General features: G+C 40.2%; 2 protein-coding genes, 1 long non-coding RNA gene and 1 other non-coding gene across 29 annotated transcripts; 2 read left to right on the top strand and 2 right to left on the bottom strand.

Annotated features, from left to right (window-relative positions):
- Positions 1-77,066: 77,066 nt before the first annotated feature.
- On the top strand, positions 77,067-168,691 carry TAX1BP1 (Tax1 binding protein 1). 25 transcript variants are annotated; one of them, XM_054495730.2, is made up of 18 exons: positions 77,067-78,452; positions 85,336-85,504; positions 94,814-94,916; positions 104,548-104,735; positions 108,365-108,523; positions 124,127-124,275; positions 124,363-124,453; positions 126,423-126,608; positions 130,986-131,210; positions 131,983-132,129; positions 133,243-133,366; positions 135,037-135,140; positions 138,909-139,034; positions 142,376-142,447; positions 155,761-155,806; positions 156,302-156,450; positions 167,171-167,253; positions 168,063-168,691. In XM_054495730.2, exons 2-18 carry the CDS (start codon positions 85,343-85,345, stop codon positions 168,262-168,264), a joined length of 2,316 nt encoding a protein of 771 aa, XP_054351705.1. In that variant the 5' UTR covers positions 77,067-78,452; positions 85,336-85,342; the 3' UTR covers positions 168,265-168,691. The 25 variants fall into 25 exon arrangements, with proteins under 25 accessions (XP_054351705.1, XP_054351715.1, XP_054351693.1 ...); XM_054495718.2 differs by having other exon boundaries at positions 78,247-78,452; positions 155,761-155,932; XM_054495720.2 differs by having other exon boundaries at positions 78,273-78,452; positions 131,007-131,210; positions 155,761-155,932.
- A 1,312-nt stretch (positions 168,692-170,003) lies between these two features.
- Positions 170,004-524,663, bottom strand: JAZF1 (JAZF zinc finger 1). 2 transcript variants are annotated; one of them, XM_054495752.2, is made up of 5 exons: positions 524,308-524,663; positions 329,285-329,357; positions 234,911-235,107; positions 180,102-180,271; positions 170,004-172,396 (listed from the first exon to the last, which is right to left on the bottom strand). In XM_054495752.2, exons 1-5 carry the CDS (start codon positions 524,420-524,422, stop codon positions 172,220-172,222), a joined length of 732 nt encoding a protein of 243 aa, XP_054351727.1. In that variant the 5' UTR covers positions 524,423-524,663; the 3' UTR covers positions 170,004-172,219. The 2 variants fall into 2 exon arrangements, with proteins under 2 accessions (XP_054351727.1, XP_054351728.1); XM_054495753.2 differs by lacking the exon at positions 524,308-524,663 and adding an exon at positions 408,642-408,799.
- On the top strand, positions 301,605-398,624 carry LOC134739851 (uncharacterized). Its single transcript, XR_010126896.1, has 3 exons — positions 301,605-301,662; positions 394,368-394,467; positions 398,515-398,624. It is a non-coding gene; the product is annotated as an uncharacterized LOC134739851 (long non-coding RNA).
- LOC129041906 (U6 spliceosomal RNA) lies at positions 461,573-461,679 on the bottom strand. The gene has a single exon (XR_008504012.1). It is a non-coding gene; the product is annotated as a U6 spliceosomal RNA (small nuclear RNA).
- Positions 524,664-554,149: the final 29,486 nt, after the last annotated feature.

The raw sequence follows: 554,149 nt of genomic DNA, 5'->3' as shown, positions 1-554,149 counted from the left end.
TATAAAGTTCAGAAAGTAGTAGTATATGTATGTGTATTAGAAAGACCTTTTTTTCTTTTTGGAGACGGAGTCTCTCTGTCACCCAGGCTGGAGTGCAGTGGTGCGATCTCGGCTCACTGCAATCTCCGCCTCCCGGGTTCAAGTGATTCTCCTGTTTCAGCCTCCGGAGTAGGTGAGGTGGGACTACAGGCCTGAGCGCGCCACCACACCCGGCTAATTTTTTTGGCACTTTGAGTAGAGGCGGGGTGTCGCCATTTTGCCCAGGCTGGTCTCAAACTCCTGGGGTGAAGTGATCCGCCCACCTCGGCCTCCCAAAGTGCTGGTGATTACAGGCGTGAGCCACTGCGCGGTGCAGAGAGACAGACATTTATTCATTCTTCTGTCAGTGCTTGGTGTACATATTCGAGTCTGTAAACCCCTTGGGGGTAATTGCAGGCCTTCTCCACTGACTCCACCAAAGGGTTGGAAGCCATGACCACACCAAAGCAAGACTATATAGCCTTTGGAGAATGGCAATACAGCAGGAAAGAGAGTGTGTATGGAGTAGCTAGGGAAATGCGAACCCCAATCTAAGTAGCACAATCAACAAAATTTGACTTTGACCTTTTTTTTTTCACTCAGTAACCCATGGAGTTGAAAGCAAAGGAACTGGATCATTTCCATCTGGGCTCTTTCATGTTTCCGGGCATGCTGGCAACGTTTCCAAAAACTTGGACAGAGTGCAAGGTCCCTATCTGTAACTGGGAGGAAGATAATTCCCTTCTTTGACCATTTCTCCACCCCAACCCTCTACCCAACATTAAATGAAAGGAAGGAAGGAAAGGGAGGGAGGGAGAAAAACTCATTTCAGCAATTAGACCTTCTCCTAGATTTGGGTCCCCACCCCTACTAGGGGTTAATTAGTTTCTGGAGCATTTCCCACCTGTGCCTCTCTTCCTGGTTTCGTCAGGTTTTAGCTGGAATAGATCTCCTGCAGGTAACAAATGTGGGTCTACAGGTTTCTTTTTCTTTTTCTTCCTCCAGCCCTACAGGTTTCTATAATTAATTCCTGAACTGCAATTGGCCTTTCAACTGTGTCTCCTCCAAGAAGCCCTGCATTGTCTTCTCCACAATATCTCCTCCAAGAAGCCCTACATTGATTCATAAACTAAGGAATTTTCATAAGTTTCTATGATTTTAAAAAGGCGTTATGAATTTTTAAGTAATTCTTACTGTTTGAAGGTGCTTGCAGATATTATTGTACTGGCAAATGCAGTTACTGCCTATGGCTGGCTAGCTTTCTTCATTTGATTGTCCTCCTGATGCCCTTGTTTGAAAGGCACTGCAACTCCTCCCTGAGTCTTTGCCACGCATTTTTGTTTGAAATTGTTTCAATGCCTTATAGTGGCCCCTGACTTCTGCTTCCAGGAAGATGGAGTAGATAGGTTTCTCCCTATTCTTCTAAGTACAATAAAAACTCAACATTATATATAAGATAAACATAGGGAGACTTTGAAAGGTGGAGAGAAGTCACACTGGCTAGGGTCCAGAGAGCAACACGGTGGGAAGTTCCTTGGGTTTTCCTGTAGCCTTAGATATCCCAAACTGGGTGCTGGAGAAGCCAAAACCAGAAACCCCAAAATGCCAAGAAGCATAGATAGACAAAAAGTGCCCCAATAAAAGCCTGCTCTTTCTAGCCAAGCGATGAAAAAGGAGCAGCCTAGCAAGAAAGAAAACATTTAGAAGATAATCACTCTACTGTAGACAAACAATACACACATACATACACACACTGACCTCACCCCATAAAGCAGAGGCTGAGTAGGGAGCCTAGACTTCCACACTCTCCAGGTTGTGATGAGACACCCCAGCATCCTAACACCCCAATCACTCTACTCCTCAACCCCTCTAAGGTGATGTCAGAGGAAACCAAAGAGAGGGATGGGACTTTCATCTTCAACTGGGCAGTAACAAGTAATCCTCCACACACATCCTTCCTTACTCTCGGTGTCACTGGAAACCACGGGGCGACCCTGTATTTCCACTCCTACCTTACAGTGATGAGGTACCCCTCCCTTTCCCTGCTTAGATGGTGTAATTGGAGGTGTATTGGAGAGTCAGAGCTTTCATCACTGCCCAAGAGTAAGGATGTCACCTCTTTCCCTCCATGGTGTCACTGGAGGCTACATGGGGGCAGTAAGGAGCCATTCCAAGCCCTCTCAACTAGGGAAGTATCAGGGGACAACTAGTGGGGAGCTGAAACTCCCACCATTGCCCAGCAGTAACAAGGAACCACCCACCCTTGGTGTCAACAGAGGTGGAATAAGGAACCTAGACTTCTACTACCAGTTGCCATTTACAAGTTGATGCCCCCTGCCAGAGCAGTGTCAAGAAAAACTAGTTAAAATAAAAGGTTTAAATAATATCCAAAATATCATAATACCCAAATGTCCAGATTTCAACAAAAAATCACTCATTATACCAGATTTCAATTAAAAAATGACTCATGATACCAAAACCCAGGAAGATCTCAAGCTGAATAAAAAAGACAATAGATGCCAACACTGAGATGACAAGTTAAAATTATCTAACAAAGATTTGAAAGCATCCATCAGAAAATATTTCAAGAAGCAATTAAAACATGCTTGAGGCCAGGCATGGTGGCTCACGCCTGTAATCTTAGCACTTTGGGAGGCTGAGGTTGGCAGATCACTTGAGGTGAGGAGTTCAAGATCAGCCTGGCCAACATGGTAAAACCCCATCTCTTCCAAAAAAATACAAAAATTACCCAGGTGTGGTGGTGGGCACCTGTAATCCCAGCAACTCAGGAGGCTGAGGCAGGAGAATCACTTGAACCCAGGAGGCGGAGGTTGCAGTGAGCTATCACGCCACTGCACTCCAGCCTGGATGACAGAGTGAGACTCCTTCTCAAAAAGTAAAATAAAATAATAAAACATGCTTGAATTAAATAAAAAGAAATCTCAGCAAAGAAACAACATATAAAGAAATAAATGGAAATTTTAGAACTGAAAAAATGCAAGAAATACAATTTTTTAACTCAACTGCAGAATAAAGAAAAGAATCACTGAGCTAGAAGATAGGACAGTAGAAACTATCTAATCTAAACAGAGAGAAACTAGACTGGGATTTAAAAAGCCACGAAGCGCCGGGCGCGGTGGCTCAAGCCTGCAATCCCAGCACTTTGGGAGGCCAAGGCGGGCAGATCACGTGGTCAGGAGATCGAGACCATCCTGGCTAACACGGTGAAACCCGGTCTCTACTAAAAATACAAAAAAATTAGCCAGGTGTGATGGCGGGCGCCTGTAGTCCCAGCTACTCAGGAGGCTGAGGCAGGAGAATGGCGTGAACCCAGGAGGCAGAGCTTGCAGTGAGCCGAGATCGCACCACTGCACTCCAGCCTGGGCGACAGAGGGAGACTCCGTCTCAAAAAAAAAAAAAAAGCCACGAAGCTCAGGGGCGTGTGTTGTGACTGTAACAAAAGATCTAACATTCAGCTGGGTGTGGTGGCCCACGCCTGTAATCCCACTTTGGGAGGCCCAGGCAGGTGGATCACCTGAGGTCGGGAGTTCAAGACCAGCCTGGCCAACATGGTGAAACCTTGTGTCTACCTAAAATACAAAAATCAGCTGGGCATGGTGGTGGGCGCCTGTAATCCCAGCTACTCAGGAGGCTGAGGCAGGAGAATCGACTGAACCTGGGAGGAGGAGGTTGCAGTGAGCCGAGATCGCGTTATTGCACTCCAGCCTGGGCAACAAGAGTGAAACTCCGTCTCAAAAAAAAAATCTAACATTCCTGTCATCAGAATCTCAGAATCTGGGAAGAAGAGGAATAAGACTTTCCCAACAATACCCACACTATCTAATCAGTTTTACGCCTATTCCTAAGATATCATTGTCTCTGTACTCACCTCCGTGACAATGCAGTACTCTTTCCCTTTCCCAGAGCACTCTGAGTTCCTCAGGTTCTCTGTTTTTCTTCTTTCCTTCCTTTCTTCTTTTCCACACATTCTAATACCGCTTCTACACTCCCCACTTGTTAGGACTCAACTCAAAATGACTTTCCTCAAGAAGTCTTTTTCTGAATAATATATAAGCAGTCATAAAAACAATCCAGTTTGATTAAGAAACTATATCTAACGTCACTTTCAAAAACTATCAGCATCAGGTTTGGTTGGATAAAACAAAGTCCAAATGATAACAATTTGGTTTTTCTTTTCATAAAAGTAGTGTGGATGTAGGCAGAACCAGGGCCAGTTTGACAGCTCTGAGTTGTCAAAAATCCAAGCTTCTCATTTTGTCTTACTGTCTAAAATGATTTTCTAACCTCATAATCACTTCATGATGAAAGATAGCTGCTAGTGGTCCAACCATCTTGTCTGAGTTCCAGGCAAGCGGAAAGAAAAGGAGGGAAAAGTAAAGGAAAGAGGTGTGTCAGCAAACTGTTCTCATTTTCAGAAGCCTCCCTATAAGTCCCACCCCACAATTGTCCTTCCCACTGGCCAGAACTTAGTCACTTAGCCATAAGATTTGGATGGCATGACAAGTCTTTGTTCTAGGCAGTTTCAAAAATTTTGGAACACAAAACAGCGGTAAGATAATTGAGTTGTGTTCTAAGATGAGAGCAAATCTAAGTACATATTATTGCATTTATTTAAATGGATTAAAGTTGGAGACATCAGTATGAACTCATGCTTAACTTAATATAGGTACAGATGGTTGCATATAGAAATATTTATCAATGTGTATATAGACACAAGTTAGTATACACATGTCTCTTTGCTCTGTCATCTGAGGGGGCCTAGAAGCAATTATAATCCAGTAGCAACAATTGTGTGTTTTCCAGTTCTATGTGTCTACCTTTGACTGTGGTCAAAGGATCTTGTAAGTGGATTGCAAGATCCTTGTAAATATGGATTACAAAAGGTTATTGAATAAATTTAATTACCATGCAATAAATATTTGTTGATTTTGCCAATTATTATTATCATACAACCTAATTTATATTCAGAGTTATTTTACTTACTATGTGGCCTTCAACATGCAAATTCAATATGAACATATAATCAAATGAATTAACTATATTCTTTTGTTTCTGTTTCATAAAACATATCCAAACATGCTCAATACTATTGAGCAATGCACTACATCTTTTGTTATCTTTTTTCTTTTCTTTTCTTTTTCTGAGACGGAGTTTCACTCTTGTTGCCCAGGATGGAGTGCAATGGCGTGATCCTGGCTCACTGCAACCTCTGCCTCCCGGGTTCAAGTGATTCCCCTGCCTCAGCCTCCCAAGTAGCTGGGATTACAGGTATGCGCCACCACACTGGCTAATTTTATATTTTTTTAGTAGAGATGGGGTTTCACCATGTTTGTGAGGCTGGTCTCGAACTCCTGACTTCGAGTGATCCACCTGCCTCGGCCTCCCACAGTGGTGGGATTACAGGCGTGAGCCACCGCACCCAGCATACTTTCTAATATGGCATGATAGTAAGGAGCCTGAGACTTACCTCTTTTGATGATGTCTATGGTGTAAAGGTGTTACAAATTCCCATAAATCACTGTTCCATCTTGATAATTTTGTTCCTCAATCATGGACCTGAATTTTTATGACCTCTCAGTATGGGAAGATTCAAAATCATCCTACTTTTTTGCTAGTTATATAACTAGCAAAAAAAAATTAACTAGCATATGAATTAATAATATTAGAAAGGGATGTGTACAAGTGATAAAACTTCTTTTTTTTTTTTTTGAGATGGAGTTTCGCTTTTGTTGCCCCTGGAGTGCAATGGCATGATCTTGGCTCACTGCAACCTCCGCCTCCCAGGTTCAAGTGGTTCTCCTGCCTCAGCCTCCCGAGTAGCTGGAATTACAGGCACCTGCCACCACGTCCAGCTAATTTTTTGTATTTTTAGTAGAGATGAGGTTTCACCATGTTGGCCAGGCTGGTGTTGAATTCCTGACCTCCGGTGATCCACCTGCCTCCACCTCCCAAAGTGTTGGGATTACAGGTGTGAGCCACCACGCCTGGCCAAAACTATTTTAATTCTAATAAAGACCACATATTAAATCAGTCTTTATGTCACAAGTTGTCTTAGTTCCTTTTGTGCTGCTGTAACAGAATACCACAAACTGGGTAATTTGTAAAAACAGAAATTTATTTCTCACAGTTCTGGGGTCTGGGAAGTCCAAGATTAAGGTGGCATCTTCTGTAGGCCTGCTGGCTGTGTCCTCACATGGCAGAAGAGTGAAAGAGGGCAAATGTACTCCCACAAGTCCTTTTTATAGTGGCAGAGCCCTCAGGACCTAAACACCTCCCAGAAGGCCCCACCTCCCAACACTGTTGCATGGGGGATTAAGTTTCCAGCTATCAATTTTGGGGAATACATTCAGACCATCGCACAAATTATTTTAAAATTTTAATTTGCTTAAAGAAATAAAAAGAGGGTGTTGGTCTGCATTACTGAAAAGTCTGTAGTAGAGAGACTTGTTCCACTCTACCTGCCGTGGTCTTGGCTTCATCTTCAAGCATCATGCACTGTCCTAGTTGCTCCCCTGGCAGTGGCCAGTGGCTATGGCTGCTTACATTCTCATACTGAACCATCCTGGGGTGGATATGAACTTTCTTACGGAAGACAGAGGAAACTTTTGTCCTCACAGAAACTGATTAGATTCTTGCTTACCTCTGAATCAATTACTATTGCCACAACAATGGAATAATACAAAGCTCTGGTATCAGGGCTCACAGTAGAGCTAAGTTGAGGTCATTCTCACTCAAACTATGGCTTGAGCATGGGAGATGAGGGAAAAATATGTTCTGGGTTTTTTAACCCACAAGAGGATGAAGGGCTACAGGATAACAACAGTGGGTGTCGACCTCAGACAGTGACTGAGCAAATTAATACATAGACGTGACTTTCAACAGGGTTTTAGACTGGCAGCTCCAGGTAAAATCTCATCTTCAAAATGTGCTTCAGTGCTTTTAAAAATTGGAATCACAATCTGTCATGGGATTAGACTGAAATAATAAAAGAAAAAGAAAAATTGGAATCAGATACCTTTGGAGAAGTCAGGCAGTCTCCCATGTTGACATCGTATGTTCATGTAACCTACTGGCCCCTTTGTGATTGAGGAAGCAGTGGATCAACTTTGTTCAATATCCCATATACCAATTATAACAAAAAAAAGCTGAAGTATATGGTTTTGCTGTTGTTTATTTGATTTTGTTCAAGAGTTTAATTACCTGAGACTCATGACATAATTCTGGTAGTCTTGGATCACTCTGATATTTCCTAGTCAGATTACTTCCACATCTGGCCCAAGATGGTTCAGTTCATCTTCCAATCCACTTCCAATTCATCTTCACAGATCACAAAGCAATGGCTTGCCATCCTAAGTGCACATTAGAACTTTTTCAAAATGTGAAAGTCGAGTCCCCATCCAAAAGTAATTTCTAAGGTGAGTCATCCACCATTTGATTTTTTTTTTTTTTTTCATATGGAGCTTTGCTCTTGTTGCCCAGGCTGGAGTGCAATGGCACAATCTCGGCTCACTGCCACCTCCGCCTCCCAGGTTTAAGCAATTCTCCTGCCTCAGCCTCCCGAGTGGCTGGGATTACAGGCATGTGCCACCATGCCCAGCTAATTTTGTATTTTTAGTAGAGATGGGGTTTCACCATGTTGGTCAGGCTGGTCTCGAACTCTGACCTCGGGTGATCCACCCACCTCAGCCTCACAAAGCACTGGGATTACAGGCGGCGTGAGCCACTACACCCGGCTGAATTTATTTTTAATTTCCTCAAGTTCTGCTTTACAGTGATCATTGAGAGCCACTTCCATAAAAGGTAAAACTATCTAAGACATAAGAGATGCTCAGGAATAAATCATGCTGGCAGTGATAGCAAGCATAGAAAGAAAGAGGCAGGTATGAGAGATATCTGGGGTGCAAAATTAATATTATCAGTTACTTCCGGGGGTTGAAGGAGACTTGAAGGAGAATGGATAATCTAGGTAGATTCCCAGGCTTTTGGGTGAGTGGATAGATGAAAGTGCCATCTCCCAAGACAGGGAACTGTGTAACACTGAGTCGGAAGTGGACATTATTCAAGGGCAGTTGGCCATATGGAGAGTGTGAGTTTGAGATATATATCTGGGAGTCGTGGGCTAATAGATGATACTTAAATCATCAATATAGATAGGGTCATCCAAACATTTATAAAATGAGAAGGGAACATGGTTTCTGATAAAACCCCTGGGAACACCCCTAAGGAGGTGGGAAAGGGTGTAGAAAAATAAGTTTATGAAGATGGAGAAGGAGGGGCCGTTGAGGAGGAAAACAAGAATGATGTCATAGAAGTTGAAGCAGCAGCAAAGCTCAAGGAAGGAATATGTCACAGTGCTGGTTATTATAATCAGTGATTGGTAAGATAAGTACACAAAAGTCTGTATAGGCTTTTACAGCTAAGAGTTATTGTTGACTTTAATAAGGGAGAGCAGGTTCAGTGAAATGGTGAGGCCAGTCACAATAGGTCAAGGGAAGAATGAGAAATGGAGAAATAAAGACAATGAATCTTGCCCACTTTTTCAAGAAACATGGCCTGTGAAGGAAAGGAGAAATCAGAAGACAGCAAATTTAATGAAGGTTTTTATTTGTTTGTTTTCATTTTAAAGAGGAAAGAGATGTGAGTATGTTTAAATGCTAAGGGGGAAAAGTGAGTAGAGGGCTGGGCAGGGTGGCTCCCACCTGTAATCCCAGTATTTTGGGAGGCTGAGGTGAGAGGACTGCTTGAGCCCAGGAGTTCAAGACATGCCTGGGCAACCTAGCGAGACACTGCCTCTACAAAAAATAAAAGAAATTAGCCAGGTGTGGTCGTGCCTGTGGTCCCGACTACTCAGGAGGCTGAGGTGGGAGGACTGCTTGAGCCCAGGAGGTTGAGGCTGCAGTGAGCCATGATCACACCACTTCACTCCAGCCTGGGTGACAGAATGAATCCCTGTCTCAAAAACAAAAAACAAACTTCCCCATTTAGTTTATACATGTGGCAAAGTAGTTAGCTGAATTGTGTTTATGTTCTAGTGTTTTGTGGAAGGTAGAACTCACAAGTGATGAAATTGGAGGTTTCTAAGCAGTGTTAAAGGAGGGCTTGGTTCCTTCCATTTATAGTAAAATGCAACAGGAGAGAAAATAATTGAAGATGAAATTGTCAAGCAAAAAGGAACCAGAAGTCAAAGCAATGTTTAGCAAGTCACAAAAGAGTAAGTGCATTTATATGGTACTCAAAACAGGCAGAACAAAAAGTATTTCATTTTTTGAATACATATACATACAAATAGTAAATCTATGGTGATTTATTATTATTATTATTATTATTATTATTATTATTTTGAGATGGAGTTTTGCTCTTTTTGCTCAGGCTGGAGTGCAGCGGCATGGTCTTGGCTCACTGCAATCTCTGCCTCCCAGGTTCCAGTGATTCTCTTGCTTCAGCCTCCCAAGTAGCTGGGATTACAGGCACCCGCCACTACGCCCAGCTAATTTTTGTATTTTTAGTAGAGGTGGGATTTCTCCATGTTCGCCAGGCTGATTTCGAACTCCTGACCTTAGGTGATCCACCCGCCTCAGCCTCCCAAAGTGCTGGGATTACAGGTATGAGACACCGTGCCCAGTCTAAAACTATTATTTTAAGCAAGAGAATAATTAACACAGGTTTCAGTTAGAGGTTACCTCTGATTGGGAGGAAGGGGAGGCAGGTTTATTATTATTCTTTACATAATAGTAAGGTCAGGAAAATTTCACAGGGATTATTCCATGAGTCTAGATCAATGATTCAGAGAAATCAACATGTTTTGTATATTCTTAGTCACAGGGCATGACACTGAGCAGAACATTTCCAGCCTGCCTTGCAGCTAGATTTGGTTATATAACTAAATCTGGGCCAATAAGATATGAGCAGAAGTGATCTGTCAGACTTCCACATCTTTCCTTAAAGCCAGAGTCCCTTGCCCTCAACATTTTTTTTCCGTTCCCACAGACTAGAATATAAACATGGAGAGAGCCAGTTTCAACCATAAGGATGAAGACAATACCTAGAGAGGTGGTAAAGCAAGGAGACAGAAGAAACTTGGGTATCCGAATGAAACTCAGGCCTCTGCTCTAATGAAGTAAGACCCTCAGGCCAGCCCTGGACCTCTTACTCTAGACTTACAAGAGAGAAAGAAACTTCATTTTATTTAAGTCAATATATTTTGGAGTCTCTTTATTATAGCAGCTTAGCTTGCACCTTTACTAATAAAGACACTGCCATGTATTTTTTTTGTAAATGTCAGTAGATAGGCATGACTTTAAAAATGGAATAGTGTGCACAATAGCAAAGACTTGGAACCAACCCACATGTCCATCAATGATAGACTGGATTAAGAAAATGTGGCACATATAGGCTGGGCGTGGTGGCTCACACCTGTAATCCCAGCACTTTGGGAGGCCAAGGCAGGCAGATCACAAGGTCAGGAGATGGAGACCATCCTGGCTAACATGGTGAAACCCTGTCTCTACTAAAAATACAAAAAATTAGCTGAGTGTGGTGGCGGGCACCTGTAGTCCTAGCTACTCAGGAGGCTGAGGCAGGAGAATAGCCCGAACCTGGGAGGCAGAGCTTGCAGTGAGCCGAGATCGCACCACTGCACTCCAGCCTGGGCAACAGAGTGAGATTCCATCTCAAAAAAAAAAAAGAAAAGAAAATGTGGCACATATACACCATGGAATACTACTCAGCCATAAAAAAGGATGAGTTCATGTCCTTTGCAGGGACATGGATGAAGCTGGAAACTGTCATTCTGAGCAAACTATCACAAGGACAGAAAACCAAACACCGCATGTTCTCACTCATAGGTGGGAATTGAACAATGAGATCACTTGGACACAGGGTGGGGAACATCACACACTGGAGCCTGTAGGAGGGTGGGGGGCTGGGGGAGGGATAGCATTAGGAGAAATACCTAATGTAAATGATGAGTTGATGGGTGCAGCAAACAAACATAGCACATGTATACCTATGTATCAAACCTGCATGTTGTGCACATGTACCCTAGAACTTAAAGTATGATTAAAAAATAATAATAATAAAGTAGCAAAAAAAAAAAGGAATAGTGTGCATGTGCCATGGTATACAAGAAGACCAACTGCTTCCGCATCCTGGAAATGTCATTTTCTCAGTGCCTGGGAGTAATCAGGCCCTGAGAGACTGGGACAAGTTGTCTGAAAAGCACAAGAGACCAAAATAGGTACCAGAATGCAAATGTATTAATTTACTAGGAGAAATAAAACAGCAATACCCCTGTGGACATAGCATATTCCCTCTCCTGTAATGAAGCGACATAGGAAGCTAAGCCATATTCAGAAGTCAAGCCATATTCAGAAGTCATTTCCGTGATTTGCTAGAAATGTTTGAAGTTCAGGTGGTCAACCCAGGCTCTCCCTGGTTGATCTACATTGGAATTAGATGGTTCCTTCATGAGTATGAGAGAAACAGATAAATCAAATGTTTAGTGAATGTCCTGTTACTTTTGTGACCATATTAAGAGGAAGTACTCAAAATCAATGCCTAACTCTCCTATATTTATCTTCGCATTGGAAATGGTGTTGCAAGGCCAGGCACAGTTGTCTCAGGTCTGTAATTCCAGCATTTTGGGAGGCTGAGGTGGGAGAATCACTTGAGGCCTGGAGTTCAAGACCCGCCTGAGCAAGATAGTGAGACCATGATTCTACAAAAGAAAGAAAAAATAAATGGTTTCGCAACTGGAACCAGGAATAGGTCAAATTTAGGTGGCATAGTTTCCTTTTGCTTGGACAGTGGACACTACTGGTGTTTGCCTTTGTGACTTTTCTTTTTTTGAGACATGATCTTGCTCCGTGGTCCAGGCTGGAGTACATTGGCGTGTTCTTAACTCACTGCAGCCTCAACCTCCTAGACTCAAGCAACTCTCCCATCTCAGCCTTCTGAGTAGCTGGGACTATAGACATGTGCCACTAGACCCTGCTAATTAAAAAAAAAAAAAAAAAAATTGGTAGAAACTGTGCAGGCGGGGGAGGGGGGGCCTCACTACTCAAATTCCTCACTCAAGCTCAAGCAATCCCCCCACCTCAGCCTCCTGAACCACTGGGATTACAATCACAAGTCACTGTGCCCAGCCCCAACTGTGACTTTTCTTATTCCAAGGGCTGATCCAAAGAGTATTGCTTGCCTTTCAGGAGATTTTCACTTGTTGGGGGGAAAAGATCTCCCTAGATTAGTACTTTCTGGGAAGTACTATCTTTGTTCTGAAGATATGCTATTTGTTATTTTTTGGAGACAAAACATCTTTTCTTTTAGGACATGACAGCAGTAGCAGACTGTTAGATCTTTTTCATGCCAGTCTTGGGTAAATTGAAAAGTTGGCAGCACTTCATCACATGCTACAATTTTTTTTCTAACTTGATCATAAAACTCAAAGTCCTGGAACTACAGTTCTGTCCTGCCACAGTTGAACAATGACTTGTTTTGATTGATACATTCTTAAAATGTGATAATAACTTCAAACTGGTTTCATTAAAATTTTCTGGGCCTTTGGCCGGGCGCGGTGTCTCACGCCTGTAATCCCAGCACTCTGGGAGGCCGAGGCGGGCAGATCTCGAAGTCAGGAGATCGAGACCATCCTGGCTAACACGGTGAAACCCCATCTCTACTAAAAATACAAAAAATTAGCCAGGCGTAGTGGCAGGCGCCTGTAGTCCCGTTTACACGGGAGGCTGAGGCAGGAGAATGGCATAAACGCAGGAGGTGGAGCTGGCCATGAGCCGAGATCACGCCACTGTACTCCAGCCTAGCAGACAGAGCGAGACTCGGTCTCAAAAAAAAAAATTTCTGGGCCTTCGAGCTATCCTTCATGTGATTCCTTTTAGTTAGTTTTATAACTAAAAATTTAGGGGCATTTTGTTTTATCACATTTGCAAGTTATCAATTCATATCACTATAGCTCTCAATTATTTACAACATCCTATAGATTTACTTTCTAAGAGCACAGGAATCATGTTATGATAATATAGCAATGATCTCTACCACTTATTGAGCATACTGTATATGCTAGGCACTATGTAAGTCCTTTACTTGGATTAATTCAGGTCATCCTTTCAGCAACCCTTTGAAGCAATTATAATTATTATTTGCATTTGAAGAGAAGACAATTAGGAAATGAAGAGGTTGTTAACTTGTCCAAGATTACACAGCTATAAATAGGACTAGAACTCAAAAAAAGGCATCTGATTCCAAAGGCCATGCTCATAACCACTATATATTCTGTCTTTCAAAAAATCAGGGGCTGCATCCCCATTGGGAATTTGAACTCTGGTTTTCCATGAGAAAACAAAACTAGTGAGGCCTTGCAGGGCTTTTTTTTTTTGAATATTTAATACACAAAAAATATTCAGTGCTAAACCTAATCTATCCCATCCATATACAAACAAACTTTCATTTTGTAGGGTAGAATAATGAAAATATTTCTCAATAATTTTTTTTTTTTTTTTACTCTTTCTATTTGTAAACTTTTTGTCCCTAAAAAGATTCCTAACTACAGCTTTATCAAGAACAGTATACTTTAAAAAAGAAGTGGCCAGATGCAGTGGCTCACATCTGTCATCCCAACACTTTGGGAGGCTGGGGAGGGCAGATTGCTTGAGCACAGGAGTTCGAGACCAGCCTGGGCAACAAGGTGAAACCCCATCTCCACTAAAAATACTCAGGAAGCTAAGCTGGGAGGATCGCTTGAGCCTGGGAGGCAGAAGTTGCAGTGCGCTGAGATTGTACCACTGCACTCCATCTTGGGCAACAGAGACACTGTCCCTCCCCACAGAAGAAAAGAAGTCTATTCTTTCTTGCAGGTCCTTGTTTTGTTTTGTTTTGCTTTGCTTTGCTTTGTTTTTCCAACACACTTTCTGATTTTAACCTACTCAGCCAATGTGACAGAAATAATACCAGCCCTTGTCTCTCTATTCCCTTTTCTGGGATATGGTCTTGGGTTCTGTTTAAGGAGGGTCCTGTCTCTGATTTGCACGTCTTTCTGCCATACTGAATCCTTCAAACCTTCCTTGGTCTTCCTGCACTGATCTCTCCTGAGTGTACCCTATGTAACTTGTCCTAACAGGGGTCTTTTGGGAAGTCTACAACATATGCCAATTTTCCACATATTATTAGCCTCGGCTTTAGTGCTTTGGATCTCCCAACCGTATTATGCAATGCTTGATGTATTCAGGGATTCCCATTCTGAACTCTAAGAAAAATAATCAAACCAAAAATTACCTTCAAGACTTCCTCCAGTGGTTTCCGTATATTAACTGATATGTCAAGGGCCCCCAAAACCATCCCCAGATTTGGTTATTTGCTAGAAGGACTCAGGAGTCAGCATATGGTCACACTCGTGGCTATGATTTATTACAGCAAAAGGGTACAAAGAAAAATCAGCAAAGGCAAAAGCACATGGAGCAAAGTCTAGAGGAAACCAAGCTCAAGCTTTTGATAATTCTTTCCCAATGAAGTCACACAAGACATGCCTTAGTAACTCCTTAGTAATGAGTCATGATGACATGTGGGAAGTGTTTTCTACCAGAGAAGCTCATTATACACTCTGCACCCAGGGTTTTCACTGGTGGTTAAATCACATAGGCATCCTCTGCCTACCACCAAATTCCAGACTCCCAGAAATAAAGCAGGTATTCAGCATAAACTCACATTGTTTGTACAGTTTAGGTATAGTAAACCACTTTTATCAGTTAGCATAGTAGAAACCTTTCCCAAATTCAAGTTCGCAGATGTCAGCCAAGGGCAAATCTGGTAAGGAGCCAGGCCTGCTATGTTAACTGTTTTTGTTTTTTTAAATATCTAAGGAAATACAAATAGAGGAGCTCTGGTAGAACAGATCTAAGGCAAATCTCTTGAGGGAGAGCCAAGGGTCTGAGGCTGGAGTCACCAGACATAACTGTCAAGTCCAAAGGTCTGCAGCTTGACAGTGAATGGGAAAGAAAGCCAAAATGGGAAACCGAGCAGGAAGCTGATTGAAGTACAGCCCACTGAATGTTTTGGTCAGAATTGATTGGTCCCAAATGCTGCTAGGTGCCCAAAGTTACCCCTCCAGGTGCATAGGTGAATCAAGCAACTTAAAGATACAGAGTCAAGATTGGCAAACACTCTCCAGATGCCACCCCCCCAACCCACCATTGACATGGCAAAGATTCCTCAGGGAAGAAAGGCTGTGACTGGTTACTGAGGTGAGTGTTTGTATTAGAAGGCCAGTGTTCTGAGTTTTCCATTTGTTTTTCCATTTGCTTTTCCCATTTGTTTCCAGCCAAAGTCTAATAGCTCTACAGTGTCTGACATGACCCATTCTTTCAATGATGCATTTGTGGCAGATGCTGAATTATGTGTATAGTATCCCACAACATATAGCCAACTATTCTTGGAGAAAAGCCCTGCCTCACTTTGAACCAGGCTGCAGTGTCCCATGCTCCTTGGGAAGAATGAGAGGCTATGTCAGGAATACTGTGGCCTGCACACAGTGACCTTAGGGCGTCATTATCCACTCACTTCCTCTGCAGCCAGTACTAATAGGCCCTGAGAGGCTCATCAAAGAGTTAGATCTCTAAGGAGGCTAAAGCCTTGGGCATCTCTCTCAGGAAATAAAACAGTTTTTCCAAGCCCAATTCAGATGTTTGAATACTGGCTATAAATATTAGTTTCCTAGCAATTGATTAACAACATTTTTTATGACTCTCTAAACTAATAGACTTATTTGGTCCCTGGATCTTGCCTCTCACACACCTCTGGTGCTGAAAGTCCTGGACTGACATGGATATGGTATGTTGATCTCCAGGCAAACTGGAGAAATTCAATTCTGAATGCCTTGCTTGTAGAGAGCACCTCCTCAGACCCAATATCTATTCATAGATTTTGGATTTTACAGCCTCTGGCCACACATTCACTAGCCTAACTCTTCCACTGACTATTCTCTGGAGTAGCACTGTGCAAAAGAAACATAATTTGAGCCATTTAAATTTTCTAGTAGCCACATTTCAGAATAGTATAGAGAAATAAGTGAAATTAATTTTAATAATATATTTTATTTAACCTGATACTAAAAATAGTATTTCTTCATATAATCAATATTTAAAAATGATTAACAATATATTTTACACTTTTTTAGACTAAATCTTTTAATTCCAGGTTCTATTTTATGCTTGGAGTACATCTCAATTCGTACCAGCTACCTTTCAAGTGCTCAGTAGCCACCTGCGGCCAGTGGCTACCATACGAGACTTTGAAGTTCTAGAGAAAGGCGAGGTGGTCACTCAGAATCCAGCAGTCAGGAAGTCTGCGACCCTGTAATGCACCCTACACATTAGCATTCAATGCTATTGTCCTAAGAAAATACCTGTAGACGTGCCCTGCTACATGCTTAGTAGTTTCATACAGACTGATGCCAGATGAGCTTAATTACTAGGGTAGAAGAGCAGCTCCTCACCATAAAGTTCACCTTCAACTCCTAAAGACCCCGCCTCAAAAAGATCTATTGCCAGGCATGGTGGCTCACACCTGTAACCCCAGCACTTAAGGAGGCTGAGGCAGGTGGATCGCCTGAGGCCAGGAGTTCAAGACCAGCTTGAGCAACACGGTGAGACCCCATTTCTATTTAAAAACAAAAATACAAAAATTAGCTGAATGTGGTGGCACAGGCCTGTAATCCCAGCTACTGGGGGTTGGAGGTGGGGGATGCTGAGGTGGGAGGATCGCTTGTGCCCAGGAGGTCAAGGCTGCAGTGAGCCGTGATTTCACCACTGTACTCCAACCTGGGTGACAGAGCAAGACCCTGTCTCAAAAATAGAAAAAAAGACTTAGCACTCCTACTAAGTTCAGAATGAAGCCCTTAGCAGATATGTGCCCCTATAAATTAAGGCCAGGGGCTTAATTCTTCCACTGGTTAATGTTAGGTTTTAAGGTGCTTTGAGACCAAGAAGTCAGAAAATTACCCCCATTCCAGATCTTTCACTCAAAAACCTCTGCTATATAGTCCTATAACCTCAAAAGAACTGGCAAAAACTCATACAGTGCCACCAAACAAAATTTCTATATCTGTCCAAGCTTACAGGGCTCTGAGCATACCCTGAGAGTCAGCCATGTGAACTAGGAGTAAGGAAGGCCTCCCATGCAAGTACAGCCAGTTACATGTCCCAGCAAACAAGGCCTGGGTCCAGGTCTTTCTGCTGTGCCAGGATGCAGTCTGAGAGGTCCACTGGGGCCCTTTCAAGGAAACTAATTTGACTCATTAGGGACTCTAATGGTCCCATGTGTAACATAACTTCTTTCATTAGTCAGGCAAGTGCAAATGGTACTCCTGGCCAAAAAATAAATGGGTGATTCCCAAAATGCTATTATTCTTTTTTCTGCCCCCTAAGCCTACTAGGGTACAATGTCATCCAATTTAATCATAAACTTTCCTGTTTATCTGGGTTCATCTCAGGGACGATGGGGCTATTAATGAAGATAGTTTTATTTATCACTTGTGCCTGACTACACTTGACACTGGACACTCAACCATGCACCTGCAAAATGTGATAGAACAGTATAGACCACTGAGTAGATTCCTATCATACATGTAGAACCCTTTAGAGGACCTACACTTGTGACTCGCCTTGTAAGACATCACTTCCAGGCCCAAATGTACTTCCCGTTACCCCTAAACTCACTGCTAAGAATTCATCAACCACGTGCTAGAATACTTCAAATTTAGGGCATCTTCTTAATAGGGTAATTGCCCTTAATAGGCCAAACTTCACACTATGAAATTTTTAAAAATAACTTCATTCAGCCAATATTTAAAATACATACTACAATTATGTGTTTCAATCCATCTTAGATTATTTGGGCTGCTGTAACCAAACATCAGCCAACAACAGAGGAATGAATAAAGAAATCATGGAGGCTGGGTGCAGTGGCTCATGCCTGTAATCCCAGCATTTTGGGAGGCCGAGGTGGGCGGATCATCTGAGGTCAGGAATTCAAGACCAGCCTGGCCAACATGGTAAAACCCCATCTCTACTAAAATTACAAAAATTAGCCGGGCGTGGTGGTAGGCGCTTGTAATCTCAGCTACTTGGGAGGCTGAGGCGGGAGAATTGCTTGACCCCAGGAGGCAGAGGTTGCAGTGAGCCAAGATCGCATCACTGCACTGCAGCCTGAGTGACAGAGCAAGACTCTGTCTCAAAAAAAAAAAGAAAAAAGAAAGTGTGGTACATTTGTATATACACATAAACATATATAAATATTTACATATATGTGTAAAAATACAAATATATTTACACATATATAAATATTTACATATATTTGTAAAAATACAAATATATTTACACATATATAAATATTTACATATATGTGTAAAAATGCAAATATATTTACACATATATAAATATTTACATATATGTGTAAAAATGCAAATATATTTACACATATATAAATATTTACTTATATGTGTAAAAATGCAAATATATTTACATATATATGTACCACAATGTATGTGTGTGTGTGTGTGTGTGTAAAATGGATATTTATTCCGCCTTAAAAAGGGAGATCTTGGTCAGGCACAGTGGCTAACACCTGTGATCCCAGTGCTTTGGGAGGCCAAGACGAGAGAATCATTTGAGGCCAGGAATTCAAGATAACAGTGAGCCATGATCATGCCACTGCACTCCAGCCTGGGTAACAGAACAAGACCCTGTCTCTTTTAAAAAAAAAAAAAAAAAAAAAAAGGCAGGTGCAGTGGTTCACGCCTGTAATTCTAGCACTTTGGGAGGCCCAGGCAGGCAGATCACCTGAAGTCAGGAGTTTGAGACCAGCCCGGCCAGCATGGTGAAACTCCATCTCTACCAAAAAAAAAAAAAAAGGCCAGGGTGGTGGCTCATGCCTGTAATCCCAGCATTTTGTGAGGCTGAGATGAGACGATCACAAGGTCAGGAGTTCGAGACCAGCCTGGCTAACATGGTGAAACCCCATCTCTACTAAAAATACAAAAATTAGCTGGGCATGGTAGTGGGCATCTGTAATCCCAGCTACTCGGGAGGCTGAGGTTGGAAAATTGCTTGAACCAGGGAGGTGGAGGTTGCAGTGAGCCAAGATTGCACCACTTGAGTGCACCACTGGAGTGCACCACTGCACTCCAGCCAGGACGACAGAACAAGAGTCCATCTCAGGGAGGGGAAAAAAATACAAAAAAGTAGCCAGTCATGGTGACAGGAGCCTGTAGTACCAGCTACTTGGGAGGCTGAGGCAGAAGAATCACTTGAATCCGGTAAGTGAAGGTTGTGGTGAGCCGAGATTGTACCACTGCACTCCAGCCTGGGTGACAGAGCAAGACTCTGTCTCCAAAAACAAAGGGCTCCTGTGATTTCCCACAACATGGATGAATCTGGAGAACATTATGCTAAGTGAAATCAGCCAGACACAGACAGAAAAGTATTACATTATCTTACTTATAAGTTGAACCTAAAAAAAAAGAGTGAAATATGCAGAGATAGAGAATAAAACAGTGGTTACCAGGGTTAGGGGGGTGGAAGGAAGAAATGGGGAGATGTAGGTTAGAAGTCACAAAGTAGCAGGTATGTAGGATGAACAAATCTAAGGAGCTGATGTACAACACCATGGCTATAGTACGGCTAGAGTTAATAAAACTGGGCTGTATTTAGAATTCCTGCTAAATGAGTAGATTTTACCTGCTCTTACCCCCTCTATACACAAAATGAGTTACCATGTGAGATGATACATATGTTTATTTGCTCCACTCTAAAAATTATTTTTCTCTCTCTATGTATCCTGTAACATGATGTTGTGTACCTTAAGTATACACAATAACGTTTATTTTTTTTTAAAGTATCATAAATGGGGTGGCTTATAAACAACAGAAATTTATTTCTTACAGTTCTGGAGGCTGGGAAATCCAAGATCAAGGCACCAAGAGATTCAGTATCTAGTGAGGGTCCGCTTCCCGGTTCACAGATACTGTCTTCTTGTTGTGTTCTCACATGTTGAAGGGGTGAAGGATCTCTCTGAGGCCTCTTTTACAAGGGCACTAGTCCCATTCATGAGCACTCCACCCTCATGACCTAATCACCTCCCAAAGACTCCATCTCCAAATTTCACCACTGAATGTATGTTAAGAGTTAACATATGAATTTGGGGGTGACACAGACATATAGTCCACTACACACTCCAAATAATTCTCCATTATTCACTTCAATCACCACTACAACAACTCATCTAGAAGAATCCCATGCAGCCCACAACTATCAAGCCTTTTGAGACCTAAAAGACTAGACTCTGAAGTCTAAAATACGGCCAACAATAATTGTTTTATAGATGGTGTCCATGAAATGTTCAGCTTCGCTTCCATTATGAGGTTCTTTGGGAATATCTCCTTTTGCTGGGCATACAATGAAAAATAGATAAGCTGCAATGTTCACAGTTGCCATTGTTTCTCTTGATAGCATCAGTATTTACTCTATATTGGGCTAAATCTGGGAGAGACAGAATGTTCATGGTAATTTTAACATAAATTTAACATAACTTTAAAATTTTAACATAATTTTAACATAATTTCTATTAGCAAGGAAAGATTCTGTAGCTTATTTGTTAGGCTTTTTGTGGGCTTCTCTCTGTAACCTTTACATTGTTTCTTTGTAGACAATCATTAGTAAGGGAAAGTTAGACCTAATGAATCCCACTTTGGAGTTTATAATTATACCTTCATTGTGATTATAATTATTCTATATCCTCTCTAAGTCTGACATTCTTGAAGATATAGTTCTATTTCTATTCCCCCAATGATTGTATCCTAAGTAATAGGATAATCTAACAACTGATCTGTATCAAATGAGAGAACTTCCTATAAGTTGCATCTTTTTAAAAGACATATTATGATCATTATTGCCAGGCATTATTCTGTTGCAATAGAAGAAAAATTAATTCATTTTCTTTGACAATAATTTACGAACTTTTTGGAGGCAACAGTGGCAAGGCTTTTATAATAGCATTGAGGAAGATTAGAGTGGAAGTCATGGTCTTTGTTGGTTGCCTGCGAGGCACCAATTTCCTTCTCTTTCCTTTTCTAACAGTTTCCTAATTCAGGTTCCAGTATAATTCTTCTCTCGTACTTCAGGGAACACTGTTATACCTAGCTTCAGAGGAAGACTATTTTGAATGAAGGGTAATGTTGTCTCCCTTGCCACAGTGACTGGTACAAGAACCCAGGCCTAAGCTTATCTGCATATGGCATTCCTTTGACCACAGGGATTAGTTCAGAAATGACATAAGAACCAGTTTAAGCCAATGAGACATAAGAGGACACATGCAGAAACTTCTGAGAGTTTTTCTCTCTTTCTCTGGACATTAAGGAGAGCAGATGTGAAGGTAACATTTGGTCATGAGAAAAGCCAATGTGAAAAGGAATCCAGCCAGGCACGGTGACTCACGCCTATAATCCCAGCACTTTGAGAGGCCAAGGCGGGTGGGTCACTTGAGGTCAGAAGTTTGAGACCACCCTGGCCAATATGGTGAAACCCCGTCTCTACGAAAAATACAAATATTAGCCAGGCGTGGTGGCTTGCGCCTGTAGTCCCAGATACTTGGGAGGCTGAGGCAGGAGAATCGCTTGAACCAGGGAGGTGGAGGTTGCAGTGAGCCGAGATTGCACCACTGCACTCCAGCCTGGGTGACAGAGCGAGACTCCGTCTCAACAAACAAACAAACATTAGCTGGGCATGGTGGTACACACTTGTAGTTTCAGCTACTAAGAAGGCTGAGGTGGGAGGACCACCTAAGCCCAGGAGGTTGAGGCTGCAGTGAGCCGTGATTGTGCCACTGCACTCCAGTCTGGGTGGCAAAGTGAGGCCTTGTCTCAAAAAGAAAAAAGAGAAAGAAAATAAATCCAACAAACAGGAATAAATAACAGTCTTGGCAGCCTGCGCCAGGTGAAACCTAAAGCCTGCCCTACTCTGGACTTCCATTATGTAAATTCCCAGTTACATAAGCCAATGAAAACTAAGTGGAGTCTGGTTTTCTGTTACTTTCAAAAAACATTCTAAATGAAATGGTGAGTTAGTTTTAATTTTATTTCGCTTTTGGAGTATTTAGAGCCTTATTTCACACCTGTAATCCCAGCACTTTGGGAAGCTGTGGTGGGCGAATCACCTGAGGTCAAGAGTTCAAGACCAGCCTGGCCAACATGGTGAAACCCTGTCTCTACTAAAAGCACAAAAATTAGCCGGGCGTGGTGGTGGGCACCTGTAATCCCAGCTACTTAGGAGGCTGAGGCAGGAGAATCACTTGACCCTGGGAGGTAGAAGTTGCGGTGAGCCAAGATCGTGCCACTACACTCCAGGCTGGGCAATAAGAGCGAGACTCTGTCTCAAAAAAAAAAAAAAAAATTATAAGCATACGGTAAAATTCAAGCAGTGTGAAAGGGCAATCAAAGTAAATGTCCCTTTCATTTCAGGCATCACTCATCTCTCCAGAGTCAACCTCAGAACAAGTTTCATATGTGTGCGTGTGTGTGTGTGTTTCATTTCTACTCAAATACAAGACAATATACACATTGTTTTACATCTTGTTTATTGTACTTTATATATCTTTCAATCAATACATATAAATCTATCTCCCTTTTTAAAGACTGCATGATATTATATTGTATGGATGTACCACAATTCATTTAACCAATTCTAATTTTTTACCATTATAAATAGTGATGAAATGGACATCTTTAAATTTACATCTTTAGACAAAGATGTGAATAGAAATCTGAGGATAAATTCCTAGAAATGGAATAACTGATTTAAAAAACATGCATTTTACATTTTAACAGCAATCGCCAAAATTTCTTCTAAAGAGGTTCTATACATTTACATTCAAGAATAAGATAGTTTTGATAATAGAAAAAGTTCTATCCACCCTCATAGATTTCCAAAAGCCTTAGCTGTTGTCTATTTCAAAATTAGCAGACAATATGGTCATCTCCTATATGCTAGGCACTTTGCTGAGCGCTTAATATACACTAGTTTATTTAATACTCAGAACAGTCATGGAAGGCACAAAAGGATGAAGTAATATGCCCAAGGTCACACAGATAGTAAGGAACAAAGGAATTAAGTAACATACCAAGGTCACATAGCCAGGAAATGGTGAGGCTGAAACTAAACACTCATAAACTGACTTCAGAGCTCATGTGTCAGTTGCTATCCTGCCTCACTACTTTACTTTGAGTTTTATATTTATCAAAGTAATATGTATATATGGTTAAAATTTTTTCATCTTATAAAAGCAACTATAATGAGAGACAATAGTCCTCTGCTCCCCAGAAACCACAGCTTTTAATCACTATGATTTTACTTCTAGTAGAGACTTCCATACATCTAAATAATATGTTCATATTTTCATTGCTTGATTTATTTGTTGATCTCCTGCTTTAAAAGATGAGGATTTAACTCACTCTACTTACATCTACATCTCTTTCCATTTTTCCTTTTGTAGATATTTGATTGTTGTATCATTTTTTAAACTTTGTAATATTTAAGCTTTTATTTATTGTTCTCTTACTCAAAGACATTATTTCTTAATTCCGCATTATGTTTTTTTTTTTAAATGTTATTAGTGTCCCTATGCTTCCATTTACTTCTCTTCTTCAACTTTTACCTACCAATTTCTATCAGCTTTATCTTTCTTTTATATTGTCAAGAGTGGTTTATATTCTGTTCTGTGGTCATAATATAACATTTTCTGTATCTTATCTATAAATTGATTCTAAAAGTTGTATCATAATTAATAACACAATTATTATTTAGACTATAAAGGTATTGTTCAATAGAGAGCCAGGAAGCTTGCTTTTTTTCAAACTTAGATTCCATTTAGGATTGCTGTATACATGAAGGAGAATGCTTCTGACATCATAGTCAACTAGATTGTTTTTGTTTTTGTTTTTTGAGACAGAGTTTTGCTCGTCTCCCAGGCTGGAGTGCAATGGTGTGATCTCGGCTCACTGCAACCTCTGCCTCCCGGGTTCAAGTGATTCTCCTGCCTCAGCCTCTCAAATAGCTGGGACTACAGGTGTGTACCACCACACTTGGCCAGATTGTTTTTTATACTCTGCCTTATACTGTATTGTATTTCCTTTATACTCTGCCTTATACTGTATTGTATTTTCCTTGTACTCTAAATACAATATAATCCTTGTACTATAAATACAATATAATATACAATTAAGTTATACTGTATTTTAGATTGATTAATATGAGGAATACAACTTTATTTCAGCATTTTTGTTTTCCTGGAGTTTCTAATTGCCTTGCTTTTTTTTTTTCATGAAAAAAAGAACACGCTTACTTTGTCATATCCAAATATCTTCCAACATTTTATTTATTCTACTTATGACATGGGATTCTTTCCTTTCTTACTGAAGATATTCTTTTTAGTCCCCACTGAATTCTTGTTCCAATTTGGAAAGACTTATTTCTAGGCCCGCAGTACCCAAAATAAGTTATTTTTATTGAACTCCTGAGTAGTTCCACATTTTCTGTATTCTAAGTCATTTTCTTTCTGATTTCCCTCCCTCGTATTTTTTTCTTGGGTACATCAAGTAACTTCCTAAGAAAAGGAGTTTCTGAGACCTAAAGTATCTTTATCTTCTTCTCATGCTTACTTGATGGTTTGACTCCAAGTTCTCCAGCCTCAGAGTTTCTCTGAAGTGCTGCCGGTCAAATTCATTCCTACTGCCACTGAAGCCCCTCCTGATAGTATCTGGGTTATGGCTTCCTTCCTTCTGTTTAATCCATTACATGATTCTATCTCTTTTCTGACTTCCATAAATTTAAAACAAATCTCATCTGTTGGTGATTCTCATTCCATTCTCTTCATTCTTGTGATTTTATTTCCTTTCCAATTTTTGTTCCTTTATTGCCATTTTAATGGCATCCAGATCAAATACATGTGTACCGTCTGCTATCGAAAATGGAAGCTTCTCCCTTGTCCTTTTTATTTTTTAGAGTTGCAAAGATTGTGTTGTTGGTTGTCATCATGAATAAGAATCCACCTTTCTACTTTTTCAATGAGCTAGGCACTATAATGCCTGTAATTTCAGCTATGTTGGAGGCTGAGGTGGGAGGATCACTTGAACCCAAGAGTTTGTGACCAGCCTGGGAAACACAGCAAGACTCCATTTCAAAAAAGAAAAAAAAGAAGTAGCTCATGGTACGATCTAACCTCTTATATAATTATATAAAATTGAACTATATAGGTGGGAATAAAACGTTACTTTCCAAAAATAGTATGCACTTAGCATTTCAACATGGTTTTAAAGTCTCACCATGGATCTCACACAGGAGTTCATTTGTCTATTTGTCACGAAAGCGTTTAAGGAAATAACTGAATGAGAAGTCCTATTAAGAACTGGTAACAGCCTGAACTTTTTGTAGCACTGATGGAGTATGATTTAGGGTGGAGTCATACTAGTCTGGAACTAAGTGAGCGCAAGTGGAATGAAATGATGCATTATTCATATTTTGTTATTATTAGTAATTAATTACAAACATATTACCTAGAAGTAGTGGTGAGCTAGTAAACGTTTAAAAACTGACTCTTCAGGGAATAAAAGTGTGCATACATATTTATATGTGTGTATGTACGTATAAGTTTATTATAAATTTCATGACATAAAAGATACAGAGCATACAATTTACAAATAATAATAAAATATACAATACTTTTATTGTGACTTCCATGTAGCCAATGGATTTGTGAAGAATGCATTTGTTAATTTTTGCCAAACTTTTGTTTCTGTAGCCAACATATGGTTACAATTGAGCAATGATTTGACAAATGGAGTTGCATCTCAATCTGCTAACTCTTTCCCCAGTAAATCTTTTGTCATTAAATCTGACATGTGTACTTTATTTTTCATGATGCCTTTATTTAACAACCAGCTTGCAAAATTCCTGAAAATTTAATACTCAGCTCTCACAATCTGGTACAAGCCAACTCCAGCACACCATCACTTACAAACTCCACTTCTCTGACTTGAAGGACAAAATGAGGAGCCATCTATTTTTGTTATCCAAATAATACTTCTCTGACATGAAAATATCTTTCTTCTCTGTAATCCCATCTCTCTGACCATTCCCACATCCCACCATAGGAAATCCATACGCCTCAGGGACTGTACAGTCAGGTCTGCCTCTAGAAGAGAAAACCAGAAATTCGGCTCAAACTGCCACATTGGGCTAGATCTAGGCTGTTGCTGGTGTCATAGCCACATGATGGCACTATTGAAACACAGGTGTTGCAGCTGCCTCAGTACCCCCTCCATACCCAGTCCCCCCTCCATACCCAGTCCCCAGCTTGTCCTCAGTCATGCAAAGCCTACATCTTTTCTAAAAACCTCCCATCTCTGTCTCCTTTCACACCCAGTTCCTTTCAGTGCAGGAAGTTCCATAAGTGCCAAAAGCCCATGGGCATTCTGCTTGCCTAAAAGTCATATCATAGGACCTTCCTGTTGCATCTGTCCTGGCAACTTCTACCTTTTGACATCTGATTTTTAGACTCTGTCATCCATAAGTCACCAGGGCCTTCTCTGTCTCTCACTGATGCAGGCAATGCTTTGTCCGAATACCATTCCAGGGCCTGGGTTCAAGTTCTTATAATTTGTGTGTCCTTATTTATTTGTGTCTTTCTGTCTTTCATTGTTTACTTTATCTGCATGGCCTGCTCCATATGAGATCCTAATGGGAAAACTTGATTGTTTATCATTTTTCATAAGACATCCAACACAACTCAGCATTTTTATGTTTTGGTAGCCTCATTGAAGTGCTCCCACTTTCATATAAATATCCCAGGGAAAGACTCTAATTGGCCCAGCTAGGGTCCTATGCCTACTACTGGGCCAGTGTGTGGCCAGGAGGATGGAATACTGTGAATGATTAGACCTGCATCGCATGACAACTTCTATGATGGTAAGAATATAAATGAAAGCCCAGAACTGCATGGAGTGAAGGAGGAGCAATATCCTCAAAGAAGTGGGAAAGTATTACCTGAAGATGGGAGACAGAAATACTGAGAGAATAAATGCAACAAACATTCCCTACTGGTAGAGATTTTACCCTTCCTTATGGCTAGTTCTCCTTTTTGGGATGTTTTACAATTCATGGAGAAAATAGGGAATGATATGCTTTGGGAAAGAATGGTAAAATGAAAACATATTTACCATAAAGTGATGCTGAAAGAATGTCCTTTGAAGCATTCCTTTGAAATATTAGCTTATCTATTATGAAGCTTGGATTTTCACCCATATAATTGGCATTATCAAAGTGGGGGCATGATTTTGGCATGCTTTCAAACTCTCTGACATTTGGCATTACTTTAAATTCTCCCTTAATATGCTATCATTATAATTTAGGAGCTTCAGTGGAAAGTAAATCAGAATCTGCCTTATACTACTTCGGTAAAGCCAAAAAATGCAAAATAATCCCACTGCTATTTATTCTACTATTCTAGTTTTATATTTTTGTCTTATAGACTTTTTCATCTCTAAAAATTCAAAACATACAGATTAAAATAAAGAAAATAATTTAACTTTGGAATGTGAGTTCTGCCAATAGTGGGGCGTGTTCACAAAGGAGTTCCTTTTGCCCTACTGATTTTCTGGCAGGCCTGATGCTGTTTGCATGCCTCACCACCTGAAGCCTATCTTCTATCTTGCATCTTCATAGGACATGCACTTCTAAAAAGAGTTCAGGGGAGTAGGCTTCAAAATATATTCCTAGGGTATATGAAGACTTTCCAAAAGCACATGGTGATGGATAGTGCAATCACTTTCCAGATTCCTAACTTCTACATCTTGGTTTCCTGAGAGCTCTCCTCTTAAGGCCTGCCAATATCTGCCTTAACACATTCACCCTTCTTCCATCTCAGAGAAGACAGACTTATCTCTCTCCCAACTTGAATCTTACATTGGTGCATTGCTCTGGCGTATACAAATCTTGAGGATAACTCATAAGGGGATAATTTAAAATGCACTGCTTCTGAGGGGGCTTTTTCTGATTCCTCCCTAACAGAAAAAAGAAAGAAAGAGAGAGAGAGATGGAGGGAGGGAGAGAGGAAGGAAGGAAGGAAGGAAGGAAAGAAAGAAAGAAAGAAAGAAAGAAAGAAAGAAAGAAAGAAAGAAAGAAGGAAAGAAAGAAAGAAAAAGAAAGGAAGAAAGAAAGAAAGAAAGAAAAGAAAGAAAGAAAAAGAAAGAATGAAAGAAAAGAAAGAGAAAACAAGAGCAAAGAAAGTCTCAGTAAAAATTACTAAAGCCTGGCCGGGTGCGGTGGCTCATGCCTGTAATCCCAGCACTTTGGGAGGGTGAGGCAGGCGGATCATGAGGTCAGGAGATTGAGACCCTCCTGGCTAACATGGTGAAACCCCGTCTCTACTAAAAATACAAAAACTTAGCCAGGCATGGTGGCGGGTGCCTGTGGTCCCAGCTGCTTGGGAGGCTGAGGCAGGAGAATGGCGTGAACCTGGGAGGCGGAGCTTGCAGTGAGCCGAGATTGTGCCACTGCACTCCAGCCTGGGCAACAGATCAAGACTTCGTCTCAAAAAAAAAAAAAAAAAAAAAAAAAAAAAAAAAAAAAAAAATTACTAAAACCTTATTTTATCCAGGCAACAAACTCTTGGCAAATCTCCATGCCTTCTCTCTCTACCTTGTCTCTGTCTCTCTCTTGTAGAATTAAGATTCACAATGATAGGCCATTCATTTAAATTTTGAAATGATAGGCAGTAAGTCTGATTTAGCTGATTGGTTTGACGGGGAGACTGGCTTCTCCAGTAACGTATTTGTACAGTGGACTTACTCCATAAAGTGAGTGAGCTAAACCTGCAGCTCCAAGGATTTGATAAAAATAAAATTAGGCCAGCCACTGTGCCTAAGGCCTGTAATCCCAGCACTTTGGGAGGCTGAATGGGGAGGATCACTTGAGGCCAGAAATCCAGATCAGCCTGGGCAACATGGTGAGACTGCCACCCCCTCCCCCAACTCCATCTCTACAAAAAAATGAAAAATAAGCTAGGCACAGTGCTGTGTGCCTGTAGTTTTACTACTTGGGAGGCTGAGGCAGGAGGATCTCTTGAGCCCAGGAGTTTGAGGCTTCAGTAAGCTAGGATCAAGCCGCTGCACTCCAGCCTGGGCCACAGACATTAAGACCTTGTCCCAAAAAATAAAATAAAGTACATATTCAAATTATAATACACCAGGAAATACATTATTTGCAATGACTGAAACTTAAGATAAAATGTTTTTAGATATCCTTGTAAAATGTTCAAGAGACCTGTTGTTTTTCAAAATGCTTTTGAGATTAAATTTGCAAAGAATTTTGAAGGCCCTGGGTCTAAAGAACCAGAAAAATACTTTGAACAGTTTAAACTCTATTAAGAAAATATAACTATATAACTTACAGCCATAATTATTAAAAATATCCCATTGAAAAGAGAAGGATGGAAAAGAACATAACATGTTAGTAAACAGTCAGTTAATTAAGCAAACTTTTTTTTTTCTTTGTTTTCTTTTTGAGACAGAGTCTTGCTCTGTCACCTGGGCTGGAGTGCAGTGGCGTGATCTTGGCTCACTGCAACCTCTGCCTCCCAGGTTCAAGTGATTCTCCTGCCTCAGCCTCCCGAGTAGCTGAGATTACAGGAGCCCACCACCATGCCTGGCTAATTTTTTGTATTTTTAGTACAGACGGGGTTTCACTATGTTGGCCAGGCTGGTCTTGAATGCCTGACCTCATGATCCACCCACCTTGGCCTCCCAAAGTGCTGGGATTACAGGCATGAGCCACCATGCCCAGCCCTTTTTCTACTCTTGAGTCTATTCAAATGTAGAGATTTTCCTGTTGAATATAGAATTTGGCCAGAGGACATACTAGCTTTCAGTCCCACTATCTTTCAGCCTGTTTGCTTATGCTATAGGAGGGAAGTACCTGGCGTTTAAATTCTATTTTCCCAATATTTAAGCCTATTACACTTATATTTTAACCCCTACAAGAGCAAACGTTTCTGATTACAGTTCTCCTGGTGGTGGTTTTTCCCCTCTGCTAAATATTTCTTCAAAAAAGAAGAAAATAGCAATTTCCCCATAGTCTGGTAGATCCCATGACTATTTCTACCCTATGAAGAAGAAAATCGCGAAAGAACTACTAACTTTTACTTTCCCTCTTCCACCTCTGCTGCTTAGATACCTTAGGGTCACTTAACACAATTATAATGCAAAATTAATTACTAAGGTTTGATTATATTAAATTGCCAGATGGTTTCACTGACCCAGAGCCAAACTGGTTTTTCTACCAGAATTTTCCTCCCTGTTTCTAATAACTAAAAAAAAAAAAAAATTGAAACTATAATATAAAGACTGTAAATACTAAGCAGCACAATTTTCTCCACAAACAGTACCCTCTTACCCATTAATTTGCTGCCAGCAGAGAGAAAAATTTAGCAGGGACAGGGAGACCCCTGAGAGCTAGAGGGAGGGAGAAGTGACTGCAAAGAGAAAGGGAGCTGTTTGGAGATGTGCGTGTGCCAGAGACAAACTTCCTATTGCATAAGCTTGCTTCTGGCAAGGCCAGGCCTTGAGGACAAGGCTCTCTTTAATCACCACATTTAACCTGGGATGACCTTGGTTTGGGGAGACATAGTAATGTATTGATACATATTTGGAGCAGAGGGTTAATTTTTAATTTAGCTTTTCTGCACTTAATTTTTATTTTCTATCTGCCTTGTAGGCAAAGCCCTTGCAATAATAAACTAGGTGTGGCTACAGCTTTTGGCACAAAAATCGAGCTTTGAAAAAGATATTCTAGCTATAGACTTGGAAGGGTTTTTCCTTTTTTCTCTTGTTTCCATAATATTTTTGATGTAGTGGCTGATTCATCTATATTTTGCGCTTGCATCCTGTAAAGATTTTTCTGTTGACTCATTTGAGGAGTAAAAACTCCCCATTTTTTTTCAAGAATATAATCCCAAAAGAGTAATTACCTGTTCCCTGTGGTGACAGGAACATTTTCTAGTCTCATCAGCAGAGACTGCAGAGCACAGCCAATGAACAATGAATAACTGTTAATAAGGATAAAGCCATAAATAAGCAAAATTAAAGTGTGATTCATTATAAATTGTAATGGTGGACATGTTACCAAGAAGAAACAAGTTAATTACTCATGTAACGTATTTTAAAATGATAAGAAAACCATTCATTGGTACAGAACTCTTCCTCAGCTCAGATTAAATGAAGATTTAAGTGCAGTTAAGTGTATACACGTGCACTAGAGAGTAGACAGAATCTTCTTGCCAACTGCTTCATACTAATAAGGACACTGAGGTCACCGAGGAATTCACTGTGACTCTGTCTATGCAAGGGCCCCAAGTCATCAGTTTTGAGACAGTTCCTTACAAATCTGTTTTCACTATCATGTAGGAATAATCATAATTTTATAATATCAATATGGTCTACCTTATAACTTTTGCAAACAAATAGGCATCCCCCCAATTCCCCCAGTTCCTCAGCAGGTGCTGTTGAGGTAAAGCTGCTGTTTGCCTAGCCTTCTAAGGTTAATCTAATCAATATTGAATTATGTATTGACTTACTTCTTCAAGGCACCAAACCTATTTTCCATGAAGAGAATAGGAGAATGATGTACCAGAAAGCATACTGCAGACCAAAGGGCTGACTCAACGTTTTAGCATGATATAGGATGAAATACAGCACAAGAAAGTGCAGGCAAGGAGAAAACATATGGATGGGAAATATATCTTGTCTGGAAACACAAATTTAAAGCATTCCCTTCCACATACTCTGATCAAGATGGCAGAATGAGTTTACTTGGAAGCAACATCCTGCCCACAAGAAAACCACCCTCTGCCCTCCACAGCATCATAGACAGAATGTTTATTTTAATATATCTATACTTAAAAGTGATAAAGAAATAATTATTCAGTGATGCTTGTTAAAGCATGCTAAAGAAGACTTTATTCAGGAAGACTGCAATAAGTGTAAGAACCATGGCAAAGGGATTTTGCAGTGGAGGAGAGAGATTGGGCTCAACTCTGAATATAACACAGGCAAATGGGAATTTATAGCCAAGAAGCAGGGTAGGGCTCAGTGGATAAAACTTACTGAGAGGAAACATTAAGGGTAAGGGAGATTCTGGTGAAATTGACCTAACAGGATTCTTGCTGAAGACAGGCCAGGGTGATCAGACATCTCCTGCAGGATGGCAGAGTTTGAGGAACCTGATCAAGCTATTGAGGGTGATAGGATATGCAGGGTGGAGGGTTCTTGCTAAACTGACTTAGCAAGGCTCTTGCCAAAACTGGATTTTACAAGGAATAGCATAGATGGGCCTAGGAGAAGGTTCAGGAGCCTGACTAAAATTTGGTCAAGCAAAGCATCTTTGTCAAAAGACACCTCCAAGTTCCAAAATGAGAAGCTTAAAGTGGGATTTTAAATATGTCTCTATGTACACATGGAGAAATAAGAAACATGATAAATTTATATATTTTCTTTTAGAGAAGTTTGTGATATATTAAGTAAAAAATAGTAAATTGTGGATTCACGTGTATAATTCTATTTCACAGAAAACAAACTCAAAAATCAATCTGTGTTTGTGTGTGTGTGTGTGTGATGAGCAAATTATATAGGCTAGATTATATTATATAATTTGTGAAATGATCCACGTTGGTCATTTAACATGTGAGCCTTAGATGGCAGAGACAGAATTTAGACATAAAATAGTTTTTTGGCTTTTTTAAAGAGACAGGGTCTTGCTGTGTTGTCCAGGCTAGCTGGAACCGCTAGATTCAAGTAATCCTCCTATCTTAGGCTCTTAAGTAGCTGGGACAACAGGCATGTGCCAGGAAAAATTGTTTTTTTTAAATATAACTTTGTATAATCTCAGTTGTTACAACTAGCCTGTATCATTTTTATAGTTTGAAAATCCCCAAATTAAGGAAAGTGTAAAAAAAATTACGTGACTAAGTTTTACATAGTTTCTAGATTCAATAGTAAATTACATACTGATTCAGGATTCATTTGTAAATTTTCTAAACTTCATCTAATTATAAAAATATTAAATATTCATTTAAGAAATACTGAACAACACAGAAAATCACACAAATACAAAGAAAATAGGTAACACCAATAATTCCAACTCTTAGAGATAAATATGAACATTAATATTTTGGTGTAATTATTTCTGGTCTTTTTTTTCTATGTGTGCTATGTGTGTGTTTGTATATTTAAAACAAAAATTAAAAAAAAAATACTGTCTATACCCCACTGTTTTTGAAACCCAACAAAGGTTTTCCAAAAAATCAAATATCTTTCTTTTTTTTTTTGAGATGGAGTCTTGCTCTGTCGCCCAGGCTGGAGTGCAGTGGTGCAATCTCGGCTTACTGTAAGCTCCGCCTCCCAGGTTCACGCCATTCTCCTGCCTCAGCCACCCGAGTAGCTGGGACTACAGGTGCCCGCCACCACGCCCGGCTAATTTTTTGTATTTTTAGTACAGACGGGCTTTCACCGTGTTAGCCAGGATGGTCTCGATCTCCTGCCCTCGTGATCCGCCTGCCTCGGCCTCCCAAAGTGCTGGGATTACAGGCGTGAGCCACGGTGCCCAGCCTCAAACATCTTTCTTTAGCAGCAGTGTAGTGACTATACTGCACACTATAAGGACAAGAATTGTATTTGACTAAAATGAAACAGTGATTTAAACACAAAAGCAGGCAGTTTAGGGATGGTATGGTGGTTTCTTGATGTCAAGGCTGACTATGTAATTGTGGGGCCCAGTGCAAAATGAAAATGTGTGGGCCCCTGTTCAAAAATTTTAAAAATGTTTCATTAAGAGTACTGAAACATAGGCTGGGCATGGTGGCTCATGCCTGTAATCCCGGCACTTTGGGAGGCCTAGGCGGGCAGATCACCTGAGGTCAGGGGTTCAAGACCAGCCTGGCGAACATGGTGAAAGCCCATCTCTACAAAAATACAAAAATTAGCTGGGCATGATGGCAGGTACCTGTAATCCCAGCTACTCGGGAGGCTGAGGCAGCACAATCGCTTGAGCCTGGGAGGCGGAGGTTGCAGTGAGCCCAGATTGCGCCATTGCACTCCAGCCTGGGAGAAAGAGCGAGACTCTGTCTCAAAACAAACAAACAAAAAAAGAGTACTGAAATATAAAGATTTTTCTTTTCTACTGAGACCTCTCTCTTGACTTGCCCTGGTGTTTTTTTAAAATTTCCTATTGTTGTTCTAAGTAACAAAAAATACATAAAAACGTAAATTGATAGCATGAATTTTACCCTTCATATTTATATTAAGCAATGCTAGTTTTAAATGCAAATATAAGAACATTTAATGTGTGTACATGAGATCACTGAAATCACATAATTCATATTTTATAATATGTGTGTGCATTTGTACTTTGTTCTTAACCAGAAGAATGAAAATGTTGCACAAAATGAAATTAACTGCTTTTATTTCACTTCTTGATACAAGCACCTTTTACCAACACTCTCTACCTTTGACTTACTGATACATAAGGAAAGACTGAAATTAAAAGGAACTATGAGCTGTCTATCTTCCCTTTTCCTTCTATGTTATTATTTTCAGGGTAAGTTGTTGACTACTACAGGGAAGTAACATAAGTAAGAAATGACACAACAGGATTCCTTGATTGTTTATGTTCCTAGAAATGCCACTTCTTTCTGCATAGCAAGTTCTAGTTCAGATAGAAAGTGTGGCCTCTTGGGGCCATCACTACTCCAATTAATTAGTCATAGATCTAACACATTTTCCTTGTACACTCTGAGTCTCAATGAACTCCTACTCATTGTGGGACCTCTGGAATTCAGAGCTCATGGGACTACATGCAAATAGGGCAACAAGAAACAGCAGACGTGCTGATTGTGTGTAACTTCTCTTTTCACACACATGCTTCCTTGTTCTACTAGACTTTATGTAGAAAGCACAACCTCAGGCTGGGTGTGGTGACTCATGCCTGTAATCACAGCACTTTGGGAGGCCAAGCAGGCAGATCACTTGAGCTCAGGTGTTTGAGACCAGCCTGGGCAATGTGGCAAAACCCTGTGTCTACAAGAAATAAAAAAATAAAAATAAAACAAAACAAAACAAACAGATGTGGAGGCACATGCCTGTAGTCCCAGCTACTTTGGAGGCTGAGGAGAGAGGATCACTTGAGCTCAGGAGGCAGAGGCTGCAGTGAGACTGCACTGCAGCCTGGGCCATAGAGGGAAATCCAGTCTCAAAAAACAAAACCAAACCAAAAAATATAACATCAAAGATGACAGTTATTAAGAATTTCAAGGTAGCCATAATAAAGCATTGAACCACATGTGAGGCCCTTCTGAGCAGAGGTCCTTGTACGACTGCACACTCCAAATCTTCCAGGATTTGGTCTTCTTTTATCTTTTTCCTCCTTCATATGAGGGTCTCTAACCTCGAGGTCACTTCATCGTCCAAGCTGACTGTTGAAGTTCAACATCAGCAAAAGGGGTGCAAAGGAGTCTCCCCTTTGGGCTGAATCAGCTCTCTAGAGGGAGACTTCGCAGAAGCCCAGCTCTGCTTTCATCTCATTAGCCAGAACTTAGTGATGGGACTACACTTAACTCTAAGGACAGCTGGAAAATGTAGTCTTTTTGCTGGATACATGGCCACCCAGCAAGAAATAAGGCTTTTACTAAGAAATAAAGGTGAATGGATATGGGTAGGCAACTAACAGTCCCTGCCATACCAAGTGAAAAAAATATTTAAGCAAACCTTAATTTTTATTTACAAAAATCAGGTTGTATCTGATTTTTCACCGTTATCAACATTACTTGCAAACTTTTCAATTGTGTCTTGCTCTAAATTTTTAAAAAACACATCCCTAAATAACAAGTACACTTCTTTGGAGTAATTTTGTTTATTAAATCAAATTAAATAATATGTATTTAATTAAGCTTGCAACAATAACAGTTGAGTCCTTTTTAAAAAGGAGGGCAATTGAATGTTTATATTGATATTTAGTCCTGACATAAACTTGACCTTGTGGGTCAAGGAATAGATGGCTAAGATAAAGATATGTTAAATTATGATTTTCTTTCTTTCTCTTTCTTTCTTTCCTTTCTTTCCTTTCTTCTTTTTTGAGACAGTCTCCCTCTGTTGCCCAGCTGGAGTGCACTGGCACAATCTTGGCTCACTGCAACCTCTGTTTCCCCGGTTCAAGCGATTCTCATGCCTCAGCCTCCCCAGTAGCTGGGACTACAGGCACGTGCCACCACACTCAGCTAATTTTTTTGTATTTTTAGTAGAGATGGGGTTTCGCCATATTGGCCAGGCTTGTCTCAAACTCCTCACCTCAAGTGATCTGCCTGCCTTGGCCTCCCAAAGTGCTGGGATTTTGGGCGTAGGCCACCATGCCTGGCCTAAATTATGATTTTCTATTCTTGTACAGTATTGCTAATTAATGTGTGACTACATTACATAAGGCAAAAGTGATGTAAGCAGCTTCTAAAGGTTGCTGATTTTTTAAAGATCATTTATGTCAACCTAAATCAATCTACTGCCAATATCTGGATGCATTGTATCATCTTGCATTAATGTTATCTACTTGAAGCATTCCAGATGACTAAATTTAAATGAGAAATAGCTATTGTTCATTTCTGCATTAGCATTTTACATGGCGTATATATCAAGCTGTTCTTTAATTGGTGAAAACTAGTTCTCTGTTTGGTGTTAGTAACTCAAGGCTGAAATAACTTGAATTTTCTTAGCTCATTTTTATGTTTCTCACATCTTTGCCAAGCTTATCAAATTATTTCCATGTGAAATGAAAAAAGACTTTACTAGCCTCCACAACATTTTTATTTCAAGTAAGTAACTGTGAAAGAATTTACTTATTCCAACCAGTTTTTAAAATTTGTTTTTAAATTACAAGAACTTGTAGTTTATTAAACAGAACAATTTCTGCACATTTAGATTCTAATGTGAGATTTTTCTGAATGAATTTGGGCACAATTCTATTTTAAAAATGGAACCATTAAAATCTGAGTATTATGAGTAAACTATTATTTATAGAGTATAGTTCTACATATTCTGACATTTTATCTTTCACATATAAATATCTGGGTACATGCACATCTGAGCGTATAAAATTAAACTACCTGAACACCTTTAAAAAATTAGAGTAAAACGTAAAAATGTCTATAAAAAGAAATTCATTAGAGATTTCAAAATATCCGTAAGTGCTAAATAAGGTTTCCAGAAATCAGTGATTACACTGAAACGTGTCACAAGGGGAACTGTTAACAAGTGTTACTTTGCCAATGGTAGGAAGATTGCCAACCTTTAATTGGCTTTAAAGTTGGTGTTCTATCAATGGTGTATTGTAAAAGGTAATAATGCCCACATTTATTATTTAAGCCTGAAATGGGAACTCTAGATTTGACTAAAGGTGGCACTGTGCACTAGTCCTTCTAATTAAAAATATTCAAATGCCCACATTTTAAATTTGATTAAGATGCACATTATCATGTTTATCATTAACAAAAGCAAAACAAAAGATGTTTGTCTACACTTTACAATACAAAATGACCAGTCAACCTTCCCTTTTGGTTTGCTATTCATTAACTGTTTTGTTCTAAGGAAAATGCTGAAAATAGCTCTTGGTAGGTTGATAGGAAGGTACAATTTTATTGAATGAAGCCCGAATTTGGCATGCCGTCTTTCTTTGTATTCTGTAAAGGTCAGGGAGGCTCCTCATTAATAAACGCAAATAAGGGATTATCTTATCTTCCAGAATAAACAATGCTCTATCCATTGGTTTCTGGATTTCTAACCATGAATTACCATATAATGACCCAGAACCTAGGGCAGCACAAGAAAGCTCTTGAATAACACTTATGAACAAATAAATATGAGGAAAAACCAGTCAAACACTTAAGAGGGAAAATTCCAACAGAAAGTTCACTTTCAATATGTGTGAGGCTTCAGAGAGTAGGAAAAAGATCCACTGAAGATTTTTGAGGGAAATCAGCTGAATGTTGAATATCAGCATTCATCTGATTAACCTCGAAGTTTTGTCCTGCTGACTTGAATAGTTTTGTGGATTAGGGATAGTTTACAATTTTTCTGACTCTGGCACATTACATATTCATCAGACTACCATTCTATACCAGGCATGTGTCTTTTTTTTTTTTGTCTTTTTTTTTTTGAAACAGAGTCTCAATCTGTCACCCAGGCTGGAGTGCAGTGGTGCAATCTCGGCTCACTGCAACCTCTGCCTCCTGGGTTCAAACAATTCTCTGCCTCAGCCTCCCAAGTAGCTGGGATTATAGGCACCTGCCACCAGGCCCAGGTAATTTTTGTATTTTTAGTAGAGACAGGGTTTCACCATGTTGGTCAGGCTGGTCTTGCACTCCTGACCTCAGGTGATCTGCCCGCCTCAGCCTCCCAAAGTGCTGGGATTACAGGCGTGAGCCACCATGCCCCGCCGCCATATGTCTTTTAGCCCTCTCCTCTTCCTTCCACCCCATGTGACATTCACATCCTCCACGTTTTAGCTCATTGGCCGTAAGAAAGATGCAAGGCACATGGAGTGACGATAGCTACAAGACCCTTGTGGCAGACCTCGTTGGTTGCCTTCCCAAGGTCTCCTTCCTTGCTGGCAGGGCCATCTATATTCTATAACAGAGACAGAAAATACCCAGTACTCCCATTCCTAGCTTCCCTGTGACCCCAGTTCTAGTTTATGATGTGAGGTGAAGTCTGCTGAGAATTTCTGGAAAGAAGAAAAGAATAAAAGTTTCTCCCCACCCCCCATCCCCAGGCTTTCTGTTTTTAATGTGATCATGTAAAAGATGTGATGTTTGGAGCCCAGAAGGCCGTTTTGTGACAATGAGGATGAAGCTTAAGATATCGCATAAAAGCCAACTTACTGTCTGTTACCCAGGCTGTCACCTGGGGTGAGTACAGTGGCTTAGTCATAGCTCACTGCAACCTCAAACTCCTGGGCTCAAGTGATCCTCCTGCCTCAGCTTCCTGAGTAGCTAGGACTAAAGGCATGCACCAAAAAATAAGCTATCTTTTAATGCCACTTGTTAATTGATTTTTTTACTTGTATCCAAAAGCATCTTATCAATACCACTGAATCAATATAGTTTTCTAATATAAACAGACTGACCTGTGATGACTTAAGTTGCCTTTCAGACAGTGCATAGTATCTACTTGGTCATTTCTGAATCCAGTTTCTATTATGCTATAGAAAAGTAGTTATCAATCAAAGGTATATATCTAATATGTTGAGATTTAGATATAATCTACATTGAGGGCCAGGTGTGGGTGTGGTCACTCATGCCTGTAATACTAACACTTTCGGGGGCCAAGGTGGGAGGACCACTTGAGGCTAGGAGTTCAAGACCAGCCTGGGCAACATAATGAGACTCTGTTTCTATAAAAACCAAAAAAACCTAGCCAGGTATGGTGGTTCACACCTGTAGTCCCAGCTACTTGGGAGGCTGAGGTGAGAGCATCACTTGAGCCCAGGAATTCAAGGTTACAGTAAACTATGATTGCACCACTGCATTCCAGCCTGGGCAACAGAGTAAGACCCCATCTCTTGAGAAAGAGAAAACCTACATAGAATGAGGGTCTGTGAAAATTACTTATCCTACGTGACAAAATTCACTCATCCTCAACATGAACGCATTTTTTTCTCCCTAGATGCTTCTATAAACATAAGGCAGAATGCCTGTGAACATAAAAATGTCTTTTCCAGAAAAGGTGGATTTAAAAAAGTCTTTGTTAATACAATGTCTTGTGGAATGTAAAATATGAAAAGATGAAAATCATATCCACTAAGAGCTAAAAGTAATGATAATAATTTTAAAAGAAAAACAAAATTGACTTTAATATTTTGTTCATGCAACTCATTCCAATATAATCACAAACTATGAAATAAAAATCTAAGTATTTAAACCTGAGGTTTTGAGGTCATCTCAGGAACATTAGCAAATGCTAAGGAATCTTTTGCATTTATTCTCAGCTAGAAAAAATTATCAAAAAATTTACTGTATCCTGTAAGCATCACAATTATTCATTAGTCAGAAGAATAAAAATGTGGAAAGCACATTAAATATGTTTAAGAATTGGCAAATCTCTATGCTGGGATTATCACTGAATTAATGGGAGCTCAAATATCGACTAAATCACCTCATCTCATAGTCTGTCCCTTCATAGCCTATTCTGTGATATGGAAACAATATTATTGACAGTTCCTGAATGTCTCCTGTGAGCTTGGAAAATTTCCCAACATGGCTGGGTGCGGTGGCTCACACCTGTAATCCAAGTACTTTGGGAGGGCAAGGCAGGTGGATCACTTGAAGTCAGGACGCCAGCCTGACCAATATGGTGAAACCCAGTTTCTACTAAAAATACAAAAATTAGCCAAGCGTGGTGGTGGGCGCCTGTAATCCCAGCTACTCAGGAGGCAGAGGCCGGAGAATTGCTTAAACCTGGGATTCAAATGGGTTCAGTCGCGCCGCTACACTCCAGCCTCGGCGACAAAGGGAGATGTCATCTAAAAAAAAAAGAAAGAAAAGAAAGAAAGAAAGAAAATTTCATGCACACTGAAGGTTAACCCCAAGCAATTTATAACCTTATATAATTTAGGATTAGGCTAGGTGTTGGCAACAGAGACTGAAGTTATAGTAGCTTAAACATATTGTTTATTATCTCTGATAAAATAAGTCAGACATGGCAGTTTAGGGCTGATGTAAAGACTTCACAAAGTCATCAGGGACCCAAGCACTGCCACCCTTGATGCATGGCTTCTGTCCTTATTCCAGCCATCATATCTACATTCTAGCAGGAAGCAGAATGAAGGGAGTGGGAGGAAAAGGGCACAAATAGGGTAATTGCAATAAGGACATCTTTTCAGAAAAGAGAATGTGAAATGTACAGAGGGAAGAAATCTTTAGTTACTAGTGTAATTCCATCGTTGATTTCTTGGTTTTGACAAATGTCCCATGTCAAGGTAAGATATTAATATTAGGGGTAGCTTGTTGAAAGGTACAAGGGAACTTTTTTATATAGTGGTAAAACTCACCATTTTTAAGTGTTCAATTCAGTAATTCAGTGAAATCAGTGCCTTCACAGTGTTATGCACAATCACCACTGTCCAAGCCCAGAACATTTTTGTAACCCCAAAAGGGAGCCCTGTGCTCATTAAGCACTCTCCACTCTCCCTTCTCCCCAGCCCCTGGCAAACCACTAATCCATTTTCTGTCTCTGTGGATTTGCCTGTCCTAGATATTTCGTGTAAATGGAATCATACAATATGTGGGCTTTAGAGAGAGTAATCAGAAGACTGGCTTCTTTCACTTAGCATAATGTTTTCAAGGTACGGGAATTCTTTGTACTATGTCTTTTCAACTTTTCTGTAAATCTAAAATTATTTCAAAATAAAAAGTTTATTTAAAAAAACTTAGTAGGCTTATGGTCTGTTTTCTTCTAGTATGTTCCCTTTGCTAGTGTCTATAGTCAAAGATCAGGCTACATTTGTGTATGCTGAAGCCATCATCTTCATATGACAGACAGGAAGCAGGAGTGGGAGTTGCAGGACACATGGGATCATTCAGCAACTTCTGCTTACATCATGGCTGGGGAGTTGTGGTCTTTTAGCTGGGCACATTGCTGCCTGAATAAAACAGTGATCCTGTTACTTACTGAAGAAGAAGGTGAGAATGGATATTGGATAGGCAACTAGCAGTCTGCCACAGATCTCCAACAAAACTCCTCATGGCCATGAAAATTTGATGCAAGTTTGCTTGCTTGAAGCTGTTTGCTCTAGGGAGCAACAGCATGAAACTTGAAGTCTCTCTGAAACCTGGCTTTGATACTATCTTTGTTACTTACTAGCTATGTGGCCTCAGACAAGCTGATATCCAAACCCTAATTTATCTTGCATAAATGCAGAGAATAAAATATGCTCAGTACTTGTCAGAGTGCCTGGCCATCATCATCATCATCATCATCATCATCATCATCATCATCTTCGATGCCTTATCTCCCAGTCCAGGAAATTTTCTATTACAATATTTTGCCTCTTTTTCTTTTTCTTTTCTTTCTTTTTTTTTTTTTTTTTTGGCAGGGTCTCACTCTGTCTCCCAGGATGGAGTGCATAGGCACAATCTTGGCGCACTGTAACCTCCGCTTCCTGGGTTGAAGTGATTCTCCCACCTCAGCCTCCTGAGTAGCTGGGAATATAGGCGCATGCCACCACACCCAGTTAATTTTTGGTAGAGACAGGGTTTCACCATGTTGGCCAGGCTGGTCTCAAACTCCTGACCTTAAGTGACCCACCCGCCTCAGCCTCCCAAAATGCTAGGATTACAGGCATGAGTCACCATGCCCTGCCAATATTCTGCCTCTTTTAAAATTCTTTTGAGGTTTTGTTTTTTAATAATTTTTTTAAAAAATTAAAAAGTAGATAAATTTTTAAAAAATAAAAATAAAATAAAATATGCTTAGCAAGAAGATTAACTGTAATAATAAGTGGGAGCTATTTCATATTTATCTGATGAGAAGTGATTTTAAAAGATAAGATCCAGAGCTGGAGCAGGACTTGGAGGGGTTTCTCAGGAACAGCAGCCTTGATGTTGAAAACAGGAGCTAATTGGTTCTCACAGATTTCAAAATTTTCTCCAATAGGCTGCTGACTAGCAGTGCCAGCAGGTATTCTTGTTTCGTTATGGGAGACCTCAAAGGCTCTTCTGCCATAGTTCTCCATGATGGTTACTTTTATGTGTCATTTTGGCTGGGCCACGGTGCCCAAATATGTGGATTATTCAGGATGTTTCTATGAGAGTATTTTTGGATGAGATTAACTTTAAATCGGTGGACTTTGAGTAAAGCAGATTACTTTCTCTAATGTGGATGGGCCTCATCCAATCAATTGAAGAAGCCCTGACTACAACAAAAGGCTGACCTCCACCACCCCCAGAGGGAGTTCTAGTGGCAGATGGTCTTCACACTTGAACTGCAGATTTGGGGTTTACTAGTCTCCGTAATTGCTTTAGCCAATTCCTTAAAATAAATCTCTCTTTCTCTCTTTATATATGTACACACACACACACCATCTCCTGTTGGTTCTATTTATCTGGAGAACCCTGACTAATACATTCTCTGACAGAAAACCTAGGGATTAATTTCACTATAGTCTCTTTTAACCTAGATCCCTTAGTAAAACTTACCCTTTTAAGATGTGTCTTAAAACATCACTGTATCTGAGGAAAGCACAGGATAATGACCCAATTCCAACAAGATTGGTTACAATGAGCCTCTGTTCGGATGATTAAGTGGGGAGAGAATTAACTCTTAGCTGGGTATAAATGTGCATTGCCTATTCCAACCATGTTTGTGATAGACAAGGCCTTAACACATAAAGTAGGGGCTATATAAACACAGTGTTATAGTGACTATGTGTCTTACTCATACTACTTTTCCATATTGAGCTGGTGATTTCCTGGAACGCTTATTAATGTGCATATTAATTGCATTTCTAAAAGCCGTTTGCAGCTTTTAAAACACAATTTATTAGCAAATATAGTTCACAACCACAGATTCTTACTACTTTCCAACTGTGAATGCATCAATTCATCATTCCTTGATACTTTTTCATCATACATTTCAAAAGTGCATTCTCAATGTTTGGTTGGAAAAACTTCAAGTTGGCACTGAAAACAAATTATTGAGCATGAATGTGATTTTCCTATTCTAAAATATAAAATTATACATGTAATGATGACCCATTTACACAGGTAAACTAGAGTTTTATATAAGTAACTGAGAAAGAAGAGATATTTACGTTATGATTTTTCTAGTGTTGAATAAGAATTTTATGACTAGGTATGAGCCTTTTCAATATAAAGTAATAATTATTTTTCCACTAAAGATAATATGTAGCTTGTGCATTCAGATGTTTTTGATCACTTAAAGCATACAGCTTTATTTTTAGTTTTTGCATTCTAAAGAGCTGAAATAGTTTTAGGAACTCTCTCATTAATCTTCACAACATTCCTTTTGAGCTATAATGGGAATCAGTCATTATCTGTGGGTAACATAAGGATAATATAATATAGATGTATATTTATTAATATAAGTATTAATATGCTATATGCAGAATACACACATGCTCTGAGTATGTTCAGTTCTTAACATTTTTACTTAGACACAGGTTAAGTAACAGAGCCAAGCAAATGAACCTCTTTCATGAAATCTTTACCATCCATATCTCACATGCATATGAAGGTCTAAAGACATTTAGTCTTGACTGGGCACAGTGGCTCATGCCAGTAATCCCAGCACTTTGGGAGGCAGGTGGACGGATCACTTGAGGTCAAGAGTTCAAGACCAGCCTGGCCAACATGGCCAAACCCCGTCTCTACTAAAAATACAAAAATTAGCCAGGTGTGGTGGCAGGCGCCTGCAATTCCAGCTACTCGGGAGGCTGAGGCAGGAGGATCGCTTGAACCTGAAAGGCAGAGGTTGTAGTGAGCTGAGATAGTGCCACTGCATTCCAGCCTGGGTAAAAAAGCAAGACTCCCTCTCAAAAATAAATAAATACAGACATTTAGTCTTGATTACATTTGTATTAAACACATGCACAAAACAGTACTATATTTTTCCTATGTATATAATGCATGGAAATAATCTGGAAGGATGCATATTTAACTAATAACAGCAAATACCTTTGGAAAAGTAGTGCTTGCATCAGGATGGAAGTGGTGTTCTAAGAGACTTTAGTTTTATCTGTTACATATATAAACTCCTGGTCTCAAGTGATCCTTCTGCCTCAGCTCTTGAGTGACTGGGACTACAGGTGTGTGCCACCACACCCAGCTGTTTTTTTACAAGAAACTAAGTTATGTATTGTTTTAGTAATTAATTAAAAAAAAAATTTCCATCCCACCCAGCCTGAGGCAGGAGAATAGGGTCTGGAGGCAGGGAACCTAAGGCTGACTTCATACTGACTTCCCTAGAACTGAATCAAAAGGAAAATTCCAACTTTCCACACCCAAGTAACAAAAGGATCAGAGGCTACTTCCTTTGCAACACCCCCCACCTTCTGTGTTGCAGATGAAAAATGGAAAGTACCTCTGATTGGTACCCTTCTGCAACCAATCAGACATTTGCGTACGGTGTAACTTTGTAACTTCACTTCAGCCTCACTGGTTGCCTTGTGCCAGAAAATTCTGTAACCCGCGCTCTTGAGCTGCTTGCTGGAGCCTGCTCCCACTCTGTAGAGTGTACTTTTATTTTAATAAATCTATGCTTTTGTTGGTTGCTTTGTTTGTGCGTTTGTCCAGTTCTTTGTTTAAAACACCAAGAACCTGGACATCTTCTACCAGTAACAACCAGGCAGGCATAATTAAAATAATTTGTAAAATGAAACTGCTGGGCTGTTTTTCCTCTTTGCAAGATAGAATTGCAAACAGTATTTGTCATGCCTATCACCTGGGTCCCTATAATCCTATATCACCACTTTTGACCCTGGCCACCCAGTATCCGGTTTTAGAGACTCTTCTTACCACAAAGGAAAGGGCTTTGTGGAAATTTGTACATGAGGCTTCCTTGTACATATATGATGGCTGAGAAAGAATAAGTAACACACGTATCCCTTAAAGCTCTGTTTGCAGTTTTGTTATGAATAATAATCTGGGTTTAAGTAACAATTATTTATTCAGTGCCTATTTGGTATCTAGGACCAATGTAAACATTGAACATATAAACATGCATAAAAGTGTTCTTGCTTTTAAGGAAAGGTGGAAGGATTGGGCAGACATAAACAAAAGAATGAAAATATAGTGAGATGAAAGCTAATGGAAGTCTGGGCCAAGTGCTTGGGCAACACAGAGGATGAGGTAACTAGTAGTGCAGAGGATAAAGGTGAGGAATAAATCAGGGAAGACTCATAGTGATATTTAAGTTGATTCTTGAAGCAAGAGTAGGTGTGTGCTTGGCAAACAAGAAGAAAATGAGCATAACCAGGCAGAAGAATTGTTAGACTCTCTAATCAAAGATCACCAGGAGTACCTGTTGATTATCCAAAGCTGGGTTTATTATGCATACTGAGCAAGGCAGAGCACTGCTGTGATGGTGTCCCAAAAGGAAGGAGTCAGGGAAGGGTACTTGGGTAGGGGCTGCAGTTAATCATCAGGTGGTTTTAGGTGGCAGATAGTAAGTGTGGTCTTAGCAGGGATTGGTCAGAATATGTAAATGAAGTGAGCTGTTAGAAGAGTCAGTGGTCCCATCTGCACAAGATATGAGTCTGCAAAATTTCAGTTAAGTCAGTTTATCTGTGGTCTTACTTGGAAGATGTGAATCTGAAGGAGATACGGTTAATTTGATCTTAGATTGTGTGTGTGGCACATTATGGTTTGGTGCAGTTTATCTGTTTTGCGAGTCATGGTGCATTTTCCAAGTTGTATTTCTGTTTCATTTCTAGGATCCATTTGTGCACTAAATATAAGGCCATAATTTGAGTAATATGTCACATGAAAATAATGACTCAGTCTGGATGTCAGCCTCAGGGCCAGGGCAGTGATCCATCACAGACGGTTTTTTGTTTCTCATTGCCCAGCAGGTCCATGGGACGATATGGGGCAGAAGGACCAATCATAGCTCCAGTTGTATGTCGGAAGGGCAAGAACAAATCTGCGAGATTTCTAATGTTGGAGCTGGAGAAGTGACTCCAAACAGGTTGTCAAAGCAAGGAAAGCCTGAGACGAGGATCTTGAGCCAGAGTAAGAAAGAACAAACAACAGTGATTTAAGCTGAACAAGTGGGATTCCTAGTGATGTGTTTGCCTATAATACCAGGGGTCAAGAAGAATGTCAGAAAATCACACCCCAGATAAGAACTACATAGTCTCTGAAGTCTTTTCCAAATTTAAAACTTAATGGATCAAAAGGATGAAGGAAGAAAAGGGCAAGGTAGAACCGATGGACATAAGGATAAGCAAATGGTCATAAAATATATACAGTTTTGTCAAGTGAAACTTCCTATCTACTCACTGCAACATCCCCTCAATGGGTGGTCATCTGCCTTCTGCATGAGAACTTTCAAAGAGTTTATATACTACTTTATAATGTGTCCATTTTGTGTGTGTATGTGGGGGTACAGTTTTAATCATTAACTGAGGTAAAACTGGATTATCTGTCATTTCTGCTCATTATTTCTGCCTTGGGAACTATAAGGCACATATCTTACCTTCCACACAATAGAGGCCTGCAAATATTTTAAGAAAGTAACCAATATTATTATCTCCCCAATGTGTTTCTTATTCCTGACTAAAGGTCCATTAAAATAATTTCTTGGCCAGGCATGGTGCCTCAATGACTATAATCCCAGCACTTCAGGAGGCGAAGATGGGAGGATTGCTTAAGGCCAGGAGTTTGAGACCAGCTTGGTCAACATAGTGAGACACTGACTCTATCAAAAAAAAAAAAAATTCCACTTTTATTCTGATAATTTCTTGTCATGTACATATAGGAATAAATTATAAACATATATGTAAATTTTGACTTTTATGGTTTTAATATTGATAAATATTTTTAACAGTGAATAAACTTTTTATTTTAGAATAGTATTAGATTGATATAAAAGGTGCAATAATATTACAGCGAGTTCTCACATACCCAACACCCAGTTTCCCCTATTATTTATGTCATTATGGTACATTTGTTACAGCTAAAAAACTGATATTATTAACTAAAGTCCATACTTTATTTACATTGCCTTAGTTTTTACCTAATGTCTAAAAGTCCACTTTTCACATGACAGTTTTCTGGCCTTTATAGTCCTGGACAAAGCCCTCTTCAAATGCTCAGAAATAAACATGATTCTCCAGATGTAATCTTCCCAAAGAAGATCCCTGGTCAGAAACTAGAAAGTGAATGAAAATAAGGCCCTCTCCCCCTCCCCCTCCCTCTCCCTCTCCCCTTTCTTCAGTCTCCCTCTCCCTTCTTTCTTCGATCTCCCTCTGTTACCGAAGCTGGACTGTACTGCCGTGGTCTCAGCTCGCTGCAACCTCCCTGCCTCAGGCTCCTGTGATTCTCCTGCCTCGGCCTGCGGAGTGCCTGGGATTGCAGGCGTGCGCCGCCACACCTGACTGGTTTTTGTATTTTTGGCGGAGACGGGGTTTCGCCGTGTTGACCTGGCTGGTCTCCAGCTCCTGGCCTCGAGTGATCTGCCCGCCTCGGCCTCCCAAGGTGCTGGGATTGCAGACGGAGTCTCGCTCACTCAATGCTCAATGTTGCCCAGGCTGGAGTGCAGTGGCGTGATCACGGCTCGCTACAACCTCCACCTCCCAGCCGCCTGCCTTGGCCTCCCAAGGTGCTAAGATTACAGCCTCTGCCCGGCTGCCACCCCGTATAGGAAGTGAGGAGACTCTCTGCCTGGCCGCCCATCGTCTGGGATGTGAGGAGCCCCTCTGCCCGGCCGCCCCCTCTGGGAAGTGAGGAGCGCCTCTGCCCGGCCGCCCCGTCTGGGAGGTGAGGAGCGCCTCTGCCTGGCCACCCATCGTCTGGGATGTGAGGAGCCCCTCTGCCCAGCCGCCCCGTCTGGGAGGTGAGGAGCGCCTCTGCCTGGCCGCCCATCGTCTGGGAAGTGAGGAGCGCCTCTGCCCTGCCGCCCCCATCTGGGAGGTGAGGAGCGCCTCTGCCCGGCCGCCACCCCGTCTGGGAGAAAGTGAGGAGGGACTCTGCCCGGCCGCCCCGTCTGGGAGAAAGTGAGGAGCGACTCTGCCCGGCCGCCCCGTCTGGGAGGAGAAATTCTTCTGCCTTGGGATGCTGTTGATCTATGGCCTTGCCCCCAGCCCCGTGCTCTCTGAAACATGTGCTGTGTCAACTCAGGGTTAAATGGATTAAGGGCGGTGTAAGATATGCTTTGTTAAACAGATGCTTGAAGGCAGCATGCTCCTTAAGAGTCATCACTACTCCCTAATCTCAAGTACCCAGGGACACAAACACTGTGGAAGGCCGCCAGAGACCTTTGTTCATGTGTTTATCTGCTGACCTTCTCTCCACTATTATCCTATGACCCTGCCATATCCCCCTCTCTGAGAAACACCCAAGAATGATCAATAAATACTTTAAAAAAAAAAAAAAAAAAGAAAAAGAAAGTGGTTGCCTGGGCCCAGCAGTACTGAGAAGTACTTGTTACAAGAGAGCAAGAAGAAAGCTCTTTTTGAGGGGAGGGAAATGTTCCCTATCTTGATTATTGTGATAGTTACATGGTATACACTTGTCAAAACTCACGAATTGTATAGTGAAAATAGATGCAATTTATGTATTTGTATATAATAATAAAGCTGATTTACAGTTTATTATTAAAATATGTTTTACAAGGTTCAAAAAAAAAAAAGAAAAGAAGAAAGAGAGGTTGGGGCAACCCCAAGAAAGGATTTGAGGCCAGGCACGGTGGCTCTTGCCTGTAATCCCAGCACTTTGGGAGGCCGAGGCAGGCAGATCACCTGAGGTCAGGAGTTCAAGACCAGCCTGGCCAACACAGTGAAACCCCGTCTCTACTAAAAATACAAAAATTAGTTCGGCGTGGTGGTGGCACACACCTGTAATCCCAGCTACTCTGGAGGCTAAGACAGGAGAATCGCTTGAACCCAGGAGGCAGAGGTTGCAGTGAGCCGAGATGGTGCCACTGCACTCCAGCCTGGGCAACAAAGCAAGGCTCCATCTCAGAAAAGAAAAAAAAAAAGAAAGGATGTGAGATCAGCATCAAGGAGACTATGTCTTAAAAGCTGTGCACTGCTCATTGATGGATTCATTTAATCCTCCCAACCATTCAGGAGGTAGGTGCTGTCATTATCTTCATTCTTATAGAGACTCAGATAGGTTAATTAATCTCCCCAGGGTCACAGATGTGTCTGACTCAGAAGCTCATTGCATTGCCTCCCCTTGGTATATTTCAAAGAAAGGATGCCACGTCTCTCTCTCTCTTTTTTTTTTTTTTTGAGATGGAGTTTCATTCTTGTTGCCCAGGCTGGAGTGCGATGGCATGAAATCGGCTCACCGCAACTTCCGCCTCCCAGGTTCAAGCGATTCTCCTGCTTCAGCCTCCTGAGTAGCTGGGATTACAGGCGTGCGCCACCATGCCCAGCTAATTTTGTGTTTTTTAGTAGAGACGGGGTTTCTCCATGTTGGTCAGGCTGGTCTCGAACTCCTGACCTCAGGTGATCTGCCCGCTTCGGCCTCCCAAAGTGCTGGGATTACAGACATAAGCCACCGCGCCTGGCCAGTATGCCACGTCTCTTATCCATGAACCACTCATTGTTCATCCAAGATTGTAACATGAAGGGCATTTAGCCATTCTCTGCTGTGAATTCATTTATTTAACAAGTGCTTTAGCTCCTGCTATGGGGCAGAAATGACTGCACTTTGCAGAAAGGACTTTGGATAGAAACAAAGGTCAGGCTGGGGCATGTGGCCCCAGCTAGTAAATGTAAGTGTGAAATATCAACACATTAGTGTTAAAGTCAAATTTCTTGCCTTTAACCATCAGACTCCTAAACCAATAAATGCAGGGAAACTGTGTTCAATTACGATTTGGAGTTGTCAATAAAGACAGACCATAATTAAGAAACCAGTAGTACCCAGGTCCATACGTGTGCTATTTGTACTTCTATCTTCAGAGAGTAGGACATTATAAAGATTCAAGGGTAAACAGGTGACTCTTAAAGTGTATCTCAAGGTTGAGAACCACTGGTTTACTGAGTAGGTTCTACATGGGTGAGAGACTATGTAAAAGAAAGTCCTTTTTTCTTTTGATGTGTTGTCCACCTAACTGTTGATGTAAAGTAGTTGTGATATCATAAACATGTACTAATGATGTTGGCCACCATTTGCTGAGCCTGTGGTGATGTGGACCAGCCTCTGCATTAAGTGCTTGACATTCATTTTCTTATTTAACCTTCACAAAGACTCTTGTGGGAGATATCCTAATCACAATTCCACAAGGAGTGAATTGAAAATTAGAAAGATTAAGCACTTACTATTAGTAATTTCGTACTGAGCCCAGGTTTGAGCCTGGATTTGTCTGATGCTTGGCTGGCAGTGAAAAGGCTGTGGTTTACCTGGCTCAAGCATGAGCCATATGAGTCGGGGAACATGTGATGAATGACTGGCCTCGAGGAGGTTCACCACTGGGGTTGGAAAATAAAGATATCTTTAAACATGAAATAGAAATGTTTAGCTAGTTCTGATGTATTAGTCCATTCTTGCACTGCTATAAAGATTTACCTGAGACTGGGTAATTTATGAAGAGAAGAGGTGTAATTGACTCACAGTTCCACAGGCTGTACAGGAAGCTTGGTTAGGAGCCCTCAGGAAACTTACAATCATGGGCAGAAGGTGAGGGGGAAGTCAGCATGTCCTTACATATTGGAGCAGAAGAGAGAGAGCAAAAGGGGAAGTGCTGCACAATTTTTTTTTTTTGAGACAGAGTTTCCTTCTTGTCACCCAGGCTGGAGTGCAATGGCGCGATCTTGGGTCACTGCAACCTCTGCCTTCTGGGTTCAAGCGATTCTCCTGCCTCAGCCTCCCAAGTAGCTGGGATTACAGGTGCCCACCAGCACGCCTAGCTAATTTTTTGTATTTTTAATAGAGACGGGGTTTCACCATGTTGGCCAGGCTGGTCTCAAACTCCTGACCTCAGATGATCCACCCGCCTCAGCCTCCCAAACAGCTGGTATTACAGGCGTGAGCCCCCGCACCCGGCCTTGCTACACACTTTTAAACAACCAGATCCTGTGAGAACTCACTCACTATCACAAGAACAGCAAGGAGGAAATCCACCCCTATGATCGAATCACCTCCCACCAGATTCTTCCTCCAACATTAGGAACTACAATTTGACATGAGATTTGGGTGGGACACAGAGCCAAACCTTATCACCTGGGATGTAATATTGTGTCATTATACTAAAGTGAGATGCCAGGCTAGCACTGTAGGTAAAGAAGCCAAGCTTCACCTAGGGGTGGATTGATGAGTTCGATATAGCTTATTCCAACAAATCTATGATACAGTTTATTCAATCAACAGGGCAATCAGTTTAAAGGAAAAAGAAATAAACTTTACCTACCCATGAGGGTAGGAGGAATGTGAGAAAGAATGAGGAAATTAATATATATAAATGTAGAGAGAAGGAAGACAGAGCCAGGTGGTGTCTTCCCATGCTGATATCATTAATACTAGTAATAATAATGATGATGATAGCGTTTTAGTCAGTTAGTGTTGCTGCAACAAAGTGTCATTGACTGAATGGCTTAGAAACAACAGAGATTTACTTGATGCAGTTTTGGAGGTTGGAAGTCTGAGATCAGGGTGCCAGCATGGTTGGTTCTGGGATGGCCCTTTTCCAGGTTGCAGACTGCCAACTTCTCAATGGACTCTCACAAGGCAGAAAGAGGACAAGAGAGCTCTCTGAAGGCATTATAAGGGCACTAATGCCATTCATGAGGGCTCCACCCTTATGACATATTACCTCCCAAAGGTCCCTCCTCCTAATATCATCACACTAGGGGCTAGGATTTCAATATATGAATGTAGGGTGTGGAGCAGGGGGATACATTCAGTCCATTGCAGATAGGAAACTTTTTTGAGTATCTGTCATATGCAGGCACTTATGTGAATGTTTCATAACTACGAAATACGTGCTATATGGATGATAAAAAGCTCAGAGAGGTGAAGTAATTTTCATAAGGTCACTCAGGCCTATCAGACTCAAAAGCTGAGAAACAGTACTATTTCTTTATCCATGTGTGTATCACCTATTATCCAGCCAGGATGTCCTTCAAACCTCCCTCTAAGAAGGCATGAAGACTAAGAAGGATGTGGAGCGAAAGTATGTGGGTGATCTGAGATACAGTTTCACTGGATGGGATTCTCAGGAGGATGTGGACACCACCGGTGAGAGACTAGTGCTGTTTGGTTATTGTAGGAGGGGAAATCTGTGCTTTCTCAGCCTCACTGTACTTATGAACTTTGTGTTTTCTTTACGTTCTTTTGTCTTCAATCATATTCCTTTGGGAAATTCCAGCTTGCTTTACTGTGCTGAGAGTAACAGTGTTCTTTTGTTCATGTCTGAGCCAGAGAGTTTCTCTGCCAAGGGTAGAGGAAAGGATGTGATGGGATGGGGGTGGGCATGGAGTTAACAGTGGATTTGAAAGTGTGAGAAGCTTAAAAGGGCCACCCATCTGCACACACACACTCCTGGGTCCTTTTCTCCTCTATGTACCGTTGCAAGGGAGAGGGCAAAGAAAAATGGCGAACATCTTTTTACTTAACCTCGCTATGTTGTCCCCTCTTGGCTGTAGATGGTCTCTGCAAAACAGGCATCCAGTGGAGCATATGTAGGGTTCTCTGGGGACCCCTATAGGGGTCCTCCCCACTGTTTAGTTCTCTGACTAGAGAGAAGCTAGCCTGATGCTTTTTAAAATCCACCAACCCCCTCTCCTATCCCTCTTTTCCAGTCCTGCCGCCCCTTGATCTTGGGTCCTCTTGCCCCACAGGCAGCCCTCTTGGGCGGGGCACCTCCAAGATGGCTCAAGCCTATCTGTCTTCATCAGGGTCCACTCAGATCCTTGCCAAGCCCAAGAGAAATCTGACAAATTACTCATACAAAAAAATAAAACCGAAACACACAACTGTTTCCACTGACCTATTTGTGTTTTACCAGCTAAGGCTAACATGGTGCCCTCTTTGAGTGCAGCTGTCCTACTACCTCAACAAGGGAGCAGCCTGCTCCTTAACTGTCCTGTCTCCCTTCCTTGTTGTCACTCCCTGATTTCTTTTTCCTTATGCTCAAATGGGCATAAAGGATAAATCAGCAATATCAGGGCATAATTATAACTTCAGCTGGGGAATGACTCTCTCCTCACAGGCCCTTTCCAAATGTACAAATTTACCAGAGATTCTCTTACTGTCCTCCTCGTGTGGCTTGGGTTGGGAATGGAGAAGGAAGAAGCACAAAAGAAGCGTGGTGAAGAGAGGGAACTCACCACACAGCTAAAGGATTTCTTGAGAATTATGAGTGGTAAGTACAAGCACCTATTTTCCTCAGTTTTAGGATCCAATGTTCTCAGCTTTGGGGTTTTCCCAGCAAACAAGAGGCGACAGGAAAAATCTTATTTAACTTTCAGTTATATGTATATTCATGCCACAGCAAAGGTGCAGAAATATGTTTATCTCAATCATAGGGTTGATGTGAGAATCAAATGAGATAGTCAAAAGGCTAATAGCTCCAGCCTACGTTATCTCTTAAATTAGTGATAGCCATTCTAGTTCCAGGATCCCTTATTTGAAACCTGTAGGGCCGACCATATTCTAAGATTCAGAAGTTTTTGGACTTTAGAATAGTAATTCTATATGTTATAGAACTTCCAGGAGTCTGGAGCAAAGTCTTCTAATGAAATACATTCATATTTCTGCAGTGAAATGTATAAATAATAACAGTAAATGGTTTAAATAGATTTTAAATAGCCTGACATCAGTTCAGGTGATAATTTGCCACTAAATGAGTTCAGACTAGTCCAAGGTTTTGGCATTTTGAGATATGACAAATTGTCAATTTCAAGAGTTCTTTGGATTTCAAAATTTCAGATAAAACACTGTGGACTTGTATTAAGAATACAAGGTCTTTGTCCTAGGAACTAAAGCCCAACAAACCAAGTGCTAGACTGTAGCTTTCCTTGCTGACAGTTTCCATCATTGTGTCATTGACCTGGCCCTTCACAAAATAAACTGTGCTTTGTGTGACCCATTCATATTTTCCTTACCCAGCCTAAAACAATGCCCTTTCTAAGTGTATCAATTGTTCTCCCACTCTGGCAAGAGTAGTTGGCTTCTAGTAGACAAAGCCTCTTGGGTGACTATAACAGTACAGAGATTTATTAAAGGGTGCCCTGCTGATTAACAAGCATTCACACAACTCTGAAACATGCCTAAGTTATAAGTAGGGATGGTCAAACACAAGGCTGAGTTCACTGGGAATTTTGCTCCCCTTAAAGAGTATAGAGTACACTGTTTAGTCATTAACCCCTTTAAAGTGTTTCGTTCTGGCTACTGTCCATTGATTAGATATGCCATGAGCATTGGCCAAGCTCCAGGTAATCAAGGGTTCCTTCTACTTTTGAATGGCTGATTTTTTTTTTTCAGTTTAAAATAAGGTAGAATGAAAACCATAAATTTAATCCTCAGAGTCCCCAGTTCACTTGCAACTATTATTTGACTCGGGATATTTACTACCAACTAGTTGACTCATTTAAAATAATGTATGGTGGAAAGCTTCATTTTATGCTAAAAATATTTTTAATATAAACTTATTATAGCAATGAGAGATATTTTTAGCACAATTTAAAAAGTGCCCTAGAGCTTTAAATTGAAAGAGTATGTTAATAACTTCCACAGAGTTGGCATGAAATATAATTTTCAAGAAACACGTGGGATGATAAACACTCAATTCAGAATATTAGTTACCCCTGTATGGAGGGGAATGCAGTCTCTGGGAGTACACAGAGCCCTTCTTTATCAATAAGTCAATACTCTGAGAGATTTATTGATAAATTCAATATTGATAAAGTTTTGATAAGGTTTTATTTTTAAGATGGATTAAGGGTACATGAGAATTTATTATTCTTTCTTTTCTCCCTTCCCTTCCTTTCCCTGCCCTTCCCTTCCCCTTTTCCTTCCCTCTCTTCCTCCCTTTTTCCCTTTCTCTCTTTCTCTCTTTCTCTCTTTCTCTCTTTCTTTCTTTCACAGGGTCTCACTCTTGCACCCAGGCTGGAATGCAGTGGCATGATCATGGCTCATTGCAGCCTCAACCTCCCTGGCTCAGGTGATCCTCCCACCTCAGCCTCCTGAGTAGCTGGGACTACAGGCACATGCCACCACATCTGGCTATTTTTTGTATTTTTTGTAGAGATAGGGTTTCATCATGTTGCCCAGGACGGTCTCAAACTCCTGGGCTCCAGTGATCTGCCTGCCTCAACCTCTCAAAGTGCTGGGACTACAGGTGTGAGCCACTATGCCTGGCATTTATTATTCTTTATGCTTTTTTGAAAGTCTGAAATATTTCATGATAAATTAAATATAATATACATACAATTTCATGAATTCATCTAGGATAGGGTAGTGAAGCACAAAATAGACTTCTATATCATACATCTTGATAATGATGAACTATTTACTAACCAGCCATCCTTCCATGAGTTTGCTTCTCCTGTCCTCCAGTGATCAGTGTTTCTTCATCACTGGCTGTCCCCCAAGCTCAGAATTCATTTTAGGAACTAGTTATTAGACAAAGGGAAAGGCCTCTCCATACAACGTGTGTGAAAAATGATTTCATTTTAATGTGAGGTGTGACATTTTATTCTTAGAAGGTGATTGAAAGCACTCCTGGCCTCCCCTAAGGCCCACTGTGGTGAACATTTTTGCTTTCTTGCTCACTTCTTGCATTGTCTCCTCCTGGCCTCACCTTTGCATGAGGCAGAAGTCGGTCATGCTATGTGTATTTTTTGTTTTATGCTTCCTTTCTCATGGAAACTATTGAAAATAAGGCATCATTACTGCATGGGAGTGGCCCTTACCAGAATTCCAGGCTCTTTTCCATAAAAATTTATTTGTGAAAAGAGCCACAGTCCACATTAGTCAGATTTACAAAATGTGGGAACCTAATACTGGGCCTACTTGGTCTTTTCTAAGCAGAAAAATCCCCTTGAAGGCAGATATTAATGCAAACATTTTGAAAATGCTCATTTAGCACTATTTAGACAAACTTTAGTATGTTTAAGAATTTCTCATATTAAAATTGTATTCTCCTTTTATGCATTATTATAGTAATTATGTAACATTCCATTATGAGTATAGTTTAGATAAGAAAGGTCTTTGATATCATATACACATGCTACATATGTGTTATGTGTAATGCCTGCAATATGATTGTTCATAGAATCTTGGAGAATTATGTTTATTTGTCTGAAGTAAAATACACTAAATTTGAAATCCTTAAATAAACTCATGATTTTCAAAATTTGTTGCTTCATAAAAAAACGCTGAAGTTTTGTTGGAGTTGTTTACCTTCTGCCTGTGGGCAAGTCTTTGTGGAATGGGCAGCTTTAAAGCCTTCTAAATCAGTAGCTGTCTTTACTATTAACTCCTTGAAACAGGTGTGGGGAGCAGAACCAAAGTCCCAGAAGTCAAGATCTGGCAAGAGTGTCCAGAAATGACTGATATCACATTAAACAGAGCAGGGAAGGTAAGGAGGGAGAATGAGAGGCATGTGTCCTTCAAGTCCCTTTGGTTTGCTGAGTGAAGACAGGACGCTGATTTCCTCAGTTCCATGGGCAGAGGCCTGGTCAGTCTTGTGTTAATGTGCACAATGGTACGGAAAAGGATCAGTCTACAGCTGTAAGGAGCCCAGAGTAAATTCAGTACTATTGGAAATGCAATCCAAAATTATGTTTTTCAAAGGATAGGGCAGTTATATTATGTCCAGGAAAAGGAGAAGCCAGTGTTCATTTGTGGAATAACATGATGGTCTATGGTTCTTTTCTTTCTTTTTTTTGAGATGGAGTCTTGCTCTGTCACTGAGGCTAGAGTGCAGTGGTATGATCTCAGCTCACTGCAACCTCTGCTTTCGGGTTCAAGCAATTCATCTGCCTCAGCCTCCTGAGTAGCTGAGACTACAGGCGCCTGCTGCCATGCCCAGCTAATTTTTGTATTTTTGTAGAGACGGGGTTTCACCATGTTGGCCAGGCTGGTCTTGAACCCCTGACCTTAAGTGATCTGCCTTCCTCAGCCTCCCAAAGTGCTGGGATTATAGGCGTGAGCCACCGCCCCCGGCCAATGTTCTATGTTTCTAAGGGTTAAGTTAGCCACAGTACATTTGTTTCTAGGCAGTGACCTCGAGAAGAGCCTATTCTAAAATGGAAGCTTTTCTAAGACATTACTACACTGCTGACCTCAGTGTAGTAATCTGACAATTCTTTTAGTCCCTCCAAACTGGACTGGAAATAATGATAACTAAACTATATAGGGCCTTAGCATTTGCAAAGTGCTTTCTCCCATCCCTAAATGCATGAGTCAGACAGACTCTGGACAGACAATCAATTGGTGGCAGATAGAGTAACTCAATATAGCAGGTTTACTGATTTGGCTTTGATGAGGACTCTGAGCTGTATAACATGTACATTCATTCATTTAAATTATATATATATATATATATTTTTTTTTTTTTTTTTGAGATGGAATCTCACTGTCACCCAGGCAGGAGTGCAGTGGCACAATCCTGGCTCACTGCAACCTCTGCCTCCTGGGTTCGAGTGATTCTCGTACCTCAGCTGCTGAGCAGCTGGCATTACAGGCGTGCGCCACCACACCCGGCTAATTTTTGTATTTTTAGTAGAGATGGGGTTTCGCCATGTTGGCCAGGCTGGTCTGGAACTCCTGGCTTCAGGTAATCTGCCTGCCTTGGCTTCCCAAAGTGTCGGGATTACAGGCATGAGCCATTGCGCCCGGCCTATTTATTTAAATAGTATTTTTTGAGTTTCTCTTACATGCAGCACACTGTTCAAGGCAATGGAGACATTGCAGTGCAAGAAACAAATTAAGTCCCTCTCCGAATGGGGCCTATAAGTTTTACAATCGCAAAGATGACAAATATCAGTTAATGAAGAGTATTATTTAAAAAAAAGCAGGATAAAGGACTAGAAAAAAGAGTAAGTAAGTAGGATAAAGGACTAGAAAAATAAACAGGATAAGAGGGATGCTGTTTTGCGTAAGGTAGTCAGAGAAGGCCCCTCTTAAGAGGTGACATTTGAGCAGAGGCCAGAATAAATTAAGGAAGCACACTACGTGGCGACCTGGAAGAACAATATTCCTGGCAGAGGTGACAGCATGTGCATAGGCCCTAAGGCAGAAGTGTATTTGCATCATTTTTTCTTACTTTTTATTATGGAAAAATTTAAACTATACAAAAGTAGACAGAATTGTATAACGAACCCCATGTATCCGTTAATCTGCTGCTATACTGCCAACCAATTAATCACCCCCACTGGATTATTTTAAAGCAAATCAAGACATCATATAATATCATCCAAAAAAATTCAGTATGTATTCCTAAAGATAGGAGCACTTTCCTTTGACATGCCACATCACTGTCACACTTCAAAAATTGTCAATAATTCCTTAATATCATTGAATATTAACTAGCGTTCAACTTTCCCAGATTGACTCATATATATTTTTACTAGTTGGTTTGTTAAAAATCAGTATGTAAATAAGATTATCTACAACATCTGAAAAATAGCAAGGAGGATGGTGTGGCTGGAAAGAACATAGCTTGATACCAAAGATTACAGCTTCACAGAGAGGGAAAAAAAGCAGGATTGGAATCAAGATGTCCGTTAAAGGAAGTGGGAGAAGGTGATCAGTAGTTATGAGGATGCAATGAACAGGCTAGTGCTGGTTGGCAGAGGTGCACAGGCTTCTGTCAACATTTATGAGAAGTGTTGTCCTGTGGGTCCAGCTCCAGGAGGAGCAATCTAGAAGATGCTATTGCCCCATCCTTGAGATCCTTGGATCCTCTTGCCCCAGACAGGAAAGAATACTAATCTTTATATACCAGCTCCTAATTCTCACAATAGCCCTGCAAGATGATAACTGTTGTTTATAAGAGATGAAAGAGGCTCAGAGAAGTCAAGTGTCTGGTGTGGTGTGGAGAATGAATTTGACCACCAAAACTGGCCCCAAAACTGGCCTTCACTTTCTGATATTATATCCTAAATCTATTTCTTTATTGTCCCCATCATGAGGGCAAGGACTTGTCTGTTTCATGCACTGTGATATCCTTGGACCTAGAAAACTAACTGGCACTTGGAAGAAACAAAAAATATATATATATATATATTAATTTAAGGTATGAATGTACATGTTACATAATCTTGGGTCTCACTGAAAATGCTTTTGCAGGGATCAACTCAATTTCAAATCAATTTCTGCGTCTCCATGGCTCAACATGATACTTTCTACCTCTCTCTACTTCCTTTAATTTTTTCTAGATCCACAGGTCTTGGATGGCTTGGAATATGGTCAGAGTTAGGAAAGATGAAAATAGCTCAGGAATGACCCCAACTGAGATACTATTTTATACTTACTACATTAGTAAAAAGTAAAGGCTGACTATATCAAGTGTTGGTGAGGATGTGGACTAACAGGAACTCTTACATATCACTGGTAAGAATGTGAGTTGATAAAATCACTTTGGAAAAGCTTGGCATTGTCTTGTAAAATTGAACTGCATATTCTAAGACTCAACAATTCCACTCCTAGACCTTATTCCTGGAGAACTATTGTACCTCTTTACAGGAGACTTTCATGGCAGCCTCATTCATAACAGCAAACAACAACAATACTTGTAGTTCTATTCACAGTAGAATGAGTTCATAAACCATGCTGTTGTCACACAACAGAATTTTGTTGTTGTTGTTGTTTTTTTGAGATGAAGTCTCACTCTTGTCTCCCAGGCTGGAGTGCAATGGCATGATCTTGGCTCACTGCAGCCTCTGCCTCCTGGGTTCAAGTGATTCTCCTGCCTCAGCCTCCCGAGTAGCTATTACAGGCTCCCGCCACCATGCCCAGCTAATTCACACAACAGAATTTTATACAGCAGTGAAAATGAATGTGTGAGCTACAGCTACAAGCAACAATATAGATGAATCTTGAAAACATACCCTTGGGTGAACAAAATCAAGTTGCAGAAGACTATTTTAAATATGTTGTTTTTATAAAGCACAAAACAAGGAAGGTGAAACAGTGCAGAGTTTAAATATCTATATATTTATATTATATCTGTCTATTTACTAAAACCATTTTTTTAAAACATAGGAAAAACAAATGCAAACAAATCAAGATTTCAGTTACCTCTGAAAAGGCGGCAGAAAAATGAGAAGATTCTGTGAGGTAAAGGAGAGAAACATATATAGGTAGGTGAAAAAAATAGATAATGTTGTCATTCTTCTTAAGTTTGGTTGGTGTGTTAATGGCTACTTATTTTATTCTAACACTTTATTCCAAGCTCAGAAATTAACTATGTGACTTGTTTTGTAGGTATCAAATAAATAAATAAATAAAACAAGCCAGTCAGCAGGATGGAGCAGTGTGTGAGGGCATCCTGTCTGCCATCCACACAGCCATCTGCTGGCTGCTGGCAGGAGTGTGCTTTTGGCATCTGGAAGCTGTTGTTTACTGTATGGCGGGTGCCAGGAGGTGTGCTGAATCCCTTAAGTGAGAAATGAAACACTTGCTCAAACTTGGAACTCCCAAGTATACATCCAGTAATTACACACCAGGGAGCAGACTTCATTCAGGGAATGCATAATTTATTTGTGCTTAGACATTCCTTTACTGTTTGACAATGTAGTGATCACACCGAGAGGCACCAAGGATTCAAATGTGTTCTTTTATAAACATTTTTCTTCATGCTCATCACGCTGCATAAAGCTGCCAAAGATCACGCCTTAAGTTCACTGAGCTTCTTTGCCACAGACACGGAGGCACACACATTCTCAGCTACATGTGTAGAATTAATGTGTCTGATCTCACTTGGTCTCATGTGAGAAAAGTCACAAATTTCATCCATCTTTCTAGTACAGTTTCAGGACTCCTGGCAGCTCTTGCAATCTATAAATGGGGTAACTTTATTAATTCTAATTAAGTGTCAGAAATGAAAATAGAAAACATACAGAGGGACTTTTTCCTTAATAAGAAATGTTAACACCATGTGATCTTAGCTTGTGCCAAAGACAGTAGTTGTACTGGAGTCTAAGGTGTCAGACTGTTTTGAAGAGTTTTAAAAGTACGTTGAAAAGGAATTTATTCATTCTTTTTAATGATAAGTTTTAGAGAATAAAAATCTATGCTTGCTCTCCCCACAATGAAAATGAAGATTTATAAATCATCCAGAAAATATGATCAATGTAAATAAACTGGTAATCTAGATACCTTTAGTTTTTGGCTTATATTGTCAACTGAATGTCTTTATCCCATGAATCAGACAATTGCTATATCTCCATTTTACTTTCTTCAAATTAGACACAGTGTTAATAATTACTCTGGTCTACAAGATCATTTTCTTGCAAATTAAAAAAAAAACTTTGAATAAACCAACTGAAGAAGACCATGTGCATATATATAATATATAAACATATATGTGTGTATAATACATTATATATAATACATACATATTATATATGTATATAGCAATAGTACACACATACTCAAATACATATATATGGAAAAAAATTTTTTTTTTCTTTAGAGACAAAGTCTTGCACTGTTGCCCAGACTGGAGTGCAGTGGCATGATCATAGCTCACTGAAGCCTGGAACTCCTGGACTCAAGCGATTCTCCCACCTCAGCCTCCTGAATAGCTGGGACTACAGGCATGTGCACCATGCCCAGCTAATTTTTTTTTTTTTTTTAGACAGAGTCTCACTCTGTTGCCCAGGCTGGAGTTCAGTGGTGCGAATTAGTTCACTGCAGCCTCCACCTCCCGGGTTTAAGCGATTCTCCTGCCTCAGCCTCCTGAGTAGCTGGGATTACAGGCACCTGTTACCATGCCCAGCTAATTTTTGTATTATTAGTAGAGATAAGGTTTCACCATGTTGTCCAGGCTGGTCTCGAAACTCCTGACCTCAGGTGATCCACCCGTCTCGGCTTCCCAAAGTGCTGGGATCACAGGCATGAGCTACTGTGCCCAGCCTGCCCAGCTAATTTTTAATTTTTGTGTAGAGACAGGGTCTCACTATGTTGCCACGGCTAGTTTCAAACTCCTGGGATCAAAACAATCCTCCTGCTTTGGCCTTTTAAAGTGTAAGGATTACAGGCATGAGCCACAGCATCTGGTCAGGAAAAGCATTTTTAAAAAACTGCCTACTACTCTTAGAATATGTAGCAGTGGGTTTATAAAAATAGATGTATTAAAATGATATTCCATTAGATTAATTCACATGTAACTTTTTAATTTTTTTTTTTTTGAGACGGCATCTCACTCTGTCTCCCAGGCTAGAGTGCAGTGGTGTGATCTTGGCTCACTGCAACCTCTGCCTCCCGGGCTCAAGTGATTCTCCTGCTTCAGCCTCCCGAGTAGCTGGGATTATAGGCACACGCCACCATGCCCGACTAATTTTTTGCATTTTAGTAGACATGGGGTTTCACCATGTTGCCTGGGATGGTCTTGAACTCCTGAGGTCAGGCAGTCCGCCCACCTTGGCCTCCCAGAGTGCTGGGATTACAGGTGTGAGCCACTGTGCCCGGCCCACATGTAATTTTTAAAACTTACGATCATCAATAAAGAATGACACTGCACACAACATGATGTACAAGTGTCCTTTTGTAGCTTATGGGTCTGGTCACACTGCTGGGACTATTTCTTACATAGTTATTAGTATTTTCCTTTACAAGCTTTTGGTTCTTGGGCACCATGATTATACAACATCCATTCATTTATTCATTAATTTATTCAACCAATATTTATAAAATATTTGAAAATAATACTGTGAGATGCTACTCACTTTGGTGCTGGGGCCGTAATGATGGACAAAATCAAATATGACTCTTTACCTCACAGAATCTTCTGTCTAATGCTAAATATATTAATAAAATAATCACCAAAAAAGTTTTTTTTTAAATTTTTTTTTATTTTGAGATGGAGTCTCGCTCTGTTGTCCAGGCTGGAGTGCAGTGGCGTGATCTTGGCTCACTGCAACCTCTGCCTCCTGGGTTCAAGCGATCGATTCTCCTGCCTTAGTCTCCCAAGTAGCTGGGAAATACAGGTGCCCACCACCACGCCTGGCTAATTTTTTTATTTTTAGTAGAGTCGGGCTTTCACCACATTGGCGAGGCTGTTCTTGAACTCCTGACCTTGTGATCCACCTGCCTCGGCCTCCCAAAGTGCTGGGATTACAGGTGTGAGCCACCGCGCCTGGCCCCAAAAAGGTATATAATTATGAAATGTGAATAAAGAAAAGTATGTGGTGCTGAAAGATTATAATGGAAATATGCCTTAGTTTGGGAACATCTCAGAAGGCTTTCCTGAGAAAGCCATGTTTAAGGCGAAGAGGGCCTGGTATACAGAATCAGCCATGTGAATCTCATTTTCTTTAGAAATCTTTTTAATGCCTGGTGTTTTGCCAGTTACTCTCTAATTACTTTCAAAGTTGTATGATTAGTTATAATCAAATTCACAAAAACCGACTGAATACTTACTATGTGATGAGTAGTATAAGTACTAAAATAAAGTTATTCCCTTCAATGAGTTACTTAGGGAAAAAGCACAATGCGATAATACAAAATAAAACTTACGAGCAAAATAAGAGATATGCAAGCTAGAGCACAAAAGAAGGAAAGCTTTCTTCTAGTTAGAAGTAGATTCTAGAGCATTTTCACTAAGCTTGTGGCATACATCTTGGGCCTTGCAGTATAGATAGGAGTTTGAAGATACAGATGGGGGAAAGTAATTCAGTACGACGTAGGGATGGTGAAACATGAAACATATTCTAGAAACTGTGGGTCTAGTTTGAGTTCTGTAAGACGAAGTGGTGAGAGTTGCGGCTGGACAGTTAGACTGGAATCAGCCTGTGACAGTCCCTGATGGCCATGAGTTTGTATGGGCTTTTCAAAGTAGTAGATAAGCCAGCCTCAGTGGCTCACACCTGTAATCCCAGCACTTTGGGAGGCCGAGGTGGGCGAATCACTTGAGGCCAGGAGTTCCAGACCAGCCTGGTCAACATGATGGCACCCTGTCTCTACTAAAAATACAAAAATTAGCCACGTGTGGTGGCTCACACCTATAATCCCAGCTACTCGGGAGGCTGAGGCAGGAGAATCACTTGAACCCAGGAGGTGGCGGTTGCGGTGAGCCGAGATTGAGATCATGCCACTGCCCTCTAGCCAAAAAAAGAGAGGGAGGCAGGAGGGAGGAGGGAGGGGGAGGGAGGTAGAGAGAGAGAGAGAGAGAGAGAGAGAAAAGAAAGAAAGAGGATAGATAACTCCTTAGATGTGTAAAGAAGTGGATGATAGATAACTCCTTAGACATGTGCATCCAGACCTGCTCAGCTCTCCTACTCCATACTGTGGCACTAGGTCAAGAAAATGATTAACGCTAATATCCCCATCCGTTTCTGTTCCATAAGCTGGGCAGAAGTGAGGCAGATAAATTGTGTGCATTTGGAGGAACACAGAGGGACTATATCCTTGAGGTTAGGGACCTTGTCCAATTCATATTGATATGCCCATCGCCTCACATAAGCCTGGCATTTGATTAGTAATAAGTAACTGTTAGTTCCCATATTTATCTACTCAGTCACTAAGTAGAAGACAATAAAAGATCAAAACCCATACATTGCCCTTTTTTCAATTACATTTTTTATTACAAGACACTGAGCAGACATAACCAAATACAATGTATTTTATTGGACCTTGGCTTGAAAAAAAATAGATAAAAAAGGCATTCTTGGGACATTTGGTGAACTCTGAATATGGCTCATTTATAGGAAGATATTATGAAATTATTATTCATTTTCCTAGGTGTTTGCAACTTTCTCAAATGTTCAGAAAGCACACAAACATACATATAAGGCAAATATACAAAAATATTACTAATTGTTGAATCTGGATGGATGATATGCAGTTATTCATTTCACTACTCTTTTAACTTTTTTTTTTTTTTTTTGAGACGGAGTCTTGCTCTGTTGCCCAGGCTGGAGTGCAGTGGCACTATCTCTGCTCACTGCACTCTACCTCCTGGGTTCAAGAGATTCTCCTGACTCAGCCTCCCGAGTATCTGGGACTACAGGCACATGTCACCATGCCTGGCTAATTTTTGTATTTTTAGTAGAGACAAGGTTTCATCATGTTGGCCAGGCTGGTCTCGAACTCCTTACTTCAGGTGATCCGCCTGCCTCGGCCTCCCAAAGTGCTGGGATTACAGGCGTGAGACACCGTGCCTGGCCTTAACTTTTCTATATGTTTGAAATTATTCATAATAATAAGTTAGGGAGGCTTTTCATTTCAAAAATCAGTGTTTTTAGTGTCTAGTAAAGAAACAAACTCTGGCTTATCTAGGAAAACAGTTTTTACTGAACAGGTGGTGGACAGCTCACAGATCCTCTGGGAAGGCTTGAAAATCATAATATGGGGGACCAGTCCTTCGAAGAACTACTCACCTTTCCCCCACCGTCCACACAGCTGGTTCTGCTAACACTGATGCTACAATTACTGTCGTGTCTCCCTCTGGAGATCCGATAGTTTCCACTGAGCTGCTGCCTCTCCTGGGCCAGAATGAATTCTATATGCAGCTAACTGGTGGAGCCCAGGACCCGATAATAAGGGAGTATGAAAAAACACATTTCTTCCATTTTCAATATTTATAATGGAATACAAAATCTGCTTCATAAGGTGGGGGATTCCCCAAAGCAAGGTGGTTCAGATGTTGATTGGCCAAGAACAATAACAAAGGTCAACTACAGATGTATGTATGTATTATTATTATTATCATTTTTTTTTGAGACAGAGTCTCGCTCTGTCACCCAGGCTGGAGTGCAGTGGTGCAATCTCTGCTCACTGCAAGGTCCGCCTCCTGGGTTCACGCCATTCTCCTGCCTCAGCCTCCCAAGTAGCTGGGACTACAGGTGCCCGCCACCACGCCCGGCTAATTTTTTGTATTTTTAGTACAGACGGGGTTTCACCATGTCAGCCAGGATGGTCTCCATCTCCTGACCTCGTGATCCGCCTGCCATGGCCTCCCAAAGTGCTGGCGTGAGCCACCGCACCCGGCCCAGAAGTATGTATTATTGAAGATGAAAGTTATACTCCTTCTCAGAAAGATAGGAGACATATGAAAAAACAAGAGTTATACCCCTTTCCAGAAGGCATCACAATTTTATATGTATCCTTCCATATATACAGATAGATATAAATACATATAGATATATAAGATACCGGTAAAAAATATTATATATTTTATATAAACAATAATAATGGTAGTAGCTAACATTTGCTGAATAATAGCTATGTACTGGATACCATTTTGAAATATTGCTTATGTAAACTAAAACATTTACTGCTGACAACACAATCCTCTGAGATGGGTACTAACATTACTACTCTAATTTTCCTATAAGAAAACCGAAGGCTAAGTAAATATTTAAACCATCCAGTTTTCCAGAACTAGTAAGTGGTGGAGCCAGGATTATGAATTCAGATAGAGCATACATTCTTTAAACACAGCCTCTCTAATACCTATTGTTTATTATTTTCCTTATTCACTTACAATATGTGATTGTCTACTTCATTCTTTTAATGGCTACATATTATGGGCATATCACAATTAATCTAACCATTCCCCTGTTAGTCAACATTTAGTTTGTCTAATTTTTCCCTATTCAAAGTAATATGTCCTATTAAATATTTTTCTGCATATGCGTAAGTATTTCCAAGAGTCCTGGAAGTGCAGTTGCTGGTCAAATAGTACAAACACCTTAAATTTTATGTATATTGCCAAATTGTCCTCTAAAAAATTTTGTACCAATTTACATCCCATCTCTCTGAGTCTGAGGGTCTCTTTCTGTTATCAATCTCCACATTTGTATCAATTTAATGGTGAAAAGCATTTCATTGTGATTTTAATTTGTTTTCCTGATCATTAGTGTAGCTCAGCATCTTTTCACGTGTTCATTGACTGTTTATAATTTTCCTTCTATGAACTGCTTATTTATGTATTTTAATCCATTTTTCCATTGGTTAGTCTTTTTTTTAATTTGAAGCTTTATAAAAAAAATCCTTTGTCATGTTACTAATGGTTAAACTTTATCTAAACTGAGAACAAATAATTTAAAAAGCAAGAGACGTGTGTGTGTCTGTGTATGCACTTGTGTGATTAAAAAATCAATCAGCGGTGAAATCTACACAGGGCCTGTGGTCTAGTTAACAGTATGGTACTAATGTCAATTTCCTTGCTTTGATATTGTACTATAGTTATACTAAATATTACCATTGGGGCAAGCCGAGTGTATTAGTTTCCTAGGGCTGCTGTAATAAATTATCACAAACTGGATAGCTCAAAATAATAGGAATTTGTTCTCTCTTAGTTCTGCAGGCTAGAAGTCTGAAATCAAGGTATTGGCAGGTCCATGCTCTCTGGAGTCTAGAGGAGGATCGTTTCTGGCTTCTTTCCCAGTTTCTAGTGGTTTCTATCAAATCCTTGTATGCTGGTGTTCCTGTGCTTGTACATACAGTACTTCAATGTCTGCCTCTGTTGTCATGTGGTGTTCTCTGTGTACCTATGTCCAAATATCCTTCTTCTTATAAGAACACGAGCCACTGGATTGGGGCCCACCCTAATCCAGTATGACCTCATTTCAATTTGATTATATCTGAAATGGTAAGGTGACATTCATAGGTTCCTGGGATTAGGGCTCGAGTATATGTTTTTGGCGCACACAATTCAACTCAGATACTGGGTGAAGGGTACAGCGGACTCCCTTTACTTTTTTTTTTGCCACTACCTGTAAGCCTAATTATTTCAAAATAAAAACATTTAAAAAAAATCTATCTGGAAAAACATAACAAAATTATTAACAACGGTTACCTCTTTAGAAGATTTTACATTTTATTTAATACACTTTAGTCCAGCTTGGCTTTCCTTGGGAGTTATGGTATATGACTTTTGTCATTTAAAAACTAAAACAAAAAAAAATAGAAATTTGGGAGAAAAGAATGGTCTTGTCATTAAAGCACTTAGATCTTAGCCTTTTGGAAAGAAAACTTTAGTAGCAGTGTGAAGGGATGGTAAAGGGATGGTTTGATGCTAGAAGCTGAGAGACTAGATAAGAAATGTGTGCACTTATCAAGGTGAAAAGAGATAAGGACCTGAGCTGGGAGCACTGGTAGGGAATGGCAAGGAGATAAATGTGAGAAACATTCAGAATGCAACATAGACAGGATCTGGTGACTGATTGCATATAATGGAGTAAGTAAGAGCAAGGAGTTGAGACAAATTCCCAGGTTCCTGGCAAGCAAGACTGGGTCCTTGGTGTTGCCATTCATTGAGGAGATAGGCTGGTTTTTGTCCATTTGCCCCAACAGAACTATTCTCCATCCTTTACCTCACTACTTTCTGCCCCAAGAAGCTGACCTCAAGAGACCGAATCCCTGGGCTCCTTTTATCTCTGGTTTCAGGTTGGGTTTGGCCAATGAGTGGTATTAACAAGAGATCAGAGAGAGGCCACACCTTCTGTCAGAGAGCCCTTCCTCCACATCCAGGTCTCAAATGCTTCCCTGACCCAGTTGGGGGATAACAGCTTCCTCTCTGTTTCTGCTCCTTCTGCTGCTAGAGAGAAACTTTATTGGATTCTTAAAGGGTCCTATCATTAAACTCTCAGCAATGACTTACAGAGTGTGTCATCCATTTCCTGCCAGGATCTTCATTAGTATAGAAAAGGAATACAGGTGAAGGGGAGTGAAGTGAGAGAAAGATGGCAAATTCACTTTTAGAAATGCGGGGCTGGGCATGGTGGCTCATGCCTGCAATACCAGCACTTTGGGAGGCCAAGGCGAGGGGATCGTTTGAGGTTAGGAGTTCAAGACCAGCCTGGGCAACATAGCAAGACATTGTCTCTACAAAAAATGAAAAATTAGTCAGGTGTAGTGGTACATGCCTATCATCCCAGCTATTCAGGAGGCTGAGGTGGGAGGATTGCGTGAGTCCAGGAGGTCGAGGCTGCAGTGAGCCGTGATTGTGCCACTGCCTTCCAGCCTGGGTGACAAAGCAAGACTCTGTCTCTTAGAAAAAAAAAAAAAAAAAAAGGAGGCCAGGCATGTTGGCTCATGCCTGTTAATCCCAGCACTTTGGGAGGCCAAGGCCAGCGGCTCACAAGGTCAAGAGATCAAGACTATCCTGGTCAACATGGTGAAACCCTGTCTCTATTAAGAATACAAAAATTAGCTGGGCATGGTGGTGTGCACCTGTAGTCCCAGCTACTCGGGAGGCTGAGGCAGGAGAATCACTTGAACCTGGGAGGCGGAGGTTGCAGTGAGCCGAGATCGCGCCACTGCACTCCAGCCTGGCGACAGAGTGAGACTCCGTCTAAAAAAAAAAAAAAAAAAAGCCAAAAAAAAAAGCTGGGTTTAGGATGTTTGTGCGACATGTAAGTGGATATCTATTATATATAGGGTTGATGTCAGGAGGAAAGCCCGGCCTGGAGATATAGATCTGGTAGATCTGGTAGTTATTAATAAATGTATTAGTACATTTGGCAATTGAAAATATGCAATCATAATCGGAAATAATTTAAACCTGAAGGGACTGATGGCTGGACTCTGAGGAAGATTAGTACTTATGGGAGCAACTGCAAAATGAGAAGCCCACAAATGAAATTGAGAAGGCATATTCAGAGAAATAAAAGGAAGACTAGGATGCAATTGTATCCCAAAGGGGATAAGGAAAAAGTTTTAAGCAGGAAGGAGTGAACAATTCTATCATTAGAACTTCTTGGTTGAAAAGTTTGTGGAATAAGGTCTGAGAACTGAAAAGTAGGTTGGGAAATGTGGGTCACTGATGACCTTACCATGATAACTTTCAGTGGACTAGTGGGGGTTGAGCACACTTTTTTTTTTTTTTTTTTGAGATGGAGTCTGCTCTTGTCACCCAGGCTGGAATGCAGTGGCACGATCTTGGCTCACTGCAACCTCTGCCTCCCGGGTTCAAGCAATTCTCTTGCCTCGGCCTCCTAAGTAGCTGGGACTATGGGCACCTGCCACCACGCCCGGCTAATTTTTGTATTTGTAGTAGAGACAGGGTTTCACCATTTTGGCCAGGCTGGTCTCGAACTCCTGATCTCTGGTGATCTGCCTGCCTCGGCCTCCCAAAGTGCCGGGATTACAGGCGTGAGCCACCATGCCCAGCCTGAGCACATTTTATGGGATGAAGAATGCAAGATTAATTAACATGTAGCAGTATGAATTTTAGCCCACAACTCAAGCTTGTAAAGAAGTATGTTTTAATATATTCCACCAATTCAATTTCTGTTTTGAGTCTCCATTCTGGTTTTGTCAGGATTTTGAAATATTGCTCTGTACTAAGATAGGGTATGAGATATTTTGGAGACCCAGGAAGGTTAAACGGGCTGTGTGGTTTTGTCCACCTAGAAGCACCCTCCCACCCTCTCAGACCCAGAGAAATCTGTTTCTAGAGTTGAGGGGGAGGAAGATGCTGCCTGTTCTCCCTCCACCTATATACCCCTGCCCTTGGCTTCTCCTGAAGCCATTTCTCTGTGGCCTGAATCCTCTCCCCATTTGTGGGGTTTGAGAGTCTGGAAACAGAAGCCAGAAAGATTTTCCTTCTACATCCTTTCTTCAAGGCAACAAACCTATGGGTGAGGGTTGGGAAAGTGGCAAGCTATACAGGGGGAAAACACCAAGAAAAATAGGTTAATATCTAAAACATCACATCATATAGATTGGTCCTTAAGAAGTTCAGCTGGGAAGGAAAGAAAAAAAATAGGATGCTAGTTGGAAGAAGATATGGGTTAAAAGGAGCTTCTCCTGGAATGATAGCAACTGTGCTTAAAGAAGCACAAGGAAGTTTCCTTACTTAAAGAGATCCTCCCCCTATGCATGGAAACCCAGCTTGACAGACTTATTACTTTATGCTCGTAGGTCTTATTTTGAGATCCTGAGACTTGCATTAAGTTCCTCATAGGCACAGAGATTACTACTGAGAATCAGTCTCTTTTTTTTTTTTTTTCCTGGATAAGACTGCTTGGTGCCCGAGGGGTGGAGGCTGTTAAACCTGTGAAGGGTACCTGAAAAAGAGGAAAAAGTGTAGAAAAGGAAAGATTCAGGAAGGGGAATTTTGTCTACTCACAGCTTGTCTTAGAACTTGCTATATCACACTATGTAACGTCAGAAGCTGATTTTCACAATTAACTAATAAAATGTATTACAAATTACTTTCTAAAGATGCTCAGCATAAGTACTTAGTAATAATTTCATTTTTCCTTTTGTCCTCATGGCAGGATCAGCCTAGCCATGGTCTCTTGTGAGAATAAAGGCATTTCTTTCATCTATTAAACCCAATGCTAAATGGCAATAAATCATCATTCATTGAATTCTGCAGCCTAAACTATACCTTACTGAAGAAATTCTAGCCCCTATGCATCATAATTAACATCAAGTAGCAGTAGAAAATTGCAGTACAACAAAGACCTACATTTTGGCAGCAACCCTACTTGGTCGGAACGGAATGAACTCTGAGCAATTACTTCAGGGGAAGAAAGAAAAATAAACAAGACAGGCTTTACCTATGAAGCTAAACGAAGCAGTAGAATTGTTGTGTCAGCCTGGGTCCAATTAGTAGAGAAAAACCATATAGGTAATATGAACAAGGAAAGTTTAATACAAAGAATTATTAACTATAACAGGAGATCGAAGTAACAAGGCTAATAGGAGTAAAAAGAACTCTAAAAAATATAAGAATGGCTGATATAAGGAGAGGCACTACCCCTAGATCTGAGATAGAGTGTCCAAGCAAGATCACCTCTCAGGGCTGACATCTAGGCCCTGGAGAGGGCACATCTGTGGGTCCCTGAATAAAGTCCCATAGAGAAGTCTCACAGAGAAGTCCTTGTGTTGCTGAGCTGGTGAAATTTGCTGGAAATTCACCTTCTGGAACTTGCCAGAAATCTACCATCTGGAACTTGCTGGACATCCACTATCTGGAACTTGCTAGAAATCTGCCCTCTGCATCTTGCTAGAAATATGCCTTCTGGAACTTGTTGGAAATAGACGGAAGATGAGGGAGTATAATATAGACAATTCTTCCTAGAAGTGAGAAGGTTGCTTGTAAAGACAAAAGACAATAGGAGCTGGAAGGAAATAGGGAGCTGGGAAAGTTTTTAAAAATTGAAGAGACTTCAATATGTTTAAAAAGACAATGGAAAAGATCTCGTGGAGATAGGGGGCTTGAATATAAAAATGAGATCATGCAGAGTTCCTGAGAAGGTGGGAGGTGTTGGGATCTGTGAAATAAAAACATATTTGAGCCAAAAACTTTGATTTAGCCTTGGTTAAAATTAAACATTTGAAGATTATCTTAACATTTCCTTAAAATAATTTTTATTAACTTTAATTATCATTGATACACAGTGACTCACAAAATACAGGTATTTAATAAGAAACACTGGGAAGGAAGAATCTTGTTGACATAAGTACCTTAAAAATTCAAAGTACTTTGCTGGCTATTACTCTTCTCAGTAAGATGAGGAAGAGAGGTTAGAAAATATTTACATTCTAGTGACCTTTCAGTTGCACAAGGAACAAAGAACACTGTTAGGAGCCAATGGGGCAAAGGTCTTATATAAACCTCTGCAGGCTCTGTTTCTTAGTATCATAAATTATAGTTTCTCTTTTTGATGGTGCAAGAAACTTCCCAAAACACTCAATCTTAACTTCAAAGTTTCTGCTTAGTATTTCCAGACGTAAACTTTAGTGTAAAGCATGCGATGACTACAAAGTCTGTAATGCATTTGTTATAGGAAATTTTCCTTAATGGGCCAGATAGGAAGTCAAGGGAGTTTAAGGTGTTGGAAGTCATGTTAATGAAATTATAGCCTATGGACTCTAAGTTGGATACTGAGGGAAGTATTAAAAAAAGAAATGGATTGAGATGCTGATGAGTTTGAAAAATAGTTCTGCTGGGTATATTTGAATGAGCAAGTTAGAAGAATAGGAGATTGTGGTCAAAGAGTAGGAGGCTTGCTTTTCAAGATGATGAGAAGGGCCAAGGTGTGACCACAGAAATAGGTATCTGGAGTGGAGTATTTGAGATGGGGGATTCAGGAAATTAAAATGCTGGGATGTTGGCCTTTTCATTTTAATCTCATCCAAGTAGACAATGAATGGCTTAGAATGGAGAAGGAGACTGTGTACTAGGTGACACTCTTCACTGAATGAGGAACAGTGACTTGGAGATCAGCAGATGACAGCCACAGGGAGGGAAGACGGAGCATAACACAACAGTGTATATCTCAAAGGAGCAAAGGTGTGTTACAAGCACCTAGGTAGGTAATGATTGGGAAACAAGGAGCAATGAGTACATCAATAAAATCTAATAGACAGGGAAAGAGAAAATAAGCATATTTTAGAGTGTTTGGAATCCTCTCTTTCTCTGCCTATCCAAAGCCTACCATTATTCAAATCTCATTTTTAAAGCCTCTCTTTTTAGATTGAGACCATCCTGGCCAACACAGTGAAACCCCATCTCAACTAAAAATACAAAAAAACTATCTGGGTGTAGTGGCACACACCTGTAGTCACAGCTACTTGGGAGGCTGAGGCAGGAGAATCACTTGAACCCGGGAGGCAGAGGTTGCAGTGAGCCAAGATTGCGCCACTGCACTCCAGCCTGGGTGACAGAGTGAAACTCTGCCTAAAAAAAAAAAAAAGCTCTCTTTTTAAAACAAAGGTTTACAAAGGTGTTTTTCTCTTTTTAATTAAGAATCATTTATAACAAAAGGAATCTTTAATACAAATTCTAATGTAAACCATTGTTCTAAGAAAGGAGAACAACTCATTTGCCTGGCTTTTAAAACCTGTAATGTTTCTAATAAAACATGTCTATTTGAACTTTTTCAAAAATTTTCAATCCATGTTTTGCTATCTAGTTGTCCCATCTGTGCCTTTTAAATTATATTATTCTCACTATGTAAGCCTTTTTTCATCTTTTCAAATCTTATCAGTCTTTTGAAGTTTAGAGACCAATCTCTTTTACAAAGTCTAATTTCAAAATTAATTATTCTGTATATCTTTCTACTTTATTTCTCATAGTCCATTTCCTGCAGATCTGACAGTTATCTATACCATCCGGTAACATCTTGACCTGATTTTAAGCAGTTTCAGGGAAGAAACCATGCTTGATTCCTTGTTTTTCCCAGAGCACATAGTAAATGAACAAAATCCTCTTAGTAAGAAGCAACATGACAAATGGTGAATGAATGAACTTTGGAGAAAATTATTATTTTTGGTTAACAATTTTCTTCTTACCTGATTCCCTTGCCCAAGCTCTTAAATCCTGACTGGAAAGTCCTCCTCCTCCATCTCCTCATCGAAATCATACCTCACTTTGACAGTCCAGGCCTGCCTCCCCCATGAAAAGTGTACTGCTAACACAAGCCTGTACTTTCTCCCATCTCTGAATATCTGTCTTCTTATTCATTTACACTTTAGTTACCTACATTTTCATGGGCTCATTTCTTTTCTTCCCTTTGCTATCATAAGTTCCTGTAATGAAAGAACAGTGACTTTTAAATATAGTCAGCATATTTTCCCAATCAAACACAGGACAACTGCCTAGAAACTACTTGACACTGTAGTTGCTCCAGAAAAATCATGGGTTACTCACTGATTTACTTTCCAATAATTCTCTCAATATTCACCATTTTGAAATCTAAAAAGCTCTGAAAATTGGCCAGGCGCGGTGGCTCACGCCTGTAATCCCAGAAGGAGAATCGCTCGAACCTGGGAGGCAGAGGTTGCAGTGAGCCGAAATCTTGCCACTGCCCTCCAGCCTGGGTGACAGGGCAGAGGGCAGAGAGTGGTCTCAAAAAAAAAAAAAAAAAAAAAGCTCTGAAAATCAAATGTTTTTTCAACATTTGGTGGCAAAACCTGTTTGACCTGACTCATTTGTCATTAAAACTTGACCTGAACCCAAGGGCAAAGGGTCAGAACCTGACCTGAAAAATTTGACCTGAGTGAGACTATACATTTCATTTATCTTAGTGTGATATTCATAATTGTTCCGGAAAAAAAAGTTGACTGTGAGTGCTGCCCCAGATAGTGAGGAATATCACATAAAGCACACCTCTCTAAAGTCTGAAAAATTCTGAATTCTGAAATCCATCTGGCAGAAAGATTTCACTTAAAGGAAGTGAATCCATATCTCTTCTAGCCATAGTCCACTGCCATACACATAATAGGCTAACTTTAAGAAATTTAATTAAAGCCGGGTGCGGTCTCTCATGCTTGTAATCCCAGCACTTTGGGAGGCTGAGGCAGGCGGATCACCTGAGGTCAGGAGTTGGAGACCAGCCTGGCCAACATGGAGAAACCCCGTCTCTACTAAAGACATAAAAATTAGCCCAGCGTGGTGGTGTGCGCCTGTAATCCTAGCCACTGGGGAGGCTGAGGCAGGAGAATTGCTTGAATCTGGGAGGTGGAGGTTGCAGTGACCCAAGATCATGCCACTGCACTACACCCTGGGTGACAGAGCGAGATTCTGTCTCAAAAAACAAACAAACAAAAAACCCAAACCTTACCCCCCCAAAACCCAGAAATTCAATTAAATACTAAGAGGGCATCTATTTATCTTGGTGGGAAAAACGTGGTCTAAAAATTAAAGGATCATTATTAAAATGAATGAAGCAAGCTAAAATTCCAGAACAAATACCTTCCTGGGGAAAATAACGTCTAAAAATTCAAGAAATAATTAAAAATAACAAAGTAAAAATACCTGTGAAAATGTCTTTCGAGACCAGCCTGGCCAACATGGCGAAACCTCGTCTCTACTAAAAATAAAAAAATTAGCCGGGCGTGGTGGCTGTTGCCTGTAATCCCAGCTACTTGGGAGGCTGAGGCAGGAGAATCGCTTGAACCCGGGAGGCGGAGGTTGCAGTAAGCCGAGATCGCGCCATTGCACTGCAGCCTGAGCAACAAGAGCGAAACTCCGTCCCTCCCGGGGCAAAAAAAAAGTCTTTCAATTATGGTTTTTATTAAGCATACTGTTTTTCTGATTTCATTAACTGAAAATTAGTGGTAATTAAAAATTTATTACATATAAATAGGAATGTGATTTAAACATACAAAGAGTGACATCTCTGACAAATTGTGCTTATAAAATTCACTGCTATGTTTACATTTCTTAAGGGACACAGTTATTTCTACTACCAGAAGGTTGCTACCAGTAACGCGAGTGATAACTTATGTTGATTATTCACACCGTTTTCTTCATCCATAAAATATGGAGATTGGGACTAAATAATCTGTTAAGGTTCTTCTGAAATTCTATGATCACGTATAATACCCAGCACAAGACCAAGTTCAAAAATGTCAATACAGGAAACAAATCAGTCTGTAAATATTGAGAACCTATGTTATCAAAGCTAATGTCTTCTGAAATAACTGGAAGTAAAGATGAAAGTATATGAAAGATAATTTTGAATGTTCTGTATTTAGAATGTGCTTCAACATTTAATGTGATCTAATTTACATATCCTTTCTGGTGCTATTGCAAGTTTTAACAGGGTTTTACCGCAAGAGAAGACTATGATGAATTCGAATGGGACACATTTGCTTCTGTGGAGTTACGATTCAAACTGAATGTGTAATATAGGAAAGCAACATATACAACAAGCAAAAGTGATTTTAGAAATAACAGAACGCGGGACAAAATTCACACACGGAAAATGATACGGATAACAAAAGCAGGTAACTCACAGAAATGCGGCTAGAAAAGAGGCCTCTGCTGGAGCGAGAGCAAATAGAATCAGAGGGCATTAGAACTGAAAAGCTCCTAGGAGCTTTCAGTGAACAAAACTTCGTAGCCAAAAAAGCACAGGACTGGGCCAGGAGTTGAGAGACAGTCTTGGAGCTCAGGGGTTTGCAGCCCTAGCCGTGTGGTCACTCCCTTGCTTCTCTGGCTATTTCCTTATCTATAAAATCGGTGGGTTAGTTTAGGCCGACTGAGACACAGACAGGGATACGGTACTGTTCATGGACCTCTGAGCTGCCCTTTCCACATCGCTGGTGAGTTACTTAAACCTCCCGTGTGTTTCCCCATTTCGTATGTCAAAATAATAACATAAAATCAGAATGTAAATCCAGACGCATTGTTTTGCTGCGATTAAGTTGAGCGAAAATAGCAAGGACGAAGTAAGGAGAGAACCACACTACCCGCGGCATAACGCGTCCCGCGGCAGAGTGAGCTGGAGGCGTGTCGTCGCGGAGGGGCGCGGCGAACCCGCCAGGAGGCGGAAGAGACCGCCCCGTGGGCGGAAGTGACGCAAGGCCTACTGTGGGCTGTGAGGGGAGGTGTAGCCGGTCTTTGGGGGTAGGCGGTAGTGGCGGAAGAGGTTCGGCGGCTGATGGCGGATCAGGATCGGAAGCCTGTGTAACTTTCTCCCTTGATCCGGGAGTCTTTCCACTGGGTAAGGCGCCTCCCCGGTCCACCCCAGCGCCCTGTGCGGGGCGGACTCCAGCTGCATCTCTTTTAGGGCTCGTGGTACACCCTTCAGCCCCTGTACTGTAGGGGCCTGGCCGGTCTCGGGAGAGGTCTCTGTGGTGACGAGGCTTTCCTTCCCGAAGACAAACCTTCCTTTCCAGACTGCGATTGTGACGGGGGTGTGGGCAACTCGGATCAGCCGTGGAGTTTTGGAATAGCAACGGGTGGCCGCCCCACGCGGTGGGAGGCCCGCGGGACAGGCCTTCGCGATTTGGGGGAGGTGTGTGGGACGGGGGCCCTTGTGACGCTGGCGACCCCCCCGAAGGAAAAGCTTCTGGTATCCAAGGCTAAACTCTGGGGTGACTGTTTTGAGGGCAGTGTGGGTGTTACCGGCGCAGTAAGCTGAGAAAACACGTAGGTCGCGTCCGAGAAGGACGCTTGGGTTTGCCTTTGCGGAGAGAAACCCAACTGTTTTGTTTTGAGTCGCCGGTGGCGAAGTGGGCGGAGACTCCCTGCGCCGCCTACTTTTGAGGGCCGCGGGCGGAGTTGGCGGTTCTGGCTGATCGCCTGCTTCACCTGGAATCCATTCCCCACCCCGCCCGGTTCGCAAGGCGTGGACTCGTCCCGACCGACTTGCACTCCTCGCTTAGGGAATCTGTGGCTAGAGTTTAGTGTGTGCGCGCGCGCGTACCCCTTATTAGTAAAAAATAGAGCTTAGCGTGCGTCTGTGTGGGTGTGTGTACACACCTTATTGGTAAAAGTTTTGTTAGAAAACACTGGCATTTGACTTTAGACATACACAGTGTTAGGTTTCCGGTTTCACACAGTGGTTATGAATTGCTATTATGTTAGGCAAAATGATGGGAAAATAAATCTTGATTTTTCAACTGCATTCTGCTAATGTTAAAATTTCTACGAGCTGTGCACGAACAATTACTAGTTACAAGTTTGGTGCTGAATTCCAAAAGGATTTAAAGAGATCATTTGAATAGAAACTAAAAGTGGGTCGATTGTCCTCAAAGTGCTTTTCGGGTTTAGGGAAGGAGCTTAGGACAGCCTTTCTCTTTCGTTCTGTTCTTTTCAAGGGTAAACTTGAAGGATTGTTTGATGATGCCGACTTCTAATAAGGTTTTATTTATTTATTTTTCAAACTGATTGTTCAACTTCAAAGAACATTGTAGTTTTTGTTTTCTAGTCATCACTTTTTTTTTTTTTTTTTTTTTTCTTGAGACGGAGTCTTGCTCTGTCTCCCAGGCTGGAGTGCAGTGGCGCGATCGCGGCTCATTGCAACCTCCGCCTCCCAGGTTCAAGCGATTATCCTGCCTCAGCCTCCTGAGTACCTGGGATTACAGGCGCGCGGCGTCACACCCGGCTAATTTTTGTATTTTTAGTAGAGACGGGGTTTCTCCATGTTGGTCAGGCTAGTGTCGATCTCCTGACCTCTTGATCCGCCCGCCTCGGCCTCCCAAAGTGCTGGGATTACAGGCGTGAGCCACTGCGCCCAGCCCATCACGTTCTTAAATTGTAGACCGCTGTTTATAGTTCTCACTGCAGCCATGTTTGTAGAGTTAACCAGCAAATACCTTTTCCATAACAAAAGTAAAATTTTGGAATTCAAAGTTTCAGCCTTTTTAATAATGTTAAAATAATCATGAAAGATCCTAATGATGCTCCTTGTATACTTTTGGGGATTTTGTTGTATTCTTTTGGAATGGATATGTTAAATCTGGGCTTTATGCATTTCTGTCTTTTTAAAGCTTATTTTGTCCCAAATCTTTAGAAGAAGATAAAAATGTTCTCTCCCCTAATATGTATGGGCCGATATAGCATTTTAGAAACCAACTTATAAAATCTAAAAAGTAAATAAAAGTGGTGCGAGTGGACACCTGGGCGGAATGTCTTGGCACTCAGGTGTAAAGGATTCTGGAAACAGGGATGTCTGCAAGGGTGCAAATTAATAGACTGGGGCTTTTGCTGTTGCCTCCTAGAAAAATTGCTGATTACATTTTTTGGGAGCAGAGGTCTGTTGAGAGTTGTTAGTCTTTCTTTTTTTGAGCCACAGTGTGAATAATTGGAAACTATTTGAATGCTGGACATTTTTTCCTTTCATATGTTTGTGTGTCCTATCGGATTAAAGTTTGGAGATAATTCTAAAGGTTTTTTAGCTGAAGATGTGAAAAACTTTCAGTAACTCTATCAACCATTACCTGAATTACACTTCTAAGGGTACAAAGCGTTCATATTCTAAAATGCAGTGTTTCTGCTACAGTGGGTCATATGTGGAGTGTTACTAATCTGTTTCATTTCTTTATTTGCTTTGGTTTTACTATTACAGAAATTTTCAAACATACACAAAGGAGAATGAACAGTAAAATGAACCGACACTTTACTAATCTTGTTTTATTACCCCCTCTAACATTAATTTTTTTCCCCTGGAGTTTTTAAAGCAAATCTTAGACATCAAGACATTTCACTTACAGTTAGTTTAGTATCTTTATTTTTTATTTTTTATTTTTGAGACGGAGTCTCGCTGTCGCCCAGGCTGGAGTGCAATGGCGCGATCTCGGCTCACTGCAGGCTCCGCCCCCCGGGGTTCACGCCATTCTCCTGCCTCAGCCTCCCGGGTAGCTGGGACTACAGGCGCCCGCCACCTCGCCCGGCTAATTTTTTGTATTTTTAGTAGAGATGGGGTTTCACCGTGTTAGCCAGGATGGTCTCGATCTCTTGACCTCGTGATCCGCCCGCCTCGGCCTCCCAAAGTGCTGGGATTACAGGCGTCAGCCACCGCTCCCGGCCTAGTTTAGTATCTTTAACTGAAAAGGACTTTAGAAAAACACAGAATTACCATAATTATATTATCACACATAACAAAATTATCTTACTTTTGAATTCTGTTAGGACTGGCAAATTATATTTAGTATTTATCTAAATTAAAAAGCTTAATTTGGCTTCATATGTTTAGTGTACAGAAGTTCTTACTATGGTCTATTTTTCAGTAAGTTCACTAAGGCTTACATTTTTGGGCTAAAGTAAAACAAGTATTGGGAACCACTGGAAAAATACTACCACAAAAGTCAAATCTGCTTTGGGCTTGAAAAAGTTACAAGAGGAGTAAGTAAAGATAACATTGAAATGCTTCCCTGCCCCCACCCCATGTTTATTTTAGCTGTATACATAACTGAGTGCCCACTATGTATTATTTGTCTTTTTTATAGACATTAATACATTCGCAAAATAGTAAAATTGGAATTTAGACCTAAGACTTTATAATATACAGTTTACAGCATAACACGCATAAAGAAATTCTAGAGGCATTGGAACTTGGGGAAATGTAGTAGGAAACCTGGAAGAGGGCACTGCAGCCAGCATGTATAAGCATTTCTGATTTTGTTTCCCAGCCAAATGTGTCTGGCCCCTTAATTGTTGACTGGACGTTTTGTACTTATCCTTGGCTTGCCTACTTACTATACTCCTGTTTGTGGAGATGCACTTTAGAGAAGGGGAATCAGAATTTGACATGGTAAAGCTGCTTGCTTCTACTTTCCTTTTTGTGTAGGCAGTGTACTTCTCTCCAACTGAGAGGAGGTTTGTACTTTTTCTCAGGATGTTAGTGAAGCTACACTTCCCAGGCATTACCACAAGGTGATGCAGTGACTTTGCATATTATTTCTCCACTCTCTCAGTGAATTCCAACATTTTTATAAGCTTGCCTGTCTATGTCTGTTATCTGTAGGAGGAGTGAACCAGAGGAACTATGTGGGAATTAAAAATTTTATTATTTAAAATGGGTTGATTAATGACATAATTATATTTAGATTGCATTCATCCATGTAAACTTTTTAAATGATTAGTAGCTATATTGTAATTTAATAAGAAGAGTAAAAAATGACAAGGTACTGGAATGACTTTTGTAAAATATTTCTATAATTATAGCAATGAAATTTTAAAAAGATTGGAGTGTTGGAGAGAGATTAATGAAGGCCATTAATAGGATAATCACAAATTATTTTACGTTTCAGACTTGTAAACATTGTGAATACTATATTTTAAAGTGAAATACTAGTGTTTTCTATTAGAAAATGTGAAATTCAGGGGAGGGTTTAAAAATGGAATTTCTTGTTAATAGGGCTATTTAAAACAATAGAAATGATACATTTATATATACTTGTAAAAATTCAAACAATAAATTGATGTAAAATTTAAAATCCTGAAGTCTTCTTTTTACACACATCCCTTAAAAGACTATTAACTCTATAGTGTATACTTCTTGAGTTCCTTTTGATGCATTTGTAAACATATACAAATACATATATGTATACCTATGTGCTATTTTGTAGCTCCAAAACTTCAGTGAACTAAAAGTATAAGGTTGGATTGTGGATTTTTAAAAAACTGTTATAATTGAGGTTAACACAAGTTTAAACACTTTTGCCTTGTTTTATAGAAAAAAAATAGTTACAGCTTTGTTGGTTTAATTTATTTTAGGAAATGACATGTTAAATTTTAAGAAAAAAGTATTATTCTTAATCAGCTTCTGATTAAAAACATGGGACGTTTATTCTAAGCTAGTATATCTTTCTTAAAGGAAGCGTGAATATTCACTCGCTTCATAGAAAAATATTATTCTCTTAATTCAGTTTTAGTAGTTGTATCTAATAGATGTTGGTTCAGTTGATTTAGCTATAGTTTCTTTTGTTGGTATCTTATAACCACAATAGTGAGTTGGTTTTTTTTTTCTTTTTTTTTTAAAGAACTGGAATTGGTGTTTTTTTTTTTCCTTTGTGAAGCCACTGACTTGAAAAGAGATGATCATTAATGACTTCATTAGTATCATGACCTCCCTGGGAGCCCAAATTAGCTCAGACAACTCAAAGAAACAAAATAATAGAACTCTTCAGTTATTTTAGGCAGAGTTCTCCAGTGTTTGTAAATGCTACCTGTTCATTTTTCTGATGGCTTTAGGTTATCAGCTAGAGAGTATTCATAGTTAAGTCTTTCCATGAAATACGGTTGCTGGTAGCAAAGTCCCTTTATTAGTGCAGAGGTAAAGGAGGATTGCTACTGAATATACTCTTTACCTTGGAATGCTTTGCAAACCTCAGGTAGGGAGAGGCTGACAACTAGCCTGATACTCTACAGTGGTTTCCAGGTTCATGATTGACAGTCTCTTTTTGGGATATCCATTATATTCAGTAAAGCAGGACTTTGGCCATAACAGAAGCAGAGGTGACACAAGAAGAAAGTTGGTATTTTTTAAAGTGCTTATTATTACAAAACTTTAAAAATTTGCCTTAGTATTTCAAACAGGTCAGCAAAAGAAACACTTGTAAAAGCACACTGTTTTAGATCTTAGCAATAAGCCTTCTTACTAATGGCTAAAATATGAGTAGAGCCTTACTGCTGTGCTTGCTCTGTAGAAACTTCATTGATTTGTGAAGTAAATTAGATTAATTTGGTTAGCAAAAACCTTGCCCCAGTTTTCCCCATTATTACAGAGATGCCTGTTTTAATGACTCAAGCAAGTGTAGTCAGGACAGTCATAGTTTCTTATGTGTATTGTAGAATTAGTGATTGTACGGAGCCTGTGACAAACTGTACAGATTGCTTTTTTGCGTAAATCCTCATTTGTTTCTGTTTTCTCAAAAGTAGAGCACAAAATAGGGAAAACATTTGGATCTTGCAGTTTTTATAATCTACTTTCACCATTCATCTGCTATCCAGTGCTTGGTGTTTACTAAGCCAGTGAGCGTTCATGAATCTCTAAGAGATTTTCAACAGTATGTATTTTATTAACACTACACTTTTATTTTTATTTTTAAATATAAGTTTATTTTAATCAGTAAACATGTGGAAAGGGTACGTGAATACTAGAAGTCAAGGTAGGATCATTGGACCTAGGATGAAATGATAGGTTTGTTATAGGTAGAGAAGAACAAATAGGCTGAGCCATTTCAACTAGACCAGCTAAAATTTTACATGGTTTGAGAGATTTGAACAAGCTTGTACCAGAAGCCCAAGAAGACAGGCTGGGTCTGGGATCTGTGGAAATGAGTGAGAGGTAGAAGTTGTTGGATAGTGGTTCTCTTTTCTGGTTGCATACAGGATTGAGATTACTTGGGGCGATGTAGGGGCAGGGCTATGTATATTTGTATACACACTCACAGACACACATGCACACACTCCCAGGCCCCAATCCCAAAAAGTTGTTGTCATCTATTTTTTTTTTTTTAAAGGCCCCTAATGATTCTAATGTGTAACCAGGGTTGAGAAATGCTGGTCCAGGGGATTAGAAGGGCAGGAATGTAGGCACAGAGATGTTAGCATCAGATTTAGTTATAGGACCCCAAAACCTAGGGAGAGGGGAAGAGATGAATGGGATGGGCTAGGTTAGGGAGGAAAATGATGAAGCTCAAGGGTTCTACATAGGAAGGAAAAGTTAATTGACCCATAGCCAGTAAAATACTGACTTTTAACTGTTCTTGTTTCTGTTTCTTGGTGTTTGTTACTAGGAGCCAGCAGGTTTATATTGGCAGCGTGTGCAGGAAAACACCTCTGGTTCATTTGCTTTTGATTTAAATAGAAGCAGAGGGCTAGGCTTTCCAGGAGAGTTAATTTTTGGTTTTGGTTTTTTAACTTTTAAATGCCCATATAACTTTCTGAGCCAAATGGGTTTTAGTTATTTTTCCAGTTTGTCTGTATTTTTATATTTAATCATATTTTTAAGAAGTTCCAGTATTTACAAAGTATATATTTTCTTAATTATGACATGCAAATATTCATGAAACTTATATTAAATATTATGTATTTTCTAAAGGCATAAGTTTATTCTTAGTTGGTATAATTTAACTTGTATGAATTTCTTGTTTCAGATTCACAATGACATCCTTTCAAGAAGTCCCATTACAGACTTCCAACTTTGCCCATGTCATCTTTCAAAATGTGGCCAAGAGTTACCTTCCTAATGCACACCTGGAATGTCATTACACCTTAACTCCATATATTCATCCACATCCAAAAGATTGGGTTGGTATATTCAAGGTAAGAAAGCTTTCTGAATGTGTTCTCCATGTAAACACTTATAATTTTCTTTTAAAACAGATTGATAAGTAGGTTGTACTTGCCTTGTCTTAACTCTTCATTAAGACTCATTTTTGTAAACATCACCATGAAATATTTAACAGTGGGGAGTAGATAAAATGAATGTTTGGAACTCCATTTCACCAGATTTTCCTCTCCCTGATCAAAAAGTTTACCTTCACTTAAGGACTTGTGAAAATTTTTTCAGAATCTTCTTTTCCTATTTTCTCCATTCATTACAAAGAAAAAAAAGATCTTTTTCTTTGGGTTCTTATATTATTTACCATTTTTTCCAGTCATTTGAAATAAATTTTATACAGCTTGACAGCCATGTTATTATCCCTTCTACTGTCCTGCATGGCTTAAATATTGCTCAGATTGTATTACATGATTTTAAGAGTATTCTGTTTGTATTACACAGTTTTAAAGTATTCTGTTTAACATGACTGAATAGTAAACTCTTTGATGGCAGGAGTTCCAGTTCTTATGTTTTACCAGTGATTTTGTATAATACTTTCTTGAAAATAAAGGTGATCATTACAGTGGTACACCTCACTGTGCAGGACTTTTTCTGGCAATTTTAACTCTTCAAAATGTAGTGGAAAACCAAAACATAAGAATGTCCTCTGAGCAGTCAAAATAATGTCATGAATGTCCAAACAGTAAAACACATTCACTTTTCTCCTGTGTTATTCTGTAGTCTTCCTCAGAATCAGTTTGTTTTATTTTAGTTAAGATTTTTATGGGCTTGAAATTTTGATTGTCTAATCTGTATAAAGTTAAACAACAAGGAAGAAAGAAATGAATAGCTGCTAGAAATTAGGCACATTGAAAGTGTCTAGAAGTAAAAGTCCAGCCTGACGGGAAGGCAGAAAAACATTTGGACAAAACAAAGTTTTGGCATTTAATGACTTAGTTCCTTTCTTTGAATTCCTCACTTCTTGATGTTTCTGAATACAACATAATAGTTATTTGCTATTTACTTTTTGTGTCAGTTTTTTAGGCTTGTCAAATCCCAAAATGGAGAAACATTCATTGTAACAATTTTATGAAATCAGTAGTAGTTTTTAAATTTTATTTCTTATTTTTTGAGACAGGGTCTTATTCTATCATTCAGGCTGGAGTGCAGTGGTGGGATAGTGGCTTACTGCAACCTGACCTCCTGGGCTCAAGTGATCCTTTCCCCGCAGCCTTCCAAATAGCTGGAATTATAGACGCAACACCACGCCTGGCTAATTTTTAAATTTTTTGTAGAGACAGGGTCTCACTATGTTGCCTAGGCTGGTTTTAACTTCCTAGGCTTAAGTGATCCTCCTGTCCCAGCCTCCCAAAGTGCTGGGATTATAGGTGTGAGCCACTGCACCTGGCCTCAGTAGTAGTTTCGATTTTATGGAAGATACTGGTATCAAGTTAAAGATACTGATTGAGAACTGATGTTTTCTGTAGTAACAGAGCAGAGAGGAAGAAAACAGAAATGTGACTGAGGAAAAAGAAGGGCATTTCCAGCAGGAAAATGGTACAGGTTGAACATCCTAAATCTGAAAATCTGAAATCTGAAATGCTTTAAAATCCAAAACTTTGAATGCTGACATGATGTGCAAAGGAAATGCTCATTGGAACATTTTATGTTTTGGATTTGGGATGCTCAACCAGTAGGTATAATGCAAATATTCCAAAATCTGACAGATTTAGAAATCCAAAGCACTTCTGGTCTCAAGCATTTCGGATAAGGGATACTGAATCTGTATAAGCAGAGGCTCAGAGGTAGGAATGTTCATGAGAATGAGTAAGTCAGTTTAACTAGAGCATAAGCTTCAGTTAGGGAAGTTGTGGGAGATGAGATTGGAGATAAGTTTCATTCTGTCTGTGGAAGACCTTCAGTGTTAGACAGTTTATGGACTTTTTTCTAAAGGGCAGTGGGAAGTCTTTGTATATGTATAGGTTGTTTGAAAAAGTATGTTTCAGGAAGATGAATTATTACCTTTTTCCTGCAGACTACTTGTTTATTTCTTATATTTTTTCATTTTTTTAAAGCCAAAAGCCTGTGACTTTCCCTTCACATCCGAACAATCAGTTCTAACCATTTTATTGCTTACATATTTCTAAATCCTTACTATCACTAGTTCATGCCTTCCATATTTTTTACCAAGACTATTGCAATAGGTCAGCTGTTTTACCCACTTTCATTCTTGGCCTCTAACCTTTGTTTTTTAACTGCTCTATATAAGCTGTAAAATGGAAACCTGAACATGTCTTTCTGTTGTTTGAAACTCTTCATTGGTTCTTCATCATCTATAGAGTAATGCCAAGACCAAATAACCTAGAGCCATACAGGGCTCCTGTATAAGATTTTATTTCCAGCTTCAGTTTTGGTCATTCCTGCTGCTGCCTTTTTGCTTTGGCAGTGCTAAACTATACTTCTTTCATTGTGCACTTTAAGGATTGTAAGTTTTCTCTCAGCAAAAAAGAAAAGAAAATCTTCTTTTTAATTCCCTTTCCATCCTTTTTGCCAGCATAAAACTTTAAAACTCAATAGGAAGTTCAGGCATGTAGTAAAAATTTCAGGTAATACAGGAAGGCTCAAGGAAGAAAATAATCATGCTTAACACTTTTACCTACTGTTAACTATTGTTAACATATTGGTATATAGCTACATGTAATAAAATTACAAATAATTATACACATGCATAATGTGTGTATAATAAATATATACACTACTGATGCATCATAGTGTGTGTATATATTCATTGAACCAGTTTCTTACTATTGGAATTTACATTGTTGCTAAATGCTTATCATTAATACTTAATAAAGATCTCTAGCTATCTTTATTTTCTCTACTTATTTCATAAGGTAAGTTCTTGGAAGTAGAATCACCATGTTTATGGCATTGTATGTTTTTAAGCACTTTATGTGTACTGCAAATTGCCCTCTAGAGTGATTTTGATAGACACCATATTGACAAGCAGGCAGGAAGAGAGTGCCTGGGTAGCAATTGTAAGGGAGGAGGAATGAAGATGGGAAAGTAGTATGCTTGAGAAAGTGTTAAGGAATTTGATTTGCCTGGGACACCTATCAATTAAAAATTTATTATTATTTTTTTTTAGAGACGGGGTTTTGCCATGTTGCCCAGGCTGGTCTCGAACTCCTGGGCTCAAGCGATCCACCCGCCTCAGCCTAAATAAGTGCTGGGATTGCAGACGTGAACCACCGTGCCCAGCTACAAATACCAGTTTTAGAAGATTAATGGGAAAGGTTAGTTTGGATCATGTTGTAGATTGTTTTAATATTTGAGGGATAGTTTTTAAGTAAGGAGTAATAAAGTTTAGAAGTGAAGCTTAATCTTATAGTGCTGAGTAAGATAAATTGGAATTCGAAGGGAATGGAGGCAAAGAGAACGTTTAGACTATCCTAATTTTCTATGTGAGATAATGAAAGCCTAAAGTGGAGAAGGAAGTAAGTTGTGTGTAATAATCCATAAGTAGAATTCATAGGATATGTCAACAGTCAATTGAATTAGAACTGGCACTCATTCTATGGCATCTCAGTAAGGAGGAGCAAGGTCATATGTGAAAAGTTGGGGAGGGCTTGAGTATAGATAATTGGCCTTGCTACTGTGGAAGAATGTCGTAGGGAATTGGAGTGGCTTAACCAGAAGATTACTAAGCAGCAATTTTATGACTTTTTCCAGAGAGATTCAGCATCTGGAGTTGTGTCAACAGTGCCAGAAGTGGCTGTCATTCAAATTGGGTGTTGGAAAAGGGTGGGAATGGGAAGGGAAGTTAAGAGGACAAAGGATACTATGGTGGTTTTGAGTACATTATTGAGATGATTGACTGATAGTGAAGTCCAGGTTGGGTAGGGAAATGAGTGAAGCCAAACAAGGGATGTAGACCAGTTGGACGTTTTTGTTCCTTTTAGTTTTTTTACTCCCTCTGCAGTATTGATTGATTAGTTTTAATTATAACGAAAATAAACATATAACTTATGTTTATTATTTTATACATTCACCTCTTATCTGAGCATTATACTCCCTATTTTATAGATGAGGGAACTGAGGTCCAGAGAATAAAGTGACTTGTTCAAAGTTATCCATTATACGTTGGAGCTGAGATTTGAACCTTATGTAAATTGGCATTCAATAATTATTCTCTGGTTGTTTGGTTAAGTGAGAGATCTGATTATTCAAAATTAACAAGAGTTGCTAATAAGTTCAGCATGGATTTTCTTTAGTGACAGAATTGAAGTAAAATTACAGGAAAAGATTTAGAACTACACCTGATGCAGGCTGGGCACAGTGGCTTACGCCTGTAATCCCAGCACTTTGGGAGGCTGAAGTGGGCGGATCACTTGAGGTCAGGAGTTTGAGACCAGTCTGGCCAAAATGGCGAAACCCTGTCTCTACTAAAAATACAAAAATTAGCCGAGTGTGGTGGTGCATGCTGGTAGTCCCAGCTACTCAGGAGGCTGAGACATGAGTATCGCTTGAACCCAGGAGGTGGAGGTTGCAGTGAGCAGAGATTGTACCACTGCACTCCAGCCTGGGCGACAGAACGAGACTCCGTCTCAAATAAAAAAACAAAAAGAACTGCACCTGATGCCATCTCTTTATTATTAAACCAACATTAATTGCAGCAAAATATTATATGTTACATTATATTTGAGTTTTGTTCCGTTTTGTGTTTATGAATTTGATTTGGTCTTAGTTGTATAAGTACATAAGCATGAGGAATTGGTGTATGTTTAGATTTATGCTTAGTACAAATTAAATTACCTTACAGTTAAAGACCCCCAGTGGATACCTGAAATTACAGGTAGTACTGAACTCTATTTACACTCTACTTTTCTGATACAGTCATACCTATGATAAAGTTTAATTTATAAATTAGGCACAGTAAGAGTTAACAACAATAACTAAAAATAGAACAATTATAACATGAAATTGTTATATTACCTGATACCTGGCCCCCATCATTAGCAACTCTGTTGCTAATTTTGAATAATCAGATTTTTCACTTAAACAGCCAGAGTAAAAGTTATGTGAATGTGCTTTCTTTCACTCTCAAAATATCTTATTGTACTATACTTATTTTGGGGTCTTGGTTGACCTTAGGTAACTAAAACCACACAAAGTGAAACCTTAGATAAAGGATGACTACTGTAGTAACATTAAAGGTCCATGAGTTTTTGTTTTTTAAACTTTAGAGTCTTAGAATTCTCACATCTCCGAGATACTGTTCTAATTGGAATTCTCACATCTCCGAGATACTGTTCTAGTTGAGGAAACTGGAAGTGCAAAGTGGTCATGTGATATGTTCAGAGTCACATTGCTAATGCATGACATGTCCTATACTAGACAAACAAAACCTCCCTGTAAGGTACTGTTTTCACTGCATCCTGCTGTCAAGCACATCAAAAACTAAGTTGCCTGATTAGAAGGTGGATCTAAACAGTGATTTTATGCTTGAATATCCTGTTTCAAGCTTTTGTTTCTTTGTTCCTTGTTTTTCCTTTTCAAATTTTTTTCCTCCTTCTTCTGTTTTCCTGCCTTGGTCTCCCCTTCAGTCCTGTCTCATTCCACTCATTTTCTGTTTTTAAAAAAAGTCCTCTGGTTATTAAAAAAAATTACAATTATATTATAATATATATAATATATAAATATTTATAATTATACTTATTTATAATTATAAAATTAAAATGTCCTACAATCCCACTACCAAAGTATATCCCTACCTAATATCAATGGTTAGCGCTGTTAATGTTTTAAGTATTTCCTTCCAGCGTTGTTTTATTAATGGAAGGAGACTTTCAGTCTTTTTTGTTTTTTGTTTTTGTTTTTGTTTTTTGAGACAGAGTCTCGCTCCGTCGCCCAGGCTGGAGTGCAGTGGTGTGATCTCAGCTCACTGCAACCTCCACCTCCTGGGTTCACGCCATTCTCCTGCCTCAGCCTCCTGAGTAGCTGGGACTACAGGCACCTGCCACCACGCGCGGCTAATTTAAAAAAATTTTTTTTATTTTTAGTAGAGACGGGGTTTCACCGTGTTAGCCAGGATGGTCTCCATCTCTTGACCTCGTGATCCTCCCACCTCAGCCTCCCAAAGTGCTGGGATTACAGGCGTGAACCACCCCGCCTGGCCTGTCTTTTTTCTAATGCATGTATTTTGAATGTTGCTGGCATATCTCATGCCTTTTTTAATGCCTTGATTTTTTCACTTAATCACTTACAATTAGTTCTGTACCATTTTATCTCATTGAGGAATTTATTCTGTTTATGATATTTCTCTGTTGAATCAATGTTGCATACTCCCTGTGTATATCTAGGCATTTTTGCAGTCATTTTTTTCCTAAAGGAACTTTTCTAGTAACATGATTATTAGAAGCTACATTGTATACAGAAGAAGGAAAATGAATGCTCCTACCCATTGTACTCCTACCTTCCCCAGTGATGTCTGTTGTTATATGTTTCTGGATTAGAAAAATTCATAGGCTCATTTGATACTTTTTTATGGGCTTTTTTTCCTCACTTAATTATATGTCTTGGGAATCCTCCTATATCCATATGTAATCAGCTCATTTATTTTCAGTGCCTTTCCTACTCCAAGGCTTGTCTCCCTTTATTCCTCTCCAAACATCAGTCCCCTCTTCTCTGTTTATTTCTTTCTTTCTCATATGCTTTCCTCATCCTAATGTTTCTGTCGTTTTCTCAGTGTTTCTCCAGGATTTATTATCTTGATTTTTTTCTAGGTAACTTTGATGTCATTCTGGTCTTCTGTATGTTCTTTCTCAGAATTTCCTTTATGATCAAAACTTATCCAACATGTTTTTCTGAAATGTTAATCCTATTTAAAAGGAACACATTGTGGCTTTCTCCCTTCTCTGTCACCCTTGTTTAATTTCCATTTTCTCATTTATTTTGCTGTTGCAGTAGTAACAAGAATGATGCCCACTGCTGTTGTAGTTCTTCAAACTAAAGTATGTGACATACTCATTGCTTTAGTTTCTTTCTTAACATACGTACAGCCTCCAGTGGTATCTGTGACTACAATTAACTGGTTAACTAGATTCAGGTATATCTCCTAGAAGCAACGTATTTTGGCAGTTTTAGATAACTGGCTATTTTGTCCCATTGTCCGAAGTGTCGCCATGTTCTCCCTGCCATTTTTCAATGTTTGAAAATTGCTGTTATCAACTTTAAGTGTAATAATTTTCTTTACACTTGGTAATGGTGGACTAAAAGACAAGATTTCTTGCATTTCAGTGTGTCCTGTAGCATTGAGCAGCAAGTTCTAGCCCGGTGACCAGGAAAATAAAACAGAGAATCAACGTTTGGTTTGGACACATTATGGTTTATTGACCCTTCTAATTAGATTTATTATTATTGCAGTGGACTCCTACATAATTTCCTGATGTTCATCTTTTGTGTTCCTTTCAGTATTGTCCACTCTAGCATACTTTCATGCGGGAGCTTAGATATAAGACGGTTACATCCCAAAGGAGCCCATTCTTTGTATCTTTCCAGGTTGAGAGACTTCTACATTTATTTTTTATGTATGCCCAACATGCCCCTCTCTAAGTGACTTAAGAACTATTGTTTAGTTTTAGTTTTCCTTACTCAAAAGCAGTTTGAAGTGTAGTTCTATATTTCTGACTTTTTACTCAGGATTGTATCTTGCCCCCAACTTCTTGGTAGGCTCAGTTCTCAGGCTGCTAACAAGCACTTATGTGATAGGCACTATGCTAGATACAGGGATGATCTCATTTAATACGGACACAACCTTTTGAGACTGTTTTTGTTATCAGAGGAGAAAATGGAAATGAATAACTTTTCCAAAACCATACAGCTAGCAAATTATCTTTTCTGGTATTCTGACCTCACACCCTATGCTCTTAGTTATTACAAAATACTACACCTATAATAACTACCACTCATGGAGTGTTTGCCATGGATTAGGCACTTCAGATGCTGCTTTTAGGTTCATTATCTAATTTAATTCTTCCATCAACTGTGAAAGGAAAAATGGGCTCAAACAGATGAGGTAAATGACTTGTTCACTGATTCCTCAGGTTTCATATCTGTAAAGAGATGAATAGTGTCAAATGTTTTTTACCTTGACACAGAACAAAGTAAATTGCAAGATTTGTCCCAGCATGCAGATACACCAGAAGCCAAATTTTGTGGAACACTTACCCTTAATATACTCCAGTACTTTCTCTTCTATGTAATTACAAAATAAATGCCAGTCATGAACCACTAAATTGGTTTATCACTTCTTACTGAGTTGTAACCTGTAGTTTTAACCATTCCTTTGGAGGCTAAAGGTGACTAAGGTTAGTTCAGCTTCGGTATTCTGTTGTCTACAATCAGGCCAATCAGAATCATAGAACATGTATAATCTAACCTTGTGGCTGATGCATAAATTTTTGTAATATTACTAGCAAATGGATATCTAGTACCTGTTTTAAACATCTCCAGTTTTCAATATTTAACATGGTGTAGTCCATCTGGAAAATATGGATTGAGATATGTATATATTCATGTTGTGAGTAGAAAATGTGTTAGCATTAGGTGAGACATGGGTGGTCTGTTTGTGCATATATAAACATCTTGGTGCTAAAGGTCTTTTTACAAAATTTGCCAATTGGCTGCAGGTAAGACTTGCCAAAGATGAGAGATTAGTGAATTTAGTGGATTTAGGGGGAGGCAGATGTCTAAGTAAAACAAATAAAACACTTAAATTGGAGGTATAAATTAAGTTTTTTGAATTTTGATATATCTGAAAATTCTTCAGAGGTGAGTTTGTAATGCATGTCTAATGTTTTAAATATTAATTTTCTTTAGTCTATAACTCCCTCAGTTGTTGAAGCTACTAGACATTCAGTATGTGCCACCTTTGAAAATAATACTCTGTGGTCAATAAAAAATAAATAACAAGTATTTAAAAACTCACTGTGTTTAGTGAAATTACATTTTAATCAAAACACGTTTTTATATTTGATCATATGGATAGTTAGATTATCCTTGAGAGATTGGATAGCAAATTGCATTCTAATATAGTAGAAACTCTACTATTCAATTTATGTAGATTTTTATAGCATTAGGCTGTAGTTTAATTTAGAAATAATTTGACATGCTTGTTAAAATACTCATGATTTGTAAACATATTAAATGTATATTTTAACTGTAAAATACAATAAATAAACAATATGCTGTATGAGCCTAATATTAAACTATTTGCTTATAAATCTGCCTTTTTTGTTATTTCCCTTTAGGTTGGATGGAGTACTGCTCGTGATTATTACACGTTTTTATGGTCCCCTATGCCTGAACATTATGTGGAAGGATCAACAGTCAATTGTGTACTAGCATTCCAAGGTAAGGACTGAAAACTGCAGAACTCAATGAAACTAGATGTCTTATTGCCATTAAAGATGTTGTACTCCATTGTAATGATTTGTTCAGGTATCTCCAGGGTACCAAAGTTGAATTAATTAGTGTCTTTGCTTAGCAAAAGCCCTAAGAATGTAACTGTCTAGTGTAGGCCACATGATATTTTATGTAGACATTTAAAAGTTATTGGTTGTTGTCTTAACTTTCACTGAAGAGTGGGTTTCTTTTTAGATACTAATTTTTGGGGATTTTTTTTCAAGTGAGAAAACAATACAATAGTAATAACAGATATTAGAATAATGTAACAAAAAAAGGTGAGGAAAATAGTCCAGATGAAAACCACAAACATGATTAACAGAACTTACAGTTATTTGAATTCTGTCATGTGTAAGTTCGTTTATTATAAAATGATAAAGTAATATAAAATTCATTTTTGTGTTAGCTTGCCATTATTTACAAAATTTAAAAACTACTCTTATTCAGGTAATTCTGACATATGCTACAATATGGATGAACACTGAAGATGTTATGATAAGTCAAATAAGCCAATAACAAAAAGAAAAATACTGTATAATTCCACTATATGAGGTACTTAGAGTAGGGATAGACACAGAAAGTAGAATGGTGGTCCGCAGGCCATTCAGGTTCCCTCAAGGGAGGAATGGGGAGTTATTGTTTAATGAGGGTAGAGAGTTTCAGTTTTAAAAGATGAGAACAATTTTGGAGATAATAGTGGTGGTGGTTGCACAACAATATGAATGTGCTTAACATTGAACTATACACTTTAAAATGCTTGAGATAGTAAATTTTATGTGTTTTTTACCACAACTTAAAAACTTGAAAAAAAAAAAAAACACTTATTCAGAGATCTATCAAAGAATTTGCTGCAGAGTAATTTTGTATTGTAATTGTACTGACTTTAGGATTGTATTAAACTGAATTCTTACCCTTGTGTATGTCATAGATTTCTTTTGGTCTGGTGAAGTTTATGGACTCTGTCTCAGAATAATATTTTAATGTGTATAAAATAAGACATAAAATTGCAAAGAAAACCAATTATATTGAAATAATTAAAATATCACAGTAACAAATTTTTGATATATTAATACATGTGCTTCAAAATCTGTGTGTTAACAAGATGTATTTTATTGGCAGATTTAATCACTGCCATGATTTCCAAGTAAGATAACATTGAGATACCTGTAACAATTGTAATGTGGTATTAACATATAAGTAATTCCTGTTAGTGACAAAAATCACAAATACTGATAATAATCAAAGTACATGCTAAAATTTTAGTTAGATGTTAGTAAAAATAAAAATATAATGTTTTTCTCCATTAAAGTTGATGGATGACCTGAATTTTCTTTATCCTTTAACCCCAGGTTGAACATTCCCTAAAACTGCCTCTTTGCTATTGAGAACTTTATTTGCCTTTATGTTTAAAAAAAAAAAAAATTCTAGGACTTTATTGCTTTCCCCTGGGCCTGGCTATTAATAATTAAGACTTTTTCCTCTTATCTTTAAGCAATGGGCTCTGTTAAGAATGTTCTTATGTTAGCAGAAAGAAGTTTACATTGTATGAATCATTACTTTAAAAAAATGTGCTCGGGATTATGAGATGAATGATTTAAAATAAAGTTTATTGTTTCACACATTTTCACATATTTTAATGCAATTTTAAAATTTTATAAATCTTTTTTTTTTTTTTTTTGAGGTGGAGTCACACTGTGTTGCCCAGGCTGGAGTGCAATGGTGTGATCTCAGTTCACTGCAATCTCTGCCTGCTGGGTTCAAGCGATTCTTGTGCCTCAGCCTCCAGAGTAGCTGGAACTACAGGTGCTCGCCACCACGCTTGGCTGATTTTTGTATTTTTAATGGAGACGGGGTTTTGCCATGTTGGCCAGGCTGGTCTCAAATTCCTGACCTCAGGTGATTCACCCGCCTTGGCCTCCCAAAGTGGTGGGATTACAGGTGTGAGGAACCATGCCTAGCCCTAAATCTTTAAAATGAAACCCCAAATCATTTCTCCCTTATCGGATCTGGTTTACCATCTTCAGAATGTTAAAAATTAAATTTGTTTTAACAAACTAAAAGAAAAACCTCTAAAAAACCAAATTATACTAAAATATTTATTTAATGAAGATACTTTGTTAGCATGCAAATGCTTACTTCAGAAAGGAACCAAAAAACAGTTTGAATTTGGGATAAACATTTCTAGTATTATTTATTTTAGAATTTTTTTTTTTTTTTGAGATGGTGTCTTGCTCTGTCTCCCAGACTGGAGTGCAGTGGCGTGATCTCGGCTCATTGCAAGCTCCGCCTCCTTAGTTCACACCATTCTCCTGCCTCAGCCTCCCAAGTAGCTGGGACCACAGGCGCCCGCCACCATGCCTGGCTAATTTTTTTTGTATTTTTAGTAGAGATGGGGTTTCACCGTGTTAGCCAGGGTGGTCTTGATCTCCTGACCTTGTGATCTGCCTGCTTCAGCCTCCCAAAGTGTTGGGATTACAGGCGTGAGCCACCGCACCTGGCCGAAAAATTTTTACAGTGATCCCTCCCGTGAGTTTCAGTCAGTTTTCGTTATAGTCGCTAAGAGAGAGCATCAGCCTGTTTTAAGGGCAGCATAACTTGGAGCCTATGGACATAGCTTTGGTATAGTGATTTCCAAACTTAACTGTAATTTGGAATCACCTGAGTGCTTTAAGACACACAGAAATTTATGTCCCACCTCCAGATGTTGTGATTTAATTGGTCTGTGGTATGGCCTGGGTTTTAGAATTTTGAAAAGATCAACAGGTGATTCTGTTACGTAGAAGTTTGGGAACCAGTGGCATGGCAGACAGTTTTCAGCAAATAATTGTTAACATTATCTGATTGATATGGTCTTATCTAAGTTAAAATGTCCTGTTTTTTTATCAGGCAATATCTGACTTGGATTTTGGTGACATGTGCAGAGCAGCCTTCTAAAATAACTAGGCTCAGATTAATCAGCTTCAGATGGTTTAATTTTAAAAAATTAACATACTTTTTTGGAGCAGTTTTAGGTTTACAGAAAAAATTGAATGAAGAGTAGAGTTCTCTTGCAATCCCTTACACCACCCTTCCCTGCTTTCCTTAATTTTAACATCTTGTGTGCTCCATTTGTTATGATTGATGGACCAATATTAATACACTATTATTGTCTGAGTTCATAGTTTACATCAGGGTTCACTGTGTGATGTAAATTCTGTTGATTTTGATGAATGTATGAAGACATATACCTATTGTTGCAGTATCATAAAGAACAATAACTTCACTCCCCTAAAATTCTCCTGTGTCCCACCAACTCATCTCTCCTTCCCTCCTGGTAAAACCCGGCAACCAGTGATGTTTTACTGTCCCCGCAGTTTTGCCGTAAAATGTCATAGAGTTGGAATCATATGATATGTAGTCTTTTCAGATTGGCTTCTTTTACTTAGCAACATGCGGTTAAAATTCCCTCATGTCTTTTAGTGGTTTGAATAGCTCATTTCTTTTATTACTGATTAATATTCTATTGAATGGATGTATCATAGTTTATTAATCTGTTGAAGGAGATCTTGGTTGCTTCCACGTTTTGGCACTTACCAATAATGCTGCAATAAACACTCTTGTGCAAGTTTTTGTGTGGATGTAAGTTTTCATTTCATTTGAGTAAATACCAGGGAATGTAATTAATTAATTGTATAAGAGCATGTTCAGTTTTGTAGGAAGCTGCGAAACTGTCTTCCAGAGTGGCTTGTACCATTTTATATTCCTACCTGCAATGAATGATGAGAGTTCCTGTTGCTCCACATTTTCAGCAGCATTTGATGGTGTCATTGTTTTGGATTTTGGTGGTCTGTTTGTTTAAAAACTTTTTTTCACTTTATTCTGAATTTTTCATATGTTTGGTCTAAACATTAATTGGCAATGTGAGTTCATGGAACTTGCATATATAAAGAAATTTCCTTATGTTCTGTGCCAGGAAACCAGTATGCAGAGGATAAAACTTGTAGTGTAATATGGGCACTGATTTAGGTCCTCATAGATGTTTTTTGGATAAGGAAACGTTATAAGTTATATACGTAGTTTATCTTTTAGTAGCCTTTTTTAGATAATAAAATTTAGGTGTGTATTGGAACCAGTTTTGTTACATTTAAAACTTCTTTCCTGAAAGCTGTTGGTTTATTTTTAATCATTTTTATTGTGATTGGTTTCCTCTTAAAAAATAAGTTAACTGCCAGGTTAACTTATTTTTTAAGTGGTGACTCACACCTGTAATCTCAGCTGTTTGGGAGGTTGAGGCAGGAGGATGGCTTGTGACCAGGAGTTAGACACCAGTGTGGGCAACATAGTGAGACTCCATCTGTTGAAAAAAAAGTTACTCAATTTGTTATAGTGACTATTGCATTTGTTTATTAGGGACTTAGGAGTAAGTTGAAAAGTGGTTAAAACATATAGAGAGAAAAGCATCCAGTTTATTTCTGTTAATACTTTAAAAACATTTTTGGGCCAGACGTGGTGGCTCACGCTTGTAATGTTAGCATTTTGTGAGGCCAAGGAGGATGGATTGTATGAGCCCAGGAATTTGAGACCAGCCTGGGCAACTTGGCAAAACTTCATCTTTACAAAAAATACCCCCAAAATTAGTCAGGCATGGTGGTGTACACCTAAAGTCCCAGCTACTTGAGAGACTGAGGTGGGGAGGATCACTAAAGCCCAGGAGGCTGGGGTTGCGGTGAGCCGAGATTGTACCACTTCACTCCAGACTGGGTGACAGAGCGAGACCCTGTCTCAAAAATTCGTGGGCACTAAGCCTAAATGCAATATGTTTTACAAGTTTCTGAAAATTCAACAGTTCATTTTTATTTTGAATTTTGAAATTCAGAAATAAAAGCATCTCCCTGCCTAGAACTTTTTTGTTATATAAGGAAGTCAGGGAAAGCTTAGTCATTGAATATTAGAGTTATAGAAGGGCTTTCAAGCATAATGCAAATCACATTGCTCATTTTGTGGATGAGTCATGAGAATCCTGAAATGCAAAACCCAAAACATCTAACAATACCTAAGCGTGATTGTTTTCCTAAATGAACCCTTATTTATTTATTATAATCTTGTTGGATACTAAAGTCACAGTCTGTAAAATTTGACTCGAAAATTTAGTTTTCACTTTTTCCCATTTTATTTTCAGTATCCATCTGACAGGTTTTTCCAGGCAGCTTTAAATTGCAGCTCTGAATAATTATGTCTATCTCAAATAGTTTTGAACCATATTTTTTAGCAGTTTATTTTAGTGAAGTTTTTGTTTTTTAAAGAATCAGACCTTGAGGCTGGGCACGGTGGCTCACACCTGTAATCCCAGCACTTTGGGAGGCCGGGGCGGGTGGATTACCTGAGGACAGGAATTCAAGACCGGTCTTGCCAACATGGTGAAACCCCATCTCCACTAAAATACAAAAGAATTAGCTGGGCGTGGTGGTGTGCGCCTGTAATTCCAGCTACTCGGGAGGCTGAGGCAGGGGAATTGCTTGAAGCAGGGAGGTGGAGGTTGCAGTGAGCCGAGATCAGGCCACTGCACTCCAGCCTGGGTGACAGAGCGAGACTCCGTCTCAAAAAAAAAAAAAAAAAAAAGAATCAGACATTGAATACCTGGTTTGTACAGTTTCTAATGTCTTGATGCCAGAGCTGATTAATTATGCTATATATTTGTTTTCTAGTTAAGCTTTTAAATAAGCCTAGTGGCTATTTGGAAGTTGGTATGAATTAGTAAGTTTTTAGTAGATATTAGGAGGGTGGATTTTTAAAAACTTTAAAAATGTATGTTGCCGGATACATGTCTATGATATTTATTTAAACTTTGTTTTTTTTTTTTTTTAGTATTTATTGATCATTCTTGGGTGTTTCTCGGAGAGGGGGATGTGGCAGGGTCATAGGATAGTAGTGGAGAGAAGGTCAGCAGATAAACACAGGAACAAAGGTCTCTGGTTTTCCTAGGCAGAGGTCCCTGCGGGCTTCCGCAGTGTTTGTGTCCCTGGGTACTTGAGATTAGGGAGTGGTGATGACTCTTAAGGAGCATGCTGCCTTCAAGCATCTGTTTAACAAAGAACATCTTGCGCCGCCCTTAATCCATTTAACCCTGAGTTGACACAGCACATGTTTAAACTTTGTATTTTGAAGTAATTTTAGATGTAAAGAAAACTTGCAAAAGTAGTACGCAGAATTTCTGTATGCCCTTTGCCCAGCTTCCTGTCATGTGAGCATCTTACATGACCATGGTACATTTATTTAAGAAAACAATAGTTTAACAGTGGTACAGTACTATTGACTAAAGTACAAACCTTACTCAGATTTCACCAGTGTTTCCATTACTGTTCTTTTTCTGTTCTTAGATCCAGTCTCTAATCCCTCTTTGTATTTGTCATGTTGTCTTAGTCTCCTTGGTTTCTGCCTCATCTTTCATAACCTTTACTTTCTTGTAAAGTACTGTTAGCATTTTGTGGTGGTGTTTGTTTTGGTAGCTTGTCTCTCATCTTGGTTTTGCTTGATGTTTTCTCACGATTAGATTGAAGTTATGCGTTTTTGGGAAGAATGCCATAGAAACAGTACTGTACCTTTCTCAGTACATTTTATCAGGGAGTATGTGATGTCCATACATCTTATTACTGGTTATAATAATCTTGATCGTTTGTTTAAGATTGTGTCTTCTGGATTTCTCCACTGTAAATAAAGTTATTTTTTTTTTCCTTGTAATTAACGAATATTATGAGGGAGCTACTTTGAGACTGGAAATATCTTGTTTCTCCTCATATTTTCAGCCACTAATTTTAGTATCCCTCTGTGCATCTTGCCTACGATTATTGCGGTGTTTGTCTAATGAAGTTTATTACTTGTATATTTATTAGTTGATCATTACGTTAGAAAGAATTTTTTTCTTCTCCATGGAATCATTAATTTCTTCTGTGAAATAAAGTCTAATACCATATTTTTTTTGTTACTTAAATTGTTTCAGCTTTAGCCGTTGGAGCTTTTCAAGTGGGCTCTTGTATTTTTTTTGACATGCTCCACCCCTCTCTTAATTCCTTTTTGTGGACTGCTACTTTGCTTTAAAACGCCACAAGAATTTCTCTTATCTTATAGATTGTCTGCCTCTCCTCTCTGTTTCTTTTTTTTTTTTTTTGAGATGGAGTCTCGCTCTGTTGCTTAGGCTGGAGTGCAGTGGTGCAATCTCGGCTGACTGCAACCTCCGCCTCCCGGGTTCACGCCATTCTTCTGCCTTAGCCTCCCGACCAGCTGGGACTACAGGCGCCCACCACCACGCCCAGCTAATTTTTTGTATTTTTAGTAGAGACAGGGTTTCACCTTGTTAGCCAGGATGGTCTCCATCTCCTGACCTCGTGATCTGCCTGCGTCGGCCTCCCAAAGTGCTGGGATTACAGGCGTGAGCCACTGTGCCCAGCCTCTCCTCTCTGTTTCTAAGGAGAAAAGCCAGCTGTTTTTTAAAGAGTGAAATCAGGTGAAGTAGGTATAATAACTGAGGCTGAAAATTTCAAGACATGAAAGAACAGCAGGTGTAGTGGTTATAGCTTTTGGGGTAGATATTAATAAGGTAAATATATTCATCTTTGTTTATTCATTTCACAATTATTGAATGTTTCCTTTTTACAAGTCATTGTGGGGAATTCTGAATTTTTTAATATGTATGCGCACAAATATGTACATATATATGTGCCCTCAATGTGTGTGTGTGTGTGTGTGTGTGTGTGTGTGTGGTATCTATGGTGTTTTTGAGGTCTGATGTAGTTGTAAGGCATGTACATAGTAACTAGTAATGTAGTAACGTTAGGTTGACTGTGGAGGTATGTAGTTTTTACATTTGATCTTAGCCAAAAAGGCTGAGAAGTGAAAGGAGATATTTATTTTTTAATGTAAAAAGTACTATGTGAGCTTTGATGGGGAGGCAAAGATTAATTTTAAGTTATAATAATCCAGCAGAATTTAAAATGGGATAACAAATTGAAGAAAGAAGGGGGCAAATATTGAACACATTATTCTAGATACTATAAATATATTATCTATTTGTTAATATTTTGGATCTCTGAGACAGATGGCCCCTTTTTTCTTTCTAAAAAATTTTTTTTTGGGATGTAGTTTTGCTCTTCTTGCCCAGGTTAGAGTGCAGTGGCACAATCTCGGCTCATTGCAACCTCCACCTCCCAGGTTCAAGTGATTCTCCTGCCTCAGTCTCCCGAATAGCTGAAATTACAGGCATGCGCCACGACAATGTTGATCAGGCTAGTCTCAAACTCCCAACCTCAGGCGATCCACCTGCCTCAGCCTCACAAAGTGCTGGGATTACAGGTGTGAGCCACCGCCCCTGGCCTTTTTTTTTTTTTTTTTTTAAACAGATTAAGAGCCTGTGGCGGCCGGGCGCAGTGGCTCATGCCTGTAATCCCAGAACTTTGGGAGGCCGAGGCGGGCAGATCACGAGGTCAGGAGATCGATACCATCCTGGCTAACACGGTAAAACCCTGTCTCTACTAAAAATACAAAAAATTAGCCAGGCGTGGTGGCAGGCGCCTGTAGTCCCAGCTACTCAGGCGGCTGAGGCAGGAGAATGGCGTGAACCCGGGAGGTGGAGGTTGCAGTGAGCCGAGACTGCGCCACTGCACTCCAGCCTGGGTGACAGAGCGAGACTCCGTCTCAAAAAAAAAAAAAAAAAGAGCCTGCGGCTCAGGGAGGTTAAGTAAATAATAGTGGTAGAGCTGGATTTCTGAATAGATCTGTGTGGTTTGAAAGCTTTTTTTTTTTTTTTTTTTGGAGACAGGGTCTCACTTTGTCGCCCAGGCTTGAGTTCAGTGGCACCATCATGGGTCATTGCAGTCTTGACCTCCTGGGCTCAAGCGATCCTCCCGCTTCAGCCTCCCTAGTAGCTGGGACTGCAGGTACATGCCACCACACCTGGCAAATTTTTGTATTTTTTGTAGTGACAGGGTTTCACCATGTTGGCCAGGCTGGTCTCTAACTCCAGGCTCAAGTGAATCTGCCCACCTTGGCCTCCCAAAGTGCTGAGATTACAGGCATGAGCCACCGCACTGGGTCCTAAAGCTTATTTTTACCATACTGCACTAGCAGACCTCATCTTTTCTGCCTTCATATAGTTCACATGTGCAGCATATTCCTTTAGTTAATATTTCTTATTTACATGTAATGAATGTCAAATTGGAGGGAAGATTTCTCTAAATGACATATTCCCACCCCCACTCCCAGTCTTCAGTAGACTTTTATATTGGTTCTTCCCTTGCTCCTCCTCAAGCCTCTTTCCCATTGTAAAGTATGTACTTGCCTCTCCTGGATGAGTGGGTTTTGCCCTAGTGAAGATACAAGGGGAAAGGATATTCTGGGAATATAAGCTTAAACCTAAGAGAAGAAAAATTTTAACTTTGAGGAGGAAGGAAGAATCTAGTTTTGATAATTTGCGAAAGGAGGAAGGACATATCCCAGATTCTTCTCGAGAACAGTGTGCGGAATGAGACATGGCAAGTATTGTTAAATTGAAATAACATGAATTTTATAATAGGAAGTTTAATAATTTTGTTTGTTAACTTCCTCTTAGGATATTACCTTCCAAATGATGATGGAGAATTTTATCAGTTCTGTTACGTTACCCATAAGGGTGAAATTCGTGGAGCAAGTACACCTTTCCAGTTTCGAGCTTCTTCTCCGGTTGAAGAGCTGCTTACTATGGAAGATGAAGGAAATTCTGACATGTTAGTGGTGACCACAAAAGCAGGCCTTCTTGAGGTTGGTGTTCACAGTGAGATAGTGATTCACTGATAATTTTAAGAACAGAGCTCATGTTGGTTGGCATTTTAAGAATTTTAAGGTTATGTGAGAGTTGCCACAAAAATCGAATGCTTTTGGCTGGGCGCGGTGGCTCACGCCTGTAATCCCAGCACTCTGGGAGGCCGAGGCGGGCAGATCACGATGTCAGGAGATCGAGACCATCCTGGCTAACACGGTGTAACTCTGTCTCTACTAAGAATACAAAAAATTAGACGGGCGTGGTGGCGGGCACCTGTAGTCCCAGCTACTTGGGAGGCTGAAGCAGGAGAATGGTGTGAACTCGGGAGGCAGAGCTTGCCGTGAGCCGAGATCGCGCCATGGCACTCCAGCCTGGACGACAGAGTGAGATTCCATATTAAAAAAAAAAAAAAAAAAAAATAGAATGCTTTTTAACTGAAATAATAAATTTAGAGTGTCTGTTTTGAAATGCTTAAAAAATCTTTTGGCCACAATTATGCTGTTGGTTCCACTGTGGCAGGTACTTTCCCTAGGGCCTATCCTTATTTTGCGCATAGTGGATAGTACAGTAAGTACCAATTGGGAGAGTTTAGGTCTAAAGCTTTCCTTACGTTCCTTTGCCTAACTTTTTGTGGTGGCGTACGTAGTCAGTTCATTGTAGAATGTTACCGATTTGGGGATGAAGCTGCTTGGGATAATGGTGTAAATCAATAAATCTAACTGTAATTGGATGTGAACTTTGTTTCATTACCATGAACATTCTCTTTCTAAAGTGTGGCAGTGAGTCAGGGGAGCTTCCCAGTCTCTTAATTTAGATTGGACATTTTTAGAATGATTCCTGTTGTACTTCTGATGAAATGAATAAGCCTAGATTAACCCTAATTTAAAAAGAAAATTTAAAAAGCTATTTACTCTTTACTGTTTTTGTAAATAGAATATTGTGGAGTCATGATCATGGCTTTAATATAAATTTACTATGTAGATGGTCTAATAATGCCTAGTGTATTAATTTTTAGTAGTCATTGACAGAGAAAATAGTGACATTCTTTTCTCATTTTAAGATCACATTTTTCAATATCTTTATCCTATACCTAAAAAACTACAGTGTTATATTTGAGTTATTGTGATTAATTGTATATAGTGCCCTCTATTATAATAATAAGAAAAATAGCTTCTCAAATTGGTTCACTATACATTTTTGGCTAATTTATATTCATATTTCTTCTATTGCAGCTATTGCTTTTTCTTTATAGTTGGATAGATTTTTTTAACATGTAAATATTTAATGCCTTTGATTTTACTTTTATTTACCTCAAAGAACTGAGACTGGAGTAAAAAGACAAGAGGTTACAGATATAATACTTTTATTAGACAGTCAAACTAGGTTAGGAGGAACTAATGATTTTTTATTGTGAATTCTTTCATATCTTTCCTTCCCCTTTACAGAAATGCCTCTCTTATCTTAAAGAAATGTAACTTTTATTGGGTGACTAAAACATTTTGTGGTGCAACTGCCTGATGATCAAGGTTTTTAGCTTTGTATTTGAATGCCAGTCAAAGATGCTGAAACAAACCCAGATCTTAAGAGTGCAGTCAGTATTTATATTGTAGCTTTTTGAATACTTATTAGACCACCCTCATTTCAGGGCCTCCAACAGAAAAGTGATGGCATTTTGGCATTCACATCTATCTTGCACTTTTTCTTCAAAGATTGAGACATATCTCATTCTGTTTCACTCCTTCCTACTCCACAAAGGGTTATAAAGAAAATGAAAATTTCTGTTTCTTAAGTAAATATTTCTGAGATTAAATGTTTTTTTAAAAAATATTTTGGTGAGTCTTTAAAATTCTCACATTCATTAAAATCTTTATTTTATCTAAAACTGCACAAAATTAGTACAAATGTGAGACATTATCTGGGGCCCTGTTGACATTAAAAGTGATTAGTGACATAATTTTGCAATCTGTGGACCTTGATTGTATCCTAGGTTTAAAAAAAAATTGGGGGGATAGTGAGGGATATTTGGCTATGGCCTATTGGAGGATATAAAATTATTCTTAATATTCTTAGCTATAATAATAGTGGTGGTTTAAAGCCAACTGTCCTTATTAGGTGATGCTTGCTCTGAAGTATTTAGGAGTGAAGTGTCTGCAATTTCACATTAAATGGCTTAGAAGAAAAAAGGATACATAAACTTAAGTATATAAAGAGAGATAAACATGGCAAGATATTAATAATCAGTGAATTTAGGTGATGGATGTTTGGATGATCATTGTAAAATTTTAACTATGTTGTATGCTTAACATATTTCAGAATACAAAATTGAGGCAAGAAATGAGACATATACATTCTTATCTAATTTGAATTCTTCTAAAAATGTCTACTTAAGCTTCAGTGAACTCTTGAGAAAGTATATGTGAATTAAATAAATCACTGGAAAAGGCGATTCTTTTATAAAGTCTGTGTTGTGCTATGTCAAGATATATCTTTATTTTTAAGTTGCCAGAGTTTTGAGCCAGATATAATGCCAAATTAATAATGACATTAACCTTTATGGGTGATATACTTGCCTGGTTCTAATTTTCTGTTGACTCTATTGAATGCCATTTATTGCAATCTACTTCAAATCATTTTTTAAAAATAGATAAGATATAAAAAAATTCAATGATTGAATAAATAAACTTTTCCTGGCATTTTGATTTGATTTGTTGGAACAGGTAGAAGAGTCATTCAGAAAGTTTGCAGCTATTCAACTTTGATAAGAGCCATTTTAGAATTTAATCAGTTTGATTTCATAATCCCATGACCCTGGAAAACCAATTTGGGGTGTATGGAGGAAAAACATTTTACCAGTTAAATGTATAATACCACCTTTGTTAAGTCTTCCCTCTGAGTCTTCATTCTTCCTGTAAGAGAAATATTAACTTTGTTTTACTATCTTATGACCATTAATTTAGTAATCTTTTAGCATATTGAAGTTTATATTTTTCTGAACTATTAGCTGTTCCCGTAAGAATCAGGTATATTGTTAATATATTGTTACAGTCTGCATGTTTGTCCTAAAATTTGTATTTTTACTTATGAAGAGTGTTTTAATTTAGCCAAGTAGAGGCCATTTTATATATAGAAACTATAAATTTCTTGGTGTCTTAAGGAATCAGCACTTTTAATAGTAATTCCACAGATGAAGGCCTTATATACCATATAGTAAGTTTGTGATAGTTTCAAAGATTTCCTATAGGTTTGTATTCAAGAAGAGGTACAACTTTTCCTCTTGGAGTATCTGATTATTACTGTGGATAAGAAAGCCCCGTAATTAACGGGAAAATTAATATGCCTTATTTTTAGTTCTGATCTCAAAAATGATTAGCAGCCAACTTCATAGTACAGTTCTCTCATTTTGTAATATTTTCTTCTTTGCTCAACCAAAAGAAGGTTTAAGTTTATGATTGATGAATTTTTCTAACTGAGGGCTAAAAAAGGCTGATTGATATAAAGTAGGTAGAATGTAAGAGTTCTTTCTGTGAATGTCTTCACTATTTTTTTTGGAAATGGAAAACTAAATTTGTAATAACATATTTTAGGATTAAGCAAAAAACTAATTAATTTGAGTTTTTTTGCTTTATAGTTGAAAATTGAGAAAACCATGAAAGAAAAAGAAGAACTGTTAAAGTTAATTGCCGTTCTGGAAAAAGAAACAGCACAACTTCGAGAACAAGTTGGGAGAATGGAAAGAGAACTTAACCATGAGAAAGAAAGATGTGACCAATTGCAAGCAGAACAAAAGGTTAGTTGTGTCTTATGTAACTGATTGAAGTTGATAGTATATTGCCTGAAACCCACCTTTTTAAAGAGCTGAACCAATTAAATAAGTGAAAACCAGGTACTGAGAAAAGTAGCCTTTTAGATAGACATTTATACAAGAACAGGTCAGTTCCTATTAACCTTCTGCCACAGCTGCTTTTATGTTTGTAAGATGGTTAAAATACTTTTAGACTTTTGGTACCAGGCTTGTTGAGGTAGTCCCTGACAACTATTTCCAGATGTTTTACATCTAACTGTAGAATACTTGATTTTTTTTGTTGTTTAGAAATACAATTAGAAATGATAAATGCTGAATAAAGGAAAAATGGGATACATAAATTAAAATTACTTTTCAAAAAAGCATAATTTGGTGAAATAAGATGTAGTACTAGACAAAATTTTGAAATTTTTAATGGGTGAAATGCTATGTTATCCTAAGAAACAAACTAGTTAAAATTGGCAGAATTTCTTGAGCTAAGAAAAAGAGAGACAGGTACAATGCAAGCAGAAAACATTGTGGCTTCATTAGTGATAGAAATAGACTTGTAAGAAGCCAAAAACAGTGAAAAAACAGTTATCTAGTCATTGACTTGTTTATTTAATATTTTCACAAGAAAAGCAGTTTGTTCTGATGAAACTTACACAGACTGTGATCATATATATTACAGTCTCACATACAGTAGAGCTGGTTGGGCATATTTATGCCCATTTACAGTATTGAGCTATTGTTTCCTGAGGGTGGGGTCTGTTCTGTTATCCTTTTGTCTAACAAGGCCTCCAGCAATTGCTTAATAATTGCTAAATGAACCGCTAGTGCAGTGATTCTCAAACATCTGTATACTCCAGTGGAGTGGTTATATATTGCACACCTGGTCAGAGATGTTATACAAATAAGTCTTAAATTCTGAAAAGATTTTCCTTGCTTTGTTCTATTTGTTTGAGGATTGCTCTTTTGAGTTAGAGGGTAAACATAATGTCAAGTACTATGTACATTTACAAATCTCCTTATAAATGTGAAGTCTTCAATTCTGTCTTTTCTATCGTTAGCCTTTTTAGTTAAAAATATGCAAGTATTTCCCAGTTTTACTCTTGGGGAACACTTAGTGTCCTGCAGCAGACTATAGGAGTAGGATTTTCCATTTGGTTAAGGAACTACTTTTTTCATTTGAACCTTTGAAGCAGGTATACCAAGTATTAAAATATAGTAAAATCTCATAATATGTGCCCTCCATGACTGTTAGGACACTCAGCTAATTTTTTTTTTTTTTTTTTTACTCATTTGTTGTAATTCTCTTGCTGCTTTGTGTAGTTATGACTCTCTTTTTCTCCATTCTTTACATATTTTTCTCATGATTTATACCTGGATCTGGCAGTTTTCCAAAGTTTAATGTCAATCTTTTTTTTTTTTTTTTCACTGTATTACAAGCCAGAGGGATCAAGGTGAGATAGATGACTCATGAAAAAGGCCCATTTCACCATGTCCTCAGCCCATGAGATCAAGAATATCCTGAAATGTGGCCTTTGAGGTTTTGACTCTGATTACTTTGAAATCCAAGAAAGGAATGGATGATTGTGAGAACAGGAATGGCAGAATGATAGGTCTTCATTTGTGTGAAATTACATATATATATATATATATACACACACACACACACACACACATCAGGCCATTTCTCTGGTCCATTTGAGTAGTAGCTGAGATTTAGACAGTCTCAGATTCTTTGTGCTCTCCAGGTGATAAAGGGGTTAAGGACTACAGACAAGACTAAAGTGCTAGACTGAGGTCAGGGGATTAATGAAGCAAAACTTGTAGGACATTGTGGCCTTGGTGCTCAGAAGAGATCTTCAGCAGAAGTTTTTATGCCAACTCTTAAATCTTGACGACAGTCACTAATCTTGGAGGAGACTACTTCTTTGCTGCCATTCTTACATTGGGGCATATTCTCTGGGAAGCACTTGAAAGTGATTTTTTAAATGATACTCCGTATTATAGAAAAAAATTGACAAAGGACCTGGAATGGTACTTGATGCATGGGAGGTTCTCTCTAAATGTAAGTAGCTATTATTATTTTACTGTTTTTCATAATATGAACCAGAGAATCATCAAGGAAGGACTACAATATAAAGTGTCATCCAACAGGACTGGAAATTCGTAGCATTTCCCTCGGATTCTAAAAGTGTAATGCATACATAATGTAACCAATAAAACCCTCTAAGTTATAAAACTATGTGGTGACAATTGTTTGTTTCTGGGGATAAAACGTGTTTGCCAGGAGAGATACTTCCTCTTTGTTACAAGTCAATGGATTTTTAGTTTTTTTTTTTTTTTTTTTTTTTAATGAATTTGCTTCGTATTCCAAAATTAGTCTCCATTTTAATCAAGCATGCCTGCTGGGCAGCTACAACTCCAGACTTTCAAACTGGTCTGGTTGGATGGCTTATAAAATCTGTGACATTTCTTGGCATTTGTTTTAAATCTGTTCCATGGTGTGAATCCTATAGTAGTTCTAGAGGTCTTCTATTTGAGGAACTGAGTATATAAACTGTTGAATATCTGAAAGATTGTTCTGATGTATCATCTATAATTTCATTTAAAGTTTTATAATGGATTCTCCATGTAATAAGCAGAGACCTTCATTTTCTTCATAATAGGAGAAATTTATTGCATTTCCATTCTTTTATAAAATAATATGACTAGCTTATTACCCATTCCATACTTGACAAAAAATAAGTGAATTAAATATCTGTAATTGTTTATTAATAAAATTTTTCATCTTTTATCACATTGACCTTTATCACTCTAAAGTGCTCTAATAATTAAAACTAAATGAAATTCTGATAATTACAATTCTTTAACTTGGTAAATTAAAAGAATTGGATATGTTGGGATTATTACAACAGATTGGTTTAAATTATATGTTTGTTTTTAATGTTATTTTATGAAATTGGCTGCTTGAAGGAATAAACTAGGATTACAAAGTAGATTAAAACTAAAACAAGATAATATTTATAAATTGAGAAACAATAAATTACATATTGTATTTCCCCTAGATTTTTGTAGTATCTACTTCATTGTTTATGTACATCCTAGATTTAAAAAGTAACTCTATTATTAAGGATAATTTTCGATTCATTTCTGGTTCAACTGTAAGGGAAGATTTCTCCCCTCCTCTCTTGAAAAAGGCTCATTAATAAAAATAACTCATATAACACTTAATAAAAGCCAGATGGTAATTTGAGTGCTTTACATATGTTAGTTAACTTCGTCCTGTGAAGTAAGCAGTATCGTCTGCATTTTTCAGAGGTAGTGCAGAGAGGCTACTTACTTGTCCGTGATTGCACAGTTAGTAAGTGATAGAGGCTAGCAGTATGGCTCCAGTCAGTGCTTTTAACCACTGCTCTATACTTCTGAGGGCCAAAGATGTGAGCTGATCTAATTGATTATTTTTCAAAACAGCTTTATTGAGATGTCATTTGTATGTCATAAAGTTCACCAGTTTATACAATTCAATGGATTTTAATGTATGTACAAAATCATGCAACCATTACCATAGTCTAATTTTAGAACAAATTCATCCCCAAAAGAAAGCTTTTACTTGTGGTTACTCTACCATTTACCTTCTGATTGCTTCCCCCAGTCCCAGACACCCACTAATTGAAATTTCTGTGTCTATGGATTTGTGTATTTTGGACATTTCACATGAATGGAATTATATAATATGTGGCCTTTGTGACTGGCTTATTTCACTTAGCATAATGTTTTCAAGGTTCATCCATGTTGTAATATATATTATTAATTCATTCCTTTTATTGCCAAATAATCTATTGTACTGATGAGTATTTTTTAAAAACCCCATCTTTACATTTATCAAAGACTTCTGTGAAAATTAGCAGTTTGTATATTTCATTGTGTTCTTGTTTGTATTTTGGAGTGCTAGATACATACTGGAAATTGAAAGAGTTAAAACTGAGGCTCAGAGAACCAATGATTTTGAATCTTGTTTTTCAAATAGGACTAAAAAGAGCTGTGCCTCTGTTAAGTTTTTCAGTTAATTTAGTTTATAATTTTTTTGGAGCCTAAACTGTGAATTGAGTTTTTTCATATAATTGTATTTTCAACTTGAATAATAAGACGGATATGATGTACTTCAAGGCATTTTTGAACTATATTATATTTGAGAATATTAAAGTAATATTGCCAAAACAATGTAATGGAGGATGTTACAAACTGTTAAATGTATTCATACTGTTTTGATTCTTAAGTTTCACAAACTGGGTAGGAAACATCACCAGGTATTTGGGAAGTATCATAGGTATGGGAGTGAGAGAATGTGCAAGATCTCTTCTCTGGCTAGTGTGGACCTCTTAAGCTATCTTTATCTTTTTGGCTGTTTCTTCTCTAAAACGTAAAGATATTTTGTGTTGTTGTAGAGTGACAGCATATACTGCAAAGAATAACTTGTCATCAGATAGAGTTTTCCTTTTTATTCTCATTGAAATAAGGTGGTCACTTAGTTTTTCTGAGTTCAGGCTTCCTCATGGATAAGTCGTCTAGTTAACAAGTGGCAAAGTTGAGAACCTGAAAACCCAAGCTAGGTGTTTTCATTACTATATTACAATGGCTTATAATAACAGATACAAGTATAGTATGTCTCTTTATTCATCAAGTATTTGTGGAATAAATAGATAACAATGAGTTTTGGGGCTTGTGGCATTCTGACCAGCTTTAATTGTAGTCAAAAGAAGGGTCTGAAGGTGACATTTTATTTTCGATATGGGATTTTATGGTCTTGAAAAGGATTTAAAAAAACATATATTTAAAAACTATCATTCTTGGACAGGTCCTGGTTTACTATATGTGAGCTATTTACAATGTTTTCTTTTTATGCATCTTTAGTGTTTTTCTGTGGCCTTCCAGTTCTTTTAAGAAGTTTTAAAAAAGCACTATTTTGTACTTTATCATTTTATAAATATTGTGCGTATTCTGGTATTTAAAGGGATGAAAATACCAGTTTGTAACAGCTAACAAATGAATTGAAAGATTTTGTATTACTAAAACTCAGCAGTCATTTGTCTCCCTCTAGTGATCACATAACTGTGCCACATTGCCCATTTACTTATCATGTTTTGATTGAAACCAGAAAAAAGAAGTTTAATACCTTTTAAATTATGTTTCACATTTTATGGAATTTGGTTTACATTTATTTAAGATTGTCCTGATTATAATTTTAATAGAAAATCAGTAGTTCCTGCGAAGATTTTGGGAAGCCTTTAATATCTTGCTTCATTGAACCTGAGAAGCCATGGTGATACATCATTACTGCCAGGAAAAAAATAATCCAAGTAAATTAAGACATACTGTTGATTGTAAGATGCATCTCCATTTCAGAAAGGATAAATTGTGGGAAAAAATCAGCATATAGTTTTAGTACAGTAATGTAATGTCTTTGTGGATATTAGTCATTGAAATGGTTTTCTCATTTATAGAAGAAATTTTTCTTATCAGAATATACTAGGACACAATAATGGTATGGTTAGATGAAACTCATTGATAATACAATTGAAGGATCATATGTATTAAAAGTTTAAAGTTTAGAATTTTGAGTTGCGGGAACTTAAGTCAAACGGAGTTCTTTCTGATAAACGGAATTTTGTGGTGGTAGCTTTGTAATATGTCAGCTTTGCTAGGCTGAACTTATTTTCCAGAGTTCCCTTCTCTATAATTTGTTTAGGATGAGACACAAGAGAGATTCTTGCATGAGATTTGAAGGCAGAAGTGAAGCAGCAGCCATTTTTGTAGCTTATACAAGTTGTGGCTTCTCTCCTGGCTCACCTTTTTGGTATGAGGTAGTAGTAGCCAGGCTGCAATTGCCCTACCTTCTGTGGAATCCTCTTTCAATTTCTCCATCTCTTGGGTTAGGTCTGTCAGGAAGGACCCCAGCATGCTCAAGACATCTTGAGACTATCAGGGTCAGAATAAAAACCAACATGGACTTCAGTTTTCAGTCCGTTCTGGTGAGCTTCAGCTGGTGATTGTGGATCCTATTTTGTTCTTGCTCTTCCCACTTTATAATGTCTTTCTTGATTGCCTGCCTTACACAAACTAGTTCCAGCTTCTACAGTTACACAAGATCAAATCTCTTAGTGTCTCTCTCAGTCTGTCTGTTCATCTGTCTGTCTTTCTCTCTCTCCCCAGCTGTTTGCTTATCTGGTCAAGCACTAACTGATAAATTTACCATGGTACATAATTCTTAGGGAGATTTTATGCAATTTCAAATTTGAAATTCTGGTAATGTAAATTAACATTTAGGAAATTGAATTAACCATTTTCCCTTCAAAATGGTAGTGGTACCTTTTGGAGTACTTAAGTATTCTTCAGTGTATTCTAAGTAATTTTAAGGATTCTTATAAAGAACCAACCTGGTAAAATGCATAGATAAAGGTTTCTGTCTGGTATGATTTTCCTTCTGCCTGAAGGGACTTTCTTTAACATTTTTGTAGTGCAGGTCTTCTATTGATGAATTTGTTCAACTTTTGTATGTTAGGAAAAGTCTTATTTTATCTTTAGTTTTAAAAGAGATTTTTGTTGTGTATAGAATTCTAGATAGATAGTTTTTGTATTTGAGTATTTTAAAAATGTGATTCTTCTCACGTTTATTGTTTTTGATGAGAAATTGTGTCATTGGTATTTTTCTTCCTCTGTATTTAATGTGTTTTTTTCTCTTACTATTTTTAAGATTTACTCTTTATCATTGAATTTAAGCAGTTGATTATGTTGTGTCCTCTTTATTTTCTTTATTTTTTATGCTTGGGGTTCAGTGACCTTTTTGTGTCTGTATACTTACGGTTTTCATTAAATTTTGAAAATTTTAGGCCATTATTTCTTCAGCTGTTTTTTCTGTCTTTCCTCTTCTTCAGGGACTCGAGTACACATATGTTTTGTTGCTTAAAGTTGTTTCAGAGCTCACTTTTGCTTTTTTTTTTCACTTGTGCTTTTTTTTTCAGTCCCTTTTCTCTCTGTTTCATTTTAAATAGTTAAATTTTGTTTGTCTCCAAGTTCACTAATCTTTTGTTTGCAATATTTAATCTGCCATTAGTCCCATCCAGTATATATATTTTTTATCTCAGACATTGTTGTTTTCATTCCTAGAAGTTTGATTTGAGTCTTTTTCATGTCTTTCATGTTTCTATGTGTTTACTGTGTTGAATTTTCTTCTAGCTTCTTGAACATATGGAATACACATGTTTAAATGTCTGTTCATTAACTTGATCATCTGGCTCATTTCTGTATCAGTTTTGATTGATTGGCTTTTCTACTCATTATGGGTTATATTTTTCTGCCTCTCTGCATGCCTAGTAATTTTTGATTGGATGTCATATATTGTGAATTATACCTTGCTGGGTGTTGGGATTTTTTTATATTCCTAAAAATATTCTTGAGCTTTGTTCTGGGATGTGGTTTAATTACTTGGCAACAGTTTGATCTTTTTGAGCCTTGTTTTCAAGCTTTGTTTGGTGGTACCAGAGCAGCATTTAGACTGGGGTTACTCTCTCCCCACTACTGAGGAAAGACCCTTCTTTCAGTTAGAGAATACTGTAATTGTTCTCCCATGAATTATGAGTTTTTCCACTCTGACTGGTAGGAATAACCACTACTCCTGGCTCTTTTTGAGTTCCAGGCACTGTTCCCTGTAGTCCTTTTTGGGTGATTCTTTCTCCAGCCTAGGTTAATTTCCTCACATGCATACGCTGATCAGTAATCAGCTCAAGACTTGAGGGGGACTCATTGCAGATCTCTCGAGTTCTTTTTCTACATGATTCTTCTCTGGTACTCTGTCCTGAAACCTCTATTCTTCTTAGCTTTCCTAGACTCTCAGTTTCTCTCCATAACTCAGGGAGACCACTGGATTCTGCCTGAGTTTGCCTCTTTGCCCTGTGGCCTTAAAAGTCTCTTTAGACAGTAATAAGCTGGAGCAAATATAGAGGTGACCTCTGTTGTTTCCTTTCTTTCAGGGATCACTGACCTTTTATCCTGATGTCCAGTGGCTTGAGAGCTGTTCTTCATTCAGTTTTTTAGTTTTCAGGTGGTAGAGTTCATTTGGTTCTTGTTACTCTATCTTGGCACTATTTTAGTTGCATCTAATTGTGTGTTTTAGAGCCGCTATCAGGAGAAATGTTTATTTAGAGGAGCCAAGATATTCTTTCTCAAGTGATTTGAATTATCTGGTATTCTAGGTACCCAGGTTTAAAAGCCTGTATGGTTTTTCTGCACGTATTTGGCATTCTCTTCTTAGTTTTCTATTCCATGGTACTCAAAGTAGCTGGTTCAGAAACTTTGTTACTGGTCTGTGTTGGAATGAAAAATGTACACTGCAATGTATGTAAATGCATTACTTTCTTCATTGAGAAAGTATTGCTATGAAAAGCTGTTAGGTGAACCCAACAGTGTGGTTAGTGATGTAGTTGATTTATATTTTGTACAAGTGTCTTGTCTTGATATAGCCTGGTGACTGTCGGTGGTCTAGTACTGTTCGCCTAGTCACACTCTTGAGTAGCTGCTTGTACTTTATATTGCGTAGTTTAACAAACGTGGACTTTTATTTAATATGCTTTTTATTGTACTCAAGAATATAGATAGGTTCTGTAAGATTGTATCCAGGATTATTCAGTTGCAGATATAAAAGAAAGCAAGCATCCAAAAGCCAACCTATATTAACTTCAGTTACCTTGATTTTTAAAAAACGTATACAATTGGCCAGGTGCGGTGGCTCACGCCTGTAATCCCAGCACTTTGGGAGGCTGAGGCGGGCGGATCACGAGGTCAAGAGATCGAGACCATCCTGGCCAACATGGTGAAACCCCGTGTCTACTAAAAATACAAAAATTAGCTGGGTGTGGTGGCACACACCTGTAGTCCTGCTACTCGGGAGGCTGAGGCAGGAGAATTGCTTGAACCTGGGAGGTGGAGGTTGCAGTGAGCCAAGATCGCGCCACTGCATGTCAGCCTGGCGACAGAGTGAGACTCCGTTTAAAAAAAAAAAAAAAGTATACAATTTGGATTTTTTTTGTATATTTACAGAGTCATGCCACCATCACCACAATTTAATTTTAGGATTTTTTTATTATCCCGCAAAGAAATCTTGAGTCCATTAACAGTCACTCCTTACATACCCCTGTCTGCAGCCCTAGGTAACCATGAGTCTACTTTCTATGTCTCTATATTTGCCTTTTTTTTTTATATTTCCATAATGATTTTGAGGTTCATCCATAGATCAGTACTTTGTTTCTTTTTATTGCTTAATAATATTCTATATCTTGATGTAAAATTTTTTTTTAAAATATAGAGACGAGGCCTCACTATGTTTCCCAGCTGGCCTCAGACTCCTGGATTCCAGCCATCCTCTCACCCCAGCCTCTCAAGTAGCTGGGACTACAGGTGTGCACCACTGTGCTTGGCTCATATCTAGATTTTTGATTTTTGAGGCAAATATCTTGAGGCACTTTCTGACAAGTGCTTTACTGTTTTGAGATCCTCTACCATATATATTTGTTGCCCTTCAAATTGGCTGTTTTTGGATTAAGTATACTCAGTATCATAGCAGTGTTTGAACTAGCTTTGTAATTTCCTTATTTTTGGCTTTTAGTTGCTACATTTTCTCTTCAAGATTCAGATATTTAAAGTAATTTACAATAGTTGAATTTGGGTATGATCAGTGATGCATATCTTATACTTTATTACATAGCCAATTTAATTTTTTGTCTTAATGGCAGTGTATCAGATGAATTACTTGATTTAAATACTAGTCAGGGATAAATAATGAATTAGAGTGAAGACAAAGAAACCCAACAGAGTAAAGTTTTTGTTGTTCCTTTTTTTTTTTTTTTTTGAGACGGAGTCTCGCTCTGTCACAGGCTGGAGTGCTGGAAGTGCAGTGGCGCGATCTCGGCTCTCCGAGTAGCTGGGATTACAGGCGCCCGCCACCATGCCTGGCTAATTTTTTATATTTTTAGTAGAGATAGGGTTTCACCGTGGTCTCGATCTCCTGACCTCGTGATCCGCCCACCTCGGCCTCCCAAAGTGCTGGGATTACAAGCGTGAGCCACCGCGCCCAGCCAGTTTTTGTTGTTCTTAATGTAACAGTCTATGTCATAAGTCATTGAAGTCTGGGGAGGGGATCGCAGATTTGCTTTGCATGATTATTCAGGGGCCTTGTTACCTTTTATATCATTCCACTGCCCACCCTTAGATTCCTAGAGAATTTATGTCTTCGTGATAGAAACTTGGTCACTGACATATCCTGGTTTCAGCTGGATGAAAAGGGGAAAGAGATCTTAGACAAGGCATGATCAATAGTGTAAGTTATAGAGGTGGAAGTAATATATATCATTTCATTTATATTTAACCGATGATAATTTAGATGACTATAATGCATTGCAAGAGAAGCTGGGAATACAGTGTAGTTGGGCAGTGGTATGTAGTTACTGTGGTTGAAAGGAGGTCGTAATTTGGCAGACAACCAGCAGTCTCTGCCACAACACACAACACCAATATAGTAGTCTTTGAATTTAGCAGTTTGTGAATGAGATCTGGAAATTATCTTTGGAAAGTATCTTATAACTTAATCTATTTATTAGTACCATTGTTAAGAAAGATCATATCAAGAGTAGATAAAAATCAAATTACCAAAATTTCAGTACCTCAATTATTAAAATTTTCAGTTATTATTTTAGAAAACTTTTGTTTAAGGATATTGGAAAGTTGAAATCATTCTCAGTTCTTCCATTTACTAGCTGTGTAACCTTTGATAAACTACTTAACTTCTCTGTGGCTCACTTTTCTCATGTGAACGAGCCTTATAGTTGTTCCTAATTCTTAGGCCATGTGCTCATCAAATGAGAATGTATTATACATAAAGCACATAGCATTTCCTACACAGTAGCTCTCAAGATAGCTGTTATTGTTATCATAGCATTAGGTACCTGGTTTTGGACAGAGGCAGTTTAAGGCATTTAGTATCTAATACATGGAATTGCCAAAAATCAGTTTTGCATTTATGATCTCATTGAATTTGTTTTTGTTTGTTTTTGCCAATTGTCATCAAGAAAAGATACAAAAGGCTTAATTTTAATACATGGGGTGATGATTATAACTTATGTATACATAGCAATATATTTCTTTCAAGCCAATTACTTTAATTTTGTACCTGCTTTACAAAGTAATAGTTTTAAGAAATTCATAATATATTATTTCTACAATATATTTATATACTTTTAAACCCATAATTTTTGTATTGATAAGTACAGAACTGTACAATGAAGCATTTTCATAGTTTATTTCATAAGACTACATCATTGAATAGTTTCTATTCAACTTAATTAAAAGGCAATTTTAAGTAAAGTTATACTACCCTAAATTTTTGTACTTATTCCGTAACTCTTTAAAAATGTATATGAAACCTAATGTTAAAAAAAAATCACTAGTCTGTGAAATAAATTCATATTCAGGAAATAATTTAGACATTAATATATTTGTAGCCTGTCTCTCTTCCCCCTCCTCTCCACTCCAACCACAAAAATAGTGCTTGGATCTGTTATTTTCTATAAAAGTTGAATTTAAGTACATTTGTTCATAGCAGATTTTTCAGTGAATTGAAGGTAGCCCTCATCACATTTTTTACTATAGTCATGCACCACTTAACAATGGGGATATGTTCTGAGAAACGTGTCGTTAGGTGATTTCCTCTTTGTGCAAACATCATAGAGTGTACTTACACAAACCTAGATAGTATAGCCTACTGCGCACCTAGGCTATATGGTATAACCTATTGCTCCTAGGCTACAAACCTGTACAGCATGTTAGTGTACTGAATACTGTAGGCAGTTGTAACACATGGTAAATATTTGCGTATCTAAACATATCTAGACATCTTAGAAAAGGAAAGGTACAGTAAAAATATTGTATAAAATGTAAAATTTGTTATACCTGTATAGGGCATTTACCACAAATGGAGCTTGCAGGACTGACAGCGCTCTAGGTTTTTCAAGGAGTGAGTAGTGAGTGAATGTGAAGGCCCAGGGCATTGCTGTACACTACTGTAGATTTTATAAATATTGTATACTTAGACTACACTAAATTAATTAATTAATTAATTTTTTTTTTTTTTTGAGACAGAGTCTTGCTCTGTTGCCCAGGCAGGAGTACAGTGCAGTGGCGTGATCTTGGCTCACTGCAACCTCTGGCTCCTGGGTTCAGGTGATTCTTGTACCTCAGCCTCCGGAGTAACTGGGATTACAGATGCGTGCCACCACACCTGGCTGATTTTTATGTTTTTAGTAGAGACAGGGTTTCACCATTTTGGCCAGGCTCTCGTACTTCTGACCTCAGGTGATCTGCCCGCCTCGGCCTCCCAAAATGCTGGGATTACAGACATGAGCCACCGTACCTGGCCAGACTACACTAAATGTATAAAATATTTTTTTCTCCAAAAATAAATTAACCTTAGCTCACTGTAACATTTTCACTCTCTTTTTAAAAACTTTTTGATTCTTTTGAAATAACATTTAGCTCAAAACACAAACATGTACAGCTGTGCAAAAATATTCTTTCTTTGTATCCAAATTCCATAAGCTTTTTTCCATTTTAAAAACTTTTTCTTTTCTTTTCTTGTTTTATTTTATTTTTTTGAGATGGAGTCTTGCTCTGTCGCCCAGGCTGGAGTGCAGTGGCATGATCTAGACTCATTGCAACCTCCGCGTCATGTGTTCAAGCAATTCTCCTGCTTGAGTAGCCTCTCAAGTAGCTGGCACTACAGGCACACACCACCACGCCCAGCTAATTTTTTTTTTCTTTGGTATTTTTAGTAGAGATGGGATTTCACCATGTTGGCCAGCAGGTCTTGAACTACTGACCTCAGGTGCCCCACCCACCTAGGCCCCACAAAGTGCTGGGATTACAGATGTGAGCTGCCACACCCGGCCAAATATTATATTTTTGTCTGGTGGATTTGTGGAAACCAGAGAAGATGCCTTTATAGTCTGTGTAGCTGTCATCATAACTTGGTATTTTAGTTGATTTCAAAATTAGGTGTTTGAGAAAAGCCAGATTAAGTAAGATGAGTAATATTTGATTTAAAATCTGACTAGCAATTTTCATAAATAATTGTTTTGTCAATAATTTGTTATTTAAAGTGTTCAGGTGCTAGTTTACTAAATTTTACTCTGTATATGTGTGAATCTAGAATACCATACCTTTTTTCTAGATAATTGTTAGTGATACTGTATCTGGTTTCTTCATATGCTTTTGTTTATAATCAGAATTTTATTTTTTAACATGAGAAAAAATGTGCTTTGTTATTTTAAATACTTTTAAAATGTGTTTAGCCACCTGGATGAATGATTCATAACATTTTATCTGGTTATTCATATATGAGAGTTATGACTTGTGGGAATTGGTAATAGTGGCTCATGGAAACAGTGATTTTTTAGTTTAGGAGCGGGAGGAAAGTCCCTGCATGAATCTGAAGTACTCAAATCTCTTTATCTCCCTTTGCCCCAATTTTTATGATTGTTTTCATATCGGCGTACAATGTAGCAGGCTTAATTATCTGATGGAGGTTTTCTTTGTTTTAATATTAGAATTATGATGTCCTTTTGGCATGATTTACAAATGATCAAAAGTGTTTTAGAAAAATTGTCTTTTAGATTTTACCTTTTAAAGTTAATTTTTGAAAGCATGATTCCTAGTTGTTTGAAATGGCAAAGCTCTTAGCTTTTTCATGCTAAGGAGGACTGAGCCACACTGAAGATGCTTATGCTTAACTCAGACATGAAAACTACAGGCCTGAAGAATAATCCGTACTTTATCATTTTCATGTGTTTAGAAAGGAGGCTTGGATGCTGGGAAGCTATCAGGTGCCTTTATGGGCACCAGAGAAAGAGTCTAAGACGCTTGTTGTAGTCAGAGTTAATTTATAATTCACTGTAAAGTTAACTGACTGAAAGCAATTAGTTCATGATTTACATTCAGTTGCTAGTGATTTTTTTCTCTTTTCCTATGCATTTTGTAGAATGCTGTATACCCGTTATAAGGCTTCATTACTTACAGGATTGGAAAGTAATTTTGTCCTAGGGAGAAATACTTGGGTTAAATCTGTAGTGTATTTGCAGTGCCAAGAGAGCGTTGGTAAAACTAAAAATAGAAAAAATGTAAACATTATTTAGAAACCTCTCTGGCCATCTTTATAAATCAACAAGACAAATCCTGAAAATGTGCCCAATTTCACAGCAATCATTATGATTGCAGAGGAAATAAATATTATTTGTTTTTTCTCTGGTATTGTGGCATTGGAACCAAAAAAGCATTTTGTACAACAGTTTTTGGTTAGTGTTACAGATTCAGTCAGACAAACATTTTCTTTGAACAAAAATAAATCAATAGGGTGTATCTGACTTTTATAAAATAATGTAGCAATGTTCATATTCTAGTAAGATATTTAAAATGATATTCTATCAATAAGATACTTGGGTGAGTTCTTTTATGTGAATTAAAGTGAATTATAAATACTATATAATCTTTCATACTTTTAACTTGGCAGAATGGTGATTTTTTTAGTTTTTGTTGCTGGGTAGGTAAGTATTACTGTTTTGGGGAGAAATTTTTAAATTGTTCTTTAATAAAAATAATTTTATCTTAATTTACCAATTCTTTTATAGTATAGTTTTCTATAACAAAACACTTCCCTATATACACTGTTATATTTGAGTCTTATAAATTGTCCATTTAAAGTAGAATATTCCAAGTAGAAATTCAATTCAACATTCAATTTGTTGCACTTACTACCTCTTTTATATTTGTCTTAGTGTCTTTGAATATTTGTTTAGGCCTCTGAGTCACACTGGCAAGAACATTAGGAACATGGCTTTAGGCATATGTTAGTGCTTTGATGGCACTTAGTGACCTGTGCTAGAAAAAGTGGGTGTTAACCTTGATGGTGTCGTGTAAGACTTGATATGTCGTGACTAATTTTTAAAATTTTTTCCTCATTTTTCTTGCCTGCCCCCTGGTGGAGAAAAGTTAGTAAAATCAACATACAGGGTACATGAAAAGTCTGAAGGTGGGGGAAAATGTATATAAAAAAACTAATCATTGCTCATGCCTGTAGTCCCAGCACTTTTGGAGGCCGAGGCAGGAGGATTGTATGAGCCCAGGAGTTTCAGCCTGGGTGACATGGCAAAACCCTGTCTCTATTAAAAAAAAATTAGCCAGGCGTGGTGGTGGATGCCTGTAGTCCCAACTACCTGGGAGGCTGAGGTGGGAGGATCACCTGAGCTGTGATTGTGCCACCATACTGCAGCCTGAGTGATAAAGTGAGACCCCAGACAAACAAAAAACAAATTATCGATTAATTTAGTATATGAAAATTTAAATATATGTTATCATTTCAGGTTTTATAGTCTTAGCTTCTCAAATTTGGAGGGAACAAATGTGGGATTAAAATTCTAAGAATACATAGTTTTCTTAAAGATATGCAAATTTGCTTTACTGATTATGTTTCTGTGTTTCTCAAAATACCTTGTCACTTCTCAGGGTCTTACTGAAGTAACACAAAGCTTAAAAATGGAAAATGAAGAGTTTAAGAAGAGGTTCAGTGATGCTACATCCAAAGCCCACCAGCTTGAGGAAGATATTGTGTCAGTAACACATAAAGCAATTGAAAAAGAAACTGAATTAGACAGGTATTTCTCATGCTTTTAAAAAATAAATTCAATAAAAATTTTAAAACTTTAAGACATTATAATGTTACTTTATCATACCTATCTCAGTTTAAAGGACAAACTCAAGAAGGCGCAACATGAAAGAGAACAACTTGAATGTCAGTTGAAGACAGAGAAGGATGAGAAGGAACTTTATAAGGTAATTTATTTTTACCATATCTATTGCCTGTTGCTTCAAAAGAAATGATCCCGGAACTTAGGGGCTGTAGGTCAGCAATTTAGGAGCAGCTTAGCTGAGTGGTTCTGGCTCTAGCCTCTTGTGTGGTTGCAGTCAGGATGTTGGCAAGGGCTGCAGTCAGCTAAAGGCTTGATTGGGACTGGGGGGTTTGCTTTCAAGATGGCTTACTCCAGTGGCTTTTGGCAGGAGGCCCTTCAGCTCCACTTGAAGTGGTCTTTTCATAGGCTGCTTGAATATCCTCACAGCATGGCAGCTAGCTTCTCTCAGAGTGAGTGATCCAGGAGAGAGCAAGGAGGAAGTCACAGTCATGTTGTATATCACCCCTAAAAGTTAGTTTTCAGGGAATTAATTTGCTGCTGTTTTAGATACTTAACAAGTAGTGTGTAATAAGTTGAAGAGGTTTCATGGCATTAAGATACTTGTTTATCACAATTCATGTAACTATTTTTCCTTTTTAAGAACATACATATATATATATACACATTGGGGAGAACATTAATTTAGTAATGATCCCATTTTAGAGTTTGACTTTTAGAATATCTTCAGAGATGTCATTTCGTAAAAATATCCTCACTGCTAACAAATCTTGACTGCTTGAAGTTTTGATTTTTTGTTTGTTTGTTTGTTTGTTGTTTTTTTTTTTGAGATGGAGTCTCGCTCTGTTGCCCAGGCTGGAGTGCAGTGGTGTGGTCTCGGCCCACTGCAAGCTCTGCCTCTCTCTCGGGTTCATGCCATTCTCCTGCCTCAGCCTCCCGAGGACCTGGGACTACAGGTGCCCGCGACCACGTCTGGCTAATTTTTTGTATTTTTTTAGTAGAGACGAGGTTTCACCGTGTTAGCCAGGATGGTCTCGATCTCCTGACCTTGTGATCTGCCCGCCTCAGCCTCCCAAAGTGCTGGGATTACAGGCGTGAGCCACTGTGCCTGGCAGTTTTTTTTAAATTTATTTTTTTAAGCAACCCTGAAATATAGAGTAGTTAGCTTAATTGTCAATAATGTTGTGGGTGCAAATTGAGACTTATTTTTTTAAGTGGCTCATAAGCATTTCCTGAAGGCAATTCCAGATGAGGAATTTCAAGAACATTCTGAGTTAAGTCCGTTTCTTGTTAAGTCAATTTAATGAGCTGATTACGAAAATCAGGTAGTGTTTTAAAGTGATGGTGCAAGGGTGTTGGTTGCTGATGTCTTCAGAGAATCAGGAGTTAATATTCTATCCTTGTGAACAGGAATTAGTCCTTCAGCATTCTGTATATTTAAAGAGTAAAGTACAAGAAGTAAGTTAATTCATTTCTCCTCAGTACTCTTAACTAAAGCAGGATATACTTAATAGTGTACACTAGGGGTCTGTATTTATATTCCTATTCCAGTAGTTGAATTTGATTTGTATGTCTGTTAGGAGCAAATCAGCAATAGCGAAAGTCATGGGAAAATCAATATAGTTGGGTTAGTCAACAAATACATTTTTCAGCACATTGAAACTAAATGATGCCGTACTTTTCGCCTGCAGAAAATGGAATTGTTTGAGATGTTGTTTTTGAATGTACCCCTTCTAGTTTTCCAGAATCTTGTCATGCCAGATTTGAATATGCCAGATAACATAATTTGTTTCCCCAAAAGAACAACCAAATCTATTTGCATTTTTAAAGAGAACCTGAAACCATTAAATCAAAGGAAAAGACTTTAGAGATCAGGTAATGTTGTTAGGGCTTAGAATAATCTCTCTGGAAAATAAAAAAGCTTAGAAAAGCTGTGTTCTGCTCCTACATGCTTAACTAGTCATTTGGCAGAACCTGGGTCTCCTAAATCCTAGTCTAGTATGTCTTTCCTTCCTTTCGTTGTCTTTGGGTTAGGAATATAATGGTGTTTTAAACTTTGACCAACTTAGGTCATAGACTTAGAATATTCTTCACATTTTCAAACACCATTACAGGTACATTTGAAGAATACAGAAATAGAGAATACCAAGCTTATGTCGGAGGTCCAGACTTTAAAAAATTTAGATGGGAACAAAGAAAGCGTGATTACTCATTTCAAAGAAGAGATTGGCAGGCTGCAGTTATGTTTGGCTGAAAAGGAAAATCTGCAAAGGACTTTCCTGCTTACAACCTCAAGTAAAGTAAGTACTTTTGCTATGTGTATTTGAAGATTGTAAAACATACCTATGAAATGTATGCAATATGATTTTCATTTTTAATTCCCCCAACCTTTTGTTTTAAAAAAGTTCGAACTTACAAAACAGTTGGAAGAACAGAACAATGAATACTAATGTACCCTAAAATATTTTGCCATTCTTTGTTTTATCTCCCCCATTTATATGCCTTTTTTTCCTGAGCGATGTGAGTTGCAAGTATTATGATAATTTACTCTAAATACTTTAGCATGTCTCCCTTATGAACAAGTGCATTCTTCTTCATAGCCATAACACCATTATTACACCAAAGAATTTAGCATTGATTGAATAATAGTCATTCTCATAGTTAGTTCACATTCAAATTGCCCCAAATGTATTCTTATATAACCTTTAAAATTTTGTGATTCACAGTTAAAGACTACATATTATTTTGATTGTTGTATTTTGAGTCGGTTTCAGTCTAGAATAGTGTCCCTGCACTTTTTATGACATTGATATTTTTGGAGAAGACAGGCTAGTCTGAGAAAATGTTCTATAATGTGGATTTGTCTGTTGTTTCTCATGACTAGATTCAGGTGAGACATTTTTGCAAGAAAAGACATAGATGATGTTTTGTCCATCCTGTTGGAGTCATATCAAAAGTTATATAATGTCGATTTGTTCCGTTCTTGATAATGTTAGGTTTAATAATTTGTTTAAAGTTATGTCTACCTGTCTCTATATAGGTGCCATTCTTTTCTTTCCCTGTTTGTGATTATTAAGCAATCTGTGTAAACACCCTGTTCTCCAACAGCCTTTCCCCAATGGTTTTATTGTCCTTTGATGCTCCTCACCTGCATCAGCTATTATGTTGGTAATAATTAATGATAGAAAAATGGTGATTTAAAAAATTCTATTATTCCTTCTACATTTATTTGTAGGTAATCTTTTATCATGAGGACGTTCCTGTCACCCCTCCCTCTTTTTTTAATATAACTTTGGACTTACTGATTTTTTGCTGCATATTATGCGTAATCATCATTATTCTTTTTCATAACCAAATTGTTCTGAATTTAACCAGGGGAACCTTTTCAAGCCTGCTTTTTTGTCCTGATATGTTCCTATAACGCTTTGAATACTTTCTTGCTTTATGGCACAACTTTATGTTCTAACTTCAGGTTGTTCCCCGAGACCTGATATTACCATTTCTCCAAGAAACTCTGTTTTTTTTAGTAGGTAATGGTATTTTGAAACCAAGAACTGGATCCTATTGCTACTACGGGGCTGCTGCTTTGCACTTTCAGTGGGTATTTTGCATCTTTAATTTATATTGATAGCTCCAATTCAGATTTAGTACCTTAGGATTCTTCCTTCCTTTGCTCCATTCCATATTTATATCTCTCTTCTTGCAATGTGAGAACTCTTGTTTCCCAAACATCATTATTACTCATGTGTTTCCATCCAGCCGTACACACCAGTGTTTTCACAATTATTACATCAATGCCACTTCCAACAATTAATGTACTAAATAAAGCTAAGGTATTTTTACAGCTCTTTTTTCTTAGAATATGTTTCACTAAGGATGTATAGAAACACCATGTTCAAAAGTTACTTGAACTATTTTTTTGCATACCTGTTATAAATTTGTAATATAATTTCATTTGCTTGTATTTAATTTTAATGTTTGCTTTTATTCTGTTTGATTTAATTTTATTGTTTGAATATGTAAAACAGTTGCTTTGTTCAGAAGTCAAAATGATAGAAAAATTTTACTCTGAGGTCTCAATCTCTTCCTTGTTTTTTTAAACCCTTTTCTTACCTATGCCCATAAACATTTTCATAAGTTTCTAGTTTATTCTTATGTTTCTTTTTGTAAAAATAAGCTTATATATGCATGTGTACATGTACATACATACTTCTTTATCCTCTTCTTTCTTAAAAAAGGTGGCGCTACTATACATACCATTTTGCACCTTTTTCTCATGGAACGAAATAAGTTGCTAGTTACTCCATATCAGTTTGTAGAGATCTTCCTCATTTGAAAAAAATGGCCACATAATATTCCATTATATAGATTTACCTTGATTGATTCATTATTTCTTATGATGTTATTTTTAGTAATTTGCTATTAAAAATACTCAGACATAGTTAATGTAATACCTAAAATGTCAGAAGCGCATGACATTTAGAATTAATGGTTAATCCTTGTTACTTTTTAATGTAACAGATTGCCAGTGCAAACATGAGAAGTGTATTTGATTATTTGTTATTTAATAAGATGCTAAAAATTTCTCTAAGCATCTTTTTCCTATTTAAGCAAGACTTCTGTGAGGAAAAGCATAGTTATGGAAGTACCTGAGAAAAATGACTACTAGTTGCTAAAGCTTTTTAAAAGATTGTGAAAGTAGTTTGAGGTGATGGTTATAAAAAAATTTAAACAGTACGTGAGGATACAAAGTAAAATGTAACCCTCATCCCTTCTCAGATAAGTTATTATTGAATTTATGAATATACGTATATTTATATTTTAACACAAATTAGAATTTATACATTTTTTCCTTTTAAAAAAATTTATAAATGGATATCTTGCACTATGATACACATGTGGATCTTTTTCATTCATCATAACAACTGCCTAGTATTTCTTCTCTTCATTTAACAACTGTGTAGTATATGTTTTTTGATTGTTTATAGTCTTCAGCTTTTATAAGCATCCTGCAGTAAACATCCTTATAGCAATATGTAGGCACATTTGTAATCCATAGAATAAATTCTTTCAAGTGGAATTACTGGGTCAATGAGTATTTAAATTTTGATAGTTATTTTCAAATTACCTTTCAAAAAAATGTTCTATTGATTTTTTTATTCCCACCAAGAGTATATGAGATATGTATTGTTTGTAATGTCTGAACAGACTTAGATTATATAGAGGTAGTATATCATAGTTTATCATAAATTCTCATGTTGGTAGACATTTTAGGTTCTTAATGATTTTTCATTATTTTAGTATTTTATTGAATCCTTGTAAAGCTAAACCTATGTCTATACCCTTTGATAATTTTCTTGGAAACTTATGGAAATAAAATTGCTAGATCAAAAGCTGTGAGAATTTTTAAGGTGCTGATGAATGTTGTAAACATCTGATGAGAAAAGATGCCAGTTACGGTTTATATAAGCTCACCTGTTTGTGAATGTGCCAGTTTCCCTAAACCCATGCAAATATTGGAATGTTACTGTTTTTTTAATGTTTGTTAGTTTGAAAGGTGAGTGGCATTTGTTTTAACTTACTTGTTTGATTGTTGGTGAGTTGAATTTTTTACTGCATAATTGCATTTATTTCTTTAAAAAATTTTGTATGTTCATGACTTTTGACTTTTGTTTTGTTTCTCCTTATTGACTAGAAAAGTTATTTATATCAAGTATTATTATACCTTTCTTGAATATATTACATATAATTTTCTTCTAGTTCTTTTTCTTCTCCTTTGACATATAGAAGTTGGCGATCTTTTTATAGGTAGATCTATTAGTATGATGCCTCCAAAGATTTTGTCCATGGCAACATTGCGTAAAATCATCATTTACATTTCCTTCTAAGGGGCTAACAGTTTAGAAACCAATATTTGGGTTGCATTTTTTTCCTGATTTTAGATTATTTTTAGTACAGAGATTAAAAACAGGAAGTTGAATAAACTAAATTTATTGTGTTTATAATGTTTAAATGTTATAATGTTTAAACATTAATATTAAAGGAAATAATTTCACCATGGCAATTTTAGCTTTTTAAAGATACTTTTAGGTTTGTCAAGCAGTATGAATTACTTTTCATTTTCCCAATGCCTCTTCTTTACTATTTATATATCAATATTTTGTTTTTAGAACGAAGGCCTAAATCTGTTCTGTGTTTTTATAATGATATGAAATAGATTTATATTATATTGGATGTCTTTTAGGGTAGAAAGTAGGAAACATCTTTTAGCCAAAATTTTTGGTGTTACAAAGAAGCTTTTGGAATGATTTTTACTGGTAGTCATACAAAATGAGGGTCAGTATTTCTAGCTGGAGAGATTCTGGGGGATGGGATCTTTTGTTTGAGCCTCAGTTTGGGCAGGTCCTTAAGCACTGGGTATGTTGCCTGACTCGCTGTACTTTAGCTTCCTTGTGTATAAAGTAGTAGCAGTGAAACCGAGTACATAGGGTTGTTATAGCGGGAACCTAAAACAAAGTTGCTTCTTAAGTTTTTTGTAGGCATATACTCTGTAAGTCATGAGTAGAAAAACCAATATCTAAAATTTTGGCCCTGTTGAAATATGTGCGAAAATTGTTTCTGCTTCTGTTTTTTACTTGAGTGGTTGAATTACAAATATATTTATCTGCTTTCTTCAGGAAGATACTTTTTTTTTAAAGGAGCAACTTCGTAAAGCAGAGGAACAGGTTCAGGCAACTCGGCAAGAAGTTGTCTTTCTGGCTAAAGAACTTAGTGATGCTGTCAACGTACGAGACAGAACGATGGCAGACCTGCATACTGCACGCTTGGAAAACGAGAAAGTGAAAAAGCAGTTAGCTGATGCAGTGGCAGAACTTAAACTAAATGCTATGAAAAAAGATCAGGTAAAGCAAGTTAATTTTGAATTTGCATTTTGATTTAAAAAACCACTATAATCTCACAAAGTAGTAAATTGTGTTAAGATAAGACGGGTCAGATTTCTGCCTTATTTAAAATTTAAAATTTTCATTCCTTTTGTTTAGTCATTGTGACTTCTTGGCTTACAGTTAATGTGTGCTATAAGGAAAACTTCTGTGAGCAGAATTCTTAATGGTTGGTTAAAGCTGCCCTATTGATTAAATATATTGATGTCAGATATGTATTGTTTTGTTTGGAATTTCTTACTAGCTGTATAAAACAGTATTATGGTTAAGGGAGTAATAATTGCTCTTCAGGAGATGCATTATTTTTCTGTAGTTTTTTAAATGAACCTTAGTCCTAAGAATGTAAAACTGGACTTAAAAAGAGACCCTATGTTGCTCTGTAGCCAAAATCCCAAAATAGAAAAGTGGCCGGGGACAGTAGGTCACACCTATAACCTCAGCACTTTGGGGAGCTGAGGTGGGAAGATCGCTTGAGCCCAGGAGTTCAAGACCAGCCCGGGCAACATAGTGAGACCTCATCTCTACAAAAATTTACAAAAATTACCCAGGTGTGGTGGTGTGCACCTGTAGTCCCAGCTAGTCCAAAGGCTGAGACGAGGATTGCTTGAGCCAGGAGGTCAAGGCTGCAGTGAGCCATAATTGGGCCACTGTGTAAGATTGAAGTTGGGGTTACTATTAACATTAGGAGGTATCAGAGTTTTATTTTTTTCTTAGAATGTTTGTTTCTTTCTAGGACAAGACTGATACACTGGAACATGAACTAAGAAGAGAAGTTGAAGATCTGAAACTCCGTCTTCAGATGGCTGCAGACCATTATAAAGAAAAATTTAAGGAATGCCAAAGGCTCCAAAAACAAATAAACAAACTTTCAGATCAATCAGTAAGTATCATTAAATTTACACATAGTAAAATATCTTGTTAGTATTTTTGTTCGAAATCAAATTTGTAATATTCCAAATATCAACCTTTTAAATATTATTTATCTCTGCTTGATTTCAAGTCATTGGCCAAATATTGTAATAACTTTTCTTTAAAAAAGTCTGGAATTTTAATTTACTGGACAGCCAACAAAGGAAGCAAGGGCAGCAGCAAGGAAAAAACAGAAAAAAGTCTTCTTTTCTAGATAATTTCCCTCTTAAGTTCTTGATAAATATCTTTGTCACTCAACACTCAATACTTACTATTGACTCTTGTGACAATGACATCTATTCTCATTGGAGTTCACCATTAATCATCCCTAGGTCTTAGATGGTGTCTCAGTCGTAATTGGCAAGTTCTTCCTACTCATATTATGAAGATTCCTATTCCTATTAGATTAGGAACAGTTAAAGAGTGTTAGCTAATTCTTTTGTATTCCATTTGAGAATAGGTAGGTAGATTTGTAATATAGCAAAGAAAATGTTTTTTGTTTTGAGGTATGTATGTTTCAATGTGGGTCCTTAAATTGTGCTTAAATACAAGGCCTTACTATCTGAGGAACTCCTGGAAATGTAGAAGAAACATATTTAAAACCTGAAATTGAAAGTGGTACTATAGCTCTCTTTTATTATGTGATGAATATGATACTTTCCTGGTCCTACTTTTTTAAATCAGAGGAGACAAGCAAGGAATGCATGTAGTAAAATAGGAAGGCCTTTGTGAAAAAATGTGATACTTCAAATATGTCTCACCCACATGTATGAATTTGGCCTGGGGCCTTTTGAGTACATTATAACTTTGTAGTAGATTTCTGTGAATGACTTATTTTGGTGGTGTTTTGATGAGTTTATAAGAAAAAGCAAAATATAGTATATTTCTTTTGCAACATTTAGGTCAGTTAGCAAAATGATGTGTATAACTTTAGTCTTTGTTGGCTTTTAAAACAAGAGCAGCTTTGTGGACTTCTTAGGATTTCCTAAAGTAATACGTAAAAATAGTATTTACTTAGTTACTGCAAGAAGGAAATATAACTAATTCATTGACTCATTTAACAACTTATTAACATTTTGAATAGGCTAATAATAATAATGTCTTCACAAAGAAAATGGGGAATCAGCAGAAAGTGAATGATGCTTCAGTAAACACAGACCCAGCCACTTCTGCCTCTACTGTAGATGTAAAGCCATCACCTTCTGCAGGTAAAAATCTTTTAGACTTTTTGTGTAGGGTGTCCTACATTGAAAAGTACTTATACTGCCTTCTTCCATGTGTAAGAATTTCAGGATGTTCATAAAAATTTTCACGTGATAAGTGAAGGAATTGAGGCAACGAGAAAATAAGGGTATAAATGTAAAATAGAGTCATGCATGTGGTGAATATACGCAACATGAATATACAAAATGTGAATGTAAACTAGTAGTTATCTTCTTGAGACTATTCACACATGTTAAAAATGAGCTGGTGCTTGTGAGTACTCATTTGGGCTACATAGGACAGAAGCCATGAATTGAATTTTTACTTTATGTTCCATTAAATCGATGGAATTTTGAAGCATTTTATTTGTGGATTTTAATTTTTAAATTCTGTAGGGGAAAAAAGTCCCCTATTATTCTCGTATTTTTCTATTTATTCATTTATTTTTGGCTGCTTTGGATCAATGGGGGTACTTCTTCCTTTGTCAATGTACCTGTTGGCTGATGAGTTAAGTTTTTATTAGTTTATTAACTTATAGAACAGAATAGAGAGACATAGTGAAAACATGAATAACATGAAAATTTGGATTAACTAGGTTTTCATCTGTCCTGATTTTTTCACTTTTATGTAAATTTGACAGTAATGACGTTAAATACTAGAGAAAGTATATTTTCTTGTTTAGTGTGTGGAGTAATTGATCTTTTAAGTCTTTTTAAATGTCAACATCTTAGACTATTAAATATTAGGTTTATCCCCTGTAGGACAGAATTGAGCCTTCTGTTTCCATGTATCCTCTGTAGTACCTAAAATGGTGTTATAGGGTATTTACTTAATAAAGACTTAGTGGTAATGAAGGGCTAGAAGAATGATTTAAAATGTGTTCTTGGCGGGGTATGGTGGCATGTGCCTGTACTCCTAGCTACTCTGGAAGCTGTGGCAAGAGGATCACTTGAGCCCAAGAGTTTGAGGCTAGCCTGGGCAACATGTTGAGACCCTGGCTTTCAGAGAGGGGAAAGAGAATTCTCAGAGTATGGTTTTCCTACTTACCCTGTCTATTCAGTTATATAAGGAGAACAATTTTTGTGCTGTTTTGGAACTCTTTTTAGCAAATTTTGTTTTGTTTTGTTTTTGAGACGGAGTCTTACTCTGTCCCCCAGGCTGGAGTGCAGTGGCGCAATCTCAGTTCCCTGCAGCCTCTGCCTCCCGGGTTCAAGCGATTCTCCTGCCTCAGCCTCCTGAGTAGCTGGGAGTACAGGTGTGTGTCACCACGCCTGGCTAATTTTTTGTATTTTTATTAGAGACAGGGTTTCACCGTGTTAGCCAGGATGGTCTCGATCTCCTGCCTCGGCCTCGGCCCGCCTTGGCCTCCCAAAGTGCTGGGATTACAGGCATGAGCCACCGTGCCAGGCCGCTTTTTAGCAAATTTTTAAAAGTCAAAGAATAATCCTTTATTATTGAATGCAAACTTGGTTCTGGCCAAACACACATTTAAAAATTCTCAACTAGAGTTTATATATCCTTCTTTGTGTATCTAGGATATGAATAGATATTTCTGTCCTTCAGCATTCCGTTTATTATATTTTACAATATACTGACCTTTAAGTTATTCTGAACAGGAAGATAATATAAGAGGCAAAATACTTTTTTAACAGTCTTATTTTCTGCCTTTCTACAGCAGAGGCAGATTTTGACATAGTAACAAAGGGGCAAGTCTGTGAAATGACCAAAGAAATTGCTGACAAAACAGAAAAGTATAATAAATGTAAACAACTCTTGCAGGTAAGTTAACTAAACTACCTTGTAAGTGAAAGAGATTTATAAAATGTTAATGACTTAGCTTACCTTTATTGTTTTGATTGATTGGTATCTTTGAGTTTCTTTTCCATCTCCATATACTGTTACTTAGTTTCACTTTGGCTTTTGGGATGATGAGGTGGGCGTTTGTGTACCTGTTCACATAGGCATGTGTGTAGCATCATGAGACCTAAAGTTACTATTTTCTTTTCACCTAATAAAATGTTCTTGTTTGGGTAATGGGCAAATAGTTAATTGAGGTTAGAAATTATTATCTGTCATCGTATAAAGATTCATGAAAAATATTTGAACTTCATAAAAGGGAAGTGCTGTTTTTAAATTTACTATTATAGGCCAAGTGCGGTGGCTCACACCTGTAATCCCAGCACCTTGGGAGGTCGACGAGGGTGGATCGCTTGAGGCCAGGAGTTCGAGACCAGTCTGGCCAACATGGTGAAACCCTGTCTGTACTAAAAATACAAAAATTAGCCAGGCTGTGGTGGAGCATGCCTGTAGTCCCAGCTACAGTCTCCTGAGGCAGGAGAATCACTTGAACCCGGGAGGCGGAGGTTGCAGTGAGCCGAGATTGCACACTGCACTCCAGCCTAGGCAACAAAGCGAGTCTCTAAAAAAAAATAATAAATAAAATAAATTACTATTATAATAGCAAAGATTTTTACATCTTAAAGTGACTAGACTTGCATAGCGGAAAAGGGAATGTTAACCAAATGAATTGTCTCTTACGGTGTTTATTTTGATTATTATTATTTTATTCTATTTTATTTTTTGAGATGGAGTCTCACTCTGTCTCTCAGGCTGGGGTGCAGTGGTGCGATCTCAGCTCACTGCAATCTCCGCCTTCCGGGTTCACGCCATTCTCCTGCCTCAGCCTCCCAAGTAGCTGAGACTACAGGCGCCTGCCGCCACGCCCAGCTAATTTTCTGTATTTTTAGTAGAGATGGGGTTTTACCATGTTAGCCAGGATGGTCTCTATCTCCTGACCTCGTGATCCGCTCGCCTCGGCCTCTCAAAGTGCTGGGATTACAGGTATGAGCCACTGCGCCCGGCCCATTTTGATTATTTTAAACAGCTTCATTCAGACTTTTCTGTTTTGCAGCCTTCTTGGTGTAGTATTCAGTACTGGAATATTTAAAGGAAAAGGGAAAATGCTTCTCATTTATATCAATTTGGCATAGAGAGGAAAAAGTGTTGTTTGTACAAGTGATTTTTGTTTTTTTAAATGTGCTTTTTTGTGTGTGTTTTTGTGTGCATTGTGGAGGGGAGGGGCATTTTTTAGAGCTATAGAATAAAATTTACACATTAGCTTCATGTTACTGTAATTTAATTTACAGTAATTATTTAAAATATTTTTTTACTTATAAATAGCAAAATCTTTTAACCAAAGTTAAAATGAACTTTTTTTTTTTTTTTTTTTTTGCTTGAGAGAATCCTGTGGAAGGGTTGATTAGAACAGTTTTATCTTGAGTTCAGGGTAGTTTTTTTAAGAGTGAACTACATTTTCATTAAAGATGAAACAATTCTGGGTGAATATTTCAAGATTTTTCTATAGAAATAGTATTGAAAGGAAGATAGAATAATGTTCAAGCAAAAACCTTCCTCAGGGTGCTTTTTTTTTTTTTTTTTTTAAACAATCATATTGAGGTATAATTGAAATCCAATGAATTGCACGTACCTAAAGTATACAGTTGAATCAGTTTTGACATACACAGTTGTGAAACTATCACCACAGTGCCATCACTCTCCCAGTTTTTTTGGTACCTGTTTGCAACACATCTCTTTCATTATCCTTATCTCCAGGAAATTATTGGCCTGCTTTCTGTCGCTATCAATTAGCCTACCTTTTAGACAATTTTATAAAATGGAGTCATGTAATATGTACTTTTTTCTACCCACTTTCAGCATGATTATTTGAGATTTATTCATATTATTGCGTATATTTATTCCTTTTTTATTGTATCATTTGTTTATCCATTCACCACTTGATGGGTAGTTGGGGTTGTTTTTCGGCTGGTACAAATAAAGCTGCTTATGAACATTTATTTACAAGTTGTTTATGGACATATGGGTTTTTTTGTTTCTTTTGGGTAAATATCTAGGAGTGAATTGCCTGGGTGATATTGTAGTTGAATAACTGTAAGAAATTACCTCCTGGGTGCAGTGGCTCATGTCTGTAATCCCAGCACTTTGGGAGGCCGAGGTGGGAGCATCATTTGAGGTCAGGAGTTTGTGACCATCCTGGCTAATATGGTGAAACCCCTTCTCTACTAAAAATACAAAAATTAGCTGGGCATGGTGGTGCACTCCTGTAATCGCAGCTACATGGGAGGCTGGGGCAGGAGAATCGCTTGAACCTGGGAGGTGGAGGTTGCAGTGAGCCAAGACTGCACCACTGCACTCCAGCCTGGGTGACAGAGTGAGACTGTGTCTCAAAAAAAAAAAAAAAAAAGAAATTACCAAACTGTTTTGTAAGGTGTTTGTACCATCTTATATAGCCAGCGTAATGGGTATGTACTGATAGCTCATTGTGGTTTTAATGTGCATTTCTGTAATGACTTGATGTTGAGCATCTTTTCTTATGCTTATTTGCTCTTTATCTCTTTTTGTGTGAGTGGTCAAATCTTTTTGGTAGTTTAAACATAGGGTTGTTCACCTTGAGTTGTGTTTTTTTTTCTGTATATGTCTTTTGTCTGATATATGTAAGGTGAATATTTTCTCCAAGTCTGTAGCTTGCCTTTTCATTTCCTTAATGATGTTTTTAGAAAAGCAAAATTTTAATTTTGATAAAGTGCAGTTTATCAGTTCATTTATGTTTTATGCTTTTTACCTTCTAAGGAATGTTTGCCTAATCCAAGGAGATAAAGATTTTCTCCTGTGTTGTCTTCTAGAAGTTTTATAATCAGCTTTTCTATTTAGGTCTGTGAATCATTTTGAGTTAATTTTTGTGTATGATATGGAATGTATGGTATGGATATTCAACTGACCTAGCATTATTTGTTTAAAAGATTTTCCTCTCCACTGAATTGCTCAAAGTATATTTTTAAGTGTTCACATTGAACAAAATGTTCCAAATGGAATTGGCCTAATTACCTTTTCGTCATGATTTGCAACTCCTCCTTTAAGATAATCTGGGTTGTAGAGAAGAGCAATGTATAAGAAGTCAACCTAAAAATTATCTTGGTCAGCAAATCCTAGAGTTTATCATTGCATGGAAACAACAGCATTATAAACATGATTTTATTTCCTCCCTTTGCAAAAGTAATGTATACTTATTGTGAAATGTTGTAGTGTTCCAGAAATGAAGAGTAGAGGTGGCAGAAATTACCTCTATCATTCTGATCCCCTGAGATAAGAACTATTAATATTTTGGTTTATATTTTTGTATACAACACAAACATATAGATATTGTATTATAACTGTGTAAAACAACCTATAAACCAAAATGGATTATATTATATATTCTATTTTAGCAACTTGCTATTTTCAATTAATGTATCTTAACATTTTTTCTTGTCAATTTGTATATCTGCCTTATTTAAAAATATATCTAGTATTTCATTGTGTGGATAGAAAATGATTTATTCAATTGTCTATTAATAGACATTTGATTATTCCAGTTTTTATGCTGTTACACAGTGTTATAATAAACGTTTAGCCCATATCTAAGTACGTTAGTATAGATTTTCACTCTACATGAATTTAAAATCTTTTGGTAATTATACTAATTTCATTTAGGATGAGAAAGCAAAATGCAATAAATATGCTGATGAACTTGCAAAAATGGAGCTGAAATGGAAAGAACAAGTGAAAATTGCTGAAAATGTAAAACTTGAACTAGCTGAAGTACAGGACAATTATAAAGTAAGTTTGGTACTCCTTGTATGTAAACTTAAGGCATAAACTTCTGAAAATTAGTTATGTATAATTTTATTCAATCTAATGTACATTTTAAATATGGATAATTGATAGTTTTTTCTACAAATAAAAATGTACTATATATTTAGTTACATAAATACTGTTCATTAACTTTGAATTGAGAAAATGGATACCATTTGCATTGCTATTGTGGCTTTAATTCTGTGGATTCAGATGGCTATTAAAATTACATCTTTTAATTGTGTTTATTTTTAAAGATGAAAAGTGATCATTATCCTCCTGCTCATTTTGAAACAAACATGAATGCATATGTAAAATTATTTTAGGATGGCTGGGCGTGGTGACCCACTCCTGTAATCCCAGCACTTTGGGAGGCCAATCTGGGAGGATTGCTTGAGTCCAGGAGTTTGAGATCAGCCTGGGCAACATAGGGAGATACCCACCCCCGCACCGGTCTCTAAAAAATAAAAATTAATAAATAAAAATAATTATTTTAGGGCCTTGACTTTTTTTGGAGTACAATAATATGTCATCAGTAATTTTAAAAATTTGGCTAGAGTTTTAACATTTATCACTAAAGTATGTGACTGTGATCCTAAATGAAATACTGTAAAAGCAAGTGATGTAATCTTAACTAATGAAAATTATTTTTGCCAATATAATCTTAGGCAACAGACAAGCCCAGATGATAAATGATACTGTAAGAATGTTAGAGAAGGTCAGGTGCAATGGCTCACGCCAGTAATCCCAGCACTTTGGGAGGCCGAGGCAGGCGGATCACGAGGTCAGGAGTTTGAGACCAGCCTGGCCAACGTAGTGAAACCCTGTCTCTACTAAAAATACAAAAAATTAGCCAGGCTTGGTGGTGGGCACCTGTAATCCCAGCTACTCAGGAGGCCGAGGCAGGAGAATCGCTTGAACCCTAGAGGCGGAGGTTGCAGTGAGCCAAGATCATGCCATTGCACTCCAGCCCGGGTGCCAGTGTGAGACTCCGTCTCAAAAAAAAAAAAAAAAGAATGTTAGAGAAAAAAAAAAAAACAGGCTGTCAAACTACTTAATAAGTAGAAATATGTATTTCTTCTAAGGAGTAAAGTATAATTTAGTATATTTTAAGGAATGTATGTAGATATGATTTACATCTTTTTTTTTTACTGAAGACCAGGAATTCTAAATGGTTTAAATATCATAGCTAATTGTACCTATGATCTAATTTTGAAGTTAGAATTATTTTAGTTTTCCCTTGTAGAGGCTGGAGATGTAGCATATTACAGGTAAGATACATTAGCTTATTATTTCTGTGATCCTTGTGGATATTCTTTTCAATAACTGGCACCTTCCTTAATTATTTATTAAGTGTGAATCATGAATTCATATGAAAAGAATTTTTTGCATATTGACTAGGGAAATGGTTTAGTAAATGTCTATTGAAGCCTATTTTACATGAAGTACTATGTTAGATATTATGTGGGTGATCACATAAGGCACAGTGCTATGCTTAAGGAGTTTATAATCTAGTAGAGTGCTAGAAGTGTAATGGTAGTATGCACAAAATTTTCACACCACCCTAGGTAATAATCATCTATAAGCCATGGGAAGCTAAACAGGTAATTTTATTTCATTAATGTTAAAAGTAAGCATTGAGATCAAACAACATATCTAAAATTACGTAGCTGGTAAATGTTTTTGGCTTTTTATTTAGTTCCTTGTGCCCTATTTTGTACTGTTTTGACACAGACTAACACTGACCAGACAAGGCAAAATGTGATAAAGCTCCACATGAATGATAAGTTTAATTGCCTTAGAGTTGTTTCCAATCAAATATTTAGGGGGAAGACATTATGGAGTAACTAGACCTTTGAAAGAACAAACTGGAGGGGAGGAGAAGCAGAGCTAGGGAAAGGAAGCAGCAGCGTTCTAAGTAGATGGAAGAGCATTAAGATACATTTGGAGTTCAGAAGTGGAGCGCGTTGTCTGCGAACTGTGAGCAGTCTTGATCATTAGGACTTGAGTATCTGTAACGGAGTAGCTTAGGCTTGAGTAATAGCTTGAAGCCAGGTTTTAGAAGGCCTAAAATGGAATTTCGGTTCTAGTTCTGTTAAGAATGTTCTAGGAGAAAAGAGACCCAATCACAGCGAGTCTTTTTGAAAATAATTTGGCAGCATTGAAGAGGATTTAGAGGTGGGAAGGGTTTGAAGGTGAGGAAATCAGGTAGGAATATTCTTACAATGAATTGAGAAAGACCACCTCCTTTTGGGTACCTTCCCTGATCACCTGCCATTGAATGGGTTACGTGTCTACAAGAGAAAGCTGTGAAAGACATCTTTTAGGGAAGAGCCATTGAAGAATGATTTTATTTGTATTTGTATCCATTAATGCTTAAACTGTAATAGGTGACCAGTGGGTGATTGCTGAATGAATGAATGATTTAGAGACTGAAAGTGTTGGGGAGTGGAGAAAGAGGAAAAGGAAAAAGTATTCCAATATAGTTTCTAAGCTTTAGTCACAGTGTAGTCTGAGATTGAATTCTGTTAACAGAAGTACGAAAGTAGGCTTGGGACATTAACCATCAATTTAAAAGGCAGATTTGGAACTTGGGAAAGAGAAAGTGGTACATGAGTTAATATTTGTGATTTATTCCCAGGGGGGTGATATTTGAAGGTATGGAAGAAAGTGAGTTTTCAGAGAGAATATTGAGAGAAGAGGCCAAAGAAGAAACTTGGAGAATACTCATATTTGGATTGGGAAGAAAAAACACACAAAAAAGGGCATGGGATGATGAGGATTTCTATGAACTTCATATATGGAATGATTTTCAGAATATAGTAGTGCTGAGAAAAAGCATACACAGATTGAGCATTCCCTGATAAAAAATCCAAAATCTGAAATGTTCCAAACTGAAACTTTTTAAGCACTCACATGATGCCACAAGTAGACAATTCCATATCTGCCACGTTATTTTTTCACTGTTACTAACGGTACATAATAGTTTTTGCTATTAAGTACTTATGTGTGAATTATGTGTGAATAAGTGTAAGAAAATGACTGCTATCAGTAGCCTGAGGACCTCACTTGTAACTGGCCTCTAAAGTGGGAGCAATTTATTGCAAATTCATGCAATTTCATATAACCAAAGGAATAGTTTTAAGAATAAGGCAAGTTGGTGAATAAGTGACAAGTAATTCAGAGAAGTCAAAGAATTAGCTGAGGAAAATATGTGGATTTAGTAATAGGAATTATTTTCATAAGACAGTATAAACCAGATCTCAAAGTTGCAAGGAGGGAGTAGGTAAATGAAAAAAAATAATGAAATTTCTTTCTTTATTCAGCTTCAATTGGCAGAGAAAGACAAAGAAATAAGTGGTCTGATTTCACATTTGGAAAACCTCTCCAGGGAGAAGGTATTGAGCAATGTAGTTAAAAAAATGTGTATCACATGAAACTGAATAATAATAGAGCTTTATGAAGAGACACATTTTGAAGTTCATGTGACAGTACAATGTACAAATTTAGGAAAACGGTGAAATTTCTAAAAATTACATGAAATGTTTATCTGGTTTTCTTTTGTAATAGGAAACATTTTTGAAGTTGTTTAATGACTTACAGTAAAACCTCACATTCACATAGAACAATACATTTGTAATGTAAAAGATACTACAGTGCAGCATTTCTGAAAGTGTGGTCTGTGGTCCTTTTGGTGGTTCCCAATCCCCTTTCAGGGGCCTGCAAAGAAACAATTTTCATAATAATACTACAACATTATTTGATTTTCTCCCCACTGTTAACATTCACACTGTGTGAAAGCAGTGTGGAAAACTGCTTGTGTATTATTATGAATTAAGGCAGTGGCACCAAACTGTGTTAGTAGTTATTGTATTCATCACCACCAAGTGCTCACAGTAGAGAAAAAAGAAAGCCAGTTGCACTGAAGATGTTAAAACAATAAAATATATTAATTTTATTGACGCTTGACCCTTGGGTACATGTCTTTTTAGTATTCTGTGTGATTAAACGGAAAGTACCCCTAAAGTTCTTTTGTTGCCTAATGAAGTATGATGGTTAATAAAGGTAAAGCGCTTGTTTGTTTGAGTTGTGAGTTGAACTAGTCTCTTTTTTCATGGAAACCATTTTTACTTTAAAGAACAATTTCTGTATTCAGACTTGGGTATTTGACAGATATTTTCTCAAAGTGAAATGAAATGAGCCTGTTATTTCAAGGAAAAACAATTGATAGTATTTTTTTTGCCATTGATAATATTTGAGCTTTCAAGCAAAAACTAGAATTTTGAAAAACTTGTTATCTTCCAGTGTGAGCTTGATGCTTTCCAATGTTTACAAACTTTTCTAATGAGATGGGTGTAATATTTAGACTGTATTTTTTTTATTGTGTAGCAAAATTTGTCAGCATTTAGAAGATCCACATAACTCAGTGAACCAGTAGTTTTCCAAATGACCAGTGATGTTACAAAACCATGCATCATAAAAGAGCCATTCTAAGTGCAAGTTAGAGCTCAAGGTTGTATAAGGTTACTGTGATAGTTGTGAAATTCTGATTTTTCAACTCATCACTTTTTCCACATTTGTCCTTTGGCATTCTACTATAAGGAAGAACCTTTCTTTGTCCTTGTTTATGTATGTCTGTGTGGTATTGTTCCAGCAAGATTTTCTGATGCCAAAACTGGTATTCTACAATTCAGTTCAATTCTGATACTAACTACCATAAGTTAGCATAGACCCCTCAGGTTTAGGCTCAGTCCCACAGGACTGCTCCCACTTTAGAGGCCAGTTACAAGTGAGGTCCTCAGGCTACTGATAGCAGTCATTTTCTTACACTTACTCACACATAATTCACACATAAGTACTTAATAGCAAAAACTATTATGTACCATTAATAACAGTGAAAAAATAACATGGCAGATATGGAATTGTCTACTTGTGGCATCATGTGAGTGCTTAAAAAGTTTCAGTTTGGAACATTTCAGATTTTGGATTTTTTATCAGGGAATGCTCAACCTGTGTATGCTTTTTCTCAGCACTACTATATTCTGAAAATCATTCCATATATGAAGTTCATAGAAATCCTCCATCTTTTTTTAAACAGCTGTGTAGTACTCCATTATACATACCATAATTTATTCAACCAACTTCCTGTATTTGGCCATTTAGGTAGTTGCTAATATTTTACAAATAATACTGCAATGAATGATTCTATGTACATGTAGTTTTCTGGTGTTGGGGTGGTACCTTCAAGGTAAATTCCTAGAAGTGTGATTGCTGCTTTGAAGGGTAAATGCATGTGTAGTTTTGTTAGAGATTGCCAGATGCCCTTTCATAGAGTTTGTATTATTTTTCGTTTCCACCAGCAATGTATGAGAAGTGGACCTGTTTCCCATATAAATTGTAATCAGGCTTTCTAATTTTTGCATATGGGATAGATTAGGAATAGTATCTTAGTGTAGTTTTAATTTGCATCTTTATTATGAGCGAGGTTAAACATCTTATCTTTTTTGTGAGTTCTTTGGCTCATTATTCTCTGATTTTTGGTTTGTTTTACTTATCTTGTTATATATATATTTTTTCCCTGTTAGAGATATTAGCCCTTTATTTGTGATACATATGTGGTAAGGATTTTCTCTCAGTTTATTTGACTTTTGACTATGCTCACTATGCTTACTTTTACCATGTAAATGTTCTTTATTTTTGTGTAGTCTAAAGTGTGGTACTGCCTTGACCAGCAGTGTCAGCACCATCTGGAAACTAGAAATGCATATTCTTTGCCGGGTGCTGTGGCTTACGCCTGTAATCCTAGCACTTTGGGAGGCTGAGGCTTGTGGATCACCTGAGGTCAGGAACTCGAGACCAGCCTGGCCAACATGGTGAAACCACGTCTCTATTAAAAATGCAAAAATTAGCCAGGCATGGTGGCTCATGCCATGAGCCCAGCTACTTGGGAGGCTGAGGTGAGAGAATTGCTTGAACCTGGGAGGCAGAGGCTGCAGTGAGCCGAGATTGTGCCCCTGCACTCCAGCCTGGGCAACAGAGTGAGACTCTGTATCAACAACAACAACAACAACAACAAAATGCATATTCTTGGGCCCTGTTCTGGTCCTGCTGAATCAGCAGCTCTGGAGGTGATGCCCCAAAATATGTGTTTGACAAAAACCCTCCGAGTGTTTCTGATTTATGCTCAGCTTTGAAAACTACTGATGTGTTGCATTTGAATTTGTAGTTTTCCACAGAAAGCATTCCCTACACCCAGGTTATAGAGGAGTTCACTTGTATTTTGTTCTAATACTGATAGAGTTTCAGTTTTTTTTTTTTTTTTTTTGAGGTGGTGTCTTGCTCTGTTGCCCAGGCGACAGTGCAGTGGCGTGAACTCGACTCACTACAACCTCTGCCTCTCAGGTTCAAGCAATTCTCTTGCTTCAGCCTCCTGAGTAGCTGGGATTACAGGCTCCCGCCACCACGCCTGGCTAATTTGTATATTTTTAGTAGAGACAGCATTTCGCCATGTTGGCCAGGCTGGTCTCAAACTCCTGACCTCAGGTGATCCACGCGCCTCAGCCTCCCAAAGTGCTGGGATTACAAGTGTGAGCCACCATCAGTTTTTTTTTTTAACATTAAAATTTCTTATCCATTTAGAATTATTCTTGGATATCACAGAAGGAATGCATCTAAGTTTATCTCCTTCTAAATTGCTGTCTAGTTATCTCAATCCATTCATCAAAATGCCAGTTTTGTGTCAGTGATTTGAGATACTACATTTATTGTATAATAGATTTCCGTATGCAGTTGGGTCTCTTTCTGTACTTTGAATACTGTTCCATTGATCTGTCTACTCATATGGTAGTACCATGGTGTTTTAATTGTAAGAACTTTGTAGTCTATTTTAATAGTTGGTTGGGTTAGTCCTTTCTCATAACTCTTTGTTTTCAGTGTTTTTCTAGCTTTTCTCTTGAAGGGTTAGTTTTCCATAGCAATTTTAGTACCAACTTTTCTAGCTCTAGAAATGATTGTTGGTGTTTTTATTGATATTGCATTAAGTATATACATTAACTTAGGGATAACTAACATCTTGGTGATATTTCTACCTTTTAATAAAGAACAGGCAATATGGGATGTTTTGTTCAAATCTGTTTTGTGTCTTTCAGGAATTTTAAATAATTTTCTTCTTTTTAAAGAAGAAATAACTTTTTAAAAAACTTCTAATAACTTTTAAATAATTTTAAATAATTTTCTTCTTTTTAAAGAAGAAATAACTTTTTAAAAAACTTCTAAATAACTTTTAAAAAACTTCTTTTTAAAGTTTATTCCTAAGTATTTTTGTTTTTCCTCTTGAAAATGGGATTTTCTCTTTCATTGTATGTTGTAACTGGTTATTGTTTTTGAATATGGGGCTCTTGAACTTTTTGTAGTTTTAAATTTTTATGTAATTTCAAACTCAAGTTGAAAAAATAGTATAGTGAACTCTCATTTATATTCTTTCCCCACCATTTGACAGTAACTGGAGGTGAAGACATAACAGTCCCTGCATATTGTATCCTCAGTACAAGGATGTTCTTTCAGCCATGTTAAAGTTAACAGATTTAGGAAGTTTAACACTGACACAGTATTATCATCTAACCTACAATACATATTGAAATTGTATCCTTAGTACTTTGTTTATTGTTTATAGTCTTTTCCTCCCAGATCTAGGATCCAATCCATGATCATACATTGCATTTAGTTGTCATGTGTTTAGTTTCCCTTTATCTGGAACAACTTTATAGCCTTTCTTAACCTTGACATTTTTGAAAAATATGGGCCAGTTATTTAATATAATACTAATTTTGGTTTAATATTTCGTCATGATGAAACTTAGGTTATGAATTTTGCCAGGAATACTACAGAATTTAAATATCCTTCTCAGTACTGGTGAGCTTTCATTATTTGGTTAAGGTATTGTCCACCAGGTTTTACTGATGTAAAATTAATATTTTTCCTTTGTAATTAATAAGTAATTTGTAGGGAGATACTTTGAGACCATGTAAATATCTTGTTCTTTATCAAACTTTCACCTGGTATTTTAGTATCTATTAATGATCTTCTAACTCCATAATTCCTTCTGTATTGATGATAATTTTTCTGTAAGAGCTATCTTTTCCTTCTCCCCAATTTGTTTATTTATTCATTGATTTTTATCATTGTAGACTCATGGATTCCTGTTTTAGTCAGTGAATTACAGTCTATTTTTATAATCATTTTGATACTCAGATTGTATCAGATTTAACTAATAAGAGCCCCTGCAAACTAGCTCTTGTGGCTTAATATGTCTTTCATTATTCTTTGAGCACTTATTACTTTCTGGTGCAGAATGATGTTCCAGGCTCATCTTGTTATTTTCCTGCCCCAGCCTGGAATCAGTCTTTTCTCCAGGGAGCCCTGTTCCATTTATTGGTGAATGTAGTTTAGAAACCAAGATCTGGGCTGTAGGTGTACCCTCATTGATTCAAAGTCCTTGGCAGACAGAGCTAGAAAATATGTTTCTCCCCCTCTCTTTCCCTCTCTGTATATTAAAAAAATAGCAACACACAAAAAAACCCATGAGTAAATACTTATACCTCCAATTGTAGTCCAAAACTACCGCATAAATTCTACCTTCAATTGTAGTCTAAAACTACAGCATGAATTCTAGTCTTCTCTCTTTCCATCATATAACTTCCTTTTCTAATTAGACTAGGAACCTGGTCTGAGTTTCCTTGATATATTTACTCAAGTGTTGAATACACAGAAAATAATTTCAGAATTGCTAACCCGTAGCACTGTGAAAAGCACATCTAACTAGAGTTCAACATTTGTTTCATTTTTTGGTGGGTGGGGTGGAGGGTGTAAAATTTGCATATTTAGTTGTCCTATGGTGTACTCTCCATGCTCCCTTTACTCTCAGAACATCCCCGTGATGGCAGAGAAGAGGAATATGTTATTTCTCCTATTTACCAGTTGGAGTATCAGAAACATCCTTAACTTGTCAAATAATTTGTAAAACCGGGGTCACTGTGAGCCATTTTGGGTACCAAAGAAAAAAAGTATTTAGGCACCCTGGCAAAGGCAACCAGCTAAACAGACTTGTTCCTGGGAGCTGGAACAGTAAGAGATGACTACTTCTGACAAAGTCTCTTTCTTAAATTGTGGTGGCTATTTTAGGAAAATTATGAGTCAGCAGTTAATATTGTTTTGCTCAGTTAAGATAGCTACACTCATGTTATCCATGCCTTTTTAAGTAGGGAGAGGTCCCCCAGGAATTCTTGACCATTTTTATCTCTAGAACCCTTTGATATTTTGACAAAGTCTATTTTCAGAAAATGATTTAAAATGAATAGAGCAAAATGTGTAGAATCACAAAGGAAACACATTATTGTAGTTATCAAAATATTAAGACAAATTTGTGATATATATTATGATATATATGATAGTAGAGTATGTGCTTATTCTTTTAAATGTTAAATAAGATTTAATAGCATGTCTAATAATGACTATAATTTTGAAGTGGTGATCAATAGAAAGGCTATTTTGAGATGGCTACAACAAATGTAATTCAAAACAAATGTAAGATTTAGCAGCATGTCTGATAATGACCGTAATTTTGAAGTGGTGATGAATATAAAGGCTATTTTGAGATGGCTACAACAAATGTAATATGAAACAAATCTGTTTGATTTCTGTAGGTGGCCAAGTTACAGGTACTACAACCATTATTGTGTTTTTTGGCCTACATTCCTAATGGAAGAAAATCCTAAATTTTAGTTAGAAGTTAGTGAATAGATACAATTTTTTTGCCCATGTAAGTTCATGGACCTCCTGAAATCTAAACATGGACCCTTTGAGGAGCTTTGTGAATGCAAGTTTAAGAACCTTCTCTAAGTCCAGTTATTATGTTTTGGAGGGGAGGGTTCAGTCTTCTGATTTGCTAAAGAACCTAACCTTAACTATCTTGTCCATGTGCATGCATTCTCTTTCCCCCATGACGAATCAAAGCTGCTTGTCACCAATCCTATTCTTACCCTGAATCCTATTTGCAAATGATTTATTGTATCTTTGATGGTAGAGTAGGCATATTAGATTAAACTCCCTGTTAGGTTGGAACTCTCTATAAAGTTGCTTGACTGTACCAATGCAGCATAAATCTTTTCATGAAACCCTTGACTCTATTTCAGTAGTATATTATTTGCTTACAGAAGAATTTAAACTCTACTTTAATTTGCATAAACTTTTGAATAAGTATTTTATTATCTCTAACTCTTTTGTGCCTTTTTTTTTTTTTTTTTTTGGAGACGGAGAATCTTGCTCTGTCACCCAGGCTGGAGTGCAGTGGCGCGATCTTGGCTCACTGCAACCTCTGCCTCCCGGGTTCAAGCAATTCTCCTGCCACAGCCTCCTGGGTAGCTGGGACTACAGGTGTGTGCCACCACGCCTGGCTAATTTTTTGTATTTTTAGTAGAGACAAGGTTTCACTGTGTTAGCCAGGATGGTCTTGATCTCCTGACCTCATGATCCGCCTGCCTCAGCCTCCCGAAGTGCTGGGATTACAGGCATGAGCCACCACACACAGCCCTTTTTTTTTTCTTTCTTTTGAATCGTGTTTGAAATATTTATTGGATTTAACCTTTCTTTTTTTTCTGTAGTCACATACCAGTCTTGAATTACTACAGTAGCATCTCTGGGGTTTTCAGTCATGGCAAGAGATGAAGGATATCTTTTGAATGCCTTTCTTGTTCTAAATGTATCTCCTATTTCTCAATAGCCCTGTAAGGCTTAGAAAAGGTAAATTCCTTAGGGTTATTAGTGCTGATCTGATAATCAAATCTAGGTCAGCCTGATTCCAATCTACCATGCTGTGCTGCCTTCCTACTAATTTGCTTCTGGTTTTGAGTATGCCCATTATTGTTTTGCTAGATTAACCTTACCAAGGACCATTTTTACCATGTTGTTATTGTTAAAAAACCTGAAGGCCCATTGTAAATTGTATGACAGATTTGACACATCTGACCTCCAACTTGTCTTTTCAGCTATATCTCCTGCCTGAGACAGGGTCTTGCCTTGCCATGTTGCTCTCCAACTCCTGGGCTCAGGTGATCTTCCCTCCCAAAGTGCTGGGATTATAGGCATGAGCCACCATTCCCGGCTCCTGCTGCTCTTAATATGCATCCTTTGCTCTAGTCATATTTTACCAAGCCTGAAATATGTTATTATTTCTCATATCTTCTGTATCTTTTTATTTACTTTATGTCTAGAATGCTCTTCATCTGCTTGGTGAAAGTTCCTTAGGATCCATCTCAAATGGCTCTTGTCTATAGTCTCTTCCTAGTATACAGTGTTTCCATTTTGATACATTGCATTTTACCTTCATCTCTGTAGGAGACCACTTATCACAATTAATTGCTAATTATTTATCTAGAGTTGTACCTTTTATTAGACTGAATTCTTTGCAGGCAAAATCCATTTCAAGTTATTCTTCGTATCTCTAGTTCCTAGTACGGTACCTGTTACATAATAGATGGTGTGCTAGGTATCTTGAAAGAGTATTTTCCTTTTTTGCTTAAAATTTCACAAGTCTTATTTTTGCAGTTAAATAATGAGTGATTGAAAGGCAGGAATGCCATCTTAACCTCACAGTTTTACACAGTACCTGGCATAGTTGATATGTGGACATGTATGTTATATATGGACTTGCTTAGAAAGAACTTTTAATTCCTGCATCTCTTATCAAACCTAAGTTGACTTGCATTTTTCTTAATGTTTGCCAGTTTTGTTCTTGATGATGACTTTCATTTTAAGGTTACTTAGTCCATTTTTTGGATCATTTATATAGGTAAAAATGTGTTAACTTAGACACAGTCTCATCTCTACCCCCAAGAAATGACAAGCAGCAAAACCAGCTCAACTTTCCAGACTAAATTTTTCATTCTTATATCCTTTGGATAAGGCCTCTGGTTGATTTTTTTTTTTTAACAGCTCTGTTAAGGTGCAGTTTACATGTAATAGAATCTGTTCATTTAAATGGAGTTTGATGACTTTTGGCAAGTGCATGTAGTTCTGTAACTACCGTTTCACTCAAGCAGTGTAATGTTTCCATTACTGCACAAAGTTCCCTCTTGCTCATTTGCAGTCGTCCCCTCCTGCTACCCCGTGTCCTAGAAAACCTCTGGTCTGCTTTCTGTCCCTGTCGTTTTATGGCTTCTAGCATTTCATGTAATTGGAATAAAGCAGAATTTATCCATTCATTAGTTGATAGACATTAATCTACCAGCTGATGGACATTTAAATTATTTCTGATATTTTGCTATTACAAATAATGCTGCTATGAACATTCTTACGTAAGTCTTTTTGTGGACATATGTTTTCATTTTTCTTGGGTAGATACCTAGGAGTGGAATTGTGGGCTTATATGGTAAGTGTATGTTTTTAATGAAACGGCTGAATTGTTTTACAAAGTGGCTGTACCATTTTGTGTTCCCACTGGCAGTGTATGAGCATTCCAACTGCTCCATATCCTCACCAGCACTTGGTATTTTTATCAGTCTTTAATTTTAGTCATCCTAGTGGGTGTATTAGTGTTATCTCATTGTGGATTTTAGTTTTAATTTCCCTGATAACTAGTGATGCTGAGCATCTTTTCAGTGCTTGCAGGCCATTTGTACATATTCCTTTGTGAAGTTTCTATTCAAATCTGTTTTTTTAAATTGAGCTGTCTGTCATCTTTGGTTGCAACAGTTCTTTATATATCCCAGATATAATTCGTTTGTCAGATATTTTGGTGTTATTTTCTTCCAGTCTGTGGTTTGTTTTTTCTTTTTTTACAACATTATCTTTTGAAAAGCAAAAGCCTTGAATTTTGAGGTAGTCCAGTTTATCAGTATTTGTCTTAGTGCTTCATGCTGTTTGTCTTATCTTAAATTTTTGCCTAAATCAAGGTTATGAAGGTATTCTCCTATTTTTTTTTCCAAAAGGTTTGTAGTTTTAGCTCTCTTACTTTAGATTTATGATCTATTTGTTTTTTATATGGTATGATATGTAGTCAAAGTTTATTTTATATGTAAGTACCCAGTTTTTAAACATCATGTTGAAAAGACCATCCTTTTCCTCCATAGAATTTCCTCTACATCTTGAGGTATTTTAAATGTTGAAAATACTCTATAAGTATGGGTCTACTTTTAGAATCTATCTTCTATTTTATTGATTTTTATCAAGGGTCAGCAAACTAAGGCCTATATGCTAAATCTGGCTTTATATAAATAAAACTTTATTAGCACATGGCCATGCCCATTCATGTAGGTATCATCTATGACTGCAACTGCAGAGACAGATTTCAGTAGTTGCAACAGAGACTGTGTGGCCTACAAAGGTGAAAATATATACTGTTTGACCCTTTGCAAAAAAGATTGCCAGCTCCTCATCTATATTCTTATGCCAATACTATACCGTCTTGTTTACTGTAGCTTTATAATACGTCTTGAAATCAGGTTTCATAAGTCCTCCAACTTTGTTCTCCCTTTTTTTTTTTTTCTTAAAGACGGCATCTCCCTGCCATCTTCCAGGCTGGAGTGAGTGGCTTGATCGTAGTTCACTGCAGCCTCGACCTCGACCTCTTGGGCTGAAGTGATCCACCTGCTTCAGCCTCTGAAATAGCTGACTACAGGCATGTGCCACTGTACCTGGCTAATTTTTTTCTTCTTTTCTTTTCTTTTTTTTCTGAGACAGGGTCTTACTCTGTCACCCAGGCTGGAGTGCAGTGGTGCCATCATGGCTCACTGTAACCTTGACCTCCCAGACTCAGGTGATCCTCCCACCTCAGGTTTCTGAGTAGTTGGGACTATAGGCACATGCCATCACACCCAGCTAATTTTTGTATTTCATGTAGAGAAAGGGTTTTGCCATGTTTCCCAGGCTGGGCTCAAGTGATCCACCCACAGCCTTACAAGTGCTGGGATTACAGGTATGAGCCACTGTGCCTGGCCATTTTAAAATTTTTTATTGACATAGGGTCTCACTATGTTGTCCAGGCTTGTCTCAAACAGGCAATCCTCCTGCTTTGGCCTCCCGAGTGCCACATTGTGAAAATCAGTGAGAAACAGGAAATGAAGGTGGCTTGTCCAATCTGATTCTAAGGCTTGAGGAGTCGTACAGTGGCCAATAGTCACACACATCCCATTAGTAACTACTTGTTTAGGAGTGAAATAAACGCATTAATTTTCTTTCAATTTATGTGTAGTTTTTTTTTTTTAACGGTCACTAAATTTGTTAGAAGACAAATACTTAATGGTCAGTAAGTCCTCACTTAACATCATAGAGCAGTTCTTAGAAACTGCAACTTTAAGCAAAAGGACTTACAGCAGGTTGAAAGAAATAACTCCTCATGATCCGCCTGCCTCGGCCTCCCAGAGTGTCGGGATTACAGGCATGAGCCACCGCACTTGGCCTTTTTTTTTTTCTTTCTTTCTTTTGAATCGTGTTTGAAATGTTTCTTGGATTTAACCTTTCTTTTTTTTCTGTAGTCACATGCCAGTCTTGAATTACTACAGTAGCATCTCTGGGGTTTTCAGTCTTGGCAAGAGATGAAGGATATCTTTTGAATGCCTGTCTTGTTCTAAATATATCTCCTATTTCTCAGTAGCCCTGGAGTTACAGGCATAAGCCATCATGTCCAGCCCGTTGTGCTTTTTGCATATGGGCTATTACAGGACCTTTGTGTTTCTGTGTACATTTTAGAATTATTTTGTCAATTTGTACAAAAGCCTACTGGGATTTTGTAGGTATTGTATTGTATCTATAGTTAATTTGGGGGGGGGGGAATTAATAGCATAAAAATACTAAGTTTTCTAGTCCATGAACATGTTATATGTCTCCCTTTGTTTATGCTCTTCTTAATGCATTATTTTGTTTAGTGTATAGGCTTTGCACATTTTTCGTATATTTATTCCTAAACATTTTATCTATTGATTTTACTCTAAGAATTATTAAAAATATCATTTTCCAATTATTTGTTGCTGTATGTAGAAATACAATTGATTTTACATATTGAACTTGTATACTGCAACCTGACTAAATTATTTACACTCATTTTCCTAGTTTTTTTTTTTTTGAGACGGAGTCTCATTCTGTCACCCAGGCTGGAGTGCAGTGGCGCTATCTTGGCTCACTGTAACCTCCACTTCCCAGGTTCAAGCAATTCTTTCTACCTCAGACTCCTGAGTAGCTGGGACTACAGGCGTGTGCCACCACGGTTGACTAATTTTTTTGTATTTTTAGTAGAGACGGGATTTCACCGTGTTAGCCAGGATGGTCTTGATCTCCTGACCTTGTGATCCATCCGCCTCAGGCTCCCAAAGTGCTGGCATTACAGGCGTGAGCCACTGTGCCCGGCCATTTTCCTACTTTTTATAGATTTTTTGGGATTTTTTACATTTATCCTCATACCATCGTGAATAAAGATTGTTTTACTTCTTCCTTTCCAATCTACCTTAATTTTGCCTTGATCCACTGGCTATTTTGAATGGAAGTGTTGAGAGCAGACATCATTGCCTTATTATTATTGATATCATTTTGATCTTCAGTAGAATCATTTAGTTTTTCACCATTAAGGGTCATAGTAGGTTTTTTTAGCTGCCTTTTATGAAGTTAAGAGAGTTCCTTTTTATTCTTTAGTTTCTGAGATTTAAAAAAAAATCATGAATGACTTGAATTTTGTAAAATATTTCTTCTGCATCAATTGAAATGATCATGTTTCTTTTTCCCCCTTATTAAAAGGTAAATTACATTTATTGATTTTTGGATGTTGAACTGCATTTGGTTTTTGGATGTTAAAGTGACTTTTTTGTGATAAAGCCCATTTGATCATATTTTATTTTTTAATATTGGGTTTGACTTGCTATAAGTTAAGGCTTTTGCATCAATATTTATGAGGGATAAGTCGCTAGTTTTTTTTTGTGAAATCCTTGTTTTTGGTATCAGAATAGTACTGGCTTTGTAAAACAAGTTAGGAAATGTTTCTTTCTGTTTGGAAAGAGTTTATACAGGACACATTTTTATAAAAAAATCTTAAGTGATAGAATTCACGTTTTTCTTTTTTTAAGGAGACTTTTTGGCCGGGTGCGGTGGCTCATGCCTGTAATCTCAGCACTTTGGGAGGCTGAAGCGGGTGGATCAAGAGGTCAGGAGTTCAAGACCAGCCTGACCAACATGGTGAAACCCCGTCTCTACTAAAAATACAAAAATTAGCCAGGTGTGGTGGCGGGCATCTGTAATCCCAGCTACTCAGGAGGCTGAGGCAGGAGAATTGCTTGAACCCGGGAGGTGGAGGTTGCAGTGAGCCAAGATCGCGCCATTGCACCCCAGCCTGGGTGAAACTCTGTCTCAAAAAAAAAGACTTTTTATTCATACCTAAGTTGTAAGAGATTCACAGTTTACTCTACATTAACTCAATGCGAATGATGTACTTTCTTGGCACAAATAAATTTGAAAATACATTGGCTTTATCCTGCTTTCTGATTTTGTTATATGTGGAGGATATATTTATGAGAAGTTGAGAGCCAGCTTTTCTAACTGTATTTCCAATTGCATTCCAACTTCATAATAGGAAATTATTTTATTGTTATATTTTGACTAAATGTTTAATACTGCTGTACTTATGAAATATTTTATTGCTTTGCTTATTCATCTTTGTTTTTGTTAATTTTAGGAACTTAAAAGGAGTCTAGAAAATCAAGCAGAAAGGAAAATGGAAGGTCAGAATTCCCAGAGTCCTCAATGTCTCAAAACATGCTCAGAGCAAAATGGTTATGTTCTCACATTGTCAAATGCACAACCAGTTCTGCAATATGGTAATCCTTATGCATCTCAGGAAACAAGAGGTTATTACAGTATTTTTGGTTTGGGATTAGCTGCATCTGGAGATTTTTTTATGGTTTATATTTTCATGGATTAGCAAACTGCTGGTATAATCAACTCTAATACAAACATTATTTTATTTGTATAATTAGCAGTTTTAATATTTAACACTGTAACTGGCTTCATCTAGAAGTGATGCACCATGAGATGAGTACTTTATTTACTCATTGCATATAGTTCACAATTTAAAAAATCACCTGGGTTAAAAATAAAAACATCTATTTTTTTCACGTACCAAAGTGGTTCTTTATATCCTGTTCATCATATCTGTATATATAGATGTTAGTTTTAGTAACCAGTTTCACTCTACCTTTCCAAAAATTTTATTACAGATGGAGCAGATGGTGCTTTTTACCCAGATGAAATACAAAGGCCACCTGTGAGAGTCCCCTCCTGGGGACTGGAAGACAATGTTGTCTGCAGCCAGCCTGCTCGAAACCTTAGTCGGCCTGATGGCTTAGAGGACTCTGAGGATAGCAAAGTAAATTGAATTTTCATTGTGTGAGCCTGTCCCTTTTTTATTTTTTAGCTTATGTAGAGAGTTAAGGGTATGTGTGCATATGTGTATCTTTGTGCATGCATGCATGTGTGTGGAAGGAGAGTGTGTGCTTGTGCCTGCACACAATTGCCTACTTGATATTATGAAAAACGTGCTTGTATTTAAATTTGAAAAATCTACTAGTATGCTTCAGACTTGTACTTTAGGATTTATATACTAAAGTAAAAGATTAAGTTTAGAGAATAATCTCAGAATATTGTAGTTATCAGATAGTTTAATCTTAAACATCACTAAGTAACTTACTATATTCTTTTGATTATAGATGTTAGGCTTGAAGCAGCAAAGTGTTAATGGCAGTATTATGCTTCAGTGTACATCTTTTCTTTATAGCATTTATATCCCGCTTTAGATTTTAGTGTGGACTCTTTATTATCTTCAGCCAGAAAAAGAGAAAAGTGTATGTATCATACAGTGGTTTTCTCTTTTGGAGAAATACTATTTGAGATGTCTTTAGTATTTATGTAGGATTTCTTATTCTCTGGCAGCAACACAATACTGATGATAATTGAATTAGTTTGTATAGCATGTCATTATTTTTGTAAATTTTATTTAAGAGATTCCTTCAACATTTAATGAATAGGTTTGTTTCCTTACAGCAGCTCTTTTTGGATAATATGTTCTTTTCTTCATAGTAGCTCTTTTTGGATTTCCTGTGCATTAAGATGAATTTAAAAGATATGCTTTATCGTGCTCTTTGCAAGTACAGTGGTATCATGACCTATTTCTTATTTAATCTAGTTTGCTGCATTTAATTGCTATTAACCTTTGCAGAAACTGATCAGTGTTCAGACAGGCATGATTTAAGCCCTAGTGCTCAACACCCATAATGGAGAAAAATGTATTTCTCCCTCCTGCCTTTTGGCCTCCTATGTCCATTACTGGGAATAATTAGGAAAACTGTCAGAACTTTTGTAGCCTATTTAAGGTCTAGAGTATCATCTTACTGCTTTTTCACACCTTTACTTCACATTTTGCATATTTAATCTGATCATTCTTGGCACAGATGTTACATGTGACAAGCCCTTCTCTTCCATAGTCATCTGCTTCAGTTTAATTAGCAGAATGTTCTTTCTGATCTGTGTGCTTTGCCCTCCTGCAAACCTATGAGAAGCAGTGTTAGAGTCTTGTGCTTATTTGCTGACATGCTTAGATTTGGTAATGAGATGGAGGACTCTTAATATGCACACCTCGAGTAACTTTATTTTGCAGTCACAAGATTTTTCACATTAGAAAGTAATTCTTACGTATATTCTGAATTTAAAAAAATTCTTGTCGTTACAACAACAAAAATCACTTGCAAATGAAGTGTTTTAGTAAGTAATTTTAGTAAGAATATGGAAAGCAAATTTGAGTTGACCTGTTCTTTCTTTCTGTTTCTCTGCCCTGGGAGTGATTAATAGCCACAGGCCCCAGCACTTCTGAGTCAGGGTTGAGGTGACCTACCTACTCTTTCAGCCTACCCTAGTGCCTACACCTGCCATATCTCCTCTCTTCTGCACCAGAAACTGTGGTCAATTGTCAGATCAAAAACCTTTTGTGACTCCTGTTTACCTAATGATTGTAATAACTTTAACATCATAATTATGACAGCAGCAAACATTTCTATACCCCTCTTTGCCATTAATGCTGAACTCTTTAGATAGAGTCACTTATTTGTTCTTCATAGCAGTCCTATGAGATAGGAATTGTTACTGTTACAACTTTATAGTGGAGGAAACCAAGAGACAGATTAAATAGCTTGCCCGAAATCACTTAGCTGCTGTGGGTAGAGACAGGATTGAATCTCATGAGATTGGCTATAGAAGCTGTGGTCTTAGCCACCTGTCAAATGGACTAAACCAGAGGTTTTCTTACTTTGTTAGTTATAGTAACCCCTAGGCCAAAAGAAATACGGTAAGTCCTCACTTAATGTCATATATAATAAGTTACTGGAAATTGTGACTTTAAACGAAATGATGTATAACAAAACCAGTTTTTTCCCTCATCAACGTTGTAATGAACCGACGAAAGAATGATGTTATTTCTTTCAACCTGCTGTAAGTCCTTTCACTTAAAGTTGCAGTTTCTAAGAACTGCTCTATGATGTTAAGTAAGGACTTGCTGACCGTTAAGTATTTGTCTTTAACAAATTTAGTGACCGTTAAAAAAAAAGAAAAAACTACACATAAATTGAAAGAAAATTAATGTGTTTATTTCATTCCTAAATAAGTAGTTACCAATGGGATATGTGTAACTACTGACCACTGTACAACTCCTCAAGCCTTAGAATCAGATGGGACAAGCCACCTTCATTTCCTGTTTCTCATTGATTTTCACAATGTGGCACTTGCTTTGTATCACAGCAACTGCCAAAACCAGCATCTCGAAGATAAGATGGCATTGAAAGGAATGTGTAGCACTATTTAAAGTTGAATCTGTGAGCCATCTCCAATGATTGTAGTTGTTCACGTGGTATATGACAAATGCAGATGTTCCTCAACTTACAGTGGGGTTACATCCTGATAAACCCATCATAAGTTAAATATGTGTTTTCGACTTGAAGGATATTTTCAGCTTACAGTGGGTTCATCGGAACGTAACCCCATCATAAGTTGAGGAACGTACTGAATGTGTATTGCTTTTGTACCATCTTAAAGTTCAAAAATTGTAAGTCTAACCATTGTATGTTGGAGACCAACTCTAATGAGTATTTCTGTGTACTTCTGCATATATAATATCCTTAGAAAATTAAAATTATCCCACAGTAACCCTCGGAATTTACTGTGGTGCCCTAGGTACTTTCATATCTAGTTTTGCGAACTATGGGTCTAAATCCTTGCTCCTCAAAAAAGTGGTTTGTAGACCAGCAGTAGTGGTATCTCCTAGGAGTATGTCGGAAATGCAGAATCTCCTGCCCCACTCCAGCCTTACTGAGAATCAGACTGCATTTAACAAAATCTTTAGGTGATCATATGATTTTTAACATTTGGGATACGCTATTTTAAAACTTCCTAACCCCAATAATTCAAGGCCAGATTATTTTCTCTTCCCTTAATTCATATGTTACTTTCTAGTTGTGTTCTTGCATTTCTTAGTGTTTCTCTTCTACCTTCATTCCTTTCTCCTCTATCAAAGACGAAAGCCCACACATTCTATTAATATGTGGCTTATTTGAAACTTTCCACATGAGCCCTTCACTGTGAACCCCTAAACTGCAGACATTTTTTGTTGATAGACAATTTTTTCTTTTCTGGTGAGTTCTAGCTTTTATTCTCAGAAGGGTCTGTTACTCCAAAATGATTGAGAACCAGTGCTTGAGAGAGTCAAGGGCTGTTTCCCATTTATCATGGTGCACTGTTTGAGTTTTTGCCTTTCTCAGACTTGCCATTTTTCATATATTATCTTACGTTTTAAATTTAATTTTAATGTGTTTTCTGTTCACAAAAATAGTGTGTGATTACAGTCAATTCATTTTTATCAAGAGAGTCAAGACAATTCAAGAGGAAAAGAATAGTCTTTGCAACAAATGGTACTGGAAAAACTGTATATCCAGTTCGATGAAAGAATGAAACTAGACTCTTGATTCATAGCCTGTGCAGAAATTAACTCAAAATTGGATTTTAAATGTTAAGAGCTAAACTACAAAACTCAAAACATACAGATAAATCTTTATGACTTGGATTAGGCAGTAGTTTCTTAGATATGACACCAACAGCATAAGCAACAAAGGAAAAAATAGATATAGGTTGACTATCCCTTATCCAAAATGCTTGGGACCAGAAGTATTTCAGATTTCAGATTTTTTCAGATTTTTGAATATTTGCATTATACTTATCAGTTGAGCACCTCTACTCTGAAAATCCAAAGTCCACAGTGCTTCAGTGAGCATTTCCTTTAAGTGTCATGTCAGGGTTTAAAAAGTTTTGGATTTTGGAGCATTTTGCTCTTCAGATTTTTGGATTAAAGATAGTCAGCCTGTAATTGAATATGTCATCAAAAGGATTAAATGAATCTTTGCTGTTCCATTTTAAATTTTTTATACACAGTTATTTCCAACAGATAATATATAGCTGGTTGGCATCTCTTAATTTTGAATATTCCCTTTTCTATACCATATTAGTATAATACCTTTCATATAGTAGAGGCTTTTTAAATGTTATTAATGAGTTTAAAGAAATGTGTTTGTTCCATTTTTGCCTATTAAACTATTTAAAATTCAGGCCATCTTAGAAAAGTAATTGTTGGGCTGGGCATGGTGGCTCAAGCCTGTAATCCCAGCACTTTGGGAGGTCTAGGCAGGCAGATCACTTGAGGCCAGGAGTTCGAGACCAGCCTGGCCAACATGGCAAAACCCCATTTCTACTAAAAATACAAAAAAAATGTATCTGGGCATGGTGGCGCACGCCAGTAATCCCAGCTACTTGGGAGGCTGAGGCATGAGAATTGTTTGAACCTGAGAGACAGAGGTTGGAGTGAGCCAAGATTGTGCCACTATACTCCAGCCTGGACAACAGAGCAAGACTCGGGGACAACAGAGCAAGACTCGGTCTCAAAAAAAAAAAAAAAAAAAAGTAGTTAATTTTTTGTGATAGCTTTATTGAGATATAATTCACATATTATACAATTTGCCATTTAAAGTATACAATTTAGTGGTTTTTAATGTATTCACAGAGCTGTGCAACCATCACCACATTCAATTTTAGAACATTTTCCTCACCACCAAAAGAAACCCTGTAGCCTGTAGCAGTTAACCTCTTCCTATTTATTCCCACCAGTCCAGGAAACCCTCAGTCCACTTTGTTTCTCTATAGATTTGTCTGTTCTGCACAGTAATATAAGTCAAATCATAAAATTGTTATCTTTTGTGACTGGTTTCTTTCACTTAGCATGTTTTCAAAGTTATCCATGTTTTAGCATGCATCCATGTTTAACGTGAAGAATGGGTTTTATTCTTGTTTGTTTGGATGTTTAGATTGAGCATCCAAAATCCGAAACTGAGTGCTGACATGATACTCAAAGGAAATGCTTACTGGAGCATTTTGGATTTTCAAATTTGGGATGTTCAGCTGGCAAGCATAATGAAGTATTACAAAATCTGAGAAAGTCTGAAATCTGAAACACTTCTGTTCCCAAGCATTTTGGATAAGGGGGACTCACCCTGTCCCACATTTTGTTTACCCATTCATCTGTTAGACATTTGGGTTATTTCACCTTTTGGCTATGGCATACATGCTTTTGTTTTCGTACCTTTTTACTTCTTTGGGGAAAGTGGAATTACTAGGTCAGTTCCACTAGCAACTGCTGGAGTGGAAATCCTAGGAGTGGAACTGCTGGGTCATGTGGTAACTCTTATGTTTACCTAAACCTTTTGAAAAACTGCCCGATTGTTTTCCACAGTGGCTGCATGACTCTACATTCCCATCAGTAGTGTATGAGGGTTCCACTTACTCCACATCCTCAGCCACACTTGTTATTGTCTTTGTGAAATGGTTCATCATCGTGATTTTGATTTGCATTTTCCTGGTGGTTAATGATGTTAAGCATCTTTCATGTGCTTGCTGGCCATTTGTATATCCTCTTTGGAAGAATATCTGTTAAAATCCTTCTGCTGTTTTCAAATTGGGCCCCTTATCAGATAATAGGGTTTGCATATATATCTCCCATTCTGTGGGTTGTCCTCACTTTTATGATGGTGCTCTTTGCAGCACAAAACTTTTTAGTTTTAGTGAAGCTGAATTTATGTTTATTTTGTTGCTTATACTTTTGTTATACCTAAGAAACCATTGTCTCTCCAAGGTTTTTAATTTACTCGTATGTTTTCTTATAAGGGCTTTATAGTTTTAGCTCTTATATTTGGTTTTTGGTCTATTTTGAGTTAATTTTTGAATATGGAGCAAAGTAAAGCTTTTGAAAACTAACAGATTTGCAAAATTATTTTTAATTTTTGAATATAGAGCAAAGTAAGACTTTTGAAAACTAATAGAGATTTGCAAAATTATTTTCTTTCTGATTTTAAATGCTTTTAAATGAGATAAATTATATAGTTCAATGTTATTTCTTCATTGATATATTACTAGAAATGAATGGCAAAGCATAAACAATAACATCTCATAAGAAGAGGAGGAATACTGACTAATACTGTATAGTAATACAAAGTTTTGAGGGGCAAAGAGATATTCTCTTGTTTTAAATAAAGTTACCCAGAGTCATTGGATACTCTCTTTTCTCTTATGCATTGATTTTGGCCTTAGCAAATATATAAATTTCTTAAAGTGTGAATGCTCTTGAACTAAAGTAATAATTATCAACTTAGTAAGAGTTTTGTTAAGTGGTGAAACTTTTCTTCCTCGATATTAATTACTAATTCCTGAATGATAACTAAATATTTCAATTAATAGTTCCTAGCAAAGGTAGAATTACAGCACAGTTTGGGAAATGCTAAGTAGATACAGTCCCACAGTCTGGATACTGATGATACAGATTATGTAACTCACTCATTTACCCCTGAGTATGTATTGCCATAACTTGATCATGAAAGATGGCATTTTTTTTATTGTGGTAGAATAAATATAAAATTTGCCATCTTAGCCATTTTTAAGCATATAGTTCTGTAATGTTAACTTTACTGCTGTGCAGCCAATCTCCAGAAACTCTTCATCTTGCAAAACTGAACTCCATACCCATTCAACAACAACTCCCATTCCCTCTTCCTCCAGTCCTGAAAACCACCAGTAATTTGAATTTCACTACTCTGGGTACCTTATGTAAGTGGAATCATATAGTATTTGTCTTTTTGCGAGTGGCTTATTTCACTTAGCATAATGTCTTCAAGGTTCATCCGTGTTGTAAACATGTATCAGAATTTAATTCCTTTTGAATAAGGGTAAATAATATTCCACCCTATGGATATATGCCACATTTTGTTTATCCGTGCATATATCAATAGACATTTGGGTTGTTTCTACCTTTTGACTATTGTGAATAATGCTGCTATGAACCTGGGTTCGTGATTGAACATATATGTTCAAGTCCTTGCTTTTAGTTCTTTTGGGCATATACCCTGAAGTAGAATTGCTGGATAATATGGTAATTTTATTTTTAATTTTTTGAGGAACTACCATGTATGATCATGATTGCATTTTGAAGTTAGTGTGATCTAACCCTAATTTATTTTCCAACAGGTTATAACCCCCTTTACCATCAGGCCAGGCAGGTGACTCATGTCTGTAATCTCATCATTTTTGGGGAGGCCAAGGTGGGAGGACTGCTTGAGCCCAGGAGTTTGAGACCAGCCTGGGTAACATAGTGAGATCCTGTCTCTTAAAAAAAATGCCGAGTGTGGTGGTACACGCCGGTAGTCCTAGCTACCTGGGAGGCTGAGATGGGAGGATTGCTGGAGTCCAGGAGGTCGTGGCTGCAGATCCATGATCGTGCCACTGTACTCCTGGGTGACAGAGCAAGACCTTGTCTCCAAAAAAAAAAAAAAAAAATTACTATTCAAATGTCCAAGGTGGTCACATGCTTTTAATAAGAAAACAAGAATGTTTTTGTACAGAGTATATCCTGAGCAGATGAGAAGTTTTTGAGTTTCAAATTGAATGTCAGTTTATTGTAGCTTGTTTCCTTTGCTTAAAAACCAGTTTGTAATGGAAAGAGTATTGTGCTGATGAGTGTAAACATAGATGAAAACAATAGGGCGTTTAGATCTTTAAATGGATTAAAGTAATATTAATAAAAGTTTTCTGAAAAGGTATTTCTTAAAATTTGGAACTGTTCATAAATATATTTCAGTACGGTATTCTCAATAAAATTTGCTTACAAGATTATTTTAGTAGTTTAGCTAAAATACTAGGTGGTGATATTTTAAAATGTGCTGTTAAACCCTTTGGGTTTGTAAGTTTCAGTGCTGAAACTGATAATTTAATAATTTGGGGTAGAAATATTTCTAAAACAATGCATGATTCTCTGGCTTTCCATGCTTTCATTTAATATAACCTTGATGATTAAGGTTTATTTAAAAAATCATTGTTACATGGTGTCATATTCTTTTAAGATGTATAGTAAGGCTGTGTGGGCTGTGTGATCTATTACTAATAGTGAAATGCTTAACATTGGATATTTCAAGTTCTTGTCTTGCTTTTCTCTTTTTCCCAGTAGCTTTTTTTTTTTTTTAAACTGTCAGTCGGCCTGCTTTAAAAGCTTTATTTCCAAATTAAAGTATTTTTAATCTACTGTGGCTTTGAAACTAATTAACCAGGCTTGTTGAGTAAAATAGAATAAATGTATTCTCGAGTGAAGATTTCACTCATCATTTTGCCTGTCAATATCATGAAAGACTTTATTATATGTATTGGCTCCTTAGAGTGCTTACTGCATACTCTCTGATTTCAACCTATGCTCTGGGTAGATTGTTCATGTTTTATTTCATGAGAAGTTATTGTTTCTCATTATAACATGTAGAATTATACTCTTGAGCCCCTCTCCCCTTTTATTAGGTAATAGTTGGTAGAAGATAACAGAATAATCGGGTTATCATTGCCAAATTATATATGACTTAGAAAGTATAAATTACTTCTACCTTTTTTCCCCTCCAGGTATTTAACGAGCAGGGTTAACATGTCTGACAGGTTGTCTGAGTCTGGAACCTTAGCTACAAACTCTACTGTTAGCTGATTCATGGAAGCAGTAAATTGGTGCAGGCTGTTAGCTATTATAAAACAGGAAAAGGAGGTTATGAGACTTTTGGTTCCATTACAGTTTTGGCCCCTAGAAAATTGTATTCTATTTTAAATATTTGTCGTTAAAAATTCTAAAAAATATAATATCAAGACCTGTCCCGTTTTATCTTTTTCAATTATTTTCTTCAGCATTTCAATATTTTGGATTTTTTTCAAAGATGAGTGAGAAAATTTTGTTCCTTATCACTGTTTTGTAGTTATTTAAGTATACTCAGTGTTTCAAAGATTGTTGCTGGGAGGCCTAAATCTGGGAGCTAGAGTAACCTGGCACAGAATCAGAATTCACTGTTCTACATACTGAGCTCAGCAGATTCAACTACTTTCTCATCTTCCTTCTTTGTTTCTACAGACTTAAAAGCTGTCTGGATTTTAGTTACTTGATTGAATTTTTGAAGTATATAAAGTATTCATGTTTTATCTCCCAATTTAATCCCCCATTAGGTTATCTGTCCTGTTTTCCTTTTGCTCAGTTATATCCTATGGGACTCATAGATAAACAAAAGTATTTTACCCCTTCTTTTACTTTTCAAGAGGGGAAAATTGTCAGAAGGATAATCAAGTACTAGAAATACTAATTTTGTCTTTTGTTTGTTCACGTTTTACTTCACACCATATATACTTTTTTTGGTGCTCCTTCCCATGACAGACTTAACTGACCCATTAATAGCAGCTCTGGGGCAAGCATGCCTACCCAGTAACATAAAGACTTCATCAGTGCCGGCTGCACTTGGGGATATGCTGTTAGTTCATGACATGAGAGCAGCTAACGGCTGCTGAGAGATAAAAAGGAAATAGGCAATTTAGATGATGTGCCTGGTTTCAGTGTTAAATAAGCCTGTGTGTTTGGCTGTTGATGTAGCACGTACAGATCTCTAAAAACTGACTGCTGGGATGCAGCCATGGGAATCCAAATCAGTGTTTTCTTTCTGATTAAAACTAGATGCACAAATTTTTAGAAGTCTCACTTGATAACCTCTGAAATATTTAACTTTGGATTTTGTTCATCTATAGCAGAGTTTTGAGGCTTGTAGTTTAGTGCATTGCTTTGCTTTAACATGTGTTAATCCAGTTGGATTTGCTTCCCCAAGAATATGCATATACAAACTCACACATACTTTATTAGTTTTTCATTATGATTTCTGTATCATGCAATGGATGTATCTTGTCAAAGAGACTGTCTTTCTTGTAATTAAGCTTACAGTTATTAAATGAGAACATTTGGGACAATAATGCAGTCTGACAGTATTGAAAGTAGGGCCGGGTACGGCGGCTCACGCCTGAAATCCCAGCACTTTGAGAGACCAAGGAGGACGGATCACTTGAGGCCGGGAGTTTGAGATCAGCCTGGCTAACATGGTGAAACCCTGTCTCTACTAAAAAATACAAAAATTAGCTGGGCATGGTGGTGCACACCTGTAATCCCAGCTACTCAGGAGGCTGAGGCATGAGAATTGCTTGAACCCAGGAGGTAGGGGTTGCAGTGAGCCGAGATCGCACCACTGCACTCCAGCCTGGGTGACAGAGTGATGACTCCATCTCAAAAAAAAAAAAAAAGCAAAAAAGTGGTCACCCAGTCTGCAGAATGATAAAGTCAGTAAAAGTTACCTACGTATATAGGTTTGAAAAGGTCTACTGTTCTCAGCTTCATTTACACATACAGGTATGGTAAATGGTATGTGTAAATGGTATGTCTCTATTCCTCTGAATACTGCTTTTTATTTCAAGAACACCACAGTGTTAGTTTATAGTGAAATACTCTGCAAAGTTTCAAACATGCTTATTTGAAAGTCTAATTAAATGATAGCAGAGAGAAAATTTCCTGAAGTGTAATCTTCTTTTATACTGTCAGTATGTGCTTGATTGAATTAAGGAATTTATATTTGGTTTTACTTTTCTTAAAAGTTCCAAAATTATTTTTCCCCTAGGAAGATGAGAATGCGCCTACTGCTCCTGATCCTCCAAGTCAACATTTACGTGGACATGGGACAGGCTTTTGCTTTGATTCCAGGTAGTTTTTTTCTTTCCTTTGTAGAATTTGGGTTATATAGGCCAGTGGTTCTCAAAGGTGGTCCTTGGGAACTCATCAGAAATGCACATGTGTAGGGCCTGGCCTAGCTGAACCAGAAACACCAGGCGTAGGCCCAGCAATATGTGTTTTAACATGTCCTCTGATTTAGGGAGTTTTGTCAGAAAACATTTTTAACTTGAAGTATTTAAAAGAATATTTACTGTTCCTAAAATGTCATTCAAATTCATGTATTGTCTATTGTTTGGGGATGGGAACTAGTTTTGCAAAAAACACCTAATGTTGTATAATAATGCCCCAATGATCTTGCTGGTTAAAAATACAGTATTTTTGGCCAAAAACAAAAACATGTCCTCTGACTGTTTCTGATGCATACAATCATTTGAGAACCAGTGCCATAAAAACTTTTAGCTATTAAACCAAATGCACTGGTGGGAAGTTATGAGTTGTGTTTATCCTTACAGTCTTACAAAAGGCATTTTCTGTTAAACGTGGAAGAATTCTTGGTACTAATTTCACATAATTGTGATTGGATTTGGAGGTTATAAGGGGAAAAAAGGTTTTGTTAATCTAATTGTAAAACTGAATTAGAGGCTCTATAAATGGGTTACACAATTGTCTACAGCAAGCATTCAGAAGCAGCGAAAGGTTTCTGGAGTAAAGACTTTTAAGGCAGGTTGTTTAGTATGAATATCAGCTAACTAGATAAATGGAACCTTGTCATATACGGACAAGTTACTGTTGTTCTACATTTATTAGAAATAGGTAATTCTTTCATTTCTCTCTTTAAGCTTTGATGTTCACAAGAAGTGTCCCCTCTGTGAGTTAATGTTTCCTCCTAATTATGATCAGAGCAAATTTGAAGAACATGTTGAAAGTCACTGGAAGGTGTGTCCGATGTGCAGCGAGCAGTTCCCTCCTGACTACGACCAGCAGGTGTTTGAAAGGCATGTGCAGACCCATTTTGATCAGAATGTTCTGAATTTTGACTAGTTACTTTTTATTATGAGTTAATATAGTTTAGCAGTTAAAAAAAAAAAAAAAATCACCTAAAATAGACCACTGAGGAGACCATAGAGCGATACTTTCATGCACCGTTTACTGCACTTTCTGACCAGGAGCTACTTTGAGTTCGGTGTTACTAGGATCAGGGTCAATCTTTGGCTTATCAATAAATTTTAATCTCTGTTAATCTTACCTGCTTTAAAAAAAAGTTCTTGAGTGTTCATATCTTTATTTATTCCCTAGTTTGCAGAATTGTCTGAATAAAGGATACAAGGATTATTTCAATGTTACTGCACTGAAAAATGTGTATGCATTAGTGTGCTAGATTATTTAGCAGAATATTCACAAGTTTCTGTTGCCCTTGTTGATTGAGCATGACTACTAAATATTATGTAATAAAAAGCATTTATCATAACAGTCTTGTGAAGTAGTTCTTCGAATATAGAAAGTTCTATAATTTAGCCCATGAAATGATAGGTTTTTAATTTTCAGAAAGGGAGCTGCATGTAGAATGAGATCACATGCTTTTATATGTGAAATATTGGTTTTAACAATTAACAGAAGGCATATTTTGCTAATTTTATGACAAAATTTTAGAATAACCTGAATGATTATTTTTAAACTATCTTGAAGTTGTATGTATATATCTAATGGGAAAATGGAACAAGAGATGTCAGTATAATTGTTTTCCTATTAAATGATCTCATAACAGGGGTGTTTGTGGCATAAAAATCACAGAATATATATCAGTATCTTTTTTACATTTTCCTGATGAGAATATAAATTTGAAATATTCTCAGTAAGTGATTAAAAGTACAATACATAAACCCAAACCAAAGTAATGTGTTTCTTCAGTTATGTCTCTGCTGTATAGAACTCTCACTAACATTAAAGAAAGAGGACACATTTTCCAAGATCTGTAATTTCATTGTTGTCAAATTTATTCGTGAAAGTTTTTCATTACTCTAGCATCTTGAACATCTTTTTTTGGTTTGGGCCTTTAAAATATTTCTGAATTGTATTCCCTTTCCCTTTTATAATGTGCGTGTGAATAATTTAAAGTACCAACTTTTGATTTTGCCACTTTTGTAGTTATCAAAATAGTTTACATTTGTTCTGAGCAAACTAGCTATTGAAGATGTTAACCTAATATTTAGACTTGGTGGCATTTTGAGTTGCTATATGTGAACTGTTGCATATCATGTCACTTGTATTTGTTTGTGGAAACAGAGTTTGTATATTGTTAGAATCCTTTAAAAAGTTTTTTGAGTCTAGGGCAAACCAGTATTAGGCATTCATATGCCAGCTGTTAGGACACAGCAGTCCTAGGAAGCAATAGCTTTGGAGACTCCAAGTTTGAGCTTCCAGATAGGTTATATGACGAGCAGAATATACTTAGGTAAAATATGTTCAACAATGGGAGCATTTTTGTTGGAGTTAATAATTATGGATCATGTTAATCCAAAAGTATCCTTGGAATATTATAGTAGCAGACACTGTTCATCTTACTAGCCTAGAACTTATTTTAAAATAGTTTAAGTCCAAGCTTAATTTGTTATTGATAGAAAAGTAATACAGCCTAATCTAAGCAAAAATGTAAGGGAATAAAGTCTACATGCATCAACTGAACAGCCTTATAGAATGAGGAACTGAATGGATATATTAATTTCCATGGTACACTTGATACTGGTTTTCATAATGGACACTAAGGAAAATAAAGAGCCATATTTATTTTTGGGTCAGAGGCAGTTTATTTTAAATGTGATTTCATTTACATTTATAAGCAGCTTTTCTTGACAGGAATTTTGATTAAATTGCCTTCAGTTCTAAAACCTCTGTTGCTTTCAGACTTAATGTGCTCTGTCCCCAGCAAAACATATGAAAATATAATTTAAAGCACAGTTTTCACAGACACAGTACAATACATTCACTATACACAGTATAACAAAATATTCCCATCCTTACCTGTTTAGTAATACTGTCACAATGAATAAGTAAATAGAAATTGGAATTTATCATTGAAAGCATTGAAAGAAATTTAACATGCACAATGACTATTTTATGACTGTTTAGCTGTTGAACTACTGATCCAGCCTGCAGTTTCTTGCACTAGAAAGAGCGAAGCTAAATAATAATTGCTGGCCTAAAAAATTTTTTTTGGTCAATTGTAGATAGATATGAAGTAGCCAAGTGGGGCCTTCTTATGCACCAACTAGTTGCGTCTCATGTCTGGATCACCCTTTTAAACACAGGATAACACTGTATATTCAGGACCAAGACCACACTTCAGATCTGAGGAAATTTTTAGAGGGCAGTGTTTTTATAAATACTTTGAATCCCTCATAATGAAGGATTTTAGAACTTATGAATATAGAGGTTTGCTCATCTAACAGAACTGTCATCCTTTCAAAATGTCTGAAAATTGAGGAGGGACCCCTGCTTCCCAGTTATATGTGACGTAAGATTTTTCATCAAATGGGAACACGGGAAGAAACTTTTTTATAAGCAATTTGAGTTTGTTTTGTGGGCAGTTAGCTATCTCAGAGCATTTTTTATTGCATAATTAGGCAACTGGTAAACTCTCGTGTTTAAGGAATAGCACTTGGGAGAAAAGAACACTCAAGGCATGATGGTACTGTCGGTGAGGAAAAACTTAAGGAATGGTCCAGATGTAGGTTACTCTAATAGGTCGTATTAGTCACGCTTTTCTTTGACCACCTGCTGCAAGAAGCACTTAATTGTCAATAAGGCTCATTTTCCTATTTCAGCAAAGTGTTTTATAAAGCTAAACAGCCATTTCCAATGAGAATGCAGACCTCTCTACAATGTGATGAGAAAAGTGCCTTTTAAAAAAAGTAAAAAATGAGCATGAAGAAGAGGCAATAGGGGTCTTAACAAAAATGTTCCTCTTTGAAACGTGCTTAGAATTTTAGTTCTGATTTGCAACCCACAGGTTTGGTAGGGCAGTGGTTGCAAGAATTGGCAACACATAAACATTAAATTGTTGGCAATAGAGAACTACAAAGTGCTTTAAAACTTCATCTGAAGATGAAGATATAACTAAATTTCACACACACACACTTTGCACTTAAGTATTTCAAAGTGTTTTCTAACAGATTTCAGGGAAAAAAGCATTTCACTAAATGGGTATCTTGGTCCGCAGATATCACTAGGCATAAATTGAATCCCTTGTACCCAGCAGGCACTCAATGAATGTGTGTTAAATGAATGAATGAACTGAATAGACTATTTTGTACAAAATGCCATTTATAACACTAAAATGACTAGTAAGTCAGATGGCAAGATTTTCAGCTTTTTAAAGGGCAAAAGGATTTGCAAGATAATATAAAACACAGAAAGCACACCTTTATGTATGTTATTTAAATATGAAAATATTTTTAGCATATTATGTTAAACATTCTTTCTTATTTATATTTCCATTACCTAAAGTCTTTCTACTCACAAATACTAACTCCATTATGTAAGGCATGGTAACCAGTTTGATAATGAAGGTATTATTTTGGTTTTGAACATATGTGAGTTGATGTGTTGAAAACTTCAATCACATTACAATCTTGAAAAAAAATCTCAGTGCCAGCCCCTCCTCCCCCCAGTTGATACCACTGCAATACAATCCAACAATATGCAACATGCCCTCAATTTTATTTTGTTTTGGGGGAAATGTGCTGAAGAACCTAGAGCTTTTTTTGTTTAGCACCTTATATCAAAGTAATGAAAATGGGTATGATGATTACATGTGCAAATGTACAAAATCATTAACTCTACAAAGATACATCATTCCAAAATTACAGAAAAAATTTAAAGCATGCATTTAATTCTTTTTCTTTAAAGGGTTGCTGAATGCTTCCCCTGAAAAAAGGTGGCTGTTTTCAAAATCAGCAACTGCTGGTGAGGATTTCTTGGCACAGTTATGACCAGCATGTTATTGCTGCATCTTCCTGATAATCTCAGCCGACACCGGGGGATGGAAATTGATTGTGTGGTGCCGCAGGCCCTGAGCTGTCTTGTAACTCTTCCCACAGCGACATTTGAATGGTTTGCGGACACGAATCTGTGTTCTGTGACCATTCTTAGCGTGATACTTTATGCCATTCACATTCTGTGGAGAAGACAAAAATATTTATTAGATGGATTCACAGAATGCCTGTCAAACTTCGGAAACCTCAGTTTGGGTCTGGATGGCAGTCCTGGATGGCAGCTGTTTAGAGTGTAGTCTTTTGCAAGGACTCCATTTGGGACCCTTCAAGGACATTCTGGTGTGTCGATCATGGGCTGTATGGATGGTCACACACACAGCTGACTCAAAATTTCAGATGTGCCTCAATTACTCTGAAAATGAAAGTACTGATTTCTTCCAATTTTATATAAAATATATATTTAGGACTTACAGACTGTATAAAGAAAATCCTCTGAATCTTTTCCACTCTAAAGAAAGTTAACAGTGAACAATCCTATACAAATATCCTCAGCATGACCAACAAAATATCTTTCTAAAGAAAAACATCAGGGCATATCTCAAAAGTTTGACATATACAAATTTTTGATTTGGAAACTCAATTTACAGCTTGCTTCTAGACAACTGTGTTAACAGTTCCCTACCATGCCTTAACCAGAGTTTTTGTCAATTTTCTGCTCTGCACTAAGCCAGTATCTCTGATGCCACTGTGGGAGCTACTTGTTGCCCAAATCTTGTCCCCCCATACAGTTGTACATGTTTAATAAGCACCTGTAGTCAGACTAGTCCTTACCTTAGGTATTACATTCCAAACATATAATGAACTTTAAAAATTTAAGGTTATATAATGTTAGTCACTAAGATTGGACTTCTTAGCATCTGGATACTAAAGTTATCAAAATGCTTTCTAAATTTCTGTTCGTCGGTTTTGCTAGTTCACCAGCATATTCTATGTAAGACTCCATATTCTATGTAAGAGTCACTCTCTACAGTTTTAACCACCAGTAATCCTCATCCCAATTAAATGGTGAGGAAATGGGCTTGAGGGTGGTAAGTAACTGGTGGAAGATCTAAGAAGGGACGGCAGACGTGTGGTATTTGAGATAGGTCTTAATTTCCAAGTCAGCAATTGCCAGATTAGAGAGTAAGGGAACACAGAAGAGACAGCCTGAAACAAAAAGCACAGATTTTAGGAGAGTGAGCTGTTTCCTAAAATATTACCTAAATCCAGTCCTGCTAGGCCCAGTCCCTTGCCCAACTAAAGGATTCCAACACAATATTGTTCCCACTCTTCATGGGATGCCTTCAAAGAGCTCCCAGAAAACAGCTCCCTGCTGTTGTCTCATGAATATCTAGCACAGTGCCTGGCACATTGTAGATGCTAAGTCTTTGTGAGTGAATGAAGTTACAACAGCACTTCCCAAGTTCATGCCTCACTAGTCTGGAAGAAGGGTTGCTACTAAATATAAACATAAACGTTTGGTGGTTATTACTACTACATTAGAGATGTGCAGTACACATTAATGTTTTTTTAAAAGTCCTTGGAAGAGAACTCTGCTGGACTTTGTTGAACCCAAGGGTGCCAAGTAGCAGTTGGCTATGCTCAGAGTCTGAAGGTTGTCCAGTGATTTGAAGCAGAAGGACAAACACTCTGCCCTGAACGCCTGGCTCCAGGCCTTCTGCACCTCAGCCTTGTCCTTCCAGCATCAATCCTTTCAAACATAAGGTACTTGTCTTGTTAAGAGGCATGTTGGGGGTTTCAGAGCCTGCTGGGGCAAGAAAGGGGAGGGTAGTGGCAGTGGCAGTGGCAGAATCAGACCCACTGAAATGTTAGATGGGTAGATATGCCCTGCCAGTCCCTGGCGGTTCCATCTCCTCTGAGGCCCAGGCACATGAGTGAAGAGGCCAACATGTGTATCCAGCCCAAGAGAGCCTTCAGATGATTCTAGCCCCAACTGGTGTCTTAGAGCAACTGCATGAGACCCCAGGCGAGAACCACCTTGTTGAACCAGGCAGCCCAGAGAACTGTAAAAGATAATTGTTTTAAGCCATGTATTGTGTGTGTAAGACAGACAGAAAGAGAGTGAATGTTAGTTTTATGACCATTAGATAAAGACTTCCAACTTTAATATGGTGGAAAGTATCCTGGGTTACAAATGCTAGAAATGTGCACCTGCCTGCTTAGTAATATCCCGTGTATAGCTCAACAAATATTGAGCACCCAGCAGGGTCCTTTTCCGTGGATGAAAGGCTACTAAAACATTTCATGTCCTTGTTTTCATGGGGAACTTGATGCAGGACAGCTTATTAATAATCCAGCTACCTCTGTGCCCCAGAAGCATTCAAACCTTGTCAGAAAATAGAAGAAACCAAAAATAGAAAAGCATTAACCAAGAAACAAAAAGGCACAGCAACTCTTAACAGTATCAGGGCTTAGTGATTCCATTGAGGGCTGAGGTTTTTATAACTAATTCGGCTAAAAAAAAGATTTAAGACCAGAAATTGCTAAAGCCACAGAAGCCAGTCCAATGTGAAGCCAGATCTGTCGTTCACCAAGAGAAGGACAAGCCAGGGCTGAGGGGATTCCGGCAGGCGCTGTGGCCCATTCCCAGCCTGAATGTAAACATTATATTGTGTGTCTGGCATGAGACTGTGAGGAAAACAGCCAACACCACACACACATTAGCTTTATGACTCTGGAAAAATCAGGAAGCACATTTAGAAACACAGGTTATTTCCAGGGTCGGTCAAAGAACCTGCTGTGCCGTCACTCCTTTGTCTTTGCTGCTGTGATTAAAAATGTTGACAAGTGTCAGTGGGTTGCCCTTATCACAGATGTTAGTACAAGGTCAAGTGAGACTCTATTAAGACATTTCCTCCATCCAGCCATTCAGTTATAGGCCACGGGAACGTCCTCTTTACAAGACCAGAGGAGCTCTGAAAAGATCCACCGAAGTTTCTTATTTCATCAGTCCTGAAACAAATTTGATCTTTCAGAAATATTAGTAAAAAAAATAAATAATGGCTGGAAACCTGAAATGCTGAAATTGCTGAAATTCTTTGGTCTTTGAAAAAAATGGAATCAAGCTTCAAAAGGGCAAGGAAAGTTGCTAACATTTATTAAGAGCTTATCATACTGGGTACTTGATGTCAATTGCCTTATTTAATACTTATGTTCTGGATGAGAGAATTGACTCCTAGAGAAGGTGAGTGACTTGGCCAAGATCACATGGCTGGTAAATTACAGAACTGGAATAGGAACCCAGGGATCTCCGATTCCATAGTCCACATTTCCTCATTTAGTCTCCTAATGTGCTAGGTACTTGTTAATTAGAACAACCAGCTAGTGGTCTTTGAAAAATCTTACCAGTTGGGAAGAAGGATTGGGATAACAGTCTGGAGAAAACTGTCTTTGAGTTACAATGATGTAAGGGAAGAAAGTGGGAAGGTAGGAGGTAGAAAGGAGGACTTAGGTGGGGGTGTTCCACCATTAGGAACTACCTGTCCCCTCTGATGGAATTAGGCGACAATAGACAGCAGGCGATTTACAGGCTTTTCTAAAAAGTCTACTCCAAATCGAATCATGAAGCCTAAAGTCCAGATGCTGAGCTGGGCCATCCTGTCCTTACCTGTATGGGATCTTTGTTGTCAGTACTCAGGCCTTCATGTGTACAACATGTGACACTTGCCCTAGATAAGCCCAATGGTCAATTACCCAGGGGCCTGGATGTTGTACACAACGGAGAAGATGAAGTTGCTTGGGGATTTGATGAGGAAGAAGAGTAAGAAAACAAATTGGGAATGGTAGTGGTGGTAATGGTGGGGGTTAAAAGTGAAACCACTTGCAGCAGTGTGGACACTCCACCAGCCCCAGAAAGCAGGAGGCCAAGGTGCACACAGTTCCCTACTGGCCACTGCACACAGGGTGTCCAGCAAGTTGGGTGGGGTCTTCAGGAAAAAAAGAATTGCCTCTTCCCTCAGTCATTTAAGTAATATGTTCAGTAGACAATTGCAGAAATTCAGAAAACACAGAAGAGGATAAAAAAGAACAGATACTATCACTGTTAATATTTGAGGTATTTCTTTTCACTATTTTTTCATACACACACACACACACATTCTCTCTCTCAATACCTTTTTTCCACTTAATGTTACTTTGTGAGCACTCCCTCATCATTAAATGTTTCTCGGTGTTTGAAAATGGGACACTGTATCTGGGTCTGTCTCTGTTACTGAAACAATCAATGTACTCTGCAGCAGAGGACTCCAGAGGAACTTTGAGGGGCGGGGTATTGTTCTGTTTTACATTTCTTAAACAAAACAAAACAAAAAAACTTTAAAAATGCCTTTAATCCTCGCCATTCTAACATAAAAATTATCAAAGGGAAAAAACCTCAAAGCACTTCAACCCATCTTTTAAACCTATCTGCATTATAAGGAAGGGAAGTCCCTCTGTTCCCTGAATTCAGGCGAGCATGAGCAGGGCAAGGGTGGTGGGCTCAGTGGTTGTGGCCTGGAACACCTCTAGGAAGGATACAAAGGAAAGAATCCGCCCATGGCTTTGGGGCTCAGTGGGGAGCCCACATTTCTTTGTTCCCATGGGCTACACCTTGATTCCTTTGCCCTCAGAGCATCTGTCACATCTGAGACCTCTGCTGGGTGCTGAGGAGGGACAGTGAGCTCTGAGGGTTATGGGAGCAGTAAGGGAAATGGCGCCTCAATGTAGAAAGAGGATGTGGGGAGGATAAGAACTTGACCTACGAGGGGCGGAGAGGGGAGTCAGTCTGGGAGGTTGGTGAGGGCTCCCAGAGGTGGAGGCACTGGAGCTGTGCTGGAGAAAGGAGCGGAATTAAAGTGAGAGATACTGAGGGAGAGAGGAAGGGACGGGGGACCGGAATATGCCACCCAAACATGCCTCTGCCCTAAGGACTGTTTAGCCGAAGGCAGTTCAGCAGCAGCAGATGCAGGAAGGAGGCTCCCTGCTCTCCCTCTGTGTGCCTCAAAACAGGACACAAATTTACAAAGACCAAAGAAAGCCCACTCCCACTTCTTCCGGGGAGATCAAAGGTTAACCAATGAAGAGGACTTTAGACTCTTATTGGCCTGGAGATGGTACTGAAGGAATCTACATTAACAAACTAATACACTAACAGGATTTTGTCTGCCTTTTTTTTTTTCTTTTTTCCTTCCACAAGTTGCTGCTTCCAGAGACTCAAAGCCCTTTTCCTTTGTTACTTCTCTAAAAATGTACTTACTGTTCTTTGTTGAAGATGCTGTATAAGCTATGAGAACTGCCCATTCCCTGGGTGTCTTGTCTCCCATGTGTATATGAAATACACATGTTGATAAACTGTTTTTCTCTTGTTAATCTCTCTTTTGTTACAGAGAATCTGTTGCAACTAGAACTTATGATGACTGAGGAAAACATTATTTTTTCTTCTACAAAGGGCAGGGAGCATCCTAGGCTAAGGAGTTAACATGGGAAGGAAATGTGGAGACTTGGCCTTACAGTGGAATCCTTCTCCCAGTCCCTGCTCTGCATGAGGTCTGGGAGTTCGGGACCTCATCTTCTGTCTGATCCGTAAATGCCAATGAAATGGTGAGGACTGTGGATCCTGAGTCAGTGCCCAAGAGACCTGGCTGGCAGAGACTGCTGCCAGCAGCAAGCAGGCAATAAGAAAAGTCTGACTTGCCTTGGGAACAAATGAGGTGGCAGCACTTCTGGATTCTGCCCGAGTCCACAGTACCCAGCTTATCCCACCCTCTTCTCTCCAGTACCCAAGCCAGCAATGATGCAGTGAATAAGATGAAATACTAATCGCACTGGAGCACAGCCCTGCCTTCCAACCAGCAACTTCGGGGCAGAAAGAGTCAGCCGCCGGCTTTGGGATGTAGGAGCAGCTCATCTCCAGTGCCTGATCAGAGGTGTGGTCACAAGCCTGCTATGGCCCTGTGTATCATGACCTGGCATTCTGGCCCAGAAAAGGAAACTCACGCTTCCCTCATGGGATCAGGACCACCAACTGCCACCCATGTTACCTGCCAGTTAATGGGGCTGGAGCCAGCAGCCCCTTCAGCCCAAGGCTCATTGAATTCTCAGTGGCCTTAGATGGGAGAGAACACTCAGAAAAGCCCCCACCAAGCCAGACACAGACAATGGAAGGGGGAGACTGCCAGAAACCCAAGCAAAGGAAAAGTAAAAGACAAAACAGAAATGACAAGGAGGAAAGGATGCAAATAAGAAAAGGGGATGGAGCTAGAGGTGGGAAAGAGGGGATGCCTCCCCTGCACCCTCTGCCCAGAACCCAGGGCGTAGCTTGTATTTCCTTTGTTTTTTGGCGGGTCAGCCCGAGTACAGGTCATTACTTGGCTCCCGCTTTTAACATGGCCGAGGTGCAAGACACCCCCGGCCCGGTGCTCGGCCCTGGAGAGCACGCAGCAGGACCGCAGTGGTGGGGAACGGCTGGGGTGAGACGCGGTGGGAACCAGCCCCAGCCCAGGCAGTGGCCAGTCACAGCCTTATCTGTACAGATCAAGAAAGAAGGAAAAAGTCTCTTTCTGCAATGAAGTACTGCCCTCTGGAAACATGGGCTTGTCCAACAATCCTGTGGATGTTTTGTATCCCAAGGTAACCCCTGAGCGGCCCTTCCCTCCTCTCCCAACTCCACGCCTCTGACACAGAATGTACAGATGCGTCCTGAGACCTGTTCTGACCCAAATGCAGCGCTCCTCTGCCATCCCTCAGAGGCTTCTCACATCTGCATCCTGGGGAGTTCATTTCAGTTTACACAATGAGCATCTGGACTTTGCATGATGGAATTGTAACGGTACATAGAGAAAGTGAAACCTAGAAATGCTAACTTTGTGATACATTTGTGTGCCATGCTTCTATATCAATAGCTGCTATGAAAAGTACTGAAATAGATTAGTGTTCAGAGACACATATTTAAGAAGGGGCAATACAAGTGCTTATGGTATCTTTTTTTTAAGCTTTAAAAAAAGTCAATCTGCTATCCTATGAGTGAATTAGCATATCATCAAGCATACCAGGTATGTTTCTGATTTTTATACTCCTAGCTCACAGTTGGATGTGAAAGAGCTGCTAACACCTCATGGGGAGGTTTGCAATTTTGTTTTTTAAAATGCCCTCTAGACCCATACTTGACTATTGTGCTGTTTCTCGTTGTTTTGTCCCTGTTCCTTATTAGAAAAGTTAGCACCCCCAGTTGCCCATGACACCCAGGCCTTCAGAGACCTGGGTCAGCAGACAGGCGGCTGAAGCTGAAGTGGGTGGTTTGGTGAGAAAAATATCAAAGACCTTTTTTCTCCTGATCCCCTTTCATGCCAGTGGGTGGAAGGAAGCAAGAACTTCCTCAGCTGGAAGCTAAATACCCTACCACACTCACCAAATGGCTCTGGGAGCCATCTGGGGCTTTTACAACTTCAAAGTGGTCTCCCGTGAGCCACCTGCAGGGCCATCCATTGGGGAAGGTGCTTGGCAAATAAATAGGTTGACATATTTGATATTCTGTTCTGATGGGTCCCCCAATATGACATGAATTTGAAGACTATCAAAGACACGATCCTCCTACAAAAGCTCTCTCTTGACTGCCAAGCTCCCACGTAGGTGAGCAGAGGGGAAAGCCCCGGCAGCAGCAGTGATGGGTGAGCACTGCCCTGAGGGCACCTGTGTGCACACAGGGGTGAGGCCCATACACGCTAATGCAGGAGAGGGGAGTGTCTCCCCCGAGCCCATACGCTCACTTTAAAATCAAGAAAGGGCTGCTGCCTTCCACGAAGCTTGCCCTGTTTCCATGTGGTTATGCCAAGCACGCAGCACCTCTGTTACCTTGTATCTCTTTTTACATCCAGGAACTGGGCAGGCAAAAGGCTTCTCTTCCCCTCCATTCATGCACATGGAGCTGAGGATGGCTTCGGAGCTGATGGCACTCTCTGTGGTCCAGGACTCATCGCTGTCCGACTCCTCATAGTCCACCTCCTCCTCGTCATACTCGCTGCCTGCAGGACAAGAGAAGTGCAAGGACTGTCAGGAGCGCTCATCTCCCCACAGGTTCACCCGGCCACTCCCAGGACAGGAGATGTGGCCATGGCAGAGCAGCGCTGACGGCCCAGGGAGAGGGCACTCCCGGCACCAGGGGACTGCAAACACGGCTATTCCCTTACAACCCCGGGAGCAGGAGCCCTGCGTTCCCACCTAAGAGACCAGGGCAAGGGCTTCCCAACAATTCACGGCTAGGAGTTGGCAGAGCAAGAACATTAACTCGGTTCTATGGCAACCCAGCCTGTGGCTGCAAAGGCACAGGGAAGACTTGCTCTGGGGCCAAAACCAAAAATAAGCAACGATGACAGGCTCCTCATACTCCCCACGCTAGTGCCTGACACTCCCAAATGAGCAGAACCCTGTCCCCTTAGTTTTATGCTTTACTGGCCTAGTAAATGCAAAAGTCTCCAAGGTCGGGGGTTAAGTTTTGGACTTCTAAGACATTTCCACTTCAGTGGAATGAATTTCAGGTCTTTTTCTTTATAGATTTGAGCTGGGAAATTTGGAACTAAAAGAGGGTTACCCTCAAGCTAGGGAGCAAGAAGCATAGAAGGCCAGGAGGTCTAAGGATAAATCGCCAGCGGCAGAATGTGGAGTAGCTCCTGGAAGATGAAGCGATCCCCTACACACGCAGTCCTAGGCACCGCATCTGCCCTTCAACTCATGCGACACTTCCTGCTAGGGCTGACCCATTGCAGTCATGCAGCTCAGACAGGAAGCGGGGATTCTCTTTTATTCCTAAGGGTTAAGAGCTCTGCTAAGAATCGAACTGAAATAGACTCTACTGACTTCTGTGCAAGACGGCAGGGATGGAGAACCACTTCAACAGGCAGCCTCTTTTTGCTCTTTTTTAATGAGGCCCAAAGCCATTTATTTGGAGCGTTTGCACAATACAACCCTGAAGGACATAATTCTACCGATCATAAACAGTGTAAAATAATATGTTGACAAGTCCTAATGCATTTACAAGCCCCGTGGAATAAATAGGAATTATAGCACAACATTAATAAGAATTATATGGTAGCAATTACAGTTGTGAAATTCATCCCCCAGGTGTGAGGCTAAATTGCACCAGGGGCCTGCCTGGGTGCTTCAGGGGCTTACTCTGCTACATCAATTATTTCAACACCAAATATTGGCACTTTTATTGGGTTTCATTTTAATAGGCATTCGTAAGATTGTTTGAAGAGCCAGTTGAGCCAGGAACAGGGACGCCGGCATCTGAGCCTAAAAGTTGAAAGGAACCAGGAAGGAAGGGACCTGAAGTTTACTGAGTGCCTGTTATGTTTCAGGCACATTCTATGCATCATCTCATTTAATCCTCCAGTAACCCTATGAGGTGGGGATTACTGTCACTTTTATACACATGAGCAACTGAGCCCTAGTGAGGTTAAAACGCTTATGCATTCTGAATTAGCTATTAAGGGACAGTGTGCTTTTTTCCCTCATTGCTTCCCAGCCCCCAGTGCCAGGCTCTTCTGAGGGGTTCCCTTTTAATCTCCTTTGAGTTGCTGGCTCTTCACCATTTAATACTGAGATGGAACTCAAAGCAGTCTGTTTTGAAGTCTGTTAGAAATTCGCGGGTGGTGCAGAAAAAACAATTTGGCAAACATGAAACTTTGGAGTTAAATGTGGGTTTCAGTAAATTCTGCCCTACTTGGCCATAGCTCCCTAAATAAAGAGAGCCGGTTTGGAAACGCTTGTAGGGCGACACAGGGGTACCACTCGGCCACGTTGCTCGGGGTCTGTCCTGGAGTAAATCTTGAAATCTGTTTTTAAGTAGGGCATTGTTTAAGACATTTTACTCTTAAACAAATGCCACATGCTGGCATCCTTTAACTTGCTTGTTAGAAAACTATAAATGCTATTTCGCAAAGCTCCTCCAGCGGGACTTCAGAAAGTTAGAATGACTAATTTATCCATCTAATTGGGCTAATTTGTTAACCTGAATACCAAGAGCCATGAAACATTTAGAACGGGGGAGGGCGGGGCACCTCAGACCAACTGGGGGCTTAATGAAGCCCAACAGAAGAGAAAACTTCAAAACTCCACTGGATTAAAAGCGATCAGCCTGAGGGGTTGAAGCAGCCTACACCGTCTGCGTCTCCGGGGGAAGGCACATGGTATCCAGCCCCAGGCAGGGCAGGAAGGGGCCACGCAGCTTACCCTGCAAGTTGGAACACTTCTGAGAGGGAAAGGTAGTGTGGGCCGACAGGTGTAAGTTGGGACAGTCCCAGGCAAGGTGGGACACACACCACTCGGCAGCAGCTTACCACCAAGTCCCTGGGTGAAACTAGTCATCTCTCTCGGTTGCGACAAGATGGACTTCTGTTTATATACTTAATTTTGTCCTCTAACAGAGAACATCAGCACAGACCTGGGTTCATGCCTTTGCTTTCATTAGCTGAAGGACAAACCACTTGGCTTTTATTTTCTCTTTCATGAAATAGGCACAAGTCTCTTCCTTGCGGGTTGAATTTAAGGATCAGAATGTGTGTGTATAGAATACCTGGGATAGGAGGACCTCCATAGAGTATGCGCTGAAAACATGGAAGGCAGTGTAAGCAATGCTATCTTTGTAATCATATTACATATTCCATATAAAATAAGATGATCTTTAGAAAGGCCTGTCGTGAAACCAAACAAGATAATTCCAAAAGGGTTGGGAATCCCTACCAGAAAAAACACAAGAGAGACTCCAGGACCAGACAGGCCCCATCTGCTTTAAGCTCAGACAAAGTGCAAAGCACACTCCAGCCCCCACCTCCACGAGGCTAGAGGCCAGGAGGGAGTGCAGCTGGGGCTCAGAGCACTGTGAGCCCAGGCAAGTGACACCACCTCTCTGAGCTTCAAATTGCTCATCTGTAAAACGGGCGAATGCCTGTACGCACTAAGGCTGTTGTGAAGAATAACTGAGATCCCATTTTTAGGACTCTGGACAATGCCTGGCCCATGGTAGGCATTAGAGTAGTACATGATAAGAAAATAAACAATGCTATGTGAGCTGTTTATCTCATCTACTGTTGCCTTGCTCTCTCTTGAGAACAGTCCCCTTTTTAAACCAGAGGAACATGCTGGGGTTCTACTACAGCTTTTCTTATTGCACCCCAAATGCTCCCCTTTTATTAACCAGGTGTCCACAGCACCAGGCGGCAGCCAGAGGGCCTGGGGCAGGCAGCGTAGGGGCTGCGGGACTCGAGTCACAGGCGCTCAGATGCTGGCACCCATTCGCGCCCCTGACAGGGCGTGGGGTGTCCTGCAGAAAACTTTTGAGCCCAAAACACAACCGCTGTTAGTCTCCTTTCAAACATTTTGGAACTCTAGAAAGAAATACCCTAAAACTAAGTCACCAAAGCCGCTGGGCCAGCCTCTGTCCTCTGCTTTATCCATTTCCTCATGTCTTCCCACAAGAGGAAAATAAATCCCAAGCTCGTTCATTCATCTTCAATTGCTGCTTCAGCTGCTATCTCTCAACACTCACTGCAGAATGAACAAATACCCAGCAGTCTCCACACCTTTGCTAGGGAACTCCTTCCCCATTCCTGGAAAGCAGGAGGTAGCAAAGCTGCTTCTCCTAGCAACACCCTCCCAAGCTTTTACTCCTGCACTTCAATTAATAAAAAATCATAAGCCTGCCCCGACTATGAATGTATGTGAATATTTTTATTATAAATATATATGTACTAATATATTATTGCAAAAACCACATATGCAAAGAAGCAAAAAGGGTAGGGATAAAATAAGAATAAATATCTTAATACAGGAATTAATAGTTTTAATAAATTTTTTATAAGTAGGTATAAAGATTTAATACCCCCTTCTCGCACCTCACTTTGAGCCCACTGCCCTGCATGCCAGCTGGGGCTCCAACGGGGCACATCACAGTCTGCACTGAGGCTATCAGGTTGAAATGAGGCTCTGGGCTACTCTAGGGGAAAATGAGGGGACCTCAAGGATGAATACATTCATTTATTCACATGGCAAACTTTTACCCAACACCTGTCATAAGTAGAGTTGGTGGTCATTAGGTCCTGTCTAAACTCCACCCTATAAGCCAAAGGAGAGGTGCCGGGTGCCCCGCCAGGAGACAGAAGATCATAAGGAAATGAAATGATGTTCTTGTTCTGTGCCTCGCACCATCCTGAGACAACAAATGTTAATTTCCACACAATTTTCGAAACAACCAAAAATAATATAAAGTATTTCCTCTGTGTAGAAGACAGGGGAAAAAACAACCATGTGTATGTATAGTTATAAGCAGCTGGGGCAGGACAGGTCTTTGGAGTGTGAGAGTCACAGAAAGAATCTATCCCTTTGGGGCCCAGAGTGGGCATCTGTGTAGACACTGGCAGGTGTCTTCAAGGCCACCCTCTTAGGAAGCTCTGCTGGGGAACTCTGGACTAGGGGGTCAGAATGTTTCAATTCACTTCAGAATGAACAATACAGACCACTGGATCCCATGCTCATCTTGGTGTCTCAGAAGTTAGTGACTAGGGCTGGGCGCAGTGGCTCACGCCTGTAATCCCAGCACTTTGGGAGGCTGAGGTGGGTGGATCATGAGGTCAGGAGTTCGAGACCAGCCTGGCCAACATGGTGAAACCCCATCTCTACTAAAAAATACAAAAATTAGCTGAGCGTGGAGGTCCGAGCCTGTAATCCCAGCTACTCAGGAGGCTGAGGCAGGAGAATCACTTGAACCCGGGAGGCAGAGGTTGCAAGGGGCCAAGATGGCGCCATTGCACTTCAGCCTGGGCAACAGGGCGAGACTCTGTCTCAAAAAAAAAAAAAAAAAAACAGAAAGAAAAGAAAAAGAAAACGAAATTTAAAAAAATGTTAAGTGACTGGCCCACAGTCACACAGTGGTCTGCAGCCTGTTCATGGGGGCTTCCCTTCTCCAGGTCTACCTCATGCAGGATTCTAAGCAGGAAAAGATCACGCTGTGGCCTGCACCCATTCACATTCCCTCTCTTCTCCCTCTCTCCTCTACCCCACCTTTTCCAGCCCTAAATCGCAGGATGCTTCAAGGGAAAGGGACAAGGTGCTAAAAAACAAAACAGACAAAACCTGTTATGTGCCAACCACCCCTCCCCATACGTTCCTGTTTGGGGGTCCAGAGGAACTCACCACTACCACAAAGCTCTCTAGCTTTGTTCATCCTACGTACCTACTACTTCATAACTTCTAAGCTACATCTCCCCATTTCTTCCCTCCACCCCATAATCACTGTTTTATTCCCTATCTCTGTATATTTGACATTTTCCACATATAAGTGAGATCATGCACTATTTTTCTTTCTGTGTCTGGCTTATTTCACTTAGCATAATGTCCTTCAGGCTCATCTATGTTGTGGCAAATAGCTGGATCTCCTTTTTGTAAGGCTGAATAGTGTGTATATACACACACACACACATACACACACACACACACACACAGATTCTTGGTGCATTCATCCACCAACGGACAAGTTGGTTGTTTCCAATTCTTGTCTACTGTAATGCTGGGAGAATATGAGAGTGCAGACATCTTCCTGAGGTGATGATCTCATTTTCTCTGGGTATATATCCAGAAGAGGGATTGTTGGGTCATATGGTAGCTCTATGTTGCTAACACTTGTTATTACTTGTCTTTTTTGATCAGAGCTGTCTGAATGGGTGTGCTCTTTTAAGTGCTAGCTCATGGTGGTTTTGATTTGCATTTCTCTGATGCTTAGTGATGAGCACCTTTTCATATCCTGTTGGCCATTTTTATGTTTTCTTTGGAAAAATGTCTATCCAGGTCCTTTGCCCACTTTTTAATCAAGTTATTTGTTTTTCTGCTATTGAGTTGTATGAGTACTTTGTAAATTTTGGCTGTTAACCCCTTATCAGATATATGGTTTGCAAATATTTTCCCCAATCCATAGGTTGCTATTTCATCTTACTGTTTCCTTTGCTGTGCAGAAGCTTTTTAGTTTGATGTAGTCTCATTTGTTTTTTATTTTTATTTTTTTGAGATGGAGTTTCACTCTTGTTGCCCAGGCTGGAGTACAATGGCGTGATCTCGGCTCACCACAACCTCCACCTCCTGGGTTCAAGCAATTTTCCTGCCTCCCAAGTAGCTGGGATTACAGGCATGTACCACCACAGGCATGCACCACCACGCCTGGCTTATTTTTTTTATTTTTTATTTTTAGTAGAGACGGGGTTTCTCCATGTTGGTCAGGCTGGTCTCGAACTCCCAACCTCAGGTGATCCACCCGCCTCAGCGTCCCACAGTGCTGGGATTACAGGTATGAGCCACCATGCCCAGCTATGCAGTCTCATTTATTTATTTTTGTTTTTGTAGATTGAACTTCTGGTGTGATATCCAAAAAATTCATCGACAAGGCTAATGTCAAGTTGCTTTTCCCCCCACGTTCTCCTGTTCTCTAAGAGTTTTACAGCTTCAGGTCTTATATCCATTTGGAGTTGATTTGTGTGTATGGTGTAACATAAGGGACCAATTTCATTCAAGTCTATGTAGAAACCCAGTTTTCCTAGCACCATTTACTGAAGAGATTATCTTTTTCCCATTGTGTTCCCTTTGTGCCCTTGTCAAAAAGTACTTGAATACATGTGGGCTCTCTCTTCTGTTCCATTGGTCTATGTGGCTTTCATCACAGTACTATACTGTTTTGATTATCTTTGCTTTATAATATAATTTTTATTTTGAGATGGAGTCTTGCACTGTTGCCCAGGCTGGAATGCAGTGGTGTAATATCAGTTCACTGCAACCTCCGCTTCCTAGGTTCAAGTGACTCTCCTGCCTCAACCTCTTGAGTAGCTGGGATTATAGGCACCAGCCACCATGCCCAGCTAATTTTTGTATTTTTTGTGGAGACAGGGTTTGGCTATGTTGGCCAGGGTGGTCTCGAACTCCTGACCTCAGGTGATCCACCCGTCTCAGCCTCCCAAAGTCCTGGGATTACAGGCATGAGCCACCGTGCCCAGCCTATAATTTTAAAGCAGGAACCGTGATGTCTCCAACTTTACTTTTTCTTTCTTAGGATCACTTTGGTTATTTAGGGTCTTTGTGGTTCTACATCAATTTTAGGGTTGTTTTTACTGTTTCCGTGAAGGATGCCATTAGGATTCTGATAAGGATTGCACTGATTCCATATGTCACTTTGGGTAGTGTGGACATTTTAAGAACATTCATTCTTCTGATCCATGAGCAAGGGATATTTTTCATTTATTTGTGTCTTCTTCAATTTCCTTCATCAATGTTTTAGTTTTCAGTGTACAAATCTTTCACCTCCTCATTAAATTTATTCCTTTTTTTGATGTGATCATAAATGGGATTGTTGTCTTGATTTCTTTTTCAGCTAGGTTGTTATTTGTGTATGGACATGCTACTGATTTTTGTATATTGATAATGTATCCTGCAACCTTACTGAATTCATCTTCCTCTGTACTTAAAAATAAAAATCAGTTGGATCAGATTTGTAATTTTGATGAAACCATTCTCTATTAGAGGAGAATGCTCTCAGAGATCCACCTTTCAAAAGGACACAAGGTTTAAGGACACAAAGGATCCACTGGCTGTGACACTGGGTGAGTGCGACAGTAGGGTGGAAAGTCAGCCCAGAAATCTCTTTTACTGGGATGGTTAATTGTTTCTGCTGATGCTCCGGCTGAAGTGCCACGGTTTTGAGGCCCTATTATTTTTTAACAAACAAATGGGCAGATTGTAGGAATGTGTACATGTCATGGCAGCCAAAATGCCTGTTTTTTGATTTGGCCTCCTTTTGCTCTAAGCCATTAGCTCCTTAAATTCTGGCACTTGCCTTTATACCCAAACCTACCTGTGCTTACTTTTTTTTTTATTTTAGTAAAAATTCTAGCTGCCTAAGAATGGGCAAATTTTGTTTTACACGTGCATTTAACCAGAGAAACATCTTTGCCATTTAGGCTGGAGGTGCCACCTATGAACCTGGCCCTAGGAGAGGTGCTTTCCACATCACCAGCCTTTGTCTCCCCAACTGATCAGAGGGGAAAGCTGGGGTGCGGGAGGGTAACGGATGTGTCACCTGGCTAGCAACAGGCCCATCAGGTCTTCGGTTTCAAAATTTGTGTTCGTTTTTAAATTGAATATCCCCTGTGTGACAGGGAGAACAGACGTGACAAAGCAAGGCCCTGGAGACGGGCTGCAGGGAGAGGAAAAACGAACACAACGCATGGAGTCGCTCAAAATCACACGTGGCGTGCAGTGTGTGAGCAGGTGGGAGCAGTGGACTAAGCCTCGTGACAGCCAGTGATGGGACCCTGCCACACAGGTGGTTGTGGTCCAGTCTTCCAAAGGCAAGGGACAAGAGCTGTCTTTGTAAGGCTCTCTGTAGTCTCAAATATGATTAATCAATTTTAAAATGACGTTCGCTAATGTTAGAGTTTCTGCAAGAAAATGTAATTTAACCTGGCACGGTCACATATAAAAATTGGCTGCCACTCATCTTTCTTGGGTTGAGTTTTCTATTTTCATACTCCATGGTTTCATAACCACTGTGGTGGGAGCCTGGGGCAGGCAGGACAGCAGCCGAGAGGGCCCTCAAGAGCTCATTTCAGCATTTCAGTTGGGGAAATGAGCAAAACCAAGGTAGGACCCTGTGATAAGACAAATATATTCCACAGGATGGCCGGGGAGCTTCTACTGGTTGTTGGCAAAGGAGGTAAAAATCAGTGTTAGTTTCATGAATCACATGAAGAAACTGAGGTGGCCTGGAACTCTTACACACACACGCACACATACACACACACCCCTACACCTCTTCCTGGCCGCCCACCTACACGGAGCCCACATCGCCATCCAGGGGCCCCACTGGGTGCTTCTGCCACGTTTGCTCTCTCACTGGCCACAAGAAGATTTCCAATCTTGCCCACTCTCCTCGAACCTCTGCCCGCACTTCCCTTTGCTGACCCCTTACTCCATGGAGATGGCCCAACTCTGTTTTACTACCTAAAGAGTTCTCATTCTTCGTAGTCATAAACATAAAATAGTGACATACAGATAAAAGTCAACCTTTTCCAGAAACCTAATATGCCACATTTTTCTTATAATGCATATCATTAATATTCATGTAAAAGTGATAATTGCAGTGACAGCAAATTAAAACTTTCCTGGGGTATCAAATTCTGGCAAATACATTAGCAAAGAGTTGCTTTTCTGTCTTATAGATTTATCATGATAAATTAGCTTTAATTGGTACTGACCCACTTTATAGGAGCTGAAGCAACAAGTCTAAATGAACTGGCAACAAGTGATTACAATGAAAGACACATTAATGGCTCTGGGACCATGGGCCATGCCTGGAAAATTCTTGACCTCTTTGTTCCTGGGCCTTAGCTCATTACTGGAACGTCATTCTCCCCTGTCTCCTCCTTAACTATGGAATTGATTCTGGTTCTCCAAGCCAGAAGTAATACTTCCATAGGACTTTACACTTTCTAATGAATTGCCAGCCCGGTGTTGGATTCATCTCTGGTATTTGGAGTTCTTGGTCATTCTTTGTGATTACCTCATAGTTCCCAGGACACTACTGGAGCCACAAGGAGCCACTGGACATGTTTGTTGAATGAACAAATGAGTGAATCGAGTTCAGAGGGGAAGGAGGACCCAAGATGACACAGCTTCAACTCTTGACCCCCTCTAATCTTTTTTAAAAAATTACATTATTTCACTTGCCTGCTTAAACCCTCCAGTGGCTTCTCACAGCAAAGAGCAGCCCTGGGCCTCATCATGACCTTTTTCTTTATCAAGGTTTCTTTATCAAGGCATCTTTCAGCTCTGAAGGACCATTTTTTTTTTTTTTTTTTTTTTACTTAGGAACTATTTGTACTTGGTTGAATGATAAACTTTTACAACTATAAATCTAACAAACATTTCTAAATCTTTAGATAGTATTAAATAATAATACATCGGAATGTAATTTTTAAAATAATTTTTTTTTTGAGACGGAGTTTCACTCTTGTTGCCCAGTCTGGAGTGCAATGGCGCGATCTCGGCTCACTGCAACTTCCGCCTCCCGGGTTCAAATTATTCTTCTGCCTCAGCCTCCTGAGTAGCTGGGATTACAGGCACCCGCCACCATGCCTGACTAGTTTTTGTATTTTTAGTACAGACAGGGTTTCACCATGTTGGTCAGGCTGGTCTTGAACCCCTAACCTTAGGTGATCCACCCGCCTCAGCCTCCCAAAGTGCTGGGATTACAGGTGTGAGCCACCAAGCCCAGCCTAAAATAAAATGTTCTAATACATTTAAATATTGATTACAAACACACTCAAATTTGACATATTTCAACAAAATCATGCCAACTTTACTATGTAAGTTTTAAAAGATCTTAAAAATACACAAATCAAGGCTGGGCATGGTGGTTCACACCTGTAATCCCAGCACTTTGGGAGGCTGAGGTGGGAGGATCATTTGAAGGCAGAAGTTTGAAACCAGCCTGGGCAATGTAGTGGCACCCCATCTCTATCAAATAAAAATTAAAAAATTAGCTGGGTGTGGTGGTGTACACCTGTTGTCCCAGCTACTCAGGAGGCTGAGGCGGGAAATGAGCAAAACCAGGACAGAACCCTGTGATAAGTTCAGGAAGATCACTTGAGCCCAGGAAGTTGAGGCTGCAGTGAGTGGTGATGGCATCACTGTACTCTGACGAGGAAAGACCTTGTCTCCTAAAAAATAAAAAAATGCAAACCAAAAAACGAATCACACCAATGATCACAATGACTATCAAGCCTAAATTTAGCCTATTACACAGTTGGTTCTAAAGAGCTGAATTATTTTATCATAATTTCCACACTTAGCTTTGACCTTACTGGGTCACAAGAATCTGGTGAGACCTAAAAGACAGAGGAACTGACCTCGGGCCAGTGGAGGGTGTGTGTTCTGAGTTATGGACCCACACTGATGTCTGGGGGTTCTGAGTTATGGACCCACACTGGTGCCTGGGGGTTCTGAGTTATGGACCCACACTGGTGCCTGGGGGTTCTGAGTTATGGACCCACACTGGTGCCTGGGGGTTCTGAGTTATGGACCCACACTGGTGCCTGGGGGTTCTGAGTTATGGACCCACACTGGTGCCTGGGGGTTCTGAGTTATGGACCCACACTGGTGCCTGGGGGTTCTGAGTTATGGACCCACACTGGTGCCTGGGGGTTCTGAGTTATGGACCCACACTGGTGCCTGGGGGTTCTGAGTTATGGACCCACACTGGTGCCTGGGGGTTCTGAGTTATGGACCCACACTGGTGCCTGGGGGTTCTGAGTTATGGACCCACACTGGTGCCTGGGGGTTCTGAGTTATGGACCCACACTGGTGCCTGGGGGTTCTGAGTTATGGACCCACACTGATGCCCCTCCTCCCGGAAGAATTTCATTATATTACAGCAGGTTTTTGTTCAATGTTGTTTTGTTGTAACATTGATGAGAAAAAATAAATTGATTCCCAGCAGGGGCCACTGTGTATATGGAGTCTGCTGGTTCTCCCCTCATCTGTGTGGATTTTCTCAGGGTCCTCTGGTTTCTTGCCACATCCAGGGCTGTGCATGTGAGGTTCACTGGTGTGTCTGCGTGGTCCCATGTGAGTGAGCATGTGGGTGGCTCTGCGACGGGAGGGTTCCCTGTCCAGAGTTGGTTCTTGCCTTGTGCCCTGAGCTGCCATGATAGGCTCTTGCTACCCGAGACCCTGAACTGAAATAAGTGGGTTAGAAAATGAGTGGATACTCATTGGTTTCAAAGAACTTATTTATTTCTGCTTTAATTTCATTATTTACCCAGTAGTCATTCAGGAGCAGGTTGTTCAGTTTCCATGTAGTTGTGTGGTTTTGAGTGAGTTTCTTAATCCTGAGTTCTAGCTTGATTGCACTGTGGTGTGAGAGACAGTTTGTTGTGATTTCTGTTCTTTTACATTTGCTGAGCAGTATTTTACTACGAATTATGTGGTCAATTTTAGAATAAGTTCGATGAGGTGCTGAGAAGAATGTATATTCTGTTGATTTGGGGTGGAGAGTTCTGTAGTTGTCTATTATGTCCACTTGGTCCAGAGCTGAGTTCAAGTCCTGAATATCCTTGTTAATTTTCTGTCTTGTTGATCTAATACTGACAGTGGGGTGTTAAAGTCTCCCACTGTTATTGTGTGGGAGTTTAAGACTCTTTGTAGGTCTCTAAGGACCTGCTTTATGAATCTGGGTGCTCCTGTATTGGGTGCATATATATTTAGTATAGTTAGCTCTTCTTGTTGCATGTATCCCTTTACCATTATGTAATGCCCTTCTTTGTCTTTTTTGATCTTTGTTGGTTTAAAGTCTGTTTTACCAGAGACTAGGATTCCAACCCCTGATTTTCTTTACTTTCCATTTGTTCGGTAAATATTCCTCCATCCCTTTATTTTGAGCCTATGTGTGTTTTTGCACATGAGATGGTCTCCCGAATACAATACACCAATGGGTCTTGTCTCTTTATCCAATTTGCTAGTCTGAGTCTTTTAATTGGGGCATTCAGCCTGTTTATATTTAAGGTTAATATTGTTATGTATGAATTTGATCCTGTCATTATGTTGCTAGCTGGTTATTTTGCTTGTTTGTTGATGCAGTTTCTTCATAGTATCTATGGTCTTTACAATTTGGCATGTTTTTGCAGTGGCTGGTAATAGTTTTTCCTTCCTATATTTAGTGCTTCCTTCAGGAGCTCTTGTAAGGCAGGCCTGGTGGTGACAAAATCTCTCAGCATTTGCTTGTCTGTAAAGGATGTTATTTCTCCTTTGCTTATGAAGCTTAGTTTGGCTGGATATGAAATTCTGGGCTGAAAATTCCTTTCTTTAAGAATGTTGAATATTGGCCCCCACTCTCTTCTGCCTTGTATGGTTTCTGCAGAGAGTTCCACTGTTAGTCTGATGGGCTTCCCTTTGTGGGTAACCCAACCTTTCTCTCTGTCTGCCTTTAACATTTTTTCCTTCCTTTCAACCTTGGTGAATCTGACGATTATGTGTCTTGGGGTTGCTCTTCTCAAGGAGTATCTTCGTGGTATTCTCTGTATTTCCTGAATTTGAATGTTGGCCTGTCTTGCTAGGTTGGGGAAGTCCTCCTGGATAATATCCTGAAGAGTGTTTTCCAACTTGGTTCCATTCTCCCCTTCACTTTCAGGTACACCAATCAAACATAGGTTTGGTCATTTCACATAGTCCCATATTTCTGGGAGGCTTTGTTTGTTCCTTTTCATTCTTTTTTCTCTAATCTTGTCTTCACGCTTTATTTCATTAAGTTGATCTTCATTCCCTAACATCCTTTCTTCCGCTTGATCGATTTAGCTATTGATACTTGTGTCAATGAGAACAAAGACACACAATGTATCAGAATCTCTGGGACACAGCTAAAGCAGTGTTTAGAGGGAAATTCATAGTACTAAATGCCCACAAGAGAAAGCAGGAAAGATCTGAAATCGACACCCTAACATCACAATTAAAAGAACTAGAGAAGCAAGAGCAAACACATTCAAAAGCTAGCAGAAGACAAGAAACAACTAAGATCAGAGCACAACTGAAGGAGATAGAGATACAAAAAACCCTTCAAAAAATCAATGAATCCAGGAGCTGGTTTTTTGAAAAAATTAAAAAATAGACCGCTAGCCAAACTAATAAAGAAGAAAAGAGAGAAGAATCAAATAGACACAATAAAAAATGATGAAGAGGATATCACCACTGATTCCACAGAAATACTTCTATGTAAATAAACTAGAAAATCTAGAAGAAATGGATAAATTCCTGGATGCATACCCCCTTCCAAGACTAAAACAGGAAGAAGTCGAATCCCTGAACAGACCAATAACAAGTTCTGAAATTGAGACAGTAATTAATAGCCTACCAACCAAAAAAAGCCCAGGACCAGACGGATTCACAGCTGAATTCTACCACAGGTACAAAGAGGATCTGGTACCATTGCTTCTGAAACGATTCCAAACAACAGAAAAAGAGGGACTCCTCCCTAACTCATTTTATGAGGCCAGCATCATCCTGATACCAAAAACTGGCAGAGACACAACAAAAAAAGAAAATTTCAGGCCAATGTCCCTGTTGAACATCGATGCGAAAATCCTCAATAAAATACCGGCAAACCGAATCCAGCAGCACATCAAAAAGCTTATCTACCACGATCAAGTTGGCTTCATCCCTGGGATGCAAGTGTGTCTGGAATTGGTGGGTTCTTGGTCTCACTGACTTCAAGAATGAAGCCGCGGACCCTCACGGTGAGTGTTACAGTTCTTAAAGGTGGCGTGTCCGGAGTTTGTTCCTTCTGATGTTCGGATGTGTTCAGATTTTCTTCCTTCTGGTGGGTTCATGGTCTCGCTGGCTCAGCAGTGAAGCTGTGGACCTTCGCAGTGAGTGTTACAGCTCTTAAGGCGGTGCATCTGGAGTTGTTCGTTCCTTCCGGTGGGTTCGTGGTCTCGCTGGCTTCAGGAGTGAAGCTGCAGACCTTTGCAGTGTTACAGCTCATAAAGGCAGTGTGGACCCCCAAAGAGTAAGCAGCAGGAAGATTTATTGCAAAGAGCGAAAGAACAAAGCTTCCACAGTGTGGAAGGGGACCTGAGCCGGTTGCCACTGCTGGCTGGGGCAGCCTGCTTTTATTCTCTTATCTGGCACCACTCACATCCTGCTGATTGGTCCATTTTACAGAGAGCTGATTGGTCTGTTTTACAGGGTGCTGATTGGTCCGTTTTGACAGGGTGCTGATTGGTGCGTTTACAATCCCTGAGCTAGACACAAAAGTTCTCCACGTCCCTACTAGATTAGTTAGATACAGAGTGTGGATTGGTATATTTACAAACCCTGAGCTAGACACAGAGTGCTGATTGGTGCATTTACAAACCTTGAGCTAGATACAGAGGGCCGACTGGTGCATTCACAATCCCTTAGCTAGACATAAAGGTTCTCCAAGTCCCCACCAGAGTAACTAGATCCAGAGTGCTGATTGGTGCATTCACAAACCCTGAGCTAGACACAGGGTGCTGATTGGTGTGTTTACAAACTTTGAGCTAGAGACAAAGTGATGATTGGTGTATTTACAATCCCTTAGCTAGACATAAAGATTCTCCAAGTCCCCACCAGACTCAGGAGCCCAGCTGGCTTCACCCAGTGGATCCCGCACCGGGGCCGCATGTGGAGCTGCCTGCCACTCCCATGCTCTGCGCCTGCACTCCTCAGCCCGTGGGTGGTCGATGGGACCGGGTGCCATGGAGCAGGGGGCGGCGCTCGTCGGGGAGGCTCCGGCTGCGCAGGAGCCCATGGGGGTGGGGGAAGGCTCAGGCATGGAGGGCTGCAGGTCCTGAGCCCTGCCCCACGGGGAGGTAGCTAAGGCACAGTGAGAAGTCGAGCACAGCAGCTGCTGGCCCAGGTGCCAAGCCCCTCACTGCCTGGGGCTTGCGGGCTGGCCGGGCGCTCTGAGTGTGGGGCCTGCCAATCCTACGCCCACCCGGAACTCATGCTGGCCCGCAAGCGCCGCGCACAGCCCCAGTTCCCACCCACGCCTCTCCCTCCACACCTCCCCACAAGCTGAGGGAGCCGGCTCTTGCCTTGGCCAGCCCAAAAAGGGGCTCCCACAGTGCAGGGGCGGGCTGAAGGGCTCAAGCCTGGCCAGAGTGGGCGCCAAGGCTGAGGAGGCGCCGAGAGTGAGTGAGGGCTGTGAGGGCTGCCAGCATGCTGTCACCTCTCACAAGGCTAGTTCAACATATGCAAATCAATAAACGTAATCCATCACATAAACAGAACCAATGACAAAAACCACATGATTATCTCAATAGATGCAGAAAAGGACTTTGACAAAATTCAACATCCGTTCATGCTAAAAACTCTCAATAAACTAGGTATTGATGGATCATCTCTCAAAATAATAAGAGCTATTTATAACAAACCCACAGCCAATATCATACTGAATGGGCAAAAGCTGGAAGAACTCCCTTTGAAAACAGGCACAAAACAAGGATGCCCTCGAGGTCGTCACCACTCCTATTCAACATCCAATTGGAAGTTCTGGCCAGGGCAATCAGGCAAGAGAAACAAGTAAAGGGTATTCAAATAGGAAGAGAGGAAGTCAAATTGCCTCTGTTTGAAGATGACATGATTGTATATTTAGAAAACCCCATCTTCTCAGCCCAAAATCTGCTTAAGCTGATAAGCAACTTCAGCAAAGTCTCAGGATACAAAATCAATGTGCGAAAATCACAAGCATTCCTACACACCAATAATAGACAAACAGCCAAATCCCACTCACAATTGCTACTAAGATAATAAAATACCCAAGAATACAACTTACAAGGGATGTGAAAGACTTCTTCAAGGACAACTATAAACCACTGGCCAAGGAAATAGGAGAGGACACAAACAAATGGAAAAACATTCCATGCTCATGGATAGGAAGAATCAATATCGTGAAAATGGCCATACTGCACAAACTAATTTATAGATTCAATGCTATCCTCATCAAGCTACCATTGACTTTCTTCATAGAATTAGAAAAAACTACTTTAAATTTCATATGGAACCAAAAAAGGGCCCATATAGCCAAGACAATCCTAAGCAAAAAGAACAAAGCTGGAGGCATTATCCTACCTGACTTCAAACTATACCGCAAGAGTACAGTAACCAAAACAGCATGGTACTGGTGCCAAAACAGATATATAGACCACTGGAAAGAACAGAGGCCTCAGAAATAATGCCACACATCTACAACCATCTGATCTTTGACAAACCTGATAAAAATAAGCAATGGGGAAAGGATTCCCTATTTAATAAATGCTGTCGGGACAACTGGCTAGCCACATGCGGAAAACTGAAACTGGACCCCTTCTTACACCTTATACAAAAATTAACTCAAGATGGATTAAAGACTTAAACATAAAACATAAAACCATAAAAACCCTAGAAGAAAACCTAGGCAATACCATTCAGGACACAGGCATGGGCAAAGACTTCATGACTAAAACACCAAAAGCAATGGCAACAAAAGCCAAAATAGACAAATGGATCTAATTAAACTAAAGAGCTTTGCACAGCAAAAGAAACTATCATGAGAGTGAACAGGAAACCTACAGAATGGGAGAAAATTTTTGCAATCCATCTGACAAAGGGCTAATATCCAGAATCTGCAAAGAACTTAAATTTACAAGAAAAAAACAACCCCATCAAAAAGTGGGCAAAGGATATGAACACACTTCTCAAAAGAAGACATTTATGTGGCCAGCAAACATATGAAAAAAAGTTCATCATCACTGATCATTAGAGAAATGTAAATCAAAACCACAATGAGATACCATCTCACTCCTGTTAGAATGGCAATCATTAAAAAGTCAGGAAACAACAGATGCTGGAGAGGATGTGGAGAAACAGGAAGGCTTTTACACTGTTGGTGGGAGTGTAAATTATTTCAACCATTGTGGAAGACAGTGTGGTGAATCCTCAAGGATCTAGAACCAGAAATACCATTTGACCCAGCAATCCCATTACTGGGTATATACTCAAAGGATTATAAATCATTGTACTATAAAGATACATGCACAAGTATGTTTACTGCAGCACTGTTTACAATAGCAAAGACTTGGAACCAACCCAAATGTCCATCAATGATAGATAAAGAAAATGTGGCACATATACACCATGGAATATTATGCAGCCATAAAAAAGGATGAGGTCATGTCCTTTGCAGGGACATGGATAAAGCCAGAAACTATCATTCTCAGCAAACTAACACAGGAACAGAAAACCAAACACCACATGTTCTCACTCATAAGTGGGAGCTGAACAATGAGAACACTTGGACACAGGGAGGGGAACATCACACACTGGGGCCTGTTGGGGGGTGGGGGGCTAGGGGAGGGATAGCATTAGAAGAAATACCTAATGTAGATGACGGGTTGATGGGTGCAGCAAACCACCATGGCATGTGTATACCTATGTAACAAACCTGCACGTTCTGCACATGTATCCCAGAACTTTAAGTATAATAAAAAAAGAAAATGAATACAAATTATCAAATAAAAGTCTGTAAAGTCTACGATAATCGTACAAGTGCACGACAGTAAATGATGATGTGCAGAAGTGCTCAGCGAGTCTGCCACATCTGTTATTGCTGGTTTTTGAACTGTGGTGGGAGGAGGTGCTCCTTACAATAGTCACACATTTATTTCTTAATTTAACCCACTACCAAGAGGACCATTGTCACTCACTGATGCATCAAAACTTGGGTAAATAATTATCCTGTTTAATTAATTTTCTTAAATGTATGATAGCTCACATTTATTTTAATGTTTAATACTAGAAGTGTTTTGGGTCTTTATTTAGAAGTTTGCTGATGTTTTTGTGACCAGAAATATGCTGTAGGAACTTAACTTCTCTTTGTATAAATTAGCCTTTGGGAAAACTGGTTCTGTTATATGTCATTTCACTTAAAGTGAAAATTTCCAAGAACCTCTTGACAACATTAAGTGAGGCCTTCCTGTATTTGGCTTCATTAGTATTCAGTGTTGCACTATGATGACAATGAGCCACGGGATGAACCAAGCTCATATCTTTATCTTCCTTGGAGTTCAACACCATCTCCACAACCTCTGTTGTGATCTTTCTCATCTTCATCCTCCTCCTCATCCTCCTCATTGCATGAGCAGCTGATGTGTATCTGGGGCTCACTAGAGGCCAGGCACAGCTCTAAGCGCTGTATATCTATTAGCTCATCTAAATGTCACAACAACCCTTTTAGGTGAGTACTAAGATTATCTTCATTTTACATAAAATGGAAGCCCAGGGAGGCAGAGTATCTTGTCAGAGGTCACAAAGCTCCTCTGTGGGGGTGCAAGGGTTCCCAGCTGGCCAGAGTCTGTGTTCCCAGCCAGCGTACTGCACTGCATACTTGAATTCAGCCCGACCCTCGGATGGACTGTAAGCCTCCTCTCAGTGTGTTTAAGCCCCCAGGTATTCTGGTTCCCCCCATCCCCACTTTCCTCTCTCTCCCCTCGTCCCTCCTTTTTCCTAAGAGACAGTCTCCGGGCACCTGGTGCCCTCTGTCCTTCTGCTTCAGGACCACCCTGCACGGCTGCCATCATGGGATTCCCCTTTTCCACTGTCGCAGCAGTTCCCTTTTCCTCTCCCCACATGGGTCCGATGCCTGTTCCACGGTTCCGTGTCTTCCTCTTTCTTCGTTCACCACTTGCTTGGGTCATGGGAGGTAAAATCTGGAGTCCCTGAATGTCTGAGGATGTCTTCATTCTACTCTCAGGTCGACGCCCACGAGTCCTGAGCCGCACTGACCTCCGGTCTCAGATGTGTCCTCCTCCTGGGAGACTCAGCTTCTCGCTGCTCTCTGTCCTTCCACCTGCCATCCTTTTACTACTGTGCTGGGGACTCATCCACCTGGAAACTCATGCCCTTCAGTTCTGGGAAATTTCTTTGAAAAAAAATTTTTTTTTTTATAATTTCCTCTCTTAGCTGCCTTTCTGGGAATTCTTTTTATTCTAATGTTACACCTCCCGGACTAATCCTCTCATATTCTTATCACTTCTGTTTTCTAAATCTCTGATTTTTTTTCTCCCTTTTACTTTCTGGGTGATTTTTTTAAACTATCTCTCTGTCCTTTCTATAAATGTTTTCATTTCTGCTATCATCTGTTTTAATTTCCAAAGACTCCTTTTTTTTTCATGCACAAAGCTTTCTTCTCTCTGTAAGGAGAAGGTTATTCTTTGTTTTTATTTTCTCCTGCCCCATGCACTGTCACTGTTTCTCCAGTGTGCCTTTTTTCCTCTTTAATCTGGTCTCTGACACTGTCTGTCCTGGGAGCCATTCCCAAACCTTGAGGATCCTTGTCTGTCTGCTCATATTTAAAACTGAGGCATAAAAAGCAGATTGGATGCTCTGGTGTATGGGTGGGTCTATCAAATGGTGAAGGTCCACACAGTGAACCTGGAGGGGAACCACCTCACAGCCTCACAGGTCCTTTCCCCTTGGGCTGGCTGTCCTGGGTGGTGTGAGTGGCTGTGGGTAGGGAAAGGGCACTGGGCTTCTACCACTCAGGATGGAGTCTCTTCCTCAGTCTCCCTGTTCTCAGAACTGTGCCCTCACCCTGGGCTCTGCCTGGCAGCTCTGGTTCAGTATCTCCAGAGCCATGCTCTGTCACGGGAGGGATGGCAGCTGCCTGGCCTCGCAGGGTTAGGGAGGATACAGAGGGGGAAAGGAAGGGACATCCCGTGGAGACTGTCAGCCAGTTCTCCTGACTTCAGCCTTATCTGCACTCCCACATTCAGAGGTATCTGTAGCTCCATTTTTAAAATAGAAGATTTATTTTTTACTTTTTAAAAAATATTTTCAACTTTTATTTTAGATCTAGGGGGTACACGTGCAGGTTTGTATATTGTGTGATGCTGAGATTTGGGATACAAATGATCCCATCACTCAGGTCCTGGGCATAGTAATCAATAGTTAGCTTTTCAACCCTTGTCCCCTCCCGCCTCCCTTGCCCCAGAGGTCCCCAGTGTCTACTGTTGCCGTCTTTATGTCCATGAGTACCCGAACATAAAGCTTTACTGAAGTATAATTCAAACACTATACAATCCACTTATTTCAAGCGTACAGCTCAAGGTTTTCCATATATTCACAGAGTAGTGCAGCCATCATCACACACAATTTCAGACCCTTTTCATCTCTCCAAAGAGAGACCATGTACCTATTAGGTTGCTCCAGATCTGGAGGCTTTCTGGGATTATTGAATGTGAATCAGCCCACCTCTGAGCTCACCCTTTTCAGCTTAAGTTCCAGCTTTTTCTAGTCTGCTAAGTCAGTGACCTCTTTTCCACTTGCTGTCCAGCTTCCATGCTTCTGTTGCTGCTGCCTCACCTCTATCTTTATCTTTGTGGATTATGATTTTGAAACCCCACTTTCTGTATTTTGGGTGCATGTGCGTGTTCACACCACCTTTTAAAACTGGAAGTTCCCTGGCTGCTTTGAAATCATTCCTTCTTCTAGCAAGAACAAAAGTTCCAGGCCTGTCTTGGATTACTCCTGCCATAAGACATGGGATCAGCTCCTTTCCTTTCAATAGAGGAAAGCACTGAGACCAAAATCTAGGTGCTGCTTGTGGGGCCCGATGGTCCCATGTGAGGGCTGCTTCTGGGCAGGGCCACCATTCCGGCCTGCCTTGGAGACAGGGCTGTCTGGGCTTCTCTTTAGGATTGTGAATTCACTACTGACATTTCCAATTTAATGCTAACATCAACGTGTGCTTCAAAATGTTATTCCAGGCGAACATGCAGATTTATTTTCTCTGCCTACAGCTACTTCATTGTCTATTCCTTCCCTGCCCGTCATTATCCTTCCCTCTCTTTTATGACGCTTGTGTGTCTCCATGTCCATCTGGCTGGGGTCCCTTTGATGACCCTGTTCTCCCTGCTCTGAATTAGAGACCGGTGGCTATAAAATGCTGAGCCTGTCCTCGCCACAGGGCCTTCTTCTCACGGTGCCCTCTCCTTGGACTTTCTTCTTCCGGTTTTTCTCATGGGTGGCTGCTCAGCATTCAGGTCATGTCGGCTCAAATGTCATTTCCCCCAGGAGGCCTGCCCTGATCACCTCCCTGCCAAGGGAGCCCGTCCTTGCCCAGGCACAACCTCCTCCGTACCTGGGTATCTCCCTCACAGTGCAGCTAACTTTCTAAATGATGCTGTTTTTGTCTTTGCCATCCTTCTTCCCCACTGGAATGCAAGCTCTGCAAAACTGAATTCCTAGTATCCTTAAAAGTGACTGGCACACAATTGGCACTCAATATATATTTGTTGAAGAAACAAATCAGAAGCAGAGAAAATGTGCAAACACAGGGCCTCCTGACCCCCAGGCCACTGTCTTGTGACTACATGATGTAATTCCTTGGGGAACAGAAATCCAAGTACAAGGCTCAAGGCAGGAAGGTATAGTGAAGACACACAAAAACATCACCTACCTGAGATTCAGCTTCCAGCAAATGAAACGCCTAAGTTCAATTCCCTGTCACAATTCTCTGTGCCAGTTTTTGGCGAAGAAGTGAAACTCACAAGTTGATGGAACGCTTGTGGGCAGTGGCACTTCCCGCTAGGTCAGCTGCCAAAGAGAGGAGCACAGGAGAATGCAGGGGCCGCCTCCCCCAAGCCGCCAGCTTTGTGAACAGAGCCCAGACTCACCAGGAGCGCAGGGCCCTGACTGCCGCCTGGCCGCTGTGATGAGACCGTCGCCATCCTAAGGGCTAATGACGCACAGAGGAGGTTGTGTCTCACCCCTGGCTCCCTCATTCTCCATCAGGGAAGAAGGAAGAATGTCACCCTAACTCCATGGCCCATGATTTAATTTGAGGTCAAGATCAAAGCTATTCAAATCAACATCTTCTAAAAACTGGAAATTCAGATTTTAAGACAATTCCACCAAGCCATAACAAGAAATTCTGCATGTATTTAAATAAGCACATTCTCAGAAAAAGATGAAAAAAATGCACACCCTAGGAAAAAACAGTCCCTTTCTCATTAACCCTAGAGTGCCAGGCCCCTTCATCCTTTTCTTCTTTTCATTTTGAGACTTCAAAGCAGCCCTCTGCTCACCTACTCAGTTTGGAGTCAAAACCCATGGGTTTGCCCAGCTCAGAGCCTACTGCCCCCCTAGCAGGAGTCCTCTCCCTGCTGAGGGCTCCGGCCAAGCTGACTCCTCCTGGTACCTGAGTTCCCTGCTCTCCCAGCTTGGTTAGAAGAGAAAGAAACCACCTGAGTAGCACCAAGAAAATATCGTCTCCTTTACTGTTCCCATATGTTGTTTCAGGTCTCATTTCTTAAAAAAATCCTACATTTTTAGGAAAAACTGAGCAACGAAAAATACCAATGTCTCTTCAGGACAGCAAAGAGCTCAGAGAGACACCTTTCCCCATCCCTTACCCAAGTCAGAAGTCCCACTACTTCCCTCTTGGGGAGATCAAAATGACTTATTTTCCCTTAGTTTTCTCAATGTTGCTACAGACTTGGGGAAATTTACTATAAAGTTTTCCTGTGGCAATGGGCTCCCTCACAGGACCTGCTTCCCCCAGAGTCTCGAACAGTGCTTCCAAACTGCAGACCGTGACCCAGGAGTAGGTTATGAGATCAATATAGTGGGGCATGAGGAGCATTTGAAAAGGGACAGAATGGAATACAAAGTATCAGAGTGTAAGGTGTGTTCATGGGCTGGGCACAGTGGCTCACAGATGTAATCCTAACACTTTTGGAGGTTGAGATAAGCAGATTGCTTGAGCCCAGGAGTTCAAGACCAGCCTGGGCAACATGGTGAAATCCTGTCTGTACAAAACATACAGAAATTAGCCAGGTGCAGTGGCATACGCTTGTGATGCCAGCTACTCAGGAGGCTGAGGTAGGAGGATTGCTTGAGCCTGGGGAGGTTGAGGCTGCAGTGAGCCATGATCGTGCCACTGCACTGCATCCTAGGTGACAGAGTGAGACCCTGTCTCCAAACAGAAAACAATGACAAAAAAGATGTGTTCATGAAGCTTTTGTTTCAGGGGTGTATGTGCTGTCTCTCACATAAAATGTAGTTCTTACTACTTCAAACAGTAAAAATCTTTAAAGCCATATTTAACCATCAGCATCTAGTTTATAGGATTTCTTTATAAAAGAACCAACATTTAACCCAGAAAAAACATACTACTAAATAATGGTATCCAACATTTAAATAGGATATAAAACAGGCTAACAGAGAAAGAGAAAGGGAGTTTTTGGCGACCATCGACAAGATGTTGTGTTAGCTAGGAGTACAGTGAGTGCCACCCACCAGCCCTCCCCACCAGGAACCTAAAGTCTAACCGGGGAGCAGAGCTGTTGCCAGTCCGACTTCCATAGCTTCAGAAGGGCCCAAGTAGAAGGGAGCTGACAGCCACAGACACAAAAGTGACAGACGCACAGATTGATGGACAGTATGCAGAAGATTCCCGGCTGATTCAGTATCCTTTAGGACACGGGGCACATTCTTTGTGAATATTCTCAAGGGCAGTCCACCCTTGCTTTCTGAGCAGGTGACTTTGTTCTAGGGAACAGCCACAAGTCACTTGGGGCTGTTCTGCCGGACTAAGAATGATCATGTATGCGGCACTTTGAACTCCTTACTCAGGCCGTCATCAGGCTGCTGCCTAGAATGGGTTCGCAGACAGGTTCAAGTCTTGCAGCACAACCTCAGCTCATCTTCATGGAGTGAGGGCAGCACCGCCAGCACTGGAAGGATGGTGCTCTGTGACACAGTGCACGTAGGCATTTGTATGCAGTATGGATATTTTGTACTTAGTAATTTTGCTTACTTAACAGACACTACAATTTCTATATGATAAAATGAAAGGAGCCACAATGATGATAGGCCAGATTGTGATGTGCAAAGGTGCACACAGAACAGCTTCATCCTTCCATTAACCCTGATGAGCACAATGACACAAACTCAACCCAACTGTCCAGAGCCCACATGGTGAGGTGGCTAAGACAGGCACTTGGGAGCAGGCGGCCTGTGCTAGACTCTGCTCTGTTCTGACAGATATCTCACCTCTCCACACCTCCATTTCGTCATCTGTAAAATGGAAGTAATACTAGAGCTAACCTCACAGGGCTGTGGTGAAGATTCTATGGTTTCATAAGCATATTTAGGTTGACTTCCGGCACACAGTTAACCCTATATTAGTGTTGGTTGCTATAGTCCTGTTAATCAGCATTTTTAAATTAAATGTCTGGATTTGAACGACAACCAAGGAACCACAAAGGCCTAACAATAATCTAATTAGAATTATCTGCCTATAATTAGTGGACTAAAATGTCTAAAATGTAGTTTACATTTCGAACACATTCGATTACAATACCGCTTCCTAATGGTGTTGGAGAAACATAATGTGCTGATTTAGGATTATATTGCTGAATTTATTTTCATTAATCCATTCACATTATTGGAGACCTGGGGATAAAGGAGACACGCTGTCTCTCTGGCCTCGAGGTGCACAATGCAGGACTTGGGCGGGCAGACTGCATCACGCCATGGAGGAATGCAAGGTCGGAGATGGCCCAGACACTAAGGGAGTGCCTCACTCTTAACGACATGACTTCTGAAGGCAGTGAGACTGAGTACTGTCTTTGTTGGACCAACGGCTGCTTGTGTCTGCACTGCGGCAGCCCTTGCCGGAGCTTGTTTTGGTATGATGATTTCCTTCTTAACTGTGAAATAAAATGTGCTATATTTACAGAGGGTACACCTACAGACAGGGTGGATATTTTTGTGCCAAGAGAAAGCTCAGAAGGAGGGTTGGGAAAGGGAGGATGATTGATATAGAGAAAAAAGTTGCAATGATGAAGATGAGAAATAATTAGGGTCTGCTAGCCAAAACCGGTTTCTACTACATCAGAGTAACTGTCTCTTCCCAGACATAGCATATGACATGAAAATGCACCAACAGAAAATAAGCTGCTTCTCTTGAGAATAATGTCGTGAGAGTCACTGAAAGTTCACGCAAATCTTAGAGATTGCCCATAAAAGCTTAGTTTCACACTTCGTCCCATGTGGAAACTACAGCCTGTGCCGCATGAAAAACGAGTTTTATGAGAGTACTTCTGATTTTTAAGAAGGCTATTTGGCTTCCTAACAGGGCAGCTTCCTAAGAGCACCAGCAATGTCGCTTTTACATATTGCACGTACTAGGCAGGCCTCATAACCATCAGGGCTCCATTTAAATCTGGTAAAACGTTATGCGGGTGACAAACTTTGACAAAAGCGATTGGGAGAAACTGCAAGGGCAAGAATTTCCCACTCAAAGAGATCGTTTTAAGCATGATCTAAAAATCAGTCAGAATTTTACACTCCAGCCATGACAACAAAGACCGAGGGAGAGGTAGACAGCGTGGCAGTCCCTGCTCCTGGTGCCACTCATGTCCTACGTGCTTATCTACTAAGCTTCTCTTAGACATGGGCATTGTGGCCAGTTTCAGAGGGCCAAGGTCAGTGGGAGTGCCCAGTGACCCTGGCGATGGTTTTCCTGTCATTTCTGTTTCTTTCGCAGGATCTCGCCTGGTCATGAGAGGACACTTTGTGACCCACTAGCCTGGGTTCCATGTTGGTTTCTTCATGGACTCGCTTGGTGACTTCAGGCAAGACATTCAATTCCATTTGCCATTTTCTTCTTTTGCTACAGAGCCCACTTCAGAGGATTCAATGAGTGAATACAACATCGGTGCTTGGATCAGTGCCTGCTATACTGTCAGCACTACACGTTACTATTTTCACTGGTTGAACAGACACGTGAGTTCACACATGACACCATCTATCAGGATGAGGCATGTTGCTTGCTCCACGTCTCTAAGGCCTAGGATCAGTTACAGAACTCCAGGAGCAGCGGGGTTAACATGGGTGACCCATTTCCCCTGCCCACTGCCACTCACACGGCCCACGCCTGCTCCTGCAGATGCCATTCCCCGGTCCTCACCGCAGCTCCCTGTGGGGTTGACTGCCGCTTGCTTCTCCCGCTCCCATCCCCCTCTCCAGATTCCTCCGCCACTGCATGGGCCGCCTCATGGGGGTTTCTCACCATCCACTCTGAACAAGGCGTGGAGTTGCTTGCTCCAGCCTGGCTGGTCAGCTCCCCAGCTGCCCTGCCCCAGCCTATCTAGGTGACAAAGGCATGATGTCACTTCCTCTGAAGACTGGATTCTTCTTTAATTTGGATACAGTGGACTTCAAAAGTGGCACTCAGAGTTCCCTGTTGCTGTGACTTATAAGCATTAACTCTGGCAGTGAGAGGTTGCCTCCTGATAAGAGAGAGCATGGTACCCAAGTCAAACTGCCAACATTTAAACCCTGTTTGTGGGATCTTGGGGACTTACTTCTTCAAGCCCCAGTTACCCCACTTGAAAAATGACAACCACAACAGTAGCTCGCTGTGGCAAGGATGCAACTAATACATGGAGAAGGCTTTTCATGGTGCCTGGCAGAGAGCAGTAGCTCAGTCTAGACCTTGGGCAGATGGTCACACCAAGAACGAAAGGCACGATGTCTTTCTTCCTCAGAATAGAGGTGTGTGGGCTCTTTCCTCCACTCTTGTCCTTTGTTCATTCAACTTCAGGGCCTCTCTGGATACATGTATTGTTATGTATTGCTACACTGGAAATCCTGCATTCACAAGCTGCACACTTCTCTGTGTGTTCATAAAATGTCTTGTGGAACAGAACGATGCCACATAAACACCACATAGTGATAAGCAAGAGGTTTTTATGTGGTTTGGTAATAAGACTGTTATTAGACCTCTATTCAGGGCTGAAAAACAGGAACAGTCATGGCCTAATAAATCACACCTATCAGTTCCCAAACAAGCGGCAACAGAAATAAGGGAGGATCCCGCACCCTGCTGTGAATGGAAATGCGATGAATGACGTATTTACCAGTAGGACTCCAAAACCATCAGGTGCTTCCATTAGGTTCTGCCTGAACTGCGGGTGGCCAGTTTGGATAGTAGTTTCCATTGTAATAAATGCGGACAGACTAGGTATTTTTAGGACTCCTCTAGAGAGCGGTATCCCGACGGCACCAACATGGAGGTACAAACATCTGCAGCATCAGCTGTGCCATCCCCCTTCTCCTCCCCATGCTTCTGAGACAGATGATTAAATGGACACAGGCTTCTATTTGGGTCTCTTCCTAGTGTGGTGATCCCATGCAGGAACCAAGGGGTTGCTTCTGGCCTGTTTTCCAGAATCACATCCAGGACGGGGCAGGCCAGGAAGATGTCCCACCTGCCACTCGTAATGTGCAGTAGGAAGTAGGCTTTGTGTAAAACAAAAATAGAAACACGGCAACAAAAGACACTATCTCTCTGTCCTTCTGCCATTTCTTTCCTTCTAGGGTTAGGAAATGGTATTTCTACCAAGGGCTGACTTTCTGTGCAAAGTAAAGGGAGGCTGGTTTCAATTTCTGTGTCTTATTTTCCTAGCCCCTCCACCATCAGGCCCTGCCTCCCTAACTACATTTATTTTATTTTGAGATGGAGCCTCGCTCTGTTGCCCAGGCTGGAGTGCAGTGGCACAATACTGGCTCACTGCAACCTCTGCCTCCTGGGTTCAAGTGAATCTCCTGCCTCAGCCTCCTGAGTGGCTGGTATTACAGGCACGCACTGCCACACCCGGTTAATTTTTTTTTTTTGTATTTTTAGTAGAGACGGCTTCACCATGTTGGTCAGGCTGGTCTCGAACTCTTTACCTCATGATCCACTCGCCTCAGCCTCCCAAAGTGCTGGGATTACAGGCGTGAGCCACCATGCCTGGCCCCTAACTGCATTTAGAAAGCCCCCATAAGCTCATTTCCTGGGGTCTCGGAGGAGGTACTGGTCCTGCCATGCCTCTCCCTCCAGCCCCAACTTGCTCATTGCCCCTGGCTCCAGCTCTGCTACCTGTGTTCTGGCCACGTCCCACCCCTTTCATGTATGAATTCCACATCTGCTTTAAGTTCCAAGTGGGCTGGGACCCTGTTTGATGAGTCTCTCCTATACAAGTCCCAGGTATGCCATCAGTACATACTTTCTGATAGATTTTAAAACACCCAAGCTTGACCTATATACAATATTATCACTGTGTCATAGAATAATAATATTTCAAGGCTGGAAAGAACCTCAGATTTCCTGTGCCAACCTCCCCTCTTACAGAGGACAAGACCAAGGGCCTGGGGAGGGAGTGACCCGTCCCAGGTCACATATTCAGCACAGGTCCAAGCAAGGGTGGAAGTCCGGCCCCCAGGTCACTGGCAACCCCTCCAAGGTCCTGCTAGTGGCTGCCCAGGTCAAATAAATGGGAAACCAGCATTTGCAAGCCAGGTGACAGAGCCCTCCTGAGTCACAGATGCTGCTCGGGAGGCTGCTTAAAACTCATTCTCAGGCATACACCAGCACACGCATCCAGTACTCTGTGATTGTGTCCACCCAAACAAGCTGCTTATCTACTTTTCTGAACGTGAGGTTCGAATAGTGAGTGCTTTTGAAAACTCCAGAGTAGTTAGCAATGCTTCCTGGATGATTTTGACTGGGTTCATGTATCCCCAGCCACGGTATGTATATGTAGGTGCAGTTTCATGAATAGAGGAAGAATACCAGGTTTAAATGTGTCTCTTAAACTGTCCTTGTAACGAGAAGTTACAAGTTGGGTCCTGAGGGAAATAAAAAGGAGAGATTTTCCAATTCTAAGTTCTCAAACCACTGAATAACTTCGCTGCTCCTCCTCAACTGGTTTGGAGTTTGATTTGAGACCAGCACTAAATACAAATTGCTCATTTTTCAAATCAATCTTGATCTAGAGACATACTGGTCAACCTTGGGAAAGCAAGGTCAGTGCTGTGTGCCAACGGGGTTGTGACATCGTAAGGAGATGATCACAATCTTTAGCCAACCTCCCATTTGTCAGCTAAAGTCTATTAACTGTTTCTTCCCTTGCTCTGTTTGCTCTGTAAGGAGAATACCCCTTTTTATCTCAGGACAAACCAACGATATGTCATCCACAGATGTCCTAATGGGATAATCCATGTGTCACAGACAATAAGGAAAGTACTTTCCAGTTAGCTAAATAAGGATTAATGAACAGATACTCAGCAAACCTTTGGGGGAGACACAGACAACCTCTGCAATGGGCAGTGTCATCAATGTCCAAGAAGCCTGCACAGTATGCATTTGTAAATGGCCATTTCAAACTACTTCAGAGGCATAATTTTCAAGTTTGTGCATCCAAGAGAAATGTTTTCTATGTCTATATTTTTCTAAAAAGTGAAGGTTTAGAAAAACAAGCTTCGAATGTTAATTATATGATGGTCCCAATCTTTTGGGGTGGGTTCTAGAATTAGAAGCGTGTGAAGGGCATGTGGTTCAAGTGGGCGGAACTTTTTCTGCCTCAGCCAACTGTCACACGAGAACTGTCAAGGATGGAAGGTGGGGAGACACACATGTCAAGGATGGAAGGTTGGGACAAAGTGGTGGTACTATCTGTGGCATGTGCTCTGTTCAACGGGGCTCACTTCAGAAAATGTAGCTGAAATACTTCTGAGGTGCTAAAGCAAATTGTTATAATGTCACTGCCTATGGTGCTGTTGAGGCTTTATAGCCACAGAGCGCCCATAGTCTCTGGAAGTCATTCTGCATTCTCACATAAACTCTTTCCCCCCCAGCAAGTTCCATTCTCCACAGAAAAAGGCCTTTCAATAATGAACAGCCGTCTGTTCCACAGAGCACGGGAAAAACATGATAAACCAAGTCACGCAGCCTTGGCTGTAAACATATTCTTACACAAGATTTCTCCAACTCCATATAAACAAAAAAACAAGCTATTAACCACTTGCAGAACAACAACAAAAAATGCATTGGGTTTCCTGCAATTAAGCCGCAATGTTTTACAGTGCAATTTTATTTATAACTGAAAAAGAGTAAATAAGTAAATATATAAAACGTCGAACAGACCCCTCCCGCCAAAGGCTTTTTCTGCAAATTAACTTTGCAGTAATAAAACCTGTGCCAGCTGGAATCTTTCCCCTGTGCTCTGTGGCAAGGGCAGCCCACGCGGGTATACGGCTGAGAAAAAAACACAGTAGGGCATTTTCTACCTTCAGCCAGGGGATGTTAACTGAACTTTGGCAAGTGTTTAAAGATTTCTCTCTCCATGTTCAAGAAAGAATTAAAAACAGTTGAACTGGGGAAAATGAACATCTGTTACTTACTTACACTCACAACCACAATGAAAAACATTCACAATTAAAGCGATTTTGCTTCCCTGCTAGTTATAGCTGTAATTTTGGGTTAAAAATATAAATGCGGAGGCTCCTTATTGTCTTTGGGGCTTTCTTCTTTGGGCTGCTTGTAAAAAAGGTAGTTTACTTGGGGTTGATTTTTTTTTCCCATTGGAATAACAATATCAGGAAACAGGTCTGCATAAAAAGATAGGGGATGACAACAAAAAGTACCTACGCAATGGAGCCTTGTTTTATGAAGCTATGAACCAGTAGTCAATAAGTGTTTTATATTTGGGAGTTAAATACACTTTACAGCTGTGTAAAAAACCAGAGCCATTTTGGGACAAACATAAACATTCCAGCGTCTACAAAGTTTACTTATATTAAGCGACGGGGCAGGTTTCTATCAACTGGGAGGGATTTGTGTGTTATGCATGACAGCACTGAAAAGCTTCCACATCAAGTCATTTCCCGTCCAACATGCAGAAATTTCATCAAGAAAATCAAATCTATTTCCAACAAGGTCTTCATACTTCCACCCAGGCTAATGAAATAACCTCCTAACTGATATGCCAGGCTCTAGTCTCTTGGCACTCCAAACCATCCTCTTTCTGGCTGCCACATTCAACCTTCCTCCAAATAGCTGCAATCCATAATATCGCTCTTCTTTGATTGCATTAGTTACTTTGCTTATTAAAAATGGCTCCACTGCCAACTCTATTAAACACAAATTCCTTAGCGTGGCATTTAAGATCCTTATATCTATGCATATGCTTCATGAACCCAACACACCAGTTCACTGGTGTGGAATGGGTCCCCAACCATCCCCTGGCTGGCTGTCTAGGTTTTTCTGGCTTGAAATACACAACACTCAGCCCACCCTCTACCCTTTCCTGCACTCATTCTTGAAAACCTCTCAAATGCTACTTTCCCCCGGTCATTGTTAACTGAATTGTTGCCAGTAGATGTGACTACTACCCCTTTTAACCATGATAGCAGTTCACTGAAGGCACTGAGGTTCAGAGTCTCCTAGGAGCTTTATTTACACCTTGTCTTCCTCTGTGACTTCACTGCCATCTCTCTGAGCGTGGCTCATCTTTGCATCCCCTCCAGCACTCAGTGCTGGGTCTTCGAGGAACAGCCATTACAGCCAGTTGCTTGTCTCTCTTCTAGAGAGTTGGTGGAACATTTCCTGACTCCACTCTGATATGCTGCTGAGAAGGTAGACTGAGACACTCTGATGCAATTATTATATGGACTAAAAACAATCAGACTTCCACCAGTATCATGCATAATTCAGTCAAACAGATTTGCCAGGCGTGGGTTCTAATTGGAATGGCCATCATAAGTAGTCTTTCTCCTTGGTCAGGCCAAGAAGGAATTAATTTGTAACTCATTGACATTTATTTGGAGGAATCTTTTTTTTAAATTTATTTTATTTATTTATTTTATTTATTATTATACTTTAAGTTTTAGGGTACATGTGCACAATGTGCAGGTTAGTTACATATGTATACATGTGCCATGCTGGTGTGCTGCACCCATTAACTCGTCATTTACATTAGGTATATCTCCTAAAGGTATCCCTCCCCCTCCCCCTCCCCCCACCCCACAACAGTCCCCAGAGTGTGATGTTCTCCTTCCTGTGTCCATGTGTTCTCATTGTTCAATTCCCACCTATGAGTGAGAATATGCGGTGTTTGGTTTTTTGTCCTTGCGATAGTTTACTGAGAATGATGATTTCCAATTTCATCCATGTCCCTACAAAGGACATGAACTCATCATTTTTTATGGCTGCATAGTATTCCATGGTGTATATGTGCCACATTTTCTTAATCCAGTCTATCATTGTTGGACATTTAGGTTGGTTCCAAGTCTTTGCTATTGTGAATAGTGCCACAATAAACACACGTGTGCATGTGTCTTTATAGCAGCATGATTTATAATCCTTTGGGTATATACCCAGTAATGGGATGGCTGGGTCAAATGGTATTTCTAGTTCTAGATTCCTGAGGAATCGCCACACTGACTTCCACAATGGTTGAACTAGTTTACAGTCCCACCAACAGTGTAAAAGTGTTCCTATTTCTCCACATCCTCTCCAGCACCTGTTGTTTCCTGACTTTTTAATGATTGCCATTCTAACTGGTGTGAGATGGTATCTCACTGTGGTTTTGATTTGCATTTCTCTGATGGCCAGTGATAGTGAGCACTTTTTCATGTGTTTTTTGGCTGCATAAATGTCTTCTTTTGAGAAATGTCTGTTCATGTCCTTCACCCACTTTTTGATGGGGTTGTTTGTTTTTTTCTTGTAAATTTGTTTGAGTTCATTGTAGATTCTGGATATTAGCCCTTTGTCAGATGAGTGGGTTGTGAAAATTTTCTCCCATTCTGTAGGTTGCCTGTTCACTCTGATGGTAGTTTCTTTTGCTGTGCAGAAGCTCTTTAGTTTAATTAGATCCCATTTGTCAGTTTTGGCTTTTGTTGCCATTGCTTTTGGTGTTTTAGACATGAAGTCCTTGCCCATGCCTATGTCCTGAATGGTAATGCCTAGGTTTTCTTCTAGGGTTTTTATGGTTTTAGGTCTAACGTTTAAGTCTTTAATCCATCTTGAATTAATTTTTGTATAAGGTGTAATCTCCAGCTGGGCGCAGGGCCTTGCTGCTGAAGGTCCAAGGTCACTGCCCACGAAGGCTGGCTCAGCCTTGGAATGTGTCCATGGGCTCATGCCAGCTCTGGCCCTGATCCCACACCACAGAACCCATGTGGCTGAAGGAGCCGAGGCTGGGAAAATCCCCAGGGAGGGGGCAGAAGACTGTTACGTCCTTAGCAGAACATGAGGCTTTTTCTGAAGTTCTGGAAAATAAGTCTGGACAGTTTTCTTTCAAAGTGGTATGGTTCAGCACACCTCTGCCCTCTTTTGCCACCCCCTCAGGAACAAAAACCAGAAGTGCTGAGGGAGCTGTCATGTTATTCCTGGCCCGAGGAGAGCAGGAAGTGCCATAAATCTCTCAAGACAGCCTAGGCTCATGGGATTTCCAGAACCAATCTGTCGATTTATGAGAATCAGATCACTCAGACAGACATCCGAACCTTAGATCCTTATGAAAAAACATTCACATACAGGACATTCCTGTCACTTAGGAAAACATTATTCTTTCAAAGTTCCTCCCATAGAACACATCTAACATCTAGGAGAAAAGAGCAAAGAAGCATGGCCTGAATCAGGCCAACCGCTGAACCTTTAATCTCGGAATGACTTATCTGGGGAAATCGCTAGCAGCCTGCTGGACAATGATCAATGAGGGCTGGCTTGGCGTGGCACTGCCTTGGCCCCTGGGTGGGAAGGCTTGTCAACAGCCTTTGGGATCATCAAGCCTGGCCCCAGCAAACAGGAAACAAAGCAGTGGCTTGCAAACACTACTTACAGATGATGTTGGACCAGCAGTGCTGGAGCGCCAGGAGCTGCAGAAAGGACCTGAGGCCCAGGCTCTATCCCCTGGAATTTGACTTGCTAGATTTGGGGTGGGTCCCAGAGAGCCGTATTTTAAAGGTCACTGGGAAAAGCTTGGGAACTATTGAAATACCATATATTGTGACAGAGGCGGTCAGTGATTTAAAACCATGTCTTGATTCTAAAAGAGAGTCCTTGACTGTAGGCTGCCCCTGAAAACCTGCTTGTCTCCCATCCGCGCAAGAAATGATCCAGCCTCCACTCGGTTGCCTGGGAGTCTTTCTCTCTCGCTTTCTCTTCCAGCCTCATCCAACTCCCATTGGCTCTACTCCAAAACATTCTGAGTTCATCCGCACCTCCCTGCTCTGTGATCCTCGTCCCAGCCTTACATCACTTTCCTCTTTCCTCTGCACAGCTGGAATAGAGTCCCCCTTTTAGCCATTTTTACAGCCCCAATCCCAACAGTCATTGGTCAGTCAGAATAACCTTTTAAAAATGTGAAGCAAACCATGACATTCCCCTGTTTAAAACCCTCCCTTGACTTCCCCTCACACGTAGCAGAAAGTGCCAACTCCTGTCATCTGGGCATGTTTCCCCCACCCCACCCATGAGACCCAGCTAGCCTCACACTCCTGTTTTTTCTCTTCATCTAAGAAGTACTCATCCTTAAAGCTCAGACTGGGCATCACTGATTCCAAGAGGTCTCCTGACTCTTCACCCAAGTCTGGGCTAGGCAGGTGCCTGCCCTGCGTGTGCTCTGAGCTCGTCCCTATCAGAGAACTGTTCACCCCATGTGAATCTTACCATCCGTCTCCCCACTAGTCTCTGGGATACTGGGGTTATATCTTTTATCTCTGTACATTCATTAGGTACACAGTAGGCACTCAGATGTTTGTTCAGTATATTAACAAGAAGACCTATCCTAGTTATACCTGGAAAACTAGTAATTATCCTAGGAGCTAAAATGAATGTTATGGAAGGACACACAAAGGAATCATATTTCCTATATTTCCAGTCATTCCTAAGTCCTCAGAGGCAGCAGAGGAGAGCACTCAGGAGTCTGCTTTGCAGCAAGGCAGCCCTGGTTTAAGATCCAGGCACCAAAACTTCCTAGCAGTGTGGCCTGGGGCATGTTACCTAATGTCTCTTACCTTCTGGTCTACATTTGCATAGAAAATGGGTATGTGAATGACCTGGTTAGCCAAGCGCCCAGTAAATCCTGGGTGTCCCCGCATGGTAACTCACAGTGTTGTTCTTACTCCTTTAGGGGGCTAACCCTCTAATGCCTCTGGCCAAGGTGGGGCGGAAGGGACAGAGGGTCTCTCTTCAACCTGCTTCCAGAACTGTTTTATCTAATAAAGCATAACTCCTGATTTGTTTTCCTCTTTAGGTAATCTTGATTTTTAGTATTTCTGAAAAGTCAACTCTACTGGACTCTAGAATAGCTTTGGTCATCTGTTTCCACCTTGACTCTTGGGAGAGTATCTGATAGGACCTCGAGGGGCACACCGTCCCTTTCTGCCCTTCTCCCTCCAGAGTGCACGTTTCCATTTTCCAGTCCCATTAAATAACACCACCGTTATCACAACTGCTAGGATTTTGCTAAGTACTTAAAGCAGAAAGAGGCCTGGATTAGAATTCTGAATCCTTTTAATCTCTCTCTAGGTAAGTTTTGCCAGCCTAGTTTCTTAAAATGTCAAGTATTAAACTGCTTTTATCTCACTAATTAATAATTAGCTTTGGCAAGCAAGAAAGTAAAAGGCATGGCTGGATCTTTCTCAAAAATAAGATCCCGGATAGCAGACTAGGTATAAAACGCAAGGTGATGGCAAGATCATTTGGATTCAAATAAAGCAGAAATCATGAGCTGAGTGTCCTTCCTCAGAGGATGGAACTGGGTGGGAGAGTTTCCATTACTTTCCCTGGAGAGAGGTCTGTGCACTGGTGGGTTTCCACAATGAGCGCTCTATACTTGAATGCCCTTAAAGACTAGAGGCAGTCTTTTCTATTGCTGCTTTGTAGCTTGGAAATCCCAGCTAGTGATGACTTTATGGGTTTGTATGGTCTAGACAAGAGGGTTACTCTTTGGTGAAATTGCTCCTTGGGGAGGTTACTGTGAAAAATTCCCATACAACTAATTAGCATTCAGAAGGGCAGGCTACCAAGAGGGCGCTAGACTTTGGCAGAGGCCGCTGCTGGAAAGCCAGCATCCCCAGCTTTATCACCAACCACGTTTATTTTCTTCCCTGTCAAAACAAGGACAGGAAAGGGGAATGAGAGAGCTAGCAAAAAACACAACTCGAGGTAATAGTGGAGAACAAAAAATGAAGCCTGCCCATGGCTCTGAATGAGAGGTCAAGTCTTCTCTGAGAAATACGGAAATACCTAACTTTTTTTTGTTGTATATTTTCTACATAAAACATTTTCAGCTTTCTCAGCAGCTTCAGATCTTTGGAAGCGAACATGGAAAGGTATAACGGTCTGAACGGGGTATAGGGTAAAATGCTCCCCCAAATGTCAGCAAGTCACAGTTTTAAAACCCAGAGGAACTCACAACTATTTTCACCTCAGGTTTTACAGGGCCAATAGAGGTAGGTGGTTGTATGTGTTCCTTCAATATGGGGAAGAAATAACTTTCACCTACCCTAGGACTGAGCCAAGAGAAAACACCTGTCTAGAAAGGCTTGGGTTCTGGTCAGCTGACAAGCGGCCTCTGTGCAGGGATGTCAGCCTGTGTTCCCGAGTCTCATATCCAAATGCAAAACCCACTCTGGCAAGTCAGCATCTTCTCCAAGAAGCCCTTGGAGACTGGTCCTGCACAGCGGCTTTCCTTGCCATACGTGCTCTCAGATAATCTCACACTTACATAGACGTGGTTTTTTCACATCTATGTTATTTGTGGGGATGCAGTTTCTTCTTCCTGTTGAGTTCATCAGGGTGTGGCATCTTCTCCACCTGCATTTCACCCTGATGGCCCTATGATGGTCTTGCACAAGATGGAATAACTTAAGTATGCAAAGGGGGACCATCTACAAAAGAAGCCATATTTTAAAAAAGCATTTTTCTTCCTGTCTGTGGTTATGCTACAGTCAAGGACTCTGTATGCATTCTGGTGATGTGGAGTCTGCAAGTGTTCCAGGGTCTGCAGGCCCAGAGGGAATTATATAGCTATGGCTCGATGGGGTCTCAGGAGTGAACTACGAACATGATGCAGTGTGATTACGGAAACACACTTCCTGTTTTATAGTGGCTGGAATGTGACTGAGAGGAACAAGCACTACAGTGGGAATCAAGAAGCTTGGACTGTGGTACTGTTTTACGCAATTTAGCTACATGTCCTTGACTCTACACTTATGAAGAGATGAGCCTAGATCACTTGCAGGCTTCCAAATTTTTTGACCATGATCCATTGAAAAATATATTTTACATTACAACTCAGAAAACATCTAACACACACACACCCACCCACCCACCCACACACACACACACCCCATTTCCCCAGCTAATACTTATCCTTATGGAGTGTGAAACACTCTATTTTGTTTTTTTCTTGTCTTTCTAAAATGCTGGTTATATCTTACCAATTAATTTCATGACCCATCAATGAGATGTGACTTCAGTTTGAAAAAAGTAGCCAAGATGATCTCTGCATAAATTTCTGGTTCCCAAATTCCATATATGTAAAGATCTGATGCTATTTTATGCCATAGTGTTTTTCCTTCTTTGTTTTCTTTAATTGGGAGGAGTTCGGGGCAGTAAGCACTTTGTAAATTTAGGAGTGTTAAGGAACGACAACTTCCATAATGAAGCCATTGCCTCACCTGCCCTTCTCCCAAGAATTCTCATCTAAGTGGTGGAGTAGGGAATGGAGTCACTCTCTGGCCTCTTTGACCATCATTTTAAAAGACAGCAGTAGGTGGAAAGAGCACCCTTCCGTCCATGTCACTAGGATCCCTGTTCTTACCAGGCAACAACTACTAAAATGGTTTGCAGCTTCCCCATTCTTAAGACATACATTATTATTATTTTTACTGATCTGTTTCCCATTCTTTTGAATATTCTGAGGACATCTGTACTGAGCACAAAAGATGAACAGGAAGATGAACAACATGTTACAGCAATGCTGCTACTCTGTCAGTGCATAAATGGAGGCCAGAGATCTTAACACAGAGCTCTCAGGAGTCTCTGAAATCTGTAATTCTTTTATTTCCGAAACATACGCAGTAAGACACGCATTTGAGTTGTTTTCTTCATAACCATGATATTTTCACACTGACCTTGAGGCTAAGGCCAATCTTGGAGAATGTGATTTGTCCCATGTGTATGTTCCATTTCTTCCTATCAAGCATCCTCTCTTTTCTGAGTCAAGGGACCACACTACCTGTTGTTTGACATTTAGTTAGCTTCAAGGGCATGGTTCATGGCACCAGGATGAAGCTAAGTTAACTGGCCCACATGAGAATTAAACCCATGACCTCAGACTTATTAACACCATGCTCCTATCACCTGAGCTCCAGTTTGCAAGCATCATGAACAGAGAGGGAAATGACTTCTTATAAGACAACAATGAACAGGTATGCAGAACTGATTCGCTTTAGTATCTTCTCTAAGATACTAAATGAGTTAGTATCATTTAGTATCTAACTTCATCATGGTGAATTTTAGGGAGACTTTCAACACAATAATGGTCTAGAACTTGGTGGAATATTAGAAAGTAAACATTTAAAAGGGTAGGGCCTGCTCAAGGTATAGGGTCATGATCATGCCTCAAAAACACCATCCTACATTTAGTATCTTAGAAAAGATACTAAAACTACATTCATTTAATATCTTAGAAAATATACTTGAATGAGAGGAACCAATGATAAATATTAATTCAGCATCTAAGTAACAATATGGTTTATTAGGTTAATAAATTCAGACCACTCAGAACACTACAGACAAGAACCTGAGAACACTCTGAAGGAGCCACAAATTGCCATCTTCTGGAAGATAACAAAAGAGGCAAAATGTACTGAGAAAACATCCATTCACTTTTCAGTCCTGCCATCTTTCCAAAATATACTATTATATAATAGAAAACACACAGTAAATAGAAATTCTAGGAGGCTGTTAGATGCTATTTTTAAGAGGCACAGCTACCACGAAGATGGAGCTACTTTCAAGTTTATATACAGCATAATTCATTTTCCAGTTTACCCTCCTTGCTTGACAGAATTAAAATGACAATGTTCATCAGCGTGCCACATTTATAGCTTTAGCTAAAGGTCTCCCACATGGCAAAGGACAAGCTTTCTAGTCCTGGCAAAACTTCCACTTTTGATGATGCCAAGAAACACATATTTGTTGGAAAGCAAAAAAGGGAATGAAAAAAATCCTTTTTGGAATATTTATTACTTATTCATTTTAGAAAACAGAGCCCTATAGATTACTTACAAATGTGTTAACTAGCTGGGCACGGTGGCTCATGCCTGTAATCCCAGCACTTTGGGAGGCTCAGGTGGGTGGATCACGAGGTCAGGAGTTTGAGACCAGTCTGGCCAACATGGTGAAACCCTGTCTCTACTAAAAGCACAAAAATTAGCCAGGCGCAGTGGCGGGTGCCTGTAATCCCAGCTACGCGGGAGGCTGAGGCAGGAGAATTGCTTGAACCCAGGAGGCAGAGGTTGCAGTGAGCTAAGATCATGCCACTGCACTCCAGCCTGGGTAACAGAGCAAGACTCCATCTCGGGGGATTGGGGGAGGGGAAAGGCTAACTAGATTCTACTAAACTTTGTTCTGTTTTGAGACAGGGTCTTGCTCTGTTGCCCAGGCTGAAGTGCAGTGGTGCAATCTAGGCTCACTGCAGCCTCCAGCTCCCAGGCTCAGGTGATCCTCCTGCCTCAGCCTCCTGAGTAGCTGGGACCACAGGCACATGCCACTGCACCTGGCTAATTTAAAAACAGTTATTTGCAGAGACAGGGTCTCCCTGTGTTACCGTGGCTGGTCCTGAACTCCTGGGCTCAAGTGCCTCAGGCCTCACCTGCCTTGGCCTCCCAAAGTGCTGGGATTATAGGCGTGAGCCACTGTGCCTGGCCTGAACTTTTAATTTACTATTTACTTGGCAAGTACCATGTATTAGTTACCAAAGGTGTACTTATGTTTCTGTAATGCATATTTATTATACAGTTATTCCAGAAAGGTTTCATTTTTCTTTGATTTAAAGAAAAAGCCAATTTTCATATTTGCAGTTACTTCATAATTTTAATTTTATGGTTTTAGTTTCCAAAAGGGCACTATTCATCTCCCAGGGGGGCGCGTGGGGAACCCTTCCAGGTTAAGGTGCATGGCCCACAGGTGGTGGCAGTAGCTCATCTAGCCCTTCAGAACCAACTCCAGTCAAGATCCCCTTGGTAGCTCACTCACAACTAAGTTGTGACATTTTAATTGCATGCTTTTAAATATTAACCATTTGTCAAGTTTTGTTAGTCTTAATTTTCCTTTACACACAACATAGCATAAATTATATATATTGGTATTACAGAAACCAAGAGGCTTTAATTAAACACTTTTTTCAAAGAATGCTTCCTTTTAATGGCAGTGAAATACCATTCATAGCATCTAAGTGCTCTGCCAAAACTAACTTCATCATGGTGAATTTCAGGGAGACTTTCAACACAATAATGGTCCAGAACTTGGTGGAATATTAGAAAGTAACCATTTAAAAGGGTGGGGGCCTGCTCAAGATATGGGAGTCACGATCATGTCTCTCAAAAACACCATCCTACATTGATGGCCCAGCATCAGTCCCCGTAACTGTTAGCACACTGTTAGTTCAGCCTGGATAACCCCAGACAGTTCTGTCTAGAGGAGGAGAGCTGACGACGCACCAACAGAAACACATATCGAGGGTCTTTCCACCCCTGAATTTAAGACTCTAGGCAGCCATTTTCAAGTCAAACATTCTGATGAGACTTTTAACTAAATACAGTGACATAGCTTATCTTAGAGAGCTCACATGAAAACAGATCACATGAAAAGCACCACTTCATCTGCCAGAAAGAAGTCTGCTTGACTTTTATTTTTTATTTAAAAATTTTGGTAATTTTGAAATAGGAATCTATTTGAAAAATTAAAATGCATCCAGTCTCAGGCTGCAAGGAAACATCTTAGTTGGTAGACAATGTCAGGGACCGACCACTTCATTCAAAATTATTCAGGCTCCCTGAGAATGATTTGTCCTGGGGCCTGTAACTACTTAGAATACTCTGGCTGCCTTAAAATAAAACTGAAGAATTGGGGTACTGAGATAGAAAACACAGTACATCATAAGATCAGTAGATGTCAAATTCATATACAGTTGTCCCCCAACCAACTTTAGTTTCTTATGGTTGATTTTACCTATGTGTTCCATACCAAGCAGAGCCTAATTGGCTTTTTTTTTTAAAAAACAAAACAAAACAAAAAAAAACTTATTCAGCCTAGTGGAATATGAAATAAATCTTTGATCTGATAAGATCAACCCAACTTGTTACAGCTAAATATGAATTAACACCAGTCCAATTTTCCAAGGAGGAACAATGTAATTTTGGTTGCAAGGTGCCAGACATGCACAATCTCTTTGTCCATGGTCCCAGAAAGGTTCTAGCAACCTCAGTTTCTTCCTGCCTGTCAAATACCGCTTGTTCTGAGTGCATTTCCAACATCTGACACAAGTCCTGGGACAGGAGCAGTGAGATTCTGTCCCGTGTCTTTTTAGCAAAACCAAATTTGCTTAAAGCATTCTCAGTTTTCTGCAGGTTCTTTAATGCTGTGCAGCTGGGTGTGCCTGAGGATCATTTTATTGTTAAAACTTGAGCCACATGGAAAAGACATTAAAACAAGTTTGCTGCCGTGATACTCATGAAGATGAAAGGGCTTCTCTGATTTTAATATGCCGTGTTTTAGACTGGTGGTGGCAGGGACGGGGGTGTGGAGAAAAGGTGTCTTTGGAAATATATGAGTTTGTCTGGGCTGTGAATTCTTCAGGTGCTAAATCTACATCACCTTCACAAGGGAGGTGTATGGCAGTCTCGGGCGTCTGTTTGTTTATTCATGTTTTCAGTAGAGTCCACACCATTTTCCAGGCTTACAATATGTTGCTCTCTTTAGCACTCATATTTCAGTTCTGGTTTGTGCTTCCAAAGGAAAATTACTGCGAAGTGTGCACTGATGGATGTTGGCATATGAGCGAGCTCTGGACGTTGGCTTAAAAAGATGGCATTCTTTCTTGGGGAGACAGGGTGTGAGCAGCACAGTCTTAATGTGTGCTCTTTAAAACAACTTTACCTTGTGATCTTTTTTGATATTTTTTTGGCCAATGCAGAGACCCCTGCTGGGACAAAGAAAAAGCAGCTAGGACCTAGGACCAATGCCTCACCACTAACCGTGTTTCTAGCACGAAGTGAAATATGGCTGTAAAGACCTTTGAGATTTCTTATGGGAATCCTTAACAGTGGACATACTACTTTTATTGAGTTTGATTAAACAACACAGTTAATAGTAGAGATGAAATTCAGGTTTTTAACTAAATGTAAATGGTCAAGTGTGGTATAGGATCACTTTGCATGAACATTATAAAAAATAACGCAGAAACACTGAATTATTGGCTTTCTGTTAGTACAGATATTAAATCTGAGGATTTAAGTGCCTGCCCATCAGAGAAACTGGATTACTTAGAGTTTCTGAGGATGTGCTCAACATGGACTGAACCTGGGCGGCTTTAATTTTCTTTCTGGTAATATTCTCAATGTAAGGAAGCACTCTTTATCTCATGGGAAACAAAATATTTTGGGTATTGGAAGACGTAGGTGCTGTAAGTTCTATCAGAAACACTTTCAGTCATTAACCAATTCTCAACTGTGTCACTGGACTGAGAGTTTGGCAACAGCTCTTCTCTATCTTTTTTCCTCTGCTCCTTCTCTCTACTTAATGAGTCCCGTAACCGTTTTATTTGTCCATGTTACTGCTTCCTTAATGTTCCTATGCTAAGGATAAAGAATTCCGCCTACTGTCTTTCTTCAATGAACAGGAAATTCCAGAGATTTTCAAACTCAAACTACTGCATGTATTCACTTCATTGTTCCTAAATGAATTGTTTATAACAGAGGAAATGCTATTTTCTAGTTCAAAGAGTGACTGGAAGTTGTGGACTCCTGTTCTTCATTCCTGCCTGAGCAACCACTCTTTTGTTTCAATTGAGGTAAGATTTACACACAGTGAAATGCACAAATCTGAAGTGTATGCTTGTTTTTTTCTGAGACAGGGTCTCACTCCGTCACCCAAGCTACAGTGCAGTGGCACAGTCACAGCTCACTGCAGCTGCGACCTCCTAGCCTCAAGCCATCCTCCCTGCCTCAGTCCCGAGTAGCTGGGACTACAGGCATGTGCCACCATACCCAGCTAATTTTTTGATTTTTGTAGAGACAAGGTCTCACTATGATGACCAGGCTGGTCTCAAACTCCTGGGCTCGACTAATTCTCCCACCTCAGCCTCCCGTGCTGGGATAACAGGTGTGGGCCACAGCATCTGGCAGGTGTATAATTGGATGAGCTTGATAAATGTACACATCTGTGAAACCAACATCCCAATCAAGACACAGAATATATCCATCACTCAAGAAAGTTCCCTTGTCCACACCTTCTTCCTCACATTCTCAAGTTAACTATGGTTCTGATTTCTGTCACTGCAGGTTGGTTTGCCTGTACTTGAACTTCATGAGTACCCTTTGTGTCAGGCTTAACTTGCTCAGCATAATGTTTTTGAGATTCATCCATTTTTGTGTGTGTATCAGTACTTTCTTTTTATTGCTAAATTATAATCCACTCTCTGGATATATCACAGTTTACCCATTTATCTGTGGATGAACTACTTATCATTTTGGGGCTACTGTGAATAAAGGTGCTATGCACATCCTTGTATCTGTCTTTTGTGGATATATGTTTTCACTCCTCTTTGGTAAATACCTAGAGTGGAAGGGCTGGGTCAACATCACTCAGCTCTGTGGCCCCGAGGAACCTATATCACACCTCTGTCAGTTTCACTCTCTCTGCTGGGTGGAGGGATAATGAGATCTGCTCCCCTCTCCCCTCAGAGCAGGTTTGAGGACGTTCTCTGCTCTGCACAGGGAGGAGGGGAGGGAGTTTCAGAGACACTGTAGTCAAAACTCCCCCGGTTCTAAAGACTTTGAGATGCCCTTTACATGGCCTCCTGACTTTGATTTAAATCTTACCAGTGGGATGTTCAATTCTACACACCTTAAAGGGAATCTGAAATGTAAAAGTATCCCAAATTGGGTAGCACAAAGGGGTGTCCCCCCCTTCCCAACTGTGATGATGGTTGGGCCTATGTGGGCACATCCTTCAACAAGAAAGGGGACAGAGCTCCTTCACCAGCGTGTTCACCTGCTGGAAACATCCAGTGTTCTGTTTCTTAGTACTCTGAGTCTCCACAGTTAAAAGAGTTATTGCTACCTTTACTAAAATAACAACCAGGATATAAAAATTGGTCAACTTGCTCCATCTTCACTTCTGCCACCCCTGGTTATAAAATGATAATCTTAAATGCTTCTGTGTTAATAACAACAGTGTCATTTCCCCTCATTTCTAAACTGGGTTGTCCTTTCATTGTTGAATTGTAGTTCTGTACATATTCTAGATATGAGGCCTTTATCAGACACACGGCTTGCAAATATTTTCACCTATTCTGATTGTCGTCTCAATTTCTTGATAGTGTCCTTCAAAGCACACACTTCTTTAGTGTTGCCGAAGTCCAACTTCCGTTTTTTTTTTTTTCCTTTGGTCCCACAGACACTTTAGATATAGCATTTGTATCCATTCTGACAAGAAAATGACCCCATCTCCTTCCTGAAAATTTATCCACGTCCAGAGCAGTCATTAGCAAATACCACCTGTAATGTACATTCCTGGAATCAGCCTTCTCTGAGGTTAGTGCAGACCAAAAATAAACATGCACAAGCAGCCCTGGCCAGGGCTGGTGAAATATTGTCTGCCCAAAAAGGCTGGATTCAGCTTAGAGCAAAAAATGTTTTGATTTACACGTGCTATATAGCTATTTCTAGAAGCCCTAACTAACCTGACAACATAAACCATTTCCACCACTGACAGTCAATAGTTCCTGAACACATGGGGCTTATTTACTAATGCAGGGTATCTTGAAAGCAGAGTGGGGATATTCCTATGCTGATTTATTTTCTGAACTGGTGGTTTAAATAGAATCAGTATTAACACAGCAGTTGTTCCTGGCCCTATCCTTATTTAATTAATCCTTACAGTAAGGTAAACACGGCCTCCGTCATACAGATGAGGAAACTGAGGCTTGAAAAGGTTTAAGTCCATCTGTCTCTCAAGCAGCAGAACCAAGATTTGGATCGAGACCCCTTTGGTGTCAAGGACTCTTAGCACTTTACTTCTGTGCTCCCAGAGTTCTGGAGGGTCTCCCAGAAAACTCTAGATTTGCATACCACCTTTAGTCAACACATCCAGGTCTGCTCACTAATTCCCTCACCTGACACACTCCATAATCATGGACTATAAAATTGTTTGCCCAAATTACTTTCCCTATGATCTCACCTTATTCCAACTCCTTTGGAACTTACATTTGCCTTGCAATTATCTATGACATTTTATGGGTGTGAATATACATCTTTTAATTGCATTAAAACAGTGTAGAATGACCTTATGTGTATCTCAATATTGTTTTATTAATCATCTGTGCTGCTAATTTAGCCCTTGTGTGTCTACATCATGTTCATTAGTTGTCTGTTCCACAGGCATATGTAGCCTGCTTCTATTAAGGGATGTAAGTTCTAAACCACAAGGGCTATATGCCTTATGCTTTTCTGTATCCCCAATACTTGGCGCAGTGCCTTATAACAAGACAGATGCTCAGATAAATGTTCACTGCAGCACTATTCATGATAGCAAAGACACGGAATCAACCTAGACGCCCATCAATGATAGACTGGATAAAGAAAATGTGGTACATATACACACCACGGCATACTATGCAGCCATAAAAAAGAATGAGATCATGTCCTTTGCAGGGACTTGAATGGAGCTGGAGGCCATCATCCTTAGGAAGCTAACACAGAAACAGAAAACCAAATACTGCATGTTCTTACTTATAAGTGGGAGCCAAATGATGAGAAAGAGCTAAATGATGAGAATACATGGACACATACAGGGGAATTATATACACTGGGGCCTTTCGGAGGGTGGAGGGTAAAGGGTGGGAGGAGGGAGACGATCAGGAAAAATAATTAATGGGTACTAGGGTTAATACCTGGGTGATGAAATAATCTGGACAATAAACCCCCATGACACAAGTTTACCTATGTAACAAACCTGCATTTGTACCCTGGACTTAAAATAAAAGTTAATAATACTTGCCTTGTGTCCCATCGAGTATTAACAAGGATCAAATTAGATGGTGAATGTGAATGCTTTTGTGCACTATAAGGTTAGAAAAAGATCTATTATGATTACAGATCACCACTGATTTGTATTTATTTATTTATTTATTTGAGATGAAGTATCACTCTGTCACCCAGCCTGGAGTGCAGTGGAGCAATCTTGGCTCACTACAACCTCTGCCTCTCAGGTCCAACTGATTCTCATGCCTCAGCCTCCCAAGTAGCTGGGATTACAGGTGCGCACCAACATGCCTGGCTAATTTTTGTATTTTTAGTAGAGATGGGGTTTTGCCATGTTGGCCAGGCTGGTCTCGAACTCCTGACCTCAGGAGATCTGTCTGTCTTGGACTCCCAAAGTGCTGGGATTACAGGCGTGAACTACTGTGCCTGGCCAATTTGATTGTTTTCTTCAAGTCAAAAAAATGTTTTGTTTGGGAAGGTTTTTTCTAAGTGGTATGGCTGTGGAAAAACAAATAAAATCCTATTTCCTTGTTGCCATCCTCACTCCAACATTTTCAGTAGCAAGAAGAGATTAAAAATAAGTGGCTGCAGAAGATGCTGGGGAAGCAGAATTAGCCGTTAGACTCGACCATGACACTCAGGCCGAGGAATAAAGGTTTTTACTAGTCAATCAAAAAGGAACAGGAAGAGACAAGGATTACAACAGAGTAGTATATAAACAAGCAAATAAACTGTAGGCCAGGAAAGGGTCTTTCAGTGACCTACAGAATGCAGGCGAAGAATATAGCAACATCTTCTCATTCTCCAGCTACAAGAGCGGGTATTTATGTGAAAAGGGAAATGTAAATCAGATCAATAGGAAGATTTTAGGGAACGTTGCTTAGGTAACATGCAGACATCCAACTCTTTATGGAGAATGTGTTAGAAAAACCAAATCACAGCCTCAGGAATTCATATCACAAAATTCAGTCAGGCTGAAATATTTCACCTTTCTCCCCTCATTTTCCACTATTAAACAGAATAGTATTTCTCTGAGATTTTTCCTTCCATTTTATTCTTTTCTTTTGGGTAGGTGGGGGATGTATGTTAGTTTATACTTTATTTTGGTTATCTTTTTTCTGTCTGGGATTTTTTGTCCTTATTAAGCCTATTTAAGTTTATTTTGCTTTCTAACAATAAAGGCATGAGGGAAGAGCTCACCTCAACTCCATTCAGATAGAGCTTCTAAATGCCAAGCAAAATTCTATCAGTCCTGTAAGTCTGTATTGCAGAGTAATGTCCACCCCGAGGGAAAAATTAATACTGTATTATTTAAAATAATCTGCTGTGTATTAATAACTCCTGAAATTTTGAATATCTTTATAATCTGAAAAATTTATTGTAAAAGTCATAAAGAAATGTTTTTTAAAAGGCCATACCAAGAGACACAGGAATATGAAGTAAAATAAAACAATGCAGAAGTTTAAATTTTATATTAAGAATCTAAACAAGAAAACCTAAAAATTGGTTTAATTTCCTTGGGTGCCTTTCTCTGGTTTAATACTTGAATTTTTCCCCCCAGAGTGCGCCAAAATATATATACAAATATTTTCCAGGAGTAACTACGCGATGCTATTAGAACCAGAAACCCAGCCAGCTCTTTCCATGGCTTCTCCATTAAGACATGAGTGAGCATCTGTCAGTCCCACTGGATTCATCCTGGAGGTCAAGGAAACGGATTACAGTAATCTTTCTCCAGACAACGTGGAAATATGTTCAAAATTCAAGCTAGAAGGCACACAGATAGTACAATGAGATGGGCCGCGTTTTAAAACAGTGGTTTCTTAACTCTGGTTGTAGAATTACCCACCCAAAAGAGCTTTTAAAAACTCCCAATGCCCAAGCCCCACCCACCAACTGAATCAGAGTGGCTGTGGGTGGAGCCCAGGCAGAGGTAGATTAAAATTTTTTCCAGGTGATTTCAACATTCATTCTGATAGAAAATCACTGTTTTAAGAGGTTCAATGGGGAAATATGGGGGGAGGGGGGAGAAATTACTTTCTTAACTAAGCTGTAGGCAATAATAACCAAGACAACCTGCTCTCTAATGATGGATGCAAAAGCAAAAAGGCCTTTGCTATAGGATGACCCCATGTCAAAGGTCAATTAATTTGATGGAAAGAGATTCATTCAACTCTTTTTAGGGCCAGTAATTCTATATCCTCCAATCATATGTACTAAGTTGTTTTAATTATAAAAAGAAAGACAAGCTCATTTTAGAAAATATGGGAAAAGAAAAAGAAGAAAATAACATTCATCTTCCTGTCATATTAAGGTAGTTAACCATGGTTAACTTCTCTTAAGTAAAAGATAAAATTGAGATCATGGGCCAGGTGTGGTGGCTCACGCCTGTAATACCAGCACCTTGGGAGGCCGAGGCAGGAGGATCACTTGAGGTCAGGAGTTCAAACCAGCCTGGCCAACATGGCGAAAACCTGCCTCTACTAAAAATACAAAAATTAGCGGGGTGGTGTTGATGTGCACCTGTAGTATCAGCTACTTGGGAGGCAGAGGTCAGAGAATCTCTTGAACCTGAGAGGTGGAGGTTGCAGTGAGTTGAGATCACACCACTGCACTCCAGCCTGGGAGACAGAGTGAGACTTTGTCTCCAAAAAAAAAAAGAAGAAAAAAGAAAAAAAAATTGAGATCATATTGCTCCTGCAGTTTTGAAATTGGATTTTCTCATGTAACAAGATAATGTAAAAACCTTTCCTACAACATTGTGGTGAGTGCCAACAAAGCAGTCCATTGCCTGAAATGGTCATTATTTATTTATTGGCGATTGACTTTAGGTTTATTTGCAGACACATGGATCCACGATTCCTTGACCTACAAACTAAGTAAGATTAATCTGGTAAATACTGAAAGGAAAAAACAGTGGTATAATGGTAAAGTGGGGCAGGGAAGGTCCTGATATGTAGCATTTGCCTATTTCACTGGTGTAAATACTCCCATCATGGCTGATTTCAAGGTAACAGTTTAGCAAACAGTTTGCAAACCCGATTATTTAACAACCGGCTATCTGGAGTCAGCTGACCCTTAGAGAAACCCTGGCTGAACCAAACTGTTAAGTCCTTCTGTTATGACATGCTGTTTGAATGGCAGAGCTGTGTGAAAACGAAAGTTACGGTGAATGAAGTCAAACCAAGGTTTCAGTAACTTAACATATTTTGAGTTTGGAGGTGTCAAGTTCACACACAGTATGGATGGTCTAATAAAGTTTTTAAAAAAGTATTAATGTAATAATAATGAATGTGGATAGAAAGTGTGGGTATACTGGAAAGAGCTTATTCTTTGAATAGACAGACATGGATGCGTCAAGTTAACCTTAGTAAGCCTCTATTTCTTATCTGTACATGGGAATAATAATGTCTCAGTGAGGCTGGTGTTAAGATTAAATACAATGTCATACATAAAGAATACAGTAAGCACACATAGCAAACACTCCGCAAGTGCTACTTGCCTTTCCCTCTAAGTAATTGTACTTTAGATGTTACTACTTTTTTTTTTTTTTTGACACGAAGTCTTGCTCTGTCACCCAGGCTGTAGTGCAGTGGTGCAATCTCGGCTCACCGCAACCTCCACCTCCTAGGTTCAAGCAATTCTCCTGCCTCAACCTCCCAAGTAGCTGGGATTACAGGTACGAGCCACCACACTTGGCAAATTTTTACATTTTTAGTAGAGATGGGGTTTCACCATGTTGGCCAGGCTCATCTCGAACTCCTGACCTCAGGTGATTCGCCTGCCTCTGCCTCCCAAAGTGCTGGGATTACAGGCATGAGCAGCCGTGCCTGGCCCATGTTACTACTTTTAAAAGGAGAAGGGTATGAATTGTCTTAACACTTTATTTTCAGATAATTTAATCACACTTATTTTTCAATTCCATTTCTCTATTATTTAAACCAGGGGTTGGAAAACTGTGGCCTATGGGCCAACTCTGGCCTGTTTTTGTACATAAAGTTTTAGAAAAACTTTTAATAAAACACACCATGCCCATTAATTTAGGTGGCTCTATAGCTGCTTGCACATTACAATGGCAAAGTTGAGTAGCTGAAACAGAGACCCTGTGGCCTGCAGAGCATATTTACTATATGGACCTTTATAGAAAAAGTTTGCTGATCTATGATTTAAACTATTCTAAGCTTTTCTTAAATGAATACTTTTTCTATATATTAAAAGAAAAAAAGACAAGGACAGGAAAGGAAAACAATGAGAGAAAAAGATTATTCTAGGATGTAAAAATGGCAAAACAGGCCATATATGGTGGCCCCTGCCTGTAATCACAGAGTTTTGGGAGGCAGAGGCAGGAGGATTGCTTGAGGCCAAGAGTTCAAGACCAGCCTGGGCAACATAGCAAGACCTCATCTCTACAAAAAAAGTCAAAAAATTAGGTGGGCATTGTGGCATGTGCCTGTAGTCCCAGCTACACAGGAGACTGAGGTGAGCTACACAGGAGGCTGAGCCCAGGAGTTTGAGGCTGCAGTGAGCTAGGATAGCATCACTGCACTCCAGTCTAGGTGATAGAGTGATATAGTAAGACCCTGTTGCAAACAGAAAAAAAAAAATTGCAAAACAAACATTAATTCCAAGTATACCTAAGAAATACTGGAAACTCCAGGATAAAGCTGAGCTCTAATTCAGTATTGTCAAGAAAGTATATCTTAAAGAACATTTTATAAATGAAGTTCCTACAAGATGACTATTACTTCTGAAGTGGGAATGCACCATGAATATAGAACTTGGAAGAGTGAATTTAAGGGGTAGAAATGTGGAATTTTATAACCTGGCAATGAAAGTGACTAAAACCACATTAGTCAGGCAAAATAAGCTGATCTCTCTAACTACAGGTAAAATAACATTCCAAACATTGAAAAATGTACACAATCAAAATTGTACATGGTAGGGGTTTAAGAAACCATTTCCCCTGCTAATTTTTGATGTTTACATGGAATGTTCTTCCAGCAGCAAATAACTTACCAATGATCTTGACAGACTGAAAATGATACATCTTTACCACAACATAAATTAATTCTCTCAATGGGAAATTGCTAAAATAGGCAAGGTGTCAGAAAGATTTCTTTATGTCTGAAGGAAAGGAAATGATTCCATTTCTTCCAAACATTCTTACATGAAAAATAATAAACTCTCACTTTTAAACTGTCTTTATTTTCATGGGGTCCTAGGCACCCGTCACTAATTGGGGCAGTCATAGTTATCTGGGATTGGACATGAGTCAGTCCATATTACTTCAGGTATAAAACACAGCCAATTGGAGACTGCCCCCATAATTCATATTATATGTGAATAAATATCATAGCAATACCCAGAAAAGAGGATTGCGGAATTACACTACACTCTTTTTCATTCCTTAGATTTACAACATAAATGTTACACAAAGATCCTGGAAAGTCAATCTTCACAAAATAAAATAAAAGGGAAACATGGTGGTGTATTCAAGGAAATGGACAAATGCCTAACACAAATGAACTGGTTCGTCCTCTAGAAGCATGACCTTGATTCTGTTCCTAAAATACAAAGTTGAAAACCCCAGACGAAAGAAATGAACATTTATTGAGCACTGTGTTATACATGTGCTATCACATTTAACTTTGACACAAAATCTATATAATGGGTATTAGTGACTTGCCCAAGGTAACACCATTTGTAAAGAAAGAAGTTAAGGCAGCAACTCTGGTTTATCTCCCATACCTAATCTGTCTTCAAAATGTTCAATCCTGATTGAACACAGGGTGTCTGTCAACCATGAGTCCCCTGAGATGCTCCATAGAGAAAGAGGTCCCCTAATCAGAGCAACTAAGTTTGGGAAATTTACTAAATCCTCCCCTTGGAGACTAACAGTGCATATTAAAGCCCCGAATTAAAGAAATCTATTTAACTTTGTCTAACTCATCACCTGCCCAAACTTACCAGGAAATCCCTTTCCCCAACTAGTATTTTGTGAAATTAGTATTCTGAAACACACTTTGCACAATGGAAAATGGATGACAGAGAAATACATAAACTGTCAGAGAAGATAAACAATTTTAATCATGGCTAAGGAGATGATGGTGTGGTTACAAGTGGGTTCTCTTTGCTCTTCGATTCAACCAAAATTTTGAATAAGACCCCCAATGCCCTAGTCCCCGCCTGCCTCCTCAGTCTCATCTTACACTCGGGCTACTTGGCCTGCTTTCAGTACTGGGGACCTGCCAGGCTTTCCCCCTCCGTGGAGCCTTTGCAAAATGTTCCCTTTGTGACATTGCTCCCCCTTACCTCTTTACTTAGTTGACTCCTATTTATCTTTCAAAGGAAGCCTTTCCTGACTGGGTCAAACTTCTCTCTGGATGCCCTCCTATCACAGAATTCTATATAGCACTTGTCATGATTACAGGGTTATATTTATTTGCGTATTGATTTGATTAGTGACGGTCTATACTCCCACTGGGGGAAGAGAGCTATTTCTCTGTTTCTCAGACAGCACAAACATGCGGGACCTCTTCCACCATCTCTATTCACTCCTGCCCAAGGAGGAACAGTGACTTAATGAAGCATGAACTAGGGAGGAAGGGCTGGGCATGCTCTGCTCAGGGTCCAGGTGCGCTCTGGTCAGCTCCCACCCTGGGGTAAGCTGAGAAGTGCACTTTGGGAAATAAATTGAATTCTGGGAAGACATACTAGGAAGCCCAATTGTTACAGATCCAAGCTCCATTCTGTGGTTTAGCTTTATGTAATAATAAAGTTGATATTTTGTTCTTCATTTGCGACTGCTGTTTTATTTTTTAATCATTTCCACACTTGGGAGAGGAAGAAAAGAGTGATCTTGTTTGGCCCCTAGAATGCCAATATCCTCCAACAGGTGTAAGCTCCTGAGGTCAGGGAAGGGGGCCTCTCTCTGCTCACCTCAGTAGCTCAGTTTCTGGCACTTGTGAGGCATTCAAAACGCCATTTCGCCCAGGCTGGTCTTGAAATCCTGGCCTCAGGTGATCCTCCTGCCTCAGCCTCCCAAAGTGCTGTGATTATACATGTGAGCCACAGCACCCAGCTGAAGTCCTAGTTTCTTGATACATGTAATTCTACCAAGGTTTTCTTACTAATATTTTCTTTTAAACAACTGAACTTTGTCTTCAGATTATTACAGGCTAATCCTAATGTGGAACTGAGGATAAAGTTTTGAGCAGAGTTGATCCAAATCAATGAAGATGGTATCCTTAAAAAGACAGAAGCCTCTTTAAGGAGAGGACCTGGAGGAGAGCAGATGAGAATGCTGGAGTAGCGCACATCCACATGTGTGTCAGGGAGGCTGACAGGAAAGAGGAGGCAAATAGGAGAGATGGACTGGGAAAAATAAAATGGATTACTTGACTGGTGAATAGGTGGGTACAAAGAAGCAAGTGAAAAAGCTAAATTGAAGGGCAAGTTTCCACTATCTATAGAAAAAGCTGGAGAAGACAAGGACTCCCCCTTCTTCTCAAGGCGTTGTAAAAACAATGAAGTCTCCTTGGAAGAAAAATTATATCTAAATTTCTCCAAGACTGCTTAATAAATTATGTTTTCTCTAAAGGATGCAATTATTTTAACTGTTTTAGAAGAGAAAATGTTCATAATATATTTAGTTGTAAATCGGGTGATGAGATATGTATTATTACAGAGCCCATTAAAAATGTTGTGCAGATGGGTATGCACAGTGAAAATGGGAAATATATTGACAAAAAATCTACAAAACCATTATCACATGCATATTAACAATAATCTATAAATATTTCTTCAATAATAAATTAAAGAATTTACCAATATATAGAGACTAGTGAAAGGATCAACGATGTGGTGGGTCTGTGTCGTCATCTGTCCCCAGCCCCTTTCTGCCCCCACTTTCTCTTTCTCCCCTCTCCTCCTTCTCAAGGCGGTAGGGCCAGGCCACTCACCTGTCGGAGTGCTGCTGCGGAATGAAGAGGAGGGGGTGATGGGGGGGGTCACGGGGGGAGTAAGGCTTCCACTGCTGTGGCGTGGCGGAGTGGACACATTCCCCCGAGACACTGAGCTGGACAGAGTCAGTGAGAGCTTCGGCTGAATCTTCTTCTTTAAGGACTCCTGCTCTCGGCGGGCAGCATCTGTCATGAATCTGAAACAATAATGGAAGGTAAGGAACCTGGGCCCTGTATAGAGCATGAGGACTGATGACATTCATTAGAGTTTCAGACATGCACGACCCTGGAAAAGGACCTTGGCCACAGGTCAGTCCCAATCTCAAAAACTCATAACAGCTTCCCTTTCCCAATGCAATGGAATTATCTTCTAGCTTGTTATTTTTACGGTTTCTCAAAGTCAGGTCCATTTCTTCCCCAGTAAATCCTCCTTTCCAGGAAGCTTATACACACAGAATACATCTGCACCCACTGTAATACTTTCAGTTACAAGACTTCCTCTCTTGGAAGGTCTGCTCTCTTTTTTTCTACCCATAGGAAACCCACACATCCTCAAAGTTCCCCAACCACTCCTAAGTAGACAGTGCTTCCTTTATCTGCAGGTTGGCAGTATTTCTTCTTTGTACCACTTAACTACCACCTAACATATACGGCCTCATGAAAACTTTTTTTTTTTGGTGTTACTTTGATTCTCATATTGTTATTTGGGTTTAAAAACTTTTCTTGGCTAATTGAGTCCTTGCTTCCCTAGTCATGAAGGCAAAGATTCTAGTCCCCAGTTCCTAGCACAGGGCCAGGCCCACCTCAGGAAACATGGACAGAACTGCGTGTATCTGCCCAGGAAGATTCCAGAAGAAGGGAAGAGAGCAGCATAAGGAGGGAGGTCACCACTGATGATCTGTTTATGTTCTAATTTTATTACTCATAAAGAGAAAGGTGACTTTTCCTGATAGTTTCACTTTGGAAACTTGAGTTATTCTTCCAATGCTTCTCTGATGTTGGTAATATTCAAACTTTGTTCTTTTCTCACTGTATAATCTACCATCTTGTAAATTCCTGTAATATGAGATTCAATACAATCTATGAAATGGTATCTCCTACCTAAAGAACATTCACCTTTTCATATTGGCAGGCAAACTTTGTCAGCTGCATTTTTGAAAATTGCCATAGAAAGCATAGTCCATAAATGTATGATAGCGTTCAGATGATAAAACCACAGCTGTCCCCACCACCTAGGCTAAGAAACAGAACATTCCACGCCCCTCAAGGTCTCTCTCCAACACCTCCCGCATCAATTATATTTTGACTATTTCAATATAATTTATCATAAGCTCACTGCATTGCACTTAAACATGGTATTTTACCTAACCTATTTCACATCTTGTCTACAAAATTCCTTAGTATTTCTCCTCACTACACAATGAAGTTTTGGAAGTCAACAGATAGTTCTAATACCTGGTGAAAGCTTGAAGTCAATTAAACACCCAATGAAACAACAGTAATATTGTTACGCTGTCTTAAAATTTCTATTTTTATACTTGGAACATGGATGGCACATTTCTTGAATGGTTCTTGCAATATAATCCAGATATATAAACTGGATTTTACATGCTGAACTGAGCTTAGTAATAAAGCTTTGCCTTGAGCTCTTAGGTTTTGTGCTATAGGATAGTGATGATTTAAAAAGAAAGGACTGTCAAGGCAAAAGAGAATTGTTTGCACCTGGTAGCCAGGTACTCATTTATTTTCAGATGCAAAACTGGTTCTATTGTCCTTAAAACTTCTTTTCCTCCTCCTCATAAACCTCTACTAAAAATACAGACTCACAGAGAAAAGCAAAGAACTAGTGCTTTTTTTATTATTATTCTAAGAAGAACTGCTAACTAGCATGGTGCTGAGCTTCTCACACTGGGGTAATGCAGTGCACCAGGCAGTGGCAAAGCCACAAGATAAACAGGCTGCTGCTTCCAGGAAGGCCGATTGTTCTCGAGGGTTAAGTAATTCAAACTAGTGTTTCAAATAGCAAAATAAACACGGACATGCTTATGGGGGTAGAAAAAAAATTTACATCTTGCATTTTAGTTAAGAGCATGGTATCTGGAGTCAGGCTGGGGTTGAAATCCTGGCTGGGTTATTATGTAATTTGAGGCAAGTTGATAAACTTCTCTGAATCTCAGGTTTATTCTCTGTAAAATGGGAATGAGAGAGTAGGTAAGGAATTAACATACGTCTTTTCCCTTTCTGCATGGGAGTCTGATCTTTGGCTAAATTTGGTAACCTGCTAAAAGACAGTATGTCAACTATGTTACTAGGCAACACTATCTACATAAGAATGACCTTTGACTGGTGAACTGCACAGCCAGGGAGGATCTAGGAACCTGGAGCTATCTGATAGGAAGCCAAGAATCCTGATTTGGGCTTCCCGAGCGTAGTGATCTTGTAGCTGGGCATGGCCCTTGCACAGAATGGGGAGCTATGCCCAGAGCGTGTTTCAAGAGCTTTGGCTCCTGTGGGGCATGAAGCTCTTCTACTAGGATAGCTTCCACTCCTACCTCTCTGCACCTGAACAGACTCCTATGTGCACTGCTGCAAGGGCGCCTGCAGAAGGCGACTTGTCCTCCATCCTCTGAACAGACCCAGTGCCCTATGTGGCCCATGGTCATCTGTGAGTCTGAATGTTCACAACCTAAGAAGGCGACCTGCTGGCAGACGGGGCAATAACATTTCAACTTCAGAGGACTGTTGTGAGTAAAATGAGGTAATTGGTCTGTCATGTAGCAAGTGGCTCAAAATGCAGAAGCTGTTATTAATTACATAAAGCATTATTATATGTTATGTCTCTATATTTTGTCCACCTTACTCAACTCCAAGTGTCTTGAGGACACACCACACGCCCATAGCTCTGAAAGCACTGAGCACACACGTGCCTCGTGTAGAGGCAGAAATTCCGTTTGTGGAACGGCTGAATGGAATAAACCCAGAGGGTGCATATCCAGTGTAAGAGACAGAGGGAGAGACAGCCAGAGGCAGAGAGAGAAAGGCTTCTCTACGTCTAACTCATATATATATATACATGGGTTTTTTTTTTTTTTTTTTTGAGATGGAGTCTTGCACTGTTGCCCAGGCTGGAGTGCAGTGGCATGATCTTGGCTCACCTCTGCCTCCTGGTTCAAGCGATTCTCCTGCCTCAGCCTCCCAAATAGCTGGGACTACAGGTGCCGCCACCATGCCCAGCTAATTTTTGTATTTTTAGTAGAGACAAGGTTTCACCACGCTGGCCAGGCTGGTCTTGAACTACTGACCTCAAGTGCTCCACCTGCCTCAGCCTCCCAAGTGCTGGGATTACAGAACTCATACCTCTTATTGTAAAATACTCTCCTACAGCTCAGATATAACACAACAACTATAAACAACCATAACAACATTCACACACACAAACCCCACCTTCACCCTCACATGGGTTTGGCCAGCTACAGACAGCAATCTGGGTTGGGGTTATGTCTTCTATAGTGCTTTCTAGAAGCAAGAACAAGGCAACCATGTTAAAAGCATTAAACATGAAACACATTCTTAAAGCCCTGTCGCTAAGACTTCCTCCTGCAGTTCTCCCTCCTCTCTTGGATTGGTGTTGTGAACTTGGACATACAACCTATAAATCATGGTAACCTTGACATACCAAGGTACACAGCTGCACAATTTGTTCTAGTGACAACCATACACACACACCCATACCACCTGCCCCCACAAACACACACAGGAATGCCACACAAACGCTGTGGGAACCCTGGTTAAAAAGGGCCTGTGTCTCCCCTGCACTAGCATGCTGCTCCTCTTCCTCCTCCCTTCATTAACCATGACTTAACCCATTTTCTGAGACTTAATTTAGTAAGTAAATTCTCAAGTTTTTGAGCAATGTTCCATCAGCACAGCTGTCTGTCAAAAGGTGGGCAGATTCCCAGTGGCAAGAAACCATTTGGGGAGACAAGAGTGTCTAGAGAAGCCAAGGAGGCACAGCAAAGGCTGTGATTCTGGCCAACAAATGGGGACTATGTTCCCTGTTTTACCAAATATCAGGGCTGGAAAGGTTCACCGTGTTCCCAAGGCTGAGTTCAGGTTAAGCAAGTCATGTGACTCAGTGGCCTGAGCTTTCCTCAATGAGTCTGGACACCACTGGTGATCTTTCTGAAGCTCTCAGTAATCACGGCTGATTTGGATTTTTTTTTGGAGACAGGGTCTCGCTGTCACCCAGGCTGGTGTGCAGTGGTGTGATTACAGTGCACCAAAGCCCCAACCTCCTGGGCTCAAGCAATCTTCTTGCCTCAGCCTCCCAAGTAACTGAGACTACAAGCACGCCCCCCAACGCCCAGGTAATTTTTGGATTTTTTGTAGAGATGGGGTCTCACTATGTTGCCCAGGCTGGCTTCAAACTCCTGGGCTCAAGCAATCCTCCCACCCAAAGTGTTAGGATTATAGGTGTGAGCCACTGCACCTGACTCACTTGGGTTTTAGAGCAGGAAGGAACCTTGGTTAAGTCAGATCATCAGGTCCAACCCCCTCATTTGTTACAGTAACTGTGAACTGAGGTGGTGTGACCTGTTTGAGGTCATTTAGGATAGTGGCAGAGCTGGCATCAGAGCCCAGTCAAGCCTGGGGACGCTGTCATGGTTTTCACAGTTGAAAGTGTTCAGGGAGCTGGAGCATGGGGCCTGGGGAAATGCAGGGAGGACTCCTCTGGCGGTTTACATGGGGGCAGTGGGCAGCTGGGAGAACAAAAGGCTCATCCTCTCAATGTCAGTCCATCCTGCTGTGTGGGACCACTGGGCTCCCTGGTTGTGGTGGGGGCGGTCTCTGGAATTGTAGCCCCACTGGGCTATGATCTGGGAAAGGCTGGCTGTGCCCACCTCCCAGAATTCTCTCTGCTTTGCAATGGTGACACTGCTCTGATCTGGCAGCCGCAGTGTGCCGGAGCTGGCTCATACTGGGTTGTGAAAGCTGACTTAAATTTTCAGGGATTTGGTGAGTCTGTTGTTAAACACAGCTGTTATTAAAAACTAAATGACATAAATAATTAAATCAAGTGCTTTGTTAAAAACAAGGATATTTAACTCAAGGCTCACTTATTTTATTGCATTTTAATATTATCTATATTGTTATTTACATTAACATTTTATCTATTTGGTAGAATTATTTATAACTATATTCTGTATAATGCAAAGTAACCTACTCTGTGTTCAGTAACATGTGGGTAGCTTGAAATTGGCTATGGCAGGAGTATTTACACCACAGAAACTGGAAATAACACAAATTGAGACTTTTTTCCTCCCCAAGTCAGTTCAACATTTGCCAGTACACCTTCTAGTGATTATTATTTTTTAATGTGGGGAAAAAAAGCGTTTGAACCAGGCTTCTTGCCTACTCACTAAACGAATTAATTAGGGAAGGAACGAAGAATGAATAAGAAAGTCTTCTTTTTTAAAATTGTAAAAAGTAATATATCTCAGTAAAGAACACTTACAGAACATTTTTTATGGATTTGTGACTTATGTTTAAAAAGTTTTTTAATTGACCAACACACAGGTTAGGAAAAGAAATGAAATAAAGGTATTTTTTAAAATTATGGAATATATAGGCAAATCAATATATACATTTCCACACATAAAGATTTTAATAAAATAGAAATCCGTGTACCTACCATTCAGCTTATGAAAATAATTTTTGATGTTTCCTGTATAAAAACTTTTTTTTTCCTAAGAGAAGTGTTACCCAGATAAAACTATGGTTGATATTTTAGGGTTTTTCCTTCTAACATTTTTCTACACATAGAGAAAACTGCTTATTTCTTAAAGAAAAAAAGTCACTTGAGACTCTTTCACTCACTGTTGACTAACAGCCTGAAAATCTGCGGTCAGGCAAAGCAATGTTTTCATTTTGAAACTGAAACTGCTGTAAGATTAATTTCAACTTTTCCTACAAATCAGAAATGTCTAAGTTACTTTAATTTAATATGGTCATTTGTAGTAATATTTGTTATTGCTAGGGGAAGTACATATTCCTTAAGTAAATTTTCAAGACTCCACTATAAATCTTTTAAATCCTCAGACCACAATGTTCATTCAGTCTGACATGTTCAACGTGGAAACATGAATATAACTCCACAGGGGGAAAATGTCAACTGCTGGTCCATGGAGACTAGTTTCAACCACAAACTCAGGAAATGTACAGTATTTGCTGGAACCTGGGCAGAGACTCCATTGCCACCTCACTCCATGGCCAAAACACCTGAGTCTAAGTGACCTGCTGGGGAAAAAAATCACTTGGCTTTCACTGGATCAAAGAACTCAGAAACTGAAGTGACCACTTGAAACTGCAGTCTCAGAAAAAACTGAATCCAAGATGTGTGGTGTGGTATGGCTGTGATTATATGACTCTGGAGAGGGTGCGTGGTCCAGAGGTCTGCACTGCACATCGCCAGGAGGCTTGTTCTGGGGCAAAGAAACTGGTGGCCTCCGGGAGTCACTGTATTCACTTTTGTGGTCCTGGTTTTTCTACCTGTTAAAATTGAGGAGATTTGGTTTTATGGATATATGGAATACATCACTGCTAGGGTCCTTCCCAGTTCTAACAGTGAATGATTCCAGCAATAGCATTGTATTTTTCAAATAGCACATTATTTTTCAAACTTTGTTTTGACTTCAACCCGTTATAAGAAACGTATTTCACAGTGCGACCTGGTGTGCTCACATATATAAATAGGCCTGCAACCTGCAATTTTGAGATCTCCAAAGCTCTGAAATCTGAAATTTTTTAAAAATAAAGTTTGGCACTAAAACGTCATTGGAAGGCAAACTCTAACCTGACTGGGTGAAAGGCTACTTACAGATTTTATTGTATTTACTGAAAATATTCAGGTGTTTCACTGTATAAATATTAATGTACGTGATTATATGGGGCTGCCCCGGACCCTACTGGGGGTATCATGTAATATGAAGTATTTGTACTATATTATCTTTATGAAATCTAAAAAATTATGAATCATGAAACATTTCTGGACTCAAGGACAAGACATTTTAATATAAATATCTGAAACAGAAATTTCACAAAACAATCTTTACTACATGTGATATACTCTGGCATTTTTCTGTTCTATTTCATTTTAACAAAATATGATGGTCACGACCACCACATTGACTTCCTGACCCCCTGGGAGGTCATGGTCTGGAGTCTGAATATATTAGTGTAGCAGTTAAGAGGGTGGGCTTTGGAGGTAGACTGTGTAGATTCAAATCCCTGATCCATGCCCCACTAGCTGTGTGATGACATTGGGCAAGTTACCTACCTAGCCTTTCGGTGCTGCCATTTTCTCATCTATAAATGGAGACAATGACAGGTCCGATCAAGGGTTGTGGTGAGGATTAAGTTAAGTTAATATTCATAAAGCACTTAGAACAGGGCCTGACACTTCGTGCTTAACAAATGTCAGGTTCCTGGTTCATAAAAGAAGTGATTAACATGCTGGGCGTGGTGGCTCATGCCTGTAATCCCAGCACTTTGGGAGGCCGAGACGGGCAGATCACGAGGTCAGGAGATCGAGACCATCTTGGCTAATACAGTGAAACCCCCATCTCTACTAAAAATACAAAAAATTAGCCGGGCGTGGCAGCGTGCGCCTGTAGTCCCAGCTACTAAGGAGGCTGAGGCAGGAGAATGGCATGAACCTGGGAGGCGGAGCTTGCAGTGAGCAGAGATCGCGCCACTGCACTACAGCCTGGGTGACAGAGCGAGACTCCGTCATAAAAAAAAAAAAGAAGCGACTAACACTTGTACTGGAAATCTTAACTCGCAAACCTTTCACCTTCTGCCATCTACACTAGCATTTGGTTACTTTGGGGCATGGAATATTAGGATTTTAAATACTGCCATCATGAGTTTTGCTGATTCTGAAAGCAAAGAGCCACCTTTACTGATTCTACAGGCATTAATGTTATTTTTATTTATTTTTTGGCTTTTGTGACAAGGTCTCACTCTGTCGCCCAGGCTGGAATGCAGTGGCACGATCATGGCTCACTAGCAGCCGTGTGATTTTCTCATGTCAGCCTCCTGAGTAGCTGGGATTACAGGCATTCGCCACCACATCTGGATAATTTTTTGTACTTTTTGTAAAGATAGGGTTTTACCATGTTGTCCAGGCTAGTTTTGAACTCCTGGGATCAAGAAATCTGCCCACTTTGGTCTCCCAAAGTGTTGGGATTACAGGCGTGAGACATCGTGCCCGGCCCAGGCATCTACTAAATTGCAATGGCATCTATTAAATGGCAATCACAGGCAAATTCAAGAAGACAGATACAATAACTATTAATAGAACAGAAAAAGAAGGTTCCTCTCATTAGACAACACGCTGGGGCCCATCTATAAACTCATACACCTCTTCTTACTTCCTGGCCTTGATTTCTAGAGTAGAACCAAATTACAGAGGGTCTTTCCAGCAGGACAGGCAATGGGAAACCCTCCACGCCATGAGCTGCTGGACTGACATCCTTCCATCCAGCTAAAGGCTGTTCTCTGCTTGGCAGATTCATCAAGTTGCACAAGGCTCTGACTTGGTCTGCTAGCAGACCCTCTGTAGAAGACCACATCCAACTACGCTTCATTTGAAGTTCAAAAGCTTTGTTCCGCCTTTTCAATGGCCCTTTGGGCATTGCCATTTTTCAGCAAAAACAATCTTTTGAGAAAAGCTGTGGGGAGTTGGCAGATAGGCTCTGAGATTCCAAACACTCCCAAATCTGGTAATTCATTGCTCCAGATGATGGTATTTCTGACATGACAATCTAACCTTCTGAAGGATAGTCTAACATGGAGAGTAAGGATTTTTCTTTTCTCTGGCTGTTACTATGCAATCCAGGACAAGGATGGATAGAGAACCAGTAAGTAAGCAAAACAGTGCATGGCACATTTGAAATGTGGCTGTAGGAAACGGTGATGGAAATAATGGGTACATTTCAGCATGCAACCATGTGTGGCCCACATGTCAAAGGATCTGGCTGCTCTAGGTCTCAATGTAATGATGGCTTTCAGAACGTACGTCTGCTAATAAATTCATGTGGCGGATCTTCTTATTTTAGCAGCAACTTAATTCCATAGTGAAGCTAAAGGCGTATTTGGTTAAAACAGCGAGTTAGTAAAACATGACCTAGAAACAGCAAGTGGAGTAATCATTTGTTAGCACCCCTTCGTTAACAGAATGGCCTTTTTTGGTGATCTGGGAACTTAATAAATGTACTTTTCAGTAGAAAAGAGAAAATCTGGATTTCCAAATAACATTAATTTCAGAAAGTTTCTAGTAATGCTTCAAATAATCCTATGTTTCACTTCTTATACCGGAGTTATTTTTGACTTCACGATCTGAGGCCCATGGGGTGGATTTTGAAGCTTCATAAAACTTTTTGCAGTATCACCAAAACTCTGAGCCCCTTTTAACATACTATTAAAATTCTAATGCAAAATAATAAAATTAAAAGCAGCACCAGGAAAAAAACCCACTCCATTTGATCAGATCAGTTTGGCACTTAACTTGTAAGAGGTATTTTTTGTGATTTTTCACTTGACCTTTACATTGGTTGTGGACATAATCTGAGAAGTACACAGCTAATGAAATAGATTGTGTTCTTGGGTACCAAACTAAAACTGACAGACTTGCTGCATTAAGAGAGACGTTATTTTCTCTCTTTCTTTTTAAGACAGGGTCTCACTCTGTCAACCAGGCTGGGGTGCAGTGGCGCCATCACGGCTCATTGCAGCCTTGACCCCCTGGGCTCAAGTGATCCTCTTGCTTCAGCCTCCTAAGTAGGTGGGACTACAGGGATGCACTTCCAAACCCAGCTAATTTTTGTATTTTTTGTAGAGCACCACATCCAGCTAATTTTTGTAGAGGCAGGATCCCACTCTGCTGCCCAGGCTGGTCTCGATCTCCTGGGCTCAAGCAGTCTCATTGTCTTGGCCTCCCAAAGTGCTAGGATTACAGGCATGAGCTACCCACGCCTGGCCTGTTTTTCTAAGTTTTCTAAGTTTATATTTGACATATATGGAAGGATATAGTTCCTGGTCTTTGGAGAATTCTAATCTAATTTTGCATAAAATAAATAAATATGAGGGCAAGCCAATTTCATACCAAACCTTGTAGCTTATTTTGCTTCTAGATGTTCATTTCTTTCTTTTTTCTTTCTTTTTTTTTTTTTTTTGTGGGGGAGAGGGAAGAAGAAAAGGTAGGGTAAGGATAAAAAGACAAGATAAAAGGTGATCTTTCCTTCATCTACTGTCTTGACAATCATATTTTATTTATTTTTCTTTTTATTTTTTCTTATTTATTTTTCTTATTTTTATTTTACTTTCTTTTTTAAAGGCAGCTACAGTAAATTTATATTCTCTTTGGTATATTATAGTTTGGATATTCTATACCTTTTTTAGTATTTAAATAACATTGGGTTGCCAATTTTTATATTGCCATGTATACCTTATCTAACTACCATCTATCATCACCAGCCTCTAATTAAAAAGAAAAAACTACTTTAATATAAAATATAGGAAGAGCATAATCTTGGAAGAAATCCTTTCTTGAGAAAGGCTTTCTTGAGAAAGATTCTTCTTTATTCTGAGATTATGATAACAGAACATAGGAAAAATCTACTTAAACTGTTTTGATGAAGAAAAGCCACAATATAAAATTTCATGTTATCATTACTTTATACTTGCATCATATATATAATATTATTTATAATATACTGTTTACAATTATTCTCTAGATGCAAATTTTTAAAAATATCTAAATGTGTTTTCTATTATTATCATTGCGAAAAATTCAGTTGCAAGGAATGCTCACCAAACAGAACTCTTAAATTTAGGTGGAATTGCTTGAAATATGCTGAGCAAACGAAAGAAGGCAAATACAAGGGCACTCAAATCCAGTAGCTTCTCCTTTCCAAGAGCTGGGAGGTGGTGAGTAAGAGCTGAGTGTCCTCTCACAGCTGGACACACAGAGGGGTGGTGAGGTGCTGGATGTCCCCTGTTCCCTGGCCCCACATGCCCCAGGCAGCTCAGACACTGCAGACCAGTGGAAACATCCTCATGAACAGCAGCAGACTAGCAGCTGTGCTGTGGATAGCACTTAAGAACCACTTTTTTAAATCAGTAGTATCTTTTCCTAAATTTTGGCACTCAAATGAAATCCAGGCACCAAAGCTGAGCCACTGAAATAACAAAATCCCATTCCTGAATACTATTTCTTTGTATGTTCCCAACAAATATGGTATATTTTCTTCACAACTATGGAATGATATAGTCAATCTACCTTAATGAAAGCTTGCTCGGGCTCCGGCAATCACTCTTTAAAGCCGCAGGTCAGGACAAATTATCAGTGAAGCAATTAATTTTGATTTACTTTAGCCTTAATAAAATAAACCATGGTCTTTTCCGTCATTGATGCCAAGAATAAAAAACACTTCTGAAAGCTACTATACCGCAAATCTTTGGTTTGGAGACCAATGGAATATCTTTCTCTTGGCAACTCCCTATCCTCCTTTCTGTTCCTTTTCTACCTTCATTGAATTGCAAATAACTATGGCTATTTCTTACAGATGGTTTTCACTGCTAATTTGACATCCACGTAAAGACTAATGAACAAAACAAAGTAGTTGCACTTTACGAGGTTTTGTGGTATAAAACTACAAATAGCTTTTCAGTTTTCTTGTTTTGCCTCCTCTAGAAGTAAATTAATGAGTTATTGAGGTTTCACTGTAAGCTGCTAATGAGATGATGCATAACTTTCCCCATAAACTAGAAGAAATTTAAAAACTGAAGACAAAGTTGCACTTAGGTCTCTCAGAGTTTTAAATCCAGTATACAGCTGGGAACACAGCCTGGTGGGTGAAAAAATCTAGGTTCTGAAGGCAAACTCTTAATCTGACTTAGTTGGTGTTCAAGCTTAGGCAAATTAATGACTCCTTCTCAACTTGGGGTCCTCGTTATAACACAGGGGTAATCCTAACACTTACCTCATGGGGGTTATTATCAACATCTCATTGGATAAATGCATGAAAAGCCCTTGGCTCCACTTAATACTCAATATATGTTAGGAGACCACTCAGAGTTGTGGTATTTCCATGGGTGCTGGCCCTATGTTCCTGACCCTTTCCCAGGAAGGAGAAATTGTTTATAAATTTAACAGCCATCTAGGAGAATTCTTACATAAGAGGTAATTTCTTGGGGGAACCTATGCAGTATCTAAGATAGGTATCTAATAAGCCTGGGATTGGACGTCTCCATTTCCAAAGAAAAGTACTTCTCTGATGTTGCACGGCCTTATCCTTAGGCGAATTCTTCTGACAAGGTGGGGTGGGTGACCATCAATATCCAGCTAAGAACAAGTGACTCCCGGGGAATCTAGCACCACGGGGTGGGGAACACTGGAGGTGTCCAGTTAATTAAATACTGGGTTGAGAAAGGGGAGGAGAAGCAAATGAGATGGTAGAAGATTCTCAATGTGAGAGGTCTCAAATAGGTAGGGTTTATCTATGCCAGAGATGGCACACACAGTGGCTCTCGTGCCACTTAAATGCACTCTGCCCAAGACGGCCACACTAATCGATTACAGCACTCTTGCCTGTGCTGCTTTGGGACTCAGCCTTACAGTTTTCTTCAGCACTGTGCCCTAGGTAGTCACTACAAACCAATGAAGGTGACATGTAAGCTGAAGGTTTGTGCCATCCTGGACTTACACATTTTCCTCTATATCTACTGAGATTTCCACTAATACCCTGGTCTAGGCATTTGGTACATACTTTATCCCTTCTCAGAAAATCAGAGAACAAAGCTGGCAGACTGTAATATCTGAGAGAGCAAGTTGAGTATGTCTAAGACAAGAGCTGTCCCCAAGCTAAAGCAAGAATACTAGCGACATATTCAGATAACAGCATCTATTCATGAAATGTAATTATGTATGGGCCAACTGCTCAAATTTATGGTGTATATGAGACTTATTTATACACAGAATAGCAGTCAGCAAATTAGCATTGTTGAAAGAGCAGAGTTTACAGCACTTTTTCTTAAATGAACTACTAATAATAAGACAGTAAAACTATTTTGGGGGCAAAGCCAGTTTCAAGCATGGGCTGTTCTGTGACAAAGCATGTGCCTGTGGGCATCTCAAGCTTACAGACCTCAAGTCTCATGCGTTTTGGGGGTTGATTTTTTTTCAAAGTGATTTTTTGCCTTTTGTTGCAAGAGTTCAGTTAAACTACTTCTGAACTTAAAAGCATTACATAAAATTCATGGACGGTCACTGATTTGGACTAAGGTTCTGCACTAGGCCCCAACTGAGCAGACCAAACCAGAATGGAGTTGCTCAGGCTAAACTTTGAAATGGGCCAGTTTTCCAAAAAAACAAGACAGTCACAGCAACCAATCAGAAGGGGCCCAGTTTACCTAAGCTGGAAGTCCCCTATAAGAACAACAAATGACTTTAAAAGAACCAATGCACTTTTTGTTCTGTTTCTGCTTTTCTCAGCCCTTTTCTGCCTATCAGGCCAACCTCATCTACTCAGCTCATTGGAACACACATTCTATTTTATAAAATGAGGTGTTGCCTGATTCTAGAATCACAAATAAAAATCAAGTGAAGTCTTTAAATTTGTTGTAATTTTGTCTATTGACAAGTTTAGTTTTCCCTGTTATCCAGGAGGCTAGCACCTGTTGAATGTGTTCAGGTATTATTAGGTTATTCAGGTAAGTACACACTTGAATAACATTCATTCATTCATTCATTCATTCAGAGGCAGAATCTCGCTGTGTTGTCCAGAATGGAGTACAGTGGCGTGATCATAGGTAACTGCAGCCTCGACCTGCTGGGCTCAAGCAATCTTCCTGCCTCAGCCTCTTGAGTAGCTGGGACTACAGTTGCACACCACCAGGCCCTGCTAATTTTGAATAACCACCCAGGCCCTGCTAATTTTGAATAACCACTTTTTCTTTTTTTTAATTGAAGAAATTTGAACTTCCATGTCTCCTCTTCTGCCTACTGAAGAGTTAACCCAATTAGTCTGAGTGCTAAATATACTTGGTAAACTGTAAACTGTGTGTAAATCTTGGGTATGGAAAGGACGCAGATGTCGATGATGGTGATAATTTAAACTTTTTATTAGGCATAATTTAAAAAAAACCCCACCACTGGCCGGGTGCGGTGGCTCATGCCTGTAATCCCAGCACTTTGGGAGGCGGAGGCGAGCGGATCACCTGAGGTCAGGAGTTCGAGACCAGCCTGACCAACATGGAGAAACCCCATCTCTACTAAAAATACAAAATTAGCTGGGCCTGGTGGCACATGCCTGTCATCCCAGCTACTAGGGAGGCTGAGGCAGGAGAATCACTTGAACCTGGGAGGTGGAGGTTGCGGTGAGCTGAGATCTGCCATTGCCCTCCAGCCTGGGCAACAAGAGTGAAACTCCATCTCAAAAACAAAAAACAAAACAAAACAACAAAACAAAAAAACCCACAATGACCGGCACAATGTCAATATTTTGCTATCTTATTTAAGCTTTCTCCCTTCCTCCCTTTTTAGGCCATGATTGATAATTCACATATTTTTCATCTTGTGTTCACATAATCACTTAAAAATATATAGGGATTTTTAAAAATGGAAGAAAGGAAAGACAGAAGAGAACAAAGGGAGAACGAAATTTTTCCAACATAGTTCCTGGGAAATACCTAACATAGATTCACAATTAAGATGGCCAGCAGCGTAACCGCAGGGACACAACACACACTGCCAAATGCTTGCAAAGGAGGGGCACTGTTAGATAGAGTCTATACCATTGAATGACACTGAATGTTTATTAATTTGAAAATATCAGCCAATGGTTCCCAACTCTTTCAGGTATGAGAGTCTGTTATAATGTCAAATGGTATGCTGTCTTGCACAGTATAGTGAGATTTTGGTGGTTTTTAAGTTAGAGGGAAAAAAGAATGACATAAAACCACTATTCAGTAATGCTTTGAAATCAATGTGTATTTTACAAGATCTCCTAGCCACCTTTCCCCTATATGCTCCATCCCATGCACAGCTCCCATGCAAAGCCTGCACAAATTTATGGGTTATTTGGAAAAAAATTCAGGGGGTATGTGTGTGTTTAAATTTTTCAAGAATGTCACTACTTAACTGCTAATGAAGTATTTCTTGGAGGGGTCTCTGGACCTTCTGCTGATTTACAAGGAGCAGCCTTCATTTGCATGCCAAAGGCATGCACTAATCCTGGGCATCAGCTGGCTCCCAGGAATGCATGCGTCCCACAGTCCTGTTTATCCTGCTGGTTTATTTAGCAAAGCTTTTCTTCAGAGAGTACAGGCCTCTATTTCAGGCCAGCCAACCTGATTATCCCATATCCCTAATTAGTGTAATTAAAGCTTTAATGGATTGCAGCCGGGATATAAACCAGGCAAACCCCCTTTAAAACCCATTACTTGTGTATGCAGGAATGGTCCACAGCAGAGGGCTCCTTGTTGAGTGACTGAAGGTCCTGGACACCTCTGCACCCAACACCCAGGCCATTTTTGGTGACCAGGGAGCCTCTTCCACCAAGTTCATATATGCAAACCAAGTGGTTGTTCCCCCCACCCCAAGTATCCACTGAAGCAATGGGCATTTTCAGATGGGGTTACCTCTTAATCATTACTGCACCAGATGCTAGCCTCATGGAGATTTTCCTCCTGTTATTGTGCCCTGGGAAATGAGACAAATACCCTAACTAAAATAATTCCAACCAACTAGGAGAATCTTGTTAGACCCTGCTGAGCACTCTTATATTAACCATGATGCAGAGAATCACTCAGAACTTTTCCAACAACCGAACACCGAAGAGCTACAGCTTTAAGCCCGATTTAATCCATAGCGTTTTTAGGTGCTCCCAACAGTGTGCAAACTAACCCCTTCTTAAAATGGCTCTGGAGAGCGTTCACATTATCCAAGCTTCAGGTGGATATCTGGATGTTAATATTAAAGAAGGAATAAGGGCAAAAGTTCTATGACTTTTAAAAAGTCTTTTTAGTATGTGATATGCTATGTGCTTTATCATTATTACCTTATTTAAACCTCATAACAGCTTGCAAGGGGTGATCAGTCCTATTTACAGATACAAAATTGAGACTTGAGACATTAGGTAGTTTGCCCAAGGACCCACAGCTAACATCACGCCATAGGAAAGTTACAAAATGCTAAAAGTCTGTGTTGTTCAATACAGTAGCCATTAGCCATATGAAGCTATGGACACCTGAAATGTGGCTAGTACAGCCAAGGAATGAAATTTGTAATTTTATTTAATTTTACTTAAGTAGCCACATATGGCTAAGGGCTACCATATTGAATAGAAACAAAATTTCCACGATCACAGAAAGTCCTATTGAGCAGTGCTGTTACAACTGATAAGAGCTCCATCTGGATATGGTGGGTGTGAAATGGTGGTGGGATACTCAAGGATGTGGACAAACAGGTCAGCGATCTAGATTTGGGAGTCACCCACCCAGAGGAGAAAACTAAGGGAGCAAGCAGGGAAAAAGAGGCAAAGGTTGAGAAGAGAAACTTGGGGAATACCTGCAGTTTAAATGGCAGGAGGAGAGACTGAGTAATGGGTCTCATATATTTTTTTCAGACTTAATATTTTCACGTTTTTAGATGAACATCTGGGGTACAAACATTATTTAAGACTGAAGATATGAAATGAAAAAGTACATTTATTTATTTGAGTGTTTATGCAAAGATGTCCTCTCAAAGGCATAGCATTTATATCTTCCAGCTCAGAACGGGGGTGTACTGGGAGCTGAAAAATGTTAATACAGGACATAGGCATCACATAGCTTTTATGCAATAAGTAGCTCAAATTCAATTTTAATCTGTTCACAAACCCTTCTAAATAATGGGATCCCAACAATTTGCTGAAATAAAACTCTAACATTGGTACCTGCTGTGAAGGGTACTTTATAATAATTTTCACTTATACTTCTTTCAGTTGCCTGGGGGATTCTTTGTGATCTTAACTGACCTTGTATTTCTTACCGTGTAACCAAAAACACCTAGAGAAAAAGTCGACTCCTTTTCCTTATTGGAAGTGAAAAGTCTGCCCACAACGCAGGAATTTTACTTGGGTAAGACCTGAGACCAAACTGGGTTTTCACTTGGAGAGGGTGAGAAAAATCTTGGGGCTAGTTTACCTCCATACTCTGCATCCTATGGAAGGATAGGAGTCTGAAACTCTCACTGACTTCCGAAGAAAATTTTTCACCCACCCTATAAATGCAGGTGGGTGATGCAGAGAGGGAGGAACGAAGAGGGAATAGTGAGAAAGGTATTAGAATGGGCTGTTAAGATTAAGGTTAAAATTAAAATAAAAACCTTGAAATTTAGAGTTCTGAAAAGCCAATTAAGACATTTCCAACTTTTTCCCCCCTATATAATTTACAATGGGGCTTGGGTGACTATTTACAGAGCATGTGGCCCTACAATGCAGAATTTGGAAAAGAGGAATTCTGGGAATTAAAACGCAGAAAGTGCACAAACAGAAGGCCAGCATTGCCTATGACAGCTGGGAAAAGACCGGAGACGGCCAACACAAAGCTCCCTTTCCCCTGTCCTCACTTGTGATGGCGGCAGGTACTGTTTCCACTCATGGTGCTGATGATACAGCTGACTCTGGCCTCATTTACGCAATTAACCACACATTCTCTGTGTCAGTATCGTTCCCTCGGAGAACATGAGGTATTTGTGAGGAGACATTATATCTTTCAGGATATCTGGGAGCTACTTAGTGGGTAATTCACTGAATGCTACCCCAATGTCTTTGAAAGAGTTAATTCACCTCCTGAGGGCCTCCGGAATCTGCCTCATTAGGCCTTATGGGACAAAGGGAGGTCAATACAGAACACCATACATTAAAAAAATATATTTATATACATTTTTATATATGCATATACATATATATTTATATATTATATATGTATATGTATTTATATATTTATATATTATATATGTATATGTATTTATATATATTATATATTTGTGTGTGTGTGTGTGTGTGTGTGTGTGTTTGTAGCCAGATTGAGATTTTCTAACCATGCAATGTGTTAAGAAAAGGGAGGAAGAAAAAAACAACAAAAGAACCAGAAGGCCATACCTTTTGGACAAGTAAGACAGTGAGGAAGGAGGTCTTCTCTAGGTCTGTCTCATCTCCGCTGTCTGTGGGCGGAGGAGGGTGGGGAACAAAGAGACCCCACATGAACAGAGCTTGGCGGGAGGGGCACTGCGGAGCTAAGTGGTCAGCACATCTGCTGCAGGAGGAGTGGAAACCCCTTGCTCTCTTTCACACTGAGTCAGAGCACACTGGGTCAAGCTCACTCTTACCCTCTATTTCTTGACTGATTAACATCTCCAGAAGAAGAAAATCCAACCCACCTGTGGGAGCCCTTGCAGATGCCTCATTTCTCTTGTATTCAGGCAGTGAGATACCTTGGCCATTTGCTTTCTGACCTACCTTCTTCTTACTATAATTGAAGTCTAATTTCTCTCTTTCACTCTTAGTGAGTTGTTACTTAGCAGGGGCTCTTAGCAGAGAAGCAAAGGTGGGACCTGCAGGCAAGCCCTGTATCCAGCTTTACCACGTGCTAGTTATATGCCTGTGATAAGCTTTTAACCTCTCTGAGCTTCAGTTTTCTTATCTGTAAATGGGGGTTTCATTGATGTGTTTCTTTATTTCCACGAGTTCTGAAAGCACGTAAGGTGGCTCTTCAGGATAAAGATTTAAAGCACAATAAAATCGAATGAATAAGAGGGGTGGGAGAACTGAGAGAGAACAAACCTGGGGATAGAGCACAGGGGCAGGAGAAACAAAACGAGGAGAACCGCCTGCTACCTGTTTGCTATGTGGGTTGAAAGTTCTTGAATACTTGTAAATTGGAAAGTTCTGAGTCAACAATGCAAGGAATTGCTCCTAATATTTTCAGATGCTGTAACTCCATTTCACAAGTAGTTATGGAGGTACCTGTACACGGGCTGAGGGGACATGGAGATGGGGACAGGGTCTCTGCTCTTCAAATGCTGCTAACAGCCTGGAATAGGCACCTGAGGGAGGGCACAAAAAATTCTAAAGCCGACTGTGGGGAGTATGTTATGCACAGGGTGAGGCCCGAAGCAGAAGACCACTGCGTATGGTTGGGCCGGGGGCTGTACTTTGGTCCTGGATGTTAAAAACTACCGTGTGTGCTCGTCAACCTCAGCTTCTGTTTTGTTTAGGTTTATATAAATCGTGGCAACCTTTTGTTGCCAGACTGCATTCTGATTTTCTCATGCCTTCAGCAGGACTGCCAGGGAAGCAGCCCTCACATCCCTTACTAAAAATGGAAACTCCTGCTCACCAGCCAAGGACAAGAGTGCTGTGTGGCCAACATTTACCTTGCAATTGTTACTAGATCTCCCATATAGATATAGCACTTCTTCAGAAGCACAGGGCAACAGTTACCTTTCATTTCCACACAGGGGCCTCTCAGGATCCTACAGTAGATTGGTTCAGCCTCGACTCCATCTGATGCCCAGTGTCCCTACAGGAAACAGGCTTTGGGATTTCACAAGCCATGCACTGGGATCCTCTGTTCTAGAACCTCCCTCTAGTGTGCTCATAGGACCTATTTTATTCATGGCAGTAACCAGAGTGCTGTTTACTTTATGTAAAGGATTTTAGCTGGTGAAGAAATGAGCCCCAGGCCTTAAGCGAGGATTAGACCCAGCCTCAGCAACCAATAAGATGGCAACCACCAGCCATTTTAGCTACAAATTACTGTTAAGAGTTTACTATCAGGATGATTCCTTCAAGCAGGCCCTATTAAAAAAATAATCACCATCTGCTAGACTCCCTTCTTTATTAAACTGGTCATTAATTACTGGTAACAACTAATTTTGTCTGGATTTTATTGAGTAATTATAAAATAAACAGGGAGGAGCTCAAGCTTCCTGCCTTGCTGAAGGCAGGAATTCTTTATAATGCTATGTTTCAAAAGGGGGCTGTAATAAATCACCAAATTCCATTTAATATGGTAATTATAATTTGCAAAATTCATCCTTCCTGTGGTTAACGAGTGCCTTCTTTCAGCTTAGCTCAGCCTGACTTCATCTTGGGTGATTAAATAGCAAACTAGTCTTTACTCACTGGTAACAATAGATCTTTCACGGGTTATTGCCTAATTAATCAAGGTGCATAATTTGATCGCTAGCACTTTTTAAAAAGTGTTATATGCCAGGTATCATATAACAATATGGTATTGCTATAGAGTAATTAAAAACGAAGCAAGTTTTAATGTTTTGATGAGAACAGGTTTATTATCCTGAATAAGGTGAAGTGCAAAGTTTCACTGACGTTCTTCAATTACAACATTTAGGTTGAAACACTTGAAACAAGCCATTAATTTAACAACATGCTCATCCAAAACAAATCATAACTCATTTCTTTTTACTGCAAAAGTAATTGAGTAATGAATAATGAAAATCATCCCACTGAAAAGGGCAGTAAATATACTGACTTTATTATTAATACTCAATTTTGGTTAATAAGGCAGCTATTAAATTTGAAACATGATGGACCTGATTTATTGACTTATTCAAGATAACAGTGAAATACTATCCAGTAAATACTGGGGTTCTTACAAGAGAAGATTTGATTCTGACAAATTAAGTAGAATTCAACTGAAATTTCAGTTCATATTTAGAATGATTTGACCTTAAATCTCTTATCCCTGTACTTTGCTTGTTCCTTAAAAGAATTTAAATTGTGTGTATGCTTATGTGTGTGTGTACAGGGGTGGGTATGGGAGGCCTCAGAGGGCCTTACACCATGCACTCTAAACCCTAGTGAGCTGGAATTTTCTGGTGAAGTCAGCAGTGGTTTGGTCATTCTTAGACTCTCTACAAAAGCAGTTCATAATAAAATACCACAAGGACATTAGTTATACCTAAAGGATTAGTTGCAGCCTAAGTCTCAAACACAACATTTCAGTGATGGTTCAGGGAAAAGAAAAAAAAAATGTAAAAGGGATCAGTGGAATTTTTTTCTCCTTCAAATAGGATTATTTATACTAATATGAATACTTGTTATTCATAGTACTAAGTTTCTTTGAAACTGAGTTAGTGTATACTGAACCATTGCTCCTAGGGGAAATTCAAGGTTAGGTTCCTGCAAGCCTCTGGCCACAACATTTTCCTCAACGGATTAATACATGACCTTGTTTTAGGTGTGTTTCTGTTTAAAGACACCTTCTGTAAATACATATTGTTGATTCCTTGAACTCAGGGCTAACAGTACTACGACTCATGCCGGTATAAACTTACCTGACACATATTTTCTCCTTAAGTCACCTCAGAGCCTTCTTGTGCTTAGGGACTCTAGATAGCACTTCAGTGCTATGCTTGGCACCATTTTAAACAGCAAGATCACCAACAAAAAGCTCAAAATGCAAACAACATGGCACTAAATACAGTGTGAAAAGGACATGCGTATAATATAAGAGCTGAAACAAGAAAGCAGAGCACTGCTTCGCTCAGCCTCAACTGGGAACGTGTGCGCTGGTCAACTCAAAAATCTCACCGCTCTGTCCATGTTGGTGAGTGACTGTGAAAGCACCACAAGTAGTGATTTGCAGACACAAATACATTTTAGTGAGAAGGCAAATTTACAAACACCTAATCCACAAATAATAGCAATTGACTAGGCCTGGCACAATGGCTCATGCCTGAAATCCCAGTACTTCGGGAGGCTGAGGTGGGAGGATCCCTTGATCCTGGGAGCTGGAGACCAGCCTGGGCAACAGAGTGAGATCTCACCTCTTAAAAAAGAAATAACCGATTGTACCTTAAACTACAGGCTCTTACTACGCATTCACCCATGTATTATATTTGCTTATCCACAATTTGGGGACATTTCAAGTGCTTGTCAGACATTTTCTTATTTATCTGCATATTTCAGAGAAGGGCTTCATTTCATTAAGGGGCATTAGGTAACACCCTGAGTTTGCTTTCCATGGAGGCACAGTCTTCTCTAAAGGCAATGAGGACCTGTTCCAGAGTGCCTCTCCTCACTCTCAACTCTGGCATATTTCTCCTCAGGTTTCACTGGCTAGAACTATATCACAATATTGTTTACATCAATCAGTGGCATGAGGAACCAACTGCTTCCATTAGCTTAGACCAGAGTTCTGACTCACTAGGTCTAGGGTGGCAACTAAGAATCTGCATGTCTAACAAGTTCCCAGGTGATCCTGATGCTGTTGGTTTAACCACAGAGTTGAGACAATTTAAGATTTACCACCTGAACATACTTAAGGCCCTTCCAGCAAATGAGAATGAGAGAGAGAGTTTTAGGTGGAAACAGGCAATGGAGCTCTTCTACATGGTCTTTGCAGACTTTTGATGTTTGCTGAGACACTGGTCAGGGTACCTGCAAGTGGGGAAAAGTACTCCAAAGAAGGCTAGCAACATGTATACCAGTATTCAGAAGCCAAGCAAGCTATTTTAAGATCCCTGGAAGGTAAGCTGGAGATTTTCATGCTATGACAAGTTTGCATAGACCGTTTTATTTACCCTAAGCATTGTATTCTGTCTAAAGATTACACAGAAAGATGTGAAAGTCACTGATGCTGTTTCCCACATATTTCTGACTCTCCACTTTTGGGCCACATGATGGTACTGTACTTCTTTGTTCCCCTTGAGGTTACATACAGGAAGATGACTTGATTTGGAAAATGCACAAGCAATGATGAGCTACAGTGGCACCTCCTGCTATAGTGATTACAGAATGTGGGTTGAGAATAAAGCTTCTATCAGACTAGGTTCCTGAGTGAAGGAGCAAGGCCTCTCTAATGAACCATGGTGGACACGCAGAGTAAGGAAAAAATAAACTGTTGTGTTAAGTCACTGAAATTAGGGGATTTGTTACTACAGTATAATCAAACCCATCCTAATACAAAGGATGTAAAACTTTTATACTGCACTTTAATTATACATTTTTTTCCTTTAAGCTCAAATGCCCCTTTAAAAAAAAATCCTAATCACCCTTCAAGCTCTGGCTCGAGTTACATCTTCATCATCACTCCAGCCAACATTTATCTCTTTGTGTGAACACCAATTGCAACTCTAAGAAAAATCACAAGGTTTAGCACTTGATTATTTTATAATTGTCCATATATATTAGTATCACCTCACTGACTATATCAGAGACTTAAGAGGGCAGAGTTCATGTTGTAGGCATCTTTGTATCATCTTGAGCAAAGGAGGAAAATGAGTAGTCTTTAGATAAAATCCAACTGGAGAATGGATGTCAATATTTTCTAGTATTTGAACTTTTCCATGTGTTATTTGCACACAATCAGGCAGTTATTGAGCACATATTGCTGCACGGAGTTATACAGAAAATTTGAGAGCAGAGTTGCAAGTAGCCATGTGCTTGCTTCATTTACTGTGCTTGTGGCTATTTTTACCACCTATGCAAATTTCCACTTCTCTGAACAATTTGACTATACATGTCCTGTTCACTCCCTCTTTCCAAAATGAATTAAGGAGAAGAGAAAACAGTGGTGATAAGAGAAAAAAAAAATCAGCTAGTGAGATTGAAAACGAAATTTGGTGAGCTTATACTAAATTGCTGCTTAAATATGGGAAATGACATTGATTGTTGAAAAGAAATACAGCCTAAGTTTCATTAACACCAATAATCTAAACATGGAACTTTGTGACGTTATCTGGCCTAGCCCTTTGTCTTCAGATTTGTGCTTTCAAGCATGCGAAGTATCATGGTTCTTAAAAGTTAAGAGGCTGACTGAAGGTCCCTTGCTTACTAAGTGATGAAGGTAGCAGTGAAACACAGGTCATAGTAATGGGCAACTTTAAATGCTCAACATAGGTGGGTAGACTATCTTGTTAGCATGAAATGTAAAATTATATTTTGAAGAATTACAATTTTTGAGCTCTTAGGAGAGGAAATGCTCAACATAGGTGGGTAGACTATCTCATTAGCATGAAATGTAAAATAATATTTTGAAGAATTATGATTTTTGAGCTCTTAGGAGAGAAAAATATTTTGAACCTGGCCCCCCATTGTGAATAGAAACTAAAATGGGAAAATTTGGAGAAATAAACCAATGAGGAATAAAGATCATAAGTCATTCATGCTAAAACCTGTGATGAGAGTTAAAGAAAAGTCATTTAATTTTTCAAAGGTAAATGGAAAATGCAAGCATGTCTATAATGCCTTAAAGCTCAGTAGCTGCTTATCTTGTCAAAAATGTAACTATCAGAGCTGGATAACATAGAACAAGCATGAGGATGCATTTTACGATGATAAGGTAGCAACATGAAATAACATATTTATAATCAATAAAATAGTGCCAAATGTGCTTGGGTGAAGTCATAGAAAAGAGGGGTGACTTATGGTTACAAAAGGAAGGAGCAAGCTCAGTTTTGTGCTATTTGACTACAGGAGTGCTCTGGAACACCAAGGAAGATTGGACCAGCAGTCCAATTCTACCCGCACCATTTATTAAATAATTAATACATAATCATTTCAAAAAGTACTAGTTGGGAACTGGCTCTAAATCTAAATATCACTAATGACAATGTATGTAGAGGCAAATTCAATCCTGGTTTCCAAACAACTTCACAATAAACAACTTGTGGAGTTTACCCTGTGTGCAAGTTGTATTACTGCTTGCGCCTTGGAATCCTCCTTCATTGCTACCCTTAAAATCCAAGCTAAAGGGACTCTCTTACAGGAGTGATTGCCTTAAGGGAAGTGCCTTTGGTGTTTGAGGAACCAAAAGCTCCTGGCCCTGACCCAAAACTAATCCACATTATTGTAAGGTACATCCAATATTAAAGGCACTAAGGTGATGTTTTAGTACAGTGAGTCCTCGGCGTTCCTTAAAACTTCAGCTTCATTTGGCAACTGATGCCTCTTGGGGAGCAAAATTACTTACATCGTTAAAACTTCATCAAGTCATAATTTTATTATAATTGTTAACATAAATAACTACAGTAAATAAGTACAGAGTGATCGATCTGTTCTTGATATCTCAAGGGAGTCTTTATTTAGCTTTGATATATAAAAAATCAGGACATTATTTATTTGCATTACAAACTGCATATCAACTATTCACTTGGGCATGTTTTAATTGGTTTTAGGTTTTGCACATTCCATAAGTGAACTGTGTAAGCAGGTTGGCTTCAAAAATAAGGTCTCATGTAACAGCTAAGTCTATATGACGATGTGTCATATGGCGTGTCAAACATTTTTCTGCTTTCCTCTGTTTCCCTTTCTGACATCAGAAAAAACTTTGTTCTAGTGAAACAGAAAATAAATTCTGCTAAGATGGGATAAAAGGGGAGCATGTGAATAAGACCCTCTTCTTTCCTGGCCAGCAGGAAGTGCCTCCAGCTGTCTGATCTGCCTCAGTAGCCCAGCACAAATTTTTCAATTGACTAATGCTCCCCACTTCCGCCGGCAGCAGAGTAAGATATCACCTGCTAAGATAAATTACCATAATATAATGATCGAAGGGAAAATATATGGTGTAATAGAGAGGTCTAAATACCCGTAAGTGGAAAAAAGCATAAACGACCATTTTAATTAATTTCCTAATGTAAAACACAGCTGTAGTAATGTTGGCAAGTCTCACCTGCCCGTTTTAAATTTGTGACATGAAATCATGCCACTTAATTAAGTCTTAATGCACAAAAATATATTTTATTTACTTTTTATGGAATACCAGCATTTAAAGCTTTCTATTTATGTGTGTAAGCGCTTTATAAATTACTTGAAATACTGAAAAAATCTGACTACTACTAATCGGCAGTTACAAGTACCAGTTTTAGTTTCAATAATTAAATGCCTTTTTGGTGGACTCCTGCTGCTATGTGAACTAGCTCTAGGCTATTAAAGTAATGAGTCCGGACAGAGTCATCTGATCTCATGGTTGGTGGAAAACTCAAGGAAAAGGGCTTTGCCCACAATTCCTAGTCTGTTTACCAGACTGCAACCAGACTGCCTGCTGGAAGCATTATAAAGCCTCTGGGCTTCCCCTTCCCCCTTCCAGCAAGTATCTTTTTTTTTTTTTCCTCTTACAACTGTTGTCTAGGAAAATATGGTATTATAGAGCCCTCTGCAGGCCAGAAGTTTTGTAGTGTAGCTTACCAGCATGATTTTTCTTAAAGTGGCAGTAAGGGGAAAAGCATAATTGTCAAAACTTCGTAAATCAGATCTCATTAAGAAATATGTTTGTCATAAGGGCAGACTGGCATCGATTCTTCCAGAAGACTCACTGAAAAAGAACATCTCTGTTAACTTGTTTAAGGGATGCTGCCTTGATAGCAAAATTTTGGTGGGCCCCTGGTAACTCTTCATAATGGGTTGCAGCGTTAGGGATTATATCATCTTCATCATTGTAATTCTTAAAATAATCCATGAAAAATACAGGGCTCTGAACTGTTCACTTAAAAATGCAGTTTCTGGCCAGGCATGGTGGCTCAAGCCTACAATCCCAGTGCTTTGGGAGTCCAAGGTGGTAGGACTGCTCCAGACCAGGAGTTCAAGATCAGCCATGTAGTGAGATCCTGTCTCTACAAAAAATAGAAAAATATTTTTTTTAAAAAAGAATTTATATCACGCCTGGGCTTTAGAAGCCTGGGTATAAGGAAGAAGAAATTAGAAGTTAGTTATACAAACTCTATGATTTCCTCAGCCAAGTTTTCATTCGAATGAATGAAGTGTATGCCTAGAAAAACTCAGTGAATTTCTTAAGTGTTTTAGGGAACTTAGTATAAATTTTTACAGGCGTTTTATATTGTGTTTTAAACTTTTTGGATGAAATGGATATAAATCATTACAGAAAGAAATACATAAAGAAAAAAATGAGGAAGTGCATTGAAGACAAACAGAACAAATAAATAAGGTCTGATTTTCATTTAGATGGTACTTTTCGAACCACATTTTATGTTGGTTATAAAGTATTCTTTTTTTGTTGGAGACGAAGTCTCACTCAGTCACCCAGGCTGGAGTGCAGTGGCACAATCTCAGCTCACTGCAACCTCCGCCTCCCAGGTTCAAGCAATTCTCCTGCCTCAGCCTCCCGAGTAGCTGTACTGGACTACAGGCTCACACCACCATGTCTGGCTAATTTTTTGTATTTTAGTAGAGACGGGGTTTCACCGTGTTGCCCAGTCTGGTCTCGAACTCCAGAGCTCAGGCAATCCGCCCACCTTGGCCTCCCAAAGTGCTAGGACTACAGGCGTGACCCACCGCACCGGGCCTTATAAAATATTCTTAAAGTCAGCAAAATAACCAACAACTTTTAATAGGAAAATTTTTCCTAATATTTTCAAGTCAGCAAAAGTACTAACAGCTTTTAATAGTGGGTTTTTTTTTTCATAATAGTCAAGAGAGTATTAATTTAAAAGAGGAAGCATTTGACCAAAATATTTCCTTTTATTGAGTTTAATCTGTGCCAGGTAACTCATAAACCTCCTGGAGCACCCAGAGATACATGCTTCTAACAACTCACAGAGGTGCCAGAGCCGTCTCCTCAAAGTTCCTCACCCTGGCAGTAAAACATTATGATCAACATTCGCCTAGAAGCCAGGATAAGTGGAAAAAATGGGAAGTGATATGATGATGAAAAGAATCAGATATTGCATATGTTAAAATTTCCTTCCACAGCATTTTAATCATTTAACAGGGTCTCTTTAAGGACCCAAAGGGAGTTATGAGGAGGCCGTGGTCTGGAGGCAAGAACCCAGGCTGTGGTTGTTGGTGGCAGTCTCCAGATGAGCCTCAGCAGCTCCCTGGGGACTCTGGTGACATTCTAAGACCATGCCTTCTGTGGTTGTTTGGCATAACTGACTGCTGCTTTTCCCAAGGACAGCCCTTTGGTGTTGGAGGTTTTTCTAGTCTTCTCTACTCAGTGGTATAGACAAGACCAGCATGTCCTTAGGGTAATGTCTGCAAGGGTTTGGGTTCCAGTAAAATGACTCTTCCAAATGAAAACCCGAAATTAAAACGTCGAGTTTCCAGATTTGTTGAATTCAGAAACAAGTGCTCTCAGCATGAACTGTCAACAGCCAAAGTTAAAACAGGCCAGCTGGTAGCTCCTGTGGGATCGTCTCCACACACTCTATCCCAACTTTGCAGAGCTGAATGTCAGACATTATTCTATCAGGCCTGGAATCCGCTGCCAGACTCAGCCTCCTTCATCCGGCTTATCTCCTACTGGGAGGCTGTGGCTGACTGGATGGAACTGCATACTTCCCAGCAGATGCTGAGCTGCCAACGGATGGGAGCACGACTGGGCTGGCGCCGCCAACATTTACAGTCATTCCTCTTGCTCCATTCCCCCTGCAGTCCCCCAGCCCTGTCCCACCAACGCCTGCTTGCAGACTTGGCACACTAAGAGAGGACAGGTGATGAGGATTAGGCCAAATGTATTTGCATATCCTCAGCACAGGGAAGGAAATTAACACCACAGTGACATGATTTAGTGGCTAACCTTAAACCTGAGAAAGGCCTGAACCAATTTTTGAGCACTATGAGACTGAGGGAGATGTAAAATGCAACCCATCTGGCAGGGATGGGCTTGTCCAGGGTTAATGGAAGAAACAAATGAATTAGCTTGAGTATGAAGTGCTGTTTAACGTTCACTCACAAATTGTGAGTGGGCCTTATACTTGGGCACAAGAAATGCCACCTTTACTGTATTCTTGTGGGATGGGGATGGGGACTGAAAATGGTGGGACAGTTTTCATGATCATTTTTTCCTCTGGCAGCTGTATCACAATCTTTTGAGACCGAGTCTTGCCCTGTCGCCCAGGCTGGAGTGCAGTGGCGCGATCTGGGCTCACTACAAACTCTGTCTCCCGGGTTCAAGCAATTCTCTGCCTCAGCCTCCCGAGCAGCTGGAATTACAGGCGCCCGCCACCATGCCCGGCTGATTTTTGTATTTTTAGTAGAGATGGGGTTTCACCACCTTGGCCAGGCTGGTCTTGAACTCCTGACCTCATGATCCACCCGCCTCGGCCTCCTAAAGTGCTGGGATTATAGGCGTGAGCCAGTGCGCCCAGCTCACAATCTTAATAGGCCCTTAAGGACAATGTTGACCATTTGTCTGCAGCCAAATTCAGAAATGCCCTGACAATTAGGTATTTCAGAAACTGAACACTTCATACAATTTTTGTTCACTATAATAAGAGCATAAAAACTTTTCACAATCTCTCACAAAGTTAAGTGAATGAGAAAATGAATTAGGACCCATGAAGTATATCTTCATTCTTCTAAAGCTGCTTCTCATGGGAAAGTCAGAAAAGGGGCTAATTTTTTAAAATGATTATTTAGACAACTGAGTCATTCCGTAATTTGAAGCCAGCAAGAAGGCAGCTAATGCTATTTCAATTTGCTGTCATATGAAGGTACCTAGAAAAATGAATGCCATTAAAACTTTCTTCTCATTTTTATGAATCCAATAAGCTAATGTGTGCATTCTCTGGGCAAATCCGCATAAAGCTGCTTTAATTTGTTTTCTGCTAAGACAATGGTGAGTTAGTTTCTCTCCAAGTAAGCACAAGTCTAGCATCCCTTGGAACACAACAGTGACATCCATCGTGAGCACAGTGCTTTACCAACACACAGTGACTGACTACAATCAAGCTAAAGACAAATGCCAGACATATATTTTTAAAAATAGGGTTATTCCCTTTAATGCTGCCATCTTAGGGGGATATATGTACTTATTCTACTGTACTGCCATTTTATTACTCAAAAATATTTTGGACTTCCTATTGAAAACACCTTTGGAAAATACCTGGACTTCTACGGAAGATCACTAAGGGTGGTAACTATCACTGAAGAGCCAAAGGCCATTTGTAGTCAAGTTTGGAGAATAAAGTAGGTAATTCAGCTCCCAGAACCCCTTAAAGTAAAAACCACACAGCAAAAACTTACCCAAAACAAATAAGGTGAAGCTAAATAGAATCTCAGCCTTTCATGAGATTGGAAATTATCTTTGAAGGCCATTCCAAAAAAGCAGCTGAAAACATATTTTGAGCAACGGTAGAGTCATTGAAATAGGTCTGGTAAACATCCCCCAATGTGGTACTTTTTTAAAAGACAACATTCATTTATTTCTCTAGAGACAGGGTCTCGTCCTGTTGCCCAGGCTGGAGTGCAGTGGCAGTCATAGCTCATTGCAGCCTCTAACTCCTGGGCTCAAGTGATTCTCCCACCTCATCCTCACAAGTAGCTAGGACTACAGGCATGGGTCACCGTGCCCCACTAATTTTATTTTTAATTTTTTTCTAGAGACAGGCTCTTGCTATGTTGCCCAGCCTGGTCTCGAACTCCCAGCATCAAGGGATCCTCTCGCCTCAGCCTCCCAAAGTGCTGGAATTACAGGCATGAGTCATGTGCCCAGCCCAAGGCCAATATTCATTTGGATGTATACGTTCTGGTATGTTGTGTATTATGCGTCTTTTGCAGAGTAAGCAAAATGCCCATCGGAGGAGTTCTTAAAAATCATGGCAGCCCCTCCCTACGACTAGGAATCTCTATTGAGGTCACCTGGATGCAGATCACATTTCTTCTGGGAAGCCACTTGAATGATACCTCCGTAGTTACAAAGAAAGGTGTACTAAAAACCTTAGAAACCTCACCATGGCTAGCCTGGAGAGTCCCCTGTGGTATGCAGAGCTGAATACTTGGAAGGAAGTGAACCACTCTGCATGAATGATAAGGGAGTCTCCAAAAGGGAGTGATGTTATCATTAGGGCAGGCAGAGTGTGGACAGGCTCAAGATAGACAGGACATCTTGAGGACAGGCTCAAGATGGAGAGGAAGGCTGGTTTGGGAAGAGTATATGATGAGTTAGAAACTCCTTTGTAACCATCTTCCTGGACACAGTACTTGGGTTCGGGGAAATCATGGCTGAGAGTACAATTATGAACCAAAGATGTGAAGCGAGGCCCACATGAGGATCTACCATGGTGTGAGCCATAAATGGACCTGCAAACCCCCCAAATAGCAGCTAATCCTTGGAACTGGCAGGACATACCTTCAACAGCAACACAGTACAAGGGAGATGGTGAAAAAGAGCCATTCAGGTCCTGGCTCGCACTTTTTCCTTAACATCTATAAAGCAAGACTGACCTTTTTGACTCTGAGCAAACCACTGGGTTCTTGGGTAATTTGTGCATGTCAAGAAGACATCAGACTTTCTTCTAAGAACATATAGGTGCTCTACTAATTTGAAAAAGTCACCATATCAGCACTCTAGCCTATTTTGTCATCTCTCATTCATTGCCTTCAACGTATGAACACCCTCCACAAATATTTGTCAATACAAAGGTTGCATGATTCTCACAGCAAAGTCAGTGATGTAGACAAAAAGAATATTACAAGACTCATTTTACAGACAAGGACACTGAGGAATGGAGGCACTGAATGGCTGACAGACAGCACTTCTTTTGAACAAGGAGTTCAAGAATCCTCTCAGGCTGGGGTTCTTCCTAGTTCCTTCCATGTTGGGGATTGGAGGTATGGCAGAGTCCAAGTGTAGTGGCAGGAGGCAACAAAGAGGTAAGGTTTCTAGAAGCAGGTATGTATTGACAGCATTGATATCATGACAACAGCAGCCTGGTCCTCTTCTTTAGGGGATTAGACCACATCATTGTGGATTCTCAGGGGACAGAACATCTCCCCGGGAGTTCTTCATTTTGTATGGACAGACATACTCCTCCCTTCCATCTTCATGGTGTTGCCAGGGGCAAAAGAATGGGGTGAATTTTTTCTGCAAACTGATTCTGTTATCTTCTAGAAGTTGAGGGAACAGGGAGAAGGGAGTAATTGAGTAGCCGAGGATGCACAGGAGATCCAGGAGCTGCTCTGTCTCCCCCTTCAGTTTCCCAGGATTCCCAGAGGCAGTGGCTCTAGCACTCTCGTGCTCAGCTGGGAGTCCCCTGTGGAGCCCCCATCCCAATTTCTTCCCTGCACTTCTATTTATAGTATTTACTAAAGAAATGAACAAAGAAACTCTCACTATTGGGAGGGTCACTTAGGAACGTTAAGAGGATGGGCTGTGAAACCTTTCTGCTGTGATTTGAATCCCAGCTTGATCATCTACTCTCTGTGACAATGGACAAGTTTCTCAACATCTCTGTGCCTTAGTATCTTCATCTGTAAAATGAGGATAATAGTATCTTCCTTATAGTGTTGTTGTATGCATTAAATGATACAATAACTATAAAGTACTTATAGTCGTGTCTGGTATATAGTACTTAACAAGTAGTGAGACTTTAATGCCTCCCTCTGCTTTTTAAAGTAAACTATAAGCCCTTTGTGGGCAAGGGCCTCATAAAATCATCAAGCTATATTTCTCATTTGAATAACATCTCACAAGAGATGTTTTTTATATTGCAATATAAAAATATAAAAAAGAACTATGAAGAGAAGTTACCAGAAAAATAATTCATAATGGTAGATATGGTAATGCTGTTTGGGTAAGGAGTTCTCAGCACCCTTTAAATCACCCCAAATGCTAATTAGTATCCTACAAGAAGGTCAGAGCAAATTCTAGAGGCAAGAATTTCTTCCCCAAATCAATTTTCAGGAACCCTATGATGAAAACGTCTCATTTTACATGTACTTGATAAAATGAAATAATAATTGAATCTACAAGGCCCACATGCAACATGAGGTCATATAACTTTACGTCAACATGTTTGTGTTTTATTTGAATAGTTCATTTGTATTTATTTAATTATATATTTACTGAAAAGCAACAGAGACTTGTACTAAATTGTGTCAAATGGTATGTGATGGCTATACTTAAAATGCTCAGATTATTTTGAGCAGAGGGATTTATTTTCTTCTCATAGCTTTTGGAAGTCGGGGCCTATCTGGTTTCAGTTAGGCAATAGTCTTCGGCCAGCATTTTCTGGTACATTTGAAACTGTTGAACAATGAAAAGTAGAAACTTTTCATTGCCAGTGCAGCTTAAGCCTAATGCAGATATAAACACATTTAATAGCACTTTATTTAGGTTCAGCTTTATTATTCTTAACTTTCATAGTAATTTTGAATCACATTGCATTAACAAATTTTTATTGGGTTTCCCAATGGAAAGCCAATTGCAGGCAAGGCCTTTTATGACTGGGATGTCACAGTCAATCTTAGATTTGCCTTCTAACAAAGAAGAAAACACAATTCTTAAAAGCTTGCTTTTGTTAAGTTCTGATATAGTATGCTCTCAAGGACACGAATTCTTTGCTTTGTTCTTTGCTAGTGCCCTTCCTAGGTATTGTGCAAGTATCCTTCTTAAACATCTTTGAGTTACAGCCTTCTAACAGAGCAAGCACATGGATGGAGCTGGAGGCCATTATCTTCAGCAAAGTAACGCAGGAACACAAAAGCAAATACTGCGTGTCCTCACTCATAAGCGGGAGCTAAATGATGAGAACGCATGGACACATACAGGGGAATAACACACACTGGGGCCTGTCAGAGGGCGGAGGGTGGAAGGAGAGACAGGATCAGGAAAAATAATTAATGGATGCTAGGCTTAGTACCTGGACGACAAAACAATTTGTACAACAAACCCCCATGACACTTTACCTGTGTAGCAAATCTGCATATGTACATATGAAAATATGTACCCCTGGACTTAAAAGTTAAAAACAGAGCACATGGCTGTTGGTGACAGGAAGGGCAGGGACGATGCTCACCTACAGGCTCAAAATCTAACCTGGGCAAGAGGGGCACGTTCAAGATTTGATTTAAACTGGCAACTCACTTTTCTTGCAACTGAAAGTATTCTAAGCAACTTATCCCTCTGGACTCCTCTTCAAAACTAATAAATAAAGCAGTCTTCTAGGAGCCAGCTCCTTTAGAGGAGCTGCTATATTCTGGTTTCTGATTTATTTAGTGGTTAAAATATTTCCCTGTGATTTAGGGTAGGGTGGCTCCAGTGGGCAGCCAGGCATTGCCCAGTGGCCTGTGGCATGCCCACAGCATATCGGGTGCTGTGGCCAGCAGGGGGAGGGAGCAGAAGTGGTGGCCACCCTGAAAGATCTGGTGGCCAGCAGGCCAGGGAGTGTGTCCGGCCGACCTGTGGAGGAGGTCCAGGCTCACAGAAGAAAGTGAGGGTAAGCCTGGAATCTTCAATGAAAACCTTCACTACAGGGTATAAGAACCACTTTTACTAAATAGAACCTTAACCACAAAGAAGTTACTTAGTTTGCCAGTTACAAGCACTTTAGCTTATTGACTGTAAGCAGAAGTTTGTAGGTAGAAGAGTACATACAGTACCTAAGAATGCGAGTTTAGGCATGAGCTGTGTGACTTTGGGCAAAAGATTTAACCTCTTGAGTGAAATTTCTCATGGGTAAAATGAGGTTTATCCCATCTGTACATGAGGGATGCTGTCAGGATTAAGTGATTAAGCTGTTGCAAAGCGCAGAGTGAAGCCAAATAATAAATGGCAGTATTATTATTCCTAAGAAAGTATAATAGCAATTTTTAAAAATGCATGTAATATATGTGGGAAAAAAGCCTAGAAAGATATACCCCAAAATATCAACAGTGGTTATCTCTGGGGAGCAAAATTTTGGGAGAATTTATTTCCTTCTCTATCCCTTCCTCCATATTTTCTGCATTTTCTTTCTTTCTTTCTTTTTTTTTTTTTTTGAGATGGAGTCTTGGTCTGTCACCCAGGCTGGAATCCAGTGGTGCGATCTCGGCTCACTGCAAGCTCTGCCTCCCGGGTTCACGCCATTCTCCTGCCTCAGCCCCGAGTAGCTGGGATTACAGGCGCCTGCCACCACGCTCGGCTAATTTTTTGTATTTTTAGTAGAGACGGGGTTTCACTGTGTTAGCCAGGATGGTCTCAATCTCCTGACCTCGTGATCCGCCCGCCTTGGCCTCCCAAAGTGCTGGGATTACTGGCGTGAGCCACCACGCCCGGCCAATTTTCTGCATTTTCTATAATGAACATATATTACTTTTTGATCAGAACACAGTTATTACAATACTAAAATGTATCTTACATGAAAATATAAAGAAAATGCCTACGAAGAACAAGATGAGAAAATGTTATTGCAAACCTGACCACTGTTTTCCCTGACAGTATCTCTGGAACATTCCAACCTTGTCCTCCTTTTCTCCCAAGAACACACTGCAAGTGGTCACACTGAGGTTAATGAAAACAGGCACATTTATAGCATACGAAAAGGCAATACAACACAAGTATGTTCACTTTTTGATAGTTATATTGGTTTTGTGATATATTTTTTAAAAAGGAAAGATTAAACTTTTCTTCATGAAAAAACTGTTCAGTTATTTTTAGACACTTTCATAAAAACTCAAAATTGTAGGTTTTTGCTCAACCACTAAGAAAATTTTCATATAATCTAAATTTTGCATTCTTTTAAGAAACTATATTTATATCTTACCACTATAGCCCAAATATTCCAAATAATTTTATCCTATAGACAGCCATTTTTTTTTTAAAAAAAGGAAGAAATAAGTTGACAAAACAATATGCTAAATATAACACAGCCATCAGCAGGACAGTAGTATTATATGACCAGTAATAGAAGTTTTCCCATCACTTTGCTCTCAGAAAAAAAGCCAGTGTTAAAAATCACATCTTTACTGAATGTGAAACTAGATCTAAGTAGATTAAATGACTTGGCCAAGTCCTTTCTGTAAATTTGTGGCAAAGGAGAATTTCTCAGTGCAGTAATTACATCTTTGCCTTCCAGAAGGCCATCTACAATGAGATTACATGTAGAGCATGGGTTAGCAAACTTTTTCTGTAAAGGGTCAGACAGGAAATATTTTAGGCTTTGTGGGCCAGAGAGTTTCTGCTGCAATGACTTCACTCATGACAGTGTGAAAGCAACCATAGACAATTCATACATACATGAATATGGCTGTGTTTCAATAAAACTTATTTACAAAAACAGGTGGAGGGCCAGATTTGGCTCACAAGTCATAGTTTGCCAGTTGCTGGTGTGGAGGAACCTAACCGTTGAATTATAAAACCATTCTTTAAAACCTGTATCCTAAAAAAACAAAAACATAACAAAACAAAAAACACAGGACTATTACATTACAAGAATAAACTCTGCATGTGGGAATTTGGGATACCTTGGCACAACAAGGTATGTGTGTTTGCACACGATGGCAAAAATCAGGTTTGGAGGCTGGGCGCGGTGGCTCATGCCTGTAATCCCAGCACTCTGGGAGGCTGAGGCAGGCAGATCACCTGAGGGTCAGGAGTTTGAGACCAGCCTGGCCAACATGGTGAAACCCCATCTCTACTAAAAATACAAAAAAATTAGTTGGGCATGTTGGTGCACACCTGTAATCCCAGCTACTCGGGAGGCTGAGGCAGAATTGCTTGAACCTGGGAGAACTGCTTGAACCTGGGAGAATTGCTTGACTCTGGGAGGCGGAGGTTGCAGTGAGCCAAGATTGCACCACTGCACTCCAGCCTAAGTGACAAAGTGAGACCCTGTCTCGAAAAAAATAATAATAAAAAATAAAAAAATAAAAAAATCAGGTTTGGGTGACTTCTTGAATGTACTTGGAAAGAATTCTCCTTGGTTCATCATGGGCTCAGTCCTGAGCAGGAACTCGTTTGATAAACTAATAGTATGGGCTATTTTAATTTTTTCAAAAAACGAGGTTTGGGGGACTGGAGAAATAAGCCAAAGGAAAAGGGGGTAAAGACAGAGAAGAGTTTTATGTGTATGGAGAGTGAGAAAGGAAAGAAAGAGAAACCCAAGGTTTGGGAAGGTCATCTGGAGTTGGACAGGACTAAGGCAGTAAGTTACCTAAGACATTTCCCCCAACTGTTCTCAAGTCCAACTGGGGATGAAAGGAGGCATGTGTTGTGTGTAAATCCATGTATAATGAGAATGCTGTTTGAAGTAGCATAATCTTGGCTCTATAGCCTGTCACAGTTGAGAAAAATATTGGTGTTTGATAGGTGCTCCCACATCATAATGTAATACTTTATGAGGACTGTTGCTATGTAAAGCCACAGACACAGCCATCCATAATCTAGGTGCAGGTGGAAGAGAGGGTACATCTTGTGCTCTCAATCAGCTGGAAACAATAAATAAATTTATGATTTGCAATATGAAATACAGACTTTTAAAAAGAAAGACTTTAAATGAAGGTTTTAGTTACACATCGTTTATCCCAAACCATTTTAATGTATATCCATTTACTGCAAACTAATCTTTTATTTAAATAACGACAGCTAGAAGTAAACCGAGACTGAAGACAAAAAACAAAGTCTTTCAAGATGTGAAAACGAACTTGGTGATGATACTCAACAGACTCCTCACTCACACTCCTGCAAACCTATAAGCTGAAGAGATTTAGAACTATTTAGATGTGTGGATAGGCTACTGAAAAACAATGATTCTTTTCTTCTAGCTTTAAGGCTTACATACTTTTTCATATATATAATTTTTTAATGCTTCTTTAGGATGTTTTTGATATTGTGTATAAATATGAAAGGGCTGCACCAGACATGTGTAAAGATGATATATAAGATTGGGTAACGATGGCTGTCATTCCCTGAGCATATAGGCAGGCCAGGAGATGCTTTATAAATGTTACCGGGATGGACATTATAAACAGCTCTGTGGAATGGGTATTATTAATTCAATTTTCCAACGGAGGAAAATGGGCTCCGTGATGTATAGATGTTCCTGGTAAAAGCAGGACAAAGATGATTAAACATTTTTAAAATAATGCTCTGAAATTAGGGGTGGAGGGCTTAATAAAGACAACATTCAATCTATATATTCTAAATGGATATGTGATGTGATATGAGCATTTTGAATACAGATGGAGAATTCAAAAATAGCAAACAATCACTAGCTGACCAATAACTGCTAAGCAGAGATTTTCCCAAAATAATACTCCAAGCACCGAGAGGGTAAGAACTGACTGAAATATAAGCTCTAGAAAATGAGCAGAGCTGCTTCTGCAGTAGGAAATAGTCTACAGTAAAATTCTTCCTAGGCCCTCCTTTGGGACTCTCCAGTTTATTACAAAAAACACACATAAATATTACTATGTTTTGTGTTTTTGAAAAGCTGCCAACAAAACAGGTTGTTTGGCTATAGATTTTCTTCTCTAGATTTAGCAGTTTTGATCTTTGAATCACATTTACAACAATAGAGTAATTTTAGTAAGCCATATTTGGCTAAATATTCTTTAAGGCCTTGTTGCTTGTGGATATACTGTATTTTTGCACACTTGTGGACAAGATGTTGGCTTCATTTTACAACTAACATCTTGTCCACATCAGGGGAGCTTTCTCACACAGACGTGCATACCATGTGGGCTACCTGCTGAGTTCTGGCAAGCTTGGCAGACTGCAGAACATAATAGGAAGGCGGTTGGAGTGGAAAAAAACCTTCCTGGGAATTTTTTAAGTGGTTAAAAAAAAGGCATACCATTTCCTAATGTCCCACACTGTGAGTTGGCACAGGAAAGATAATCCAGGAAATGAGATGTAAAAACTGTACACAGGTTTCTTAACAGAAGAGGCATTTTGCAAACAGCCAACATAAAGAATGCATTTCCATTTAGGAAGTCAACCACTTGAAAGTTTTACTTTTTAATTAGCCGCATGGAAGTTGAAAGAGTATGAGCTGGAAATGATCATTAATTCCACATGGAGATCTTACAGTTGAGCAACCAGTTCTCAGAAGCCAGTATGCTCATTTGTTAGTTAGGGTGCACATTCAAAATAACCCAGTTGGAGAAGGATACTCATTGGGTAATGTCTTCAAGAATTTCAACTGGAGAAGCCATATCAGGTAAATGTGATCTAAATGCAGTTATTTTAGTTTTCTACTTTGGTGAAAGGCTTTTCTCTAGTAAATTACGTGGCTTACCAAAGCAAGATGTAAATCCTCTGATTTTTAAAGCCAAAAGGAAGAAAAAGAGAGAAAATGCAATAGCACCACCTAAAGGGCATTTCAGTAGCAATAAAAACTAAATGAAGGTTGAAAACCAGTGAAGATTTTTCATTTTACCGTATACACACACACACACACACACACCATATATATTATATATAAAACATATATATTACAGTGTACCAGATTGTTATGATAAATGCAGTTTGACAGATGGTACACCTTGGCGGTAGCCTCTGGAGCACTTATATTTGGCTCCATATCCCACCGGTTGGCGGGGGGGAATCAATCCAATTTACAGAAAGGATCATTTTGCAAGGTTCAAAGTTCAGTTGAACGAACTCATACACCAAGACGATCACAGACCTAACTGTAAATGTAAGAGCTAAAACTATATATAAAACTCTTAGAAGAAAACACAGGAATAAATCCTCCTTACTTTGGGTTAGGCAATGGTTCTTTAGATATGACACCAAAAGCACAAGTGACAAAAGAAAAAACTAGATAATTAGACTTCGTTAAAACTAAAACCTTAGTGTTGCAAATGATATCGTCAAGTAAGTGAAGACAACCCACAGAATAGGAGAACATATTTGCAAATTTTATATCTGATAATGAACTTGTATCTAGAACATAAAAAGAACACTTACAACTCAACAATAAAAACATAAATAACCCAATTAAATAATGGCAAAGGATTTGAATAGTTATTTCTCCAAAGAAGATATACAAATGCCAATAAGCATTTGAAAAGATGCTCAACATTATTAGTCATTTGAGAAATGCAAATCAAAATCGCAACGAGATTCCACTTCACACCTGCTGGAATGGTTATAATCAAACAGACAATAATAAGTGTTGGTGAGGATGTGGAGAAATTGGAATCCTCACCCATTGTTGGTGGGAATGTTAAACGGTGCAGCTGCTTTGGAAAATAGTTGGCGGATACTCAAAATGGAACTGTACCTCAAGTGAGAAATGAATAAACAAAATATGCCATATTCATACACAAGAACATTCTTTGGCAATAAAAACAAAGTACTGACATATGTGACAACATGGATGAACCCTGAAAATGTCATGCTAAATGAAAGCAGCCAGACACTTTAGGTCACATATGATTCCACGTGTATGAAATCCAGAATAGGCAAATCTATAAAGGAGTAAAGTAGATTAGTGGTTTCCAGGAGCTGGGAAAGTGGGGAAATGGGCAGTGACAACTAATGTGTACGTGGTTTGAGAGATGACAAAAATATTCTAAAACTAGGTTGTATTGATGGCTGCACAGTGCTGTGAATATACTAAAACCAATGAGTTATACACTTTAAATACGTGAAATGTATGGTATGTGAATTATATCTACAAAGCTGTTACATTCAGTTGAATAGTTCTCAATTGCTAGCCCCCAGCAAAATAGAAGGTATTGTTTATATACAAAAATAAACCATCCACAGCCTCTGTGATCCTGTAGTTTGCAAATCTCTTCTACCCAATTTTGAAGGGGGAAACAACGACAAGTTGGTGAGGTCACACAGCAGCAGAAGTGGGACCAGGAGCTGGGTTGCCCAGAGTTCCATGCAAGGCCAGGACTAGGGTGAGGAGTGAGGTACTTGGAGTGCCCCAGTGAAGAGGGTGCTCACTCCCAGTACCTTGTGTGCCTTGCCCCAGTCCCAGCCCTGGTTCCGCTTTCCATGCCACCTCCCTGGGAAGTTCAAAACAAGAACAGCTGCAAGTAGAAACGCTATTGTTAAAGCAACAACCATCATTCTTCATTTGTTTTTCCTAAAAACATTGTTAAAGAACAAGAAAAGATTTTTTCTTCCCCTTTACTTTAGGGAATACTTTAGGGAAAAGAGAGATGACACAAAGAATGAGAAGTCAGGCAGAGCCTGGAAGAAAAACTAAGTGTGAAAAAATATATGCTTGCCAAGAGGACATGCTTTCTCTGGTGACCAGAAGTACCACCACCACTTATTTTAACAGTTTCATCTAGCATGGTCTTCCACAACATGCCTACTACAGCTGCCAGTGGAATCCAGATTGGCCAACTCTCTTCCTCATACGCGTCTATACCAACATGCTTCAACTGGATTAGTGAGTTTCTTTGTGAGTGCAGTGGACACAGTGTAAAGGCTACAATAAAAATGTGGCCTTACTGCTACCCAACAATCTTTTATTTTTTATTTACACATCTATGCAGTCTCTCTAAGGTAAGCTCAGCACATACTCTCTGCATGCTACATGGTTATATCCAATGCACAAACTCAGGGACAAAGTACTCCTGAAAGAGTACATAAGCTTTCAGCTTTATTTTGTCCATTTGTTTACTTCGACGTGAGATGGTGGTAGTAAAGATTAAAATGCTCTCCCATGTCTATCCTGATTATCTATCCTGCCTGTCGATGGTATAAAACGGCTCGTAAGGCCAGACTTTCTATTTACATGTTCTGATTTATTTGCTGTTGTCAAAGATTCCCTGTTTATTATCCCCTCCAGAATGAGCTCCATGCTCCAGCTAAACACATTTTTATACCCTTTCCTGCTTTAATCATAGCCAAATATTTGAAATCACAGACATGCTTGCTGACTCTAAGTATCCCATTACACAGCAAGTTAAATAGGTGCTTGGGCTTTACAGTTTTAATGTTTAGTTTTGTTCTATTTGTTTCTCTAAATAAGCATTGTACTCATCCTTAAATTTTCTTGTGAGGCTTTGCCAACAGTGTTAGGTTTTTTTCCATGCACTTCTATTGCTTGGTGTCAACTAGAGTTGTCAAAGCCTTGCCAAATTTACTTTTCTTGGTATATATCTTACAAACCAAAGAGATTTGTGCATTATGAAGAGAGCTCTTATGTCCACAACATTTACTCCTCAAGCAAGCACATAGGCTTAATGTTTAAAAGGGACTCCACAAGACTAACTCATATACAGGGTCTGAAACCTCCCCCTACAACTTACTAGCTCTGTGCACATTGTTTACCCTAGCTCTGCCTATTTTCTTTAATGGAAAATGGTGACCAGTATGATAGCTCCTCCATCAGGCTGTTGTGAGGATTAAATGAAGTACATAGCAATGACTCAATAGAGACGGTTGCCATTAGTATTGTTGAACTTTTGCCTTTAGGATGTTCCCATGACATCCTCTTATTCTGGTTTGCTTAGAGATAACCAAAATATGATCCTCTCCGTTAAGAGCATATGTGCTAATTGAAAAATAAATATATTATTGATTCGAAAACACTCAAAAACCTGTAGAATAGGTTTATTGCTTATAAACAAGAAAAAAAATTAAGCAATCAGTGTTCCCTCTTGGTTTTATGGATGGATGTATAACAATAGAATCAATATGCTATGAAAAAGCTTTATATTCCATTAGGAAATCTTATACCTGAGTCAACAGAACTAACCATTTAAACTTGTTTTCTATCTCTTTCTTTGGAATTCAAAAGCAACATATCTTTCCATAAAAATGCAAACATCACAGGATTATTGATACTGTAAAAAAGGGAAATTCTTACAGTCCTATCCCAACAGCCACTGTCAGTTATTGGGAAATACTCCGGATTGCATTTTTTGGTGCATTTTCTTTAGCAACTTTTTTTTCTTCTTAAACTTAGCAATAGATCTTGGACATCTTTTCAGGTCAGCACATACAGATCTACCTCATGGTTTTAAACAGGATGGATACACTCAATTTACTGAACCAATCTCAAACTGAAGAATATTTTGGTTACTTCCATTTTTCTTTTTCTGTCACAAACACTTTCGTGGTCAAATTCTTAACAATTTCACAACCTGACCCAATCTCTATGTTTGAAAGGCTCTTCCAAGTTTCATGATTATCTATTGAAATGAATGGTAACATCCATCCTCAAATGAGCCCTGCTATTTTGTGTCCTCTTCTCTTCAGAAAGCTTAGGTTATATTGTATCCAGGAGCATGGTTTGTTTTGTTCTTAACTTTCCAACATTACCTCTTCCCTGGGAAAAACAAAACAACAAAAACAAAACACCAAAGCATCTGTGTCTATGTTACAATCCTCTGAAAATCTGTTTCTCTATCCTGGCCCATTCATCTATTGACTAGCTCTTTGTCCTGTAGCAATTCCATGAGGTCCAGGGCATATTAACCTCAGCTTCACACCTCACTGGTGCTACAGCCTTGGGCAAGGTAATTATCTCTGTGCCTCAGTTACCTCATGTGTGAAATGGGAATAATACAGTTGTGAGGATTGAATGAATACAACGCAAAATGCTTCAAATGGTGCCTGGTAATAACTATTCAATAAGTAGTAGCCATTATTGTTAATAGTTGGTTGGTTGCTTTTAATGATTTTTTGAGATAGGGTCTGGCTCTGCTGCCCAGGCTGGAGTGCAGTGGCATGATCATGGCTCACTGCAACCTCTACCTCCCAGCCTCAAGCAATTGTCCCACCTCAGCCTCCTGAATAGCTTTTTTTTTTTTTTTTTTTTGTAGAAATGGAGTTTTGCCATGTTGCCCAGGCTGGTCTCAAACTCCTGAGTTCAAGCCATCCACCCGCCTCGGTCTCCCAAAGTGCTGGAATTATAAATGTGAGCCACCATGCCTGGCCATAATGGTTCTGTTTTAAAGAACTGAAAATACTGATTTCTGCCCCCTTCAGGGAGAATGGCTCTCATGTGTTTCCATGACTGATGCCGCTTTTGCCACCATCACTGTTTAGCAAGAAATCTGAAGCTTGGGCCATTTCTCTAAAACACCTTGTGTTGCAGAGCCAAGTAGCAGCTGGCCATGAGGTCTATGGAGCACAGAGCAAACCTTCCTGCTTCAAAATTATATGGTTAGAGGTTCATTACTTGGGGCTTTAGGAATGGTTTTGTTATCAGGAATTCTCTGCTTAAAATATCAAAACTCCTGGGAGAAAGAAAACCTTTAGTTATCTCACAGCTCAGCAAAGATGAACTGACAGTCAGCTAAGCTAAAATAGGTGGAAATCACAGCTGGGGGTGGGAAGGATTGAGTAGCAGGCTGAGAAGCAGCACTGTGGCAGGGGAGGCAACAGGACAGGAGGGAGGCCTTGCTTCCTTTGCAGGGTGTGGTTCCCAGGTCCTGCCATACCCCCAGTACTCTGAGGGCCCCAAGCCAGGTTTAGAGACCCCTGGATCTGGAGAGAAGGGGATGAGCTGTGTGCCCCTGGGGTGAGATGGCCCCTGTGCCCTGTCCCACCTGCCAGTTACCCATGGCCTCAGGCTTTTTTCCTTCTCCACGCCCCTCTGATGGCAACTTCAGCAATGAGCCAGTGTAGGGAAGAAATGGTGGTGATCTCCTAGAGGGGGAAGATCCTGTGTGTAAGGCCACAAGCCAAATGCCACCTTGCCATCAGCAACCCTAACGTGTTGCTTTTCTTGGGCACTCGCAATAGGGAGACTGGTTTTATAACACACTCACTCATGGTCTGTCTCTCCACTTCATGAGAAACCCCTTCAGAATTCAGATGGTGTTCACTCCTTGGTTCTCATCACGGGGTCTACACATGATGTTTATTGGGATGAACACATTGGAATCTGGGGCTCTGCTTTCCTCTTTGCATGTAAGTGACCCTGCCACTTGCTAACAGGGGTTGAAAACCATTCCACGGCTGCCGTGGCCAGTGAGGAGGGTTCTGAGGACTGAGGCAGGCAGCAGGGACAGACTGCAGGTGTTGGCCAGGAGCCCCGGCACAGCAGTGAGCAGCTCCCTGTCTTCTGGGAAGAAGAAACCTGGCTCCTGCCCGCTGCCCTCCTCTCACCTGCTCCCTACAGAGTGCTGCGCCAGCCCTGAGCATGCCCCCTGGTACCATTCTCAGTAAGCCTGGAACACGAAGGCCTCTTCATGTTTAGTTTTGATAAGTTCCTGGGAAAGGCTGGTGAAGAAGGTGACAGCTTTCTGCTCTCCTATCTTTCGCAGGGCCGGCTCACGGCGGTGTGGTGGTGGGTGTGCTCTCCCTGCCACTCCCCGTGATCAGCCTTACCCTGGCACCTCCTGACCTCTAGCTCCTTCATGCACCCTGTGACCCAGACTCACCTCAGAGTCCTTCTGCCTCGGTGTAATGCATCTTATTCTACAGCCTGCATTTCCAAAACACAGCACACACACATGCCCAGATGCCATCTCAGCAGTCAGCCTGCATGGTTTCACAGAGAACGACCACAGGCACAATTAGGCATTGAACAAAAGCTCTCTGATAATGCTGCTGATTTGGCTGAAATCCCTCAAGTCTGATGAAGCACTGAGATGCCAATCAGTCCACAAGAACGACTGACTGCTGCATCTTGGGTGGGTGGCGTACTTGGGCGGAGGCTGCCTGGGTCTTGGGTCTCTGATCAGAAGGGTTTTACACCAACGCAGCAGCCCTTAAAATTAATTTTCCATTAAAATCTAAGCCTCTCAGTCCGATAAACAAACTGCACATTTACTGTGGATTCTGTATCTGACCTTTTACACTGGTTTTGTCAATAAAATTTACTGTATTCATAAATACTAATGTTCTCATTTGGTTCCCTATCTTTAGTATACTGTAAATTATAACCAAGTACATAAATGTCTTGGCCTGGTAATATAGTGGCCTGAAATGACTTCCTTTTTTCTTTAAAGATGTTGCATGTTTTAATGGTAGGTGTTTTTAATTAACTTTAAGTGCCATAAACTGCCCATGTATGAACAAAGACAAGTGAGTTGCATTAAATTAAAAGTGCAGTATCTGACTAATGTTAACAAATTAGGCACACCTTCAAGATGCACAATTTCTGTTTGGAGTTGTCATCTTATTAATGCAGAGATACCAAAGCTCCTAGAATAGCCGCACCAAATGAGCCTTTCAAAATTAATATTTTTGGCAATCAATTAGGAATAAGATTTCAAGCTTTAAAAAGATTCCCACTCAGGCATCTCAACATAGCATCCCTTCCCTTTTTCCTTCATAAATGAGCTCAATTTGGGGATCTGATCTTTTTGCCAATATCAGTCCAAATTAGCACTGTAAATATTGAAATCAAATGTTACTACTTCGCCTAATTTTCTTTCAGCCTGCAGTTAATCTTTATTCAGCCTTAATGAGTATTTATTGCGTGACCCTGACAGCTTGCTACTGCTGTGATAAATTATCTGACTCAAGTCCGATTAAAAATGCAACCCTGAGTGCTAATTATCTCAACAGACCTGCTTAATAATAGCATTTCTTGTCAATTATGGAATCTCAGCATGGGTGTCAATAGCAACGAATGCACAGGCCTACCTTGGATGCTGACTTCCCATAATGCCCTTTTACTTGCCATATGTAAATCAGAGTGCTTCTGTACCTGTGATGACCTTTTATTAGCAAACTGTCAAAATGATAAAACTAGCCGTAGCAAAACCCCCACCACCGTACAATTAGGGGCTACAGCTTAGGACAACAGGAGGGCAATCAGACACAGCTAATTATGATGCATCTTACTTGTGGCCTGTCCAGCAGGAAGAATGAGCTGTTTTTGAAATTTATGCCAGCTTCAGCATGGCCCACAGGAGGGAAGCTGCTGGAAAGTGGGGTAAGGGAGAGGGGACAGGCAAGGAACTGCATATTTCTACAGTTTTTCCGGGAATCTGGAATCAGATCCGAGTTCAAATTTCAGCTCACTTATTTGCTGTGTGACGTTGAATAAATCACTTCATCAGAAAAACGGAGGCAACACCATTTCACCTCACTGGGGGCTGGGTGAGTGAGGGGAATGGAAGGTAACAAATGTAGAAACACCTAGCAGAGTGCTATCACATAGAAGGTGATGAGTATCTGTTTACTTTCTTCCCATTTGCCTTTTCCTTTCCTAATGATCAAGATAACAGATAACAACAGCTAGAAGTACCATTTATGGAGCTCTTGCACGCACCTTGCACAATGTCTTATGTGCAGCCTTCCTCCTTCACCCCTGTGGTCAGAACTGATGAGAACAGTGGAGCTGAAAGCTACCCTACCCAGATCATTTAGTGCAGTCTCCCCTTTGTAGGTACAAATGTCTTAAAGAATTCAAAAGCAAAGACAACTCTCTTCTCAAAGGGTTACCTGAGTCAAACATTTTGCAACCTGCCTTGGTAATAGCAAATGGAGTAGCATTTATTTATCCGAGCATTTACTATGTGCCAGTCACCATGGGGACTGCTTCACTTTGTTTAATCCACACAGCATCCCTATGAGGTGGGTACTCTTAGCATATTCCCTCTGGAGATGAGGAAAGAAGAGAAGAAAGGTTAAACGACTTGTGCAACATCCACAACTTGTAAGTTTCAGAGCCCAGGCCTGAGTTGAGAGCCAAAACACCCACTTCTCAAAACAGGGGGGATACCACAATACGTTTTAATTACCTCCACAATGCTTTTAGTAGAAAAGGACAGGGTGATACCAGCCTGAAAATGCTCCCCACACTGTTATGTGGTACTCTAACTATAAGGAACAATAAACAATACGTGCCTTTTTGGCTCTCTGCTGTGACAAACTGCAAAGGCAGCAGGGCAGGAGGCAGGTCTGAAACATAAGCCTTGGCCTTCGCATGGGGCAAGGGGTGCTGGGAGTGAAGTTAGATGAGGCGCTATTTGGTCACATGACCTCAAGCGTGATCAGCCTTGGGTGGTAATTTATGGGGCACAAACCTCCTCTGGCTTAATCCAGAGAGACTTCTTTTTCATGACGAAACGAATTCTGTCACATCGACGCATTCCTGCCTCACCTGCCTGCCCTTCCTAGGCCAACCTGACAAGAACCCGGAATACAGCAGGGTTCTGAGCATAACTGGAGGCAACATCCTCAGATACAGTTCTGAATTTTCCCAGAATAGAAGGGGACTGTCTCAAGTAAACCCCTATTAAAACACAGATGTTCACATCCCCTACATCCGGACTGCCTGGCCTATGCAGACAGAATAGGGAATCCATCCTGTTCTGTAAGGAGCCAAATAGCATTTCCCTGGTGGCCACACCCAGGTTGTGATAAGGCTCAGGGTCGTGGGAAACAATGCAGAGGAAAGGAGGGTAGTGTAGACGCCTCCGCTGCTAGCTGGAGGCCGCGCGCTGGATGGCTAATGAGGCCCAGATGCAAGTCTCTCACGGACTGATCTGGGGAGATGTGAGAAAGGAATGCGATCATTTCCGTCTGAAATAACGTGCTCCCTCTTCCCCGACACCTCGGGCCCACTTCATTACTTCCTCCACAGATGATCTCAAATTAGGAAGCCAATCCTTCCCCTCGATATGATGCCAAGTTAGTGCCACGAGGGTGTAAATCAAGTGTTTCATAAACACCGTGTGGGCTAATTTCTTTCCAGGGGTACTCAAGTCAGTCATCTCCCTCTCACGAGCATTCGCTGCTTTCCCATAAAGTGAGCGTGCCTGTGCTTTCTTTGATGAGTGATGCTAATTGTCATTTGGGGTGAGCTACAAAGCTCTTTCTCTAGAGCATTAGCTGAGAGTTAATGCATTCCACAGAGATATCTGGGGGCCCAGTTTTCAACATCCTGATGCTTCTCATCACCTTGTTCTGTCAAGGTAAACCCAGATTTCAGCTGGGAATAAAGCCTTGTGAGTTTAAGTCTGTCTCCTGATTTTCATACTTTGATTCCTATGACACAAAGCAATGTTGATGGGAAATTATTTTGTACCACACTTCCCTCCTTGGCGTGTCCTTCAACAGCCATTCAAATTCCACATAAGTTTCACAGGAACTATGGAAACATATCCTCTACAGATGAGCTTAGCATGAAAGTTATTGCCCCACTGGGCAGAGCCCAATGGTCTGACATTATTTACCTCCCTCTGAACACTACTACAAAAGGAACTACATCTTGCCGAACACTTTAGCAACAAGGAACATAATACATGTGCCCAGTGTGCTGTCAGATGCATATCTGTAGTCTCTGTATTCCAAATTGTTCTATGCATGAGTCCAGTGCAAGAAAAAGTGTGGCTCAAAGGCTGTGTCTACAGCGCATAAGGTTTTAATGGCCTTTGCTTGCTTGCAGACCAATCCTTTAATTTTCTGTTTATCCAACCATTTGCCATTTGGCTTCCTATTTTGAAGAATATGCTTGTTGACACATTTTACTGAAAAATCAAGTAACCTGAAATACAAACTGTGACTTAAGTGGTAGACTATTATTTGTTTTGTAGGTGGGTGCCCGATTTGAGCAGCTATTATCTACTTTTTTCATTTTATAATGTTGACCAAATATTTTAAAAAATTTTATTTCAGTCTGGGTCTCAGGCCAATAAAATAGTCCCTTGAACTTGACTGAAACATACGGATGTGAGATTTCATTTATTGTTTTTGGTAAAGTTATGTTCCTCCAGAAATTGTGCAGGGGTCACATGAGAATCTTGGGTGCTGCCACTTGCCTGAAGCTGTTTCCACTAGCAACAATCTTCCTAAAAACACATGTCAGCAGTTAGCAATCCAGCAGTATGACTGAAGCCAGCCCTAGGGAGCTTCATTTCTATTTTGGGGACTCACTGGCCTTCCAAGGGACAGAAAAAAAAATTGGATCATTTGGCTTTGCAGGAAACCCCTTGCCTAATTTCTATTTCTCTAAGCCACACCCTTTCCGGAACTCTGTCATCAGCTACAGTGTGACTGGTAATACATTTTGGATTTCGAGAAATAATCCTTGACACCTCCCCACTATGCATTATCATCTTAAAACCATGACAAGACCCACAGGAAAACAGTTCTTCCATCTAGGGTCTTTGGAAAAGTGATCGAGAACTCACTTGGTACCTCTGGGGGTACTGAAGTAAAAAAAAAATTTTTTTTTTTAAATCTTGTTTCAGGGCCAGGGTTTAAGCACACCACTGTTGGACACACTGTTAGAAAAGAAAGTAAATCCAGAAGCTGTGATTTCAAGCAGAATTGAGTGTGGGTGCTGGCTTTACGCAGCATTATGACAGATCTAGCCTGTAAGATGTCCAGGGAAGCCCAGCGGGGCAAGCCATGCCCAGCACCGATTCCCTGGACTAGGAAAAGCTCTGCTGATCATCCCCCTGAGCTTCTGTGTAGCACCTCCCGATTCCTGACCTTGGTGTGGGCCAGCAGGGTCCTCTGCACTTCTTCTTAACCCAGGCCTTGTGGGTCCCTAAAATCAGATCTTTTCAATTCTTCCTCCTCCTCTTCTCTGAAAGTTACTACCACTTCCTACACCCAGGTCAAGTTACACCTGTCCGTTTTTTACGGTTGATTTCCTCCAGACCAGAAACCAACACATATCAAGGGTTGTGGTTCATCACTATGCCCTTGCTCGGAGTTCTCAGAACCAGCTGCATCGGCATTGCCTGGGCACTTGTTAGAAAGGCAGAATCCTAGACTCCACCCCAGACCTATGGGATTTGTATGCACTTGAAGTTTAAGAAGTAATGGTCTGGAAATGATAGGTCTTTCTTGAAAGCAACTTATTTCTGAGAGTTTATGAGTGATCTAGAATTCTGGGCCAATTCACAGAATACTGACAACCATGGCTGCCTTCTAAAATCTCACAGGTGAAGTCTTCATTCTGCAGACAGACTGATTTATGATCATTTGACTTACAATTTTTTGACTTTATGACAGCGCAAAAGTAATACACATTCAATAGAAACAGTACTTTGAGTACATACAACCATTTTGTTTTTCACTTTCAGTACAGTAGTCAATAAATTATTTAATCCTCTACTATAAAATAGGGTTTGTGTGAGTTGATTTTGCTAGAATAAAGGCTAATATAAGTGTTTTGAGGATGTTTAAGGCCAGCTAGGCTAAGCTATGATGTTTGTTTGGTAGGTTAGGTGTATCAAAAGCCTTTTTAACTTAATGTATTTTCAACTTATGATGGGGTTATGTCCTGATAAACCCATTATAAATCCAGGAACATCTGTATTTGGATATCCAGGAGATATGTTTAAATCTGCAGTAAATTTGTTTAGTTTAAAAGAGAAATTAAATGTTCTGGTTACCACACACACCAAATAAAGATATGTAATTTTTGAAGTATTAACCTAAAGAAGATCTATCTAATACGCAATCTGAAGGCACTTTGAAATCTTGTAGTGTCTCATATTTAGCACCAGCTGACAAAGCCTGAGGATAAAGCAGCCTTTGTTTTAACTGAAATTCTCCTGGAAAAAACGTCCAAGAGTCTCCATAATTCCCCCAATGACCAACTGAGTTTCCTTGAAGTTTTGGAGTACTCAGTATTCACAGGGTTGTGAGTGGCTTCCAAAAATAAATTTCTGGGCTGCATGTCATCCCTAATAGAGCAGAACTGTCAGATATTGGGGTAGGTATTTGTGGTTTTAAATCTCCCTAGTGACTGCAGAAGGACCATAAGTGGGAGCAATTATTCTAGGCCACTGAGGGGCTCCAAAGGTGGCTTCTGTCTTATGTCATAGCTGTAACCTCAATCAAAAACACAGATTTATACACAGAGATTTTGATGACATAGAGTTCTGAATCCAAAGGTGAGGAAGGGTTTTGTTGTCTACATGTCAGTCCTTGAACTTGTGCCTACATGTTTAGTAAACTACAGTGGTCTTTTATTCCACTGAGGACAGAATATCATTGTAATATGTAAATATATGCTACCTTGTAATATGTAAATATATGCTACTGCCCCAAAGAAAAAAAAGAATGGAAAATGTTCTGAGTAGCTACGCTTTGCCCACTGCATTCAATCAGAAATGGTCTTGAATTTTTTGTTTTCAAGCAAACTTGGCTAAAGTCTAGATCATTTTATAGTAGAATCACAAAGCAATTTGTTTTTCCTCTCTGAGGTGAAAATATAAAGCCTCCTGTTACTTATGCCATGACATCTAAAAAGCAGATGATATTATACATTTTCATTATCTTCAAGAGTACATTTTTGTTCCTTTCTAGCAGATTATTTAATTATTCTGCCAAAGGATTCTCATAATGTCGTGTTTGCAAAACAGCTTTAAATGCTTTCAAATACTTCCAAGATTAAAATAACTGCTGAGTTATTTTGCTTTCTGTGGACAGTTCAATTTCATTTCATCTCTGAATATACTCTTTTTCTGATGGATTTATAACTACTACACAATAGTAGCCATCCATAAAGAACAATATAATAGGTACTAAGAATCTACCACTCACAGTCGTTCTGTTTTTGGCATTTGTGGCTCATGAGAGCCTCTGCTATTCCTTTCAAATGAATCTGCTTTCATACAGCATTTATCTCTTGACAGTTCACATAATTTAGTCAACGCTCCTTAATTTTTTCCCCTTTGATCCATGACTATGTGTAAACCAACCAAACAAAAAACTATAAAACTCTAAATGTAGTGAATTTCTCCTGTTTCTCCTCCCTTCTCCTTCTAGTTGGCTATTCACATCACTAGTGACATACTATAATAAATTGCCATCACCATCCCCTCCTCACTGTGGATCAAAGCCTTGGAGTGCTTGATGAAAATTCATTAGACCTCTGCCCACTGATTCCCACCTGGCTGCTCACAGCACTTCTGGCCAGCATTGCCTTGAGCTGGCTGGAGATGGACACTCTGATGACTAACAGCTGGGTGTCTCAGACAAGCCCTCTCTACCTCCAGCCTCCATGGGCTAACTCTGCTTGCTTTCCTACTTCTCTCTCCTTATCTTACACTTAGGTCTTTGGTCAATTCATGGCAGAGGCTGCCAAGGATGTCAAAAACAAGACGTGGGGGCGAAGGGGTGGGTGTGGCCTGCAGATGGTCTGTGTGCCGTACCAGGCCACTGGACGGTGCTGCCGGGCTGGTGATATTTGGGTCACTGATGTGGGGTAGCCAGCCACTGAGAGGTCCTGGGGAGGCTGAAAATCACAGGCCAGGCAGACAGAAACACTCTGAGGGGCTTTACTCTGGGAGATTTATAAGACCCAGGGGTGTTTACGTCTGTGCTCAGTTTCAAGCATTTTCCTGACTGCTTCATGTCACGGTGCTCCAGCTTATCACTGCAAACACAGCCAAATAAAAACTACATGTGGCATTTGGTAAAATTTATGCAGAGGGGCAGCTGTTGTATCCTGCCTCACCTGAGGCTCATCTAATCAAACAAATCTGGCAATAAGGATGACAGACTGTAAAGTCCAAATGAAGCATTATTTTTTTTCTGCATTCCCTTTCCCACTATGCCACAATGCCTATGGAAAATGAGACCAAATCAAAACCTTGTAAGAGTCTGTAATTACCCTAACAGTAATGACTTATCATTTGTACACCCTTGTATTTTCTGTCCCTTCTTCTGAAGATTCACTTCAGGCATGCGGGAGCACTTACAGCCAAGATGTCAGGAACAGAAACACAGTGACCATCTGAATATTGATTGTATACAATCTGTATATTGACTGTATATTGACCATCTGTATACTGATAACCTACAAGGTTTGCAGATAGATTGCTAGATCATGTTTTTGGTGATTAAAAAGAGAATGGGGGCTCCTGGATGTAAAATATCATACTTGAAGATAGTGGTAGAGTTTTGGAATTTTTTCACTTGCTTCATTCCACAGTGGTGCAGCGTTCTACCCTATGTCAGCGATTAGAAAACTGGGCAATTAACTTCACGGATTTCTACCTGCCCTTAGAAGACATCCATTTTCTGAACACCCAGGAAGTCCTGACATATGCTAAAATGTGCACACACAAGCTCACAAGGCTGCATAAGAGGCCAAATTCAGCAGGCCCTGCTGTCAGCCACACCCTCATCCCACAACAGCTGCTCTCATCAGTTACACCCTTTGCATCCTTGTCTAGATGTTATTTTCTGGACTCCTCCAATTCCACAGTCACTCAGATAAATTCTGTAGAACAATAATACTGACATCTGGATTTTGGGAGGCCAGGGAGAATTGAGGAGAGAGAAAGGGATGAGCTGGGAAGGGAAGGATTTGCGATGCAAGGCAACTGTCAACACAACAATTCTGGCTGATCATGCTGTTCCTTGGGCTCCCTGTTTGACCTCCACCAGCCTTTCTATTGTCACGCCCTCCTGTCATTCACCAGTGTTTTCTTTTCCTTTTGGTAGTGTAGGCCCCCACACTGTCAGCCTGTAGAGTGCATGTGTAGTTCCAGGACCCAAACTACAAGCAGGGAAGTGTCGTCATGCTCATGCATGATGCTGACCTTCACCCTGTGGCTCTGAGCCACAAAGTGTGCTCTTGTGGTTATTTAAAAGTCTGCCTCCGGCCAGGGGATCATGTGAGGTCAGGAGTTTGAGACCAGCCTGGCCAACATGGTGAAACCCTGTCTCTACTAAAAATACAAAAATTAGCCAGGTGTGGTGGCACATGCCTGTAATCCCAGCTACTCGGGAGTCTGAGGCACAAGAATTGCTTGAACCCAGGACGGGGAGGTTGCAGTGAGCCGAAATTGTGCCATTGCACTCTAGCCCAGGCAACAGATCAAGACTAGCAAGACTGTCTCAAAAACTAAATAAATAAAATTAAATTAAATTAACAGTCTGCCTCCTAGACAATGCCAATCGTTAAAAAGCTGCCTCTCACAGCTCTGCTAGCCTCATGAATGTATGTCAGGAGTCTCAAGTTTAACCCTCAGACACAGGTCAAAATTATCTCTCCACTGTCTCCCAACCCCCAACTTAGGAACTTCCCAGGATTCCTGACTTTTACTAGACATTCAGCTTCAGACCTAAATTAGAGAGATAACTTACCTGCTTTTCACAATACTTTTGATACAATCTCATTCCACCTTCCACCCCTCTTTGTGAAACATTGGCATCATTGAGCTTTGCACCGGTTAACATTCTCAAGGTTCAAGACTTTGTAGTATCATCATGAGCATATCAAATGAGACTACGTATACCAAAATATTTTGTAATCTGCTAAGTAATATAGAAGTGGTTAGATCAGCCAGATACCAGAGAATTAGGACTCTCTGCAGAGTTGTTGAGGCTATACAGTCTGATGTCAGAGCAGGAGTCTCAGCTGACACCCTGAGCAGTTGACAGCGAATCACTTGAGGGACTAAATATGCAAAGCTGCTTCAAGCTCCAGGTGGCCCAGTGCCCGTAGCACGTTTGGATCCGTTGCCTTGGAATGCCATCCCTCCCAAGAGGGACTGGGATCATCCAGTAGCCCTATCTAGTTGAGAAGATCTACAGAAGACTACCAATGAAAAGCCACTATCACACCCACGGGACCTTTGAGTAGGTCTAGGTAGGCGTACCCTTTACCAAAAACCAGGATTTTTATGACACTAGCCCTAATGATCTTCAACCTATAATAACTGAAAAACCAAATGTCAAACACAGGTCTGGTACTTATAAAACCATTCTAACTTTGAACCAAACTTGGTTAACAAAACTTTAATTCTGTACTGTCCAAGGAACCTACAGAGTGTCCATTATGTGCCATGAGCTTGATATTTAGCCAAGTACATTGCCTGCATTGTACTACATAAGACTACATCGAGTAGTTGGTCACAGCATTCATAAGCTAATGGCTACCACAAGGCCAAACATAGGACACAAAATAAGTACAAATCAGTGCAATAGGCTTCTGTTACAAATGAACAGATGGTTCAAACAACCTGAATTTCAATGACAAAAAAGGCACAACTCTTGCATACAAGATAATTTCATCTTTCTCTTCTAATTTTCTGCAAATACAAAATGAAGCAACTACATTTTCCAATTTAAGTGATATTTAAATAAATGTTGGTATGAGTTCCATGGAATCTTGCCCATTCTTTTAGGATGGTGAACCCACGTAACCCAGCTTTAATTACTTCTATTCCCCATCTTACCGAAGAGGCTTAGCTCAGTGCCTGGCCCATAGTAAGGACTCAATAAAAGGTTGTTATAATTAAGCTTATCGCTCCTATTTAAATACGCTGTTCAATTTTCATCTGGGTGTGCGAACTTCCCTGTAGGAATGCTACTGTGGCTCATATACATCTAGAACCCCTCTAGATGTGTAATGGTCTTTACCCTGGCATTGCTTGATGCATTAGCCCTGCTAAGCCAAAAGAACAGTACTATTACCTTAAGAAATCGTATAGGTCTCTATTTAATAATGCAATTTCTTGCCAGGTTCTAAGGCATTTGCTGCCACAGTGTACATGAATAAAAAGGAAAAGCATGCATTTTAGATATTAAAGCATAAGGCTTATGGTTACTTTTCTGAAATGGTCATCTTTCCTGGGCAACCAGATTTGTTTTTAATAGCTTCAAGAATCCAGGTGTGTCCAGTTTTGTAAAATGAATTAGTTCATTCAGCAAACATTCAGGATCCTGAATCCTTTTACAAGTTAATTATTACAGTATTTAGGTCCTGATGTTGGTGCCTATACTCAATTCTTCCAAAGGCAGAGAACCAATTAAGAAGGAGAACACAGCATTGGTCCCACACTATTGGAACAAGACAAAAACACTGCTCAGGCATCTCCTAGTTTTAGAATCAACACAGCAGAAAAGATATCTGGTGTAAGAAGAGAAAGACAGCGGGTTCATGAGCCACACTGCTGACATTCTACAGCCTCTCTCCTTTGCTGCCTCTGTGTCCTTCCTCAGATTGAATTACTGAGCTGAGCCACAGGTTCTGTCTCCTTTCATGCTCACTCCATTCCCTCTTATAGAGAAACTACAAAAGCCTACTCTTTGAGAAACTGAGCCAAAGCAGAATATTCCTTGCATATACCTGTAGGATGAGAAACTGGTTAATGACTAGGCAGGTGGGGTGGGCACTCAGAGCAGCTGTGTCATCAGCAGTTCATGGCACTATAATGAGTTTGTGTTCACTTCCAGGGACATAATGAGTAAGAATTAGCACCTGCCTTCAAGGAGCCCATAGCCTAGTAGGAAAGGCAGGTTCACAAATGGAAAAACTTAACTACTTTGCACAAGGTAGAGGCCGCACCTAGCACAGAAGGGGTAATGAACCCTAAGGGGTGGAGAGGGGTCAGAGAAGACATTTCGGAGGAGGTAGGTTGTGAGAAAACATCTGAAGTTTATCAGCCCCAAATGGGGATTAGGGGACCGATCCCAGCACCCAATGAAATGGTTCCCATGCTTCATCTGTGTCACCAATCTCAATAGGGGACCTTTCCCCACTTTTCATGAGGGGCTTTGCCCATGCAGACACAACCTATGAGTACAAAATTACATTCTAATCCACCAATTCTCTCTTACATTCTTTCGTAAGTCTCACAAGTAAACCAACAGCTGAAATACAGATCTGGCTACGAGAAGTTAAATCCCTTTAGGCCTTCCCAAAGTGGCTGAGCTGTAGTTGGCAGTGGAGTTGTTCTCTGGGCTATGAATCACTGAGGGGAAAGGGCCGGAGAAAACTGCAACCAGCTATATGGCTGGGGGAGTTGAACAACAAGCATATTCCTTTCTATTAAAATCAGATGTTATCAAATTTCATCTGTTTTCTTGTTATGCACAGAAATGCACTGAAAACATGTTTGAAACATGTTTAGGAAAAAAACACATTAAGATATTTTTATTCTTATGAGTGCAAGCATGGAAGTATTTGAAGGCATCTGCTATCAATATTCAATAAACAAATCTCACCTATTTGATCTCTTAAATGTTACCAAGTGGAACCACATCCTGATAACAAAGAGCTTCATAATATTAAGCAAAATCATCTTTAGCAGAGAGATACATGCAGTTTCCTCTTGTTGCTCTAAAGGCAGTAGCATAGGATATTAGTTACAGCATTAGCATAATCCTGAGCTTACTTTATTTTAAAAGCATGGAACAAATATTTGATGATGCCTCAAGTTTTACCAGACTCAAGTTTTTCCAGCTGGCAAACCACAGGCTGAAAAGTTAAGTCATATAAGGCTTTATAGCCCCATGTACTAAAAATATTCCCAGCCAATGGGTATTTTTTAAGCTGTTCTAATCTTACCTGTAGGTGGATAAATTTTAAGCTTGAACAACATTTTAAGGGGTAGGCTTTTTGTTAACTATAGCCAAGAGGTAAATATAGTCCAAACCCAATTCTGGCATTCATTTGCAAGGTCATGTTTGAGACTAAAATTTATGTGTATAAAAAGGATTTATAAACTTAATGCTGAACCCAAAATGTGCCATATTAGTTCCATGACAAATGACAAATCTAGCCCTCTGACTTCACACTTAGCTGAAGTGCCTGCAGCTTAATGCAAGCTCAGCTTTGAGAGGATGAGAGGGAAGTAGGCTTCAAAAGGTTCTGTGGTTTGGCTGGGATGCCTGACCTCAGAATCCACCTACTCAGAAAGGTCTGAATCCCAGGAATCTCTAAAGAGACTCCAACGAGGTGGCATGCACACACCTATATTCTTTGGAGGTGGAGGGTTATGAAGGATATGAGGGTTATGAAGGATATGAGGGTTATGAAGGATAAAAAAGACAAATTTAACTCGAACAACTAGAAAATAAATAGACTGAAAAGTATGTTTAAACCCCTTGATGGATCAAAGATCTGTAAAATATATAGTTATCCTAAGTTATGGGCTGAGTCTGTGAGATGATAAGAAGTGCAGCTTCAATGATCTAGAGAAAAGATGGATGTTTACCCTGGATAACTGTAACACAGTCAACTTCTTACTGGAGATGTCATCAGAAAAGCCACAGCGACAGTATTCACACTGCCTCAGCATGGCAGATAAAGGCATACATCCTGAGCTAGATGACATGACCCACTGGGCTTCCAACCTCTTCCCACCCTGGTGTCCTGCCATGCCCCACCCTGCGGGGAGCTCATTAATCCTTCAGCCAGTCCTTCCCAGTTAGTCTGTCTAGGAACCAATGAAGATGCGACTTTAGATATCTAACTGCAAACATCCTAGAGGCTTCTGATAGACATCACTTGTCCTTCTGTAGTAGCCCAGCTCAGGGATCCAATCCATCATAGCTCCTAGAGGTAAATACTTTGGTTAGTGGGGTCCATGGTGCTTCTTCTTCCTGCTGCCTTTCACTATTTCCTGCTCAACTACTCTGCCCAGCCTGACTGGGGCTGTGTCTCACTGATCATGCAATGTCAGTAAAGATGGCCCTCTGGAAGCTCAGTGCCTGCCGTCATCTGCAGAGGGACATTCTCTGTGGAACAGAGTATGGTTAGCAGTGGGTGCGGCTGCTGAGTTTGGGAACACTAATTCAGGATGGTGGCTTTGGCAGGGCATCCTTGTCCATCTGCAATATCAATCTTGTCCTCCATCCCTCAAAAAAGAAGTCCAGTCTTGTACTCCACCAGCTTTTCAATATTATGACTAGTCAGCCCATATATAAAGGTCAAATTCAGCAACTCAAATGCAGGTGGCTTAGGATATCAACTGGTAATATGTAAATGCAGTTACTTCTGTGACAATCAAATGTGTGAAGGTTGAGGCCTATGGGTGGAGGGCAAGGCAGCATGTCACTCCAATCTGTAAACAAGGTCACTCTCTAAGCATCACACTTGATTTTCCAGACTGCGAACAGGACTTACTATTATTATTATTTTTTTAGACGGAGTTTTGCTTTTGATGCCCAGGCTGGAGTGCAATGGCATGTTCTCAGCTCACCACAACCTCTGCCTCTTGGGTTCAAGGGATTCTCCTGTCTCAGCCTCCCGAGTAGCTGGGATTACAGGCATACACCACCACGCTCAGCTAATTTTTGTATTTTTAGTAGAGATGGGGTTTCTCCATGTTGATTAAGCTGGTCTCGAACTCCCGACCTCAGGTGATCCACCTGCCTCGGCCTCCAAAAGTGCTGGGATTACAGGCATGAGCCATCGTGCCCAGCCAGGACTTCTTTCTAATTGACGTCTTCCAACTAAATGACAATTAAGTTGCCTGGCCAGTAAATTCTTGTGGTTTGGTCTACACAAATTTCTTAAAAACTATATTAGTCTTTTACATGTTCAACATTGGTTTCTGCCAGATTTGTGAAGTAATAGAAAAAAGTGGTCATAAATGAAACACGTCCTTTGTAGCTCATATGAAAAGGATGCCAACATGCATTCCCTGAATTCAGTGTGTTTTTAGAAAAAGCAGTATAATTTATATCATTTCATTTACAACAGTGCTAAGTTAACGCTCTTGGCTGATTTTGACAGAGGCCTTTCCAATCGAACTGCAATGATTTGTTTCCCTTAAACACTTTCCATACTGAAGGACTTTTAATTAGCTTTCTAGAGTGTTTTCTTGATGGACATCACCTCCTTAAAGCCTTGTAAGTTTCCTGGCTTCTAAAACAGAACAAGAAGTTAAGGGGCATTCTTTGGGTTTCAGGCTTTCTGTGAGTCAAGAACAAATCGTTGTTTTGTGAAATTGGGTGCAACTGCTTACTGTGAATCATGTAGAGGCTTCTTTCTCCACCCTCTCAGCCCAGTCCCCAAACCTGCTCAGCAATTTGACTATATATTTTTTATTTTACAACTGATTGTGACAGTGTCACTAAAAGGCATGTTTTAACACAATAATGTCAGCTGGGAGTGGTAACATGAGACCACAATTAGGCATGACCTTTACTTAATGAAGCACTCCCTAAAGGGTAGTGGAGGAGTGCCAAAGCTCAACAAGGTTAACCAGATTATCTTTAGTGAATAAAATTCTCAGAGGCTTGAATCTGCATTGTGAATCTTTTAAATCTGTACCTACGACATACAGCAGGTCCCAAACTCAACCACAGACTCCTTCTTTGGAAGAGCATCTCACGGGATGAGTGTTCTCAAGAACTCACTTTGGGGCAAGTTGACTTTCTTCACTGAATTAAGAAAGTGCTGGAGGAAGGGACAATGACCTTGTTGTGTTCTGATTGGGTGGGATGAGGTAGCAGAGATGAAGTAGTGACGGAGTGTCAAGGAAGTTTGTGAGTAGGGTGTAGCAGATCTTAAAGGCGTTTCACAAGAATCAGAACCTTTATTTGGCTCCGAGATCTGTCATGAAGTACAGGGAGGAACATAGTGGAGGGGCTGACGTGGAGGGGCTGACGTGGCACCTGTGAATGTGCATCTATCATTTCCCCTTCACATTCTCATGAGAGCAGTCGACTAGCCATATATTATAAAACTGAGGGTCCTTTGACTCAATTACTTCCCTCACTGATTCTGCCAGGTGACCAAAGACCCCTATTAAGATCATGCTCTTTGGGGGCGTGACCCAGGCATTCCGAAGATTTTAAAGTGGAAATGCTATCAAGGAGAATAATGTGCTAGGCCATGGTTAGTCAATGCCCTGGAACCTCATGAATTGCTCATTATTATTCCCTAATATCCCCTCCACTTGGAATCTTCATTTATTGTTCCCCATTTTCCACTCCTAACCAGGCCTCTCAACACTACTGGGGAGAAAGTCTATTTTCTCTTCATAAAAGTGCCAGGGACTGCTCTTCTGGAAGAAAGGGCCCTACGTGGTAGGGCTTCAGAGTACAAGGCCAGAAAACACCAGGCAAGTCACACCATGGCCCAAAAAGAGGATGGGGTGAAAATGTGGTCATGCCAAACCTCACCTCACAGTTCTGGCTACGGCCAGTCTGGGCTGCTGAGGACATCTGCCTCCATGGCTGTCGGAGAAGAATATTTGCAAATTGTCAATTCAACCACTGGGGGACTGGGAGGCTGGAGAGGCAGTAAACTCTGTTGAGTGTCACTGCCAAAGCAAGAGTCTATTTATGTGAGATCACACTGAGGCAAGGCTGCACACCAATAATGGCAAATCTCACTCTTGAGTTTTAGTAGAAAAATGAAGTGTGGTACCTCATAAAGCCATTTGTTGATGGAAAGTTCGTGCCGCTGACTCAGTTCTGCTCTGCCCTGAGTCTGCATTTTTCCCTCCCTTCCCCCAGTGGCAAAGGCCTATTTGGACCTGACATAGGAATCATCTTTGGTTCTCTACCGGGTAAATGAACTAAATTTAAATCCTCAAAGCACTCCTCCTGTGACCTTCAGGAACAGCAGCTAGACCCTGACATCAGTTGGCCACATTTATTCCTGAAATTTCTAGCTTTTGTGTCTAGATATGAGTCCCCACTTGGCACTTGAAAAGTGGTTCAGTGCTTAATTATTTATAAAATAAATAACATGATTTTGTGCTTTTATTTTATAGGATATGATGACATAAGGGATGTTGTATGTTCAAGGTAGCCACAGAGGAAGCAGTACCTCAAGGTAGTTCATCTAAGTGGGGACATTTCTGCAGGATTTCAAACGACGCAGCTGGTGTGAAGCATTGTACATTTCAAGAACACCAGATACAGATGTATAAGAAAGTGGATGAATGAAAACAAATTCAAAAGTACATTCAAACAGAGCACTTTGGTTACCCTGGACTACTGTATTTTCTACCCAGTCCAGTTCCATTGATGTAACATCCTACCATCTAGAAGATCCTCCTATTTTAAGACACTATCTTGCAAATGCCCCTGCTCCATACTCAGACTACTGCAATTACACAGTAAGATTAATGAATTCACAGGCTGTTTCTGAGGATTTAATGACTTCTTAATAGAACAGGGTACACACATAGCTAGACTATGACAAATCATAAAAGCTTCTTAATAAGAAACCCCAATTACTTAATTAAAATTTGCTAATTGAAAAATCTAAGAATAGTATGTAAAATATTCCAGACCTTGAGATAAAGCAGTAAAACACATATCTAACGTGCCCACCAGACAAGTTTTACATATCTATGCAATAGGAGACCTTGGTAAGTGAAACAAGAAATGAGGGAATAGGTCATCACACAGAAACCTTGAAAGTGGTCTAATAGATCAAGAGTGAAAACTGGAAATTATTATTATTTATCACACAGAGAGCAGGTGCAAGGAATGGGGTCACCTTTATTAATTTACTCATACATTTCTTACTCCCCCTACTCCGTTACAGATTCATCTCTCTGTAATGGTATAAAGGCATATGTAAGAAACATTACATGGATCTTATCAATTTTGGATATTTTAACATTCATTCCTGTTCTTAAAAGATGGACTTGATGTTCAGGGTAGCTCTACAAGAAGATGCTCAAAAAGTGCCTCATTAAGATGGCTGATGTAAATTTTTACTAAAGAGTAGGTGAAATGTTGTAAGGAAAGGAATGCCTTCTAAAGCAAGTAGAGAGAAACCATTTTTTAGCTCCAAATGCCACATAACCAGTTCTAAGTTAAGGGGAAAGGAGGAAGAAGGATAACAGAGCTACAGGACTCAACCTCCATGAAGTCATCACATGGAAACCTTGACAGCAGTCTAATACAGCAACCCCTAGTTTGTGTGCTGCAGAGGGAACATGGCTGCTGCTCCACCAAAGCAATCTGGCAGGCTAGACTTTACAGCTCACCCAAAGCATCCCTGGAGTTGTGTACATGGCTCTGGTGAAACCTAAAGCCCAGCCCAGGCTCTCTGATTCGTTCTTGTTTCGAGCCAGGGGTCCAGTTCTGTGTGACTTATCTTTCCTCACCATAACTTGGGAGTAAAGTAAGGTCAAATGTTCTGGCTTTGACTTCAGCCTTCAAATTTGATTTTGCAGTCCAGACAGTACCAGATCCACCCTGCCATCCCCAAGTCAGGGCTCCTTACAAAGAATTTTTGGAAAGAAGAATGGATGATAATGGGGAGGGCAGAAGGGGACAAACAGGGAAGGAGCCGGGATGTGACCTGCTAATAGAAATTAGAGTAGTACTAATAGCAGTAACTGGTTTTACTAGTAGTACCAGTAAAGTGCAAGAGTAATGGCAAGATTAGCAATGGCAGTGGTGGTGGCAGAACAGTGACAGCAGTAGGAGTAATGTTAATCGCAGCAATCATTTGAGGAAATGCCTATTGAGTGGTAAAATAAAAAGACATGTTATTAACTTTTCTGTATTATCTTTACAGATGAGAAAATTATAGCAGTAACCTGCCAAGGGAACCTGTCCAAGGCCACACACAGAGTAAACAGCAGATAAAGATTTGACATCAGGTGTCCCAATGCTTTCTAATTATGATCAGGGTTCCCTGAACAAATCTCAGGAAATACTTCTAGGCTAGTCATTTTACCATTCCTTTTACATAAAATATCATTCTCCTTCTCCAGCTAGCCAACTCCTCTTTATACTGCAAAGTCCATCTCACTTTTTCCTCCATGAAACTTCTCTGATTACTTTAACCCTATGAAGTTATAGCACTGATCATTTGAGCTATTAGCTTGGCACAAGGACATACTCTGGCCCTGTGACATACTTTACACTGCTATTTAAGTTTCCATGTTTGTCATCTTGAGTATCTAGACCCACCAGTTATATTTCTTTATCTCTTCTAAAGTACCTGGCACCCATGAGTATACAGTAACCATTCTCTATACAGAGCATATGTTACAGACACTCTAAAACTGAATTAACAGCTGGGCGCAGTGGCTCACGCCTGTAATCCCAGCACTTTGGGAGGCCGAGGCAGGCAGATCCCCTGAGGTCAGGAGTTCGAGATCAGCCTGACCAACATGGTGAAATACCGTCTCTACTAAAAATAAAAAAATTAGGCAGGCATGTTGGTGGGTGCCTGTAATCCCAACTACTCAGGAGGCTGAGGCAGGAGAATCGCTTGAACCCAGGACGTGGAGGTTGCAGTGAGCCGAGATCATGCTATTGCACTCCAGCCTGGGCAACAGAGTGAGATGCTGTCTCAAAACAAACAAAAAAAAATGTGCAGATGAGTTTCTTAATCTTGTGGAAGTGCATGATACTCAGATCAGATGCCCTTTCACAGATGATAAGGACAGACTGTATCAACGTACCCGGGGTCTAAAATGAGGTTAGAGTGAAATACTGCTACCTTGCCACCTACTTTACTCAGCATAAAAATGCATTTAAATCCCCCAGTTCTTCTCTCTGGAAAAGGTATACATCTGTGAGCACCTCCTAAGAGAAAAAGGCAAACTTCAGAACATGAAATCTTCCCAGTTAGACTTGTTGTGCTTATTTAATTGAACGGCATTTTCACTGGAAAATTTTAATCAATTCATGTGTCTCCTTTAAATCACAAGACTGAAAGGACCCAGGGAATCCAGTAGTGAGAATTTACTCCTTTGCGGAAAAAACTTCTAAGTGCTAATTTTTAACCTGCATATCTTTCTTCCCAAGAGCACTACATTTATCTTGCGTGCACAATTTCTTTAGGTTACACTCATTTTGGGGTAACCCATGCCAAATGAACCCAGCAGGCAGACTTAGAAGAGAAGGCATTGTGTAAAAATGTAACAAGGATTGACTGGCTCTAACAGTGTCTGACAGTCTTGCTGGTATATTCTTCAGTGCACAACAGGGTATTCTGTAGGAGTTAAGCTGTGGCATGAGGTGGAAGTTCAGCCTGGCTGCTGACATATTTTGGACAGCAGAGAGGGCTGAGGTTGCTGTGGTTGCCCTGACAATTGACGGGTTGGCACATCAGCAGAATGAGAATTGGAGAAGTCTGGCAAAAAGTAAAGCCACAGGAGGGTGAAACCTGGAGGAACAAAGCCTGTTCCCAAGCCACCCAGGAAGCTCAGGTCCGTGTGGCTCCAACTCATAACCTGGTGGAGGCTGATAGGAGAAAAATGCAGGAAGGTACGCAGACAAGGAGGGATATGCAGGTTAAAAATTAGCACTTAGAATCGCGAGGGAGGGAGCAGAGGGGAGATGCTGAAGGTGGGCAGAACAGAAAACAAACACAGCTAAGAATGAGGAGTCCAAGAGGAGCATGACAGGCCAAAGAAAACACTGGGGTGTTATAGAGGGAGCAGGTGAGAGCAGGCAGTGCATAAGCAAATGGAGTCAATCAAACCTCTTCATCAAAATGGAAACACAGCATTTGAGGACTTACTGTTTGAACTTCTATGAGAAACCAGGACAATAACAGCTGGCAGTTTTATTGCTTACTATGTGCCAGGCACTGTTCTAACTGTTTTACAAACATTAACTTATTTAGTACTTATAACAGTCGTTAGGGTAGCTATTACAACCTCCATTTTACAGATGGATAAACTAAGGCACACAGAGGTTAAGTAACTTGTCAAAGGCCACCAAGCTTATCAGAAGCAAAGATGAAATTTCAACTCAAGTAGTCTACCTCCAGAGTCTGTGTTCCTAGTCACTAAGCTATACTCTCTCCCACAGACCCACGACATGTAATTATAATATATGATTTGTATATGAAACATAATTGCCTGAGGCAGGATTCTCAATTCCGACTGTTGCCCAAGGCTGGTGTGTGGGTGAGTGGCACAGGCGATGACTCAGACCCACTGATTGTCCCAGATCACATCATAACTGGGAGAAGCTGGTTTCTATTTGTCACCACACATATGCCCAGGAACTCTGGTGAAGACATTAAAGAGTTTATTTTTCAGGAAAATATTCTCCCCAAAGAAAGCTTACTGCAAGAGCCAGAGGTGGCAGGAAAGAAGGAAAAAGGGACAGGTTTTGCCAGATTACAGAAGAATTCCTTTTTGGATAGAATAGAATGCCGACTTTGATGCTAGTTGGACTTGTCCACCCAACAGTTAATATAAAACAAGGAAACATTGTCATTTAAACAGTTCCAGTAGGAGCTCCGGCCAGAGAAACACTGCATTTTAAGGGGGAAACTGTACACCCGTGCCATGGTATTTGAGAATCTAGGGATTCGTGGTGCTCTCTGGATCTTTCCATCACGGGTATCAAAGGTTTACTGTCATCACCTAGAGACAGAAGGCTATATGCTGGTCCAGGACTTTGGCATTGGAGAGACCTGAGTTCAAATCCCAGCTCCACTAGTGGTGAGTAACCTTTTTGAGCTCTGTTACCTTATCTGTAAAATGAAGATGGCATCTCAGCCATAATAATAGATTATTTAAATAGTGATCATAAACACTCTTTGCTTTTTCATATCAACTTTTGGTTGATGTGAATTCTTGATAGTCTTCATGTACAACAACATGGTTCACTGCAGTATGGATATTCTCACTTAATTTATTGAATATTTACCAGATACAAGACTAACTGTACACAAGAGGAAATACACATAGGTTAAGATGTATCAAATCATTGTCCTCAACATTTTCTGATTGTAGATGTGCCTAACTTTGTTGATGTTATGTTAGAAAAGGATAAAAGTGATCATAGTAATATTCAGGAAATTACTCTGACAACCATACCCGTTTAGTGTTAGGAAGGCCAAGCCTCACAGTTCATATGCATCACTTATGAAAAGTTTATCCAACTGGCTCTCATGGCTGGGTGATTCAGTCTTCCCCAATCCACAGAGAGTCAAGACTTGCTTTTCTAAAAGCAGAAAGCTTTCATGCTAATCCTGGAATCTCTGAGGGACAAGAGAAGCCAAAGGGATCAGTCCTTGTGTTTTATACATGGTGGATACAAGTTATATTTGGAATCCCATATTGAATGCAGAACTAACAAATCCATAGAGGAAAGGCAGTAGGCTTTGCCAGCCCATAAATTAATTACCTTTAATGGCCAGGCTTAGGGTAAAAGCAAGAAGATATGCAAGGGCTTCCCTATCTCTGCTTTCATTTTGGTATTTAGTCCTGGAATTAAAATCACTTCTAATCAGCAAAAAAAGCAGTTGTTTTAAAAACAGTAACATGCTGAGGGGAGAATTTCCCCTGATATTCTAGGGAATTTGAACTTTGGCCCTTGCTATGGAATAATCCTACATATGCCTTTCTGAAATACACTGCAAATCTTTTTTGTCCTTTTTAAAAGAATAGACTGAAGCTCTGAAGCTTAACAAAAATGATCTACCCACTATCCCTCCTTTTAAAACTTCACTGTGTGGGGTTAGCATTCACCTGTTTAATAAACTGAGCAAACTGAACACGGCAAACCTTCAGAAATAGGGAATCTGAATTCCAAATTCAGATTGTGTTGCAAAGTGTAATTCTTTGGGATGGATTTTCTGTGAATGAAGGGGAATACATAATAATACAGAATTTTCTGGGGAATATGTTCTCATGTATACTATGTTACAACTTGGCATACAGCATTCTGCAAACATTTTCTATTTAAGTCAAGGACAATTTTAGGAGTATGGTAATAATCATGTTCCTCCATATCACAGTTAAATTTCAACTAACTTTAAATTGGAAACAACGTAGCTTTGGAGCTCCCTTTCCAAGTGTTAAGAGGATCAGAGCAAATTCTTGGATGAGAAAAAAAACTACTTTTTTATTTCATTCCAAATTCAGAATTGCCATGCTTGTTCCCTATGATTACTCATATTAAGTTATAATGGTAAACTGGGGGTAGCTGTCAATCCTGGGGTCTTGCACATTATTGTGATGTGTCACAAATATTCAAATAATTGCACAAATGATAGCAAATGGATCAATGTTTGCAAATGCCCCCCCTTTTCTTTTTGGAGACAGGGTCTTGCTCTGTCATCTAGGCTGGAGTGCAGTGGTGCAATCACAGTTCACTGCAGCCTTGATCTCTTGGCCTCAAGTGATCCTCCTACCTCAGCTTCCCAAGTAGCTGAGACTGTAGGTGCACGTCACCACACCGGTTTTGTTTTGTTTTTCTTTTTTGGTAGAGGCAAGGTCTTGCTACATTGCCCAGGCAGATTTCAAACACCTGGGATCAAGCAATTCTCCTACCTTGGGCTCCCAAAGTGCTGAGATTAAGGCATGAGCCAACACGACAGGCAATGGCTCCATTTTTAATAAACTGAAGTAGATTGAAGATTAAAGGGCTGGATGTAAGCAGCACTTTCTTTTAACACAATTTCTTCAATGAAGAATGAGGACAACATCTGAATTGGTTGCTTATATACCTATATACCCATAATATAGTGATGGCAATTGTGAATTTCTTTAGTGCTTCCATTATACCCTCTTCACCCAACACGTTTTGGGATTCAGTAAAAGTCTAAGTTTTCCCTTGGAAATGTTTAATGAATATTATTATCCATTAGAAATCCATTAGAAAAAGATCCATTAGATGGATCTTTTTCGGCACAATGAAAAATGTTTGCTTCAGTGTAATTTATAATAATGAAAGCTTGTAAGCAGCCATCATGACGAAATGAAGGGCATGTTTTGGTGAACTCTATCTTATGGAATATTATGTGGCCATTAAAACAGTAATTTTGAAGATGCAGCAACATGGAGAATGCTCACGATACAATAGTTAAATGTATGACCCAATTATAATCTTGCTACAGATGCTTATAAAATTAGAATGGGACTCAAAAAATTGAACCACTGAACATAAAGTATTGTACAAGAATGGGTACAATATAAATGATCCACCCCTACCACCAAAACCATTTTCAAAGCTTACTTTTTACTATTTCCCTAATAATCAGAAAAAGATTTTTTTTAAAATGGCTGACACAGTATATTATGTTTTTAAAAAGAAGTCAAGCAGAAGATGACCAAGGAAACCAAAGGAAAAAAGAACCAACATATTTTGGTAGTCATGAATCCTACCAAAGGCTAGTTGGGTCACCTCAGATGCCAACAATGGTAACTCATGAATCTGTTAGTCCTTAAAATATTGGCTAAAATGGTCAAACTAATCTCAATAAAAGTCATTTTAAAAAGCAAGAGAGCAAGAGAGATGCCTTTCCCAGTATATCTTGTGGTCTGGAATTTATTGTGGTATCTGTGACGGAGAAGAGTGTATGTTCGCATGTGTTTCTTTTTTCTAACATTATCAGCATGAGAATGACTAGAAATGAGCTGTAGGTTTTTCAGAAGTCAAGACAGCTGCGACAGCTACAGGGTTTCATTTATAGATACTGACACTGCATATTTCAGTATATATCAGACACAAAGGTTAAAATATGTACATACTGTTCTTCAGCATAAAATCTAAGCAAAGATCTTAACTCTTGACAGCACCAAAATGTTGCTCTTACTTTTTCCAGTCATTGTGCCCCGAACATACTCTATTCCCCGATATTTATAACACAAGCAAACAAAAAATCAGGCATCTAATCAAAATGCATCCATTCTATATTCAAAGTCTAAGAAAGTAAAACTGGTGACAGGTATTAAAAGAAGATCTGAACATGTTTATTTTTATAGTCAAGTTGTCTCACAAAGCATAGATACACATGTTTTCCTTATAGCTAATACTAACACACATAAACATCTTTCACTTAAGTCTTCTGACATCCCAAAATTACTGCTTGAGATGAATCAAGGCTGTGGATCACAACAACCTTAAATTTGACTGCATGAAGAAGACTGGTAAATGTCTCCCTGTTTTACCAAAAATGTTATATTTCTATATGAGACAGCTTTTTGGAATACATTTGAGCATATTCAGTAAAATGCTGATTAACGTTTCTTGATCTTTACTTCTGACAATAAATGAAAGATCCTTGTATTTTATAAATCTTCAGCATATTAGATTTTGGTAGTCTAAAGACTAATGAAAAACGAAAGAGAAAAACAAAGCCAAAAATCATAAATCCTTCCTGACCAGAAGGTATTCCTCCCTTATCCCTAAAAGAAATTCATTCCTGCACATCTTGTTTGAATTTAACTTCTGAAGTTTGTCTTGTTCCATCTCTAGGACAAGTCAGGCTGCAGGGTATAGAGATACGACTACATGAATAAAAACACACGAGCAATGCAACCACTGCATATACAAAACCAAGATGACTGTCAAGTGACATGTCACTTGGATACATGTGTTTCTGTATTTTGTCACGAATGTTCAAGCTGAAAGCTACTGGAAGAATCTGAATTCTCCTTCCCCTGCTACTGCAGAATATGGTAATGTAATTAGAAAAAGCTAATGCTTTATGAGCAGCATGCTGGCATCCCTTTTTAGCTGTAGAAGATTCATTTAAAAAAAAAGCACTCAACACATTAACACTACACAATACATTCCGTAACTCTACAATGAGGGCAAGACTCTCCTGCTAACACAACCCCAGGTTCTTCTGAGGAGGTGCCTTGCACAGATGCTGGGTTTGAGTTTTACTTGGGAAGAGGGTGCTGCTTTTCTTTAATCCCTACCCACTCTTTCTTACACCAGCCTTACATGATTTATAGCATTTTTATTACAAATAGAGAAACGAAACCTTGGTTTGTGCAGATTGAAGCAGTGATGAGGAACTGGGGTGGTTTGGCAACGGATGGAGGTAGAGAGTGAGATGCAAAATTCTATTCCCATCACAAGTGAGAAAAACACAATTCAAGGCTGACCCTGGACACAGTCAAGTTCACAGGGGTAGTCCAGGAAGGGAAGGGCACTAATGGTGTATGTGGCCATGCCTGTAAAGGAGATGAGGTCCATAAACTGCAGTTCCCCTTTTTCTGAGTCTCCATAAATGCATGGGAGAAGCAGAAGCAGGATAAGTTTGCAGCAATCGTTACTGGTGGCCAAATTTCTCTGGTGGAAAAGGCAGGTTTTCTTTTTCATTCCTTTATACTAGTTAAAGCCTTTGAATAAACAAAATTCTTAGGGAACTCTCAAGGGATAATTTTGTCCAGAAAGTTCCTTCTACTTATTTCTTAACTCCTTTAAAGGTGTGGGATTCTGACCTGGTAACTTGCAATGAAGCAGTATAAGCAACAAAGATGAGGTAGTGGTTTAACTTTCCAGCTGCTTCAACTTTAGATATGAAAAGAAACTGATGGGGGCATCCAGGTTGCTTGGCAAGATGATGCAGACTGCACAGGTCTAAGGAACTGATTAGTCAGGGTCTATGCCAGTGATAAACCAAGAGATCTGAAAAGGCCCAACTACCATTTCTTATTACAGTCTCCTCTTCATAAAGCACATTTTTATGCTTTTATTATACACATATGTATCCCAGACACATTGGTTTTATTTTTGAAAAATAAAGCTATCCTCATTTGGGGTGGGGGAAAGAAATTCAATTAGCTGCACCCTCCTCAAGATGGTTTTGGGCAGTGGGTCAAAGCCACTGACAGACCCATGATGCACCTGACAGAGCTTTGGAGTAGATGCTACAGGGCCCCCGTACCATGCTCTGGCCATACCCTACCCCTGAGACATGAACAGGAATAGCTAAGGGATCTGTGGGGTCCTCTGCTTGCACATGGGAAGAGAAAACAGAACATAGGGACATCTTACAGCTTTCTGACTGTCCAGTCCCTCTCATAGTGATAAAGGGAGGGACCCGAGAGACTAACACTTTTAGTTGTAAAAACATGAAGTAATGTCTTCTTGCCAGCCATATTTGTGTACTCAGATCAATCAGGGTCATTAAAAACTATATATTACTAAATAGCAATCTACAAAAACATAGGTTAAATGAAAAAGCAAAATTTAAAGAAGTTCCTCTAATGCAATTTTACACATACGTGTGGATAAACACTTGAAGGGAAATATAAAAGTATCTTATTTGTTGATAAATTCCTGGTGCTATTTCTTTCCATTTTTGTTCCTATTATTTTTAAATAGAAAAAGAGATAAGATGGATCAAAAATAAATTGCTCTACATACCACTATACAACTACAAGAATGACTAAAACTGAAATTACTGGCAATACAAACTGTTGGTAAGCATGCAAAACAACAGGAAGTCTCAAACCTTGCCAACAGGGCAGTATTGTGGTCCCACCATTTTATTTTTAAAAAGTTTAACTGGTTGGCTGTTTCTACTAGCTAAACACACATCTATACCACAAGCCAGTGATTCCACTTCTAATAATATATTAGAAATGAGTGTTACATACACAAAAAGACTGGGAAAAGAATATTCATAACCTCTCTGTTTATAGTAGTCAAAGACTTTCAACAGAGAATAAATAATTGTGGTAATTCATATAGTTGGATGGTATATAACAAACAACAAAACATGTACTAACACATGCAGTAATAGGGAATAAACTCAAAAACACGCTGAGCAAAAGAAATCAGACATAATTAAATGAAAGTTAAACGAAGACCACCTGAAATTCCAGATTAATTTGCTTTGCCATAACAGGTATTATTCTATACATAATATAATTAGTCCCATAACTCACAGTCACATAATAAACTTATTAACAGATGGGAGAGGTGGTAGCAACTGGTGAAGTACTTGTCTTGAAGATGGAAAAAAAAAATGCTTATATAAGGTAGAATTCCAGAGCCTGAGCCTGGTCTTTTTGCATTCAGCATCTTTCAGTGGCTACAAGGGTGTTTGTGCCTAGGAAATCAGAAATTGCAGGGCTTACCGCAGTTTTCCAATTTAAATTAATAACTTTGACTTTGCTATTATATACAAATATGCACATGCCTCTTTAAAACTGTAGAAAATAAGACCTTGATGCCTTAGCCCTTGAGATAAATTTATGCCAAAGACCAGAAAGTGCTATTTTCAAAAACAGTAAATGAGTTAAGAGCATAATGTGCCTTTATTATTAAAAGCATTCTGGCTTTGAGTTTTCAAAAATTTTCCTGCTGTCTAGCAAAGATTAATGCAATATAGAAACCAGCTTTTCATCATACTTATTTGGCCCAGGAGAATTGTACATCACTGAATCTGGTTGGTGTTGAACATAATGATAAAATGGGCAATAAAAGAAAGTAGGGATGTTTGTATGGGCACAAGGAAGACAAGTCTAAGCAACTCCCCAGCTAATTTGCTCCAAATGAATTTATCCCAATAATAAAAACGAAAAAAAAAATCAATCAAGTTTGTACGAATAATAGATAGTATTTTTCCTAGTAGTCTACAGTACCAAGATGGCCCCCAATGTCTAAGAGTAACATAGCACTCTTTCTCTGGGTATCAGGATGTGATGCCATTTATCCTTTTCTGCTAACCTTAGTCTGGTCAATAGGCAAACTTGGACAACTCACAATTTGCCAAGGTGATACTGTGATTTCTGAGAGACACAACTATTGACTATTGCTAAGCTCTCTCAATTTGAAATGAAAGAGTAAGTCAGCCAAGTCTGGCATCATCAAGAAGAGATGCACGCAGACATCACCAAGAAGGCAGGGACAATTCCAAAAGCCAGATCCCATTTCTGGTCTTGGCATGCTGAATGATATCTCATTAGGGGAGAGAGGACGTTGGCAAGGACTGATTGTATGCCGGCCCTACCAACTGTAAATTACACAGGGCCATGCTGTCACCTAAATCTGCAGGGAAATTTCAGTGGTCACGGAAGGTGGAAGCTGCTTGGAGGGCTTCTCTGCGAATCCTTCTGCTTGTTGAACATCACGTTTATGGCCTTAGCAACAGTGCAGAGTGAATTGTCTGTCAAGGAAAATGCACTAACTCATATCAAGCCAGGGAAAAAAGCTCCTGGGACAAGACTGACACGAGTGCAATGACCAGAGACTAAATTACCACCTGCTTAGGGTGGAATGAAAAAACAAAACAACAAGTAAGGGGATTTATCTGCAACTGGAGACAATGACATAAAATACAAGCTAGCACTTCAATTATTCAAGTCTGGTAATTCCACACAGTCTGCATGTCTGGTTAAAGAACTCGTGTAAATTCTGAGCTGCAGGCTTTTAGAGGCAATGTGTATGAGGCAAGACAATGGAGTTGGAGATTAGGAGACACAGGCCTTGCCTTGGCCATGCCTTGATTCCGTGCGGCATGGCAAGAAATCATCTGGCATCTTTTTACCTTTGTATCTGAGCAATCCAGAATAATGATAAAAACAGGGATGCACAATAGAAAGATCTCGGAGTTCAAACCTTGTCTGCCATTTATTAGCTGTGTAAACTTGGGCAAGTCACTGAATTTCTCTGATCCTTGTAAAAAAATAGTAGTAAGAGCAATCTTTTAAAGTAGAATCATGGCTCATGTGAGCAAACGACTTTGTAATAAACTAGACACCTGGAAGTATCTGCGCAAGTTCTTTGTAAAATAGAAAGGGTTTTGGTTTTGGTTTTCATTACTGCTTCTGCTATGACTTACCACACAGGGCAGTGTGATGAAGTGTATGATATATAAAAGATCTTACAGAAAGCAAGGTATTAGTATGGAGAGGTTCTATGATATCCAAGAAAAAACAAAACTTTGGAATCACATAAATTGCGGTAAGAACCCACTTCTAAAAGCTTGACTACTTAGAATTCTGATGACATCTTACTCAGGCATTCTTAACCTGAGGTCTGTGGACCCAAAGGGGTCATGGGGAGAATTTAAGAGATCTGTGAACCTGGACAAAAAAAAAAAACCCCAAAAAACTTACGTCATTACTTTCAACTAGCCTGTAACTGTAACTGTAACTGTAACTGTAACGTCATTACTTTCAACTAGCCTGTAACTGAAATGTAGCATTTCTTTCAATTATGAGTATATGGAATGAGTCACAGTATTTTTACAGTATCTACGTATGACTTTGTACCTGTAGATGTCAGATATTTTGATATCACAGTACGATTGTAGCAGATATCTCAAAATATTATTTGTACTCATTACTAATTGAAATTATGGAAGCTACTAACCCAGTGCCTAAGCTTCCTTATTTAAGGCTTTATTAAAGAAGCACACATTAGTGTATCACAAATTTGTAATTTTACTATTTTGACAACAGCATTTTAATGTAACTGGTTTTCTTTGGAATCTTACATATTTTAGTTTATGAATCTTAGTTTACTTTAACTAGCTTTAGTTAATTCCAAAACACTATTTTGGGAAGCAGTCCACAGGCTTCACGAGTTCGCCAAAGGGCTCCCACAACCTTCCTGGGAATCCATTTCTTTAGGTGTCAAAGAGAGCTAAGAGCTAAGAGCTATGATGCACAGTCACCGTGAAGATTCCAGATGACAGAGAAGCACACCGCCTAGTGCCCCACACATAGTAGGCATTCAAAAGAAGCCAGTATGCATTGAAAACAATGAGAGAAGGGAATTAATTTCTATCTTATGCCTTTCATTCTTCCTAATTTCAATACAATTTATTTTTGGTATTTCAAGGATTTAAGTCAACGAAGACTTGACTGTCTTCATTTGCTGGATGGCTCTGGGTGTTGTTTGTGATAATATGGTTATGTGGATGTCCTTTCCTTCTAAGTTCAAAGTGCTATCACTGGAGACAACCTCTGCACAGGCCAGACGGGAGAGCTCTGGGGATGAGTCCACGCTGGCTGAGGATGGGGGCGCCTTACAGGGGATATGCCGCTGACTTAGCTACACTGCTTTGAGCCAACGGGCAAGGTCTTGGCCACAGGGGAGGAAATGAGAACAAGTAATTTAGAAACTGGGAACACAGAGCTATTTTAAAGCTTGCCAGTGAGAGAGCCTTCAAAGACAGGACTAGTCTTTAGGCTCAGCATAATGAACCTCAATGTGAGAAAATTAAGTAATGTTTCAACTTGAGTCCCAAATCAACAGTCTCAGCAATATGAGACTATTCTACAAATGGGAATGCACTAGAGCTACAGAGGGAAGATTCATGGCCGTCTTAATTAACTCCGAGGTGCTGCACATAAGGGGAAAACGATAAATCAAGTAGACTACTGCCAGCAATCTGAATTTCCAAATGAAATAAGAAAGGTGTAGTGCCTTGAGTCATTTTGTAAATGTGTATGGTGGGGGTGGAAGGGAAATTTCCAAGGTCATCTCTTGTGTTTAATTCGCCACTTTATGATTTAATTTCATACCATGTGCAAAGTACTTGCTATACAATCAGGTGTGAAAAGATAGGGAAATAGAAAGATTAGTAAGACATGATGGGAGGGCAATGCAATATACACACATGTAAAACTGTAAACTTGTTACTCGTGCATTTATCCCAAATATATTTATTGAGCTACTACTGTGTAACAGTGTACTACCTACTGTGTAACAGTGTTCTAGAAGCTGAGGATGCAGTAATGACCAAGATGGACAAAGTCTCTGCTCCCATGGAGCCCACATTCATTAGGGGAAGACAGGTACTCAATAAGACAATTACATAAACTGTGATTTCAAGCAGTAATAAGCACTATGAAGAACACAAGAGAAGAGTAAGGGCACAGAGAGGGATGAACAGGAGGGATGAACAGGGAAGCCCTGCTGTGCAAATGACATCTGACCAGAGACTAAAAGAAGGGGAGGACATGAACTGTGTAAAGCTCTGATTGGAGGGAGAGCATCCCAGTAGAAGGGCCAACAAGGACAAGGACAAGAGCCTTGGAGCAGGCCTGAGCTGGGTGTGCTCAAGGGGCAGGAACCGCAACTCTTTTAGGGGAAGGAGGATGGGGGTAAGAGGTGAAGCCGGAGAAGTGAGGGGATGCCTGGTCACAGAAGCCATGTTGGCCATGATAAGTTTCACTTTTATTTCAAGTGTGACAGGAAGCCTTTGGCAGATGAAGGAGGTGATATGACTTAGCTCCTGCTAAAATAAAAACACAAGCAAAGAAATATAGGTCTGTAGAATAAATAAGAATTAATCCACATTGCAGGATTATCGTTAGTGGTGAAAAACAAACACATGCAAGCAAGCCTGGAAACAACTGGGATATCCACCACTTAATAGTGAAATAGATCATTATATATCCATATCACAGTATTTTGCATTGCTGTTAAAAAGAATGACTTAGATCTATCTCTATTGACCTGGAAGGATGTTACATGAAAAACAAAAGATAAGTGTGTGGGGGGAATGATATATATATACACACATATACATATACGTATATATGTATACACATATATGCATATACGTATATATGTATACACATATATGCATATACGTATATATGTATACACATATATGCATATATGTATATATGTATATGTATGCAATATATAGATATATAGATATACAGATATATGTGTATATATATACATATATAGATATATAGATATATATGTATGCAATATATATATTTTATGCATATATATGTATATGTGTGTGTATATATACACACACACACGTAATATATGATGTTTATTTTAGGCTCTCAATTTTATTTAAAAAATGTCACAACCAATTAGAGCTATATATATATATCTCTCTCTCTCTCTCCATATATGGAGAATACCCGCCACAACGTCAACATTTGTTAATGTGGGGTGGGGCAGGGTGGGGTGTTAGGGAGAGAGGAGAGAAGCTATTAATCTTAAATATATTTGTACACAATTTTAAAATTTATATTATTCAACAGTCATATCCAAATGTGTTAATGTTATGATTTTTTAAATTTTAACTTTTTAGGAGATGGAGGTCTCACTTTGCCACCCAGGCTGGAGTGTGTGTGTGTGTGTATATATTTATTATTATTTTCCGAGACAGGGTCTCACTCTGTTACCCAGGCTAGAGTGCAATTATAGCTCATTGCAATCTTGACCTTCTGGGCTCTGGTGATCCTCCTCCCTCAGCGTCTTGAGCAGCTGGGACTACAGGCTCATGCCCCCATGCCCAGCTAATTTAAAAATTTTTTTGTAGAGATGGGGTCTTGCTTTGTTGCCAAGGCTTGCCTTGAACTCCTGGGCTCAAGCGATCCTCCTGCCTTGGCTTCCCGAAGTGCTGGGATTACAGGTGTGAGCCACCATGCCCGGTAGAGGGTGTATGATTTTGAAAAAGGAACTTAATAAATATTTAAACAATTTATTCTCAGTGATTGGGGAATCTTTGTAAAATAGTGTTAAATGTCCATCTTGAAGAACAGGATCATCACAGCCAGAAAGAAGTGGAGAAAAGAAGGAGGATGCTGCAAGCCGAGGGCAAAACAATGGAAGGTTTTCATTCATGGCACTAACAGACTGATGCTTTCCACAGCTCTTGTGATGGCAGCTGGTGGACAAGGTTTCAGTGGAGAGAATGGAGGCAGGCAGGGAGATCGGTGAATTCTTGGGACAATCCCAAACAGGAAGTTAGAGCTTCAAGTAAGGACAAGAGCAGGGGAAGCATTCAAGAGGCGATGAGGATGCAAAGGTAATACATTTGGTGCCTGATTATTTGGAAACAGGGGTGAGGAAATGAGATGGTTGGAATATAATTAATTCCAAGCTTCCTAGACTAATGAATGGGTGGGTGCCATTAAACATAATACAAATCAAATTTTTTTGATTCATAATATGAATCAAAAAAAGAGGAGGTTTTCTGGAGAAGGATATAAAATAACAGGCCTGGCACTAGATGAGCTGAGCCTGTACTGAAGATTCCCAAACCCACAGGTAGTGGGGTGGTTAAAAATGGGGGCTGAAGGAAGCACGGGACTAGGGTCCTCTTCACATTGGTTAACAGCCAAGGTCAAGGCATGGAACAAATACAGATAGAAAAGCAAAACGCTAGGGACAAAACTTAGGGAGAGGCCACTGCTTTTATGGCAAAGAAGTAGAAGAACCAGGACAGAACAAACTAATGGGCACAAAGGAAGAAAGAATTTCAGCACTGAGAGCATCTGCTGACGAGGGGATGGAGACTTCCTTAAGGAACTTGAGTACAGTGCGAAACAGTTCAAACAGAACTGCAGTAAGTTTAGCAAGGTTTTGACCTAGAATGTTACAGGTCAATCTTGAGGGTCCAGCCGAGGTTGGAAAGATTGCATTTGAAGTGGGACAAATCATCCCGCTATATACTTTTATGTAGCAATTCTCCACGGCCACTAAGTAGAGAGGCACATATTAGGTTTATCTGAGGCTGAGGACTGGAGATGATGAGTGGGCAAGGTCATGGGGACAAGTCAAAGTTGAATTTAGCAACTGGGTGAAGGCAAGTTGTGTTTGGCTGTTCTTCTGAAGCTATGAAGGAATACCTGAGACTGGGTAATTTATAAAGAAAAGAAAAGAGGTTTAACTGGCTCACAGTTCTGCAGGCTGTATAAGTATGGTGCCAATATCTGCTTGGCTTCTGTGTTTTGTTTTTTTTTTTTTTTTTTTTGAGATGGAGTCTTGCTCTGTCCCCAGGCGGGAGTGCAGTGGCACGATCTGGGCTCTGTGCAACCTCCGCCTCCCAGGTTCAAGCCATTCTCCTGCCTCAGCCTCCTGAGTAGCTGGGACTACAGGCATGTGCCACCATGCCTGGCTAAGTTTTTGGTATTTTTAGTAGAGATGGGGTTTCACCATGTTAGCCAGGATGGTCTCGATCTCCTGACCTCGTGATTCACCTGCCTCGGCCTCCCAAAGTGCTGGGATTACAGGCGTGAGTCACCGTGCCAGGCCAGGGAGCTTTTATTCAAGGGTCGAGGCAAAGTGGGAGCAGGCGTGTCACATGTTAAGAGCAGGAGCAAGAGGAGGGGGATGTACCACATGCTTTTAAACAACCAGATCCTGTGAGAACTCACGATCTCAAGGACAGCACCAAGGGGATAGTGCTAAATCAGTCATGAGAAATCCACCCCCATGATCCAATCACCTCCCACCAGGCTCCACCTCCAACACTGGGGATTACATCTCAACGTGAGATTTGGAGTAGACATCTAAGCTATATCACATGTCAAGGAAGGACGGGCTAAGAACCTAGAAGTCTCAAGGCAAATGTGACACCCAGGAGAGGACACAGCAGGGGAAGCACTGGAGCCTCTGGTCAATAGGTCAACTTCACAGTTTGAGATAATGAAAGTACAGCAGCTCTTGCTTATGACAAAGTCCAGGAAATGGCTTTCTACATAAAAAAGAAATAGGAAATCCAAGTCTATTTCTAGAGAGTTTCTTTATCACTGAATTTCTACTGACCTGTGATAAGTTTAAAAATTTTGAAAAATTATAAAGCAGCTTTGAATTGGGCTCAAAGATGCATAAAAAGAAGATTAGTCATAAATACTGAGGACTGGACATAAAGATTTTAAAAAATGGTTTGATGTGATTTCAAATGTATAAGCAACCTGTTTAAAACACAGTGTCCTAAGAATGAACTGTAGACTACTGGAGGCACAGTTCCTAACAAATGAATCATATCATCCAACTGTGACAAGACTCACCTCTCCTACCAAGTGTTTTGTGTGAGCAATGCAAACTAATTCCGTTGGAGCAAGCCAAAATGTCACATAAGGGTTGTCCTTCCAGCTTCCCAGTGTCCCTCAAGAATATATGGTCTTTCTGGGCTGGGTGTGGTGGCTCACGCCTGTAATCCCAGCACTTTGGGAGGCCAAGGCGGGCGGATCACGAGGTCAGGAGATCGAGACCATCCTGGCTAACGCGGTGAAACCCCGTCTCTACTAAAAGTACAAAAAAAAATTAGCCGGGCATGGTGATGTGTGCCTGTAGTACCAGCTACTCGGGAGGCTGAGGCAGGAAAATGGCGTGAACCCGGGCGGCGGAGCTTGCAGTGAGCCGAGACGTGCCACTGCACTCCAGCCTGGGCAACGGAGCCAGACTCTGTCTCAAAAAAAAAAAAAGAATATATGGTCTTTCTGGAACACAATGAGCACACCAAATCAAGTTACAGATATTACAAGGAAAATCTGGCAGGCAGCCATCTCAGCTTTGTTTCAACTGATGTCCATAAAAATATAGGCTAAGAAAATGGTAGCACAATGCCTGGTGATTGAGACCTAAGAGCATGCAACATGTTTATTATGGCATGTATTAGGCCACAAACTTCAGTCTGGGGCTGGGGCACACAGCAGAACCTTAGTTCTAGTAGACAAGGGAGGAAAATAGGAAGGCATGCCTTGTACTGTAATAAATATGACTGCTCTCAGAAGACCATAAACAGGTGGTTTCATGAAAAAAAAAAAAGTCACCGCTTTTAGATTTAAAAAACATCAAATGCTTCAGGCTTGTTTGTATTAAAAAAATAGAAGGCCAGTACACACTCAGCTAATTATAGCATTTTTTATGAGGCTATGGCTGACTAAAATCTGGCAAAAATGAGTCCAACTGAAACAGCAAGAGTGAGAGTTTGGAGGATTAGGTGAGGTTTTGGAGTGGGAAGAAATGTGGGAAAGAGGAAGAAAGCTTTCATTAAGCAGCTCACATTCTGGTAGAAGGAGGAAAAAAAGCATCCAGACTGATTTTATTTTCATTCAAAACAACCTCTTATTCCATACATTTTTACTTTAAATCCCTGAACATGTTTATAATGGCTACTCTGAAGTCACTGTCTCTTAAATCCAACATATGGGCTATCTCAGGAAAGATCTCTATTGACTGCTTGTTTTGTCTAAGGGAAGATTTTCCTACTTCTTTCATGTCTAGTAATTTTTAATTATATATTAGACATTGTGATATCTGATCCATTCCTATGAAGATACTGAGTTTTGTCCTAGCAGGCAGTTCAATTTCATGCTGATCATGTTGAACTTGTATAGGTCTAGACTTACACTTTATTAGAATACATCTCTTAAAAGCCCAAAACATTTCCCAAGACCCTTTAACTTGTCAGAACTCCAAATTCTGTCTCCTCTGACAATCTTATGTGGGTTTGGTTTTAGGGATCATTGGGGTGCTTTTAGAGCAAGTCATACCCTAGAGCAAAGTCCTTATTTCTAATTTGAAGTCTTTCTGGTATCTTAGTTGAATGACTAGGTGTCCATAAATTGTTTCTATACTGGCTGGGCTGGAGTGCAAACATGGTTTCTCTGTTCTAGTCTCACCCTTGTGGCAGCCACTCTTTGATAAGACTCACAGTCTTACCCTGAACATGAGCAACCCACCCTCAGCCATGGACTCATGGAGGATCCTGATATAGATTTTTGGAAAGTCTTCACAGATCCCTCATCTTCACTTGCATCCCCCTTCCCTCCACACACATACACACACAGGCAGATTTCAGCAACTTTAGTTGTGCTGACTCTGACCTCTGCCTCCTCAGTTCAGCGAAGCTGCTGTGCTCTGCCTGGACTCTAACTTACTCCACTGCAGTAAGGACATTGTCCTCAGACAGTGAGGGCCAGGTAGGTGATCATGGGGCTCGCCTCCTAAGCTTCCTTTCTCTCAGGGATCATGGTCTTGCACTACTTATTGTCTAGAGCCTGAAAACCATTATGTTGTACATTTGTCCAGTTGTTTATGGTGACAGAAATCACGATGGCAATTTAATTATTTAAATATTTTTATGCTGCATGCCATATGAATGTTGAATAAAAGTTGCAATAACATTCCACATAGCTCTCTCATTGCAAATAGGCAGTAACAGCTCCTGGTTTCACATGAAAGTGTCCCTAGAGTTCTTAGATCATTCATTCTTATTCTTTCATAAATTCATTTATTCATTCAATAAATACTTATTGAGAGTCTTATATATGACAGACACTGTTCTGGAGGCACAGACAGGATTCGAACCTAAACAGTCTGACTCCTGCTCCTATACTCTTAACCACTACATTGTTCTACTTCTCAAAGAGAGGAGAAATAAACTGGAAATGTGGGAAAAACAGTGATAGTTTCTGAGCAAAAAACAGCTTGGTGACTGAGCAGGTTATGAGAAGTAGTTGGGAACATCACTAAAAGAGGCACAAGAGGAGAATTTGATTGAGTTAGACCATTAGGGCAAAATTTTGTCCTTGTTTTTCCCAGACAATGATGAGTAAAAAGAGTATTCTGACTTTTGTATCAGAAAAAGAACAAAAAGCCATTCTGAATAAAAGGCTTCAGGGTTCCTTGGGGAAGTTGAGGAAGTAGGTGGAAGTGATATTACTCCAGTGATATTACAATTACCTCAAACTATATACACAACACGACTCCCATCAGATGCTTCAAGAAAAAGTGCTCTGGAATCAGGTACATATGAGAATTATATTACTCCTCTTGGAGACTTAAAATGCGTATCAGCATAGCAGAGGATCTGATAAATCTTACGGTAAAGAAAACCATTTTATTTAACTCAAAATTTCCCAAACATAAAGACCACCGTATCCTATTGTGAGTAAGTGTGTGAGGGCATGAGAGTGTGGGGGTGTGTATGTGTGTGTGTGTTTTGGGGGGAGAAAGGCGGGGGAGAGAGAGAGAGGGACAGTGTGAGAATGAGTGCATGTGAAACTGGTGAATATCCCTTGGAATTACTGTTCTATGAAACAGATTTTAGAATTTGCTATCTAATGTCAACAGCAAATACTAGGTTAAATAAAAACCATTTTTAGAGGTCAAGCCTACCATTACTGCACCAAGTAGTGCAGGGAGTCCTACAAAGAGAATGAGGGTAGATCTGTAACTAAGTTATAAGAACATAGTATATTTTTGTTAAGTAGTAAATGAAAAGAATCGAGTATAAAAAGGTGCCAATTTGTGCCTAGGCATGACAATTCTTTACATCTTATACTAAATGCTATACATATATTTTTAAGTTAAAGTTAATTTGGAAACTCCAATTTATGTTATTTTAATAAAAGCATATTTTGCAGAAAATACAGTATAATTAACAGCTGTGGCCAGGTATACTATCATTTTTTTTTTTCTTTAGACACAGAGTCTTGTTCTGTCACCCAGGCTGGAGTGCAGTGGCGCCATCATAGCTAACTGTAGCCTTGAACTCCTGGGCTCAAGCAATTCTCTCATCTCAGCCTCCCAAATAGTTGAGATTACAGGTGTGAGCCACTGTGCCTAGGATCATATCTTTAAGTTATGTCAGTTATCCATTTCTGGGAAGCCACAAGTTATTACTAAGCTACCTGAACTACTCTGACAATAATCTGAAGGAAATACCCAGGGACAGCCCCATGCTTCTCAGTAACCTTTTTATGGAGACTCACCTGCCTTTGCCCTGCAGCTCCCCTATCCTCTGTCTCCCCCCTATCCCCTGCCTCATTGGTGAGTCACAATGGAGGATAATTTCCTAGGTGCTATGCCCTTTCTTTCCTATTGATTGGAGAGGCTATGGTGTCCTTATCCATTACAGCTGAGGCCTGTTATGCTAGGGTTTGCCTTGCACAGTCAACCTAATTCGGTGGTAGCCATCTATCATATAGGAATTACTGGTTACCTCTCATAGAGTTTCTAGCTTCTTCAGTCTCCTACTGTTTCATCTTATTGGATTGCTAATCTCTAATTATCTAGGACATGGCAATTATTCTTATTTTTATGTCTGTTCCCTCTGCCCAGGTGTCCTACCCTATTTTTCCAATATTAGATACTTTTTCAAATTCTCCTCTTACTTTTCTATCCTCTAATGCTTAACTTTTAACTCTCTGATATCCCAACAGGTCAAGCTACACAGTGGCTAGAGCCTAGAGCCTAATGGTGCAGGTTTGAACCCAATGCCCCACTGTGTACTATCATTTGCCTTTTTCATTCTCATGTTTTCACAGGTATACTGTGGGGTTTTCTAGAGGCTGTACGACACATAGCATTGCAGCAGATTGGACGCAAAATCCAAAATCTAGTTGATGTCCATTAAGTCATTAAAAAGCCCACTTTTAAGAAAATCATAGGTTTTTTTTCCTACCTGTAAATATCTATTATGTTCAACATATTATGTTCAAGAGTGTAGAGTAATTTTAAATAGGTATATAAAGGCAACAATTTTTACTTAACTGTTTTCTTCTTTTTTTTTATAATCCAAAAAGCTAGCTCCATTTTAAGGAACCTAACCCTCTGTTGATTGATTATTCAATGTTATTGCCAAAGAAAGTTTCATCTCAATTTTGAGATGCTCAAATGTCTATCATGTTTAAACAGATATTTGAGCAGAAAAATTGTCATTCTTTTCCAGTCTTCACTGCTCAGGAAAATTAGAGTTTATTTCCCCTGAGAGGAAATAAAAATCTCTTATTTGTATAAACATCATTTTTTTTTAAAAAGCACCATCTTCTGTCATATTTAGCCTACTGCTGTCAAGCCGATTTTCTTTCACATGACTTAACCCTTATTACTATCATCTTGAATGCATACTGACTTCATCTGAATTTTGATACTGCATGCTTCCTTTCTCTTATCAAAGGTCCCCAAGACTCCTTTTAGTTATCTTTCCACTATGGCCAGGCTAGTAGTTGTCTGTTGCTTGTCCCTCTCTTTCGTTTGCTATGTTCCTAAAAATACATATCCAAAGTTCCTACTGTGTGGTAACTTTATGCTCTGAAAGTGGCACTAGACATCCTGTATGAGTGGAGGTATTAGTAACTTGGGCAACCTTCCACTCAATCTTTCTCTTCACTTAAAAATCATTGGTAAACTTACTGATCCACTATACATGTCTACTTCTCTCCCAGCTAGGATTTGATCTGTCAAATTCCCTATTTTCTCAGGTTTGTAATTATAATGAGGTGCCCAGTTCAAGACCCATCTTCTCCAGATCTAACTTCTAATTTACAGTAAATATAGAAGACAGAGGAACCCAACAAATGACATCTAGAGGAAACAACCAAGAGAAAATCCAGAAGGTAGAAACATTCTATGGGACAACAAGCCTATCTCTTCAACAAGTTATTGTCAATAAAAGGGACTGTGATTCTCTGAACTGGGATGCTAGACTAGACCAACCAGCTATAAAGAACATGTTTAGACCACCTGGAGAAATCTGAATATTAGATTAGAAATCTGGGTATTAGATAAGATTTAAATTTAGCGAAATGGAAAAGTAGAGATGAATGACTAAAGAGTAGATTATGAAGTAGTATGTACAGCTCTTGATTAAAAAATTATATATGTATTTTTATAAAATGATCTGAAAAATATGAGTTAAAGTTTTAGTAGCAGTGGTATCTGGGTGGTGGGAATGTGATGTTTTAATTTGTTTTTATATTTTTGTCTGACTATATTTTCTAATTTTCTATAATGCCTATAGACGGCTGTAATAAAATGTTATTTTAAAAATTACTCACTTTCTCTGAGATGACTTATCCAAGAAATTTCACACCCACTGATCATGCCCCGACTCTAGAATTCCAGCACATTCTACTGACAGTTTATGCCAAACCACTGCACTTGATTCAAGTTCTCTGGTGGTTTTTGTATGTGGCCCCATCCCTATTCTTTGACTTCTTTTGTAGTCCCAAACCATGCTTGGCAAAATATTTGTTACTTTAGTGACTATAACTCCTATATAGAGGAGGTTCCAAGATGGCCGAATAGGAACTGCTCCAGTCTGCAGCTCCCAGTGTAAGCGATGCAGAACACGGGTCATTTCTGCATTTCCAACTGAGGTACTGGGTTCATCTTTCTGGGGCTTGCCAGACAGTGGGTGCAGCCCATGGAGCAGGGCGGGGCATCACCGGACCCAGGAAGCACAAGGGGTCAGGGAACTCCCTTTCCTAGCAAAGGGACGCTGTGACAGATGGTACCTGGAAAATTGGGACACTCCCACACTAATACTGCACTTTTCCAACAGCCTTAGCAAACGGCACACCAGGAGATTATATCCCGCGCGTGGCTCAGAGGGTCCCACGCTCACGGAGCCTCGCTCACTGCTAGCACAGCAGTCTGAGATGGAACAACAAGGCGGCAGCGAGGCTGGGGGAGGGGCGTCTGTCATTGCTGAGGCTTGAGCAGGTAAACAAAACAGCTAGGAAGCTCGAACTGGGTGGAGACCACCGCAGCTCAAGGAGGCCTGCCTGCCTCTGTAGACTCCAACTCTGGGAACAGGGCATAGCTGAATAAAAGACAACAAAAACTTCTGCAGACTTAAACGTCCCTGTCTGACAGCTTTGAAGAGAGTAGTGGTTCTCCCAGCACGGAGTTTGAGATCTGAGAATAGACAGACTGCCTCAAGTGGGTCCCTGACCCCCGAGTATCCTAACTGGGAGACACCTCCCAGTAGGGGCCAAGTGACACCTCATACACCTCTGAGACGCAGCTTCCAGAAGAAGGATCAGGCAGCAACATCTGCCGTCCTGCAATATTTGCTGTTCTGCAGCCTCCACTGGTGATACCCAGGCAAACAGGGTCTGGAGTGGACCTCCAGCAAGCTCCAACAGACCTGCAGGTGAGGGTCCTGACTGTTAGAAGGAAAACTAACAAACAGAAAGGACATCCACACCAAAACCCCATCTGTACGTCACCATCATCAAAGACCAAAGGTAGATAAAACCACAAAGATGGGGAGAAACCAGAGCAGAAAAGCTGAAATTCTAAAAATCAGAGCGCCTCTTCTCCTCTAAAGGAACGCAGCTCCTTGCCAGCAATGGAACAAAGCTGGACGGAGAATGACTTTGACGAGTTGAGAGAAGGAGGCTTCAGACGACTAGTAATAACAAACTTCCCCGAGCTAAAGGAGGATGTTCGAACCCATTGCAAAGAAGCTAAAAACCTTGAAAAAAGATTAGACGAATGGCTAACTAGAATAAATAGTGTAGACAAAGCCTTAAATGACCTGATGGAGCTGAAAACCATGGCACGAGAACTACGTGACGAATGCACAAGCTTCAGTAGCTGATTCGATCAACTGGAACAAAGGGTATCAGTGATTCAAGATCAAATGAATGAAATGAAGCAAGAAGAGAAGTTTAGAGAAAAAAGAGTAAAAAGAAACAAACCAAAACCTCCAAGAAATATGGGACTATGTGAAAAGACCAAATCTACGTCTGATTGGTGTACCTGAAAGTGACGGGGAGAATGGAACCAAGCTGGAAAACACTCTGCAGGATATTATCCAGGAGAACTTCCCCCAACTAGCAAGGCAGGCCAACATTCAAATTCAGGAAATACAGAGAACACCACAAAGATACTCCTCGAGAAGAGCAACTCCAAGACTTAATTGTCAGATTCACCAAAGTTGAAATGAAGGAAAAAATATTAAGGGCAGCCAGAGAGAAAGGTCAGGTTACCCACAAAGGGAAGCCCATCAGACTAACAGCAGATCTCTCGGCAGAAACTCTACAAGCCAGAAGATGGTGGGGGTCAATATTCAACATTCTTAAAGAACAGGATTTTCAACCCAGAATTTCATATCCAGCCAAACTAAGCTTCATAAGTGAAGGAGAAATAAAATCCTTTACAGACAAACAAATGCTGAGAGATTTTATCACCACCAGGCCTGCCTTACAAGAGCTCCTGAAGAAAGCACTAAACATGGAAAGGAACAACCGGTACCAGCCACTGCAAAAACATGCCAAATTGTAAAGACCATCACAGCTAGGAAGAAACTGCATCAACTAACAAGCAAAATAACCAGCTAACATCATAATGCAGGATCAGATTCACACATAACAATATTAACCTTAAATGTAAATGGGCTAAATGCTCCAATTAAAAGACACAGACTGGCAAATTGGATTAAAAGTCAAGACCCATCAGTGTGCTGTATTCAGGAGACCCATCTCACGTGCAGAGACACACATAGGCTCCAAATAAAGGGATGGAGGAAGATCTACCAAGCAAATGGAAAACAAAAAAAAAGCAGGGGTTGCAATCCTAGTCTCTGATAAAACAGACTTTAAGCCAACAAAGATCAAAAGAGACAAAGAAGGCCATTACATAATGGTAAAGGGATCAATTCAACAAGAAGAGCTAACTGTCCTAAATATATATGCACCCAATACAGGATTATCCAGATTCATAAAGCAAGTCCTTAGAGACCTACAAAGAGACTTAGACTCCCACACAATAATAACGGGAGACTTTAACACCCCACTGTCAACATTAGACAGATCAATGAGACAGAAAGTTAACAAGGATATCCAGGAATTGAACTCAGCTCTGCACCAAGCAGACCTAACAGATATCTACAGAACTCTCCACCCAAAATCAACAGAATATACATTCTTCTCGGCATCACATCGCACTAATTCCAAAATTGACCACATAGTTGGAAGTAAAGCAATCTTCAGCAAATGTAAAAGATCAGAAATTATAACAAACTGTCTCTCAGACCACAGAACTCAGGATTAAGAAACTCACTCAAACTAGAACTCAGAATTAAGAAACTCACTCAAAACCGCTCAACTACATGGAAACTGAACAACCTGCTCCTGAATGACTACTGGGTACATAACAAAACGAAGGCAGAAATAATGATGTTCTTTGAAACCAACGAGAACAAAGACACAACATACCAGAATCTCTGGGACACATTAAAAGCAGTGTGTACAGGGAAATTCATAGCACTAAATGCACAAGAGAAAGCAGGAAAGATCTAAAATTGACACCCTAACATCACAATGAAAAGAACTAGAGAAGCAAGAGCAAACACATTCAAAAGCTAGCAGAAGGCAAGAAATAACTAAGATCAGAGCAGAACTGAAGAAGATAGAGACACAAAAAACCCTTCAAAAAAATCAATGAATCCAGGAGCTGGTTTTTTGAAAAGATCAACAAAATTGATAGACCGCTAGCAAGACTAATAAAGAAGAAAAGACAGAATCAAATAGATGCAATACAAAATGATAAAGGTAATATCACCACCGAGCCCACAGAAATACAAACTACCATCAGAGAATACTATAAACACCTCTATGCAAATAAACTAGAAAACCTAGAAGAAATGGATAAATTCCTGGACATATACACCCTCCCAAGACTAAACCAGGAAGAAGCTGAATCTCTGAATAGACCAATAACAGGTTCTGAAATTGAGGCAATAATTAATAGTCTACCAACCAAAAAAAGTTCAGGACCAGATGGATTCACAGCTGAATTCTACCAGAGGTACAAATAGGAACTGGTACCATTCCTTCTGAAACTATTCCAATCAATAGAAAAAGAGGGAATCCTCCCTAATTCATTTTATGAGGCCAGCATCATCCTGATACCAAAGCCTGGCTGAGGCACAACAAAAAAAGATAATTTTAGACCAATATCCCTGATGAACATCGATGCAAAAATCCTCAATAAAATACTGGCAGACCGAATCCAGCAGCACATCAAAAAGCTTATCCACCACCATCAAGTTGGCTTCATTCCCTGGGATGCAAGGCTGGTTCAACATATGCAAATCAATAAACGTAATCCATCATATAAACAGAACCAAAGACAAAAACCACACGATTATCTCAATAGATGCAGAAAAGGCCTTTGACAAAATTCAACAGCCCTTTATGCTAAAAACTCTCAATAAAGTAGGTATTGATGGGACATATCTCAAAATAATAAGAGCTATTTATGACAAACCCACAGCCAATATCATACTGAATGGGTAAACACTGGAAGCATTCCCTTTGAAAACTGGCACAAGACAGGGATGCCCTCTCTCACCACTCCTATTCAATATAGTGTTGGAAGTTCTGGCCAGGGCAATCAGGCAAGAGAAATAAATAAAGGGTATTCAATTAGGAAAAGAGGAAGTCAAATTGTCCCTGTTTGCAGATGACATGATTGTATATTTAGAAAACCCCATCATCTCAGCCCAAAATCTCCTTAAGCTGATAAGCAACTTCAGCAAAGTCTCAGGATACAAAATCAATGTGCAAAAATTACAAGCATTCCTATACACCAATAACAGACAGAGAGCCAAATCATGAGTGAATTCCCATTCACAATTGCTTCAAAGAGAATAAAATAATTAGGAATCCAACTTACAAGGGATGTGAAGGACCTCTTCAAGGAGCACTACAAACCGCAGCTCAATGAAATAAAAGAGGACACAAACAAATGGAAGAACATTCCATGCTCATGGAAAGGAAGAATCAATATTGTGAAAATGGCCATACTGCCCAAAGTAATTTATAGATTCAGTGCCATCCTCATCAAGCTACCAATGACTTTCTTCACAGAATTGGAAAAAACTACTTTAAAGTTCATATGGAACCAAAAAAGAGCCCGCATCACCAAGTCAATCCTAAGCCAAAAGAACAAAGCTGGAGGCATCATGCTACCTGACTTCAAACTATACTACAAGGCTACAGTAACCAAAACAGCATGGTACTGGTACCAAAACAGAGATATAGATCAATGGAACAGAACAGAGCCCTCGCAAATAATACCACACATCTACAACCATCTGATCTTTGACAAATCTGACAAAAACAAGAAATGGGGAAAGGATTCCCTATTTAATCAATGGTGCTGGGAAAACTGGCTAGCCATATGTAGAAAGCTGAAACTGGATCCCTTCCTTATACCTTATACAAAAATTAATTCAAGATGGATTAAAGACTTAAATGTTAGACCTAAAACCATAAAAACCCTAGGAGGAAACCTAGGCAATACCATTCAGGCCATAGGCATGGACAAGGACTTCATGACTAAAACACCAAAAGCAATGGCAACAAAAGCCAAAATTGACAAAGGGGATCTAATTAAACTAAAGAGCTTCTGCACAGCAAAAGAAACTACCATCAGAGTAAACAGGCAACCTACAGAATGGGAGAAAATTTTTACAATCTACCCATCTGACAAAGGGCTAATATCCAGAATCTATACAGAACTTAAACAAATTTACAAGAAAAAAAATCAAACAACCCCATCAAAAAGTGGGTGAAGGATATGAACAGACACTTCTCAAAAGAAGACATTTATGCAGCCAACAGACACATGAAAAAATGCTCATCATCACTGGCCATCAGAGAAATGCAAATCAAAACCACAATGAGGTACCATCTCACACCAGTTAGAATGGCAATCATCAAAAAGTCAGGAAACAACAGGTGCTGGAGAGGATGTGAAGAAATAGGAACACTTTTACACTGTTGGTGGGACTGTAAACTAGTTCAACCATTGTGGAAGACAGTGTGGTGATTCCTCAAGGATCTAGAACTAGAAATACCATGTGACCCAGCCATCCTATTACTGGGCATATACCCGAAGGATTATAAATCATGCTGGTATAAAGACACATGCACATGCATGTTTATTGCAGCACTATTCACAATAGCAAAGACTTGGAACCAACCCAAATGTCCATCAATGATAGACTGGATTAAGAAAATGTGGCACATATACACCAGGGAATACTATGCAGCCATAAAAAAGGATGAGTTCATGTCCTTTGTAGGGACATGGATGAAGCTGGAAACCATCATTCTGAACAAACTATTCCAAGGACAGAAAACCAAACACCACATGTTCTCACTCATAGGTGGGAATTGAACAATGAGAACACTTGGACACAGGGTGGGGAACATCACACACTGGGGCCTGTCGCGGGGTGGGGGGAGGTGGGAGGGATAGTATTAGGAGATATACCTAATGTAAATGACCAGTTAATGGGTGCAGCACACCAACATGGCACATGTATACATAGGTAAAAAACCTGCACGTTGTGCACATGTACCCTAGAACTTAAAGTACAAAAAAAAAACTCCTATATAATTAGCAGCTACCTGCTGTCCAACATGGCTGACAATATAAATACAAATAATGAAGGTGAAAATTTCATAGATTCTTATTAGAATACAGCTTAGTATTACACAAATTTGTATATACATAGGTGACATATTTTACCCAAAGTGACAGCCACACTATTAGAAGTCCTATTCAATACCATAATTAATCTATATGCCTGTTCATCCTATTCTCCAATATTAGTAGGCCAATATTACTAGTTATATTAATTCATATAACTTCAATATATAATTTAAACATTTCAAAACCCTTGCTAATTACAGAAAACAATACTGGCTCTGTAAGAAACCCAGAAAAGTGTATGTCTTTATTTTCATTTGATGTAATTTTGAAGGCATTCTATTTAACACATGTCAAATATTATTGGTAATGAAAAACTGGAGATATTCCATCTCACTTCTTGGGAAGGCTGATAAGCAAGAAATCCAAGGGAGGTATGTAAATAGATGTTTACGTCAATAAATCCTTTTAAAAACATGTTTCATAGAAGAACCTGAAACTGAACAACAGGTGTCTCTAATTCACAGCACTATCTGGGCAAGAATCAAGTAAGTTTTCTAAAAAGGCACTCAAATGAAACAGCACAGATAATTCATTCCCAGCTTTCCACTTCAGACCCTGAACCTCAGCTCTGGTATCAAGAGACTAAAAACACTCCTCACCTTCTATAAAAAGAATATAAATTTCTATCAATAGAAATTCATTCCCTGAATTATGAGCAGAGAGTTTCTCATTCTCATTAAAAACTAGTTTTGCTTTTACTTTGTCTTTTTTGCTTTGGGACTGTGTGTTTTCTTAACCTAAGTTGATTTCAGTTTCTCTCCAAATATTACTGTCTCCTTAATTATTTGAGTTGGCTGAAACACTAAGTCCTCTTTTAGACCTGATATATCAAGTTTGAAATGGTGCTCTGAAGTTGGGCTCACATGTTCAGTTTAAGTAAAAACTCAAGTTACTCTACAGTTGGGGTCAGTTGTTGAGAATGTTTTTACTAAAAGATGAGCTGCTACTAAATAACTTTCTGATATTAAATTATTTCAATTTATTATATTCTGATATTACAACAATGTTTTGAATTCATAAAGTACTTCTTCACCTCAGGATTTAAAAGGTTCACTCGAACATAAATCCATTAATCTCCCAAACTGCCCTATGAAGTCAAAAGAGCATATTCTAACTCTGCATATAAAATACTTCCAAAATGAGCTTATAAATCAGTCATGTTTGCAGCATATGCACAGAGCATTACAATTCGACTTCTCCCTAACAAAGAAACAAGAGCATTCCATATACAGGTTGCTTTTAAATAGTTTCATGCAAATATTTTAAGACTGAAAACATTATACCACTCTGTTAAAAAAGATTTGTTTAAAAAGTCAATAAGCAGCAGATATAAGTTTGTTATAAATTCTGAAAATGGCTTACCTATTTATGTAACTCAGGGCAACATAGGTTGGCTGCTGTAATTCTTGTTTTTCTAAAACCCGTGGATCTGTATCTGTAATAAAAACACAATTATGATTTTTTTTTAGATTTTGTATCAGAATATATGAGGCTACCTAACACAAAGTAACAGAGGCTAAGCAGAGAAAAAGATTAATTTAGTACACCACTTTTTAAAGAAAACTCAGTCGGCAAAGCACAATCATTTGTTCATTCATTCATAAATAACAAGATATTGCATTACTTTTCAAGGGAATTCCAAACATCAACAGTGATAAAATGTCCATCTGTCACACAAACTCTTGCACAATCCCCCTCATAAATATTGGTTTTCACTGCTTACAGTTACAATGTTGGCATGGTTTTTGGTGGTTCATCGGCCTAAGAAAGAAAGTCTCTGTTAATTATGCTCACTTCAATGCTGGAACAAATTAGTTTCCATTGGAAAGCTCCATCAATTTGAAAATCTACTGAGTATTGTTCTTGTTCGCGAAACACTTTTCTGCATTTGGATTCATATTCTGAAGGGCAGTTCTTCTCTTTTTAAAACGTATAATGAGTTTATTATAACTTTTCTAGACTCTCAATCAGAAATTCTCACACTGGTTCAGAGTCAACAAACACTACATTCACCAGAGGACTTTTCCCCTCAAAGAGACATAATTCAACACCATAGCAACGCTTTATAATGGTGCTTCTCCAGCACAGCACCAAAAAGGTACTTTTTTCACAGCCAGAAATGTATTCTCAAACTTCTCCCATACAGAAATGACTGTATAAATGTATGTATAAACAATGTTTATGTAATAAGGATGTACAAGGAAGAAAATGAGCACACAATTTTCTTAGAAAAAGGTTCATAGATTTCACACAGATTTCTTTTCATTATAAACTCACTTAAAACTATCTCATTATTAGAAACCTTCCAGGTGCACTTGGCAGTAACCCCTTCTTTGATGTAATGACAGATGTTGTTTCCAGCACCTTTGCACAGGAAGTGTTTACTGCACATGGTAGATGTAAGCTATGTCCACTAACTCCAAAGTGCATTAACAGGTGATGGGGGGAGGGAAGCAGATACAGTGGTAGAGAACACGGGTGGCAACAATGACAGCATAAAAATCAATTTACAATGCTTTTAACTCCCAGACTAAAACTGGACAGTAGTACCAGTTTTATTCGTGGTGTTAAAATTAAGAATCTCATGTTCACTTTATTGTTTTTTCTATGCCAAGAATTTCAGGGACACACTATTCAGAAATCCTGCCTCCTGGGTCTTTGCCACTGCAGGTCCTTGAAAGCCAAATTCTGAAACAAGAGACAAAGATTCTCTGAACGGCTCCATCAAGTCGGGTCTGAAGGTTTTGGCAGTGCAAATGAGAACAGATCAGTAGCTCTGCACCTCAGTACATATGCAACTGAGGCTATTCTTCGATCTCTGGCCTAGGGATAAAAGGAGTGGTTCTCTAAATAACAAGAAAACCACTCTTCACGGGGAAACACAGTTTTCAAACGTAACTCTTACTCACACTCATTTAAATTTGCTGTAATCCCAACATACATCCACGCTTCTGAGAGGAAGATACTTGCTGGAGGAGACGGTAGAACACTGTTCAACAAGGAAAGCTGTTTTGTCCAAAGAAATGGCACATTGGTATGCTGGGTGGGCCATGTGTGCAAATGGTGACTGACAGGCTAATCCTACAAGGTCTTTCTAGGCGCTCAATGAGGTAAGAAACAAGAAATTAGAGATAAAAACCATGAAAATGAAAAGAAAGGAGGAAGGTAAGAAAGAACAGGGCAATGTAGAAAATTTCTCAAGTGCTCACAAAATGGTTTCACCTCAAGTTTAGGTACTGACGATCAAAGGGCTTTGCTTTTGAGACTCAAAGAGATATCTGGTGCATGATTTAATAAGGTGTATTATTTTGAAAGAAAAGGGCACCGTTAGGAGTCTAAAATTTGTGTATAAAGGGGAAAAGAGGCCAATAAACATTTTTATAATCATTTGCTTGTCTTCATTCCTGTAACTGACATTCCCCAACCTAACAATATTCCCACAAACCATCTTCTAAAGATTTCCTTTGTTCCCAAATTATATAATTTCTAAAATGTTCTAAATATTACCTCTCCAGACTACCTTGATTTTTATTTTTTCCCGTGTGTATGTGTACAAAGATACATTTATATTATCCTTTTCCTTCTTTAAGCTCTAGAATCTCTTTGGGAAATGGGAAGGAAGTATCTTATATAAATGTCTACAATTTTGATGCTCAAATAAATGGCGTCAGCTCCTGCTGATCACACAAACTGCATCTTGTAATCTTGATTTACAAAAAATCAAGAATGTTTAGCACTTTATTTGCAAAGCAAGGTTTTAAAGTTTTGTTTTCTTAATTTGCTTCATCATCTTCCATAACCTATTCTAGACTTAGGCTTACATATCCTCAAATTGTAAGTGGGAAACAGACTTCTGGAAGCTTCCAAACACCACCCTCTCCATCACACACACACACAAAAACAACAAAAACCATTTGGAAGCACCTCAGGTAGGATTCTACTTTTTCTAGAATGTACTCTGGTAACCAACAAGACAGCAGAACTTCTAGACAGACATCCACCAGGTCCCCAAATCTCCTTTTCAAACAAATGTTTCCTTGAGCAACCTTTAGAATATCCATTAAAGCGCTGAAATCTTGAAATGAAATTAGGCACTTGGTGCCTACAAATCAGGAGAGGCCTGCACCAGTGCTACCGGAGGAGTAAAATCAGCTGCTGGTCACAAATAAATGTTGGTTCTGTCACTTGCTTCCTGGCTGGCTGGTGTGTGGGGATTATGACTCACCATTTTATGGATTTAATTATGCTGTTGAGCACTTCACATTCAGTAAAAGTATAATAGCTGCCTTCACTATTTCTCCCTCCCTGACAGAGATTTAACTGTCTGATGCTAAAAACTCTCCACAGGATAGGAGAAGAGAGACAAGAGAGTATGATTTTCGGAGCAGGACAGATCCCCACGTCCTGCACAATGACGTACTCCTCATGAGGATTGTATGAGGGCAGAAAGGACACAATCAGAACAAACTGGGAAGAGTAACACTGTTCATTAGACATTACTAAATCCAACAGGAAGAACTTCTTTATACCATGCCACATTGTTCAGACATTTTTTGAACATGATAAATCGCTACACTAAGGAATATAATATGAAATGAGATGGCCACGGCACACATTTATGGTGCCGATAAAAATCTGGAACTAGAACATTGGCTACAATTGCCCAGAGATATAATCCACCTCGGCAAATGGTCTATGGAATAAAAGCACTTGGTTTTTTCATAACCACATGAGGCTCCTTAAGCTTGCAATTGGGCAAGAGAGTAAGCATTTCTATAACATGGCTGTCAACAGCCACATAACAACATTCGACCACTTTCATATCACTAAGAAGTGACAGGAAGATAAACTCAAACTTCAACTTTTTTTTAGCAGGGCAGGGTAGGGCCAAACACAGCACCGACAGAGATTATGACACTGTTTTCCGCCCTAGACTACTCCTTGCACAGTCCTTTGCATACTCACAGATTTCAGGTTGACTGGAGGATAAAATAATTCACATATTAAAATATATTTTAAAATACCCAAGTGATAAACACCTACACTAGCTTATTTCAAAGTTTCTAAAACACAGCATTCTTGACATTAGATGGCAATGTGTCTATCTTTATCTCAGGGGATGAGATTCTGAATGCACAGCTCTATTATAAGGACTTGGCTATGTAACACTAGACACAGGTACAAATTGAAAGCTTTCTGTAGCTCCTGTGGTCCTAGTAACTTATGGTTTTACAGACTCAATTACATTGCGAAGGGCTGGGGGTCACAGCACTAGCTCCCATTGCTTCTCAAGTGGCAAGGAAACAGCAAGGCAGATAGCAGAAATAAGGAAAGGACAGCGAAGACCTTTCTCAGTAGGAACTGGAACTGCAACGTGACCAAGGAAAGGCGAACACCACAGATCACCTTGTTGTCTCTGTGAAGCCCACGTTGATCGGCTTTGTTTTCTCCGGCATTGGAACCAATGGCCATCAAGCATCAGGACTGCCACGGTTCTGAAGAATAGCCTTTTGCAGTGTTCTTGTCAAGTCTAAACGAAAACTCTATCAGGGTTATTAGCCTGGTCAAGTGAGGCTAATTAATGAGCTCTTGGGCTTTGGCTATGCTTTAGCTGGTCTACATTTTATAACCTGGATTACTTATAATGTAAGAAAGTCAGAAACCAGCCGCACAATGTCTCAACAAAACTAGGGAGGCCTCTAAGGGCAATGTGCTATTCGCAGGCTGGGAGGTAGCAGTATGGGGAAGATGTGGTATCATGTCGTTTGAGAACTTGTTCAAATTCGATATCCTCCAAACACCAGGTTCTTTTTTAACTGTGTACAGCAACAGTGGGAGGCCTGAGAGGATGTGGGTAGGAAGGTAGTGGGGGATTTGCAGTGTTGGAAGACCCTGGGGAGGCAAATGCCCACCCAGCCAGATGAGTAATTTTGAAGACCTGGGCTGGATACAACACTTTTCTTGGCAATCAGCAACAACTAATGGGTGCTGTCTGTTCTTGGCCTTCCCCCAGCTATCGAACTTGTGAAGCCACAGAGTTGTAGACTTTGTTCAGCACAGCCTTCCACAACATTCTGTGTGGAGTTTGCTGCATCCTCCTCCTCCTCACTCTGCACCACTGTGTTCCTAGTGCTAGCACTGCAATTATGCCCCTGGAGGGATGTTATCCAGGCATATCCTCTCTTCCTTCCACACTTTTCAGAGGTGAAGAACTTGTCTCAACTTCTCTCATTTCTCTGGCACTTAGCTCAGTGCCCTGCGTGTAGGAGATGCAAAGTAACTGCTGAATGAATACACTGATCCGTTATTTTTATAATGAGAAAATTGAAGGCTTTTGCTTACAGGTAGCAGCTTCATCAAGGACATTTGTTTCCTTCACCATCCAAAGCCCCACTAAAATAGAAATGAATGAATAAAAAACTAACCAAGGATAGAAGAATGGCAGCAGAGGCATCAGGAAATAAGTTATTTGAACCAGTGTTTTGGAAAATGGAAAACCCATACAGGAGTAGACAAAGACCTAGAGTAGATACAGTCTCAAGTACCTGCAGTGGGGAAGACCCACAGCCAGGGTCTGAACCCCCTGCAGAAACCCTGATAGGCCCCAGACTTAGAGGTGTCAGGTATGGCAAAAGGCAAGTGGGGGAAAGTTCAGGCCTGAAAATACGGGGGTTGTTTAAAAGGTTGATTATCCAGGGACACTAAAGCAGGACACCAACCATAGTGGAGGGAGGAGAGGGGAGAGTGCAGGGCCGAAAATAGGGTAGTTAAAATGGAAATATGCCAACTCCACTGCTCCCAGTAACAATGGTAACCAGTCAGGAGGATTCTTCTCTGATTCAGTTAAGTGGGTGTGGAGAAAAGACTGCCAATGCCAACATCTGGTGATTCCCTAATCAAACGATCTCCCTACAGTTAAGTGCATGGTCAACAAGCTCCATCCATGCTTCCATCCAGAGCCTCCTAGCAGCTTTTTATTGCTGTGATATATTTTCTTAAGAGTCAAAGTCTTGCTCTATTGCTCAGGCTGGAGTACAATGGTGGAATCAGACCATAGCTCACTGCAGCCTCAAACTCTGGGCTCAAGAGATCCTCCTGCCTCATCCTCCTGAGCAGATAGGACTGCAGGTGTGCACCACCATAGCTGAGCAATATTTCTATATATATATATATATATTTTTTTTTTTTTAGAGTTGGGGTCTTGCTATATATATTGCCTAGGCTGGTCTTGAACTCCTGGCCTCAAGCAATCCTCTTGCCTCGGCCTCCCAAAGTGCTGGGATTACAGTTGTGAGCCACTGAGCTCAGCCTGCCTTAGCTTTAAATATGAGCCAAGAACAGTCAAGAAATTGTCTCTAGACATTGGAGGAAAAGTCGTAAACGTGAATGAGAGAAACCAGAACAAACAAATGGGGAGGGCAGGACAGAAAAAAGGAAGGGAAGAAGAGAGGAATGCGGGGAAGAAGGAAGGAAGGAAGGCAGACATGAGCAAAGGAACAAACACATCAAGGCCTGGGAAGTTAAGTGACATGTCTACTTACACAAACCCGGTACTGGCAGGGCTAGGACCAGAAGCCCTGCGTCCTGAGTCTTATTGGGCCAGCATTTGGACTATTAAAAATGCTGCTCATCCTCTAAAGACATTTCATTGCTACTATCCAGTTCTAACACTGGACTCTGTATAGATAATCTTTTTTATACTTTCTTAAAAGCCCCATAGTTCTGTTGGCTGCAACTTTTACCCCATTTTGAAGACTGAATTTGTTGCATCAACAATTTACAAAGACCAACTTTTAATTCACGGCTAGTTTACTTCAGCTGCTGAAACAAATAATGCTTGTTGGCAATGGCCCTTTAAAAAAAAATTCTACAATTGCACATAATCAGTCTTTGAATGGATCAACTTTTCCTTAGTTTATAGACACGTCATTTGAAACTTTTCCCAAGCCATAATTTCCATTACAGGGAAGTCAGTGCAAATTTCAGTGAGATTCTTGCTTTCCCAAATTCAATGTGAAATCCAGATGCGGTTAAGTGTTGCTGTAAACTTTATGAGTTAAATATCTAAAAGTCAGGGACACTGTGCAGCACAATAACACCATCTATTAAAACAAGCATTCATGTTCACATTTGTAGCCTGAGTTTTCCTGCCACAAGTGAATGAATAAACATTATTCAACCAAGAACTGTTTGGACAATGCTCCATAGCCTAAATCAGCCGGCTGCTGCAACCTTCCCTATTCCTGGCAGACCAGAGGGTTAAAATGATCAAAAATAATTCTGACTAGGATACTTCCCAACTTTACCAATCTATCCAGCTTGTAGAATCATCAATGACTGCTTGAATTTTTCCCCAAGTATAAGATGTATAGTCCTTCTGTCTATGAAAATGACACTACCAGTTCACACTCTTCAGTGGTGATGGGGTGTGCTTTGTCCACCCAAGCTCTCGCCTTGTTACTTGTGAGAAAAGAGCCTGCCAGAAACCATAATGGCTGCAAGATATGCTTGTGAAGTATATAGCCTGCACATCTGTATACAGCAGCCCTGGAGACTGGGGTGCTGAGATTAAACAACAATAAAATTCTTTCAAACTGGAGTAAGGCCAAAACTTGGCCCCATTTAATCCTGGGACCAAGTTAATTTGTGTGCACACACAAATAAATATACATGCCTGCTTTCTCCAGAAATGAACCTGATGACGGATCCAAGCAGCATGCAACACAAAAGATCATAAAGAAGCTGGTATATCTCCCCTGCTCATGAGAAGAGCTTATGAGAAGGTATCTGGAAGAGAAGACAGCTGCTTGTGAGTGAGGCTTAGCGACAAAAGAAAAGGCAGGAACATGAGGCTCTCGAATTCATCTCTGAAGGCTGGAAGGCAAAAACCTGTTAATGAAAAGGAAACCTTCCCCTCCTTCTGCCTAACACTGTTTGCCCAAGGAAATCCTAACCATCTTCCAAGGCTTTGGCCCGTACAGTACTTTCAGCAAGCATTGTGCCATACATATTTGCAAATACGTCTTATCAGCCCATTCAAATGGAAGCTCCTTAAGGAACCAGATCTTAGAGGCCACAAATCCTAAGCCCAGTGTTCTGTAAATAATCAGTGCCCATGATGATATATGATGAATACATGAATGAATGCCCTGGACATGCAGTACCACAGAGGATACAAAAGCATTCAGCTCAGACAGCTCTGCCTTGGAGAGTCAGGCAAACAGGAGGGGAAAACAGGCCCATGGTAAATGACTTTACCAGGATATATACTTCCATCAAAATACATCCCACCAAGCACAGATGTTCAGAGGGCTATAAAATGATGTACAATTCACAATAATAAGGGACAGAGGGCAGATAGGGCTAATCTGGGAAGGCTTTACTGATGAATGGGAACTGAGCCAGGTTTTGAAGGGAGTGAGCATAGCTAACCATTCACAGGTGAGGGCGGGAAACCTAAGAATAGCATAAGGGAGAAGCCTGTGGATACTGTGGAAAAGCAGTGGAGTTGAAGGGTATTAGTTGTAGTATTAGTATTAGTTGTAGAATATTTATAGAGACACTTTTTAGAGATACTTCAGAAGAGTGGTTCTGAACTGCAGGCAATTTTGCAGCACCCCCCTGACCCCCCATCTCCGCCCTGGGATATTTGGCAAAGTCTGCTAACAATTTGAGGGAGGGTTCCAGTATAGTATCTAGGGGGTAGAGGTCAGGGATGCTGCTGAACACCCTACATACGCACGCAGAGTAGTGCCTACAACAAAGAATCATCTGGTCTAAAATGTCAATAATGTCTAAGTTGAGAAACCCTGCTTTAAAACTACACGAATATTATGAGAAACAGAGCTATTGCTCCTAGATTGCTTCTAGGTGATAATTGGTTGTTTTCTGCAGTCTAAATCAAGAGGCCAGAAGGCTGGTGAGGAGACAAGAGAAGAATAACACAGAGGCTGTTTGGACCTAGATAAGTGCTCCTATTTTCTTTTTCTTTCTTTCTTTTTTTTTTTTTTTTTTTTTTTGGAGACAGAGTCTTACTCTATCATCCAGGATGGAGTAATGGGATCTCAGCTCACTGTAACCTCTGCCTCCCGGGTTCAAGCGATTCTCATGCCTCAGCCTCCTGAGTAGCTGGGATTACAGGCATCTGCCACCACACCCGACTAATTTTTGTATTTTTAGTAGAGATGGGGTTTCACCATGTTGGCCAGAGTGGTCTCGAACTCCTGGGCTCAAGCAATCCACTGGCCTTGGCCTCCCAAAGTGCTGGGATTACAGGCATGAGCCACAGCGCCTAGCCAGTTCTTATTTTCTTAATGGAGACAAATAAATTGAATTCATTTTAAAAAGACATTGAATTCTTGCCATGTTTAGTTGCTTAGGGGAAACTTTAAGTCAGTAGGTTCACAACTGAGCGAAAAAGATGAACAGAATTCACAGTTAATAATCTGGCCGGGCGCAGTGGCTCATGTCTGTAATCCCAGCACTTTGGGAGGCCAAGGCAGGCAAATCACTTGAAGTCAGGAGTTCGAGACCAGCCTGGGCAACCTGACAATACCCTGCTTCTAATAAAAATACAAAAATTAGCCAGGCATGGTGGCATGCCTGTAATCCCAGCTACATGGGAGGCTGAGACATGAGAATCGCTTGAACCTGGGAGATAGAGGTTGCAGTGAGCTGAGAACGTGCCACTGCACTCCAGCCTGGGTGATAGAGTGAGACCGTCTCAAAAAAAAAAAAAAAAACAAAACAAAAACCTAAACAAAAAAACCCAATAATCTAAGACAGACTACAATGTTTGTCAGTATAGAGGAATATACTAACTACTCTAGAAACAAAACATGATTCTCTGTGCAACTCAGGGGAACTTCTTGAAAGAAAAATTTACATGAGCCTTGAACTAAATCTACATTCGGAAAAGATGAGAAAATGATGAGTCTGAATAGAAGACAGTTTGAGCAGATAAACGGAAGTATTTAATAGAAAGGAGCAGGGAGTGGCAAGAAGTTAGTGGGGCTGGAGCTTGGCAAGAGACCTGAAATGCAGATTGGGTCACATCACAAAAGGCTTGCAATGCTTTCCAAGAGTTCAAACTTAGTTCTGCAGACGATGCAGAGCACTGAAGGTATAAACTGATAAGGCCCATGTTTTAGAAAAATAACCAGTGGTGGCAGGGACGACTAGGCAGCGGGGGGAAACTGGAATGTAGAAATACAAGATTTGGTGAAAAAGAACTGGAAATAGAAGATTTTTCTTATGTTATAGATCTGAGTATTTCATTACAAAAATAAAGAAGTAACTAGAAGGTGAAAAGGAGTTTGATAGACAAGAATATGAGGTCTGCTTCTGACGTGTGGTAAGATATTCTGCAGAACCAAGAAGTCTGGAACTCAAAGGGGAGATAAAAGACTCATGGTATAGATAGGAAGTGAAGTGCTGAAGAATCCCATCATAATACCACACATTCCAACAGGCAACTGAACCAAAGCATGTCTCTCAAAACAAAACAATGATATTCCATAAAACCCCAACTACCCTGATTAAAAACTCACTTATCATATAACTTGGCCAAATATTGGCTGAGAACCTACTAGGCCCAGTGGAAGTCCAGCAGGGATTTTTTAAAAGCCAGAGGTTGTGCTGCATTTGAAACCAACTGAATGGTAAATTTCCCAAAAGATGACTATGAAAGACTGGGGGGAAAAAAGAATAGAATAAAAATTGGCCCTGAGTTCATGGCTTCCTGGTATAAAAACCACATTTCCCAGCATTCCTTGAGCCAGGTACATTCATGTGACTATGTCTTGGCCAATAGGATAAGGCTTCAGGAAGCCTCCTTAATATGGTAGATTTCTTTCAGGCTGCCTGAAAGAAATTCTGGGTATGAGATAATCTTGTGAATGGAAGTCATACATGGTGAAGCAACACAGTAGGAGTCTGGATCCCTGATTGGGTGGAGCTCCATACTACTCTTGAACTGAGCACCTCCAGCCTTCTTTAAAGTGAGAGAAATAAACTTATCTTCCAATTAAGCCATATATTTGAAGGTTTTTCAATTACATGAAGCCAAACCAAAACTTGACTGAAATACAAAACAACCAGAATTCTGGTTTATTTTGTTGGACCTAAAACTCTCATCTGAAACATGAAATATTTCATGTTTCATTTTATTTTCTTGGATTTAAAAGAAAAAAAAAAACCTCTTTAAAAATGTATCATACTAAGTGCATGGAAAGAAAATCAGAGTAAAATCACACCTGAATCACCACAGCCTCTGTGGCTAACTCTAAACAGGGATGGTTAGACTGGGAGAAAGAGGAGGAAAAAATCATCATGTCAAATTATGGCTCTTTTGGTCGTTTTAAGACTTTCTCCAGAATTAGTTATTAGTGGGCAATAATGAAGCAAATTGCACATGCATATTACTTCTGAGTTATGAACAATACAACCAGCAGTAACCTTTGAAGCTGTCAGGATCTTTTCAGGCAGGCAATTAAAGTGAAAAATGAGAGTGTGCACAACTTCCATCACCCAATACTACATGTAATAACACCACCTACAAACACTGACATAGGAATGGGGCTCAGTCTGAATATTTATTAATGCAGATCTGTTCCCATTTGTTCCTCTCCTTTTCCTATAACCCATCCCACCTCCACCTGCCAAAATTTTTTTTCTTTAAAGGGCAACTCTGACATCATGCATCACATTTACCTGAAACCTACATGCACTGTGACATCTCTCCTATCTGCACTGAAAGAAATTTTCCTCCCTTTCCTTTGACTCAAATATAAATTTAGGACAAGCTTGGATTCTAGAAGGAAAAGAAGTTGATAAAGAAGTAAGCCCAATCAGGAAAACACAAAATAAGATGAAAATAATCAATAATGGATATTTACAGATGGCCAAATATATACATCAAGTATTGGGTGCTAGGCATTGAAGGTCCCCCTGCCTGCCCCTACCCACCCCTGCCAACACACATACAAAAAGGTCTCAGCTCTCAAGCAGACTGGACTATAGAGGATGTGACTTATATTGATCTAAGAATAATCTAGTGTAGAAGTATCAGCTTTTCTAATAAAGTGTAAGAATCACTATTTGCATGTTTTGTGATTTAAGTACCTGGACTTTAGAGAAATGGCAGGGATAACCAGAAAAGGGGGGTACCTGATGAGCCAGTTGGAGTAGGTGTTCCCAAGCTAAGAAGAAACACCCATGCTACAGGCCTAATACCTGACGCCTATGATCCCATCTGTGAGTCTGTCTCCTGGGGTTTCAGCCATTTCTAAATCAACAAGAGCCTAGAGGCCAATGGTTTCTAGCCAGAACTGCCCATTATTATCACCTGGGTAACTTAAAAAAAAAAAAAAAAGTCTGATGCCAAGGACCCATCCCCAAAGATTCTAATATGCAATCAGGGTTGGCAATTACTATTACAGACTCTGAGAAGGCTCAGAAACTGGAAAAGGGATAGAGAACTGGTTGGGAAAGTTATTTACACCAATTTGCATCCCTCCCACCCTTCCAAACTAAAAAGGCAATTGTGAAACTGGAAAGGAACTACTGGAAGTGATTTAAAAGTTGTATAAGTCCGACATCCAGTGAAGTAATTTTTTTTTTTTTTTAGATGAACTCTTGCTCTGTCCCTCAGGCTGGAATGCAGTGGCATGATCTCAGCTTACTGCAACCTCCGCCTCTTGGGTTCAAGTGATTCTCGTGCCTCAGTCTCCCAAGTAGCTGGGATTACAGGTGTGCACCATCACACCTGGCTAATTTTTGTATTTTTAGTAGAGATGGGGTTTCACCATGTTGGCCAGGCTGGTCTCGAACTCCTGACTTCAAGTGATTTGCCCACCTTGGCCGCCCAAAGTGCTGGGATTATGGCATGAACCACAAGACCTACCTGAAATCATTAGATTCTGACTTCACTTGGGACTCAGGTTTATTTCCCCTCCTTTCACTTTCTATACAGAAAGTATTAAGCTTAGTAATTATGTAGACAAGTTAGTGTTTTCACATATTTCAAAAACCAAATCACAAACTTTGAATTGTGAGTGGTTTTCATCTATTCAGTAAGGGTGTTCTGACAAGACCTCTGACTGGGAACCATTTATTTTTCTTCACAGTATGTGCGTACAATTAATAAGACCACATCACTTTAGTTGTTCTGTGGTTCAGAATTTTCTGTAAGTCAGATTGGCCAGAACCAGTGTGGTTCTCCTGTGCTGTTATATTCACCTCGGTAACAAATCAGGCCATATCCAAGTATATTAGTTTTGTATTTCGGAAGCCAGTTTTGTCAAGGATTTGGCAAAAGGAATTGCCTTCGTTACTTCCTATCTCCCAGGGAAGCCGAATCATTGCTTAAAAAAAAAAAAAAAGTCACAGGAGAAAGAGCTGAACATCTGGACACAGACTGACTGGATGGCTCTGCCTAAGAGTTATCAAATGTAAGTGCACATAGGTCACAGCTTACTCAGGTCAAATTCTGGTCCAAGAGGCTCTGCCAGGCTGGCTAGAGCATTATGCATGCTGACTCCACACCCAGGTGGCAGCCAGGAATACAGTGTTCAGGCTCGTGGGCCACAGAGGTTATGTGCTAGCTGGAGATTTATTGCTCCTGATTCTGTGCAGGTTGTGTATTCATTCTACTTGCTAATGAATAGGGGAGCATGCTGAGCTGTAACTCAGATTGATCTCGCTGATGGTGTGAATTTGGGTGTCTAGGAAGTCCCTGGACCTTCTCAGTTATCTGGCACTTGGCAGATGGCTCCTGACAATCTTGGCTTCTGTGGAAGGACTTCTGGGAATTAACTCTGGACTTTCTGTTGCTTTAAAAAAAAAAAGGCTTAAATTTCTTTAGACAATGTAAGATGGTAGTTACTGACAGTCTGCTACTTTCTGTGTGACTTGAGCAAGTTTCTCAGCAGATAAAGATGACAGTGACTCATGGCTCCTACACATGAAGAGGTTATTAAGAGGATTAAAAGAGATAAGCCATAGACAGCACAGAGCACAGTGGCTGGTACATGATAAATACTTAATAAACCTTACCCACTAGGGGCCGGGCTCAGTGGCTCATGCCTGTAATACCAGCACTTTGGGAGGCAGAGGCAGCTGGATCACCCCAACCTGGTGAAACCCCATCTCTACTAAAATACAAAAATTAGCCAGGCATGGTGGTGTGCTCCTGTAGTCCCAGCTACTCAGGAGGCTGAGTCAGGAGAATCACTTGAACCTGGGAAGCAGAGGTCGCAGTGAGCCAAGACGGCGCCACTGCACTCCAGCCTGAGCAACAGAGCAAGACTGTGTCTCAAAAAAAAACAAAACAAAAAAACCCCCAAACACCAAAAACTTACCCACTAGGTACCATTATTATTTTAGGTAGTAAGGTCTGAAAGCATTCAGTGCTTGCGCTGTGGGACTACATTTGTGAACAATCAATAGTTCTCAAGTAGCAATAATAACTGATAATAAAGATATTATTACTATCACTGAGTGTCTACTATGGGTCAATACAAAATGAATTGCTTTCCGTGTGCACTCCTCATGAAAATCCTGTAAGGGAGATATCTCCTGACCTACCCCGCTTCCCAGAGGAAAATATAAAGCTCAGAAAAGGCCCAAATCACAGGACCAGGAGATAAAGCCTTAAATCTGGGTTTGTCTCACTTCAAAGTATGTGCTATTTGACCACGTTTGCTGCTTCCCCTGAGTAGAAATAACTTGTTTCATAGTATGGAGCCCTACAACACTGTTCAGTAACAATGCTCTCTAATTAAATTGCCAGGTGGCCTTTCCTTTGTATTTTAACTTTTAAGGTGATTTTATTATATCTCTTCCATAAATGAACATTGATTTTTTATAACAAAATTAAAATAAGCATTATGTAACTATTAGCATAAAACATTTTTGTTCTTGTACGACCCAACATCATCTCACATGGCCCCAGAAGCACATGGGACACTTTCCAGGCACCCCACCTTGCCCAATTCCCACTCTTTAAGTGCTATCCCAGCTACTGCAATGGGACGTCAACAGCCCCATAACTTAGGAGCAGGTAAAAGTATGGTATTCCTGATCTTTCCAATAAAGTTTATGTTTTTGATTGCCCATGTCTGACTCTAGACATAGAATCATTTCTGGACCCAAATATTTCTCATGCCCAGTACTTTGGGAGGCCGAGGTGGGCAGATCACCTGAGGTTAGGAGGTCGAGACCAGTCTGGCCAACATGGTGAAACCCTGTCTCTACTAAAAATAAAAAAATTAGCCGGGTGTGGTGAGGTGGGAGGATCACCTGAGGTAGAGAGTTCGAGATCAGTCCAGCCAACATGGTGAAACCCTGTCTCTACTGAAAATACAAAAATTAGCCGGGTGTGGTGGTGTGTGCCTGTAATCCCAGCTACTAGGGAGGCTGAGGCAGGAGAATCGCTTGAACCCGGGAGATGGAGGTTGCAGTGAGACGAGATCATGCTGCTGCACTCCAGCCTGGGCAACAGAGTGAGACTCCATCTCAAAAAAAAAAAATTATTTCTGGACACTAAGGTTGCTCTTGGGGCTGGCAGGCAGCTCTCTGAATTAAGTGGTTGGTTTTGGCCTCATTGCCATGGTGTCAGAAATCAATACAAATTGACCAGGTGACCGGCTGGATGGGAAAGCATACAGGTCTGAGCCATGCCTCTTTCCCTTTTTTAAAAAGACTTCAAAATTAGACTTTTTAAAAGAGCAGTTTTAGGTTCACAGCAAAATGGAGAGGAAGGTACAGAGATATCCCATATACTTCTGCCCCTGCCCCATGCATGGCCTGTCCCATTACTAGCATTCCCCACTACAGTTCTTTTTTTTCCTCACTAAAAAGTGCTTCATAGAATGCTGGAATGCTTTGGAAGCACTGGGATGAAATATTTAGACAAATTCTGATGGAAATCAGAACCTAGGACAGAAGCTGCAACACTGTTACTGCACCTGCATCTTTTATTAAGTTTCTCCTTTGGGTGACTGATCTTAAAAAAACACCAGAGGTTCTAGTCCAGGTTCTAACTATTTCTAGCTTAGAGCTTTCATCAAGTCAGTTTCTTTACCTGTGAAAAGAAGATAATGATATATGCACCAACTCCCTCACAAGCTTTAAGTGAGAATCATATATTTTAATTATTTATTTTTAAAATTAATTATTATTATTATTTTTTAGAGATAGTGTCTGTTGCCCAGGCTGCAGTACAGTGGCACAAACATGGCTCACTGCAACGTCAATCTCCTGGGCTCAAGAGATCCTCCCACCTCAGCTTCCTGAGTGGCTGGGACTACAGGCGTGCACCACTGTGCTCAGCGAATTAAAAAAAGAATCCTCCCACCTTGGCCTCCCAAGGTGCTGGGATTATAGGCGTGCGCCACTGTGTGAATCATATATTTTAATTGAGCAATTCCAGTATGAATTCTAAGGTCCTACCCCAGCTTCCAAGATAAGGTGGCCTGAGAGTCATTGTCTCTCCAGCAGGAATAACCCAGTGCAGCCACGTCTTAACTCATTAGTCTCTCTGGCAAATAATCTCTGGGAAGAGAAAGCTTAAACTATACACTAAAATAGAAACCTGAATTATTTGTATAAAGAACTTAGATTTCATTTTACTTTGCTATCCTTGGAACTTGAGTGCACAAATGCACTCGGATTATGATTTTTCTCTTGCAAGAGTAGGGACTTGGATCAGAAAAGTTCTTCAAAAGTTTTTCCAAAGAGCCATGTGACTTTTCAGTAGAGATAGAAAACCTTTTGGCTAGCTTTAAGCTGAGTTTATTAAAAGCCATTCTGTTTCACTACAAACTGTGTGATCAACTAATTTGTTTTATACATAAAGGAAAGCCTTTCAATTTATAAAACCAAGATACATTTAAATGATTTTATCACACATTCAAGCCAAATGCAAAACTTTCTATCATGGTTAAGTAAAATAGACATTATCAAGGTAATCACAAGACATCAGATTCCTCAGAGAAGCTCGGGAGACCTCTGGGATTTGGTAAACGTTACTATCAGCTGAGTTTCAACAAATGGAAGGCAGAGACTCTGATGGATTTTCTAGGCTTACTTAAGATGAGGTTTAATGCTCTAGACATGGATTCAACATAATAAAGATACTGCGTCTTCATTTCTATGGCTTGGTTTTAAAAGGAATGCAGAGATAACATACTTAAAAAAAAAAAGTAGTTGCTGAGTATCTACAACTACTCTGCCTGTCAATCTCTCCTCCCTTCAGCCCACACCTTCCTACTTTAGCCAATCAGTTCAGTGTTTTTACAGTATTTTTGATGCAACTCACAGTAAGACATACATGTTAAATCATAACCAGTACGCCCCTCCAGACACAAACACACAAAAGTTTCACAAAACATTACTAAACTTCAACATATGTGATGTACCCTGATAATACCATTGCTTTTTTTTTTTTTTTTTGAGACAGAGTCTCGCTCTGTCGCCCAGACTGGAGTGCAGTGGCACAATCTTGGCTCACTGCAACTTCCACCTCCCAGGTTCAAGCGATTCTCCTGTCTCAGCCTCCCGAGTAGCTGGGACTACAGGCGCATGTCACCACGCCCAGCTAAGTTTTTGTATTTTTAGTAGAGACGGGGTTTCACCATGTTAGCCAGGCTGGTCTCGATCTCCTGACCTCGTGATCTGCCTGCCTTAGCCTCCCAAAGTGCTGGGATTACAGGCGTGAGCTACCACACCCACACCCGGTCACCACTGCGTTTTTTAAAAATGTTATGACAACCCATTAAATTGATGTTGTCACTGACTAATGAGTCCTAAATGGTGACTACAAAAAAATTCAAATCTTGCTGAATTACAAATCAATAATGTCATGTGTGAAGTCCACTCCCACACATGGCTCTTTATTACTTATATGATAAGAGATTTAGGTAAAACATAGAAGATCATTTGCAATTTGGCTCCATCAATCAAATTATTCAAACTCATCTCTAGTTCTCTACATGCCCCCTACACTCCAGCAACTCCTAACTTCTTCCCGTCCTCTGCACATACCTCGTCTACACTCTATACCTTTGGTTCTGATTATCCTGTTTGCCTTTCTGTGTCCTGTTCCGTGTGCCAAGCACTGTTTTACAGTCTCTCTTGCCTCTGCTTAGGTTCAGAGAAAATCAGGGGGTGAAAGGAGAGGGTGGTCCAGTATTTGTTCTCCTACTCCCTCCTAGCTAGGCATGGTTTTGGAAGCAGCTGCTATGCTCCACCTAGGGCCACAGCTCTGGGAGGGCGGTCGTCCCCCTTGCAAGGCTGCCACTCTCCAGGTTCTGTTCACAGCATCACCTCCCCTTCCCCTTCAGCTTTCTGCTGTTGCTAGGTCCCAGGTGCCTCAACATCTCTTACCCTGCCACACCCCTATAAATAGCCCCCATATTTAACTCTCTTCTATTCTTTGGGGGCCTAGAATGTATGCCTTTATAACACATGCTACCCAGAATACCTTGTCCTTACCTGCTTTTCTGTGGTCATCCTCAAACCCATCATCCAAAGTCCACTATAAAAGTCACCTCCTCTACAAAACATTCCATGAAGCTACATGGTAGAATCTGCCTTAATAGTCAGGCATATTAAAAAGATAGATTCCATTTTAAAGTGCTTTGTTCCCAACAGACTCAGCTTCTCCAAAAGCCAGCAACTTGTTTCTTTCCTGTCCCTAGCATTTAGCACAAGGGCTGGCAAATAATCACGATCATTGAAAGAATAAATGAATGAAAGGTAAGAGGATTCTCAATTATTAAACGACATCACAACTGCATGCCAGTAGGTCATATTTTCTAACAAGAGTGTCTACAGAGCTGCTTTGTCTGAATTCCCATTCTGGGGTGATCTAGTCAATTTTCTCTACATGTAGCTGCTGGGATCCAGCTAGAGACAACTGCTGCTTACTGTGTGGTGAACCCAGTATCTCTGGTGGTAACTAGCTGGCTCCCCACAATCCCACATCACCTGGCAGGGTGTTTCTGCTTACGATGCTAATGAGATTTTACTTGAAAGATGTAATTATTGCCGCAACCCAAGAAAATAATTAATGGCCACTTTTAGTGGGCAAAATATTCATTAATCAAGTCAACAGACAAGAGACCTGCAGAGTTTAGGAAAAAGGTCCTTAGAGAGAGGGAAAAAAAAGATAATCACCTAGAGATTTCTCCTTTTCGTAAGTATAGGTTAAATCTATTCAATTATAGTCTCTTGAAAGTTTACATTTCAAATTTAGTCCAATGACTTCTAATGAAGTCTAGGTTTAAACTTTTGAGTTTTAGAATGCATTGCACAACTGTTATTTAATCATCATACTGCACAAAAAGGTAGTGATAACAAGGAGACATTAATCTCAGATTTGGTTGGTTTAAAACACTTCACACAAGGATTTCTGAACATGACAAATGTCAGCTTCTGTTTTCTTATATTACAAGTGAGGAGGAAGAAAGGTGTCACGATGAGAACACCATTGGGCTTGGTGAACGTTTACGTCATCTTTGACCCTTATAAACACACAGCTTTTTAACTGAGGGTGAGAGGACATTTTAAATTCTTCTAACACCTTGGTAATCAGAGCGCAGGGAAATATCTGCCCAAAAAACAACACAGTGACCCAGAGATCAAATCAAACCTACACCTACTATTAAAAGATACTTTAATCCCAAAGAGCATGGGCCCTCATAAGAAATGATAAACAAACCCCTCCGGCCTCTCCCTCCAGCCCTTCTTCTCAATGCCCTTTTATAATATTCATGTCCTCAGATTTATATCGACCATATATTGCCTAGATGTGTCTCCCCATTCCATTAAAAGGGACTTACGGGACGGGAGATGGGTCACAGAAGGCAGCAAACAATAACTGACAGTTGAGTTTATCTTTTAAAACCAAAAAAACTTCCATGTTTTCATTTAACTTTAAATGCTAACAACCATATTCCAGGCTCGACATGCCCGTAAAGCTGTTTCACAGTCCAGGGAAAAAAATTTTTTTTATTGTAAATAATGTTCACCATCCACATCTTAACAGTCTGGATGCTGAAGCATTTTTCATTTAGAGTAATGATCTCCAGGAGTAAAAATAATATAATTATAACTGAACTACTTGGTCAGCTAAATCACAACCAGAAATGCACTGGTATGTATTTCATTCACCGTGTCAAAAAATCTTCATTCTGAACCATCAACACAGCACTAAATTTTGATCTGTCATTGAAAACAGGTCGCTTCTATTTCTGGCTTACAGCATGGTAACAGGGCACAGCAACTGGCAAAGACAGCTAATATTTCACATTAAATCTCCCTACCTGACCTTCTGAATCAAAAATGGAGGGACTCATGAAGAAGAAATTAAGTAAACACTCTTTTTTTCTTTAAAAAACAAAAACAAAAAGCCCCTCTTAAAGGATAGAAAAGAAACGACTGAAATTCTTGGGATACAAATTTGTTGTTGCTAGGTCAGCCAATAAAGGCCACTGAAGGGTGTGGGCCGCACCCCTGGGCTGCCTCCTCTTAAAGACAGATAGGAGGGAAGAGGGAGTTTCTTGGTGTCCAGGTGGTCCTTAAGACAAAGCCAGAACTGGCATTTCCAGTGGAAGGAGGACTACAAGGTCAAAGGGTATGTCAGCCACTTTGGGTGTGGCCTCAGCTGGCCCTTTGCAACCCACCGCTACTGAGGGTTGAGATGTGGACAGAGGTTGATGGACATGCATTGCAGAAGGAAGCAACATCTCTTAAGACTTCTTCATGAGTCATTTTGAAATCACTTGTGGATCTGTATTTAAACCATGTTTTTATCTTTCTTTTAGTTTATCTTTAAATACAATTTGAGGAAAGTTTTGCAGATACTTCTCCCTCCTTTTTCCCACCACAACCCAAGCCTGGGTAAAGTGACCCTCCCATCTGCTCCTTTTAGTTGCCCCACCTTCACACTTACCCCATGGTTTGAAACCTCCTGATGGGCATTCTCTCCCACTAGCTCCGTGTTTCTCAGCCTAGGTAGGTTTATCAAGTAGTGTCTCCTTGCTATAGCCCCAGTGATTCCAATTTAATTGATCTGGCATGAAAGACCCACTGAGACACCTGAGTGCACCCCAGGTGACTCTCATGTGCAGTCAGGGCTAAGAACCACTGCTGTGCTAAGCTCCCCGAGGACAAGCCCCAGGGCTGTTCACCTTTGAACCCGACCTAGCACAGGGCCTGCTTGCTAAATAGTAATGGAATACATAAAAGAATGTTGTTCAGTGATTAAAGAAGACAGTGGGAGGAAAAAATAGGAGGGCCATTCAGGATGGCCTCTCAAACTTGAGTGTGCATCAGAATCACCTGGAGGCCTGTTACAGCTCAGGATAGCGGGGGTTGGGGGGTAGGGCAGGCATCCCCAGTGTTCCTGATTTAGTAGCTCTAGGGTGGGCCCTGAGAATTCCCATTTTTTACAAGCTCCCAGGTGACGCTGATGCTGCTGACTGATCTCAGGACCACGCTTCTAGAACCACAGCACTGAAATGACCACAGCAGTCTAGTAATCTTAGATTAGATGACACATAGTAACGGGCTGCAGGATCTGATGAGGTGGCCAAAGATAGTAATTCTATGAGGGACATCACTAGGAGGGGCTGCACAGGTCTTTAATCCTATCTGATTGCTGGCCACAGAGAGACCAGGGCTGAGGAAATCTCCCTTTTAGACTGTGATTCCAATTCACTCAGCTACCTTTAATCTTCATGGCTTAAGTATATGAATTATACATCACATGTCCACTACTATTCAGAATTAGGGTGTGGTTGGCAAGAACAGACTGCCATCCATATCTAAATAAAAATTACAGTAACACTTTCTTAGAAATAGGCCCAAGAAAAAATTTTCCAAAAGCAACCAGTGGCAGACCTAGGCCAGAAAACAAACCTATGGCTGCTAGTTAAATCAACTGAGGCACTGATTCTACAGCTGTAAAAATACAGTGGTTTAAAATCCAAGCTTCCAACAGCCATCCAAATAGATGCTAAAATTACATGGGGGGGAAATGCATGCTCTCTTTACTGCCAGTTAAGAGATTTCTTTCTTAACAGATAAAGGAAAGGAATAGGAAAATGCCAATTGCATTTGGTTTTCCTAAGAGAGCACTGGCTACTGGTTCCCAGTAACCCTCCCATCACCCAAGCCATTGAACAGTGACACAAATGGCATTGTGACAGTAACACAAGCAGGGGTTCTCTCTCCATTTCTGATGAACCATCTTATGGGTTGATATGGTTTGGCTGTGTCCCCACCCAAATCTCATCTTGAATTCCCATGTGTTGTGGGAGGGACCTGGTGGGAGGTAATTGAATCATGGGGGCAAGTCTTTCCCATGCTGTTGTTGTGATAGTGAATAAGTCTCAAAAGATCTGATAGTTTTAAAAAGGGGAGTTTCCCTGCACAAGCTCTCTCTCTTTGCCTGCTGCCATCCATGTAAGACATGACTTGCTCCTCCTTGCCTTCCACCATGATTGTGAGACTTCCCCAGCCACGTGAAACTGTAAGTTCATTAAACCTCTTTCTTTTGTAAATTGCCCAGTCTTCAGTATGTCTTTAACAGTACCATGGAAACAGACTAGCATATGGGTCCTAGACAGCAGTAATAAACCTGGGTGTTAGACAACTGAATGTCTCTCTACTTTGGGGTTGTGAGACAGTCTTCAAGGAGTTTCTAGAACAGAAGTAAACAGGAAACTATGTTCTCTGAAAACACAGTCTGTTATTGGTAAGGGAGTGGCATAAAGACGGTGGGCTCACCCACTCAACAAGGATTAACCCTTACATTTGCAGAGAGCAGTGGTTTAAAGTGCGGTCCTGGACCAGCAGCCCCCAGGATCCTGCCAAATTCTCAGCTCCTGTCACTCCCCAGACCCAGCAAATGCAGAAAGTGTGTATGTGTATGTGTGTGTGTGTGTGTGTGTGTGTGTGTGTGTGTAGGGGTAGGGGGCAGTGCAACCTACATTTTAACAAGTCCCATGCTAAAAATTCTGAAGCAGCTCAAGTTTGAGAGCTACTGACAGAGCATTAGAGTCCTCGAAGCACCTCGGCATAGCTTTTCTTGGGCAAGTCCAATAACCACGTGGAAAAGATGGTATCATTCCATTTTAAACATTAGGGAACTGAACTGAGACAACCAAGATAAGCTTAAGGAGGCATAGTGGCTAAATGTTAATACAGGATCCTGGAACAGAAAAATGACATTAGGGGAAAACTAAGAAATCTGAATAAAGAATAGCCAACAATGCATCAATTTGGTTCATTAATTGTAACAAACAGACTATACTAATGTAAGACATTAATAATAGGGAAAACTGGGCATGGGAATATATAAGAACTATACTATCTTTGCGATTTTTTCTAAAATAAAAAGTTTGTTTAAAACAATTAGGGAACTGATGCTCTGAGATACATGTTAAAGCAAGATGCTAAATACACAATGGGTGCCTATGGCATTATTTTCTGTATGTTTAAAATATTTATGAAGTATTTTATAATAAATTATACAATACTTTGAAACTGTAAAATCTATACATACTCAGACACTGTTTTGTCTTTTCTCCGGAAAAGGACTGGCATGTGTTTAGATAAGGATGCTGTGCTTGCAGCAGGCCTGAAACACACCCTCGTCCCAGCAGAGGCTGTGGATCCTTTTTGTGCAAGCCCTCTTTGTATTGTCAGCTCTGGCACCACGAAGGGGACCTGCCCATGCTCAGGATCGTCCCTGAAAATAACTGCTGCGATGGAGATGCTCTGGGTCCCACCTGCTCCCCAGGCTCCACGTCCCTGCCTCTCTCCTCACACCCACCACAGGCCTGGGCATCTCATCATGCTTATAACCCCACAAGGCCCTCATCTCAGCTAGGCCTACTCTAACACTAGCTGCTCCTCCTCCAGACGGTGACGGCATTTTAATGAGGGCACTATAGAGCCTCCGAGCCCTGCAGGAGTGAACTGCAAGCTGAAAGCTGCCGGTGCCTTCAGACCAAGCCAGTTGGCCATTTCCCTCTGCCTTTCTTTGCTGCAGACTGGACTGCCCTTGGTCAGAGGTAAAACCCATGCCCCTTGCTCCAGTGGCTTCTGATGGAGCAATGCCTCTGAGGCCAGCCTGGAGCTCTTGATGATGCATCAAGTCACTTACTTACCTCTTTCTTTTCCAACCTCTGAGGGAGTTAAAAACAGGTGGTGAAACCAACAGAATGGGGATTCAGAGGAAAGAGAGCTAAGAGGCCTGAACAACCCATAAACTGAATTTTAATCCCTAGAATAGTGGGACATTCACGGCTGCCCGCATGTTTCTGAGGCTGGCTATTTTCGCTCTGCTGTTTTAATGCCAAAACCAAGGAATGTGTGTGGCAGCCAGCCTTCCCCTGACACCTTTGCCTTGGGTCTCACCCAGACCAAATGAGTGAGGATGAGGGGACAGGGGCCAAGGGGGCATTGTTTGTGAGTTCAAGAAACAACACTGAAAGCTTACTGGTTTGTTTTCTAGACCAAATACATCACCCTCATGTACCTGCTGGCTCCCCCTGCCCTTACTCATGCCATTATGCCATTTTTGACTGCTCTCCCTCCACTCCTCAGTGGAGTCAAACACAATCCCTCCCTAAAGGGCCTGTTGAAGTCCAAAAGGCAGCCCAGGGGATCGTTTTCTGCTTTCTTTTGTATCATTCATCAACCAATATTTATTGAAGACCTACTATGTGCCAAGTACTGTTCTAGGCACTAGAAATATGGCAGTGAACGAAAAAAAAAGAGGATTTACATTCTGGGAAGGACAAGGGTCAATAAGGACACCACTAAATATACATTGTTATGTGTACTATGTCAGATGGTAACTTCCAGGAAGAGAAACAGAACAGGGGAAGGGATGAAAGTGACAGCCATCCTGCTCTCTTCACTGACACTTAGGTTAAGTATGCCATTATCTGGCCGGGCCCAGTGGCTCACACCTATAATTCCAGCACTTCGGGAGGCTGAGGCAGGTGGATCACCCGAGGTCAGGAGTTCGAGACCAGCCTGACCAATATGGTGAAACCCCATCTCTACTAAAAATACAAAAATTAGCCGGGCATGGTGGTGGGCGCCTGTAATCCCAACTACTCAGGAGGCTAAGGCAGGAGAATTGCTTGAACCTGGGAGGCAGAGGTTACAGTGAGCTGAGATCACGCCACTGTACTCCAGCCTAGGCGACAGCGAGACTCCATTTCAGAAAAAAAAAAAAAAAGCCATTATTTAACTCAGTTAATGTTTCGTTTCCTCTTCAGCTAGATCCTCTACGTTCTCAAACAATAAGGGCTGTTTTCGGCTTCTTCCAGCATAGGATTGTACACACTGTCGCCGTTCAACCAATTCTGTTGAACAAAAAAACTTATACAGCTGATTCATATTTTAGAAACACAGACCTTCTGGGTGCAAAGGGAAGTCAGGAGATGAATTAATCCATGTGGAACTGCAGGCAGTCAGTCAACCATTCCACACCTATTTTCCAGCAGCCATGTCCTAGGCACATGAGTGCAGTACTGGCCAGATACTTGTGGGCTCACCAGTGAAGTCCTGCCCTCGTGATGTGTACATTTTGGTGAAAAAGACCAGCAAATGATAAGCAATTACTTCTTTGTTTTTGTTGTTTGTTTGTTTGTTTGAGACAGAGTCTCGTTCTGTTGCCCAGGCTAGAGACAGAGTCTCGTTCTGTTGCCCAGGCTGGAGTGCAGTGGCACGATCTCGGTTCACTGCAACCTCCGCCTCCGGGGTTCAAGCGATTCTTGTGTCTCAGCCTTCCAGGTAGCTGAGATTACAAGTGCCTGCCACTACACCTGGCTAATTTTTTGTAATTTTAGTAGAGACAGGGTTTCACCATGTTGGTCAGTCTGGTCTCGAACTGATCTCGGGTGATCCGCCCACCTCAGCCTCCCAAAGTGGATAAGCAATTACCTCTATGAAGGAAACGGGCAGGGAGATGAAAAGGAGAAAAGCAGCACAGAGGATAGGAAAAGGCTTTCCACAGAGATGATGTTCCAGCCAAGACAGGAAGGGGGAGAAGGAGCCAGCGAGGCCAAGGGCAGGATGGGGGTGGGCAAGGATACTGAGAAGCAGCTCCTGGAGGAGGAGTCGGCCAGGGCACAGGCCTGGAGGCGGAAATGTGCTGGGTGCATGGTCACAGAATCCAGTTAGTGTGGGGATGAGGCTGGGGAGGCAGGAGCCAGCTTTCATAGGCCCTTGTGGGCCACCGTCGGGAGTGTGGGTTTCATTCTAGTGCAATGGAAAGACACAGGAGAGTCTAAGCAGGAGAGAACACAAGATTTCTATTTTAAGAGGATCCCTCTGAAAAGACAGCCCCAGAATCAGGGTGACTACATGTCACACTTTGCCAGGGACAGTGCCACTTTATACCTGTTGTCCTAGCATCATTATTAATAGCACCCCATTTCACTCTCCAAAGTGTTGCAGATTAAGGGAAAAATTATAACGTCATCCTATCCAGAACCCATTATTATAACTAACATGATTCACTGTTCTGAGAAACCTGATATGCTCTGTACCAGTCACATCCCCCCAAATACAGCAGAGGCTGAATACAACATATTCTATGGTGGGAAATTAAGCCTGTCCTCCAGCATCGCAATTATAAAACGGTTCTACTGTGTTCTGGTGGGGTTTTTTTGAAAGACGGGATGAAGAGAAAATTCTGTAAACTTGGCTCCATGATGTATTCCACGTTTTATAGCTGCTGCGAGGGGAAAACTCTCCCACAGATCAAATCTAAAATTTTCCTGGTTCAGCTGGAGTCTGTCCTCACTTGATATGGACAAAAAGGGCCAGTCACTGCTGTCTGTGCAGAGATCCTGAGAGTCCTGTTCTTGAAGAAGCCTGCCAAAGTCACCTCTGAGCAGCTCCAGGTTACATAAGCCCTATTTCTCTAACCTCTCCTCTCAGGTCTTATTTTTCAAATGTTCAGTCATCCTTGTGGCTCCTCTGTTTATCCCTGCCAAGTTCTTCACACTGACACAGTACTTCTAAAGTTATACTCCAGAAGCCCTCTGCTATTTTCCCTACCAAATCTTTCCAGAAGCCTCAAAGCCATTCTCCTCTGCATCTAAGCCATGGGCCAGGAAACTGGAACCAGTGCTGACAAGCCACACTGTACCTCCTGCCTTGCTTCCACCTGTCCTCCTTGGACCAGACCACCTAAAGAGAGGATTAAGCATAATCTTACCGTGTCTGGGGGACAAAGGCACGTAGGGGTGGCAACCTCTGTCGGCTTGGATTATGCCCCTTCTCATATTCCATCTTAGAATCTCAGAATGTTGGGGTAAACGCGACCTTAGCAACACTCTTTTCATTTGGTAAATTTATTGAAGGCTGATCCTACAAACTGCTCATAGATGGGACAGAACTCACCCTGGACCATGGTCCTTCCCCTCCGCTTTGCTGCCACACCATCCACTTCATGGAAATGTTACCATCCTCTGATTGATTTATATTGAGCTGAATTTACATGTCTTTTCCTACCCCCCTCCTTGACTTTATTTAGCTTCTTAAGGGCAAATAATATATTTAATAGGTCTCTGTATTATTCACAACATGGCATCTTCCATGTAGCCAGGTCTCTGGGGAGATATTTGCTGAACAAACTCCTGAATGGATTCTTAAGGCTCCTCCTTGCTTTATGATAGAGACAAGAGTAACACTCCCAGGCTTTTGGGGGTCACAGGCTCTGGGACAAACAGACCTGACTCCAAATCCAGGCTATGCCACTAGTTTCCAGGCTATGCCACTAGTTTACCAGCTAGTAGTTAACTAGTTGTAGGAAAGGTATTATAATTCATCTTTCTTCATCAGAATAATGGGTGCAATATACCTACCTCTTTCTGAGGGCTACAAAAGCCTACCTATGTTGCACAGAAATGCCTCAACAGACACATGTTCTGCCCTGAACACCACTTCTCCCTCTTTTGCTTGCTGTGCTCAGCTATTTTCCCAGCTATTTTCCCTATAGGTTAAGCTTTTACCAAAAAAGAAAAAAACATCCTAATAGTGCTGTTCTTACCAGAGATATCATTTTGTCCTCATGCTGAACTACTTAAAACCCTCCTTAGATAAGAGAGAAAACTATACTGTAACTTATATCCTTTTGCAAATTTTTAAAGTAGAGTGCTGAGATAACACCAAAATGGGGGAATTCCTAAGGTGACTTGGGACATAAGTAGGAGTAAGGAAAGTATTTAAGCTTAGAGAGAAAACGAAGAGAAGCCTTCTGATGAGGTGTGAGCCCATGGAAAACGGCACAGGGAAAATGAATCGGAAATGCAGCCTGTGGGGTAACACTGCTGCAGAAGGAAACAAGCAAGGAGAGCCAGCACCTCCACGGTGCCCCCTCCTCCTGACTCAGAAACTCGGGGAAGCAGGAGTTGAAGCCTATGACCCCTAGGACTGATCCCATACTGACATCTTGTGGTTACAAGTGTCATGACACTTACGTGGTCCCATGGCAGGCATGGACATGCATATTCGTACCACAACCATGTCTTCATTTCGCAGCATTTCAAAAGCATCAAACGTTTTCTCAACCCCAAGCTCCCTGTTCTCAGTAGAGGTAGAAGTGAGTGAACAAATTGCTGATGAATGTGACACTGGCATTTGTCCCTCCCAACTGCATCCATGCTAGTGGCTGAAGCCTCTGCAGCCTTGGCTGAGCATCTCTTCTCCAGCACCCAAGGCTTCTTTAGGAGAATTACCGAAACTCACTGGTTGTTTTAAAAGTGAAATGAAAACTGCAGCTGCTCAGAGCTTTCAAATACCAACCGAACCACTCTCTCATGAAGTCTAAGGGAGGAAGTCAGGAAATAGAAAAGTAACCTGGTTCTTTGGAATTTCAAAATTAAATTTCTCTTCACAACCATACCCCGGAGCTATTCAGTAATGGAGGTGCGCCAGAAACCCTCCATCTTGCAGAATCCCAGATGGTCCTGAGTGCCTGCTGCATTCAAAGCACCTGGGGGATACTAGTGCACCTCAGAGGGCCCACGGTCCAACAAGAGATGGGCAGGACCCCATCACTGTGAAGTAAAGGAAGAGTGGTGAGGGGCAGATACGGGCCGAGAGAGTTCTGGCAGGAGACACCAGGAAAGGCTCCCATGGGAGAGCAGCATTTTTTTTCTTTCAGGATGATCAGTGTGGGGCAAATAAAGCTGTGCACGAAGGCATTTAGAGCAGGTGGTTAAAGTCACAGGCCTTAGGAATCAGACAAAACAGGATTTACGCCCAGGCCTATCACTTCCTAACTGTCCATCTGAACGTGGTGATCTGTGAGCTCTCAAAACCTCGTTTTCTTCCTCTGAAAAGCAGGGATGAAAATTCTGACTTCATGTTGGAGTTGTGAGGAATGAGTAAAATAATGTGTAGAAGTGATGACTCGGCACACACTAAGGACACACACCAGTTGCAAACAGCTGGAGGAGCAGCAGGAGCGCAGCGACGGGCAGGAAAGGCCACCACCGCCTGCGGAAGTCAGGGGCAGGTGAGGACAGTGTGGACATAGGACAAACAAAGATGTGGTGGGGCAGGGTCGGAGGACAGAGGCACTGGACACTAGGCAGGGCCGCCTGACCAGCTCTTGCTCCTCTCTGCTCTCCCAATGCATTACGTGACTCTTCACTTGGTTTCTTTTTGCCTCTTTATATCCTCTCTCCCCAGGGATGTTATTTTGGCTTTCTGGAGACAAGGGCCCACAGTTCATCACCACGGGTCCAGCAGAAGGCCCAGGTGCTAGAGCAGACACTCACTGAGCATTTGGCCTGGCCTCTGACTGTGCTGGGTCACTTTCAGCAAATTAACTAACCTCTGTTAGAAGGCAGGTTTCTCTTCAGTAAAATTCAAACAAAGAAACAATACTTGCCTCTTTTGGTTGCTGTGAAGATTAAATGAGAAAATGCAAGTGAATGGACAAATGACTGGGAAAAGGCTCAATAAAAGATAACTGCTATGAGAGCCGCACCTGCTAGAGTCCTAGCTGCCAACTTCACAGAAAGCACTGAAGACTGTTTTCTATGAAACCCAGTCTCAAAGACCTAAGGATATGCTCAGATAAATCAGAGAGCATCGAACAATATTGTTACAACAATATTTTCTAAGAGATTTGTTAAGAAAATTGGGTTTTTATCTGAATTTCTCCATATTATGTAACTTTCCTACTTCTTAAGCATAGCTTTCAAAAACACACCATGGCAGCACTGCCCTTAACTGCTTTTCCAGACAAAATCTTTTCAAATTTCCACCAAAAGAATGCAGTTGGCACCACCTTTTCCTGACCGTCCTAACAAATGGATAAACTTTGCTGCAATGAGACAGTTTAGAGCAACATCTGCTCCTACCTGCCAACAAAGTTCAGCTGTGGCTTCTGACACTAAATAGGGCATGAAAATCTCTTCCTTTAAAAAATAATAACATTTATACTTTTTTTGTTGATCAAAAATAACAGATGACTATACAAAAAGTGGAAAATCTAGAAAATTATAAAAAACAAGTTACCCATAATCAACTATCCAAACATAGTTCAGGCTCTGCATTTTACTATATCCTTTCTATCCTCTTAGTCTTCTTTGCATATATATTTTTAAAATGGAGTCAGTCTTATCTTTTCACTTATTATACCTGAAGATTTTGTTTAATATTTCATTTTGTTGTTGTTGTTTTTGTTGTTCTTTGTTTGTTTTGAGACGGAGTCTCTGTCGTCCAGGCTGGAGTGCAACGGCATGATCTTGGCTCACTGCAACCTCCGCCACCCAGGTTCAAGTGATTCTTGTGCCTCAGCCTCCCGAGTAGCTGGGATTACAGGCACGTGCCACCTTATTTCACTTTGTAAAAAATTACCAAATTACATAAAGCTGTGCTGGATGTCAGGCAGTACTGAAAGAGATGTGAGGTGAAGTCTTTATTCTCTAGAGGTCGGTGCTTCGTAAGGATACAAGACAAACCCACAGGAAAAACAAATAATGGTATACAATAATGATGGTATACAAGAATTACTTAAGACAGGGGTAGTACAAACAACAATGTCTGTGAGGTTCACACCTAGATGAGATTACCATGGCCTAGAATGGCCTTGCAAGGACTTCATAAAGGAAGACAGAAACGAGTCCAGCCGTGAAGCATTGTAGTTCTATAGGAAATTTTGAAGTGATAATGACTAATTTACCTCCCTTTCTCCAACATACCGAAGGACAGATTCACTGAAGTCATTTCCCTTGCTAAGCCTTTGCTCTTATGGACAAAGCTGAGCTCCCACAAAAGCTGTTTTTCAAGTATCATAAATGAGGATGTAAGTAATTCGAAACAATTTTCCAATTATGCTTGCATTCATGAGGAAAACTAAGGTTTTAAGAGAAAATAAAAAAGGTTATCTGGAGAATTAGAAGTGAATTCTGAAATTCCAGATTCCTGGTGTCTAAATAACACATAATACAAAAATTAGCAAGAATCTACTCCACACATGATATTGAAACTTGGAACCACTTATCAGCCAAGCTTAATTCCTGGGACAGACCTTCCTGCTTAACCTGTATTCATCCACTCATCCATTTAGGAAATACTGTTAAGTATTTTAGAATGTGTGTTAATGAGTCCAGCACTGGGCTAGGCGCTAAGGTAAAGTGAACCATATGGACAGGTTCCTGCCCTCATGGAGTGGACAGTTTTAGCAAGAGAGAGGCTGACAGGTAGACAGACAATGACAACCCAATGTAATAAATGCTTGGTAAATTAAGCTACCTTAAGGACTTATAGATGCTATGGATATAAATGCTTCATTAAGAAATGAGCACCTAGAAAAAAACACTATATTAACATACACTTGGAAAATTAGGAAAGTCTTCTTAGAATAGATAACATTTAAATTTAAGGAAGAAGAGCAGAAAGTCAGGAGCGGCAGTAAAAGAAATATCTAGGGCTGGGCACAGTGGCTCATGCCTGACATGCTAGCACTTTGGGAGGCCAAGGTGGGAAGATTGCTTGAGGTCAGGACTTCAAGACCAGCCTGGGCAGCACAGCAAGACCCTATCTCTAAAAAAAAATTAAAATAAAAAATTTAAATATGAATATGGTGGCACCACCTGTAGTCCCAGCTACTCAGGAGGCTGAGGCGGAAGGACTGCTTAAGCCCACGAGGTTGAGGCTGCAGTGAGATGTAATCACGCCACCACATTACAGTTTGGGTGATAGAACAAGACTCTGTCACAAAAAGAAAAAAAGAGAGAGAGATGTCTAAGAAGAGAGGACAACATATTAAAAGTTCTAAGGGAGAGAAAAAAACATGGTGAAAAAGTGGAAAGAAGATATTCAGAATGACTGGGTTCGAGGGTGGAGAAGGGAGGATTTTGGTGAGCTAGAGGTATGCACATACATAACCAGGTGTGGGCATGTGTGTATACACACATACTCATTTAGACCTCAAAGCAATCCTCCCATAATTATCATCATTTTGAAGATGAGGAAAAAGGTATGAGAACACTAGTTGGTGATAAACAATAAGTAGTCAAAGGACCCTGAAGGGAAGAGGCACATGATGAATTTTGCATCTCTGGCAAAATACCAATGATGCAGTGTAGAGAATGCTTTGGAAGTTAGGAAGTGATGATAAAATCTTTATTAAGCTTCCCAGAGAGATTAAAGGGCTCACTTTCTGTCATCTGACATGCCATGCCCTGAGCCTGCAACTTGAGAGATCATGAAATGTAGACAGAACCTTTTCCTTCAAGGAGTTTATAATCTACCAGGGGCAACAAGCATATTGGGACACGGGGTGCTCTCTGTAGTGCTTGACAAGGATTCCATAGACCAACTACTTTCGAAAGCACCATGACCAGCAGAATCATAGACTGAGGTTCCTTCTTTGAAAGACAGCCAAGCTTCTTGCAGGAAGAGAAAGCCCTGACCACAGGGAAACAGTGACCACAGCTATAGCCCCAGCTCTTCTCTGGGTCTGACAAACTCAGGACAATGGTTCTGTTCCCTAACACCTTTCTATAATCCCCAATCCTAACCTGGTGACCCACCAACAATGTCCACATGGTACCGTGGGTGTCCAGGGCTGTTCCTGGCTTAGTCACACTCTTCCCCTCTTGGGGTTTAGCTACTTTGTCACCTCCCTGCTGGAGAAATGCCACTTACCAACGATAGTGTTAAAGAACATTTGTCCTCATACTTAACAACAATCCAGTCAACCGTTTATTCTACTTTCTTCAAAGCTATGAGTAAGAAAGAGAAATTAAACTAAAATTTTCAGTGTAGGTAATAGGTTCTCCATACAGCAACATCGTATCTAAATCCATACAACCACCACCATGAGAAAAAGATGTGTTTGTCCTCACAAAACATGAAAACACCGGAAAAGGTAAATTGACTTGCTTTGGTCCACATGGCTAATTAAGGGCAGAAGCAGGCTTCAAACCCAGTTCTGACTCCAAGGCCAGCCTCTTTCTACTATATTATTTAATTCTTCAGAAGTAAAATAGGTCATTTAAAAACATACTATCTTTCTCAAGTTGGCAGTTAATGTGTTTGCTACAGAAGATTGGTCAAGAAACCAATCAGGGGTTTAAAATCCGACTTTGAAATTATATCCTCAACTCTTAAACCTTCATTTATGGTTTGGTGGTGTATTTAGTCTTGTCAATATGGCCCTTGCAGCAGCAGATGTTGGACTGATGTGAGATGGAAAGATTTTTGGCCAGGTTTCTGAAACCCTAAATTCTAGACCAGCTTTCCATAGTGAATACAGGTTCATGAGAGCTAGGGCGGAGCTGGGGTTACTCTAGCCAAATGCACACTGTTATTATTCAGAGCCTTGGCACCAAACTTTGCCAAGGTGCTGATAAATCAGGGTAGGTTATATGTCAATTAATTATAAGTAGAGGATCATATAATTCATTGTCCAAACCATTGGGACACAGTGAAAGGAAGTGTTATTAATAATGACAACAGGACAAATGTGTAATCCAGGTCTGGCCATGGCAAACCAACACTTATGGTCACCCTGGTCATAAGAAGCCCCTTTACTTTCTAGCTTAAGGCCTAGGTTACAGGAAGTCTAGAGGCCCCACTGGGTCTGGCTGCCCAGGCTCACACCCTCATCTTGTTGCTAATAGCAACAAGTGACTTCTAAAGATGAATCTAAGGAAAAATGCTCCACAGGAATAAAAGCTACAAAAGTATTCTTCTCTAAAGCCCAAAGTTAGCCCAAACCATCTACCCTAAACCTTGGGGCAGGGTAGGCTGCAGTGGAGGAAGTCTGTTTTTCTTACTACAATATCCTTCTCAAAAGAGGACTAAAAGAATAAGAGAATGTAGTACAGACACAAGGGCTCTGAGCCTTTTGTGCACCAAACTGACAGTCCCTGGCACTTGTGGCCCAGTAATAGCCCTGATTTTGAACCTGTTCCAGCTGCTTTCCCCCTCAAGGCTCAGGTTCCTCTGGGTGACTGCAATGCTTCTAACGTATGTACAAAATGAATGTTGAAAATGCATTCCCCCTAGAATGTGCTACTCATAAGAATTCCTTGGTGTAGGGGAATCTAACCAGTGGTGCAGGTATCATTTGTGTAACTATCTAAAGTACCATGCAAAGGCTATTTTTTCATGTTTATAAAAATAGATAGACCCAATTTCTTGCCCCTAACACAGAACTCTATACCCAGTAGTCATTTACTAAATGTTCTCTCAACTGAATAGGACCTAGTTAAGTATTCCTGAAGCCGCCGGCACTGGAGAGGGGAGCCAGCACCTCCTTACTGGTGAGTGGTCAGGAGATGTCCGCAGAATGGCTTACGCCACAAAACTTACTGTACCCTTTACCTCGGTTTTCCACTGCATCAGGTCAGAAACTTATTTGATTTGCTGCCCCAAGTGGGCTTCACACCTTCCCTCCTATTCGCCAGTGTGTCTTTTTCCATTACCCGTGTTTAAAAACAGACTCTTTAATTTATGGGCATTTAGGGCTGGTGAAAGTCTCCAAGCTCTGGGCTCACCACAGACTCAGGCCCCTAAATGGTAACAGCTGAGCTGGCTTGTCAGAAGGGGTGAGGCCCCTTCTCCCGTCCCTGGAGAAACAGCCTGAATGAACAGACGTACTGACCCCAGCCCCATGCCGGTCTCAGGGGCTGCCCCAAAGTGGCTCACTTGGGGATAAAAGTTGTTGCTTCCATGGTGAAGAAGAAAATCTTTATTTGTGCCTGGAGAGTAGGAAAAAGTGGTTCCTAATGGTGGCCCTGGCCTGTTTCTGATCTCTCACAAGGGATGAAACATTGATAAGGACAGTCCTTTATTTGTGGGTTATGTTCTTGTTTGGTTATTAAAATACCCTTTCTTTTGTGAAATAATGTGGGACAGTAGGTGACATTTTAAAATGTCTTTCGTTGGCAAAATAAAGAGTTACCATTAGCATGTTGATAAAGTTTTTTGGTAAAATTCTACTGCCCCATGAAATGCAAAAATCTGGGAAACACTTCCTTAGACTCCATGCCAAGGCTTCTGAAGAGCAGAGAAATGGGAACGTGGGTCGGGAGAGTGGGGAGAGCACTCTCATCTCAGAACTCCAATCTGCTGGCTGCAACATAAACATTAAATAACTAATGGGGATGGCAACAAAGCTATCTTCATCACCTAGTCCAGGCCAGGCTGGGTACTTATATTATCTCAGTTAATCCTCACAATTACCCTGCAAAACAGACACTATATTTTCCATTTTATAGCTAAACGTGCAGCTATGTACCATCAACAAGTAGCTGTGGAAGGCTGGGATTCAGCCCCGATGGCTGTTTCTTTCCCTGATGCACGGGGTATGCAGTGGGGAAACAGGGCTATCAGCTTCACTGAACAGCAAAACAGAACTTTTGAATTAATCAGAGTTGTGAAGGGACCCATTTCTGAATAGAGCCTATTACATTCTAAAACCCAGACGGCCATGAAGACATTATAATGGAAGTTTGTCTATTCTCTGTATTTTTTAATTGGTTTATTTGAAAGTTTGGTCTCAGGAACTGCTCTGCAAGGTTCTGGAAATGACTTAATCAAAACAAGCCCAAGTTCAATATGAAACAAGCAACCTATCTTCTGCAAAGCAATAGTCTTCAGCCAAATCTGAAGCACCCAAGCAGTCATTACCCTCCCTTTCTTGACTTCTGGGTATTTCATTGCTTGTTGCCATTTCCAAGAGTTCAGGTAGGCTTGAATAACTGTTCATTAAAACCAGAGTTTAAGGGGGAGGATTTTGAACAATATCAAAGACCAAGGAGCTCACCTGAGTATTACCTGCAGATTTAACTTAACCGTGCTGTTGCTATTTCCAAAAAGGCACAAACCACACTATGGCTGTATTCTTAAGGGTTATGTAGCACTAAATACTAAATCAAACTCCTTGTATCCATTGAATCTGCTGAAGGCAATATGTAGAGATGTTGCAACATTCTTCTCCACCACCTTTCCATTCTGCTGCATTCCCACTTTTAGACACAAAGCAAAACCATCCACCCCAGGAATGTAATAACAATGCATCCGCTCATTAATATGTACAAACAAAGATGCAAGAGTCAATTGTCACAAATAAGGATAGGATTTGGCATCTCATTTGGAATGTCTCCTTTGCCTTAACAACTCTATTAAGCGTTGGTGAATAATATTAGGCAACTATTCATTCAACCAATATGTACTAAGTGTCTATTAAATGCCAGCCATTGTTCAGGATTATGGGGATGCAAAAAGTGAATTAAGAATAAAGACAAAAATCCTTGCCATTATGGACTTCTCCCTGTAGTGGAGAGAAAACTTAATATTATACAGTAAAAACTTTACTCATTAAAGTTATAATTTAAAAATAATAATTTCACTTTCAGATGGTTTTCATGCTACATGGAAACTCATGAGTTTCTCAAATTTATTGCTTCATCCTAGGAGAAAAAATTATTTTGCAGATGATTTAACATAATACACCTAACTTAGAGCAAAATCATGCAGACATCTTTTGTTAATATCCACATTCCTGACATCTTCCTTGAAGTTTTTCACTTCTAAGGGCTGCAGTGATTCAAGGGACTGCGCCGAATGCTTCTTAGAGGATGGCCCCGGGGATGAATAGGATTCCCAGCACAGGACTCATTCTTGTGATGTTCTGCCAAGTCAAATTTACTTCCTACAAAACCAACAATTCACTTTTATGCTGGATCACTAAATAATATGGCAAAATTTTAGTTAGAAAACTTAGGCAGAAGCTTATGAAATATCTTAAGAATGAAGGAGAAAGAATGAGGATGAAACAATGGAATCAAGATATCTGACACATCACACTTTGTCTGTTGTAAGGAATTGCTAACAGATGAAAAGAACGTCCTCCAAAAATCCCCTCTCGAATAATCCACTATCAAGCACATGCAACAGAACAGACCACGGGAAGTTACTACAAAGGCAACTGCTTTCTTTATCCTAAACAGATGTATCACAGATAAAAATGGCTACAGAACTTGGTAATACCCATGTAGAGAATGAAAGGCTACATGGGAAAATCTATAGAATTCTTAGGAAATAATGTTTGCTATAAAATGGGAACCATTTTAAATATTGAGGCAACTGAGATATTAAATTTTTTAACCTAATGTTTAGATCTTTTCTTACAGCATATAAGCTAATTATTTAAAAGCTTGAAAAAGAAAGCAATGGCACCTTTGCAATGATCAGAGCCAAATTTGCTGACAGGTGAAGAACTATACAGTCAGTACTCAGGTGCTGGCTACAGTGCATCACTAGGTGGAAAACAAATCATAGGAATCAGTGCTAAGTTCAGACTCAGTAAAGTGCTACACATTTCTTGAAAGTCAAGGGGTTGAGGTGAATGGAGCACTGGCCTCAGGTATACCTGGGTTAAAGCATCCTTACTTTCGAAATCTGAAAAACAGCAAGAGTTAATAATACAGCTTGGCATCATTATATCAGAGTGTCAAAGCAAGTGAGCTGATGAGATTCAGAAAATAAAGACAAGGACTCTGCAGGCGGTGCCCCCTCTAGACGCAGACCTGAGCAAACCAGAAGGAGCAAGAGCCCTGTAGGGGCTGGCGCACGGTGGAGAATGTTTCTAAAGAATTAAAAAGGAGTGTTCAGTTTAAATATACAGATACAGAACACAGCCTCAGTTCTGACTGTAGTTTAGGGAAGTTTTATAGGCTTGTGGAAGGCAGGCATGGAATACAAACAAATCAATGCGGACAGGAGTAAGAGATAAACAGTTTTAAATGTCTTGTACCGCTAAAATGTTTCTGCAGCCCACGTTTACTGCCAAAAGAGGAGACTTGGAAAATTTTGGTCTGGCTATTCCAATTATAGTGCTTTATGAAACCACACAGGATACAGCACTACCTTCTTGAGAAAAGCAATGATGCCTTGACCAGGTAAACCTCCACGGTAAATGTGACTTGTTATGGATAACTCTGCATAAGTAAGGGCTGTTCGTCCTTTCAAGGCCTGGCTTCATTCCTTTTGGAAGACAGTTGCAAAGATCTTGTAAATTTTGCTTTATCTATTTGTCAGATTGAGACTTGTACCACTAAAAAAAGGTACATGAGTTACTATGAACCTTTGTACTATTTATAATGTGAAGTACAGGTCGTCAGTTACCATCTTGACTTTAAAATAGTTTTTATTTATCTTTGTGTTGGTTTAAAACTTAAACTTTAAATAATGTCTCTCTCTCTTTTGGTTTAGGGAGAGAGAAAAATGAAAGTTTTGATTTCTATTTTGGTCTTGCCCAAAAGTATTTCATAAACATTTACTAAGAAGGTTGTCAAGCTCTACCTAACTGCCCCCATGATAAAGATAAACCTTCTTATGATATATTCAGATAAATACATTCATCATTTTCATCCTTGTGTTATTATTCATACCAAAAAAGGCACAGTTGTCATTAAAAGTAACCAGAGTTCCCAGGCATCTCATCAATTACCTAACTACCTATTCTTGGCAAAGCTTGGTTGCTATACATGAAGCATATTTACATCTACTTAGTATACAGTGTAGCTGTTGAGTCCTCTAAAGCTAAAAAGACATCTATACCTCAGGTTCAGCTCTCCTTTCCATCCTTTCTCTATCGATGGCACCTTCACACATTAGATCCTAAAAAAGAAGTCACCCTTAGGTCTTTCTAGACCTTAGGAAAGAGAAGAGTCTTTAGAAGTTGATATGGGGAAGAGGGGGCCAGGAAGCATCATCTTTCTGATGGCCATTTCTGCCTGTGTCTAACACAGTGAACATTCATATAGAACAAACACCGGCATGGTGAGGGTGGGGGATGACAGATGTTGAGTGGACGATGGGGAGAAGAGAAAGCGTTTGTGGGAAGACCCTCACTCCCAATATCCCACCCCTCAGTCCCAGATTGCTTCTGAGACTAGGAAGCAGAGAGCAGGAGGAATGCAGCTGGCGATGCAGTGAGACCTTATGCTGGTTACTAGCACCATCCTGCAGAGTGTACCATTTGTACATATACATTTGTGTATGCATAACTTTTTCACTTAGAAAATGGGCTTCTTCCATTATTCTCAGCAACCTAAAGCAGGAACAGAAAACCAAACACCAAATGTTCTCACTTATAAGTGGGAGCTGAACACATGGATACAGAGAGGGGAACAACACACACTGGGGCCAGTCATGGGGGCTGGGGGAAGGGACAGCATCAGGAAAAATAGCTAATGCATGCTGGGCTTAACACCTGGGTGATGGGTTGATAGGTGCAGCAAACCACCATGGCAAATGTTTACCTGTGTAACAAACCTGCATATCCTGCATATGTACCTCAGAACTTTAAAACAAAGAAAAGAAAATGGGCTTCTTTTCTCTGATAAAGACTCTCTGGGAAGAGACAGGATCTACACTTTGTCACATGGGAACCTGCAATGGGAGACATGAGGATTTTCTTCTTTCTGCATGTGGGAGGCTTTGCTTTTCCAAGAACACTTTGGAGTGTCTCACGCAACCATAAGTGAAGACTGGGGCTGGTTCTCTTCCTAAGCTTCACAACAAATCTAAAAGTTCTAAAAGTGGTATGATCTATGTTTATAGAAGTTCATCTTGTATATGTACAAATAATATGAATAAAACATGATTTCTTCCTTACTTTCATGTTTACCTTCTCCTTCTCTCTGCAAAAGGGAACTGTGAAATCTGCATAAGAATCAACACTGGCACTGCACATTTTGGATACAAACCAAGCACAGAAAATATGGACTCTGAAAATACTAGTTCAGAACTAAATAAATAGATCTGCAATTTGGAAATTAATAATAAGAAAAAGTTACTGGCTTTCTTTGTAAGACTCACAGAAGATACATATATCTTATAGTTTTGGAATTAAAGAGAAAAAAAATGGCTCTGTTGTGCCTTGCTGAAAGCTTTCTCTGCCCTGGCATGTTTGAAAACAGCACGTTTCACTTTGCTAGCAGGAATGACAGCTTAAGAGTGTCAAGCCCACTCCCTCATTTGCTAGATCAGATAGCCTCTTCTGTTTGTGAGAAGTGAAACCTTATCTTCACTTTAATGAGAATTTGCCCAATATATTTAGAATATGAGGCAGGGCTATCCCTGAAGCAACCCAATTGCCTCTGTGCTTCATGCATTTCCAGCTAGGTCTAAGAATCAACACAAAAAGATTGAAAGCTTTAAACACCTGAGTTTGGATAATTCTGGCCAGGAAGAGACCGCATGACCAGGCCAGTGTCATTACCAAGTGAGGAAGTAACATTAGCACAACGGGCCCAGTCTTTGACCCTAACCTGTGCCGCACCCACATGCTCTACCATCTCCCCTTTATACCTCTTGGTCCTCCCACTGCAGCTCCAGCACCTCCCCTCAGCTCCCCACAAGGAGGCGAAAGCAACCCAACACAAACGTGTGTGCCCAAGCATCTCCTCTCAGTCCTTGACCCCTTCATCTTTATTTTCTAAAGATATTACTACAGCACCTTGCAAATTGAATTTAACAAAGGACCTATGTAAGTATGGATTATGTTACTTAAGCAAACTAGATAGGGAGCCCGTCTTTTCCATATTTACCCCTAGAACAAAGCAAAGTGCTTGGTACTTAGCTGACACAATGCTGACTCAAGTGAAAATAAGGAGACTGCACGGCCACTGGGATGGAACGATTATGAGATCAAAAGTTCACAAAAATAAAAACATTTCCAAGGAGTTAGAGAGGAAGACCAGAGATTTGGAGCCTACTGTGTAATGTGGATAAAGACTTGAGGCTGGCAAGGTGGCAGAGGACAATGGCACCAGGGCTGGAATGGCAGCAGACTGTGGCTCTGATTACAAATGAGGCACTCCAGGACCCAAAACTGGCTAGGCCTAGGGTACACTCGAGCTACACATGTAAGCCTGTGAAGGCTCCAAAGTTATTTGGGGAGTAAAACCCTTGGAAGAGAGAGGACGTACCGCTAATGAGAATTGAGGGTGTGGAGCAGATTTGGGGAACTACTGTAATGTGACCACAGGGCACACCCCAGCTAAGGAAAGCAAGAACTCACCAGCTACATGTGTAAATACTATCCTATGTGCTTGACAGCAACTCCTCTTTCTTTCAAATGACACGCACCTCTTTCCTTCCTGATTTTCAAAGAGCCCTGATTGCTAAACTTGTAATTATGGTACTCTATGGGAACTCTTTTTTTGGGGGGCAGTGGGAGGAGTCTCACTCTGTCACCCAGGCTGGAATGCAGAGGCACAATCTCGGCTTACAGCAATCTCCACTTCCTGGTTTCAAGCAATTCTCCCTGCCTCAGCCTCCCAAGTAACTGGATTACAGGCACCGCCACCATGCCCAGCTAATTTTTGTTATTTTTTTGTAGAGATGGGGTTTCACCACGTTGGCCAAGCTGGTCTTGAACTCCTGACTTCAGGTGATCCACCTGCCTCGGCCTCCCAAAGTGCTGGGATTACAGGCATGAATCACTGCGCCCGGCTGGAACTCTTAATTCTTTCTCAAATCAGTTAGTCCTGATGCATAAGAAATACCAATACCTCTCCAAAAAAAAAAAAAAAGGATTCTCTTTTATGACTTTCTGAAATAAAACATCACAATATGAATTTCAAACTGTTCTGTGCTCTACTGATTCCAGGCAAAACACACACATGCACACACACACACACGAAGTTTAAGTAGAACCTTACTTAAGCAACTTGAGTCAAAGGAACATGAGAATCTGAAAGGTTAGGGTGGGTTTTTGTTCCCTTTGGCCAAATCCTAGAAGACTTTGCCTACTGGGGGCCCCACTGCTTTTAAGACAAGCAACAGGGAGAAGAACAATTGGAAGCACAAAGAAATCCTTTCAGTTTCTTTTATTATTTTGAGGCAGCCTTTGAGGGTGGCCAGTTATAATAAAAATATGAAAGAAAACTAATACACACACACGCACACACTGATTTATAATTTTTATAATGGAGCATTTAACATTCACATTCTTGTATGGAAAATATTTTTATTTTTCCCAATCCTGCTTCATTCCAAAAGCATTTACAAAAGACACAGCTCTGTCTTTAACTCACAAATGAGAAAACAGAGGCCAAACTGTGTAAGTGACTTCCCTACACTCACATACCCAGGTGTATGGCCAAGTTGGAATCTGAACACAAGTCTTTTGAATTAAAATGCCATAATCCTTCTAGAAAGTACAGAAATGACACTATCATCCTCTTAACAGAAACAGAGATCTGGATGAAATATCAAAAGACAAATCCTGCTTTCCTGTTTGCTCAGAAAGGAATTTGCTATTGAGTAAAAGGTAAACATGCCATGGCCTCTGCAAACAAAGTGTGATTTTTTACTATCCTGTATATTAATGAAATACCATCACAGCCAACAAGATGAGAACTTACAACGTGAAGCTAAGGACATGAAGGCTGAGCCGGTACCGTCCTCAAATTGCAATCTTTTATATATATAAAAGAAATAGGCTGGGCGCAGTGGCTCATGCCTATAATCCCAGCACTTTGGGAGTCTGAGGCAAGTGGATCACCTGAGGTCATGAGTTCGAGACCAGCCTGGATGACATGGTGAAACCTCGTCTCTACTAAAAATACAAAAATTAGCCTGCCGTGGTGGTTGGCACCTGTAATCCCAGCTACTTGGGAGGCTGAGGCAGGAGAATTGCTTGAACCCAGGAGGTGGAGGTTGTGGTGAGCTGAAATCACACCTCTGCACTCCAGCCTGGGCGACAGAGTGAGACACCGTCTCAAAAAAAAAAAAAAGAAAGAAACAGGCCCAATTTATCTGTAATAGTGTTGAAAAACATCAGTGTGGCATTAATCTCAAGTAAGTAAAAAAACAGGAAAAGAATGAGAAACTTAAGAAATCTAAAGAGATAAAAAAACAGCATCATCAAAAATAAATTTTTCAGAAAACATTTTTTTTCAGAAAATGTTTAACAAACTCTTAAAAGCAAATAATCCACTCAATTTCGGTGTAGAGCCCTTTCTCCTAATGGATGACTGCAGAAGAGATGCTTGTGGTTCCTTGCTTTACTTTTGGGAAGGGCTGGACGAGAGGAGTAAGCTGGAGGATAAAGTGCAGAGAAATTATGGCATGCTTAGAAATTGTTAACATATTAGTGAGCACACAGAGTGACAAGATGTAAATCAGAAAATATATACCCAATTAATTTTTCTTCTGGGTTTTCAAAACCCACCAAAGCTTTCAACCATTGTCCTGAAGAATTCTCAATTTCAATTCTAAAGCAACAGCAACCTGAAACCCTGAGAACAGACCATAGACATGTATGACAATAAATACATGAAAATAAAGGAGAAAAATTAAATGCAATTGTCAAATAATATCTTTAAGTGGAAGAAGATATATTTGTGAAAATTCAGCAGGAAGACCTTATCTTTTTCTCTAACAATGTAACACACATAAAGTCAAATGGAGTAGCTCTAGCCTCTCTATAAGTACATCTATGTGAGATGATTGCCAAGGACCCTTGCAACTTTACTCAGTAAATTATAATCATTTCTTTGTCTTGATGCACTAATATGTAACAACTGTGGGGGAAAATACAAGTAAATAACACCTTCCCCCAACCAGTCATTTTAACATGCAGCACTCTGCAATAATTATGATTCCACTATACACTCAAGTCCACCAGGACAGCAGCCCTGCCTAGAATAAACTTCAGGTTAGAGTCAGTTTGATAAACACTGATTAACAAACCATTGACATAGTAACAAACTAAAACCTATCTGACTTCTGTAGTGATTTTTTTCTTATGTTTTGTACAATTATTGGGGGCATGCATATTATTTGGAAATATTAGTAACCTGAAATTGTTTTCCTTGTTTATTCTTCATCTGGTGCCACAGTCTTCACTCATTTTTGGGGGGAACAATGAGGATGCAAATAGAAGTGGTAGAGTAACACAATCTCACTCTGCAGGCAGCTTTGGACACAGAGCATCTTGACAAAGGCTCGCACTGGACGAGGTAGGGTCATCTCTGGAGGACATTTGGGCTTCCTCATGGCACATAGGTTATTCTGGGGCCTGACCCAAATGCCATGATGCCTTGTGCCAAACAGAGGAAAGGAGGGAAAACTACCTTCCTAACGTGGGTTAGTGGCTTTTACCTCCCTTTATTAGACACCTAGAGGTTCCTAACCCTGCCTGGGCACTCAGGGGTATGGGATGTTGGGGGTGAGGCTGTGCTCCTGGAGAAGGTAGGAAAGTATGGTCAGGGATGGGGAGAAGCATCTGCAAAGAATGCACACAACAAGAGCAGAGAAAGTGAATAACCAGCAACCCTCATGGCAGCCCATTGGCATCTACAGAACAAACTCCCTCTAGGTACAGCAGATGCCAATCTTTCGGCTCACTAATGGGCACAGTTCAGTGGCCCAGTTTACTTTAGGAAGAATCTGGGCCTGGGGACAAGGGAACACAGTGGAGCACACCCTTACTAATGGGCACAGTTCAGTGGCCCAGTTTACTTTAGGAAGAATCTGGGCCTGGGGACAAGGGAACACAGTGGAGCACACTCTTACTGGGGTGCAGAGGGAATCAATCTGTTCAGAGTTTATTTGGGTACGTGCAGAACTTGCTTAACTGTCCACCTCTGTCTGAAAAGAGACAATTATGATGTAGGAAAAGAAAAAGCAAAAAGACTAGATGTACTCAAACACAATAAATATTATGTTTTCTTGCAAATGTCCTCAGCAATGAGATACAGAAGCAGAGGAATTTAAAGAACACATCCAAGAGATCTGCACAGTCAGAGAAATCAGTGACTTTGTTTTATTTTTCAGTTTTCCAGGCAGGACCAATTAAACCTGTCTTAATAAAATTCTCAAGCAATGCTGACATGATTCATCTGTGTAGTATTATAAGAGTTTAGCAGGCCCCATTTTAACCTTGGTTGAGTTTTATGACTCATGTAAAACATTCTGAAAATGACTCAGGGAAAAAGAGGGGACATAGTGAGATAAAAGTGGAAGAGGTGAGTCATGAGATCTGAGTTCTTATTCCCCAGATCAGTAACTAGCTGTGTGGCTTTGGATGGGTCCCTTCACTTCTCAGAGCCTCTTTTTCCTCGTGTGAAAGAAAGGGAAGGAATTTTTACAGTTTTATTTGTATGTGTCTATTTCATCTCAATTTTATTAAAAACTGGGCTCAGGTTGAACACACTTGGTCAAAATGAACCCTCTTTCTAAATGCCAATTCACAGGATTGTTCCATATCCAGAGATGTGTGGATGGAAAGGTTCCTTATTCAAATCTTATTAATGAATTCTAGACACCCAAGACACCCCCAGCAACAAGGAATTTTTCGCTGAGTTGGTTCATGCCATTTTTGGACAGCATGAATTATCACAGATGTCTCCAGGTAACATGTCTCCTCATAATTTCTACCTCAAACTCACTTTTCTCTACTCTAGTCACGTGTATGCATACATTGCTTTACTAGAAATGGGCAGAGAGATTTTGGAATTTTCATTGCCAACATCACAATTTCAAATAGGAAAAATAAAAAGCTTTTTTTCTTCCAGCAGAGAATGCATGAAACTCAGTTGATAATTCTTACAAATGGTACCAAACAAAGGAAGAAAATACCAGAACTGATGGGCTAATGCAACACAATACAAAGAACAGAGGAGAATGGGAATTTCCATGCAGTGGGTAACCTATTTTTGGCAAGGTAAATGAAACATTAATATATTATATTAGAGTAATTCAGGTGAAAGAAAACATACAACCTATAAACTTTGGGATGGGGGAATGATTGTGGCAAGTAGCTTCTCACTGTGCTTGTATTAGCATAACTAGTAGATATAAGCTCATTTTTCAGGGTTTTATGATTCTGACACTATAAATCCAAAGTAGACTTGAACTTGTTAAGTAAATGATTCATATAATTTTGTTTACATAACTGAACTAAAGAAAGGAAGACAAGATAAAAATTCTACTACAGAATTTGTTGTTTTCTTTCAAGCATTTATAAATATTAGAGATAATCTTCCTTTTTATTTAAACAAAACTGTTTAACATCTGCTTTTTATGATATTGTTATTTCTTGTGAACATTCAGGTTTGAAACTCTTGTTCCCAAGAATTATTTGCAAACATCACATAACTAAAATTCAAAAAAAAGAAGCATGCACACACCCCATAACTCCAGCAAATCCTTGATTAACTGAAAGCCAAAACCCAACCAAACAGAATTCCAGACGAGCTGAAGCTTGTCCTTTCCATATGACTTTTATAAGAAAGTAGGAAACTACAAAAAAGATACAAATTTATTTAAAGCAAAAGATTTGCTGAACGTATCAGTAGGTCAGTACATATTCAGCTTCACTGTCCATGCTTGGTATACTTAAAGTATTATACAAAAAACCATGCTCATGATGAGGTATGAACTGTTCCTTTTATCTCTACCTCAAATTCTTTTGTGGAACAAAAGTAGGTATTATCTTTTATCTCTACAACTTTAATGCTTAGCACATTGATTAGACCTGCATACTAAAATATTTGTGTTAACAAATTAATAAAGAGTGGCAAATTAGAGGCAAAGCATGCTAAATTTAAAAAGATTCATGATTGCTCTGCATATGGAATGTAAGCTCATAGCATCTTAAGGTTTAAAGAGACCTTGGAGACTTACTTAGCCCTCCTTGGTGCAGGGCTCCTCCAAGAACATTCTATTGTTTTAAAAAATGCTTTGGTATTAGCTACCATATTGGGAACACACGCACATGCGCACGTGCATACAAACACACACACACACCCCTTATTATTTCAGTCTTATGAGATAGATGTATTTATCTTGCAACCGGGGAAACCAAGGTTCAGAAAGTGACAGAGGGAAGACAAGGAAGAAGAAAAAGTCAGAAAGAAGTGTAACAAGTTTTTGCCAATTCTTTTCTATGGTCTAAGATCCAAGAATAAATAAGAAATTAATCAGACAAGATGAAAATGTGCCTCCCCTGCCCCATGCAATACCAATATTATAACTGACTTACTGAGATATATGAAGCTAAGATAGTCCCTGGAACACACTACACACATAAATGTTAGCTTCCTTTCTTTTCAGTATGTTACAGCATCTTGGGGACAAGTAAAGATATTTAGGACCCATTCTCAACTCTGAAAATTTTGGAATTATCACATAACTAAAGAGAGTTATGAGGGATGCTAAAACCCATTCCCCTAAGAATAATCAGTGCAATTGTGCTTTTTATTTTAATTTAAAATTCAATGTGTATATGTCTCCTTGCCCCCGCCCCAAGGATATAAATAACTGGAACGACTGAATACAGCACAAAATACAGACGTCGGGGAAAGGGTGGCAGTTTTAACTTTGAAATTCACTATACTTGTCAGTTAAAGTCAGGCCTAAAGCATTAATTTATTCTGAAACATTAATTAAGTGGAGCTTTTTTGCATTTAATTTTCTCTGGCATTTTGGAATCTATTCTAAGCCCTGTGGAAATGGCAGGTCTGATGTTATTAAAGTTAGCCTTTCAGAAAGTCCTCGAACTGAAGACTCCTACACATTAAAAAATGCTGAGAGTCCAGATAATGGAAACCTAAAGTATTATTAAAGGGTATTCTTTACACATGAAAGAAAAACCTTACTTTTATTAAAAATGAATTAAACTGTCAGAAGTCTTCAATTTTACATAATATTTGAGCCCTTTAAACACATAAAAAAAACTAAAGCCAGTTTCATTTTTTTATTCATTCATTCACCCACTCATTTAAATATCTGTTGAGTGCCAACTATGTGCCAGGCAGATACCGCTCTGAGTGGGGCAAGCAAGGTCTTGTTCTTGTGCAGTTTACAGTCTAGATGGGAAAATAACAAACAACAAATATATAATATCGAAAAGAGATTAGTACAATAAAGAAAATTAAAGAGTAATGTAATCAAGAGTGACTGGGAAGGCCTCTGTGTAGAGGAAGAACTTATGTCAAGTCCTAAATGATCAGCAGTTGACTACACAAAGTCTGGGGGTAAATATCTCAGAGAGAGGGATACACGGTGCCACAGTGGAGAGGTGGGAATGAGCCAGGCAGGTTTGAGGAGCAGGAAGGCAGCCATAGGGTCTGGGCCACCCGGCAGATGAGGGTGTGGGGGTGTAGAAGTGTGTTTGGTGGGATCAAGAGTTGTATTTTGGACATATGGAGTTTTAGATGCCCACTTAAAAGAATAGTATGATAAAACAGTAATGAATAGCAATTCCATGATCGCCCAGAGTTAAGAGAGGAATTGGGAATGGAATTCAGGGATGGATGCCAGTGACTGCAGCGACGTAAGGTAGAAGACCACAATTCTCTAACAAGCTTTATCCCATGAATCACCTTAGATATTCCATTTAATTGGCTAATATTTAATTTAATGTGCCCCAAATTCAACATAGTAGACACTATGTTCCTTAACGTTCTATTAAGGAAAGGAAGAAGACCCATCTAGAAACCACAGAGATTATTTCTATTACATAGATAACACAGTGTGCTCTCAAAGACACAAATTCTTTCAGAAATACATATAAATGGGTGCCCTAGATATATGTGGCAAAAATTTTAAAAAATTAAAATGTGTGTAATCAGAGAGAGTATTTGGAGAACGTAAGAGCAAAAGGCTTTCCAGGGGTGGTTCACAACACAAATAACTATTGTTTACCTGGAGAATGTGTGTTTGAGCCCAGTTGTGTGCGTGTCTGCATGGGTGTGAGTGCACGAGTGTGTATGATTTGATATTGCTGATGGTGGAGGGAGGGAAGTTCACCCTCTTTCCAAGTCAGATTGCCCAAATGATTATACCTCCTTGCTTGGGATGCTTTGAGCTTGATTTTAGATGGATAAATAGTTTATAATTTGGTATAAGCTATTTTTAAAAAGGTGACTTTTTTAAAAGGTATGGGAAAAATGAAACTAGACATCTTGCTATGCAAATTTCTGAGGCAGCACAGAATTCCATGGCCACATCTACTTCCCAAGACACAGCCTTCCAGAAGCCAGTGAGATAACACCGCTTCTTGTGCCTCTTTACTTTCCAAGACATGTTTGTGTCTGAGCCTCATCAGCCTAAGGGCAAGACCTACATACTTCAGATGATTTGCATTGATGGGTTATGACTATAATACATACCAGAGTTAACAATCTTGATTCCAAGTCTCCTTGACTACATTTGGGAAAGGGCCACCTTACTTTTTATTAATAAATCTTCAGAGAATTCCCCTGTAATGCAGCTGTCTGAGATACTCATCTTGAGTATCTCAGAAACAGTATTTCTCATACCCACAAATGCTACTCATGACTAAGTTCTCTAAGAAACTGGCAGGGAGTCATTTCCACAACTGTTTGACTTTCAAAGAATGGCTCCTTTCTACTCCTGTAGGAGGAGATCAAGCCGAACAGGGCACCAAGGATCTAGATCACCCTATGAAGTGCTGCCCTCAAACACGTTCTCTGTATAGTCACAGATGGTGGGGTCACCCAAGGAAAATAAAAGCCTGGGTGCCTAAAAGAAGCAGTCCTCTTGGGGAAGCACAGAAGTAAACAGTGACAACCAAGAGGAAGAATGTGCTGAAAGCACACAGGATAGGTTTTGAAGGATCAACAGGAGTTCGTTAAGAGGGCTGAGAGATGGTGACAATATTTCAAAGAGATGGAGCCAACTGTGACAGAAAGAGGCAAGGTGGAGTGTGATGTGTGGAACAAGTAGCCCCATCTGATTACAGCGCAGGGTGTGGGGAGGGAAGGGGAGACTACTGCCAGCTCCATTCAGAAAGATCTTAGAGTTCCTGCCAGAGTGGGACAATTGCCCTGAAGGAAATGGAGAAGCACAGAAGAATTCTGAGTCTGAGGGGGAGCTGGGGGGAGTTGGGTTCCTGACATGACCAAGTTTTAGAAAGATCACTGGAAATGGCAGCAGCTGAAGAATGGATGGGTTAAGGCTGGGGAGGTGTGAAGACTAAAGCCAAAGCAGAAAGCAAATTAATTTATGTTAAAAACCAAAGTAACAACTGTCCTTTAACCAACTGCTTGGCAGGAGGGATTGTTTTTAAAACATTGTTGTCTTGGTTGTCTCCTATGCACTATAACATATAGACATGTACTGCAGAACAACATTTTGGTCAATGATGGAACACTTATGCGATGGAGATCCCGTAAGATTGTAATGCTGTATTTTTACTGTACCTTTTCTATGTTTAGATACACAAATACCATTGTGTTATAATCACCTACAGTATTCAGTACAGTAACATACTATATGGGTTTGTAGCCTAGAAGCAATAGGCTATAGCATATAGCCTAGGTGTGTAGCAGGCTCTACCATATAGGTTTGTGTAAGTACACTCTTATGATGTTCAGGTAATGACGAAATCACCTAACAATACATCTCTCAGAACATAGTTTCTCAGAAAGTATTCCCATTGTTAAATGATGTATGACTGTATTCTACTAAGTACGTGTGCTTTGCCTACCTGACAGTCTCCTGCGGTACTACGATCCTGCAAAAATGTAAGGTAGATTTGAAACTGCTGCAAAAGATGCATATGATCTGAGCATCACTAGGGAGTATATGGGAATACTGAATGAGGATTCATATTAACAGGTGAAGCTAAGTCTGCAACAATGAACTGTGACATAAGGAGGCAAGGTAGAGTACTAGGAAGCCAATAAACTGGCGAGCCCATGGCCTTATACAAAAGATGGCTGCCTGTTAATGGTGGACCACTAGCCCTCTTTCTCCAAGAACATGAGCTCTTTGGTTGCAAGAATGCCAACTGTTGTGAGTGCGTCTTTTTCTGTGACCTATCACCTCCATCTTTTGGCTCAAGTGTTGCCTCTTCCGAGAGCCAGAGTGTGAACTACCCTCCCCTAAGCTCGGCATGTTCCACCCACCTTACGGCCCCAACATTTTCTTGAGGGCTACTTTTTATTCATATTTGTGCTCTCCTGGCCTAGACAAGGGCCGGATACATGAGATGGTGTTTGTTTTCAGAAACACTGTGAGTTAAAAGTTGCTCTAAAATTATTACACAGCCATTGTAGAAAACTGGCAGATCCTCACAAAGTTAAACATAGAATTACCATATGACTGGCAATTCCACTCTTAGGTAAATACCCAAGAGAGTGAGGTAAATACCCAAGAGAGTGGATACAATTGTTCAAAGACTTGAACATAAATGTTCAAAGCAGCGTTATCCATAGTAGCCAGAATGGAAACAACCCAAGTGTTCACTGACTGATGAATGAGTAAACAAAATGTAGTATATTCTTACAGTGGTATATTATTTAGTCATAAAAAAAATGATGTACTGATGTATGCTACAATATGGATGAAACTTGAAAACATTATGTTAAGTGAAAGAAACAAGACACAAGAGGCCAGATATAGTGTGATTCAACTTAGAGGAAAAATCCAGAAAAAGCAGATCCATAGAGGCAGAAAGCAGGTTACTGGTTACCAGGAGCGAGGGGAGGAGTAGGAAGAGACTGCTTAATGGGTCTGAGGTTTCTTCTGGGGTGATGAAAATGTTCTGAAGTTATACAGTGTTGATGGTTGTACATTATTGTAAATGTACTAAAAACCACTAAATTGTACCCTTTAGAATGTTTAAATGGTGAATAGTATGCTATGTGAACTTCACCTCAACTAAAAAAAATGCATCAAATATATCTCATCTCACTGAAGACCATCAAATGTATCTCATCTCTTCTTAGCTAGTAAGTGTCCATCTATCCTTCCTTCCTTCCTCTCAACATTCCTCTCTTCCTCATTCCTTCCTCCATTCCCAGCTTGCTATGAACCTTGAACAAGGGCAAGCAAACAAAGTCTTCACCTGCAAAATGGGAACTGCATGAAGATGATGATCATACAATTTTCTCTGCTCTAGCATCTGAGAGATAATTTGCTGGGATGCTGCAGTTCCTATGGACTGGACATCACATAGCAGACAGCAGGTACAGGGATAAGTGATCCCCTTCCTCCCAACTGTCTGCACTGTCCTAGCTGATGAGGCGATATGCCAAAAATTTTGAGTCTGCCCACGTTCTTCGAACATTCAGCAAGACAGTGGGACTTACAAAGAAAGCTAATAACCTATTCTTCTAAGGAAAAAAAAATCCCACAAAATGTATTTTTCTTTAGTTTTTAATTAAAAATGACCTTTCTGATTCTATGGCTGGAGGCAGCTATAGTAATGAAAAACGATGTCATTTACTGGTGATACTAACAGTGTGACAGTACAATGAAAAAGGTTATAATTATGAGAGAATTCCTAGGTGTTTACATACCACCTAATTGCCGGGATGCGGGGAGGATACAGATTGAGAGACATCGTAATCACTCTGGAGCAAAAGACTAACCACCAACCCATTTGGAATATGGTACTCTTGGGACTTTATTCTCAGCTTTTCCTTTAATGCTGCCAGCAACCAGAAAAGCAAATGAGAAGGAGTTCAACCCTAAAAGAGATGAAATTTTGACACCAGGGGTCACCATCCTCTTAAACTCTGAATGAGGTGAGACCAGTGCCTAGCCTAAGGGGCAGGCAGGAAGGAAGGAAAAAGGCTGGGAGGAAGCCAGGAGGAAGGTGAAAATTAGGGAGGCATAAAAGAAATTCTTTTGCTTTGCTTCTTCAAAGAAGGTGAGCGGCAGGAGGTGGGGGTGGGGATGAGTGGTAGGAGTATGTCTACAGAAATGCTGCTGAATGGCTAAATGCCCTGAAGCCCATTTTCCTAAAATCCAAAATGTGCTTTCTTCGGACAGTATCTGGGCTACTTTCTTCTTCACCCAGTTCAACCCAACCTGAATAACAAAAGAAGGGGAAGTTGCCAGGAATGGGAAGAGTTTCTAAGGACTCTTGAGAAAAAGGTCTGCTGAACTGAGATTAAACTATTTCTCCACCACTATGCTTATTTTCTGCTATATTCAAAACCCAGGGCTAAGGGGAGTGATTATATTCAGAGTAAGAAACATCTATTGGTTTAGTGGGCTAGAGAGGATAGACAGAATTGTTAAAAGCGCAATGAGTGTGTGGATTAGAAGAACGTCACAGTAGAATTTTGTTTTTGTTTTTTAGAGACAGGGTCTCACTCTGTCGCCAAGTTTGGAGTATAGTGACATGCTCATAGCTCACTATAGCCTTGAACTCCTGGGCTCAAGTGATCTGCCTACCTCAGACTCCCAAGTAATAAAGACTACAGGCATGCTATACCATGTCCCGCTAATTTTACTTTTTGTAGAGACACGGTCTCACTGTGTTGTCCAGGCTGGTCTTGAACTCTTGGCCTCAAGTGATCCTCCTAACTTGGCCTCCCAAAGTGCTGGGATTACAGGAATGAGCCACTGTGCCTCGCCTGTTTTTATTGTTTATTTAAAAGCATTTTACTGGCCTTAAAAATTACAAAATAGCATTTGCAAATTTTTTAAAAGTGGAAAACCATTAAACAATTTAAGAAAGCCATATAGAAGTGTAAAGTTAAAAAGTGAGTATCCTTAATCTCCCACTACACCTCCCTAGGTTAATTACTACAAGAACTGTGATAGGTTTCCTTCTCTAATGTTTTCAATGTATGAGCAAATATGTAAATGCTTTTGTTATATTTTTATCTGTTTCTTATTCAGTGCTTCCAGCTGTGCCCAGCATGACACAGGAATTATTTCTTTAGTTTCTACAAAACCTTTAGGAGCCAAGTACTATAAAAAGCCCCATTTTTACTGATGGGCAAACTGAGGCGCAGAGAAGTTAAGCAACTTGCTCAAGGTCAACCAGCTGGTAGATGACAAACCTAGTTCCAGACCTGGCTTTTTAGCCCTTATGCTGACATATGGCATCTGTCCGTGTCAAACCATGGAAAACTAGCTTGTTCTTTTCAGATGGCTGCATGGCGTTACATATAATGAATACTCCAAATTTTATTTAATCTGTTCCCTTACTGAGGGACATTTAGGCTGTCCCAAACTTTCCTCTATTATAAATATCATTATGATGAATTTCCACAGTATAGCAGAACTGTTAGGTCAAAAATAGTATGGTTTAAGTTTGGATAGGTGTTACCCTCCTAAATAGCCTATGTAAATCTACATTTCTAGAAAGAATGTTCCAAGAGCATCCTTTCTGACACAACTTCCCAAGTGCTGGGCATTGCCAATCATTTTCATTTTTGGCAATCTGATACATGAAAACTGATTTCAATATTTGTTTTCCCTGATTGTAACTGAAGTTGAAAGTATTTTGATATGTTTAAATAGTCATTTGTATTTCTTCTGTGGTTGTTCACAATCTTCCAACATTGATCTATTTCATTGTCTTTTCCTTAATGATTTGTGGGAGCTCTGTACAAATTTTGAATATTAACGCTTTTTCTGTTACATATGTTTCACATATTTTTCTCCCAGTTGGCCCTCCATATTTTAATGTTGTTTATGGTCTCTTTCACCATAATTTCATGAAATTGAATTTGTTAAACATTTTAAGACTTCAGGGCTTCTTGTCATGCTTTTAAAGGACTTCTCCATGACTATAAAAATATATTTTCTTCTAGAATTTTATAGATTTGAAATGTAGTTATGTTATGAATTAGGGATCTAAATATCTATTTTCCCAAAGAGATTGCCAGTTGACTCAACACTATATATTAAATATCCCATCTATTCTTACTGAGTTGAAAGTTACCTTTATCATATATTAAATTCTCATGTACACATGGATCTCTTTATGGATTCTCCATAGAATATTTTAAAATCTGGTGGGGCATATTCCTTCTAATTATTTCTCTTCTTAAAAATAGTTCTTTGATATTTTTGCTTACTTATTCTCCTGTATGAACTTTAGAAACAAACTTTAAAGTTGTAAAAAGAAATTCTATTAGAATTTCATTGAAATTGCACAGGAATGTTACATTAATTTGAAGAGAATTTATAATACTGAGCTCCTAGCCAGGAGTGAAATGTATCTCCATTTATCAATATCTCTTTCCAGATACTTCAGTAAATTTCTATCATTTATCTCATAGACGTTTTTTGTTAATTTTACTTTTACATTTTTATAGATTGTGATGCAATTGTGAAAGGTATCCGTTTCCTCCCATAATACTATGTATATGGTTACTGCTATCAGATGAAAAAAATATTCATTTTCTTCAACTTTACTGAAGCTTTAGTTCGCCTAATCTGATATTTATCATATATGGATACTGAAGTATCCATATCACATATGGATACTGAAGCTTTATTTCTCCTAATCTGATATTTATCATATATGGAGATGATCATATGGATTTTGGCCTTTTATGCCATTAACTAAGCAAATTACACTGATTTCCTAATATTGGACTATCCTTGCTTTCCCAGGCTAAGTTTACAATATCACGGAGTATTATTTTTCTGGTATTTTGCTGTACTTGGTTTACACTTATATTGTTAAATTAGATGGTTTCATGTTTTCTTGATCATATTCTTGTCTGGTTTAGATAACAAGAGTTAAACCAGTCTGTAGAATAAGCCTGGATGTGTTCTGTCTTTCTCTATGCTTTGGAGGTGTACAAATTACCAGTAAAATAACAAAATCTGTCCCTAGTGTCATTGAGGAGGAAGGAGATTTGGCTACTTTTCAGAAAGAATTAGATGGTTGGTTAGAATGAACGGACCCTCCATGGATGCATGGATGGATAGACAGATGAAAGACCAACTTTCTTCTGTGGTTCCTTTCTATTCATATGTTCCTTTTTGAGTCAGTTTTGGTAATTTTCAAATTCATTTCTAAAAGACCGATACATAGAAAAATTTTATAAACCTTTGGTTCTATCTCCCTCTTACCCTCAAGTAAGCTTGCCAGGTGTTCCTATTTTATCAATGTTTTCAAAGAGATTAGTTTTATTTTATCAAATCCATTAGGTTTTTGTCTTTAATCTTGTTTTTTATAATTTCTGGACTTACAGCTATTAATTATTTGACTTTTTGCTTTATTATAATAGTTGCTCTTTTTCTCAAATATTGAGTTGAATACTTAGTCCATTTATTTTCAGCACTTCTAAGTTTCTTTTCTTTTTTAGGCCAGGAATGCTGGCAAAAAGCTTGTCCGATTTTCTTATAAATGTCTTCAAGACTATAATTTGTTCTCTGAGAACTGCTTTGGCCAGACTTCTGGGTTCCTATATGAAGTACTCTCATTCTTATTAACTTCTAAATAGTTTGTCATTTCATTACGATTTCTTCTTTCACTGAGGAGTTATAAAAAATGCTCACACAAAACCTTGTAAATGAATGTTCATAGCAGCATTATTCATAATAGCCAAAAGGTAGAATCATCCCAAATGTCCATCAATGGATGAATGGATAAACAAAACGTAGTATAACCATACAATGGAATATTACTGAGCCATAAAAAGGAAGCCAGTACTGACACATGTTACAGCATTGATGACTCCTGAAAACATGCTAAGGAAAAGAAGCCAGACACCAAAGGCCACATACTCCATGTTTCTATTTATATGAAATGTCCAGAAGAGGAAACCTTTTCTTTCTCCCTTCCCTTCCTCCCCTTCCTTCCCTTCCTTCCTTCCTCCCTCCCTTCCCCTCCCCTGCCCTTCCCTCCCTTTCTTCCCTCCCTCCCTCCCTCCCTTCTTCCCCTCCCCTCCCCTCCCTCCCTCCCTCTCTCTCTCTTTCTTTCTTTCTTTCTTTGACGGATTCTTTCTCTGTAGCCCAGGCTGGAGTGCAGTGGTGTGACGTCGGCTCACCACAACCTCCACTTCCTGGGTTCAAGTGATTCTCCTGCCTCAGTCTCCAGAGTAGCTGGGATTACAGGCGCCCGCCACAACTGGCTAATTTTTTGTATTTTTAGTAGAGACAGGGTTTCACCATACTGCCCAGGCTGGTCTTGAACTCCCAACCTCAGGTAATCCATCTGCCTCGGCCTCCCAAAGTGCTAGGATTACAGGCGTGAGCCACCACGCCCAGCCGGAAACCCTTTCTATTCTACTGCTTCCAATACTTCACTTCTGACACCAGATGTGTGGAGTTTTTTCCCTTACACCAAGCAATTCTCTAATCCTTGGCGAAAACCAACTGGTGTCCTATTCAATTCAATTATGACACTAATCAGAGTTAGTGTCAGTTCCCACAGGTAAAGGGCTCAGTCCTACAAGAATGTCCCTATTTCAGATGCCAATTGAAAGCCCAGGTAGCTGCTTATGCTTCTGAACAACTAGCTATAAATAGGAACTTCTGGTAAATAGGAAGCTCTCTTCAGGTTCAATTATTTGCTAGGATGGTTCACAGAATTAGGGGAAACACTTTACTTACATTTACCCATTTACTATAAAAGATACAACTCAGGAACAGCCAAATGGAAGTGAGGCATTGGACGAGCTATCGGCAAGAGGCACAGAACTTCCATGCCCTCTCCGAGCACAACACCATCCCAGCACCTTTCTATGTTCACCACTCCAGAAGCTCTCAGAGCCCCATGCTTTAGGAATTTTTATGGAGGCTTCATCACATCGGCAGGATTGATTATGAATTTAATCTCCAGCTCCTCCCCCCTCCCTAAGGCTGGCAGGTGCGGCTGAAAGCTCCAACCTTCTAACCATGGCTTGGTCTTTCCGGTGGCCAGCCCCATTCAGAAGCCCACCAAGAGTTGCCTCATTAGAACAACAGATAGTCCTGTCACTCAGGAAATTCTATGAGATGGAGGAGCTCTGTGTCAGGAACTGGGGTCAAAGACCAAATATTAGAATTAAAGATATATTTAGCACCCCTATTGCTCAGAAAATTACAAGGGTTTTAGGAGCTCTGTGCCAGGCATCAGGGGCAGAAACCAATTATTTATATTTTTATTATGTCACAAGGCAAATCCATAGAGACAGAAAGTAGGCTTGTGGTTACCAGGGGTTGGAGAAAGAAGTGAATGGGAAGTGACTGCTGATGGGCACAGAGTTTCTTTTGGGGGTGATGAAAATGTCCTGATTTTAGACAGTGTTGATGGCTGCACAACTCTGTGAATAGAAAACCCCTGAATTGTACACTTTAATAGGATCTATTTTATCTTATATGAATTGTATTCCACAACAATAACAGTTATAAAGAATAATATTTTTAAACGTCCATGTTGTTAGATTTGGGAAGGCTAACATCTACTATCACTGTATCTCGTTTGGAGAATTTAGACTATGCATGGTGTCCAATTTTTGAAGTGTACAGAGATTTTCTTTGTGGCTTAGTCTCTGTCAGTTTTTGTAAGCGTCACTAAGTACTTCAAAAGAATATGTATTCTCTTATTGTTGGATAAAAAAAAGAATTCCAAATACTCTCATTAAGTCATGCTTGTTGATCGAGTTATTAATCTTTTATATATGCTTTCTTTTGTTATTGATTCTGTCAATTTCTGCTAAAGGCATATTAAAGTCTACCACAATGGCCGGGTGTGGTGGCTCATGCCTGTAATCCCAGTACTTTGGGAGGCCGAGGTGGGCAGATCACAAGGTCAGGAGTTCAAGACCAGCCTGGCCAAATAGTGAAATCCTGTCTCTACTAAAAATACAAGAAATTAGCCAGGCGTGGTGGTGTGCACCTGAAATCCCAGCTACCTGGAAGGCTGAGACAGGAGAATTGCGTGAACCCGGGAGGTGGAGGTTGCAGTCAGCCAAGATCGCGCCATTGCACTCCAGCCCAGGTGATAGTGCAAGACTCCATCTCAAAAAAAAAAAAAAATAAATAAAGTCTACTACTATAACTTTTTTTTTAAAGGAACTATTGCTGCATTTTAAGTGAGTATAATATTCTTTTTCTTTTTTCTTTTTTTTTTTTTTTTGAGATGGAGTCTTGCTCTGTTGCCAGGCTGGAGTGCAGTGGTGCGATCTCAGCTCTGCTTCCTCCACCTCCTGGGTTCACATGATTCTCCTGTCTTAGCCTACCGAGTAGCTGGGATTACAGGTGCACACCACCACGCCTGGCTAATTTTTTTCTATTTTTAGTATAGACGGGGTTTCACCATGTTGGCCAGGATGGTCTCAATCTCTTGACTTGGTGATCCGCCCACTCGGCCTCCCAAAGTGCTGAGATTACAGGCGTGAGCCACCGTGTCCGGCTGTGAGTATAATATTCTTACACTAAATAATAACTCTAATCTAGTAAAGTTCTGCATTGTCTCCTGCAAACTGGCTCCTGAAACCTAATTTTTCCAGCTCCTTTTGCATACTCCTCATCTGTTTCACTTATAACCACTTGTCTCCCCAACAAGCATCACCCATCACACTTCCCTACTAAAAAAATGACCTGGGGTTCATATGCAAACTCCCTACAAAGGTCAGTGCCACCAAACAGTGCTATAAATAACACAGTCCATCAATATTTAAAGCCTGCAAATAAGAACAATTAAAATCAACTAGTAACTCAGAGAACAGAAATCACAAGGAAAGAAATCACACCTAAAATTGATTTAGACGGGCATTAGAAACCTTACAAAGTGATTTACTGACGAACCAAACATTCTAGTGTGGCCTAGTGGAAAAGAAAAAATACTGTCATTTTTTTCTGTTTAGAAGCCAATGCATAAAATCTGAAACTGCAGGTTCACTCTGAGGGCATGTGATGCTTAAAGGAAAAAAAAAAATTAACCTTGTGCACACCTCCTATATTCAAGATCATTAATGAAAAGCCAAAATGTTTAATTTGCTCTGATGTTTCTGTTTTCTGTCATTTTTGTATAGTTAACAGGATCATAATTTAAGTAAGTCACACATTGTAAATAACCTGGGTATATTATTCTCCCCTCCTTGGTAATTAGACCACCTTTTGTTACAAAGAATCCTATAAACCATTTAACCATGAGTAGCTGTAAACTGCTCATATTAAAAAATGGGTGCTCCTGCTCTTAAGAAGTTGAATAGCACCAAGGAAATTACATAGCTTTTTGTCTCTCCTTCACTTGCATTTTATTTGAGTTTCTGGAGTCAGTTTGCTAATTTGATAATTGATATACAGGTGTAAAAATCTACTATAAAAACTTTTGGAAGAAAGCAATCCCTATTGACCCCATCATTTTACTTCAGTGCAAAGCGATAATCTACACTCAAGACCTCACCTACAAGTGGCTTCTCCAGAAATGTATAAAAAAGATGAAGCCAGCTGGCACAACAGGAATTGCAGAAGTATTCAACAAATTAAAACAAACAAACAAACACCTCCAATCACTCAGTTTCTTAAGCAGAGCAAAGCAACTTGTATCTTTGTGTTACTTGTGATTACTTGATATGCTGATCAACTAGGATGTAAAAATAAAACTTGCAAAAATCAAGCTAAGAATCCTAGCTTTAGAATATAGCACATCCACAAAGATGAGGAATCATTTTCACCCAAAGAAACAGCGACAAGTATGGATACTGGCTTTCTTTTTTTTTTCTGATTGTGGTAAAAAACACAATATTAAATTTTACCATCTTAACCACTTTTAAGTATATAGTTCAGCAGTGTTACGTATATTCATATCGTTGTACAACAGATCTCTAGAATTTTCCATCTTGAAAAATGGAAACCCTATACAATTAAATACTAATTTCCCCTCCCCTAGCCTTTGACAACTGCTTTTCTACTTTGTTGCTATGATTTTGACCACTTTAGATACATCATTGCTTTGACTCATAGTACATGTCCTTTTGAGACTGACTTATTTTGCCTAGCATAATGTCCTTGAGGGTTAGCCATACTGTAACATGTGATAGGATTTCCTTCATTATATCTGCATGATATTCCACTGTAATTACATACCACACTTTCTTAATCCACTCATCTGCTGATGGATACTTGGGTTGCTTGTACTCCTTGGCTATTGTAAATAATAGCGTAAAGAATTTCAGCATGCAAATATCTCTTTGAGACCCTGCTTTGAATTATTTTGGATATATACCCAGAAGTAGGTTTGGTGAATCACACAGTAATTCTATTTTCAGTTTTTTGAGGAACATGTTTTCTATAATGTTTTGTGGAACTGCTTTCCATAATGGCTGTACTGTTTTTGATTCCCATAAACAATGCATAAGCATTCCAATTTTTCTGCCTCCTTGCCAATTCTATGACAATTACACAGACAGGAGGAAGAAATATTTTACAGGAGTGTGTTCAGGAAATAATTAAAGAAATTGATTCTACTATATACCAAAAGAAAACAATAGATAAAACAGTATTTTCATACCTCCTATTAATGGAAAAAAGTATCCCAAAGAACCAAAATATGTTGCGATCCCAATGAGAGATTTCAACCAATAAGTTTGAAATGAAATAGCTTTTCTTAAATTTCATAACACCAGCACTTGGCTTTTGAGCAAAGGAGTGGAAAGGTACGGAAAGAACTGGAGCGGGCTAAGAAGACATGGGCTGAATCCACTCATACTGAGAAGATGCTAGAGGGCCTCACAGGACCCTTCCATCCTCGCCTTTCCCACCCCACCTCACACCCCGAGCAGCTCTGCATCAATCTTTTTAAAAAACTGTTGAATAAAGCAAAAAGAAAAGGAAAAAAGGAAAGCTATTTTATGCTCCTTCCAGGATTAAAATTCAATTTCTTCGATGAGGGTAGGAATCCTTGTCTATTTCTCACTTTGCATATATACCTCCCCAAGTATAAACTTCCCATCTTCATTCTGAAAAGTGCCTCGAACCAATTAGTGAAGTAGAACAAAACCTTCAAATTCTATTTTCCACAGAGCATATAATCCTACATCTACTTAAATATACAAAGCACTACTTTCAGTCATCATTCTTGCTCAATCAATACCATTTACCTATTAATAGGATGGCTCTCTTATTTGCTCTAGCATAAAACTGACCTCACAGTAGTTATAGAAGCTGAAGAGATACAACTTAAAAAGAATCTACCCTTTTAAATTTAACCAATCCCAGTTGTCCTTTATAACAACTGATGCATGGATATTCAACTAGTGTACGGCAAGGCAGTCACCAGCACTGGAACGAAAATGGGTCCTTTCCTATATACGAAGAGAACACCGTACAGTTACTTTTGAGAGGGAGAATGGCAAAAAAACACTGACCCTAGGGCCCTTGCTCCCTAGTCATGCCCCTAGACCCAGTGAAGCCTCCCCTTGTACACTTGCTGACAGGATCTCTATTTGCGGTCTGTTTGGGTATGTTCTGGCCACACTAAAGCTACTTGTAAGTATTTCTGCCATTTCCCTTTAGGAAACCCAGGGCCTGGTATAATATGTGATTCTCTCATGCCCGAGGCCATTAGGGTAAATGTGCCTCGTGTATCCCACTTAAAAAGTTAACGCAGGAAGAGGTGCAGACGCTGGTAGACACAGTCTGCCTTTCTTCCTGCTGTCTGGTTAATGTAGCAACTGGCTGCTCAGGAAGGAAGGGGAGGGAGATGGACCGGAGAGCTGAAAAGACGGCTGGCGCTAGGTAGGATTTACCTCATAGACTTATCCACACCATCCCTCCCTAAAACAAGCTACAGTGTATGGTGCTCACATTGCATTTTGAGGTAAAAGCTCTCAATATAGGTGCTGGCAATGTGCTCCATCTCGATCTGGATGGTGTTTACCAGGGCTATAGATGAAATATGCAATTGTTAAAAATCAGTCAAGTACACTTAGAATTTGTGTACTACATGTTAATAAGACTTTGAAAAATCAAATTTTAAAAGTTCCCAATATAGACTTACTAAATGACAGAGGATGGCACCAATTCATTCCTTTCAGGTGTTTTTTTTTTTTTAAACTAAATTTTGCAATGACCTGATCTCTCCAACTTCTAGTCTAGTCTCTCTCCCTCCCATCCCCTTTTTGCATCACTAACACATTAAAATTCCTAAAGTTCCACTCTGATCAAGTCATATTCCAGGTTAAAAATCCTTGATGGCTCTCCACGGTTTATCACTGTCTATAAACTCCCTGGCCTGGCACTCATTCCCCACTCCAGGGTTAGCCACATGCCCTGGCCCAAAACACCCCTCAACAGCCTTCCCTAAGCCCGTCCTATGAAGATCTCCCAGCCCACACTTTGGTGCCTGTGATTTCCTCTCCTCTACCTCTACCCCTCCCCAAATTATTTCCATCTTGGACTGTTAAACATATGTATGTATACCTTTCCAGCTTCCTCCAAATGGATACTCTAATAGTAACAGCAAGAGATCTTTGTTTATTGTGTATTTGATAATTAATAATGTTTTAATATCATTTACTACATACAATGTAAGCTTCACGAAGACAAGGCTCTTTGTTGTATTCACCAATGTATCTCTTGGGCTTGGAAGAGCCACTGGCACATAGTAGGTGCACAATGATTATTTGCTGATTTGATGATAATGGCTTTCCTGAAGGAGAGCCTGTTTCCCACACACGGTGCTTTATACAGATCATTTCTATTCCTGAAAACACCAAAGCAATATGTATAATATAAGCCCCACATTCCAGATGGGGAAATTGAAGCCTGATGATGTTAAGTAACTTGTTTAAGGCCTCACAGCTCAGGACAGTCAGCATTCAACCTCCTCTTCCTTTGAATTCTCAGAAAACATTGTACTATGGTGCTTATCTTCTGCCTGATACTACAGCTACACAGTAGCCTGTTCTCTCTTTCTGCTTTGCATTCTTTGTGAACAGAGACAGTGTCTTACCCATCATGGTATCCTCTGAAGCACCCAGCTCAGGTCCTCACAGTGCAGGGGCTCCATAAATATCTAGTGAGTGACTGAAGAGTAGATAATAAAGGGGTGGGGGAATATGATTTAGGGAGTATCTCTAAAAAAAAAAAACCTGGAGCATGCAATAAACTAAAGCATAAATGAGCACTAATTAATAAAAGGAAGCAAGTTAATTAGTAAAAGGAGGCAGTTCACACCACATGTACATGACAGGAGAGAACAGTCTCATGTCAGATGGGACTCCTGGGAGCGCAAGTCTTTACCATATAAAAATTAACTACAAGACTCAAAGGGCAACACCATGTGGCAGCTTCATTCCTTGAACTATTTCAACAACTACACACACACACAAAAAAAAAAAAAATAAGAAAGAAATTGTTGAGCCTGGACTGAATGTATTATCTGAGTGTGAGCATGAAATTTCACAGAAGAAATCATTATAAACCTTTTCCTCCTTAAGAATCATGTCCACCATGTCACAAGCGCTAAACTAGTGGATTAAACTAAAAGCAAACCAGCCCATGAAATCGGGAGAGCTATCTGGCTTTATGCTCAGCTGGGGCTCAGGCTGCTTCTACAATCACCAATGTGGCTGCATACCACCCTTCTCTTTGTCTTCTTTATCCTAACAATTCCTGATGCACACTCCTGTCCCCTGCTCCTGAAACCCTTTCCCAAGTCTGTAACTCCTCACCTCCGTGACTCAAGAACTAAGGTACAATGATATTCCAGAACCCACCCATCTCTTAAGCTGGGGGCTGCCTGTACTCTCCTTTATGAATACATATATATCAGAATGTTTTGTGTCTTTAGGGGATAAGATTTTGAGCTGCAATTCTAGAGCATGCTAAAATGTTAATTCTATACATTTATTCTGGAACACCTGAACAATGACACTATTTTGGCAATTTTTCTGAATTTCTCGATAATAGAAAGTAAGATTAAAGCAAGTTCCTAGCTATCCATCATGCTGTGACCCTCATCACTGAAGTTCAGAAACTATCGCACATTAAAGACGGTTTACCTGATAGGGGCTAGGCCGAATCTTAACTTTAACCCATGCCTTAGTAAACAATTTGCTAAATAAATGAATTGGTAATATAAGGAAGATTTCAGCCTGATTATTGTAAAAGCACATAAAAAATGCTTTTATGACCTTAACCTCTGTGTCTACCTGTATGAGGTTTTCAGAGATTATCTATTTTAAACTCTACTTTTGTACCTCAGTATAGGTTGAAGAGAGACCCTGCAAACAAGCCCGAGGAATGTTTAGAGTGATAATAGCGAAGATCTACTGACCACTTAATATTGTGCCAAGTACTCTGTTGTAAGTACTTTATATGTATTATCTCATTTAATCCTCAATCATCTTATGTGATAAAAACATCTGGGCCTGCTGTTTTCTCTATGGAAAGATTTTGTTTTAATTTTTAACTTTTTATTACAGAGATTTTTCAAACATACACGAAAGTAAAGAGAATGTTATAATGAATCTTCATGACCCATCACCCAACTTAAGAGATTTTTTACTCCTATTTTTAATGGTTATAAGCTACTTAGGTCTTTGTAGCCTTTGAGTCAGTTTTAATAAGTTAGGAATTGTGTCTAAGATTTAAAATGTATTAGCCCCAAATTTGTTCAAAATATTCTTTTATTAGATTTAAATCTCTGCCCTAACTGCAGTTACTAACATCATTTGTTTATGGCTTTTCTCTTTTTGTTTTCCTTGATCAATCTTGGCAGAGGTTTGTCAACTCTATTCATCTTTTCAAAGAACAAACTTTTGGCTTTCTTGATCCTGTCTAATGTAAAAAAAATTTTTTCCACTTAATTCCAGTTCTTGTTTCATTATATCCTTTCATTTTCTGAGGGGTTTTTAGGTGGTTATTTTTTCTAACTGAGGCTGGATGCTGTACCAGTCAGGGATGCAGAACCATTACCAGTGATGTGACAGGAGGAATGCTTACAGCAATTAGACTTTGCCACTGTGGGAGGGGCTGGGGAAGTGAAGGCGGTGGTACTGATCCTGGTGGGGACACCAGTCACTTCTTCTGAAGCCCTGGAGCAGGAGGACCAGTCAGAGTTTGTATGCAAGGAACTCGGAAGCCAGGCTCATATACACCAAAGTGAACCTACAAAGTGGGGGATGCACAGAGAGGTCTAAGGAAAGCTCACCTTTTATGAGTCCAAAGCAAAGAACCTGGGGTGGCCAGCCAGAGGGAAGAAGAGCTAGATGCAGAGAGGACGAAAATGAAGACAAGCCAGAACCTGCCTGCACCTGCCTCTATTTCTGTTCATCATCCCATCTCACCCTGAAGCACTCTGGAGAACGAAGGCCACTGCTTCACTGATTGTACCCCCCAGTCTCCTACAAGTTCATCTTTTGGCCTTCCTATACAAGGAAGGAGATTCTGGGAAACATAGTTCCTAGTTTAACCAACTTGATAGGGAACAGTACAGCATAGATGCTTTCATCTCATTAATGTTCAGCCTTTCTTCAATACATTTCTAAGTACTATTCAGCTATATCTCATAAGTTTTAACATAGATTCTATGTATTTTCATTACTATTTATTTCTAAATATTTTACATTTCCCATAATCTCTGCTTTGTCTTGTGACTTATGTGCATGCATGCTTCATAATTTCCAAACATACAGGTTTTCTTCTAGTTTTTGTTACTGAGTTTATAGTGCAATTTTCTTAAATATTTTCATTGCAGTCAATTTTCTTAAGTATTTTACATGCCCTTAAAATGCTCTCCCACTTCAAATGTTGGATGCAGCCTTCTTTATATGTCTTTCACAACAAGCTTAACACTAACTGCGTTACTGTTTTTTTGCCTGCTTGATAAACCAATTAAACCGAGTGACAAAGAAATTAAAATCTGCCCCATGATAACAAGACTGTTTTATTTTTCCTTGTGATTTCAATAATTTTGACTTTATATATTTTGGGGTCATAGTAGTAACATAATAAGTATATAAACGTTTAGAATTGTTTGATGTTTCTGGTAAATGGAACCTGCTAGGACCTTCTTTAAAATTAATAATATTTTTGCCTTAAATTCCATTATTAATTTACCAGGTTTCTTTTGGTAGGATTCTGCCTGGCATATAATTTTACATACTTTTCATTTCAACTTTTCTTTATGTGTTGTGAAGATGATTCTTGGAAGCAGCACGTTGCCAACATTTTTTAAAATCCAGATTGATAATTTTTGTCTCTTAACTGGAATAATTTGTCCAGTTATATTTAATATAATTTAGTGGTTATTCTGAAAATACTGAAATTATATATATCAAAACCTAAACATTGCTAATTTCTTTACCTTCTTCCTAAATAATATGTTATATGTAATCACCTCCTGACTGACATGCTATAAACGACACATATTTTGGCTTTTTAAGCTCACAAGAAGTCACTGTTGATTCAAATTTACCCACATATTTACCGCTTTATTTTTTGTCCCTTCTTTTAACTCTAATCTTTTTATTCATGATCTCTTACCTTCTTCTCAAAGTACATATTTTAGAACCTCCTTTCACGAAAATATGTTGCTCCTCTTTCCCTGGTCTGAAAATTGCTTTATTTATCCTCATTTTTGAAAGACAGATTTGGCTGAGCAAACAATTACAGGCTAATTTTCTCTCTGTATTCTGAAGACATTGTCCCACTATTTTCTGCCTTGTCATCACTATAGTTAGTTGAACCGCTCCTTTGAAAGCTACATGTCTTTTCTCTGTGACCGCTTAAGGGTTTTCTCTTTGTCATGGTACTCTGCTATTTTACTGTGCCATATCTAGGCATACGGATCTCTTTTAAACACTTAGTCTTGTTTAATGTGTTGGTATCTTTAACCACTTCTGGAAAATTCACTCTTCTCCTTGTCTTTTAGCCCCCTTCTATATTTTTCATCTTTTGTGTCTACTACATTCTAAATACTTTATTCAATTTTATCTCCTAGCTTATTAATTCTTTATTTGATTCTATCTAATCTGTCATTGATTGCCTATCAAGCTTTTAATTTAAATTTCTATATCTTAGTTAATAAGTTGTATCTGCTTAATTTTCAAATTTTCTTTGTTATTTCAATACTCTTGCTCCTTAGACATATTTTCAATCTTCTCTTCCATTTTTGTAAACATAGTAAACATACTTATTTTATGTATTATGTCTGATAAATTCAGTATCTGAAGTCTTTGCAAGTTGATTCTGCTGACTCTTCTTCATAATGATTTATTTTTTGTGTGTGTTTTGAGATTTTTGAATGGGAGCTAATGTATTTTAGGAATTCTGTAAGGGTTCTTTATGGTCAAATAAAGAAAGAATTCCTTCACAAAGAATCTGCATTTGCTTCTGCTGGGTGACAAGAGCGACTACCAACCTGGTACCATTTTAATTAGATTCTAAGCTGAATGTTTTTCTGACCATTCAGCTAGTGTGAATTTCAGTTGTAAATCCACAAGCTGCTCTGTGGTTACAGATTTTCTGAAGAGATTTATTTTTTGCTCCTCCACATAGCTCTAAGGTTCAAGACAGAAAATTTTCCTTGGAGGAGTCTCAGGTTTTTTTCTAGCTTGCCATTACCAAGAGAATATAGCTTAGAGGTACCAGTTCCATGGTGGGAGGAGCCTTTGCTAATTATACAGTTCAACTTGGGTGGGCCTAGAGTTTTCCTTCTGTGGCTCTGGAGGTTGTAAAAACCTAAGAGCAAGTTCAGGGTGAAAGTCAGCCTCCAGAGCTCTCTCTGGGTTTCCAAATTTCACTTGGTATTTAGCATCTGAGCATTTCTTCCTGTCTTGTCAGATTGGCAGTACAATTGAAAAAAATCTCTTCCAATGATCCTGCAGGCAGTATGATTCACAGTGGTTCAGAATGAGAGCTTTGAAACTAGTGCCTGGGTTCAAACTTCTGCACAGCACTGATTAGCCAGGTAGCCTTGGGAAGTTATTTAAACTCTGCTTTAATATTTCTACTTCTAAAGTGGGAATAAGAATAGTACTTGCCTCATACATGGGTTTTTGTAAGGATCAAATGAGTTAGTGCAGTAAAGCACTTAGAACATGGCTGGCCATAGTCAGCATTCAAAAGAAAAAAAGGCATTATTATTACTATTACTATTAGATTGTGGTACCATGATGAGACCTTACAATGCAGATGCTGCTTTCTACTCCTTAACATTCTCTCTTGTATGATCATGTTATAAAATCAAACTCTGCAAAATGTAATTTTATATAAACATTTCTTCCAGTACACTCATTTTTATGAAGCTTCTATTTAAGAAAGTACACAAAACACATAAATATATGCATAACAATGAATGGCAGACACACTCCACTGAACACTCCTATTTAACTGCTCTTACAATTTAGGACCAAGAGGGAGCACGATGAAAGTAAAAAGCATTAATCAAAATAACCCAAAGAATAATTTTAATGATGCCTAATGGAGGGATTCAGCTGTTGCCATCAAGTGTAAAGGTAAGCATGTTAATAGCAAAAAGAAATGGCTTTGTTAAATGTGATTATCTCTTGCTCTTACTAAGCCTTATGAGATAGAGCTACACAAATAAGAGCCAGGAGAGTTTTCAGGCCCAGAGTGGCTGTATTTACAATGGTGAAAACCCAGTATATTACAAATAATGTAAAAAGGCATATACCATGCATACAATCTGAAAGAGCTGGCTTTCGTAAGACAAGTGGGTATTTCTTGATTTTAATATGTGAACATTTTTAAAGTATCAAAATCAATCTTATTATCATGAACACATTTTGCCTGGCCATTGAAAATCTTTATTTTTATATTTAGGTTTGATGAATGAACAGCCATGCAGAAATGTGATTGGACACAAAGGATCTGGCCTAACGGTGAAGGACGGAGTGGAGAAACCCAGCAAAACTGCACAATTTTTTACTGAGTACTTCAGTTACAAGATAGAGAGTGAACCCTGCAAGAGAAATGAGCTCCTGTTGATTTGTTTATAAATTATCACAACAAAACAAAATGCCCCTGGCTAAACTGGGATTTGGGATTTGGGGTTGTGCCAACCGTCAGGTGATCACCGCTCAACTCCAAATACACCCCTTAATAGCTGCTCTGTGATAATGGACTGGACTGGAAACATTTCTTCTTTACTCAAAGCCTAACATTGAGTGAGCTCAATATTAGTTAGTTAGAGTGAGCTCAGTGTTAGGCCTTGTCAGTAGAGGGCGCCGCAAGGACACTGTAATGGCTCCAGAGTACTGTGTTTTGACGTTTTCTTGCTGCTGCTTCACTGTCCTTCAGCGGTGCACGTATATAGGGACATCTCTGCTCCAGTCTTGTGTGCAGAGCATGCAGCCCCTTAGTGACTACGCAGCCCTGTCGTGAGGCTGAGTAACCACCTTTCCACAGGCCTCCCACACAGACCCTGCATGCTGCAGGCCTTGTGCCCACCATGATACTCCAACTCCCCACCAGCCTCAGGTTGCCTGTACCCCAAAGCCAGCAAACTTCTGTGCCATCACAGGGAGCGACATCCACATCCTCTCCAAAGCAGTCTGAACCCAGCCTTGGGGAGTGGCTTCTAAGTGTGTCCTTCCTTGCATATTTTTCTTCAGCCTTAGGGCACTTACTGAGTTCTCTTTACATCTTCATAGTTACTCTCCTATCTTAGTTTAGTAATTCCTTACACTAAACTTCCTGTTTAAATTCCTTTGTGGTTTTTGTCTCCTCATTTGACCCAGACTGACACAGTGTTTAATTCTCATTTCTGAATTCATGTAGTCATGTACTCTTTCCTCATCATACACCACTTACTCTATCCATTAAAAATATGCCGTCTTTTCATGTATATATCAGCTGAAATGTTGGCCAACTACATGTTTTGAAAAACTGAATGATGCAAGAAAACACCTTCTAAGCTTACTTTATTTTTGCTTATAGCATATGAAAAAATTCCAAGCTCAGCACCTTGCCTACCCAAGGATTTAAAGTCAAATTAATTATTTCTTCCTCTTTTCACACCCTGTTCTTTCTCTCTTCCACAGAAAAGGGCTGGACTTTTGTTTATAATTTAAAAATAACAAATAATTTCACAATGCCTTATTCTAAAACATTTTTTAACAAGAATTTGCAGATCCTAATTACTTCCAGAGTAACATTTGAAACTAAGATATTAAAAAGCGCTTTTAAAAATATAGATCATTTATTCATCTTTCCTTTAGTACTCAGTATTGGACAGACTGCAGACTAGGAACTGTGATATAAAAAGATGAATGAGGCATCTTCACTTCTGCAAACTGCAATAGAAACAGAATATAGGTGAAAAAAGAAGGAAAGGCAGGGAGACTTCATAGCAAGATATAACAAAAAATTTCCTCCAAAAAAATCACTCTTGTAATAATGACCAACATTATTAAACACTTCTTAAGTGTATAACCCATATAATTCAGTAGAAAAAAGAATCAAATATCTTTAAGAACAGTTTCATATCACATCTATTTGAACGTGGGCTCTTAATTGTAAAAGCTAAATTAAATCAAAATATAAAACAAAACTATACTAAAATAGAGCAGAAAGAAAACAATGATATGCATTATTTGTAGTATATTCCCATGTTCCTTGGTAATAGAAACAAGCATATATCTGGGATTACAAAAATTTTTAGGACATCTAATTCACCAGCATGCGAATAACTTGACATTTTACAACTATATTTATAGTACCATTTGAGGTTCCCTGAATATAAATAGTTTCCAATCTATATGCATCTCTTTGACATGTGAGAGAGGGCTCAAGAAATGCCACAGTGTGAAAGTTATCAAAATGGAATTTTAAATGTAATGATTTGCATATCATATCGAAGCAGAGTTTCAACATGACTGCAATAAATGCTCTATTTTTTCTCCTCCCAAAATATTCTAAAAGGTCACACCAGTCTAACAGTGATAGGTAACTGCCAAGAGTTAAAAAAAATTGGACATCTTGTAAATTATAATTTAAAAAAAAATATATATATATATGACTGAGGTAGGCAAAATCAAGGAAACCAAAGATATGGAATTAACACCCCTCAATGACCAGAACATCTGGCTATATATTTACTTATTTTTGTCTTTTAATTTTAATTTCCCCCCAAAATAGAAACATATTTCAAACCTCATCATTTTCTACTTTAACCAGGCAGCAGGAAACCAACATAAAATTTAAAAGAAGGAAACTATGTAAAAATCTTATATAAGCAAATGCTTTTTCAATTTTTATTCCAACATGAGAGCAGAAAGCAAGATTTCTGGAAACTGATTATTAAATAGAAAAGAACAAAAAGAAATGTGGTCCTATTTATCACCCATTCAACAAAGAACTAGTTTTTAAATTGAAAAACTAAGCAATGCATTCTGAAATGTAGCTACAAAAAATTGTATAAATTTTTAAACTAATATCAATATAGTGACAGTTGAGGAAGCAAACTTTCAACAACACTCAAGTAGTTAAACAGAACTTCCTCATACTTCATGTTTGCCAAACAAAATATCAGGAATGTGGGATGAAGCATAAAGAGATCTTATTATCATCTAACTCAGTCTTCTTTCACAGATTAGGAACTTGAGAACCAAAGAAGTTTTTTGTTTTTTGTTTTTCTGTAAAAACTGCTCTGCTAATGACTTTACGGGCAGGTGGAATAAACAGGGTACAATTTCAGAGGCACTAGATCACTTAGCCTTTAACATTTCTTGACCAGCTTAACAGGATATCTTAAATTCTACCATTAGAGATTCATTCTATAGGGTTATTCATTATATAACTTTAGATCTAAGAATCTAAGCTTTAGATCTGAGAATCTAAGTTTGAAGGGCATTTGTAGATCCTGAGTCCAAACTCACTCAAGGAGCATATCCAAATCACATTTAGGTTAAGTTCTTTTAGGGAAATGACTGGGTCTTCTTTACCTCCATAGTCCCAGATCCTGGCAGACAATAACCTACATATTAATTGTGGTGTTGGTGAAAATGACCAAAGAATCAGTCAGCTGACTTTCTCCCTAAGCGCTGATAAGGAATCTTTTGGGAGTAAGATTTGGGGGTGGTAGGTTTTAAATAGGAGAGGACAGAAGGGAGCCAGAATTGGGTCCAGGAGACATAGTTTGGGGTTCTTGACAAATGTAAGCAGAGTGAAAACCTGGGTAGAGTAGAGGAGTGGGTGAGAGAAGCGGGGAGGCGCCTCAAGAGAACAATCAGACAGCGAGGTGAGGGAATGGAAGAAACACAGTGAAAACCTGGGTAGAGTAGAGGAGTGGGTGAAAGAAGCAGGGAGGTGCCTCAAGAGAACAATCGGACAGCGAGGTGAGGGAATGGAAGAAACACACTTTGTTTATTGCACAATGTTTCACAGACCTTCTCTTGCCAACAAGCAGACCATAAATGTCACTATCCTATCCCAACATGTGTTGTTAAGTCAGCGCAGGATGGCCTAGAAATTTTGCAACTATTTCGAAAAATTACCAAAAATGTTTTACATCCTGCCTAGCATCTTGTTATCTAGGTAGTAAAATACCAAGGGTTAATGTGATAGCTAAAGAAAAAGAAAATCACCCAACCACCTCATGCCTTTTCTTTTTCTTTCCTAGGAAATTGCCAGTTATATGAGTCCTATATTTGTCCTTCTTTTTAAATGGGAAAAGGCAGAGAAAATAAAACTACAACACGTTTTATTTGTGTGTTAGCGATTACAGCCCGGGGCTATTTTTCCTTTCCCAAACAGTGCACATTTTAGACCTGACACAAAGCAGGGGGTGGGACGTTGAGCTCCACCAAGCAAATTTTTACTTGTGACCAAAATACTGGACCAGATGGATCGCAAAACTTGCCAAGAGCACAGTTAAATGTTCACGAGAGGACTACTAATGTAAGCAACGAACTCACTAGTGCTATCTCTGTTTTTTGTTTTCATTCCACCTAGAACCAAGAATTCAGGAATGCTAAGGAAATCACCTCCAGGCAGATTTAGTCTTTGCTAAGCACATTATAGAAGTGTTAACACACACCTTAGATGCACTGAATTCTAACAATTACAGAAACAGATCTTTAAGGCTATGGAACTTCACCAGAGGTATTTCTAAGAACTGCTGGATGCTTTGTTAAAAGAACACTGGAAAGGCTCCGGTACAGGCCAGGTCAGGGCTGGAAGTGGCAAAGAAAGCATCAACAACAAGGCTGGGCACGGTGGCTCACACCTGTAATCCCAGCACTTTGGGAGGCTGAGGCAGGCGGATCACAAGGTCAGGAGTTCGAGACCAGCCTGGCCATCACGGCGAAACCCCATCTCTACTAAAAATACAAAAAATTAGCCAGGCATGGTGGCGCATGCCTGTTATCCCAGCTACTTGGGAGGGTGAGGAGGAGAATTGCTTGAATCCAGGAGGCAGAGGTTGCAGTGAGCCAAGATCGCACCACTGCACTCCAGCCTGGGCGACAGAGCAAGACTCCATCTTTAAAAAATAAAAAAAAAAAAAAAAAGAGAGAAAGCATTAACAACAAAAGGTGGGAACCATCAAACCAGATAATGATCCTCAACCAGAGTACTGCAAGGTCCCTGAAAGAGAAGTGTCTGTGCTTGCCTCAAGCTCACAGTTACTACCTAATGGCACCTTCCAGAGGGTGGCTGCTGCTGTTGATTTGATTGTTACCGCTGTTTTAAAACTCTAATTGGAAAATCAGTTTGTAATTCCATTTATGACTCCTGAAAAGATGAATGGTCTTTTTAAGAAAAGCTATCCAAAAAACCCTACAAAATCCATCCAAAGACAGCTTCTGCTCATCCAGAGCCAAGAACTAGCAGGTACCTCCAGCATCTTGGCACAGGGCTGGTCCCCATTCCAGATGAAGCTTCCACAAGTTAATGCCTTTGTACCTGCCCACCCTTGAAAATGAGAATCTTTGACAAGCTGCTGCCATCCCTCTACGGCTGTGAGACCAGCTGGACAAAAACTCTAGGAGAAAATGCTGGAGTCCGTGTCCACTCCAGATAACTAAGTGAAGCTTTGTCATTTACTAGGTCCACAGCAAATGGAGGTAGGAAAGGCTGGGTTTGAAAAACCTGAATTAAGGTAAATATTATCCTCAGTGAACATGTTTCCTTGCTCCATCAGTGTTGTGAGGGGGTAAGATCCCAGAGATGATGACTCAGACATCAACAGAGATGAGTTCTGTTGTTCTGGTTGTTAAACGAGTGGACTCTTTATCTCTCCATTGACAAATGCTGTTGTGCCCATATCCCCAAAGGAATCCCTTGCTGCTCCTGCCCTCTCCTTGGGGCTACCTCAGGTCCCCCTACAATCCAGCAACTAAAGAGGTGACCACACAGCACAGCCAAAGCCCTGTGAGAATCAATGCCAAGGCTTCAGCCAGAGCCTCATCAGCGCTGCCCAGGCTACACCAGGCCTTAGGTAATCTGACTTCTGCTGGAAAGCTCTGGAGAACCAATGATGGAGCAAGTGTTGGGCAAATTTTCTCTTGTTTTCTGCCCAGTCTAACAAAATGAAAAAATGAGGAAGAAGGTAGATTTGGGCCACTTAGAAAAACATATTTGAACCAAGTAGGGCAATTTCGTTTGAATTTGTGAAATCTCAGTGTCAAAATAGGTTGGAAGGGGACTTCGGCAGGTGCTCAAACCAATCTTCAAACTGTACAGATGGGATAAATGACTTTCGCTCACTTGCTAATCAGTGCTGAGGCGAGGAACAGAACCTAGACTTCAGCCTCAGTCTCTCAGCCTAGTGTCCTTTCCCGTCTCCTTCTGCTTCTAAGTAGTTTTTTTCGTTTGTTTGTTTTTGAGACAGAGTTTCGCTCTTGTTGCCCAAGCTGGAGTGCAATGGTGCAATCTCGGCTCACTGAAACCTCCACCTCCCGGGTTCAAGTGATTTTCTCGTCTCAGCCTCCGCAGTAGCTGGGATCACAGGTGCAAAAAATTAGCCCAGCTAATTTTTTGTATTTTTAGCAGAAACAGGGTTTCACCATGTTAGCCAGGCTGGTCTCGAACTCCTGACCTCAGATGATCTGCCCACCTCGGCCTCCCAAAGTGCTGGGATTACAGGCGTAAGCCACCGTGCTCAGCCTAGTTTTTTTTTTTAAAGACAATTTGTAGTACTTTCAAGTGTGCCAAAAACTGGGCTAGGAGGTAAATAATATAAGATGATTATCTCTAAAATACAAAAAGGATACGTATTGGGCATGCAATTGGTCAGTAAATACCTAGAAGCTTCTCATGCATGCATAATAAATTGCTTCCCTTAAGTTAAACAATCCTCTTGTCGTATCAATTATACCATTCACCTAATTAACAGAATCTTTCCTAAACTGTGCAAAGGCAAACTTCCCTGAAGACCTTGCAAATGATCCCAGTGCCCAATTGCTGGAATGGCACTAATAAGATTTGACTCTACTGACAAATTAAAATTTTAATCAGGGCCACATGAAAATCTCAAGAGCAGGAAAAGTAAAGCAAATTGAGAGGTTTACATTATAGGTTTTGAGATTTTGAGATACTTTTCCATACACGCAACATAGAACAGAGAAATTAACAGGCCAAGGAAATGTTATTTTTTAAAAAAAGGAGGAGGACAAAGAAAAAAAAAGACACGAGTCACTGGTAAATAATGTTGACACTGTTGGCCACTTTGTTTTAAAATCACATAAAATCTTTGGGGCATTAACAATTGCCCATACTTTCCCCTGGAATTGCAGAAAAGCTGGCTCTGCAGCAAAGGGAGATGGTTTAGGCCACTGACTGAAAGACTCATCCCTGTGTATGGTTTCAAAATGCTGCCTGGTATCATAGCAACCATGCATGACTGAATGTTGTACAAAATGTGATCAAGGCCTCCCCTGGGAAAATCTCATGTAATTTACTCCATTTCTAAGATGTTCCCTGGGCTCTGGAAATCAGGTCTTCAGTTCAAGGATCTTCAGCACAGGAGGAACTTACACATCATCCAATCTGCCTACTGACAAGGCAGAGAGGTGATGGAAGAGCCCAGTAACTTAACCAGCACCACAGCTGGTGGCAGAGCAGAGAGCAGAGCCAGCTATCTGGACTCCCAGCTCAGCGCTGCTTCCTCTTGATCTCACAGCTTCATCTCTCCAATTTAGTGAGAACTGACCTTCCTCACCAATCAGCTGTTTTCACAGTGAGACTCATGCATGATAGCTGTATTATATTTTAACCTGGAGATCAAGTATGGCACACCAATTGGATGTCTGTACACTGGGGATTTTGCCTTGTTCTAAGGTGACATGACAAATGGCAGATTCTGCACCTTTCACTTCACTAAAGATAGTCTTAAGGACAAGTGCCTCTACTTCCTTTGGCCTTTAGCTCCCTGCCTGCTCCCTAGCATTAAGAAACAAAGGAAAAGTCAGCTGATTTGTTCCATGAGCCTGAGCCATGCACCTGTAATGAGAGGTACCGAGGGAGAGGCCCAGGTTTCCTGGGTCTGTACCGGGTTCAAAGGGCGGAAGAGCTGCTCTCCATGCCCAACTTGGAACATACATCATGACCTAAGGGGGGAGAAAACTAATCTCCAACCCTCTGGTTCACAGGCAATCGTGTGCAGAGGCCTTTAGCTTTAGAGTTTGGGGCGCTTTTTTCTCCTGGAGGTGCCAGGTACGGCTCCATGCTAGGTCTGCAGCATTCGCCATGCTGAGCGTTGAGAAGTGTTCTCAAAAACTCATGCCCCCAAGTTTGAACAAACTCATACTTGTCCCCTAAGAAGTCCCTGTCATCCTGGTCTGTCTGGCTACGAGCTCATTACTCCCCTGACCTTGAGGCCCACAGACTGGGATGAAGCCAGGACCTGGCTCCTCACTCAGGTCCTCCCGCGCCTTCTCTGGATGCCTTTCCCTCCCTGCTCACGGCACACTGCACTTTGTAAAACGTCTTCAGATGTGGAGAGCTGAGTCCTGGCAGTCATCCCAGGAAAGGGGAGCTTTTTTTGTTGTTCTGCCCTTGATTGGTCTTCACTCTCAAACAGCTGTGAACCTTTTTCTTCGTTTATTTTCAAGCAATTAAAACTACAGCTTGATAGCGTTACTGTAATCTCTCCCATTGTGTTTAGAGAAATTTTTCTTTCTTCAAGACTTCATGTATCTATCCAAAAGAGAGAGAACAGTCTAGAGGCACAGCATACCTCACGGAAGTGATCTGATTGGTTCTCATCCCTGAAAAAGCCAAATACTTGGAAATAAGAAGTTGAAAACATACATGTGGCCACATTTTCCTCTCCTTTGCTTCCATGTCCACATGGAAAAGAAGAAAAGCTTCTAGATATTTGCAAAGGTTTTGTGAAATATGAGCTTTGGCTAAGCACATGTTTTTAAAAATATTTGGCCCCTCCAAACAGAACAGATGTTTCGCAAAATTTTCCACCATCCAGTCACAGCAATCCCGGCATGATCCTGCCCCATGTCCGGCTCCGGGCAGGCTGTCAGTGGCAGCTGGTCTAAAGAAAGTGTCACAAATCATCTAGCTCTTCTTAGACTTTAGAACAAGCTCCCTCCAAGCCCTGCAATCTTCCAAGGTAGAGGAGGCAGCAGGAAGATGGGCATTTGAACAGCACGGAGGGCCAGAGGTAGAGTGTGAAGGCAATAGAAAGGCACATATTCTCTTCATGACATTCATCAACAAAGCCTAACATTTCACAAGTACTCGGGCTTATTTCTTACTAAGTCCTGAAGCATTACGGTCATCCAAAATCCCCTATTAAAGCGTGAGCTCCTCGAGGGCACAGACTGTGGTTTTATTCATCTTTCTATCCCCAGCACTTGCATACTGCACACACACAGCAGACACTCAATAAATTTGATTGACTGAAATGAAAACTGTGAATACCTTCGTGGGAACAGGGCCATGACCAGCAGGCATCTTACCTAGAACTGGTTACCAGGTGAAGGCAAGATAAACAGAGTATTCCTACATGGGGAAGGCAGCTGCCTAAAACGGAATCGGCTCTGGAGAGCCAGAATCCCTGTGTGTAGCGAAATACTACAGGTCAGCAAGCAATGCGGTGTGATACAAAGATCCAACTAGATGTGGCCAGAAGCCAGTGCACAGGGAGGTTTGACACCAAAAGAGACTGTTCTAAGTCACAGGCAAGACCTGCGTTCATAACGTTATGAAAAGAGCTCATCACAGCATACTTTTCCACTTTTATATACCAGGACAAAGACCTAATACAGTACCCTCAGCAGATACACCTCTGTCGACTCCAACACCAGCAGGCATCTACAGTTTAGTGGCTAAATGCAAATTCTGAAAACCCTGCCTCAACTGCCCTCAAAAAATCTTTAATCCTCATTTCAAACTTTTATAATTCAACTCTCGTTTCTTTCCTTCCTCATAGAACCATTTGGAAAGATTTTGGTTTTTCAATAAATATATTAATACACAAAAGTTAGTATGTCCCATAAAAGTATTTTTAACCAGCTCCTAATCTGCCAAGATTTCAGTGAAACCTTTCACTTACCATTTGCCACCCACATACAGACCCAAGGACGGACCTTCTATCCAGTGACGGCACTTACAGCTGATTAAAGGGTTTGCAGGTGATGACAAAAATATGCTTGGTTTACAAAGACAGGCAACATGGAAGGACACATCTGTGATCAGAAAAAGTGCAAATTTGCGGAGGAGGAAGCTGCTTTCGATTTGCATTATTACTGCTCGGGTTCAGGAGAGATCGTGCTGTTTCAAGTGATTCCATATTTAACAAGCTCTCGGCATTTCTTATTCCAAAAATATGTAATGAAACTACTAACAATACAAAAGAGCTGATTTTAACTTTTGTTTTCTTGTCAGAAGACAGACAATGTTAAAGAAGAAATTCATGATGTTGTAAGTTTAACATCGTAGTATGAAGTCTGGGAGACGTGTCTGAATCAAACACGTCTTCTGTTCTACAATCCATCAAAATGAAGAACTTCTGAGAAGATGAATAAAGGAAACACTGTATACATTGCTTGCATAAACTGGATCTCATTAAAAATATGGTGGCTGGGCTTCACACACAGTTTGCACCTTAACCTTGCATCTGTTATAATTGCCCCAAGCATTATTCCAGCTCTTTCATTTCAGTGAGAAAGTGTGATGATTTTGTCAACCAGGGTGTAAAACTGACTTGAAACAAACTGCTATAATCAACTTCCCACAACCCACTGAACTGTGCGAAATGGCAGTATGTAATAAATAATTAATGCAATTAACAAAACGGCATGAGCCTACTATAGAATATAATCTGTTCAGGCTGAAGAATAAAGTTCATTTCAAATAATTGTTACCATATTTACTTACGGATATGGCTATATGCAACTCTATGCTTAAATAGCATATAACAATTCCCAAAGTCAGGTCTTTAAGGTAAATTGGCATTGCTTCACTTTTGAGATAAGTATCTCCAGACATACAAATTCTTGGATAAAACTTAAAAAGACTAGAAGTAATTATAAAAATTAGAAAAGATAAACTAAAGAAAAAATAGAAACCATCCACAATTCAGCTCCCTTCCACCACCCCCCACCAAAACATGTATAATTAACATTTCAGAAGGAAAGATATAAACACTTAACAGTTGTTTCAAAAGTTGGGATGGGGTTAGAGGATCAGGGAAGGATGAGTTTACCTTTCTTTGTATCATTTAAATTTTTCAAGTCATGTGCATGTATTTTTAATTTTTAGAAAATAGTTTATATAAACTTGCATACACCTTTCAGATTTTCCTCCGGATGCATATTTTTTAAAAACCAAAATGGTGATGACATTATGTGAATAACCAAAAAAAATTATATATTTAAGAAAAGTACAAAGACAACCTCTCTCACCTTGTTCCCCTCCTCCCAAACCTCAGAAAAGGAAACTCCAGCCTTGCCTCAGTATAAAAATACATGACTTTTTAAAATAGCACTATTGGTAGGTGTTAGCAGTGGGCAATGTGTGACCCACAATCTTCCTTTCACACAAAACACAACACTACTTCTTCTAAATTTCCTTCATCCGAGTTGGAGAGGACCCTCTCCAATCCCCTATGTTTTAAAATAAGCAACTAATATCTAGATAGGTTACAGGGTACTTGAGTTAGCAGAGCTCGTCGTGCCGGAGCCTGGCTGGAGACCTGGTCTCTGGGCTTCCCATGAAGCCCACACACCCATCCATGCTGTTGTTTGTAGGGCTCCTTTATACTGAGAAGGAAGGTCAGTCCTCAGATTTGCCCTGGAGTGTGATCACTTCAGGTTGCCTCCCCTCCCTTTCTCTCAGGCAAGGGCGCACCCAAGGACTGAAAATCAAAGCCAGGACCACATGACTCCCATCCTGACTCTCTGGACCTGAATCTTTGCATTTTGCTTTATTTTCACTGTAAATCAAAGTAGTTTGTTAGGCTGTGTCTTAATAATTTGGCCTAAAGTATTCTCCCGGGGGACAATTTTACAAGGTACACTTACAACCACTGAGGCACAGTCTCTTGGGAAGAATAAGGAGCCCTCATGTCTCATCACGGGGAACATGCCTATTTACGTCACGTCTGCATTATTGCCCCTGCCCGGGGCAGTGCTGGCTGGCAACCCCAGGAGGAAAAACCACTCTGTTGTGGCCATTTTCAAAGAAACTCACCTTCTACATGCAGAAGCCCCTGGATGTGTGAATTTTCTTTGCAACAAAGGGAGAGAAGGTCCAGTGATAGTCTCATGATTACATGGTCAAAGGGGTTAATAAGAAGGAAAACATAAAATAAAATAATCATAATTAGAAAGAAATTGCATAAGAAAAAGGAACCTAAATGCCAAGTAAATTCAATTATTTAAGAGTAGATGCTTGAAAACAAAGTTTACTTAGTTAAAAAAAAAAAAATTAGAGGTGAGGCTTTTTCCCTTCAATGTATTCTATTGCTTTCTTATGCTTTATTATAAAATTAGCTAACAGTACTGTACAGGGGTCATTGCAACATTTTCTAAGTGCCTCATGTCTACCTATGTGTTCTTACTTTTCTAGGCCCCTGGGCAAGGATGTTTACATTATTTGTCCTAAGTAATTAATTTGCCCCAAATAAGTTAAAAAGTCAGTGTCACAGTGCCAGAAGAAGGGCCAGGAAATGTTTGTTAAGGTCACTGGAAGAGGCTAACTTGTGGCTAAATTTAGTAATTATTTCTTTCATAGGAATAATTCCAAAGTTTGAGTCATGGAATAGAGAGGAAACCTGAAATGAGATTTTAATATTATGCACAACACCTTAAAAAGGCAACAGGAAAGCAGTATCCCATATGAAGCAGAAATCCAACCTAAGGAAGATATGGGAAACAAACAAAACATTGTGGAGAGTTTTTAAAAATCAGAAACAGAAATACATATATGTATGTACTTATGTATACACACACACATACATATAGAGTACTAGTTTTTGTTGATGAAATAAGCTTATTTTTATGAAATCAAAAAAGATTTGTGGCTTAATAAATATGTTAGAAGAAATGAGCTATTTGAGTAAGCTACTACTTAGCAGGAGTAAGTTTATAAAGGAGTTTATTATAATACTTTTATAATTATTCTGATCTTTAAATTTTGCATAATATTTCTCATTAATGAAGACAACCCTGGCTTGTCTGATGTGTGAAATTATTTATTTTTAAATTATATTTCAAATGAAATTAACTGACATTATTATACACTGCCTCAATTTAGGACAAAGACTTCACTCACTGGAGAATCCACTGTGAATCCCATGAGCACAGAATGAGACTTCTTAATGACTAGTCTAAGCATTTATAAAAAATGTCAACCATTAAGGACAATAACAACTACCCCTGAATTGTGTCCTCATTTTCTTGAAAGAAATGAAGAGGGAAAGGACACAGGTCCCAGGAAATCAAATCCGCTTTTAAAGAACTGTCCTCAGAAACCAAGCAGGAAAAAGGGAAGAGGTTATGGGCATGTCGCTGGAGCCAAGGTGACCTGGGTTCAAAGCCTTACGACACTCACTGCAAATTTGTGACCCAGCAAATCAACACATCTCTCCAAACCTGTGCATCCTCGGGTATAAAGTAAGTGTAACAGCATCTACCCCACAGGGCTGTTGGAAGGAGTTTCCAGAATGAAGAATGCAACCCTTCTCATCATCACTATGCCCCAGCATCCCTTAACACCAGAAGGGATTAAGGACCCTTCTGGTATTAACTCCTCCTGGACCACAGAAGCTCATTTATTTACTTACAACAAGGCATTTACCTGATAGTGAGCTAAACTATCCCTAGAATATAAAAAGTATTTAAGTAAATATGAGAAAATAATTTTAAAATACACACATATGGAGAGTAAAAAAACTTTACCTCCCTCCATCTCCACTTTTCCTGATTTTTACCATAAACAATTTAGTATGCTTTCTTCCAAACCTTCTCTGTCTACCTATAAATGTATATTGTAATTGGTTGGTTTTCCCCGAGAAACACATCATGCTCTGTAAACTGTTCTATAAGTGACTTACTTTACTCAACAACATAAAACAGACAGTATTATTCTTTTTAATGGCTGCATAGTGTTTCCTATAGTGAATATACTTTACTTAAGCACTCCCCATATTAATGGATATTTAGGTGAATCCCGTTTTTTGCTATTAAAAAAAAAAAAGGCTGTGCACTATTTTTAGGGTGGATTTCTAGAAATGGGCTTGCTAAGTCCTTGATTCATTTGAAACTTAATTTGACACTGGTTATCTTGACCACAGTGACATCAGATTGTAAATATGGTCATAATGACATTATAATGGGAGAGACAAGAGATAGAGAACTTCTACAGGTATTCAGAGCATTTTTTTTCTCTTGGACATAAAATGGATCCATTGTACAGGAATGTGTTCTCCCCATTCTCAGTGCAGAGACAAAGCCGACAAGCTTAAAAGTACATGTTTAGGATTCTAGACTTGGTTTAACTCAAATGGCCTTGATTGGATGGGGTCTCTCTGCAGTATTAAAACTGCTCTAATTGCATTCTTCAAGCCAGCTGAAGGCTGACAGCTTCCGCTCCCGGCTCATTATCAGAGCACTTCAAGGGGCTCCATTATGAGCAGAGCACCTGGTCCAAATTTATTTCAACGGCCCAGAGCAAAATGGGAAGGTGCTTAATGTTCAACCACAATGGTGACATTTTTATGAGATATCCAAGGTTCAGAAACAAATAAATGAAAGGTTTGAAGGGAGCATGAACAGAAACTGTGACAATAAAAATTCAACATTGATATATCAATTTAAAAACATATACCACCCATACACTTGGGGTAAGGCCAAGGGTTCAATGCAGGCTAACCAGAAAGAAAAGAAAAAAGGTCAATACTGAACTCCTCCCATGACTGGCTTTGCTAAAAAAGACTGATGAAATTCTAAAAATGTTTAAGGAAATCAGAATGAGATGAAAATTCTGAATTCCGGTTAGGATAACAATTATGTTATCTATCTGCACCAACATGAGAACGAAAGAAAATCCAAGTGGAATTCATAGTGAATTCTAAATGTATTATGTTCATAGTTATTCTCCGGTTTGCTTACACAATTGCTGTCTTTCTCTCTCAAAAAAAAAAAAAAAAAAATCCCGTGTGGAAATGAGTAAGTTAATAATTCCTTACAGATGTTTCCATAAGAAAACATTGTGCAAATATATATTTAGAATTTTTTAATAAATGTATAATAGGGAAATTTTTCCAGGTAGATCATAGCAGGTCCAAAGTAAACATGACATCCTATTGCATAAATCCATATCTAGAGACTGCTTGTCAAGTGGGATTTTGCTCTCTGCGGCTGAGTACTTGCAGAGATCTTAGTGTGTAGACGACAGCCAATTTTAAAGCCCGAAACCCAGCTGCAGAGCATTAGAAAGCCCTACCCTCCACTAAGAATCTGTTTAAAGAATGTTAAAATAAATATTTGTATTCTTTCACTAAATACAACAATGACACTTACATTGGAATCTAAGAAAATGATGAATGAAAAATTATAACATTGGCACTTTACAATGGGAATGCTGACTAAATCGGAACTATACAAACTCGGAGGATTTACTCAATGTTTAGTCTCTTAAGAAAAAAAGAGGACAATTAATCAACTACATAGAAATTTTTTTCAGCTATTAGTTGCTTTTGGTCTTGTGATTTTATCTTTCTCAAGCATTTTCCCTATTAAGCCGACCATACAGATGTGCAATACATTAATCGGCCAGACTATAAAGGCTTTAATTATTTTACTGATTTAGAAAGGCAATTAGGCAGCACCTATTTTTCACGTATTGATTATACCGACTCTGGTTTTAGATCTGAATTCATGAATCATCAGGCAAATGGTATAACCACAAAAAAAAAGGCTACTGGAGCGTTTTTTTTCTACAACAAATAAATAAAAGCACTTAAAATTAATTACCTGATAGAACCACCTTAACTACAAAAAAAAGTGGCAAAATCCCAGTAGAATAAATTTGGTATGTAAGTCCTCCAGCAAAGTGACCACTTGTCTGACTGCTTGCAGGCCACCCAGTGTTAGGTCTTAGAATTTGGGAGCTTAGAAAAATCTTCATCTGGGTGTACAAAAACAGGGTGCTTTGTTTTGGTTCTGATTTAGCCTTGCTTCTGCCTTTACTGTATTCTGCTTTCTCCTTTGAAACTACTTAAAGAGCTGGAGCTCTGGGAGTCCATGGGGAATTTCCATGTTCACCATGGAAACTGAGGAAGTGGTAATTTGGATTATGTACATCCGGGTCCTGATTTCTCCTTCACTTTGACCTCTTTCTCCTCCCCATCTACTATTTAAAACCCACTATGTAATCTAGCTCAAAACAACTGAGACTGCAATGATGGCTGTGCATGGTGGCACTTATGAGACAAATAATTCCTGGCCTTTCCCATCTTTATGGAACAGAAGAAAACATAAGTCTTGAAAGTTTTCACAAGATGCTGTGTTAGATGAAAAAAACTGAGAATTTTTCCCATAGAACAGATGTTTCCTAGCTTTGTACAGCCTCTCAGCTCTACATTAGGAAGTCGCTCGTATGATGATAATGTACCGCTTACGGGCAGGATGGTATAGTGGCAAGAGACTTGGATTCAAGCACTGGATGGCATTTATCAGCTGCGCAACTCTATGCAAATTATCTTTAAGCCTTTCTAGCATTAGTTTCTCTATCTATAAAATGGGAGCGATTATGCATGCTTCACCCATCACAGAGAACTGCTGAGACCGTCATATGTGCATGTGAAAATGCTCTCTAAGCTGGAAACTAGTGTCATAAACGTCATTTCTTTTTGCAGAAGCCATCTCCTTCATGCAATCACCTACACTGCCCTCTTGTGGTAGGCAGGCTGCATTGCTACTAAAAGGCAAAGAAAATTATTTTGTGAATTGAAGATTGTATTACTACCAGATTAATTTCATGTAACCAACTCTTAATTGCCAGGTGAATAGAGAGAGGGCCACTTGACATGAAATATACAATTCAAAGGATCTACCTGGGTTTTTTTTGTAATGCCATTTATGAACAGTGAATCCAGACACTATACTCTGGCCCCTTTTCTTGCACTACTAGTCCATGATAAAAATTTTGGAAAAGTGGAAAACACTGGACAAGAAGAGAAGCAGGAGATCAGTTTAGTATTGGTGAAAAGTCCTACCTTCCCTGTTACTTTGGACGTGGATATTAAAGCCAGTGAAAATGTTCATAAAAATTGTAGGAACAAAAAGCCATCCATAGTTTTGCCTGTACTCTAGAACAAGAATAACTGACTTTTAGAACTGCTAGGGACCTGAGATGCTACATTGTTCCTCCTCTTTTCTTTACAGATGGAAAATCTAAAATGCCCATAATTTTTTTTTTTTTGAGACAGAGTTTGCTCTGTTGACCAGGTTGGAGTGCAAGTGGCATGATCTCTGCTCACTGCAACCTCCACTTCTCAGGTTCAAGCAATTCTCCCGCCTCAGCCTCCCAAGTAGCTGGGATTACAGGTGCCCGCCACCATGCCTAGCTAATTTTTAAAATATTTTTAGTAGACACAGGGTTTCACCAAGTTGGGCAGGCTGCTCTTGAACTCCTGACCTCAGGTGATCCACCCGCTTGGGCCTCCCAAAGTGTTAGGATTACAGGCGTGAGCCACCACACCCGGCCATGCGCATAATTTAAAAGATGTACCTCACTTGGACTCTGATCACCAAATTCCATCACAGCAACCACCTTCACTTGGAGCTGCCTCCAGCTTCTGTTTTTATCACTTCTTAACTCAAAATACATCTTCAATCCCATTTTTCTCTGACAGACACTGATATAGAATAAGAAATACTGGAAAACTAAGCCACGAGGAGCAAAATAAAATATAAATATCACTTAAGAGAATTCATTATGAGAAATCATAAAACTGACAAGTCTCCTGAACAAAAATGACCTGAGAGTTTACCCATAGGTTAGCAAATATTAAAATAATGATAAGGATGACAACCACAAGCAAATCAATACATGCTTGCTGATGAACTGAGTAGGAACTTAAGAACTTGGCGCCTCTCTAAAATTTTTAATTAAGAAACATTTAATTATACTTACTATGCAGCAGGCCATGTTTCAAATGCTTTCTTATAATCTCATCACAACATTCAATATGCTGTTAATAACCTTTATTGACTGCAGCATCGGTTTATGAACCCTGCTGATTGTTCAGCTAGCACCATGGATCAGGGAGTAATCTAGAGGCATAACTCAGAGATACTGCTCGTCTGGTTCCAGACCACTGCAATAGCAAATATCACAATAAAGCAAGTCACGCTAATTTTTTGATTTCCCAGTGCACATAAAGTTACATTTACACTACACTGTAGTCTATAAAGTGTGCAATAACATTATGTCTTTAAAAAGTATATATCTTAATTTTAAAATATTTTATTGCTAAAAAATACTTTGTAAAAATGCTTATAGTCATCCAAGCTAGATCTTCTGGATAAATTGTTGCAGCTTCTCCATCAGCACTTGCTGCCTCACTTTGCACTTTCACCTTACGGAGATGGCTTAGTTTCCTATACTTCATGAACCCAACTTCTGCTGGCTTTCAACTTTTCTTCTGCAGCTTCCTCACCTCACCCAGCCTTCATAGAATTGAAGGGACTTGGGGCCTTGCTCTGGATCAGGCTTTGGCTTACGAGAATGTTACGGCTGTGTTGGTCTTCCATCCAGAACACTCAGACTTTCTCTATATCAGCAATAAAGCTGTTCTGCTTTCTTATCATTCGTGTGTTCACTGGAGTAACACTTTTAATTTCCCTCAAGAACTTTTTCCTTGCATTCACAACTTGGCTAACTGTTTGGTGCAAGAGGCCGAGTTTTCAGCCTGTGTTGGCTTTCAACATGCCTTCCTCACTAAGCTTAATCCTTGCTAGCTTTTGATTGAAAGTGAGAGACGTGTTACTCTTCCTTTCACTTGAACACTTACAGGTCATCATAAGGTTATTAATTGGCCTAATTTCAACACTGCGGTGTCTCCAGGAATAGGCAGGCCCAGGGAGAGGAAGAGAGACAGAGGAAGGGCCTGTTGATAGAGCAGTCAACACATAAAATATTTATTGATTAAGTTCACCATCTTATATGGGTGCAGTTCATGGCACCACCAATTACAATAGTAAAGTCAAAGATGACCGATCACAGATCACAATGACAGATACAATAACAATGAAATTTAAAATATTGCAAGAATTACCAAAATGTGACACAGAGACATAAAGCAAGCACATACCATTGGGAAAATGGCAATAAACCTACAATTTGTTAAAAAATGCACTGTCTGCCAAGTGTGGTAAAGCAAGGTGTGCCTGTAGGAGGGAAGGGAGGGCATCAAAGTTCCTTAGAAGATACAGAGTAGTAAGCTGGTAAATTAGAGGAAAAGTCAGGAAAACCTCGTGGGGACCAGCACAGGAAAGGCAGCTGGCAGAGATAAAGCAGGTCTTGCATTCTTTGACCTCAGGGCAGCGGGGGACATCTCTGGGATGTGACCCAGTCAGGTTAAGATTTTGAGACAGGGCTAAGCCCAGTGTTGTTACTCTTCAGTAAGCCTGGAATGGAGCCACCCCTTCCCCAAGGAAATCACATAACGATGAGGAAGTCACATGCACATAAACAGTAAACGAAGACAGGATGACCAGCTCGACCAGCCCGGAGGAACCAACACCAACATGGAGGAAGGAGTGCGGGAGCGCCTGGGGGGCTGTGCCTGCAGAGGGGAGCAAGAGGGAGAGCAGCCAGCCCTTCGGGGCACCAGATGCTTTTTCTAAGGCTTGGTCATAACCAGCACCAAAAAGCAGCAAGCTGCGCCATTCACCCAGCTGTTCTACTTCTTCACGCTGCTTAGCTGGGGTTTTAGGGACTTGAAAAGGTACCTGGGGCTACAGAACACAGTGTCCACGCACTTGCGCAAGCTGGTGGGCCTGGGGCATTGTAGTGGCCTCTGCTCCACCCTTTCCCCTTGCCCAGAAGCCTCGACACCACCAGAGAGCGAAGTGGGACAAGAACCCAGAGAAGAATTTAATAAAACATCAAGGCCAGGGAGTTTGTGATACTCAAAACTTTGTGGAGGATGGGTCAATCTGCATTTATATGTGTTTCCATTTTTCCAGAGAGAGAGAAAAAAATTAACATGGACTGAATTTTCTCTATTTCTATTAATTCACGTATTATGCCATTTTCACTATAACAAAATGCTGCACTCTTATGCTTTCTTAAAAAGATCACTATAGTAAAACTATTAATCTATATACCTGGATGATACTAGAGTTTAATAAGTGTTTACAGAATAAATCAATGACTGACAGTAATATTAAGGGGCTAAATAAGTTGATCTCTAAAATTACTTTCAACCTAAAAATGCTACATTCTGCGATAACAAATAAGTTTATTATTTAAAAGTCCTTAGGCTATTTTAGAGTAGAGTATGTTTGACGATTATGAGAAAGTATCTGGAGACTTGAAACTTTAGCCTGCTAAAGCATCCTTTAGACAGGTCCCTCTGACAAAATGAAGTAAGACCTGGTAGAATTTCTCAGACAAATCATGCCAAAGTATCACCTCCTTCAAGACAATGCATGGGGGCGTGGGGAGGCAAGGATGTCACTCACCCTTGCAGCCCTTGTCTATTTGGCTTTCTCTGCAACATTTCACTGGGCTGACAAGTGTTCCTCATTGAACTCTCCTTCCTGGGCTTCCCGTTGCTCTCCCGCCTCTGCCCGTTCACTCTGCTCTTGTGCAGGCTCCCTTTTCTCTGTCCACCCTTGGTGAGTCTTTGACCTCGGGAATCTTCTTAGGTTCTCTTCTTATGCCACACGGTCTTTCCTCTCCTGTGATTTTAGTTAATATCTGTATGCTGATGGCTCTCAAATCTCTTCCTCCAGCTCCAGCTGCCTATTGGACATGTATAACCGGTAGTTCCCCAGGCTGCAGTATGTTTGAAGCTCCCCTGCCCTGGTCTCCCTCCTCGCAGCCTCTTCTGGGTGAAAGGCACATGTCCCACCAGCCACCCATGAGCCATCCTTGGCCCCACTCTGGAACCTTAACCCCTCACATCCCATAAATCCCCAAGGACTGTGCATCCACCTGCTGAACATCACCAGAGTCCACTCCCAACTCCACTCACAGTGACTGCAAAGGGGGCCTTTGCCTCGCTGTCACCATTACTATTCCCTGCTCCACAAGGTGGCCAGGGTCAGCTTCTCAAATGCGGATCTGGGCACCTCAGTCCCAGCTCAGAACCCACCAGTGCCTTCCTACAGCCTGTGAGAAAGTCAAAACTCCTCCAACTGGGTTTGCAAAGCCCTTCCAGAGCTGACCACCACTGAGTGCTCTGGCCTCTCCTGCATGGAAACACATTTTCTCACCTCCTTTGCTTCTGCTGTACTTGTGGATTAAAATGTTTTCCCCCATCCAAATCCCCTCTACCTGGCTGGGGCCATTGCCTTCCAGCTTTTCGGCTTCTGGTAAGTTTTGCCTGAACCCCTTCACCCCTAGATCAAGCGCCCCTTCCACATGCTCTCTTGGGGTTCACATCTCTCAGTTTAGCCCTTGTGCCTCGAGTGTAAGTTCCTGTAACGTCTCAGTATCCCTGCCCCACTCGTGCATATACCCTAAGCCTGTCTCATTCATATCACAACCCCAGAATCTGCACAAGGCCTACCACATGACAGCCACTCAACGGATATTTACTGAATAAACTCATGATTATGAATATTTTAGTACCTGACCTATGAGTTATTGACACATAACGGGAGTACCATGGGTTTCAGAATAACACAGACCTTGTTTCCCATCCCAGCTCCACAGCTCACAAGCTATGTGATCTCAGAAAATGTATGGAAACTTTTTAAGGCTGTTTGCAAAGCTGTAAGAGCACGACCAACCACTTACTTCATAGGGTTGCTGTGAAGACTAAAATACACACAGCATATGAAGTGCCAAGAGTGCTGTATTATTTTGTGTTTTTCAAAATGCAGTGCTACAAACTTCTTTATCACTATGTCAATTAGTGCTATTGCTGCCTTAACCCACAGGCCATCAGATACATTTTTAAAGTTCTTTATGTGAGCATTATTCAAGAAAAAGCCTTGTCCGCTGACCCAGCCAGTAAAAACACTGGGCCCTGACATTGGGTAAGAAATGTTGCTTACAACATTGTAACATTGTTGCAACACTGTCTTACCCAATGCCAGGGCCCAGTGTTATTACTCAAGCAGGCTGGAACATCCAATAATTTCTGCCAGCCTAAGAATTATTGGTATTGCTTCTACATTTTACATTTTATGACAAATCTAACAATATAAAGCAAATAGTGAAACAGCTTGTTTGTTTCCAGGATTATTGAATGAGGGCAGAAGATGTCATGGGTATATTTTGATAAATATTTCAGGCATTACAAACAATACTGAAATATATGTCAGTCTTGTAACCATCACACTGCAACATTTTCTGCTGCCTTCTGAAAAAGCCCCCTTGCGAGGGAGGGTGGAAGGAAGAGAGGGAGTTTCTCAGAAAGAGAAGAGAAAAACCTAACACTTGCCCAGTATCATTGTGGGTTTAACAATTTTGCTTTACTGATTTTATGGCACAATCTAGTCTCCCCATATCCCCAAAACAAAAACAAACTAACAGCAACAACAAAAACCCTTTCCATCAGGCCAACTAGGGGCTTTGGAACCAATTACAAAGTACTATGAGATGACTCTTTAAATGAAAACTCTTAAGCTATTCACCAAGTCAAGTACATTGTGGGAGCTGAACTCCCACTTCAAAAGTTTGGGTTCTGACCACGGCCTCCAATCCAACCTCCCTCAAATTCCAAGAGAGTTAATCCTGGCTTTCCGTCAGGAAGTTTGCTCTCACAAACTTGTAGAAGTACTGGCTATTAAAAAGTGTATGGGTTCTTTTAGTCTTTCTGTGCCATGGTCAGTAAGGGCACAGAAGAAATCCTGAGCTTCTAAGGGTGATTGCACCCCACAGGGGGCAAGCAGCATCATGCCATCGCCATGCCCAGGAGGGAGACATGGAGATGGCCTTGGAGCAGCTCTGGGCAGGCTCTCTCTCTCTTCACACAAGAGGCAATTTATGTTCTAGGTCAGAAAGGATGTTTGTTGTCTGCTGTGGTTTGAATGTTTATCCTCTCCAAAGTTCGTGTTGCAATTTAATCCCCAATGGGCAGTATTAAGAGGTAGGGCCTTTAAGATGTGAATGGATTAACATTTATGGATTAATAGGTTAATATGGGATTGGGGCTGGCAGCTTTAGAAGATAAGGCAGAGAGACCTGGGCTGGCATGTCTGCATACCTCAGGACTCTGCAGAGTCCCCACTTGGAGGAAGGCCTCACCAGATGCAGCCCCTCAACCCTGGACTTCTCAGCCTCCATAACTAGAAGAAATAAATTCTTTTCTTAATTACCCAGTATCAGGTATTCTGTTGTGTGCAACATTGTCTTGCCAAGGTGGCTCAGTTCATACTGTATTTTCCAAGGCTTGCAAAAACTAAGCTTTGCCCTAGTATTCTTGTTGAGAAGATCTGAAACATATGATTTTTATGTGGCTAACAGGCATAAAATCCCAAAGATATTAATACAGAATGATTTTTTAAATATCTTCTGCTATGTACCATACCATGTTTAAAATGTTTCCTTCCAGTTTAAAATGTATGCTCTAACTATAGAGTATTTCCTTAGAAAAACTCAACAAGATGAGCAATAAGAAATCCTATTTATTTAAAATTTTTCTCTTTAAAGTACATAAAACTTGAAATTTTTATATGCAGCTTAGGTCTTCATAAACCTACAAATAGGTAAATGGAACACTTAAATCTTTTCTTGAAAATATCTTTGTTTCACCAGACTAAGACCTCATATTCAAAGTGTCATCCCCCCGTGATTTTTTATGACCACGTTATAAACCCCTCCAAAAATGGGGTTTACAACGGAAGTGTTGACATCATGTTAACTATTGCTTTGCAAACTGAGCTCAGTAATCAAGGCCCATTATATTTATGAGGCAGGTAAAATCTGTAGCCATTAATCACAGAGCCATATTGACAGATTCTAAGTTTGAGGTCCAGCAAAATTAATGTATCCCATTTCTTATATCATTGATACCACGAAGAAAATTTGCAGGCAGCTTTATAATTGTGAGGCTTTCACATTTTTACAGAAATCCAGAGGCAGACTTGTTGAAACATTTCATTTATTTACACCTGCTGTGGTCAGTTTTTGCACATCTGCAAAGTACTAGAGAAGATTTTTCTTTCCCATAGATAATTCATGAGAATTACATGCATTTGCGCAAACACAGCCTTTATTAGAAGAGTACTACAGTCATTGAATTCTATGTATCCATACGCCTAACCCACACTGAGGTTGTACCAAATTGTGATTAATTACCAACAGAATATTCCACTCCTAAATTATAATTCAACATCCCTAAATAAAACAATCTGAAATGTCAGCACTCTGTCTTAATGACATCATGCCATCCCAATAATTCTGTTTTACAAGTAAATTCCTATTATATATTAATAAGGGCTGTTGGTGGCTAAACATCTTGCCTCCCCAGTAATGACTGGGTTGAAGGCAATTAGAGCAGCCAGGTGCAGCTGAGCTGGGTACTCATAAAAGTTTTTAAATTTTACTGTTTCCGTTTCATTTGGGGAGGTGCATTCCAATCTGCCCAAATTAAAGAGAAAGCTCTGCCCATGTTTTCAGCTGTTGTGTGTTCTAACCATTACTGATAAACCCCTTTAATATTTCTTTGCTCCTTAGAAGCTGATGATCTGAGGAGTTCAAGTTTCACCACGAGCATCTATATTTCACTGCCTGTCACAGTGATTACTCCAGACACACACATACATGTGCACACACACAGTCTCAGGGTAACAGAGCAGCACCTTCATTTAAGACTTTCTGGGGCAGCCCTGAGTAGTAAAATTGATGCATGAAAGAAAGAACTTTACTCACTTTGTTAACATGTTTTTGCTGTAATTAGTTTGGGTCAGTGGAGGAGACATCAAATTAAAGTTTTATGTCATAATAGGAGCGATGATTTTCCCATTACAAGAAAATCAATTTCCTTCTACAAACTACAAACACTACATAAAAGAATTAATAAGTGTAAAGACTTAACACATCTGAAGCAAGAGAAAAGGTTACTACTGATGATGACAAATATCCTTAGAAGTAGAATTTTAAAAAGAGTTAACAACTTCCCCACAGTAGTATTATAAGGGTGATGTACCCTGGGAAATTTTCCTACCATTCAGAAAACACAGAGCCCTTTATTTAACTTATTATGTGTCTTTCTTCTCTTTACTCTGTAACTCATACTAATCAATTTAATTTAATTCAGTTAAAAAATTTTTAATGCTATAAACAATCAGTTTTATGACATCAAATGACTGACCTAAGTAGGTTTTTGTTTAGCTTTCAACAAGTTATATGGATACTCTATACATTAACGATCAGATAGACAAAAGTAATTATGTAGCAGCTGCTAATCCAAGGACCAACATCATCCTTAAAAGCGGGATTCATGTCGATGACAGTAAGACAGGGTCTCACTTGATTTCAAGAATACATCAGCCAGAGCTATTCTAGGAAGTAATCTTGGAAGGGCCCCTTTAGAAGTAAAAAAAAAAAAAAAAAAAATCATATTCCATTTAATTTCAGAGGGCAAAATAGACTTGATTTCCTCTGAATAAGAATAGTCCTCAAAAGTGATCCCTAATTTTTTTCTAGGTGGTTTGGGGGATTTTCCTTTTTGTTTGCTTTATTTTTGATAAAAACTTTACATTTACAAAATAGGATTTAAAAAAAAATAGAGTAGTGCTACATTAATTCAGAAAATAACATCATTCAGAAATACACTGTTGGTCTGTATTAACAACCAACCTCTCCATTTTCTGAGGGGAAAAAGGACACAAAATGAAGACCCTTTGCATACAGCTAATCATCTCCTGCTTCTAAGCAAAGAAAAATTTATCAACGACTCATTTTCTTAGGATAGTGAGCTTCAGAATGTCATCATTCGACATAAAGTTTTTCAAAATTCCTAATCAGGAAGAATGCAAGGAGGAGGCCATTTGTCTATATCAAACAAGGAGCACCAAAATCTAGATTTCTTATCTTTGTTTCCTTCCTTTTGTTTTCCTTAATCAATGAAAATGTCCATTTTAAAAAGGAAAAAAATAGTCGAAATCAGTATTCTTGTATATTTTCTTTCTCCTCTCCACTTTTTTTCCTAGTGGGAATACAGGAGATAAAGAGAAGGGTTTGACAAAGGGCCTTTATTTCTTTTAAGCAATTACCAAGACAAGTCCTGCTTCCCAGTGGATGTCTCCCTACCAGCTTTTGAACTACATCCTTAGCCCCCTCATACAGATTAGATGCCCTACATTAACAGACACAGCCTGAAAACCAGGGGGTCTGAAAACACATCCCTTCACGGAGCTTAACAGTCACTCAGGGTTAACACCGCGGGGCTACAATCTGCTGCAAGAGGCAGTGCTGCAGGGACATGGTAGCCGACAGCAGTTTCAACTGGTATCATGTTCCGAAAGTTTCATCACTTTTAAAACTGCAACTTCGACATTTTTCTGCAAATCTCTCTTCCGCACTGCTAAATCGTTTCTGGATTCTGAGATATTTTGCTGCTAGGAGCTAGCTTTCTTACTGGCTCCCTGTGCCTTAAAAGGAAATTAGGCAATACATTAATAAGTGCTATTCGTGGCTCCCTTCTGACCACTGAGCCACAACTAGGTTGCAGGTAATTAGATCTAAAGGCTCCATTGTCAAACACACCTTTCCTTTTCCTAATTACATGAGAAAACCTCAGTAAGTCCCAATTTTAATAATAGTGCTTCCTGCCACAGGGATCAAAGTCAGAGATGCGTGTGATGAAGTGTAGCTAGGTTTGTTTAAGGAAAGGAGTGTCTCCTTTTCCTTCTACTTCCAATCCTTGTCCTAATACCTCCCAAAGAAAAGGGGGCCTGTCTCCCTTCCCAAAGACTGATCCTCTGATTCTCCTTTGTTAGAACTCTGTTATTTTCACCTGTCAAACCACCACTATGCCATTAAATCACTATTTGCATTCTGTTGTCCCTTGTGTTTCTTTTTTATTGTTTTAAGCAGCGATGGATGTTTCTGTGAGTTTATATAATCTCTCTCAGGATAAATTCATTCTTAAACTAATAATGGGCTTGATTCTCATGTTAATTCCTCCTTTCAATTAATTTTATTTTACCAACATCTCCAAACTAGGGGGACACTGGACAAATCATCAGCACTGCACATACTCATCATATTTCCAATCATCACCAATTTCCAACAAGAATAAAAATACTCCCAAGACATAATCTCCCATTTGGATACACTTGGTCATCAGAGTGCATTCCAATGAGCAATACAGGAGGAAAATAATAAAACAGAAACAGAAAACAAAACAATAATACTATTGAATATTTAAGGAAACTTAAAAATCTAATCCCCAACGTGATGGTCTGTGGTGATGAGGCATTTGGGAGATAATTAGGTCATAAGAGTGGAGTCCTTGCCTATGATGGGATTAATGCTCTTATAAGAGCGGACTTGAGAGAACTTGCTTCCTCTCTCTTTGCACTATTTGAAGACAGCAAAACCACAGCCATCTGCAAACCAGGAAGAGGGCCTTACCAGACCCAATTATGCTAAGCACCTTGATCTTGGACTTCCCAGCATTTAGAACCATGAGAAATAAATACCAGTATTCTATTATAATAGCCCAAGCTAAAGCGGAAATTGGTATTGGGAAGTGGAGTGCTGCCTTAACAAATACTTAAATATGTGGGAGTGGCTTTGGAACCGGTTAACGTGTAGAGAGGCTGGAAGGTACATGCTAGAAAATGTTGACATTGCTGTGAAGGGACTTTGGAAGGTGATTCTGGTGAGGGCTCAGAAAGAAAACAGGAGAGATATATATAAAGTTTTCATCTTCTGGGAAAACATATAAGTAATCCTGTTCAGAATCGTAGAAATAGGGATGGTACCAATGAAGGCTCAGACAAATGAAGAACATGTTATTGAATAATTAAGGAAAGTAAATTCTTCTTATAAAGTGGCAAAGAACTTGATTGAACTGTGTTCATATACTAGCATTTTGTAGAAGGTAGGATTGGCAAGTGATAAAATTGGCTATTTAGCCGAGGAAATTTCTAAGTGTTGAAAGAGGAGCTTGGTTTTTCCTGACTACATATAGTAAAACACAAGATGAGAGAAATTGAGATGTGAGGGAAACAAGAAACTCCGTGGTGAGATTACATCATTTAGATTCAAAAGTCCATGTAAGATTTGGGTCCCCAAGAAGTTAACCACAGGTACCGTCAAATCCATTATGGTGCCATTGTCAGTCAAGAATCAAGGTTGCCTGCCAGGGCTTCAATCCCAATATCCACTGTAGATACTAAGAAGTTATTCAACCTCTTTAAACCACACTTTCCTCAACTTAAAAATCAGTTTAATGATTGAACCTACCTCATCTGACTACAGTGAAGATTGGATAAGATTGCCTGTATAGCTCTTACAGTGCCTAACATACCTTATGAACTCAATGAACATTAACTGTCATTATCATCATCATCACCTTCTTCATCATGAACAACAAATCTCTCTGCTTAACAAAGATGCTAATATCCAGTCAAACTGCAATCTTAATACTGAGTTTCCCCAGTTTCTTCAATAACTGCCTAACTTGCCCATTCATCTTATTTTTCATAACTTTAAACATTATTAAATCAAAGCATAAGACTCTAGTATAAATTCTAGGCCAATTACATGCCAAAAGGAAATTATTTTATTGTTACAGTGCATTCTTATCATTATCCTATTCTATCTACATGAAAAGTAAAAACTCAGTCTTTGTTTAAAATATCTCATTTGAGCATCACAATATCCTCCAACACAGGTATTAGTACTCCCATATAATAGAGAAGAAGAGTGAGGCGGCTTCACTGCTTAATTTACCCAAGGCCATAGGCTAGTAATTGGTGGAACCTGGATCAAAGCCAACTTACCTCACTTTTAACCACGCCTCCTCATTCTCTGTCTTCCTCTTTTCCTATTCAAGCTCTTAATTTTTTTTCTATTCCACAGACCTTTTTTGTTTTAGTTTTTTAACTTAAAAGTTAATTAAAATTATTACTATTTTTTCTAATTCTATCAGGGGAAATAATGTTATTCTTATTATTTTTTTTTAAGCTGTGCTTAACATGTAATGGATTCTTTGTAAAATTAGTAAGTGGCCCAATTATGCAGGGAGTCAGTTTGCCCTATGTTTCCTCCTAAAATGAGTTTGTGCAAATAAAAAAAAATTAAACTTTTCAATTCCAATGTTTCCACATTAGATGAAAACAGAAACAATTGAGCAGTGAATTATCATAGTCCTATATTCAGTCAACAAGCGGTTACAATAACCAACAAGTGGTTACTACAATAATGTTAAAATCTATCATACATAATTAATTCATTTGCCACTTGTTATGCTGCCAACTGAGCCCACATGAAGTTACAATAAGGACTTGTAAGAAGATTTAAGGTTTCAAATGGCCCAATGCACAACTGACTGTAAGTTATCTATAAAGGCTAGACAATGGCCACAGGCAAAGATACTATACAGCAAGCTTGTCCAACCTGCAGTCCACAGGCCGCATGTGGCCCAGAACAGCTTTGAATGTGGCCCAAAACAAATTCGTAAACTTTCGTAAAACATTATGATTTTTTTTTTGCAATTTTGTTGGCTCATCAGCTATGGTTAGTGTTAGTGTATTTTATGTATGGCCCAAGATAATTCTTCTAATGTGGCCCTGGGAAGCCAAAAGATTGTACACCCGGCTACAGCAATCACTTCTACTACTGGTAGTGCAATTATTGAGGCTTTCCTTTGTGCCAGGTTTAATATGCACTAACTGTTTAAAATTTCTTTTTGTTGTTGTTGTTGTTGTTTCCTTTTTTTGTTGTTTTTTTACTTATTATTATTATACTTTAGGTTTTATGGTACATGTGCACAATGTGCAGGTTAGTTACATATGTATACATGTGCCATGCTGGTGGGCTGCACCCACTAACTCATCATCTAGCATTAGGTATATCTCCCAATGCTATCCCTCTCCCCTCCTCCCCCCACCCCACAACAGTCCCCAAAGTGTGATGTTCCCCTTCCTGTGTCCATGTGTTCTCATTGTTCAATTCCCACCTATGAGTGAGAATATGCGGTGTTTGGTTTTTTGTTCTTGCGATAGTTTACTGAGAATGATGATTTCCAATTTCATCCATGTCCCTACAAAGGACATGAACTCATCATTTTTTATGGCTGCATAGTATTCCATGGTGTATATGTGCCACATTTTCTTAATCCAGTCTATCATTGGTGGACATTTGGGTTGGTTCCAAGTCTTTGCTATTGTGAATAACGTCACAATAAACATACGTGTGCATGTGTCTTTATAGCAGCATGATTTATAGTCCTTTGGGTATATGCCCAGTAATGGGATGGCTGGGTCAAATGGAATTTCTAGTTCTAGATCCCTGAGGAATCTCCACACTGACTTCCACAAGGGTTGAACTAGTTTACAGTCCCACCAACAGTGTAAAAGTGTTCCTATTTCTCCACATCCTCTCCAGCACCTGTTGTTTCCTGACTTTTTTAATGATTGCCATTCTAACTGGTGTGAGATGGTATCTCATTGTGGTTTTGATTTGCATTTCTCTGACGGCCAGTGATGGTGAGCATTTTTTCATGTGTTTTTTGGCTGCATAAATGTCTTCTTTTGAGAAGTGTCTGTTCATGTCCTTCACCCACTTTTTGATGGGGTTGTTTGTTTTTTTCTTGTAAATTTGTTGGAGTTCATTGTAGATTCTGGATATTAGCCCTTTGTCAGATGAGTAGGTTGCGAAAATTTTCTCCCATTTTGTAGGTTGCCTGTTCACTCTGATGGTAGTTTCTTTTGCTGTGCAGAAGCTCTTTAATTAGATCCCATTTGTCAATTTTGGCTTTTGTTGCCATTGCTTTTGGTGTTTCAGACATGAAGTCCTTGCCCATGCCAATGTCCTGAATGGTAATGCCTACGTTTTCTTCTAGGGTTTTTATGGTTTTAGGTCTAACATTTAAGTCTTTAATCCATCTTGAATTGATTTTTGTATAAGGTGTAAGGAAGGGATCCAGTTTCAGCTTTCTACATATGGCTAGCCAGTTTTCCCAGCACCATTTATTAAATAGGGAATCCTTTCCCCATTTCTTGTTTTTCTCAGGTTTGTCAAAGATCAGATAGTTGTAGATATGTGGTGTTATTTCTGAGGGCTCTGTTCTGTTCCATTGATCTATATCTCTGTTTTGGTACCAGTACCATGCTGTTTTGGTTACTGTAGCCTTGTAGTATAGTTTGAAGTCAGGTAGCATGATGCCTCCAGCTTTGTTCTTTTGGCTTAGGATTGACTTGGCGATGTGGGCTCTTTTTTGGTTCCATATGAACTTTAAAGTAGTTTTTTCCAATTCTGTGAAGAAAGTCATTGGTAGCTTGATGGGGATGGCATTGAATCTGTAAATTACCTTGGGCAGTATGGCCATTTTCACGATATTGATTCTTCCTACCCATGAGCATGGAATGTTCTTCCATTTGTTTGTATCCTCTTTTATTTCCTTGAGCAGTGGTTTGTAGTTCTCCTTGAAGAGGTCCTTCACATCCCTTGTAAGTTGGATTCCTAGTATTTTATTCACTTTGAAGCAATTGTGAATGGGAGTTCACTCATGATTTGGCTCTCTGTTTGTCTGTTATTGGTGTATAAGAATGCTTGTGATTTTTATACATTGATTTTGTATCCTGAGACTTTGCTGAAGTTGCTTATCAGCTTAAGGAGATTTTGGGCTGAGACAATGGGGTTTTCTAGATATACAATCATGTCATCTGCAAACAGGGACAATTTGACTTCCTCTTTTCCTAATTGAATACCCTTTATTTCCTTCTCCTGCCTAATTGCCCTGGCCAGAACTTCCAACACTATGTTGAATAGAAGTGGTGACAGAGGGCATCCCTGTCTTGTGCCAGTTTTCAAAGGGAATGCTTCCAGTTTTTGCCCATTCAGTATGATATTGGCTGTGGGTTTGTCATAGATAGCTCTTATTATTTTGAGATACGTCCCATCAATACCTAATTTATTGAGAGTTTTTAGCATGAAAGGTTGCTGAATTTTGTCAAAGGCCTTTTCTGCATCTATTGAGATAATCATGTGGTTTTTGTCTTTGGTTCTGTTTATATGCTGGATTACATTTATTGATTTGCGTATATTGAACCAGCCTTGCATCCCAGGGATGAAGCCCACTTGATCATGGTGGATAAGCTTTTTGATGTGCTACTGGATTCGGTTTGCCAATATTTTAATGAGGATTTTTGCATCAATGTTCATCAAGGATATTGGTCTAAAATTCTCTTTTTTTGTTGTGTCTCTGCCAGGCTTTGGTATCAGGATGATCCTGGCCTCATAAAATGAGTTAGGGAGGATTCCCTCTTTTTCTATTGATTGGAATAGTTTCAGAAGGAATGGTACCAGTTCCTCCTTGTACCTCTGGTAGAATTCGGCTGTGAATCCATCTGGTCCTGGACTTTTTTTGGTGGTAAGCTATTGATTATTGCCACAATTTCAGCTCCTGTTATTGGTCTGTTCAGAGATTCAACTTCTTCCTGGTTTAGTCTTGGAAGGGTGAATGTGTTGAGGAATTTATCCATTTCTTCTAGATTTTCTAGTTTATTTGCGTAGAGGTGTTTGTAGTATTCTCTGATGGTAGTTTGTATTTCTGTGGGATCGGTGGTGATATCCCCTTTATCATTTTTTATTGCATCTATTTGATTCTTCTCTCTTTTTTTCTTTATTAATCTTGCTAGCGGTCTATCAATTTTGTTGATCCTTTCAAAAAACTAGCTCCTGGATTCATTAATTTTTTGAAGGGTTTTTTGTGTCTCTATTTCCTTCAGTCCTGCTCTGATTTTAGTTATTTCTTGCCTTCTGCTAGCTTTTGAATGTGTTTGCTCTTGCTTTTCTAGTTCTTTTAATCGTGATGTTAGGGTGTCAATTTTGGATCTTTCCTGCTTTCTCTTATGGGCATTTAGTGCTATAAATTTCCCTCTACACATTGCTTTGAATGCATCCCAGAGATTCTGGTATGTTGTGTCTTGGTTCTCGTTGGTTTCAAAGAACATCTTTATTTCTGCCTTCATTTCGTTATGTACCCAGTAGTCATTCAGGAGCAGGTTGTTCAGTTTCCACGTAGTTGAGCGGTTTTGAGTGAGATTCTTAATCCTGACTTCTAGCTTGATTGCACTGTGATCTGAGAGATAGTTTGTTATAATTTCTGTTCTTTTACATTTACTGAGGAGAGCTTTACTTCCAAGTATGTGGTCAATTTTGGAATAGGTGTGGTGTGGTGCTGAAAAAAATGTATATTCTGTTGATTTGGGGTGGAGAGTTCTGTAGATGTCTATTAGGTTAGCTTGGTGCAGAGCTGAGTTCAATTCCTGGGTATCCTTGTTGACTTTCTGTCTCGTTGATCTGTCTAATGTTGACAGTGGGGTGTTAAAGTCTCCCGTTATTAATGTGTGGGAGTCTAAGTCTCTTTGTAGGTCACTCAGGACTTGCTTTATGAATCTGGGTGATCCTGTATTGGGTGCATATATATTTAGGATAGTTAGCTCTTCTTGTTGAATTGATCCCTTTACCATTATGTAATGGCCTTCTTTGTCTCTTTTGATCTTTGTTGGTTTAAAGTCTGTTTTATCAGAGACTAGGATTGCAACCCCTGCCTTTTTTTGTTTTCCATTTGCTTGGTAGATCTTCCTCCATCCTTTTATTTTGAGCCTATGTGTGTGTCTGCACGTGAGATGGGTTTCCTGAATACAGCACACTGATGGGTCTTGAGTCTTTATCCAATTTGCCAGTCTGTGTCTTTTAATTGGAGCATTTAGTCCATTTACATTTAAAGTTAATATTGTTATGTGTGAATTTGATCCTGTCATTATGATGTTAGCTGGTTATTTTGCTTGCTCGTTAGTTGATGCAGTCTCTTCCTAGTCTCGATGGTCTTTACATTTTGGCATGATTTTGCAGCGGCTGGTACCGGTTGTGCCTTTCCATGTTTAGCGCTTCCTTCAGGAGCTCTTTTAGGGCAGGCCTGTGGTGACAAACTCTCTCACATTTGCTCGTCTGTAAAGTATTTTATTTCTCCTTCACTTATGAAGCTTAGTTTGGCTGGATATGAAATTCTGGATTGAAAATTCTTTTCTTTAAGAATGTTGAATATTGGCCCCCACTCTCTTCTGGCTTGTAGGGTTTCTGCCGAGAGATCTGCTCTTAGTCTGATGGGCTTCCCTTTGAGGGTAACCCGACCTTTCTCTCTGGCTGCCCTTAACATTTTTTCCTTCATTTCAACTTTGGTGAATCTGACAATTATGTGTCTTGGAGTTGCTCTTCTCGAGGAGTATCTTTGTGGCGTTCTCTGTATTTCCTGAATCTGAATGTTGGCCTGCCTTGCTAGATTGGGGAAGTTCTCCTGGATAATATCCTGCAGAGTGTTTTCCAACTTGGTTCTATTCACCCCGTCACTTTCAGGTACACCAATCAGACGTAGATTTGGTCTTTTCACATAGTCCCACATTTCTTGAAGGCTTTGCTCGTTTCTTTTTATTCTTTTTTCTCTAAACTTCCCTTCTCGCTTCATTTCATTCATTTCATCTTCCATTGCTGATACCCTTTCTTCCATTTGATCGCATCGGCTCCCGAGGCTTCTGCATTCTTCACGTAGTTCTCGAGCCTTGGTTTTCAGCTCCATCAGCTCCTTTAAGCACTTCTCTGTATTGGTTATTCTAGTTATACATTCTTCTAAATTTTTTTCAAAGTTTTCAACTTCTTTGCCTTTGGTTTGAATATCCTCCCGTAGCTCGGAGTAATTTGATCATCTGAAGCCTTCTTCTCTCAGCTTGTCAAAGTCATTCTCCGTCCAGCTTTGTTCCATTGCTGGTGAGGAACTGCGTTCCTTTGGAGGAGGAGAGGCACTCTGCTTTTTAGAGTTTCCAGTTTTTCTGCTCTGTTTTTTCCCCATCTTTGTGGTTTTATCTACTTTTGGTCTTTGATGATGGTGATGTACAGATGGGTTTTTGGTGTGGATGTCCTTTCTGTTTGTTAGTTTTCCTTCTAACAGACAGGACCCTCAGTTGCAGGTCTGTTGGAGTACCCGGCCGGCCGTGTGAGGTGTCAGTCTGCCCCTGCTGGGGGGTGCCTCCCAGTTAGGCTGCTCGCAGGTCAGGGGTCAGGGACCCACTTGAGGAGGCAGTCTGCCCGTTCTCAGATCTCCAGCTGCGTGCTGGGAGAACCTCTGCTCTCCTCAAAGCTGTCAGACAGGGACATTTAAGTCTGCAAAGGTTACTGCTGTCTTTTTGTTTGTCTGTGCCCTGCCCCCAGAGGTGGAGCCTACAGAAGCAGGCAGGCCTCCTTGAGCTGTGGTGGGCTCCACCCAGTTGGAGCTTCCTGGCTGCTTTGTTTACCTAAGTGAGCTTGGGCAATGGCGGGCGCCCCTCCCCCAGCCTCACTGCCGCCTTGCTGTTTGATCTCCGACTGCTGTGCTAGCAATCAGCGAGACTCCGTGGGTGTAGGACCCTCTAAGCCAGGTGCGGGCTATAATCTCCTGGTGCACCGTTTCCTAAGCCCGTCTGAAAAGCACAGTATTCGGGTGGGAGTGGCCCGATTTTCCAGGTGCCATCTGTCACCCCTGGAAAGGGAACTCCCTGACCCCTTGCGCTTCCCGAGTGAGGCAATGCCTCACCCCTGCTTCGGCTGGTGCACGGTGCGCTCACCCACTGACCCGCGCCCACTGTCTGGCACTCCCTAGTGAGATGAACACGGTACCTCAGATGGAAATGCAGAAATCACCCGTCTTCTGCGTCGCTCACGCTGGGAGCTGTAGACCGGAGCTGTTCCTATTCGGCCATCTTGGCTCCTCTGTTATTCTTATTTTTACATACTTTTGAGAGATGAACTTTCTTCTGTCAACCTGAACTTCAATTTTTTATTATGTCTCAACTAGAAGTCCACATTTTCATGAATATTTAATGTTTCCTCCTAACAGTTATGTTATTTTTCACAACTGTTTAAAGCCACAGTTGTTAAACTAGGTATTTATGAGGCATTTTCCCTTGCTCCCAATACGCTACCATAACAATTTTCACCACTAAGAACATTCTTAAAATAGTTCAGATTTTTTTTTTATTTAGGTATTTCCCATTAAATCCACTTTTGGAGAAAAGAGAATACAGTTTTACTTTCTTTTATGCTCTTAAAATCAAGTTAATACTAACCTGAATAAACAAAGTCCTGAATGAAGATCTCAATGTAAGTTAAATATACATATATATTATATATATTATGTATAATATATTATGTATATATATTATGTATTTTATATATTTTATATATGTATATATGTATAACACATATATATACACACACACACATATATATGTACATGCAGAGAGAGAGAGAGATCAAAGGAAAATCTGTTTAATGTCAACTTTATTACTTTGGGGTTTTAAAATTCAGAAATACACTTCAACGTTCATATTGCTGTTAGAATAGTCGGTGTGTGTATAGCCCAACTGGAAAATATTCTCTTGTTTTAAATGATGATGGGTCCTTGAATCCTGTGTAATGGAACTTAAAAGACTCATACCTTCTATCTTAGCATGTCAATAGGTCAAAACCTTGTAAAATCAACTTGGCAATAACATTTCATGCAGTCCAAGTATGTTACCGTAGCAGAAAATTTGCTACGTTGGCTTAATTACACAAGTACATGGCAACATTCAACTTCCAGTGAGAAAAGGTTTAGATTTGGGGAAACTTTTCAATATTTTCTTTTTCCTCTCATTGAGGGTATATTTGGGGTATTACATATTACTTCATGTATATATGTAAACACAATGTTGTACTTGTGTATATATGTAGACACTGTAATTACATATATAAAGGGCACTCAATGGGTAGGAGTCAATGTTTAAACTATCAACTTCTAATTAGTTTCAATTTTTTTTTTTAACCTGACAGCAATAATCTAAACTCTAACATCCCATTTCAGGGAAAAAAGGCAAAAAAAAAAAAAAAAAAAAGTACCAACTAATGTCAAAGTAGGGGAAGAAGGAAATAAAAAGATCTCATTTTTAGAAACGACAGCTCCTTATTTTGGCTTCTATTTAGTTAAAATACACGGTTGGACTGAGCTTTGATGTTATACTGCCTGTTCAGAAAGGGATAAGCAATATTAAAAGTTTATAAAAAATTAAAAGTAGGGAAGAAAAGGAAAAGAAACCGCTTAAACTACTTCATAGAACTGCTTTTAGAAATTTCTGGCTGGATGCGGTGGCTCACACTTATAATTCCAGCACTTTGGGAGGCTGAGGCAGGCAGAGTATTTGAGCCCAGGAGTTCAGGTCCAGCCTGGGCAACATAGTGAAATCCCATCTCTACAAAAATACAAAAAGAAAAAAACCAAAAAAATTAGCTGAGTGTAGTGACTTGTGCCTGTAGTCCTAGCTACTCAGGAGGCTGAGGTGGGAGGATCACCTGGGCCTGGGAAGATCGAGGCTGCAGTGAGCCGTAATTACACAACTGCACTCCAGGCTGGGCAGTAGAGTGAGGCCCTGTTTCGAAAAAAAAAAAAAAAAAAAGAAAGAAAAGAAAAAGAGGAAATTTTTATCTAGAAATTTCCATTCATAGACAAATAATCAAAACATTATTTCATGTAATTTAAATATCTTTCCTAAAACATGTCCCTGAAAGGGTTTCTACAAAGTGTTCTAGTTGCCATGTGCATTTGAAGAACACAGAAGGGCACAATCTTTTTAAAAGCATTTAAAAATTTTGATGTTTCAATACTTCAGTGTGACTTATCACCCCTTACTTCCCACCATTAATTAGCATCTGTGAATTTGGTGTTTGATATGGTTTGGCTGTGTCCCCACCCAAATCTCATCTTGAATTGTAGCTCCATAATTCCCACATGTTGTGGGAGGGACCAGGTGGGAGATAACTGAATCCTGGGGGCGGTTTCCCCCATACTGTTCTCGTGGCAGTGAGTAAGTCTTGCGAGATCTGATGGTTTTATAAGGGGTTTCCCTCACTCGACTCATTCTCTCTTGTCTGCTGCCATGTAAGACGTGCCTTCTGCCTTCCACCATGATTGTGAGGCCTCCCCAGCTATATGGAACTGTGAGTCCATTGAAACTCTTTCTTTATAAATTACCCAGTCTTGGGATGTCTTTATCAGCAGCGTTATCAGCAGCATGAAAACAGACTACTACGATGTTGCAGACAAAAAAATTACTGATTGGATAACTTCAAACTTATCTGAAAAACTTGATTCTTCATCAATTACCACTTACATATGTTCCTTTCAATTTCCTAAAAATTTCTCCTGGTATATGACCATTTCACATCGCTAAAATCTAGTCAGCTCTCTCAGGCAGCGAGTTCACTGGGTTGTTTTGCCCATTCAGGGGGAAATGAAGAGAGTGCCACAGTGATAGTTCACTTCTCACTGAGCTTTGGGCAAACCCAAAAGACAGGTGCCTGCCTGCAGATGCTGTCCACTGTCTCTTTTCAAATGCTGTAGCGCCCCCCTGTGGCAATGCCTGCAAACAAGCCAATAACAAGAATGCCTTTTAGAATGAGCTGCAGACAAAAGTCAGGGTGTTGGGGGCAGGAGCCAGAGACGGAAGAATGCATTCAGTGCTCAGGACAACTTGAACCTCCCTCTTCAGTATTCCATATATTCATTCGCAAATCTTTATCAAATGTTACAAGCACATCATAAATGTGGAGACACTGCAGGACAGACCATGGTCCCAGCCCTAACTGGAACTTAGATTCTTGTGTGGCCAAAGCAAGAGACAGTAACTATGAAAGCACATAAATAAAATCATTTCAGACAGTGATAAATGTCCCCACGACTCAGAGGTTCAAAATAGGGTAAGGCTATGAGACATGGTAATATGCATAAATCAGCGATGCAACCCTCTGAAGTAGAAGTCAACATTCGAACTGCTCAGAGGCAATAGACATTTGTATTTCTTTTTCGGATCAAGAGAGGATCTAAAAGTAAATAGTTGTCTGCCTCCCCGATATCCCTTCTTCCCTTTTCCCATCAATACAGATCCCTAATGTTCACTCAGAACAGAGGCTACATTGCCAGACTGAAGGTCCCACAGCTGGCAAGGAGCAGGACAGAAACCAAAGGGCTGACTCGCCAAGCATCAGCAGTCTCCTTTTCAGCCCCAGTACCGTCTCTCCGGGGCTGCTCGCTTCTGCCTATCCTCTCCGCAGCACGAAAAGCCTGGAGAGGCTTGGCCTGGCCTGGGTTTCTGTCCTGACACATCAGCTAACTTGTTTGTGACCCTATACACATTAATAACTTCTGTCTCCAAACTGTCATCTGCTGAAAAGCAGCCATCTGTCTTACAGGAAACGCCATGGGGGAAGAAGGAACTCAGTAGGCACCCAGCACTTGAAATTTTCTGGCAGAAGGAACATGGGCAAGCAGACCCGAAGCTTCTCCTTCCAGGCAAGAACACCCGCTTCACCTCCACTTATTCATGTTTTGCTTATGGTGCTTTTTAAAAATTATTATTTTTTATTTTTTTGCTAGCTCAGCCCCACCCTGTGGCCAGAAGGGGCCAAGGGCCGAGCTGCGCCTGCTCATGATGTTTTAACAATGCCCTCTTTCCTCCACTGCCCTCAATCGTCCTACCAAAGCCCCCTTAGTAAGACGGCAAGGAGGAAACACACAGAAATACATCTGGAGTCCCAACAAGAAAGAAGCTCCATCCAGAAAAACTGGCACCCCAGAGAAGGGCACAGTCTCTACTCTGTGCTTTGGCTTACCTGATACCCACATGTACCCCAAGGGTGTGCCATCTCCGAATTTGAGAAGCTCCCACAGCACCAAAGCCAAACTACTTTCAAGGCTCCACGCAACCTATCCCATCTTATTCCCACAAGTCTTCAGTTTCATCCCAGTCCATCTCTTCATTCTCCATCAAGAGCACCACTATCATTCTACATATTTGTTCACTCTGTCAGACCTTCTAGGCAAGCCCTGTATTAGTCCATTTTTATACTGCTATGAAGAACTTCCCAAGACTGGGTTATTTATAAAGGAAGGAGGTTTAATTGTCTCACAGTTCAGCATTATCGGGGAGGCCTCAGGAAACTTACGATCATGGCGGATGGTGAAGGGGAAGCAAAACGTGATCTTCACAAGCAGGGAGGAAGGAGAAGTGCCAAGTGAAGGGGGAGGAGCCCCTTACAAAGCCATCAGATCTTGTGAGAACTAACTCACTATCATGAGAACAGCATGGGGGAAACCACCCCCATGATTCAATTACCTACAGCTGGTCTCTCCTTTGACACATGGGGATTATGGGGATTATAATTCAAGATGAGATTTGGGTGGGGACACAAACCCTAACCATATCAAGTCCCTACCTCAAGGAGTTCTCTGGCTTTCTGCTCATCTTCAGCCCAACTGTCCTTCTAGCAGAGCCTCTGCTGCCTTCCAACAGGTAATCACGGTCCCCTCCTCTGAACCTCAAATCCCTGTGAGATCCTAAGAGGGCATCAGTCAGCTTAGGCTGCCATAACAGAATACCACAGCCAGAGTGGCCTGAACAACAGAAGCAATTCTGGAGGGCAGAAGTCCCAGATCAAGGCACCATCAGACTGTTCTGCTGAGGCCTTGCTTCCTGGCTCATAGGCTGGCCCTCTTGCTGTGTCCCCACACAGCTGAGACGGAGAGCTCTGGTGCTCCTCCTCTTCTTATACTAGCACTAGCCTTTATTGGGCCCCAACCGTATGACTCATTTAACCTTCGTCATCTCCTCAAAGGCTCCACCTCCAAATATCCTGGGGGTTAGGGCTTCAACATGTGAAATTTGGGGGGGACACAAACATTCCATAGCATCAAGGATGGCGTGAGACAGAAGACACTAAAAGGGAGAGGAATAAGCAGAACTGAGAGGGAGGCCACCGAAGAGAGAAGCGGGAGGCAGGGCCTCTGTCTGCTCTTGGAGTTGGAGAAAACAGGAATGAAGGGAACAAGAGGGCCAGTGGTTAGGGTTGTTCTGAGAAGTTCTGTGGTGAGGAAAAAATTATGAGTAAAAGGCAACACTTTTGGTTATAAAGCACAATAAGCTATGACAAGAAGCAGTCCTTTGCTGTTAACTCTCTGAAGGTTAACTTGACTGGACCATATACATCGGAAATGACCTTTCCCTTGTCATAAAAATAACTGAAACCCTTATAGACATAATGAAAATCTTACTATCCACTACTGAGCAAGGAAAAACATCTATCATCAAATTAAATATTTTGCCTTTTAAGTGCATTAGCAAAGTGATTTACATAAGAACTACACTTTTCACATAATCATTCATACATGTCGATAGACGATTCAAGGAAAAATTCATAAAACAGAACTGCAGCTCAAATCTGTTCTGAATAATTTATCTTCTTACTAGAAGATGGCCAATAAGAGACTATTTTTTAACTTTTCATTTGCAATTTTTTTTTAAATTCTCAAATTGCATCTATATCTCAAATAAAGTAATGGGAACATTCTAGCTCTGGGGTGCGGAAAAGCAGCCACGGCTGTGGGAAGCTGACTGCAAATGAAACACTGGCCTACACTGCCCTCTGCTGGTATACTAACCACATTTCAAGTTTCTTCGTTTTTACAAAGTTGCCAAAAGACGTTCAGTATTTTGAACCAGCAAATTCAAGCCTAATTACTAAGAACAGGTCGTGGAAAATATTACCAAGTGGCGTAAATGCCATCTGCACCACATCAGGCACACATTCCTAATGAAAAGGGCACATGTGTAGAAAGAGATGGTGCCAAATCACATCTGCTAACCTAATATAAAGGGTTTTTAACTAACTCCTTAAAATATGCATTAAGTTAACAATAATGTCTTTAAATCACCCCCCACCCCCACTTTCCCACCCAACCCCTGCCACGCCAACCAACTTTTCAGAAAACAAATAAATATTGCAAAAAATGAAATCTTGGCTCCCACCACTGCATTTGGGCCTCTGCTTAAATCAGCTCAGCAATAAATAACTGCATGTTACCACAGTTTACAAAATTCATTTTCTAAGTACAGACTGTTTTTTTAATTTAGATGCTGCTAATTTGCCAGAATGTTGCTGGAAAACATGCCATTTGTTTAAACACATACAACATCAGCCTCCATTAAAATGATTACAGCATCAATTCAAAAGTCTGAAGCATTTATTAGGTGTCTCTAATTCCACAGAGCCTTTTACTAAGCCCTGTATAAATGAGTTAAGCCAAATTCCTGCCTCAGAGCTTGTTTCCTAAAATAGATGAAGTCACATACATTGATACAATAGAACAACATAGGTACATTTACTTAAGTGAATGGACCTACATTGTGTTCTGAAGCAAGAAATGGGAGAGTTGTAGGAGATGGATATATAAAGGGTGGGGCAAGAAGAAATCACAGCTGTCTACGAATCAGCCAGCAAGTCCTTTGGGAGGAGGTGGGATTTCAGGTAGCTGAATGAAGGGGAAGGTTCGGGGAGCTAAAAAGAAAGGTGGCAGGCACAGGCCTGCTAGAGTCTGGGAGGTCATTTGCATGTAGAAATGGGAGGGTGACAGGAAAGAGGTAAATCTTGGAAATGCCATGACTCCCAGCAGCCACACAGCAATCTGCTTTAACCAAACCCAGAACACTACGCACTTCTGCACAAGGGTGCCCGGCTCCAGGCTACTCATTAAATTCTCAAACCATTCCATAACTTAGCTATTATTATTAAATCCCATGATGAAACTGAAGCACACAAAACAGAACATTTTGTCTCCAGACCCCAAAAACCTTAAGCTTGCTACTATGGACTGAATGTCTGTGTCCCCTTAAATTCCTATGTTGAATCTGTAATCCGCAATGTGATGATATTTGGAGTGAAGCTTTTGGGAGATGATCAGGTCATGAGGGTCTCTGGATGGGATTAGTGCTCTCATAAGAAGAGAAACCAGAGAGTTTTTCTTCTCCCTCTCTCAATCTCCCTGACATATGTGGACGTAGCGAGAAGACAGCTATCCACAAACCAGACAGCAGGCCCTCACCAGGAAGTGAATCGGCCAGCACCTTGATCTCAGATTCCCCAGCCTCCAGAACTGTAGGAAATAAATGTTTGTGTGTAAGCCAAACAGTCTGCAGTATTTCGTTGTAGCAGCCCAACCTAAGACACTTCCTGAGTGCCAGGACCAGGTACGTCTTCTTCATCTTTATGTCTTTAGCACTTAGCCAAGTGCCTGGCACATAGGAGGTATATAGCGTCTACCAAGAGGCATTACTAAACAAATACCACTCAATCATAATCTCTCCAGTAGAATGTAAATTCTGGTTCAGAATGGAACATTATTCACTTTTTATTTCAGAGTCTCCTTTATCTAAAGTGCAACTAGATTCTAGCTCCTTTGAACTCTGGGATGCCTCACAATGTGTCCCACTGAGGATAAATAAATGCTAGACTCACAATTAAGCATTTGATGGTAAGAGATGATTAGTAATTATAACGGTAATGGTAACCGCTAACACTGACTGTGTACTGACAATGTGTTGGGCACTGTGCTAAGCATATCATCCACGACACATTTCATCTGACCATCAGGAAAACACTCCGAGGACAGAACTATGACCATCCTCCAGTGCAACAAGAAAGTCCATAAAGGGAGGTCCGTTAGTCATGCCCAACTCCTACTCTGGGATTATTCATAAAACAAAGCAAAATGTTCTGAATTAAATGTTCTCTCTCTTGGGCCATGATAGGCATCCATGGGCTACTCTGCCTTTTCCTAATAAGCAGCAGGGCAAAGTTAGCACTAGGACTGAGGGATGCCAGCACCACTTTCTTGGGACTTTCTATTATTGCTGGCATGTTAGCCAATGTGATTTAGAATAATGTGGGGATTATTTGTAGTATGGAATGGAAACCTCCCTCTTCTTTTCAAAGAGGATAGTGTACTTTGTTCAAATGTTCAGTATCTTGTCTCTTATGATGACAGTCGGCCACATCTCCATCCCCAAATTACAATGCTCTTTAGCATTTGGTACTTATTTCTTAAATGTGTATTCAGTCTGACTAAAAAAATTCTATGAAATTTTCATTGTCTATTCACAACTTCCAGCAAGACTAAAAAGCTTTTTTTTCTTTTTTTTTACAGCTAATAAATTCCAGTTTAGAAAAGTTAAAACTTCTACACTTTGGAATCTCACCAACATGGGGGAGAGGAGTATGCAAGATGGAACAGCCTTTTAACTTTTTTTTTCTTTGAGACGGAGTTTCGCTCTTGTTGCCCAGGCTGGAGTGCAATGGAGCGATCTTGGCTCACCGCAACCTCCACCTCCCAGGTTCAAGCGTTTCTCCTGCCTCAGCCTCCCAAGTAGCTGGGATTACAGGCATGCACCACCATGCCTGGCTAATTTTACATTTTTAGTACAGATGGGGTTTCTCCATGTTGGTCAGGCTGGTCTCAAACTCCCGACCTCAGGTGATCCGCCTGCCTTGGCCTCCCAAAGTGCTGGGATTACAGGCATGAGCCACCGCGCCTGGCCTTTTAAACATATTTTTAAAAGCTAACCAGTGACAAAAACAGAACTGATGAACAAGAAGGGGTCCTCACTTTCCTACAAAAAGATATGGCCTTTTAGTCTCCAAGATTTCAGTGCTTGGAGCTGTACTTGGCCTGCCTCAACATTGGAAACAGCCAAGAGAAGTTTCTGTGCTCACTAAGAGAAGAGAGATGCACTAAACATCGTGTTCTTTTTAATGGTCCTGATTATATATATCCAAGTACTTAAAGTCAAGTTTTTGAAAGATGCCTGCTTTCTTCTGTTAATTAGTCTAAAATCTAATGTTGGAAGGAAGAAGCATGGACAGTGTGTTCCACACTCCCAGATTTATTAGAAAGGACAAAGCAGAAAGTTCTGAAGTGAGGGTGGGGAGAGAAACCCTTCAGCCTTAATAAATGAAAGTAATACTTCTGTTCATAAATCAAGTTCAAAATAAACTATAAACCAAGATTTCTAAACCAATACATAAGAGCATTTTTATAAACCACAATCCTTACATGAACTCTAGGTTTTAGATTAGCATCTCTCTGAGCTCACCTAAAACTTGTATAAAGTAAATCACTGCAAATCCAAATCAAAAAAGTTTTATTTTTCAAACTATTGATTGTTCAGGTAGAACATATATATATATATATATAATAATAACAAGATATAATCCCTATTAAATGAAGAGGTCTCCATTTACTAGCAGGAAGAGGTACTTTCAGATGGATGGAATTATATCTCAGACAACTTCTCAATGCTAAGGGTGATTCTGCAAGTTTAATTTACAGTCCTGTAAGTTAAGGCTCTATGAGCAACATGACTAGTGTCCTACAAAATGGCTCAGTTTAACTTAACCCATCACAGAAGTGCCTTCACATTCTGATCACTCTAGACCCAAACTTAAAGAAGTATAAGAAAGGAAAAGAAAACAGAATCACAAGACCACCATCCATATGCACTGCTTTAAAAATGTGCTGAAATTCTGAGAAGCAAAGGTGTGTCTGGAAAAGAAGAATCCAGAGAATAGCTGGACCAAGTCTGTGGTAGGTGGTCATGGGGCCACCAAGAAACAGGTTTCAGGCATCTGTGCATCTACACTGTATTTTGTATTGGGTTAAAAACTGGAAAAAACAAAACAAAACTTTAGGCAGCACTCATCCACTCTGGATAAAGAATAAATTCTCCATCTAACAGTGAGCTGGTGATAGGAATTATTTATAGATCATGTCATCTAAGCACCTGAAAAGATAAAAATATCATAGTGATTTTTATGAAGTTTACATTTTCAGAATTGCTTTGAAGCATATTTAGTGACTTAATGACATAAGCATTCCTTCAGCATTCCAGATAACAATAGAGGCACTGGAAATACAGGTGGAACGCTTTTTTTATCCTCATCGTGCCACATTAATTTTGTAAATAATACCACAACTGTGACTTCAAACACAATTAATCTGATATTTCTGCCACTACAGCTTTTCAATGTTTTAGCTCTTGCTGTATACCACATATTAAACACAACTCTATCACAGACACACAGTTATACAATGTGTTATATATTATTACATATATTATGTTATATATTGCTTCTACTGTAAGAATATCTAAGAAGACTAGGGTGCCCAAGAAGGGCTGAAAGGGAATCACAGAAGATTCTGACACATTTACAGTTTTGGCCAGTCATGGTGGCTCATGCCTGTAATTCTAGCACTTTGGGAGGTTGAGGTAGGAGGATTGCTTGAGGCCAGAAGTTTGAGACCAGACTGGACAACATAATGAGACTCATTTCTACATTTAAAAAAAAAAAAAAAAAAAAAAAAGCCTGGCATGGTAACGCACGCCTGCAGTCCCAGCTACTTGGGAGGCTGTGGAGGGAGGATTGCTTGAGTCCAGGAGGTTGAGGCTGCAGTGAGCTGTGATCCTGCCACTGCACTCCAGTCTAGGTGATAGAGCAAGACTCAGTTTCAAAAATAAAATAAAATAAAATAAAATGTAAGCCCATTTTAAGTGTGTGCCTGGTGTATTTGAGAATCTGTAAAAAAAAAAAAAAAAAAAACCAAACAAATACATATTTAACTGCTTGAGGGAAATGCCATTTTTTTTCTTAGCTCAAAAGGGATCAATATGGCATGGGATGCTTTTAGATATATTTTTAACAGAATATAGCTAGAGGGATAAAATGCTAATTTTCTACGTGTTGTCTTATGAACCACAGAGGAATAAATGGTGCCTCATCAGACATGTCTCAGTGGCAGAACTGGGGAGTGGTGTCACCCTGGGTGGGAGGCAGGGCACCAACAACCCCTCCCAGCCTGTGCCACCACCCTGATTGCCCAGCACCCCCGAGGGACAATGCGGAGGCAGGCAGCTGGAGGGACAGCTTAGCCTGGGCTCAAATCTGAAACACAGAAAGAGATAAGAGATGGACCAAATCCATCCCTGCTCCAACATTTGCTGCAAGGTAACCACAAGCAAATGTCTTAATCTCTTAGGGCATTTGCTACAAAAGTGGAAACAGTAACAGCTACACCTCACAGGACTATTTTGAGAATTAAAAGACATATTGTGAATAAAATGCCTGGCGATAGCGCCCAGCACATGCTTAAGGCTCAGTGAATAGAAACGATTCCCATAAGTATCACTCTCTGATTTCTGGGCTTGTTCTCATTTGCAATCCCTAGGTTATTTCTTATCACTATGACCTTGCAAACCATATCATAAATATCCAGGCACTATTTGAGAAAAAAATACAACGATGTATACTAATTATACATAGTTGGTGAAAAAGGGTATATAATATTTAGCACAAATTCATTTTTTGAAAAAAATGTCTACATATGTGGTTGAAAAAAGTCTGAAAGGACATATACTGATTTGTAAACATGGTAGATTCTGAATGGTGTAACTACAATCAACAGCTTTGTCCTTCCTTTTGCTTCTGTTTTTCTAATTTTTCTGTAGTGAGCATACATTCCATAGTTATATAAAAATATGAGAAATCAAAATTTTCATACATAATGAAAGACAAAATCATAAGATACTGCTGCTAAAATATCAGAACTAGTACAAACACAATACCACCTCCAATGCAAAAGAACACGATGACGTAAAACAGCACTCAAAGGTCAAGCACAGCCAGAGGACTCTCATGGCAGAGAGAAAGTGAACTTGACCTTGAGCCCTAACCCAGCTTTTCCCTGGCCACAGCCCTCGGTGAGTCACTTATCTTGGGCCCCAGCTTACGACCGATTGATGTAACCATTTTTGCCCCAGTGGCAATACTTGCTAGGGATGACCAGTCCCTTCTCCTTGGAACACTCTGCCTTGGCTTCCAGGTCACTCCCTCCTGGCTTTTCCTTCCACCTTGGTGGTCCCTCTTTCTTGGTCTCCTTTCCTGGTTCCCGGATCTCATCCAGTCTATTGTTTTAATGCCCACCATTCCCAAATGCCTATCTTCAGTCCTGACCTCTCTCCTGAACTCCAGAAGTGAATATCAAAAATTGCCCACCGGATGCTGGGCATGGTGGTATTTACCTGTAGTTCCAGCTACTTAGGTGGCTGAGGTGGGAGGATCCCTGGAGGCCAGGGGTTTGAGGCTGTAGTGTACTATGATCGTGCCTCTGAAAAGCCACTGCACTCCAGCCTGGGAAGCAGAGCAAGATCCATCTCTAAAATATATATTTTTTAATTGCCCACTGAAGATTATCATTTGGCATCTAATAGGCATCGCAAACTTAACCTGGCCAAAACAGAGATCCTGATTTCCATCTTCCTCCAAAACTTCCTCCAGCCAGTCACCCTCATCTTAGCGAACGCCAACCAAATTCTTCCAGTTGTTCAGGTCAACTAGTCTGGAGTCACCCTTGGTTTCTTTCTTTCTCTCATACCTAAACCAAACCTGTTGACCTTATCTCTAAAATCTACCCAGAACTCTACCACTTCCCACCACCTTCACAACTACCACCTGGACCAGGACCACCATCTTGTTGCTGGACTACTGCAATCCCCTCTTAATCAGTCTCCCTGCTTCCACCCTTGTCCCCTCCAGTCTACTCGAGACACTGCAGCCAGAGTCACACTATTAAAGTACCCGTTCATCCATCCCATCCTCCTCTTCTCAAGGCCCACTGGCTCCCCATCTCCCAGAGAGTAAATGCCTCAAGCGCAAACTGGCCTACGTGGGTGCCCACCATGACCTTATCTCCCCCTACCCTCTTTCTCACTCACTGCAGCCCCACTGGCCTCCCTGCAGTTCCTCCGGCACACCGGGCAGGCTCCCACTTCAGGGCCCCAGTCCGAGCTGTTCCCTCTACTTGGAATGCTGTTCTCCCAGCTGGCCACCTTCCCACTTCCTGCAGGTCATTACTCAAATGTCTTCTCCCTGGGGCGACTCCCCAGCCACCCTAGGTAGTACTGTGACAACCCCACACTCCCCCTCTCCACTTTCCTTATCTTACTTTTCTCCATGGCAGTTTCATTTCCCAACATAACTTTTGTTTCACTCACTTCATTTATTTGTCGTCTGTCTCCCTACAGCTAACACATAAATTCCACAAAAACAGGATTTCTTTATTGTTTTGTTCCCAGTTGTATCCTTTGTACCTAGGACAGGGCCTGGCAAATACTAGGCACTCAATAAATATTTACTGAATAAACAAATAGGATTTAACAACCTGCCCTTACATGTCTGAGTTATATAAGAAGCCCACAAAATAAGGAATGTAAATGTAACTACTTAATAATTTGTCACTTAGATAAACATGTGGATAGTGTTATTATTATCACTGTTGTATTGAAGATATGTCCCAGTTCTGCCAGATGTGGCCTTAGTCATGCTTGACCTGTGATTCCCCACCTCCCTCCTACTTTATTTATTTCAGTACCAAGGTTGGTAACTGAGAATTCCTACAACACTAGGATTCTGGAAAGTATTAGGTTCGCAGACCCACTCAATGTCCAACCCTATAAATAATTATCTGAATCTTCCCATTTTTGTCTTCCCATGGGGAAGGATAGGGGAGATTAAAAGATTAAACGTCATCACCGAAGAGTGCAAACAGTGCCTATTCTTTCTTTACTGTGCATCAGAAATAGTATACCACTTAATCTAAGGCAGCTCAGGGTAGAAGACTCTGCCCTTGACTTTTGCTTAGCCCTCATGAAACAACCATGTCTCACCCGAGGTGGATTTCTGTGTGACCTCTCAATAGACAATAGCTTGGGTTCAGCTCAGAGATCTTCATCTGGAAACCAAGAGTATTTAAAATATGCTAGTAACTCTAGGAGATAAAGAAAACTGCATGTTAGGTTATGACATGCCCGGAGTTTTTTTAGAGACACCAAACAGAAATGATACAGAGTTAAAAAAACAAACAAGAACTCTCCTCTAAATGCCAAAGTCTCTCGGCAAGTAGAAAACTACCTAAAGACAATTTTGCTGACCCATATTCCATCTTGGTTAGAAATGGTTGTTTGGAACTCTTCTCCGTAAGTTCAAAAGAACTATAGCCCTTTCGAGGTCAATAACAGTACCTTTTACTTACAAAACTAACATTTAGTTACCGCAGATAAACTGTAAAGCATTGTGAATCCTGGTGAGGAAGGTAATTAATCTAATTGAGCTGAACACATAACGGTTTTCGAGTGGATAAAGCTGCACCTTGGGACACCTGAGCCCAGCAGCAACGCCTGCCCTATTTCAGGAATGCGCAGTTGATAGGAAGGCAGTTGCACTGAGTTCACCTTTTAGCTTGACAAAAGGATTTCCTTCGTCACACCCTAAGGCTCCTTTAGAAAGAAGCAACTTATAAAATTATATCCTGTTAAATACCCTAATATCAAAGTGGGAAACTGACCGATTTAAGACTTAATCAGCTTAATTGTAAGATTTTGCCTGTCAGCAACATACCAAGCTTGACTTGCTCCTCTCACCTCATTGCATTGAGTCTGTGTTACCACAGATGCAAGAGGAAGAGTCTACCAGAAAGAATTATACAAGCGGCTACAGAAAAAGCTTTCATTTCTCACTTTATGAAAGTGACTCGATGAGCACACAGCATCTCATCCTCATCAACCGTGGCTTCTTTCTTCATTAAAAGTAAAGCAAACAAACAAAAAGCTATTCTGCATTTGGACTCTCTTCTAGGAGTAACAACATATTCCCAAGAAAAATGAGGTAGCATGGGAAACTGTTTTAAGGATGACACACTGGCAAGCTCATGATCGGTTCTGCTAGGATCCAATCCAAGCATATGTGGAGGTTTTCAGTAGGTAACAAAAATAACCTTCACTGTGAATGCTGTCTCACAGGTTACTTCAGCGTTTAAAATGCTTTATTTATGATAGTAAAACTAGAGAAAATAAATGAATCCATATCAGACCAAAGGATTACAAATAAATCCCCTAGTATTGTTGATGTGGCATTTTTCCTTCCGAAGAGCAATGGTTTTTCTTTTCACTTGCTTTTGGCATTGGTTTAACTCCACATTGGGTTTGATATTTTCATCACACAAAAGTCAGGAAATCTGGAGTTAATGTTCCAATAGCCACTCTCCCAACAACCTCTGACGCAGACATGCACCTGGCTTGCTGAGCAGCAACGTCCCAATTACCACATGTCATCATTTCAATAAATAGGACTCAAGTGTTACAAGACAACACTGAGTTCTAGGGAGACACAGGATCTCACATGTGTTAATACCTCGTTATACATCCAAGCCTTCTGCCAAGCAGAAGAAACACAGGATCACCTTCTAACATAAACATTATAGGCCTTTCTTGCTATGGGGATCAAGTCCAGTATATTTTTCATTCACCACATGGTCATTTCCCTCCACTGTAAAGGAGATGCAGTGAATAAAAGCTATGTTAGGATAGCAATATGCTTGAGAATTTTAAACAAACCAGTGAGGCAGATCACTTACAGTTTTCATACCAAGCATACCTCTGAAGGCTGCATATAAATACTCCTTTCAGCTGTGAGCACCATGCACCCCGATATGAATACTGTACTATATATATAAGCAAGAACACAGCATTCCACTGACTTAGGAAACAGAGGTTCAGACTTTTACATTTTCATCTTCCATGCAGGCCCCATGGTCTAGTGGGCTAGCACAAGGCTGGAACTGGAGGAATCTGAGAGTTAGTTACAGGACTGCCTTGGTTCCTCACAGATTTTGAGTTCAGGAAAATTATGTAAATTATACCTCGGTTCTTTATTTCTGGAAGAGGGAACAAAGTGACTACAAATTCATAATTGCAGCAGAAGCATCTAAACTTTGATGACTCAAGCTGCCAACATCGAATTAATCTGCCACCTGATTCTCCCAGTTTTACAGGTGTGCTTTATATGTGTCCCTCAAACACCAACCAATCCACAAATATTCCACTAGAGTACATTTCCAGCACTTAGTGAGTGAAGCATCTTGAAGGTATTTCTCATCATCGGCAGAGTTTTACAACTAGTCTCTTGAAGCACTTTTGTGTATTTCAAAAACCATGACCTACTACAGAAATGTTAGCCCATATAGTAGCTGAGGCAAGTCACCTGTGGAGAATACAACCAGGAACAGTGTCCACCTTGGTATCAGATGTACTTTACTAAAGTGCTTTGGGGGGCTGAGAATGTTCTTGGTACCTGTACTCACTGTGCTTCTCCCTCCAAATTGATGAAACCTAAACTGGAGATGTGTTTCATGACATACAGCATGAAACAGCCAGGAATATAGGGATCTAGTGTATCCATTGGCTTCAACTTCTCAAGCCAAAAATTACACTGTAGCTATCTAAGCCAGAGGCCACCATGGCAGACCAACAGAAACAAGGCAAACTTAAGTGAATGTAGTCAACCCAAGCACATACACAAAATGAGGACATGAGGACCTCACAGGTTACAACATTATCAGAACAAAATGCCATTCAACAGTGGTTCAAAGGAAAGAATACACAGAGATACCATTCCCGTTGTTAGACACACATATCTAATGTAGTTTACTGCCAGAGAATGCATATGGAGTTCCACTTTACAGACCCTATGATGGACCTAAAGCATTTTTGCAGAGATGACTTATTAAAACTAAAATAAATGGTGGCCTACAAATGAAACCAGAGACATAAGCGTAAAGGCTTAGATCCAGCACCACACCTAGGCACGCCTCACTTCCCTGAGCTCAGAAGGCATTTGCTCCATCAGGGCTAAAACAATGAGCTCCCAGGTCCCAGAGGCCCACTGATCAGACCTGGGGGGTGGGATGCAGTAACTCTCTTCTTCAGAGGACAGGCTTTTCCAGACGGCAGTGTGACAATACAACCTCAATTCTGCAACTGGTTCTCTGCACTATCTTTAGTGTACCCACTGATTCACTCAACAAGTATTTCCTCAGCCCTTGCTCTGCCAGGCACTGGACTCGGCATTACTTTTTCCTAGTCGAGACAGTCATATCCAGGCCCAGTTAACGCCCTGATTGGATTAACCTTCCAACCTCTCTTCACGCTTACCTTTCCAGCAATGCCAAATTCATTCAGTCCCCAAGGTCACTGGCATCCTAGTTTCAAATGAGGAGCCTCGTCATGGTGCTCCTATTATTACATTTTGGTGGCAGGATAGCCCCTGCCCTTGGTTTCCAAGCTCATCTCTCTGTAATCAAAACAACTTTACTCTTTGTTGTCTTTACTCTTTCCTGCCAGTTCTGTTTGCTCCTCTAACATTCACTTGCTCAGTTTCTCATGGATCTGATCATCCCATGAGGCAGCCTGATCAAGGAGGGCCTGTCCTCTGTGGAGAAAATGAAACCCTTGTGCACTGTTGGCAGGAATGTAAACTGGTATAGCCACTATGGAAAAAACAGTACGAAGGTGCCTCAAAATATTAAAAACAGAACTACTGTGTGATCCAGCAACCCCACTTCTGGACAGATGCCCAAAGAACACAAAATCAGTATCTCAAAGAGATACCTGCACTCCTGTGTTCACTGATGCATTATTTTCAATAGCTAAGCCAGGGAAACAACCTAAGTGTCCATCGATGGATAAACAGATTTTAAAAATTGTGGTATTCATACACAATGGAAATTATTCAGTCATAAAAAAAGGAAACCTTGCCATTTGCAATAGCATGAATGAACCTTGAGGGCATTATTCTAAATGAAAAAGTCAGACACAGAAAGACAAGTACTGTATGATCTCACTTATATGTGGGAACTAAGAAAGTCGAACTCATAGAAACAGAAGGTAGAATTAGAATGGTGGTTGCCAGGGGCTGGGGGTGGATGGCTGGAGGAGGAATAGGAAGCCATTAGCTAAAGGATATAAACTTTCAGTTATAAGATGAATAATTCTGGGGATGTAATTAATAGCACAGTAACTATAGTTAACAATACTGTTTTATATACTTGAAAGCTGATGAGAGGGCTGGTCTTCAATGTTTTCACCACACACAGAAAGATAACTATGTGAGGTGATGGGTCAGTTAATTAGCTGGTTTCTGGTAATCATTCCACAATGTCGACATATACCAAAACATCACATTGTATATGGTAAATATATTCACTTTTAATTCATCGGTGATACCTCAATAAAGTGGGGAAAAATAAAATTGAAATTTAAAAAAATAATAATTTAAAAAATGGCCTATCCTTTTCCTTATTCAGGTAACTGATATACCACATGCCTACATATTTCATCTGATAACCCATAATCGCTCTCCCAAGGTATATCAACCACCTGCCCAGGAAAAAACATCTGCAATAACAATAGTACTGAATACTGTAAAGCACTTCCAATTATACCATCTCAATCCATCCTCAACACTGTGAAATGGCTATTACTTAACTCATTTTACACACAAGGAAACTAAGGTTTGTACAAATTAACTAGTCCTAGATAATAGAGCTAGTGAATGGCTGAACTGGGACTCACTCTGTCAACAGGCTGCTAAATAAGGGTCCTTCCATCACCCACTCTGCCAACCCCTGTTCAGTATTAGCCATGAGAGACTGTGGGGATGGAGGGCACTTACCTTGCCTCATCTCCTGAGGGCCAAACAGGGCCAACAACTGAAGAGAGAATCAGCCAAGCCAAAACAGATGGGCATACGAGGACTTGAATCCTAAACAGCCTAAGTGAATTTAAAAGAGTAGTAGTATCCAACGAGAAGTTGTCAGAAAAGAACTCAGAATGAAGCTGCAAAGGTTACATTACAAACTACACTAGATATTTTTTTAAGGAACAGCTGCACGTCACACACATTTATCAATAAAAAGGAAAACATTCATTTGACTCCTGAAGAGTTAAAATTTTAAAAGAAGACTGGTCAAGAGGAAAATAATCAACTGAAAAGAATTATAATTAGAAAGTTTAGGCCGGGCATGGTGGCTCACACCTGTAATCCCAGCACTTTGGGAGGCCAAGGTGGGCAGATCACCTGAGGTCAGGAGTTCCAGACCAGCCTGGCCAACACAGTGAAACCCCATTTCTGATAAAAATACAAAAATTAGCTGGGTGTGGTGGTGTGTACCTGTAATCTCAGCTACTTGGGAGGCTGAGGGAGGAGAATCACTTGAACCTGGGAGGCAGAGGTTGCAGTGAGCCGAGATCACACCATTGCACTCCGGCTTGGGCGATAGAGCGAGACTCCATCAAAAAAAGAAAAAAGAGAGAGAGAGAGAAAGAAAAGAAAAGAAAAGAAAAAAGTTAGTTTAAAAACAAATAAGCAAAAATCCAGGATTCTCAGACTAAGATGTTAGAGTTCGGTTACCAAGGTGTGAATGGGACGGTGCTTTCTGCCTCAGTGTCCTAAAGACTAAGACGTGGTGATGTGCCCACATGGCTGGCCACAGGGTAGCATGATATCTCAGTCACCTAAAATCACACTCGCAACCCGGGAACCTTGCCTGGGAGGGACTTCTAATTCCATCCAAAAGTTTTGTTCTCCTCTTATTTTTGTGAAGATAGCAGTAAAAACTACCACTGGTAATACATTTAAAATTAAAAAGTAGGGTGGGGGAAAATGCTTGCAATCTGGTCAACAAGATGGACAAACGACCCTGATTTTCTGGCTTAGAGTTTCCTGAGGACTCTGCTACAGTAGACAACTAGATCTGGCTGAAGAAAAGTAAGGAATTCATAGAAAATCTTGGTCTATTTTATGCTTGATACAACCCAAGTATCAAAGTATTCGTAGATAAAGGGATAGTCTGTTGTTTTCCTACTTAGCAAAGTAATGCTAATCCAGTTAAGTTCAATACTTCTTGCAAATCTACCGTAGGCTTGCCTGCATCCTTGCCAAATCTGGTTATAGGCACAGAAGTAATAAACAGAAAATATTCATTTGCTTCCATGTTTCTACTTTCTGACCACTGGAGACATTTCTCTTTAGGGTTCTGTTTTATTTATTAGGGTTTTGTTACATTTTATTTATGTGTTTCTTGTTTATTAATTCATTTGGTGAGCTTTTTATTGAGGAAGAACATGCAATAAAGGATTTTCCTTCAGTTTTATGGTGAAATATAAAACTAGGCCTTTATAAATTATCATCGTTTTCTACCACATAACAGCTATGTCTTTGAATAAGTCACAATGCTTCTTTGAGGAGGTTCCTCAGTAAAAGGCGGATAATAAAATCTACGCTATTCATCTTAAAGCGGTTTTTTGAAGGCCAAATCAAATGATGAATCAAAAAGTGCTCTGTAAGTATTAGAGGATATTGTTACTTACTATTAGCACAGATAGCTATGGATCAGAAAACCTAGTAACAACAACAGTGTATTTACCTTCAGGAGACTTCCCAAGGGTGTGTGTGTGCATGCAGCATGCATGCATGTGCATGTGCGTGTGTGTTACCAGCAGGAGAAGTAGAGTGGCTCTGTGCCCTGCAGCCAGGATGATCATTTCCCAGGTGCAACTGTATTTCCGCAAGCATCAGAGTTCAAGGAAGAAACAAGACTTGGGACAGCTGTCTATATGCCTGACCTAGAATTGTGTAGTATTACGGTGCCATACCAACATCTAATTTTTAATCATTCCAACTCTAGAGCTGTTTTTTCACTTTGCTTTTGTTTCCAGAGCTTCACTGGTGGCAAAGGATACTTGAAACGTCCCAAACCTATGATTTTATGATCATGAGGTGTCTTCGCCTCTCACCTGCTGGTGACAGATACTTGGCTGTCCCAGAGTTACTTAGAACAAGTATCACTAGGAAAGAACTTTCTGAAGAAACCTTAGTGGCCTCCAAATTGGCAACGGAAAGAAACCAAAAGTTAGTGGAGGCGAAGTCACTGACATAACAATGGAGGCCAGTTTCATTAGTTTCATTCACTGAAGCAAAACTTGGACCAGAAGACTCATTATTCAAACCAGATGCTGATTTTGTAACATTCACTTCAGTGATGAACTGCCTCCATTTTCTTTTTATTTTGAATACGCAATATTACAAAGCAGACAAATCACCACGTTAACAAGAGCACTCTTAAAGTTTGTAAAGTTGGTTTTAAAAAGAACTGAGTGTAGAAAATCTGTTTTCAAAAGTTTATTGCCAAAAGCATTTTTTTTTTAATTTTTAAATCATGTGACAAAAGAAATGCTACAATTGGTTTAAGATAAGATCAATTATGGGCAGCAATGAAATTACCTTTTAATGATAATTAGCCCCAAATCTTGATTACTGTCAGCTTGAATTATCTGGTCATAAGGCATACAAAGTACTGTGTTCATCTGTCTCAAACAAGAATGAATGGTGGGCCTGCCCCGGGTTAGCAGTCAAATAAGATGGGAGGCAGTGGAGGAAGGGGAGCAAATGAGGCAAAGAAGGCTGACCATACAGACCTCAAGTGCTTAAGAGAAAGCAAACATCATAAAAATTTGTATCAAGCACAAAACTCACTTTTAAAAACAGCCTGCTGATAAACTTCCTCTTAAAAATGATTATTCTGTATCTCTTGTCAAAAGAATGACGAGGATCAGATCTCAACCCCAGAAAAAATAGTGAGCCTCTCCAGGGAGAAATTGAACCAGGTCGAGCTCAGGAGAATATGAAAGCAGAAAAAGGGGAATGGAGCCTGGAAAGACGACCTGCACCTCTGGACATAATCTCGAAGGAGAAATGGGAACCCGCCTCCAGTTCAGGGCATTCGGAGGTGACACAGCCTTGTTGTGTAACGTCCAGGTTTGTTCTCAGAGTCTGGCCTGGTGAATCGGTATCCTACAAACAAGGCAGTGTAACTTCTGGGGGCCCAATTCTGTTGCTTTATGGAGACAGACTATAGTATTTAGAGATGGAAATGATCACCAGCCTCATTTTACAAACAGAACCAAGGAGGCAGAGTGAATCCTCATGGGACTAACTAATGGCAAAGCCAGTTCTCCAACCCACGTGTCCTGACTCCTTTACCCAGCTGCTCCTGTCCTCTCTCCCTGGGCTGGTGGTGAGGCTCTGAAGAACAGTTACTAACACTGCTGCTGAGGAGCACTCACTCACCACAGTCTGTCCACTATGAAAGGACATGCTCCTCTCTGGCCTTGGGCGTTCTCACTTGGTTATTCAACACAGATATCTGCAAAAGAACATCTGTATTCATATTGGAGCTATAACTCCTATTTACCAAAACCTACTATGGACCAGGCACAGTGCTAGGCCCCTGCATTCATTCACCTCTCGTAATGCCTATAACTTAGGATGTGTTTAAGCCTCATTTTACTCAATAATGAGGCTTAGAGATGTGAAGTAACTTGCGAAGTCCACACCACTAGGTAGTGACAGTCCTAGGTTCAAACTGGTTTTTCTAGCCACTGAAGATACTGTACTTTCTACTACACTACTAGCTCTCAAAATTTTGCTAAAGAAAGAGCTCCTCATTCAGCTGATTATGAGAGCTGCACAGGAAGCTTTACCTGATGAAAATAACCAGATCTCTATATATGAAATAAGTAGATTCTGAACAATGGTAATAATGCTTCTAAAATCTTGGGGGGTAAACACAGGCCCTTTCAGTTTACTTTGCTAAAGAGAGAAGTTTCTTGCAAAATTCTAATTTTTCCTTCCAAAAATCTTTGCTCCACATATCTTGGGTATTGTTTATTATTCTTCATTTCTCTTTAGAACAAAAGCTTAATGCAACAGAAGAGAAGGACAATGGGAATATTAACAAGCAAGAATAACTTTCCATGGAGTTGGTAACCGAAGTAAGATCCCACAGACCAGACTGTGGAGAACTTCATTATTCCAGCTCACCGCCTCCTTGGAGCTGGCCATGCTCCACTGATGCTTTCACCTTCTGGCAACCACCTGCTACCTTTACCTTCTGCAAACACAGGCACCTGGCCAGCCTGGATAATTCTGCTCTCTGAACAGAACACAGATAATTCCCATCTTCCAGTCTGAACACAGCCCCGAAAACTAGAACTCACTGTGGGTTTGGTGCTACTGACATCTCTGCAGTTTGTAATCTTCTGCTTGCAGGGAGGCTGGCTTGTTCAAAGCTAGAACACTCCAAAGAGGCCTATTCTTAACCAAGGAAGGCTGACAGGTTGGAGCCTGCTTTCCTCAATATATAGATTAGACAAATAGAAGCATCATCAAGGCAAACCTGGCACGTTGTACTCTCAACCAAATACAACCAACTTCTTTTTAGGGTTTTTTTTTCTTTCTACTTTTAGGGTTTTTTTTTCTTTCTACTTTTAGGGTTTATTTACTGGCAGTTTCAGGTCTGGAAATACAAAAAGGAACATGACATGGGTTCTGCCCTTGAAGTGCTCCCAGTCTGGTGAGGGAGACAATACCTTTCAGGGGATAACTGTGGTACTGAGGACGAGTGTGAGAACACAGAGGTCTACTAGATGCTATAAGAAAATGGGACAGGGGAACTAGGGATGCCTCATCAAAAAAGGGGCCACGTGAACGGGGCTTATAGATGAGTAGGAATTTTCTGGGCAACAAAATGGAGGCGAAAGGACATTCCAAACAGAAAGAACAGTGTGTTCAGAGACTCAAATTTATCAAGAGGCCTGCAGTCCAGGAAGTAAAGAGAAGCAGCGTTTGTATGTGCAGGGAAGTGGGGAATGGGTAAAGGAAGGATCTCAGAGACTATTTACAAAGGGTCTCTGTAGGCATGTAGGAGGCAAGAGGTTTTAAAGCAGTGAAATGACACACGTAGGTTTTGTTGTTGTTTTTAAGTAATTCTGGCAGACATGCTGACTGTGGATAGGAGGCTACATCAGGGCTGCACAAAAGAAGTAAAATGCCAACCAAAGGGCCAAGCCACATATGTAATTTTAAATTTCCTAGCAGCCACATTTAAGGTAAGAAAAGACAAGTGAAATTAATTTAATAATATGCTTTAACCCCTCAAACCCAAACTACTATCTTTCACCATGTAATCAAGAGTTTTAAAATTATAAATGAGATAGCTTACATTCTTTTTTTCATACTAAGTCTTCTAAATCAGGCACAGTACAGCACATCTCAATTTAGACTAGCCACATTTCAAGTGCTCAAAAGCCAGATGTGGCCAGTGACTACCATAACGGACAGCACAACTGTAGATAAACCACTACAGCTAATATAAGACCCACTTAGGAGGCTGTAGTCAACAGTACCAACAAGAAATGATAAAGCTCTGGGAAGGTATTTCTGGCCCTTGGACATATGTTGAACTAGCACTGAAATACAACTGTAAAGACATGTAACTTATTTTTTGTTTTGAATAGGTAATACTTTACAGGCTTCAAATATAAAAATAATACAACAGAGTACACAGTGAAGAGTATGGCCCCCTGCCTCTTCCTGCTCACCACATCCTTATCCATGCTATCCCCCACCCACCTACTAAAAGTAACCACTTTTATTGAGCTCCTTTTGTTTGTTTATCCTTTCAATGTTTCTTCATGCGGATTCAAGCAGATATGACCATAGACTCATATTCTGTCTCCTTTCTACATCAAAGGGAGCATACTATATATGGTTCTATACCTTGGTGGGTTTTTTTTTCCCATTTAATAACATATCTTGGAGGTCTTTCCATATCAACATATGAAGAGTTTCCATGCTCTCTTTAAAATGCTGCACAATATTCCACTGTAAAGGTGGATCATAGTTTATTTAACCAGTCTTTCTCCAGTGGATACTTGAATTGCTTCCAGTCTTTTCTATTATAAACAATGGTCTAATGAGACACCTACTCTATAGGTCACCGCATAGGTATTCAGATGTATCTGCAGGAGAAATTGCCAGAGCCAGACTGCTGGGTCAAAGGGTAATTGTATTTGTAATCTTGATAGATGAAAACTGGCTGAACCGGCCTTCATGAGGGTTATGCCATTCTGTACTCTCAGAAGTACAGTGCTGATGTTTCCACAACTGGTCAACAATGTCTAAGTGTCACACTGTAGAATTTTTGCCAATCTGATAAAGTTAAAAGTGCTACTTCAGCACAGTTTAAGTTTGTGATTCTCTTATTATGTGTAAGGCTGAAGATATTTTGGTAGGTTTGAAAACAATCTATTTCTTTCTCTCTCTTTCTTTTTTTTTTTTTTTTTTGAGACAGAGTCTCACCCTGCCACCCAGGCTGGAGTGCAATGGTGCGATCTTGGCTCAGTGCAACCTCCACCTCCCCAGTTCAAGCAATTCTTCTGCCTCAGCCTCTGAGTAGCTGGGATTACAGGCACGTGCCACTACGCCCAGCTAATTTTTTGTATCTTTAGTAGAGACGAGCTTTCACCATGTTGGCCAGGCTGGTCTCAAACTCGAACTCCTGACCTCGTGATCCACCTGCCTCAGCCTCCGAAAGTGCTGGGATTACAGGCGTGAACCACCGCACCCGGCCAAGACAATGTTTTTCTTATTCTGAGGATAATCTGTTTATATCCTTTGCCTAGGCTATTGGTATTCCAAGTCATTTTCTTTTTCTTTTTTCTTTTGAGACAGAGTCTCACTCTGTTGCCCAAGCTGGAATGCAGTGGTGCGATCTCGGCTCACTGCAACCTCTGCCTTCCAGGTTCAAGCGATTCTCCTGCCTCAGCCTCCAAGTACGTGGGATTACAGGCATGCACCACCAAACCCAGCTAATTTTTGTATTTTTAGTAGAGACAGGGTTTCACCATGTTGTCCAGACTGGTGTCAAACTCCTGACCTCGGATGATGATCCACCCGCCTTGGCCTTCAATGAATAAGAAAGTCATTTTCTTATTCATTTGTAGAAACTCTTTATATGGAGGTTAACTGTCCACTGCAAATAGTTTCTTCTCTGATTGTCATTTGAATTTGCTTATGGCATTTTTTTTAATCAGGTAAAAATACTTTATTTGAATTTAGTCAAATTTATCAATTTTTTTAAATGGCTGCTGGATTTTGAGTCATGGTTAAAAAGTCCTTCTTACTTCAAGGTTATAAAGGAATGTCTTCTAGTTTCTCAGCATTTTATGCAGATACAAATATATATTTGTATATTGAAATCCTTCTTAAAAATATCATTTTTCACTTTTTTCCAACTGAGGTAGACTAGACATTTGCTGAATTGCCTTTCTGATTTCTCCTTCCTTTCTTTGTCATAACTCTGTTGAATATGACACTGGTCATCATATAAAATTAATTGATCAAGCTGGAGTTTATCTGAATGGTATGAGATATGGAACCAACCTCACCTTTCTCCAGATAGCTACCCACTTGGCCCAATAAAAATTTCATCATTATCCCATGGAAAACACAATTTTAAATACCATTCTATTTGTGTGTAGACAGCAACCTAGATTTTTATAAACTCATGGTTCTAATTCTCTAGTCTAGACACTACAGAGGTAAATACAACCTATGTTATTCAATTATTTATGGGAACTGCCAAGTTTCATGAAACTGCATTCATCACATCATCAACAATATCTTTTGAGCAGATGCTTGACTTGAAGAGATATACAGACACAAACTGTCATTTAGAAGTTTACAACTGGGAGGTTGCTAAATTATTTTTCACAATTAATTTGTTTAAAAAGCAAGCAATACAACACAATTAAAGTCTGGCAAAACTCACAGAATTCTGGTTTACTCAAGTTTATTTTATATGAACACCAGTGCAGTATTCAAAAAAAAATTACAACAAAAATAGGACAGGGAAAACAGGCAAATCTGAAAATGTCTGGTTCACCTCAGCTGGAAAAGTGGTAAATGACATTTCTCTGAGTGTTTCATAAGGATAAAAATATAAAATGCTTCATAAATGTGTGTGTCATCCTTGCATAAGGGCCATGCTAATCTTCTCTGTATCTTTCCTATTTTTGCATATGTGCTGCCAAGAGGAGCACAAAAAGAATGTTTTTGGCCAGGCACGGTGGCTCACACCTGTAATGCCAGCACTTTGGGAGGCCGAGGCGGGTGGATCACAAGGTCAGGAGTTCGAGACCAGCCTGGCTAATATGAAGCCTCGCCTCTACCAAAAATACAAAAATTAGCCAGGCATGGTGGTGGGCGCCTGTAGTCCCAGCTACTCAGGAGGCTGAGGCAGGAGAATCGCTTGAACCCGGGAGGCAGAGGTTGCAGGGGCCAAGATTGCGCCAGGGCGATAAAGTGAGACTCTGTCTTAAAAGAAAAAAAAAGAATATTTTTTAACAAGGATCTAACGTTCCCAATTATTTCTATTTGAAAATTTCTCATAAACTGGAATTTTTAAAGTAAAAATGTAAAAGCTATAGTATTCTATGGCAAATGACCTTGTATTTCATTACTAATTCTAATTTTCCATATTAACATTCTTCAAGTTTTTATTCAATCCATAATGTACACATTACTCTGTCATTTGAGGTTGTAAGATTAGTTGGAGATCTATTTCTAAGAGAGTTTTACACACACACACACACACACACACACACACACACAGAGTCATGAGCAGCATATCCTTCAAAAACAGCAGAGGGATCTGTTCCTGCAAGGGGATGCTCATTCATTAGACACAAATTATAAAACTTTCACATAGCAGATGATCTTACCAGATAAATAGCTATGACAACAAAATGCCCCTACATAAGAAATAAAGGCAATGCTGGGGAAGAGAGCAGGGAGAATCCCTTGGAATGAAAGCTCCCTAGACATGAACAAAGTATGGCTCCTAAGACCTCTGTGCTGTTAAAAGAAACAGTTGAACTGGAAGCCAACAGCTCTGTGAACCAAGAGGCAGTGGCCATGCTGCTCCTCAGGCAGCCCCCGGTCTCCCTACCCACTCCCACCCTCAAGAAGCTCCTGCTTCCCATGGCAACCTGCAGACCATCACTCACAAACCTGATCTCCAGCCCTGAGAGGACGCTCCAGAATTTCAACCATTTTTCGGCTTGCAAGTAAGTGCCTAATGGAGATGATTTGCCTTTCTGTCATACCTAAGTATCTAAAACTAACCATTAATACCCGCTGCCCCTCCCCTCCAACAAAACCCTACTTTGTTTCCTCTATGCCAATCATATGATCATTTTCCAACTTACCTGGACTCCTTAGCACCTCAGACTGCAGGCATCTTCTGACTCAACCTCCCCTTGACACCTACTATTATAACCACTCAGCAAGTCTGTTTCTGTGATGTCTCCATCCTGCCCATCCTTTTTGTTTCCAATGCCACTCATCTATTTCAGACCCTCCTCATGACCCTGTGCCCACTTCATAATCTCTTAATTTGCTTCTTCATTCCTCCATTTACAATCGGCTCTCCACATGGCTGCCATGGACCTTTCCTAAATGGTACTTTCTCAAAAACCTTCCACGCTTCCCCCTACTACTTACATGACAGCCCCAAATTATGCCATTAATCATTTCATTCACTCAACAGATATTTACTGAATACCCACTACGTGACAGATGCTATTCTGGGCATTTGGGACATATCAATGAACTGATAAAAACTCTTGCTTAATCTTGTCTTAACCCGTTTTCTCCTGCACCTTACCCCACTAGTCCCCTACGTAACTGTAAGAATTACCTATACATATATCTGTATCAGCAGTTATATTTTACTGTACTGATACATTCAGCGATGCCTAACAAGCCCCTACCATGTGTTAGATCCAGCAGTCAGCAAGACAGATATAGTCTTTTCTGTTCCCTCTAACCCTGCCATCCTAAAATATGCAATCCAACCCCTCCAACCTCCACAAAGACTCCCGTAGGCACCCAAGCCCACATCAGGGGCCATTAATTCCTCTCTGTCTTGCAACAGCGCTTATCTTATCTTGTAAAAGGACTTATGGTTTTCATTTGTTTGGTGGGGTTTTGTTTTTGTTTTTGTTTTTAAGCTTTTCAGGGGTTTAATGAAACTCCCTAATTAGAGTAAAGGTCTTAGAGGATTGGATGCTTATTCTCTTCTTTGTACTCCCTAGAATGCCATGATCACTGAACACTATAGCCAAAGGAAACTTCTGACCCCCGTTCATCAAACCCATATTATTGCTTGAGGAACTTGAGACACAGAGAAGCTAAACTGTAATATCAAATGCTAAAAAGAAGTGAATAAAAATATGAAGGAAATAAAAATATGAAGGAAGTCTAGCAGGTATCCTTCCCTTTGTCCCTAGGGGTAGAGGAAGGAAGATGTCTGAACCACTAGTCGCACACAGTTCTTTTTTTTTTTTTTTTTTTTTTTTTTTTGAGACAGAGTCTCTCTCTGTTGCCAGGCTGGAGTGCAATGGCGTGATCTCAGCTCACCGCAACCTCCGCCTCCCGGGTTCAAGTGATTCTCCTGCCTCAGCCTCCCGAGTAGCTGGGATTTTCATTTAACTCTGGAATTCATGCAGGGGCTCTCAAGTTGTCTGATGAATTGTTTGGAGCTTCTCCCCAGATGAGGCCTAACTAAGCTGGGAAGCCACCCCAAGTGGGAGATTTGCTCAGCTCTGCCCTGCTGCTCTCTTTTCAATCTCCCACTCCTTGCATTTGCTTGGGACCTAGACGATGCTAATAAACCAAACCCTAAGCCCAGATACTTACCAGAACTAAACCCTAGGCCCAGATATTACCCACCCCCCGCCTTGAAATCCAGGGGTTCCACTGGGCATGGTGGCTCACACCTGTAATCCCAGCACTTTGGGAGGCCAAGGTGGGCAGATCACTTGAGGTCAGGAGTTCAAGACCAGCCTGGCCAACATGGCTAAACCCCATCTCCACTAAAAATACAAATATTAGCTGAGCATGGTGGCGCATGTCTGTAATCTCAGCTACTCGGGAGGCTGAGGCTGAAGAACCCTTTGAATCTGGGAGGCAGAGATTGCAGTGAGCCGAGATCGCACCACTGCACAACAGAAGGAGACTGTCTCAAAAAAAAAAAAAAAAAAGAAAAAGAAAGAAAAAGGAAATCCAGAGGTTCCCTTATTCTGCCATATCAAGGCTTTACCCTCCCCTCTGGCCAGTGAGCTGCCCCTGCCGGAAGCCAGAGAGCTCTCTAAGGGAGGTAGCTGTTACCCTCAGCTAGAGGTAGAATGGCACTACAATTAACAGGATCTACAAGCGCAAAGTAAGAATAATCATACGAGACATTCAATTTGAAACAGGCTGGTAGAGTCCAGGAATCATCTACAAAGCTGTGAGATGTAGCATGGTATATCCTGCTATAAGATTTTTAACATGAGCTCCATTTCTGTATCCATGTGATTTCCTCTCCACTATTCGTATGACACTCAAGGGGGAAATGTGTGATCCTATTTTCATCCCACCCCTGTGCTCACTGAAATGACAATTGGTGCTCAGTAATGTTTCCTGAATCCCCTAATAGTGAAAGTCAAATCTAACAGAGGCATAGTTGCATACATGTGACCAATGTAGATAAGAATGTCTCATATGTTTGTACATTTCTCTGTGGGGCCTAGAAAAAGTGATAGCACTTAATTGGGCATAGATTATGAAGTCCATGTTGACCAAGTTAGACACCCTTCAGGTGTTGTTTTACACAGCTTTCCCATTATTCACAATAAATCTGCACTCACATTTTATAATCACCCTTCAATGTCCCAGTCTTTTGGTTTAGCTGAATCTCATAATCTTGGAAGCTGACAAAAGTTCTCTCCCAAGCTGCCATCACACCTAGAGGATAGTTTGGTGCCAATGTTCACATAGAAAGAAAAGTTTTCAAGATCAAAGAATATTCCTTGCATTTATGAAAATCTTTGAAGTATAGAGACTTTCTACCTAGCAGCAGCCAGCGAGTGGCCTTGTTCATTTCTGTTTAAATGAACTGTTAAAAGCAGAAGAAACATATCATTCTAAGCTCCAATTTTAAATCTTCTATCTGATTTTAGTTTCTTGGGGGAAAGAAATAAGAATTCATGTCTGAGCCAAAACCAAATACATACAAGTCCTGCCATCAGTGATACAGCTGCCAGAGAGACTTCTCTAATGCGCTCCCAAACTCATGTTTCAGTTTTTCCTCCCCTTCCTCCCCTGCAAGCAGGATGGGCATCTTCCACCCAATCCAGGCTCCCACCATGTCTGGAACATGCTCTGTAGCTCAGCTTATGTGAACATCTGAACCTTGTTTTCCAGAACCCAGCCACCATGACCCAGGTCAGCCTAACAGTAACTGCTGACCCAGACCACAGGGCTGGAGCTCTTTCAGGTGCCTCCTGGCTTGAGTTGAAATTGGTTCAAGCAACTAGGGTGAGGCTGGGGCACCAAGCAGGATTGAAGGGGTTCTCCGGGCCCAGATCTGTGGAGGAGGAAAAAACAGTGGCTGAGGAACCACCTGGGCCTGAGATGTCAATGCGTCCTGCCTTCCATCAATCCACCAGACCTGAACAGATAAAATATTAACGTATCATTGCTTGTAAGGTTAGGGCAATCCCGGAACACCAACCAACACCACTCAAGCAGGGACGCAGCACTCATGTGTTCATTCATTCATTCTCTATGTAACGAGCCCCTCCATAGTTATAGGGGGATACATCCCAATTTGGAAAATCTAGTGAGCCTCTAGTTAGCTAGAACGCAGAGAAGTATAAAATTCCATTAACTGGAATGATGGGTTCCTTCACATAAGTGACATTTCAGCCTCAATGAAATTCTCACTATTTCCTGAACACACCAAGATGCTGATATCCTATCTAAAGATGCCTCTCCCTCTTCTCTGCCAGCAGCAATCAGTTCTATTTATCCTTAAAGACAAAGATGTCACCTCCCTGGGAAGTTTTTTCCAACTCCCCCAGCCTTCCCAGGAGACTTTCCAGCCACGTCACCCTGCATGTCCCACCCTCCCTCTCTCCTCTAGCCACACTGCCCTTTTCTTCATTGCTTCCATGTTAAGTTGCTTTCTGTCTCAGGGCCTGTGCACATGCAGTTTGCTCTTCAGAAATGTTCCTCCCTGTACTCTGAATCATGACCACCCCCAGCACCTCAACCCCTACCACTCACCCCTTCATCGAAGTAAGTCTCATCTTCTTCAGATCTCAGTTCAACCAGCAAAGCCTTCCCTAACCCCTCAACATTATTCACCCTCACAGCAGCCCATGCCTTTCCTTTCCTGCACTTATCAGAGCTATACTGGTAGAACTGTGATATGACCTGATTAAAGTCTATTTCCCCACTAGACTGTAAGCTCCGTAAGAATAGGGACCATGACTATTTTTATCTTTCATTGCAACCCCAGTGACCAGCACAGTAGCACATAGTAGGCACTGAGGAAAGATTAGCTGAATGAACAAATGACCTTCTCTATAGTGTCTGTGTCATTATATTCTAATTGCCCATTGTGTGCTGGCCACAAAGCCTGGCCCCTGCCAGCCACGTCAAGAGGCAAACACTTTCCCAGAATTCATTTAAAAATGGAAATGGACATGTATCCCTATCACCTGTACCTTGTACATACACATCTATAACAATGATGGAAGGTAGAAATAAGGGTCTTAAAATCCTGGGATTGATGACTCTTACTAAGGTCAGGAAAAAGTGTTCATAGAACAGATCCAAAAAGGTAGAAATACTAACCAAAAATCAAGGGGGCAGGTAATATTACTGTTTCTGATCAATTCTAACCTAACCAGAAATGTCACAACCAAGAAACCCCATTTCCTGCCTCTTCTGTTGATGTTTCAGCTGTTTTGACTGCTGAGAAAGAACAAAACTGAGTGAACAGGAGACGGAATATGCCACGTGCAGCATCTCAGTCAGTCCCTGTTTGGGGCTGACTTGTGTCCTTCCAAAATTCATATATTAAAGTCTTAACCCCCAGTGCCTCGGAAAGTAACTATTTGGAGATACGGCCTTTAAAAAGGAAATTAAGTTAAAATGAGGCCATTAAGGTGGGCCCTAATCCAATCTGATTAATAAGAGGAGAGCAGGACACACAGAGACCCCAGGAGTGTGCACGTACAGAGGAAAGACCCGTGAGGACACAGCGAGGGGGCGGCCATCTGCAAGCCATGCAGAGAGGCCTCAGAGGAGACCAACCCTGTCAGCACCTTGCTCCTGGACTCACAGTGTCCAAAGCTGTGAGAAAAATACATTTCTACCCTTAATGCCAACTGGCCTGTGATACTGTGTGCTGTGGCAGCCCAAGCGGTTCTCGAGAGAAAGGGAAGGAAGAGGTTCCAAGTATCCGCTGCCCAACCCACTCTTCACCATCCTGGGTGTCATCTTCTCCCCAGTGCCGTCCTTTCATCTTCATTTGACCAGTAAGGACACTGAGGCTCAAAGCCACAGAGGGGGCTGAGCCAGAACTTGACTGCAGGGCCATGTGCTTCCGAAGTCCATGTCCTTTGCACTTTACCTTCAGTTCAAAAGACCAAAGTGGAGTATAAAATATGAAAGCAGATTCCATTTTGCTTTTCTTAGCCCTTAGAAAAGGGGGGAGATCACCACTTTAACTAAGTTGAAGAACCAGACACATTTAAATAAAGTAACTGAAATGCTGTGGAACAGATGTGAATAGGAACTAATTTTGCTTTTTAATGAGCATTTTGATCAGATCAATACTACAAAATGCTAAACTGTACAATGCCATTACTGTTTAAATGCATCTACCCAGCTGACTGGCTCAAAGACACATTACAGTAGCTAAAAAATGTACTTTCTCTTTATAAGAGCAGGGTCTATTATGTAAAATAAAGTCATAAAAATTTTAATTGCACTGCATAAAGGACAGAACCTGATCTAGCCTACAAACCATGGAAAGCAGAGAAAAGTAAAATGCAGCTGAATGCTTAATCAGCTGTCTGTCACCTTCTGAATAGTGCCTAATATTCTAATTATTAGTCACCACACTGAGAAGGTGCAATTATGGAACAGGGAAGATTGCTTTTTTTTTGTTGTTGTTAACCCACAATTTGGAAGGCCTTCACAAAAATATTAAAGACCCAATAAGCTATAAAGCGAAAAAAATGATTAACAGTTAAAATTCAGTTTCCCCCCAAAGCATTTTTTAAAAGCTTTGAAGTTGTATTGACAGATATGACTAACAATTGTAATCACAGAAATAAATGTAGTAAAACGATAATTTATCTGTCACAATTTACCGAGGGGGAAAAAGTGCAGCACAAGCAGCTGAATTGTGAAGTTAAATGAAAGCAAAGATAGAACCCGGTTTTTAATGAAATGTGGAGCATTATTAATTGGTTTCCTAGCAACAGCGGGGCTAAAATTACTTAACATGTCTGTTCAATCAGATGCAAATTTGAGTGTTATCCTTTAAATGTTGATTATAGTTGGTCTTTTCAGATGCAAATCCAATGTGTAAAGTGAATGTAAATGTTGACAATGCTGATACAAAAAATCCCCTGATTAACATCATTCTGGTGTTCAAAGCACTAGAGTTGAGGATATTCCCTTGGAAGGACTGCAAGCTGCCAGGGTTGCCCATCTTGTCTGGCATTTTCCTGTACCTGTCCTCCCTGTCCCACCTCACCACCATCCTCACTCAGTGCAAGCATGAGAGATGACTAAAAAATGAGATTGCTGGGCCTTGTGATTTCTCAAGCACTGGTTTCTCATCAGTGCTAAATGATAGAGACAGATGATGTTTTCAGCTTAGAATTCCATCAGCTGATGCAAGGGCCTTGCCAACCCAAGACCAAGGTTGGTCTCAAGTGTAGTTTTTCAGATGGAACAAGACCTTTGGGTGACTCCACCGGAATGGGATCCAAGCAAACAAATTCCCTACAAGACTGCCAAATAAGGCAGCCTTCCTCAGCTATACCCTGGCTTTATCCTATGGTTCAAGTGTAGCATATTCCAGTAAATGGAGGCACCAGGAAGGGGTTAGGGGTGGGAAGGATGTAGCCCCTTCATAATCTCCATCATCCCCCAAAGCTACCCTAGTAACACACTACTCCAGACAAAAGCAAAGTGCTTGCCTCACTTTCACTCTCATGCAACAAATATTTATTGCACAGTTACTATTTGCCAGGCAGTGATCTTAGGGAGCTGGAGACACAGAAGTGAATTAGAAAAAGTTCCTACTCTCACCCCCAGTAGTTCAGGGGAGAGACAAATACATAAACTTAGAAACAATAATTTCGGGTAGTAATAAGTGCTAGGAAGAAAAAAGTAGCTTAATGAGGAGAGGGGGATGGGCATGGCTGGGGGACCACTTTGGATAAGGTCTTTTGGAGGGAGGATACCTTCTGCACAGACCTAAAGGAAAAGGAGCAAGCTAGGCAAGGTGCGGGGAAGCGAGTCTCACTCAGAGGCAGGAATGACCTTGGAACAGCACAGAGGCCAGAGGCTCTGAGTGTGACGAAGAACAGGAAGGGGAGCGGTGATGATGCAAGAGGAGCAACTTTGAGATAAGCTCCTAAACCATCTTCCAGCAAGACTGCACTCCCCATTCCCCACCTTACAGTGTTTCAGGGACACAAGTGTCTCTAGAGCCACCTCAGGGTACAGTGCAGGAGCAAAAGTCTGCCATGTGAGGAAGAGGAGAGGGAAAGGAAGGGGAGGGGAGGAGTGAAAACAAGAAGGGAGGAGAGAGGAAGAGAAGAGAGGGTGAGTCCACGGAATCCTAAAGGCCATCTCCTTTCCAGGTCAAGGCCCAGTCCCTTTCCAACCCTACCCCACCCCCAAAAAGCTTCCATGCCAATGGAAAGTACATTCTTAAACTGATCTCCTCTAGAAAACAGTGAATGGCTTTTCTGGCCAAAGCCCCCTGTCTCCCAATGAACACTTTGTTCCAGACACTCAATCAAGGCTCTGGGATATCCCAGGCAGTGATCAACAAGACATATATTCCAGAAAGTTCTAAAGCTTGCTTTTCATTAGAATTGACAGTCTCCTGACAGCTAAATACTAGGCGAAGGATCCTAAGGCTAACCTTAAGAGTACTGGGGCAAGGGAAAATGGACAGACCCTTCCTGCAAAGCATCTCACTCTAGCCTTAGAAGTCATGCCTTCAGTCTTTGAAGTATTTAAGGGTTACTATTAAATGCAAATGCCCTTTAGAGAAACATGTGTAACCTTAGGTATAACCCATGTCAGGGTGGGGATACAGATGCCAGAGGAGGCTGTGGAACGGGGATGGAACCTAGTCTATCGAGTGGCCTAGCATGGACCTGCATTGGGAATGGTGACAATGTCAAGGTATGCAAAGGGAGTTGTGATGCCTGACTGGAAAACACAAACCTTCACCAGGACTTGCCTTAATTCATATTAACCCTTAGAGAGAAACACCACTGGCACCTCATTTCACCAGGGAGGTCTAAAAGAAAAAAAAAGTGCCAAAAAGTTTTATTTCATGAAAAGCAGAGATAAATGTCAAAAAAAGGGAAAATGTGGCTGTATTAGTCCATTCTCAGACTGCTAATAAAGACATCCCCAAGACTGGGTAATTAATAAAGGAAAGAAATTTAATTGATTCACGGAGGCCTCAGGAAACTTTACAATCATGGCGGAAGGGAAAGCAAACGCATCCTCCTTCACATGGCAATAGCAAGGAGAAGTGCCGAGCGCAAAAGGGGAAAAAGCCTCTTATAAAACCATCAGATTTCATGAGAACTCGCTCACTATCACGAGAACAGCAGCATGGCGGGTGTTCTCATGATTCATGAGAAGTGCCCTCATGATTCAATCACCTCCCACCGGGCCCCCCCATGACACATGGAGATTATGAGAACTACAATTCAAGATGAGATTTGGGTGGGGACGCAGCCAAACCATTTCGGTGGCCTACCACTCAATTACAAAAAAGAGATATCCTCTCTTAGTAGCATCTACTCAGAGTTCCAGGAGGCCATATTAAATTGTGAGTTAAGAATCAGGTTGTACATGTGATCACAGTCCTGGTTACTGAGATGTATCTTCTAGGTCAGTGGCTCCCAAAGTCTGGTCCCTAGAGCAGCAGCTGATGTAACACCTGAGAACTTACTAGAAATGCATATTTGACTGGGCGCAGTGCTTCATGCCTGTAATCCCAGCACTTTGGAAGGCCGAGGCAGGTGGATCACGAGGTCAGGAGTTTGAGACCAGCCTGGCCAATATGGTGAAACCCTGTCTCTACTAAAGATACAAAAATTAGCCAGGTGTGGTGGCACACACATGTAGTCCCAACTACTTGGGAGGCTGAGGGAGAAGAATCGCTTGAACCTGGGAGGCAGAGGTTGCTGTGAGCTGAGGTCGTGCCACTGCACTCCCGCCTGGGTGACAGAGTCCATCTCAAAAAATAAAAATAAAAAAGAAATAAAGAAATAAAGAAATGCATATTCACAGGCCCGGCCCCAGACTTAATGAATTAGAAATCTGGCAGTGGCCCCAGCAACCTGTGCATTAATAAGCCCTCCAGGAGCTTCTGATGCACAGTATATTTGAGAACTACCATTCCAGGCCAATTCAGCAAGAAGGTGTGTCTTGCTGAGTTTATACTTAGCACTGACTTTACATTTGCTGAGTTTATACTTAGCACTGACTTGCTGCAAATTATTTCAATCAGCAGGAAACCAAGGATAGCTGCACTATACCTCCTGCATGATGGCACACATTCAAAATAAACACATTCATGGTGTGAATTCTTTCACATAATGACTTCTTCAAAAGAATGTACTACTCAGAACACAAGATGCTGATTTAGTGATTTCTTAAGATAACCCATTGTTCTGACTGGGAGATAAGTAAAAAGAAAAAAGTGAGTTATTCTTTAGGAAACTTAAGTTTGGGGTAGCCTTCTGAGAGTAGCTCTGAGAATCACTGGGTTCTCTGTTTTTATGCAAGACTCTTTTCCTTGACCCTTCGTGGCCAGCTGTCAGGTCTCCATCCTAAACAGCAGGAGCCCCCTAGCATTGGACAGAGGGTCTTAGTCATACAAGAAGACCCTCTGTGAATACCCCCCAAACTCCCTCTACCTCTCATATTTTAGAGAGAATCATATAATCTCTTAGTGTTCCTGACAACAAAATGAATATTATGCAGGCGTATGGTTACTCAAAAACTCTGAAGATGAAAAAAGAGCCTAGAAGATACTTTAACATGATAAGATAGCTACACATGGAGAAATCTACAAGCAGAAGGATGAATCTCAAATGTAACTGCACATCAGAATCACTTGTGATGCCTAATAAGAATAGAGATTTCTGGGGTCCGAACATTTTTTATTCATTTGGTGTGAACTGGGGCCCAAGAATCTGCCTTTTTCGGCGGGGGGGTCCATGAATCTGCACAGGTGATTTTGATACAGGGATTTGTGTTTAACTTATCTACATGGTAACTTCTCCAGTTTTCAAGGGGTATTAATATGGCATAATGAGAGAGGGCTTTTTAACTTAGGGAAACAAAGCAATGCTATACCAAAAGAACTACAAGTTCCTTTTCCCCTGGGTGTTTACTAAAGCAGTTGAGAAAAAGTCTGTATGTCTCTCATTAAAGTAAGTTTTTAATAAGTAATTTTTTTCTTTCAATAAAGTTATACATGTTCATTATAAAAAATTTAAAAAAGAAAAGAAAGAAAAGCAAAAGGGAGAAAGTATAAAATACCCACAATCGCACCATCCAGAGATAAGTTGGTACATTACATTTTTCCAGATAACGTGCTGGCTGTTTCCAAATACATTTGTTTTTAATAGTGGGATCAGAGTATATGCAGTTACTGTGTTGTGTGTTTTTTACATCTAATAACACTGTCAATATCTTTCCACCACTCCTCAATTCTTTAAGATATAAAGTGAAAGAATGCCTAAACATGAACTACTGATTTTTTTAAATCAAGGAATTAAAATTCTATGTAACCAGCACATAAATACAAATATTTATGTCACTTGTACAACTATGCTAAAAATCTAACTGTTTTTATTAAACTGATTTTGTATTGAGGCAGAGTTTATTAGTAACCTTTACTAGCTCATTAGCTCATTTTAGTGAAAGCATGCACATTACTGGAGGCCTCTGGATACATCTACAATACATTCATACAACAAGTATCCACTTTAATGAAATATATTAGACAAAGGTTTTTCTCATGAAATCCAAAGGGAGCCAAAAGACTCTACTGGAAAAAAAACAAAACAAAACTGAGGACCCTCCCCCACCACAAAAATGTTTTTTTAACCTGCCCTGAGAGTCTATAAACTAATTCTGTTCAACTAGGGAGTGGTTGAAAAATAAATATATTTCACAGAATGCACTCATCGTAAACTGAGAGCTAAATTCTTGCATGTTTATAAATGAGACACAAAGAATGTGAGTTTATGTAACAACCCACATTCACATTCCCTTGCAAGGCCTGCTTGGTATCAGAAAGCTTGTAAAAGCTTCAACACAGTAGTCACATGAACGTAGGCAAGCCACTTAATGCTTCTATGTTTCAGTTTCCTCATCTGGAAAACATGGACTCTACTAAACAGCATCTGCGCTAATTTACTCAGGGTTTTCTGAGGGCCACATGGGATAAAACATGAAGCTCTATGGAGACTGTCGAGTGGTACTCCAATGTGATCAGGAGTCTAACTGGTATTTCTCTCTCTCTCGAAAGGGTGCTCGCTCACCATTCCTTAGTCTATTGCCCACACACAGTATTCCGCAACTTCCTGAACACAAGAGATTGGATAGAATACCAAATGTATGTGTGTTGGGCCAAAGAACAGAGATTAATTTAATCTTTCAATATTTGGCCTGATGACTGCTTTACAATGGAATCAGATCGATGGATCCCTCACTACCATCATGAAAAGTTATATATTCTGGGAAAATCTTTGTGAATAATAATTATCTGAGAATTATCGGGCATGGTCCCAAACTGAGCTTATCATCACCATTACCTGGTAAGCTTTTCAGAAACAAAGGATTCTCAGGTCTCACATCACAGATTCCAGAGCTTTTAACTTAATCACATACAAAATTTTAAGATGCCCTAACTTACCTTAGTAGTTTCTATGCCAAATTATCCTTGACAAAAGATTGTTCATTCGTTTCAGTAAGACTGGGACCCCTCAGTGCAATATGATTGAATTGCATGTCAGTAATTTGTATATTCACAAAGACAGATGACCCTTAAAATGAGTGTTCTCTATCACTTAAAAAAAAAAAATCTAAATGAGTATATCTGACTGTACACAATAAACTTTCTCCCTATTGCCCCATGTTAGGGAAATAACAGAAGATTCTCAATCCCTTTCCAAAACACTTTTTATTTCACCAGAGCCTTCTCTCCTTACATAAATAAAACCACAATATGCACTAGATGACTAGAATCTTTAAAAAATCCTTAAAATTACAGGTATTATCTCTTTTTCCTATAAGCATTTCGCAAAATGAACAGACATTTGGTCCATGGTTGATACAACCTTGCCTTTGAATATATGGACTAAGCTCTGTTCAACATTCTTTTATTCATCCAACAAATGACCAAAATAAGCACTTCTCAACACTAACCACAAATCTTCAGGGCTTATCCTGGAGCAGTATCCTACAATTTGCATAGAGTTTTGCTACCACTCTCGGAGAGTCAAATATTGCCTAATTTTTCTAAGCTCTAGGTTGGAAAACTGGGCTGTTACTTTGCCATGGGCATTTGTTCTCAAAAGTTTCTTCTGCTATGGGAAAATTGACAAAACACTTCATTCGATGTATTATTAGAAGTGATTCTTGAAATTTAATGGAATGGAAAATGCAATGCACAAATCTTCAAATTTATTGTACTAAACAATCTCTCTGGAATATATGGGGCAAAGACTGACCACATGAAATATTGATTTGAAAAAAAAATACTCTTTGATCCTACTACCCCCATGATCAGATGCTTCTTGGGTAAAACATTTCCTACTTGGAATTCCATGGAGAATATCATTACATGTAATTTTCCTACTATAACTGATGACATGGAATGCAATAAGTGCTCATTTTGAAAACATGTGCACTATTGGTCACTTGGTTTCCATCAGAGAATACTAATTAGGGTAAGCAGTACATGGCGGTCTTGGCCCAAAAGACAGTTAGCAATGAATTCATTAGGGAGAACGAGGATCAGCAAGGCTCAGCTAATTTATAATATTGACCACAACATGAAATCAAGTCGTGTTCCAGAACCGGAACTCATTAAAAATGCAGTGGGAGAAGAGGGAGCAAAGACTGTTTTACTTAGAAGCTTAAAGACTTCTGGGAACAAAGTATCAGGATACCCATAGCTTAGGGGAAACCAGGGCTGCCCGCAAAGATTTCAAAGGAGTCAACTTCAAGGACATGGAAAGATTCTTAAGGGTGGTAAGGAGAGGATTAAATAGAAGTTATAAAGTGAAATTATTGCGACGGCAATTGGAGCTACACATAAGGAAGCAATTTCCAGCCATAATTTTAATTAGGAGCATAGAATGATCTTCTGTGTAATGATGACCCTTCATCATTAGCATTATTCAGAATTACCCTGCATCCACATGTATAAACATAGAGTGGAAATTAAACATAGACATGGAAGAAAGGTCAACCATAATCACATCTTTCAGATCCTCCAACTGCAGGTGAAACCTCTCAAACAAAATACAGTTAGCTCTCAATGTATAAATATTCAACTTACAAACAATTGATAAATACATTGTCACCACTGCCCCCAACCCCTACCCATCTCTGAGCCTTCACACTGTGTACTCCTGACTATGGAACTCCCTGCTGCTGCTGCAGTAGCGACACAAATACCTTTATGGATAAAAATGGAACTTTCAAGAGAATTTGTGTGTGCAAGAAAGGAAGAAGCCATAAAAGCAGACATGCTTTAAGCACAGAAGCAAACCACCTCTGGCAAGCAAACAAGGCTGGCTCACCTCTTCCCAAAAAAGATCACCCTCCAAACCTCTGACGGATTACTCATCTTTATTTTACCATCTTGTTCACTAAAACAGAAGATTCATTCGGCTTAACAAACACCTTTTGTAAAATGCAAATGACTTGATAAGTGGACCAGACCACATCCATTATTCACACTATGAATCAGATTTACTTTCCTACTACCAGCTACCATCAGCTGCCTTGAAGGAATGAGAGTTTTGACTGAGAATGATTAAAAGAGGAAGAAAGGTAAAATTAAATTCAGAAAATGGAGTGCTACAGGGATATGACAAAGAAGGAGTATCACAACAGGGAAAGAAAACCCAAGAATCCTAAGCCTATCAGCTGCTTAGATAAAGGTCTCTAGATGAAGAGAGATGATGACATAAATTGTGCTTTTTAAGATCTGCCAGGAGAATTCAGGACAGAAAACAAATGTTCTTTTCTCCTCTTCCTTCTTTCCCTAGCAGCAACCTGCTTCCAGGCCCCAGAATTCAACTTTGTCTCACTAAAAAGGAAAAAAAACTAGAACTGGGCTTGCACTTGAGATAAATGGTCTTTTGTGCACTAGTCTAGGAACCTGTCCACTGTCATAATTCCTTATCATGGCCTCCCAGGACACCAGCTCCCCCACCAACCTCACCACGGTCCTTACTCAGTGTTCTAGCCATACGGGTTTTCCTTCTGTTCCTCTAACAGGTCAACTTGCTCCTGCCTTAGGCCTTTGCTGCTTCCTCTGAGAAACAGTCTTCTTCCAGAGAGTCCTTCACATCACTCTGGTCTCAATAAATTTCACCTCTCCAGATGGGCCTTCCCTGACCCTAACCAATGTTGTCCCACTGCCACTCCACAAAACTCATAAATAACGACTTGTCTCTATCAGTCTCACTACGTGCTTATTTCCTTCTTAGCACTTAGGCCTATAAGAAACATTATCTTGTTTATTTATTTATTCACGTTATCATCTGTCTTCCACACTACAACCCAAATTTCCTGAAGGCAGGGGTGTCATCTCTTGATGGCTGCTGTCAACCCTGTGCATTGAACAGCGCCTGGTGGGTACTGAGCACTCCATGCATGTTGGCTGTTCAAAAAAGAATTTCAGTAACTATATGGGACACTTCTTTTTTTAAAGAAATTGGGAATTTCTCTATTATGAATGGTTTCAAAGGCATAGCCAATAATCATCTCCAACTAAATATTTATAGTTCTAATAGCCCAAGTTGGGTCTCCACATATATTTGTTTCTTTGATGATTGATTGAGATAGACAGGGTCTTGCTCTGTCACCCAGGCTGGAGTGCAGTGGCACAAACACAGCTCACTGCAGCCTCCATCTCCAGGGCTCAAGTGATCCTCCCAACTCAGTCTCCTGAGTAGCTGGGATTATAGGTATGCACACCAGCATGCCTAGCTTTTTTTTGTTTTTTAAATTTTTCATAGAGACTGGATCTCACTTTGTTGCCCAGGTTGGTTTTGAATTCTTGGCTTCAAACGATCCTCCCTCTTCAGCCTCCCAAAGTGCTGGGATTACAGGCGCAAGCCACTGTGCCCAGCCTCTATCATTGTTTTAAATTTACCAATATTTGTCTTTTACTGAAGAAATACAACAGGATCCTGATTCCTGCAGGTCATCAATTAGAACCCAATCTAAGTGATATATTTATTTTTTTTTTTACACCCAAATGATACAAGAAGAGAGAATTGAAAAATATGTGTATATAGGTATGTGACTCCTGCAGTATACTGTCCAATCCTGTTTTACACTATCATTTATAATCTTCTATTTTGTATTAAGGTTTTATGTATACACATATTCTCTCGCTTGGACTATAAGCTCCCTGAGGAGTGGAATCCACATCTGATTCCTGCTACCTCCCGAATGCCTAGAATTGTGCTTTATATATACACGTGCTCAACAGACCCCAAATGAATGCACAAATTATACTTGCACTATTACTCAAAATGACTCAAACTATGACCTATCCTGTTTTCAGTAGCAATTTCCCTAAGTGATAACTGGGTGATTGTAGGGAAGCAATATTTTCCTTATATAGTAGCAGCCTAAATGACAATTGAGAAATATAGACTATTTGAAATACAAACATGCACAGGTTACATTGCTACACACAGACACACGTTTGAGTGAAAATTAAATGTGAACATGTAAACATGGACAGTTCTATTCCCAAAGTTTGTGTTCCCCAAAACTAAGGAGCCCTCTCTCCTCAACTGGCTTGATACCTAACAAGCAGGCTGTGTTGCTACCACAAACATTAACTAAAAGGCAGATATGAGACAGAGCTTTCACCACGTAGCACTAAATATGTTGTTTAATATGTAAGGGTTGCTACATGTTACGAGTTTTACAATTGTTCTTATGTCAGCTAATTGCTTATAAGAACAAACAGCACCCTGCCACATGCTCACAGCCACATGTTCTTTGGCTATTTTAATAAGAACTGGACTGGATTTACAGCAAAATAACTTTACTTAGGACTTTCTGCCAAAATCTTATCTGATAACCGCCCCCCACACATAGACATCTGGGGACGGCATTTTGAAACACTGTTTTGAAAGAACACGGAGGAGATGTTTTCAAGGGCAAAAGAAAGCTTCAAAAGAGGCAATTACTTTTTAAGTCTGATCGATAGTGAAGAGCATGAACTATAAAATACCTCTTAAAAACTCATTTCAGGGCGAGGTGCAGTGACATTTACAGCAACACCAAGAAAAAAATACTTATAAACAAGCTGGTGGTATTCTGGCTAAGTAGGTGGTATAAACATAAAATTCTGTTTGTATCTATGTAACTAGGTGGATGGAGATTATCAACCAATTCATCTCTGGTCCTCTTCCTGTATTAGAGTCTTGTACTATTGTACTGGCTCTCTTATTTTAAGCAACTCTGTGTAATGAAGTTTCTGCAAGCTGCAGGGATTGCCAACTGTACAAATACCTTTTTCCATTCTCCATGTTTCACTTCAGGAAATAATTTCATTCTTCTGAAATGTATGGATAGCACTGCCAATCTACAACGCTGCTATGGAAGCCCAAAATACAACAACAACAACTAGCATGATCGCAGCAGGGAGTAATTACTGAATGCTCACTGTGTCAGGCACCCTGCTGAATGTTGGGTATTTATTATCTCAAATAACCCTCACACTCTATTCTCCCTATTTTACAGGTGAAGAAGCTGGGACACAGAGTTTAAGTTACTTGATCAAGGTAGTTCAGCTAAGAATGAGTAGTAGGCCTGGGATTCCAAACCAGTTTTTCTAACTCTAACCCAATACCCTTATCTCCCATATTGAACCAGTTCCCGCCCTGGTGATTTCATAAATGGAAAATTCAACCTCCCTCAAGAAGGAAAAGATATAAATCCCTGGCCACATATAGGGATCTGGGCTGCACCACTCCAACAAGGATGAGTCTAGAAACAGCAGCGTGCTCAGAATCTAGAGAGAAACAACACGTTGGTGGAAGTGGGTCTGTGCAGGGCTGCCTTCGGCACTGAGTTGAATGTGTGGTATGATTAGGCAGCTCAAATCCATCTATTTTTTAGTGAGCACCCACTATACACTCACCATTTCAACACCTGCCACAATTTCAGAGATGAATAACAGAGTCTTTGTCCTTACGGAGTTTGTGGTCTAGTTAGGGAGAGAAACAGGAGGAGGAGGAATTAAAATACTGCATGAAGAGACCCAATTCTGACCTAAGTACTAATTGTTCAGGGACAAAGGTATGTCTAGACCCAGCCTATGGTGAGGAAGACAAGGGACTGCCAGGAACGCTTCCTGAAGGAGAAGGCCTGAGGGAGGCCACAGAGTGAGATGGGTGGACAAGCCTGCAGGCCGCAGGGTGGATGAGTGTTCACACCGGAGGCTCGCAGATGAGGCTGCAGGGCCAGAAAATAGCAATGGCCAATGCTGAATGCTTATGCCGTGCCAGACCCTGTGCAAGTGCACTTTCCTGCCCAACAGCCCAACAAGCTAGGCATCCTGATGCCATCTTACCAAGGCAGCTGGGGCACTGGAAAGCAGTGACTTGTGTGAAATTGCTCAACAGTTACCATGGTAGGGTAGGGACTGAGACTCAGAACCTCTCACTCCAAAGCCTGCAGAGAACTGCGGTGCTGTTTGGCCTCTGAGGCTCAGTAAGCATCTGAGGAAGGAGCAACACACAAAGGGTCTAGTTAGAGAAGTAACATGATTCAATCTGTGTCTTAGAATACCACTCTCACAGCTGTGAAAAGTAAGGGGCAGGGGTGGACGAGAGGCACGGAGACCAGTCAACTGCTCAGCAACAGCATCTTCCTTGTGGTCAAACTTCTCTTGCTGATAGCTCCCTCTCCTGCTGCCAGTCACCCTTTACAACCCTGCGGCATTCCAAAACAAGGAAGGTATCTATTTGGAACAAGCAATCCATAGCAAATCAGAATGCCCTTTGCCAGTCCCGCACCCGGGTCTCCTTAACAGCATTTATCCCAGGCCTCAAGAGGCCTTGCAAGTCCTTTTCTGCCTCCACAGGGTGCGCTCTTGGATGAACTGTGCATAATTCCTCTACATATCCCTGGGATATAGATGGCAGTGGTTTCTGAATGATGCCTCCCCCTCTCCACAGATGCCGTTTCTTGATAGTCACCACAGGAATGGTGTCTGCCGTGCAGCCAGAAACTCAGGATGGCCAACTTCGATCCTTTGAGACCATCCGGCAACTGAGAGCCCAAAGGAATTCCATTATTAGTGTGAACCAACATGAGTGGTACCTAGACGGTATATGACACTCTTCCAAGAACTTTCCGTGTATTCATTCAATTGTCATGACAATCCTATGGGTAGATACAATTAATTATTACCCATTTTCCTGATGGGGAGACTGAGGGACAGGCCGGTTAAGTGCCTTGCCCCAAGTCACACAGTAGGTGAGTAAGTGGCAGAGCCAGGATTCAATTCCAGATAATCTCACTCAGAGCCTTTAGTCTTAACTACTATCCTCTGTTCAATGCCTCTCACAAGAAAAACTAAAGAAAAGAGATCCATGTTCCAGAACCATACCTACTACCTGCTATGAAACAAGCAGGTATAAACTCTCTGCAGGGCTTATGTATTTATTACCAGAAGGGAATAAACACAGATTTAAAAAGCACATATTTTCAAAAGCCTGTTGCTGGTAGAAATCACAGGGGAAGTAGCAGCCGGAAGCTACGAACAGACCCAGCCAGGTAAGACAGGCGCAGAGAACAAGTTAATAATGGCCTAAATATAAAGACATAGCTTCAAATCCAACCTACTATTAATTAATTTATGTATTGCCACTAGGGAGGAGGCAGTTAGTATTAAGTTAGATTAAATTATGGAGAAGCTTCAGCATTGCTGTGACTATTTCAACAGTAATTATTAAGTTGCTATGCCTTCCTTCCCTAATAAAAAACCCTTTATTCTCATTCTCAGAATGCTTCGCTGTTCACCTGTTGCCAGCTTCTTTTGACAGGCATGACAGGCTTTTAAGATTAGACTAAAGACACTTTTCAAAGAGAAAAAGGAAATCTGATTTCTAAATCCTAGTAGGCTTCTCATCCTAACTCGCTCTGTGAAGAATATTTGCCACCCTTCCTCTTCTCCCAAGGGTTTTGGATTTCCTTGTTATGCTGAGTGTTACACTTGCAAAGACTGACAGTCCTGGAAGAAAACTGTAGACGTCGAGTGCTGGAGCACTAAATTAGGAGTCCAAAGACCTGGGTTCAGGCCCCAGACTTACCACTTGTGAGTATGGATTTGCCCTCAGTTTACGTATTTATAAAATAGAGGCACCTCCCAGACTACTTCCCAGAGTGGCTGGAGGCTCAAATGAGATAACATACATGACAGTTGTTTGGAAACTGTACCACCACATAAATGTGAATGACTTGGTGAACTGGCTAATTAATTAGGTCAAGGTAGACCTTAAGTGGAAGGGCTGAGTCACTGCCACACTGCCCAGCACTTAAGATCAGGGGCCTGGTACTAGTTGTTTTGCTTCACCATCAGAGACAAATTTCCCAGCTGCCTGTAGTGACCTTGGTTTAGATTTTGTCACAAAACACTGATTTTGTATCCTCCTGTCAGTGCCTGAAGACCTCAAGGGCCATCAACCCACTCCATCTATGAAGCTGCCAAGTTTTTCATGGAAACACCAAAGGAAACTCTTTGCAAGGGCACATTCCTTCTTCTGTGCATCAGCCAGAGGCCCAGGGAACAGTTAGTGCCATGAGGTGAACTGTGTCCCTCAGAGCTGATCCATTGAAGTCCTAACCCCTGGTACATCAAAATGTATTTTATTTGGAAAAAGGGTCATTGCAGATATAATTAGTTAAGATGAGTCATTAGGATGGACCTCTAATCCAATGTGATCGGTGTCCCTATAAAAAGGAGACGTGTGGACACACAGACAGACAGGCACACACAAGGAGAACTTCCTATGAAGACTGGAGTTATGCTGACAAGAAACTACCAGAAGCTAGGAAAAGGACCTGGTATCGACCCTTCCCTAGCACCTTTAGAGGGAGCACAACCCTGCCAACACCTTGATGCCAACAGTTCTAGTCCCTAAAAGTGGGAGACAATAAATTCCTACTGTATCAGCCACTCAGTTTATGGTACAGTTATTGTAGTCCCAGGAAACCATATATTTAGGATTTGCTTTTCCTGTTTCCCTACACTCAATAATTCATTCATTTAATCATATTTACTGAGGATCCACTAAACGACTAGGCCTTGGACACAAGGATGAAGAAGACATCTATATCCTGCCCTTAAAGAACTTAGAGCGGGGTAGGAGGCAACAGCCCTATGGACAAACATGATAAAGTGGTATGGAGGTATGTTTAAAGTATACATATTTGCAGAACAGGGAAGAAGGCATGGTTCTTCTGGAAAGAAGAGGAGGTTGGGGAGGGAGACTAGAAAAGGTTGCAGAAAGAAGTACTTACTATGACAAAGTAAGTCCTTCAAGATCTCCAGCTCCTATAAAAGTTGAAAGTCACAAATCTTTTTTTTTTTTTTTTTTTTTTTTTTGAGATGGAGTTTCGCTCTGTCACCCAGGCTGGAGTGCAGTGGCATGATCTTGGCTCACCACAACCTTCACCTCCCCGGTTCCAGCAATTCTCCTGCCTCAGCCTCCTGAGTAGCTGGGATTATAGGCGCCCACTACCACACCCAGCTAATTTTTGTATTTTTAGTAGAGATGGGGTTTTACCATGTTGGCCAGGCTGGTCTCGAAGTCCCGACCTCAGGTGATCCACCTGGCTTGGCCTCCCAAAGTGCTGGGATTACAGGCGTGAGCCACCACGCCCAGCCAAAAGTCACAAATCTAAGTAGCCCAGAAAACAGGCAGAGAATAAAGTGACCAAGGTATCAAAATATGAGGAAGGCTAACAGAGACAGAAATACTCACTACAGTATTTTTACTGCAGTCTAGGAAACATAACACCTGCCACCCCTCACCCCAAACCCCACTGAGATTCTGACTCAGTAGATCTGGGGTGGGGAGAGAACATGTACTCCCTTAAAAAGTTCTACAGGAGATTTTACTGTCCAGTGCCCCATGGATTCTGTTGGTGCTTCCCAACATTTTCACATCATAGCACATAGAGTCAATAATAATATGTGTACAACACATTGAATTAAAGTAGAGATAACCTCACAACATTTATGCAGCAACCAGTGAGAAGAATCTATTTTTATTCTTTATATCACATTGTTATGGTAAGAGAAATAAAATACTAGGAAAGATCTTGGCAAGAATTTTTATAAATATTCCAAGCACAATTTCTTAAAATCACTGACTTCAAGAACTTTACATAAGTTCCGTAAGGAGCCATATAAGTGATGCTCAAATATAATTTGAACTGTTATAATGTTTTGAATGGTTGCAGGAAATGTTCAATGTTTTAACACAGAAAGAACTTTACAGCTGTGAATATCTGATGGCAATGTGAAACTCATTCACAGCATATAGTTTACTAAGCTCTTGGTTATGTTACGCTATCCCAGCTTTTAATTTGGAGTAGAACAAAATTTCATAGACTCAAAAGATGCAGCCACAGCCCTGTATCCTGTTACAGTGAAATCCCAAGCCAAATGTGAAATAGAAAATCGAGGCAGACACAACTCAGAGACATGTGACTTCTAGAAGGTTGAAGTTAACAAAAAAAATGAACAAGCACCTCCTACATGGAAAGCCTGACAACCAGAACAGAAGGTTTAAGGAAAGGATTTTTCAAAGACTCGGCTTTTTAAGCTATAGAGGTGGATTCTGAGAACTTGCCCTAAGTTCTTTAGGTACACAGTCATGGAATGCCAGAAAATTCCTGTAAGGTGTTGGTAAGAGGCCAATGCTACTCAAGCCAGGCCAGTTTTCTTGGTTAAAAAGGTGCAGTGAGAATATGTTGAGTTAATTCCAATAAGACTGTCAATTCAACTTTTACAGGATTGTATTATGGCCCTAAGATCAAATTAGATGTTCTCAATAACACATGCCTTAAGAACAGGAAGCCTTCATTAGTATCAGGCATAGACTAAACTAAAAAAGAAAAAGAAATCCTGGTTTTTAGTACAAATGTTCATATACAGTAAGTTCAGCTGTTACTGTGACTGCTCCCTGAGAAAGAAAATGCAAGGTTCTGATGTTAGGTGCTTGACAGATACTTTACGTATAGTTCTCTTAACCTATGACTTCCAGAGTTTTGACCATGGATGACAATAAGAAATAATTTCTAGTATCTTCATCAGTATACCTACATGTTTAAAATGAAAAAGTTTCACAAAACTCTTTTCTAATTTCTTTTATTATAAAAATAATACTTTTTACTGGTCAATATTAATATATAACCTCTTATTGGGTTTACAGTCAGAAAAAAGACTACAGTCAGAAAAATACCAGTTAGCTAAATTATACTACATCTGCAGAGCAAAATATGTGTCGGTCATTAGAAACAATGAGGCAGTTCTACCTCTACTCACATGGAATGGTTTTCAAGGTATATGATTAAATGAAATAAAATTAATTTAAAAATATTAGGATTACCTTAACGATGTTCAAGCATTTTTTTTCCCTCTTCGTTGTAAACAGGACATGAAAACAGAATTTCGTAAATGCTACTGTCCATAAACATCATCTGGGGAGCTTAGTGAAATTCCTGGACCTCATCCTCAGAGACTCCGATGTGATGTTCAGAATCCAGTATTTTTGGTGTGTATCACCCCCCACCCACACACACATATGCACATGCAACAATTCTAACAAAAGTACTCTGAGGACCACACTTCGAGAACCATTTCTAAAGCCTCAGTGACACTCAGTCTTTCAGAGCCAGGTGAGCAGTAACATATTCCCCGAGGCTCGCTGAGGAGCCTCCACTTTAAAATAAAGCCTCCACTTTAAAATAAAGACTTAGGGAGCACCGACCACCAGGAGTCAGAAATAAGTTCTAGGGGCAATGGAGGAGGTGACTCCATGAGTACTTCCCAAATACTCAAGGCCCTTCTACTGTGGGCACCTTTCCTTTGTCCTGCCATTTTTAGCTCCCAGCACAAAGGACACTTCAGTAAGATGTCAAGTATAGGAGGCCTTGCTGTTGAACTTACGTTGCTCACTGTATCTCTCCCTTGGAGCCAGAGTATGTCTCAGCAGTCCACCCAGGGCCCTGCTAGCCCATGCGGCTCTTTCATCAAAAGAGGTACCACTACTTCTGGGTAGGACAACAACCCAGCACGAGATGCAGGGCATGGCCAGCAGGGAGCAGGCTGGATTTCAGCACCCTTTCCCCAACCCAGGCATTCCTGCACAGCGAACAACGTGCACAACCACACCAGATGCAATCCAATTCACTGTCAACCCTGCCTAGAGCTTCTTCTGTGTTCTGGGGATAGAAAGTACAGGCATTGTGTTGGAGCAGAAAGAGCATTGTACTGGGAGTCAGGAGAGCTTTCAGTCTCTACCCTGCCTCCAACCAGCTACTGAGATCGTCACTGGGCCACACTGCTCTGCCATCTCTGAGAGAGAGAATGAAGAGTTCTGTTTAAGCCTAGGTCCAACCCTCTGGGTCTAGTCTCACCTTCCACAACTCTCATCTCCTTCTCTATACTGCAGATTGACTCAAACACTTCTACTTCCAAAAGTCATCAGACTTTCTCTGTGATGCCTCTAGCCTTGTAGTGCTGTTCCCTGCTCGGGAAGCCCTTCCTGATACCTGTGTGTCTTCAGAACTCATCCATGTCCTTCAAGTTTAAGTTCCAGCAAATTTAACTTTGATTTTAAAAGGCTGGAATAGAAATAGTAATTTCTATGGCCCTTTATCTCTGGTGAAGCCTTCTCTAACTCCCTCAGGTACTGCTTCCAACCGCTACACCTTGAACATATACACCCTCCTTAGACAAAGCATCACACTGTATTATAGCTCCTGGCCGGTGTGCCTGTCTTCCCATTCCATGCAGGTACACAGCCTTTGGAGATGATGTTCCATTGACTATACAGTCCCAGGTTTAGAAGGCTCAGTATTCACGGAAGGAATTAATAAACGGAAAAACTGTTTCTTCTACCCTCTAGCAGTTACTAAAGGGTCCCTCTGATCAAAGGGACGGATGGACCTACGCCCAGTCTTTGGAGCTATAGACAGATCCTTTAAGTAGAAGAGAAAATGATACTATCCATAAAAGGAATTTATGGTATATTCTTTTCATCAATGCAGCCAGACTACAGGTCTTATAGAGGTTCCTTTTATGGATAATATCATTTTCTGCTTACATATAAGCTCCTCCTTATATACCGTAAGCCAGGTCATGTTTATTATTTTATTATCTGTCTTTCCTCCTAAAACGTAAGCTCTAGCAGATCAAAGCCAATTTTCATTTAGTGCTGAATCCTCACCACCTAAAACAGTACCTGGAGCCTAGAAGGTGCTCTGTAAAACGTTGTTGAATGATGGAATAAATGAACAAATAAGCCCATGAAAATGAAAGTTGCTGGGTGGGGGTGTTAAGAGGAGGGAAAGAACTAGGAATAGGTTCTGCATTTGTAGCATGTTTACAAATTGCTTTATAATCATCAATTAGCTTTTCTAAGCCACATTCTCTCCAATGCAGGCAGTGCTATCCTCCCAATTTTAAGATAAGGGAATTCAAACCCAAGGTCACACAGCAAATCAGCTTCAAGTTCAATGCTTAGCCCCTAGCCAGTAATAGGAATAAGATTAAAGATACTGCTGATCTCCAAAAGGTTGACATATTAGAGAAAATAAGAGTTGAAGGCATGGGACCCAGAAAGCTTTGCACATATTCTCAGCACACTGCATCGAAAGAGAAACAGACAGTTCTGTCTGGAATTGTAAGTTCTCAGTGTGTATACACTGCATTATTCAGTCATCAATTTCCAAGGCCCTGAGAGGCAGACATTTGCAGGAAACAATGGGAGCAGCAGTCTCGCTCCAGAGTCTCAGGCCCTGCCTGCCAATCAGCAGTGACACCACTCTGTCACCAGGAGGCTGGGGCTCGTTCACTGCCAGGGGTCTGTACAGGCTCTTTATAGAGCAGCTGGAGAGGAAAGAGAAAAGGAAATAAAACCTAACTTAAAAATAATTAAATCAAACACACAATAGGCTGACATCAAAAATAAATATATTTAATCACAGTTTAATCACAGTATAATCATCTAGCAGCAAATATGCTCATTTATATTATACATGAGACATGAGACTCCAAATTAAATTTTTAAAAAAGGAAAACGGACAGATGGATAAAGATTCCTAATTTTCCGATTTCAGCCTTTTTAAATCAAAGGTAAATCTGCTGGAAAATGGCACTTGGCTTCCAGTATTACTACTCATATTCCAAGAAGGGAAAGTAAAATGTAAATTTTGATGAAACTTAAAATTTAATTTTGGTTGGACTTTTTCAATTTACTTTTTACTTATAGTTAGGAGATGAGATCACTCTCCTCTTCTGTTTTAAAAATCATTTTCCACAGAACTATCCAAACACGTTCAATACTGCTAGATCTAATGATAGAGGTCATAGTGAGTTTGCATCACTGAACAAGGAATAAAGAAACCAAGAGATCAAAGCATGATTTAGGCCGATAGAAAAATAAAAAAAATAAACCAAGAGAGCTCCCATCCTTGATCCCTTCTAAACTGGATCCACATTTCCAGCAAGTAGAAGGACAAAGGAAAAGGTAACTAAAATGTCCAGGGCAGTAAAAATCTGTGAGTCAAGGTTCACATGTATAATCTTTGCTTTTCCGGGTACTGAGGGTATGATACTAAGAGGTCATGCCTCCCAAAATACTGGAGGTAAATATGAAAACACGCCTAAGCACATACTGAAATGGAGACCAGGAAAATCCAAAGATAAGAATAAATTATATGCTGACCCTGCAGCTTAATCATCAACCACTTAATCTTACCCCTAAGTAACGTCACATGAAGCATTTTTAAATATTTAGCACCACAGTTTCTTGTAGGCATCCAACAAATAATAAAAAGAGGGAGAAGGGTTTGGTAACAATTCATCCTCAAAGAGCACAGAAAGTGACTGGAAGCTTTCTCATATCACTTAACAGCTACTGAGAAACAATTTATATAAAATCAGTCATCCATTTTTATGTGTGTAGTTTGATGGGTTCTGGCAAATGCATACAGTTGGGTAACCACTACCACAACAAAAAAAAAACCAGAACATTTGCAGCACCCCCATAACGTTCCCTTGTGCTTCTTCGTACAATCTCCTTCCCCCATTCCAGGACCCTGGCAACCACGTTGCTGTTTTCGGTCCCTATAGTCTTGCCTTTTCTAGAATTTCATAAAGTAAAATCAAACTGTACGTAGCCTTTGTGTGTGACTTCTTTCACTCAGTATGATGGGTTTGAGAGTCATGCACGTTGCTATGTGGATGAGGAGTTTGTTCCTTTTTATTGCTGAGTAGTATTCCATTTCTCCATGTCAATTTTATACTCTTCCTAGAAGCCTTAAGATAAGCCCCATGCTACTATTCTAAATACTATTTATTGACTTTCCTTGATTTTGTCTTTGGCAGAAATGTCAACACGGCTGTGGCCACCTGGCCAGGTACAAAACTAGCACCTGTCAGGAGGGTCAAGCTAGGCAAGCCAACAAGAATTTAAACAAAGAGTTGGAAATGCCTAGACATACTAAGGAGCAGAAGCCAGCAGATGACAGGCCACCATCTTGAAGAAATCTCTTGACTGTAAAAGATTAGAACAACATTAAATTAAGGAAAACCATTTCCCCATTGATCGATTGATCAGTAAGTATTTCCATTTAGGGAACAGTGATATACCAGATGATCTGTAACTTGTCCCACTGTGAGGGTGACATGAGCTATCCCATGGCACTTAAAGATTCAGGATGTTCTGGTGTAACACAGGAGTGAATCTTCAGATAACTGAAATTTATCTTATTAAGTACTGTAAGTACTAATTAAGTATTAAAAGGTGCTAATTCTATGCCTTATTAAACAGAGTCTACTGAATATAATCAAGTGTTTACTTGATGATGCAGAATGATCATTATAAACAGTCTGACTGCATGATAAGCCCTTAAATAGAGTTGTCCTCAGGGATGGCAGACAATTGTCTCTCTATTCCAAATGGTCCCAGAGTATTGTCATTTATAAATAGAAGTTCTGATCTTCTTCCTATAATGTTAACTATCACTAGTCATACTGTTGCTATGTTCTTGCTTTTAATCTACCACAGGTTGAGTTTCCTTTGTCTAAAATGCTTGAAACCTAAGCACTTTGGAATTCTGGTTTTTTGTTTTTTGTTTTGTTGGGTTTTTTTTATTTTTTGAGACAGAGTCTCGTTCTGTCACCCAGGCTAGAGTGCAATGGCGTGATCTCGGCTCACTGCAACCTCTGCCTCCCAGGTTCAAACAATTCTTCTGCCTTAGCCTCCTGGGTAGCTGGGATTACAGGCGCCCGCCACTACGCCTGGCTAATTTTTTGTATTTTTAGTAGAGACGGGGTTTCACCATGTTTGTCAGGCTGGTTCAAACTCCTGACCTCGTGATCCTCACACCTTGGCCTCCTAAAGTGCTGGGATTACAGGCATGAGCCAGTGCACCTGGCCCAGAATTCTGATTTTTTTTGGCGTTTGGGATATTTGCATTATACTTACTGGTTGAGCATCCCTAATCTGAAAACTCAAAATCCAAAATGTCCCAATGAGCATTTCCTTTGAGCATCCCATCAGCAACCCAAAAATATCCAATTTTAGAGTATTTTGGATTTCAGATTTTCCAATCTGGAATGCTCAACCTGTACTATTTTCTCTTTTTATATAAAAAAATTATAAAATATTTCCTTCATACAGAAAAGCCCAAAGAATAAGTATCCAAGTACTCACCTTCTGATTCAGTAACTGCACACACTTAACATACTTCTTTCAGATCACTTTTCCCCTACTAGTAAAAACAATTTTTTTTTTTTTTTTTTTACATTATGAAAGTTTAGCTACCTTCCAAGACATCTGGAAAATAGAGAAAAGAAATCACTCTTGGCTGGGTACAGTGGGCCATGCCTGTAATCCCAGCACTTTGGGAGGCCAAGGCGGGTGGATAGCTTAAGCCCAGGAGCTCAAGACCAGCCTGGGCAACATGGCAAAACCCCATTTCTACCAAAAAAAAAAGTACATATACATATATATACATATACATACACACAAAAATTAGCCAGGTGTGTTGACACATACCTGTAGTGTCAGCTACCTGGGAGTAGGCCAGGGGGAGGGCGGACAGGGAGGCTGAGGTGGAAGGATCACCTGAACATGGGGAGATTGAGGCTGCAGTGAGCATTGATTGCACCACTACATCCCAGCCTGAGTGATAAAGTGAGACCCTGTCTCCAAAAAAAGGAAAAGAAAAGAAAAAGAAATCACTCTTAATATAGCACAACCACTCTTTACATTTTGGTAAATTTCTTTCTTTCCTTTATCCCCATGCAACTGGGTTTCCCAGACCTTTGTGCATTATATGTATAATGTGGTATGTCACTTTAACACAGGTTTCTTACTTTTTTTTTTTTCAGACAGAGTCTCACCCTGTTGCCCAGGCTGGAGTGCAGTGGCACGATCTCGGCTCTCTGCAACCTCCACCTCCCGAGTTCAAGCAATTCTCCAGCCTCAGCTTCCCGAGTAGCTGGGATTACAGGCACACACCACTACACCCAGTTAATTTTTGTATTTTTAGTAGAGACGGGGTTTCACCTTGTTGGCCAGGCTGGTCTCCATCTCCTGACCTCAGGTGATCCATCCACCTCGGCCTCCCAAAGTGCTGGGATTATAGGCGTGAGCCACCACGCCTGGCCCACATGTTTCTTTAGATTGCTACACACCATAATTTTTTAGAGGCTGCATAGCAGAGCAAGTGAATGTACTCATTATTGAACCAATCCTCTCTCATCATTACTCACTTAGGATATTTCCAATTATTTGCTATTGTAAATAGACTCCAGAGAATATCTTTAAGCATACGGTTTAGTCTTTGGACTTTTAATCTACTGAGAAGGCATATCTGAGTATTTCTTGACTTGTTATCATCAGAGTGAGGCCTAAGAAACTGTTTCATTCATTCATTCATTTATCCATCCATCTATTCATTTATTTGAAACACATTTACCAAGTCCCTTCTTAATGTTAGAGATCTTTTTTAATGAAATAAATTAAAATGCATGATTGCTGCACTCAATAAGCTCATGAACTAGCTGTGAAGACAAACTCACTGCACTTGAAACAATCAGACAGCAACAAAGGAATGAGGCAGGATTCACTGATTCACTGCTGAGTGAATGACACACGCAACTCAGGGTCTGGAGGAAGAAAACCTCCCTGTGGTTTACGCAGTCAGAAATGGGCAGCTGAGGAGTCCTTAAGGATAGGCGAGGTTTCCACTTACGTTGGCTTTACTTATCTATTTTACTGCTCTCATATTAACGAAGAGATGGTACTCAAATGTTTCCACCAATCCAAAGTCAAGTAGAGCAAAAATAACTCTTTGTCTCCTGGCATTACGTGCTGTCCCCATCATTTTTGGTGAAGGAATCAGGATGGTGGGCCACCTTTCCTGTGCTACCAGGGAGCATTCACACATAGGCTGGGCTGCAGAGCCTGTAAACAGCCTCCTCTCCTCAAGCAGCCCAATTTCTCATATCTTAGCAATTGAACCAGACAACTATATCCCCTTTCTTGCTCTGTCAACAAATGCATGAAAAGCCTCTTTTTTTCTTAATGCCTATCAGACTGGAAAAAGTGCCAAAGAAGTATGTCGCCAGTGTCAAGAAAGACGTCCGTGGAGAAAGAAAGGGCAACAGTTCACCTATTTTTTCCCTCTGAAGATCAAAATGTAAACAAGCAGGCAAAGGCAGGCAAGCAGAAAGGCCTGGGTCAAACTCAAAGGTCCCCACCCCACCCCCAGTCTCTCTGCTCTATGAGGCCCTGTCTTTTCGGGCTATTGCAAGTCTCCTTGGCATGCCTCCCTCACCGGTGAACTTCTCAGTGTCAGAAATAGGGAGGTGCATCCAGTTGGTAAAAGCACAGAAATAAAGAGGCAATGGGAAAGCCTGAACCCATGGGTTCAACTAGATTCCCACACAAGCACACATTGATCTTCAATTTGAATCAGTGGGGGGAAAGGTCACTTATCTTTAAACGTGAGAGTTGTCTAAAACGAATGTATCTGCTGAAACGTGGGATATAGTAATGGGCTAAATAATTATTAATTAATTCACTTAGCAGTCATCTCATTTTCTTCCTATTGTCCATTTTCTTACTCCATTGTCTTCCCCACATTTTCTTCCCCTGAGGAAATAAACACACTGATGAAATAAAACAAAGTCTCACAATGCTGATTGGAAAGTCCCTTCTGGCAGGAGCCTCAGCAGTGACCACTAGAGCAAACAGAGCGCCCATGTGATCTGCAAGAAGGTTTTACCTTCCTCTATTCCCTTGCCAGGAGCACCCTGACAAACATTACCTGGCTCCTTTGAAGATAGGTTTTCTGAAGAGGACTCCATTTCCTTCAGGAACTTTCTAGGGGAGGCAGTCAGAGGACTGAGTAACTAAAATGAGTGTTACTGTAAGGAGGACAGGATCATCTTGCCTGGTGGGAGGCAGGTCCAGAAAGCTTCAGGGTGCAGGGCACTGCTTAAGGGAATTTTGACAGAATCTGTCATCTTGTCAAAGGTGGGCATTCAAGGAAGTAGAAAAAGGGTGAGCAAAGATGTGCTGGGAGGACTCGGGGAACTGCCAATAATTTGGCGCAGATGGCCTGCAGAAGTGTTGCTTCCAGACTTTTGGATTTCACAAAGCAGGCCATGAAAGAAAAGTAATGCCCATGGAAGAGTCCAGAAAACAAAGGTATTGACTTATCATTATCTTCATTTTGTAAAAGAAACAACAGTTTAGTGCACACACTCATCAAAAGGCATCACCTCCGAATAAAGGCCACAAATGCTCCCACATCTAACTTGAGAAAACAGTCAAGACAGCGTGTCTATGCTTTTTTCTCATTGCATGAGGACCGGTGGGAACACTGTCATGGGGCCGGCCCTGGTCTGCATTATCTGGGCATGATGACTACAGGGCACAGGAAGGGGCTTTCCTCTCCTAAGAGGCCACGCAACTTGCCCAAGCCTCACACAGGGGAGACATTAGGAAGCACTCAGGTGGGGTCTGAAGGAAGCCTGTGTGTCCACCTGCTTCTCATGCTACAGGCCACTTCGCCTCCAGGCCCATGCTGATGGCCTGACAACTGAAGGAGACTGGCTCTTGAGGTCCAAAACTCCACCAGTCATTTAAGTGTCTGCAGGCAGCATGTGAAGTATAGTCATCAAGTATTTTAGATAAAAATGTGTTCATTCGATAGGTAAAGGCATCAAAAATTTCCTGTATGAAGAATTTGTAACTAGAAGTAAAAAAGTTTTAAGTTATAAGGCAAATGGAAAAGCACAATACAAATTATACATAATAATTAATAATGTAAATAAAGACTGAAAGGAAATGCATCCAAATGTTAACAGCAGTAGCTCTTGGGAGGGGGGATTTTTTATTTTTTTATTTTTTTTTTGAGACGGAGTTTCACTCTGTTGCCCAGGCTGGAGTGCAGTGGTGCGATCTCAGCTCACTGCAACCTCCACCTATCAGATTCAAGTGATTCTCCTGCCCCAGCTTCCCAAGTAGCTGGGATTACAGGCACATGCCACCACAATCAGCTAATTTTTTGTATTTTTAGTAGAGACAGGGTTTCACCATGTTGCCCAGGCTGGTCTTAAACTCCTGACCACAAGTGATCTGCTTGCCTTGGCCTCCCAAAGTGCTGGGATTACAGGCATGAGCCACCATACCTGGCTTGGAGGGAGAATTTTAAAAATGCTTTTCTATGTCTTATAAAAGTACTATAATTTATTTTCATGTTTTCCTTTATTTTCTGTATTTTCTACAATACTTTCAAAAACAAAGGATGAGGCCAGGCACCATGCCTCATGCCTGTAATCCCAGCACTTTGGGAGGCCAAGGCAGATGGATCACTTGAGGTCAGGAGTTCGAGACCAGCCTGACCAACATGGTGAAACCCTGTCTCTACTAAAAAAATACAAAGTTAGGCGGGCATGGTGGCGCATGCCTGTAATCCCAGCTACTTGGGAGGCTGAGGCAGGAGAATCACTTGAACCCGGGAGGCGGAGGTTGCAGAGAGCCGAGATCATGCCATTGCACTCCAACCTGGACAAAAAGAGTGAAATTCCATCTTAAAAAAAAAAACCACAGAGGATAAAATCTTTTAATTTTTAAAAGTTTGAGTCAAAACTAATGTTTTTAAAAAACCTGCATTTTGAAATTGTCATAAATTGCCACAATTCACTCTACTAGTGAAAAAATAAAAAAGAATTGTGGCTCATGTTGACATATACTTAATAATTATTTTTCTTTCTACTTTAGTATATCTATCTCATTAGCATTTTATTTACAGATTTCCCAAATCAAACCAGCAGCTTCATGTCTTTACGTAGTTTCGTCCTCACATGATGATGTGAGAGTTTCGATTTGACTTAATTATGTCACTATGCAGAGGAAATTTAGCTAGGTCTGTTGATGAATCAGATGTTCTCTTATATAAAACAACAACAACAATTACTACTACAGGTCAGCTAATGATATAGATGGTTTTTAAAGGAAATGAATTAGGTTTCATGGTTTCATGACAGGGTTGCTAAAACTTTGCTCTATAGGATTTTCCCATATTTGGCTACATCTCTTCAACAACTTCACAAATATTCATCTGAATACCTAAAAGTCCTATATTTGGAATAAATCAAAAGGCTTGACTTACTACTCATGAAACCCTGAATCTAATCCCTGGTATAAGTAAGCTGGCCCTCTGACCAACTCCATCTCCCAGTTACCCCACTATGCTACTGAGCACACCTTTTCCTCTCCCAAACCCTACTGCATTTCTTCTAATACTCAATGCTTCATCTATGCCAGGCATTGGATTAGTTTTTTCTATCTCCCATTGACTCAGAAAAGGGAAAAGAAAAATCAAAGGCCATATAAGTAATAACAAATGAATCCTGACTTACTGTTCCTTTGTAAAAGAAAAAGATAAAAATTAAAAATTCGACTCAGGAAATATAAGAATAGTAAGTAAATACGGCGAGTTAATGAAGAATTACAGAAAAGAAAGTAGTGATTGAAGAATGGGTTATGCAGAGGTGAAATTCAGCTAGGTCTATTGATACAGGAAAGGAAAAGGAAGAAGGTAGGAGGTTTGAAAAGGGGACACTGCAAAAAATGGCAATGGAAAAAGTACAAGAAAGATACAGAGATAACCCAATACAGATACACAGAAATACATTTGAATTTTACAACTTTTTCATAACTATTATGATTAAATGTTTTTGAAAACAGTGTAAATCGGTGCTGCATTTTCACAAAGCCGTATTATATAGTTTCTTAGTTTCTAGGGAGAATTTTTAAAATTTATAAATCATTTAAAAAGTTTGTTGAGCAGTCTAGGTAATTTCCAACTTCCAGAGACCAATGTCCAGTTCATTACAATTTCTCCCTCGAATCAGCACCTCCACTATGGCCCTACGAGCAGTGTGGGGCCACTAGCACTCTCCAAGGGTACACTACTTGGTTTGTTCATCTTGGAGCATACAGTTCTTAAGACTGTCAGCCAGGAAGTGGGCTCTCAGAAAATGTTTGCTGAAATAAAACTAATGAAATGTAAGCATCTGGCTCTTTGCAAATGATAAAAAGCATCACATTTCCACTAAAAAAAAATAGCAACAATGTATTTTATAAATTTATTTTCCTAAAGTCTGTATTTAGAATATGATTATTCAAAAAAGTGACTAACTTCTATTGGAGAAATTTTCATTAATAACCAGATTGCAGCTTTTTCCCAACTATAATAAAAAGGCAAAGACCAAAAAAAAAAAAAAACCAAAACAAAAAAAGGATTGTTCAGTTCTAGATGAAGATACCAGGAAATTCTACCTGAGGCAAACCTATCCCACAGCCATCTCCATTCTAACTGTCTCACCCATACTGAACAAACCTTTTCCCTCATTGTTGACAGCCCTCCTCATATCTGGAACTATGTTCTCTTCACCAAGCTAAGCACTACCAGTCCCTCTTCTCTTCCTCATTCATGGCTTCCAGAGCCTTCATTTCCTGACAGCCTTTCTACAGAGACTTATTTCATTGAATATGACAATCAGAATTGATGTGGTCTGGCAATGACCATGGTGGGGTTACCACTCACCATACCCAGAAATCCATACCTCTATTAGGGGTGCTTTGGGATGTCTGCAGCTCAGAACTGTTTGCAAAACATGTATCCTCTCCTGCCCTCAACCTACCTGCCCCTCTACCCCCTCCCCCTGGAACAATTACCATGAGACTCTAAGAGAAGTCCCTATCAAAACTTCACTATGAAAAATCCAGGGAGAACACTGGGAAATGCCAAGAATTCTCAGTCCCTGGGTACTTTCATAATGGGATGAAGAGGTACACATGAAGATGGCCCCTAACAAAGCCTCCCTAAAGTTTTGGGGACTGCTGTCCTCCTTGACTGACCCCCTCCCATCCCAACCCATGAGGGTAACTGGCTTGTATGACTATTTAAGAAAGAATCTGCAAAGCACAGATGAGCTTCTGCTACCATCCCACAAGTTGATTCCACAATCTGAGCTGTCCAGCAACAGAACAGACCTGAAATAAGCTGATGTGCCCTTAGTGATTACAATGTTCAAGCATGGCAGAGGGCCACTGTCAGGGTCCCTACAGAAGTCTCCAATGGGGAGAGCAGATGGGTTTGAGACCACTAATGACTCTTCTAGTACTTAAGATATGATCATTATACAGCCTCTTCAAGATCCTCTGGTCAAACTTAACCTCATATCCAATACTCTGATGTCCTGCAGTGAGTGCAGGACTCATTTATTCAACAATCAACTAACTAACCAAACCACATTTACTGAATGTCTCTTGAATGCCAACCATTGTGCCATACAAGTGAAAAAGGAATTCCACTCACATTCTCTGGCCAATTGGATCCTTTATTTTTCTGCTTGATCTTATTAATCTATCACTGAGCAACCTTAGGCTACTGCTGACAATTAATATTAAATGATTATTTATGATTCCTTATTCCTACCTAACATTTATTAATTATGGTACTTAATTTCTCAGTTTCAAAATTTCTGTAACATCAATGATTATAAATATATTCTATTTCCTACTAAGATGATGCCTACAATATTGAAAAAAAAAGGGAGGTCTCAATGATAGAAGGAAAAAATGGCCTTTTCTCCTAAAAACAATTATATTCAAAATAGACAAAACATACTAGGGAGAGAAAAAGGTAAAACATTAAAAAAAAAAAAGAAAAGTAAAAGCTTAGAAGTAGATACAGTAAGCTATTTGCAATTGCTATCTGCCCTTGCTTACTAAAACTAAAAATAAAATTGGCCTGCGGTTTACTAAATTTGGTTGCAAGTACTTTTCCCCACCAAACCACTCTGCAATCACATCAATCACTAATGAAAATGATTGGGAGGGGGGATGGAAAGAAGGCTGCGTAAAAATACACTGTATATTTTCTGGAACATATGATGAAACAGAAGGTTTCACTTCTTGTTTCAACCATTTTAGCACCTTCTCCTTTTACTCAATTTCAGGGCATGAAAGAGACTGGGCAGTTGTGCAGAATATGAGGAGAACCCATTTTGAGAGAAGATTAAAACCTGGCCCACTAATAAACTATCTGCAGTTACTGTACACATCAGTCAAACCAAATAATTCACTCTCAGTTTAACTCATTCTGCAGGGCTCTGGAATAATACATCACTCTTCTGATAGAGGCACAAGTCCATTAATTACCAAACTGTGCTGCCACAGAGTTATACGGTCTTCGTTCTTCCCCTATAAAGTGTGTTTTAGTTTTCGAGGCAAGAGGGGAAATGAGTAATTTAGGAACCTTTTACAGCTCTCTGGCCTGCACTAAGTAATCCTTTCTTCCCTTTCAGAGTTAATCATCAAAGGTACTGAACACAGTATGGAGGGCCTGGCCACCCATGCCCATTCAGCAACTACAACCTCAGAAATGACCCATGTAGAAGAGACCAAGAGAAACAACCACATCTAGGCTGTGACAGCACGGAATGTGTGTGTGTGTGTGTGTGTGCGCGCGTGTGTGTGCGTCCACGCGCACACATGGGAAGTATAGGAACTAACTACCTGGGTCCAAATTCTAACCCTGCCTCTTCCTGGGAAGATGACCTTGTGCAAATTAACCTCACAATGACTCTGCTTTTTGATCTGGAAAATATAAGGGTATAAGGGTACCTACCTGATAAGGTGTCTATGAGGTTACATAAGCTATGGTAGGTAATGTCCAAATCACAGTACCTGGTATGTACATATATATACACCCTTGATAGATACCGTATTCATTCAATCCAAATTGCCACTCACTCCAGCACACTGGTATCTCTGGCTGCCAAGAGTTATGCAACAATATACTTAAACACCAAATCATCTAAATCATTTGGGTGGAACCATCGATCCTTAACCAGGCTTGTGAAAGGTTCTCTTGGCTCTGTTTACTTTGGACAGGCATCAAGCGTCTGTTTTCCTCAGAATCTGAAAGTCACTGGGTCAAGGCTGTAGAGGCCCCTTTTCACACAGAGGAATCAGTCAAAGACTGAGATTGCTCTGTGTGGTGGTGGTGGTCACCTGGCCAATTGCATGGGGAGTCACTTCGTGGCTTTGGCAGAGTCTGCCACTGTCTGCTAGAATAAATGTGGAGCCAAAATATGATTTGTCTATTTTGACTTGTGTACATTTTCTGAGTACAAGAGACTATTGATAAGAAGTTTAGTTAAGTGGAGAAAATGTTTGTTGATTTCCCAGAAAGCACAAAATGTTCATTCAGTGAAGAGAGAAGGCCATTCGCTCATTATAGTTATGAATTAATGCTACATCTTCTACAGCAGAGGTTCCCAAGAGTGTATTGAAATTGCCTGGGAATTTGTTGAAACACAAATTGCTGGGTCTCAGCCCCATAGTTTCTGATTTCGTAGGTCTGGGGCAAGAGCACACAGTGTTGAGAATCTGCACATCTAATACAATAATCCAGAAAATACTGCTGCTGCTTGTCCAGAGACCACTCTTGGAGACCACTGCTCTATAAGCAAGAGTACGTCACTAACTATAAGAAATTTAAATTCAGATCCTAGAACTAGCACACTACCAAGCAAGGGGGGAAATCATTCTTATGAGACAGTCATTGAATGAATGCATGAATCAAAGGGCAGATAAATACCTTCTCTTCCATCATATGCTACATTTCCCATATTTGTTTATACCAGACTTCATACGACGTATAAATAAAGACAGTCTTTAATATCCATTAAGATGACCTTCGATATCCTTCAACCAACCACAGTGGATACTGAAAGCATACATACATGTGCATGCACACCTCCCCTGTGGTGGTCTGCTCAATGTAACTCAATCTCCACTCTCTCCTTCCTTTTAATAGCAGAACCTCCAGAGTGTCTGCTGGGCAAATGGCTGCCCACTTGCAGACTGATCTCCTCAGCACCCCCGCAGCTAGGTGTGCCCACTAAGTCCCTCTTCCCACAGGCTGATAAGCAGACAAAGTGAGAGGAGGCTGGCCTCAAGCACTGAGTTGGGACCCCAGCCTAGAGCAGAAGGTGGCAAAGTTCTTTTGTAAAGAGCCAGACAGTGAATATTTTTGGCTTTGTGGGCCCTATCAGCTCTATCACAATTATTCAACTCTGCCATTGCAGCACAAAAGCAGTCACAGACGGTATGAAAATAAGGAGTATGACTGTGTTCCAATAAAACTTTATTTATGGACATGAAATCTGAGTTGCAAATAATTTTCACATTTTTTTCCAACCATTTAAAAATGTAAAAGCTATTCTTAGTAGGTGGGCTGTACAAAAACAGGAGACAGGCCAAATCTGTCCCAAGGGCGGTAATTTGCCAACCCCTGCCCCATGGGAAGATGACACAAGACAGAAGGAACCCATCCTTAGACAGCTTCGTGGAGGAGACCTACTACCCACCCTGAACCACAATCTACTTCCATTAGTGACAGAGACAGCTTTTATCTTCTTTTAAACAATTGACTTCAGGGTCCCTGTTGACAAAGCTTAACATGTAATGCTAACTCATGCACCTACATACACAAAATCACATTTTGGTGTGACACGGTTTCAGTTTAGGACTGTTCAAAATGAAAAAAAAATTAAGGAATGTTAGAGTCCCCTTTGCTTTTTTTTTAATCCCCGATGTAAGCTTAAATTCCCCATGGTCTCCTCCTAACTTTCTCAGGTAGCAGAACTGATAGGAATAAACACTCATGTTGGTTCCTGCAGCAGGGATTGCCCAATGTCTATTCTCTCTTTATCTCTGCATAACAGAACCCTGGACAATGTGCCCTGCAGGGGGAATTATACTTCTCGACCTCTCAAAACTTGGTTGAGAGCAGGCACCCTGGGCCTAGGGAGAAAGGAGACCACATTGAAAACACACACACACACGCTCACACACACTCACACACACACACACACACAGAGAGAGAGAGATACTTCCTAATGCTGCCTGGGCCTCACCTAAAACCCATGATCCATAGGGGACTGACAGGAGATAAAAAGGCAAGGAGGGGTAGCCAACGTAATGGAGGCAGTAGTTATTGGTGGGGCTTTCCAGAAAGCCCTTTTGGCCTTCCTGCCCTTCCTTCTGGAAGCCTAGAAATCAGGAGTGCTAAAGAAAGGGGAAGAGAATGGCAGAGACTCCAGCTGGCACAAACATCCTGGACCACTGAAGACACCAACAGGTGAATTCCAGAATTCTTGACTTAAGCTGCTGTGTCAGGTGTCTGTTACTAGCAGCCATGCAATTCCAATTCACATAAGCCCCAAATTAGATCCTATTTCCACAACCGAATAAAGGTAGCACCCACATCAACGCAATGCACAGCTCTGAGATGGAGAGAATTCTCAGATATAAAGGAGCAACAATACATGGGGCTAAGACGCGGGTCTCATAGGGTGACTCTGGGAAAGCCAGTTTTTTTGCCTAAGTCCTCTCACCATCAGTTTACCCAAATAACTTCTGACTGGTCCTCTGTATAAGCAGTCCTATCTTTGATTGCCATTGAGAATTCAATCTGATATGGACACAGACTGGGCTTAATGATGTCGAGCATTTGAATGAATGTCAAGAAAATGAGCTCCTCATTTTGGCTCTCCACTCATGGCTTTAGGCCTTGGACCAGCCTTCCCTGACTGAAAGCCAGTCAGTAGGTCAGAACATCCTATGTGCCAGCCACTGTCCTGGGCCCTGGGAATTGCAGTGCACTTGGCTTTGAGTCTCTGCCCTTAAGGAGCTCACAAGCTGATGAGGGGAGAGAGATGCTGAACAAACAAATAAATAAATAAAGACAATTTCCATAGAGGAAAGTTTTATGAAAAGACATAACAGGGTAATGCAATAGCAAAATAAGCAGGAAGGTGGGCTCCTAACTCAGCTGACATGGAGAGAGAAAGCCTCCGAATAGATGAGACTTAGATGCTGAGGGGATATTCATAGGAAAATCCAGGGAAGTAACTGGGAGTGGGGTTGATGGGAACTCCCTGTACTACTTTTGCAACTTTTCAGTAAATCTAAAATTATTCTAAAAATTAAATTCATTTTTAATTTAACAAATTTTCTAAAATCTAAAAAAGAGAAACCCAAGCAGAAGAAACAAGAGCAAAGATCTTGAGACATGAACAACACTGGCCAACACAGGAAAGGAGGACCGTGAGTGGGTGCAGCACAGGGGCAGAGAGGAAGGCGGGAGGTGGGACCTTCGAGGGGGCATGGGCAGGAGGTGTTGAGACCGTAAGCCTTGGGAAGGTGTCTGGGTTTTCTTTTGTTGGAATGGAGAGCCTTGTCAGCACAGTGGCTTGACATGATTGACATTTTGAACGATCACTCCTGCCACTGTGGAGGACAAGCTCTAGGGTGGTGGAGGAAGTAGAGGCAGGGAGGCCCAGGAGGAGGCTGCAGCACTGGGAGATGGGGCTTCAGTCGCAGTCTTCGGCCTCCTTACCAATTGCAGGAAGAATCAGTTTCACCTAGTAAAGTTCATTCTTCCTGGTGTATACACAGCCTATTATACTGTAGACTGCATAAAAACGGGGAGTCTAGATTCTCATACTTCACTCCTAGTGCCTGAACAATTTTTTAAAATATTCCCCCAAGCTCTGATACCCCTTATAAACAAAACCATAATTATGAAATAAAGTGCTTTGAATTAAAAAGTTGTTTTAGGTTAGATTGTGATAGTTTAAAAATGGCTACTTCATGAGTTTAGTTTTGCTTATAATAGCAAAAAGCAGAACTTAACAGAATGATGGGGTGATACTGCCCTCCAGGTGGTGAAAATTGGTTCTAGGTGGGGTACGGAATCTCACTCTAAGTGTAAAGCACAGATTACATATAGGACATCAATAGATGCACAGTTTATCTGTGGTATTAAAATCCCATGAGGAGGGATGGGAATAAGAAAAAATGTCAAAAAAGGCTCCGGGATATGGGGGTACATAGTGAAAAAAGAGTTGAGAAATGTGAATTTGCATAAACACCCCAAATACAGCATAACCCAGGCAGAACTCTGCTATCACTTTCTCCCCTCACCCTGTTCTACCTTTCTTTCCAGCCCTTACCACTACCTAACATGATACACTTTTGTTTCTTTGTTGTCTATCTGTGTCCCCCATCTAGAATGTAGGCTCCATGAGGGCAAGGGCTTTGCTTGTGGCTGCACCCCCAGCACTTACAGAAGGGCCTGGCACACGGTAGGCGAGGCTTGTTTTGTGAAGGGAGGCTGTTGGGTGAGATGTCCTCAAAGGTTCCTTCTGCTGCAAAATTTTAAGATTCTCAGATGCCCTCGCAGCATTGTCAGCCACAAAACATCGCTTTAGTTCCATCCCAGGAGGCCATTCCTTGCATACCAAAACCATCTCATCAGAAGGTGGCCCCACTTATGATCTCCACCCCCAGGACCAGCTGTGTTTTAGGAAGGGCACGATATATTTATCGAAGCAGCTCCATAGTCAGAAACTTCAGCATGACAGTACCTCATGCTGCATCAGGTGATCATGAAAAGATTACAGGCTTTCTAAAATTATCAGCAAGATATGGACCTTTATGGCTTGCATTCAGCTTCTAATTGTCAAGAAGGAGGTAGTAAATCATTTGGAAGTTTGTTTTTGGTTTGGTTGGAGAGAAAAGTTCTTGAGCTATCAGGTATAGAACCACAGCATTTTTCGATCTGAAAGAAACCTCAGAAATCATCCATTCCTGCATTAGAATGTAGCTGTGGATCTCAATGCCCAAGTTTGAAATCTGGTTATGTTCTAGTAAGTGACAATGAGCAGATTATTTAAGCACTCTGTAGCTCAAGCTTCCTCGTTTATAAATTGGGAATAATAATAGATGCACCCCATAGATGAATTAATTCATGTAAGGCTGTCGAAACAGTAATAATATGTAGCACAATTCAGGCATTCAACAAATATTAGCCATTATCATTATAACCAGTCTTTTGGTTTTTACTTTTTTTAACTTGAAAAATCCTTTAATCTAAAAAGAAAAAAAAAAAGTCTACTCAAAAGCCCTGTAGGTAGAGGATGAAAACTACTAGGAAGTCCTATAGAAACCCTAGAGCCCCAAGAACACTCCTAGAAAACCAGTGATTAAGCCCAGTGCACATATTTTATTCCCCAAGAAATGGAGGCTACAGGTTGAAGTGACTAGTCAAGGTCACAGAGAACTCCAGTTTCAACTACTGGCCCTCTTGCACTCTACGTTACCAGGTGCCTCCTCGTTATTAAGGAAGTACAGAACATGTGCTAATGGGGGCTTTGCTGCTGTCACAGGAATGAATGTCAGGAGTGACATTCAGAAACTGCATGCGATCTTCACAGAGAATCATGGAGGTCCCCATGGCAAAGTGAAAAGCAGTAAGTCCCTCTGGGGCTTCCCTGACAGATGGTTACACAGCCTCTGCTTGAATATTTCCAATGAACCCACTGCTTTCCCTGACAGCCTTTGCTGCTAACTAGCTATAAAAACCAGACTTAGAAGCAGTATATGATTATCCTTTATTCCCCAAGAATCTCACCATTCGCATGGCAGTATGGTGAAGGCTTTGGAGTCAAGCAGGCCTACTGTGTGATCTTGAGGGGGTTACTTACTCTCCTTAAGGCTCAGTGTCTTCGCCTATAAAATCCAAATAATATATAGTACCTCCTTTGCAGCCTTTCCGAGAGGGTCAAATGAGAAAACGCGTTCAATTGTGTTTTGTAGTCCCTAGTACTTAGTTGGAGCACAATAAACTGTAATTGCTATTAATTGTCATTATAACCATCTACTCTCTCCACTAAACCATTAGGCTATATGTTACCCATTCAAAGGAAAGGCAAAGTTCTCAACAGCAGGCTCACTTATTTGGTCCAAGGCAGGAACTTGCTAATTGTCTACCCAAATCAGGCCTTCCTTTCCTCCACAGTAATAGAATTATAGCTAGGCCATGCTGAGGATACATGCACCAGTGCCTTTGCAGTTCCATGTAGCCATGCAATTAAGTTCTCACTAATGCAATGAAAGTGGAAATAAGAAGTTATCACTAATAGCCTAGGCCATACACATTGTATGTGTACCCCTCCATACTCCTTTCCTTTCCCTCTAGAGGAACACAAAGTTTCATCCTCAGGCCCCAGAGAATCCAGCTTCTACCATACAGAAGAGGAATACAGTTTGGGAGTGTAGAGAAATAAGATGGAAGGAACCTGAGGCCCTCAATGACTACATGGAGCCAGGTAGCCTGCCCACCTACCCTGGGCCCTTATATGAAAGAGATAAACTTCTTGAGCCTTTAGTTCATGTAAGGTTGGGCCTATGTGTTACAACAGCTGAACTTTTTGTCCTAGAGTGACCGCTCCTTGGGATCAGTGACTTAAGCTGAAACATTTACAATACCTGTCAACAAGCTAAATGGTAAGATCATGGCCACAACCTGACAGACAAGTAAAAGGACAGGTGTTAGAAGAATATTAGAAGGATATATTCTTTAAATACCCTTTAAGTCTTGCAGACACACCATGAAAATTAGTCTCCATGCTTTTTGCAACTCTTCTGATATAACATAAAGACACCAGGGGCTTCTTGGGTGTATAAAATGTCTGATGAAAGGTAAAGCATGAAACTAACTCAAAGCCTTTACATTCCTATGGCTTCAAGAGTCTTTATTTCAGGCAAAATATGAAAGTGAAAAAAGGAGGACTAAATCTGTTTTTAGGAATAATCTAATCTGGTCCTTGGAGCTTAAGACTTCATGGTAGAGGAAACATCTGAATACGATTCAGTGGCTATCAGTTTAAGTTCCTGCGTCATAAACTTAGTGCCATTGCAGATGAGATGCAGAGCCATGGATCATGTCTTCTGGAGGCCCACAATTTAGTGAGGAGGCACAGGAAGATACTGGAATAACAATAATAGAATGCTGCCTGTTGTGCCTGTTATATCAGATAATAACAAAAGCATTATCAGCTCATAGTCATTAAATGTTTAACATGTGCCCCTCACACATCAGCCTTATATGGTAGGTATCCTATTCCTCAGTTTGCACATGGGAAAATCATACCTTAGTAAGTTGCCCAAGGTCACACAGCAGTCCAACCAGAACCTGGGACAACTGACATCAGTGACAGCTCTCTCAGCCACAAGAAGGTGTGACATACAGTGGGAGAAAGGGAAAAAGAGGTTTCCAACTGGCTGGGCTGCCCTTTTCCATCCTCCATGACATCGACTTGGAACTGGGGAAGAGAAGGGGCACAGGAACAAGTGGCAAAGCACCCCAAAATTCTTAAAGCTCTCTATGCTAGGTGAGGGCATCACAGGAAGCATCCCTTAACCTTCTCAGCCTTGCCAAGCAGCTCAGGATTTGAGAATACAAGTGCAGAAGACTGGGCAACCCAAATTAAAGCCTTTAGGTTCTTAAGGAACCTCATAATGAAAAGGGGTCATCCCTAACCAAACAAGCAGGTTCCCCTATTCTTTGTGGCCAAGCAGAAATCATTTAATTGCTTTTTCTCCCCTTCAAGTTCCAATTTCCCTGCCTGAAATGCTTATTAACTCCTCCATGGGGAGTTACAACATATGTGTCCCAAGCCCTCTGGGATGTCATAGGGACAGCAATCTCCTGTTTAAAGAGTACTGTGGTCACTTTGGGAGAAAATTTTTATCTCTGTACTAAACATCAAAATCCTTTTGGACTCTTCCTATTTCTGATAAAATGCATCCATAATAGATTGGATTACTGTTCACTCAGCTCTTCCTCCTCAAAAGAAATATACTTCCTTGACCTAATAATTCTGGGGTTGGCCACATGACTTAATTTGGCAAAAGGAATGTTATGTGCATGATGTGAATAGAGGCCTTAAATAAGCTTCTGTGGTTTGGCTTGGCACTTGAGCTCTAGTAGTCCACCATGAGAAAAGCATGTCCCTACTAGCTGCTGCCCCTTCAGCCTGGTTCCCAGAAGGAACACCTGTGACCAGATGTGAGCCCAACCCACAGCAGATTAGCTGACCAGCAGCCTAACGCAGAGCCACCCAGCTGAACCCAGCCTCAATCAGCCAAACCACAGTCCCCCTGCAGACCAGATAGCATTAATGCTTATTGTCTAAAGCTACTGAGTTTTGGGATAGTTTGTGATGCTGCATTATTGTAGCAGCAGCTGATCATCATTTTAATTTAGGAAAGGCTAAATTACAGGTACGAATATATGTATCTTGGCATATCTCACACTCTGATTTTTCTCTTGAACTTCATTGACTGCATGGGCATCCTGTCACCCAAAGCACACTACTTTCAATTACTTGAACAAAGATGCTGACAGGTGAAAATACAGACAACAGGTCCAGATGTCCTTGGTAAAACAAATGGCTTATTCTGACAGTAAAGTGTTTCCACTAACATCTCTCCACAACATGCAGATGTGAAAGAAAAAAACTGTTCATGGAATTCATAAAATACTACCTTTCAGAATTAAAGAAATGGCACTGTGATGGTGAAATAGTATCTTCAGAGTTGGAATCTATACAATCTCCCTCAGTACTTCTTCTCAAATAAAATACATGTTATGTTACTGCTTTCAAGACCATTCTCCTCCCCTGCCCCCATTTCTGGCAGTCTCATAACCACTAAAATCTATGCAGATTTCACAAAGCTACTGAAAAAATTTTTTTAAAGAAATCTATAGGCTCTCAGTTTGAAAAATGTACCAAACATTATTTTTAATACGACACACTTGGCCCGGCACGTGGCTCACGTCTGTAATCCCAGCACTTTGGGAGGCCTAGGTGGAAGGATCACTTTAGCCCAGGAGTTTGAGACCAGCCTGGGCAACACAGGGAGACCCCATCTCTACAAAAAATATAAAAATCAGTCAGGTGTGGTGGTGCGCACCTGTAGTCCCAGATACTCAGGAGGCTGAGGTGGGAAGACTGTTTGAGCCTGAGAGGCAGAGGTTGCAGTGAGCCAAGATGGTGCCACTGCACTCCAGCCTGGGTAACAGAGTGACACTCTGTCTCAAAAGAAAAAAACAAAAACCACCACCTTATTTTTCACTCCCACTTCCAAATAGCAAACACTAAATAAATTACATTAGTCAAGTGAGTTACATTAGCCAAAAAGTTTTATTTCAATACAGAACACAAAAAATAAATAGAGCTTTTAGAATTAAAAAACAAGCAAACTAGATTTAAAGAGAACTACAGTGCCAGTTAGGGCTTCTCAGGTCCCTAGGGGGCTTTGAAGGCGGTAATGGGGCTTTGAGCTATTTGAATGTTATAAAAAAGCAGAATGGAAACTAATCATAACGAAGTAACACAATATTCCACATCACCCTTTAGGGCTGGAATTAGGTTCCCCCTGTGTGGTGACATTGCCTGACACAAGGCTACACAGGCAGGTCCAGCTCCCTCTCCTATCCCACCCCCACCACTCTCCTCCTCAAACACACCAGATACTCCCACCTCAGGCCCTTGCAGCCTCTGCCTGGAACATTCTTCCCCTAGACACCCCAATGGCTCATTCACTCCCCTTCATCGAGCTTCACTGAACTTCATTCAGACCCCTGCTGAAATGTTTCCCTCTCAAAGAGGCCGTCCCAGACCACTTTATCTCAAACAGGCCTTTCAACCTCTCTCTCCTGACTCGCTGTATTTTTCTTCACAAGGTTATGACTGTTTGAAATTAGCTCATGTATTGTGTTTTGTCTGCTTCTTCCATGAGCATGAGGCTTTAACCGTGTAGTTCACTACTACATCCCCAGCTCCCAGACAGTGCCTGCATAGTTGGCACTCAATAAATAGTTACTAAACACATAAATTGGGTGTTTGAGATGTCGCTGCATGAAAAATTAAAAAAACAAGCATTTAATTACTTATTAAATCAGCCTGTTTTGTTAGACAAAATCTTTCAAGAAATAGAACCCATGAGAAGGGAGAAGGAAAATTAACAAAAGAGGCCCTTGGTTATATATACATAAAAAAAAAGTTGGAAACCATTTTCTTACTCAACTACTGCTAAGTCAAATAAGCCTGGACCAGCTGCTTAACTGTATCAGGGCAATATATTCTATAAGACTAAAAATGGTTTCAAGTGATGTTGACAAAGATTGTTTAGGAATAAAGTATTTTAAATATTCTCTGCAATAAGTAAACAACTCAATTATTGCTATGCAAGCTTCTAAAACAAGGCCCAGCCTGGGGTTTTCCTGAGAAGCTTCCAGCGTTTAAGTCTGTAACATTTCAAGGACTATCATTAAAGAGATGCACAGCCCCTTAAAGAGGAAGGCATGGCATTTTGTGAGTCCTATAGTCATATTCTTGGATTTCTTCATAAAAGCCCTACAAATCTTTCGAATGATTCACAACAAACCTTTACAAACCACACATATAAAATCATCTCTTGTTTTTTCCATTGCTTGGTTGTTGCAACATGTAATAATTATGTTTTCTGCTTATATAGATTAACAAACCTCTCTAGACTCTTGAAACGCCTTCTTTTCGAAATAGAAAATTATATTTATCAAACATGGAAGTATTTTTCTAATCACATGATCTAATGTCTCAAAAACTTAAATCTGGATAAACAATACTAAATTAAGGCTGGTATATTTTCAAACAGCAAGAATTTGTGTGTGGAATGTTTTAACAGCTCATGAATTCCTACGACCACTCAGTATGACTTACACAAACACAAACCAAAACTCTACCAGGGAAATCAAATTTCACCAAATATCTCCAAGTTAAAATATTTAACAAAAAGCAGAAATGTATATGGTTATTTTGATTGTTTTTCTCCCATCATATTATGGAAACATGAAGAGGACAGGAGACTTTGAGGAGTATGTGGCATAGGGAGCATCACCATGGATGCAAAAAAAAGGTAAATCCTATCAGTGTTATAACATGTGTGGGGGCTTCCTGATCTCCAGGCCCTTCGTAGTCATGTTTCTACTTAATCCTCATAACAACACTGGGAGATAAATACTATTCCCATCCTCATCGCACAGAAGCTGAGGGCTACAGGAATTAAATAAGTTGGCCAAGGTCACGTAGCCTGTGGGATTCCAGTGGCACGCATAACCGCTTCACAGTAAAACCTCTGCCCCAGCCTCCTGCAAAAGACAAGGAAGGGAAATGACCAGACAGCTTTCTTTTCTTCAGAATTCACCAGCTAGCACACTGAATATAGGTGGTGTCTCACAAAACACTGTGATATGTGCATACTATCACCCCATCTTAGAGAGGAAGAAAATGAGGCACAGGGAGGTTCTATAACTTGACAGGAGCAAAGCCAGGACCCCAAGTGAGGCAAGCGAGTTCCAGGAACCTCACACTGAACCACAGCTTACTGCTGTTCTCTCAGCTTTTCTTGTCCAAGCACCTGCACTCACTCAAGACTTTAAATTTTCATCGACGGAATTAGCTAGTTGGCCTAGATCATCTGTAAGTTTCCTTTCCATTTTTAAATGATAGGATGCTCGATTCACTTGCAAAAGGGTTTTTGCCACAATAAAAACACTCTGGAGAGAGTTTTTCAGTGGTCCTGCTTTTTTTCCCAGGGGAAGGAAATGGTACTGATAATAATCTTAATACACTTTTAGGATTAAGGCTTATCATTTTAGAATTTGGTATAAAAGAAAAAGTTTTAATTACAACGTTTTCATGTTAAAAAATAGTTAACTGCTTCATAAAGAATACAGAAATTTTGAATAAAAACCACTATAAGCTACTATTCTTTTCATTTTCTATAGTTCAGATAGCTTCTTTGCAGGAAGCAATGGTATACAAGGTTTACTTTGCACCCCGCCATTCATACCTGCTTCATTAAAGCACACGGCCTGTCATCAATGGCTCTTATTAAACACAGTGATTAGGTGGAGTGGAGCAGTTGTCTTGCACAATGTTTTTAAACCCATCTGTATTAGTTGCCAGCATTTAAAGATGAGTTTCGGCCGGGCGCGGTGGCTCACGCCTGTAATCCCAGCACTTTGGGAGGCCGAGGCGGGTGGATCACGAGGTCAGGAGATCGACACCATCCTGGCTAACATGGTGAAACCCCGTCTCCACTAAAAATACAAAAAATTAGCCGGGTGTGGCAGCAGGCGCCTGTAGTCCCAGCTACTCTGGAGGCTGAGACAGGAGAATGGTGTGAACCCAGGAGGTGGAGTTTGCAGTGACGCGCCATTGCACTCCAGCCTGGGTGACAGAGCGAGACTCCGTCTCAAAAAAAAAAAAAAAAAAAAAAGATGAGTTTCACATAAAAATCTTAATTCCTAGCTTCTCCCTCTCAAATAATAATAATAAAAGCATCTGCCAACAAAGGGCCTATACTACAACATGGCAACACTGGGTATCGCCTGCCTTTTTAAGCAAAGCAAAGACTCTTCAGTTTGCCAAAGTCTCCGCCACGCCCCACTGCATTGAACTTGGTTACTTCCCTCATACACTGTGTCCTGAGGCATGTGAGTTTGAGACCTTTTCACCACCACAGGTGCCCTGGTTTGAGCATTTCTACTCTAACTACATAGCTGAGATAGTAACACAGCATCAAACTTGCTGTATATTAAAGGCCTGCCTCCATTAAAACTAAAAACTACACCCACAGAACTGAAACCCAAAATGGACACACCCCTTTAAAAGTCTGATTCCTTTTTGAAACAACACAATCCTCCCAATGCTCGATATTTCATTAGTGTAACCCAATGAGTTCCCAACCTTGGCAACACATTAGAATCAACTCTGAAGGGCTAAGAATACATAGGCCCTGACCCAGACCATTCCAGGCCAACTGCATCAGAAGCTCTGGGGATGGAACCCGGGAAATCTTTTTTCCCCCAGCTTCACCCAAGTGATTGTAAATGGCAACCCATGTGTTAAAGTACTGGTGTAAACACCGACATACACAGTGTGACTTATAAATCAATAAGGCTGATTTTCCACAAGCCACAGATGAGAATCATTCTCATTACAAGTTATGTTAGATATATTACACTGAAGGTGCCATGATAGTTCCAGGGATTGACAAAAGACGATTCCTTTATTCTAACATCTGAAGTGAAGCACATGTATAACTTAACGTTACACGTTAATCTCTTGATTTTTCTGTGTGATGTTTGCATATTTTAACAGCAAATATTTTGGTGTGGGCCCCTGAAAGTGCTGAAGTGGAGTCAACATATAAAAGGGAGTTTCCAATCTGGGCAGAATATTGAGACACATTAGTTTAAATCACACATCATCAACCACTTTGAGTTGATGCCAAACTCCAGATGTCTAGTGTCAGAAAGATCTTATTAAAAGATGTACTTGGCATCTCTCTAAAATCTAAACTATCTCTAAGTTACACAAGGGCTGCAAAACACCTGTGTGACACTTGCTATCAGTCCTGAAGATGAGTCATACTCCACAGTCTACCAGCCGGTGAGATTCCCAAGTAAACTGAGATGAGCTCAATGAGGAAAAGAGAGGCCTAGAAAAAGTTAACTGGGAACTGTTGAGGCCACAGCTTTCCATAAGAAGTACTTAGCTTGGGTTTACAAAGAAACTTCAAAAACCCCATTTCCTTCATGTGATGTTTGATACCTGAGGAGGCCTGGGCACAATTTCTGCTTATTTATGCCTATTACCATGGTGTTCAATTTACTTAATAGAAAACTGTACAAGTATGTCTCTACAGATTCCCCTGCTTTTGCCATTACTTTCATAATTATGCCATATATGGAAAATCAGGCAGCTAAATTAGCATTCGAGAGGCTCCGCTAAATGAATTAGGTAAGAAAATGAGTGCTTCAATTTTAAGCCCAGATGTGCTCCTGCAAAAGCGATTTAAGGTCTAGTGCTGGAGTGACAGGACTTGACGTGTGACTTCTCTGTGGATGGCACCAGGGAAGCATCCAGCAGTGAGGGCTCTACACACAGGCCACGAGCACTGAGGGTTTTCAGTGCTTAATTCACAATGTTTACACTTGGGCCCCATATGTACCCCTGGTCAAAAAAAAAAATCTTTAAAATAAAGTACATGAGCTGAGTACTGGGCCACGTGCATGCAATCCCAGCTACCAGAAGGCTGAGGCAGGAGGATTGCTGGAGCCAAAAAGTTCAAGATCAGCCTGGGCAACATACCAAGACCCTGTCTGAAAAATAATAATAAAATAAAGTACCTGAACATAATTACATGATTTTAATTTCGGAAATCTGAAGTAAAAGAGAAGTTGGTGTGTGTGGGTGTGTGTGTGCGTGTGTGTGTGCGTGCGTGCGTGCGTGTGTGTGTGTAGAGGGTTAGGTATTGTGTTTGTCAGGAGAACGTATCCCTAAATGATCATCAGTGACAGAGAGAAAACCAGTTAGCATCTTTGGACAATTCAGTAATTACAACCATTTTAGAACTGCCAAATTATTGTTTTCATTGTTGTTACTGTGATGGGATGCTCATGGACCCTCCTGTCCTACCTAAGTGTTTTCTTCAGAAGCCTTGACACATTCAGAAACATTTCTACCTCAACCAGACAACCAGCATCAAAATATGTCATCAACCATCCATACCGCTCCCATCCACACTGCTCTTGGTGGAAATCCAGCCTTTCTCTATTTATTTCTGCAAGACTTTCAGGTGCGGAAGAGCCTTCAATGAAAATGCAAACATCTTGTAGAAGATCACAACTTAGGCTGTAAAGAGCAAGCACTGAGTATATGGGCACACCTGGCAGCAAAGCCGGCCCTGGCTACCCCGGGCATTTTCCTGGCCGTTCTTTGCTCTGTGTGCTGGCTTCCTCCTGCGTCGCATGGGACTAACACTGCATAATGCATATTAAAGCAACTAGCCAGCAGGTACTGTGATGAAAGAAAAATCAATCTCGGGACCCCCCAAATAATAAATAATAGTATTACTATCTCATACAAATAAGACTGTAAGAGCTGCCCAAGTTTGAAAAGCTCAAGTAGTGAGATCAGGAGGATTCAAAATCCAATTCTGTGTAGCTTCACAGTCCATGCTTCTTGCCACCCAGGACTCCGACTCCTGTGTACCAAATACCCCTGGCAATTTAACAAGGAAAATCAATTTCCTTTTTAAATCAGCTTTAAAAAGGGTCTTTTTCAGATTCCCTTAATATAAACTATACTGGACTAATTGCATAATGGATATTTGTGAGAATGCCATAAACACATAAACATATAAATATACAGCTCTCATAGATACAAACCTACAGAAATTAATTTCAAAGATGTTTTTCACTCTCCAAAGTTACCTTTGTAATTTATTTTTTTCACAGCCCAAAGTACTTCTCAATTTTCATTTTCATACCATTTCTGAAAACACGTCTTGGGGAGGAGGATAGGATGATGACAAGACCCTGAGTTTCTGGGGGAGGAAACAGTGCACAGGAGGTGACCACACAGTTCAGAGCACACCCCTGCTGATGCAGCTGTGGGCAGGGGCTACAGGACAGAGAGGGGAAGACCCATTAAAATAATGGTATTTATTGAGGTAAAAGAGGCTTTCTGTCCTGAAGAGAAATATTTCTGTTTTATACCAATATAAACAAACACTCTAGTTCATATTTCACTAGGTGTGTTATTTAACTAATATGGTAGCATATTTAACTCCAAAGCGGAAGGCAGTACTTACAGGATGGGGGTAATGTCTACTTCACAGGCTTGCTGTGAGGGCCAATGAAATACTATACAAAAATTATTTAGCACTGTCTGTGGCACATATAGTAATGATTCCCGAATAGGGAGCTCAAGGAATAGACCCAAGTTTTGTGGGCCTGCAGATTCAGACTTTTCTTATGAAAAAAAAATTGAATGTTATAAAATGTTTACGAAAGTGATTATCTATTGAGATTAAGAAATCACAACAAATCACAAAATTTTACAAGCTGCAATACCAAAACATCCTAAAATCAGAATCCAGGAAAAGAACCCAGTATGTGTATTAATTAACTTCCTGACACACTGCTATAAATACTTCTTTTGGGCTGTATACTCTGATGAATCCTCACATCACAATGACTTACATTCATATCATTTTCCACCGGGCAGAAAGATGAATCAATCTCCCCTCAAGCATGGGTGATCAAAATTTATTCCTAATTATTGACAATTCAGAAAAGTTACTTTTAGCCTTATAAGTTCTTTACTGGCAATGACATATACATTTTTAGGATTGTTGTCAAACCTGTAATCACATCTCTTAATTTTCTTTCACATATGAGCCATGAAAATCCAGGACATTTCAAGTTTTCTCGTGCAATGACTAACTTTAAACATTCTTTTTATCAATGATACTCATTAACCAGTTTGTTAATGAGTATTTTTGGTATCAGGCATATTCATGTCAAATGAACAAGAATCTTAAACACAGAATTCCCATTAAAAATGGTGCATTTCTAATAGTATATTTGTATTATTGAGTATATTCCTAAAAGAAGAGAACTTTCATACTGACTACACTTAGATAAGAACTGAATCCTCCACGTAGAATTTTACACATCTAACAAGTGAAAGAATTCTCCACAGACCTGGCTCCATACACCATAAACCATCCCACAGCAGACGTCATGGTACCCGTTAACACTGCAGTTCTCTCTCTGACCCTCCCCTTTGCGTAAGAACCCCAGGTGAGTTGGCACAGTGGGTGGCGATCCTATGAAGCAATTTCTACACTAGGATGGCTAGGGATAACTTGACACAGAGATGACTGTGAACTGCATAAATACATCCCACTAAACCCAAACAAAATGTGGACCCAATTCGACTTCCCTCTAGCTATATCTCAAAAGCACTTTCAAGTCCAATGTCATCAAACCCAAACAGAAATGTGACAGCAGGGAAGTCAGAATGAGAAAGAAAAACATTAAGGGATTGCTGTTAAAATCTTCTTCCAATTTTACTAGTTATGATCCCATGAAGGCCCAGCTACATATACTGCTAGGGCTCCTCCAGGGCCCTGGAAAGTGCTGGGTGGGCCCTGGCAATATATTCAAAAACGGCAAGGAATGTGTTATACAAGTCAGAGGCCCTGGGGCTGGAGCTTCGTTAGCTTCACAATAAATCTGCCTCTGTGGTCCCTATTATTATTCATCATTTATCTCAGTCTGTACATGTCTGGTCTCTCCAAATAAATTTCAAATCCTTAGAGATAGGAAGTACTGTCTTAAGCACTAACATAGGAAATACTCAAAAATGTGTGGTTGTCCTCACTATCCATGGTGATCTTGAAAGAGAGAGAGGGAAAAAATGTATAATACAAATGTATACATACACACACACACATAAATATATACACACATATGGACATACGTACACACATATATGTGGTATGTGTATTAGACATATACATGTATTATTTATATATGTGTTAGATATCCTACATGCCTTTGTGTCTAAAATATATATTTATTTCTATATATCAATTATATCTATAATACCAAAGAAATGGTGAGTTTTTCAGTGTTATTAACCTGGTATCCAGACCATGTCCCTTCAAGGAGGTCTATCTCAGGAGAAAGTCACCACTGTAGTCTGGCAGACAATAAACAGTGCTTCCTTGGGAGGCCAGTGGGTGAGCTGGGCAAGGGACAATGGCCGTCAGGGGACTATCGGTGCTCTCTGGTGCTGGGCAGACGGTCTATCGTTAGTGACCCAAGAAGAGTCCCTCTGACTCCTGCCAAAGTTGACAGCAATTGGAAAGACTTCACCCTTAAAGAGGATATCCACTAATCTGGTCCCTGCTTGCAGCTAGCTTTAAAAAAAAAAAAAAAAAGTAGGTGAAAACTACTGCAATGTTCCAGTGCTTACAGTGAGGGGAAAATACAATTTTCTTTACACCAATTAAATATATTAAATGAAAGGCACTTTTAAAAAATACACACATAATAAATTTCTGACATCTATGGTTTCCTATCTTCAGATTCTAAATAAAGAACATTTTTCAATTTAATACGTTAGCCAGGTCAACATGGAATAAATCTATTACCTCACCATGAAACAAAATGAGTATCTACAATCCAGCAAGTATTTCTTCGTACGCAGGACATGTCTGCACTGTCAAGATCTGAAGGCGGGGGTAAGAATGGGGTAGAGAAATTAAAGGAAATGTGGGGTATGTATGATTGTTGTCCTAGAAGCTAAAACTAGAAAACGAGGATTTTTAAGGAATTCAGAAACATTGCCTCCTGTCTCTCAGACTCAGTCTACAACACCAGGCCTCTGGCTTCCAAACAGTCCCAGGGAAGCCCCTCATCAAGTGTCACCAGTCTGTGCCAGCCTTAAGGCATCCTCACTGTCATCTATGGGAAGAATTGGGTTTTCTCAAAACAGCTGTCAGTTTGTATTTCTAGAACTGTCAACGTAGGAGATACCTCCGAAATATATGAACTCTAAAGGAAACCATTTTCTGAAGAATATGTAGGTTTTTGCCAACCTAGTCAGTTATAGGCAGAGTTTTGGTGTCTGTACATTTTGGTCACATGTCAGAAAATGTGTATACTAAATGAAAACAATTAGAAGCTTGTGAAACTTATGAGACAGGATGTTCAACAGTGATGTTTTATAAAGGATGATCTGACTGTTTACAGGTGGGAAGAGGCTAATGGAAAAACCAGTGAAGACAGAGTTTTGGAGACTGCCGTAAAGTTTCGGATTTCAGGTTCCCTTATCCTGCGTGGGTGGGTGTGTGTGTGTGTGTGTGTGTGTGTGTGTGTGTGTGTGTATGCACATGCATTTAAAACTTTCAGGTTCCCTTATCCTGTGTGTGTGTGTGTGTGTGTGTGTGTGTGTGTGTGTGTGTGTGTATGCACATGCATTTAAAACTTTCAGGTTCCCTTATCCTGCCTATGGGTGTGTGTGTGTGTGTGTGTGTGTGTGTGTGTGTGTGTGTGTGTGTGTGTGTGTGTGTGTGTATGCACATGCATTTAAAACTTCTCCTAGCACTACACCTGGGGGCTTCTCGGGAACCCGGGGAGTAACAGGGAGATCTTGCCGCCAAGCCACAGGGCACAGGCAGAGAGCAGGGCAGGCAGCAACAAGCTTTTCATTCATTCATTTATTCATTCAGTCATTCCTTCTCCCCACAGGAAGTGTCCTCAATGGAATGCACCCACAGGCCCAAGGCACAGTGCCTCTTTCTAGTCCTGGATTTTTTCAAATAAATTCAGGCCACAAGGAAAGGCCATGTTGGAAGCCGCTGGCTTTGACACCACTTTCCCAATCCACTGTGGCAAATGCCTCTGCCAGGGTGTAAAGTGCCTCTGGCCACACAAAAGAGAATGTGGCCAGAGGCTGCAACACCAGCACTAGACTGTTGAGGGGTCTCCTATTTCCCATTCTCAGTCCTTCCCAGGAAGAGCCTGATGATGTCACAGTTATAAAATGCCCAAAACAGCACCACTAATAGGTGGATACAACCCATGTTAATCTTGAAGGTAGACTCTGACAGTAGGATTACATATTTATTTAGCAGATACACAAATGGCAAGAAACTAGATGATGTAGACAACTTATTATCGTAGATAAACACTTCACATATATTATCTCACTTAATCCTCACTAACCACTCCGTGAGATGGATGCTGCTACTATCCTCGTTTTACAGAGGAGGCACAGTTCGGTTAATTTGTTCCTGGTCATACAGCTGACAAGTGGCAGACATGTGTGTTCAACTCCAAGCAGGCTGGGTTTGCTATGCCACTGCTCAGATGACCTTCATCTCGAGTTCAGTTACTTTCTAAAGGAGGAAACACAGACCAATCATGTGAGGTGAGGTGAGGAGGGGACTGTCACGTTCTTCACCTAATTGGCAATTGGCATAGGCTTAGCTTTGCATACCTGTCTGGAATTCAAATCTCAAATCATACACATCAGCCATGAAAGCTTAGGCAATTATAAACTGTATCTTCGTTTGCTCACCTAAAAGTGGGAGTAATAAGGGCCTACGACATATTGTACAACTTATCTATTTAGTACACTGTGATGTTCCTTTGAGAAGATAATGCAAATATTTACTAAATCATCTTAGGAGCTAAATTCTATATTTTTGATAGTAAGTGCCCTGATTTTTCTTTCCGGAAACTTTGACCTTTATTAATTAGATGGTTTATAAATCTATACTACGAAATGAAGCACTATAGGTTTATTACCTGGGTTTTGGAGATGAGGAAACTAACAAGTAGAGACTCACAACAAGAAACCTGTTGATACTCGGGGTCAAGAACCAAGTCATAGCTAATGCAAGCCATTCTTGGTCAATGAGACTCTGCCCCTTAACTGGGCCCTTGCAGGGAAATGTTTCAATAGCAAAGCTGAGGATCCTAACATCTGAGGAAAGTTCTAAATTACATGCTAGTCTGGTACTATCACATGAATAACTGAATTGGGTCAGATTCCTGTGTTTCTATTCAAGTGGTGCAGGCCTGCCTTGGGGCCTGTGCACTGCCTGCGCCCGGAATGTCCTCATGACTAACTCTCACACCTCCTTCAAGGTTTTGTCTCCCATATCAGCCTCTCAGCAAGGCCTACCCTGACCAATCTATTTAAAATTCTAATACTTTCTCCTCCCAACTCTCCGGACCCTGATCTAGTTTTTCTCTTTTCTGTATCACTAACCACCTCCCAACATACTGTGTATCACATACTTCAATTGTTTATTGTCTGGCCCCCTATCCTAGAATATAAACTTCCTAAAGAGTGATATTTTCATTTTGTTAACCAAAAAATGTCAAGTGCTCATAACTTTGCCTGGCATAAACTAGGGACTCAATATATATTATTACATAAATAAGTCAAAATGCAGAGGTACTTTTAAAAATGCACCAAATAATCAAATAAGAATGATTCAACAGTTGTGTTTCTGAGACAAAAAGCCATACGATTTCATAGCACTGGGATACAGGGTTGTAGCAGGCATTTCATGAGCCTGGGACATGACCTTCAGGGTGCTAAATTTAGTGCTCCTGGTGTTTCTAAGACTCCCAGTTACCAGTTTAACTTCATCTATCTAGGATGTTCATACCAAGAGTGTTTCTACAAACTCAATTATCTACTCAAAATAAGAAGCAAGCAAACCCGGACCTGCTTTTCCCATCTCCATGTAACAGACTCAGACCTATGAATGAACTGATAACAAAACTGATGGAGAAGCACTTCACAGTTGCAGGGCTATGGGATTTCTCGGCAATTTAAATTTAAGTGGGGATGGGGGAGAGTTTTAGCTAGGATATTCAGTGTATACACTGAGACAGGTACTCCAGTACTGAACCAACAGTGAAATGCAAGAAAGAAAACAGGAACACCGGTACAGCACTCTTCCAGGAGGGAAAAGAGCTAAAACAGTGGATGGTGAAAATCACACTTCCCTTGGTTCCAAAGCCCCCAAATCCTTGTTCATTACGGGGAGAGGAAAACAGTTAAAAACAAAAGTTAAGCATACACGTATAAGATAACAGAGAGTTATTCTCAACTTAATGCACTTAATTAATCCAAACTAAACATAATACTTGTATAATGAAAAACACAGGCCTTGTCATATTCCCATAAATATTCATTTCATCGCTGTTTAAGGGTTTTTACTAGTGGCTAAAGGTAATAACCCAGATGGGCCCCCAAAATGGAATGCTCGCCTAAGCATATCTCTAATACTCATGGTTGCTAAATAACAAGATTGTTGAACAAATTAAAAGCAAAATAACACACCTCTTATTCTTTTCATGAATCTTTTTAATGTAACCACTCACCAACAGACATGAAATCAGTAAGTCAATCATTAAAAATAACGGTCTCCAAATACTTATAGATTGAATCACAAACGATAAATACCACGTAACAATACCTGTCTAGAACTTTGACTAAATGCTTTATATTTTCACCCATGTCTCTTCATCAGAAGTGTATTTATATGACACTATCTACTAATTGGGATATTTTTATTCTTCTTAAGATCAATTCTTACTTCTTTCTGCATATAGGGCTGCCTTTGATAGTAAAGGGCCTCTCTCCAGCAGAGGTGTGTAATAGTTTGAGCCTCTTCATCCTGGGAATTGCAAGTGTTTGTTCATTTTAACATTTGCTTTTCATAAAGTTTGCTGCTTCAAACTGTTTTCAACTGAGTTAGCCCTGCGACACAGTTCATCTAGGTCACTGCTATTGCTGTAAACTTAATTTTTCCATATTTTCACTATTAAAAGGACAACACTAGCCTTCTGGGAATGAGGCAGCATTACTTCAAAGCTGAGTTTTACAAAACGTATCAAACTCTGAACCTTCTTTAAAAATGTGTGCAAAATATTAAGACAATTTCTACACTTAAAAAAAAAACCTCATGATTCACCAAGTTTTAAACCATCTCAAACTAAATCCTCAAGAAGGATAACTGTCTTTAACACATTTTAATAAATATAATTTATACTGTCTTTTAACCAGCTTAAGTAGGTAGGCAATGGGGTAAAATTATTACTCAGCTTACATAAATTATAGTTTATTCTGAAATAACTGTTAGCGAGAATGAATGGGATATGCAATGACAACCTTCCCTAAGTCGAGATATTATTTATTTATATTGCTTATATCATTTATATTAATTTATAGCATTATTTATATTTCTTATTTTTTACTTATTATTGAGAGTAAGGGGAAGAACTTGAACTAGTAACATTTCTACCAGAACTTCACAGTACCGGTGTTTTTGCTTTATTTTAAACTAGCCATCATGAAAAATCTGATTTAATACTTTCAAGCACTTTCAGTTATGTCTATTCAATCATGATATGAATCAGCAAATTTGTTGCTCCATTAAACTGCTTTTAAGACTACCAGAACTTGCCCAGCTCTTCTGTCATACCTTTAGCAGAGGAAATGGAAGAAGCTATTACAAGGACGCCTGAAAACTTGAAAAGTTTCAAAACCTGGACAATTACTCAACAGCATTTTCCTCTGAAAGACATTTTGTAGACGTTTCCCATGATTATCTCCTATTCCGGATGGCCCATCAAATCACATTCTAAACAGGCATTCAACACTTATTAAGCAGCCACTGTGTGCAGAGACAGCACTATACTAAGCAAAGGAGCATAGGGTTCTGCCTCATTTTATTCCTGCATAAATACACAGCAGTCGTGATTTATTCTCTCAACTTTGTAGAAACGTGAGCTGCATCCACATGGCTGAATCCATGGCATTCATTTGGACTTCCTGGGGGCAATTTACAGGTTCTCTGGATTAGACAGTCCCATTGGGACATCGCTCGGACCCTTCACCTTCTAGCCCACGCAGGACAACTCGCTGGCGTCGGCCACACCTTCCGCAGGTGGTTGGACCGCTTGAGCCAGATGCACCCGGCCCACCTCCCTTAGCAGGGGTTCCGAATAGAAGTGTGAAAATGTGTGCAATGACTTCTGCAAATCAGAGGACTTGTTGAAAGGTCCAAGGGTCCAGGCGTGAAGGGAAAGCAGCCACCCTGCGGGGCGCCCCCTCCCCGGCGTCTCCCGGGCCCGGGGCGCTGCGCAGGCCTCCGCCGATTCCAGGGCGCAGCCAGCGCACCTCGGGCCTAGCACCATTAGAAAGGCAAATCGCAGAGCCGGGGTGCATTTAAATGCCCGGCCGTGGGCCCTGGGGGTGTCTCTCCAGCGGACGCCGCCGCAGGGGCCTCCAGTGCGCGTCGACCCCGGGGAGCTGGGCGCGGCCCGCGGGCGCACCCAAGACCTCAGCCCGCAGCGCCCGGGCGTCCGCGCCAGGCCGGGGCAGGGGAGGGCACCCAGAGCCCCCGGGCCCGCGTCCCCGGCCCCGCCCGGGCCGCTCGGCCGCCTCCCAGGGAGAGGGCAAGCTCCCCGGCCCCCGCCCGCGGCCGCCGGCCCCGGCCCCCTCCCGACGCACCACACCTAGCAACCGGCGCTGACAGGACGCAGTGGCGGCGGCGGCGGCGGGAGGAGGAAGCGGAATGGCTGCCGCGGTGGAGCCACCCCCGCCCCCCCGCTCCACCTCCCCGCGGCTGCAGCCGCCGCCGAGCCCTGACAGCTCGAGCCGGGGCGGAAGCGCCCGGCGGCGTGCAGCGCCCGCCCCCCGCTGCCCTCAGCGCCTCGGGCCACTCCGACCACCCGGGCCAACTAACTCCGCGTCCCTGCCCAGCGCCCAGCGCCCGCCGCCCGCCGCCCGCCGCGCCCTCCGCCCCGCGCGCGGGCGCTCGGCCCCGCCGCCTTACCCCCCGCCGCCCCGCCGCCCCGCCGCCCCGCCGCGGCGCTCCCCGCTCCCACCACTTCGCAGCCCGCGTGCACGCCCCTGAGTCCCCCAGCCGCCCGCCCGCCCGCCCGCGGCACCTCGGGGCGCCCGCCCCCTCCCCCACCCGAAACCGCTCCCCGCCCCCCGGCACCTCGCGCCCCCGCATCCCGCCACCCCCACCTCGGGGCTCGCACGCGCCCTCCCCGCCCCGCCGCCTCCCTCCCCGCCGGCCACCCCTGGCCATTCCGGGGCTCCCCGCCCGGGCAGGAGTTTCCGCGCGCCTGGCACCCCCGCCCACCCCCGGGCCATTTACCGATGTGGTTGTCCTCGATGTGCTCGATGAGGTCGGCCAGGGTGGGGAAGTGGAGTCCGCAGCCCCCGAATCGGCAGGTATTGGAAAAGAAGGAGGCGGCGGCGATGCCTGTCATGGTGCTACATCGAGAGCCCCCCTGGTGTCGGCTCTGCGAGCGCCGGGCGGGCGAGGGAGGGAGGGAGGCCGGGTGGGGTGAGGAGAGGAGGGGCTGGGGGAGGGGGAGAGAGGCGGGGTGAGGGGAGCGGCGAGGACGGGACGGAGGGAGAGGGGGCGAGAGAGATGGAAGGAGAGCGAGGAGCCACCGGGAGGCAGAGGGGAGGCTGCGGCTGCGGCGGCGGCGTCGGGAGCGGCGGGGGGAGGGCGGGGGCGGGGGGGAGGCCGCCGCAGCTGGGAGGAGGGACCAGGGCGCGCGGCTACAGCTGTGCGGCCCCAACCTCAGCGCCCGGACCCAGGCCTCACCTGCGAGCCCTGCCACCAACTTTATCTCGCTAGGCCTGCCCTTTACGGCTTGCCATCCGTGCCATCTGTTTGGAGCCTCCTTGGTTATGTATATGACGTTCTTAATACACCCACATCGATTAATTACACCTACCTCCCTGCGAGGAGAACTCAGGGAGTTACCCTGGTCCTTCTCGGGGACTTTTTTTGTACTCAGCCACCTGTCTAGGTGTGACACAGTCACAGGGGACCCAGGAAAGGTAATTGTGTGCACCTTCTTCTTTAAACCTTCTTTAGAAAAAGTCCACATTCTCCGGAGGTTTGTACTAACTAATTGATTTTAATGAAGCTTCCCTCTAGGCCAGAAGAAAATCTTAGCTTTATTTAAATTTCAAAATAGAGTGGTTGGTTGTCAAGTGCATTTGCCTGTGTTTTACATATGTACCACGTTTTTTATACTGCCTGCTCCTTCTAGGAAAACAAAAACTAAAATAATTTCATCACCCGAAATTACAGCACCCCACTGCACCCACTCCACCATCTCAGGTCTGGTAATTAACCCATCCTCGTTTCAGCCACTGCAGAAAGGACAGTGCATTGGTTAAGGCTAGAAGGAGTGGAAACAACGGCAAGGGACATAGTGACTCTTCATTTAAAAAGGAAGCGATTTCATCCTGTGAGCATTTAAAGCATAATGTTGACCAGGTAACCACTTAAGTTGAATTTAGTAGCTTCCCTGAAAGCCAGCATTTTGCTGAGAATCAATTACTTTCTTGTCCCCACCCCCTCCTCCAGTTGCAGTCATATTTCTGCTGTAAAGTGTGTATTTTCCAATAGCACTTTTCCAGGTGCCTAAGAAATATTACACATTATCAGTAGTTTATGACCCAACAGTACTTTTTTTATTAATATTAATATATGCATACTGAATTTAGCATTTTCCCTTATGGCAAATTTCATTTACCCTCTGGTGCAGATGCATGGAGAAATAGTATTCCTCCCTCCATAAACTCTATGCATCTCTATCTAGTGTTATTTCTAATAATGGGATTGTTTGCTTTTCATGTAAGTGCTTAGAGTAAAGGCACGTGTAATATGTCTTTTGCTACAGGAAGGTTTATGATCTGACCATCACCGGTGGCATTTTCTCTTCTCATCTCTTCTGTCTTGCAGCTCACAAGGTGACAAACTTGCTGAGATGAGATTCGGCTTGGGTGGGGCTGGGGCAGCTGTGTCTTGAAGTTTAGTTTGGTGCCAAGAATGGTTTCGTGGGTCCAATGAGGGTGGGGGCAGGGCCCTGGTGGGCCTGATAATGAGCCAGGGACCCAGTTGGCAGGGGACTGAGGCCAAGGCCAGACAAGGGTCTAAAGAGCAGGAGTTAGAATTCTAGATCTTGAATTAGAATTTTGGCAGCTGTGTAGTACATTCAGCTGCCCAATCTGGGAAGGCCTTCAGCTGAGAGCAGGCAGAATATCTGGCAGGCACACACCACACCGAATGACATGGAAATGCAATACAAAACTTCAGCCAAAAATGATGCCAAAACAGCCACCCTTAGAGATGAGTGTTAGGCACCCCCACTATGCAGCATCTGGGAGCCCCGAAAGCTTTAAAGAAGTAGCCATTCTGTCCTCCAGAGGAAAAATTGTCTACGTGGAGTTATTAACTCCCAAGAGTGTGGAGAAGTGGTTCAGGCAAGAGAGTTCCGAGATGGGAAGTGCCAGAAATTTGCAGGTGAAAGATGAAGGAAGTAAGGGGCCTGGGTTTCACTAATGCATGGCTTTCTACTACCTCCTGTCAGTTTCACTATTCCTAAAATAAAACCTTGCTAGACCAAATTGAAAAAAATAGATTTTTTAAAAAATGAAGTGAGCTAAAATAACTTCCAAAGTAAATCAAGATTTTGGTTTTTAAGACAAAATTATTTTCTCTACCTTGGATAATTATTACTGTTTTATAAGGAATCAGTTCATTTTGCCTGAAAATAATCCACCCTACTACTACTTCATATATGACTGAAGCTTTGTTTATGTGACGTTCTGCTCATACTACTTTTTAAAAATCTGTACAGTCTAGGCATTTCCGGTCTTTATATAAGATACATGATTATGATCTCTTAGATCTGGAAGATACTCTGGCTGTCAGAACCACTGGTTTTGGAGATGTGGTAAACTGAGGCCAGGGGCATCAAGCAAGTTCTCCCAGGTGCACACAGACAGTTTTTTTTCTCTGTACTCATGGTGCATTTAGAAGGCATTGATAGACAATAGAAGGACAAATTATATATAGATAGTAACCACAGGCAAAGTTTTTTAAAAATTGCTAATAGCATGTTTACCTTTCTGCACTTATATTTTTAAAATGTTTGTTTCCAGGATATCCCTTTAGATAAAGTCAACATCTAAGCTACAAAAATATATAAAACAAACAATTCAACTTATTGCATCCGAGAGAGAAGGTGATGACTGATATACCTTTGTACTGGCAAAAAACATCTGTCTGATTTGGAAAGTAAAAATATTTGAAAGGAGAGGGACACTGAGGGAACTGAGAAGTCGGAATGATACGACAGTGGCTGTAGACAAGAAGCATTCTCTGGGTTTTCTTGAAAACCATCTGTCTCTCCCCAGAGCCCAGTGCCTCCCAATGTGTAGGCACAAAGTATGGATGTGCAGTGGCCCCATAATATGGTACTTAGCATTACAAATGGTTTGAGATTGCATAACAGTCTCCCCAAATCCAGCATGTCCAGTGCCCTCGATATGGGGCAGCTGCCGGAAGGTGTGAATCCACTGGTCTAATGGAGCCAACTGAAGACACTGAGGATCCTGCTTCATACAGCTGTCTGTCCTCCACATACAGGAATTGGTTTATTTTGGCATACACTGATAATCAAAACCGTGTACTTCCTGTGTCCTGTGTGGACATCTGTTAATGATGCAAGAGGATCTATATGAACATTAGATTCTATCTTGAATCTAACTCTATACTGCCTTCAACTCTAGCTTTCTCTGGCTTTTTAGATTGTTTTCCAGGTCCCTCTTGAGGTGCTTTTCAGGTTTACTAGCTATTTCTTCTGTTGTCACCACTGTGTCAAATGAGCAGATCATGAACCTCGGTCTTCTTCAGCTCTTGCAAGTCTGTGGATGCTTACAACGTCTGATGTTCCCCGGCTCTTGAATGCTAAGGCTGCCACTTCCACCAAGAGCAACCTTGGGCTCAATGGGATGCCTTCTTTTTAGGCTCCATCTTCTAAGGAGGATGATGTCTATCCCAGGTTTTATTGCTTAATATTTATGCAACCAAGTTCTCTGTATTTATTTTATTCCAGCTCAGAAATGAATCAGCTTTATCTGCTCTCTGGTGGTTAATTCTCATTTTGTCCCTCAGTCTCATTTTGCCTAGGATTAAGAGCTAGCCTTAGAATGAGTAATGGGGGTATTCTTATTAGTTGCCACTAGTGACCTCATGAGTGTTAGCCCCTAGCTCTCTAACTGGCTGCTCCTGCCTACTGACTATATACATAGTTATGGCATTTATTTCCACTTCCTTGCAGGACTTTTCCAGAACTAAAGTAGTAAAACACCCACCCAATCACTGCAGTTCTAACTGAGCATCCTGGGTCCATTTCCCTTACGTTACGTGCCACACTACTACCCAGATGATAACTCCAAACCCAAACCTGATGGGAGCCACTGCTGCTCAGGCCACCCCAACCTGAGATTTAGAATAATGTTAACAAAAGCAGCTAAGCAATTACTGTTTCATTTTTGCCTTTAAACTATCTTGATTGAACATCTATGCAAGCCTCCTGTTACACAACTCCAGAAGGCTCTATTTATATAGGCAACTACATGAACAGTGACCCTGGGATCTGTGCAGCCTTGCAGTCCTGTTCCACTGTGCAAGATATGAGGAATACAATTTGAATAAGACAAGCCCAGTCTCTCCTCACATGAGAGAGCACTAGGTGCTTTGCAAAGTCCTCCTCAATCTGTTCTAAGGGCCTGCTAGGGGTGGCTTGGTTGGACTCCATGTACTACCCTCTTGGCTGCTCTAGTATCTGTTATTTCCCTTCTTTCCAGCTTTGGCTCACTCAGATGATAACTTCAGTTGCTGTTGACTGTAATGGAGCCACTAAGGCCACTAATGCTTGTAAAAGACTGCACAGCCTTTTTAGCCCAAAGATGTGTTTTTAGGCGTCACTGATTCTCACCCAGCAATGCAACAGTCTTGAGGATTTCTATAACTTCAAAGGCTACTAGCACCTTTTTTGTTCTAGCTTTTTGAGGTTTTACCAGCTCACACTATTGCAGTCCGTTTCCTCTGGACTCAGACAAGTATCACTGGAGACTGGACTAGAAGATCAAATTGGGAATACTCCATGATCCCATCTGCCCTGCTAGAATGTCTTAGTGGTAACTTTCACTACCAGAATAGGCTTCCTGCTTTTCAGTGACCAAAATTGATCCCAGCCTTACCTCCTACAGTTTCCCCACATGTACTGACTGTTCAAGATGTACCAAATCATTTTAGTTTTCTTTCTTCTTCTTTTTTTTTTTTTAAGATAAGATCTCACTCTGTTGCCTGGGCTGGAGTACAGTGGCACGATCACAGCTTGCTGCAGCCTCGACCTCCTGGAGTCAAGCGATCCTCCCTCTTCAGCCTCCTGAGTAGCTGGGATTACAGGTGCATGCCACCATGCCCAGCTAATTTTTTGTATTTTTTGTAGAGATGGAGTTTTGCCATTTGCCCAGGCTTGTCTCGAACTCCTGGGCTCAACCACCTTGGCCTCCCAAAGTGCTGGGATTACAGGTGTGAGCCACTGCATGCTGCCATTTAGTTTTCAAAATGCGCTCACTTGTTCAACAAAAGCCATCTTGCCTTTCTTTGCAAATGTTGTGTAGCCTGTCTGGAACATTCTTTTTCCCTCTTCCCTATTCCCTCCCCCAAATACACTGCAGCAACTCAGCATGTCATCTCCTCCAGGAAGCCTTCCCTATAACTTCCTCCTCTTCCTTCCCTGCTGAGCTGGATGTCTGTCATCTGTGTTCTAGCCAAATTCCCTCTGCATCAGATTCTGACTGCTGGCTTACTAGTCTTCCATCTCCTGTGTACCAGTAAGTCTCAGACCTTTTGATCAAGAATCCACTTGAACCTTGATCTCATTAATATTTATATTTATTTATAAATTATATACAGGTGCTACTTTTCACATATAGTATGTATATTTTAGGCTGGGCACAGTGACTCATGCCTGTAATCCCAATACTTGGGGAGGCTGAGGTGGGAGGACATTTGAAGCCAGGGGTTTGAGACTAGCCTGGTCAATATAGCAAGACCCTATGTCTGCAAAAAATTAAAAAATTAGTTGGGTGTGGTGGTACACCCCTGTAATCCTGGCTATTCAGGAGGCTGAGGCAGGGGGGAATAACTTGAACCCAGAAGTTCAAGGTTACACTGAGCTATGATCACACCACTACACTCCAGCCTGGGCTACAGAGTGAGATTCTATCTCTAAACCAAAACCAAATGTATGTATGTTATGAAATGAATCAAATTCTTTTTAAAACACAGGAATAGAAGGCCTAGTATCTTCATACCATACCGCAGAGTATTGCCTAGCCCACATCTGGGGTGAATGCATTCCTCCTTGGAGTCCTCTGCACTTGATGGTAGCCTGCTTGAGAAAAGAATCTTTTTTTTTTTTTTTTTTTTAGCCGGACTCTCTCTCTGTCGCCCAGGCTGGAGTGCAGTGGCACGATCTCGGCTCACCGCAACCTCCGCCTCCTGGGTTCAAGCAATTCTGCCTCAGCCTCCCGAGTAGCTGAGACTACAGGCGCCCGCCACCACACCTGGCTAATGTTTTGTATTTTTAGTAGAGACGGAGTTTCGCCATGTTAGCCAGGATGGTCTCAATTTCCTGACTTCATGATCCGCCCACCTTGGCCTCCCAAAGAGAAAGTATCTTTAGGCCTGCACTGCTCAGTAAAAGTTGTATGGGAGTATAGTTCAGCACTGTGATAAGGCAGTGTGCTAAGACTTCAGTTTTCAATGTTAAAGCAATTTCTAACAATTTGTTACTGTTCCTCTCTTATGTAGCATCAAGGAAAGATAGTCTTCAATCTTTTAGCTTGGATAGGTTAGAGATTGTGGACACACTTTTGACGAGACCTCTTTCTAAGGTCTAGCCCAGGGACTGTGCTGCGCCAATAACAGGCACTTAGAAAATGCTTGTCTCCTTTGTTTTGATGGTGCTGGTTTCCTAGTCTCTGCTGACGCAAAGCCATTCAACTGGACAGAGATAAGCAGGGAGCCATTCAGCCATGACATGAGATCTGACACTAGCTCTCCTTTTGTAGACTGACTACGATACCTTTCCCTTTCACAGATGTTCAAATTCATTATGGTGATTATTTTAAATAACTATTACCACATTCATTGAGTGCCTAATATTGGACTTGATGCCTAAACACAGAGCAGTTCTTAAATCCTATGAGGTAGACAAATGCTACTATGCCCAAACTGTGGATGAGAAAAAACAAGACCCTGGGAAATAAGGTAACTTGCTGAGGTCCTTAAAGCTAGTAAGTGCTGGAACTAGGATTTGAACTCAGCTCTGTCTGACTCCAGAGTCCTGGCACTTAACATTCTATCCATACTTGAATTTGTGGATTATAGAACACTTTTGTTCTCTCCCCTTGAATCTGGGGGCAGGCCCATGCTCACAGAAATCACAGACACTGGGCTAGAGGGGCAAAAGCATCCTAGTTTGCCAAATGCGCTTAGGTGAGGATACTGAGAATCAGGATGGGAAATTGATGATGGAGATGTCATGAGGCCTCCAGCAGGAACTGAAACTCTTGGCTTGTCTTTTGCCCTCTCCTTCTCTATTGGGAGGTCCTCTCATTGCTGTTACCAAGCTTGTTTCTGGTCTTAAATACCTTATTTTAAAACTAAACTTTATAGAGACGTCAGACTTTTAAAAGATACCCTTGAGTTGCTCTTCACCCTGTTCCTGACAACCTCCACTCTGCGCCTTCCTGCTGGTGATTTTGGGGTGGAGTAGGGAACACAGGCATCACTTCTCATGAGGAAAGGTGACCCTTTTGCTTCTGTCATGCTCTTCATCTTTGTCTCCTGTTTCGTAAGGACTTAACTCATGTTGCCTTCCAGCTAATTGTTTGGCATAATTATATTTTCTGTTGCAATTTTTGTTCCCAGAGTCACAGAACAAACAGTCCCATTAAACGTCATCTCAAAGGGCTCTGCAACTCAATCCCTTCTTTTCCAGATCTGGACCAATGTGGAGGCTACTTTTGCCTTTCAGAAAATGGACACAGATTCCAGTCATTTCTCTAGGAAATGACTTTTCCCCTGGGTTTTATAACTCAATTTGCCTTTCTGTAATTTTCATCCCATTATGTGTTTGCCAAGATAAATGATTCTTTCTTCTCTGTATTGCCTTATATATGTAATGACTTTTCTTATTTATAAGGCCTCAAACTCAGAAGCCTTAGGTCAGACACAGGATGCAATGAGAGAAGAGGTGTGTGAATGCACCTTTGTATTGTGTGAATGGTGGGGCAATGGTGACCTGGAGAGAACTGTTCTTTTAAAACACTGGAAAGCAAACACATTCCACCTGCAACCCACAGTTGGCCCATGAACCTTCCAGTTTGCACCTTCTGTTTTTCCTTCCATGCCACAGTGCCCAACTTAGATTACTCTTATTTCCGCAACAGCCCAAAAATATCCGGATTAATTATTTCTCATCACTGTGAGATTAGATGTAATCTAATTCTTGTTGTTAACAGTTCAAGAAGGGTTCTTTGCACCTTAAACAGATCTTGAAGATAATATCTGAGCTGCCCAGGTAAACGGTCATATCAGAGGGAATAAATAGTTGATAAGGACTGTCTTCCTGGTTCTAACACTTCTTGGTTCTCAACATCTTTCTGTATTACCCAGTGCAGATCAAAGTCATAAGAAAATTTTCAACAAGCTGACTATATAAGTACTACAAATTTATCTAAAGCGAGTGCAGTAAAAAATAATGTTGTATAGTGCCTGACCAGTCTTCATCTATAAAATAATTAACAAAACCCTTCAGTTGGTAGGTTTTGGCTGCCCAGTCTTTGAGTATTCCCTCTCCTGTGTCTGCAGCTCAAAGTCACATTACTTGCAAGGTATTCTCTTTAAAACTGTGTATAGTAATCAAACATTTTAGATTACAGTCTTCAGGGTTAGAGCCCACTCATGATTCCAATTTCTTTCTCTCTCTTCCGCCATTCCCATTCTCACTCTCTCCTTCCCAATCCAATATCCCTCCCCTGCTGCCTTTCCCTGCCGTCCCCGACCCCCTGAAAATATGGTGGCTTTTCAAGATTGATTCTTGAATGGGGCCTAGGCATGGAGAGTGTTTGGTATTGTGTTTGAGAAGGTTGCACCAGAGACGAGAATTCAAGAAAGAAACAAGAAAAAGGAAATTGGGAAAGAAAACTAGAAAGGGGCAGAAGCAGAGGTTGAGAGGATCTTTTCTGTCTTCTCTCTCCTGTGCACCAAAGTCTGCAGCAGAGGAATCCTCTCTTCAGATAATCCCTGCTTGGTCTCTTATTCTTATGAACCACAATCAAATTTGCATCTTATCTTCCTTATTCTATACCCTGATCTAAAAGACTGATCAGAGGAAAGGTCTTCACAAAAGTTCAGCATTGAAAAGACCTAGATCCTAATGCCAGCTCTATTTTTTGACTTACAGATCATTAACCTTGGGGAAGTCACTCAATCTCTCTGAGACTTCTTACCTATACACTGGATTTAACAGTACAGATCCTACCCAGCTTCTGGGGATGAAATGAAATGCTGCATGTGAAAACACACTGGAAACTATAAAATGCTAATCAAAGTTGAGGTATTATCATTATTATCCCTGAATCCAGTGCTACAAATGCTATGGCATGTGGTTATCTAACCAAATTTTCTTTGATTTTTTGGAGAAGGGGGTGGGTGTTACAGGCTGGTGCAGCAATAAGGTAGAGCTTTAAGTTATAGGAAGGAAACTTTAAGTTGTCAACCGTTGCTATTTCAGAGACATCATGAAGATGTGAAATCACTTTGGAGTGTACCTGCTTTATTTTGAGATGAGCCGTTTGAGTGGACCCTTTTGAGTGATGTAGACGTAGTAAGACACTTATTCTGGGGGGAGTGCAACAGGTATTGTTTTAGTTTTGGTTTTGGTTTGCTTGACTAGGGCTTGAGGCTTCAGCACTGCAGGCAGCTGGAATCTTGCTGCCAAAATGATTGGTTCGGGAGGTGGGCATGTGGCCAGAAAGTCCCATCAGAGTTAAGTTCAGTGCTTTTATCCAGTGGTTATCTGCATTTCTATCCAGATAAGCCTGTGCCTACTCTCTTCTCATCATTTGAGGAGGAAGCACGTAGCCCAGTTGATGCTGGCAGACATCTTAAGACCATGAGGGACTTCTGCCTGAGGACAAAGCCAACTTGGCAGAATGCAGAATTAAGAGATCTCAGAGAAACTGAACTGGAATTCTGATAGAACTGTGCCCAAAGCCCACATTGGTCTTATGCTGTTATATGATCCAGTGATTCATCTTTATTGTATAAGCCAGTTTGTGTTGGGCTTTAGAGTACTAGATAGTGACAGCGAAGTCATCATCCTAAATGATACAGAGTTTGAAGGTTTCTGGAGAAGGGGTGGGAAAGTATACATAGTGTTCAGGGAGCTTACTGAGAGGAAGCTGCCCGTCTTTTAATCTTTTTTAATGAGGTTCACAGCAGTGAACCTGCCTCTGATGGGCTAAGGTGGGACCACCTACGATCAGCTGATGGAGAGAACACTGCAGGAGGGAGGCCTGAGCTATCACAGAGGCAGGAAGGCTGAACTGGGTCCTGGCATTGGGGTGAGGCTGTGGATAAAGCTGTGTCACTAAGTTGATGGCCATGAGTATAGTCCGTAAATATGCCTATGTTCAGTTTTCATAGATTCTGCCAAACCATTTTCGAGCCAGCTTAGCAATTTACATACTCACCATCGCTGGTTCAGAGTTCCCAGAGCCTTTTACATTTACATTGTCTATAGGCTAAATACATTTCAATTCTCTTAAGTTTTTTTTTTTAAATGCAAGTGTAACAGAAGTCCCTGAGTACCTGCTGGCTGTAACCTATTCTCCATAAAATAGGAATATCTCAGCACCCCCATCAAAATTTTCCTTCCTGATATGGCAGTCATGTGGGGACAGAGAAGGGGAAGGAGTGTGTGGGGGGCAAATGTGGAAGGGGTGGGTAATGGTAGGGAAGGTTGTTTTCTGCACAAGTAGCAGCCAGTCAAAAACATTTTATTACAATTAGGTTGATTCCGTGTCTTGGCTATTGCAAATAGTGCTGCAGTAAACATGAGAGTGCACATATCCCTTTGACATGCTGATTTCATTTCCTTTGAATATATATCCAGTAGTGAGATTGCTAGATCATATGGTAGTTCTATTTTGAATTTTTTGAGGAACCTCCACACTGTTTTCCATAATGGCTGTACTAATTTGCATTTCCATCAACAATGTATAAGAATTCCCCTTCACCTCCATGCCACCATTTGTTATTTTTTCTTTTTGCTAGTAGCCATTCTAATTGGGGTAAAGTTATATCTCATTGTGATCTGATTTGCATTTCCCTGATGATTACTGATGTTGAGCATTTTTCATAAATATCATCGAGGAATGAAGGAATAAAGAAAATATGGTATTTTCACTGCAATAGCCTGAGGAAAGAAAGAAAGAGAGCAGAGAGAGAGAGAGAGAGAATGTGTTATCTATAAACAGTGGAATACTATTCAGCTATAAAGAAAGAATGAAATCCTGTCATTTGCAGCAACACGGATGAACCCAGAAGACATTATGCTAAGTGAAATAAGCCAGGCACAGAAAGACAAATATTGCATGATCTCACTCAGGTGCAACTTAAAGAAGTTGATCTCACAGCTTCAGAGGCTAGGTAGGAAAAAGGAGAGGGTGAGATGGGGAGAGATTGGTCAATGGGTACAAAATTATAGTTAGATAGGAGGAATAAGTTCTGGCATTCTGTTACACAGTGATTCTGGCTAACAATATTATATTGTATATCACAAAATAGCCAGAAGAAAGGATTTTGAATGTTCTCACCACAAAGAAATGATAAATCCGTGAGGTGACGGATATGCTAAATACCTTGATTTGATTTTTACACAATATTTACATGTATCAAAACATCACACTGTACCCCATTGATATGTACAATTATGTTTCAGTTCAAAAGAAAACAACGTTCCATTATATTAAATTATTCAATATATGTTGATGAAACAAGCAATAAGATTTGGTATTATTTATACTATTGCTGGTTAATTTTTTTATTAATTTTTACTTAAAATAATGCCCCAGTTATCAAAAAAACTCATTTCACTGGACTTAGTTGACTAGTGGCACCAGCTTGTTAAGCATGAAAGATTTACTTGAAGATGGAGGAGAGAGTTGATATAAATTTAATTGACTTAATATTTTCATTTAAATGTATATCTCCTAAAAAGCAAAACGTGCAAACTGACAAAACTATGCATGTTCACTCAAATGCTACCTAACATATTCCTATGTTGCCTTTCATGGGTTCTTTCCTTGGAGTAGGGGGTGGCAGCCTCATGAATTGGAGTCCATGTTTCCAGTGGCAATGTCTTTCACTGTCTATTAGGTAGGCTTGTCATATATGCTGGGTTAGTGGGATTATTATCAGTCAGTGTTACCTGCCAGCCTTTGGGAGCTAATGAACAGAGCGCAGGAGTTTCTGAATTTTTCTATGAACTTGTTCCTGCCATGTTACAGTTGGCACTTTCAAGAATTCACATTTTCGTGCATTCACAGACATCTTGTGGCAGAGACTTCTAGGTGCCTATCCAATATCTATTCTCACCTTGCTCCTTAGTAACAGGATGAGAATAAAGAACATACTGACTCAACTACTGGGCATTGTTTTCACTTGGCCCATCTTCCCTTCTGTTTCCAAGAGCACAACATGACAGCCGGAATGACAGTAGCTATCTTATCAATGTGAGAATGTGGATCGTACTAGATTGATGAACTGCAACTGCCCTATCAACCCAGCACTGCCTACTTCTGGAATTCTCATTGTGTGTGAGAAAAATAAATTCCTATTTATTTAAACCACTGCTTCTCAGGTTTCTATTACTCATAGTTGAATGCAATTCTGGTATTCTAAATATTCATTCAATGTAATCCCCCATTTGATTTGTTCAACATTTTACAATTCACTTGGAACAGAAGTCTATACAACAGAAATGCATACAACTCACTCAGGCTCCCTGACCTGGGTCATGAAAGACTAAGCTTTAAAGGCTCTGCCAAGCCAAATTATCCACTATAGAACAAGGGGCTGAGTGGCAGGGCAGGTCCTTCTTCTCCAAGGTAGCATTGGGAAGTCCACAGGGTGGAATCAAAAGTTGAAGTCTGAGGGTCATCATAGCAGAGCTCCCTGCCTGTTGTCATAGCAGGAAGGAGAGATCCATGACAATGTGTTGTGACAAATACGAAACTTCCCCGTGCTTTTACACTAGAGAATTGCAGGCCTGCCTGTTGAGTTAATCAAGCCCCCTGAATCTAAATGTCGGAGCTTTTGGAAGCTGTAAAGGATTCTGTCATCAGCCCATAGGCACTTTCTCACTGCATCTGCCTTTTTCCACCTGGCCTCAGACTAAGGATGATTCTCCACCCTCTTTCCCCCACCCCAACACCACCACCATTGGAAAGATCACTGCACTTGTGAAAGGAGCAGCAAAAATGCTCACTGTGGCAGCTCTCACTCCCATTCCCTTTCTATCTCCCACTCCGTTTCCCCTTTTTAAAATTTTGTTCCCCAAATCATTATTTTATGTTATGTTATTTTATTTGAGATGGAGTCCGGCTCTGGCCCAGGCTGGAGTGCAGTGGTGTGATCTCAGCTCACTGCAGCCTCCACCTTCTGGGTTCAAGTGATACTCGTGCCTTAGCCTCCTGAGTAGCTAGGATTACAGGAGTGCGCCACCACACTTGGCTAATTTTTGTATTTTTGGTAGAGATGGGGTTTCACCATGTTGGCCAACCTGGTCTTGAACTGTTGACCTCAGGTGATCCACCCACCTAGGCCTCCCAAAGTGCTGGGATTACAGGCATGAGCCACTGCGCCCAGCCTCATCATTTTATTAATAAAAAAAGTGTTTACCAATAGAAAATGTAGGAACTAAAACAGGTCAACTGCATACTGAAACGTTTTGTGAGTACAATTTCCCAAAAGCAATTTATAGATACGGAAAACTAAAGCAAACTGAAGATTAAAGCAGGGGGAAGAAAACAAAAAAGAAGGAAGAAATGAGTTTAAACTTAAACAGGTCTGATCTACCTGCTTGGTAAATGAATCAGACCATTTCCAAAATCAAGAATTTTTTTTTGCTCTGCCAGTTATTAAATTAATTATCTGAGCTATATCCCTTAATACCAGAGTCATTTTAGTAATGGTATAGCTTATAAACTTTTCACTCTCCTGTGGTTTCTTAAGCTGAGCTGGAGCCAGCTTTTCAAACTACATTTAACTCAAAGCACTGTTTTAGTGTGTTATAGACTTCAATGGAAACTAGAGCAGGTGTTTCCCTGGACCACCATGCTAGGTGTATACTCAAAGTGGTAATGAGGAATGAAGCTCATATTCTGTGTCCTGACTCCCACAATCTCCTCCTTCATTTTCTGTTTTCTTTTCTTTTTATTTTTTTGAGACAGGGTCTTGTTCTGTCACCCCGTCTGGAGTGGAGAGGGGCAATCATGGCTCACTGCAACCTCAACCTCCTCGAATCAAGCGATCCTCCCACCTCAGCCACCTGAGTAGCTGGGACTACAGGTGCAAGCCACCATACCCAGCTAATTTTTTGTAAACATAGGGTCTCACTATGTTGCTCAGGCTAAATCTCCTCCTTCTGGTCCAAACAAGACAGCGAATTGCTGGGGGCCCTATAATGGCTTCCATTCCTACAGGTGTCAATGTCTGTCCCTGGCAGCCCCACCTGGAGAATCCAGGGGTTCTTGCAGGGTCCTGCATGTGTTATCATAATGCTGCTCCACTCAGAGCCCTCTTCCAGAGTCACACCAAGCCCACTGAGGCCTCCTCTACCCTGGGAATGTGAGTGAGGAGTCCCAGCAGCACAGGGCACGTCAGGCTGCCCCTAGACCTGTCATCTCCAAATGTGCTCAGGGGGCCCATTTTTTCTGGCTCCTACCAGCCACACAGGAACTGTCACTGGAGCAGGCCTAGTGACATTTGTCTGGATTCCTCTGATGGGGACCTGAGCCCCACAAGTTAGGTCACAAAAGCACAGTTACTTAACAATTGAATCAATCCTTCTAAACCTCATTTTATTTATCTGCATGATGGGGATAAATAATGGTACCTTTACATTGCAGTCATTATCACCACAGCCACAACTACCATTTTTTTCCCATTTACTACAAGACATGTATGTCTTAGTGGTTAAACATACAACCTGTAATGCCAAATTGCCAAGGATCAAGCCACACTTCTGCTACTGAATTCCGAGATAACCACAGCAAGCTGTTTGAGTGCTCTGTGCCTCAGTTTCTCCATTTGTAAAATGGGGAAAAGAAGGAGCCTACGTTACAGGGCTGCCATGGAGGGAAAGGGAGCTAATGGTATTAAAACACTTGGAGAAGCCCACAGCACGAGAGATAGTGAACGCCAAGCCCATGCAAGCCCTAAGTAAGCCAGCAGGTGCCATAGTGTTTGCCAAGCACAGAAAGCTTTGTTTACCCTCCCACAGAGGCAGGTACCATTTGTTCCCATCTCACAGATAAACGAACTGAGGTTTAGAAGGGTTAAGTGATTCAAATGTTAAGCAACTGTGCTTTTGAGTACCTGGGGGGTTTTCTCCTTCTCTCCTTTGCTTTGAGAAGCCCTAGATCTCATGGGTTGGGGGTCATCACCCATACTTCCCAAATTGATATTGGATTTCACAAGTTGTTTCCCCTATACCTCAAACCTAAACTGAAAATACATTCCTTCACCTTGTCCCAGTGGTAGCTCCTACCATTCACCCACAATTAGGCGCCTCCTCCCTCCTGGGGCCACATTAGCCGGGGTTCCTGGTGAAATCCTGGTTGGGGGAGATGCCTCACTGCAGAGAGAGGGGTGTAGTCCCTGCTGAGAGTGAGGCCTGCAGCCCTGCAGGGACAGTTGGCTGCCTTGGGTGATAACTGCACCAGTTTGCAGGAGTGGCAGCAGACTGTTTCATTTCTTCTCCAGTTCACACTTCATAATTAGCTATAACCTCACCACCTTCTTAAATTTCCTGTTCTAGGTTTCTAGCGCACAAAACGAAAATCTCCTTCTAACATTTCTTCTTCACATACTTCTGGGAAAGAAGCACTATCTGTTTTTCTGAATGGTTTGATCCTGAACATGGAGTTAGTGCCTACTTTTTCCACAATGACCTTGGGTTTTTTTTTTATTCTCTCTCAGCTTCCATCTGAACTTCAAGTCTGGCAGCTCTGGACCAGAGATTAGCAGTTCTCACACCCAGCAGCTAATTGCTCATATCAGAGAATGTTATTTATCTACTCTCCCCTGAAGTTTAGAGTAACATGCCTGCAAAATGCCAATAGGGCTTAGTATGGTTTCTTTATCTTCTTCCCCAAAAAATTTGATGTGGAAATGGATTTTCTATCTAGTGGCAGTTCTCAAAATGTATTACAGTTCTGAAAATCACATCATGAAAAGTAAGTTCCGCTTCCAATTCTGACCACTCCCTCCCCAGTGTGCCCCTTCCCAGAGGCAATCACTATTACTCACTTTTTGTTTTGCCTTCCAGATACATACAGGCCCATGTGTATGTCCTTTCTAACCAAGGGGTAGCATGATATTCACATTGTCTGAGACTTTTATGTGTTTCATTTAATAATACGTCATGGGGATCTTCCCATATGAAAATGTGTAGGTGCTCTTCATTCTGTTAAATGGCTGCATCGTATTCCATTATATGCAGAAGTACTTGTATTAGTTTCCTATTGTTTCCATAACAAACCATCGCAAATATTGTGGCTTAAAACAATACATATTTATTATCTTATGGTTCTGGAAGTGAGAAGTCCAAAATTGGTCTCACTGGGTGGAAATCGAGGCATCCTCAGGAATGCATTCTTTCTGGAGGCTCTAGGGCAAAATCCATTTTCTTGCCTTTTCCAACGTCTAGAGGCTGCCCCCATTCCTTGGCTCATGGCCCCCATTCACCAATCCTATCGTTGTGACTTTTGTGTCTGTCATCACATCTCATTCTCTCTGGCTCTTACACTCCTCCCTTGTGATTACATTGGGCCCTCCTGGATCATCCAGGATAATAGTCTTCCCATGTCCAGATGCTTAATCAAGATCCAGCTGAAATGTCTCTTTTGCCATGGAAGGTATTCACAGATTCCCAGGATTGGGATGTGGACATCTTTGCAGGGGACACTATTCTGCCTACCACAATATCCTGGTTTATTTTATCTGCTTCCTACATATGAGCTTTTAGATCATCTTTTATAACAAGCAGTGCTTCAGTGACTATCCTTCATTTTGCTTGAGGAACTCTGAATGCACAATATCACTAAACCATTTAGAAGGTAATATAATTTACTCTCTTATCTGTGATTGCTAGGATTGGATCCTTGACTTTAACAAAGACTCTGAGTCTCAGGAAGTGGTTTTATATTCATGGACCTGAAATAATTTATTTGGTTAAAAACCCAATACTCTAAAGCTGTGACTACTTTAATTTAAATTTAGGTAATTCAAAATTAAATAAAATTAAATATTTAGTTTCTCAGTCACACTAGCCACATTTCAAGTGCCCAGTAGCTATATGTGGCTAGTGACTGCCACATTAGAAAATACAGATATAGAACAGTTCCTTCATTGCAAAAAATTCCATTGTACAGTGTTGGTACAACGTGATCTTTTAATCCACTATCAAATTAGGACCAATCTGTTGCCTGGACTGCATTTAACTCATTCCTATAGACTGAATGTTTATGTCCCCTAAAATTCATGTTTTGAAATTTGATCCCCAAGGTAGTAGTATTAGAAGGTAAGGCCTTTGGGAGGTGATTAGGTTATGAGGGCAGACCCTCATGAATGGGATTACTGACCTTATAAAAGAGACCCCGGAGAGCACCCTCACCCCTTCCTGTCTCTATGTGAGGGCACAGTGAGAAGGAGCCATCTACAAAGAAAGAAGTGGGTCTTCACATTCTGCTGATGTCTTGATCTTGGACTTCCCAGCCTCTAGAACTGTGAGAAATAAATATAAATGGTTGTTTTTGGTCTTTGATATTCTGTTATTGCAGCCTGAATAGACTAAAAAACCACAAATTCAATTAACATTTATTAAATGCCTACATTGTATGAAGCATTGTATCTCCTAGATACTCCAGGAATACAAGGACTTTTTTTAAAGGATCCTGTCTCAGGTACATCACAAATCAATGGAGGAAAACAGAAATGTTTTCTGGACTTGCCCCAGGAACACCAACCAACTATAACCAAGAAAATAACAAGTACAATAAGTTCCAAAAGAACTTAGAAGCACAAAAGAAGTACATATATTGTGTGAGTAATCCTGGAGGCAAGAATATATAAATTCTTTTCTCATCTTTAAAAATAGCTTGGTCATTGTCCATTTTTCTGATGCTATTGAAATATTGAAATGTTCATTGACATTTTATATGTACGTAATACAATGAATAAGATTTAAAGGCTTTTTTTATTTTTTATTTTTTGAGACAGTCTCTCACTGTCGCCCAGGGTGGAGTGCAGAGGTGCAATCTCCACTCACTGCAACCTCCGCCTCCTGAGTTCAAGTGATTCTCCTGCCTCCCAGCTAATTTTTTGTATTTTTAGTAGAGATGGGGTTTCACTACGTTGGCCATGCACTTAGTACTAAGTGCCAGCCCTTATTATTTTCTAAACATGAATAACTTCAGTGCTGGAATTTGAGCAGCTCAGAGTGAGTCTAAATGTTTCAATTGGTTCTGAACTGACCATAGAGGAGTTGGTAGTTTGTGGAAGTACTCTAGGCTCTGAGGAGTCAGTGAGATAGGTGTGATGTATGTGTGGTTGTCTTGACTCAGGTCCAAGCTGCCCTCCCTAGACTCCTTGAGGGACAGTGACACTAAAGAAATTTGCAAGCAGAAGGCCTGAGTTTCCAGTTTCCTCTCTGACATTCACTGAGAGGGAATTCTGCACTCTCATGGTAGTTAGTTATGGCCCGGTCATTTGTAAATTTGGCCAAATACTACCTCCTCATGTTCTATGTGCTTCTTTTTTTCTTTTCTTTTCTTTTTTTTTTCTTTCTTTTTTTTCTTTTTTTTGAGACAGAGTCTCTCTGTCGCCAGGCTCGAGTGCAGTGCTGTGATCTCAGCTCACTGCAACCTCTGACTTCCTGGTTCAAGTTATTCTCCTGCCTCAGCCTCCCAAGTAGCTGGGATTACAGGCACGCACCATGCCCAGCTAATTTTTGTATTTTTAGTAGAGACAGGGTTTTACCATGTGGGCCAGGATGGTCTCCATCTCCTAACCTTGTGATCTGGCCCCCTCAGCCTCCCAAAGTGCTGGGATTACAAGTGTGAGCCACTGCGCCCAGCCCCATGTGCTTATTTCTAAGTGAGATAAGTAATATGTCCTTTCATTGATTATGACGTCTCAATCTCTGAAAGATACCCCCTCACTACAGCCTAGAAATTCAGGTTTCTATGCTGGTCACAATTGCATTCATTTCAGTTATATTTGCCTTTGGATTTCTCCAATATTCCCACTGCTTGGAGTCTGTCTTCCTATGGCATTTGTGTCTTTCTGCCCCTTAGATCATTTTTCGTAGCCTCTGCCTTTTTCTCTCACCTTTCAAGTGATGCTGGTACCCACCAGGATTGGTCTTACTAGATCATTAACAGAAACAATTAAAGGTTAGAAAACATGTAACAGATACAAAGGGCTATATAACTGTGAAATAATGCTTTGCACTATAAAATGCATATATCATTGCTTTTATTGCAATATGGGTTACCTGATTCATTTGTACCTACAAAGCCTACTTCTTAGGTACTAAATTCATCATGCAACATTTGGAAATATATATTATAAAAGCCATTTGTTGTACTGACTAACCACTTAGCACCTGCTTTTGAGTGTCTAGGGCTGTTGTTTATCTCCCTGCAACTTTGATCTTAAAGCCAAACTACAGAACTTTAGATTGTTTTCACCAGAGAAGATGTTGAAAAAAAAGAGTAAGGAAGTAAAACACACCATGCTGCTTATATTTTCCTTAATGCAAATTAGCTAGAGTTCTTCAGAAAAGCAGGAAAGATGAAGCAATTTACAGGGGGTCCCACTACAGTCTGTACTTCTGCTCTGAGGCAGTTTTCAGGCACCTCACTTGCACGAGTCCTACAAGACCCTGTGTCTAATGCTGCATTCTTTGTCTTAAAGAGTTCCCCCATCAGATGTATTAGCATCAAGCACCACAAAACCTCATATCCTCTGTTGGTGCCATAGTAATTATCACATTTGGCCACTGGCAGCTGCAATGTCAGGGTGGTGGGGGCAGGGGGGTGTGTGTTCTGTGTCAAGTGTTGATCTCTGCTGTGCAGAAGATTGTGCACTACTTGGTCCAATTGTTCATGGAGTTGCTGACCCAGGGCCTAGGACACCATCTCTACTTTCATCAGGCAGCCCCTGTGGGCTGAGAACTCATTCCCTAAACTTCACTCCATATTTCTTCTTTAGAATCCTGCAGCTTTGAGAAGAGTGGCTCAAGTCAGTGAGAGAAGAGGCCATGTTTAGAAGCTATTCCTTTAATCCAGGGTTTCTCAACCTCAGTGCTACCGATATTTTGGGCAAGATAATTATTTTTCTGGGGGGTTTCCTGTGTGTTACAGGATATTCAGCAGCATCTGTGGCTATTGCCCCGCTCCTGCCCCCCAAGTTGTGACAACCAAAATTGTCTTCAGGTAATGCCAAATGTCCCCTGGAGCAAAATCTCTATTCAAGAACTGGTGCTTAATCCAACATTCCAGTAAATACTCTCAGATGAAAACCCTCCTTCTCTCCTAAATAGCAAGATGCCCATCTGCTCATCTTGCTGCTCACAGGCAAGACTTCTGCCACTCCAATGCAAACAGGACTTCTGACTGGTGAATTCAACATCCAAAAGCCAATTAGTTCTTAACAGATGACATGATCTCATATGTAGAAAATTCCAAAGTACACACACACACACACACTCTCACACAATTATTAGAACTAATACACAAGTTCAACAAGATTACAGGATACAAGATCAATATACAAAAATCAATTGTATTTCTACAATTGATTTGAATAATTGAACATGAAATTAAGAAAACAATTCCAATGAATAATTGAACATAAAATTAAGAAAACAATGCCATTTACAATAGCATCACAGGGAACAAAATGCTTAGAATAAATTTAACAAAAGAAGTACAAAACTTGGACATGGAAAGCTATAAAATAAAATATTGTTGAAGGAAATTAAAGAAGACCTAACTAAATGGAAAGACATTTCATTAGAAGATTTAATATCGTAAAATGGTGAAACTCCCCAAACTGATGTACGGCAATACTCCCCAAATTTAACAGCATAATCCTTAGAGAAATCCCAGCTGTATTTTTTTTTTTTGGCAGGAATTGATAAACTGATCCTAAAATTCATATAGAAATTCAGAGAACCCAGAATAGTTGAAAAAATCTTGAAACAGAAGAACAAACTTGGAGAACTTAAACTTTTCAATTTTAAAATGTAAGCTGTCGATAATCAAGCCAGGATGGTATGGGTACAAAGATGGGCAGACAGTAGTCAATGGAATAGAATTGAGAGTCCTCGGCCAGGTGCGGTGGCTCATGCCTATAATCCCAGCACTTTGGGAGGCTGAGGTGGGTGGATCACCTGAGGTCAGGAGTTCAAGACCAGCCTGACCAACCTGGAGAAACCCTGTCTCTATTAAAAATACAAAATAAGCTGGGCATGATGGTGCATGCCTGTAATCCCAGCTACTTGGGAGGCTGAGGAGGGAGGATCGTTTGAACCTGGGAGGCGGAGGTTGTGGTGAGCTCAGATCGCACCATTGCACTCCAGCCTATGTAACAAGAGTGAAACTTCTCAAAAAAAAAAAAAAAAAAAGGAAAAAGAATTGAGAGTCTTCTTGTATTTATGGTCAAATGACTTTTCAACAAGGGTGCCAAGAGAGTCAACGACGGAAATAATAGTCTTATCAACAAGTGGTGCTGGCACAGCGGGATACCTACATGCAAAAGAATTAAGTTGGACCCCTACTTCACACCATATACAAATTTAACTTAAAATGTATTAAAGACCTAAATGTAAAAACCAAAAGTATGAAACTTGTAAAATATAACATAGAAGTAAATAGTCATGATGTAGGATTAGGCAATGGTTTATTAGATTTGACCCCAAAAGCACAAGGAACGAAACAAACAAAAGCAAATACATTGGACATCATTTAAATTAAAAATTTTATACTTCAAAGGACACCATCAAGAAAATAAAGACAATCCACAAAATGATGTAAAATATTTGCAAATCATATATCTGACAAAGGGCTTGTATCCAGAATACACAGAGATCACTTACAACTTAACAATTGAAAGACAATCCAGTTTTAAAAGAGACAAAGAATTTAAATAGATATTTCTCCAAAGAAGACATACAAATGGCCAAAAAGCACATGAAAAGATGTGCAACATCATTAGCTATCAGGAAAATGCAAATCAAAACCACAATAAGATACCACTTCACACCCGCTAGGATGGCCGTAATTAAAAAAACAAAAACAAAAAATCTGGCAATAACAAATGTTGGGAAGGATGTGGAGAAATTGGGGTCGTCATACATTGCTGGTGGGGATGTAAAATGATGCAGCCACTTTGGAAAACAGTTTAGCAGTTCCCTAAAATGTTAAACATAGAGTTATAATGATCCCACAGTCCTATTTTTAGGTACTGAATTAAAATATGAGCATGAAATATGAGAAATATGAATGAGAGTTTGAAACACGTTTCTACAAACAAATGTTTATAGTAGCATTCTTCGTAATAGACACAAGTGGAAACAATACAAATGTCCATCAGCTGATGAATGGATAAATGCGATGTGCTGTACTGGTATACCCATACAATGGAATTTTATTCAACAATAAAAAGGAATGCAGGGCTGATACATGCCACATCATGGATGAACCTTGGAAACATGCTAAATGAAATAGTCACATACAAACAACCACATACTGTACAATTTCATTGAATGAACTGTCCAGAATTGGCAAATCTATAGAGACAGAAAGTAGATTAATGGTTGTCAGGGACTGGGGGGATGGGGTAATGAAGAATGACTGCTAGTGGATATGGGGTTTCTTTTCGGAATGATAAAAATGTTATGGAAATAGTTAGTGGTGATGGTTGCACAATATTGTGAATATACTAGAAACCACTAAATTGTACATTTAAAAAATAAACTAGAAAAATGACAGAGCAATTGGAATGCAAAAAAATAAAAAAGCCAACCCTAGGCAGAAAAACAGGATTTCTATAAAAACTTCGTCAGAGAGGGTCTTATGGAGAATAGAAGCTGGGGATGATGATAACCTAGCACCTCTTAGTAAGGGTTGGAGAAAATGCTTTTTCACCTTATCATACCAGCTGCACCAAGTATATCACAGGAAATGGCGCTGCTGAAGGTCCCACCCTCTCCAACACCTCCCATGTTGTCTGGTCTATAAGTTAGTCTGAAGAAACTTTAAGATCGCACAGGAGGGAGCCACTGATAAAACCCACAGGGAAAGGCCCAGAAAAAGACTTGCTTGCAAAGTATGATACACCAAGCCCCAGCTAAAACTGGGGAAAGTTTTGGGGAAACTGGGATGAGTTGGTCACCCTAGTGGCTGTCATCTCTAACTCCTGAAGGCTTAATTTAATTGTAGGCTTATTCCTAGCTCAGGAGAGGTCAATTCCTTGGAGGCCCAGAAGAGGCAACAGTGAAGCATTCAGGTTGTGATGTGTCTGAGCCCCACGAGGCAAGGAGTGTGCAATTTAAGGCAGTAAGGCATACATGATTCGATTTATGGCAACATTCTAAGAACAGAGGAAAGGATCCATCACTACCCACCTTCATAAGTGCACCAAGTTGCTCAAACACTGTATGTTTTTGAGAGTTTTCAGAGGAGGGGAAAAAGGGGAAACAATTGCTTTACTTAAATTTTATAGATAATTCAGATGACCTAAATATTATTGGACCATGTGAATACATACACCAAAAAGCCTTCCTCCACTCCTGTCATCTAGCCAGCCAGTTCCCTACACACAGAAACATCCTTCCAAGAGTTCTTTAGCCACATGCAAGAAAATACCAATATATATTCTTATTTTTACCTTGTTTCTGGCATTAGAGACCCTAAAGGTGGCTGCAAGCATTCTGATCACTACAGAGGCTATGCTTTAAGAAACATGCAGCCCAGAGTCAAGCTCTAAAAGACTATTCCCCTTCTGAGTCCACTGACAAATTGAGGATTGGGACCTGCAGAATTAAAGACAAGCCCCTAAGAGGCAGTGACTACATCAAGGCCCAGCTACCTGGCTGGCTACCTTCATAGAGGTCTCCTTTATCTCTTTACTCTCTTGCCTCCATAGAAGAACTGCAGTTTTTTCCGTATTCATTGTCAAGATTCACAACCACTTTTACGTAGAATTGTTGGTGGTCTTTTCATTTTTATTTCCTTTGTCATATTGCCCATTCAGGATGCTTGACACCTCTGTCCCCCTACACCTACAAGTTAACCTCATGGTCCCCTTTATCTCAGTTTCTAACTGGTGGTTTTTGTTTTGTCAACTAATTCTACCTTTAGGTACTTGAAACTCCTACTCCAAAAGTTATGTGGGATGGGGGAAAGATGCTGTAGGTGTGGGCTGGTTCACTCCAACATTTTGTCCAACCTCTGCCTTTTCCCTCGTGTGCCATTGCCCCACCCCGCTCTGCTTGCCATTCTTATGTCGTCTCTCTTTTTCTGTGTTTACTTCCTTCCAACTGAGTTCACTTACATTCTGACTGCTGTACCTTTAGAATTTCTTTGAATAAGGGTCATCTGGTAATAAATTGTCAAATTTATTACCTTTACAAATGTCTTTATTGCCTTCATTACTGAAAGTTATTGTCACTGAGAAATATATACAATTTTACATTGGTAGCTATTATCTTTCAAAATAATGAAAATATCATTTCTGTTCAATGTATTTTAGACCTTATCACTTTACAGTCCAGGCGTCTTAAGCTGTCTTCCATTTTTTCCCATCATTTTTTCTCCTCTTAGTGTATTCTGGATACATTTTTTTTTCAGAGAGGGTCTCTCTCTGTTGCCCACTCCAGAGTGCATTGTCATGATCACCGCTCACTGCAACCTCGATCTCCCTGGCTTCAGTAATCCTCCCACTTCAGCCTCCCAAATAGCTGGACTATAGGCATGTGCCACCACATTCAGCTAACTTTTTTTTTTTTTTTTAAGTAGAGACTAGGTCTTGCTATGTTGCCTAGGCTGGTCTTGAACCCCTGAGCTCAAGTGATTCTCCTGCCTTGGCTTCCCAAAATGCTGTGATTACACTGAACCCATGGATACATTTTTCTGTATCTAATGCTACTGTTAAGCCCATCTATTGAGTTTTTAATTTGAGTTATTGGTTTCATTCCTAGACATTCTAGACATTTCTAAACATTTAGTTATTTTTCAACTATGCTAGATCACCTTTTATATTTTCTATATCTGCAGAAATTTTTTCAAGCTTGTGTCTAATAATTCCAATACTTCAATTATTTGTGGGTCTGTTTCTACTTTCTATTGTTTCTGTTCTTGCTCATGATGCCTCATTTCCTGTGGTTGGTTATTTTTGGCTGTGTGCTTCTCATCACCTTAGAAAATTTTATGTGTGGGTTCTCTGAGGTCAGGGACAAAGGTGCCTCCTCTGTAGAGAATTTGTTTTTGTTGTTACCACATAAAAACTGTACTATGTAGCCTGGGATCACTTTAAATTCATGGCTTGAGGTTCTTTTGGACCACCCAGATGATGTAAATTTTAGGTAAAAATTTTTGTTAGAGCTGCTTTGCCATTAAAAAATAATAATCTCAGGATGGGGATTTCCCCCTTGTTCAGCTCAGCATAAAGGCAACTTCCTTTGCATTCCCCTGGAGACGGTGTTGGTTTGGTTATATTTCTGGTCTTGGGGTACCTTGAGTGCTTTGATTTATTTCCCTTCACCCCAACAAGTAGAATTTTGAAGTTGCTGGGACTGACAAATGATCTCAGGATAAAGATGGCTCCTGTGATCACTTATCTCTCTGGGTTCTCACTTTTGTTCAGATATCTTTTGTTATTTGTTGAATCTCCCTTGTCTTAAGGGCTAATTTAAAAATATTTAAGCCAGCATTTTAAATTGCTTTCAGTGGGAGGGTTGGTATGAATAACCTAGCTTGCCATTACAAAAAATAGCAGTACGATTTTTTAACAGCTGCATAATTTTCTGTTGTATGCATATACCAGTGTTATTTAACCACTCTCCTATGATGGATATTTATGTTGTTTTTATGTTTTGTATTATAAATAATAGTGCAGTGAAAATTCTTCATCCACCATGTATACATCACGTATATATTATACACACACACACACACACACAGACACACACACACACAGGCACACACACACACACGTCTTTCTGTATGGTAAGTGTTGAGAAGTAGATTTCAGGATCAAATTTTATGATACATTATTCTTTTGTTTTTTACTTTTGAGAGCAATTACCAAGCCACACTCCAACATACTAGCAATGTAGGAGAGCTTCACCACAGCCTTGAATTTGGGGGAAGGCAGATAGTTCTTAAAGCTATGTTCTCAAATACATGCCATCTTGGCTTGTCTAGAAATTGTGGCCACGAGATTGTGATCAAGGTGGGGACCTTCCTGGGTAGGACCACAGCTACTTTCAAAACCTACCATAAGATGAATATTAATTGAGGGATCAATCACATCCTCAAGCCCCATAGTATCTGGACTTAAAAAAAGTATAGTAAGCCCATGAAGGATATTGACCAAGTTGGAATTTAATACCAATGCTGGTCTCTCAAAGATACGGTGCAGAGAGACCTGAATGGCCCCTGAATTAGTGGGCTAGGGAACTACTTCTCCAATAATGAAGTTGTCCACATAGCTCTGAAAGTTTTCTAGAAATTTTAATCACGGAATAAGCTTTGTCTATTTTTAAAATGTGTGGATATTATTATTGATAAAGGCTCTAATCCAGGCAAAAAGAACAATTCTTAATCAATACCTACTGTTAGGGGCTGAATTATATCACCCCCAGATTCTTTTTCTTTCTTTTTTTTGAGACAGAATTTCGTTCCTGTCCTCCAGGCTGGAATGCAGTGGCGAGATCTCGGCTCACTGCAACTTCCACCTCCCAGGTTCAAGCAATTCTCCTGTCTCAGCCTCCTGAGTAGCTGGAATTACAGGCACCCACCACCACACCTGGCTAATTTTTATATTTTTAGTAGAGACGGGGTTTTGCCATGTTGGCCAGGCTGATCTCGATCTCCTGACCTCAGGTGATCTGCCTGCCTCAGCCTACCAAAGTGTTTACAGGCATGAGCCTAATCCCCAATATCTCAGAAAGTGACTGTGTTCAGAGATAGTCTTTAAAGAGGTAATTCAGGTTAAGTGAGGTTTCTGGAATGGGGCCTAATGCAATGTGACTGCTGTCCTTCTAAGAGAAGATTAGGACATAGATACACACAGAGGGAAGACCATGTGAAGACACAGGGAGAAGACAGCCATCTGCAAACCAAGGGGAGAGGCTCCAAAATAAATCGACCCTACTGCTACCATGATCTTGGACTTCCAGCCTCCAGATAAATTTCTGTTGTTTAACCCCTCCAGTCTGGAGTATTTGTTATGGCACCCCTGGCAAACAAAAACAGTTAAGGATGGCTGAGGAATTGTTCGTCCTATCTGATGTTAAACTGCCTAAAACTCTGAGTTAAAGAAAATATGGTGAGTGGAAACTTATTTCAGAACTTACTTGCCTGCCTCTGCTCTGCTTAGTTTAATACAGTTCTTAAGGAGTCCACAGAGTGATTTATAGGTTGGTGCAAAAAGAATTACAGTTTTTGCCGTTGAAAGCAAAACCAAAAACCACAATTACTTTTGCACCAACCAAATAATTTTGAGATGAATGCAAAAAATTTTTTGAAACTTTCAGAACTGTGATATTTCATTATCCTTGCATTTTATGAAAGTAGTATGATATTAAATGACATGATGGATACATGACAACTAGAACTTTTTGAGTATGATTGTAAGATAGACAGGGCAGGACTTAATACTTCTCTGGGCACTGTGCTCCCTCATCATGGAAAACAGAGTCCAGGTTGACCCTTGGTCCCTAGCACAGGTACGCATTCAATACAAACCCCACACTGTACGACTGGCCATTTGAGTGAGATGGATTACACATGCTTCTGTTGAGGGAGGTGATCTGGGACCTGAATCCTTTCTCTGAAGGATTACTTAGAGACCGGCTCCTACACCTGTTAAGCTAAGATTTTGAACTTCTCACTGTGTCCTTTCAGTAGATGAGGGTGGAATTTGGCCCAGAAAGCAGTGTTAGGAGGTGCATGCTGGGATGGTCCACAGAATACCTGTTTACTAGTGAGTTGAAGGGCAGCCCCTTTGGGCACAATTTGCAAACTGTTGACGTATGTTTATGAATATAGAAAAATAAAATCTTTGCTTAATAAACCTCTATTTTTTATTTTACAGACTGCTTTTAAGAAAATATTTTGCCTTTTTTTGAAGACAATTTTTAAAAATCTTCATTTCATATTCTTCTGACCAAAGGAATTTACTTTTGTTAAGCATGGGGAAAAAGCTCAATGCTTGGGGGTCTTTCTCTTTCTATATTTTGAATTTAATGGCTTTCTGAGTCATATTCTGTTGGCATGTACTATAGATATCCATTCAAATTACTGAAGACCTGGGTGAAAATAATTTCTTGGTACACATGCCTAATTGTCATACCCATCTTTTTCTAGAGCATATCACTGTTCTGAAACCATTAAGTGATTGTGCAAACTTAAATATAAAAGACAAACTTGAATAATAACAATCTTAAAAAAATTAAGATATTTGTATTAGTCAGTTTTCATGCTGCTAATAAAGATATACCCAAGACTGGGTAATTTATAAAGAAAAGGGGTTTAACTGACTCACAGTTCTGCAGAGCTGGGGAGGCTTTAGGAAACTTACAACCACGGCAGAAGCGGAAGCAAACACATCCTTCTTCACATGGCGGCAAGAAGGAGAAGTGCAGAGTGAAGGCGGGGAAAGCCCCTTATAAAACCATCACATCTCATGAGAACTCATTATCATAAGAATAGCATGGGGGAAATGCCCTCGTGATTCAATTACCTCCCACCAGGTCCTGCCCATGACATGTGGAATTATGGGAACCACAATTCAAGATAAGATTTGTGTGGGGACACAGTCAAACCGTATTATTATCAAACTTCAATAACTTTACTAAAAATAAGGAAAACACACCATAGGTAATTCCAGATAATTTGAGATTACTCTCAAACTTCCTATGTTTTTTCAGATTATAACATAAACCTGAATTGAAAGTCTATAAAATTATTACAAATTGCAAAAACAATATGTTTTATTTTGAAATAGTTTCAAAATCACAGAAAAGTTGCAGGAATAGTTCAAAGAACTCCTATATTTCCATCACTCAGAGATCCCATTCATTTCACTAATTGTCTCAATAATGTCCTTAGGGAAATGACCTAATACGGTGTCATGTGTGCCCTTTGGTTGTCATGACTCTTCAGTCTCTTTCAATCCAGAACCATTCCATAGTACTTCCTTGGCTTTCATGACTGTAATATTTTTTAAGATCATGGGCAAGTTATTTTGTAGAATGTTCCTCAATTTAGGGGACTTCAGTGTTTCCTCATTATTAGAGTCAGGTTATGCATGCATTTTTGAGAGAATATTACAAAAGCAATCCTAAGTTCTTACATCCTGTCAGTTGGCACATGATTTCAATCTGGTGATGTTACATTTGATGTTATACTTGAATAAGGTGGTTTCTGCCAGGTTACTTTACTAGAAAGTTATTCTTTTTCCTTTATAATGAATATGTCTTTTGTGGAAACATACTTTGAGACTATGTAAATATTTCATTTGTCTT

The sequence above is a fragment of the Pongo pygmaeus genome, chromosome 6 (assembly GCF_028885625.2).
Source record: "Pongo pygmaeus isolate AG05252 chromosome 6, NHGRI_mPonPyg2-v2.0_pri, whole genome shotgun sequence".
NCBI classification, from domain to species: Eukaryota; Metazoa; Chordata; class Mammalia; order Primates; family Hominidae; genus Pongo; species Pongo pygmaeus.
The sequence above is the reverse complement of the archived record's forward strand: the minus strand, read 5'-3'. Positions and strand labels throughout refer to the sequence as shown.

Coding starts and splice junctions, on each gene's coding strand:
- JAZF1 (XM_054495752.2), bottom strand. CDS start 524,422: ATGACAGGCATCGCCGCCGCCTCCTTCTTTTCCAATACCTGCCGATTC. Junction 329,358..524,307: donor CATCGAGGACAACCACATCG/GTAAATGGCCCG, acceptor TTTTTATTACAG/ATACAGATCCACGGGTTTTA. Junction 180,272..234,910: donor CCGCAGCAGCACTCCGACAG/GTGAGTGGCCTG, acceptor CTTGTCCTGCAG/GCAGCGAGTATGACGAGGAG.
- TAX1BP1 (XM_054495718.2), top strand. CDS start 85,343: ATGACATCCTTTCAAGAAGTCCCATTACAGACTTCCAACTTTGCCCAT. Junction 124,276..124,362: donor AAAGAAACTGAATTAGACAG/GTATTTCTCATG, acceptor TACCTATCTCAG/TTTAAAGGACAAACTCAAGA. Junction 131,211..131,982: donor ATGCTATGAAAAAAGATCAG/GTAAAGCAAGTT, acceptor GTTTCTTTCTAG/GACAAGACTGATACACTGGA.